General features: G+C 38.9%; 15 protein-coding genes across 27 annotated transcripts; 7 read left to right on the top strand and 8 right to left on the bottom strand.

Moving 5' to 3' along the window:
- Nucleotides 1-99,519: 99,519 nt before the first annotated feature.
- On the bottom strand, nucleotides 99,520-191,438 carry LOC134319954 (polycomb group RING finger protein 3). Its single transcript, XM_063001237.1, has 10 exons — nucleotides 191,414-191,438; nucleotides 154,495-154,574; nucleotides 145,770-145,887; nucleotides 142,614-142,710; nucleotides 134,315-134,370; nucleotides 134,090-134,200; nucleotides 123,781-123,863; nucleotides 116,156-116,293; nucleotides 105,679-105,759; nucleotides 99,520-100,266 (listed from the first exon to the last, which is right to left on the bottom strand). Exons 2-10 carry the CDS (start codon nucleotides 154,540-154,542, stop codon nucleotides 100,219-100,221), a joined length of 780 nt encoding a protein of 259 aa, XP_062857307.1. The 5' UTR covers nucleotides 154,543-154,574; nucleotides 191,414-191,438; the 3' UTR covers nucleotides 99,520-100,218.
- Nucleotides 191,439-196,710: 5,272 nt separating this feature from the next.
- slc49a3 (solute carrier family 49 member 3) lies at nucleotides 196,711-221,749 on the top strand. The gene is made up of 10 exons (XM_062996989.1): nucleotides 196,711-196,839; nucleotides 205,641-205,799; nucleotides 207,142-207,358; nucleotides 207,447-207,523; nucleotides 210,792-210,929; nucleotides 211,081-211,197; nucleotides 214,949-215,101; nucleotides 216,424-216,581; nucleotides 218,048-218,160; nucleotides 221,092-221,749. The coding sequence occupies exons 1-10, from the start codon at nucleotides 196,711-196,713 to the stop codon at nucleotides 221,250-221,252; spliced, it is 1,422 nt and encodes a 473-aa protein (XP_062853059.1). The 3' UTR covers nucleotides 221,253-221,749.
- adad1 (adenosine deaminase domain containing 1 (testis-specific)) lies at nucleotides 220,360-383,161 on the top strand. 7 transcript variants are annotated; one of them, XR_010011024.1, is made up of 13 exons: nucleotides 353,935-353,970; nucleotides 362,628-362,816; nucleotides 363,043-363,177; nucleotides 366,219-366,386; nucleotides 367,875-367,949; nucleotides 368,088-368,213; nucleotides 369,291-369,414; nucleotides 369,546-369,716; nucleotides 370,218-370,450; nucleotides 371,730-371,964; nucleotides 373,121-373,253; nucleotides 374,518-374,681; nucleotides 382,873-383,161. XR_010011024.1 is itself a non-coding variant. In XM_062990921.1 (12 exons), the coding sequence occupies exons 2-12, from the start codon at nucleotides 362,639-362,641 to the stop codon at nucleotides 374,629-374,631; spliced, it is 1,692 nt and encodes a 563-aa protein (XP_062846991.1). In that variant the 5' UTR covers nucleotides 220,360-220,363; nucleotides 362,628-362,638; the 3' UTR covers nucleotides 374,632-374,880. The 7 variants fall into 7 exon arrangements, 5 of the variants coding, with proteins under 5 accessions (XP_062846991.1, XP_062847003.1, XP_062847010.1 ...); XR_010011020.1 differs by lacking the exon at nucleotides 382,873-383,161 and adding an exon at nucleotides 374,804-374,880; XM_062990921.1 differs by lacking the exons at nucleotides 353,935-353,970; nucleotides 382,873-383,161 and adding an exon at nucleotides 220,360-220,363 and having other exon boundaries at nucleotides 374,518-374,880.
- LOC134319926 (nuclear cap-binding protein subunit 1) lies at nucleotides 237,023-252,173 on the bottom strand. 4 transcript variants are annotated; one of them, XM_063001206.1, is made up of 23 exons: nucleotides 252,062-252,173; nucleotides 250,547-250,635; nucleotides 249,383-249,483; nucleotides 249,136-249,292; nucleotides 248,482-248,589; nucleotides 248,188-248,309; nucleotides 247,878-247,947; nucleotides 246,260-246,475; nucleotides 245,861-245,958; nucleotides 244,738-244,801; nucleotides 244,491-244,601; nucleotides 244,202-244,266; nucleotides 244,035-244,097; nucleotides 243,762-243,836; nucleotides 243,547-243,650; nucleotides 243,105-243,230; nucleotides 242,751-242,853; nucleotides 241,484-241,577; nucleotides 241,165-241,268; nucleotides 240,949-241,066; nucleotides 240,638-240,781; nucleotides 240,343-240,456; nucleotides 237,023-237,600 (listed from the first exon to the last, which is right to left on the bottom strand). In XM_063001206.1, exons 1-23 carry the CDS (start codon nucleotides 252,093-252,095, stop codon nucleotides 237,487-237,489), a joined length of 2,394 nt encoding a protein of 797 aa, XP_062857276.1. In that variant the 5' UTR covers nucleotides 252,096-252,173; the 3' UTR covers nucleotides 237,023-237,486. The 4 variants fall into 4 exon arrangements, with proteins under 4 accessions (XP_062857276.1, XP_062857290.1, XP_062857282.1 ...); XM_063001220.1 differs by having other exon boundaries at nucleotides 240,638-240,778; XM_063001212.1 differs by having other exon boundaries at nucleotides 243,105-243,227.
- LOC134319917 (thiosulfate sulfurtransferase/rhodanese-like domain-containing protein 2) lies at nucleotides 252,419-263,024 on the top strand. Its single transcript, XM_063001195.1, has 9 exons — nucleotides 252,419-252,760; nucleotides 256,934-257,208; nucleotides 257,297-257,405; nucleotides 257,495-257,617; nucleotides 259,543-259,648; nucleotides 260,608-260,723; nucleotides 260,832-260,990; nucleotides 261,074-261,212; nucleotides 262,632-263,024. Exons 1-9 carry the CDS (start codon nucleotides 252,626-252,628, stop codon nucleotides 262,847-262,849), a joined length of 1,380 nt encoding a protein of 459 aa, XP_062857265.1. The 5' UTR covers nucleotides 252,419-252,625; the 3' UTR covers nucleotides 262,850-263,024.
- On the bottom strand, nucleotides 263,327-266,847 carry atp6v0e1 (ATPase H+ transporting V0 subunit e1). The gene is made up of 4 exons (XM_063001188.1): nucleotides 266,642-266,847; nucleotides 264,684-264,731; nucleotides 263,706-263,817; nucleotides 263,327-263,616 (listed from the first exon to the last, which is right to left on the bottom strand). Exons 1-3 carry the CDS (start codon nucleotides 266,743-266,745, stop codon nucleotides 263,724-263,726), a joined length of 246 nt encoding a protein of 81 aa, XP_062857258.1. The 5' UTR covers nucleotides 266,746-266,847; the 3' UTR covers nucleotides 263,327-263,616; nucleotides 263,706-263,723.
- rpl26 (ribosomal protein L26) lies at nucleotides 274,862-279,030 on the bottom strand. Its single transcript, XM_062990897.1, has 4 exons — nucleotides 278,927-279,030; nucleotides 277,254-277,426; nucleotides 276,908-277,048; nucleotides 274,862-275,030 (listed from the first exon to the last, which is right to left on the bottom strand). The coding sequence occupies exons 2-4, from the start codon at nucleotides 277,419-277,421 to the stop codon at nucleotides 274,902-274,904; spliced, it is 438 nt and encodes a 145-aa protein (XP_062846967.1). The 5' UTR covers nucleotides 277,422-277,426; nucleotides 278,927-279,030; the 3' UTR covers nucleotides 274,862-274,901.
- LOC134319902 (interleukin-17B-like) lies at nucleotides 292,168-296,591 on the top strand. The gene is made up of 3 exons (XM_063001177.1): nucleotides 292,168-292,188; nucleotides 293,826-294,142; nucleotides 296,348-296,591. The coding sequence occupies exons 1-3, from the start codon at nucleotides 292,168-292,170 to the stop codon at nucleotides 296,589-296,591; spliced, it is 582 nt and encodes a 193-aa protein (XP_062857247.1).
- Nucleotides 303,380-308,434, bottom strand: arsia (arylsulfatase family, member Ia). The gene is made up of 2 exons (XM_063001166.1): nucleotides 308,136-308,434; nucleotides 303,380-304,830 (listed from the first exon to the last, which is right to left on the bottom strand). Exons 1-2 carry the CDS (start codon nucleotides 308,432-308,434, stop codon nucleotides 303,438-303,440), a joined length of 1,692 nt encoding a protein of 563 aa, XP_062857236.1. The 3' UTR covers nucleotides 303,380-303,437.
- tcof1 (treacle ribosome biogenesis factor 1) lies at nucleotides 332,102-353,213 on the top strand. Its single transcript, XM_062990888.1, has 8 exons — nucleotides 332,102-332,270; nucleotides 334,836-334,891; nucleotides 335,028-335,089; nucleotides 341,366-341,439; nucleotides 341,529-341,706; nucleotides 347,121-348,698; nucleotides 350,678-350,754; nucleotides 352,353-353,213. The coding sequence occupies exons 1-8, from the start codon at nucleotides 332,154-332,156 to the stop codon at nucleotides 352,401-352,403; spliced, it is 2,193 nt and encodes a 730-aa protein (XP_062846958.1). The 5' UTR covers nucleotides 332,102-332,153; the 3' UTR covers nucleotides 352,404-353,213.
- A 51,664-nt stretch (nucleotides 383,162-434,825) lies between the features above and the next one.
- cetn4 (centrin 4) lies at nucleotides 434,826-442,060 on the bottom strand. Its single transcript, XM_063001154.1, has 5 exons — nucleotides 441,934-442,060; nucleotides 440,537-440,692; nucleotides 438,273-438,401; nucleotides 435,336-435,473; nucleotides 434,826-435,092 (listed from the first exon to the last, which is right to left on the bottom strand). The coding sequence occupies exons 1-5, from the start codon at nucleotides 441,934-441,936 to the stop codon at nucleotides 435,003-435,005; spliced, it is 516 nt and encodes a 171-aa protein (XP_062857224.1). The 5' UTR covers nucleotides 441,937-442,060; the 3' UTR covers nucleotides 434,826-435,002.
- A 1,311-nt stretch (nucleotides 442,061-443,371) lies between these two features.
- Nucleotides 443,372-449,200, top strand: bbs12 (Bardet-Biedl syndrome 12). Its single transcript, XM_063001144.1, has 2 exons — nucleotides 443,372-443,438; nucleotides 447,270-449,200. The coding sequence occupies exon 2, from the start codon at nucleotides 447,287-447,289 to the stop codon at nucleotides 449,198-449,200; it is 1,914 nt and encodes a 637-aa protein (XP_062857214.1). The 5' UTR covers nucleotides 443,372-443,438; nucleotides 447,270-447,286.
- Nucleotides 449,201-453,645: 4,445 nt separating this feature from the next.
- On the top strand, nucleotides 453,646-495,197 carry LOC134319858 (TBC1 domain family member 9B). 2 transcript variants are annotated; one of them, XM_063001124.1, is made up of 23 exons: nucleotides 453,646-453,852; nucleotides 457,354-457,464; nucleotides 458,427-458,545; nucleotides 458,649-458,877; nucleotides 459,469-459,727; nucleotides 461,485-461,692; nucleotides 462,333-462,512; nucleotides 463,751-463,918; nucleotides 465,650-465,800; nucleotides 466,529-466,743; nucleotides 469,344-469,461; nucleotides 470,383-470,585; nucleotides 470,767-470,849; nucleotides 472,052-472,181; nucleotides 472,289-472,387; nucleotides 473,393-473,461; nucleotides 475,226-475,466; nucleotides 476,743-476,808; nucleotides 481,125-481,196; nucleotides 483,673-483,723; nucleotides 492,532-492,582; nucleotides 493,045-493,142; nucleotides 493,912-495,197. In XM_063001124.1, the coding sequence occupies exons 1-23, from the start codon at nucleotides 453,735-453,737 to the stop codon at nucleotides 494,545-494,547; spliced, it is 3,675 nt and encodes a 1,224-aa protein (XP_062857194.1). In that variant the 5' UTR covers nucleotides 453,646-453,734; the 3' UTR covers nucleotides 494,548-495,197. The 2 variants fall into 2 exon arrangements, with proteins under 2 accessions (XP_062857194.1, XP_062857202.1); XM_063001132.1 differs by lacking the exon at nucleotides 483,673-483,723.
- Nucleotides 495,198-499,709: 4,512 nt separating this feature from the next.
- Nucleotides 499,710-528,418, bottom strand: zgc:152774 (uncharacterized protein LOC553526 homolog). The gene is made up of 17 exons (XM_063001112.1): nucleotides 528,340-528,418; nucleotides 528,171-528,243; nucleotides 525,690-525,822; nucleotides 523,328-523,548; nucleotides 522,395-522,542; nucleotides 520,591-520,750; nucleotides 520,342-520,470; nucleotides 519,604-519,723; nucleotides 518,891-518,994; nucleotides 517,839-518,033; nucleotides 511,907-512,026; nucleotides 510,244-510,321; nucleotides 508,517-508,556; nucleotides 504,558-504,715; nucleotides 503,758-504,373; nucleotides 500,871-501,139; nucleotides 499,710-500,781 (listed from the first exon to the last, which is right to left on the bottom strand). Exons 1-17 carry the CDS (start codon nucleotides 528,376-528,378, stop codon nucleotides 500,631-500,633), a joined length of 2,754 nt encoding a protein of 917 aa, XP_062857182.1. The 5' UTR covers nucleotides 528,379-528,418; the 3' UTR covers nucleotides 499,710-500,630.
- A 6,023-nt stretch (nucleotides 528,419-534,441) lies between these two features.
- On the bottom strand, nucleotides 534,442-553,714 carry pmt (phosphoethanolamine methyltransferase). 3 transcript variants are annotated; one of them, XM_062990867.1, is made up of 12 exons: nucleotides 553,594-553,714; nucleotides 550,811-550,982; nucleotides 549,014-549,169; nucleotides 548,476-548,612; nucleotides 547,639-547,787; nucleotides 545,441-545,635; nucleotides 543,729-543,818; nucleotides 542,722-542,811; nucleotides 542,257-542,379; nucleotides 541,361-541,492; nucleotides 534,852-534,968; nucleotides 534,442-534,728 (listed from the first exon to the last, which is right to left on the bottom strand). In XM_062990867.1, the coding sequence occupies exons 1-12, from the start codon at nucleotides 553,601-553,603 to the stop codon at nucleotides 534,618-534,620; spliced, it is 1,482 nt and encodes a 493-aa protein (XP_062846937.1). In that variant the 5' UTR covers nucleotides 553,604-553,714; the 3' UTR covers nucleotides 534,442-534,617. The 3 variants fall into 3 exon arrangements, with proteins under 3 accessions (XP_062846937.1, XP_062846928.1, XP_062846946.1); XM_062990858.1 differs by lacking the exon at nucleotides 553,594-553,714 and adding an exon at nucleotides 551,412-551,466; XM_062990876.1 differs by lacking the exons at nucleotides 534,442-534,728; nucleotides 534,852-534,968; nucleotides 553,594-553,714 and adding exons at nucleotides 537,532-537,594; nucleotides 551,412-551,584.
- Nucleotides 553,715-576,716: the final 23,002 nt, after the last annotated feature.

Raw genomic sequence — 576,716 nt, 5'->3', positions numbered from 1 at the left:
AGTGGGGTCAAAAAGTATTTAGTCAGCCACTGATTGTGCAGGTTCTCCTACTTAGAAAGATGAGAGAGGTCTGTAATTTTCATCATAGGTACACTTCAACTATGAGAGACAAAATGAAAAAAAAAATCCAGAAAATTACATTGTAGGATTTTTAAAGAATTTATTTGTATATTATGGTGGAAAATAAGTATTTGGTCACCCACAAACAAGCAAGATTTCTGGCTCTCACAGACCTGTAACTTATTCTTTAAGAAGTTCTCCTGTCCTCCACTCGTTACCTGTATTAATGGCACCTGTTTGACCTCGTTATCTGTATAAAAGACACCTGTTTACAGCCTCAAACAGTCAGACTCCCAACTCAACCATGGCCAAGACCAAAGAGCTGTCGAAGGACACCAGGAAGAAAATTATAGACCTGCACCAGGCTGGGAAGAGTGAATCTACAATAGGCAAGCAGGTTGGTGTAAATAAATCAACTGTGGGAGCAATTGTAAGAAAATGGAAGACATACCAGGCCATTGATAATCTCCCTTGGGGTCAAGATCTCATCCCGTGGGGTCAAAATGATCATGAGAACGGTGAGCAAAAATCCCAGAACTACATGGAGGGACCTGATGAATGACCTGCAGAGAGCTGGGACCAAATAACAAAGGCTACCATCAGTAACACACTACGCCAAGAGGGACTCAAATCCTGCAGTGCCAGGCGTGTCCCCCTGCTTAAGCCAGTACATGTCCAGGCCCGTCTGAAGTTTGCCAGAGAGCATATGGATGATCCAGAAGAGGATTGGGAGAATATCATGTGGTCAGATGAGACCAAAATGGAACTTTTTGGTAAAAACTCAACTCGTCATGTTTGGAGGAAGAAGAATGCTGAGTTGAACACCATATCTACAGTGACGCATGGGGGTGGAAACATCATGCTTTGGGGCTGTTTCTCTGCAAAGGGGACAGGACGACTGATCCGTGTTAAGGGAAGAATGAACGGGGCCATGTATCGTGAGATTTTAAGCCAAAACCTCCTTCCATCAGTGAGAGCATTGAAGATGGAACGTGGCTGGGTCTTCCAGCATGACAATGATCCCAAACACACCGCTCGGGCAACGAAGGAGTGGCTCCGTAAAAAGCATTTCAAGGTCCTGGAGTGGCCTAGCCAGTCTCCAGACCTCAACCCCATAGAAAATTTGTGGAGTCCGTGTTGCCCAGCAACAGCCCCAAAACATCACTGCTCTAGAGGAGATCTGCATGGAGGAATGCGCCAAAATACCAGCTACAGTGTGTGCAAACCTGGTGAAGACTTACAGGAAACGTTTGACCTCTGTCATTGCCAACAAAGGTTATGTTACAAAGTATTGAGTTGAACTTTTGTTATTGACCAAATACTTATTTTCCACTATAATTTACAAAAAAATTCTTTAAAAATCCTACAATGTGATTTCCTGGATTTTTTTTTTCTCATTTTGTCTCTCATAGTTGAAGTGTACCTATGATGAAAATTACAGACCTCTCTCATCTTTCTAAGTAGGAGAACTTGCACAATCAGTGGCTGACTAAATACTTTTTGGCCCCACTGCACATCCAAGTCATCCTTTCCATGGCTACTAATGTACTTCCATACCAAAACAGATGTTGGCATTTGCACCTTTCACTGATTATAGTCTGGATGGTCCTTTTTGTGTGACTGTGGCACAGAAAATTATAAAAGAATTCCTGAAAACAAAGTGGCATGAGTTAGTAGAGAGTAAAGAAAAATGATAATAAAAATATAAAACAAATATAATATATAATATATAGTGGTAAAAAAAAATCATTGCAACATGAAGCTTATCATCAGTTTATTTAACAGTGCTAAGCTTTTTTTCTACCTAATTGTGCTTCACATAGAAATTACTATATATGAAAGCACCTGTGAACAAACACACATAAATGTAAATATGAGTGCTAAGTGACATGCGCTAAACAGAAATTATTTTTTTGCTGGGGCAGCAAATGTAGCTCCTGGAATTAAATAGTGTTTTGCAGAGGCAGCACTTCTGTTGCTTGTGTTTGGGTGTAAATAATATTCAATGTGTTTTTGCAGGAGAGAAAAACACAGTTGAAAGCACATTACTGAAATTGAGCTTCCACGAACAGTGTAAAGTGTTCTGTCTTAAAAGCCTGAAAATCACTGCAAACCGCAATTTTTTTCCTATTCTGTCTTGTTTTTTGAATCTTATAATTGCATCCTGCTATCAATGCTGTATCAAATGCACCATAATAGAGTAAAAAAGTAATTCTGTGTTTTTATATACCGATAGTTGGACTTATTCAGTCTCTTCTGGCTTATTACTCAGAGGGAAAAAGGAAACAAAGAGAAAAGAAAACAGCTTTTAGGTCTCCCTAAGGTACACCCTCAGAATATTTCCAGCTGCGCCATCACACCTGCATGTATTCTTTTATTCTCTTTTATAACACCAGAGAATAGAGAGTAGACAGAGAGTACCTGTTGTGTGTGAGAGTAAGAAAATGTATTTCTAAAGAAAATATTACCACAATAAAAATGACAAGAAAACAAAAAATATTCAAAGCAGAGAACCAATAGGATTTCACTGAAATTCCTCCCGATTCCTTGAATCATTAAATGATATTATGCACTGTAGAGGAAGAAATATGCAAATCCATTTTAATTTTCTTTGAGGTACATTGGTTTTAAACATTTCAATCATTTTCTCACACATTTGTTGACAAACTGGAGATCCTCTGATCATCTTTGCTCATCAAAGACTCAGCCTTTCCTGGATGCTGCTTTTGTACCAAACCATGATTACAATTACCTGTTGACATCACCTGTTTGGAATCGCATCATTATTTAGTTTTTTGACCTCATTACTAGCCCTAAATTGCCCCCGTCCCAAATTTTTTTGGAATGTGTAGCAGGCCTGAAATGCAGGGATGGATGTGATTAATAAATGAAATGAAGTTGAGCAGAAAAAACATGAAATATCTTGGGTTCAAACTGTCTGCAATTAAATAAAAGTCAAAGTAATTGAAAGGAACACTGCATCTTTATTTTATTTGCATTTTCCATTCTGTCCCAATTTTTTGAGGGACAAGTAAGGATTAAAATATTCACTGACATAAATTAGTGGAAATTCAAGTGGACGTATGATAAAAACCTTTTCTTTAGTTCTAAACAGTTCATAAAAATCACATTTGGCAAAAAAAAAAAAAAAAAAAAAACTCATAATAAATCACAGCCAAGAGCATTCATACATTTGGTCTATAGCTATTTATCCCACCCAGTTAAATTACCTTTAAATGCGCCAGAGTTAGTCTAGTAAATAGAGTTCTGGAGTCATATTTTAATAACCATTCTTGGAGGAGATTAAAAACACATATATTCATTTTAATATGTCAAATATAGTTACTGGTTTCCCTTCCCATCATCCCCATGGTGTTTTCATGGCAATGCTACATGTGCACTTGTATAAGTTTAAAGAGTCTCGCATCAATATCCATGAATCAACCATCTTTTGTGCCAGTGTACTAACCAGCCAGTAGAGGCCACAATTACTGCAGCAATGGGGAATCCGTTTTATCACTCCACCCTCAGACTTAGCCAATCATGTGTCTTTGTGTGCCTAGCTGGTCGATAGCTGAGATTCAAACTTTTACCAGTGTCTTTGGCCTTATTAAAATGCATTTCGACATGTTACTAATTAATTTAATTGTTAATACTTATTGTTGTTCATTGTCTCTTTAAGCATTGTTTGTGTAACATCCAAATCCAATTACTTCCAATTACTGAATCAGTGTATTTTGATCTTTGCAATATATTGTAATAATAAGTACTGGATTTTGTCACGAATCCAGCCTCTTTGTGCTCCCAGAATTTGTATATGTGCCACACCCCTCTCTCTGGGAGCACATGGAGGCGACTTGTTTAGGGGATAAGTCAATGCCCTCTCTATTCTGACTGGTCAATAAAGCTAATGATCCGAAGCTGCTCCTCATTCCAGGTGTAATGCTCAGGGCATTTAAGGGAGCAGCTGTGGATCATTCAGGGAAGGCTATTTTGACTTTGGTTGTGGTTGATATTCGAATAGTCATGGTTTGATTGATCTTGTTCATGCTCAGGAATCTTGTTTAAAAGTCTTAGTGTTATTGTCCCATTCATGTTTTGTGTTAACCTGTGTTAGCTTAGGGTTTAGGTTAGGTTAGGTTAATGTTTCATGTGTTTAGCATTAGCATTTATCTTAGCATTTAGCTTAGGTCATGTGTTAGTGTGTCTTGTCTTGTGATATCCTGTCTTGTTTTGTTATTAAACTTTGTTTAAACATCTCTGCATGTGTGTCTGCCCCCTCTTGTCACATTAGCCCATTCGTTACAGATTTGACATTTTTTTTGCATTTGTGCATTTACATTTAATCTAAAAGATAAGGTCCACTCCCCATGCTCAGTGACATACTAAATGTTGGGTTAATAGTTGTTACATGTAGTGCACATGTTAAATACAGCAGATCTGGGCAACATAAAAACCTCAGTGGCTTCGATAAGGGTTAAATTATTATGGTCAGCTGAAGGGTGCTCACAGGCAGGTAAAGTGTCCACAGTGGTACATAGAAGAAGAAGCCATGAACCGCTGACAGGTTGTTAAGATGCCAAGACTCAATGATGCCAGAGCACTTGAAGGACATTGTGTCTGGTACAGACTGTGTATCAACAACCAGTGCATGAAAACCCTTCTGTGTTTATGGCTATCTAGTTGCAGGCCAGTGCCCACTTCTGTTCACTGTCAAAGGCACAGACAATTTAACAATAAAAGAAGATCGACTGGTTCAACAATTTCTGTTATGTGCATTGTTTACCCATGGAAGAGATGGCACCAGGATGCACTGGAGAACGATCCACATTGCAACCTACAGAAATTATAGGACCTGTCTTGGTACAAGATACCACATGACTCCTTCAGATGTCTAGTGGAGTCTATGTGTCATCAGACCTGTTTGACAGCAAAATAGGCATGTGATCATGAAGTTTTGGCTTGGTGTATATTCTGCCTCACATCCTATCCTGACATTCTGACACATGTCGCATCACCATCCACAGGTTCTGTGAGCCTTTTAAACCACCGCCTATCCCTATATACCACCCCACCTTTCTTGTTCCTTATCATATGATGAACATTTTTACAAACTTTCCAGCTTATATTATATCTATACAAATATTAGTTTTGATTCGTCATGGACCCTAAACTTAGGAATGAGGGTTTTTTTTTTGCTATCATGGCTTACCAGACCAGCAAGTAAATAGGCAGAGGAGTTAATCCTCTAGTAGCATCCATGATTAAACACTGTTAAGGGCTTTACGGGTCTTCTGACTTGATGATTTCAGGTGTCAGATGAGGATTAGACACACTCCAAAAACTTTGGAAAAAAGTGTGTGTAGGGTGCAACTCTATATTAATGTTTGTGGTTTTAAAAAAGGATGTCCAACAAGCTTAAAATGGGGTATCCACATACTTTCTACTAGTAGTTAAATACTATTTGTCATATTACATAATGTTTTTTTATACATTGTTACATTCCCTTGTAGAAATGTCATCTAGGGTACACAAGAGTGTAACATTGAGTGTGTGGTTATCAATGAAAGTAACCCAGCCAACACAAATACACTTTTCAATTATTCTAATTAAGGGCACTCAGGTGGCACAGCTGTAAAACACACCAGAAAAGTGCACCAGAGCTGATATTTCGAACTCGTCGGTTCAAAACTCAGCTCTGCCATCCGGCTGGGCTGGGCGCCTACATGAACAACGATTGGCTGTTGTTTATACAGGATGGGAGCCGGATAGGGACCTCATAACTGATGCAATTATGACGTCTGCTGGCTGATTGATGGCGTCTGCACAAGAGTCGGGGAATAAGGCGCTGATCAGGATGTGGCTCTCCGTACACAAAGCTTTCATAATACCCTCAATTAATCCTCATTGCTTATATTCTTTAGTGTTCCAACTGAGTTTGCTTTATTCGTGTAATTTTAAGAAATTTAACAGCCATTTTTCACAGTTGTTAGTGCTAATGTTTGCACAGATTATATATTTATTTCTACAATTCTTTACAGATTGGCTGTTGTTCATACAGGGTGGGAGCAGGATAGGGACCTCATAACTGATGCAGTTACAACCTCTGCTGGCTGACTGATGGTGTCTGCACAAGAGTCGGGGAATAAGGCATTGATCAGGGTGTGGCTCTCCGTACACAAAGCTGATCTACATAAGAACTCGCCTTGTGCATGTGAAAAGATGCAGTCTGCATCTTACAGATTGGCTGTTGTTCATACAGGGTGGGAGCAGGATAGGGACCTCATAACTGATGCAGTTACAACCTCTGCTGGCTGACTGATGGTGTCTGCACAAGAGTCGGGGAATAAGGCATTGATCAGGGTGTGGCTCTCCGAACACAAAGCTGATCTACATAAGAACTCGCCTTGTGCATGTGAAAAGATGCAGTCTGCTACTGCACACGTGTTGGAGGGGGCGTGTGTCAGTCTTGTTCTGGCAATCAAAGGAGAGAAAGCATAATGCAATCGCGTAATTGGACGCTCTAAAAGTTGGGAGAAAAAATGCATAAACAAACATATACAGTATATAAAAACATTTCTAATAAAAAAAATAGAAGAAAAGATAAAAAAGGTGAACTGTGAATAATACCAAAGTATAGAAAAAAATAGAATTGTTTATATACCTAGCCACACAGTGCTAACCTTACCAAAAATACTGTGAATGGCACTTGCCCCTGACCAAGTGTGTGTCTATACAAAGTTTACACTAACACAAATCCTTAGCGAACAGTAGAAACAACAAACCCTTACTAGCAGCAAAACATTAAAACCATAGCTAGTAGCAAATAGTAAAAGGTATCTTAAGTTTTACAGCAATACACAAAACCTCTTGTGCCTTATGCCAAGTTCACACTACACGACTTTCAAGTTGTTCAGATTGCTGTACAGTTCACACTACATAACTAGTCTCCCTTTAGTCGGCGAGCGCTCGCTGAGCTGTTCGGACCGAGTCGTTGAGAAGTTCACACATAGCGATTGAGAGCCGAGTTTCGATCCCCGAATGAACGCCGAGCTGCCTCCGAGCTGGCAAATCTAGCAGCGAGCAGTCAGCAAATGAAAATCAGGGCAAAAATCATGTAGTGTGAACTAGCCATTATAATTAGGAAGGTCCGCCTCCTCCAGTTGAACAGCAGATCTTATTCGTTGAACAGGACAGCAGCCTCATCAGCTAATGATAGACAGTTTCCCAGGAGGTAAGCTAGAAAAAAAACAAACAAACAAAAAATACATGCCACTTTGGCATGTAACAACAAGAGTACAATAATGTTTTAACTTTGTGTATCCCAGCTTGTTTGAACGCTGGGGTCAGAGCAGAGGGTCAGATATTATCTGCAGCCTTGAAGCTGCAAATGTTAAGGGCTTTGTTCAAGGACAAAACTGTTGCTGCCTGGAGGAGCCGGAATTCACACCTTATGGTAGCCATGAGCCCTAACCACTGAGTAAATAAAAACTACTGGAGTTCTGTTTTAAAGCTTATTAGCTCTACTTTTAAATTATACTTAAATTAACTAAAATATTAATTTTTCATTTTAAATTGCCCAAGCTGTGTTAATAAAAAATAATGATAAACTCAACAAAATTGGCATACATATACAGTGTATCACGAAAGTGAGTACACCCCTCACATTTCTGCAAATATTTCATTATATCTTTTCATGGGACAACACTATAGACATGAAACTTGGATATAACTTAGAGTAGTCAGTGTACAACTTGTATAGCAGTGTAGATTTACTGTCTTCTGAAAATAACTCAACACACAGCCATTAATGTCTAAATAGCTGGCAACATAAGTGAGTACACCCCACAGTGAACATGTCCAAATTGTGCCTAAAGTGTCAATATTTTGTGTGACCACCATTATTATCACTGCCTTAACTCTCCTGGGCATGGAATTCACCAGAGCTGCACAGGTTGCTACTGGAATCCTCTTCCACTCCTCCGTGATGACATCACGGAGCTGGTGGATGTTAGACACCTTAAACTCCTCCACCTTCCACTTGAGGATGCGCCACAGGTGCTCAATTGGGTTTAGTCCATCACCTTTACCTTCAGCTTCCTCAGCAAGGCAGTTGTCATCTTGGAGGTTGTGTTTGGGGTCGTTATCCTGTTGGAAAACTGCCATGAGGCCCAGTTTTCGAAGGGAGGGGATCATGCTCTGTTTCAGAATGTCACAGTACATGTTGGAATTCATGTTTCCCTCAATGAACTGCAGCTCCCCAGTGCCAGCAACACTCATGCAGCCCAAGACCATGATGCTACCACCACCATGCTTGACTGTAGGCAAGATACAGTTGTCTTGGTACTTCTCACCAGGGCGCCGCCACACATGCTGGACACCATCTGAGCCAAACAAGTTTATCTTGGTCTCGTCAGACCACAGGGCATTCCAGTAATCCATGTTCTTGGACTGCTTGTCTTCAGCAAACTGTTTGCTGGCTTTCTTGTGCGTCAGCTTCCTTCTGGGATGACGACCATGCAGACCGAGTTGATGCAGTGTGCGGCGTATGGTCTGAGCACTGACAGGCTGACCTCCCACGTCTTCAACCTCTGCAGCAATGCTGGCAGCACTCATGTGTCTATTTTTTAAAGCCAACCTCTGGATATGACGCCGAACACGTGGACTCAACTTCTTTGGTCGACCCTGGCGAAGCCTGTTCCGAGTGGAACCTGTCCTGGAAAACCGCTGTATGACCTTGGCCACCATGCTGTAGCTCAGTTTCAGGGTGTTAGCAATCTTCTTATAGCCCAGGCCATCTTTGTGGAGAGCAACAATTCTATTTCTCACATCCTCAGAGAGTTCTTTGCCATGAGGTGCCATGTTGAATATCCAGTGGCCAGTATGAGAGAATTGTACCCAAAACACCAAATTTAACAGCCCTGCTCCCCATTTACACCTGGGACCTTGACACATGGCACCAGGGAGGGACAACGACACATTTGGGCACAATTTGGACATGTTCACTGTGGGGTGTACTCACTTATGTTGCCAGCTATTTAGACATTAATGGCTGTGTGTTGAGTTATTTTCAGAAGACAGTAAATCTACACTGCTATACAAGCTGTCCACTGACTACTCTAAGTTATATCCAAGTTTCATGTCTATAGTGTTGTCCCATGAAAAGATATAATGAAATATTTGCAGAAATGTGAGGGGTGTACTCACTTTCGTGATACACTGTATATATTTTTGACTTTAAACCTGTGCAGTTAATTAAACACAGCACTTTTCCAGACTGAAGTAATTACACTGGACTTTTGGTGTTATAACTAAGAGGTCAGAGTGTTGGACTATAATGAAGCTCAGGGACTAACACTTGAAGAAAAGAGGACAAATCCAGGCAAAGTCTTACAGCTGGATGGGAAAACAGTGTGATGCTTTGGGGACATGTAAGAAGAAAATTACCAGCCCACCGCTGATAAACATCAAAGCGTTATTCTATTTAATTATTCATGCTCGATTGAAGGGCTGTGCATATGCACATGAGATCTGCTTTAATTAACAAAGTAGAATTAAAATTTCAGTAAAGGGTAGGTGCTGGATATGTTAATGATTACGTTCAAGAAATAAATGGTTCTTGTGTGTAAATTGCTTACAGATAATCAGTGGTATGTGGGCACTAGGTATGAAACTGATAAGAAATTTAAAATAAATCTTTTAGACAAGAGGGTTTGATTTGAGTTCTTACATCAAGCAATAGGAAAGGTTATCAATTCTTCTAATTTTAACACAAGTTTACAATGATGAGTTGTTAAATTGATGCCAAAGCCAGAGGTGTAACTTAAATTCTCACCTGCATTCAAGCATATTCTAACTTTGCATATGATTCTGCTATAACTAAATATTTCTACTGTTTAATTTATCATGCATTCAAAAGTACAGTTTTCATGCCAGAGATTAATAAACATTTAGTTTTATGTTAACTAGGTTTGATACATAACCAGACCAGTTGCCAGTTTTTTCACCAGTCTAATAGGATAACATTGTGCACAATGCTAGAGACTTGAGTAGGGGAATTGTAATAACCAACACCAAAGACTACATCACCTAATTAAAAAAAAAATTGCTGAGCTGATGTAGTTGTTCTGTAAATTTACTATATCTAGCCCCAGTTTTATTACATACAGTGTAAATACTGTACATTTACATTAACAGTGGAAACATCACAACTCTTTAAGTGTGTTGCAAGCACCGTATGTAAAATTTGTTTACATGTACAGAATATAATCCAGTTTGTCAGCCAAAACATTTAAAGCAATTTCTTTAGCTAGATACAGGGTAGATGTGCTTAATTCTGAGTATTTCGTCCAAAGTACTTAACATAGGCAGTGATTTCTTTTTCCCATTTTTGTTCTTTTGGGAACTGAACACAAGACGACAGTAAAAAATCAACAATAACTCTGAGCCTTTCAATTTGCATTCACTTTAAGTTTAAGATGTGCTTTCATAATACCCTCAATTAATCCTCATTGCTGATATTTTTTAGTTTTCCATTTGAGCTTGCTTTATTTGTGATTTTATGAAATTCAACAGCCATTTCTCATTGTTAGTGCTAATGTTTGCACAGATTATATTGTAGCATCAGCGTCAAGGAGGCAGAAGAATAAGCTCTTTTAGTGAACATGTGGACAAACACCCTTTCACACACATAGTCATTCATACCACATTCACACATGCCGGGCTACTTCTCAGCATTGTCACGCCATTCCCAACGCCGAGCTGCACGGTCATGGTAGATCTAGATACCACTGCCGCAAGTCCTTCTGGGTAAGGCTCCACCCCCTTCTAGTCCACAGCAGCTGGTCACTACAATATATTTATTTCTACCATTCTTTGCAGATTTACACTGCGTCCCGTATTTCAGAAGTACATTTTAGTGCTGTACAAAGTTAAAGTTTTCCACTTAAAACTACTTTTCAGAGCATTATAAAATAAATAGCCCCAATGTACGTATATGGACACACATTACAAAACCAAGCTATGGTAAAAAAAAAAAAAATCAAGCTATGGTATCACAACCAACAGTGGCTAACTAATGGTTGATATTAAAAAGCTCAGTAGATAGATAACAAGAATGGGGGAAAAAAACAGCCTAACAAACATTACTCTACAAACATTACATAAGCCTATTTTAGTATTTACTGTTTGATAATAAAATAGCCATGTTACTGATTTCCTTTCAATTTAATTACGTGTTCAGTCTGGTTTAGGGACTTGGTAAACTGAATGGTCATCTACTGTGCTACAGATGTCAGATGGCCACAGTTCATTTGTCAAATGGCATCATCATTATTTATTCCAAAAACTTTTTTGCATCAACTTTTTTCACATTTTACATTTTTTTAACTTTACCAAAGTATTTTTGCAATCTTTGTTTTTTCAGGCTTTCTCGAGCAGTTTCTAAAGCTGTCATGCACTACTTTAACATTCAAATAAAATAAAAAACCCTCTTATCCCCTTTGATGCTCAGTGGGGATTAAGGCAAAAGTCTGCATTCATATGCGAATTCTTGGCATGTCAACAACACATAGATGTGTATTGCTAGTGTGTATGTGGGGAGGGTTTATTTTAGCCATCAGCACTGGTAAACATTTATTTTAAACCTTTTAAAATGTCCTAATAAGTATTTAAAACTGCAAGGACACTAATAGCTGTTTACTAACAATCTATAAGTATCTATTATTTAGAACAGAATTATGTGAACTGGGACACAGAGTCATAGATGCTTGTAAACTATTGGGTACCCTATATAATAATTTCATTCATTCATTCGTTGATATCAACATATCAATTTCCCTCAGTGACCTGAATAACTGAGTCTTTATCTCAAATTGATTGAGTCGTTAACCGAGTCATTCGGTTAAAAGTTCAAAACTGGTGAACCTTTTTTTAAATAGTGTGTGTTGTCTGTCAACAGATAGTTTGAAACAGTGGTATCTTAGCAGTTAATATTCTGGACTAGTAATCAGAAGGTTGCCAGTTTAGTCCCGCTACTGCCACTGTTGGGCCTCTAACCAAGGCACTCAATTGCTTGTAAGTTGCTTTTGATTAAAGTGTCTGCTAAATGCTATTCTCACTGAAATCTGTCTTATTAGTGCTTTTACGATGTATGGCAACTGAGAAAAAACCTGCTTAAAATAGCAATATCAGTACAGTGTATCAAATATCAAGGTTTTATATTTATTAATAACCTACAATTTCACAAGTATTTCTGAATTTGTTTTGCTCATATGAAAAAAAACAAGATAATTATTTTCATTTAGACTGACTCACTATGTGGGCTGCAGGGGATGATTTCCTTATGGTAGCTCCTGGTACGATAATTAGAAGGTGACAGAAAGAGCGTTGTTTTCACTGAATAATTACTAATTGCTTACAATTGATTGTGAAAAATAGTCAAGTTTTATTATCTCATGAATGGTACCATCTAATGAAATGGGTTCACTGGTGTCATTGCAGTGTGGTGTGCTGAGGTTTCCACTCATGTTCTTCAAAAGGTTAACTGGTAGTGAAAGGTCAAGTCAACACCAAGCACTAATTGTCCTATATGCCGCTGTATACCTCGTACTGAAATGTACTCTATGAATAATGGATGGAATAATCATTTTAAATTTGATTTGGTTTGGTTTTAATGGTGCAGCATTGCATTGAAACATATTTCATATTTTAAACAACAATTTGTCTTAGATTTAAAGCGAAACCAGAGACACCAATAATATATAAAAAAAGTGTTTTAAACATTATTTTTTTATATACGTCCTGATAGTATAGTAAGTCTCTGAACCAGAAAAGTGGCCCATGGACAAAATGTGACCCTTGTTTGTCATTGTTTCAAACAGTTCATCAGAATAAAGCCAATAAAAGCATTTGTTAATTATAAGTTATTCATATTAATTAGTATTACATTTAGTATTATGAAGGGTGGCACTATATATATATATATATATACAGGTATATATACAGTATATACAGTGGGGGAAATAAGTATTTGATCCCCTGCTGATTTTGTAAGTTTACCCCCTTACAAAGACTTGAACAGTCTATAATTTTTATGGAAGGTTTATTTTAACAGAGAGAGACAGAATATCAACAAAAAATCCAGAAAAAAAACATTAAATAAAAGTTATAAATTAATTTGTATTTAATTAAGGGAAATAAGTATTTGATCCCCTACCAACCAGCAAGAATTCTGACCCCCACAGACCGGTTATGTGCCCATGAGTCACACAAATTAGTCCTGTCCCTGTATAAAAGACTCCTGTCACAGAATCAGTTTCTTCCATTCAAATCTCTCGACAGCCATGGGCAAGACCAAAGAGCTATCAAAGGACGTCAGGGACAATATTGTAGACCTGCACAAGGCTGGAATGGGCTACAAGACCATCAGCAAGAAGCTTGGTGAGAAAGAGACCACTGTTGGTGCGATAATTCGAAAATGGAAGAAATACAAGATCACAGTCAATCACCCTCGCTCTGGAGCTCCATGCAAGATCTCACCTGGTGGAGTAAGAATGATTCTGAGAAAGGTGAGGTCAGTCCAGAATTACACGGGAGGAGCTTGTCAATGATCTCAAGGGAGCCATATATATACAGTGGGGGAAATAAGTATTTGATCCCCTGCTGATTTTGTAAGTTTACCCCCTTACAAAGACTTGAACAGTCTATAATTTTTATGGAAGGTTTATTTTAACAGAGAGAGACAGAATATCAACAAAAAAATCCAGGAAAACAGGTTACGTGCCCATGAGGCCCTTTTGGTGGATTTTCCTTTTGTACACAATCATGATGCCCCCTACAAGAAATTTACCTACTTACTGTGGAATGTTTCAAATTGGTTTACCTTAAAAAATCAGTAAACATGTAATTGAATATTTTCCCCATCCCAACTTTTTTGAGTGTGTTGCAGGAATCAAATAAACATTTCTTTATATTTACAAAATACAATTAAAATTTGGTCAGCCAAAACATTAAATGTCATTTTTGTGTTTTTGTTATTTAAATAAAGGTTCGAGAGAATTACTAAATTACAGATTTTTTTTGCTTTTATTGCATTTTACAAAATGTCCCATCTTTTATAGAAATGAGGGTTGTATTCCTGTGTATGAGCTCAGTTTCATAAAAAAAAATATATATAAATAATAGTTTTAATAATAATTTAGTAAAGAGGAATAAAAACAAAAATTATGAGGATGCTCACCAAATAACCTTACGATATTTAATACTTAATATATTGAATACTTAATATATTTAAAGGAAATATTATTGTAAAATAAACTTCACAAACAGAAGCATGTTCAATCAAAATATTCCTTGGAAATGTTTTTGTACTGCAGGGATACAACATGACCTTACCTCACCAACACACAGCAGGCAGAGCTGAACTGAATACTAATGTAAAATTGATCTGCAATTCTTCATGCCATGCATACAGAAACAGATCTTGCATTAGCAAACTTTAAAGCCGTCATGGGATTTTAAACCTATCACTGTGAAGGAAACACAGGGACTATATCCTCAGGAGAGAGATGACAGAGAGAAGACAAATGACCACCACTAAAATGCACTTTGAAGTCCTCATCACGTCTGATGGCCCTTAAGTAATTTTCTAACAAAGCATACAGACAGCATGCAACATTTTTTCATGGTGCATGTGTTTGTTATTTTAGCATATTGCTTCAGGAATCACCATGTGGAGCTACATTACCATAAAATTTATTTTTTTCTTACCAGTGCCTAATAAGCCTGTCACTAATAATGTAAAAGAGCACATTTAAAGCATTTTCCCAAGTCTGTTTTTATCCTATTGTATCCAGCATTGCATCTGTATTTTAAGATTATGCCCTGCAATCAAATTTCTTAATTTTATCTGGGTTAAACTGCCCTGCTGCACCTGTTCAGACCCCAACGGTGTTGAGGATTTATGACTTTTTCCGCCCAAAGAGAGCACATGCACATCTGGCAACCCCACATCCCTCATTTTATTTTTCCCCTATATCTTTTTTTATAGCTGACTTCTGTTTGACCCTGCATGCATCACTACTTTTTCACTAGCTGCCTGTAGCTGCTCTAATCATTGATGCTTGCAGAGTAACCAGTGGAAATTTCCTTATCCAGTTCAAGTAAGTGCATGAACTATTCTAAATTAATCCAAATAATGATACATGCCAAATGTACCACTTCACCCCTACCACTACCAAAACGACACAAAATGGATTGTACAGAAACAGTCACTTTCTTAACCACTTATCCAATCAGGGTCACGGCTTTTCAATGGGCGCAAGGCACACAGTAACACCCTGGACGGGGCACCAGTCCATCGCAGGCCAGACACACATACACACACATATACTCACCCATTCACCTATAGGGCAATTTAGTGTCTCCAATTAACTTGACCGCATGTTTTTTGACTGTTGAAGGAAACCGGAGTTCCGGGAGGAAACCCATGCAGACATGGGGAGAACATGCAAACTCCACACAGAAAGGACCCGGACCGCCTCGCCTGGTGATCGAACCCAGGACCTTCTTGCTGTGAAGCGACAGTGCTACCCGCCGAGCCATCGTGCAGCCCGTACAGAAACACACTAAAGCTTTACAATACGCATACTTTAACCTGTTAATTGGTACAAGGTGAAACAGCCTGTTGGTTTTAATTATCAACCCCTTATAAATAAATATAACATTTCTTTATCCCTAATTGGTGGCACTTGACTTGACATATTGTTAGAAGGATTTAACCTTAAGCTTATCAGATATTTTTAGTTTTGTTTGTGAAACATGTATTCAGACCTCGAATAATGCAAAGAAAGCAAAATCACTGTAGCGACACCTGCTGTGGAGATAATCAGTGTGGCTCAGTTATGGAATCACTGCATTCTCAGTTTTGGGAACCTGGGCGCTCAGGTGGCGCAGAGGTAAAACACATCTCAAACTCGTCAGTTCGAATTCTGCTGGTTCGTCGGTTCGAATCAACTCTGCCACCCAGCAGGCTACATGAACAACGTTTGGCTGTTGTTCAAGGGGGGGGTGCTGGAAGAGACCTCATAACTGATGCAATTACGACCTCTGCTGGCTGATTGTTGGCATCTGCACAAAGTCGAGGGATAATGAGATCAGGGTGTGTCTCTTTGTACACAAAGCTGATCCACATATGAACTCGCCTCATGCAGGTGAAAAGATGCAGTCGGCTACTGCACATGTGATGGAGGGGGCTGGTCATGGCTGAGTGGAGGTCAGCATCAGTAGAGAGGAAGCTTAATACAATTGGGTAATTGGATATGACTAGATTGGGAGAAAAATTGGGAAAAAAACATTTGGGAAACTGGCCAAATTTGCAGCTCCTTCAGTCCCTGGAAGAGCAAACTGCTCCAGAAGCAGTGTGACATCTATTTTCTAGTGTGTACCATACCTCTAAATTCATGTTGAGTGTGAGTTTCACCGTGAGGTTGGGGTGCCACTCGTGTATTGCCCTCCATGGCTTGGTCTGAAGGTTCTCTATCATTGCAGTTCTCCTGTCTCTGTGGCATTAAGCTAGAATAGCCTGTGAAATTGTGAGAACCAGATCTTACTTCTCTGCTATCCCCTTTTCTATCCACCTTCACAGATGTAAGCTGTGCACGTTTTTGTCTTTCATTTGTTTCTTTGTTCCTGTTATTTTGGTCATAATTTGTATTTGTGCTTATTTGTGCTATATGTAGCTTTTTAGCCACAGTATTTTTATACCTTGATTGAGCGTCCTGCACCTGGGTTCATTTTCTATTTTTGCTGGTGTGGTGCTTCACCATGCGCTTTAGTAGCAAAGCATGACCCAGTCTGTTAAAGTAGCTGACCAGCACATGAACCCAGCAGTGCTTTTATGGGAGTTGGCACATTCAAACAGTTTGCGATGACTTGTGACCATCCATCTTTTTCTTGATCACATTCCAGAGCTGTTTAATGGGGATCAGGTCTTGAGATTGGGCTGGCCACGACAGGCTCTTAAATCAGGTGGTCCTCAATCCACACCTTGATTGATCCTGCTGTGTGGCATGGAGCAGTGTCCTGATGACAGCTATCCTCAGACATCATCAAAGCAGAAGGAAGCAAGTTGTTTCCAGGAAAACTTTGTACATGTTACGTGGGTGGAGAAAGGACTCAAGCGCAGGGGTTAAATGAAATAATGATTTTATTTACGTAGACAAAATAATAAAATCAAAACACAAAACGGAAACAAAACAAAAAGAAGCCCCAAAGGACGGCGCTGGGCGCTGCCGGCAACAAAAAATCAAAAGGGAAAAAATACAAGATGCTGGACGCGAACCCCGGTCGTTGCGCGCGGAACCGGACGCATTACCAGCGCGCCAATACAGCGTGGATGAGGGGGTAAGTGTAGACGCTAAGGCGCCTCGGTGAGCTGACGCAAGGGTAGTAAATCTCCGCTAATAGCCTAGCCCCAGCACAGCTAATTACCTCAACCTTGCGGTCTACACACTTTAATGGCCTTATGCCACCAGGGGTACCTCTAAGGCTAAAAAGAAGCGTGGGGGAGCCGTCAGCAGTCCCCATGGACACCGCAGTGCCCACAACAAAAAAGGAAATGAAGGCAGAAGGTGCGACGCCTGCAGCCTGGCGGCGTGCCCTTAAATAAGGGAACCGCAGCTGCAGGTCGTTCGCCCTAACGAGCTGGCCTATTACTTAAGGCCTAGCTCAGAACTGCTCTGTAAGGCTTGTGACATCGGGGAAGAGTGGTAAGTCCCACAGACGCCACAGAACCTTACAGTACATGGTTTAATGCATACACCCTTCAAAAGACAAAAAAAATATGCACCCTTCAGATTATCACTGTGTGTTTAAATTTTGCAGTCGGTGCAAGACGCTGTGGCTTGTTGGCCTTTTCAGGTCGCTGTCCAACCACTAGATGACCAGGTCCATCGCTTCATCCTTTAGGATGTGAGTCCAGTCCTTAAGGTATTTTGCAAACCTCGGCTATATTTACTTGGACTTTTATTTCATTGCAGACAGGATGAACCTGAGATATTTCATGTTTTGTTTGGTCAACTTCATTTTACTTATTAATAAACATCCATTCCTGCATTTCAGGCCTGCAACACATTCCACTGTGTGATGGTCCATCCTAGATACCTCAGAGCCCAGAAAAGTCGACACTGCTTCTGGACATGGTTAACATAAGGCTTTTTTCTTGCACAGTAAAGTTTTAAGTGGCATTTGTGCATGTAACTCCGTACTGTAGTGCTTGACAAAGGTTTGCCAAAGTAATCCCTCACCCATGTGGTTATATCAGCTATTGTTGAGTGGCGGTTCTTGATGCAGTGCCGTCTGGGGGATCGAAGATCATGGACGTTCAGCTTAAGCTTGCGCCCTTGGCCTTTACGCACTGAAATTCCTCCTGATTCTTTACATCGTTTAATGATATTATGCACTGTAGAGGGAGAAATATGCAAATCCCTTCCAATCTTGCTTTAAGGTACATTGTTTTTAAACATTTCAATCATTTTCTCAGACACTTGTTAACAAACTGGAGATCCTCTGATCATCTTTGCTCATCAAAGACTCAGTCTTTCCTGGATGCTGCTTTTGTACCAAACCATGATTACAATCACCTGTTGACATCACCTGTTTGGAATCACATCATTATTTAGTTTTTTCACTTCATTACTAGCCCTAAATTGCCCCCGTCCCAACTTTTTTTGGAATGTGTTGCAGGCCTGAAATGCAGGAATGGAGGTATATTAACAAATGAAATTAAGTTGAGCAGACAAAACATGAAATATCTTCAAACTGTCTGCAATTAAATAAAAGTCAAAGTAAATGTAAGAAACACTGTATTTTTATTTTATTTGCATTTTCCATACTGTCCCAACTTTTTCTGATTTGGGATACTAGTTATTTGCAGAACTATGCTTTTTTCAAACTTAAATTGGAAGAAATTTAAAAACAGTAAAACTGTAATAATACATTATTTCTAATCATATGACAGCTGCAATGTGGCAATTTCGGCATGGATTCAGAAAAGCTCAATTTAATATGTTTAACTGATTGGTCAGTTGTTTTACTTAGCAACTCTTTATTTACCAACTAAATCCATAGAAACTTTATTAAAATGTCCATCAGCAGTAAGTGGGCTAATCTTTATTGCACTGCTTAGACAGTGGACTTTTAGGTGGTCAGTGAGCTACTGATGATACTGCATGGAAACTTGAGTCAGTATGCAAAAATGCATAGCCAGGTGTGAGGAGCACAAAAACTTGATCCCTGAGTAAAGAGCACAAGTAATATGTTATGACAAGCCAATTGTAATCTTATTTATCAAAAGCAATGCTTTTCCCCCACAATGTCGGGAAAAGAGTGAAAGCTGTTGTATCCACAAACAGGAGGGAGGGGTTAAACTCTTTATAAATGACAATGGTTTTGGCATGAAATGTCCAACAAGCTTTCAACAAGCTGTCCACATAATTTCAAGCATGACTAATTGACCATAAAAGTGTATAATCTATTGTTTTTTCTCTCTTAAGAAACATACTTGGCATACTTGGTAGATTGAATGAGAGGAGCTCATTTTGAAATTGAAAATGTTCCAGCTGTATTTGGGTAAATAAAACTGAAGGGATCTGTTTTGGTCCAGCCCGTGGGGAGAATTTCTTCTTTGTTAGCATATGGTAAAAGAGAAACTGAAACTCTATGTTCTAACAAACTGTTAAACATCTAATCAGATCACAGTGTGCCACTCCACACCATAATGCCATTTTTTCTGAAGCTGTCATTTCAGATTCTAGTCAATTACCAGAAAACACAAAGTTCTCTGCTTGCTATTGCAAAATAAAGTAAAGAGGAAAAACGGAGCAGTAAGCATGATGCACAAATTTTACTGTATGCAGGTTTGTAGGTGATGATGAAACAGAGAAAAATAAAAAGTGTAATGTGTTAGGTCACTCACTCAGCCTATTCAGTATATCCATAAAGTGATGCAAGATGATGCAATGATTTATGTTAATTGCCAGGAAAGCTGAAAAAGCTGGAGTCTACTAAACATTTGCCTCTAGACTTTATTGAAAAAGCATGTTCAATCTACACAATAAACACTAAAAAGCAAGTACAGTTAGCCTTAGAAATATCCTTATGATTTTGCAGCAATAATAAAGGTGTTGGTGCAGATGAAAAGTGAATGAGTGAGTGAGTGAGTAAGTGAATGAGTAAGTGAGTGGGTGAGCTAATGAGTGAGTGAGTAAGCTCGTGAGTAAATGAGTGAGTGAGTGAGTAAATGAGTGAGTGAGCTCATGAGTGAGTGAGTGAATGAGTGAGTGAATGAGTGAGTGAGCTCATGAGTGAGTAAATAAGCTCATGAGTAAATGATCGAGTAAATGAGTGAGTGAGTGAATGAGTGAATGAGTGAATGAGTGAGTGAGTGAATGAGTGAGTGAGTAAGCTCATAAGTGAGTGAGTGAATGAGTGAGTGAGTAAGCTCATGAGTGAGTGAGTGAATGAGTGAGCTCATGAGTGAATGAGTAAGTGAGTGAATGAGTGAGTGAGTAAGCTCATGAGTGAGTGAGTGAATGAGTGAGCTCATGAGTGAGCTCATGAGTGGGTGAGTGAATGAGTGAGTGAATGAGTGAGTGAGTGAATGAGTGAATGAGTGAGTGAGTGAATGAGTGAGTGAATGAGTTAGTGAGCTCATGAGTGAGTGAGTAAGCTCATGAGTAAGTGAGCTCATGAATGAATGAGTGAGTGAGTAAGCTCATGAGTGAGTGAGCTCATGAGTGAGTGGTAAGCTCATGAGTGAGTGAGTAAGCTCATGAGTGAATGAGTGAGTGAGTAAGCGAGCTCATGAGTGAATGGTAAGCTCATGAGTGAGTGAGTAAGCTCATGAGTGAATGAGTGAGTGAGTAAGCTCATGAGTGAGTGAGCTCATGAGTGAATGAGTGAGAGTAAGCTCATAAGTGAGTGAGTGAATGAGTGAGTGGTAAGCTCATGAGTGAGTGAGTGAGCTCATGAGTGAATGAGTGAGTGAGTAAGCTCATGAGTGAGTGAGTAAGCTCATGAGTGAGTGAGCTCATGTGTGAATGAGTGAGAGTAAGCTCATAAGTGAGTGAGTGAATGAGTGAGTGGTAAGCTCATGAGTGAGTGAGCTTATGAGTGAATGAGTGAGTGAGTAAGCTCATGAGTGAGTGAGCTCATGAGTGAATGAGTGAGAGTAAGCTCATAAGTGAGTGAGTGAATGAGAGTAATTGAGCTCATGAGTGAGCTCATGAGTGAATGAGTGAGTGAGTAAGCTCATGAGTGAGCTCATGAGTGAATGAGTGAGAGTAAGCTCATAAGTGAGTGAGTGAATGAGTGAGTGGTAAGCTCATGTGTGAGTGAGTAAGCTCATGAGTGAGTGAGCTCATGAGTGAGCTCATGAGTGAGCTCATGAGTGAGTGAATGAGTGAGTGAGCTCATGAGTGAGTAAGCTCATGTGTGAATGAGTGAGTGAGTAAGCTCATGAGTGAGTGAGCTCATGAGTGAATGAGTGAGAGTAAGCTCATAAGTGAGTGAGTGAATGAGTGAGTGGTAAGCTCATGAGTGAGTGAGTAAGCTCATGAGTGAATGAGTGAGTGAGTAAGCTCATGAGTGAATGAGCGAGTGAATGAGTGAGTGAGCTCATGAGTGAGTGAATGAGTGAGTGAGCTCATGAGTGAGTAAGCTCATGTGTGAATGAGTGAGTGAGTAAGCTCATGAGTGTATGAGCGAATAAATGAGTGAGTGAGCTCATGAGTGAAGGAGTGAGTGAGTGAGCTCATGAGTGAGCTCATGAGTGAAGGAGTGAATGAGTGAGTGAGTGAATGAGTGAGTGAGTAAGCTCATGAGTGAGTGAGTGAATGAGTGAGCTCAAGTGAATGAGTGAGCTCATAAGTGAGTGAGTGAATGAGTGAGTGAGTGAATGAGTGAGTGAGTAAGCTCATGAGTGAGGTGTGAGTGAATGAGTGAATGAGTGAGTGAGTGAATGAGTGAGTGAGCTCATGAGTGAATGAGTGAGTCAGTAAGCTCATGAGTGAATGAGTGAATGAGTGAATGAGTGAGTGAGATCATGAGTGAGTGAGTGAGCTCGTGAGTGAGTGAGCTCATGAGTGAGTGAGTGAGTTTATGAGTGAGTGAGTGAGCTCATAAGTGAATGAGTGAGTGAGATCATGAGTGAGTGAGTGAGCTCATGAGTGAGTTAGCTCATGAGTGAGTGAGCTCATGAGTGAGTTAGTAAGCTCATGAGTGAGTGAGTGAATGAGCGAGTGAGCTCATGAGTGAGTGAGCGCATGAGTGAATGAGTGAGTGAGTATATGGGTGAGTGATTTGGGCCCTATAGAGTGTTTCTGAGTTGTGCTGGACCCATTTGCCAGTAGTGAAAAAATATTAAGTGAGTAAGTAACTAAGTAAATAAATAAATGAATAAATAATAGTAAAAAAAAAATTAGTAAATGAATCTTCAGTAGCTACTTTATCATGATCCAGAAATACTAAGGCACAAAGGTGAGAACCACTGGACCCCATGGACAGGGCTCCAATCACATGTCTATTTTAATTGTATGGTTGTGCTGACCATTAATGTATTTATTTCATTTTAAGAACAGCTTTACATCTTAGACTTCACAATCTTATGAATTGGGCTATTATGTCAGTATGTTCTGTTATCTCATAACAGCAAGTCAGCTAGCTACACAATAATAACCAATAACTTGCATTTGTTACATGTAAACAAGTGTGGTGTTTCAGTACTTGAGTCAGGCCACACTAACTATAATGAATAAAGAGGGATTATGTAAAGGAAGGGAGGGGATGCCTTCAGACCATATTTGTATAAAAATAGAGAGATAGGATGCAGTTGATTCAATCCTGAGTAGCTTTTTAGTGGAGGAGAAGCCACACAGAGAAGGATAATGATTCAAGGAGAAATGTGGTGGAAAACCAAATGGACAATCTCTTCTGGAAGCAATATGGTTGGGATGTGATGTTTTGGTTGTTTAAATGCTATTAATAAATTATAGTGATTCCAGCTGGTTTAAATATGGGAGAGAGTGCTGTACAAATATGTTTGATGCTTTCTTTAGTATGGTAAATTTGAGCAGCTGTAGCTGGTTCATTCAGGTGATTAGGCTTAGAATATTAGCCGAGGTATTTGAATGTTTGGGATGTGGCATTGGAAATTGACTGCTGTTTATAAATATGCAAGCCAGACAGTGAAGTAATGTGGTATGGTGTAGATATTTAAAGTGTCATTAAAGAATCCTTTAAAAGCAAATTGTCAAAATTAAGATTTAATAACCAGTGAACTGGCAACAGGATTATGGACACTCATGGCTTATGGATGTACATGAGAGCAAAGGATAGTCCATCTAGTCTGATCTCACATAAAACCTACTGTAGTAATTGGTATGAAAGTTAATGCTGGCTAAGATAAAAAGGTTGTAGAACACATAGTGTATTGTAGATTGCTGCGTATGAGGTTGTGCAGCTGCAGACCAGTCCAACGCTGACCTATCCATCGCCAAAAGAGCAGCAGCAGAAGGTGGCCTGGTCTGCTGAATCATGTTTACTTTTACATCATGTGGGCAGCCATGTGAGGGTGCATCTCTTAACCTTGGGAAGAAATGGCACCTACAGGCTTTAATGTTTTTATTTCTTGTATTCAGAAATACAGAAGTGATGGAAATAAACCAGAACATTCACTATTTGGTTGAATCACAAAAACATAAGTACTAAATAGTAACATTAAATGGAAGATTAGGGCATCAGTTACGAGGAGACCCTATCCGGCTTACTACTACCCCACCCCTAAATGAACAATGTGGCCGCTCAGCCCAGCCGGATGGCAGAGCTGAAATTTGATACGAAGTATTCGAGATCCCAGCTCCGGTGTGCTAGCGTGTGTTTTACCGCTGTGCCACCTCAGCGTCAAGAATTTAGTTAGTTTAAAATGGAAAAAATACTTTTGTGCCATCCAATAAGCTTTAACCATTCAAAATATTTCAAAATTCTAAAATTTTCAATCAATATTAGTAATGGAGGTCTCAAGACTTTTACATAGTTTGTCTGACAATTCAAACAGTAAAACAAATACTGTTTGTTTACTTATTTAATAGTATTTTTTTGTCTTATGACTCCATTCCACAAAAAACAAACCTTACCCTTTTCTGTAATAACTGGTAAAGTGATCAAATTGCCACAGTGTGGAATATTACGCCAAATTGTACAACTGATATGCATGTAATGGCAAGATTATTTGCAGTTGTTTTTTTCTGTAACCAAATAAATGAAACAGTACTTTGTGCCAAAAACACTTTTATTAGTTTTGTAATTTAAATAATATATATTTTTTTATATTTCTACTTAAAAACTTATGAAATGCTTGCGTGTCAAGGATTGTTGTTTTACTCCCTGTGTAGGGTGTGTTTGTGTGTGTGAGAGAGCAAGTTGTGGAGTCCCTAAGGAGAGGTCTGCTTTCCAGCATGAGTCTGATGTACTCTGACAATATATGACACATTGGGAACAGTGTACCGCACTGCAGTGCACTTCAGTAATAAATGTACAGAAAATCTACAGGATCCTCATGAATATTACAACATATTTACATTTTCAGCATTTAGCAGACGCTTTTATCCAAAGCGACTTACACAATGAGCAGAACACGATGAGCAATTGAGGGTTAAGGGTCTTGCTCAGGGACCCAACAGTGGCAACTTGGTGGTGGTGGGGCTTGAACCGGCAACCTTATGTTTACTAGTCCAGTACCTTAACCACTGAGCTATCACTGGCCCATATCATCTGTTGCTGTGCAGCAGTGTCATTCTATACTGTTATCGTGTGTTATTTTGTTACAGTGTGTATAGAAAATCATCATATTCTATCAAAATCCTGCTTAATATTAAAATATGAAAATAAATGAAGTCTAATTTTTCCAGCTGTATTTATAACCATCATTATCAAAGTAAAAATTTTAATCTGATTAACTTAATCTGACACTTAAATCTGACACTTAAATCTGATTAATTATTATTTGATAATTAATCAGCCCTGTAGAGTAACCAGTATGAACTCACTTACTGGCATATACCTGACATTACCTGTAGTGGTTTTGATGACTTAAAATAAAACCAGCCGTTCCTTGAGGATTCCACTACTACTCCATGATAAGGTTATGGAAAGGCACAAGTTAGGAGAATGTTACAAAACGTTTTCAGTGGCCCTAATTATCCCTCTGAGTACCATTTATCACCAACACCCGCCAAGATCAAGCTTCTTTCTCCAACCTGGATGAAGTTACAGGGGACAGAGATGCCTGGGATTCTTTGCTTTCCCTATTGCCACCCCTTCCCTGATATGGATAAGCTAAAAAGAGGAAAAGAGGATGATGATGATTTGTAATATTGTAATAAATTTGAGAAAATGCAAAATAGAAGCATAACATTTCTTTGGAATTTAACAAAAATAACAAAATCTGTTTTAAATGCTGGTAAGTGGCATGATATAAGCAAGACAACATTTTTTATTGCACTATGTTAAGCACAAATCTTAAACTAGTCCCATACAAATAACCACCTTAAAATATTTGGAGCTATAATGTGCAGTCGATGAATCTGCAGCTTTATATACACTCACCTAGCACTTTATTAGGTACACCTAACTGCTTCATACATATATTATTTTATCAGCTACACCCATCATTCAGATTAAATTTGTGGGTATGCAATTACTGACTCTTTTGCTCTGTAAGCTTTGTTACTTCCCTATAACCCATTTATCAATCAAAAGGGACCCACATAGGACCTCTTTCTGACCAAATGATGTTTGGTTGGTCGATCATTCTCATTATTATTGTTGTGAGTTTTTCTAGTAATAGTAAGGGCAGTGATAGCTCAGTGGTTAAGGTACTGGACTAGTAATCAGAAGGTTGCCGGTTTAAGCCCCGCCACCACCAAGTTGCCACTGTTGGGCCCCTGGGCAAGGCCCTTAACCCTCAATTGTTCAAAAATGTGTTCAGTCATAATTGTAAGTCGCTTTGGTTAAAAGTGTCTGCTAAATGCGGAAAATGTAAATGTAGTAATCCAGAATTCTATATTTTTATCCCTGGTTGGAACTTAAAAGTAATTATTGTTAAGCGATAAAATTGCTGTCTTGCTTTCTCAGATCCCAGATGCTTTGCAGACATTCAAAGGCTACAATCACACAGGGAGCAGAGGTATGCTACGGGGCCATGCCCTTAAACACACTCTGAGATCCAAGGAAGCGTGCACTGGCGAACGCTCATTTTTGACAGTACAGTGACTCCAGCATCATGGTGGCAGTGCTAAAGATGTGGTGTAAACATGTCAGAAATTGATGGCAATCACTACTGGAGACTCCAGACTGGTAGCTGATTGCTTTTCCTCTCCCACTCCTGACTAAAAATGTCAGACAGCATGAATGGAAAATCCATGCTGTGTGTGTTGATAATTAGAAATACCAAGGTCAATCACTGCATGCTAAATGGTTTAATCAAACATAGAACTTGATAAAATGCTGCATTTGTGTGATTAAAGGTTTGTTGGGTAGAATATACAGTATGTGTTGTTTAATTTTTAAAGATATTTAAGGATTTAACTGAAATTGTTTACTTCATTCCTTCATTACATATTCACTTTCACCCCACTGTAAAAACAAAGCCCTTCCCTATATGTATAACCATGAACAAGACCAATTTAAGTTTTCCATCCAAGAAGGAAACATTTCTTCAGCCAGCATGGCAGGTGCAATAAAAGGACTCTGAAGTACATCTAAATTAGCCATGCTCACCTTAACTGGACCCTTTTCAAAACAAAGAAAGAAATCATTAACCTATTGTTTGTTGTTGCTGTGATTTTCCCAGTTTGCTGCCTCTACAGTATATATAATACTTCATTTCAATTGCCACCAAACCACTGAACCATCCATGCATTTAGAACAAAAGAAGAAAGAATAATCTCTATCTACCCTTCTCTCTCTCTCTCTCTCTCTCTCTCTCTCTCAAGCACAAGCCAAAACACAACCACTCAGCTAATATGCTGTCTAAACAGCTCTTACCCACCAAGTCTTGGACTCCACAGAAGATCAGAAGAAGTCATGTGGTATCTAGTACCAGGACATTACCAGCATGTTCTACAGCTTCTGTAAATTGCAAGGTGGATCATCCTAAAGTTCATCCTTGTGCCACAGGTAAATAAACATCACCAGTATTACAATGATCTGAAACTGCAATTTGAGCCACAGCCAGTTTGAGCCTTCTGTTGGTCCATTCCAGACACCATGGCTTGAATGCACTTTGGCATCAATAAGGTTTGTAGCTTTTAAGTACTTGGATCATTGTCAGTGGGTAGTTACCACAGCTGCCTGTGAGCATCCCCTGCTGACATAAAAAAGCCATAAAAATTTGGCCCTAATCAAATTGCTTTTTGATTCCTTTTTTGCTACCCATATTCCTGACCGTGACATGCACAGTTGTTAGGAAATAGGCATTGTCATTCACGTTTTTGGTAAATATACCTAAATTAATCTAAAAAACTGTACATACACATTTTATTCATTTATTTTTATTATAATCTTTATTAATAACGGAATAACCTGTATTAATACTGTAGGTTATAGTTAGACAATGAATCCATTTATTGTCAAACTATAACCTATTAATACAGGATAATAATATTAATAATACAGTACAATCGAATTGTTTATGACCCAATATGACAGACAATTAAATACACCAGTGTTTCTCAACCTTTTTTCAGTCACGGCACCCCATTAAAAGTATTCAAAATCATTTTAGACCCCAGTCTAAAATGTATTAAAAAACTTACACTCTGCATCCCTCGGACTGCTAACACACAAAAACACTACAGGGAAGAGACGTACTGTGGTTGTATTGCATTAAGTTTTACAAAAATCCTCTCTTGTGCAGAGATGTGCCTGTGTTTGTTTCTGCTTTAAAACGTACGCGTCATGAACCAATCAGATTTAACTTCATTAAAGAAGTTTATAGTTTATTTCTCAATTATTTATCATTTTACCACTAGCACTGCTCATTGTCTGCATGTTCTCTCTGTAGCTCGGTTACGGCTCTCAAACTCAAACTCAAAAGAAGCTTTATTGGCATGACAAATAAGGACATTCGTATTGCCAAAGCAAGTTACACAGAGAAATAATAAAAAAGAACAATAAAAAAGAACAAATATATACAAAACAGTTACATGTGCAAAAATAATAAAATATTAATAAAAACAATATAATAACAATAAAAATTATAATATTTACATGAATGAGGTAATGAGCTCTCTCTCTCTCTCTCTCTCTCTCTCTCTCTCTGTGTGTGTGTGTGTGTGTGTGTGTGTCGCTTGCTCTCTCCGCGATACTGAAAGTGATTTGAATTTCGACAATAAACAGCTCTTATTTATTATGACTGATTAATTCCCTCTACTGATGGAAGCGGAATGGTTGAATTACAGCCAATAAGAACAGCACAGAAATATAAATATGTATTATAACGGCTCCCAGAGGCGCGACTCGGTTCCTTTCGTTCATTTTAAAGAGCCGTTCAATAGAATCGGATCATGCACGAACAACCCATCACTATAGGCAACGCACGCAACCCGCGTTGACGTTGTAGATGGGGAAAGGGGCGTGTGAAACAAATTTTGATGTTTGAGGCGGCTAATGGAATACATTTTCATGATAAGTTGACTTTTTTGTATTTTATTTTTTTATTTCTAATTTATTTCATAATATCAGTAACGTGAGAATATTTTTGACGGCACCCCTGACGAAGCCAGACGGCACCCCAGGGTGCCGCGGCACCCCGGTTGAGAAAGGCTGAAATACACAACCAATTTTTTAACATGTATACTACATATAGTATATACTTTATATATACACCGATCAGCCATAACATTAAAACCACCTCCTCGTTTCTACACTCACTGTCCATTTTATCAGCTCCACTTATCATATAGAAGTACTTTGTAGTTCTACAATTACTGACTGTAGTCTGTTTCTTTACATACTTTTTTTAGCCTGCTTTCACCCTGTTCTTCAATGGGCAGGACCCCCACAGGACCACTACAGAGTAGGTATTATTTGGGTGGTGGATCATTCTCAGCACTGCAGTGACACTGACATGATGGTGGTGTGTAAGTGTGTGTTGTGCTGTTATGAGTGGATAAGACAAAGAAGCACTGATGGATTTTTTTTTTAAACACCTCACTGTCACTGCTGGACTGAGAATAGTCCACCAACCAAAAATATCCAGCCGACAGCACCCTGTGGGCAGCATCTTGTGACCACTGATGAAGGTCTAGAAGATGACCAACTCAAACAGCAGCAATAGATGAGCGATCGTCTCTGACTCTACAAGGTGGACCAAGTAGGTAGAAGTGTCTAATAGAGTGGACAGTGAGTGGACACAGTATTTAAAAACTCCAGCAGCATTGCTGTGTCTGATCCACTCATACCAGCACAACACACACTAACACACCACCACCATGTCATTGTCATCGCTGTGCTGAAAATGATCCACCACCTAAATAATACCTGCTCTGTAGTGGTCCTGGGAGGGTCCTGACCATTGAAGAACAGGGTGAAAGCAACTACAAAGAACTTTGTTGTAGAACTACAAAGTGCTTCTATATGATAAAATGGACAGTGAGTGTAGAAACAAGGATGTGGTTTTAATGTTATGGCTGATCAGTGTGCATATACTGTATATATACTGTATAGAGTGGTAAAAAAGGCCCTGTGTCTTCTAGTCCTTACACCCTTTTCCACTGCATTATTATCTGTATTATCATCCAGCTTTTACTTATGTAAGTAAACACCAGCGTAACCAATGTAAATTCCCAAGCGTTTCGGTTTTTCTGCATTCATTTCAGCATTAATTAATAATTGGCTAATTAATTTGCACAAAATTGAACACAACTGGTTCTAATAAAAATGGACTAAAAACAGAAAAAAATATGTGAAACAGATAATGATCATTTTGAAGTTGCAGTGAGAGTGCCAAACACCAAAATTTGCTTGACCAAAAGCATCAGCCTAAAAACATGTTTTCTCTCCTCTATAAACATGCACATAAATAGTGCTAATGAGAATCCATTAGCAGGAGTTGTTGCCCATTATCATAAGCCTTTTTTGTCTCTAATTATGTTCCTGCCTGTTGACACTGCTGAAAAATGTTTTAACACGCCTCAGATATTCATAGTTTTACTAAATCCTGATCAGAGCAACAATTTAGCAATAGCCCTGCCACCAATGTCACTGTTTATGTGTTTATACAAGACATCAGTTATTAGTTAACATGTTATACATTAATGTAATTATTAAATCAGCTGTAGCTCAGACTATTCAGAAAAAGTGTACATTGTCCTAGTTTATGTGTCTACACTGTTACCACTGATTTGCGATACTGAGGAATAATTTTGCAAATCTGTTTATTTAATTGTGGAATGAGTAACACACACTATATGTCCAAAAGTATGTGGACACCTGTCATGGACTTGTTAAACACCCCACTTTAAAAACATTGTTTTTATAAAACAGAGTGACCTCTATGTGATCTTTTCAGCTATAACAACAGCCTCTCTTCTGACTCAGCATTTGTATGGCTGGGCACTGATGTTGGTCAAAAAACCCTATTAATCTTCCAGTTTATTCCAAAGCTGTTTAGTGGGCCGAGGACATGGCTCTGTTCATGCCAGTAGAGTTTCTTTAAACCAAGCTTTTTTAATGTGTTTATAGACCTTGCTTTGTGCACAGTGGCACAGACATGCTATAAAACTGTAAAGGGCTTTCCTTAAACTGTTGCTTCTAAATTGGAAGCATTTGATTTTTTTTAATATAATTGATTTATTACAATTGTTTGTAATTGTTGTGGTTGAAGCACATGAATTCAAACATTACATGGGATGTCCCAATACTTTCTTCCATATAGTGTATCAAATGCAATGGCCAATGTCTTCTTCCTTTTTGTAAGTAAGTGATAACCAGACATTATTATTAGATGGATGGATGGATGGATGGATGGATGGATGGATGGATGGATGGATGGATGGATGGATGGATGGATGGATGGATGGATGGATGGATGGATGGATGGATGGATGGATGGATGGATGGATGGATGGATGGATAGATAGATAGATAGATAGATAGATAGATAGATAGATAGATAGATAGATAGATAGATAGATAGATAGATAGATAGATAGATAGATAGATAGATAGATAGATAGATAGATAGATGGATAGATAGATAGATAGATGGATGGGAATGTTTACATTTATTCACATTGCCATCATTGCCAAGCAGTCCACCCACACCAGCAGTCCACCCCCACTGGAACATCATATCCAAGCATTACATCAGTGCAAGTTTTCTACTACCACCACTCTTAGGAGCTCCTGCAGACTCAGTATTTTAACTATTAGCTTAGTTTAATGATCTGACTTTAAGTCTTTATACATATCATTAACTAGTGATTGGTGCATGTATTTAGTCAATTTTAAGGGTGCTCCTTAGAACAAGAACATAGCGTTCAATGTCCACTGTAGTAGTAAACTGTGTCCTATTCCCCATCATACTGTGCAGCTGTTTGCCTGACCTATACAGTAAGTCCTCTTGATATGAATCAATTTTGTTCCAAGAGTAAGTTTACATATCCAAAAAGTTCACAAGTCCAACATTAGCCTAAGAATCCAGATCAGGAGCCTCCAACACCTGTCTCGCTACAGCTATTTGTACAATGCAAACTAAACTACTGTGCTGCCATGCAACTATAAATCCCACCACAATTATTTTTGCACTTATACAATATGTAAATATTTAAAATTTATTGCACACACGTTCGCATCTTTAAAAGTTTGCTATTAAGCGTAAGCATCTAGAAGACTAACTGTACTCAAATAACAGTACCCTGACCATTTTAACTAGGCATGTTGTTACATTATGTCCTGACTTTTGACAGTAAAGTCAATGTAATGCAAGAGTTTTTGCCTAACCTTTCAGCTTGTGAGTCTCAAACCCCAACACTAGATGATTACACTTTTAGTACTTTCAGTACTTTTTGTAATTTCAGTATTTTCAGGCATCTCTTTTTGATGCTCTGATTGCCTCCAGTGCCGTTCTTTTGGTTTCAGATCCAGCAAAGACCTGGCTCATCAACTGGCAGCCTCATCGGGATGCCATGTTGACCCTTATACAGTCTGAAGAAGTTCATATCAGAAATAGTGTATCTGAAATGGTAGCAGCCAAGAAACCACTTTCACGATAGGCTAAGATATGCTTAAGCTCACAAAGATTGGAATGAAGATCAGTGGAAAAGAGTATTATGGAGTGACAAATCCAAGGTTTGAATTTTTGGGTCCAATCGTTGACAATATGTGAGAAGACGAGTTGGAGAGAGAAGGAAGAATGAGTGAGGGTCTGTCGTGGTGTTGGCTATATTGTCTGAATTGATGAAATTATGAATGTTGTACAGGTACAGGTTTTAAGTCATCATGCAATTTTTTTTCTGGAAAGTGCCTGATTGTGAATGGTTTTATTTTTTAGCATGATAACGATCCCCAGGGAAAAACAGCTGATAAAACACTGACACTGTCTTGAACTGAAAACATCAGTAGAATGTGGAGTATCCACTATCAATGTCCATTTCAAGTTATACTGAAGGAATGTTCACATGTTTGGGTGCTCTATATAAACTTAGTCATCAGAGGTGACTGAATGATGAATGATTTGGGGTGTGATAATAGCACTTTTTTAACAAGCACTGCATGTTTCAATACTGTATCCAGAAGGAATTCCTTAAAGAAAAAGCAATCTTCTTTTAAAAGTGTGGTAAGTTCCTGTACACCACAGCTCTTTAACTAACCAAAAAAAATTATTTAAGAAATAATTTAAAATGGCTCCATTAGAAGCAAATTAGTCGATGCCTGTTCAAAAAGACTACTGGATGTAGTGACATGAATGAATTGTTGACAGCACAGTTCCTAGTCAGGCTGATACAAATACCAGGGCATTGTAAGGAGTTTCCAATATTCTCCCTGTGTCTCTATGGCTGTTCTCCAGAAATAGGTGTGTATTGCCCTGTAAATTGGTGCACTGTTTAGAGCAGGGGTGCCCACAATTTTGTGGCTTGAGATCTACTATTACAGTTGACAGGTCATCGTGAAAAGGGCTCACAGCCCTTAGGTTGATCCAAAAATGCTGTCCAATATGTGACACTTTCTCATGTTTGGATATTTTTCCTCAGCCAACAAGTTCCAAAATTGTCCAGCAGAGGCCCTTGACTTCATATGAATGTCAGATTGTAGGGTTAAAATTTCCGTATGTAACATGAGATCTGAATATTCTCCGTCAGCTTCTTCCACGTATGAACGAAAAAGTCGTCTTTGCAGTGGTCTTGACTGAATCGAACCGTTTTTGGTTTCTTTGTGCTTGGTTGTGCAATCATCTTCACAAACAGTGTAGGTTACAAAAGGGAAAAATGCAAAAATGGCGCAAACTGGCTACTGATGAATGAAAACTTTCTAGATTCACAGTGTTTTAGGCAGGCTGAGGCGTAGCTATGGTAACAAACCGCAAATTAAAGAAACAGTGACCACATTTCATGTCAATCATGTTGGACTGTTTGAATGAGGCACGATCTACCAACGTGCACTGTGTGATTGACTGGTAGATCGCGATCGACATATTGGGCACCCCTGGTTTAGAGTCTTGTTATGCAACCTGTGTTTTTGAGTTGTGATCGTAATCAGAATAAAGCGGTTAGTTAAAATCTTCATCTTGTTCCTCAGCCTTTGTCCCGTTTTTCGATTACGGGGTCGGCATTTACGGCTTCTTCCCATAAGGGGTCACCGGTGGGATTTGGCACAGTTTTCACTCCGGATGCCCTTCCTGACACAACCCTCCCTATTCATCCAGGCTTGGGACCGGCACTACAATGCACTGGTTTGTGCATCTAGCAGCTCGGTATCTATAGGACAATTCAGTGTTTCCAATTAGCCTGGTGGCATGTTTTTGGACTGTGGGAGGAAACCGGCGCACCCAGAGAAAACCCACACGGACCTTCTTGCTGTGAGGCGACAGTGCCACCCACTAAGCCACCATGCTGCCCGGTTAGTTAAGATAACTAAATGAATAAATAAATCCCAGGTCGTGATAAATATTTATGTGTAAAGATCTGATTATTAATATGTTTCCAGGTACTGTAAATCTCAGCATAAACATTGAACCTACAGGTCTTACCTGAACAGATTTTTCATCATCCCAGCTTATTTACGCTGGTGTCATATTTACTGCAGAGTATAAATTAAGGTACACCCCCTTTAACTTTGCATCAGACTACAAAACTTAACTGCATACATTGTAAGTGCAGCATGTTTAAAATGCATGGTAGCAATCTGTTTTTGTTGGCAAGCTATTTATAATAGTAGCAGATGCAGAGAAGACCATGTGTGTCTGAGATGTTAGTCTGCAATGTACTACACTTTTTTTATTCTGCTGACAGGTGCTGCTCTGTCAGTTCTCATTGTTTGTCCTACATGGCCAAAAGCATTTGCATTCCAAAACATTCACATCACATCCATATGTGCTTGAAAAAAAACCTTTTTAAAATGATGGGTATTGGTAAAAGTTTGGACACTGGTGTTCAGCAATATCACATAACTTGAAGTCAGCATTTTAGGTCTCACAAAGGTGCTAGATGGGGTTGAGGTCAGGGTCAAATTCTTCCACACCAAACTGAGCAAACACTGTCTTCATAGACCTCCCTTTGTGCCAGAGATGTTCACAAGTCACAAAATACAAGTCCATGTCATGAGTCTTTAGGCTAGAGTCCAAGTCAACCATGAATCTTTAAACTAGAGTCCAGGTCAAGTCACAAGTCTTTAGGCTAGAGTCCAAATCAAGTCACAGGTCTTCAGGCTAGAGTCCAAGTCAAGTCACAGGTCTTTAGGCTAGAGTCCAAGTCAAGTCACAGGTCTTTAGGCTAGAGTCCAAGTCAAGTCATAGGTCTTTAGGCTAGAGTCTAAGTCAGATCATAAGTCTTTAAGCTAGAGTCCAAGTCAAATCACAGGTCTTTAGGCTAGAGTCCAAGTCAAGTCACATGCCTTTAGGCTAGAGTCCAAGTTTTCCCAAATTTCCTTCCATTCTAGTCATGTCAAATTACCCGATGCATTTCGCTTCCTATCTACTACTGCTAATGTCTACTGGGAGAGACTGTGACTGACACACGCTCCCTCCGACATGTGTGTTATGAGGCTTCATAAAAGGCTCAGTCACGCACTGATCTCCATTATCCCTAGTCATAGATCAGTCAGCAGATGTCGAACAGTTGCATCAGTTAAAAGGAATCCTCTCCAGCATCCAACCTGACGAACGAGCCATTCACTGTCCATGCGGGCGCCCAGCCTGCCAGTTGCAGAGCTGAGTTTTAAACTCACGAGTGTGATTACTCACGAGACTGATGTGCTAACATGTTTTACAACTGCACCACCTGCTCACCCATTTAATCCTACACATTTCTTTACACTTTTTACTCACAAAAATGACTATCTCTGTTTGCAATATCATTTTTGTTTCATAAAGTAAAACCAAACTATTGTTGGTTACATTCTTATGTATTATTAATATATAGCCAAAAAACAAACAACAAAACACTAAGGAGGAGAAAACAGTTATTGAAGCTCAGCAACTTGCAGGATCCTGTAAAAATACAATCCATTAGCTTCTGCCAGACAAGGCAAGCTAAGCACTTGTCCTTGAGCCCACACTAAACCAAAACATAAAGAGGTGAGTACTGTTTTACTGATTAAAGCACAACAACAGGCTACGCTTTATTCACAAAAAAAACACAATAGTCACCTGAAATGGAAGCTGATAGCAACATGTCTTCTCCCTTGGCTCACAAACAAATTACATCACTTTTCTACACCTTCCGATGCATTTTTCCCACCATTGTTCCAACTTTTTAATGCCATCAGCAAAAATGTTTTTGGTTGAGCATGTAGCCACTGATGCACCACTGCTTTCACATCATCATCACATGAAAATCTTCTTCCCCTTAAAGCTTCTTTGAGTGTCCAAATAGTGGAAATCAGATGGTGCTACATCTGGACTATAAAGTCTCTCTCAATCTCTCGGACACAACCAATTACTACTCCTCCCACCCTTACTGCAACAAAAATATAAAAGTGTGAATACTTTTTGAAGATCCCTTGTGTGTATATATGTATGGATCATTCTTAGCACTGCAGTGACACTTGGTATGAGTGGATAAGAAACAGCAGCACTGCTGGAGTTTTTAAATACCGTGTCCACTCACTCTCCACTCTATTAGACACTCCTACCTAGTTGGTTCACCTTGTAGATGTAAAGTCGATCGCTCATCTATTGCTGCTGTTTGAGTTGGTCCTCTTCTAGACCTTCATCAGTGGTCACAGGATGCTGGTTGGTGGACTATTCTCAGTCCAGCAGTGATAGTGAGGTGTTTAAAAACTCCATCAGCATTGCTGTGTCTGATCCACTCATACCAGCACAACACACACCAACACACCACCACCATGTCAGTATCACTGCAGTGTTGAGAATATACATTGGGGCCAAAAAGTATTTAGTCAGCCACTGATTGTGCAAGTTCTCCTACTTAGAAAGATGAGAGAGGTCTGTAATTTTCATCATAGGTACACTTCAACTATGAGAGACAAAATGAAAAAAAAAATCCAGGAAATCACATTGTAGGATTTTTAAAGAATTTATTTGTAAATTATGGTGGAAAATAAGTATTTGGTCAATAACAAAAGTTCAACTCAATACTTTGTAACATAACCTTTGTTGGCAATGACAGAGGTCAAACGTTTCCTGTAAGTCTTCACCAGGTTTGCACACACTGTAGCTGGTATTTTGGCCCATTCCTCCATGCAGATCTCCTCTAGAGAAGTGATGTTTTGGGACTGTCGCTGGGCAACACGGACTCCACAAATTTTCTATGGGGTTGAGGTCTGGTGACTGGCTAGGCCACTCCAAGACCTTGAAATGCTTTTTACGGAGCCACTCCTTCGTTGCCCGAGCGGTGAGTTTGGGATCATTGTCATGCTGGAAGACCCAGCCACATTCCATCTTCAATGCTCTCACTGATGGAAGGAGGTTTTGGCTTAAAATCTCACGATACATGGCCCCGTTCATTCCTCCCTTAACACGGATCAGTCGTTCTGTCCCCTTTTCAGAAAAACAGCCCCAAAGCATGATGTTTCCACCCCCATGCTTCACAGTAGGTATGGTGTTCTTGGGTTTTTCTTCTTCCTCCAAACACGATGAGTTGAGTTTTTACCAAAAAGTTCAATTTTGGTTTCATCTGACCACATGATATTCTCCCAATCCTCTTCTGGATCATCCATATGCTCTCTGGCAAACATCAGACGGGCCTGGACATGTACTGGCTTAAGCAGGGGGACACGCCTGGCACTGCAGGATTTGAGTCCCTCTCGGCGTAGTGTGTATACTGATGGTAGCCTTTGTTACTTTGGTCCCAGCTCTCTGCAGGTCATTCATCAGGTCTCTCCGTGTAGTTCTGGGATTTTTGCTCACCGTTCTCATGATCATTTTGACCCCACGGGATGAGATCTTGACCCCAAGGGAGATTATCAATGGTCTTGTATGTCTTCCATTTTCTTACAATTGCTCCCACAGTTGATTTATTCACACCAACCTGCTTGCCTATTGTAGATTCACTCTTCCCAGCCTGGTGCAGGTCTACAATTTTCTTCCTGGTGTCCTTCAGCAGCTCTTTGGTCTTGGCCATGGTTGAGTTTGGAGTCTGACTGTTTGAGGCTGTGGACAGGTGTCTTTTATACAGATAACGAGGTCAAACAGGTGCCATTAATACAGGTAACGAGTGGAGGACAGAAGAGCTTCTTAAAGAATAAGTTACAGGTCTGTGAGAGCCAGAAATCTTGCTTGTTTGTTATTGACCAAATACTTATTTTCCACCATAATTTCCGAATAAATTCTTTAAAAATCCTACAATTTGATTTTCTGGATTTTTTTTTTCATTTTGTCTCTCATAGTTGAAGTGTACCTATGATGAAAATTACAGACCTCTCTCATCTTTCTAAGTAGGAGAACCTGCACAATCAGTGGCTGACTAAATACTTTTTGACCCCACTGTGTGTGTGTGTGTGTGTGTACAGTATATATATATATATACGTACAGTGTATCACAAAAGTGAGTACACCCCTCACATTTCTGCAAATATTTTATTATATCTTTTCATGGGACAACACTATAGAAATAAAACTTGGATATAACTTAGAGTAGTCAGTGTACAACTTGTATAGCAGTGTAGATTTACTGACTTCTGAAAATAACTCAACACACAGCCATTAATGTCTAAATAGCTGGCAACATAAGTGAGTACACCCCACAGTGAACATGTCCAAATTGTGCCCAAAGTGTCAATATTTTGTGTGACCACCATTATTATCCAGCACTGCCTTAACCCTCCTGGGCATGGAATTCACCAGAGCTGCACAGGTTGCTACTGGAATCCTCTTCCACTCCTCCATGATGACATCACGGAGCTGGTGGATGTTAGACACCTTGAACTCCTCCACCTTCCACTTGAGGATGCGCCACAGGTGCTCAATTGGGTTTAGTCCATCACCTTTACCTTCAGCTTCCTCAGCAAGGCAGTTGTCATCTTGGAGGTTGTGTTTGGGGTCGTTATCCTGTTGGAAAACTGCCATGAGCCCCAGTTTTCGAAGGGAGGGGATCATGCTCTGTTTCAGAATGTCACAGTACATGTTGGAATTAATGTTTCCTCAATGAACTGCAGCTCCCCAGTGCCAGCAACACTCATGCAGCCCAAGACCATGATGCTACCACCACCATGCTTGACTGTAGGCAAGATACAGTTGTCTTGGTACTTCTCACCAGGGCGCCGCCACACATGCTGGACACCATCTGAGCCAAACAAGTTTATCTTGGTCTCGTCAGACCACAGGGCATTCCAGTAATCCATGTTCTTGGACTGCTTGTCTTCAGCAAACTGTTTGCTGGCTTTCTTGTGCGTCAGCTTCCTTCTGGGATGACGACCATGCAGACCGAGTTGATGCAGTGTGCGGCGTGTGGTCTGAGCACTGACAAGCTGACCTCCCACGTCTTCAACCTCTGCAGCAATGCTGGCAGCACTCATGTGTCTATTTTTTAAAGCCAAGCTCTGGATATGACGCCGAACACGTGGACTCAACTTCTTTGGTCGACCCTGGCGAAGCCTGTTCCGAGTGGAACCTGTCCTGGAAAACCGCTGTATGACCTTGGCCACCATGCTGTAGCTCAGTTTCAGGGTGTTAGCAATCTTCTTATAGCCCAGGCCATCTTTGTGGAGAGCAACAATTCTATTTCTCACATCCTCAGAGAGTTCTTTGCCATGAGGTGCCATGTTGAATATCCAGTGGCCAGTATGAGAGAATTGTACCCAAAACACCAAATTTAACAGCCCTGCTCCCCATTTACACCTGGGACCTTGACACATGACACCAGGGAGGGACAACGACACATTTGGGCACAATTTGGACATGTTCACTGTGGGGTGTACTCACTTATGTTGCCAGCTATTTAGACATTAATGGCTGTGTGTTGAGTTATTTTCAGAAGACAGTAAATATACACTGCTATACAAGCTGTACACTGACTACTCTAAGTTATATCCAAGTTTCATGTCTATAGTGTTGTCCCATGAAAAGATATAATGAAATATTTGCAGAAATGTGAGGGGTGTACTCACTTTTGTGATACACTGTATATATACTGGTGCTGGTCATAAAATTAGAATATCATGAAAAAGTTGATTTATTTCAGTAATTCCATTCAAAAAGTGAAACTTGTATATTATATTCATTCATACACACAGACTGATATATTTCAAATGTTTATTTCTTTTAATGTTGATGATTATAACTGACAACTAATGAAAACCCCAAATTCAGTATCTCAGAAAATTAGAATATTACTTAAGACCAATACAAAAAAAGGATTTTTAGAAATGTTGGCCAACTGAAAAGTATGAACATGAAAAGTATGAGCATGTACAGCACTTAATACTTAGTTGGGGCTCCTTTTGCCTGGATTACTGCAGCAATGCGGCGTGGCATGGAGTCCATCAGTCTGTGGCACTGCTCAGGTGTTATGAGAGCCCAGGTTGCTCTGATAGTGGCCTTCAGCTCTTCTGAATTGTTGGGTCTGGCGTATCGCATCTTCCTCTTCACAATACCCCATAAATTTTCAATGGGATTAAGGTCAGGCGAGTTTGCTGGCCAATTAAGAACAGGGATACCATGGTCCTTAAACCAGGTACTGGTAGCTTTGGCACTGTGTGCAGGTGCCAAGTCCTGTTGGAAAATGAAATCTGCATCTCCATAAAGTTGGTCAGCAGCAGGAAGCATGAAGTGCTCTAAAACTTCCTGGTAGACGGCTGCGTTGACCTTGGACCAACAGTGGACCACAGTGGACCAACACCAGCAGATGACATGGCACTCCAAACCATCACTGACTTTGGAAACCTTGATTTCCAAAGGTAATGCAAAATTTACTTTCATCAGAGAACATAACTTTGGACCACTCAGCAGTCCTTTTTGTCTTTAGCCCAGGCGAGACGCTTCTGACGCTGTCTCTTGTTCAAGAGTGGATTGACACAAGGAATGCGACAGCTGAAACCCATGTCTTGCATACGTCTGTGCGTGGTGGTTCTTGAAGCACTGACTCCAGCTGCAGTCCACTCTTTGTGAATCTCCCCCACATTTTTGAATGGGTTTTGTTTCACAATCCTCTCCAGGGTGCGGTTATCCCTATTGCTTGTACACTTTTTTCTACCACATCTTTTCCTTCCTTTCGCCTCTCTATTAATGTGCTTGGACACAGAGCTCTGTGAACAGCCAGCCTCTTTAGCAATGACCTTTTGTGTCTTGCCCTCCTTGTGCAAGGTGTCAATGGTCGTCTTTTGGACAACTGTCAAGTCAGCAGTCTTCCCCATGATTGTGTAGCCTACAGAACTAGACTGAGAGACCATTTAAAGGCCTTTGCAGGTGTTTTGAGTTAATTAGCTGATTAGAGTGTGGCACCAGGTGTCTTCAATATTGTACCTTGTCACAATATTCAAATTTTCTGAGATACTGAATTTGTTATAATCATCAACATTAAAAGAAATAATCATTTGAAATATATCAGTCTGTGTGTAATGAATGAATATAATATACAAGTTTCCCTTTTTAAATGGAATTACCGAAATAAATCAACTTTTTCATGATATTCTAATTGTATGACCAGCACCAATATATATATATATATATATATATATATATATATATATATATATATATATATATACAGTATATATGTATATATGTATATATATATATATATATATATATATATGTCAATTTGCATGTGACTTACGTACAACTCAAACTCAAGTCACTAAATAAAGTGCCAGTCTCTGCTTTGCCCATGGAGAAATTATTATGCGGAGGACTTTCCACCATTATAGAAGATAAACTTAAGGTGTCCATCAAATCCTGATTTGCCCACCATACTGTCAGATAGTGAAGCATGATTGATGTACTTGATGATGACTGACTTTACACCATTTTAGCTAATGCTTGGCATTGTGCATGGTGCAAGACTGCAGTGCTGCTGCTCAGCCATGTTAGAGCAAACACACAGCTAAACTCTCTGCTTTGTAGAGAACAAACCATCTGGACCTTCGGACACAGTTCGAAGCATTAAAAACCTCTCCGTTCAGCTGCAGCTGAATCATGAAGCATAATTTCACACATTGCTCTCACTTGAACAAAGCCCATTTGCATTCATGTAAGTCTGATACTGTGCAGATTATTTGATAACTTTCATTTTGATGCACACTCGCAATTTATAAATTAAATGTAACTCTAGGACCAGGTACCAAAATTATGAAACACCAAACAAAGAGTTGGATTATGAGATTCCAGCACCATCTGTAACCCACCCACTCAGATTTGGCTGTGGGAGGAGAGGGGTTAATTAATGAAGCCCTTGCATGTAAAATAATGAGCGTGCACATTAATCATCTCATCTATATTTAATAGCTCTTCTCAACTCTCCCAAATGCTGGAGTGAGCACAGCTGAATAGCAGCATGCTACTTGGCTCATGCAAAGTAAATTTAAACTAGAATTACAAGGCTAAAAGTATTTGGACACCACCTTTAAAGAGGCTATTTTAATTATCCCACTGGTAACAGGTTTATAATAACAATTTTTATTGTTTCTTTTATATAAAACTCTGACAGTAGAATAGGTTGTGCTAAAGAGCTCTGCAACTTTCAATGTGATATTGTTATAGGTACCAATTTGTTAAGTTTCTTCCCTGCTAGAGGCACCCTGGTTCTGTTATTGTGAATTGGGGAATCGGGGAAGTTTACAGAACACGACTGCCAAGTAACAAATCACTTCCAAAAAATCACTTCCCAGAGGCCTCAGAATGCAACATCAACAGAAAAAAATTAATTTGGATATTCATGTATTAAGCCTCCATGGCCAAGCAGCTGCTCACAACCCTCAGGTTATCAAATGCAGAGCAGTAAAGCAGGTAATGTTATTTCTTCTTAAACAACTCTTCAACTGACATTCTAATTGAAGAATTTGGGGTGGCACAGTGGCTTGGTGGGTAGCACTGTCGCCTCACAGCAAGAAGGTCCTGGGCTCTATTCCCAGGTGGAGTGGTCTAGGTCCTTTCTGTGAGGAGTTTGCTCGTTCTCCCTGTGTCTGTTTCCTATGGGTGCTCCGGTTTCCTCCCACAGTCCAAAGACATGCAAGTGAGGTGAATTGGAGATACAAAATTGTCCATGACTGTGTTGGACATTAAACTTGAACTGATGAATTACCTGTAATTACTTGTTCTGTCATAAATGTAACCAAAGTGTGTAAAACATGATGTAAAATCCTAATAAATAAATAAGTAAATTTAACTTGGGTTTGGTATAAGGTAGAAAAAAGCTTTTTACCTACATGCACATAACCAGTTAAGTTTAGTGTAGGAAGAATAATGATTTGGGCCCTTTAGTACCAGTGAAAAAGTGGTTCAGCACTCAGTGGCTATGTTTACATGCAAAACTGTTCTCCAATCTGATTGAAATCATTGTGCTTCTAGATAAGACAGGTTTTTTTATGTACACTCTTCTCAACAATCTAATAAAAATCTGTTTACATGCACACTACAAGTAATCTGATCCAAAATGACCTGCTTTTGTTTTTTAATTACTTTTAAATTCAGGAAAATGTACTTAACATTCTAATTAAGAATTATTATTATTATAATTAAAATGTAATAAGTCTTTTAAAGTATGCAGCATAAACTTCTTTTGCAGACCAGTTTTTCACTCCCTCCATGTTGAATTTTGCAAACTTCCACTATGACGCGAATTCACATGCACAGAACATACTTAAGCTGTCCAGTTGAGAATGTAATCAGATATATGTGTTTATATGGCTATTATTCTTCTATTTAATGGACTATTTAAAGCAGTGGTTCTCAAAGTTGGGGCAGCACAGATATATTGCAGAGAGTGTGCAGCATGGCAAATGAATGAGGCATGTTTGAGCACCGCTAGCAAGGAATACTGTTACTCAATAAAAAAGTAAGATACTACATAATGCATGTCACTTGTAAAGGTAAGTCATTACTTTATTTTGTTTTGTCTAATAAAAATTGCAGTTTTGTATGGATTACAATGTTATAAATAATACATTTCAGTGGCGTTTGGAAGCGAAAGATGTTAACATGTGGTTATTCTTATCTACAAAACAGAGAGCCAGAGAAAGAATGATAACCACTAATTTAGGGGATTGCCCAGCTTGTTCAATTGAGTAAAAATTTTATTCAGATTGAGATATTAGATTATTGACAGACTATCAAGCTGCATGTAAATGTGGCTCATGTTGTATATTTCAAATCACTACTGTAATAGCTGCATATTCAAAGTAAGTGCATTATATGAATAAACTAAAGCACAAAGTAGAGGTAGTGTGTTAAAGGGCTTCTACAGACTTAGGATGTCTAGCCAACTGATTTTAGAAAAACAAATCACCTGTAATGTGCCACATAACCTTAGTGTTTAGGCTGCATGAAAGAGCAGATGGAGGAGAAATTGGGTTTCATGCCTTCATAAGTTGATGAGAAGAGATATTTATCTAGATAAATATAGATGCCACTACTCCTGTTATTTTACTGCTTTTATAAGGACAAAATCAAGAGTTAAATACATCTGGACAAATTGCTTGAATAGGTTTTAAAAAAGAATAAAATCATGCTGATCTGTTCGTGCTGATCTTACATATAATATCCAGCCAAACATTTATGGCTAATACACAGGCATCTTTACAGCTACTGCCTGCTTTAAAATTAAAATGCACATCCATTACTTTCTGTTTCAGTGGCATAAAGGCCAAATTTGCTTAGTCATTTATTAACATGGGTAAGATTATACAAAAATGTCACAAAGACAAACATAGCAATTTTATACCATACACTTAATTAGGAAGCACTGGATATTCCCTTCTTTATAGCAGTGGTAGCCAACCTTTTTTGCACCACGGACCGGTTTTATATAAGATATAATTTCACGGACCAGGATTTAAAATAAATTTATATGATGAGTATAATAAAAACACAAAGTGCACAACAATACTACTCACCAATGATGGAAAATTAGTGGAAACGCTGAGCTTTTTTCACTGCAACGAGACACTCCCACCTAGGGGTGATAGGAGACAACAACACCCGAAGTGTGTTTCTTATGTCCAGTCTAATCAGTAATTTTGTGAAGCGGGATTTTAAGCAGTGACGGCAACCAAAACAAAGATAGGATGTTGGAAATCAAAGCAGTGTTTTTATTGCTTTTACAGCAATGTATAATTATTTATATAATATCTGTGCCACCCGGCAATAAATTACCCAGTGGTTGGGGACCACTGCTTTATAGGATTAAATGCCTTTATAGAATCTTGAGGATAAAGGAGGTAAACAACATGAGATCAAGGCACAAAAATTATTAGGGTAAGGTGCATATAGACGTACCAGTGTGTGTGTGTGTGTGAGGCATTACCATAATACTGTACATCTCAACCCTGGCATACAGGCATTGAAAAAGCAGTTTTACCTGTGTATTACACCCACATGTTCAAAACCTGCTGAACTCCAGACTCCTCTAAACGTTTTTCCATATTTCCCCAGAGATTTGGTATTTTCCTTTATTCACCGTTGAGTATCAATGACAACATCTCATTAAACTCATCTACAGTGTATTATACAGAGTAAGCTCAGCTCCCAACTAAACATGTACTAGGCTATTTGAGGAGCAGACTTTATCCTTCATATATAATTACCCTTATAGCCTACTCACCTTTCATACTTGCATTTGCAGGTAATGACGATCACTCAGGGAAAAACACAAGCTTTACAGCTGTAATTACTATAACCATTATTAACACCACATCATTAGGGATAACTGCAATTATCAAAGAACACTGTGTAGACATTAGATATAGCAACAGTGTTTAGAAGACATATCCAGGCAGGTCTAACAGATAAAGATGTAAAAGATGTAAAAGATGCACAATTATATTTAATCACTTTAATAATGAATCTATAAATGATAAACTAAAATGCTTTGCTTAAGAAATGTGCTATTTACAAATTGTCAGCACAAGTTTGCACTATGCATTTAGACATATAGCATTCTCCTGGCATCTCCTGTCTCTCCTGAAACTCTGGAAACCTGACAGATGGTGAAGTGTGATTAAAAACTCTTGAAAATGAATTTCTTTAGTATCTTTTATACATGATGGTATTAGGTTTGTGTCTGCTTAGCCACTGTAATTTAAGCAATGAAGCTTTCAACAGTTTCTGTTTTAAAATTGATTCAACAAATGATTCTAAATCCAGGTTAGAGTCTCATTGGTGCTATTGGCCAGGTATCTAAAAATTTATGATTAGCTATATTAAATGGAAGGGCAGATGGGTGTTCCTACCTTTGTCCAGTGTTTCCTGGTGAATACAGACCAACAGTTAATTCTTTAATCTTCTGTGCGAGCGGCACAGTGGCTCAGTGGGTAGCACTGTCACCTCACAGCCAGAAAGTCCTGGGTTTGATCCCCAGGTGGGGTGGTCTGGGTATTTTCTGTGTGGAGTTTGCATGTTCTCCCCATGTTTCCTCCGGGTGCTCCGGTTTCCTCCCACAGACCAAAGACATGCAAGTGAGATAAATTAAAGACACAAAATTGTCCATGACTGTGTTTGACATTAAAACCTGTGAACTGATGAATCTTGTGTAATGAGTTACTACCATCTCTGTCATGAATGTAACCAAAGAGTGTAAAACATGGTTAATAAATTAATAGATAATCTTCTGTGCCCAACACTTTGTATTTCAGTTTTTAGTAGCATTAAAAAACAATATTTTAAATACTTACAATTGTACTGATATATTAGCTATACTGTCTGCTCTAGAAAAACAAGAATTTCTGTCCTTTTATAAAGTCTAAAAGAAATAAGCAGAACACAAATGTTGTGATTTGGCTATTCATACAAATTGTTTTAAACACCCTTGACAAAAAAGCAGAGAACATTATTTTGTTTGAGGGGATAAACAGTGGTTTCTCTTAAAACCTAAAGAGTGTGACCTTGAGAAAAAGAATTTCAATCAGAAATGAAACACCTCCGTAATCAGTCCTCTTTTGTGTTTGGCTGCTAAATCACAGAATGAAAAGGTACTGTTTCAGTAGCTGGCTTCTTTTGAAAAATGTTTTTCAATAAGTAGTATTTAGTCTTTTCAAAAGCTGTTCACCACAGAGGAAGGAAGGTCATTGTGCTTGATTGCTACATTGATTGGTTTCAAGATAGACAGAAAGATACAGTAAAAGGAAGAATGTATTTACCCACATTTATTTTAGAACGTATACCTTGTTCATATAAATATAAACAAAGAAGTGTGTATTTATAAGCATAAACACATACATATATTTAAATAGATGGTACAACATTCTAATACGCTAGCTTAAAGAGTTCAAGACCATGATTTTTAATTCCAGTAGCACTTCTGTCAGGTGAAATTAAGCAGCTGGCGACTGCACATGTGTTGGAGGAGGCAGGCAATAGTATGCAAAAGAATTGCAATAGGTAATTGGAAATAACCAGATTGTGAGAAAAAGTAAAAAAAAAAAAAAACAGGTTGACACCATAATAAAATGTAGATATGGAAAAGTTAAATAAATATAAAGTTCTATATGTGCTATAAATGTCCATGTGCAAGTTGCAGCGAGTTTCATTTTAAAAGGTGTTGCCACTGGCTGGAAAGATTTTACAGAACAGCAGTGACAGTAGTAATGTCATGTTGGCAAGAACAGTCTTGGTGAGGGAGCTAATAACGAACTCAGAATAATCACCTGAATAATAATGTGTAAACATTTCCATCCTGATGAAAATGGTATCTTTTAGGATGACAATGTCTCCATTCACAGCATGCAAAATATTAATGTACAAGTATAAATAAATATGTATATTTCATACTACGGTTCTCATCAGACCTTAACCTAATTGAACACCTTAAGATTTTGATGATTAGAGAATAAATTAGGTATAGGGCTGTTCCATTTCTCCTGTACACTCTTGTCTCTTGTAGAATATATAATAATACTGAGCAAAGCTGTTCTGCTTCCTTAAGATGGCCCAAAACCCTTTTTCCTTTGATTTATCACCTGTCTGTATATAGATAGTGTAATGGATCTTCTGTTTATTTTATCTTATAAGCATTTATAAATGGTGTATTGGGAGAAATAAAATCTTTTATTTTATGCTTGTTTTACTACGACTTCTATCCTATTCAGGGTCACTGTGGGTCGGTTCACCGGGAAAGCTAGAAAACCTTACCTTATACTATTATAAACTGGTGCTGATGTTACAGGAGATTGGGGATTTCTTTATTTGTAAAACCGATATGAAAGTATAACAAATCATGAACATCTCTCATTTTAACACAAGGAGGGTGCTATGGCCATAATATTTCGACTTTAATCTTGAAATCGAAACTTAAACAACTTTATTCTCGAAATCAAAACTTAAAAATATTTTTTACAGTGGCCCTAATACGCCGTCGTAAAATTTAACATAGCCAATTTACTGTCGACACATTTTTTAAAAGAACAGAAGGTATGAAAAGTACCCAGAGAAAACTGATGAGGACACGAGTAACATGCAAAACTTAAACTCAGCAAAATAAGTTATGACATGTAGGAAAAAAACCTTTAATTATTTTAAAGTAGTACATTAAAATGGTTAAAACTTCCTGTGAATTTGCTTCAGTCTGCATCTCAGGCAGCCCCACATGTGGTCTTGACTTCATGTTGTGAGCCACTGCTTTAGAGAGATTAAATTTACCTTTCTTTCACGTGAGAGAGAGAAACACTTAAAACATTTAGTTTATACATTTGTATTCTTGACTAGACATTTATTTAATTGCACTATAAATTTCTGAGCAATTAATGTTTTCTTATACAGAATTCAAACTATATTTTTATGTACCTCACTTTTGCACATAGGTACAATCATGATGGAGCAAGAGGGAGCTTCCCCCCAAGTGTTGCCACAATTCTGAAAGAATATAAATATAATGTATTTTATATAATTTATGTTTGCATCCATTAGCAATGGGTGTGGTTAAAACAGCCAACCTCAATAATTAAAAAAGTTGTCTACATATTTGGCCATATACTGTATATTTAAACTTTTGCTTTACTTTTGAAAGCATTTTGACAAACTGTGTTCTATTTTGTTACAGCAATTGCTGCATCTCCGACTGGCAGGCCTTCCAGCGGGTAATAAAAACTATAGAGGTATAAAAACTATACTCTGTACACTCTATAGAGGATAGTTGGCACAAATGCTGCCTATGTCTAGCATTTATACATTTGTACTGCATTGTACCTCTGGTTAAATGCTAAACTGCATTTAAATGGCTTTGTATTTGAATTCTGCACAATGACCATAAAGTTGAATCTAACCTAATGTAAAATTAAGGAAACCTAAATTAAATTATTGAGAGGTAACCTACATGCCACCCAGGTAATTGACTTGCAAAAGACGTTTATATTTACCAGAGTAATTCAAACCAATCTCTGGTGTGTGGGTTATTGTGTATGGAAAAGGTGGAGATACTGCTTCATACTGAAAATGCACAGAAATATATAGATTTTGATTCATGCTTCTCTTCATGTATATTATTTCTTAATAATGCTTGAGTAACTTTTGCAGCCTTATACAGTGATGCTTCAACCTCCATACTTTACTGTAGGTATATTGTACCTGAGAAGAAGCCCTTCTTTCACCTGACATATCAAGCTAAAATATTTCAATTATTTGCATTTTATAATTGTATGGAAAGTGTAAAAAATAAAACCACTGTTAAGAAAAACTTAGCTATTGTGTTTGATATCACCTAAATATTAGTATTTTGCTGCTTGTGCATTCATTAAGGTGTCATTAAGGTGTCATTAAGCTGTAAGCATATAAGAAACAACAGTTAGCACAGAATGGAGGTTCCAAAGTCCAACACCCAATGTAATGTGACTAGAGAAGTATAAAGAGAGGGCCATAGTATCTGTTCCTTGTTCTTCTTCAGATACACTGCTGTAAGAACCCACAGTCGTGCCAATAAATTCTCCAATCCAGTCAAATGTAATCTTTGTTTTTATTTATCATCTCACCTTATTTTTCCACAACACCACCTTAAAATGTTTAAAAGAAGCAGTTAAGCTTAAATATTGTTACTTTTAAACATGTCATATTAAGGTTTTGCCTAAAAAGGGCAGTATAACCTAGCGGTTCAGGTACTGGACTAGTAAGCAGAAGGTTGCTGGTTCAAATCCCACCAGGTTGCCACTGTTGGGCCCTTGAGCAAGGCCCTTAACCCTTAATTGCTTAGACAGTATACTGTAAGTCGCTTTGGATAAAAGCGTCTGCTAAATGCCGAAAATGTAAATGTAAAAACAAATAGCATTACATTTAACTGTTTTTAAATTCTGCCAGCCTGTTTTACTGGTCATACAATTGTCACATTCACGATGAACTTTATTCCAATTGTATTCCTGCTCACTGACCAGGACAAAGCAGTGGTGAAAATAAAAAGTAATTTATTGTGTTTTTTTTTTTTTTTTTCATTTAAGAGTTTTTTTTTTAATTACTAAAAGTTTTTAGTAAACTAACTTTACTTCTAAACATAAGACATTAATCAGGCTGTCTTACAGACTTCTCTTTACCTTAATGATTAAACATTAACTTTAGACTTTCCCCGTAAGCAAACAATTTATTATTCATCATGTATTATTAACAAAAACTAAGACAGAGCCTAAAAGGATATAAATCTAGTGGGTATTTGTGGAGAGAGAGAATGTGGGTGTGCAGATGAATGGTGTCGCTTGAGGGCCAGGAAATGTTTTTTAGTTCTCACCTCTCACTCAGACTCCAGTGCCATGCTGAGCTGTGAGGCCACTGTGGAGAGAGGGATGCTAGCTTTGGCTTAATTGGGCAGTGTAAGTGTTAGATTTTGGTGTCGTACCAGTAGAAAGACCCAGCTGAGAGATGTGATTTAGGGCTGCAGTGTCACCACACTAACTTAAAGAGAAAACTATTTTTTAATTATTTGGGGTTTTTATTCATTTTAAAGTACCTACATTTTTGCATTAATAACATAAATGCAAATCTTTATCTAAGTCATTTTAAGTACAACTATTTGAAATAATTTATTAGCAGTAATGGTTGCTGTAACTTGACGGGACACACCTTAGTACTGAAGCACGAGGCAAATCCACATACCTGCAAAGATGGAAATAGAACCCAAGTGCCAATGTTTTAACCAAAATAGAACAATACTGTGGCTAAAAGGCTCTAAAAATATATTGCAAATATATTTTTTGCAAAGAGGTGGTCAAAAAAATTTAAACACAGTAACAAATGAAGAACACGAAAACATCCGCAGCCTGCAATGGAGAAAGTGGATAGAACAGCGATAGTGCAGAACTGGATGTCACAATATAACAGGCTACTCCAGCTGTCTGTGACAAGCCAGACCTTGGGAAAAAGAAAACATTGGGAACTTTCACAACCTGCCAGTTCTGGAAATGCACAAGCACCACCCTGACCCAGCCAACTGGTGCACCTCGTGCAGAACGTGGATTTACAGGTGGGCTCTGCTCTAGTAAAGGAATGTCACATCACTCCCAGGGCAGTCTCATCAACAACTGTGTGACTTCCCAGGAAGATACAAAATGCTATTGTCACAAGCTAGTAGAAAACCAGACCAGATCAAACAGCTAGCTAGAAGAAACAATTGACATATCAATAATCTGCACCTCTGTGTCCCCTCTGCCAGCCAGAATCACAACACAGAGGGACACAACTCTCAACGTGACGCACTGCCAAATTCAATTAGCATATGAGCAATATTACACTATTCTTGTAGCTGGTAATCAGACCTGCACAATGGTATGGTAATTGTATTACCAGACTTGTTAGCGCTCTTATATGGAAAGCAACCATTCCTAGTCCTCCCTAGCCATCTTTCAACACTATTTCTTTATTCTGGTCCCTAAGTATATCAGCTTTGAGAATTCTACTGTTTTCTTATACATCTAATTTTACTATTCTACCTGATAAGTCCAAACAGGGTTAAGATTTGTGTTGTGTAAATAAAAAACTATAAAATATGCACAATGTGTACTGTAATAAAGATGTATATGTTCAGTCTGTGATGTCTGTAGATTAAAACATTGACAAAATGTTGATCTGCTTTGTCTGCTCACTGGTCTGGATCACTGGAAGGGTTGGTTTTGGACATTGTTAGTAGGTGCTGGTCAGGGAGTGGGTTAGTTGTTGGCTACATTAAAGCCTTTTATTTTACATTTCTTAGGAGATCTGGAGACAATTTATATTGAATATATTAAAAATATATGAAGAAATATAGTTTTGACAGTGATAAATTGGTTTACAAAAAGAAAAATGTTATAGGCAAGAGGCACAAGAAGTTTAATTAAAGCTGGTGCACTAGGCAGGTGGTTCAGGGACTGATCGAATAAAATATTAAAAGAAAAATCTGTCTGTACACCATAAATTAAATCAATAAGAAAACCACCAGTGGCCACTGGAGTTTAATGAAACCAAGCTTTTTTCATGTACATACAGACCTTGTGCACAGGGGCACAGTGATGCTGAAACAGGAAAGGACCTTCCCTAAACTGTTGCTGCAAAGTTGGAGACATATAATGTCCTTTGTATAATTAATGTATTCAAAATTAAAATGAGTTATCCCAAAACCTTTGCCCATGTAGTGCATATTGTGCTCAAAAAGGTTGAGACAGAACCATGGTTACTATTATGTTACATGACCTTTCCTATTAACAACGCTTTTTAATCTTTTGGGACCTAAGGGTACTAATTGTTGCAGTTTTGCTAGTGGAATTTTTGCCCATCCTTGCTTGATGCAAGACTTCATCTGCTCCACAGTCCGTGGCTGCTGTTGTCTGACTTTCATCTTCATGATGTGCCATCAGTAGGAGGCAGATCTGGACTGCATGCCAGTTAGGTTCCAACGTCCAGTCACTTTCTGCGTAGAGTTTATTTACATCCATTGATGTCATCCCACCTCTGACATTCCGACATGTGCACTGGCTACGGGGTGTGTGATGTTGAATGGATTGGCTTGAACCAACCTTGACGTTTATCAGGATAAAAAGGTTAATAAAGATGAATTAATAAATAATTTATAGTAAAACAGTGTCATCCAGTGTGAATACACTGCTTTAACAATAGGACTGGGTATTAGTAGATGGGACCCATGGGTCTTTTCGGTCCTGCTGCCTTTAATGAGGACTACTAGGATGTGGTTTCATTTGCATGTATTCCAGACATGTTAAAATTCATGTCATGATTAAAGATTGCTGGGATTTGTCCAGCAGGAGGGATCTTGTTTACCACTTCATTGGATAGATACCACACTTTTGTGTGATTCTTACTAATTTGCATGTACATGCCCACAGTAGTAAGTGTTATGACAGGACCATTGGCCGTCCTGTTCTCTGAGTTTGAGTAAAATGTTGAGCTGTTGTTGCTTCTAAACATTTCTGCTTCACACATTTCACATCTACAGCAGGGCAAGAATTTGACAGTGGTAGCCAACTGGGTAGACCTGTAGACTAGAAGGTTGTGGGTTTGAGTCCTGGTTCTGCCATGCAGCAACTGTCGGGCCCTTGAGCAAGGCCCTTAGCCCTCTTGGCTCCAGGGACATTGTACAGGGACTGCCACGCGCTCTGAGACCCCAACTTCCAAATGAGCTATGATATTCATACACATACACTGATCAGCCATAACATTAAAACCACCTCCTTGTTTCTACACTCACTGTCCATTTTATCAGCTCCACTTACCATATAGAAGCACATTGTAGTTCTACAATTACTGACTGTAGTCCATCTGTCTCTTTACATATCTTTTTAGCCTGCTTTCACCACGTTCTTCAATGGTCAGGACCCCCACAGGACCACCACAGAGCAGGTAGTATTTAGATGGTGGATGATTCTCTGATGATTCACTGCAGTGACAATGACATGGTGGTGGTGTGTTAGTGTGTGTTGTGCTGGTATAAGTGGATCAGGCACAGCAGCGCTGCTGGAGTTTTTAAATACTGTACACTCTATTAGACACTCCTACCTAGTTGGTCCACCTTGTAGATGTAAAGTCAGAGACGATCGCTCATCTATTGCTGCGGTTTGAGTTGGTCATCTTCTAGACCTTCATCAGTGGTCACAGGATGCTGCCCACGGGGCGCCATTGGCTGGATATTTTTGGTTGGTGGACTATTCTCAGTCCAGCAGTGAAAGTGAGGTGTTTAAAAACTCTATCAGCAGTGCTGAGAACCTGACTATGAGCTGACTGGACATGTCATTTCAAAAACAAATAGTATTAAAATAGAATGACCTCTGTGTGATCTTTTCAGCTTGATCAACAGCTACTCTTCTAAGAAGGCATGTCACAGGACTCTTTGTGCCCAAAAGAGCATTTGTATGGCTGAGCATTGATGTTGGTCAAAAACGCATCAATTAATTTTCCAGTTCATTCCAAAGCTGTACAATGGGGTTGAGGTCAGGGCTCTGTGCAGCTTTTCTTCATATCTTTATAGACCTTGCTTTGTGCACAGGGGCAAAGTAATGCTAGAACAGGAAAGAGCCTTCCCTAAATTGTTGCTGCAAAATTGGAAGCATGTACTGTATGATTTATTACACCTGTAGGCAATTATTGTAATTAAAGCACATAAATTAGATAATTAGTTGGGGTTCCCCAATACTTTTGTCCATATAGCCTATCAGTGCAACCAGTTTTACTTTCTTATTTACTCTTACCATCTAATCAATTCACTGTAAACCGCAGTACACCCCCTGATGCACAAACTTTTGACCTGTGTTTGTTCAGTATTGTGTAACCCCAAAGTTCAGAGGTGGAAGGCCTCTTTAATTAAAGCTAGCTCAAGTAATAATAGCTATGCATGTTCAACAGTGCATTACTAAGTACGCCTTCTACGCCTGACTGGGATCTTCACGGCTTTAACTTTGCTTTCTGCACCAAAGACTATGATCTCACTTCCATAACACTAATTAGCAGTTGTCATGGGGACGAGAGGAGTCGGTACTCTGACCTGTAACATCATTATTGATCATGGTTAGGCAACAGAGGTTTGATCTAATCATTAGGCTATATCACATCATTATGAGTGAGGGGAGGACTTTGACATGCTAATGTGACTATGAGAAACAAAGTGCTGTGTGAAGGAGATTTAAATCACACTGAGCCACTAAGCATAAATATCTTACCAGTCTATGGTTAATTTCCTGCATTATTTTGTACATATCTTTGCTAGAGATAATTTAGGAAGTAAAAAAAAAAAAAAAGATGTATATATATATATTTTTTTTTTTTTTCTTTTCCTATTTATTTATGCATTTTCATCCATTTCCTTCCAATTTAGCATAGTGAATTTGTCTTCTGCTGCTGGTGGATCCCTGATTGCAGTCGAGGTTGGTATATTGCTGCTCACGCCTCCTCTGACTCACGCACAGCCCTTTTTGCGGAACCCTTTTTCACCCATGCACTCTGCACAGGCACTCTGCACAGGCGCCTCTCTATCTGCCAATCAGGGTCCTTACACAGCGTTTGAAGACCCAACCCACATAGTCCGGTCATCCCGCCCTAGCAGAACAGTGTCTGCTGCAGGCACTGCCAATTATGCCTGCTAAATGGCGCCCAGCCAACCGGTGGCAACGCCGAGTTTCGGACCCAGGAGCTCAGAATCTCGACGCTGGTGTGCTAGCGGAGTATCCCGCTGCACCACCTGGGCAATATATATTATTTTAATAATATTACTGCCAATGGTGAAGTTTGCAGTATTTAATTGCATAGGATTATTAGCATAGGATTATTATAACTTTTTTTTCAAGAACCCCACATTTTGTCCATGATTTCTATCGCGAAGAATGGATCTTACTCTGAATGTTTGCTAAAATATACTTACCTAATGAGAAAGGTGGGCCTGACTACTATGTACAATCGTTTCCCACTGTAGTTCACAGTGCCTTTGTGGTTCTGGACACCAGCTAGCCGCTAGGCCAACAGACAATCTGGGTTGCAGCATTCTAACATAAAGCCTGCAAAGGGAGGCCTTCATGTACATGTTTATATGCCTGTTAAAATTAGTTTATTCAGTGATAATTATTTTTCTCTGCAACCTTTTTTTGGCATGCACCCTTTTCAAGGGTCACAACCCAGGGTTTAAAAAAAAACCTGTCATAGCAGTCTTGAAATTTTAATGGTTTCTACCACTGCTCCAACTGAATGGAACACATCAGCTGTAAAACTTTCACAAAGTTTATTTCATATGCTTGTGGGGTTTTTTTCTTTAAATACGCTGGATACATATTTTTATTATTTATTAGGATTTTATTGTCATGTTTTACACAATTTGGTTACATTCATGACAGGATTGGTTATATGAGATTCATCAGTTCACAAGTTTAATGTCAAACACAGTCATGGACAATTTTGTATCTCTAATTTACCTCACTTGCATGTCTTTGGACTGTGGGGCCCATAGGAAACCCACACAGACATGGGGAGAACATGCAAACTCCACACACAAAGGACCGTCCCAGCTGGGGTTCAAACCCAGGACCTTCTTGCTGTGAGGCGACAGTGCTACCCACTGAGCCACCATGCCGCCCTCATATGCTGGAACTAACAAGATTAAGTTGGATGTGTAAAACATTCCATAATGTCAATTGATTTAGTTGTATTACCTTGTATATCATTGATAGTAAGATGGACTACAATTTTTCCAATTCTGTGCACACATAAATGGGGCTTATTTAACTGCATTTGCTAGAAAGTACATGGAATAATTGTCTTTTGCCAACATTAGGAAAGAAATTCACCTTAAAATAAGAGAAAAATAAAAAACCATATCTGATGGTTTAGCTGGTGAACCATGGAGTACACTATCTACTGTAGATTTTTACTTGTTTATTTGTTTTTAAAGATGATTTGCATCAAAGTCGGTGAAAGATCCATCTGCCACAGACTCCGACATGTATTCTGTGTATATTGGTAGAAATATCAAACAGGACTGAAGAGATGGTTTCTTGGTAACAGTGTTCACTAGTTCAAAACATAGGGAAGTTACACATATAGAGGAAAGAGATGATTGACTGTTATTATACTGCAGAAGAACATGGGCCTTAGTTACTCCAAATATAGAGTCCTTTAGATACCATGACAGGAATGAGCAACCTCAAGTTTTAAAATTGTTAGAATAAAAAAACTAATAAAATAAACAGTGGAACAAAGGTACAGTAGGTGAATACTTAAAACAGTACATAAAACAAGTCTGGGTTTCGATTTTTATAAAGCAAACTAAGCTAAATTAGCAAGCCTGTAAAAAAGTAGAACCCATGAAGACATCTATTTATTATTCTGAACCAGTCATGAACTAGTGCAGGCTTTTACCAAAGTCAACTTAGCTTTGCCTTGTCCTTTTTAAAGCTCCTGCTTTTTCTTTGCCCATATGATTAGCTATGAATTTTAATCGACCTTTAAGATGCTGATTTTTGAGCAGGGGCTTCTTCTAGCATGGCAGCCTTTAAAGCCATAAGACTTCAAACGTTGTCTCATTTTATATATATATATATACTGTATATATATATATATATATATATATATATAAAAAAAAACTGAATAGGGATTACAACTGCCCAGAGTTTACTGAAAGGACATTGGGGACACAGTGCTTTATAAAGCTTGGCTGCAATACCAAATCTTTATTGCTGTTATCCAGTAGCACAGCTGATCCACACAAAATGAGCTTTTTCCTCACAGGAAAGCCCATCCTAGCATGATTATATCAATACACATTTGTTCTTTATCACTGATAAATCTATAATTGTGTAATGCAACACAAATGGAACTGTGTTAACTTCAAAAATGAGATTTAAAGTAATACATTTTTTTATTATTATTTTTTATGCATTTTCTCCCATTTTTCTCCTAATCTAGCATAGTCAATTTGTCTTCCGCTGCTGGGGGATCCCTGATTGCAGTCAAGGTTGGTATATTGCTGCTTACACCTCCTCCGACCCGCACGCAGCCCTCAGAGGAACCTTTTTTCACCCATGCATTCTGCACAGCCGCCTCTTTATCTGCTAATCAGGGTCCTTACACAGCATTTGAAGACCCCACACACAGAGTCCGGTCATCCCACACTAGCAGAAACAGGACTGCTGCAGGCACTGCCAATTATGCCTGCTAGATGGCGCCCAGCCGACCGGTGGCAACATCAAGTTTCAAACCGAGGAGCTCAGAATCTTGGCGCTGGTGTGCTAGCGGAATATCCCACTGCGCCACCTGGACGCCTAGTCATACGTATTTAAAAATAAATAAATAAATAAATAATCTAGACACTAATTGAGATAAATAAGAATAGATGATTTGTCATCTAAGCTGCTATCAGAGACATAAAATCCTTAAATGTAATGATGTTAAAGAAATGATCTGTACATTGTCTAGTTGCCTATTTGCTAATATAAACAATATAGAGAAAAACAATTATTTGCAATTAATGTTACAATGCACAGTGAATGCTACACAGGTTTGACTTGGGTTTGATCCTTGCCTCCAGTGGCTGTCTGTAAAGAGTTCATGTAAAATTCCTTCAGATCCTTTTTTTTCGATCTTTAAAAATGTAGTATTGACTACTTTAAAATTGTATTCCCCCCTTGCACTCCGCCTTGTACTAACATAGGGTGCTGCAACCACCACAACACTGGATTATGCAGTTAGTAAAAAATAAATGAATTAATGTTCATTCAAAGATCAAGTGTTGTATATTCAAATATAATCAACAGCAGCAACTAAGCAAGCAGAAATTGTTTAAAGAGAATTGGTAATTGCACATTAGCAAAAAGCGTAGATATTTTTAAAACAAAACATCAGTGGGAAAAGCAAACTGCATATTTTTAAATTCCCTAACATCTTTAAAAAATAAGAACGGATCAGATAAAGAGCATACGTCTTGTACACTGCTGAAATAGCTTGTGCAGTCAACACCAGCTGGGTTTTCAGCTGATTCTGTCACTCAGATTCATCAAGGTGCTTTATTTTTACTGATTACGCAGGCCATAATGTTCTTTCTGCAGGTGTGAAATCTGATTGAATATCTTTGCATATTAAACTGTGCATATTTAGATGTAACACATACTCTAATTGATGTGGATTGGAAAGCCCACATTTGCTACTTGTTTTTTTTTTTTACCTTAAATGGTGAAATAGAAAAAATAAAGAACACTTATTGGCAAGGTGGGTACTGGGTTCAATTCACCAGCAATAAATGAAAAAAGGACATTATTGACACCCCGAGGTAATACAGTTGTTTTGAAGGAGTAAATAACTTTAAGCATCACAATTACCTATTTTCCTTGTATAACAGGGTGGGTCACGCCTTGCCACTAAAGCGGCAGATGAAGCCCCATACCTGCAAGACCAGGAGAAAAAAACCCAATTGCAGGACATTAAACCAAGAAAGAACAATACAAACAAAAGAAAAACTGCAAAGTAAAATGTGGCCAAAATAACAGAAACAAATAAAAGTAAACAAAAGAAACCAAATAAAATTTGCAGGCATAATGTCATCAATTTCATAAAACTCAGCTGGCCATGTACTTATTATACCGAGGCATTGGTAATATACCCCCAGCAAAACACATGACCACTTAGGAAAAAAGAAAAAAGGTAAAAGGAAAAGCATGAAAGCCGTCACCACAATTACCAGCTACTCAATCCACCAGTTTGTGGCAACCCAAACTTTCAGATAAAACCCAAAGGCAGGCAACTCTGCTTCTACCACAGAACACTAGGTAATCTCTGACCACCTTTTACTTTACCTTATACTGACCTCACACATTGTGCTGGTGCCTGCACAACCTTATACAACACAGCTCACCCAGCAAACAGCAATAAGCCAGCAGAGAGATGGTACTGAGGCTGGAGAGAAGATCTCTCACAGCTGTGGTGAATCAATGCTTAATGAGGCCTCCATGCCTCCTGCTGGACCTAATGGCATGGCAGGTGGGCATGGTACTGCAATCTGTGCTGTTCTGGGTGCTGACCTGTTTAATGAGGCAATAAAAGTCACTGTCATGTTAGTAAGAATTTGACACTAATTAACTAATAGCACCATGTGACTTAAAAATAGGGCTTTACATGCCTCCTAGAACAAAGAATAACATTTAATAAATTTAGTAGTTACTATATATACTACTTTATTCAAGTATTTTTTTCTTGAAATATAACAAAATCTTGGTGAAAATACATACATACAGTATATTCAGTGTTATTTTATGTTATTATTGACTATATTTTATGTTTATTTTATATTTTATGTTATTTTGACTATTGTGTGATTTGATTTAGATTTTTTTCTTTAAGTTTAAAAAAAAAATGTTATTAAGGCACTTAGGTGGAGCAGCGGTAAAATACGCTAGCACACCAGAGCTGACATTTCGAACCCGTCGGTTCGAAACCCAGCTCTGCCATCCGGCAGGCTGGGCGCCTATATGAACAACGATTGGCTGTTGTTCAGAGTGAAGAAGGGGACCTCATAACTGATGCAGTTACGACCTCTGCTGGCTGATTGATGGCGCCTGCACAGAGGCAAGGGATAATGATGATTAGGGTGTGGCTCTCCATACACAAAGCTGATCCACATATGAACTCCCCTTGTGCAGGTGAAAAGATGCAGTCGGCTACTGCACACGTCAGAGGGGGCCTGGGCAAGCCGTAGCCTAGTGGTTAGGGTACGGGACTAGGAATCAAAATGTTGCTGGTTTAAGCCTCACAACTGCCAGGTTGCTGCTGTAGGGCCCTTGAGCAAGGCCCTTAACCCTCAATGGCTCAAATTGTATACTGTAATGTAAGTCGCTTTGGATAAAGGCATCTGCTAAATGCTGAAAATGTAAATGTGTTAGTCACCGCTCTTCTCAATCAGGGTGAAGATCAAGATCAGTAGAGAGGAAGTGTAATGCAATAGGGTGATTGGATACGACTAGATTGGGAGAAAAATTGGGGAAAATGCAAAAAAAATCTAAAGTTGAAAACTGAAAGTCAAATTATTCTTTGTGTTCACTGTGTCATTGGCTACTTTACTAAACAACTTCAGGTCCAAAAAACATGGTACAAATACATGGAACAGTGTTTTCTTTGCCAGGGTCAATAAGAAAACACATTACTTTACATAGAGAGAAAGTTCCCTCCACAATCAAGCAAATTTTAATTAATTCACTACTGCTTTATAGAAACTTCATGCTTAGGTATTCAGCCACAATTGCAAAAAGTATGTTTGGCTGAGAAGGGGCATTGTGGGTAACACTGAACCTACTGCTGTACCTACTGACTAGAATAATGGTGTTAGTGTTGTTATGATTTTGGGATGTTTCGGTTTTAAACCAACCAGTGTGACCAAATATAGTTGACAACTGCAATGTTTGGTGGACAATGCAGATGTGATGACAGGCATTCTTAGTCCCAGTAAGAGGTGCTAGGAGGTGTTTGTTGTTTGTTATTTCATTGTCTAGTCATATTGTATTGTATTCTCATTAGTTGCGTTTACTGGGAAAATCTTTCAGTAAGCACGTATTGCAATGGCCTCACAGTAACTGATCTCCAAATTAATAGTACAGACCATGAAGGGGGAGTTGGCAGGAACAGCTGTCTACCTTGCCCAGATATACCATGGAGTTTTATTTTGGCAGCCTGTAATCGGTACTAATTATTTACAAACATGGAAGATCAAGGTGAAGTACATTACTCAGACATTCACAAAGCTATTTTCATCCTTTGCAAATCGCCTTTATCCTAATCAGGGCTGTAACTGTAGGATCCTTTCTGCGTTTGATAGGGAGAGAGGGGAGGAGATGGCCCAAGGAAAACCTGGTGCTTTTTGAAGCCCACCGTGAGCCACTTCAGCACATCAACATGCACATATTCCTTTTGATCTAGCAGCAAGAAACTGACAGAAACCCAAGGATGTATTAGAGGGAACAAAGGAAATTGAATGGAGACAAGGACATTAATATTTAGCTAAAAAGGTAGCTCAGATGAGTGAACCATCTGGACCTGTGAGTGCTGCCGGGTCTCGAAAGAGGGTGGAGGACTGAGAGTGAGATAGAAAGGGAAAAGCCAGGTTCATATGTAACAGTTTGCTTGGTACTTGCCTGTGCAGGTTGGGATGTATACACATTAAGATTTATATCTTTGTTCACTAATTTATCTTAGTAGGATGTTGGTGTAATATGTCAAAATGACAGCACAGCGTTCTGCACAAATGCTATCAATAACAGAGTAAGGTTGGCGCTGTGCAAGTTTTTATGTGAATTCCCTTATGTACAGAAATGTGGCAGTGAGAATAAAAAAACACAACTTGCTGAAACAGCTTTACTGTGCTTTGGTATACACAGAATGGGCATAACATTATGACCACTGACAGGTGAAGTAAATAACACTGATTATCTCTTCCTCATGGCATCATGTTAGTGGGTGGGATATATTTGGCAGCAAGTGAACATTTTATCCTCAAAGTTGATGTGTTAGAAGCAGGGAAAATGGGCAAGCGTAAGGATTTGAGCGAGTTTGACAAGGGCCAAATTGTGATGGCTAGAGACTGGGTCAGAGCATCTCCAAAACTCCAGCTCTTGTGGGGTGTTCCCGGTCTGCAGTGGTCAGTATCTATCAAAAGTGGTCCATGGAAGGAACAGTGGTAAACCAGCGACAGGGAGCAAAGGCTGGCCCGTGTGGTCCGATCCAACAGACAAGCTACTGTAGCTTAACCAACATTACTAAACAATATAATTTTCCTCACCATTATGGTTTCCCTATTAAACATTAGCAATTGATAAGCAATGGGCATTGATTTAAAAGCATTATTTGGCTTTCTAGTAATCCGAATCAATGCAACTGTTAAAAAAATGTTGACTGTGGGCGCTTAGGTGACACAGCGGTAAAACACGTTAGCACCCCAGAGCTGAAATCTTGAACTCATTGATTTGAATCTCAGCTTTGCCATCCGGCTGGCTGGGCGCCTACATTAACAATGGTTGGCTGCTGTTCAAAGGGGGTGCCGGATGAGAATCCCCATAACCAAGCCTGAACAGAGACAAGAAATAATGTGTGATCCAGGTTTGTTTTTTCCGTACACAAAGTTGATCCACATATGAACTCACCTCAGGTAAAAAGATGCAGTCGGCTACTGCACATGCACTGTTGGAGGGGATGTGTGTTAGTCACAGCTCTCCTCAGTCAGAGTGGAGGTCAACATCAGTAGAGAGGTAGTGTAAGGCAATCAGGTAATTGGATACGACAAGATTGGGAGGAAAATTGGTGGAAATGCAAAATAAATGTTGACTATAATAAGTTAGAATAAGTTGGCTTGTTGCTCAAGGGTACAGGTTTTTCTATTTCTTGCATCAAGTTATGTCTTCCTGCATTCTCTTTTAATACAGTTTTCTGAATGGCAGCCTAGCCATATATCATATCAGTTATGTGAAGGTCACAATATACAAACAGGTTATAAAGGTGCTCATTTAATTTTGTGATTAAACTGTTTATGTGCTGTCTATCCATCTATTGAAGACAGTGAGCTTTTATTTGCAGTTACTGTGACAGCCATACTCTTTGGCGATGTCATTTGTCCATGTTGAACATACAATTATTGAACATTTAATAATTTTTTCAGTTTTTAAAACTGATGCAAATTTACTTCTAGCCCCTATATATTATCTTTACCAATTAACCTAACTAATCTGTAAAGCTAGGTTGGCATGCCAAAATGCAGCTTCTGTTTTATTTACGTTGCTATTATTTTGTTAACCCCAAAAGCATTGCATAAATACTGTATACAAAATATATGACTTTGCATAGCATGACAACAGACAATAATACATTTTATCACTCTCCCATGTGGAGAACATCTGTTATAAAAAATGTTTGTATGTACGTTTTGTCTTTTTACACTCATGCAAATTACCATGGGCTCAGTTTGTTGCATGACAGATGACATTTCATGCTCTCTTTATTAAATAAGTGCATAAGACTAACTCATTGTGATGGTCATGCTCTAAAACCTCCCTAGAGAACATCACTGTCTTTAATGAAAACAAAATGAGACTTTCAAATAAACTGTTATGCTCTAGAGCAAGCAGCTGTGCAAATGTGCTCATTTATGAGGAATGACACATTTAGAGTCCCAAGCGATCCTGTCTCTGCTATGTACTGGAAATGAAAAGGTTCAGGAAAAAAGGGTGAAAGCACACACAGGAGCTAGTGAAGACAAGACAGAAATAGAGACAGCAGACGGGGGGATGTATAGATGTTGAATTTTCAGTAATCCTGCACCTTATTATAAAGATTCATTCTAGATCATTTGGCTGCTGGCGTAAATGATTGGAGGCAGTGTTTCTATTCACATGGAAGAGACTGGATGTGTGTGGGAGTGTGAATCTGCACTAGACAAGAACAGGACTCAGGTGTTAACTAGAGATGAGCTGCACTATCAATCTACACTTAGCCAAGGTTAACTTGTTACTATTATGGAGTATGAAACTGCCCACTTGTCAAAATAGAGTTAAAAAAGAGTTTTAAGAGCAAGAAGAACAAAAAGGGAGAGAGGACAGTGGGAAAGAAGGAAGAAACTACTAATAAAAATGTAATTATTTTTGAGTAAAATAGCTATTTTAACATATACCATTTGGACATTTGTGCCTTATTATTTAAGTCATGCATTGGATTAATACTATTATTATTACTAAACAAATGTTGCTACTCTATTCCCCTCTGGGGTTTTTTCTACCCACTTTTTTGCTCTACCCTCCTTTGGTAACAGGGCTAACCACCCAAGGTGTTAACCTGGCGTCATGTTGTGGGGTCAGCCTTCTTATGGGGTACGTAAGGTTTGTCTTAGTGTTTCGGGGCAGCACGGTGGCTAAGTGGGTAGCACTGTCACCTCACAACAAGAAGGTCCTGGGTTGAATCCCCAGGTGGAGCAGTATGGGTCCTTTTTGTGTGAAGTTTGCATGTGTTCCCTGTGTCTGCGTGGGTTTCCTCCGGGTGCTCTGTTTTCCTCACACAGTCCAGAGACATGCAAGTGAGGTGAATTGGAGATACAAAATTGTCCACGTGTTTGATGTTAAACTTGTGTAATGAGTAACTACCTGTTCTATCATGAATGTAATCAAAAAGTGTAAAACATGACGTTAAAATCCTAATAAATAAATAAACTATTTACCTCTGGTGATCAAGGGTTCTACCCACTTTTTTGCTCTTATCTGCCTTGGTAACAAGGCTAACCACCCGAAGTGTTAACCTGGGGTCATGTTGTGGTCTTACCACCAAAGTATATTATACTAAACTGAATAATACTAGACTGGCAGTAAAAAACAGCACTGGGAAATAAAACTTTCACAGTGCTGTTCCATGGTGGTGGATTACAAGGTAATAACCATAACCAAATAGAGCTTCTCTATTGGGTACGTAAGCTTTGTCATTATGTTTAATTTTTATTGCTGATTTAAAGTGAAAGCCAGTTGAATTGGTTTGGACATTCAATAGCTTGTTCCCACTGGAGCTGGTCAGGGCTGGTCTCTATTGTCCGAGACCACAGGCACAGAATGCAGACTTAATATCTTACTTTTGGTTTAGGAAGGTCCAGGGATTCCCAGGAGGAGGAGGTGAAATCTGATAAAGAAGTCTGGACTGACCATCTCAACCTTTCAATGTGAGCTCTATGTTTCCTCACTTGTAAGAAACTTTAGTTATACACTGTCAAATAAGTAGACAGAGACCAATGTCAGAATGACTGATGACAGACAGACTGAGTGGTCTTCTGTACTAAACAAAAACACTCATTTCTTGTGGGAAAGGGACTGATGTTTTGAACAACAACACAGATCTATGATGGAGGTGTTCAAACATGAAAAGCTACCTATAGTGCAGACAGAAATAAATATGCATTCAACAACTCTAATCTAAATCTTGGCACAGCTCAGTACATCTCAATTTTCTTTGCTATTCTGTGCTTGATTGTGTTTTGCCGTGGTAAAACATTTGGTGGTTTGCAAAATAAGAATATTTACCATGTGAAAATGATATACTCTAGCAGAGGGAAGTTGCTTTTCTTATGCTCTCAGCAGGTTTTATTTCAAAGAATATACTTTTAGTTTAGGTGCTAGGCCAAGAGATTAAACAAGTAAAGCATCATATCCCTCATTGTAAGTAAATCAATTTTCAGTCCCCTTAGAGCTAATTTTGTTACTATTAAATGTTCTTGACTTGGATCTGAAATCATTATAAAATATTATAATAATATTATTAATATTGTGTATTATAATACTATAATAATAATAATAATAATAATAATACAATTGTAAAAAAAATGCTTTACAAAGGGTATACATTAGAATATAACATTAAAAACAAAGATTAACAAAGATTTAAGAGTAGTACCTTGGTCATTATTTTGCTATTTATAGCATGTTTTCTTCAAATGTGTAAGACACCTTAGATTTTGAGCTAAGGTTTAGATTAAGATTAAAATTTAGATTAAAATCTAAGGTTTAGACACCACAGACTTTCAGCTTTTGAAGGGCAGGTTTAAGACAGACTTTGGGTTGGATATTTTGCTGGACCTAGCAACCCGGTCTGTCATACAATAAAGGTAAGAATTGTAGTGTTTTTTGGATAATTGTTTTTTTTGTGCTAGCTTTGTTGATAATAAAGCAAACCTTTTTAGATACATTTTATTGCCAAATAGTTTGGGTGTCATCTTTAGATTCATTTGTATAGTATACACCAACGAGGCATAACATTATGACCACTGACAGGTGAAGTGAATAACACTGATTATCTTTTCATCATGGCACCTCTTAGTGGGATATATTAGGCAGCAAGTAAACATTTAATCTTCAAAGTTGATGTTAGAAGCAGGAAAAATTGGCAAGCGTAAGGATTTGAGTGAGTTTGACAAGGGCCACATTGTGATGGCTAGACGACTGGATCAGAGCATCTCCAAAACTGCAGCTCTTGTGGGGTGTTCCCGGTCTGCAGTAGTCAGTATCTATCAAAACTGGTCCAAGGAAGGAACAGTGGTAAACCGGCGACAGGGTCATGGGCGGCCAAGGTTCAGTAAAGCATGTGGGGAGCGAAGGCTGGCCCGAGAGGTCCGATTTAACAGACGAGATACTGTAGCTCAAATTGCTAAAGAACTTAATGCTGGTTCTGATAGAAAGGTGTTGTTGCATAGGGGGCAGCAAAAAGGGGACCAACACAATATTAGGAAGGTGGTCATAATGTTATGCCTAATCGGTGTTTGGTCACATGAAGGACAGAACACAAATGTCATTCCCACCCAGGCTACACACTTTGTAGTTCTGTTGTAAGACCACCCCATTAAAAATGTAAGAACAGCTTTAACAGCACAACTGTGCCAACAATATCCCCAAAAGTAACAATTACAATTCTAGTATGCTTTTATGAGTGATTGCCTACTGTGTTGCTGTTGTATTTTGTGTATATTAAGATTGTTAGCTGTTTAGTTGCAGACCAAATCTCTTTACTGCTGCTTTAAATGTATCTGTGTTTTAAATGCCTGAATTTGCCCTAGTTCATCAAACTTACCTTCCTTTCCTATTTTTACAACCATCCACGGCTACTGTTATTCAGGTATTATTTACCTCAACTGATTAGAAAAAACACAAAAGATTTTTGGATTTGTTGAATGAGATTAATTACTCTAAAGAAGTGAGACATGTTTGTATTCCAATTTAGACATTTTAGATTATTCATTTATATTTGCAGCATTTAGTGGATTTTTTATGCACAGCAACTGAATGCTATGACTGAATACAGTTTGAGCAACTGAGGGTTAAGGGCCTTGCTCAGTGGCCCAACAGTGGCAAATTGGCAGCAACCTTTTGATTACTAGTTCATTATCTTAACCACTGAGCTACCACTATTAATGAATTGTTAAAATGCATACAGTATAATGTATTCAAATCAAATAAAAAGCATAACAAATACATATATATATATATATATATATATATATATATGTATATATATACCAAAAAATCTTTCTTTGACTTCATGAGTCAAGGATCATATATACTGGAGTCAAGGAGTCAGGGATCATATACCTATGAGGGCATTTGAATTATTTGGTTGGGCAACAACAAAAATTTAGCTTTTTCTAATAAGATATGGGCTAATAAGGCTAATAAGGTGGCTCGGTGGATAGCACTGTTGCCTCACAGCAAGAAGGTCCTGGGTTTGATCCCCAGGCAGGGCGTTCCAGGTCCTTTTTGTGCAGAGTTTGCATGTTCTCCCCTGTCTGCGTGGGTTTCCTCCCACAGTCCAAAAACATGCAGTCAGGTTAATTGGAGACACTGAATTGCCCTATAGGTAAATGGGTGAGTGTATGTGGGGATAGGTTAGGATAAACCTGGGATAGGCTCCAGCACCAACCCTTCCTAACAACCCAACTCTAGTGACTAGCAACAAATCAGCTATATCTAGTCCGGAGCAGCCTGTCTAGCTAGCTATCTAGCTGACTATTTCTCCACATCACCACACTATTAACCATCAGTGCTTGTTTAAAATGCCCCTTAGATTGGACACTTATTCCCTCTGAAATTTAGTGTAGGCTGGTATACTCACAAGGGTATGGTACTGTCCATGGTTTGGGAATGTGTTGTCCAACAAGCTCATGGTTTAAATCTCTGGTCATATTGTGTATCTCTCATGAGAAAAAGTGGTTAATGTGTAATCCTCAAGTTTTACCTCATTAACACAAAGCCCTAGAAACTGTGAGACTAAGCTCCATCTGCCTTAGTGCACTGTTTAATAGATGCCAAACCATTTGACCCCCTAGAAGAAAATACAAAGAGCCTCTTAATTACACTGTATGTAGCATGATGGATCACTTATGATTCAAGAGACATTGCCATTTCCATCTGATTAAAAATCAGCAGGCTGTTTAGCATCATTATTAGGCATCTTTAAAGCAAAGCACATTATTTTGATAAAAATGCAAGTATTCAAATTATTTTAAACAGAAATTAATATTAATAAATAATATTGCCCATAATAATTTGCCCATAATCTATTATATAATAAGTTATGTCAATTTTATTTAACTACTTGGCTTTAAGCGGGGCGGCACGATGGCTCAGTGGGTAGCACTGTTGCCTCACAGCAAAAAGGTCCTGGGTTCGATCCCCAGGTGAGGCGGTTCGGGTCCTTTCTGTGTGGAGTTTGCATGTTCTCCCCATGTCTACGTGGGTTTCCTCCCACAGTCCAAAAACATGCAAGTGAGGTGAATAGGAGATACTAAATTGTCCATGACTGTGTTTGACATTAAACTTGTGAAGTGATTAATCTTAATGAGTAACTATTGTTTCTGTCATGAATGTAACCAAAGTGTAAAATATGACTTTAAAATCCTAATAAACAAACAAACAAACTTGGCTTTAAGCAAAACATTACAAAAAAAGACTGTTAAGGTGGATTGCATTTTGTCTTTAAAATATGTTAGATCTGCTGCAAAAGAGTAGGGATCTGCAAAATGTTTCAAGAGGGATCTTCAAGAAGTTTCAGCACTTTTATATTCTCATTGGAAATGGTGAGGGCAGAAGGAGTAGTAATTGGTCGTGTCTGAAAGACTGAGAGAGCTTATAGTCTGTTTCATGTTTCACCATTTTCATGTGCTGATGATGTGAAATCAGTGGTGCATCAGTTGCTACACGCTTAACCAAACACTTTTTTTTGCTGATGGCATTAAAAAGTTGGTATGACGCTGGGAAAATGCATCAGAAGATGACTATGTAGAAAAGTGATGCAATTTGTTTTTGAGATTCTTAAATAATTATTAAATTATAGTTAGAAAATGTGGAAACTTTTTGAAGAACCCTACTACATTGTAAATTCTTAATGTATATTTGTTTTAATTTAACTAAACTTTTATAGGTCACTACATTTACAGTGTATACTTTTATAATTCTAGATATTAGCATTGTTCGCTTAAATGTTTGTCTAAGAAAAAAAGCCCACATTGCACATACAATATAACTGTCCAAGTAATCTTAGGTCCTGTCTCTCTGAATACCGATACATGAAAAATCACATCTAGCAGGAGCAGCATTGTTGGCACGGCAATCTCGACTTGCAGGATTCAACCTCAGGTGGGTAAACAGGTTTCCGTCAAAACCACCTCGGGGTAAAACAACAGAAAATGTAGTTGAAATGTGAAATCGTTAAGAGTAAAAATGTCAGTTCTGCAGAGAGTAGCATGAGACTTCGGCACCCCTAATTATTACAGCATAATTAGTCATGAAAGTCATGAAGGCTTTCACAGGACATCAGCACCCACCTCCCCCACCGTCATCAAACCTGAGTGATCGGACAAGAGAGGCAGAACGACAGCAACCCAACATCCCTGATCACCACAAGTTTCTATGACCTAGAATTGTATTTGTATACTTTTTAAAAAGTGATTTTAAAGGGTCCTTTAGTTAAGGTAATGAAATATATGTATTATACTCCAACAAATGAAAGAAACTATATGTAAATGGTTCCTTAAAAACATTACAGTTGCCTTTGTAATTGCAATCACATTTTTAATCCATGGCTTCATAAATACTAATGTTATAAGACAGAACAGCAGAAATTATTTACTAAATGCAGTTATTTGCAGGCACAGTGTTGCAGTGGGTAGTGCTGTCACCTCACAATAAGATGACCCTGGGTTTGATTCCCCAGCCAGGGAGCCGGGGTCCTTTCTGTGTGGATCCTTTTATTTTCTCTGGTGCTTCAGTTCCCTCCCACAAGTCCAACGGCATGCAGTCAGGCCAATTGGAGCTAGCGTGTGTGTGGATGTGTGTCTGCCCTGTGATGGACTGGCAACCTGTCCAGGGTGTTTCCTGCCACTTGCCTGATAAATTGGACCAACCATGACCCTGACCAAGATAAAGGAAGTCGGTGGTGAAACAGACAAGGAATGAATGAATGAATTATTTGCTAGTACAACATGGTGAATAGTCATTTTATATTAAGTGGTCTATATAACCTCATATTGTTAAAACTTGTTGCTAATAACGTATGTTAAAATAATTAAGTAATAATCAATAATCTTTTAGACATCTCAGTTAAATAATCTTTCTGCTTGTAATTTGTAATATATTTACAAATATTACAGGTACAGCAGTGGTCATACATAAAAATCTAATCTTAGGAAGCTTTACACTGCTTCACCAGTTGACATAAAGACACTTTATTTTATTATTTCTGTATATACTAACATATGGATCCACAATCTGGCCCAGCCTTTCAGATTCCCTGTAGGAACCACTATAATTACAGTCGTATGTTATCCTGCATCAGCAGTGCAAGGTTTAGGTGATATTGAAGCTCATGTTTCCTCTGAGCCTTCATGACTGTATGAGAGCTCTGATATCCTGGAGCAGCTAGCACCAATCACATGCAATGCAAATCAGGGCATCCTGCTTATTTTTGGAAAGTGTCATTGCTTTGATGCTCTTCAGGGACCCTTGTTCCTCAAGCCATAGTTCGGGTCTCAGTGCTGCAGTATTTCGAAAACAAGCAGATTTTTGCACATCTCAGAGAACATAATAATGTTTGTTGATGGCACCCCTGAGGTAAAGGAAATCTTTCCAGGTTTGTTTTCTTTCTGTCAGTCATCACTGAGTCATATTTATCTCCACTGCTGCTATCAGAGACTAAAACTGTTCAGTTTTAAAATGTATTTTATTATTTTTTTACAACCCCAAATCAGAAAAAGTTGGGAGAGTATGGAAAATGCAAATAAAATAAAAACACAGAGTTTCTTACATTTAATTTGCCTATTGCAGACAGGATGAACCTGAGATATTTCATGTTTTATAAAGCATTTACCACTTTGTAATGTTGCCTTTCCTTTTCACCACACTTAAAAGACGTTTTGGCACTGAGGATACCAAGTGATTTAGTGTTTCAGCTTTTATTTTGTCCCATTGTTCCTGCAAACACGTCTTAAGATGTGCAACAGTACGGGGTCGTCATTGTCGCAGTTTTCGTTTCAAAATTCTCCACACATTCTTTATTAGGGACAGGTCAGGACTGCAGGCAGGCCAATCCAGTACCCATACCCTCTTCTTCCGCAGCCATGCATTTGTAATGTGTGCTCTATATGTGTGCTCATATGTTGCTTTAAGATCTCAATGTACTTTTCTGCATTAATGCTGCCATCACAGAGGTGTAAATGACCTTTGCCAAGGGCACTGACACAGCCCCATACCATGACAGACCCTGGCTTTTGGACTTGTTGTTGATAACAGTCTGGATGGTCCTTTTCGTCTTTGGTCCGGAGCACACGGCATCCATTTTTTTTAAAAAAGACCTGGAATGCTGATTCATCTAACCACAATACACGTTTCCATCCTAGATGGCTCCGAGTCCAGAAAAGTCGACGCCGCTTCTGGACATGGTTGACATAAGGCTTCTTTTTTGCACAGTAAAGTTTTAAGCGGCATTTGTACATGTAACTCTGTATTGTGGTGCTTGACAAAGGTTTGCCAAAAATAATCCCTTGTCCATGTGATTATATCAGCTGTTGTTGAGTGGTGGTTCTTGATGCAGTGCCATCTGAGGGATCGAAGATCACAGGCGTTCAGCTTAAGCTTGCGCCTTTGGCCTTTACGCACTGAAATTCCTCCCTGAATGGTTTAATGATATTATGCACTGTAGAGGGAGAAATATGCAAATCCCTTCAAATCTTTCTTTGAGGTTCATTGTTTTTAAACATTTCAATCATTTTCTCACACATTTGTTGACAAACTGGAGATCCTCTGATCATCTTTGCTCATCAAAGACTCAGCCTTTCCTGTATGCTGCTTTTGTACCAAACCATGATTACAATCACCTGTTGACGTCACCTGTTTAAAATCGCATCATTATTTAGTTTTTTCACCTCATAACTAGCCCTAAATTGGAATGTGTTGCAGGCCTGAAATGCAGGAATGAAGATTTATTAATAAATTAAGTGAAGTTGAGCAGATAAAACATGAAATATATCAGGTTCATCCTGTCTGCAATCAAATGAAAGTCAAAGTAAATGTAAGGAACACTGCATTTTTATTTTATTCGCATTTTCCATACTGTCCCAACTTTTTCTGATTTGGGGTTGTATAACCTACAATTCATATTTATAAAAGAACACACACAAAGAATTCCATGAGATCCACATTCCTTACAAGTGTATGTAATGTTTTATTCTATCTGTAAATGTGTTATACTATTAAAGTATTTTATGGAGTACATTCTTATTAATACTAAAGTAATTCATTTACTGTGCTAATCCCTAAGCAAGTGCCAGGATCTAAAGTGTTATCCTACATCCTGCTATCACTATCCCCATCTCCTGCGGTAATAAAAAAATGCAGTCATGACAGCAAACATGTAGGAGAGAATAGGGTAAGATTGTGGAGTCAGCACTTAGAACTCATGCCTACCAGTCTTTGTATGGTCTGGCATTCTAATTTATCTCCTGTCCACCAGAGCAGTGCAGTCTCGGAGGTAAAGGCTGGGTGTAGGTGCTTCCACAATATCTCCATCAATCAGAGCATGGAGAGCGTGCCACAAATGAAAAGCAGAGAGAGACAGCTTCCAGCACGGCCGTAATGCAGACAGATTGCCTTGTGGTTCAAATGCTCTCTTTATGTTTGGGTTGACTCATGCAGGCTTAAGAGGAGCACAGCTGCCAAGCATCAAAGGGAAATTTAACCAACCAGAGGTGGGGAAAGACGAAGGCAAAAGGGAAAAAAAAGATAAGAAAGAAAGCAAAACAGTGAGATATCATGCAGGCCATAGAGCTCTTCACCACTTATACTCAAGTCTTTGGCATAAAAAATAAAAAGTATTTAAAAATAGCAGATATGCTATTCCTCTATTCAATCTGACATTCACACAAACTGAAAAGAGGTCATATATATTCCAAAAGGCATTCACAGAGTTGCCACTTTCAAAACTGATGAAAAATTTGGAGGCAATTTTTAATAGAGACATATTGCCTGTCAGGAACTCTTTGAAAGCAGGACAAATCATTATTTTAAATCACTGCTGCATTGATTGTGCCATTTTGGAGACACACAATCTAGAACGTAGTCTGAGAGAAGCATCAAGGCAGTGCCTGCAGCTATTGGATTTTAAAGCAGGTAATAGGAGTATATACTCTTTTGTCCAACTCTGAACAAAATTTAAGCAGTTAGTGCATCTGTATCCAGTTTGTTGTTACCAAAATCAAGATAACATCAGGCCTGTGATTGCAGCTAGGGAGCTAAAATACTATTGCTTTGTGCTTTCCACACTGCCTTTCAGGTTTTTCCAAAGTCCTCAGATAAAATTTTTTTTAGTTCTTTTCCAAAAATCTCTGATCAGAACAGATATCCACAAGCATACAAGGTAGACACAAACACTGATGAACCATAACATTAAAACCACCTCCTTGTTTCTACACTCACTGTCCATTTTATCAGCTCCACTGACCACATAGAAGCACTTTGTAGTTCTAAAATTACTAACTGTAGTCCATCTGTCTCTTTACATACTTTTTTAGCCTGCATTTACCCTGTTCTTCAATGGTCAGGACTGGTAAGTGGAGCTGATAAAATGGACAGTGAGTGTAGAAATGAGGAGGTGGTTTTAATGTTATGGCTGATCGGTGTATACTGCAATGTAAAAAAACAAGGCAGCAAAAATAAACAAATAAATGTCTTTTGTAATGTATGTACTGTACACAGTATATGCAGCAACGTATTAAATGTATTTACTTCTAAACCTTAACATGGCCAAAAGGATGCTGACACCCAAATATCTTATTAATATGTGCTTCTTGATCTTATTCCAGCCTAAATAAATATTAGCCCACCCCCCAAAATCTATATACTTTTATCTCAGCCTCCACTTCTGGCTTTGATTCAGCAGGGATTCACTTTCTTTTATCCATAAAAACTTTAGTGAGGTTTGTCACTGCTATTAGCCAATATGAGTTGGGTTTAAGTCAAAACTCTATGCAGTCTAGTCAGGTTCTTCCACACAGACACAAGACAGAAAAAACAGAAAATGGCTTTTTTCCAACTCTGTTGCCTTGAAATTGCAAGCTCAAAACTTACCAGACCATTGGAGTTCTGCCTTTCAAGCCATGCCATTTAGGACCTTGTTTTGTGCACAGTGGGACAGTCATATTGGAACAGAAATATGGCTTTTCCACCCACAGTTGCCACAAATTTATATCACTGATTTTATACAAATAAAATAAATGCAAAATACAAAAAATGTTATCATTGATTTTATACAAATAAAATAAATACAAAATACAAAAAATGTTATCATTAATTTTATACAAATAAAATAAATACACAATACAAAAAATTGTATCATTGATTTAATACAAATAAATACGAGGGTTCTTCAAAAAGTTTCCGCACTTTTTTAAACTCTATTTATTACGAATTTCAGAAACAAATGGCATACAGTGTATCACAAAAGTGAGTACACCCCTCACATTTCTGCAGATATTTAAGTATATCTTTTCATGGGACAACACTGACAAAATGACACTTTGACACAATGAAAAGTAGTCTGTGTGCAGCTTATATAACAGTGTAAATTTATTCTTCCCTCAAAATAACTCAATATACAGCCATTAATGTCTAAACCACCGGCAACAAAAGTGAGTACACCCCTTAGTGAAAGTTCCTGAAGTGTCAATATTTTGTGTGGCCACCATTATTTCCCAGAACTGCCTTAACTCTCCTGGGCATGGAGTTTACCAGAGCTTCAGAGGTTGCCACTGGAATGCTTTTCCACTCCTCCATGACGACATCACGGAGCTGACGGATATTCGAGACTTTGCGCTCCTCCACCTTCTGCTTGAGGATGCCCCAAAGATGTTCTATTGGGTTTAGGTCTGGAGACATGCTTGGCCAGTCCATCACCTTTACCCTCAGCCTCTTCAATAAAGCAGTGGTCGTCTTAGAGGTGTGTTTGGGGTCATTATCATGCTGGAACACTGCCCTGCGACCCAGTTTCCGGAGGGAGGGGATCATGCTCTGCTTCAGTATTTCACAGTACATATTGGAGTTCATGTGTCCCTCAATGAAATGTAACTCCCCAACACCTGCTGCACTCATGCAGCCCCAGACCATGGCATTCCCACCACCATGCTTGACTGTAGGCATGACACACTTATCTTTGTACTCCTCACCTGATTGCCGCCACACATGCTTGAGACCATCTGAACCAAACAAATTAATCTTGGTCTCATCAGACCATAGGACATGGTTCCAGTAATCCATGTCCTTTGTTGACATGTTTTCAGCAAACTGTTTGCGGGCTTTCTTGTGTAGAGACTTCAGAAGAGGCTTCCTTCTGGGGTGACAGCCATGCAGACCAATTTGATGTAGTGTGCGGCGTATGGTCTGAGCACTGACAGGCTGACCCCCCACCTTTTCAATCTCTGCAGCAATGCTGACAGCACTCCTGCGCCTATCTTTCAAAGACAGCAGTTGGATGTGACGCTGAGCACGTGCACTCAGCTTTTTTGGACGACCAACGCGAGGTCTGTTCTGAGTGGACCCTGCTCTTTTAAAACGCTGGATGATCTTGGCCACTGTGCTGCAGCTCAGTTTCAGGGTGTTGGCAATCTTCTTGTAGCCTTGGCCATCTTCATGTAGCGCAAAAATTCGTCTTTTAAGATCCTCAGAGAGTTCTTTGCCATGAGGTGCCATGTTGGAACTTTCAGTGACCAGTATGAGAGAGTGTGAGAGCTGTACTACTAAATTGAACACACCTGCTCCCTATGCACACCTGAGACCTAGTAACACTAACGAGTCACATGACATTTTGGAGGGAAAATGACAAGCAGTGCTCAATTTGGACATTTAGGGGTGTAGTCTCTTAGGGGTGTACTCACTTTTGTTGCCGGTGGTTTAGACATTAATGGCTGTATATTGAGTTATTTTGAGGGAAGAATAAATTTACACTGTTATATAAGCTGCACACAGACTACTTTTCATTGTGTCAAAGTGTCATTTTGTCAGTGTTGTCCCATGAAAAGATATACTTAAATATCTGCAGAAATGTGAGGGGTGTATTCACTTTTGTGATACACTGTACTTTTTTTACATAGTCACCTTCCGATGCATTTTTCCCAGCATTGTACCAACTTTTTAATGCCATCAGCAAAAAATATTTTTGGTTGAGAGCATAACCGCTGATGCACCGCTGCTTTCACGTCATCATCAAATTAAAATCTTCTTTCCCATAAAGCTTCTTTGAGCGGTTCAAAAAAGTGGAAATCAGATGGTGCTAATACCGGACTGTAAGCTCTCTCTTAGTCTCTCAGACATGACCAATTACTACTCCTACCACCTTCACCCTTTCCAATGACAATATAAAAGTGCGGAAACTTTTTGAAGATCCCTTGAAGAACACATGGACTAAATAAGAAGAGATATGTGCACGTGCTTTTGGTCTAGTGTACTATATACTAGTGTATATTGCCATTGCATTGCACAGTCCACACACTTATGTTAAGTGCACAGCAGTAGGTAAAACATCTGGCATATTTCTTTAACTGATGTGAACTGCCATAGAGACAAGACTGCAGCTTGCAGCTAAGGAAAAGTCACACAGTCAGTACAGATTAAAAAAAAAAAAACCTGCAAAATAAACCAATGATAATAATTAAAAATGCATATGGTAAAATTTCCCAAGTGATATCTTGGTAATGGAGGAACCACAATGTAGCTTAAGATCTTAAGATCTGGCTTTATATGGATGTATTTGTGAGCAAGTGTTTACAATGTTAATAGCACAGATGTGTGAGCAAGTGTTTACAATGTTAATAGCACAAATTATGTAAACAAGCCAGGCTGTCAAGAGTTTTTACACATATTACACTTACTTTTGATCAAACAGTTTTAACAATTGTGTTTTTATTGTGTTCTTCATATTATCTATACAACATTTTTACAAATAAGTAATGTTTATTCAACTATTTTACTTTTTTAATGTTAAATAATAAATAGCCCAATTACTGAAAGAACTATAAGTAATTAACAGTATAAGTTTTTAACAGAAACTTTAAAACAACCTCATACAGATATCTGATATAAACAGTGTAATTTTTCCATCCAGTAGGCGGGTTTCAACACCAAAAGCTTGACGGTTCATTGTACTACAGGTAATTGTAAATGACCAAGTTTTCATTTACATTTTACACATAATTGTACATACAATATACACAGATAAGGCATAACATTATGACCACCTTCCTAATACTGTGTTGGTCCCCCTTTTGCTGCCAAAACAGCCCTGACCCATCGAGGCATGGACTCCACTAGACCCCTGAAGGTGTGCTGTGGTATCTGACACCTCAAACTTGTTGTTGTGATCCTCAAACCATTCCTGAACCATTTTTGCTTTGTGGCAGGTCGCATTGCTCACGTGCCCATTGTTGGCAGTGGACAGGGGTCAGCATGGGCACCCTGACTGGTCTGCGGCTATGCAGTCCCATACGCAACAAACTGTGATTCACTGTGTATTCTGACACCTTTATATCAGAACCAGCATTAACTTTTTCAGCAGTTTGAGCTACAGTAGCTCGTCTGTTGAATCGGAACACACGGGCCAGCCATCTCTCCCCATGTGCATCAATGAGCCTTGGCTGCCCATGAGCCTGATGCCGGTTTACCACTGTTCCTTCCTTGGACCACTTTTGATAGATACTGGCCACTGCAGACCGGGAACACCCCACAAGAGATGCAGTTTTGGAGATGACTCTGACCCAGTCGTCTAGCCATCACAATTTGGCCCTTGTCAAGCTCGGTCAAATCCTTATGCTTGCCCATTTTTCCTGCTGCTAACACATCAACTTTGAGGATAAAATGTTCACTTGCTGCCAAATATATCCCACCCACTAACAGGTGCCGTGATGAAGAGATAATCAGTGTTCAGATAGTCAGATAATCACTTCACCTTTCAGTGCTCATAATGTTATGCCTGGTTGGTGTATATATGAATTTTTTTTCCTATCCATTGTTAAAAGTGCCATATAAATGAAACTGAATTGAAATAATGTTGACACCTACTAATTGTAGCAACATCTTTTTTTTATGTTTATAGTTTTTGATTTTTATCTGATTTTTTAACTGTCACAGAAACTGCTCTTTTGTATGCATATAACACTGTGGCACACTAACTAAGGTGAGTTCAGTCAATACCCTTTGCACCCATGGGGTTTTTAAGAAAAAGAAGAAAGTACAAAGGCATGATTAATACAAAGCCTCTTTAGAACTGCAATCTTGATCTTCAAATACTTCTGTCTGCATATTGGTATGTTTCTCACTGCTCCTCTTTGGGTTTCTGTCCAATGGCAAACGCAAAATATCATGAAAGAGCAGATAAAAATGACACGTACTCTGTCACGTAGAGAAAAAGGGAAGTGGAATGTCATGGGATTTCATTTTGAAGGTCAGAGTCACAGCCAGCATTTGAGGGCCAGTTTTTCAGATAAATTGCCTCAGACTCTCTTCATCATCTTAGATAGCTGGAAGAATGAGTATGACAGAAAAACACAGTACGACAGAGAGGTGAGAGAGAAAGAAAGAGGGGGAGCGAGAGGTGTTGCTGTGGCTAGCCACTGTAGTAAATAGTTTTAACACTACAGAATGATAGTATAGGTCACAGGACAGGGTGACAATATCACAAATCAATAAAGTTGTTAAGATTGGAAAATGAATAGTGCCAAACAGAGAAGCTGGATCTTAATGTTGATGTCTTTTCTTTTTATTCAGCCTCTAAAACGACCACTGCCCAGAAGATTAAATAGTTCAGAGTGGCTTGATTGCTTTGCCTTGAAATGGAATGGGTTTTTGGTCCTCAAGGAACTGAGGATTTTAAAGACTGCAGGTGAATCAGTCAGTCAAAACTAAGGCTTAATAGAGTTAAGAGGTTCTTTTATTGAAGCACATACCAGGGGACAACAGACTAAAGTCTGATGATCAAATGGGTTGAAGAAAAAATACATCTCTAAAATTAATATCTTTCAAACATTATGTAATGCAAGAAAATCAAACTGTAAAGCCTAATTTATACTTACATGTAAACAGACTTTTTGAACCTTCAGATTGCTAAGCATTTGGAGAGGTGCTTTTGAGGAAGGGTGAGATGGATCGAAAAAGTCACTCTAATTAAAACTTGCCAACTTGGTAGTAGTATTAGTGCAAATTGTGTCATTTGAATTTTGTACATATGAATTGGTGTGTGTAACATGGTTTGTCACACGGGCAATGTCAAACCAATGTCAGGTTCCTGAATAGTTCTAAAATGGTTTCATATTTTTATAAGCAGTATTTTCTATAAACTCTAGATTGAACTGGGGTCCAAAACAATACTGTGACACAGTGTGGATCTTGTACAAAACTGACAAAAACAAACAAAAAATGTAAAGAAAAAAAAACAATAATGAATTTACTGCTTTAAGTCTCATTAAAAATGTTTGTACATGTAAAATGTTTCGATATTTAGCAGACGCTTTTATCCAAAGCAACTTACAGTACTGTGACAGTATATACGTATTGTCTAAGCAATTGAAAGTTAAGGGCCTTGTTTAAGGGCCCAACAGCAGCAACCTGGCAGTGGTGGGGCATGAACCAGCGACCTTCTGATTACTAGTCCAGTACCTTAATCTCTAGGCTACAACTGCATTAAAGCTGTATTTACCAGTAATAAGTATTATGATCATTAATTTTTGGTGGCTTTAATCTTTGTTAATACTTTGTACAAACACATTGTGTGTAAATTAAAAAGTATTACAGTGCTGTAAAAAATAATTGATCATATTTTTATGAGCAGTATTTTCTATAACCTCTAGATTTAACTGGGTTCCAAAACAATACTGTGACACAGTGTGGATCTTGTACAAAACTGGATGTGGAAATTTAGCTTGATTACTGAGATCTCGGGCAATATTCATATTCATATATTCATATAATGCAATATTCATACGTGTAATAATACATTTTGCTGTTGTTGTTGTGTCTTATAAAATCAAACATCCATCACTGGTGTGAGTGAGTGGTGTGGGACTGGTGAATGGAAAGCTCTTTGCTCATTAATTTTTTACAAGTGACTAAAACTCAGGATGCCTTTGCTGCTAAGGTATTCACAGCATACAATGCAGCCCTCATGTAATGGCCACACTTACACTCAGTCATAAGGCAGGCAAGAGTGTTGTCAGATAATCATAAAAAAGTCTTACTAAAGGAATCCTTCACCATATGTCAGTCTCTAGCTATCCTAATTGTAACCAATAATTTTGGTTTTTTGCATTTTTTAAGTTTGTGGAATTAAAACACAACAAAAAAGTTGCATATTTAAGAAAAAGCTTTTAAGCTTGCATGCTAACATCTTGCAAGTAAAACTTTGCAAGTAAAATAACATTTATTAATGAGTTGGTGTAGCATAACAGCAGTGTCTGAGTTCTAGGGGTTCAAATCCAGGGCAGGGCTTACAAATACAGAAGGTGCATGGCATTATGTTAACCTAGCCACTGGGGGTGGAGAAAATAAAAATGTAAAAAAAAAAAAGCAATTAACAGTTCATTTGCTTTAAATCTCATAAAAAAAATTTATGTAAATGTAAAATGTTAAAATTGTAACCATGTAAGTCTATCTAAAGGAAAATTACAATGCTGCAACATTGTCAATGCTGCAAACTATATCTTACCATAAGGGCATCAAAGCTGTAATGGCCAGTAATAAGTATTATGATAATTTTGGTGGCGTCAGTCTTTGTTTATACTTTGTACAAACACATTAAAAATTAATACAGTGTTGTGAAAAAAAGTAACTGTTCTCTTTCAATTTCTTCTATGTTTGCATTTTGGTCACACATGATTCAGATCATCAAACTACCTTTAATATAGTAAACACAAAACAAGTACACACAAAATGCTTTTTTAATTATTTCATTTCTTGAAGGAAAAATGCTGTTCAGCCCTACCTGGCCCTTTGTAAAAAGGTTATTGTGGCCTACTAAATCTACTAGTTCAAACCAAATTCAACTGACAGTTGGTTTTACTAGCCACACACAAGCAGGATTACTGCCAGACCTGTTGAATCTAAACATTACTTAAATAAAATCTGTCTGGTAACTTGAGCCATGATAAAAGGTCTCAAAACAGCACATGATGCCATGTTCTAAAGAAATTCAAATATAAACGAGAAACAGAGTCATTGAAATCCACCTTAAGTGTTCTAAAAAGGGTCAATCTTAAGTGTTAAAAAGCTGTTGTTAATGCTTTGGAATTTCAGCAATCCACAATGAAAGCCATTGTCTAACAGTGGTGAACCTTCCTATCACTGGAGCCGCTGGTCACCAGAATTTCACCAAGAACACAGCATTGACTCATCCACGAGGTCACAAAAGAACTCAGATGAACATCTGAAGACCTGCAGGCCTCACGTCTCAATTAAGGTCAATTCTACAATAAGACACTGGGCACACATGGCTTTCATGGGAAAGTTGCAGGATGCAAACCACTGATGACCAGAAAGAACACAAGGCTCATCGCACATTTGCCAAGAAAAAAAAAAACTATGACTTTTGGCATAATATTCTGTCGACTGATAAATCAAAACTAAACGTTTTTGAAAGTAATGTGTCTTGTTACTTCTTGCAAATAGCTAACACCACACTCCACTATAAGAACATCATACCTACAATCAAACATGATGGTAGGAGGGTGATGGTCTGGGGCTGCTTTGCTTCTGGAGGACCTGAACAATCCATCATAACTGATAGAACCATAAATTCTGTTCTCTTTTAGACCTCAATCATAGTTGGGTTGTACAGCCGGACAATGATCTGAAGCACACAAACAAGTCCACCTCTGAATGGCTCAAAAGAAACAAGATTAACATTTTGAGGTGACCAAGTCCTGACTTAATCCTATTGCTGTGACAGAATGTTAAACTGGCAATGCATGCTTGAAGATCTGTCTTTGTAGCCAAAATAAAACAATTCTGCATGAGAAGTCAAAATTCCTCCTCAGCAATGTAAAAGACTAACTGCAAACATTTGACCACAGCTGGTTACTGTCAAGGGTGGCACAACCAGCTTAAGGGGGCAATAACTTTTTCACATGGGCGATAAGTTTTAAATAAATATTCATCTTTAATAAATGGAATGATCATTTATAATTTAGTTTGCATTTTGTTTTTACTTCTGTTGTCTTTATCTTATATTAAAATTAGTTAGAAACATTAGAAAATTATAAACATTTAAATGTGACAAATTAGCAAAAACAGTAGAAATCAGCACTATACATACACTAAACGTAAATTAAATAAAAAATAAAAGTAGATAAAAAACTCATTTTACTTTTAATAGCTATCAAAGAGCTTCTGGCACAACTGGTTGGGATTTGGGCACACTCTTACTGGCAGAGTTCAAAATGTAGCTTGTGTTTTTGCTTATTAGTACTGCCATCCTGTTTGGGGTGAAGTGGCATCTTGTGTCGAGATTTTTCAGGTAGTTTTTTAGAATAAAGCAGTTGTTTACAATAAATAAATGTAATAAATACAAATTATTTGAAAACTGCAGTTCCTGCTTTAATTTGATTGATGTTAAAGCAGGATACAATTCATTAGCACTGTCACTAAAGTCAGACGTACAAAATTAGCATATACTGCTAATTGAACAGCCATAGTGCTAGCATTAGCTATAGAGCTGGAATTAGCATAACAGTAGTGGCTTGAATACCTCACAGTCATTCTCATTATCTGAAGTGGAAGCCATGGCTGGTGTGCAGCTCTGACAGGAGAGCAGCAGGCATTATGGAGAAAGTCACAGGGTCATTGAGCATATGGCTTATGGCAAACAGATGAAGCATATGCTGCATTTAATGACTAGCCTGAAGCTAAAGATGCTCTTCCTCTCTCCCAGTATTTATGTGATAGCCTATGGTCAAAACTAACAATTACCATGCAATAAAACCCTACTTTATCATCTCACGGTAGGACTGATATAAAAATGCATGACTGCAGAAGAATATAAACACAGAGTGATTTAGTTGTCTTGTTACCATATGTTCTCAGGAAATACATATGGAATTAATTTATTTGTAGCATCAACAGCTGGATTTTTATTTAAACATTTTGAAAAGTCTGCAAAAGAAATGTCTTCTAATATACATTATATGGCCAAAGGTATGTGGAGACCTTTCCTAATTGTTGAATTCAGGTGTAATAGCTTAACCAACTGATGACAGGTGGATAAATCATTTAAAAAGCCATTTACAGATAAGCTGGGATATTTAGGGAGATGCAATATAAACAGAATTAAGTATTTGTTAATTCTTTTGAAACTTTATTTTTACTGACAAAGGTACGAATAATTTTGTTTTTTTTTGGGGTGATCAACTTATATTTTGTAAATAAATTTATATTTTAATGCATGCAAAACAAAAAAAGTTGGGACAGGAGCAAAGTAATAGTGAAACCCTAGTTTTGAAACATTCCACAATAAGCAGGTGAATTGATAATACCTGAGGATATTATTATTGGGTATAAAACAATCCATTAAAGGCTAAGCCTTTGCAAGCAGAGATGGGTCAGAGCTTACAACATCAATCTTTTGTGAGAGCACTGTCAATCAGTTCAAAATAACATTTCCCATTGCAAATAATTTAAGTCTTTCACCATCTACCATACATCATATTGTAAATAGATTCAGGGAATGTAGAGAAATCTTAATTTGTTTACTCCCAGTGGTTGTATTGCATTTTACAAAACAAAAAATGTTTGTATAAGAACTAAAACATATGCTTCCCAGTTTGTACAGTGACAGTTTGTGTAAGGTCCTTTCCTGTTCCAGCATGATTGTGCACAATAACAGGTCCATAAGAAATGTTTTGATGAGTTTGCTGAACTGATAAATAAGGGAAATTTTGAATAGCCATTCCAATTAATAGCATGTTTTAAGAGCTAAAATGATAACAGAGTACACATGTATAACCCATGCAGACACAAGAAGAGCATGTAAAACTTCTAATTGAACTTCTCAGTAAACCAACTCAGATATTTTAACACAGTATCAACACAAGCAGGTAGTGTTGGTGTAAAATCACCTATAGGTAGGGCACTACTAAATTCACAGGAAAATGTGCTTAATTTCACGGACCTTGTTTTCAAAAATCACAGATTTCACAGATTTTTAAACAAAAGTGCCACATTTCACAGCAGTCATTAAATAACACTCATAAATTAAATGCTAGAATCAGTGGAAGCTACAATACACAGTCAGTCTACCTTAATAGTTCCCTCTCAAAGACCAAAATTCTCATCTGTGTTTTGACACACAGTCCCTCTGCGTCCTTATAATTGATTGGGAGTTTTCCAAGCGTGTTTTTAGCTGCTTTAGACTTCAACATCTTGAACATTTTGTCTAACTGATTGCTAATGTAACCGAGCGTCTTAGGAGTATTTTTAGGAGTACTTTATTTACAAAGAAATAAATAAACTCTACACAAACTGTCACAGCACAGAGATGATCATGTGTGTAGAGAAACACACTTTTCCTTTGCAAATTGCTTATTACACAGGAAACAGCTCAATTCACAGTCCGTGACTGCAATTTTCACGTCCGTGAATTAGGTAGGGCCTTACTTATAGGTGTTCAGCTGCACTCAAATCTGGTGACTGTAAAGACCACCACATTTAATTGACATAGAATTCATTAAATTCATTAAACCATTTAGTGATACATTGAGCCTTGTAGACCAGGACATGGATATCATCAGAACTCTAATTAGAATAAATGTTGTTGTTTTTTCATAATTTCTTAATTACATACACAGGTGATTCCTGTGAGGGAAGAAGTGGACCCAAACCATATTAAACCCATTACACCTGTATACCTCAAATATCACTTGGTATAGACCACACATGCAGCTGCAGGTTTGGTCTTATGCAAATCGACTCCTCAGGTTTTATATTTTTTTCTCTGTACACAAATGCTTATTGTATTTGCACCACTGAATCCTCTGCTTTTGCTAATTTGATCCTAAATTGATGTAAACTGGGTCTTCTTATCATTTTATGCTGGTAACTAAGCATGGTGAGATGTTAATTGCATAATTGTATCATGCATTACAGAATACCTGTCTAGAAGCATTTCCACTTAAAGCATTTGTTTCCCATTTATTCAGATCTTTGTCACCCATCTGTGTTATGACTTGGCAATATGATGATGTATACAGTCTAACTATAAAAAATGTCCAATAAAACTCTCATCTTTTATTTATTTTATGCCTTGAAAACACAATTGATCCACTAATCCATGGCTCACTGAAGTACTATGAGAAATGCTACTGTCAGAAACATCATTCTGTCGGACACAACAGTCATGCTTGGCTCCTGCTGTGATTTTATTGATTTAAAAAAAAATAACTTGATTTGTAGAATCTCTTTTTCAACACTGAGTGAAAGCAAGTCTTGCCCAATATACCTCTAAGCCTAGCTTTGACAACATTGAAGAGAAAGTTTTGGAAGACACAAAGTTGGGGTGGTTTTAAAATAAAGTGAACTCTATGTGACCTTTAAAGCCGCCTACAGTCACCTGTCTGGGAAAAAGTATTCACACCCCCACAAACTGCAGGTCTTCCATACACATACGCCACCCCCCTGCCCACCTGCCACACCTGTTTTTTTGTCCCAGCTGCACTGCAATCACACTCACATTTTCTTCAGGAAATGCACCTCTCTAGTTTATAATTACATTTTTATTTCGCCTACATTAAAACAGTTTGATAAAAGAAAGACATCTGAACACTGAAACACTGAAAAGAAAAACAAAACATCTCATAGTGGAACATAGTGGAAGAAAAAAATACACATAATTTACAGCATAATTCATGATATAACAGGAAGCAGTTTTTTGTCTTTGAAACACACAACAATATGTTACATGTAATACATTTGACAAATGTATTCCCTTTGCATCCTGACAGCTCTAAATATGACTTATCAATTCTTAATAAAATCCTCTCTGCCTTACTCAGCCCTCTGCTTTCTTGTATAGAAATAGGCTAAAGCAGGGGGTAGTAAGTCCTGCCGTCCACTACAAAGGACATTGATGTGTTTTAAAAGGATTAAAACATTTCTAAAATCTTTCTAAATTGAAGTTAAGACTCAGACTCAGACTCAGACTCAGCTTTATTGTCATTCAAAACCATGTACATGATTAAAACGAAATGCAGTTACTCAGGTCTCGGTGTGTGTAAACATAATAAAATATAAAATATAAATAGCAAGAGAAACTATGTTTAGTAAAAATAAAACTTAAGACTTAAAAACTAGAAGAAATAACTAAGATATGAATCTCATATCGATGAAACAATTTGATTACTAGCAACAGAAACATATCTAACAATCATACCTTGTTTGTTGTCATAACAAGTGGAAGTGCAGAGAGGATTTTTATAACAGCCATTTTAAAAAGAAAGCCCATGTGCTCTTTTTGCCACAACCCCACAAATGTGACATTACTAAAAAGCTCAGGGTGTACTTTATACAGTACAGTAGTACTCAAATGGATTGTATAAATGGTGTTTGAGTTAGTGATCTCAGACTCATGTCCCCCACAGAGGACAAAAATGAATTGCTGGGTCTTAGGAGGACAGACCATGCTTCGTGCACAGGGGCACTAGACAATGAAAGGGCCTTCCTTAAACTGTTGCTGCAACATTAGAACCATATAATGTTCATTATATAACTGATATCTTACACCTGTTAGCAATTGTTTTGGCTGAAATACATAAACTCAGTCATTAGAAGGGGTGTCCTAATACGATTTTCTATATAAAGTACTTTAGGGCATTGAGGACCAGAGCTCCCACCCTCCACTTAAAACACATTTTTTGTTTGTCTTTCTATTTGACTTTGAGGACATTTTGTAGATGTGCTACTGTATCAAATTAGCTGCATTAGCAGGAGTCTATTAACATATACTGTAACCTAATACACACAATATCCTTCCTGGTTATAACATGGAAATTGTACTGCGTCATATCCATGTCCATTGCTGCATTAGTCCACCCGAGATATTTGCCTAATAAATAACTGGTAAATTGCTGGGGAATAGTGCATGAGTAAATAAGAATAGATCATAGCGTTTGGGTGGAATTTAAGGCCCTGATGAGTGATTCAATAAAGGTGGGTAAACATCTTTTAATTATCTTTAGGTCATCATTAGAGACTAACAGAGGAATGGTTGATAAAAATGATTAAATACATTATGTGTGTACATCAATTAAAGATCAGGTACACTGGCTCGTTTACAGTGTTTTTAATCAGTTATTCAGGTTAGCCAACTCACCTGCTGAAAGAGTGGGTGGTGCACAGCACCAGGGTCCTGGGGAATTGGTTTCAATCCTTCATTCCAGCCACTGTCTGTGTGCAAGTACTCTCTGGGTACTTTGGTTTTCTCTCACATCTCACAAACATGCAGAAGATAAATTGGCTACTCTAAATTACCCCTAAGTGTATTTGAACGACGAATTTGTTTGGTGTCCTGGGATTGACTGTAGCTCACTTACACTTACACTGTGGTGTCAGGTTAATGGCAACCCTAAAGTGTATATAGTAACAACTAAACAGTTATATTCCATGACGAAAACTTTACTAGCTTATTTTCCAGGCGCCTTTCATCTATTCTTCTATTGGGGAAACTTTGTAGCCATAAAAAATAAATTAGTAATTTATTAAAAAAAATAAATGCTATATTTCTTTCAAAAATTGCCATCTTGCCGCTCAGGTGGCGCAGCGGTAAAAGACACGCGCTGCAACCAGAGCTGGATCTCGAAGGTGCGTCGTTTCGAGTCCAGCTCTGCCTTCACCGGTCGAGGCTGGGCGGCTATATGAACAACGATTGGCATGTTGTTCAGGTGGGGGGGCGGGATTTGAGACGGGATACTCTCTCAGGACTGGGGCAGTTGCGCCCTCTGCTGGCTGGTCGGTGGCGCCTGCATGGAGGGGGTGCCGGCGGAGTGTGTGATCCTCCGTGCACGGTGCTCTGCCGCGCTGCACTTGGCAAGCGTGGGTGATAAGACGGTCGATTGGCTGTGCACGTGTCGGAGGAGGCGTGGAACGGCCTCGTCAGCCCCGACCAGGAGCAGGGACCGGCATTAGTGAGAGGATGATTGATGGGATGAAATTGGACGCGCTAAATTATTTTAAAAAAAATGTAATTTAAAAAATTACAAATAAATAAAAATAATTACATCTCGCATGCAGCCCAGATGAGTTTTGCTGCATACTGAGTCAATATTGATTGTTAACTTTTTGTACCAGTCAATCAGCTGCACTACAGTCTTAAAAAGACCTTTTGTCAATTTAGTGGCCAATTTTAGTGTTTCTATTTTATTTTTTCTCATTTTTTCTATTTTATTTTTTCTCCCAATTTAGCGTAGTCACTTTGTCTTCCGCTGCTGGGGATCCCTGATTTGCAGTCGAGGTGGGTATATATTGCTGCTCACGCCTCCTTTAACCCTTAGCGGAACCCTTTTTCACCCATGCATTCTGCACAGGCATCTTCCATTCAAGGTCCTTACACAGCGTTTGAAGACCCCACCCACGTAGTCCGGCTCATCCCACCCTAGCAGAGACATGTCTGCTGCAGGCACTGGCAATTATGTCCGCTAAATGGTGCCCACCCGACCAGTGGCAATGCCGAGTTTCGAACCAAGGAGTTTAGAATCTCCGCACTGGTGTGCTAGCGGAATATGCCGCTGCGCCTTGCCATTTTTAGTTTTACAAGGTTTAATTAACATCTTGCTGTAAAAATAGAGTTAAGCAAATATTCATAGCATTATAAGCCAACATGATATTGCATACATAACAGTTATGAATGTTCATGTAAATACTGACATGATTTTCACTGTACTAGAGGTTTTTTATTTATTTGTATATGGTGGTTTTTAATTGCTTCATTAATTGTACAACCTTGAAGAAAGTGTTGACAACTTTTATGTAAAAATGTTAATCTTTGCTTATAACCATTATTGCTTACAACCTATATTTATTATTCCACCTGACTGTAAAACATGGCACCACACTGGTGTGTAATTAGCTCTGATATATTGGTATAATTCAGTGCATGACAGTCCCACCCAGCCAACAGAACACAATTTTCTATTGTATACTTCACCATTACCGCCTGTGATTTTCTTTCAGCATAGGTGCTTACCCCAACAACACTTATTCTTTCTCATCTTTTCTAACATTCTTATGCTTATCTTCAGTCGAAATAGCAAGACTGTTTGGCCCAGCAACCAAATAAAACAGCAGGAATGTATTGCTCTATTTGTTCTTTCTGCCTCATTAGATCCAAGCTATTGTGGCATGGACAAAAATAAAATGAGGGGAAAAAGAGAGAATTTCAGGGTCATTACCTCCTTTTACGCCTCAAAAATGTTTTCTTTGCCAAATCATAACTGTGGCAAACCCTCAAAAGCTTATTTATACTTAGTGTGTACAACTACAACTGTAAGGGGTAAGTGCAGGTTCTATATAACCTGATGCATTTTGAATGTAGGCAAAAGTATGTCAACACCTTATCATGAAATTGTTGTATAGGCTCATGTGCATTAACAGAGTTGCTCCAAACTGCCATAACATTAAAACCTCCTTGTTTCTACACTCACTGTTCATTTTATCAGCTCCACTTACCATATAGAAGCACTTTGAAGTTCTACAGTTACTAACTGTAGTCCATCTGTTTCTCTACATACATTTTTAGACTGCTTTCACCCTGTTCTTCAATGGTCAGGACCCCCACAGAGCAGGTATTATTTGGTAGGTGGATCATTCTTAGCACTGCAGTGACAGTGACATGGTGGTGGTGTGTCAGTGTGTGTTGTGCTGGTATGAGTGGATCAGACACAGCAGCGCTGCTGGAGTTTTTAAATACTGTGTCTACTCACTGTCCACTCTATGAGACACTCCTACCTAGTTGGTCAACCTTGTGGAGGTAAAGTCAGAGACGATCGCTAATCTGTTGCTGCTGTTTGAGTTGGTCATCTTCTAGCATACCTGTAAAGTTTTGGATTTAAAAATAAGGGAAATTAAAAATAAAATACGGGACACTAAAATCGCAGTTACAAACCTTACAGAATGCATAACTCAGCCACATCCTGCTCCTCTTTAGAAAGGTAAATTCGATGTCCCATTTCTCTAGATATTTACATGCAGTCTTAACTTTTTTGGCAGGAATGCCCTCTCTCTCCTTGCATCCATCCATCTCTCCCTGTTGCAGGTTTGTTCCCGCTGTCCGCACTAACCGCACAAAACTCAAATGTCACTAACCTCGCGAGAACTGCCACCCAGGCTGCTGCAAGTGGCAGTTCTCGCGAGGTTAGTGACATTTCAGTTTGGAGAGGCACAGTGTTTTTTTAATGTTTTTTAAAATTATAATATAATACGGGAAATTTACGGGAAAATACTAATACGGGAGGACGGCGGGAAAGAGGGGTAAAATACGGTAGTTTCCCAGCCAAAACGGGAGACTTGACAGGTATGTCTTCTAGACCTTCATCAGTGGTCACAGGACGCTGTCTATGGGGCACTGTTGGCTGGATATTTTAGCTTGGTGGACTATTCTCAGTCCAGCAGTGACAGTGAGGTGTTTAAAAACTCCAGCAGCATTGCTGTGTCTTATCCACTCATACCAGCACAACACACACTAACACACCACCACCATGACAGTGTCACTGCTGTGCTGTGAATGATCCACCACCTAAATAATACCTACTTTGTGGTGGTCCTGACCATTGAAGAACAGGGTGAAAGGGGGCTAACACAGCATGCAGAGAAACAGATGGACTACAGTCAGTAATTGTAGAACTACAAGTGCTTCTATATGGTAAGTGGAGCTGATAAAATGGACAATGAGTGTAGAAACAAGGAGATGGTTTTAATGTTATGGCTGATTGGTGTATTTTGGTATGAATCTGTAGGAATTTGTGCCCATTCAGACAAAACATTGGTTCTCAGTTCAGGTTCTGATTCATTCCAAATGTGTTGCTATGACACTTATCAATAAGTGTCATCACTTAAAGATGACACTGAACAAGCAGATCTCATTTGGCAAATTCAGTTCAGCCTTGATTCCTAAATGAAAGTAGGCATGCCTTCTTGTAATATTTAATTATTTATTAGGATTTTAACGTCATGTTTTACACACTTTGGTTACATTCATGACAGAAACAGTAGTTACTAATGGACAATTTTGTATCTCCAATTCACCTTACTTGCATGTCTTTGGGCAGTGGGAGGAAACCGGAGCTTCCTGAGGAAACCCACACAGACATGGGGAGAACATAAAAATTTCACACAGAAAGGACCCAGACCGCCCCACCTGGGGATCGAACCCAGGACCTTCTTGCTGTGAGGCAACAGTGCTACCCACCACATAATGTTTTATATGTGAATTATTTATTCACTGATACTGAGTGTTTTATCCTTGATCATGTTTTACTGGCAGCTGCTTAAACATGGGGAGAACTAAAGAAATCACTAAAAAAAATTAATTTAATGCTTCCACAAAAAACTGTTTCATTCATTATGTTATTTATTTTTTAAATACCCCTTATGAAAAAAAGGCTTTAAATAATGTAAAAAAAACTCAATAATGGACACTTGACCAACATGTTTTTAAGGCATTTATTCATGAAATACACACTTTAAAATTTTTCAACGTGTCCATAAATTTGTAAGAAACTCCAGCCCAGTTTTAAACTCCATTATGTGTAGCCATGGAAACCATAATCATTATATGTGCAATAAATAATCATAATACAGCTCATGAAAAACATGGCACTATTTTAAGTGCCAAGGTTTGACCCCAAAAACATCACCAAAGCAGTTCAGAGAAGGAAACGGTGTTGAAAATGAAACATTAGTGTAATATGAGCCTCATAGGCACCTGTAGAATTGTAGTACACAGCAGGGATTTAGTTCGTGACCTGAGCACCTGATGCAAACACAAAATCAGAGATTGAAATGGGTATATTGCACAATTTCCTCTACAAACAAAATCAAGCACCAAAGCAATGAGATGAGATACTTTCACAATCACACCTGATCAGAACACAACAGAAGTGTAACCAAAAAGCAATTACACATTTATTTCTTTGATAGAATTCAGGACAAAAGACTTCATGCATTTAGATTTAAGCCCTGTATGTGTTCACAAGAAAGCCACAAAATTATGAAATGAGTTTGTTGACATTTGCCAAATTATAGATTTGAGATTAAGATTTGTTGAAACAGACATCTAAAAGAGTACATATTTACATTTAGAAAATAAATCTAGTTTGAAAAGGAAATAGTGTTTATGGCTCATAAAGGGATGCCATGTTAAGGTTGGTCCTGAAAGCCATTTACAAATGCCATTTCAAGAAAAGTTGGAACGAATGGAAAGAATCTGTGATTTGTTCATATTGCAGCTTTATTTAACTGATGAAAGAAAAAGGAGTAAATATAAACACATTTACAATTTGATGCCTGCAACACACTCCAAAATGTTGGGGGGCAAAGATGTCTTTACCCCAGTGTTCCATCACTTTTTTTTATATAAAATGACTAATTGTTGCAGTTTTTATGAGTTTTTGACCACTCTTGCTTTATACAGACTTCAGTTGTTCAATAGTCCATGATCGTTGTGTGATTCTCCTCTTGATGCTGCACCATATATTTTTAATAAGAGACAGATCTGGACTGCAGGCAGGCCAGTCAAGCACATGCTTTGGCACTGTCTTGCTGTCATGACCTCTGGGCAAAGATGTCACCATTAAAATCACAACATACGCCACTGTGTCAACGATACCTTCACACATATGCAAGTCACCCATGCCGTGGGCACTGATGCACCCCCATACCATGACAGATGGCTTTTGCACCTTTCACTGATTACAGGCTAGATGGTCCTTTTCATCTTTGGCACACAGAACTCGATGTCCAACTTTCCAGGAAATGTGCTGGACTGTTGACTCATCTGACCACAGCACATGTTTCCACTGTCTTCTGGACCACCTGAGATGAGCTCGGGCCAAATAAACTCAATGGCGTATCTGCATAGAATTGATGTAAAACTTGCTCTTTGTGTAATAGAGTTACATCTGTGTTCAGTGACAATGGTTTTCTGAAGTACTCCTGAGCACGTGTGGCTATATTTATCACAGCAGCTTGACCGTTTCTCATGCAGTACCGCCTAACAGCTCAAAGGTCACACACATTCAACAGTAGTTTCTGGCTTTGTCCTACACAGACTGAGATCTCTCCAGATTCCCTGAATCTTTTCACAATGTTATAAACAGTAGATGGTAAAATGCATTACAAAGCATGTTCTTTCTGATCTGATTGGCAATTCTCACAAAGTTTGGCACAAAGTGGTGAGCCATGACCAATCATTGCTTGTGAAGACTGATCCTTTGGTGGATCCTCCTTTTATACCCAATCATGATTACTTCACCTGTTAATAATTCCCAATTTCTTGGAGTGTGTTGCAGGCATCATATTCTAAATATGTTTTTATTTACAAAATACAATGTTTACAAAAAAAAAACATTAAAAAACCTTTCTTTTTACCTTTGTCAGTTGAATAAAGCTTCAAGAGAATTAACAAATAACAGATTCGTCTTACTACATTTTCCACAGTGTCCCAACTTTTTCGAAAATGGGGTTTGTACAGATAATGCAGTTACAAGTAAAGCTTAAACGAACCAACAGGTTTCTGAAAAATGCTTTCATGGCCATAAATTTAACTGCAACACCTGACAACCCACAATCACTGACCAATCAGTAGCACCTTTTAATCAGTGTAACCATGGCAATGTGGTCTGGATGTAGTCCTAGCTGAGTGGCTTGCTAGTGATGGGCACTCTTCAATCTCTGGTTGATTTTGCTAAGGGAATGATTGCTTCCATGACCTGACATGAGAACTTACATGGGAAGAACTGCCATCGATTGCTGGGAGTCAAAGAAAGCCTCATTGCTCCCAGTCTTTAGATGGATGTGGTGATTTCTGCCTACTTCATCAACTAAAGCGTCACTATCCAATCTAAGGTCTGCAAGCGTATGGTCTGAAAACGGGACGAGGACCCTTCTCTGAGTGTGTTGATTATAATGATGAAACTGTAGCACTTGCAGTTTAAACAGTTGGAGTAACTGGCTTTGACTGGCATTAAATTTAGAGTATTTAAAGTAAAATAAAAATAAATAAATATATTTTTAATTATTATTCATTTTTTTCCAACATGCTGTGTTGGAATGGCATAATTCTATGCCAATTCCCAGAAACCCAATTGTAACAGAGCAACATACTTTAAACGAGTGTATTGTTAAATACTGAATTTGCTGTTTTAAAAATACTGGTTATGGGCAAGAAGTCAACAAACCTCTAAAGTAAAAGTAATTTTTATATCCCTTCCATCTAAAAAGGGAAATCTATAACACAAATAATACTTATACTGTAATGAAATGTTGGCAACAACAGTGACAGAAATTATGTAATGGACATCAGGGCTCAGACATCTGTGCATACCGATTAACCTTAATTTTTGCATTTCACTGTGAACCAGAAAAAAACCCTTTAGAAAAACAGACTGAAAATGCTAGATTTGGCTAGAACAGACAAAAAGTATTTTAAATTTACCCATGTAAATGTGACCAAGGTCCAGAAGACCTAACACATACAGCTTCCATTAAAAAAAGAGAATATGAGTCCTGAAGGAGACAGTAGTAACTAGGCTTTGTGAAAACTCATTTTTCTAAAATAAATGTATTAGATGGGGGTGTCATGGTCCTAATACCTAGTTTCACTATTCTGTGTTTTGCTTTCAGACCTCACAGAGATAGCCGTCACAAATAATAGAAAGCAAACAAAAAAAAGACAGGCTGAGGGGGAAAAAAGCTTTTTGCTGAATTCAGGAGCACCAGACACTTCAAAAAGCAACAAACCATAGACTGTTTTCACCCTCTACTGCCGAGCTGCACCAGGGTAAGAAAATATTAGCACCATTTTCAGCTAAAAAAAAAAAAAAAGCAGGAACCAACAGCGTGAAGCATGATAAACAGCCCAAATCCTCTTTCAGGGATCCTGAACTGTACTCATGCGGATAAACTGAGTACAGGAATAGAGCAAACAAATAACAATTTAATGCAAGTTCAGTTTTGGATCTGTATAGAGTATAAAACTGGTGGTCTGTTTTCATGATCTTGTCCAGTAAAGAATAACAACATAACACTGGTGAACACAAAATGCAACAAAAATAAACAGATGTAATACACAGATTGCGAATGAATGAATAAACACAGTCAAGATACCTCAAATCCCATGATATTGTACAGTAAGCAAACTATGTGCTAACAAATGCAACAATTAACATGAAGGATTTCACATTATAAGAGATGAAGCATATCCCAAATGAAAGGTAAAACATTAGGTGAGAGATTTAATGCAATACCGTAGTCCTAATTTTGTAGCACAATAAAATAAAAGACCCACACAGTAACCTGTGAATATAAAAAAAAAAAAAAAAAAATGAGATTTGGTCAAGCTGGCTAGGCATTACCCGTGTGAAAGTAGTAAAAAGCAGTTACAGCTCATTGTAGCATATCATGTACTGCCGAGCTGTTCGATGACAAAAAGTTGACATTTCAGTAAAACAATTTTTAGAGATATGCAATTCAATATCAAAAGAGATTCCAGATCAAAAGAGAGCCCTTTAAACATTGCTTTTAGTAAGCAAAACTGATCTAAATATTAAGGTTTTTTTAGAAGCAAAAACCAACAGCTAAAGGTTCAGGTCCTGTAAGGGCTTTAGCCAAAAAGAGAAATTAAACAATTTTAACATGAAAAAATACAAAAAACAATGATAAATGGTGACTGTCAATTTACAGCATCAATCGTTAATTCAATACTTTTTCTCCATATACTGAATTGTACAATCTATATCATGTACATATACATTTTCTGATCTCTTAGTTTTGTCTTTTACACAGCTTGCCATATAAATAAAGGTAAGGGATGAACATTAAGCCTTTGGCACTAAACATAAGAGAAGAATATTGAGTGGAAGTAACGTTATGGGTTACGTTGTTCTGTAAAGGTGTGGCTATTAAAGCTTCTGAGGAAATCAAAAAGTTTAATATCACTTCTGGTAAAGTTTATGTATTGCATATATGATTGTTAGACCAGCGGTCCCCAACCTTTTTTGCACCACGGTTCAAAATAGAATAACTATACTGCTCACAAATTAGCTTTTTTGCTGCAACGAGATGCTGCCTCCACCTGGGGTGATATGAGATGATAAACACCCTTGTGTTGGAAATGGAAGCAGTGTTTTCATTGCTGATGTAGCGTCTCTAATCATTTATTTTTTCGGTTCGGCCCGGTAATAAATGACCCACGGACCGGTTCCGGTCCGTGGCCTGGTGGTTGGGGACCACTGTCTTAGACTATGTGGGGAAAAACCAGGGATGGAGGCCGGAACACAGATTCATTTTTGTGCTGTATTATGTCCTTGTCCTGACTGTAAAACTGACTGTATTAAATCAGTGGTTACAAATCATGTATTTAAATATCATATTTAATTTATATTAACATTATGCCTTATTGAAGTGCAAGCCTCAGGTACATTTGTCAAGGGCTGCCACTTGAGTACCACTGAACAAGACACCTAAAATAAGGTCTAGCTTGTTCCCAAATTAGCTGCTCTTTCTTTTTTAATGCAGACAGTTTCCTTTCATTTATAGGGTGTGTTTACATTTTGCATGACTAATATGCCTCAAATTAACAATCCATCATTACACATAACACAGGGATATTGTTTCAAAGCTCTATCAGTTTAGAATTGCTCTAAATTTATCTTACTGCCATTTTTGTGTTTAGTGGGCTGTAGATGTCCTTCAATAAAGGACATATTCTGATAAAGAATCTCACTATGCAAATAAACTGTACTCTCTATGTCTGTATATATTCACATATCCACTGGATTTAAGGATGGTTTGGTTCAAAAACAAAAATGATTAAAAAAAAAAAAAATAATAATTTACCTTAAATGTAGTCAGCCAAGACTTCATGGTTAGCTATGTATTACAAGAGGTGGGAAGTACCATGTTACATTAACTCTTTTATATTTATGTTTATATTGTCTGTACATTCTTTCCATTACATTTTTGTTGTGGTTAAATCTCAGATGGCATTCTATTGGCCATATAGTGGCTATGTAGATTCTACAACACCAATGTGTACCATTCTAGCAAGCAAACTGAATTTGTCAAATCAAAGCTATTTAAACATGTTGCATTAGACAGCTTACTACAGTTAATTAAACAAGTCTGGGACATTATGGGCTTCCAAGTGGTGCAACAGTGTTTACACAACCACTGTCAATGAAATATCAATCCATGTCCGAAAGTCCAAACGCTAGTTATTTGTCTGATCACCTTTTATATTACCTGAGAATTTTTATATACAACAACAGTACTTTCACTTTAAATGGGGTTTTGACTACTTTACCCACCTCTGATTATTATCAACTGTCAAAATGTAAAACTAAAATGTACCCAATGTTACCCAGTTTCACAATGGACATAGACAACTTTCTCCTCCACACCACTCTTGTGTGCTTCAGTAATACCTCAGTGGTTAAGTTCCTGGACTAGTAATCAGAAGGTTGCAGGTTTAAGCACCAGCACTACTACCAAGTTGCCACTGTTGGGCCCCTGAGCAAGCCCCTTAACCTTCAACTGCTGTAACTGTATTCAGTCCCAATTTTAAGTCACTTTGGATAAAAGTGTTTGCTAAATGGTGTAAATGTTAATGCTTTATTTAGTGTCTGTAATACTCCATAGATGTTTCTGCTGAACATGTACACTGGTGTGCAGTGCTGTCACAGACATCAGGCATCCTAACTTAGTGGTTATGTGGCATATCAGCCACTAGAAATGTAGGTCAATATCATTCCCATCTATGGTCTAGAGAAGGGTTTCTTAACCACTAATCCACAGATCTTCACTCCAAACAAGTCAAAGACCCCTGAATGAAACACTGGAATAAAGAAATAATAATATTTGAAAGAGAGTAAGAAACAAAGTTTCTTTATTGTATAATTAATTCTAATTATCTTATGTTATACTGTTTAGGGCATATTTTATGTAGTATGTAGTGTCTGCACTAAACAAATAAAGAAAAGATCATTTTAACCAAAACAGGTTTTTGGTTGTGGCCCTAGTTTAGATTAAAGCGAGGACAATAATAATATTCAGTTCATTATTAAACACTTTTGAACAGGCTAATTGAATCAAGCTAAAATATATACAACACGTATGTAGTGCTGCAACAGGTTAAACATCAGAGGGATTTTTTTCAAAGTGCACCTCGTTTTTAACACATCACATGTAAACTGTGATGTTATGTCTGAGTTAATGCCTATGCTAAGCAAATTCTCTCTGCTTGTAAGTCCAATGTGAAATGGGTAGGAACTCAAAATTCAAAAATGACATCACACATGTCTTGGCTGATCAACCACATTTATGGTAAATTGTTTAAATGTAATTATCCCTCTAACCATTTCTTTTAATGCTCTATCAGAACAGTCACCAAATATATTTTACTCTCTTGCACACACACATTCACTCACTCACAGTCTCTATCTATCTCTCTTGCATTGATGTAATATTTTCTATGTACAATACTTGTAAATTGAACATAAATTACTACACAAAAATTCGCTTATTCACAATTGATCTTTCAGTGACATAAAAAATGCTAACTCAAACAGTGTCTATTGTCGTAGAGTTGTGTTTTCTGTGCTCCCGAGATTGTTGAGCTGTTAAGACCTGAAAGAGTGGGCAGTATAAAATATTTCTCCGCCGTGAGTGCCATGAAGTACACCCAAACAGGAGTGCAGACAACACACACACAGTGGAGCCACTTCACCTGTCTGAGGTGAGATTGATGCACGTCGGTATAAAAACTGAAACGGAGCACCACTAGCGTCTCAGATTCATGTCTCTCCTCTGTACAAAAGTATAAATATATGTTTCTCTTGGTTTTTCACATATCGAGGACATAGCGGACGAAGGGTTAAAGAAACGCCTGCAGCTGATTGGCTTGGCTAGTTCAGCAGAGCTGGTATTGGTTGTTCGTTGGCTCATGTCTGTATTGACCCATGGGGGTGGGGGGTTTGGTGTGTGGAATTGATAGTCTCTGCATAAATAGTGCGCTGCACAGTCCTGGGCCAAAACAACCATTGTGTCCGACTACAGCAAATCCATCTTGGGTCTGTAATGCAGGAGCAGGGGCGATTTCTGCAACAACACACATGCGTACGCACAAAAGAGAATGATTGAAAATAGTCAGTAGAAGGTCAGTAGAAGTTAGCATTCTTTAGCTTGGACACTGACGTTTAAAGGTTATTCGTCCCAGAACTACAGGCAATGAAAGGGCAAATGAAAAAAATAAAGGTTTGCTCAGTGTCTAAGTTCACTGTGTGTGTTTACTGTAGACTAACATTTATGGAAGGACAAAATATAGATTGTTCTCAATAAAAAGGTTATTATTACTATCATTCTAAATATGAGACTTCAGCTTTCTGTGTTGATCCTCTCATCCCACTTAGTTGTATTATTACAATTAATATTTACGCAATGTTTTAATTTAGCTTCAAACACAATGTTAGACTTCTGTAATATACACAAAATCTTCACACAGATTAGTCTAAGTGCAGTGGCACTGCATTTAGAGGCTGCAATGACATGTACCAAAATTTAACCATTAAAAAGACTAATACAAATCAAACTCAACCAAAATTGGCAAAAATTTAAAACTAATTCAGTACAATCAAAAGCACATTCAATTGGGAAAATCATTATGCAGTATTATACAGTCTTATGCAAATGTTTGGCCACTCCTACTTTTATTTATTTATTCAATTATTAGTATTTTACCGTCATGTTTTACACACTTTAGTTACATTCATGACAGAAACGGTAGTTTAATATCAAACACAGTCATGGACAATTTTGTATCTCCAATTCACCTCACTTGCATGTTTTTAGACTGTGGGAGGAAACCGGAGCTCCTGGAGTAAACCCACGCAGACACAGGGAGAACATGCAAACGCCACACAGAAAGGACCCAGACCACCCCACCTGGGGATCGAACCCAGGACCTTCTTGCTGTGAGGCGACAGTGCTACCCACTGAGCCACCGTGCCGCCCCCCTACTTTTATTTAAAACTATAAAACGTTGAATCTGAACAAGGTTTCCAAGGCTGTGCATAGGACTGTAACATATTCAGTAAACTGGAATTCAATTTCGGACACATGCAACCACATGCAATCTATCCTGTGTTTAGCATATTTACAATAAATTCAGAAAGTAGCAAGTGTAAAACAATATCTAAAGCTTTAAGTGTTCCCAGTATCACAATGACCCTAATAACCGTGAAATAAAAGAAACTTGGCAATATCTTGAACGTCCTAAAGTTGGCTGTCTGCTTAAATTGGGCATCTGGGCAAGAGAGGCCTTCATCAGAGGTCAGAAAAAACCCAGCTGTTACTCTAAAAAGCTTTAAGGTCCTGTGCAGAGATTGGAAAAACTATTGGATAAACACTACAGCACTCCATAAATCAGGCCTTTACAGCCGAGGGGCAACTGCTGAGTAAAAGGTATGACAGCCCACTTAGGACTTTAGAAAAAACTGACCTGTTCTGATAGGAACAGGAAAATTGAACACTTTAACCAAAACACCAAGCACTATGGTGAAAACAGGCAATGCCCATCAACTGCTTCATAACATTCCTACAGTTAAATGTGGTGGTGGCTGCATCATGCCATGGCGGTGCATCTCAGTCACAGAGATAAGGAAAGTGATCAAAATTAAAGGATTTATTAATGGAGAAAAAAGACCTCCCTCTCGAGCGCACCCAAACTCAGACCAGGGCAACAGTTCATCACAAAACTGAGGTGGCCCTGGGGCAAGTCTCTAAATGTCATGTTTGGCCTAGACAAAGCCCAGAAATAAATCCCATCAAAGATCTCTGAGAGACCTGAAGATGGCAGTTCACATAGATCAGGGTGTCCAAACTACAGCTCGCTGGCTATTTGTGGCCCATTACCCTTTCTGAAACGACCCGTAAAAGGTATTTAAGAAATTAAATTAAAGTTGTCCCACAGGTCTAAGGTCTAAAAAAGTCATTCTTAGGCCGCTCAGGTGGCACAGCGGTAAAAAGACATGCTGCAACCAGAGCTGGATTCTAAATACATCGTATCGAATCCAGCTCTGCCTTACCGGTTCGAGGCTGAGTGGCTGTATGAGCAACGATTGGCCGGTTGCTCAGTTGGGGGGCGGGACAAAGAACCGGATGTGGGTCTCTCTCTGTCAGAATGCGATTACGACCTCTGCCGGCTGATTAGAGGCGCCTGCACAGAGATGAGGAAGAGTGCCCCTAGGGTGTGTCTCCGCATGCAACGCTAGGTGGCACAACACTCATCAATGTGTGGGTGGAAAAAATGTATCTGGCTGCTGCCCATGTTTCGGAGGGGATATGGATTAGCTTCGATCTCCTCGGTCAGAACAGGGTTCGGCATAGACAGAGAGGAAGCGTGATGCAAATTGAACAATTTAATCCACATCCCCTTTTCTCTTAATCAAATCAGTAACGACGTTATACCTGCATTAATGTTCCTGAACTTTGTGGTGGCTTCAAAAATAAATACTTTTACTGATTTCAGAGGGAAGTGTGTATGTTGTATGTTTAATTAGTCAGGAATCGGTTGCATTAACAATGGAGTGTAATAATCTCATTCAAATCTACAGGACGTGCCATTTATAGTAATCGAGCAGGCCTATTATTTTTTATTTTTATTTTTTTTTATTTTTTTAAATTTTGTTTATGCATTTTCTCCCCTTTTTCTCCCTTTTAGCGTGTCCAATTGTCTGATTGCGTCATGCTTCCTCTCCACCAATGCCGATCCCTGCTCTGATTGAGGAGAACGAAGCTAACCCACGCCCCCTCCGACACGTGGGCAGCATGCCGTATGCATCTTATCACCTACACTTTGACGAGTGCAGTGCAGCTCAGCGTTGTGTATGGAGAGACACACCCTGAGAGCACTCTTTTCTCATCTCTGTGCAGGCGCCATCAATCAGCCAGCAGAGGTCGTAATTGCACCAGTCATGGGAGAGAGACCCCATCCGCTCAGCCTTAGCGGGCAGAGCTGAGATTCGATACGATGTATTCGAGATCCCAGCTCTGGTTCCAGCGTGTGTTTTTACCGTTGCGCCACCTGAGCGGCCTGGCCTATTATTTTTTATTTATTTTATTGCACAGTTTGTGGCCCGTCGTTGCATTTTATAGATGCAGCATCCATTCTAATGAACCTTGAAATTATATGCCAATAAGAATGGGATAAACTGCCCAAATCCAGATGTGCAAAGCTTGTGAAGTTGTATCCAAAAAGAAGATGTAATTACTGCTAAAGTTGATTATACAAAGTATTAAATAAAGAATCTAAATATGAGTGATTTTGATCTTCAATTTACATAAAAAAAACTCGTTTATACTTCCATCTTTATGGCTGATGTGTTAACTGATGGGTAAAATGGCAATTATATTCATTCAAAATCAAATCCACAATACACACAACACAATACATTGTGCAAAAAGTCACAGGGTATGTATACTATCCACTGTAAATTACAATCTTGCATGTATGTTACCTTTCTCACTGTTTATTTTAATCTTCACAGCTTTGAGAATAAACTTAACAACAATAACCAAATGATGTTTAATTAATTTTCCATAACTGATATGTATAGAAGACAGAATATTAACTGCCTGAAGACAAACATGGACATTACTATGCAGATGGTTCCCCCTTTTGCCGCTCTAACAGCCTTGATTCCCCTAGAATGGCCTTTCACTACACTACACTACAGAAACAAGACTGCAATTATTCACTTCTACTCAGACACTAGCATTAGTGAGTTTAATGACTGATGTTTGGCAATAAGGCCTGTCTGCAGTCATTCCAATTAATTCCAGATGTGTTGGAAAGGGTTGTGGTAAGGGTTCTGTGCAATCAAGGTCTTCAACACAAATGAAATCATTTATTACAAAGTTTATTAAAGGTCCTTACTCAAACTGTCTCCACGGAGTTAAAGTACCCAGTTGTCTTTAATGTTACATTGGCTGCATGCTTCACTTGAACTAACAGAACCATCCAACACCCTTAAAAACAGTCCAGAGTCTTTTTCTCCTTACCAAATTGTACATCTGGCATTATCCATTAAAACCACCTCCTTGTTTCTACACTCACTGTCCATTTCATCAGCTCCACTTACCATATAGAAGCACTTTGTAGTTCTACAATTACTGACTGTAGTCCATCTGTTTCTCTGCATGCTTAGTTAGCCTCCTTTCATGCCGTTCTTCAATGGTCAGGACCACCACAGAGTAGGTATTATTTGGGAGGTGGATCATTCTCAGCACTGCAGTGACACTGGCATGGTCATGGTGTGTTAGTGTGTGTTGTGCTGGTATAGGTGGATAAGACACAGCAGTGTTGCTGGAGTTTTTAAACACCTCACTGTCACTGCTGGACTGAGAATAGTCCACCAACCAAAAATATCCAGCCAACAGCGCTTTGTGGGCAGCGTCCTGTGACCATTGATGAAGATCTCAAAGATGACCAACTGAAACAGCAGCAATAGATGAGCGATCGTCTCTGACTTTACATCTACAAGGTGGACCAACTAGGTAGGAGTGTCTAATAGAGTGGACAGTGAGTGGACACAGTATTTAACAGCTCTAGCAGCGCTGCTGTGTCTGATCCACTCATACCGGCACGACACACACTAACACACCACCACCATGTCATTGTCACTGCAGTGCTGAGAATTATCCACCACCCAAATAATACCTGCTCTGTAGTGGTCCTGTGGGGGTCCTGCCCATTGAAGAACAGCATGAAAGGAGGCTAACAAAGCATGCAGAGAAACAGATAGACAACAGTCAGTAATTGTAGAACTACAAAGTGCTTCTGATAAAATGGACAGTGAGTGTAGAAACAAGGAGGTGGTTTTAATGTTATGGATGATCGGTGTATTCAGGTATTTCTCAAATCCAGGTTAATTAATCACACTGCTAGGTAGTTATTGGTTTTCCAGTGCTTAGTAGTTTTACAGCCAGAACTACAGCCAGATATTTCATAAAGCAATCTGAGGCTTGTGTGCAGCTCTTTACCATGTCAACCCTATCTATTAAGCTTCTAAATCTATGTGCTGCCACTGAATCCAGCAGCAGCGAACAGACCATTTTATATGCAATGTGTTCAGTGGGGCAATCAGTCACTTTATTCAGCTTATTTATATAACAGACATTTTCACTCATAACCATACCATTTAAAAAAGTCATTGAGCTCTTCGGTTTGACCTTTTGTGCTGCCAATATGTCTCTATTAAAATTGCACAACCATATCCCTGCTTTAATGAATGTATAAGCTATATATGTGGCTAAAATAGCCTAAACTCACTGGCTAGAATGTCAATATATATATATATATATATATATATATATATATATATATATATATACAGTATATATATATATATATATATATATATATATATATATATATATATATATATATATATATATATATTGATCATGTAGTGTATCTGACTCAGGTTAATTTAAATATGTGGAAATATTTACCTTAAATCTCCATCTCGTCACCACAACAAATTTAAGCGTATGGTCCTTGCCCAGGATTTCTTCATTGCATAAAATGTCCAGCTGCAAACAAAGCACACACAAGTTGCTTGAAAAGTGATGCACAATGCCTAAAGCATCTTAGATTTTTTAATATAGCTGGCTGTGAGCTTTATATCAGAATATCTGTGTAAACATGCAGTGAATATAAACTGATAACTAGCAGCTCTGGGAGCTGTTTGCATAATAAATGCATTTGAGAGAGGACCTTTATTACAGCACAAAACTTTTGGATTTTGGTACCCTGATGCCAGTGGCGGCTGCTGGTCTTTCAAAGAGGGGAAGCTCATTGTCAGCTTACATTAGGGCTGGGCGATATAGATCAAAATAATATCTCGATATTTTTTAGCTGAATGGCGATATACGATATATATCTCGATATTTTTTCATCCCATAAGGTAATAACAAAAATACTCTTCTGAGACAAAGCTACATGTTCCATTTTTTTTACAGGCACTTTTATTAATATTCATGCTGGGGAAGCTTCACACAAGAACTATTTTTCCTTAAAAAAAAAAAAAAAGAGCTATTAGAAGAAAAAGTTTGTTGTTTTCTAACGTATCTCCTGTCATGTAATGTGAATTACAAATATATTGTCTGGCCCTTTAAGAATGTTAAGTGTACTATAGGGCACATGGAGCGAGTGTGTAGGGAAGATATCAGAATTTATCATCTCCAGCTGTGCTCATGTTCTTCTGTTGTTTTGCACTGAGCTTGTGCGACATTAAAAGTAGCGTTCTCGTTAAACCCCCACTCACATGTTTGAACTTTATACTTTGTTTTACATCAGTCGCCACAACATTAACATATACAGGGGTTGGACAAAATAACTGAAACACCTGGTTTTAGACCACAATAATTTATTAGTATGGTGTAGGGCCTCCTTTTGCGGCCAATACAGCGTCAATTCGTCTTGGAAATGACATATACAAGTCCTGCACAGTGGTCAGAGGGATTTTAAGCCATTCTTCTTGCAGGATAGTGGCCAGGTCACTACGTGATGCTGGTGGAGGAAAACGTTTCCTGACTCGCTTCTCCAAAACACCCCAAAGTGGCTCAATAATATTTAGATCTGGTGACTGTGCAGGCCATGGGAGATGTTCAACTTCACTTTCATGTTCATCAAACCAATCTTTCACCAGTCTTGCTGTGTGTATTGGTGCATTGTCATCCTGATACACGGCACCGCCATTGGATGCACATGGTCCTCCAGAATGGTTCGGTAGTCCTTGGCAGTGACGCGCCCATCTAGCACAAGTATTGGGCCAAGGGAATGCCATGATATGGCAGCCCAAACCATCACTGATCCACCCCCATGCTTCACTCTGGGCATGCAACAGTCTGGGTGGTACGCTTCTTTGGGGCTTCTCCACACCGTAACTCTCCCGGATGTGGGGAAAACAGTAAAGGTGGACTCATCAGAGAACAATACATGTTTCACATTGTCCACAGCCCAAGATTTGCGCTCCTTGCACCATTGAAACCGACGTTTGGCATCGGCACGAGTGACCAAAGGTTTGGCTATAGCAGCCCGGCCGTGTATATTGACCCTGTGGAGCTCCCGACGGACAGTTCTGGTGGAAACAGGAGAGTTGAGGTGCACATTTAATTCTGCCGTGATTTGGGCAGCCGTGGTTTTATGTTTTTTGGATACAATCCGGGTTAGCACCCGAACATCCCTTTCAGACAGCTTCCTCTTGCGTCCACAGTTAATCCTGTTGGATGTGGTTTGTCCTTCTTGGTGGTATGCTGACATTACCCTGGATACCGCGGCTCTTGATACATCACAAAGACTTGCTGTCTTGGTCACAGATGCGCCAGCAAGACGTGCACCAACAATTTGTCCTCTTTTGAACTCTGGTATGTCACCCATAATGTTGTGTGCATTGCAATATTTTGAGCAAAACTGTGCTCTTACCCTGCTAATTGAACCTTCACACTCTGCTCTTACTGGTGCAATGTGCAATTAATGAAGATTGGCCACCAGACTGGTCCAATTTAGCCATGAAACCTCCCACACTAAAATGACAGGTGTTTCAGTTATTTTGTCCAACCCCTGTACATTAATACATATATATATATATTTTTTTTACCGTATAGAACTCAGTTCTGTAATACAGGCAGAACTAATCGTTCATGTTACTGTGTAACTATTACAACATTTCATGCATTTTATTCAGCGTTCTGCTTAATGCACTGTATTATTATTTAACAGCTTTATTTGCTGTTTAATTGCTGTTTGCTCCTTGTTTACTGCAGTTAGTTCATGCAATTTTATTAATTTTTGGTTGTTTATTAGCCGACAGCAAGAAATACTATAATAGAAGATAAATAAATAAATGACGTGTCGGACGTCGGGCGATCATCCAGTATAAACTAACATGACCACGTACAACATTCAGTACAGAAATCACTTCCCCATAATGTTTGTTTTTTACAGATAGAGCAAGTGTATGCACATCACATATACAAACACACAAGTCAGAACAACAGGACACGCACCGTTACGTTATTATTACTTTCTCAACACTTGCATGATTTACACCGTTTATATATGAAGTAAATACGTGCATGTCAGCACGTGCATGTTTATTTCCGTTTTCCAATATTGGTTTTTGAAACGAATAACGACTCGTTTTCTTGTTTTTCAACTTTGGGATTTGAAGTGATAAACGAATGACCAAAGGTACACGGAGCTGGAATACATTATTCTGCTGCTCATCCGACACTTCTCCACCACTGAATCCGAACCATCTCCAAATAATTGGACCAGCTCCTCTACCAGCTCCTCAACCGTCTCCATGCTATCATGGGAGTTTTATTTACAGAAATGTGTTCTGAGGGCAGAAAGAATTGGCGGTGGGGAGGGGCGAGTTGTGTTCAGTGAGGGAGAGAGGCGGGGCGAGTTGTGTTCAGTGAGGGAGAGAGGTGGGGCAAAGTGAACATGTGCAGAGACAAACTGGGAGAAGAGAAAGACGAACTGTCGGATCTAATTGGAATTGGATCTATATCGATATAAGCGATATTGTCTTATCCTATATCGCCTATGAAAATATATCGATATATTATAAAATCTCGATATATTACCCAGCCCTAGCTTACATCATAAAATTTTTCAATTTATTTATACATAAATTCTGCCCTCCATTCCTTTTTAAAAAATGGCCTGAAATGGGTTGCAGTTTGTCTTTCGACTTAACTCGCAAAATCCGCGATGGGACTGAAGCTCCCAGTGATTAAGTGAAGGTGTAGAGATCAAAATAGCTGTCAATCAAAACGGGATTCAGCCTTTCGACTGATCCTCCAATCATCTTGCAGAAGCTCAGCGTCCAGACCCGCCCACAGCTCCATTCACCCCCAGAGACGCTCAGCGTCCGGGGGCAGGACAAAATCGTGGCATTTATCCAATGACCGGCGAGTTTCGAAGCAATGAAAAAAAACCTCCATGCAGTCCCATTGAAGTGAATAGACGCTCGGCTTCTATGGGCAAATGCATTGACGCTAAGGGAATGTATGAGAAGTTCGAGTCAGTCGATTTGTGATAAGTAGCTGATTCTGAACGAACTCGTCTTCGAGATGAACGTGTTCTAACACATTTGTAGTCAATGACATTTTAACACAACTGTACATATTTGACCATTTCATTTTTGAGCTTCCCTTGCAGTCTTAGAAAAATCGCCACTGCCTGATGCCCTGTTCAGTATTTCCTTTTAGTTTTTTTAGTCCTTTTCTGGCAGTGGTAGCTCAGTGGTTAAGGTACTGGAGTAGTAATCAGAAGGTTGCTGGTTCAACCCCACCACTGCCAACTTGCCACTGTTGTCCAACCTAGATTTTTATTATATAGCCAGCTGTGAGCTTTATTTCAGAACATTGTGCACTCTGGTAAACATGCAGTAAATATAAACTAATAGCTAGCAGCTCTGGGAGCTGTTTGCATAATAACGCTTTTGAAAGAGAACCTTTATTACAGCACAAAACTTTGGATTTTGGTATCCCGACTCCCTGTTCAGTATTTCCTTTCAGTCTTTTCTAGTCCCTTCTGGCAGTGGTAACTCAGTGGTTAAGGTACTGGAGTAGTAATCAGATGGTTGCTGGTTCAAGCCCCACCACTGCCAACTTGCCACTGTTGGGCCACCCTAGATTTTCGAATATAGCTGGCTGTGAGCTTTGTTTCAGAACTATGCACTCTGGTATACATGCAGTGAATATAAACTGAAAGTTAGCAGCTCTGGGAGCGAGCTCTTTGTATGTAAAATGCTTTTGAAGAAGAACCTTTGACAGCACACAAAAATCCCTGAGGTCCTGTTCAGTATTTCTTTATTTCCTTAGTCTTTTCTAGTCCTTTTTGGCAGATGTAGCTCAGTGGTTAAGGTACTGGAGTAGTAATCAGAAGGTTGCTGGTTCAAGCCCCACCACTTCCAACTTGCCACTGTTGGACCACCCTAAAGTTTTATTATATAGCCGGCTGTGAGCTTTATTTCAGAACATTGTGCACTCTTGTATACATGCAGTGAATATAAACTCTGGGAGCTGTTTGCATAATAAATGCTTTTGATAGAGAACCTTTATGATAGCACAAAATGTTCTGTTCAATATTTCCTTATTTCCGTAGTCTTTTCTAGTACTTTTTGGCAGAGGTAGCTCAGTGTTTAAGGTACTGGAGTAGATCAGAAGGCTGCTGGTTCAAGTCCCACCACTGTCAAGTTGCCACTGTCGGGCTCCTGAGCAAGGGTGATAATACAAAACCGCCTGTAGTATGTTTAGTTACAACTGTAAGTAGGGCAGTTGTAGCATAGTGGTTAAGGTACTGGATAAGTAATCGTAAGGTTGCTGGTTCAAGCCCCACCACTGCCAGGTTGAACAAGACCATTAATTGCTTTGACAAAATACACCGATCAGGCATAACATTATGAGCACTGACAGGTGAAGTGAATAACACTGATTATCTCTTCATCACGGCACCTGTTAGTGGGTGGGATATATTAGGCAGCAAGTGAACACTGAACAAGTTGATGTGTTAGAAGCAGGAAAAAATGGGCAAGCCTAAGGATTTGAGCGAGATTGAAAAGGGCTGAATTGTGATGGCTAGACGACTGGGTCAGAGATCCTGTGGGGTGTTTCCAGTCTGCAGTGGTCAGTATATATCAAAAGTGGTCCAATGAAGGAACAGTGGTAAACCGGCGACAGGGTCATGGGCGTCAAAGGCTCATTGATGTCCGTGGGGAGCGAAGGCTGGCTTGTGTGGTCCGATCCAACAGAGGAGCTGCTGTAGCTCAAACTGCTGAAAAGGTTAATGCTGGTTCTGATAGAAAGGTGTCAGAATACACAGTGCATTGCAGTTGCAAGGCTGTATTGGCAGCAAAAGGGGACCAACACAATATTAGGAAGGTGGTCATAATGTTATGCCTGATCGGTGTATATTGTCAGTACTGTAAGTCACTTTGGATGAAAGGGTATGCTATATGCCATAAATGTAGATGTGGTCAAATTGTTCACTTGATAAATTGTCATGGTATCTTGGTATGCATTTAGTACTACATTACATTACAATTGTAATTTATGTTTTAAAATATCTTAATACTGCCCCCATAACCACTGTTTTCAAATAAAACAATATCTACGAGGGTTCTTCAAAAAGTTTCTGCACTTTTTTCAACTCTATTAATTAAGAATTTAAAAAACAAATATCCCTTTTCTACAGTCACCTTCTGATGCTTTTTTCCCAGCGTCGTACCAACTTTTTAACGCCATCAGCAAAAAAATGTTTTTGGTTCAGCGTGTAGCCACTGATGCACCACCACTGCTTTTACATCATCACCACATGAAAACATTCTTCCCTTAAAGCTTCTTTGAGCGGTCCAAAAGGCAGGAAATCAGATGGTGCTAAATCTTCTTATAAGCTCTCCCTCAGTCTCTCAGACACGACCAATTACTACTCCTCCCACCCTCACCATTTTCAATGAAAAAATATATGTGTGGAAAATTTTTGAAGATCCCTCGTACTTTGTGATTTATATCGACTTGAGAAAAGGCCATTTAACATAATAATAGCATGCTTCACTATAACAAGTGTGAGATTCAGTCTTGCCACAGCAAGCTTCTCAGCTGTGAAAGCGTTCTTTGTGAAAGCATTCTTTGTAACTGTGGCGCTCAGCTTTATTGTTGTCATGGTCCTCATCCCTATTGCAATGACCTTGCTTATTATTGCGATGGCCTGCTTCGTTATTGTCATGACTATAATCTACTTTACTGTTGTGATAACATTACTTATATATTGCACTGGCCTGCTTCAAATGAAAAAAAATCTAATTCCACTAAAATATGTACATGACCGGCGATAAAATTAAAATAAAACTATTAAGAAGAATTTTAATATAAACTACTGTGTAGAATTTTTAGCATGAGATCCGATAGGGGGCAATATACTGTACACTATACTGCCAAAAGTATTCACTCATTTGCCTTCACACGCATATGAACTTGAGTGACATCCCATTCTTAATCCATAGGGTTTAATATGATGTCGGCCCACCCTTTGCAGCTATAACAGCTTCAGCTCTTCTGGGAAGGCTTTCCACAAGGTTTAGGAGTGTGTTTATGGGAATTTTTGACCATTCTTCAGAAGCACATATGTGAGGTCAGACACTGATGTTGGACGAGAAGGCCTGGCTCGCAGTCTCCACTCTAATTCATCCCAAAGGTGTTCTATCGGGTTGAGGTCAGGACTCTGTGCAGGCCAGTCAATTTCTTCCACACCAAAGGTCTTTATGGACCTTGCTTTGTGCACTGGTGCGCAGTCACAGAAAGGGGCCATCCCCAAACTGTTCCCACAAAGTTAGGAGAGTGAAATTGTCCAAAATCTCTTGGTATGCTGAAGCATTAAGAGTTCCTTTCAATGGAACTAAGGGGCCGAGTCCAACTCCTGAAAAACACCCCCACACCATAATCCCCCTCCACCAAACTTTACACTTGGCACAATGCAGTCAGACAAGTATCGTTCTCCTGGCAACCGGCAACCCCAGACTTGTCCATTGCAAGACGGAGAAGTGTGATTCGTCCCTCCAGAGAACATGTTTACACTGCTCTAGAGTCCAGTGATGTAAGGCTTGGATGCAGCTGCTCAGCCATGGAAACCCATTCCATGAAGCTCTACACACTGTTCTTGAGCTAATCTGAAGGCCACATGAAGTTTGGATGTCTGTAGCGATTGACTCTTCAGAAAGTTGGCGACCTCTGTGCACTATGCACCTCAGCATCTGCTGACCCCGCTCTGTCATTTTATGTGGCTACTACTTCGTGGCCGAGTTGCTGTCGTTCCCAATCGCTTCCACTTTGTTATAATAGCAGTGACAGTTGACTGTGGAATATTTAGTAGCAAGGAAATTTCATGACTGGACTTGTTGCACAGGTGGCATCCTATCACGGTACCACGCTGGAATTCACTGAGCTCCTGAGAGCGACCCATTCTTTCACAAACGTTTGTAGAAGCAGTCTGCATGCCTAGGTGCTTGGTTTTATACACCTGTGGCCATGGAAGTGATTGGAACACCTGAATACAATGATTTGTATGGGTGAGTGAGAACTTTTGGCAATATAGTGTCTTCAGACATTCACAAACAGTCTTCTTAATTTATTAAAAATAAAGTAAGGCTAGTTTACAAGGCTTGCATTTCCATGCAGTTTAGCAGTGGAATCTTGTTTACCATTAAGCTTCTTTAAGGTACTGTGGCCCAACTTGAGAAAAAAAAGCAGAAAGAGAACAAGAAATGCCCCCAGTGTGCTAAGCACTCATAGCATAGTCACCAAGCATAGGCGTAGCTATACCTATGACCCTGACTAAGAAGGGAAAAAGTGCAGAATAACCACAGCACCCCCTAATGGAGGAACCAATAATCTCCCAAATTGAGTCAGAACAAGCTATCACTCTGCTTTGCTCTATAAAAATAAAAGCTAGTATAAAAGGATAGATAGCTTTGAAGAATTTTAATGACATCCTTTAAAGACTATTGTTTTATTAACATTAGTTCCATTTGTGTGCACGGCACATTGCAGCACCAGCTTGTTCTATTTTGTTCGCTATGATTGGCAGAAACAATGAATACATGCTCAATAGAAAACAAAAGACGTCTGACAGCTATATAGCTATGAACAGAGCTCAGCCGGAGCAGAGTGGCACAAACCCACCCACAGGCTTTTCACATAAGAAATGGGTGAACTGAGATAATGATCAGTCGTGTTTCGGAGTTGGCCGTTTGAATCGTGCTACAGTGCGTCTGACAGGCGGTCCATGATGGAGAGCGAATGATATTACAAAGCTAAACATATGGTGTAAAGTTTGAATGTACAGCTGTGGGGAAAAAGCCCTGATATGCTGAACTGACTCAGAAAGAGGTTATGACATAGATTCTATGTAGATATACAGAGCGCTGAAGAACAACTGTCGAACATCTTTCCATACATGATACAACGAGTCACAAACATGGGATTTGTATCAATTTGATGGACTAAAAATTATTTAAAAACAAAAACAAACAAACAGTACAGTGGAACCTCAATTTAATGGACCTCCATTTGACGGACTTTAGATTTAATGGACAAAATCTAGAAAACCGAATGTCCGGTCCGATTGTTTAAAATTCCCACGTGAAGCGTACCAAGACCAGTAGTTCAGTAATTGTCCGCTAGCCAGCGCACATCTCTCCATTTACATAAGTGAAAGGCTTTGTTTTGTCAGGAGGCTCGCTTTGTTTTCGTCTTTTTCTCTGTATTTTATGCTTAATTTTTGCAAGTTCTAGTGCTTAGTTTTGCACCAGCACTGCTCCAGTAACCACCAAAAGTGCTTCAGACTCAGACTAATAGATACTCTGTGTCCCCACTATACGATTACAGGGAAAAAATCTCCTCCACCACACAAAGTAAATGAAATTCCACCCAGTAGTACAGTACACCAGTTTTAATATTTATTTACAGGTTTTACATTAAATATTTACATTTCTATTTACATTGTTCATTTTACTGTTTATCATATGTACATGTTTTGCACTTTTGTGGACCTTAGTGCTTTGTTTTGTAAATTTTCGCACCATTTTAAGGACCAGAGCACCCCCCTTTTAGTCTGTTAAATCAAGGTTCCACTGTATTTATTCCCCTTGTTGAGCACTTCTTAGAGGCACCTTTTGTTGTGTTTAAAGCCAATAGTCTTTCTAAATAAATCATGATGGCGCACTCCTGGCCTTTTCCTCTTTACAACATGTTTCAGATACTGTTGGGTTAGTCTGGGAGCTGGGGTACACAGCAGTTTGCTGAATATGCCCTTTTGCTGCCAAAGGGAAGCAGGTTTTTTTTTTTTTATCTGAGATTAGTCTGTGCTCCCTAACATTTACTTTCCTTCTAAAGAGCATTTCCATAACATGATGCTGAAAATTTGGTGACCTGACTTGGGTGCCTTGTTACATGTGCACCACAAATACCACTTTGAATTCATCAGCCTGCAACTCAGTCAACAAATTAACAAATTAAAAAGCACTTCTAAGAACATACACAGACACCAACTGTCATAATTGCTAAAGTTGGGGAGTTGACCTGGCCAAGATGACCTGCACTTCTTTTACTTCTGCATGATGAACCAACCTCAGTTTTACATTTACATTTTTGGCATATAGCAGAAGCTCTTATTCAGACTGACTTACAGAAGATCTTCTACAGTACACATTTCCCTACTCTAGTTTAATTAAACAACAGTCCAGTGATACAAATCTGCTGAAACCCTCTTTTTAAGATGCTATAAAAGGTCAGTAAGTTTATGTTCGTTCTAAGCTTAAGTACTTAGTAAAGAAGTAAAGAAGTGGGTCATTAATCGTCTTTTGAAGATGGTGAGAGACTCAGATGTTTCAAACAGACAGGGGAAGTTCGTTCCACCGCTTGGACGCTAAAACAGAGAAGAGCCTTGATGTGCGCCTCTCGAGTTCTGGGTGAAAGGAAGGACAAGGAAATTGAGCTGTTTTCTTTGAGATAGTTGTGTTGCCTTTACATGATTCCAAAACGATTTGATTGCTCCTTCTATATATATTTCCGGAATCCGGACTGTAAGCTCTCTCTCTCAGTCTCTCAGTCTCTCAGATACGACCAATTACTACTCCTCCCGCCCTCACCGTTTGCAACCAAAATATAAAAAAGTGCGGAAACTTTTTGAAAATCCCTTGTATATTTAGTGACATGTTAAAATGCTTTGGCCCTGACAGACTGTACTGTTTGATTAATTGTCACTTAGGAAGCAAAACCGTAATCTACCTTGCTGCAAACAGTGCAAACCACACATTAACATCTCACTGCGCTCATAAGATATTCTAAACTAAAAAGATGTTGCTGAATAGGTCTGGAATGTATGCTGTATGCGGCAGGGAGAAGCTGCTGGACGTACCTCATTGAAGGACGTCAGGTTGAGCTTCTTAGCGATGAATTTTTTAAGGTGGAGGACGGTAGCCTGGGCCGAGCAGCGGATCCATTTCCGCTTGAGTCCACGCAGCTTACTGCTGTTACACTCCAGACAGATACTCACCTGAGAAAGAGAGAGCAAAGATGTAAGAAAGAACCATCTAAACCCAAAATGCACTATTAGCTAGCCATGCAAAATAGATAGATAAATAGATACTTTATTGATCCCGAAGGAAATTAAAGCTAAATTAAATAAGTCAGACCCAGTCATCCTGCTAGTTTTTAGTAAAGAGTTGATGGAGGTGACAAAATCACTAAGAGTAAGTGTCTGTTAGTGTAGCGGTTGTCCTACAATTTACTTTAATGGAACACACCCCAAGGCAGCTACATGCTACATTATACTGAGCTATAAAAAAAAGCTTCCCATGATATTTCCTTTACACATGTCAGTTATTCCTATTTCTCCATGTATATATGCGCTCAGCATCATATTTATACATATAAACCCAGCATACAACAAGATGTGCACCAGTAAGATGTCAAACACACAGCAGCCCTCACCACTGCTATACACAATTTGATTAGCTGTACATCACACCCTCTGCCCAAATGAACCCAGTGGGAGTTTGGTTATTGTTCTGAGCCAGGCTGCAGATGGAGTGTGTGCATGTTTGATGGCCCAGATTTGGGCTAGGCTCGAAGTGGGTTCAAAGGCTCCCCAAACGGCCCAGGCTAATGAAGAAAGATGAAGCTCCTGCATTTAAGGAGCCCCCTGGAAACCTAGTATGCGTGCACACCCCCACACAGAGACTGTCTAGACTTTGTTTATGGAAGCTAACCACATTCCCCATTTAAAGGGCAAATAGTGAGCGTGCCGTGCTGGAATCCCTGGTGGGAAAGTTTGAACGGTAAATTGCAGATGAACACATGAGCTGACTAAAACAGAGAACAGGAGACAAAAAGAAGAGAAGAGAGTGGAGCGAAGCAGCACGAGACTGTTAATGGGGAAGCAAGGAAAAATGAGTGTGTGTGTGTGTACTTTAGCGTACACTAAGTCGATACAGCACAGGCTCCAGTCGCATTCAACCCAAACGATGCCACAAATGACTAATGCAGAGTCATTAGTCATTGGAGTCTCCATGGCTTGAGATGAAAGCTATAGAGACTGTGTGCACATCCAGCTGCACATAAACAAACTACAAGGCTGAAATTATGTGATCATTACTCAAACATTAGCTCATCATTAGTAGAACCAAAAGCATCTGCCACGTACTTCTAATTTCTAATATACTGAGTACAGGCTGACCGCTGATTTTTTTTTTCTATTTAATTTATGCATGTCCTCCCCTTTTCTTCCGATTTAGTGTAGACAATTAATCTTTCCCTGCTGGGGATCCTGATTGCATCCGAGGAGGGTATATCACCTGGCCCACGCCCCCTTCAACACGTGCACAGTACCTCAACCCCTTCTTTTTCGCCTGTGCCTCTGTGGATTCACACATGAAGCCGGTTATCTCGCACCATGCTCCTCCACTTCTGCACAGGCGCCCTGGGCTGCTTACCAGCTCGCCCACTTATTGATCCGGTCTTTTCTCACCCAGCAGACTTAATGGCCAATTTTTTTTGTCTTCTGCAGACATTGTTAACTGTGCCTGCTAGAGGGCGCCCAGCCGTCTGGTAGCAGAGCTAAGATTCGAACAGGGGAGTTCAGAATCTTAGTGCTGGTGTGCTAGCAGAACATCCCACAGCAAACTGATTTGATTTGATTTGAGACTGACATGCTTGTGTTTATGTGAATGTTTCAAATTGTTGCAATTAACATCCTCACACACAAAAAGCAATGACTAAATACAGATTTTAGCCAAGCAGCACTACATCGACATCTTAAAAGAAATACATGGAAAAATATCCTATGGTTAACAAATAATTTATTTAAATAACTGATTTATGACATGATTGATTTTTCAACTATACACAAAGTTAGAAGTTTGTAAAGTTCTAAATAATCCTTAGTCATTTTTAATCTGATTCCTGCAACACACTGAGACAGAGGTGAAATAAGAGTGAAAGGTTTGTATGCTGCACAGCAACATGAATCCTGCCTCCAGACAAGGGTTTGAACCATGCCTCCAGTCACTGTCTTTTTATATGTGTTATGCTTCCTCTGAATTTTCTCAGTGTACTCCATCTCTTCCTAAGCTCATAAAAATTGGGGGAGTGAGTGAGTAAATGAAGATGTGTGATGCTCTGTGATGAACTGGTGCCCTGTCCAGGGTGTTTTTCTATCTAATCCCAGTGTAGCGCCAGAAACAGTGTCCAAGACCAGGAAGACGAGTTTAGTGAAAATGACTTTCTTAGTGACTACTTTGTCCAAGAATGCATAAGGCACACATATGCTTAAAAAACAGAATGTGCAAATAGCAGCATTCAGCCAATGAAAATCCTGAGTCAAATCCAATGCGCAGGAGGTCATCTCAGATGATGATCTCAGATCTGCCCTTTATAGCAGAGGTCCAGTCCGTGGGTCATGTATTACCGGGCCACACCGAAAGAATAAATAATTAGAAATTACTACATCAGCCACATGGGTGTTTATCGTCTCATATCACCCCCAGGTGGAAGCAGCGTCTCGCAGCAAAAAAAAAGCTTATTTGTGAGTAGTATAGTTATTCTATTTTAAGTCCCTTTGCCCCTGCCGGTCCATGAAATTATAATTTCATATGAAACCGGTCCGTGGTGCAAAAAAGGTTGGGGACCGCTGCTTTGTAGGACTGAAAGTAAGACTGCATGCCCCAATCTCCAGTTCCTGAATTATTGTTTGTAGAACATATAAGTTATACCATTGGAAACATTTCACGATGCAGATGAATTGATAACAGGCGAGGGAATCATAGGGCCGTGACTTTGTGTCAAACCTCATGAGAAATTTAATTTCAAGATTTAAAGCAAGATTTATTTTTAGAGAGACGTATGCTGCCATTTAGGTGCCTTCTTTACTAGGGAAGTCCATGTTCTTTTAGCATTGTGCATGTGCTACAACAGTGTAGCTTTGTAGACACAGAGTGCATGTGCTTGGCTGGCCCGACTGCAGTACATATCTGTCTCTAACTAAAAATGGCAGATCATTAAAAGAAAAATTAGACAATAGCAACTACACTGTGTTGAACAGCTAGTCTTGTATCAATCAAGAATGGACAAAAACTCCCTTGCCAAACTACAACAATTAGTGTCTCCTCAGTTCCCAAACCAAGGGATCTTCAAAAAGTTTCGGCACTTTTATATTTTCGTTAGAAACGGTGAGGGCGGGAGGAGTAGTAATTGGTCGTATCTGAGAGACTGAGAGAGAGCTTACAGTCCGGATTTAGCGCCATCTGATTCTTACCTTTTTGTACCACTCAGAGAAGCTTTAAGGGGAAGAAGATTTTTATGTGATGATGTGAAAGCAGTGGTGCATCAGTGGCTACTCGCTCAACCAAAAACATTTTGTGCTGATGGCGTTACAAAGTTTGTACGACGCTGGGAAAAATGCATCTGAAGGTGACTGTGTAAAGAATTAAGTCATTTGTTTTTAAATTTTTTAATAAATAGAGTTTTAAAAAGTGCGGAAACTTTTGAATAACCCTTGTACAATTAGGTTGGTCAGTGAAAACATTTTTCTATATTTTCATTGTACTCTTGTCAGCTAAATTAACATTCAAGAGAATTAGTAAATCACAGATTCTGTTTTTATTGCATTTTACAAAATAGCTAGACTTTTTCCAGAAATAGGGTTTTAAAGTTTTACACTTTATTTATTAATTTAATCTTAATTTAATCTAAATATGTTCAGGTCACTCAAAAAGAAAGTCTCAGTTTTGAGTCTTGGTTCTCCAATTTTTTATTCCTTTTCTACTTTAGGCTTAGCTTGGGTTTTGAACCTGACTCTTTCTAAAGCTGCTTTGAGACATTTTGATGTAGAATGAAGCTTTTTTTTTTTAGTGATTTGAGCGGTTCTTGGACAGGTTTGCTGAAAAGCAGTGCCAGCATTGGCTTCTTTTCAGAGAAAAATATGAAATAGAAAAAAGTCTTTGAAGTAAAAAAAAAAAAAAACAGCCCCCCACCACACATTACTGGAAGTCTGTGCTGGAAACATTTGACTCAAAATGCCAACTCAAGGTCACAAAGCAGAGACACACCACAACTGATCTGCAGTCCACAGGGATATAAGTGCTTTCCTTTCTCTCTGTCCTCTCTCTGGCTGAGATACACACCATAATGGCCAAGACAGGCAGTTTGCCATAAATTTAGAATGAATTCAGCAAACACGACTCTCTCCACAATCAGAATCTGCTACTGCTGAATTTATGCAGTACGTTTATTCGGTTTACTGCGCTGAAGATTGTATACTCACACACAGTATATTCACTAATGACATAAACTTCATCTGGCACTGCTGAGACAAATCATTTTTACACAATAAGTTCTGCTTTGAAGGGTGGCACAATGGTGCAGCTGGACTTACTGGGTGCAGCACAGGAATATGAATCCAGACAGGGGTTTGAACCATGCCTCCAATCACTGTATTTTTATAGGCAGCTGTAGCCTAGCGGTTAAGATACTGAACTAGTAATCAGAAGGTTATTGGCTCAAGCCCCACCACTGCCAGGCTGTCACTGTTGGGCCCTTGAGCAAGGCCCTTAACCCTCAATTGCTCATATTGTACACTGTCACAGTACTGTAAGTCACTTTGTACTGTCACAGTACTGTAAGTCGCTAAATGCCGAAAATGTAAATGGTGCCATTTTAAGGGCTAGTTGTAGCCTAGTGGTTAAGATACTGGACTAGTATACAGAAAGTCACTGGCTCAAGCACCACCACTGCCAGGTTGTCACTGTTGGGCCCTTGAGCAAGCCCCTTAAACCGTCAATTGCTTAGACTGCATACTGTCAGAGCACTGTAAGTTGCTTTGGATAAAAAGCGTCCGCTAAATGCCGAAAATGTAAATTGTGCTATTTTAAGGGCAAGTCGTAGCCTAGTGGTTAAGATACTGGACTAGTATTCAGAAAGTCGCTGGCTCAAGCACCACCACTGCCAGGTTGTCACTGTTGGGCCCTTGAGCAAGCCCCTCAATTGCTTAGACAATATACTGTCACAGTACTGTAAGTTGATTTGGATACAAAGCATCTGCTAAATGCCAAAAATCTGAATCAGAATGTGCAAATAGCAGCATTCAGCCAATGAAAATCTTGAGTCAAATCCAATACGCAGGAGGTCATCTCAGATGCTGCCCTTTATGGGAATGAAAGAGGTCTGAAAATAAGACTGCGTGCCCCAATCTCCAGTTCCTGAATTATTAACAGTGCGACAGGCTGAGGAGAGAATGGGGAAGAATACCAAACAGCCCCCTGACTCCACTGACAGAAACAGCACTGTATCTCAGTATCACAAGTTCAAATCACCACTGCTACAAAAAGAGAAGCTTTTGTCTTTTATAGCACTGTGGTTTACAAAAGGGTAACAAAAATAAGGACTACAGCCATGCCTCAGTAACCAGCAGGGAAAACAAATACGTTTTGGAAAAGCCTGCTAATGGTGTTCTACCTTTGACTCTTCGTGTTGTCTATTTTTTTGCAACCTTATCTAATAAAAAACCTGTTTCATGCGGTCAGTAAACTGAAAACTCTGGACACTGTTGCAGAAAACAGACTACTAAGCAAAGTCTTATCTATCATGGACCAATTGACTCATCCTCTGCATAAGCCTGTAGCTTTGTAGAAAAAAAGTCTGATACACCTGAGCTGCAGAAGGGAAGACCTTGTCAGATCACTCCAGTCAAAGACAAATAATCTATCACTGTCTGAGCAGCACTAACTTACTGTCTAGGAAGCACCAGTTCACTTAACTTGCACAGCATGGTTTGTCCTCTACACATGTTAATTTATTTATTTCTTAGGATTTTAAAGTCATGTTTTACACACTTTGGTTACATTCATGACAAGACAAGTAATTACTGGTTATACAAGATTCATCAGCTCAAGTTTTTAATGTCAAACACAATTTCGTAGTTCCAATTCACCTCACTTGCACGTCCTTTGACTGTGGGAGGAAACCGGAGCTCCCGGAGGAAACCCACGCAGACACGGGGAGAACATGCAAACTCCACACAGAAAGGACCCGGACCAATACACATGGGAATCGAACCCAGGATCCTCTTGCTGTGAGGCAACAGTGCTACCCACTGAGTCACCATGCCGCCATTCCGTGCCACCCAAGTTGGGAACTAATTGTTGCAGTATTAACAGTGGCATTTTTAGCCATTTTGGCTTGATGCAAGACTTGAGCTGCTGATAAATCTGTGGTCGGCCTTATCTGATTCTCCTCTACATGATTTGTCATACATTTTCAGTAGGAGACAGATCTGAATTGCAGGTGGGCCAGTCAGGCACATGCATTTTGTGTTTATAAAACCAAGCGGCACCACTGCAAAAGACGTTTCCTTGAAATTACATGGTCATTTTAGTTTCTTTGCCAGGAAAACTCAACATTTACTTTTCCTGAAAACAAGCTAAAATGTGGATTCATTTTAACCGTGACCAAAGCACATGTTTCTACTCTCTTTAAGTACATCTCAGATGAGCCCGGGCCCAGACAGCTCATCCGTGTGTCTGCACAGAATTGATGTACGGCTTTTTTATTGTGTAAAAGTTTCAGGTAGCAGTTCTTGATGCAGTGGCAGACTATGTTAAGTGACAATGGTTTTCCAAATCACTCCCTAGATCATGTGGCTACATTCATTTAAGTAGCATGATGGTTCCTTGCAGTCTGAGGGCTCAAATGTCAAACCTAATCAACAGTGGTTTCTGGCCTTGCCCTACACTGACTTTCTCTGCACTATACTGAGATCTCTCAGGATTACCTAAATCTTTTTACAATATTATGTATTGTAGACGGTTAAAAGACTTTTACTGTAAATTATTTGCAATGTAGTCTAGAGAAATGTCTTTTTGACAGATTCTCTCAATGTTGGTCACAAAGTTGTGAACCATGACCCATCCTTGTTTGCAAAAACCCTGGACCCTCCTTTTATAGCCACTCGTGATACACTCGCTGTTACCAATTCACCTGTTTGTTGTGGAACATTTTAAATGGGGTAGCTTGAATATTTTATAAACTCTGTACCAACTTTTTTGAGATTGTTGCAGGCATCAAATTCAAAATGTGTTTATATTTTCAAAATACTGTACAATAAAGCTGGATGGTGAAAACAGAAGTCATTTCTTTGTATTTTTGTCAGTTAAATAAAGGTGCAAAAGAATGAGCAAATCACATTCTTGTTTTTATTGCATTTTACAAAATGTCCTAACGTTTACTAAAATGAGGTTAGTATATTTACATTCTTTACATGTATTTAATAAAATTAATGCAATTGAAATGCAACATTTTTTCTTTGTTATTAATAAACATACACATATTGCCAGGTTGCCACTGTTGGGCCCCTGAGGCAAGGCCCTTAACCTTCAATTGCTCCAACTGCATTCAGTCATGTAAATGTATTACACCAATAATAAGTAAAGAAAATATGCTGCTGCACTATAGAAAAAAAGAAAGCAGAGAAACAAAAAGCTTTTGTACCTGCTCATCACTGCGATGATAATCGTTATCCTCCTCCGGTTTCTCCTCTCCCTCTTTCGCGGTATCCTCAGTTTTCACTTCGCCTGGTTCAGGAATAAATATATTAAAAGCAGCAATTAGTCCAGCATGCACACGGACTTTTACCTGATAAAGGCCATTACAACAGCTAACATTTAACAAATTGGGCAAAACAGCCAAAATCCTTTGTTGGTATCTGTAATTTAACGCCATGGTAACAGTAAATATTATACTGTAGTTTTTTTATACTGATGCAGAGAGTAGTGCAGGCTACTGGGTAAATCACAGGTAAATATCATAACACTCATTAAATGTATTATTTAAATATAGTTATAACTGATTGCTTAATTTTTCAGCAAATTCTCAGAAATATGGAATTGATGGCAGAAAGCAGTGACAAAAGCTCAGCCTGGCATGCCTATATATTACCATTAATTAGTTAACAGTGTTCATTTCCCTTTGTATGAGGACAAAATGTATCATTTACTATTATGTGACCTATAATCTGTACAATTCAACTAAAAAACAGGTTGAATTTTTAAAGAGGGAGGGAGGGCAAAAAATACAACCAAACCAAAAACATACTATGTGATTAAATAAATAAGCACACCTTTAAACTAATCCTTTGCTGAAGCATCTCTTGATTTTGTTGACAGCATTCAGTCTTTTCACAGACAGAGTCACCTTTTCAGCAGAGGCCTAAATATTTTGTGCCAAACTGACTGATATCTGGAACTGTATAATTCCTTCCAACTTGACTAATATCAAGCCTCAAAGCATAATGCTGCCACCACCATGCTTCACTGTTGTTATTGTGTTCTTTTTGATAAAGCACAGTGTTGTTTTTGGACCACACACACCTTTTGAAACTTTGGCCAAAGAGTTTAACCTTGGTCACGTCAGACTACAACACATTTTCCTACATGCTTTTGACAGACTTAATGTAGGTTTTCGCTAAATGCCAAGCCGGGCTTGGATGTTTCTCTTTGTAGGAAAAGGCTTCTGTTTTGTCCCCCTACCCCACAGCTCAGACATATGAAGAATATTGGAGATTATTGTCACATGTAGTACACAACTAATACTTGCTAAAGAAAAAAAATTCTGCAGCTCCTATGCCTCTTGCCAGCCTCGCCGAACCGTTTTCTTTTAGTCTTTCAACAATTTTAATGGGCACCCAGTTCTTGGTAATGTTATGTAATGTGCCCATATTTTATTCACCTATTGATGACCGACTTAACTGTCTTCCACGGTATATGTAATGGCTTGGAGGTTTTTTTCATACCCTTCTCCTGACTAATACTAACAATAAGATCCCTTTCAAGCTTTGTAAGTTCTTTGCAGACCATGGCTTTGGACACAACTACGTAAATAAGAGGAGATGAATTTCCCATGGTTAATCAGAGTCACTTTAATTGATGGCAGGTGTTATTGACTACTATTTAACACGAGTTTAGATGTGATTTGTTCATTTTGAACACAGCCACATTCCCAATTACTATAAGAGGTTGTGCACACTTACACAACCACATAATTTAGTGGAGAAAAATTAAAAGTTATAATAATTTCAGCTTGTTTAGCTTAATGTTTTACAACTGTATTGTACAGATTATGTGTAACATTAAAGGTGAACATAACAGTCTATTTTTTTTTACATTACAAACCTGCTATTTTTACATGGATGAGTAGACTTTTTTTACTTTAAGTATCCAGTGTGTGTATTATAAATATACAAGTAATGAAACCAAAAACTAATCTAAATCAATCCGTAATATTACAGTACAGAGGAAACATTTAAACCCTGTATTTTCTGTTGCTGTCAAAGTACTGACATGACCAAACCTGAAATGTTTATCACTACAATGAATCCTGATTCATCTATAATTGCATGCATTTATTATTCATTGCCTGTTGCACTACTCTATACCATGCTAGTGCAAAGAAAGGCATCAAGAACAATATTCAACTCTGCTCCAAGTAATCAACACACCAGTGCTTATTTACAAACACATTTATTTGCATCTCATTCAGCAGCAGAGGACAAAGCAGGAGCAACAAGCTAAAAAAAAATCCTTTACCTTTGAGATGGACAGAGATTAAAATATCTCATTATTTATTTATTAGAAGATGGAAGACAGGAAAATGTAATATTAAATAGAAACTACTTGGCACTAGGAACAGAAAAGGAACCAGGAGTAATCTCTAAGTGCACGTTACTTCCTGGAGAAACCTTCTCACACTCACTTCTCATCCTCCTCAGACTGGAGCAGGTAAACCGAAAACAGGTTAAATTGGCGCAGGCAGGTTGTGCCTCTGTGAAAAAGGGGAATTTCCAGTTAAATAAGACATCTGGCTGACGAGGAGGGATCAGTGGTTCGCTCTGTGCCTGTTTCTTCTGGACAGAGTGGTCCAGATAAGAACAGTATAATCCTGCACTTAGGGTGTACTATCTCTTCAACTGCTTACTCAATTACTATACAAAAAATAGGGAACATCAAGTTCCCTTCCAAGAGCACATTTCTGGATGAGTGACTCAACTTGGTGCATCTAAAAGCATTTGGTAAAAATACATCACAGCTTGGCAGTAAAATTATTTACCCACCGTTATCTAAATTGGTTGTAGGTGTGTGTGTTAAAATTATCCACCAATGTAATTTAAATATTGCCTAATGTCTTATGCTTTTTATTTGCTTTTTAAGTGTGTGTGTATACAGTGTATCACAAAAGTGAGTACACCCCTCACATTTCTGCAGATATTTAAGTATATCTTTTCATGGGACAACACTGACAAAATGACACTTTGACACAATGAAAAGTAGTCTGTGTGCAGCTTATATAACAGTGTAAATTTATTATTTCCTCAAAATAACTCAATATACAGCCATTAATGTCTAAACCACCGGCAACAAAAGTGAGTACACCCCTTAGTGAAAGTTCCTGAAGTGTCAATATTTTGTGTGGCCACCATTATTTCCCAGAACTGCCTTAACTCTCCTGGGCATGGAGTTTACCAGAGCTTCACAGGTTGCCACTGGAATGCTTTTCCACTCCTCCATGACGACATCACGGAGCTGGCGGATATTCGAGACTTTGCGCTCCTCCACCTTCCGCTTGAGGATTCCCCAAAGATGTTCTATTGGGTTTAGGTCTGGAGACATGCTTGGCCAGTCCATCACCTTTACCCTCAGCCTCTTCAATAAAGCAGTGGTCGTCTTAGAGGTGTGTTTGGGGTCATTATCATGCTGGAACACTGCCCTGCGACCCAGTTTCCGGAGGGAGGGGATCATGCTCTGCTCAGTATTTCACAGTACATATTGGAGTTCATGTGTCCCTCAATGAAATGTAACTCCCCAACACCTGCTGCACTCATGCAGCCCCAGACCATGGCATTCCCACCACCATGCTTGACTGTAGGCATGACACACTTATCTTTGTACTCCTCACCTGATTGCCGCCACACATGCTTGAGACCATCTGAACCAAACAAATTAATCTTGGTCTCATCAGACCATAGGACATGGTTCCAGTAATCCATGTCCTTTGTTGACATGTCTTCAGCAAACTGTTTGCGGGCTTTCTTGTGTAGAGACTTCAGAAGAGGCTTCCTTCTGGGGTGACAGCCATGCAGACCAATTTGATGTAGTGTGCGGCGTATGGTCTGAGCACTGACAGGCTGACCCCCCACCTTTTCAATCTCTGCAGCAATGCTGACAGCACTCCTGCGCCTATCTTTCAAAGACAGCAGTTGGATGTGACGCTCAGCACGTGCACTCAGCTTCTTTGGACGACCAACGCGAGGTCTGTTCTGAGTGGACCCTGCTCTTTTAAAACGCTGGATGATCTTGGCCACTGTGCTGCAGCTCAGTTTCAGGGTGTTGGCAATCTTCTTGTAGCCTTGGCCATCTTCATGTAGCGCAACAATTCGTCTTTTAAGATCCTCACAGAGTTCTTTGCCATGAGGTGCCATGTTGGAACTTTCAGTGACCAGTATGAGAGAGTGTGAGAGCTGTACTACTAAATTGAACACACCTGCTCCCTATGCACACCTGAGACCTAGTAACACTAACAAATCGCATGACATTTTGGAGGGAAAATGACAAGCAGTGCTCAATTTGGACATATAGGGGTGTAGTCTCTTAGGGGTGTACTCACTTTTGTTGCCGGTGGTTTAGACATTAATGGCTGTATATTGAGTTATTTTGAGGGAAGAATAAATTTACACTGTTATATAAGCTGCACACAGACTACTTTTCATTGTGTCAAAGTGTCATTTTGTCAGTGTTGTACCATGAAAAGATATACTTAAATATCTGCAGAAATGTGAGGGGTGTACTCACTTTTGTGATACACTGCTTTGACACAATGAAAAGTAGTCTGTGTGCAGCTTATATAACAGTGTAAATTTATTCTTCCCTCAAAATAACTCGATATACAGCCATTAATGTCTAAACCACCGGCAACAAAAGTGAGTACACCCCTAAGAGACTACACCCCTAAATGTCCAAATTGAGCACTGCTTGTCATTTTCCCTCCAAAATGTCATGTGACTCGTTAGTGTTACTAGGTCTCAGGTGTGCATAGGGAGCAGGTGTGTTCAATTTAGTAGTACAGCTCTCACACTCTCTCATACTGGTCACTGAAAGTTCCAACATGGCACCTCATGGCAAAGAACTCTCTGAGGATCTTAAAAGACGAATTGTTGTGCTACATGAAGATGGCCAAGGCTACAAGAAGATTGCCAACACCCTGAAACTGAGCTGCAGCACAGTTGCCAAGATCATCCAGCGTTTTAAAAGAGCAGGGTCCACTCAGAACAGACCTCGCATTGGTCATCCAAAGAAGCTGAGTGCACGTGCTCAGCGTCACATCCAACTGCTGTCTTTGAAAGATAGGCGCAGGAGTGCTGTCAGCATTGCTGCAGAGATTGAAAAGGTGGGGGGGTCAGCCTCTCAGTGCTCAGACCATACGCCGCACACTACATCAAATTGGTCTGCATGGCTGTCACCCCAGAAGGAAGACTCTTCTGAAGTCTCTACACAAGAAAGCCCGCAAACAGTTTGCTGAAGACATGTCAACAAAGGACATGGATTACTGGAACCATGTCCTATGGTCTGATGAGACCAAGATTAATTTGTTTGGTTCAGATGGTCTCAAGCATGTGTGGTGGCAATCAGGTGAGGAGTACAAAGATAAGTGTGTCATGCCTACAGTCAAGCATGGTGGTGGGAATGCCATGGTCTGGGGCTGCATGAGTGCAGCAGGTGTTGGGGAGTTACATTTCATTGAGGGACACATGAACTCCAATATGTACTGTGAAATACTGAAGCAGAGCATGATCCCCTCCCTCCGGAAACTGGGTCGCAGGGCAGTGTTCCAGCATGATAATGACCCCAAACACACCTCTAAGACGACCACTGCTTTATTGAAGAGGCTGAGGGTAAAGGTGATGGACTGGCCAAGCATGTCTCCAGACCTAAACCCAATAGAACATCTTTGGGGCATCCTCAAGCGGAAGGTGGAGGAGCGCAAAGTCTCGAATATCCGCCAGCTCCGTGATGTCGTCATGGAGGAGTGGAAAAGCATTCCAGTGGCAACCTGTGAAGCTCTGGTAAACTCCATGCCCAGGAGAGTTAAGGCAGCTCTGGGAAATAATGGTGGCCACACAAAATATTGACACTTCAGGAACTTTCACTAAGGGGTGTACTCACTTTTGTTGCCGGTGGTTTAGACATTAATGGCTGTATATTGAGTTATTTTGAGGGAAGAATAAATTTACACTGTTATATAAGCTGCACACAGACTACTTTTCATTGTGTAAAAGTGTCATTTTGTCAGTGTTGTCCCATGAAAAGATATACTTAAATATCTGCAGAAATGTGAGGGGTGTACTCACTTTTGTGATACACTGTATATACATACAGGGGTTGGACAATGAAACTGAAACACCTGTCATTTTAGTGTGGGAGGTTTCATGGCTAAATTGGACCAGTCTGGTGGCCAATCTTCATTAATTGCACATTGCACCAGTAAGAGCAGAGTGTGAAGGTTCAATTAGCATGGTAAGAGCACAGTTTTGCTCAAAATATTGCAATGCACACAACATTATGGGTGACATACCAGAGTTCAAAAGAGGACAAATTGTTGGTGCACGTCTTGCTGGCGCATCTGTGACCAAGACAGCAAGTCTTTGTGATGTATCAAGAGCCACGGTATCCAGGGTAATGTCAGCATACCACCAAGAAGGACAAACCACATCCAACAGGATTAACTGTGGACGCAAGAGGAAGCTGTCTGAAAGGGATGTTCGGGTGCTAACCCGGATTGTATCCAAAAAACATAAAACCACGGCTGCCCAAATCACGGCAGAATTAAATGTGCACCTCAACTCTCCTGTTTCCACCAGAACTGTCCGTCGGGAGCTCCACAGGGTCAATATACACGGCCGGGCTGCTATAGCCAAACCTTTGGTCACTCGTGCCAATGCCAAACGTCGGTTTCAATGGTGCAAGGAGCGCAAATCTTGGGCTGTGGACAATGTGAAACATGTATTGTTCTCTGATGAGTCCACCTTTACTGTTTTCCCCACATCCGGGAGAGTTACGGTGTGGAGAAGCCCCAAAGAAGCGTACCACCCAGACTGTTGCATGCCCAGAGTGAAGCATGGGGGTGGATCAGTGATGGTTTGGGCTGCCATATCATGGCATTCCCTTGGCCCAATACTTGTGCTAGATGGGCGCGTCACTGCCAAGGACTACCGAACCATTCTGGAGGACCATGTGCATCCAATGGTTCAAACATTGTATCCTGAAGGCGGTGCCGTGTATCAGGATGACAATGCACCAATACACACAGCAAGACTGGTGAAAGATTGGTTTGATGAACATGAAAGTGAAGTTGAACATCTCCCATGGCCTGCACAGTCACCAGATCTAAATATTATTGAGCCACTTTGGGGTGTTTTGGAGAAGCGAGTCAGGAAACGTTTTCCTCCACCAGCATCACGTAGTGACCTGGCCACTATCCTGCAAGAAGAATGGCTTAAAATCCCTCTGACCACTGTGCAGGACTTGTATATGTCATTTCCAAGACGAATTGACGCTATATTGGCCGCAAAAGGAGGCCCTACACCATACTAATAAATTATTGTGGTCTAAAACCAGGTGTTTCAGTTTCATTGTCCAACCCCTGTATATGTATATATATATATATATATATATGATCATATTACAGTCTTTCTTGTTTAGTTTTAGTTTTTTCGGTTTTATATTGGTGAAGAGTTTGAGAACTGTTCCAGCTTTAACTTTGTTGAAGATTTATTTTTATTGTAAATATGTAGTATTTGTTTATTTATTCTAATTCTAATTCAAATATAGTCCAGGCCAGGGGTGGTCTCAAGCCACACTTTTGTGGCTTGAGATCTACTATTTTATTTGACGGGTCATCGCGATCTACTTAAGATTGGGCTTACCATTTTTCAAAAAAGCTTTGAAGGTTTTTTTTTTTTTTTTTTTTTTTTTTTTTTTAATGTGCTGAATGGTGTCATCCAGGTTTGTGTAATCTGGACAGTAGCTGCTGATGCATGGTCTTGACCGAATCGAACCGTTTTTGGTTTCTTAGTGCTTGGTTGCACACTCATCTTCATAAACAGTGTAGGTTACAAAAGAAAAAAGAAAAAAAAAACTGGCTACTGATGAATGAAAACTTTCTAGATCAGCAGTGCTTTAGGCGGACTGAGGCGTAGCTGTGGTAACAAACCGCAAATTAAAGAAACAGTGGCCACATTTCATGTCAATCACGTTGACCTGTTTGAATGAGGTATTGGGCATTCCTGGTTTAGGCCAATCAAGAGGATAGGTGCCTCTCAATGTTTCTTCTTTGTAATATTTATGAAGTGTTTGCCTGGCACTGTTACCCTCGGCTTGCTCATTAGAGGTCTTTGGTAATAGAATCTGTAAAGTTGCTTTGAAACAATGTCCATTATAATAAAAGGCTATACAAATAAATATGAATTTGAATTTCAACCTCTCACCCAACACTGCTGCTAGATAGTCAAGTAACTGTTGTCTGTGTCACAGAAGTGACTGAATGTGTCTCAAGACTTGGGAAACTCAATTAAATAATAATAATAATCTGTAAGGAACATATTATGACATTATTTTAAACATTGGTTCCATGGTGTTACAGTTATCAGAATAACCTCAGATGCATTTGTGATACAGAATGAAACACAGCACTTTTGATACCACTATTAAAGAGAAGAAAACAATCCAAGTCTATGTGGTAATTCCCCCTAAGGTTACTATTTGCATATGTAAGCCAAACAGCAAACAACAAAGGTACTAGCAATGCGACATCAATTTCTGCCTGATAACTCAGACTCAAATAGAGCAGAGTGCAGCTCGTTGGCTTTAACTGATCACCAATACCTTCATTCTGTCTTTCTTTTCCATCTTCATCTCAGCAGAGCAGAAGAACAAGCTGATGGCCAGTTTAAATGAAGTCTTTCTGCTGAGATGTGGGCCTGCCAAGTGTGCTGAGACAGTGGGTAATCAGAGACTAATTCCACCTCCATTTGAGCCTTAATTATCAAACCCAGACTTGGGCTTCAGCCCAGTGATTAAGGCTGTGGGCTTGGCAGGCTTCTGGGTATCCATTCACACAAGCCATTAAAACCACTAGAGTGGAGTTACTGTGCATTAAAGAAACCACATACTAATTGTGCTGAGTGGCTGGGTAAAAAAAACATAAAGGGGTCAATGCTGCCCCCTTTGGAATGATGCCAAACATAATTGGTGCTCTGTAATATTAATTATGTTTGCCTTTTTTAATATCTTGAACCTACATACATCCTTTAGCTTCTAACAAAAAATTAAAAGCTATTTATAAGGATGCATAAATTCTCTAAAAAACTTTTTGATTAGTATTTTTTAAATAGAGCATATAGAACTATGGGCAAAACATCTTTCCTTAAAGCAATTTCCTACATTTAATGTTAAAAATAAATTAACTACAATAAACAAAAATTTTAATAGCTATATTGCAAATTATAGCACATAATACAAAAAGCACTGAATGATACACAAAACAATACACAATAAATGTGCATTACTTAAAATAAACAATACTGTCTGAAAATTTACCTTTCCATAGTATGACAATTATCCTTTTTAACAGTTTTTCAGTTGTGCATTGAATTTAAGGAACATGCAGCTAAGCAAACACGATATTTCACTACTTTGCTGGCAGATCAACATATGACTCCACATTTTTGGCACCCTCTTTTGGTAAGGCACAGGAATTGCATGTCGTTTTCAATTCTAATTCTAATTTAATCTAATTAAATTTTCTATCCAAAGTTTCTTTTTTGTGGCAGACACCTGACTTTTATAATAAAACCATCATTAAAATCATGTAATTGAGGAATTGCAAAAAAACCAAATGCTTTTTTTAAAGCAGCAGTAAAGCACACCAGCACACCAGAGCTGACATCTCAAACTCCTAAGTTAAAATTTCAGCTCGGCTACCGGAAGGCTGGGCGCCTACATGGATAATGATTTTCTCGTCCCTTGGGTTGGATTGCCAGAGGGGATTCCTCATAACTGCCTCAATTACACCTGCTGATCAATGATGCCTCCACAGAGACGGGGGATAATAGAAATCAGTGCGTGACTCCCCGTACACGATACTGAGTGCCATATGAACCTAGTGCAGGTGAAAAGAAGCATATGGCTCTAGCAGATGTGTCAGAAGGGGTTTTTGATAGTTACAGCCCTTCTAAGTCAGAAGTGGAGATCAGCAGCAATAGAGGAGGCAATATGCAGTCAAGTGGCTGAATACATCTACATTGGGATGAATATTGTGGGGAACATGCAAAAAAAGTGGTTTGATCCACAATAACTGATTACTTAATGATTTACAATCCATGTATTTTATAGCTTGTCGAACCTCCTTAGGAAGCACTGACAATTTCTGTAGCCGCTCATCAGATTTGAACTGTGAGTTGAAATGTTGGATTCCTTTCTTGTATTATTACATTTAGAATTTAAAACCATTGCACACTGATAAAGAGATTGAAACAATTAATGCAGTTAAATGTGAATTGAGTTGTTCTTTACCTGATCAATTGTAGCCTAACACTTAATTGCTTAGACAATATACTGTCAAAGTACTGTAAGTCATTTTGGATAAAAGCGTCTGCTAAATGCAGAAAATGTAAATGTTCTTTATTCAGGAAATCTACTATTCCTGCTCCAAGAACATAAGAACAAGCAGACAAGGTGTGGGTGGTACGTACCATTGCGCTGGGAGTCCAGGTGGACCTTCATATTACACAGCTCTCCTTTAATGTCCCCAGGTACCTCCATGCCCAACTTTTGGTAAAAATCTCTCTGCTTTTTCAACTCCGCTGCACAAGAGAAAATAAAGAGATTAACTTTGGAAATGTCACTGTTGGTGCTCAAATAACAAGACATCTGTTGTGTGTGGGACTGAAAATAAATATATAATAAGAACCACCAACCTTCTTGCAGTCCCGGCACCAGCTTATAGACAATGTCTTGCATTGTTCGGTCATGGCTGTGGGGAAAAAACAAGACAGGAGACACGTGGCATTACAAAACTGTCATGTGTACCATTGTCCTAAATTTTATTTTATCATTGGGCAGATCAATGCTCTTTCAGGAGGGCCCTAATCCTACACAGCTTACAGTAACCAAACAATGGCTAACATTTGGGGTTTATAAGGATTGGTGTTGGGCTAACACTCACAACCCTTACATAGTAGAATGAATGCTTTTCTATTGCTTTAGTGAAATCCCTAAATACACATTTCCAACATTGTATCACCCAACCCCCACCTCCAATTCCAAAAAAGTGCAGAGAGTGGCCCAAAGTTAATACAAATAATAGTTGCAACTACATAGAATAGCCTATCAAATAGTAGTCAAAATACAGACTATTGTTCTCCAGTTAGCACAAAGTTAGCATGTTTGGCAGTTCACACTGTACTCCAAGCATGTTCAGCTGCCATAACATGTGGCAGTGAGATAAAGATTCGGTTTGTAAGTGAAAATTTGCAAGAAAGTCCTAAAATGCTTATAAAACGTGAGCTTATATAAACTTGCAGCGCTTACTTATTCCTAGTTCACACTACACAATTTTTGCCCTGATTTTCTCACCGGTCGCCGCTAGATCGCCACTAGATGTGGCAGTTCGGAAGCAACTCTGCGTTCACTCTGGGATTGAAACTCGGGTCTTGAACGCATATGTGTGAACTGTTCAACGACTCGATCCGAGCGGCTCGCCGAGCGCTTGCAGACTCAAGAAAAATATCTAGCATGTTAGATATCTGGCCCTGTCTCAATATCATGTAGTGTGAAAGGTGTTGCAATCAGGCTGTAATTGTTATGAACACAAAATACAGAAGGGAAACCCTGGGGGAGGAAATGTAAATGTGTGAAACAGGGGCATAATATAGTTTCTATCAGAATACATTGGCACACACAAGCTTTACAGTATTTGTGACTTCCTCGCCAAACCACAATACCAACGTTGCATTGCAAAAAAATATTTATTTGACTTCTAACTCTCTCTGCAGACAGACAATCCCTGCTGGTCATGTAGCCAAACTTACTCCTTCACCCAGATTCATTTCTTCAGCGCTGGAACAACTAAGGTCGCTCGTTTCTTGCTGGTGGTTGGTGGCCTCCTACTGGGCTAAAATGGGATCTAGATTGAGATGTTGGCATGACTGAGCAAGTTTTTTTGTGCATATGTATGCAGAGTGGTTCAAGCCTGGATGCTGCATTATGCCGGGGGAAAAGAGACCTCATTTAAAATTGCTGATGTGCTCCAATGGCAGTGGCACAGAGGTCTTGCGATAAAAAAGTGCCTGGCATTTAAAGATCATCTGATGGGTTGAATGTGTGGATCAGATCAGACTTTGTGGCTGGAACAAAGCCAGCACAGATAAAAACAAATGCATCAATGTCAAACCTAGGTCGGAATAAGTATGGTCTTCTGTGCAGGTACTTTATTTTAAATACTATACTTTAATTGTAGCCTGCTTTAAAATGTCCCCATCTCTCTCTGCAGACAGACAATCCCTGCTGGTCATATAGCCAAACCCACTCCTTCACCCAGATTCATTTCTTCAGCGCTGGAACAACTAAGGTCGCTCGTTTCTTGCTGGTGTATATTTTTAGACATGGTATCATTATACCCATTGTCATTTCTCGTGTGTTTTCGTGGCAAAATGTAGTTTGGGAGACCAGACAGACTCGTCTGAGATTCCTCCTGGTAATAGATGGTGTAGTGTGTCACCCCCTATCCCCGATCAGTCGAGTAGTGTGAAAACCACAACGACTTAAAAGACTCCCGATTACAAGAGATCCAGTTGTGTAGTGTGAACTGCACAGCAGTCAAAATAACTTAAAAGTTGTGGCATTACAAGAACTTGGCATTACACGAATGCTGCACCTGACAACTGGCTTTCAGTATGTTTGTCAACATTAACACTTCCAACATTATTCATTATGATGCTGCACTGAGCAGCTTTTAACCTTTAACTGCCCACACAGTGGAAATTGCCAGTTCTCTAGATTCACAAGCTCAGTGCGCCAGATACTGCGTTGTGCCTCTGAGACCCAGTTACCATGACACAATGACTCAGGGCTCCAAGTCCCTCAGGCCATTGTTTACAACAACATTGCCTGGATCAGCACTGGGAGCAGCAAACATTATTCCATGTGTCTATGTATACAGGTCAATACTGAAGTTTATCAGCACACACTACGTAAAACATACAAGACTGTAGATCAGAACTGAAAAAATACTTGCACAGCATTATGGCTAACAGTGTACGGTGAAAAAGGTCTGTATTTTAAGCGTTATCTTTGCTAACTGCTTCCTGTTATATTTGCAAACTTAACCAAATTCAGCACTTGATATGTTTTCATAAAAAACAGTACAGTGGTACCTTGAAACTCAACGTCAATTGGTTCTGGGAGTGGCGTTGAGTTTAAAAGACATTGAGTTTTAAGGTATTATTTCCTATAAGCATGTATGGGGAAATCTGTTAATGCATTCAATGGTCCTGTGGAACTGCATATATTTTAGGCTTATGTAAAATAATGGGCTTGTTTTTGACACTTATACACTGAAAATAATACAAATATAATATAAAAACACTGAAATAAAAAGCTAATTCTTACAATTTCTCAGACCCCCGAGCTATAACACAAGTTTAAAAGTGAAACAGTTAGGAAAATGCAGCTAAACACAGATACATGTAGACGCTTTCAGAGTGATTTAGACGGTTATTCCACACAAATGCAGATTCGTCTCATATGCTCACTTTTATGACGTATTACCACACCACTCAAGCCGAGAGCTGAACAAAGCAACTGTTTATTGTTAATTTGAAATTAAATAAATTTTTAAAAAACAAACACGTTGAACGCTGAACACGTTGAGTTGAAAGGTACAAATTTCTCGACAAATGGCATTGAGTTTCAAAGATTTTGAGTGTAGGGGACGTTGAGTTACAAGGTACCACTGCACTACATAAGGGGGGGGGTACTTGACTGGACTTTTAACTGGGTGGGGCATTTAACTGGACTTTTGATTGTCACAATTTCATTAATATGATGGTCACTTTCTTAGGCAAGCTTTTGGCAAAAAGCAGGCACTGATCTGTTTATAAAATAAAATGGATAAAACAAGCAATGCTCTGAATAAATAGAAAAAATATAATATTAAAAAATCTAATAGAAAGAAATCAAGCCAATAATTCTGTTCTCAGATGTAAATGTGAAAAAAATTGACATACTTTTGGTCATGTTGTGTAGTTGTAAAAAAGTGTTGCTATATGGTCAATTAAGCTTATTAAGTATAAATTACTTCAGACATGAACATTTTTAATAGCATAAGGTTTTATTTTTATCCGAGCTTGTGTTTTGCTACTTTCACGACTTTCTTCTGCTTCATTAATGTGCGATTTTACCGCTGGGGTTAATAAAGAGATCTATCTATCTGTTTTTCCGCCTGTGGCGAGTACACAACATGCAGACTCATATAAGACAGCACACAGCAAGAGATGAGCTAAGATTGGCTATTGGTGGCCTCCTACTGGGCTAAAATGGGATCTAGATTGAGATGTTGGCATGACTGAGCAAGTTTTTTTGTGCATATGTATGCAGAGTGGTTCAAGCCTGGATGCTGCATTATGCCGGGGGAAAAGAGACCTCATTTAAAATTGCTGATGTGCTCCAATGGCAGTGGCACAGAGGTCTGGGGATAAAAAAGTGCCTGGCATTTAAAGATCATCTGATGGGTTGAATGTGTGGATCAGATCAGACTTTGTGGCTGGAACAAAGCCAGCACAGATAAAAACAAATGCATCAATGTCAAACCTAGGTCGGAATAAGTATGGTCTTCTGTGCAGGTACTTTATTTTAAATACTATACTTTAATCGTAGGCTGCTTTAAAATGTCCCCATCTCTCGCTGTGTCCTCATACACCCTCTGCTGAGCTCACAGCGTGTAGCTCTGCATCTGCAGAGGCATCTGGTTGGCAAAGTAAATATTTAATGTGCTTAGAAAGTGGGTTTAAATCACAGCAAGTCTCATAACTACACTTTAGCATTATGACAGGTATAAAATTACTGAAAGATGGCTTGGCTGGCATAGGTACCAGAAAGGTGGGTTTTGATTATCACCTTTGCTCACATATAGACAGTGAATTGGCTTCTCTATATTTATGTGCAAGCGTTAGGTCTGTGTAACTCTGCAATCAATAGCTGGTCCAGGGTGTATTCCCACCTTACACCCAGTGTTTGCAGGTTGCGATGAACTCACTATGACCCTGATAAGAATTTGATAAATGAATGGAGTGAGAGGTGACCCAAAACTTGAGCCAATAATCAGTACGCAAAAGCTCAAACACAAATTGTGACCAAAAGTTTGCGCACAGGGGTAAAGTTGGTCTCCTTTGCTGCTATAACATACAGTGTATCACAAAAGTGAGTACACCCCTCACATTTCTGCAAATATTTCATTATATCTTTTCATGGGACAACACTATAGACATGAAACTTGGCTATAACTTAGAGTAGTCAGTGTACAGCTTGTATAGCAGTGTAGATTTACTGTCTTCTGAAAATAACTCAACACACAGCCATTAATGTCTAAATGGCTGGCAACATAAGTGAGTACACCCCACAGTGAACATGTCCAAATTGTGCCCAAATGTGTCGTTGCCCCTCCCTGGTGTCATGTGTCAAGGTCCCAGGTGTAAATGGGGAGCAGGGCTGTTAAATTTGGTGTTTTGGGTACAATTCTCTCATACTGGCCACTGGATATTCAACATGGCACCTCATGGCAAAGAACTCTCTGAGGATGTGAGAAATAGAATTGTTGCTCTCCACAAAGATGGCCTGGGCTATAAGAAGATTGCTAACACCCTGAAACTGAGCTACAGCATGGTGGCCAAGGTCATACAGCGGTTTTCCAGGACAGGTTCCACTCGGAACAGGCTTCGCCAGGGTCGACCAAAGAAGTTGAGTCCACGTGTTCGGCGTCATATCCAGAGGTTGGCTTTAAAAAATAGACACATGAGTGCTGCCAGCATTGCTGCAGAGGTTGAAGACGTGGGAGGTCAGCCTGTCAGTGCTCAGACCATACGCCGCACACTGCATCAACTCGGTCTGCATGGTCGTCATCCCAGAAGGAAGCTGACGCACAAGAAAGCCAGCAAACAGTTTGCTGAAGACAAGCAGTCCAAGAACATGGATTACTGGAATGCCCTGTGGTCTGACGAGACCTAGATAAACTTGTTTGGCTCAGATGGTGTCCAGCATGTGTGGCGGCGCCCTGGTGAGAAGTACCAAGACAACTGTATCTTGCCTACAGTCAAGCATGGTGGTGGTAGCATCATGGTCTTGGGCTGCATGAGTGTTGCTGGCACTGGGGAGCTGCAGTTCATTGAGGGAAACATGAATTCCAACATGTACTGTGACATTCTGAAACAGAGCATGATCCCCTCCCTTCGAAAACTGGGCCTCATGGCAGTTTTCCAACAGGATAACGACCCCAAACACAACCTTCAAGATGACAACTGCCTTGCTGAGGAAGCTGAAGGTAAAGGTGATGGACTAAACCCAATTGAGCACCTGTGGCGCATCCTCAAGTCGAAGGTGGAGGAGTTCAAGGTGTCTAACATCCACCAGCTCCGTGATGTCATCATGGAGGAGTGGAAGAGGATTCCAGTAGCAACCTGTGCAGCTCTGGTGAATTCCATGCCCAGGAGGGTTAAGGCAGTGCTGGATAATAATGGTGGTCACACAAAATATTGACACTTTGGGCACAATTTGGACATGTTCACTGTGGGGTGTACTCACTTATGTTGCCAGCCATTTAGACATTAATGGCTGTGTGTTGAGTTATTTTCAGAAGACAGTAAATCTACACTGCTATACAAGTTGTACACTGACTACTCTAAGTTATATCCAAGTTTTAGTTCTACAGTGTTGTCCCATGAAAAGATATAATAAAATATTTGCAGAAATGTGAGGGGTGTACTCACTTTTGTGATACACTGTACATCAACTCAAAAGCTTTTCATCAGATTTCAGGAAACCATTGATCGGGTTGTGCACTAATGTAAGGCAATAAGGTTTAAAGATAATGGGTTTACATTAAGCATTTTAATTATTCCCAAATGTTGAGGTTTGAGGTCTATGCAGGCAGATGAAGTTCTTTCACATTCAGGTCCACTATGGGTGTTCAAAAACCTAGTGAGCTGCCTTGCTGTCTTACTGCCTACATAGGCAGCTGCCTAAGTAGAGACGATTCTAAGAACGCACTACTTAGACAGCGATTCCATCAGTTTTCGCTAACTAAGCTAACACAGCTAGTCGGATGCCATTCAAACCAATGGGATGGGGTGGCACAACGCACTAGCATGTCAACTAACATCTCCCTTCGTGTACCGAAAACAGTTAAATTCGCTGACCAAATTTGCAAATAAATGACACTTGTGCAAGTTTATACAAATAAAAAATCAATAATAATTTATTTGCATTTGAAAATAACGCACCGTCCGCCATGTTTTTAATATTTCTGTGAGAAAAGTTGTGCCGCACTGAATGCTGGGATTGCCTTCATCGCTAAGTTCTTGAGTCAAAATACTGTTGAAATTTTAAGATACCTTACTAGTGAGCATATTAAGGCATCTAGGATTTCGAACAGCCTCTTTCTCGGGAGCGCACGTAGGATGATGTAAAATGCTGTCCATGTAGCGAGCTCCCTAGGTTTTCAAACACACCTTATATAAAGAAACGTTCCAGCATGCAAAGCTGGGTTGATTAACACATGGCTTGACAAGTTTGATGTGGAAGAACTCCAGTGGCCTGCACAGACCTGACCTCAATTCCACTAAACACATTTGGGATGAATTGACAACATTAATCCGTGTTTTTATCTGCATCTTAAATAATGAACAGTTTTGAGAACTAATTGTGCTCATTACCTGTGCATGAACTATTCATACTTTATGGGAACCATTGTGTGATAAGAACTAAAAAGAGAATCCCACAACAACATGCCTCATGAATGATGCAGCATAGACAAAAAGCATAGCTAACTTGAACCTTATAGTTTTATGCAGTGTTGCCACTGCTTGGAATTCTTTCCAAGATCTTGGGATTTGGGGGATCAACTTGGGATTTAGGGGATTTTGCCAAGTGATCTTGGAATTTTTAAATTGCACTCGAGCAATTAAAATCTTTTATGGTCTACAGTCATAAATAAGGAATGACAAAGCATACTACTACTAAATAATAACCTTTGGCTGTCGCTGGTCATTTCTACGGCTACTGTACATTTACTTCTTTACTTACTTACATTTTCTTAGACGCGAGTACATGGCGTCACAGGTGTTGGGCATTTTATTTCTGTTTTTTGGTAATTGTTGCGATAGCAGTGATTTTCTCATGGCATCGTTTAATGATTGCAATCACAGTGATCCCCGTTAAGATGGATCTCGCATACTGCCAAGCAGAGGCAAAAGTACATCAATTGCTAAGTTCGATTTAACTGACAGAAAACTTTTAGCTCCACAGGCAGAATGAGTCTGACTCGGTTACCGCTCTGTGGTAATAACCAGTTTAATTAAGCCTGAGCTTTTTAAGGTAAGCGAGTCACACAAAATGTTCCAGTAGCTGGTGTTTATTTAAAACCACGACATTTATTAATAACAGTAAAAACGTAGAGCTGACTGAGAAAAGAAACTTACGCTTTGCTTGTGAACTGTGAACAGAGCATCTCCCACTATACACCTCTCTTAAAGACACACACATGATTTATCTTCACTGTTTGCCCTATTTTTAAGTTGTTGTTTTTTTTGTTTTGTTTTTTTTCCAGACTGAACTGGATAACATTAAACATGCATGTGTGCGGGGTCAGCAAGACTAATAAAATATGTCTCCTGTGGGTGAAACATGAATTGCTTTAGTTTTAGAAGTAAAAAAAATCTTGTAATGCCATGTCTGGCACTCGCATTCAACCATTCAACAACAATATTGCAGTTTGTAAGTATTAACACTGATAATGATCTTATTTTTTTGTCAGTTAACTCCTTTTGTTTTTGTTTTTGTGAATAACTGTGGTATATATAATTCTTGTTGTTTTCAGTTACTTGGGATTTTTGTGGCAACATCTTAAGAATTCTTAAATTAGAGAGGGGCAACACTGGTTCTATGTCATTGTGTGATAGATGTGTGTAGGGCGGGTTGCGTCTATCTGCTGCAGTGTGCACTCACCCAATATACTGCAGTGGGTGGCTCTGGTGAATGACAATCCTGCACGTGGGGCACGTGTTGTTCTCCTCCAGATACTTCACTAAACAGCTCCGACAGACTGAATACACACAATACAGACAACACAGACAGAAAATTAGGTTACACAATATTGTGTTTTACAATAATTACATAACAGCTAGATCAATGGTACTAATATAATAACCTTTTTGGCATTTGAGATTTTAAAATATGAGTAACCTAATTTCTGTAATTATTGATTTAGTTGTTTACAAGCAACAAGGTAAAATAGTCACGACACCAGAACTTTCATTTAGTTTTGGTAACGGCAGCTTAAAATCAGATTATAAGTGGTACAATGGCTCCCTCTGCTGCCCAATACACATGCGCTAACAGTGCTATTAAGCTATGAATGAAACATTCTAGGGTTTAAAATGATTTTTAAATGACTATATAGTTGTAGAACATATCTCAGACACTAAATAAAAGTACAAAAAAGCAATATCACTAAGCAAAAAAAGTGTTTAGAAAATAAAACAAGTGTTTAAATTAAGGATAACAGATCAGTAGTATGTGCCTACTTTGCTACTTTGTTAGCCTACATATATTGGATGAGGTACTTCAAACTTTTATATGATGAAAGTCTGCCTTTTTGCTATTTGTTTAATACCCTATAATTTAAAATACAAAATTAGTATTTGTCCTCATTAAAACATAATCCAAAATCAACTCTATGCCCTCCTGAATATACCTAACTGCTAACATTACTGGGAATGGGTGAGACGGCCAAAATTGTATATGTATATATATATACAGTGTATCACAAAAGTGAGTACACCCCTCACATTTCTGCAGATATTTAAGTATATCTTTTCATGGGACAACACTGACAAAATGACACTTTGACACAATGAAAAGTAGTCTGTGTGCAGCTTATATAACAGTGTACATTTATTCATCCCTCAAAATAACTCAATATACAGCCATTAATGTCTAAACCACCGACAACAAAAGTGAGTACACCCCTTAGTGAAAGTTCCTGAAGTGTCAATATTTTGTGTGGCCACCATTATTTCCCAGAACTTCCTTAACTCTCCTGGGCATGGAGTTTACCAGAGCTTCACAGGTTGCCACTGGAATGCTTTTCCACTCCTCCATGACGACATCACGGAGCTGGCGGATATTCGAGACTTTGCGCTCCTCCACCTTCCGCTTGAGGATGCCCCAAAGATGTTCTATTGGGTTTAGGTCTGGAGACATGCTTGGCCAGTCCATCACCTTTACCCTCAGCCTCTTCAGTAAAGCAGTGGTCGTCTTAGAGGTGTGTTTGGGGTCATTATCATGCTGGAACACTGCCCTGCGACCCAGTTTCTGGAGGGAGGGGATCATGCTCTGCTTCAGTATTTCACAGTACATATTGGAGTTCATGTGTCCCTCAATGAAATGTAACTCCCCAACACCTGCTGCACTCATGCAGACCCAGACCATGGCATTCCCACCACCATGCTTGACTGTAGGCATGACACACTTATCTTTGTACTCCTCACCTGATTGCCGCCACACATGCTTGAGACCATCTGAACCAAACAAATTAATCTTGGTCTCATCAGACCATAGGACATGGTTCCAGTAATCCATGTCCTTTGTTGACATGTCTTCAGCAAACTGTTTGCGGGCTTTCTTGTGTAGAGACTTCAGAAGAGGCTTCCTTCTGGGGTGACAGCCATGCAGACCAATTTGATGTAGTGTGCGGCGTACGGTCTGAGCACTGACAGGCTGACCCCCCACCTTTTCAATCTCTGCAGCAATGCTGACAGCACTCCTGCGCCTATCTTTCAAAGACAGCAGTTGGATGTGACGCTGAGCACGTGCACTCAGCTTCTTTGGACGACCAACGCGAGGTCTGTTCTGAGTGGACCCTGCTCTTTTAAAACGCTGGATGATCTTGGCCACTGTGCTGCAGCTCAGTTTCAGGGTGTTGGCAATCTTCTTGTAGCCTTGGCCATCTTCATGTAGCACAACAATTCGTCTTTTAAGATCCTCAGAGAGTTCTTTGCCATGAGGTGCCATGTTGGAACTTTCAGTGACCAGTATGAGAGAGTGTGAGAGCTGTACTACTAAATTGAACACACCTGCTCCCTATGCACACCTGAGACCTAGTAACACTAACAAATCACATGACATTTTGGAGGGAAAATGACAAGCAGTGCTCAATTTGGACATTTAGGGGTGTAGTCTCTTAGGGGTGTACTCACTTTTGTTGCCGGTGGTTTAGACATTAATGGCTGTATATTGAGTTATTTTGAGGGAAGAATAAATTTACACTGTTATATAAGCTGCACACAGACTACTTTTCATTGTGTCAAAGTGTCATTTTGTCAGTGTTGTCCCATGAATAGATATACTTAAATATCTGCAGAAATGTGAGGGGTGTACTCACTTTTGTGATACACTGTATATATATATATTGTACATTTTTCAAATCTTACACAATTATTATACAACATATCTAATCTATATGTTTGTACCACAGTTTTATTAGTAGAGCCAGATTTCTACACACAGAAATGACCCGATTATTTGTTTTATTTATATTCTATTGGCATATAATGTAATATTGCAGAGTCTGATATTTAAATAGATTCAATAAACAAATCACTGATATTGTTTTTATTACATTTTACAAAACGCAATGAAATGAGCTTGTCGGATATCCCATTTAAAAAACAAAATGGTATTAAAACCATTTGACCTCTATGTGATCTTCTCAGCTACAGAAACAACCACTGTTCTAAGAAGGCTATTCACAAGACTTTGACAAGTCTGTGGGAATTTGTGCCCATTCAGTCAAAACAGCATCTGTATGGCTGGGCACTGATTTTGGTCAAGAAAGCATCAACTGATGTTCCAGTCTGAGGTCAGTGCTCTGCGTAGACCACAGGAGAACCATTTCTTCTCCATGTTTTTATGAACCTTGCTTTGTGCACAAGGCCACAGTCATGTTTATATCATTGATTGAACACACCTTAGGTACTTAGGTTTTGTTTTAACAGTTGCTAGGAGAAGCCTGGGGTAACATACTAAACAAAAACTTGCTGGCAAACTAAACAACAATGTGTGTTAGTGAGTGTGTGTGTGTGTGTGAATGTGTCTACTCACAGGTATGTAAGCACTCAGTGACAGTGGTGGCGTCGATTAGGTACCCCTCACACAGGCGACAAGTAATGTGGGCATTAATGTCCCACAATTTGATCTTCCTTGTAAGCATGTCTGGGTTCTAAAAAGAAAGATGGACAGAACCATTACACACACAAAAAACTGATATACGAATTGGAAGTCGAGTCAGGCATTGATATTTTTAATAATAGATGCACATAAGAGGTAGACTAAAACTAACAACACATTATCCACTTCCTTGATAGAGCCTTCCTAATGTGTTCAAAACAATAGAGATGGTTGCAATAATAGTTTTTATCATTTTAAAATTAAATTGGTAGTGGCACATAGCAGGTGAAAGCATAAAACACAAATATGCTATTCATAAAAACATAAATAACATAATTTTGATAATTAAGCCCCAATAAATCTGATTTTCTATTGGTCGATTACACTTTTAATACGTTGATTTTTGGCCTTACATCTCATGATTTAATTTCTAAGCTAATAACAATTACAGCATATGCAATTAGACTTGTAATAGGTTATTTTTATTGAGACAGAAAAGTAATGCAGATATGCACAGCTGTGCAACTGCAAAAATACCAATAGTACAAATGTACACAAACAGAACCATGTATTAAAGTACATCTAGATGCATGTGTTGCCTCATTACTGTCATTTTTATACTTCACATTACATGTACCAGGGATGTTCATGTGTAAAATGGTAAAAGGTAAGGTACTAGACAATTGATCGGAAGGTAACTGGTTCAAGCGCCGAGAACATGACGGTGCTTTTGGACATACATAACATAAGGCTTTGTTTTTGCACAGTAAAGTTTTAAGTGGCATTTGTGAATGTAGCACTGTATTGTAGTGCTGACAGAAAATCACCTAAGTAAACTCTTGCTCATGTGGTTATATCAGCTATTGCTGAATGGCTGTTTTTAATACAGTGCCATATGAGGGAAAGGTGATCTTAGGTGTGTACCCTTGCCCATTATGCACTGGAATTTCTCCAGATTTCTTGAATCGTTTAATAATAGATATACATTTTAATATTAGCCATATAGCTGGATGGAAGAACTGAAAGAATTAGAGGAATAGAAAGCTTTAGGCAATCTGTAAAATAACAATGTGTGCCTTTTGGGCAGAGAATGGTTTAGACGAGGCTTTTAGTAAAACCAACCTCCCAAATTTATACATATTAAATCTTGCTTTTTGTATATTGTGTGTCCTTCTTGCAATGAACAAAATCAAAGTTAGATGCATGGTAAAGTAAGCAAATGCAAATAAACTACTTAAAGACAAATGTGCTGGAGACTCTATTTAGAACAAACAGCCCTTCTGTCATGTAATTTCACTATAATTCTGATACCATATGACATATCTGATTATTGTGTTTATATCCTAAACTCGCACAGCAGCACAATCTGTCATTTAATTTCAGTGCTCAACAAATGGCTCTTTGTCAGATAGGATGAATGTGAGCATGAGATTGTAAAAAAGAAATAATATTATTAGAATGACATTATAATACTAGCTGACATAAAGAGAACACTTTAACTGCAATAAATTATAAGTAGCAGACGCATCGTTGATCTAGGTCATTTTGCCTCATTACCAGATAAGCTGAACACCTTATATGCTTAGTTTGACACAGGTTACACCTTTGTGGCAGTGAAACCACTAGTGGACAGTAACAGCTGCACACTAATCATTTCTGAGTCTGATGTGATAAGATCATTGAGGACGGTGAACCAACGCACAGCACCAGGTCCTAATGGCACCCACAGCTGTGTCCTTACAAGCCTGTGCCAAGCAGCTATCAAAGGTTTTCACAGACATCTTTAACCTCTCCCTAAACCTGTCTGTAATCCCGATATGCTTTTAAAAAACTACTATGTTCCAGTACCCAAGAGATCTGCAGTCGAATCTCTGAACGACAACCAACCTGTAGCTGTGACCTCTACCATCAGAAAGTGATTTGAGCAGCTTATCAAAATGCACATTTGGTCCTCTCTTCTGGCTTTAATGGATTAAAAACTCCTACGTGAGGATGTTGTTCATCAACTACAGCTCTGTATTCAACACCATAACTGCAGTAAAATTCATCAACATGCCAAGAGCCATTTTTGCAATTAGATTTTGGACTTTCTGATTAGCAGACCTCAAGTGGTGAGAACTTGCAACCACACCCCCTCCCCAATGATTGAACACAGGAGTTCATCAGGGATGTGTTCTTAGACCCCTCTTGTACTCCCTGTGTATACCTGACTGTGTTGCCAAGCACAGCTTCAACATCATCCTCAAATTTGCTGATGATACCACCATCCTGGGCCTCAACAGGGGTCAGAACGTTAGCTGAGTAGTGTAGTAACAGCCACCTCTGCCTTAACGTCGACTACACGCCCCCTTGTACACAAGTTGGCTGTGTTTGATATAACCTTGTGAACTGATGAATCTTGTGTAATGAGTAACTACCGTTCCTGTCATGAATGTAACCAAAGTGTAAAACATGACGTTAAAATCCTAACAAACAAACAAACAAACAGCTCGTCAGCAACTTCACTTCCTTTGTGGGCTTGAGAAGTTTGCTCACCTGCACAAAATCTTGATGAACTACTGCAAGTGCACCATAGATATCAACCAACAGGCTGAACGACTGTCTGGTTCGACAGCAGCTCCCTACATGACCACAAGGCTCTCCAGAGAGTATTGAGAGCAGATGAGCTCATCAATGGTAATAAACTCACAGCATTAAATACATGTACCACAGACTATGTCTAAAGAAAGCTTTCAAAATCACTACTGACCACGCTCACCCTGTACATGGACTTGTTACAAAACCGCATTCAATCCAGGAACAACAGGCTGAAGAACAGCTTTTACCTACAGGTCATCAGAATGCTAAGCAATATGTAACTCTCCTTCTACCTTGGCTCATTCCACCATTGTTCACACAAGACACACACACATCACTCATGGCATGTGCAATACCACATCTGTACTACAGCTGGACTACAACTTCTTTCTGCACTATTGTTCATCAATTGCATCGCATAAAAAGCTGCTTACACTCAGTCAGAAATTTACATTTAACATTTAAGCATTTCTGCACTTTACAGAAAGAAAGGTAAAAATGAACTGTATTTAATATATTATGCTATTCCACTTCATTTTTCTACAACCCCAAATCAGAAAAAGTTAAGACAGTATGGAATATGCAAATAAAAACATGGATTATTACATTTACTTTAACTTTTATTTCATAGCAGACAGGATGAACCTGAGATATTTCATGTTTTGTCTGGTCAACTTCATTTCATTTGTTAATAAACATCCATTCCTGCATTTAAGGCCTGCAACACATTCTAAAAAAAATTATTGGGACGATAAAGCATTTTCCACTTTGTAATGCTGATATTCCTGCTCACAACACTTAAAATATGTTTTGGCACTGAGGATACATTATAAAAAGTGTTTCAGGTGTTATTTTGTCCCATTCCCTGCAAACACGTCTTAAGGTGTGCAAAAGTATGAGTTTTTTTGTGTTGCATTTTTTCGTTTTAAAATTCTCCACACATTCTCTATTGGGGACAGGTAATTAATGCAGACAGGCCAGTCCACTACCCCTACCCTCTTCTTTGGCAACCATGCCTTTGTAATGTTCACAGCATGTGGTTTTGCATTGTCTTGTCAAAAAATGCATGAATGTCCCTAAAAAAGATGTTCAGCCTAGGCTTGCACCCATGCTCTTTAAGCAGTGAAATTTCTTTCTTGAATCATGTAATGATATTATACGCTGTGGAGGGAGAAATATGCAAATCCCTCCCAATCTCTCTTTAAGGAACACTGTTTTTAAGCATTCCAATATTCGCACACTTTTTATTGACAAACCGGATATCATCTTTTAATTTTTGCTTCTCAAAGACTCAGCCTTTTGTGTATACTGATGTTCCAAATCATGATTACAATTATTTATTTATTTATTTTTACATAACTAGCCCTAAATTGCCAAGTCCTAACCATTTTGAAACATAGTGCAGGCCTGAAATACAGGAAAAGATGTATATATTAACAAATGAAATGAAGTTGACCAGACAAAACATGGCAGTTTATGCTGTCTGCAATAAAATATAAATAAATAAAATGTAAGAAACACTGCAGTTTTGTATGTGCTTTTCCATACTGTCCCAACTTTTTCTGATTTGGGGTTGTACAGTAGTGTTCAAAAAAATAGCAGTCCAACACCATTAACCTGATGAATCACTGTTTTTAGTAGAAGTGATATTTCTACATAGCAAAAAATTGACTTGAAAGTGTAGTAGAGTAATGAAAAAAAAAAAAAACCAACAATTAGGACATGCATGCCGCTCATTCTGAGTAATCGAAGCATTGATTGAAAGGGGGTTGTTCACCAATTGAACTCCTCACTGCTATTATTTTGAAGTCATTCATTCTGCAGAAGAACTGGTGTCAGTTTTGGCCCTTATTTAAGGTAGGAGGGGGGCAAATGTTGCACAGGTTGGTCATAGCACATTTCCTTCTGAAATACTGGGTTGTTCCAGACATTGTTCTGATGAACAGCGTACTTTGATTAAAAAGTTGATTGTAGAGAGAAAAAAACATACAGAGAAGTGCAGCAAATGATAGCCTGCTCAGCTAAAATGATCTCAAATGCCTTGAAGTGACAACGAAAACCTGAAAGACGCAGAAGGAAGCGTGGAACTACTGTTCAACTGGATCGAAGATTAGCCAAAATAGCAAATACTCAGCCAATGATCACCTCCAGAAAGATCAAGGAACATCTAAATTTACCAGTGAGTACAGAAGATGATTAAATGAAGCCAATTTACCAGCAAGAACTCCTGCAAAGTCCCGTTGTTAAGAAAAAGACGTGTCCTGAATGGGTTAACATTTGCCAAGGAACACATTGACTGTTCCAAAGAGAAATGGCTCAACATTTTGTGGACTGGTGAAAGCAAAATTGTTTTTTTTGGGTCTAGTGGCCGTAGACAGTATGTCAGACGACCATCGAGCACTGAATTCAAGCCACAGTACACTGTGAAGACAGTAAAGCATGGTGGTACAAAATGATGATATGAGGATGTTTTTCATACCATGGTGTTATGCCTATTTATCACATACGAGGGATCATGGATCAGATTAAATATATCAGAATACTTGAGATGATCATGTTGCCCTATGTTGAAGAAGAAATGTCCTTAAAATGGGTGTTTCAACATGACAATGACCCAAAACATCTTGGTTACAGACAAACAAGATTGAGGTAATAGAGTAACCAGCACAATCCCCTGACTTCAATCCCAGAGAGAACTTGTGTTCTGATATCTGAAACACGTTTTTTTGAGGCAAAACCCAAAATTGCAGAAGAACTGTGGAATGTCGTCTAATCATCCTGGACTGGAATACCTGTTCAGAGGTGCCAGAAGTTGATCGACTCCATGCAACACAGATTTCGGAAACAATTGTTCTGCCACCAAATATTAGTTCAGTAATTTAAAGTAAAGTGAAACCTCAAACATTTTTTCAATTTATAGATAAATTTTTTGAGTTTTTAAAGAAAAATGCTGGCACTGCTATTATTTTGAACAGCCTAATATTAATTTTTCTTAATTTTCTGTAAAGGATTAACACAAACTGACTAAATGTTGTTAATGTTTTGATTTAGAATTGAAAGTGGAGTATTTTTAGTGCATTTGCATTTATGGAAATAAAAGTTATTATAATGATTTTGTGCTTTATTCGCTTTTTTAAAATCACTGCTATTTTTTTGAACACCACTGTATATATAAAACATTTCTAGAGTTTGAGTCTCACAATACAATACACATTAACAATGTAAATTTGCAGGTAACATTGTACAAATAACATGACATTCAAATTGTCATTAACGCAAACTTTCCGTGCTCAAAGTATTTTCCATTGTTTTACCTTAAAAAAAAATACAACAGAGCCGCTCAGGTGGCGCAGCGGTAAAATACACTAGCACACCAGAGCTGGGATTTCGAATACTCAGCTCTGCCATCCGGCTGGGCTGGGCGGCTGTATGAACAACGTTTGGGTTAGGGAGCCGGATAGATACACCATAACTGATGCAATTACGACCTCCACAGAGTAGAGGAATAATGCTGATCAGGGTGTGGCTCTCCGAGCACAGGGCTGATTCGCATATGAACTCGGCAGGTGCAGGTGAAAAAATGCAGTCGGCTACTGCTTGTGTGTCGGAGGGGGTGTGTGTCAGTTCGCTCTCCTCAATCAGGGGCGGGGGTCAGCACCAGTAGAGAGGAAGCATAACGCAACTGGGTAAAAATTGGACATGCTAAATATCGGGAGAAAATGCATTAAAAAAAATACAATAGAACAAGACAGGGTAGGGCAGATGACTGCCGCATTAACAGAACACTCTACACCATTTGGCAGAGCTGCCCAAAACAGGATATTCTGTCTTGCAGTTTACTCAGGAGCCACTATTCATCAAACATGTAAAACAGACTGTGCTCAATTTTAACTGACAAGAGTCTTCCTCTGTTGTGGGCCACAGAGGAAGTGCTGCTTCATACTGCAAATACACCGACACTAGTTCAAAGGAAATTAAACTTCTGAACACATTTCCATTATAATTATTTGAAGTTTTATTATCTGAATTATTTAAAGTGCACATAAAATGCAAATCCAGGTTTCTTTGCTGCCCACATTATTACAACAGCAAATAGAAGTCAGTTTTAACTGCATTTACTACCCTGACCACTACAAATTACCAATGTACAAACTTCTAAATCATTAACCATAAACCAGTTTTCATTCTTTGAATGACAAAATGCAGCGAGAGTTACAAAGGTCATCTTTGAGAGAACACCATGCTTAAATTAATGTTTATATTAAAAATGAATGATAGGGCACTAGGAGGGTGCAGAAGTAAAACAAAAAGCTAGCCCACCACTGCTAATACTTCGAGCTCTCGAGTTCAATTATCAGCTCTGCTAAAGGCCAGCCAGGCACCTACCCAGAAATGACTGGCACCCACATGCCTGAGGGTGGGAGGGCTGAAAGGATTTCTAATTGCTGCTGCAGATACAGCCTTTGCTTGCTGATCAGGGGCATCTGCTGAGAAACACTGTATGCAATACTGATCCCTGTGTGAACCCTTCTTGCTTGGTCAGAGTGGGGGTCTGTAGCAGTCAGAAAAGAACCATCAGGGCACTTTTGGCCCTAAGATATTTTAAACATAATATGCTACTTATTAAAAATTAACAAACCTAATCAAATAAATACATTGAATAGACCGATATTATGTATTTATATATTTTTAAAGTGAAGAATTAAATTAAAGAAGCCCTTTTGTCGCCCTCTGTTGTCACTGGAAAAGAACAATGCTGTGAGGTGATCTAGCCATTGATTTTTAGGGGACCAAGCAATAGGAACTAAATGGCGGACGTTAGAGGGCCGAGGTTTAAGAGTATTAGCAGCAGCAGAGGAGAATAATTGGCTATTACTAGATTAGGAGAAAAAGCACAAACTGAATAAAATGCAGAATGCTGGCTGATCTAATCAATAGACCACTGAAGTCGTGTCGTCATTTTGTAGTCCACGCCATGTTGTTATGCCCATATTTGGTAACCTGGGTCTAAGAGAAATTTCGAATGATAAAAATGAATGGAGATTTCGAAAATGGCCTCTCTCGCATCCTGTAGTTATAAAAAATGCTCCAAGGCTGTTACGTTTTGTTTTATGAAAGTGGTTTTCACCTGTTTTAATACTTTTGTAATCATCCTTAAAAAAGGAGGACAAACCACAAGGCGATACGACCACCATAGTACGCCTTGCTTTGGTGTAGTTCAGTGACGTCTAATTAATGCGCGGTAGCATTAGCTTTCGTGTAGCATTATTAGTATTACGACCCTTTAACAATCTCGTAATTCCGAGGATCCAGTGATGTACAGGAGAAAAATGTACACAGGACAAAACGTATAGGGTTCTGAACATGTTTATTTAGCACAGGATGCGTTAGAGCCGATTTTTTGAAAACCCCATTCATTTTTGCCATAGGAAATCGGGCTTAGACCCGGGTCTCCAAATATGGGCATAACGAGGGCTACAGAATGATGCACGACTTCAGTGGTCTATAGATACGGAATTCTTACTTAATATTGATGCAGTTCATTTACATCAGTACCAAACATTTATGATACCTGGACTAGTGTGTGGCATTAAAAGTTTCATAAGACATGACTTAGTGCAGTGGTTCTCAACCCCTCCGTGTTCAAAAAATTGAACATGGGTTATGATATTATTCTAACACTTTCAGCATGGACAACAAAACGTATTGTGATCTGCATCAACAACTCAATCGGAATCTTTCTTAGTTGCCGTCCATTGAACTTTGCACTTTTGTGGTGGCCAAATCAAATGTGTCCATTCTCAAAGACCCAACGTAGGCTATAGACACTGTAATATAGATCTTTATCACAATACAACTCCCATATACCAAGAGCCTATTGATTTCCCATTCATCACGCGTGATTCTTTTGTAATCTTCTCAACACAATGCAATGGGGGACCCCCCCCTCTGAGCTCACTGAGGGGGGTCCCAGCCTCAGCCCCCCGGTTGCAAACCACTGACTTAGTGGACCTAGGTGAGGTTTTCACTCTGTATGTGCTTTAATGCTTATTTGTGTAGTGCATGCACAATTTGAACTCACCCCTAATGCTGCCATGTATTTACCGCTGAGGGACAGCCAGGCAGGCATTAACTGTGCATTCTGGATCACTGCTTACAAACCTAGTGAGGAAACACACAACACAGTATGAAGCCAGTATGAAGTATGTGCTTATAGCATTTATATAAGATCATGCACTTACTGAAAAACACTAAAAACAAAGATTGTTCATAGACTAATGTGGTATTTATACTCTGCACACACACGACCACACACACAATCAACACAGTTTGTTTGCTGGATTCTGACAACTTAAATACATACAACTACTGTATTGTATTACTGTGACTGTATTACTTGCATCTTTGCAGAAGCTTTTGCATTTTTGCACCTTACTCCTTTATATATCTGCTGCTATAAAAACCCTACGCTGCTCTACGCTGGATGTTCTATGTTGCACCCTGGTCCTGCAGGAATATTGTTTCGTTTCAATATGTACTTGTATATAGCTGAAATGACAATAAAGCCTCTCTTGAACTCTTGAACTGTCTTGCACTGTCACACACTGTCACTGCAAACACACCTGAGCACCCAGCACTTAAGTGTCCATGCAGATAGATGGGTGGGTGGGTGGGCAGATGGATGGATGGATGGATGGGTGGATGAATGGATGGATGGATGGGTGGATAGATGGGTGGATGAATGGATGGAATGGATGGATGGATGGATGGATGAATGGGTGGATGGGTGGATGGATGGATGGATGGATGGCTGGATGGATGGGTGGATGGGTGGATGAATGGATGGAATGGATGGATGGATGGATGGATGGAATGGATGGATGGATGGGTGGATGGATGGATGGGTGGATGGGTGGATGGATGGATGGATGGGTGGATAGATGGGTGGATGAATGAATGGAATGGATGGAATGGATGGATGGATGGGTCGATGGGTGGATGGGTGGATGGATGGGTGGATGGATGGATGGGTGGATGAATGGATGGATGGGTGGATGGATGGATGGGTGGATGGGTGGATGGATGGAATGGATGGGTGAATGAATGGATGGATGGATGGGTGGATGGATGGGTGGATGGATGGATGGATGGGTGGATGGGTGGATGGGTGGATGGATGGATGGATGGATGGATGGATGGATGGGTGGATGGATGGGTGGATGAATGGAATGGATGGATGGATGGATGGATGGAATGGATGAATGGATGGACTGGATGGAATGGATGGATGGATGAATGAATGAATGGATGGAATGGATGGATGGGTGGATGGGTGGATGGATGGATGGGTGGGTGGGTGGATGAATGGATGGAATGGATGGAATGGATGAATGGATGGATGGAATGGATGGGTGGATGGGTGGATGAATGAATGGATGGATGGGTGGATGGATGGAATGGATGGGTGGATGAATGGATGGAATGGATGGAATGGAGGAATGGATGAATGGATGAATGGATGGATGGAATGGATGGGTGGATGGGTGGATGAATGAATGGATGGATGGGTGGATGGATGGAATGGATGGGTGGATGAATGGATGGAATGGATGGGTGGATGCAATGGATGGGTGGATGGATGGATGGATGTATGGGTGGATGAATGGATGGAATGGATGGAATGGATGAATGGATGGATGGATGTATGGGTGGATGAATGGATGGAATGGATGGAATGGATGAATGAATGGGTGGATGGATGGATGGATGTATGGGTGGATGAATGGATGGAATGGATGGAATGGATGGGTGGATGGATGGATGGATGTATGGGTGGATGAATGGATGGAATGGATGAATGGATGGATGGAATGGATGGGTGGATGGGTGGATGAATGAATGGATGGATGGGTGGATGGATGGAATGGATGGAATGGATGGGTGGATGGATGGGTGGATGAATGAACGGATGGATGGGTGGATGGGTGGATGAATGGATGGAATGGATGGGTGGGTGGATGGATGGGAGGGTGGATGGATGGGAGGGTGGATGGATGGATGGATGGATGGATGGGAGGGTGGATGGATGGATGGATGGATGGATAATTTGTATATATAGAACATTTATTAATAATGTTGTGTACTATTCCACAGTGACGTATGTGGTGGCTTCACAGTTAACCAGCCACTAATGATATCCAATAATAGTAAGGAACTTGTATAATTTGCATCCCGTGTGTATACTATAACATCAATAAATAAAAACAATAGTTTTAAGCAAAAGATTTATTTAATGTTGCTTAACAGTAACCTACAAGCAATCTAAATACCATACAGTATTCATAAGGATGACAAAGTTAACCAAGTACTCAACATGGCATATACAAATGACCAAAAAATAGAACTCCAGGCCTTTTGACCCCTCTAGAGGTCAGCCACCGAACTGTATGACAACATGTAATTGCATTACTAAAGATCACCCAACAGCTGAGCTTGCTGAGTCCAAGCAAAGCAAATAAAGCAGCCACGATTAGCATTTCCTTCTGCTCACTGACCAGTGAAATGACCTCCCAAGGTCACAGAGATAAGCACAGGGTGAGTATGGACACTAAACTGATGTAGGACTTATAGCATAAATGAGTAAAAATATCAAAAACAGGGACAAATGATAAACCACTTAAACCAGCTTTTCAGCCACGGTGGAACAAAAGCAGTTCCCTAATCACATTAACAGGTACATTTAAACCAGGAACAAAATGATCAACGTTATCAACTGCTATCAACTGCTAACAACTGGTATCTAAACAGAGCCGAGACTGCTAGTGCAAGTATTACACATTAACGTCAGGGAGAGGAAACTAGTGTTGTGCCAAATAGTGCCCACGTTAGACAGAACAAGTGGCAATTATGTTGCAAAACATGAGAACTTGTAGAATCTGCTCTAAGAACGTATTATTCTGTTTAATAACTTGTAGGCATGTCTGACACTTGCTAAAGCTATTAGTGTTCTGTGTTTGGATTAATGTCAGACAGTGTGTCTGGTCCAGAACTGCATTTTTGTGCATAATCCACATTTAATGTTTCTTTTTCTCTACAACATGTCAAATTCAGCAAAGAAAAAAAGGTACTCGTGCATTAAAATGTGAAGTTTGTTCCCGGTAGAAAACGTGTAAAGAATTTAACCAGGCGTGTCCAAACTTTCACATAGCTCTATATAACCAGTCAGAGACACCGAAGTTGTGTATACTAACAGGTCCACCACAGATTAACAAATTACATTTATGCATGAGCGCATGCTAGAGAACTGCCTCGGGTCGCAAAGAACCACCTTACATAAACGCTGGACGTGATGCTCCTCTCTGCAGTGGGCACGCATGGGCACGCTTGCTTACCCAGCGCTTAGCACCTTGCAGACAGACTAACACACTGGCACTCACAAAGAAACCGCTGTTGTGCAGCGGCTCTGTTGGACGGCAGATGCTAACACACAAGAGCACTCTCTGTGCTGCTGATGAATGAAAGTTCTGAGTATAAACGGACTGAACAAGGAAACTAATCTCATGTAAACACAAAGATAAAATAAACAAAGCAGACGGAACTAAATACGCTGTTATATTTCATAGAAACATCCTTATGCAGAACAAACACAGCGACTCCAAACAAAAGGGATGATTTAAAACTAGGAAAGCATAATTGTAATAGTCCATGACCCTGCACAAAGCTTTAACTATTAGCACAAACTGTGGCTGTTAAAGTCAAACACAAAACACAAAGAAACATGAGTCACTGACATCGTAGTGTCTGTTTTACATTTACATTATCAGCAATTGGCAGACACTTTTATCCAAAGCAACTTATTATTATCATTAAATACAATTTTAAGCAATTGAGGTTAGGGCCTTGCTCAGGGGCCTAACAGTGGCAGTAATGGTGTTTCAACTGGCAACCTTCGAATGACTAGTCAAGTACATCAACCGCTGAGCAACCACTGACCTGTTTTAAGTACACTCCAGCCTCACTTAACCCTGCATGCCTTAAAGTAGCGTGAACATCTCACTATCCCACCAAGCCTATTTATTAATGCCTAATACATTTAATAATCCCTAAAGTTTTCCTACTGCAATTGCTTTGCTGAATGTACTATATCTGTACTGGCCGAGGAGAGCTTCAAACGAGTTTATGTTATGTTCATCTTACTGTTCTACATTAAAGCCTGTTTGCTACAGTACGCCAATTTTCAGTAATAAAGCATGTGTGAATTGTTGATATAAAACTCTGTACTCTATTATTTTGATGGGACGCATATATATATATATATATATATATATATATATATATATATTTCCCCTCTTTTTTCCCCAACTGTTATCCCTCAGTCTAGTCATGTCCAATTACCCTGATTGTGTTCTCTATACTGATTCGACCTAGGGCTGTCGCGGTGACAGAATTTCCCCTTGCGGTATTCAGACTGTCTCAATATCGCGGTATGCGGTTATATCGCCATTTTTTTGTTGTTTTTGAAAATTACTTAATTGATCTGAATTTTAGAGCTATATAAACAAGCTTTATTGTTAGGCTATGATTCGATATATTATTGCTTTATAATGACAAAGATGAGACAGCTTTAAGACCAATGAAATGCGTGTTTAGGCTATTGTTAAATACAGAACAGAGCAGGGATGCGCGTCTTTTCTCTATTAAAAAAAGGTTTAAATAAGCTTCTAGCCTAGGTTAGATATACACTGTGAAACAAAAAAAAAGTGTTTAGGCTAAATATTTTAAATGCACATCTAATCAAAATATGGTAAAAAAATAGAATAAAGAATAAAGTCTGTAAGAGTTTAAACCTGCGTTATCATGCGCGCTAGACGAACCAACATGTTCATCTGATGTGTTTTAGAGAGGATCTGAGTGGGGTATAGCGATGTTCCCCTCGGTACTAAAACCCTCTCTGATGGTGCTCGTTGCATTAATACACTGTAGATGTACTGAACCTGCATGCGACTTTAGAGATCAGAGAAAGTCTAGCCTGGTTATCGCGCCACTATTAACCATCTATTTAGTAGGTATAATTAACATAACAATATATACTACGTTTCAAGTTATTATTTGTTTCAATACATTTTTATTCAACGAAAAAATGCATTTAAATCATTCCAGCAAGCCAGCAAGAGAGAATCTGCAGGCTGCAATGCCATATTAACCGTCATTAAGTGTTTTAGTTCACCAAGGCTGTTTGAATATAGTCTAAATTACAAGTATTTATTGAGTGTGAACTCAATTTAATCATTAATAAACTTGCCTATAATTCCTGTTGCGATTGTTTACATTTTAAAACACAAAGCCTGACACTCAGCAGCAACGCATGAGAACAGGTTGCGGGAAAATGACGCTCCTAGCTCATTTTCATTATGAATTTATTTAACATTTATTACGCACGAATGTAAGCGTATAAAACAAGATGGACCTGCAACAATAAAAAAAAGGAGAAGAAAGAAAGAAAAAACGTGAATATCGCGGTGTTGCGGTTGTCCAGCATGCCCTGCGGTTGGCTGGTCTATACCGCGATATTTCAAAATTGCGGTTAGCGCGACAGCCCTAATTCGACCCTTCACCGCTGACTGAGGACGCCTCTCAACTGACCTGTGCCCCCTCTGGTACGCACAGTCAGTACAGACTGCATTTTTCACCTGCACGAGTCGAGTTCATACACTTGACGGGCACTGTGTACAGAGGGCCACACCCCCATCAGCATTATTCCTCAGCCCTGTGCAGGCGCCATCAGTCAGCCAGCAGGGGCCGCAGTCGCACCAGTTATGAGGACCTATGATCCGACTCTCTTACCCTCTAACCCTGAGCAACAGCCAATCGTTGTTCATGCAGCTGCCCAGCCTAGTCGGAAAGGCTGTATTCAAATCCCCAATTCTTGTGAGCTGGTGGGCAGTGGTAGCTCAGTGGTTGAGGTACTGGACTAGTAATCAGAAGGTTGCCAGTTCAAGCCCCACCACCACCAAGTTGCCACTGTTGGGCCCCTGAGCAAGGCCCTTAACCTAACCAAAAATTTTGTTCAGTTACAATTGTAAGTCGCTTTGGATAAAAGCGTCCGCTAAATGCCGAAAATGTAAATGTGAGCTAGCGTACTTTACCAATGCACCACCTAAGCGGCCGTGAAATTCAAAATTTACGGTTTGTGTCTAGAGATTTAACATTTTTTATTCGTGTAGCATATGAAATGAGGCGATTTGCAGTATGCAATATGAGGCGGTCCTAGCATACGGTAATTAAGTTAGTGTAACAGACTTCTGTGGTGTAGTGTGTTGAAATTGTTTGATGTACGTGCAATGCATTTTGTCCCTTTGAGGATTCTTTAATCAATGGAAAAGCGTGCTTCTCTACACACATGATCATCTCTATGTAGTCTGTGCTGTGCGTCAAAAGAACAAGCCAGTAAAGTATTATGCTCCCGATAATTTGTCTATAAACAATGTAATTTAATAACTGCGTAAAATGTGGCACTTAAAAATCTGTGAAATCTGTGATTTAAAAAAAAACAAGGTCTGTAAAATGAAGCACATTTTCCCATGAATTTATTAGGCCTCTAGCTGTTGGTTAACTGTCCACTAATGATATTCAATAATAACAAGAAAATAACTATACACTATTACATTATTAGCCAAGCAATACAGCTGGTGAGCTTTAGTATGTAGTACTAGGTAAAGTGTTACATCGATTACATCATTTTTAACAATTGTTTACATGCACGTAAATATAATCATAAGAGTCTCATTAACCCTAATTTGACAAATCAAAGTAAACCAGCTCCAATTTTGTCTAATAATCAGTTCATTCTGTGCATGGTTACAGTTTTTATTATTAATTATTATAATTATGAAACTATTGAACAAGACTAGTTTAGGTGACCATTTTAAGCCAAGTGAATTAGTTTAAGCAAAAAGATACGGCAATAAGATCGGAATCTAACCTGCACTAAAGTTACTTCAAAAAGCTCAAAAGGTTCAAAGATTCCTGTCAAATCTACTTAATGAACAGCCAAACAAGCTCCCTATTAGGAATGCACATGTTGCCCATTTCCTTTAACTGATAATCAACAAGCTTATAGTGTTCATTCAAAATATAACACACATTACAAAGTTTCATACTGTCACACATGGCTTCTCGATTAAAAACAGCGGAACACAGTGAACATGGCAGTAATGTAGATCAGTAAGAACAAACACTGTGAGCAGAACCAGTTCAGCATCATTAATTTACATTTTACACTAGCAAACAGTTTATTACAAGCGCTAACTAAACATGCTCATCTTCTGACTCTGTGCAGACTGCAGCTGTGCTCTCAGTTGGAATTAAGCACCAGCTGTTGGAAATGGATTAAAATGAGGATTAAACTGACAGTATTAATTGAGCTATTATTTTTTGTCAGTTATCGATTAATCATTGACATCCCTACTTCGTATTGATAAGACTACCAAAAACAGGCCACAAAACCATTTACATTAGGCTGGATTTAAACTCATTTTTATACTAGGCACAGCATTAATACAAATTTAGGAGGTAAATGATAATGTTACTGCATATTGTTATCATATGGGTTAGTTAATAAACTAGTACTGCATATGATTTAGCTCTAATTCAGGTAGACAAAAAGACTGGACTATTTCACATTTAATTTAAGTAACCAGTCAGTTTCCAGTAAAGTATAAAATAAATAATGTGTTTATCAATAATGTTTATCAGCACAACTCACTACTTGTTTGGTAACACAGCTAATTAATAGATTGTTGAAGTAATTAGAATGGATTTTTTAAAAAAGTAATAGTACTATTGTTGCTGTTGAAAGATTCCTAAGTGATTCATGCTTATCTGATTTCAGTTATTAAAAGGTAATAAATTATTTACTAAATAACAGCTGAATATAATGCAAGTTAATGCAAGACACTAAAAAACTAGCTGTTAGTTAGTACAGAGGTTTTGACCACGTTCCTAAAAACTTTACCACAGATTGTCCCACTACCTGTCTGAGAAATCTCCAAGTTATCCAATCTGTCTGCATTAGTGCTGGGCAGTATGACAGTACATTCAGTGTACCATCTTTGATTCCTCATACTGTATGGATTTTTTAAAATACTGCCATACGGTTACATGCCCTCCTCTTCTCGCCCCTGCTTTCTGCACAGGTGTCTCTTCTGCCAATCGGGGTCCTTACACAGCGTATGAAAATACACCCACCCACACATAGTCCGGCCCCCACCCTGCAGATACGGTGGCCAATTAGTACCTGCCAATTGTGCCCGCTAGATGGCGCCCAGCCGACCGGAGGCAACATCGAGTTTCGAACCGAGGAGTTCAGAAATTCGGTGCTGGGTGCCTATACTGTAGCATAGTTAATACAACAGCTGTAGGCTTCAGTAGGCAGAAAATCATATAATATTCTTCTATAGACAGTTGAGAAAGAAGCTTTGAGAGCAATAATTAAAATAGTGGATTTCGCCGCTCAGGTGGCGCAGCGGTAAAAAGAAACGCGCTGCAACCAGGGCTGGATTCTGAGAAGCGTCGTATCGAATCCAGCCTTGCTTTACCGGTTCGAAGCTGAGTGGCTATATGAGCAACGATTGGCCGGTTGCTCATATGGGGGGTGGGACAAAGAACCGGATGTGGGTCTCTCTCTGTCAGAATGCGATTGCGTTCTCTGCCGGCTGATTGGAGGCGCTTACACAGAGATGGGAGAGGGTGCCCTTAGGGTGTGTCTCCGTGTGTCACCTCCGTCAGGGCAGGGTTCGGCATGGACAGAGAGGAAGCACGATGCTAACTGAACAATTGGATGCGCTAAAAGGGGAGAAAAAGGGGTAAAAAAAAAAAAAAAAAAAGTGGATTTCAGGTATGTCTTACAGGACGAAAATACTTCAGGTCAGTCGCTAAACCAACGTTATAAGTGAACTTGAAGCTGAGCTATATACAGTTGTCCACTTTTCTACAACAGACCTGTGGTCAAGTTGTACAGTGGAGTTTGCAAACGTCATTTTATTTGTATTATACAATACTCAAATATTAAATAAACAATAAAAATTATATTTATTGCAACAGTTTCACGCGTACTGATTCCATCATATATTGTGTCATTTTGTGGGGCCTAGCAAAGCTTATAGTACTCAAAACCTTCCTTACATGTGGTCAATTTAAAACTTTTTAGAATAAGCCACAGGCATATAAAAAGTCCCAGTAATACAAAAAAAAATAAAAAATGTTGGTCATACTGCCCAGCCCTAGTCTGCATGTAAATGTTTGTGATAATCAGTATATGGAATGTTGTGCATAATAATTTAATCATTATTGTTGGTAAACACCATACACTATTGGATTCTGTGTATTCTGTGTTTGCTGTTGTCTATTAAACTGTCTTTTGGGGTTTTACTAACACATATAGCATAATTATTATTCATATGAGATACAATATGCATGACCTTAACCATCATATCATAACATTACATCTACTTTATTGAATGCATTTTATAAAGAACAAACATAAATAAATGTGAACATTACAGGTATTAATCCTTACTAAAGTACACAAACTATATAAAATACAACAATAATGCTCTATGAAAACTTTTAAATAATCCACTTTAGAACAAAATATGTGGTTACAAATAAAACAAAAACAAACAGTGTATAGTTTTAAAGCTTTGACTGACAATAATATATAGGCCTGTCTTTAATTGCGGTCACCTCAACTACTATAGAATTAAATGTGCTTGCAATCAATTGAAAATAGGTGATTGTGCAATAATTCTAACAGGCCTATAAAAAACCTCAGTGTCCACAACAGAGCACAACTGTGAAAGTATCTATGAAATCAATTACATAAAGGCAAATCACAATGGATGGAGGATGTAAGATTTTATCATCACTCAGCCTTTTTTACCCCACATAGTCTTTTCTTAACCTGCAATCCACAGCTTTATGGCTCGGAGGGTTTGACAAATTAGTAGCTCTAAGATATCATATAACCAAAAGAGCATGAAGGTGAAATAGTGATGTGAGAGTCGAGCTACAAGTGAAGACTCGCCCTGCTGGTGATTATATCAGCAAAGCACAAGACGTTAATACTGTCACTGCTAACAACGGAAGCCATTTATTCACTTATAGTGGTGTGAATGTGCAATCAGGACATGATTGGTTTAGGATTTTACCCATGGCATTGCTTCTGGCCAGAATTTTAACTCTTGTAGTTTATCTTCTATGTTAGACGTACAACCTCTCCAGTGCTGATGTTTTAGCACTACATTAAGAGACCAATCTAAACCGCATAGAAGATCATCAGCTGGAAAAGAAACTCTAATTCTTTTTTTCAGTCTAACCCAGGGTTGCTTCCAATACGTTGGTTTTAACACCTACACCTTCCCTCTTCCCAAACAAGGTGAGCTGCAGACTATCATCTGCCCCCTCTGACAAGGGTGTATTCACCGGTGGCTTCTTTTATCATGCCAGAGGTGGAGTTGTTTTGCATAGGAGAGACATGCTAAGCCCTTCAACGAGTCATCCACTCCCATGCAGATACACTATATTGCCAAAAGTATTCTCTCGTCTGCCTTCACACGCATATGAACTTGAGTGACGTCCCATTCTTAATCCATAGGGTTTAATATGATGTCGGACCACCCTTCGCAGCTACAGGGGTTGGACAATGAAACTGAAACACCTGGTTTTAGACCACAATAATTTATTAGTATGGTGTAGGGCCTCCTTTTGCGGCCAATACAGCGTCAATTCGTCTTGGAAATGACATATACAAGTCCTGCACAGTGGTCAGAGGGATTTTAAGCCATTCTTCTTGCAGGATAGTGGCCAGGTCACTACGTGATGCTGGTGTAGGAAAACGTTTCCTGACTCGCTTCTCCAAAACACCCCAAAGTGGCTCAATAATATTTAGATCTGGTGACTGTGCAGGCCATGGGAGATGTTCAACTTCACTTACATGTTCATCAAACCAATCTTTCACCAGTCTTGCTGTGTGTATTGGTGCATTGTCATCCTGATACACGGCACCGCCTTCAGGATACAATGTTTGAACCATTGGATGCACATGGTCCTCCAGAATGGTTCGGTAGTCCTTGGCAGTGACGCGCCCATCTAGCACAAGTATTGGGCCAAGGGAATGCCATGATATGGCAGCCCAAACCATCACTGATCCACCCCCATGCTTCACTCTGGGCATGCAACAGTCTGGGTGGTACGCTTCTTTGGGGCTTCTCCACACCGTAACTCTCCTGGATGTGGGGAAAACAGTAAAGGTGGACTCATCAGAGAACAATACATGTTTCACATTGTCCACAGCCCAAGATTTGCGCTCCTTGCACCATTGAAACCGACGTTTGGCATTGGCACGAGTGACCAAAGGTTTGGCTATAGCAGCCCGGCCGTGTATATTGACCCTGTGGAGCTCCCGACGGACAGTTCTGGTGGAAACAGGAGAGTTGAGGTGCACATTTAATTCTGCCGTGATTTGGGCAGCCATGGTTTTATGTTTTTTGGATACAATCCGGGTTAGCACCCGAACATCCCTTTCAGACAGCTTCCTCTTGCGTCCACAGTTAATCCTGTTGGATGTGGTTTGTCCTTCTTGGTGGTATGCTGACATTACCCTGGATACCGTGGCTCTTGATACATCACAAAGACTTGCTGTCTTGGTCACAGATGCGCCAGCAAGACGTGCACCAACAATTTGTCCTCTTTTGAACTCTGGTATGTCACCCATAATGTTGTGTGCATTGCAATATTTTGAGCAAAACTGTGCTCTTACCCTGCTAATTGAACCTTCACACTCTGCTCTTACTGGTGCAATGTGCAATTAATGAAGATTGGCCACCAGACTGGTCCAATTTAGCCATGAAACCTCCCACACTAAAATGACAGGTGTTTCAGTTTCATTGTCCAACCCCTGTATAACAGATTCAACTCTTCTGGGAAGGCTTTCCACAGGGTTTAGGAGTGTGTTTATGGGAATTTTTGACCATTCTTCCAGAATCGCATTTGTGAGGACAGACACTGATGTTGGACGAGAAGGCCTGGCTCACAGTCTCCGCTCTAATTCATCCCAAAGGTGTTCTGTCGGGTTGAGGTCAGAACTCTGTGCAGGCCAGTCAAGTTCTTCCACACCAAACTCACTCATCCATGTCTTTATGGACCTTGCTTTGTGCACTGATGCGCAGTCATGTTGGAACAGGAAGGGGCCATCCCCAAACTGTTCCCACAAAGTTGGGGGCATGAAATTGTCCAAAATCTCTTGGTATGCTGAAGCATTAAGAGTACCTTTCACTGGAACTAGAGGGCCGAGCCCAACTCCTGAAAAACAACCCCACACCATAATCCCCCCTCCACCAAACTTTACACTTGCAGTCAGACAAGTACCGTTCTCCTGGCAACCGCCAAACCCAGACTCGTCCATCGGATTGCCAGACAGAGAAGCGTGATTCATCACTACAGAGAACATGTCTCCACTGCTCTAGAGTCCAGTGGCGCCGTGCTTTACACCACTGCATCCGATGCTTTGCATTGCGCTTGGTGATGTAAGGCTTGGATGCAGCTGCTCGGTCATGGAAACCCATTCCATGAAGCTCTACACACTGTTCTTGAGCTAATCTGAAGGCCACATGAAGTTTGGAGGTCTGTAGCGATTGACTCTGCAGAAAGTTGGCGACCTCTGTGCACTATGTGCCTCAGCATCCGCCGACCCCGCTCTGTCATTTTACGTAACCTACCACTTCTTGGCTGAGTTGCTGTCGTTCCCAATCGCTTCCACTTTGATATAATACCACTTACAGTCGACTGTGGAATATTTAGTAGCGAGGAAATTTCACGACTGGACTTGTTGCACAGGTGGCATCCTATCACAGTACCACGCTGGAATTCACTGAGCTCCTGAGAGCGACCCATTCTTTCACAAACGTTTGTAGAAGCAGTCTGCATGCCTAGGCGCTTGGTTTTATACACCTGTGGCCATGGAAGTGATGGAAGGAACACCTGAAGTCAATTATTTGGATGGGTGAGTGAATACTTTTGGCAATATAGTGTACCTTACAGAGGAAATGAAGAAACCTATCAAACCCTCTCCTGTAAACGTGGCCAAATGTGCCAGGGAATGCTCAGGCAGGTTGATAGCACAGCTGAAATTTAAACTTGAGAGCTCAAGTTCTCAGTGGTAACCTAGAAGTTTTGTAACTTTTTGGACATCCTTCATTTTCTATTCTACTTTACTTTTGCAATACACCACCAACCTTGACACACCAATCTGGCTTACACACACACACAGATTCATTTATAATCCATTAAAGAGAACACTTTGACCATGTTATAAATGTTACAATGAATAATGAATGTTATGCATGCCATTTATGTTTTTGTTAGACCATTTACATTTTTCAAAAATATGCTACTCAGCAAAACATTGTAAAAATGCTGACATAAGCACACAGGTCCCAACAGGTGACAGTCAATACTTAAGTATTTAATAAGTAAAAAAGGGCAAAAAAGACAAGCCTGCATACTGCCTGTGTATTTAATATACTTGAAGTACCTGAAGAGCAAATATTCCTCTAAAACCAGGTTCAATATGAACCTCCAGGCAAACTGAAAAGTAGTACTGAGAGCTGCACATTGTGGCCCGTAATAGCCTATTACAACCTTTCACGAAGGTTCATTGTTAGGAGAAATACTGCCAGTCAAATATGCACAGCCCAGACTTTAAAGCCCCGTGAAAGAAAAAAGTACACCTTGTCTGCTATTATTAATGGTATAAAGTCTTCAGACAGCATTCAGAGGAACACTGTCACCGAGGGCAGACAATTTCAGATAAAACACCCACACGTTGTTCTTAGCTCAAGTGTGTTTAGACTCCAGAGATATCCCACAGCAGAAATAGTCAATTCTAACATGCTGATAAGCAGGATTTCCCACAACTGAACTCTGAACCCAAACTGGCAAGCATGTGGATCACAGATTTTTATGCAAACTGAAGCCCCTAGGCAGTGTGACTGCTCACTTATCTTACACTGTCAGGGTTGCAAGTTTTTAGTTTACACCAGGTCATTAGATTAGTTGTTGCTAGTCTGATTACAGTGAGTGTGGGTATTTTGTGCATGCTCAAATTCTAACCATGTTCCATTTTGTTATTTAATATCCTTTAAATGCATGTATTCCTTTCAGATTTACACATAATATATTTCTACCTTGTTTCTATAAATATGAAAAAAAACAGGTATTTTAAAAGCAAAAGCATTTATGTTTTTAAAAGCATACAACCCACTAAATTAACATTCACACCGAACTGGCATAACATTATGATCACTGACGGGTGAAGTGAATAACACTGATTATCTCATCATCACGGCACCTGTTAGTGGGGGGGGGAATTTGAGGATAAAATGTTCAGTTGCTGCCTAAAAGTTGATGTGTGAGAAGCAGGAAAAATGGGCAAGCGTAAGGATTTGAGGGAGTTTGACAAGGGCCACATTGTGATGGCTAGACGACTGGGTCAGAGCATCTCCAAAACTGCAGCTCTTGTGGGGTGTTCCCGGTCTGCAGTGGTCAGTATCTATCAAAAGTGGTCCAAGGAAGGAACAGTGGTAAACCGGCGACAGGGTCATGGGCGGCCATTGATGTATGTGGTGAGTGAAGGCTGGCCCGTGTGGTCCGATCCAACAGACGAGCTACTGTAGCTCAAACTGCTGAATAAGTTAATGCTGGTTCTGATAGAAAGGTGTCAGAATACACAGTGCATTGCAGTTACAGGGCTGTTTTGGCAGCAAAAGGGGGACCAACACAATATTAGGAAGGTGGTCATAATGTTATGCCTAATCGGTGTATGTTTAATAATTGTTGTATTAAAAATTATTGCATTTGGAGCAAATCACACCTGATTTTATTACAAAACTTGAACAACACTTAAACAGAAAACCCACAGAGCCAAGGGCAAACACTATAAAAATCCATGTCCATCCATTTGACACACTAAGTGGAGGAGTCAAAAATTCCAGATGCACCATGCAAAAATTCACACCATGCTTGTATGTATCCAATAGTGAGAAAGTCTAGAAAAAAACCAGAAGTCACTCATATAAAGTTGTAAGATGACCACAAAGCAGGATTAACAGTTACACAGAACAATACGCATTGACTCGCAAACTAATTTTTCTTTCTACTGCAAACCCCTCTGCTAAAAAAATTTATAAATAACCACAGAAATTACACACAACTATTTGGATAAATTTGTCACAACAATGATCAAATGATAAACAAAGAGGCAAACTATTAGACAGTGTTTAGCAAGTTGTGTTTAGAGAGATACACTGCCTGACCAAAAAAAAGGTCACCACCTGAATTTAACTAAGCAAATAGGTAAGAGCCTCCCATTGGATAATTACTGCATGGGTGATTATGTTTCAGCTGGCAACAAGTTATTTAACCCTAACTGATGCAGTGAGTAGCTTCTCATTAGTTAAACAACCATGTCGAAAGACACATCCTGTGGTCGTGGAAAAGATGTTAATCTGTTTCAGAAGGGTCAAATTATTGGCAGGCATCAAGCAGAGAAAACATCTAAGGAGATTGCTGAAACTACTAAAATCGGGTTAAGAACTGTCCAACGCATTATTAAAAAGTGGAAGGACAGTGGGGAAACATCATCTTCGAGGAAGGAATGTGGTCGGAAAAAAAATCTTGAATGATCGTGATCGGTGATCACTTAAATGTTTGGTGAAATCAAATGGTAGAAAAAATACAGTAGAACTCAGGGAGATGTTTAATAGTGAAAGTAAGAGCATTTCCACACGCACAATGCGAAGGGAACTCAAGGGATTGGGACTAAACAGCTGTGTAGCCTTCAGAAAACCACTTGTCAGTGAGGCTAACCGGCAAAAACGGCTTCAATTTGCTAGGGAGCATAAAGATTGGACTCTGGAGCAATGGAAGAAGGTCATGTGGTCTGATGAATCCAGATTTACCCTGTTCCAGAGTGATGGGCGCATCAGAGTAAGAAGAGAGGCGGCTGAAGTGATGCACCCATCATGCCTCGTGCCTACCGTACAAGCCTGTGGGGGCAGTGCTATGATCTGGGGTTGCTGCAGTTGGTCAGGTCTAGGTTCAGCAACGTTATGTGCCCAAAGAATGAGGTCAGCTGACTACCTGAATATACTGAACTACCAGGTTATTCCATCAATTGATTTTTTCTTCCCTGATGGCACGGGCATATTCCAAGTAGGGCTGGGCGATTTTGCACAACAAAAAAAAAAAAAAAAAAAAAATCTCGATTATTTTAATATTATTACTGATTGTCGATTACGATTTCGAAATCGACAATTTCGATTTTGAAAAAAGACTCAAATTTCTTCTTTTTTTGCATTTTAATTTAAAAGACTGCAGAAGTGCAAAATAGTAACAGCACCACCGATAAGGAACTCAAACTTTATAACGATATAACAATAATTAAAACAAAATAGAAACCTTAATTAGCTATATCCTTTATAAGAAAAGCTCAAACAACCCTTACTTTAAATATTGTGCAGCAGAACCTCCTTACATTAGGAAAAGTGCAAAACTACAAAAAGTTCTTTACAGGTTTCTTAAAAGGAACACGAGTCTGTGAAGTGAAGTGAGTCTGTATCAGTATCTAGGCTGGGGGGGGGGGGGGGGGGGGGGGGGGGGGGGGGATATCAAGTAAGCACTATGCTCAGCTTTGATTTTGTCCTCTTGTGACTCTGGGGGGTGGATGGAGGTCTTAAGATCTGCTTCTAACAATATACTACAATTCCCATGCTCCCACTGGCTGTCACGTGACTAGCACATGTCCCCGGTCAGTCAATACTGATCGCGCTCATCGGCTCCGGAGTTGTGATTCAGTTCAGCTGTGTTTGATTCAGTGAATCTTATTTGAACTCTGTTTGTGTGTCTGGTTTTCCCGATCGTGTTTGTGCTCCTTATTTCTGAATCTAACCGTTACCGTGTATGACACTACTTGTCTTCCGTTTACTGTTTTAGTTTTTGCTGATTTTGTACACTGTTTTTGCCTTTTTGATATTAAACTTTCCATGATATATATTCCACGAGCATCTGGTCAGTTTCTGCTTCATGACATGTTAGTATTTTAATTAAAATATAAAGTATGTAAACAATCGTGATTGTCACATTTCTAACATCGGGTGAAAACATTCATGCGAATTAACCGAATCATTCGTGAAAATCGCCCAGCCCTAATTCCAAGATGACAGTGCCAGGATTCATCGGGCTCATCATTTTCACACATGGATTGGCCACCACAGAGTCCAGACTTGAACCCCATTGAGAATCTTTGGGATGTGCTGGAGAAGACTTTGCGCAAGTGGTCCAAATCTCCCATCATCAATACAAGATCTTGGGAAAAAATTTATGCAACTCTGAACAGAAATAAATGTTGTGACATTGCAGAAGCTTGTGGAAACGATGCCAAAGCGAATGTGTGCCGTAATCAAAGCTAAAGGCGGTCCAACCAAATATTAGTGTGTGACATTTTTTTTGGCCAGGCAGTGTATATGATACACACTAAATGTAAAGTATGAAAGTGGGAGCATCATAAAATGATATATCTGCCTCTCTACAAACAGTACCGTGGCACCCTAGAAGAGAAATCTCATCAACAAAAAAAATGGAATGTGAATGATTTAACATCACAACCTTAAACATTAAACCAAAATATAACCCTTTCTCAAAAAAAAGATGAAGATAGCTGTTGCTTGGCCAAGATATTCTTCCGAGTTTAAATTTGCAAGTCCATCATTGGGGCCTACATGACATTATAGAATCTAAGATCATTTATCAAGGGAAATGGACTAACACTAAACCTTCTTATCTTTTACCCCAGACTCAAAGCTATGATGTCCAACAGCAGATTTGCAATGCTTTCAATTTGTGGTGTCTAAATACCAGCTCTCCAATTAGTTTAGTCTTGTGTATGCTTTGTGACAACAAGACTCTTGCCTTTCATGTATTTTGGTGCAAAAAGAACTACCATGACCTGTACAGAGCCCTAATCTCAACCCCACTGAACATCTTTGAGATAAACTAGAAAATCAATTTCAAGCCAAGCCTCATTATCTAACATCAATGCTTGAAATGCTCAGAAAAGCTTTCACAGACACACTCCAAAGTCTAGTGGAAAACCTTCTCAGAAGAGTGAAGGCTGATTTTTTGTTTTCTGTAAGAAAAGGTCTTAAGCAGTAAGGTGCAATGTGAAAATGTTTTTGGTATCAACAGATTTACAGTCCATGTTATAGACATAACCAGCTACTGTACATTTATCTTGATTGATCCAAAGTCCTAATATTATCGCAAAAGTTATATTGGTGGAATTATGAGCAACCATGCTGGCAGAACACCATACACCTAACTCGGGTGTTATGAAAAAATTAGATTTTATGCTTAATGTAACCTGGACAATAGTATTACAGTGTATCACAAAAGTGAGTACACCCCTCACATTTCTGCAGATATTTAAGTATATCTTTTCATGGGACAACACTGACAAAATGACACTTTGACACAATGAAAAGTAGTCTGTGTGCAGCTTATATAACAGTGTAAATTTATTCTTCCCTCAAAATAACTCAATATACAGCCATTAATGTCTAAACCACCGGCAACAAAAGTGAGTACACCCCTAAGAGACTACACCCCTAAATGTCCAAATTGAGCACTGCTTGTCATTTTCCCTCCAAAATGTCATGTGACTCGTTAGTGTTACTAGGTCTCAGGTGTGCATAGGGAGCAGGTGTGTTCAATTTAGTAGTACAGCTCTCACACTCTCTCATACTGGTCACTGAAAGTTCCAACATGGCACCTCATGGCAAAGAACTCTCTGAGGATCTTAAAAGACGAATTGTTGCGCTACATGAAGATGGCCAAGGCTACAAGAAGATTGCCAACACCCTGAAACTGAGCTGCAGCACAGTGGCCAAGATCATCCAGCGTTTTAAAAGAGCAGGATCCACTCAGAACAGACCTCGCGTTGGTCGTCCAAAGAAGCTGAGTGCACGTGCTCAGCGTCACATCCAACTGCTGTCTTTGAAAGATAGGCGCAGGAGTGCTGTCAGCATTGCTGCAAAGATTGAAAAGGTGGGGGGTCAGTCTGTCAGTGCTCAGACCATACGCCGCACACTACATCAAATTGATCTACATGGCTGTCACCCCAGAAGGAAGCCTCTTCTGAAGTCTCTACACAAGAAAGCCCGCAAACAGTTTGCTGAAGACATGTCAACAAAGTACATGGATTACTGGAACCATGTCCTATGGTCTGATGAGACCAAGATTAATTTGTTTGGTTCAGATGGTCTCAAGCATGTGTGGCGGCAATCAGTTGAGGAGTACAAAGATAAGTGTGTCATGCCTACAGTCAAGCATGGTGGTGGGAATGCCATGGTCTGGGGCTGCATGAGTGCAGCAGGTGTTGGGGAGTTACATTTCATTGAGGGACACATGAACTCCAATATGTACTGTGAATACTGAAGCAGAGCATGATCCCCTCCCTCCGGAAACTGGGTCGCAGGGCAGTGTTCCAGCATGATAATGACCCCAAACACACCTCTAAGACGACCACTGCTTTATTGAAGAGGCTGAGGGTAAAGGTGATGGACTGGCCAAGCATGTCTCCAGACCTAAACCCAATAGAACATCTTTGGGGCATCCTCAAGCGGAAGGTGGAGGAGCGCAAAGTCTCGAATATCCGCCAGCTCTGTGATGTCATCATGGAGGAGTGGAAAAGCATTCCAGTGGCAACCTGTGAAGCTCTGGTAAACTCCATGCCCAGGAGAGTTAAGGCAGTTCTGGGAAATAATGGTGGCCACACAAAATATTGACACTTCAGGAACTTTCACTAAGGGGTGTACTCACTTTTGTTGCTGGTGGTTTAGACATTAATGGCTGTATATTGAGTTATTTTGAGGGAAGAATAAATTTACACTGTTATATAAGCTGCACACAGACTACTTTTCATTGTGTCAAAGTGTCATTTTGTCAGTGTTGTCCCATGAAAAGATATACTTAAATATCTGCAGAAATGTGAGGGGTGTACTCACTTTTGTGATACACTGTATGTTGCTTGTACATTAAATCATTATAGTTGTTAAATCTTATGTTGGTGCTTGAGGTAAGGCTGGGAGTCTAAACTACACAGATGAGCAACATGTCTTTCATTAAGCTGTCGTAAAGCTATTGTAAGCAGATAAGAAACAATAGTTAGCACAGAATGGAGGTTCCAAAGTGCAACACCCAATATATGGTTAGAGCAGTATAAAGAGAGGGCCATAGTATCTGTTTCTTGTTCTTCAGCTATTCCACTGCAGTAAGAAATCACGATCATGCCAATTAATTCTTCTAATCCAGTCAACTGTAATCTTTGTTTTCATTTTATTATTATTTTACCTTATTTTTTCCACGACACAGGGTTGAAGAGACCATACCAGGTCAGAAATGTCAAGTTCTGACCTTACAATAAGTGTAAACTCAGACATGCAAGTAACAGTAATAACCATCTATTTTTATTTGGAACTGGTACAATTCTACTACAACCTTTTTTTCTTTCAGACCTCCGAAAGCTCATGATCTTAGAGCAGATGAAGCACAGACACAATAAATATATTAAAGCAGTCTGTACCAGCACAGTCTGCAGTTCAACCTAAAGGGTTGATGTAACAGCAAAATAGAAACTGTAACATTCAGGCCTTGCAGGTGTTTTCTGAACAATTAAATATTATTTCCAAATGCTAAATTATTACATGGAGCCTGTAAAACAGTTGTGGCATTTGTAACTTTTAATTTTGATGAACTATACATGCTCAGTATTAAGCAGCAGGGTCTGGGAATTATCAGGCAGCTTATGACTGAATTTTTAAAACAATTCTTTAAATGTCTTTTTATTATGTAAACAATAGTTGCTTTTCATTTCAATCATTGGTTTTCTTAATGATTAAATTACTGAATAATGGAATATGAAGAAAATAATACATTTATTTCAGAGATGAAGAAACCGCTTCATTCCTTATTGCTAGTCTACATGGAACCATTTCAATCAAGAGGAACACTTGAAACAGTTTTTCATGCCACCTTTAACAGCAACGAGTGATTCTGAATAATGTACAACAGCCATCTTCTATTATAAACTGGCTTTCTGATGAAAGAAGCGGTCGTACTTTAAATTAAAACCACTGACTATCATCCTTTTATGGTTTGTGTTACACAATACCACACACAATGCTAAGCAACAGACCGCTAAACCTAGAACTTCAGCTCAAAATGAAACTCTATATTGAGTAATAAAATTAAGTTTTTACTGTAGCAGCTATTTATATCTGTGCACTAGAAGATGTGTGATATGTGAATTTAGATACAGCTCCTGAGGGGTCTGTAACATTGCATATTTAACTTTAAATCAGTTTATTACAATCTAAGCTTTCACGTTGACTCCTTTAAGACAAAAAAAACCTCAATCTTTTTTTGGTTAATTGTTTTTGCTGTGGTTTAGCAACAACACTTAGCTAAAAAAAACTGATCTGATTGTGTGGCAAAAAGCTCAGTTATAGAAACTGATAAATTGCATAATACATGATCTCTTATCAAGTTGTGTAATATGCACTACACGATGATAAAATGACAATGACAGTGTGCATTTACAGGCAGGAGTTACAGTGTATCACAAAAGTGAGTACACCCCTCACATTTCTGCAGATATTTAAGTATATCTTTTCATGGGACAACACTGACAAAATGACACTTTGACACAATGAAAAGTAGTCTGTGTGCAGCTTATATAACAGTGTAAATTTATTCTTCCCTCAAAATAACTCAATATACAGCCATTAATGTCTAAACCACCGGCAACAAAAGTGAGTACACCCCTAAGAGACTACACCCCTAAATGTCCAAATTGAGCACTGCTTGTCATTTTCCTTCCAAAATGTCATGTGACTCGTTAGTGTTACTAGGTCTCAGGTGTGCATAGGGAGCAGGTGTGTTCAATTTAGTAGTACAGCTCTCACACTCTCTCATACTGGTCACTGAAAGTTCCAACGTGGCACCTCATGGCAAAGAACTCTCTGAGGATCTTAAAAGACGAATTGTTGCGCTACATGAAGATGGCCAAGGCTACAAGAAGATTGCCAACACCCTGAAACTGAGCTGCAGCACAGTGGCCAAGATCATCCAGCGTTTTAAAAGAGCAGGGTCCACTCAGAACAGACCTCGCGTTGGTCGTCCAAAGAAGCTGAGTGCACGTGCTCAGCGTCACATCCAACTGCTGTCTTTGAAAGATAGGTGCAGGAGTGCTGTCAGCATTGCTGCAGAGATTGAAAAGGTGGGGGGTCAGCCTGTCAGTGCTCAGACCATACGCCGCACACTACATCAAATTGGTCTGCATGGCTGTCACCCCAGAAGGAAGCCTCTTCTGAAGTCTCTACACAAGAAAGCCCGCAAACAGTTTGCTGAAGACATGTCAACAAAGGACATGGATTACTGGAACCATGTCCTATGGTCTGATGAGACCAAGATTAATTTGTTTGGTTCAGATGGTCTCAAGCATGTGTGGCGGCAATCAGGTGAGGAGTACAAAGATAAGTGTGTCATGCCTACAGTCAAGCATGGTGGTGGGAATGCCATGGTCTGGGGCTGCATGAGTGCAGCAGGTGTTGGGGAGTTACATTTCATTGAGGGACACATGAACTCCAATATGTACTGTGAAATACTGAAGCAGAGCATGATCCCCTCCCTCCGGAAACTGGGTCGCAGGGCAGTGTTCCAGCATGATAATGACCCCAAACACACCTCTAAGACGACCACTGCTTTATTGAAGAGGCTGAGGGTAAAGGTGATGGACTGGCCAAGCATGTCTCCAGACCTAAACCCAATAGAACATCTTTGGGGCATCCTCAAGCGGAAGGTGGAGGAGCGCAAAGTCTCGAATATCCGCCAGCTCCGTGATGTCGTCATGGAGGAGTGGAAAAGCATTCCAGTGGCAACCTGTGAAGCTCTGGTAAACTCCATGCCCAGGAGAGTTAAGGAAGTTCTGGGAAATAATGGTGGCCACACAAAATATTGACACTTCAGGAACTTTCACTAAGGGGTGTACTCACTTTTGTTGCCGGTGGTTTAGACATTAATGGCTGTATATTGAGTTATTTTGAGGGAAGAATAAATTTACACTGTTATATAAGCTGCACACAGACTACTTTTCATTGTGTCAAAGTGTCATTTTGTCAGTGTTGTCCCATGAAAAGATATACTTAAATATCTGCAGAAATGTGAGGGGTGTACTCACTTTTGTGATACACTGTATGTAACATGTACGAGGCTCTAAGTATTGCATTTCTAAAAGTGCCGATAATTACAGTTATGAGTTGTCATTTTACTTATTTCTTTATTTATTTGGATTTTAACGTCATGTTTTACACACCTTGGTTACATTCATGACATTACAGGTAATTACTGGTTACACAAGATTCATCAGTTCAAACATAGTCATGGGCAATTTAGTATCTCCAATTTACCTCACTTAATTGTCTTTGGACTGTGGGAGGAAACTGGAGCTCCCGGAGGAAATCCACGCAGACACAGGGAGAACATGCAAACTCCACACAGAAAGGACCCGGACTGCTCCACCACCTGGCAATCAAACCTAGGACCTTCTCGCTGTGAGGCGACAGTGCTGCCCACCGAGCCACTGTGCTGCCTTTATGAGATGTCATAATGATATTGTTTGTTTATTAGGATTTTAACGTCATGTTTTACACTTTGGTTACATTCATGACAGGAACGGTAGTTACTCATTACACAAGATTGATCAAACACTTGGACAATTTTGTATCTTTAATTCACCTAACATGCATGTTTTTGGACTTCCACACAGAAAGGACCTGGTCGGCTGCACCTGGGAACAGAACCCAGGACCTTCTTGCTGTGAGGCGACAGTGCTACCCACCGAGCCACTGTGCTGCCTTTAGGAGTTGTTATAATGATATTGCTTTGAAACCACCAGACATCTAATGTCATTGGTTTTTGGTTCTACAATAGCAGCTTGTTCACTGTGGAACCAACTAATTTGGTTAGTCAATAACGAGCTCATATTGTGGAACAGTTCCAAATGAAGCAGTAGCACCAATGGAACGCTTAATTACAGTGGCTACCAGGTTCTTTTCAATGTAGTCATCCTTCTTTTTACACCAAACCCACAAAAAAAAGTTCAATTTTGGTTTAACCTAACAATGAAATTTGGTCCCAGTCAAAGTTCCATAGGCATTTAGCAATGTTTATAATTGGATGGCAGGTAAGGCTTTTGCCTGGCAAGCATTTTAAATAAGGGCAGAGTTAGCTCAGTGGTAAAGATACTAAACTAGTAATCACAAGTCTGCTAGGTCAACCAGTTTAAATTGTAGAACAGTTCCAAATGAAGCAGCAGCACCAATGGCAGAGTCAGTAAAAATGGAATAGCGACGAGTCACTAATTGAGATCACCACGCGAGGCATGACCTTGCAACACAGCCGATCACTTGATCTACTGTGTGACAGCTCAGTGCGTGTTCATGTCAGAAACTAACCGAAACAAAAGCCTGAACGCAACTTCACATCTGACACATTGACTCGAACAAATAGCTTCATTCAAAACATGCACTGAAAACAAATGCCTTTCTTACACCCACACCAGCCATGGGGAAGAGGAAGTGAGACAGTTCTACATACACACGGTGATGGCACATGCTGTCACTTAAAGTCTTCAGAACATTATGAAAGGTGATTACTGAAATATGAAACTTGGCGGGTCTAATTAGAATCATGTGGAAAAAAGGAATATTGAGCTGGGTTGTCATTAATACTGTCTGGTCTTATACCACCGCAGACTCATTCATCCGCATTACATCTACAGTATCCGCCACAATTATTGGCAGCCATGGTAAAGATGAATAAACATGGTAAAGTTACCTTTTAGTGAAATAGCTTAATTCAACACTGAAAAAATGACGAAGTGAATTTAATCCCAAAAATGACTTGGCAAAGAAACAATTTTTTTTTTTAAATAGCAGTGTGTCCCATCATTTACTGGCACTCCTGCATCTAATCTTTGTACAACCTCCCTTTGCCAATAGAACAGCACTTAAGTCTTCTATTACATCTTACAAAATTGGAGAACACAAAGCAGGAAATTATGTAACCTCTTTTTTTTATATATATTTTGTTTATGCATTTTCTTTTAGCGCGTCCAATTGCCCGATTGCATCATGCTTCCTCTCCACCAATGCCGATCCCCGCTCTGATTGAGGAGAACGAAGCTAACCCACGCCCCTCCGACACGTGGGCAGCATGCCGTATGCATCTTATCACCTACACTTTGACGAGTGCAGTGCAGCTCAGTGTTGTGTACGGAGAGACACACCCCGAGAGCACTCTTTTCTCATCTCTGTGCAGGCACCATCAATCACCAGACATGAGACATGAGAGAGAGACCCTGTCCGGCTTAGTCCCGCCCATATCGGAACAACAGGCCAATCGTTGTTCATGTGGCCGCTCAGCCTTAGACTGCAGGCAGAGCTGAGATTCGATACGATACGATGTATTCGAGATCCCAGCTCTGGTTCCAGCGTGGGTTTTTACCGCTGCGCCACCTGAGCGGCCATGTAACCTCTTTAAATCATTCAGGGTCCACTCTTGTGCACTTTTCCCCCTTTTTCTACATGGTTAAGATCAAGGGACTAAGATTCAGTCCCCACTAATCTATTTTTCTGTTAATCTGGACATATGTTTTGGGTCACTGTCATGCTTGAAGATACACTAATGACAAAAAAACAGCTCAGAGGTTTGTTTTGTTTATTAGGATTTTAACGTCATGTTTTACACTTTGGTTACATTAATGACAGAACCGGTAGTCACTCATTACACAAGATTCACCAGTTCACAAGGTTATATCGAACACAGTCATGGACAATTTTGTATCTCTGGAAACCGGAGCACACGGAGGAAACCCACGCAGACACGGGGAGAACATGAAAACTCCACACAGAAAGGACCCGGGCCACCCCACCTGGGACCTTCTTGCTGTGAGGCGACAGCGCTACCCACCTAGCCACCGTGCCGCCCCAGCTCAGAGGTAGACAGATTTTTCTTTTAAAAGTGCTGATATTTCATGAAGTCCGTAAAGCAATTAAACCTAACAAGGTTCTCAGTGGCTCTGAGGAAAGAACAGTCCCATAACATCACAGAGCCTTTAAACACACACTTAATTACTCAATTAAAGCACACTTAATTACAGTGGCTACCAGGTTCATTTCAGTGTAGTCATTTTTTTTTTACGCCAAACCGACCTTGAATGTTGGCAAGAAAATTCAAATATGGCTCCAGTCAAAGTCTTATTAGCATATAGTAAAGTCCCGTTTTCCTGGCAAGCCTTTCAAACAAAAGCAGAGTTGGCTCGGTGGTTAAGATACTGAACTAGTAATCACAAGTTAGCTAGGTCAAGGCCCACTACTGCCAAATTGCCACTGTTGGCCCCCTGAGAAAGACCCTTAACCCTCAGTTGTTTGTCACATTGAATAAAAGCATCTGTTGAATGGCATAAATGTATGTAATCTAATGGCATGAAGGTGGGGTTTGATGGTACATTTACATTTTACATTTGTAGTTTACATTTGTAGTGGTAGTTTTGGAGGCTTAGTGACCCCAGGATGTGAATATTCTGTAACTCTCCAACAGTGATCCTTGAGGATGCTCTAGCCTCTCTTTCCATCCATTTGTTTTCCCATGATCAAGAATGACTAAGGCTACTTGACCTCTGTGTCACCTCATGTATATACACTGATCAGCCGTAACATTAAAACCACCTCCTTGTTTCTACACTCACTGTCCATTTTATCAGCTCCACTTACCATATAGAAGCACTTTGTACTAATACAATTACTGACTGTAGTCCATCTGTTTCTCTGCATACTTTTTAGCCTGCTTTCACCCTGTTCTTCAGTTGTCAGGACCCCCACAGAGCAGGTATTATTTGGGTGGTGGATCATTCTCAGCACTGCAGTGACACTGACATGGTGGTGGTGTGTTAGTGTGTGTTGTGCTGGTATGAGTGGACCAGACACAGCAGCGCTGATGGAGTTTTAAACACCGTGTCCACTCACTGTCCACTCTATTAGACACTCCTACCTAGCTGGTTCACCTTGTAGATGTAACGCTCATCTTTTGCTGCTGTTTGAGTTGGTCATCTTTGAGATCTTCATCAGTGGTCACAGGACGCTGTTGGCTGGATATTTTTGGTTGGTGCACTATTCTCAGTCCAGCAGTGACAGTGAGGTGTTTAAAAACTCCATCAGCGCTGCTGTGTCTTATCCACTCATACCAGCACAACACACAATAACACACCACCACCATGTCAGTGTCACTGCAGTGCTGAAAATGACCCACCACCCAAGTAATACCTGCTCTGTAGTGGTCCTGGAAGAGTCATGAAAGGGGGCTAACAAAGCATGCAGAGAAACAGATGGACTGCAGTCAGTAATTGTAGAACTACAAAGTGCTCCTATCTGGTAAGTGGAGCTGATAAAATGGACAGCGAGTGTAGAAACCAGGAGGTGGTTTTAAATGTTATGGCTGGTCAGTGTATACCCGTTAAACATTGGCCTGCTAAAATTGATTCTGATCTCAGATCTAGATCACTGTTCACAAGCAGATGCGAATGCTTGGATCAGCTTTTAGTGTTAACTTAATACGTCAATAAGTGTTTTATTATTAGTAACTGCTGCCTATTCAACTCCTGGTGACTAATGACTATATGGATAGTGTCTGCAGAATATCCTGTCTTTTGTTTGATTTTTTAGGCCTCTAAATGGATCAGTCATTATACATTGAAATTCTTTCTTCGCATATCCCAGGTTATTTGAAAGCTGGGGTCAGAATGCAGAGTCAGCCATTGTACAGCACCCCTGGAGCAGAGAGGGTTAAGGGCCTTGCTCAAGGGCCCAATTGTATCCAACTATCTGACATCGACGGGTCTTCAATGTATGGTACATTAAGGCATAAGTAAGTGCAAAATGTTAACCAAGAATTTAAAAACTCTGCCACTAGATTTGGCGCGGAGGCAACTCGAAGTTCGCTCGGCGATTGAAACTCAGCTCTCAATCGCTATGTGTGAACTACTCAACGACTAGATCAGAGCAGCTCGCCGACTGAAGAGAGATTTCTAGAATGCTAAATATCTGGACATCAGTCGGGCGACTGGCAGGGGAGAAGTTGAAAAACGTGGGACAGGAGCATAATATAGTTTATATCAGAAAACATCAGCACACACACACAAGTTTTACAGTATTTCTGACCTTATCGTTCTCCACGAAACATAACACCAACGTTGCATTGCAAAAAATATTTATTATTATCCAACTCACTATAGAACAATCCATGCTGGTCGCATAGCCCAATCCACACAGATTCATTTATTTTTCCTCTTTGCTTTTACGCTGCACATCAGCACACAAACAACTTTGATCACTCGCTTATTGTTGACGTGCTTTTTTGGACATAGTCTAGTTAAACCCCTCGTCACTTCTCGCATTAGTTTTTGTGACAAAGCGTGGTTTGGGAGATCAGACAGACTCGCCTGTAGTGTGTGATCCCCTATCACCGATCAGTCGTGTAGTGTGAAAACCACTAGACTGAAAAGACTCCCGAGTGCAAGAGATCCAGTTGTGTAGTGGGAACTGTACAGCGACCTGAACAACTTGAAAGTCGTGTAGTGTGAACCTGGCATTAGATGCACTCATTAATAAATATATAGAAATATTAAACAACAAAATATTATTACAAAATGTATTTCCTTTATGCTTGGCATATTGTAAAAAGTCTGTTTTATTACATTTAAATGTTTACTGCAGGTAATTAGAAATTACACTCGTAAATGACTTGTAAAAAGTTTTTATAGCATTGCCTTGACATTTGTTTCTTTCTATATGCAAAGTCATATGCTAAATGCTTATAAAAACAACATGTTTAAATGTGCATGCACTTATTTAGTTATTGTTCTTTAGTTATTGTTAAATGTAATTGCAGTGGCCTGGCTAACAGCCACTTCTGTACCCAGCACAAGGCTGAGTGCCCTGTAGAAAAGCACACAGAGAACACATTCAACACGACTGCACAGTGCTCTCTGATCACTTTTAAAACGTGTACTGTAAAAAAACTACTCAAAGTTTATTTAGAAGGCAACCATAATAAACCCTAAAGGCAGTAAGTACTTTCAACATACTATGCAGTAGGCCGTACGTGGTTTAAGACATGGTCTGGGACTAGTTCTTGTACAGTGTTGGTGCATGTGTGCAGTATGAATGAGATCTGATTAAGCATAAAAAAGCCTTTTAGTTAAAGCAGCATGACTTTTACATGAGTACTCAAAAACCAAATAACTGTCAATACCGGCCCAACAGTGGTAAATTGGCAGTGGTGGGGCTTAATCCTTTTACGTTTCAATTACTGGTCCCATATTTTAACCTCTGGGCTACTACTGCACTTCACTAAAAAAATCAAGAGAGCTAATTATCAGTGCACAAACACACTAACTGTAACAAGCCGGGGCAAAATAACAGTATTACATTACAAAATAGTTCCAAAACAAAACAATACCGGTACCTATACTGGCACTAACCAAACAGGCTGTGTTGTGGGCACAAAGTATCTGCCATGTAACTCATGGAGAGGATGTAAATCAGCCAGCCAAAGACTTGTTTTTACCATGGTTCTCAGATATTTTTAACAGCAAGAATAATACATTGTCAGCCAGACCCTCCTTCAAAACATCTTACAACATTTTCCTGATTGCATCTATATTTCTGCCTGCAGTTTGTAGGCAAGCCCTCAATATTGTGCAACAAAGTGTAGCATAGATATATCATTTTGTGCAATCTTGCCAACCTTTACTTTATATTTGAGTATGTATGTAGTTCTTGTATGGACTATAGTTGTAACACAATTTGCAGACTAATATCCAGTAAAAGATTTATGCCAGTAAGACAAAACCTCACGTGACCTTTCCTTAAATTTATCTGCTTAGTTTTTACAACATGAACCACATCAGCAAGGATCCAATTTGCCTTTGTTGCTCAATGCCTGACCACAGACAAACTTTATCCGTTTCAGAACTTGTTTTTCCTGCCACGCACCATAAACAGGCTTCACCAACAGCTTCATTTCAACAGAAAGGTTTTCAGCTACTGCCTAGTAGTTAAAGGTTGCAACAAAACACACTCCCCATCAAACCCAGTTTTATACTGGCATTTGAAATTCAATCGACACGTCAACTTAAAGTAATGAAGACAATCAAAGCTTAATTAAGTACAAGGTCTGTGTGTTCTTTAACCCACATTGATTTTATGCTGACTCCTCTAAAAACCTCTGACTGACTCATTCTCTCCTACATAAGAAAATCAGGTTGTACCATAACACTGACTAATAACGTACAAATAAATCAGACTATTTTACAGTTGTTTTACTTTCTAATTGGCAGTCCATTGGCAGGAAACCCTGACATTTATCCCATAGAACATCCTGAGGTTGCATAACAATCGCCAATGGCTGATTAAGCTTTTGTGCAGAACTAGATGTTGCTTTAAATACATTCTTTAACAGTTGAATGATTCAATATTTTACAGGAGCAGAATATTTTGTTAATACTGTCATGTCACAATTATTTCACCCCTACATAATACAGATAATCTTAAATTGGGTTACAAAATAATTCAAATATTAGGAACAACAAAACAAAAATAAACCATCTGCTTAATCAACCACAGTGAAAACTAAGGTGCCATCACAAAAGCCAAGCCAAGAGATGATTTTATTGCACCAACAGGGCAATGGGTATGTGAAGATTTCATAGACCTTGAACATTCCTAGAGACACTACTGGGAGTATTGTCTGAAAGATTCAAACTGGAGTAGCAAAAATAGTCTGCCTGGTTGTGAGAGAAATCCCAAAATTTCTTCCAGAGGACTCAGGAATCTCATCAGGACAGCAAAGAAAACTTACAGTGTAACTGCAAAAGACTAACAGGATGATCTGATGACAGCTGGGACAAATGTGTCAGTGACAACTATAAGGTTACTTAACCAAGGACTTTATGATTGAACGCCACAGTTAATGCTACCATTGATGAAGAAGCACAAGAGCAATCAATGACAGAAACGGTAGTTACTCGTTACACAAGGTTCATCAGTTCACAAGTTTAATGTCAAACACAGTCATGAACAATTTTGTATCTCCAATTTACCTTACCTGAATGTTTTTGGACTGTGGGAGGAAACCTGGAGCTCCCGGAGGAAACTCACGCAGACACGGGGAGAACATGCTAACTCCACACAGAAAGGACCCGGACCTCCCCACCTGGGGATCAAACCCAGGACCTTTTTGCTGTGAGGAGACAGTGCTACCCACCCTGTTTCGCCATATGAATGAGGGTTCATGTCCAGACTAATACTATCCTCAAAAACAAGCATGGTGGTGAGTCAGTGATGATGTGGGGATGTTTTTCTGCTACAGGACCCTGCAATGTCATCCATGAGACTGGCATCATGGCCGCACAGCAATACCAAGGCATTTTGAGGGGGAATGTTATGCGTTCTGTAATTAAATTGAACCTTGGTGATAAGTGAACTTTCTAGCAAGATAATGCAGTTGCAGCATGAAAGTCATCAAACCACAATGAGCTGGAAGTGTGTGTGTTTGCCCTGTGATGGACTGGTGACCTGTCTGAGTTGTTTCCTGCCTTTCACCTCATGAATCAGACCCAACATAACCCTGACCGGGATAAAGCGGTGGTAAAACAAACAATGAATGAATTTACATTTATCAGGAGAACTAGATGTTTTTCATTTAAATTCCAATTGTCAAGTTATGTTATGTCAAAAATTGCTTGTATATATCAATAATCAGACATTTCTCGTTTTATATTTTATTTCCATACCTCATCATGATAATACCTTTTAAGGTGAGGGGGGTTGATTATTTCTGAGTGTAACTGTATGTAGGAATGTACACTGATCAGCCATAACATTAAAACCACCTCCTTGTATCATCCACCAACTAAATAATACCTGCTCTGTGGTGGTCCTGACCATTGAAGAACAGCATGAAAGGAGCTAACAAAGCAGGTAGAGAAACAGATGGTCCACAGTCAGTAATTGTAGAAGTACAAAGTGCTTCTATATGGTAAGTGGAGCTGATAAAATGGACAGCGAGTGTAGAAACAAGGAGGTGGTTTTAATGTTATGGCGGTGTATGTACACACACAATGCTTAAAAATGTACAGCTGTATGGAGTAAGACAGTAATTTTGGCTTTAGTGGTTACAAAATGGACTATAGCAGCAAATGATGTTTTTAGCAAGGGGGTGCACCTTGTTTTCACTTTGGAACAGTAAAGACTGAGGTGGAGTAAAAGACTTTTTGCAGCATGATTAACACAACTGGATGACTAGCAGGTGGAATATGAACAAATCAGTGTTGAGGTGTTTTGGTATGCTCTTTAGACACAGTATTGCTCTACCTTGGTTAAGCACCCTGCATATCAGGTTTATTCTTTAAATCTTGCCAGTACAGAGCTACTACACCTGAAGCCTCAGTGGCAAGGCACAACCTGCCCAGTTACACAACTACAGGTTAAAATAATTACTTCAGATTAACAAATGATACAGTATCATGTAACTTCCAGCCTGCTAAAAAAATAGTCATCTCAAACAGCCTTGACTCTTTTGTGCTCACTTAGTCAAAACAGCATTTGTAAGATAACAGTCATTCTGCAACTAATTGTTGCTTTGATATTTTCACCTTATCTGCAGTAGTACGAAAAATTAAATATTGACCAATGCACATTTAATCACTCAAGGATGAGGATGTACAAGTGACTCTATGCAGGATGTATAGTGGATACAAAAGTGCCAAAAAAGACTGAATGCTGAATACCTTTTAATTTTATTACACCAGTCTTAATTTAAGGGTGTGCAACATTATTTTATGTTTTTTTTTACCCACACCCAAATATTTCAGTTTGTTCATTTTCTTTGTTTGATTGTACAACCCCAAAGAAAACGTTGGGACAGTATGGAAAATGCAAATAAAATAAAAATGCAGTGTTCCTTACATTTACTTTAACTTTTATTTGATTGCAGACAGGTTGAACCCAAGATATTTCATGTTTTGTCTGCTCAACTTCATTTAATTTATTAATATACCTCCATTCCTGCATTTCAGGCCTGCAACACATTCCAAAAACGCCGTGTGCTCCAGACCAAAGACGAAAAAGACCATCCAGACTGTTATCAGCAACAAGTCCAAAAGCCAGGGTCTGTCATGGTATGGGGCTGAGTCAGTGCCCTTGGCAAAGGTCATTTACACTTCTGTGATGGCAGCATTAATGCAGAAAAGTACACTGAGATCTTAGAGCAACATATGCTGCCTTCAAGACGTCATCTTTTCAAGGGACGTCCTGCGTAAAAGAAAAGGGTACGGGTACTGGACTGGCCTGCCTGCAGTCCTGACTTGTCCACAACAGAGAATGTGTGGAGAATTTTGATATGAGAAATGCTACAACAACAACCCCATACTGTTGCACACCTTAAGACGTGTTTGCATAAAGAATGGGACAAAATAAAACCTGAAACAATCATTTTTTGTAACGGTGTGTGTAGACTTCCTTTAAATCACTGCTGTATCACAGTTGGATGGTTGTAAGTATATTTGTACACTGGATATATAAAGGTTTTTACTTCTATATTATGCCTCTTTTTAAATTGAATTACCTAAACCGAACTGTTACGTGGTTTGTGACTTATGTACAGTAAAATGTAAGATGTTTAAAATCATATAATAAAATGTATTACACTAAAATATAGATCCATACACTGTACTGACTGTCTTCCAAGTCAATGGGTCAATGTGTAACTCTATATGATGGATTAAAACCCAGTCCAGAGCGCATTTCCACCATGCATCCAGTGTTTCAGGCATCTACCATGACCCTGATCATTATGAAGCAGTTATTGATGATAAATCAACAAACAAGAATATTGGTGTTTAAAAGACTTTTAGACTGGTGTGGCAAGAGATTCTGGCATTATGGGAGCTTTGGCAGATACATTGGTGTGTGTGTGTGAAGTTTTAAATTTGTCACAGTGCCAGAATCCTGCACTGCCCATAGACCTCCATAATCAACGCATGTCGCTGCAACAAGTTTTCTTTTCTAATTAGAAGGAGTTTTTAGCCAGTAAGCTATGAAAATATGACATTAAGATTAGGCAGCATAAGCTTATAAACTGTTTCATTCACCACAAATTGACATTAGATTATAAATCTAAATGACACTCCCTACCATATTGTCCACATCAAACAAACAAAGTGATGAAATTGCCTCAAAATGAATGAATGCGACTTTAGTACCAAATATTTATTGTGTTTGTCTCCTTATACCATTATTAGTAGGATGTAATAATTGCAGTTCAAATTCATTAGACCAAAATTATTAGACCAAGACCAAAGTCTCAATTTAATAAGCCAATCTATACCTTCTCTGGCATGTAACCAGGTAATCAGTATATGCTCTGTATACAATATCTACCAGTCATAACCATGGACACAAGTTTATATTCCTACAGCAGAATTTTCCAGTTGGATGTGAAGCATCTTGGGATTTTAGAGAAAGCATTACATTCAGTAAAAAATATTTTTGGAAGGCATAAACTGTCTAATTGCTGTAGCATTAGCAGAAATCTCAAGAGGTAAACGGAATAATGGTGCTTTGTCTTTACTGACCACAAATAATACCGTGCAGTTAAAGTAAGTATATTCTAAAGGGAATTACAGCTACAGTCATGACTAAAGCCCTACCTAATTCACGGCTGTGAAAATCACGTGAAGGAGCGTGAAATGAGAAGTTTCCCGTGTAATATGCAATTTGCTGTGAAATTCAACATTTAAGGTTTGTGTTTGGCGATTTAACATTTTTAAATATGAGGCAGTTCTAGCGATCACACACCAATGAAGGTAGTGTAACAGACTTTTCTGTGGTGTAGTCTGCTGACAATGTTTGATGTATGTGTTGTATGTATGTATGTATTGAGTGCATTTTGTCCTTTTGGGGATTCCATAATCAATGGAAAAGTGTGGCTCTCTGCACACGTGATCATCTCTCTGTAGTCTGTGTTATGCCTCAAAAGAACAAGCCAGTATAGGATCATGCTCCCAATGGTTTTTCTATGTACAGTTTGTTTCTTTCTTACTTATGTATAAACTCAGCAAACTCTAAATATGCTCGGTTACATTCGCAATCGATTAGACAAAATGTCCAAGATGTTAAAGTCTAAAGCAGCTAAAAAAAAAACGACTCGGGTAACAGAGTTTGGAAAACTCCCAACTGACTATGTGGACGGGTATCAAAACACGGACGAGAATTTTGTCTTTGTAAACCTAGAACATTCAGCAACAGTCTCATTCAACTATTAAGGTAGGCTGTGCTGTGTATTGTAGCTTCCGCTTATTCTATCGTTCAATTTATTAGTGTTATTTAATGACTACTGTAAAATGTGCCATTTTTCTTTAAAAATCTGTGAAATTTGTGATTTTTGAAAAACGAGGTCTGTGAAATTAAGCACATTTTCCCATGAATTTAGCAGGGCCCTAGTCATGACCAATATAAACACCTAAATTTGCCGTGGAGCCAGATGGTCGCCTGTTAGCCATGAAAATGATGCAAAAATATTTCCCAATGTCTCAAAACACCCAAAAAACTGAATCAAGTCAAGTCTATTTTTAAAACATTGTTTGAAAGACTTTCCCTGCTGAAACTTTTAAAAGCACAGACACAGACAACTTTTGCAAAGACCTTTTAAAGCTGGGAATCCTATGTGAGTTGTCAGCTGGCCTTTGGAGACAAAAATTCAACAAATGCCCCTTGACTTCCATTACAGGTGAATTTCAGTTCAATGGAATTGTAGTTCTTTTCTCAGTCCATGCAAACATGTTGAAATTTATGTCTGTGGTAAACTACAGATATTGTGATACTAAATTGGGGTCAAAATTATTAATGTATATATTTAAACCACAACATAAGGAAGGTTACGAGTCTAAATGACATTGTCACAGCTCCACACTAACAGAAACTTACATGTGGCCCAAAAATGAGAGTTACAACACAATCTATTTGAGGAAACAGAACCATGCACTGCTAAGGTCTTCCAACATGTCAACAGTAAAAACGTTTTATTTATGGGACTTACAAATGATGTTTAGGGCTAACCATTTGCATGGCCATCATTCACCATATAGCAGCAAAGCTTATTTTGCACTGTTTTCTGTAAATTGCTCGATATATCGACACACCGGCGCCTGTGGAGGGGGAGCAAGCCCGACTTGTTGGCTCCAGTGGCTTTGGAGCAGAGCAGATTCGGTCTTTTAGGCTTAAACTTTGTTTTGTCCTAACTTTTGTTCTAAGCACACTCATTGCAAGTCAAATCCCAACTTTTAGGCTCTTGGAAGGGGTGAATAGCGTTGAACCTGCTGTTTTTATTCCAAGAACATTCCAGGCTTGGGGGAAAAGAGGACTGGTTTCCCCACACCATGCAACACACCTAACGCAAAAATGCAACCCGTGCATGGCAGATCCGTACAGAAACACAATGCAAATATGACAAAGTCTTGCCACCATAAATTCCCACTTTATATCATTGTGAAAAAGCCGTTGAAAGTGCAGGGCCCGGCGTCGCCATCCACAGCACGAGCACATAGGCACCCACACACACATACATATAACAACACGTATAGCATGCATAGCTGCCATCAAGCGCACAAAACCGGTGAATAAATACAAACTATCCGATCGAAGCTTAAAACCAGTCGCAAGACGCATTCATACACTCAGGCGTAAAACACAAATGAAGTTAAATAAACTAACCTGTTTATGAAGAGAGCGCTCCGCTGGATGTTGGGTTGAATCCGAGTTAAATCCTACCAGTAAAACAAAGAGGCGAAAATGCTCGAGCACTTCCGAAATGGGCCGAACTCGGGTTGCAAATTGCGCATGCGCAGCTGGAAAGTTTAAATGGGGGGAGGTGGAAGTCATGGAATACATTATATCTCAATAGTTTCATTCACTTAAAAAGACATTGTTCATTTTCTGATGACTTAAGATGTTACCTGGAATGAAAATAAAACGAAATCAACATGTTTTTAGAACATGTGAGTGTTAGCAAAACAGCATGGTTTACTCATGGCTGGATTACTGACCGGGCCAGTGGGGCCAGCGCCCAGGGGCCCTTGGGGTCAGGGGGCCCCGGGGGGGCCCTGGCCCAAAACATTTTGCGATGCCTATCAACATTTATGATACAATATATTTTTATTTCCGAGGACCCTCCATTTAAGGATCCTCTGACTATTAGGGACTTTGACCCCAGGGCCTCTTGGAGGCCCTAGCCATGCTTTTGGGGCCCCTAGCCAAGCTTTTGGGGCACCTAGCCATGCTTTTGGGGGCCCTAGCCATGCTTTTGGGGCCCCTAGCCATGCTTTTGGGGGCCCTAGCCATGCTTTTGGGCCCTAGCCATGCTTTTGGGGGCCCTAGCCATGCTTTTGGGCCCCTTATGAAAATGGATGAGGCGTTGTGGCACTGCTCTGACTTTGACTTCTGGCTATTAGGGGTCCTAGGAAAGAGGGAGGCATATTTTTAGAGGGCCCTGGTTATGAGAGCCCCTACCAGGGGGCCCTAGAGAAGAGCAGGGCATACCATTAGAGGGCCCTTGATCATGAGGGCCCCTGCTATGGGGCCCTTGACTTCCATAGAAGTCGTTTACCATGGCTCCTTGACTTTCTAGGGACCTACAAATTGCCAGGCAAGCTACCATATTTCATAACAGACGTTTTGTTGCAAATATGCGATTCAGGCCCTTACTTAATGAATTTGTATTGTTTCAAAATTATTATGTTCAATTTCTCTTAAGCGCAGAGACACAAATTAATTTAGCAATTTTGCAATTATTTAAATTTAAGACAAGCAATTTCAAGCAGTTTGAATGCATTGGTCCATTTTGTGTAGAGTGCATGTTCTCCCCGTGTCTGCGTGGGTTTACTCCAGGAGCTCCGGTTTCCTCCCACAGTCCAAAGACATGCAAGTGAGGTGAATTGGAGATACAAAATTGTCCATGACTGCGTTCGATATAACCTTGTGAACTGATGGACCTTGTGTGAAAATAAACTACCGTTTCCTGTCATTAATATAACCAAAAGTGTAAAACATGACGTTAAAATCCTAATAAACAAACAAACAAAATACAGATAAAGCCTAAAGTATGGCTTTTCAATTAGTTCTAAATGGCATTTGAATATGACATTTGTCAAATTTATGATTTGTACACTTTTTTGGGTTTTGCTGTATTTGGGGGGTACAAAAATATGTTAGGGACAAACACAACAAACACCAACCCCTAAAATTTCTGACGTGTTTTAAAGCCCAGTGGATAGGTCATGTTAAAGTCAGGACTGGTTGCTTTAAAATACCTCTGTAAATCATTCTTAGTATCAGGATTTCTTACATTTCTTGTACAAGGATTTCTTATGGTACATTTACAGCATTAGGCAGAAGCTTTAAACAATACCAACTAACAATTGGGACTGAATACTCTCCAAACAGAGGGTGGGTCAAAGGCCAGAGATATTAACCCTTGAGATGCCACTAGATATGCTTAAAGCACCACCTGGTGGTACATCAAATGACCTTGAAACGTTTCAGACTTCCCTAAAACCCTAAGGGGCAGTTGTAGCTAGCAGTTAAGGTAAGTAGAAGGTCGCTGGTTCAAACCAGGTAGATTTTTTTTCTACCACAGAAAAAAACAGTGGTAGCCTAAGCTCGAGCTTTGGGCTATCAACTGGAAAGTTGGCGGCTCAAATTCAGACTCTGCTATGCAGCCACTGTTGGGTCCTTGAGCAAGGCCCTTAACACTGTCTGCTCCAGGGGCGCCATACAATTGCTGACCCTGCGCTTTGACCCCATCTTCCAAACAAACTGGGATATGCGAAGAAAGAATTTCATTGTACTGTACTGTAACTGTATATGTATATATGACATATAAAGTATATCTTCTTCAAAAAAAAATAGTGAAGAAATAGTAGTAGAGAAACCCGCTGAATGTCCCAAACATGCCAATTATAGGACAACCTTCATATTAACAACAGTGTAAAATATTTCCATTTAAAAATGTTTATTACCTACATAATGACTTGACAAAATGCAACTCTGGTTCAGTTCATTCTCGTATGATACTTCAGTGAAAGGGAGAATCAGAGGTTTGTTGAAGCATGACTTTGTTAAGTGTTGCAAATGAACAGCTATAGCTTAACATTAGTAAGATAAAAGAGATACTGTAGTGATTACCTCTATAAGAATACTCCCTGCTTCCTATCTCTGCTGAGGGAGTCAGTGGAGGTGGTGAGAACATGTAAATCCCTGTGGGGTTTCTGAAACGTACTAGCAATAATAAAGCTATCTGAGATTTTTACCAAAAAAAAAAAATGTGTGCAGCTCAGAGTATAGAATGGGTCAAATCCCTGACTGGTAAGCATTTATATGTTTATTCCAAGTATATTTACGCAAGGTAATACATACAAAATAAATTAAAATTTCAGCAATAAAATAATTATTATAGTTCAGGTAAACAAAAGTACACTGAAAAAATTACATTGAATTGTAATTAGTATATTGTAAAATAGACACAGCAATATTATTGGTCTTTAGTTTTCATAATATAACGTTCTGCTTTTAGAACATATAGCTGAATGTGAAAGTCCTGGTGGTTGCTGGTTACCTGTACACTGTGCATCCTTTGTATTAATGACTTTACTAATTTACTAAAATCAAAATAAAAACACATGAAAACATCTAAATAATAAAAAAACACCTAAGCCAGACTACATTTCAAAAGAAAAATTATTTATTACTTGGTGGCACGGTGCTTCGCTGGGTAGCACTGTTGCCTCATAGCAAGACAGCCCTGGGTTCAAGTCCCAAGTGAAGCGGTCAGCGTCCTTTCTGTGTGGAGTTTGAATGTTCTCCTGTGTCTGCGTTGGTTTCCTCCAGGTGCTTCAGTTTTTTCCCACAGTCCAAAGACATGCAGTCATTTTAAGTGGGGATACAGAAATGCCCTATATGTATAAGTGAGTGAGTTTGCCCTGTGATGGACCAGCAACCTGTCCAAGGTTTTTCCCACATTTTGCCCGGTGAACTGGGCCCACTGCAACCCTGAATAGGATAAAAGCGGTGGTAAAACAGACAGTCAATGAATGAATGATTTATTATTTATAGCATTTACATTTTCGGCATTTGGCAGACGCTTTTGTCCAAAGCGATTTACAATACTGTGACAGTATACAGCCTAAGCAATTGAGGATTAAGGCCCTTGCTCAAAGGCCCAACAGTGACAACCTGGCAGTGGTAGGGCTTGAACCAGCAACCTCTTGATTACTAGTCCAGTACCTTAACCGCTAGGCTAAAACTGCCCTAATAGGCAAATTGGCATGTTTGCATTGTATTTTTTCTAGAAGCAGCACAGTGGCACAGAAGTTACATTTACATTTTCGGTATTTAGCAGAAGACTTTATTACATTATAAGGACAGTATACAGTCTAAGCAATTGAGGGTTAAGGGCCTTGCTCAAGGGCCCAATAGCAGCAACCTGGCAGTGGTGGGGCTTAAACCAGCGACCTTCTGATTACTAGTCCAGTACCGTAACCACTAGGCTACGGCTACCACTATAGCATATAAATATACACCGATCAGCCATAACATTATGACCACCTCCTTGTTTCTACTCTCACTGTCCATTTTATCAGCTCCACTTACCATATAGAAGCACTTTGTAGTTCTACAATTACTGACTGTAGTCCATCTGTTTATCTACATACTTTTTTGCCTGCTTTCACCCTGTCCTGACCCACAGGACCCCCACAAAGCAGGCATTATTTGGGTGGTGGGTTATTCTCAGCACTACAGCTACAATGACATGGTGGTGGTGTGTTAGTGTGTGTTGTGCTGGTATGAGTGGATCAGACACAGCAGCGCTGCTGAAGTTTTTAAATACCGTGTCCACTCACTGTCCACTATATTAGACACTCCTACCTAGTTGGTCCACCTTGTAGATGTAAAGTCAGAGACGATCGCTCATCTATTGCTGCTGTTTGAGTTGGTCATCTTCTAGACCTTCATCAGTGGTCACAGGATGCTGCCCGCAGGGCGCTGTTGGCTGGATGTTTTTGGTTGGTGGACTATTTTCAGATCCACCGGATCCACTCATACCAGCACAACACACACTAACACACCACCACCATGTCAGTGTCACTGCAGTGCTGAGAATGATCCACCACCTAAATAATACCTGCTCTGTGCTGGTCCTGTGGGGGTCCTGACCATTAAACACCATGAAAGGGAGCTAACAAAGCATGCAGAGAAACAGATGGACTACAGTCAGTAATTGTAGAAGTACAAAGTGCTTCTATATGGTAAGTGGAGCTGATAAAATGGACATTGAGTGTAGAAACAAGGAGGTGGTTTTAATGTTATGGCTGATCGGTGTAACTACGTTTTTTTCCTTTTTAGCAACATTAGGGTGCATTTAACAAGTACATATGTGGTCTTTAAACACAAAAACAAGTACTTTCGCGAAAAAGTTTATAATAAAGTGAAACACAAAAGGAAAAGGCAATAGGCATTACTTTGCAACCCACCACCTCTTTCAATCTCAGCAGGCGCTATAGGCCAGCGCCTCCACAGACCTGATTGGCTGTGTTTTGTGGGTTGGGGGCGTGTTCCTCAGTTGTGCCCAGTGTTTTGGATTGAGGGGTAGGTGGGAGAGACACGGGGACAGGGACCAACCGTGACCCAGACCAGGTTAAAGATAGAGATGGCAAAAATGTAAATGAAATGAATTAAAACGAACTGAAAAGGGCGTTTGGGCTTAATGTGCGTGCACATAAGTCACGTGTTAACGGGAGTGGTTCTTATTTTACTCACTACTGTTGGACTGGATTGTGGTTTCTCTTTATTTACCTGTTACTCACCGGGCGGACTAGTAACACAACATCTTTACTGAATCTGAACTTATCATGGATTATACTGCTGTATCGTTACGTTCAAACACATCCACCTGAAGTGTTTATCTCAGCTGATCGTGGTAGTTTCATCTCATTTCACTCGTTTCTATTTGACTCATGGAGGGTAGAGGAGTCGACACTAGTTCATCGGAAGTACCTCAGGGAAAAACGCCGGGTTTCAGAGTCTACAACAGAAGATGGTTCATTTTATTCGTACTTTGCGTATTAAACTGCTCGAATTCAGTGGTAAGTTGCAAGAGAATTAATATATTTCTGTAAACTAACTCACCTACAACAGAAGGAACCGTTTAAAGCTATAGCCTAAGTTTATAAAGCTTCTGAACGATTGTCAAAATAACGAATCGAGTCTTTTTATTCATTATTGATTCATTTGTTAAACTGGTAAAAGTCCACGTCACTTTCGACTGTAAGTCTTTGGCATAAGAATCTCTTTACATCAAGCAAACCTTGTCAGTCAACATACCATTGGTAATGGCAGATAACCAAACTGAGGCTCTTTTGTTTTGAACAACTTACGAGAAGAACCGGTTCATTAAAAATAGGCTTTGAAGAGCTGAAGGTAAAAGAGGAGGAGGACGACAGCAGCAAGATATATAGGTACATAAAACATCAATCGTATGATGAACTTTTATGATGTAAATAAATAAGTAAACTGGTCTACTTATCTTTATGGATACTTGAGCTACTTATTTATGTCAATAATCAATAATCATCTTTGTAACCCCCATGGCCCCACAGCACAGAAAGTCCACCTGTCCTCAAAGTACTGATTCACAAGTTTTCCTAAGCTCAGGTTTGTTGCTTCAATGACAGACAGACAGACAGACAGACAGACAGACAGACAGACAGACAGACAGATAGATAGATAGATAGATAGATACTTTATTGATTCTGAAGCAAATTAAAGTAACTTTAATCTCTTGTTCCCTCATTATGTAAAGTATTTGAGCTTCAACTTCAGTATTTGCCCTTCCAGTAAACAGTCAGTCTTCTGCAGCACCACAATTTGAATGCTTTCATTCTTTGACGCTTATTCTTTGATACATTTTTTGTGTGCATTTTCTCCCCCTTTAGTGCGTCCAATTGCCCAATTTGCATCACGCCTCCTCTATGTCTATGCCGATCTCTACCCTGATCGAGGAGATCGAAGCTAACCCACATCCCCTCCGACACGTGAGCAGCAAGCCGTATGCATTTTTGCCACCGACACGTTGCGTGCGGAGAGACACACCCTAAGAGCACTCCTTCCTCATCTCCGTGTAGGCGCCTCTAATCAGCCAGCAGAGGTTGTAACCGCACCATTCTGACAGAGAGAGACTCACTTCCGACCTTCAGTCCCGCCCATCTGAACAACAGGCCAATCGTTGTTCATACAGCCGCCCAGCCTCGGTCGGTAAGGCAGAGCTGCGTGGGGAGAAGCCAGTTGAGGTGGTTCGGGCATCTGATAAGGATGCCTCCTGGACGCCTCCCTTTGGAGGTATACCAGGCATGGCCAACTGGGAGGAGGCCCCGGGGTCGACCCAGAACCCGCTGGAGGGATTACATCTTCCAGCTGGCGTGGGAACGCCTGGGGATCCCACCAGAGGAGCTGGTAGAAGCGGCAGGGGAGAGATATGTCTGGGACTCTTTGCTTGCGCTGTTGCCACCGTGACCCTGAATGGATAAGCGAAACAGATGATGATGATGATGATGGGTGACAATGTAAAGCTTTGTCCTACTCATTTTCCGGTCTGAATGTTGTTTTTTTGCATTGCTCAGTTAAGAAGGCTTATCTGGAAATCTGCATTCAGTTGTATGTCTTTTGCTTTCCCTTTTTTCATCCTTTCATCCCTTTTACTTTCCTGCTCTTCTTTTTCTTTGTGATGTTTTGTTCCTGCATCTGTACAGTGTTAAAACCTCTGTCAGTTTTTCTTTATGCGCTCTCTCGACTCTAATCTAATCTTTTAAATGTTACCATTTACATCATGTATTAAGTCATACCTGGATATAATTTAGGTCATACCTGTGCGGTCTAATGCTTTTACCTACTTCTACCTTTAAGTCTGAATTTTGCAATAAGAAACTCATGTCTGCCCCAAACCTTGTTTTTGCTGACTGTATAGAGCTTCTACATCTTTGGCTGCAAAGTATATAATCATGGATATTGGTATTGACCAGTGGTGATTTCTCTAAGACTGCAAGGGAAGCTCAGCTTCCCCTAAAATGTCAAAAATTAGATGGTCAAATATGTACAGTTGTGTTAACATTTCATTGACTACTAATGCGTTAGAACACGTTCATCTCGAAGACGAGTTCGTTCAGAATCAGCTACTTATCACAAATCGACTGACTCAAACTTCTCATACATTCCCGTAGCATCAATGCATTTGCCCATAGAAGCTGAGCATCTCTTCACTTCAATGGGACTGCATGGAGGTTTTTTTTCATTGCTTCGAAACTCGCCGGTCATTGGATAAATGCCATGATTTTGTCCTGCCCCCGGACGCTGAGCGTCTCTGGGGGGTGAATGGAGCTGTGGGCGGGTCTGGACGCCGAGCTTCTGCAAGATGATTGAAGGATCAGTTGAAAGGCTGAATCCCGTTTTGATTGACAGCTATTTTGATCTCTACACCTTCACTAAATCACTGGGAGCTTCAGTCACATTGCGGTTTTGCGAGTGAAGTCGAAAGACAAACTGCAACCCATTTCAGGCAATTTTCTTGAAAAGGAACGGAGAGCAGAATTTATGTATAAATAAATTGACAAATTTTATGATGTAAGCCGACAATGAGCTTCCCCTCTTTGAAAGACCAGCAGCCGCCACTGGTATTGACCATCGGGTGATGTTCATGTGTAAAGTCACCTTTTGGACTGTTTGGAAAAGAGTGTTTGCTCTAACCAAATAGTCATGTTGACAGAACTAGTAAGTGTCTGTCTGGCTTTATTTAGTATTTGATGGCCAGACTTTTACTTTAGCGTTTCAGTCACCTATAATAAAGGTGATCTTGTTTGGTGTTACTTCTGGAGGGTCTTGTAGGTCTTCAAATAACTGGTCAGCTTCAGCCTCTTTGGCATCAGTGCATGAAGCATAGACATGGATTATTAGGATGTTAAGTGGTTGACCTTGGATTCGTACAGAGATTGTACTCTAATACTGCTGTTCACCCTTTTATTAAGTTCAAGGGCAACTTCATTCCATTCAAGTGTGTCTTGCTCACAGAAAAATGTAATGAAATCTGAATTAAATTCACTTATTCCTGTCCATTGAAGTTCACTGACTCCCAAGATGTTGATGTTCATTTTTAAGATTTCATCTATTTATTCTTTGACAACATCCAGCTTACCTTGGTTCATAGATCTTACATTCCAGGTCCTTATGTAATACTGTTCTTTACAGCATCAAACTTTCCTTTCATCACCAACTGACCTTCCATTCAGCTTAAGCCCAGATGCTTTTTTATTTTTAGCTACTTGTACTGATGCCTTTGGCTAAGTCGGGTGCTTTACAGACACAGCTGGCCATGCTGTACCTAAGCCAGGGAATTCAATCTCATTACAAGATAAACAAAAGTGAAAGTGATTGCTCCCTGTGCTCACGAAGGTATTTTTTTACGTTAATGTTAACTTTTGTATGAATATGCCCTTGGCATGCCCAGTTGTTACCTACACATTGCTAAAGTTATGAGCAGGTGATGTTGGTTATGAACACATGTCCCATCCCTGCAAAGCCTCCCCTTGCTCACCTGTGTGTGTCTAGCACCTGGCCAGACCAGCTGCAATTTATGGAGTCTAGAACAGGGCGGCCTGTGATTAATGTGGCCCGTCAGACTACCACCAATTGGAAATTGGATTATAAAATGCTGAAAATTAAAAATATATAATTTATGGTAAATGACAGAGTGGTGCAGTTGGAAGGGAGTGGGTGCTTCTGGAGGTTTTAGGAATTTTGGTTCCATCCCATCCATTCATCACCTTTAAATTATTGTCTATGAGGGGTCTGCAGGTGAGTTGACTGCTGTAAATGGCCTCCAGGTGTGATGATTGGTGCTGTTTCCAGGATGTATTTCTGTAATGTGTACAGTTCATGTAGCACCAGACCCACCAAGACTCATTTCAGTATAAAGCAGTTACTGAAAAAAAATGATTGGTGGGGGTGTAAATAAGCAAAACAGAGAGTTAACGAAATAAATTCAAAGTGTACAACATGGATCCAGTGACGATTCTCATTTGTAAATAGACAAAATCAGATGTTAGCCCTCTAGTACTACACTGGCTTTTATATAGATAAAAGGCTTTACAAGTGTAATGAAGGTAGTCAGAGCAGGATTTACTGCTGGCTCCTCTCCTAATTTTACACCACTTGGCACAGCATTGGTAATAAAACGATAAAAGCTTGTGCAGCTAGATCATTAACTTTCTTATTACTGCAATGGTGGACTGTTTTGGCAGTTTTATTTAACACAATTACTGTTTTACAGTTATAAATATAAATGTTAGTCTCAAGTCAAGTATAAGTGAGCCACGTGAAATCTTAAATATCATCACCCATATCTGGTCTGAGGATGCAGGACATCAGTATATTGGTGGATGACCAATATAGTCTCAAAATGTTGTAAGTGTACAGTCAGTTGTACAATCAGTGCAGCAATCAGTTCAATAAAGGAAGTCTAGTACAATAAAACATACCAATATTTGATGTAAATATCCATATTATTATTAAGTGCTGTCAAGTCAATTCTGACTCTTGGTGTTTTTCTCCAGAACACCCTGTCTCCTGTCTTATTCTTCAGGCTTTTTAATTACATGTTCAGGGCAGCTCGGTGGGTAGCACTGTCGCCTCACAGCAGGGAGGTCCTGGGTTCGATTCCCAGGTGGAGCGGTCTAGGGACTTTCTGGTTCGAGTTTGCATGTTCTCCCCGTGTTTGTGTGGGTTTCTTCCTGGAGCTTTGGCTTCCTCCCACAGTCCAAAATCATGCAAGTAAAGTGAATTAGAGGTACAAAATTGTCCATGACTGTGTTTGACATTAATGACTTGAACTGACTGTAACCAGTTATAATTGTATCCATCTGTCGTGTTACTGACTGTCCTCTTCCTCTTTTACCTTCAGTTCTTCCAAGCATAACTGTCTTTTCCAATGCATTGGTTTTTCTCTTTTTTTGTGATCTCAACTGTTTGGTAGAGGCTCATTAAAAATACTTTATGCACTACTAAAAAATATTCATTGTTTGTTGTTGGTACAATCCCAGAAAACTAAAAGATGGTATAATCCCAGGGAACAAAAAATCCCAGGGAATTTATATTAGCTAGATCACTTCATTAATCCCATAGGGAAAGTCAGATATTAGAGCAGCTCAAGATACATTAAAGCAAAAAGTATTAAGGTACACAAGTATTGTTAAATAAATAGAATAAAGCGCCCAGGTGGCGCAGCGGGATATTCCGCTAGCACGCCAGCGCCGAGATTCTGAACTCCTCGGTTCGAACCTCGCCTTTGCCTCCGGTAGGCTGGGTGCCATCTAGTGGGCGGGATGACCGGATTATGTGGGTGGGGTCTTCAAAAGCTGTGTAAGGACCCTGATTGGCAGATAGAGAGAGGAAAAGGGTTTCGCTAAGGGCTGCACGTGGGTCAGAGGAGTCGGGAGCAGCAATATACTCTTCTCAACTGCAATCAACGAATCCCCCAGCAGCGGAAGACAAATTGACTATGCTAAATTGGGAGAAAATGGGAGAATAGAATAAAAAATGTAGTGTGTAATATAAAAAACTTTAAAAAGAGTCATTGCATAAATATCATCAGATGAGTTATGTAATATGTAATATACTAAACTGTTGTTAGGTGTTCTTTGCAGTAAATATTAACTTAATAATTAATATTATTAAGGTCCTGAATTCTGAATGTCACCATTTAAAACTGTGTAGACGCAGTTTGGGGGCAGAACAGACAGACCATTGTAAGATGATTTCAGCTGAATGCTGTTCTTCACTTGTATGCATACATTTATCATTTATAAGTGTAAACAAAAGCTACTACTGTGCGAGGTCATGTGCAGCTTCTGCTGAACTTCTAAGCTGGTTGAAAGGTCAGTTTCATTCACAGTTTCTTGTAGATCTAATAGAAAAAGCTTTCATGTGGATGGTTGAACAATTGTGAAGAGAAATGACAGTGTGTTAGATAAATAGAGAACAAAGTATATTGTGACCAGTTGTATGATCTGTTTTTTTGCAACTTTTGTGCACTGCTGACCAGGCCCAGGTCATGTGAGTGTGGCATGTGCTTTCTACTCTCACATTTATCAGAAAACTAGAGTAAGTTCAGACTGTCACATATGGTTAATATTTCTCTGTTGTTGTAGTAAACCTCCAATAAACATTCTAATAAACTGCAGTATCTTTACAAGTAAATATTGTGCTGAGTAAATATTGCTGTTTAAAGGCTGTAAAACACTAACCTTAACCAAATACACTATACGACCTATAAGGCCATGATATGGCTTAGCATCCAGACTTTTAACAAGGAGCTAGGAACTCTAAGCCACTAGAGTTCCTCTACACCAAACTTGTTGAAAGTTTGGATGCCAAACCATTGCATGGCCTTAACTAGGGCTGGGTATCGCCACTAATTTCCTGGATCGATTCGATTCACAAGGTCCTGATTCGATTCGATTTCCGATTCGATTCGATTTCGATTCAACACAGTTAGGCATATTTGAGTTACATTAACAGGTTTTGTTTAAATATGTAAAGATGTTCAGAGAACGAATGTGATAATTGTACAAAGAACACTCATTATTAAAAATATTTGTGTATTTTGTTTACATAAATAATTAATCCAAAACAGAAAACAGTAACATTCATTTTTTATTATTATTTTATATGTCTGACACGCTACAACATTGTAAATGTAATGTAAACATACATTGCCAACTTATGCCAACTTTACACTACACGACACTCTGATTAACACCTGGTCGTTGTAATGTTCACACTACACGACTGATCGGCGATGGGGGGTTTTACACTACACCATCCATCACCAGGGGGAATCACAGGCGAGCTTCTCTGGTCTCCAAAACTACGTTTTGTCACGAAAACACATGTGAGAAGTGACGATGGGTTTAATGATACCACGTCCAAACATGCACATCAACAAGTAGTGAGAGATCAAAGTTTGTGCGCTGATGAAATAAATGAATCTGAGTGGATTTGGCAACACGAGCAGCATGGCTTGTTCTATAGTGAGTTGGAGGTTAATAAATATTTTGTTTTGTAGAGAATGATCAGGTCAGAAATACTGTAAAACTCGCGTGTGCTGATGTATTCTGATAGAAACTATATTGCGCTCCACCACCTGTTTACAACCTCTCCCCTGTGTTTCCCCTCGCTGTTTCTCACATTGATTGAGAGCCGAGTTTTGATCGCAGAGCGAACACCGAGTTCCTCCCGAATCCAGCACCGACCCGTCGCCGAGCGAAAATCAGTGCAAAAAGTTGTGTAGTGGTCATAACTTGAGCTTCTGCCATGCTAAACTGATGTGCAGGTCAGATCTCGTTGCATGAAAAAACACTGGCTGGTCACGCGAAATTAAAGGGGGTAACAGATTTCCGTGTGCACCGTAAAAAGGGGCGTATTTAAAAGATCGATCTCGCGTTTATATGAATCGATATCGGATCTTTCAAATAAAGATCGATTCGAATCGAAAAATCGATTTTATAAACCCACTCCTAGCCTTAACGGCCTAATAATGTATTTAGAACAGAATAGAGCCTATTCTATTTTATTCTATTCTATTTTATTCTATTCTATTTTATTCCAAATACATTATATGACCTACACTGCCTGGCCAAAAAAAAAGGTCACCACCTGGATTTAACTAAGCAAATAGGTAAGAGTTTCAGCTGGCAACAAGTTATTTAACCCTAACTAATGCAGGTTATTCCATCAATGGATTTTTTCTTCCCTGATGGCACGGGCATATTCCAAGATGACAATGCCAGGATTCATCGGGCTCAAATTGTGAAAGAGTGGTTCAGGGAGCGTGAGACATCATTTTCACACATGGATTGGCCACCACAGAGTCCAGACCTGAACCCCATTGAGAATCTTTTGGATGTGCTGGAGAAGACTTCTCACAGTGGTCCAAATCTCCCATCATCAATACAAGATCTTGAGGAAAAATTAATGCAACTCTGGACAGAAATAAATTGTGACATTGCAGAAGCTTGTGGAAACGATACCAAAGCGAATGTGTGCCGTAATCAAAGCTAAAGGCGGTCCAACCAAATATTAGAGTGTGTGACCTTTTATTTGGCCAGGCAGTGTATATTGCCATGCAAAAGATTGGCATCCAAACTTTCAACAAGTTTGGTGTAGAGGAACTCTAGTGGCCTGCATAATACTTTATGCTAAGTTCACACTACACGACTTTTAATGTGTTCAGATCACTGTACAGTTCTCACTACACAACTTGATCTCATGTATTTGGGAGTCTTTTAAGTTGTTGTGGTTTTCAAACTACACGATTGATTGGTGATAGGGGGTCACACACTACACAATCTACTACACGAGTCTGCCTGGACTCCTAAACTATGTTTATTTATTTATTAGGATTTTAACATCATGGTTTACACACTTGGTTACATTCATGACACAAACGGTAGTTACTCGTTACACAAGATTCATCAGTTCACAAATTTTATGTCAAACATAGTCATGGACAATTTATCTCCAATTCACCTCACTTGCACGTATTTGGACTGTGGGAGGTAACCGGAGCTCCTGGAAGAATCCCACTCAGACATGGGGAGAACATGCAAACTCCACACAGACAGGCCCGAGACAGCTCCACCTGGGGATCAAACCCAGGACCTTCTTGCTTTGAGGCACACACAAGAAGTGACAAAGGGATTTCCTAATACCACGTCCAAACTACAATTAAGGCAAAAATCGGTTTTATGATGTCCAGGAAACTCATGGTTACGTGTCCGCATAATTTTGACTTCTAGTCTTGAATTACTGGCTGATATTTTGTGTGCATTTTGCTCTGCAGGTATGGTTGACATTTGCTCCTGTGGCTAATGAAACAGCAAAGTACCTGCATGTGTCTCTGGACCAAGTAAACTGGCTCTCTGTGGTCTACATGGTGGTAGCCATCCCTTTCAGCTTCTTTACCACATGGATGCTGGATACTCTGGGACTACGCCTAACTGTAAGAACAATATTAATCCACAAGTACAAAGCATTCTCTTTGTAATTACCAATTAGACTGGGCTAGCTTTGGAATATTTGATTATTGGGACACAGTTTTGAGCTCTAAACACAATATTTATTTTGATTTAATAGCTAAAAGGTTAAGTATAAAGTGCAAGACCATACTACAGTCAGCTATGATCTCACTCTGAAATGTGAGAAATCTAAAGTGAATGTAAAGTGTTTACATTTACATTTTCAGCAGACGCTTTTATCCAAAGCGACTCACACAATGAGCAGAACACGATGAGCAATTGAGGGTTAAGGGCCTTGCTCAGGGACCCAACAGTGGTAACTTGGTGGTGGCGGGGCTTGAACCGGCAACCTTCTGTTTACTAGTCCAGTACCTTAACCACTGAGCTATCACTGGCCAAGTGTTCACATTAGAATTATTGTTTTAAACAAAGCCACACTATTGTTATTATTATAAGAGACTCCTGAATTTTGTCCCAGTTTTTAGAAATTCATCAAGTAATCTCATACAGTTTATAATATTTGGTGAATTGGAGATACAAAATTGTCCATGACTGTGTTTGATGTTAAAACTTGTGAACTGATAAATCTGCTGTTTCTGTCATAAACCAAAGTTTGTAAAAACTGACATTAAAATCCTAATAAATAAATATATTAATGGATCAATTCATTTTGGTCCTTACATTATTCTGGAGGGAAGGATTAGAATTTTGATTAAATGACTTGGTATTGTATTTAATTTATTGTGGTTTGTTCATCTGCACAGTGCAGTTCATACATGTTGCACATGAAGTGAAACCTTATAAACTGCTATGTTAAGAGTGTACATGCCATACCTTAACAAACAGTCAAGAAAAAGCTTTAATAAATAAAACACACAAATGTTGCATGTAAAAAAAAGTGTCTTTTTAAAAAAGGCAGCTGACTTTGAAGTCTAGAGGTAAAAAGGCTTCAGTACCACAGTAGACTTTTGGTCAGTGGGGCTGGCCAGGTTCTATTAACCAACCAAAGCCTACCTCTCAGCACCAACAATCACTACCTGCTGGGTCATAATGTCAGTACAGACTGTAGATCAAATAAATAGATAGATCAGAAATTAGAAATGTAGATTAGAATTAAAAATTAGAATTATTTTATTTAAAATCATAGTATTTACTATTATGATTTTGACTGGTTAATGTTTACTGCTCTGATCATAACTTGAGCCTGTCTCTACTGAACGCAAATAAAAAAAATACAGTGTAACTAATTATATTTCTTTAAGCAAACCAAAACAGTGTATTGAACAATGTTGTTTTTTCTCTGCATGTCTGCTTCTGTTTCCTCAGACGATTGTGGCCTCATGGCTAAACATGGCCGGCAGTATTGTGAGGGTGGTGGGAGTGCTTAGCTACCTGCCAGAGGGGTTTATGTTCCCCGTGGTAATGGTGGGGCAGACTCTGTGTTCTCTTGCCCAGCCTTTGGTTATCTTCTCCCCCACCAAACTGGCAGCACTGTGGTTCCCTGAGAACCAGCGAGCTACAGCTAACATGATCGCCTCAATGTGTGAGTCAGTCCACAGCAGTCTAGATCTTCCAGATGTTCTATATCAAAGACAGAGGTGTTAAAACTAACAGTGATATTTCTCTTCCAGCAAATCCACTTGGACTTCTTTTTGTTAATATTTTTTCTCCGCTGATTCTTTCTGGGACCAACAGTCTTTTTATGCTGGTAAGACAAATATATAAATGTTTATTAATGTGTTTAAACCACACACTTTCTGATTTCCACAAAACATGATAATACACAAAGGGACTATAAAATGAAACAACAACTCTAATTTATTTAGGAATTAAATGTATTCAACACAATATTTCACCCTTGTAACAAGAATTTTGCTCTTTTGGTTACATAATAAATCAATTACCAAACTCTGGATTACTTAATTAGCTAATTGAATACATTCAGGCTTAACATTTTCTACAAAAGACACTGGAAAGGCACAGCGCAGTGCCGCAGCGGGATATTCCACTAGCGGTGAGATTCTGAACACCCCGGTTCAATCTCTGCTTTGCTACCAAACAGCTGGGTACCAAACAGCTGGGTGCCATCTAGCGGGCACAATTGGCCACTGAATCTGGTGGGTGGGAAAAGACCGGACTAAGTGGTTGGGGTATTCAAACACTGCAAGGAGGGGTTGAGGGACCGTGCACTTGAGATCGCCAGCAGTGGAAGACTAATCGACTACGCCAAATCAAAAGAAAAAGGGAGAAAATGCATGAATAAAAAGAAAAAAAAGGCTTTGGAATGATCAAAAATTGAAAAGGTAGGAAAAATTCTCTAAGGCTCTGGGACTCCAGTGAACAATAATGAGAGTCATTGTCCCAAAATTGAGGCATCCCAAAGCTTTACTTAGTTGAATTTACTTAGATGTGTCCAGTTTGCTAGCAAGGAGGAACCAAGACAAATACCAGTGCTCATCGAAAGTCAAAACCTGGATGATCACCAGACAATGGACAGTCAAATCAAATTTGGAACTCCTTGAGCAATAAGGCTCTTATTTTGTCTTATCAAAGCAAATACATCATTTTATTGTAAGACCATCATATCAACCATCAACCATGGAGGTGGTAGTGTGCTGGTGCAGGTAAGGGGGATGGGTTTGTCATGTCAGGACTTTGTCACCTTGCTATTATTAAGATAACAGTGAATTCCACTCTATCAGATAACTTCTGAAAACAAACAGAAATGATCTTTTCATGTACTAAAGTCGAGGTGTAATTTTATAAAGCAGAAGGATAATGATTTCTGATACAAAAGCAAAACTTCATGTAAATGACTAAAAAATAGACAGAATGAGAATTTGAGGTGGCCAACTCAAGAATTGAATGAAGATGCATGTAAATAGACTTGAAACAAGCAGTTCATACTGAAAACCCCTGTAGTTTATGTGTGTGGGTTTTTTTTTTGGTTAATAAAGTTTAACCAAAGTCTACTGAGAAAATAAGTAACATAAAAAACAAAATGGGTAACATAAAAAACAAAAACATAGGTCTTATCCTTCGATTTAGTTATTGGAAATAATGTGACAAATACACAATAATTTAGTAGCACTGTAGTAAAGAAAATTATGGGCAAGAAATGATGTGGACACCTGACCATTAGTTTTTTGGACAACTTTTTTCAAAACCATTGCCGTTAGGGAATTTTCGCCTAATCAGTTGAAAGAGCATTTGCGGAAACATAAATTTTTTTTTTGGGGGTAGCACTGTCGCCTCACAGCAAGAAGGTCCTGGGTTCGATCCCCAGGTGGGGCGGTCCGGTTCCCTTTCTGTGTGGAGTTTGCATGTTCTCCTCGTGTCTGCGTGGGTTTACTCCGGGTGCTCCAGTTTCCTCCCACAGTCCAAAGACATGCAAGTGAGGTGAATTGGAGATACAAAATTGTCCATGACTGTGTTCGATATAACCTTGTGAACTGATGAATCTTGCATATAGAGTAACTACCGTTTCTGTCGTGGATGTAACCGAAGGGTGTAAAACATGCCATTAAAATCCTAATAAACAAACACCTGTTTTAAACTTAAGCTCAAGAATTCGGAAGAGTGTCCACATACTTTAACCATATGATTTATACAAAAAATATGGAATTCAGTGAAAATTTTTTTTTTTTTTTCATTGAGAAAGCAAAAAGCTAAGTGGTTAAAGATTGTTGATTTACAAACCCTATTTCCAGAGTTGGGACGTTTTGTAAGACATAAAAGAAAGACTCACTGATTTGTTACTTCTCTTGAATCATTAACTGATGAAAGTAGAAAGAAAAGATTTCCAATGTTTTCATTGACCAACTTATTGTATTTTGTAAATACACTGCAGTGTAGAAACAAGAAGGCAGTTTTAATGTTATGGCTGATCAGTGTATAAACACATTTAGAATTTCATGCCTGTAACAGTCCATGCATTTTTAATTGGAGACAGATCTGGACTGCAGGCAGGCCTGTTAAGAACACACATTCTGTGTCTACGAAGCCACGCTGTTCGAGCACATACAGAATAAGGACTGCTGTCATTTTGCTGAAGTAATCATGGACATCATGGAAAAAGACATCGCCTTGATGGCAGCATGTGTCTTTCTAAAATCCCAATGTACTCCCCCGTGTCACATTTGCAGGTCATCACAGGCACTTGTGCGCCCCCATACAGTAACAGGTGTTGGCTTTTGCACCTTTGACTGATAGCATTCCTAATAGTCCTTTTTTAACTTGAAGGTGTTTCTGCATCATATCGATCTGATTAATAATAATAATAATAAGTTACACTTATATAGCGCCTTTCACAAAAACCCAAGGTCGATTAATCTGATCTGCATCATCTGATCACAGTGGCAATGGTTTTCCGAAGATCTTCCAAGCCCATGTGGCTATATTTATCACAGTAGCAAAACACTTTTTCATGCAGTGTCATTTATTAACATTCAACAGTGGGTTCTGGCTTTGCCCTACACGGACTGAGATCTCTCCAGATTTCCTGAATCCTGAGAATAAATTATATGCAATCTTGCACTAGAAAATGTTCTTTTTAAAACAACTGTCAATCCTGACATTTGGCACAAATTAGTGAGCCACGACCCATCATTGCTTTTAAAGACAGAGTCTTTGGTGGATCCAACTCTTATACCCAATCATGATTTCTTTACCTGTGACTACTTCATCTGCTTATTGTAAAACACTGTAACCTGAACATTCTATAAACTTTTTACTCCTAGTTTGCCTCTATCCCAACAAGTGTGTTGCAGGCATCAAATTCTAAATGTGTTTCTATATACAAACTTTGTTGATAAGTAAAAACATTGGAAATCTTTCTACTTTTATTAGATAAATAAAGATATTCACCAAGTTATTCAACTCATATATTACAAACAAAAGTTACTTACTTTTTCATGTGGAAGTTGTGAACTAATGACCCTAAATAATGTGTATCTTCTTTACTGTCACTTTTCTAGCTTCTTATATATGCAATACCTGCCATCATCATCTGTGTCCTAGCAACGGCAGGCATCAGGGAGAGTGTTCCCCCAACACCACCCTCGGCCACTGCAGAGAACTCCACCTCAGAACCCTTCTGGCAGGGAATGAAACTGGTATTTCATATACAAACACACACACTTTTAAAGCTTAACATCTGGTAGCATAAGTAGTTATTAAAAGAGAACCCCCCCTCCCCCCCACACACACACAACTTTCTGTTGTTCCGATATTAGTGTTGTTTCATATCTCTTTTTTTTGTTTCAGCTGCTGACAAATAAAGCCTATATGATCCTGCTGGTGTGCTTTGGTGCGGGAATGGGAGTCTTTACCTGCTTTGCCACGCTGCTGGAACAGATCCTCTGTGTTAAAGGCTACTCAAATGTAAGACATGAGCAAGAGCTCAGACTAAATTTTGTTATATGTTGTTATTAATAATAATGAAATCTTTAATCATTTCACAGTAAGTACACAGAGAAAGGTATGCCCTCCTATGCCCTCTTAAACCAATCCAGATTGTATGAATATGCAAAACAAAAACACAAATCTTTGCTGTTCCCCAGTCATGCATGTTCTGCATTAACTGCTGGGTTTGATCATTTCAGTCATTCCTATTTTTTTTGTTTGTATTTCCCCTTAATTACTCTTCGCCTCTACTCATATTGATCTCCACTACTGACTGAGAGCCATGACTAACACACACCCCCTCCGACACGTGTGCTGTAGCTTCACCTGCATGAGGCAAGTTCATATGTGGATCAGCTTTGTGTACCGAGAGACACGCCTTTATCCTTATTATCCTTATTTTTATCCCTCGTCTCTGTGCAGGCACCATTAATCAGCCAGCAGAGGTTGTAATTGCATCAGTTATGAGGAATCTTCTCTGGCACCTGCCCTTAAACAACAAGCCAGTCATTGTTCGTGTAGGTGCCCAGCTGATATTCAAACCGTCGAGTTTGAGATGTCAGCTCTGGTGTGTTAGCGTGTTTTGCCGCTGCTTCACCTGACCGTCTAGTCATTCCTATTTTAAAAGATGCATAAAATCAAGCATACAGCCATGTGATCTCTATAGATAAACACTGGCAGTAGAATATTTGGGTCAGTAATTACATTGTTGTTCTGTTAGACCTGCCCTGGTTCATTGTCAATGTTGAAATTGTAAAGTAAAGCTGTCTAGAACCCATAACAGCTCAGCCATAAATTGCTAAGCCACACAGGCTTACAGAATTGGAATTTGAGTGCTTTTTGGTTGCGATATTCTTATTACTGAATCTCAAATTGCCCCTGAAAGCAGGAAGAGCTCAACAATTGATGAAATACCTATTAAGTTCGTTTTAATGACCAAGCAGCCACACCTAAGATTACCATGCATAACACAAAGTGTTTGATGTTTAAACAGATATTGGCCTCCTATGAACGTCATGATTGTTGTAGCCACTCAGAAAGCGAGCATGCCACATGTTCTGTTTCTTGTAAATGTGTTTGAAACTAATTGGGCGTGTAAAAAAGAATGACATAAATCTTGTGATAACTTACTATAATAATGAATGTCTACTGAAGGAATTTATATTTTGCTCACATCCATATATGGACAAAAGTATTAGGACACCCTTTCACATTTTTGTATTTGTGTTTCAGCCCCCAACATTGTTAAAATGTGTAATAAATTAATTAAATAAAGGAAATTATGAGCTTTCAACTTTGCAGCAGGAGTTTAAGAAAAACCATTTCCTGTTCCAGCATGACTATGCCCCTGTGCACTAAGCAAGTTCTATAAAGACATGACAAAAAGTCTGTCAGTGACCTACACAGAGCCCTGACATCAGCCCCAGTGAAGAGCTTTAAAATGAACTGGAACATCAGTTAAGGCTTTCTTGACCCACATCAGTGCCCAGCCATACAAATGCTCCTTTGACTAAATGGGCACAAATTCCCACAGACATACTTTAAAGTCTTGTGAGAAGCCTTCTCATAAGAGTGACTGTTACAGCTTAAAATATCACATAGAGGTCACTCTATTTTCATAACAAATGTAGAGTTTGCCTGAACTGTAATTAAAAGGTGAGCATAGTGGTTGTTAAGGTCCTGGACTAGTGATCAGAAGTTTGTTGGTTCAAGACCCACCACCACCTAGTTGCCACTTCTGGGCCCCTGAGCGAGACTCTTTACACTTAATTGCTTGCAGTATACTCTCTCACACCTGTAAGCTGCTTTTGCTAAAATGCCATTATTTATTTGGATTTTAGTGTCGTGTTTTACACACTTTACATTCATGACAGGACAGGTAGTTACTGGTTACTCTAAATTTATCAGTTCAAGTCTTTAATATCAAACACAGTCATGGACAATTTTGTATCTCCAATTTACCTCGCTTCATTGTCTTTGGACTTTGGGCTCCCAGAGAAAACCCACACAGACACGGGGAAAACATGCAAACTCCACACAGAAGGGTCCCAGAATGCTCCACCTGGGAATCAAACCCAGGACCTTCTTGCTGTAAGACAACAGTCCTACTTACTGAGCCACTGTGCTGCCCGTAAAATGAAATTAATGTAAAAGACTGTAGAATAAAGGTCTAGTGGAGTTATAAAGGTCATGGTGGCAGCGTGAAGAATGCATCACCTTGATCTTCTTTATAGTGTTTACTCTGCACATTATTTAATATAAACGTGACCTTTAAATGTTAGTTTGACTTTCATTTCCCTGTTCTTTTGTGCTTGTTCTTGCAGACTTCTTCTTTCTCCCACAGCTGGCACTAAATCCTGGTTGCTTGGCTGTCACAGTTACAGTACAGTAGTTTCTGTAAAGCATTATAGCAGTATAGTGCAAAAGCAAAATGAGATCTTGTTGGATGAGTGGTCACTGAACTGTATAAACCTCTGATGCAAAGCACATGGCCTCTGGGCTTTAAAGCAATGAAAATACACATGTAGGGATTAAATATTTCATCATAACAGTCCAATTACAGTAAAGTTGGTGTAAAAGGAAAAATGCCTGGGGTTGTCTTTAATTAGTTAGTTTAAGAGAACTGTGAGGCAGCTTTGTAGCATCAGTTTGGGGAAGACCCTAATTTGATATGTACAGAAAGCCAGGTATTTAATATGTTTTGGCTAATTTTGATGTGGAAGCACTTGAGTGTCCTGCACAGAGCCCCGACCTAAATGCTATTGAACACTATTGGGATGAGTTGGAAAACTGAATGGAAGTGAGTGCAGGAAGCAATGTTTGAAAATTTAGTGGAAAGCTTGCACAGGCTTGCACCTGGGTTCCGTTTTGCAAGTTTTTCCAGATGTCTGTGTGAGTATTTATGCAAGTTTTATCCCACCATCCAAAAAACATGCCTATAGGTTAATTATTTCATTGTTCATTAACACTGTTTTACCGCCGCTGTATCCTATTCAGGGTTACAGTAGGTACAATTCACTGGGCGAAAGGTAGACAACACCCCAGATAGGTTGCCAGTCCATCACAGGGCACACACACAAAAACATCCTAGGGCAGTTTTAATAGCTGCAATTATTCTGACTGATGTCTTTCGACTGTGGGTGGAAACCCACGCAGACACAGGAAGAACATGCAAACTCCACACAGAAAAGACCCAGGCCGCTTCATCTAAAAATCGAACCAAAGGCCTTCTTGCTGTGAGGCGACAGTGCTACCAACCAAGCTGCTCCATAGCTGAATTAGCTACTGTAACTTGCCTGGAGGTAATATTAATTTAGGGCAGTAGAATGCATTTATTTATCATATAAACATATACACGTGTACAGTACAAAGAAATTCTTTTTCTGCATATACCTGCTTCTTTGTAAGCTGGAGTCAGAGCGCAGGGTCAGCCACTGTACGGCACCCCTGGAGCCCAGAGGTTTAAGTGCCTTGCTCAAGGGTCCAACAGTGGCTGCATGGCAGAGGTGGGATTCGAACAGACAACCTTCCAGTTGGTATCCCACAACTCTACCCACTAGGCTACCACTGTGAATGTGAGCACACTACGCAGAATGTATTCTTTGCAGCTGACTTTTTTTTTTTCCAGACCCACTTGGTATTAGACACTGAACTGCCTGGTAGCAAATGATAAAAATTAATAAAATATGTAAATACAGGAATGTGCTGACTGACTTGTTTGTTTCTGCAGGACTTTTCTGGGTTGTGTGGTGCTCTCTTCATTGCTTCTGGAATCATCGGAGCAGCATTTCTTAGCATTTACGTGGACAGGACAAAGCGGTTTATAGAAGCCATCAAAATAAACATGTGCCTTACTTCTCTGGCCTGCTCTGCATTCGCAGCGGTAAGAATAACAACCAGATATTTCATGTTTTTAAAACAGTAGTTTCCTTTCTTTTTAATATTTATCAGGATTTTAACGTCGTGTTTTACACACTTTGGTTACATTCATGACAAGACAGGTAATTACTGGTTACACAAAATTCATCAGTTTATGTTTTAATGTCAAACACAGTCACAGACAATTTAGTATCTCCAATTCACCTCACTTGCATGTCTTTGGACTGTGGGAGGAAACCGGAGCTCCTGGATGGAAACCTACACAGACACTGGGAGAACATGCTCCACACAGAATAGCCCTTAAATACACCACCTGAAAATTGAACCCAGGAGCTTCTTGCTGTGAAGCGACAGAGCTACCCACCGAGCCACCATGCCACCTTTTACTATTTAATATGATTGAAGGCTAAAAGAAAATTTCTGGAATATGTGTGCACGCTCTGCAAATACAAGATTTAAGGGTGCATAGGGTTAGATTTTGGCTTAGTGGTTAACAGCGGACGCATGTGCCCACGTGCACAAAGTAATGTTCATAAAGACATGGTTTGACCTCAACCCCACTGAACACTATTGGTATGAACTAAAATAGGTCTCATCCAACATCAGTGCCTGACCACACAATTGCTATTACTGAATAGGCACATATTCCCACAGGCACATTCCAAAGTTTGTGGGAATTGTTCCTAGGAGTAGAGGCTGTTATAGCCTTGTAGCCTCAAAAGAGGTGCTAACTCCATATGAATTTTGACGGTTTTAGAACTGTATGCACAACAAGCTCATGCTCACATACATTATAATTAGGGCCCTACTAAATTTATGGGGAAATGTGCTTAATTTCACAGAAATCGAAAATTGAATGATAGAATAATTGAAAGCTACAATACACAGCACAGCCTACCTTAATAATGAATGTAAACCTAGAACATCCAGCGACGGTGCAAGGCTCTGTCTCAAATACAAAAATACTCGTCCATGTTTTGACATGCCCCCCTCTGCGTCCACAGAATTGGTTTGGAGTTTTCAAAACTCAGTTACCAGAGTAGTGTTTTTAGCTGCTTTAAACATTTTGACAAATCGATTGCTAACCGACTTGCCGTAGGATTGCTAGGACCCCCTCATAGAGCAAATTAACCAGTAAACGCGAGACACTTGAACGCGACACGAATAAAACATGTTAAGCCACTAAACACAAACCTTACATTTTGAATTTCATAGCCAATTGCATATTATACTGGAAAAGGCTCATTTCACGGTCTGTGAATTAGGTAGGACCTTTTATAGTGCATTTGTTATTTAGTTAACATGCTGTTTTATTGCTCTTTCTAGATTTCTCAGATGAGAGACCAGAAAGCTTTAGTTGGTGCAGTCTGTGCTCTTTTCGGCTTATTCGGATTCTCCATTTATCCGGTGGCCATGGAGTTGTCAGTCGAGTGCTCATATCCGGTCGGAGAGGCAACGTCAGCTGGGCTGATCTTCATATCAGGGTATATATATATTATCTTATACTGTAAACAACAAAAGAACATGGAACTGATTCTTTAAAACTGTTTTCCTAAATGTGTAGAATATTCTTGATACTTTAAACTAAAAAAAAAATTAGAATTATGACCAGTTATGCTGCATATACAAACTATATAAAAATTAAATGACATATTTATGGTTGTTATGGAAATGTTTTCAGCAGCAAGGACTGGTAATTAGTGCAGAGTACAAAGAAATACCTGCTCTTTGCCTGACATTTTCATTAACATAGTTTGTAAAAAAATAGAAAGGAAGTTTGCCTTTTGCATGTAACTAACCCAGTGTACACTGTTAAAGCAACACTGATGAGCTTAAGTGGCCTAGTCCTGATCTTAATTCATTCAGGTCTCAGATTTGCTGTACACCATTATTTTTTTACTAACCTGACAATCATGAAGAATTTTTAATTTAGGCATTTTCTCCCCTTTTCTCCTGATTTAGCGTAGTCAATTTGTGTTTGGGTGTATTTGCCTGCTCACGCCCCCTCCGACACGTGTGCAGTCCATGCAGACCTCTTATTTTGCACCGGTGCTTCGGTGGATTCGCACAAGAGGCTCATCCACTTTCTGCACAGGTGCCTCGGTCTGCTAACCTTGCACAGTGTTTGAAGACCCCGCCCATTTAGTCCAGTCATTTTCCCACCCAGTAGACACAGTGGCCAGTTTTTGTCTGCTGCAGGTACTGCCAACTGCCAGTTCGAACAAGAATCATAGTGCTGGTGTGCTAGCTGGTGTGCTAGCGGAATATCCTGCTACGCCTCCTGGGTGCCCTCTTGTAGGATTTTGTTAGGGAGGAGCAGACCAAAATTGCTCAGTTACATTCTGAGAGTGAAGACACCATTTGCTGGTTATTGCTACCGAACTTGCTTAAACCAAGGTCCACATAAAAAAACATACTTTTAAATTGCTGTGATTTCACTGTTAGATGTTTAAGCAGATAGTGTTTTTTTATCTTTACTAAGAAAATGACTCTTTGATTCAATAAAGTTCCTAAACACATTGATAAAAATCCCAGGTGAAAACAGTTATTTATTGTTAAGGGCTGAATACCTTCTCAATAAATTGTATACTTACAAATATAAAACTGAAAAAACTTGTCTCTGTCTGTGGAAAAAAATATATAAATATATAATATATTTTTGAATGACAACAAACCCAGTAAAATGTGGCACCAATAAAGCCAAAATTTATTACGACAATAAAATGCCATGTTTTTATAGACCATAAAGGTCTGACACCATCTGGCAGTGTTTTACTATGTGAAAATTATTTAGGAATCTGGTGAGTTTAGTACCACTTTAATTTCATAATGAATTCCAGTAGACTAGACTCATTATCTGGTACATATTGGTGTATATGTTTAAACTTTAATAAAATGTGTTGGTTGAATGAGGAGTTTGTTGGGTTACTAAATGATCTGGGTTTATTAGGCAGGTCCAGTCCATCATTTTTACCGTGCTGCTGCAAGCCCTGACACAGAAACAGGCAGACTCGCCTTACTCTACGTGTGCTGCAGGTGGTGATGCCAACCTTAGCTGGCAGGGTGAGTACTTGGCAAACACTGTGATAATTGTACACCGTGATAACAGGATTAGCAGATTTGTGGTATGAGGATGTTTTGTGATTTGTGTAGCTGTAAAACACTGAAACACTGAAAGCTTCTCTAAACAATGTGAGAGTGTGTTTTAGTTTTTACTTACTTGGAACTTGGCTGTCGATGTTGTGGTGGATGTAATGAGCAACCACTTGAAACTGTTATTGTTTTTAATAATTATACAGCCTTTAGTGTTATGTTACCAAACCAATAAATGGCAGTGAGTAATATGGGTGGCCATGCACACAAAACGAATGCTTTTGTTAACTTACTCCAACACATTACCTCGAAAATGAACAAAATGTAAAAAACATGCATTAATAATTTGTAAACATTTATATTCACATCCAAAAGGACAATCATGGGAACTTTAAACTAAGACCCAAAATTAACTACGCACCATGTGATCTTCCAAAAATAATTCTCCTACATCAATAAAAGCTATCTAAACCACCAAATAATCTACACAGATGGCTCCAAAACAGAAACACATGTAGACACAGTTTTTGTAACTACCGACTCCCAACACAGCATACGCTTATCAGAGCACTATTCCGTCTTCATCTTATGTTCCATTTTATGTGTATTTCATACAACACAACCTACACTAAGACTTCCTAATCTCTTCCGACTCTTAAATCCTCTCTACAAACACTAGAATCTGTAAAAAATAAAAAATAAAAAACACACAGACCACCTTGTAACTGCCAAAATTCTCACAAAAGTAGAAAATCTGAAGGAACAAAACTACAATATAATCATAGACAGGAAAAGAAAGTACTGCTATGCCCTACCATGATAAAAACAAAAAAACATTGCAAGAAGGATGGAACAAACTGTATCTCCATCTTTAAATGGGATTTAAAAAAAACATTAAACCACCGAAACAAATGGATCAGTCCATCTACAACATATGTCATATTGGCCACACAAACTTAATGCATACTGACAGGAGGTGACTTACCATTCTCAATACAGCACATCCTAAATGACTACATCACAAATAACCACATAAGACAAATGTATTGCAAAGAAGAGAACCTGAAAGACATCTTTGAGAAAACCCCACCTAAAAATCCTGGACTACTTGAAACACATAATCACTGCAGCAATATAACCGCTGTATCTAAGACCAACTCTGTAAATGCCAACAAGAGTTAAGGGCTAAAAATCTACAAGGGCTAAAAATCTACAAATCCTCAGTTCTGTTAAAAATGTAAAAAACAAAAACTTGTTGCCGACAATGTTAAGGTTAACGATAGTTATTAAACAAATTACAGTGTAACTATCTGGCGGCATCTAATGGTAAAGCAGAGGTATTGCATCTCATGATGGATTAAAAGGTTATTTTATTTTTTGCAGTACTACTTTGATAACGACATGAACCAAATGGTATTAAATATGAAAAAAGGCTCAGTCAGTAGAAATCTGTGAAAAGAAATAGCATTACCAGTGTGTAGGTTTTTTTCACCGCCACAACAAATCACATATCCAAAGCAACTTACAGTTGTGACAGTATACAATCTAAGCAATTGAGGGTTAAGGGCCTTGTTCAAGGGCCCAACAGTGGCAACCTGGCAGTGGTGGGGCTTGAACCAGCAACCTTTTGGTTACTAGTCCAGTACCTTAACCACTAAGCTACAACTGCGCTAGACTCCTTTGTACAAATAGATTGTACAAGTAGACTAGACTGTAGATGTGTTTTGTAGACTCATGTCTAAGCAGTAGCCTTAGCAGTACTGCCTTCAAGACCAATTTTATATCCTTAACATCAAAAAAGCCAGGCGATGTAGAATTAAATATTTAAATGAAATATCACCCATCACTACAGCACTGATTAGGCGGCACGGTGGCTAAGTGGGTAGCACTGTCGCCTCACAGCGAAAAGGTCCTGGGTTCGATCCCCGGGTGGGGTGGTCCAGGTCCTTTCTGTGCGGAGTTTGCATGTTCTCCCCGTGTCTGCGTGGGTTTCCTCCGGGTGCTCCGGTTTCCTCCCACAGTCCAAAGACATGCCACTAGGCTAATTGGAGACACTGAATTGTCCCATAGTTACCTAGCCACTGGGATGCACTGACCAGTGCATTGTAGTGCCAGTCCCAAGCCTGGATAAATAGGGAGGGTTGTGTCAGGAAGGGCATCCGGCGTAAAAACTGTGCCAAATCCCGCCGGCGACCCCTAAAGGAAAGAAGCCGGAAATGCCGACCCCGTAACCGAAAAACGGGACAAAAGGCTGAGGAACAAGACTACAGCACTGATTAATTTCTCATATTAGCATATGAATGGTAAAATGGCTTTTTTTCCTGTTATTATAAAAAGCTACAAAAGGAACATTAACAAAATGTCATAGTTTGGTCTTGATCAACCACAAGCCTACAGTACAACCTCAAAAAAAGCATTGATATACACAGCTTAAAAGAATCATAGATCTGATTGTGTCTTTGTGACAGAAACCAGGTACATTTTTTAAAGATTGATAGCAGATGCTTTGAGCCAAAATCAAGAGCAACTCTGGTTGTTCAGCATTTTATATGCATCAAAGAGCATAGCACAATGGTAACTGTATCACTGAATCGTGGAGAATAGTGTCTGAAAGTATCTGTACTCAGTATGATTAGTTATTTACTTGGGTCCTTTACATGGTAATCTGTTGGTTTATACTTGTCAGCATGTATAGTACTGGACAGTTTGTTCTCTGTGGTGACTCATACAGCACGTTTATAAACTCAGCGTTCATAGCAGGCTGTTCTACTGTGAATCTGCATCAGCTGTCCTGTTCTCACAGTGAGCTGGTCATAAACAATGATCCCACACTGAGACTTGTGGTAAATTTAGACAGATCTGACACTGATTTGTGTGTTCTGTTTTCTTATATACACACAGTGTCAGTACTGGTGATGGCAGGAGTGTGCTGCTTGGCATCCTGCTGCATGCTGATCTTCTTCCGCACTCAGTACAGACGACTCAATGCAGAAGCAGATGCAGCCGCAGCTGTTTTTTGTAACAGAACAGACATAGATGAGAGAAACAACTGCACAGAATGATGGGATACTTCAGCAGAGAAGCCAGCATTATAGAGATTCTTTGTACTGCAACAACTTTTACCTCATCTAAGCATGCATTTACACAATGGTACTCAAACTGTGGAGTGAGCTTTATTACGGGTCATGGGTTTACCGGCTGAGCTAATAAATTTAATTTTATTAATTTTAAAGACATAGCAAGTTTTTATAATAACTTAAAGTGGGTGCTCGGGTGGTAAAACACGTTACCCGCCATTGCTGAGCTCTCGAGCTCTCAAGTTAGAATCTCAGCTCTGCTATCAGCTAGCCAGTCGTTTACACAGAAGTGATTGGCTATATCTAAGGGTGGCTAGGAGACTCCTCATTACTGTTACACATGCGGCCTCTGCTGGCTGGTCAGTGGCAGAAATATGTTCTTGTAAGAATCTTCCATAAGAAAATGTTATTGTTTTATTTTTTGGGCTCTCTAGGGAAAAGTACACCTTTTATTTTAAAAGAAGTTACGTACCTCAGCATTAATGAAGTTATTCTGTTACAAATGAAGGGGTCCAATTTTTAACAAGTGATAGTATTTAGTAAAGATGTTTTAAATGTCATGTTTACAGTAATGGTAATATATCTTGTCTCTGTGTCACAAAATGTCAATCATGTAAACTAAACAATAATTTAGAAATACTGTCATTTTATTTTACCTTAACAATAATGTCTTTTGATTTGCTGACTATAATGTAAATTATGGAAAGTGGAAAAAGGGCAATGTAGTGTAGCAAACAGATGTATTATATTGACTAATACAGTGGTGTTCAAAAAAATAGCAGTCCAACACCATTAACCTGATAAATCACTGTTTTTAGTAGAAGTGATATTTCTACATAGCAAAAAATTGACTTGAAAGTGTAGTAGAGTAATGAAAAAAAACAAACCCAACAATTAGGACATGCATCCCACTCCTTCTGAGTAATCGAAGCATTGATTGAAAGGGGGTTGTTCAAAATAATGTGTGAGGAGTTCAGTTGGTGAAGTCATTCATTCTGCAGAAGAACGGGTGTCAATTTTGGTCCTTATTTAAGGTAGGAGGGTGGCAAATGTTGCACATGTTGGTCATATCGCATTTCCTTCTGAAATACTGGGTAAAATGGGTTGTTCCAGACATTGTTCTGATGAACAGCGTACTTTGATTAAAAAGTTGATTGTAGATGGAAAAAACATACAGAGAAGTGCAGCAAATGATAGCCTGCTCAGCTAAAATGATCTCAAATGCCTTGAAGTGACAACCAACACCTGAAAGACGCAGAAGGAAGCGTGTAACTACTGTTCAAATGGATCAAAGAATAGCCAAAATGGCAAATACTCAGCCAATGATCACCTCCAGAAAGATCAAGGACCATCTGAACTTACCAGTGAGCACAGAAGATGATTAAGTGAAGCCAATTTACCAGCAAGAACTCCTGCAAAGTCCCGTTATTAAGAAAAAGACGTGTCCTGAATGGGTTAACATTTGCCAAGGAACACATTGACTGTTCCAAAGAGAAATGGCTCAACATTTTGTGGACTGGTGAAAGCAAAATTGTTTTTTTTAGGTCTAGTGGCCGTAGACAGTATGTCAGACGTCCCCCGAGCACTGAATTCAAGCCACAGTACACTGTGAAGACAGTAAAGCATGGTGGTACAAAATGATGATATGAGGATGTTTTTCATACCATGGTGTTATGCCTATTTATCACATACGAGGGATCATGGATCAGTTTAAATATATCAGAATACTTGAGGACATCATGTTGCCCTATGTCGAAGAAGAAATGTCCTTAAAATGGGTGTTTCAACATGACAATGACCCAAAACATCTTGGTTACAGACAAACAAGATTGAGGTGATTGAGTGGCCAGCACAATCCCCTGACTTCAATCTCATAGAGAACTTGTGGAATGTCGTCTAATCATCCTGGACTGGAATACCTGTTCAGAGGTGCCAGAAGCTGGTTGACTCCATGCAACACAGATCTCGGAAACAATTGTAATGTCACTAAAAATTTGTTCAGTAATGTAAAGTAAAGTGAAACCTCAAACATTTTTTTCAGTTTATAGATACATTTTTTGAGTTTTTAAAGAAAAATGCTGCACTGCTATTTTTTTGAACAACCTAATATTCATTTTTCTTAACTTTCTGTAAAGGATTAACACAAACTGGCTAAATGTTGTTAATGTTTTGATTTAGAATTGAAAGTGTAGTATTTTCAGTGCATTTGCATTTATGGAAATAAAAGTTATTATAATGATTTTGTGCTTTATTCGCTTTTTTAAAATCACTGCTATTTTTTTGAACACCACTGTACATTCTGACTTTGTTTAGATTAATATCTTTTTCTACTATATACATGTCAAATACACATTTAATGTTACAACTTGGAATTAACATAAAGACATTCAATAAAAAAGCAGTCATTTGCTGATTGCATAAGTATTTACCACCTTTGGCTACGATTTAGTCTTTTTCAGTGTTTTGCTACTGGATTTTTAACATTTTTGCTCATTCTTCCAGGTAAAATTGCTCAAGCTCTGCCAGATTAAACAAAGAGCACTGGTGAATATCAATGTTCATGTTTCCCAAAGGTTTTCAATTGTTTTAACCACTCCAGTGTAGTTTTGCCACTATTATTGGGGTCCTGTTAAAAGCTGATGCACGATCCCAGTTCCAAGTCTTGCACACTGAAATTAGGAGTGAATTGTATTTGGCTCTTTTTATCATGCCCTCAGCTCAGTTTCTCAGTTATCTAATGATAAACAAGATCTTAATGATGCTTCCACCACCATGCTTCACTATAAGGATGGTTATATCAGGTTAAAAATTAGAAATTAATTCCTGCCATACATAGCAAAGCCAAAAAAAAATCACATTTGGTTTTATCAAACCACAGAAGTTTTCTGTTTGCAAAGCTTCCTTTTTTTAACAATGCTTTCTTCTCACCCACTTTTTTACAAAGTCTGGGATATAGGTGTCATTTTACCATCTGAGCTGTGCATCTAATTAGTTTTTTCAGCCTTTCAACGTGGTCACTGAGATTTTGTGGACGGCCTTTTGTTAATTGCAACAAATTTTTTTCTTTCCATTTTGTAAATAGTAAACATGATGCTTTTATGTGAATGTTTAAATGGCAGGATCCTCCGACTATATATATACAGTGTATCACAAAAGTGAGTACACCCCTCACATTTCTGCAAATATTTTATTATATCTTTTCATGGGACAACACTATAGACATGAAACTTGGATATAACTTAGAGTAGTCAGTGTACAGCTTGTATAGCAGTGTAGATTTACTGTCTTCTGAAAATAACTCAACACACAGCCATTAATGTCTAAATAGCTGGCAACATAAGTGAGTACACCCCACAGTGAACATGTCCAAATTGTGCCCAAATGTGTCGTTGTCCCTCCCTGGTGTCATGTGTCAAGGTCCCAGGTGTAAATGGGGAGCAGGGCTGTTAAATTTGGTGTTTTGGGTACAATTCTCTCATACTGGCCACTGGATATTCAACATGGCACCTCATGGCAAAGAACTCTCTGAGGATGTGAGAAATAGAATTGTTGCTCTCCACAAAGATGGCCTGGGCTATAAGAAGATTGCTAACACCCTGAAACTGAGCTACAGCATGGTGGCCAAGGTCATACAGCGGTTTTCCAGGACAGGTTCCACTCGGAACAGGCTTCGCCAGGGTCGACCAAAGAAGTTGAGTCCACGTGTTCGGCGTCATATCCAGAGGTTGGCTTTAAAAAATAGACACATGAGTGCTGCCAGCATTTCTGCAGAGGTTGAAGACGTGGGAGGTCAGCCTGTCAGTGCTCAGACCATACGCCGCACACTGCATCAACTCGGTCTGCATGGTCGTCATCCCAGAAGGAAGCTGACGCACAAGAAAGCCAGCAAACAAGCAGTCCAAGAACATGGATTACTGGAATGCCCTGTGGTCTGACGAGACCAAGATAAACTTGTTTGGCTCAGATGGTGTCCAGCATGTGTGGCGGCGCCCTGGTGAGAAGTACCAAGACAACTGTATCTTGCCTACAGTCAAGCATGGTGGTGGTAGCATCATGGTCTTGGGCTGCATGAGTGTTGCTGGCAATGGGGAGCTGCAGTTCATTGAGGGAAACATGAATTCCAACATGTACTGTGACATTCTGAAACAGAGCATGATCCCCTCCCTTCGAAAACTGGGCCTCATGGCAGTTTTCCAACAGGATAACGACCCCAAACACAACCTCCAAGATGACAACTGCCTTGCTGAGGAAGCTGAAGGTAAAGGTGATGGACTAAACCCAATTGAGCACCTGTGGCGCATCCTCAAATGGAAGGTGGAGGAGTTCAAGGTGTCTAACATCCACCAGCTCCGTGATGTCATCATGGAGGAGTGGAAGAGGATTCCAGTAGCAACCTGTGAAGCTCTGGTGAATTCCATGCCCAGGAGGGTTAAGGCAGTGCTGGATAATAATGGTGGTCACACAAAATATTGACACTTTGGGCACAATTTGGACATGTTCACTGTGGGGTGTACTCACTTATGTTGCCAGCCATTTAGACATTAATGGCTGTGTGTTGAGTTATTTTCAGAAGACAGTAAATCTACACTGCTATACAAGTTGTACACTGACTACTCTAAGTTATATCCAAGTTTTATTTCTATAGTGTTGTCCCATGAAAATATATAATAAAATATTTGCAGAAATGTGAGGGGTGTACTCACTTTTGTGATACACTGTATAGACAAAGGAACTGGTGGTGGACCTGAGGAGGGACAAGGCACCGGTGACCCCTGTGTCCATCAGGGGGGTCAGTGTGGAGGATTACAAATATCTGGGAGTGCACATTGACAATAAACTGGACTGGACTAAGAACACTGATGCCCTCTACAGGAAGGGTCAAAGTCGTCTCTATTTTTTGAGGCGCCTGAGGTTCTTCAACATCTGCTGGACTATGCTCAAGATCTTCTATGAGTCTGTGGTAGCGAGTGCTATCCTCTATGCTGTTGCATGCTGGGGAAGCAGGCTGAGGGTGGCAGATGCCAACAGACTCAACAAATTGATCCGCAAAGCCGGTGATGTTGTTGGTGTGGAGCTGGACTCTCTGAAGGCAGTGTCAGAGAGGAGGGTGCTGTCTAAGCTGCAGGTCATTATGAACAATGGCTCCCACCCACTTTATGACACAGTGATGAGACACAGGAGCACATTCAGTGCAAGACTCATCCTACCAAAATGCACCACAGAGCGCCACAGTAAGTCTTTTCTACCTGTGGCCATCAAACTCTATCATTCCTCCCTTAATGTGTGACACTATGGTCTATCTGTGCAAAATTCAGTATTCATATGTGCAATAATAATAACGTAAGCATTTTAATTATTTAATTGTGTGTAAATAACTTTTTAACTTTAAATTTTTCTTCGTTTTAAGCTAGTAAAGTGTTTATTCTTTTTACATAAATGGGTGCTACTGTAAAAAACTGCAATTTCCCTCTGGGATCAATAAAGTATTCTTTTATATATATATATATATATATATATATATATATATATATATATATATATATATATATATATATATATATATATATACAGTGTATCACAAAAGTGAGTACACCCCTCACATTTCTGCAGATATTTAAGTATATCTTTTCATGGGACAACACTGACAAAATGACACTTTGACACAATGAAAAGTAGTCTGTGTGCAGCTTATATAACAGTGTAAATTTATTCTTCCCTCAAAATAACTCAATATACAGCCATTAATGTCTAAACCACCGGCAACAAAAGTGAGTACACCCCTAAGAGACTACACCCCTAAATGTCCAAATTGAGCACTGCTTGTCATTTTCCCTCCAAAATGTCATGTGATTTGTTAGTGTTACTAGGTCTCAGGTGTGCATAGGGAGCAGGTGTGTTCAATTTAGTAGTACAGCTCTCACACTCTCTCATACTGGTCACTTAAAGTTCCAACATGGCACCTCATGGCAAATAACTCTCTGAGGATCCTAAAAGACGAATTGTTACGCTACATGAAGATGGCCAAGGCTACAAGAAGATTGCCAACACCCTGAAACTGAGCTGCAGCACAGTGGCCAAGATCATCCAGCGTTTTAAAAGAGCAGGGTCCACTCAGAACAGACCTCGCGTTGGTCGTCCAAAGAAGCTGAGTGCACGTGCTCAGCGTCACATCCAACTGCTGTCTTTGAAAGATAGGCGCAGGAGTGCTGTCAGCAATTGCTGCAGAGATTAAAAAGGTGGGGGGTCAGCCTGTCAGTGCTCAGACCATACGCCGCACACTACATCAAATTGGTCTGCGTGGCTGTCACCTCAAAAGGAAGCCTCTTCTGAAGTCTCTACACAAGAAAGCCCGCAAACAGTTTGCTGAAGACATGTCAACAAAGGACATGGATTACTGGAACCATGTCCTATGGTCTGATGAGACAAAGATTAATTTGTTTGGTTCAGATGGTCTCAAGCATGTGTGGCGGCAATCAGGTGAGGAGTACAAAGATAAGTGTGTCATGCCTACAGTCAAGCATGGTGGTTGGAATGCCATGGTCTGGGGCTGCATGAGTGCAGCAGGTGTTGGGGAGTTACATTTCATTGAGGGACACATGAACTCCAATATGTACTGTGAAATACTGAAGCAGAGCATGATCCCCTCCCTCCGGAAACTGGGTCGCAGGGCAGTGTTCCAGCATGATAATGACCCCAAACACACCTCTAAGACGACCACTGCTTTATTGAAGAGGCTGAGGGTAAAGGTGATGTACTGGCCAAGCATGTCTCCAGATCTAAACCCAATAGAACATCTTTGGGGCATCCTCAAGCGGAAGGTGGAGGAGCGCAAAGTCTCGAATATCCGCCAGCTCCGTGATGTCGTCATGGAGGAGTGGAAAAGCATTCCAGTGGCAACCTGTGAAGCTCTGGTAAACTCCATGCCCAGGAGAGTTAAGGCAGTTCTGGGAAATAATGGTGGCCACACAAAATATTGACACTTCAGGAACTTTCACTAAGGGGTGTACTCATTTTTGTTGCCGGTGGTTTAGACATTAATGGCTGTATATTGAGTTATTTTGAGGGAAGAATAAATTTACACTGTTATATAAGCTGCACAAAGACTACTTTTCATTGTGTCAAAGTGTCATTTTGTCAGTGTTGTCCCATGAAAAGATATACTTAAATATCTGCAGAAATGTGAGGGGTGTACTCACTTTTGTGATACACTGTATATATATACAGTGTATCACAAAAGTGAGTACACCCCTCACATTTCTGCAAATATTTTATTATATCTTTTCATGGGACAACACTATAGAACTAAAACTTGGATATAACTTAGAGTAGTCAGTGTACAACTTGTATAGCAGTGTAGATTTACTGTCTTCTGAAAATAACTCAACACACAGCCATTAATGTCTAAATGGCTGGCAACATAAGTGAGTACACCCCACAGTGAACATGTCCAAATTGTGCCCAAAGTGTCAATATTTTGTGTGACCACCATTGTTATCCATTATATAACCCTCCTGGGCATGGAATTCACCAGAGCTGCACAGGTTGCTACTGGAATCCTCTTCCACTCCTCCATGATGACATCACGGAGTTGGTGGATGTTAGACACCTTGAACTCCTCCACCTTCCACTTGAGGATGCGCCACAGGTGCTCAATTGGGTTTAGTCCATCACCTTTACCTTCAGCTTCCTCAGCAAGGCAGTTGTCATCTTGGAGGTTGTGTTTGGGGTCGTTATCCTGTTGGAAAACTGCCATGAGGCCCAGTTTTCGAAGGGAGGGGATCATGCTCTGTTTCAGAATGTCACAGTACATGTTGGAATTCATGTTTCCCTCAATGAACTGCAGCTCCCCAGTGCCAGCAACACTCATGCAGCCCAAGACCATGATGCTACCACCACCATGCTTGACTGTAGGCAAGATACAGTTGTCTTGGTACTTCTCACCAGGGCGCCGCCACACATGCTGGACACCATCTGAGCCAAACAAGTTTATCTTGGTCTCGTCAGACCACAGGGCATTCCAGTAATCCATGTTCTTGGACTGCTTGTCTTCAGCAAACTGTTTGCTGGCTTTCTTGTGCGTCAGCTTCCTTCTGGGATGACGACCATGCAGACCGAGTTGATGCAGTGTGCGGCGTATGGTCTGAGCACTGACAGGCTGACCTCCCACGTCTTCAACCTCTGTAGCAATGCTGGCAGCACTCATGTGTCTATTTTTTAAAGCCAACCTCTGGATATGACACCGAACACGTGGACTCAACTTCTTTGGTCGACCCTGGCGAAGCCTGTTCCGAGTGGAACCTGTCCTGGAAAACCGCTGTATGACCTTGGCCACCATGCTGTAGCTCAGTTTCAGGGTGTTAGCAATCTTCTTATAGCCCAGGCCATCTTTGTGGAGAGCAACAATTCTATTTCTCACATCCTCAGAGAGTTCTTTGCCATGAGGTGCCATGTTGAATATCCAGTGGCCAGTATGAGAGAATTGTACCCAAAACACCAAATTTAACAGCCCTGCTCCCCATTTACACCTGGGACCTTGACACATGACACCAGGGAGGGACAACGACACATTTGGGCACAATTTGGACATGTTCACTGTGGGGTGTACTCACTTATGTTGCCAGCTATTTAGACATTAATGGCTGTGTGTTGAGTTATTTTCAGAAGACAGTAAATCTACACTGCTATACAAGCTGTACACTGACTACTCTAAGTTATATCCAAGTTTTATTTCTATAGTGTTGTCCCATGAAAAGATATAATGAAATATTTGCAGAAATGTGAGGGGTGTACTCACTTTTGTGATACACTGTATATATATATATATATACAGTGTATCACAAAAGTGAGTACACCCCTCACATTTCTGCAGATATTTAAGTATATCTTTTCATGGGACAACACTGACAAAATGACACTTTGACACAATGAAAAGTAGTCTGTGTGCAGCTTATATAACAGTGTAAATTTATTCTTCCCTCAAAATAACTCAATATACAGCCATTAATGTCTAAACCACCGGCAACAAAAGTGAGTACACCCCTTAGTGAAAGTTCCTGAAGTGTCAATATTTTGTGTGGCCACCATTATTTCCCAGAACTGCCTTAACTCTCCTGGGCATGAAGTTTACCAGAGCTTCACAGGTTGCCACTGGAATGCTTTTCCACTCCTCCATGACGACATCACGGAGCTGGCGGATATTCGAGACTTTGCGCTCCTCCACCTTCCGCTTGAGGATGCCCCAAAGATGTTCTATTGGGTTTAGGTCTGGAGACATGCTTGGCCAGTCCATCACCTTTACCCTCAGCCTCTTCAATAAAGCAGTGGTCGTCTTAGAGGTGTGTTTGGGGTCATTATCATGCTGGAACACTGCCCTGCGACCCAGTTTCCGGAGGGAGGGGATCATGCTCTGCTTCAGTATTTCACAGTACATATTGGAGTTCATGTGTCCCTCAATGAAATGTAACTCCCCAACACCTGCTGCACTCATGCAGCCCCAGACCATGGCATTCCCACCACCATGCTTGACTGTAGGCATGACACACTTATCTTTGTACTCCTCACCTGATTGCCGCCACACATGCTTGAGACCATCTGAACCAAACAAATTAATCTTGGTCTCATCAGACCATAGGACATGGTTCCAGTAATCCATGTCCTTTGTTGACATGTCTTCAGCAAACTGTTTGTGGGCTTTCTTGTGTAGAGACTTCAGAAGAGGCTTCCTTCTGGGGTGACAGCCATGCAGACCAATTTGATGTAGTGTGCGGCGTATGGTCTGAGCACTGACAGGCTGACCCCCCACCTTTTCAATCTCTGCAGCAATGCTGACAGCACTCCTGCGCCTATCTTTCAAAGACAGCAGTTGGATGTGACGCTGAGCACGTGCACTCAGCTTCTTTGGACGACCAACGCGAGGTCTGTTCTGAGTGGACCCTGCTCTTTTAAAACGCTGGATGATCTTGGCCACTGTGCTGCAGCTCAGTTTCAGGGTGTTGGCCATCTTCTTGTAGCCTTGGCCATCTTCATGTAGCGCAACAATTCGTCTTTTAAGATCCTCAGAGAGTTCTTTGCCATGAGGTGCCATGTTGGAACTTTCAGTGACCAGTATGAGAGAGTGTGAGAGCTGTACTACTAAATTGAACACACCTGCTCCCTATGCACACCTGAGACCTAGTAACACTAACAAATCACATGACATTTTGGAGGGAAAATGACAAGCAGTGCTCAATTTGGACATTTAGGGGTGTAGTCTCTTAGGGGTGTACTCACTTTTGTTGCCGGTGGTTTAGACATTAATGGCTGTATATTGAGTTATTTTGAGGGAAGAATAAATTTACACTGTTATATAAGCTGCACACAGACTACTTTTCATTGTGTCAAAGTGTCATTTTGTCAGTGTTGTCCCATGAAAAGATATACTTAAATATCTGCAGAAATGTGAGGGGTGTACTCACTTTTGTGATACACTGTATATATATATACAGTATATATACAGTGTATCACAAAAGTGAGTACACCCCTCACATTTCTGCAAATATTTCATTATATCTTTTCATGGGACAACACTATAGAAATAAAACTTGGATATAACTTAGAGTAGTCAGTGTACAGCTTGTATAGCAGTGTAGATTTACTGTCTTCTGAAAATAACTCAACACACAGCCATTAATGTCTAAATGGCTGGCAACATAAGTGAGTACACCCCACAGTGAACATGTCCAAATTGTGCCCAAAGTGTCAATATTTTTTGTGACCACCATTATTATCCAGCACTGCCTTAACCCTCCTGGGCATGGAATTCACCAGAGCTGCACAGGTTGCTACTGGAATCCTCTTCCACTCCTCCATGATGACATCACGGAGCTGGTGGATGTTAGACACCTTGAACTCCTCCACCTTCCACTTGAGGATGCGCCACAGGTGCTCAATTGGGTTTAGTCCATCACCTTTACCTTCAGCTTCCTCAGCAAGGCAGTTGTCATCTTGGAGGTTGTGTTTGGGGTCGTTATCCTGTTGGAAAACAGTTTTCGAAGGGAGGGGGATCATGCTCTGTTTCAGAATGTCACAGTACATGTTGGAATTCATGTTTCCCTCAATGAACTGCAGCTCCCCAGTGCCAGCAACACTCATGCAGCCCAAGACCATGATGCTACCACCACCATGCTTGACTGTAGGCAAGATACAGTTGTCTTGGTACTTCTCACCAGGGCGCCGCCACACATGCTGGACACCATCTGAGCCAAACAAGTTTATCTTGGTCTCGTCAGACCACAGGGCATTCCAGTAATCCATGTTCTTGGACTGCTTGTCATCAGCAAACTGTTTGCGGGCTTTCTTGTGCGTCAGCTTCCTTCTGGGATGACGACCATGCAGACCGAGTTGATGCAGTGTGCGGCGTATGGTCTGAGCACTGACAGGCTGACCTCCCACGTCTTCAACCTCTGCAGCAATGCTGGCAGCACTCATGTGTCTATTTTTTAAAGCCAACCTCTGGATATGACGCCGAACACGTGGACTCAACTTCTTTGGTCGACCCTGGCGAAGCCTGTTCCGAGTGGAACCTGTCCTGGAAAACCGCTGCATGACCTTGGCCACCATGCTGTAGCTCAGTTTCAGGGTGTTAGCAATCTTCTTATAGCCCAGGCCATCTTTGTGGAGAGCAACAATTCTATTTCTCACATCCTCAGAGAGTTCTTTGCCATGAGGTGCCATGTTGAATATCCAGTGGCCAGTATGAGAGAATTGTACCCAAAACACCAAATTTAACAGCCCTGCTCCCCATTTACACCTGGGACCTTGACACATGACACCAGGGAGGGACAACGACACATTTGGGCACAATTTGGACATGTTCACTGTGGGGTGTACTCACTTATGTTGCCAGCTATTTAGACATTAATGGCTGTGTGTTGAGTTATTTTCAGAAGACAGTAAATCTACACTGCTATACAAGCTGTACACTGACTACTCTAAGTTATATCCAAGTTTCATGTCTATAGTGTTGTCCCATGAAAAGATATAATGAAATATTTGCAGAAATGTGAGGGGTGTACTCACTTTTGTGATACATTGTGTATATATATATATATATATATATATATATAAAAATATATATATATATATTTATATATATATATATATATATATATATATATATATATATATATATATATATATATATAAATATATATATATATATATGTATATATATTATATATATATAAATATATATATATATATATATATATATATATATATAAATATATATATATATAAATAATGTAGCCTAGTGGGTAGAGCTGTGAGGTTACCATCCAAAAGATGGGGTTACCATATACAGGTGCTGGTCATAAAATTAGAATATCATGACAAAGTTGATTTATTTCAGTAATTCCATTCAAAAAGTGAAACTTGTATATTATATTCATTCATTACACACAGACTGATTGTTTCAAATGTTTATTTCTTTTAATGTTGATGACTGACAACTAATGAAAACCCCAAATTCAGTATCTCAGAAAATTAGAATATTACTTAAGACGAATACAAAAAAAGGATTTTTAGAAATGTTGGCCAACTGAAAAGTATGAACATGAAAAGTATGAGCATGTACAGCACTCAATACTTAGTTGGGGCTCCTTTTGCCTGGATTACTGCAGCAATGCGGCGTGGCATGGAGTCCATCAGTCTGTGGCACTGCTCAGGTGTTATGAGAGCCCAGGTTGCTCTGATAGTGACCTTCAGCTCTTCTGAATTGTTGGGTCTGGCGTATCGCATCTTCCTCTTCACAATACCCCATAGATTTTCAATGGGGTTAAGGTCAGGCGAGTTTGCTGGCCAATTAAGAACAGGGATACCATGGTCCTTAAACCAGGTACTGGTAGCTTTGGCACTGTGTGCAGGTGCCAAGTCCTGTTGGAAAATGAAATCTGCATCTCCATAAAGTTGGTCAGCAGCAGGAAGCATGAAGTGCTCTAAAACTTCCTGGTAGACGGCTGCGTTGACCTTGGACCTCAGAAAACACAGTGGACCAACACCAGCAGATGACATGGCACGCCAAACCATCACTGACTGTGGAAACTTTACACTGGACCTCAAGCAACGTGGATTCTGTGCCTCTCCTCTCTTCCTCCAGACTCTGAGACCTTGATTTCCAAAGGTAATGCAAAATTTACTTTCATCAGAGAACATAACTTTGGACCACTCAGCAGTCCTTTTAGTCTTTAGCCCAGGCCAGACGCTTCTGACGCTGTCTCTTGTTCAAGAGTGGCTTGACACAAGGACTGCGACAGCTGAAACCCATGTCTTGCATACGTCTGTGCGTGGTGGTTCTTGAAGCACTGACTCCAGCTGCAGTCCACTCTCTGTGAATCTCCCCCACATTTTTGAATGGGTTTTGTTTCACAATCCTCTCCAGGGTGCGGTTATCCCTATTGCTTGTTCACTTTTTTCTACCACATCTTTTCCTTCCCTTCGCCTCTCTATTAATGTGCTTGGACACAGAGCTCTGTGAACAGCCAGCCTCTTTAGCAATGACCTTTTGTGTCTTGCCCTCCTTGTGCAAGGTGTCAATGGTCGTCTTTTGGACAACTGTCAAGTCAGCAGTCTTCCCCATGATTGTGTAGCCTACAGAACTAGACTGAGAGACCATTTAAAGGCCTTTGCAGGTGTTTTGAGTTAATTAGCTGATTAGAGTGTGGCACCAGGTGTCTTCAATATTGTACCTTGTCACAATATTCAAATTTTCTGAGATACTGAATTTGGGGTTATAATCATCAACATTAAAAGAAATAAACATTTGAAATATATCAGTCTGTGTGTAATGAATGCATATAATATACAAGTTTCACTTTTTGAATGGAATTACTGAAATAAATCAACTTTGTCATGATATTCTAATTTTATGACCAGCACCTGTATGTAGCAGAGCCAGGACTCTAACCCACAACCTCTTGGATGGTAACCCACAGCTCTACCCACTAGGCTACCACTGTTTCTGTTTTCAAAGTCTTCCTGCCAGGACCAAGTGTATGTAAATTGAGATCACATGGCAACTGCATGCAGGTGGACTCTCAGTAATAATGAGACTTCTAATGGCAAGTGATTGCTTCAGAACTAACATATAGTTTTTTTTTCTTTTTGTAAACTATGTAACACCTCCCCCCTTCCCACAGTAAATCAAATTCATGACAAAATCAGAATCAAAATCAGATTCATGACAATGCCAGAATGTAACACTCAAATTGTTACACAGTTCAAGGAGTGTTAATATGTCTGGCACAGAAGAATCTGTCTGACATAGTAATAAACTACAAGATTGAAATAAAGATTCAAATAATACAACCAATATTTGTGCCTATTAATCTGATATGCATCTTGTCTACTTTTTTACCCATCAGAATAAATGTGATTAATAATCAGAATTAAATTTAGGGCAGTAACCTTACACACACAAAACCAATTAACATCTAACAATTCCACTGCAATGCTGTCAGTCACTGGAACAGCCAGTTATGGCTGATGCTGAGATTGATAATCCTAATGGGCTAATTAATTTAGCAGACTTTGGTACGAGTGAGTTAGAATAGTGAGAAGCTGCTTTATGTTTTCATCACTACGACTCCATTTAACATCATGTTAGCATCTATGGCTATTTACATGAAGGACACCTGGTTCCCTGATTTCTTTTCTAGTCCTGGCTGTATGTATCAGTTCTGTTGTGAGAAGTGCTATTCGTGTCCAGTATCTATAGAAATGGTTTGATGTTTGCTGTCTAGGAAAAACCAAAGTTACTTAAATTTAAAATAGAGACATTCAAAAAGTCTCTCACAAAAGACTTTGACAGTTATGTGATATGAACCATGTGCAGTGAACTACATCATGATCTGTTTTAATTCCTGGGCTTAAATGTACTACAGAACTCTAGAGCATTGATTCAACATCTGTGTGAAATGGCTTTTAAGGGTCTAATGTGTAATAGTAAAAGTCTGTATCTACAACTATTAACCATGTAGTAGACTAAGGTATCAAACACAAATGTGTTGAATAATAATTGGGACTGGTGCACTAGTTGAGCTTATTTAAAAGGCTGTTAACTATGTTAAATACATGGTTTACAATTGATCATGGACTAAAGCACTTCATGCATCTCAGATATGTTTAGAGAATATAAACTTAGTAGATCTCTTAGATCCATGGACTCAGGTCAGCTAGTTGAGCTCAGAGTCCAAACTAAACATGGTGAAGCAGCATTTAGCTGTTGGGCTGCATATAACTGGAACAGACTGCCAGGAGATATTAGATGTTCCACAAATGTAGAAATGTTTAAATCCAGGTTAAAAACTTTTCTTTTTTCTTGTGCCTATGATTGAGCTCGAAATTTTTGCTATTACCCTCATTTTACCATATTTCTTTTAGTTTTTCATACTCTTAATAATTCTTTTTATAGAGTAGTGTACATTCTAAATTGTAGTGTATATTTTCTTTTAATTTTTCATGTTCTTAATTTTTATCTCTCTTGTTTGAATTTCATGTTCTTAATTGTAACTAAATGTTTGCAAGAAGTCTTTCTGAGGTTCTAGATCTCAGGAATGTTTTAATGCTTTGAATTTTTCCTTATGTAAAGCACTGTGAATTGCCACTGTGTATGAAAGGTGCTATACAAATAAACTTGCCTTGCCTTCATTTTTGAACTCTGAACTGTTATTTTTAAGGTTCTGAAATCAGAACAAAGAATAAGACGCACAGCATTTTGTTTCCTAAAAAAAAAGCTTTCCATGTATTTCTTTACAGTTTGGAAAACACATCGGTCACAGAGCTTGAATAATGCAGGCAGGTTCACAACTCATGTTAATTTTTCCATCAGAATGACATAAAATATACATAAAAAAGGTAAAGGTTCTTCAGTTCTGTCAAAAAACTGAAAGGTGCATTTTGCCCATACCTCTGGTTTTAAAAAGACATTGCCAATACAGAACTATGATCAAGATGGTAAAACTGAAAAGTCTATGATGAAAAAAAGAGAGAAAAAATTATATATAAAAAACTAAAAAAAAAAAACACTACATAAACATTACCAACCCTCCATTATTAGTACTTGTAGCGTAAACAAGCCCCTTTCCAGCATAACAGCTCATCTTGGTTGTTGAATGGAGCTAATTCTTTGAGTCCTACACAACACAGTTTGACTCAGCTGGACACAAAGTGTTCTGCAGGTCTATTAAAGCTGCAGTGCACAGAACTGCTGGTACACAGCCAGGATGTGATGATCCAGCTCTGCTGTGAACAGTAGGTTCTCCAGAGTGCCCATGTACTGCTGAATGATGACATGATGCTGCCAATCACACACAGACACACAACAGTCAACAAAAGAAAGCACAAGAGATTTGGAAACACAATTAAATATCAGCATGAAGTCAAACATTTTGCTAAATCAAAAGACTTCCTGGTAAGCAAATACTGCACATCTATTGTATGCAGACCTAAACCTGAAATTCCACCACGCCTACATTCACATGATATGCAGCAAAAAGCTGCGCTTCCCTGAGCGGATTTGCCGTACTGAGTTATGGTTTTTACCCTTGCCCCTGTGCTGGAAGTTCAATTTGATTCAATCAGATTCAGTTTGCAGCGGCTGACCTTTTTAAAACGACGCCAACAAGACAAATTATTTATATGACAGTCTGAAGCGAAGCAAAAACATAGGAGAGAGAAACTGATTCTCACCGTTTCACAAAACCCTGAACCGTTGCATTCACCATAACATTGTAAGAAAACAATATGGCATGGCGCCTAGTAATTTATTAATTTTATTAGGATTTTAACGTCATGTTTTACACACTTTGGTTACATTCATGACAGGACAGGTAATTGACAGGTAATTACTGGTTACACAAGATTCATCAGTTTTAATTTCAAACACAGTCATGGACAATTTTGTAGCTCCAATTTACCTCACCTGCATGTCTTTGGACTGTGGGAGAAAACCGAAGCTCCTGGAGAAAACCCACACAGACATGGAAAGAACATGCAAACTCCACACAAAAAGGACCCAGAATGCTTCATCTGGGAAGCGAACCCAGGCCCTTCTTGCTGTGAGCTGACAGTGCTACCCACCAAGCCACCGTGCAGCATGGCAACTAGTAAACTGTGAAAAGGCGAGGCCGGGTTTGCATTTCAGATAGCAATTCTGCATTTACTAATCCTGGAATTGATTACTGTGGCACTTTAATAAGATTGAATTGTTCCTTTAATTGAAGCAATAAAGTTTTATAAACCCCTTTTTTAATCTCACAACTTCAAATGAAGACACAAGAGCTTTCTTCTAATAAACAGAACCACATGTGTATAAACTGTCAAATGGCAGTTAATACTATGGATTGTTTTTATGCTTGGCACTTAGTGGCACAGTCAGCAGTAACCAGTTTTGCTGTGTAAAAGGCTTAAATGCTGCGATGAGCAGCAATATGCACCCAGCCTTGCAGTGAATAAAAGCAAAATGCTTTCAAAACAGCTGCATTTATTTTACTCTGCTATTTCACTTACAGTGAGGAAAATAAGTATTTGATCCCCTGCTGATTTTGTAACTTTACCCCCTTACAAAGACTCGAACAGTCTATAATTTTTATGGAAGGTTTATTTTAACAGAGAGAGACAGAATATCAACAAAAAATCCGGGAAAAAAAACATTAAATAAAAGTTATAAATGAATTTGTATTTAATTAAGGGAAATAAGTATTTGATCCCCTACCAACTAGCAACAATTCTGACCCCCACAGACCGGTTATGTGCCCATGAGGCACACAAATGAGTCCTGTCCCTGTATAAAAGACTCCTGTCACAGAATCAGTTTCTTCCGTTCAAATCTCTCGACCACCATGGGCAAGACCAAAGAGCTATCAAAGGACGTCAGGGACAAGATTGTAGACCTGCACAAGGCTGGAATGGGCTACAAGACCATCAGCAAGAAGCTTGGTGAGAAAGAGACCACTGTTGGTGCGATAATTCGAAAATGGAAGAAATACAAGATCCCAGTCAATCACCCTCGCTCTGGAGCTCCATGCAAGATCTCACCTGGTGGGGTAAGAATGATTCTGAGAAAGGTGAGGTCAGTCCAGAATTACACGGGAGGAGCTTGTCAATGATCTCAAGGGAGCTGGGAGCAGAGAAATGCTGGATATGACCCCAAGAACACCATCCCCACTGGGCATTTCTTTGCCTCCAAACACGGCGAGTGGAGTTGATGCCAAAGAGCTCAATTTTGGTCTCATCTGACCATATCACATTCTCCCAAGCTTTCTCTGAATCATTCAGGTGTTCATTGGCAAACTTCAGACGGGCCTGTACATGAGCCTTCTTGAGCAGAGGGACTTGCGGGCACTGCAGGATCTCAATCCATTACGGCGAAGTGTGTTACTAATGGTTTTCTTGGTGACTGTGCTCCCAGCTCCCTTGAGATCATTGACAAGCTCCTCCCGTGTAATTCTGGGCTGACCTCACCTTTCTCAGAATCATTCTTACCCCACCAGGTGAGATCTTGCATGGAGCTCCAGAGTGAGGGTGATTGACTGTGATCTTGTATTTCTTCCATTTTCAAATTATTGCACCAACAGTGGTCTCTTTCTCACCAAGCTTCTTGCTGATGGTCTTGTAGCCCATTCCAGCCTTGTGCAGGTCTACAATCTTGTCCCTGACGTCCTTTGATAGCTCTTTGGTCTTGCCCATGGTGGTCGAGAGATTTGAACGGAAGAAACTGATTCTGTGACAGGAGTCTTTTATACAGGGACAGGACTCATTTGTGTGCCTCATGGGCACATAACCGGTCTGTGGGGGTCAGAATTCTTGCTGGTTGGTAGGGGATCAAATACTTATTTCCCTTAATTAAATACAAATTAATTTATAACTTTTATTTAATGTTTTTTTCTGGATTTTTTGTTGATATTCTGTCTCTCTCTGTTAAAATAAACCTTCCATAAAAATTATAGACTGTTCAAGTCTTTGTAAGGGGGTAAACTTACAAAATCAGCAGGGGATCAAATACTTATTTCCCCCACTGTATATAAAAAAAAAAAATTACCATGAGGAAGATCTGCTGCAACCGTTCCACGCAGTTTTTGTACCAGTAGGTGTTGATGTCCATGCTGCTCGTCTCACAGCGTACCAGGTGCTCGGTTAGCATCATGATGAAACGCTGAGAATGAAGAATTAGGACTAATCAAACCATTCTAATCAGAACATATTGTTAGAAGTTGGATCTGCTAGTTTCTATTGTTGTAGAAACAGTGATTACCTTGTGTGTAAGCTTTAGTCTGTCCGTTACAACAGTTAAATTCACAGCAAAGCTGGTTGGGATTGTCTGTGGGAGGCCTTACCTGGAAGATGACGAGAAAGAGGTTCTTCTGTTCACTCTGAGCTGACTCCACTTTCTCTTGCAGCCTCTCAATCTGCTCCTCTAGCTGCCCATCTTCATCCTCACTGTTCCTCTCCATGTCCTCTTCATCGCCACTGTCCTTCTGCTACAGACAAATGTGCCGATTTGTCAAAGCAACAGTATCTCTGCTCTGTTTTTTAAATCACCAACTATTACTAAAAATTAATGACTTATACTCAGCCTTATAAATCTGGTGGCGGCCAGCGTTAAAGCTGCTAGTGTCATTTAAGCTTTCACTTAGCTGTACAATACCTTTTTGTGCTGCTGTTTCTCAAGCTTGTCCTTTGCCTCTTCCAGCTCTTTCTGGATCTTCTGGACGTGTTTGTTCATTTTCCGAATGGTGGAATGTAGGATCTCCCATACGTAAAGCCTGACACACCAGATACAAACTACTAGGTTAGAATCCTCAGAGTAATAAAAAGATTTTTGTCTCTATATATGCATCTCAAAACATAGATGATGTCATACCTGGTAAAATCATGAGCCATGTCCTGAGAGAAGATCCAGTTGGCTACAGCAGCACAATCCACTATCTGAGTGCGAATCATCTTATCCACCAGCACTGAGATCATCTGAACACACATAAAAGGTTATGGGTATCTTGTCACTGACTGAAAATTAATACAAGTATGTCAGCCACAATATGTGTGGGCTAATATATTCATGTGGCGTGATGATTTATTGCAGAAAGTAATGGGCAATCACAATGTATCAAAATATGCAATCAATATGTATGAAGATTCCAAAATTGAGAAGCACTGTATAAAAATACATCTGTCTAGCTTACCTGTGGGTGATTTTTCCAAGCCTCATAAACCACCCGGAGAATGTGTAATTTTCCTTCATCACTTTCAGTCAAAGTTTTCAGCACTTCATGGAACCTGATACAAAAAACAGGTGTGGAAATTTTTTGAACCTTTATTTAACCAAAAAAAGTACAAAGAAATGAGTTTATTGTGTTTTGTAAATAAAAAATTTATAATTTCATGCCTGCAAAAAAACTCCAGAAAAGTTGGTAGTGCGTTACATCGCCTTTCCTATTAATGACACTTTTTTATTGGTTTGGGAACTGAGGACACTAACTGTTGCAGTTTTGGCCATTCTTGCATGATACAAGACTTCAGGACTACTCATGAACATTGAAATAAGTCACCCTAATGGCAGCATATGTCTCTCTAAATTCCCAAAATAAACCTCAACATTAATAGTACCTTCAAATATAAACAATTAACCCAAGCCATGGGCACAAAAAAGCTGAAACATGGACTCATCTGACATTTGGTCATTTGGTACATCTTAGATTACTTTCCCCTAGTGTAAGAGATTCAGATAATAATTCTTGAAGCAGCAGTAGACGGTGTAAAGTGACAAAAGTATTGCTGAGCCTATTTGGCCATATTTGTTATGGTAGCGTGACTGCTTCTTATGCAATGCTTTCTGAAGTCTCCACAATTATGCACATTTAATAGTGTTTTTTTGCCAAGATTTATTTATGTTCTATGAAACTTTTCACAATGTTATGTATGGTGGATGGTAAAAGACCTAAATTATTAATGTTTAAATGTTACTTTTATCATCCTCCCATGAAGTTAAGCACAAAGGGGTGAACCACAATCCATCTTTGTTTGCAAAGACTGAGCCTTTTGTGGATCCATTTATTATATCCAATTATGACACCCTCACCTGATACCAATTCACCCGAGTGTAGCATGTTTAATTTAACACTCTTTATATTCACAGACTAAAATTGAGTTGGTCAGTAAGAACATGGGAAATCTTTTCTTTGTACATGTGACAAATGACAGATTTATGTTTTCACTGCATTTTACAAAATATCCCAACTTTCCAAGAAATGAGGTTTGTATACAAGTAAGTTAATAGTTGGCTATATTTACTTTTGTAGCATTGTCAATAAATCAATTGCTTCAAAAGTAAATAAGTAGCCATTTTTATAAAAATATTTTAACCACACACCTACTATAAGCTCAAGCTACTGTTAATATATCTTCTTAAATCCTCACAGACAAGAAAGCTCTCTGGAATAATGCACTTACTTAGCAAGGGCACTGAAGGAGTGACTGAAGGATTTGGCAGCCAGGTGGAGCAATGTCTGCAGGAACACATCTATCTTGAGTGGGTTGAAACTATCACCCTCATCTGAAAAACAGTGAAAGAAAACACTGGTTTAAGGCTACATTTCTTTAGCTAGCCAAAGATTTTCATATGTGAAACTGAAATCCAATACATATCACTCTACAGCCACACACATTAGTGCAATAGTGGTTTACAAAAAACACATTTTTAGTCATGTCTTAGACAAAAGCACCACCACTGAACACCTGTTGAACAATACATTGTTCTTAATATCTATTACATCTTACTAATAAATGAAAAAAATAAACACACACCATCATCATCGTCCTTGTTAGGATTTGGCACTTCTTTTAGGACTGCAAGAATTTCATCATTTGTGGCACGACTTTTGATGGCATTTCCTACTGATATAGACACAGCAAATCCAGGCAAGGAAACTGCTGTAAAAACAGAAAAAAATAATTAATATACTAAAAACATTCAGTATGAGAACGAATAAAAGAACACATTTGTTTACTAAGGGTAAACCATTTTAATATAACAATGAGCAATTATAAAAACTATATTCTACAACGATACACAAAAACCCTATTAATGTTTTACATGGACATTTATTCACACTTAAACACACTAATTGTTTATCTGTTTATACAAGACAAAGCAAGGAAAATTTTAGGCCCCATAGATAAAAAGTGCCCTTGCGCTAGTAACTGGAGTGGTGTGGTTGAAAGATATGATATAGATGCTAAAGCTTACCATTGTTTTCATCAATATATTTGTACTGAAACAATGGTTCAGCAGGTATTAAAGCAGAGAAACTAGGAGGCACAATGTCCACTATCCGCTGGTGATAGGACAGCCTGCAAATCAAAAATTAGGGTTCCAAGTTAGTTAATGTTTGCATTACTGTTATCCTACCAACATATAAGCAACAGTAAAGTAAAACATGAGAAAAGGGGAAAAAACCTTACCTCATACATTTTTCCAAAACCTCTTTGACAAATTTAGGTTTGGGTTTTTCAAAGTCCAATGTTAAACAATCAGACCTTTGGAAAACAAAAAATGCTGGTTGAACAAGGTTTAAATATTTAAGAATAATTTAACAAGCCATGTATTTTTCTACCACAGTGCAGAGCTTGATTCATATCATTTGAGTTAAAATCAGATGACCTTATAAAACAAAAAGCACTCATTAAGCTCATTAAAATCTGAAACAATGTATGCAGATTTAAAGTGGATCTCACCAGTCATCCCAGCTCCATCTAAACTGAAAGTTGCTCAGATGATGAGAAAACCAGTTGATTAATCTGAAACAAAAAAAAAACAAACAAACAAAGATTCAAACTTTGAAATGGTACTTCAAGCTGTCAAAATGCTTGTGCATTCCAATTAAAAACAGATGTTCACTCACCTGTCTGCACAAGTTGTGTTCATTGTGTCCAGTCGCATGTACATCATCTCTGTAGCTTGTGCGAGCTTAGTGCAAAGTAAAGTTAAGGTACAATCGTTATGTTTAATCACTATGGCACTCATGTGGTGTAGCGGTAACACTGACTAGCCCACTACAGCTGCGATCCAAGGTTTTGTGTTTTCAGCCGGTTAGCCAGCTAAACAGACGTTACGAACAGCTACAATACGAGCCTTACTTGTAAAAAATACAAAATGTACTAATAAAAAATCCCAGCAGAAGAAGAGGATACAACTTGAGGTAATGATCCAGGCTGCAGTTTGCAGAGCTCGATCAGTAATGCGGTGTACATGACATCAATATGAGGAGGAGCGGGCAGCTGGAACAGCTCACCAAAGATCACCTGGGAAAGCATTTAAAAAATCGTTCAGTCATCAACACTGTTGTTAACATGTTAACATGATGAATGTTCACTGACTTTGACAGAAAAAAATCAAACAAATGAAAATTCAAGTTATAATGGATTGTTTACAGCATACCTCAACAATATGATAGTTCAGAGGAATCTTGCTTTTTCCAGGATAGCTTAACAACTGAGCAGCACTAAAAAACAAGACAAAAAATGAACCATTAACAGTCGGCCGGTACAAGTAAACAGCAGTAAGTAGCATTACTTTTATTCAAAACTAGACAAACATACTAAAGTGGTAGGCACCATGCTATGTCAGAGTTAAAACTACCCAACTTTTTTATAGCTTTTCATTCATGTCTATTTTTTTCTTTACCATAAACAATTCTCTGTTTTTTTCCCCATTTATTTTATCAGGGTTGCAGCTGGACTGGTTCCACCAGGAAACACAGGGTGCAAGGCAGGAATACCCTGTCAGGGTGCCAATCCATCCCCCCTCACATGTGTAGACATCATTGAAGACCACAGATTCTAAGTGCAATAAACGGCCTGAGTGCCTACTAAAAGAAAAAAAATGCATGGCTCTTATGCTTCCTGCTGCTTTATGACTTCTTGTTGACAACTTAGGGTTATTGTAAACAAGTGTTTTCAAGAGAAAACCAGTGATAGCCAAGTGGGGGCCAGTGATAGCCAAGTGGGGGCCAGTGATAGCTCAGTGGCTAAGGTACTGGGCTAGTAAACATAAGGTTGCCGGTTCAAGCCCCGCCACCACCAAGTTGCCACTGTTGGGTCCCTGAGCAAGGCCCTTAACCCTCAATTGCTCATCGTGTTCAGCTCATTGTGTAAGTCGCTTTGGATAAAAGCATCTGCTAAATGCTGAAAATGTAAAAAATGAGAACTATTGGTTGGACTACTGCAACTCCCTCCTGGCAGGAGCTCCCATGTCCACTATTAAATCCTTGCAACTCATCAAAAATGCAGCTGCTCACTTGCTTTTTAACCAACCTAAACACCGTCACATCACCCCACTGCTGTGTTCTCTTCACTGACTAACTGTAGCTGCACACATTCAGTTTAAAACACTGATGCTCGCCTACAAAGCCAAAAATTGACCAGCCCCAAGCTACCTTTAGGGTCTAATAAAACCCTAGCAGATTTTTATTCTTGGACTGTTGTCTACTTAAACTAGAGTAAGGTAATGTTTACTACGGAAGCACATTTGTAAGTCGCTCAAATGTAAATGTAAAGCTCACCAGGTCTTTCTCTCCTTCCAGTGAGATTTGATGATGCAGTGCAGGTTCTCTTCAATCACAAACCTCTCTACAGAGTGACTGCCAGGCATGACAGGACCCTGAGATCAAACACACTCATTATGCATTAAATGAATCAGACTTTCTCAAAGTTAACATGCAACTGTTTGCTTTTCTATCTTAATATCAGTTACAATTAAACAATATTTCTCAATTGGAAAAACTGAACACAAGATGTAGCAATATTTCTCTATATTAATATACAGAAATAGTTATATATTAATGTATAATACTTTTTTTTTTCTTTACAAGAATAGAAATAATGGGGTAAAATTCTGCTCCAGCCTTGGAAAGCAGGGCATTTAAAACCACAGCTACAGGTCCCAAGCTTGGATCTAGTACCTCAGGGGCATCAGTGTAGTCGAAAATGCGAAAGACAACGTGGGGCATGGGGTAAACTGCATCATCAATGTGAGCTGGTGGGGTGAACGGGGGCAGGTTGTGCTGCAGAGCCTCACACAGCACACTGTCAAAAGCGATGTATGGCCTTAGAACATGGCGCTCCTGCCAGCGATCTTTTTTCAACTTCTGCACCTGAGCCCACAGACAGTCCAGATACTGCAAGAGAACAGCAGAGAGGATAAGAAAGGTGAAATACAATATTTTAAATAAAAAAAGTAAAGCAAAAAATAACATGTATATGTACTTTATTTTAGGTTTTGTCTTGAAATGCTTTGGGTAGCTTTTTAGCAAGGTTCTATATAAAAATACTAAACTAAGGTGCTTAGGTTGTGCAGGGGTTAAACACACTGAGAAACACTGTACAACACTGCAGAGATCTTGAGCTCGAATCTTATCTCTGCTACCAGCTGGCAGGGCACCTAAACAGACACAACTGGCTATTTCTGAGGGTGGGTGGACTAAAGGGATTCCTCATTAGCTCATCTAGCTGAACAATGGTGCCTGCACAGAAACAGGAAATATTGGAGAGCAGTGCATGACTCCTGCTGATCCCTGTGTGAACCTGCCTCATGCATTTGAAAAGAAGCGATTGGCCACTTCTGACTTCTGAAGTGTTAGGTAAGACCCTTGTTAAGAAAATGTAATACGCATTATTGTAGGCACAGTTTTACTCTTGTAACACAGTGTTCCATTATGCTAGCCCACCACCGCTGAGATCCAAGCTAAAATCTCAGCAGGTGCCATCAACCAGACAGCTCCCTACACAGACATAACTGGCTATGTCTGAGGGGAGTGGCCGAAGCTCTGGAATGGATTGGTGCCTTGTCAAAAGTATTGCTGCCTTGCACCCAGCATTTCTGGCTGGAACCAAGTTGATAAAAAGCCAAGCTGAAGGGAAATAGTGCTGCAGCCTGCTCTCCTAGGGAGAGAATGCACCTGACAGCAGAAGAGCACATTTTAGTTTGACACCACTGTTGGGTATTCTCCTTTAACTTCACAAACATCTGCAGCTCCACTTTTTTTATATTTACTGCCAGCTGTTAAAATTTGAACTACCTTTTTATACCTAATCTATGACATCCTTGGTAATAAAAACTTCTTCTGATTGGAATATTTTAATAAACTGTCTGACAACAAAGACTCAACACTCTTGAACAATCCATTATAACTTGAATTTTCATTTGTTTTGATTTTTTCTGTCAGTCAGTGAACATTCATCATGTTAACATGTTAACAACAGTGTTGATGACTGAACGATTTTTTAAATGCTTTCCCCAGGTGAAGTTTTTTATGAAAGTCCTGTAAAAGGCACAGTATTTCTGTACACCACCACAGTAACCATGAGAGGCTTTAGACTTCGGTGAGAATGTAACATGTCGGAAATTTTAATTGCAAATGTATGCACAACAAACACACTGATATATTCCCCACTTATCAAGTTAAAATTAAATGAAATAATAATGTTTAATTTGCATGTAAATGGTGGAACAGTTCATAGAATATCAGAGTCTTATCTAAACCCCAGCTAGTGCTGTCATGAATGGAGAGCAAGTCCTACCTCTTCCTGTGGATGGGGCTTCTCTGCAGTCCACACCTGCAGCATGACCACATGAGTCTTCTGTCTCCTCCTACAACACACATCGGATTTGCTTAGGAAAAGTGAAACATCCGCTTCCATCAGCTCTCAAATGCACCAAAATGTGCCTTCATATTTTAATTAAATAAAATACAACAAAAGCTGTGCCATAAAAGATAACTGTTTGTGTTTAATACTTTGGTAACAAGTATTACAGTCTGAAACCATCATCACAATGCAGTCACGTGAAATTCATTTCAAATATTTCAAAAGAGATAAAAAGAAGACGTACTTCAGATAGCCATCAATCTGATTGAGAAGGCGGTCCATCTCCACATCCTTTTTCTCATAGAGCTCTTTCCCAACCCATGGCAAACAGGACAGAACAGCATACACATACCAGTCAGAGCGCACCTGAAAAAGATGTATTTATTAGGATTTTAATGTCATGTTTTACACACTTTGGTTAAAATTCTAAATTTTCAAAATTTCTAGATCACTAGTTACTGTTTGCTAGCTAGTTACTTGTATCCAACCACACCACTATTAAACAAGTTTAAAAATTAAATACTTTTTAAAACATTACCTGGGGAATGTCCTCCTCCTGTGTGACACTGACAAAGTTCTCAAACATGGCAAGCATGGATGGAGCTGCGATAACATGGCAGTTCACCAAGTCACTTAGAAAACGAATCTGGAAGCAAAAGAGCAGGTTAGTAACATTTTAATCTTTTAATATTTTTAATTTCCCCTTTTTCTCCCCCTTTAGCACATCCAATTGTTCAATTTGCATCACGCCTCCTCTCTGTCTATGCCGAACCCTGCCCTGACCAAGAAGATCGAAGCTAACCCATATCCCCTCTGAAACATGGGAAGCAGCCGGATGCATTTTTGCCACCCAATGATGAGTGTGGCGCCACCTAGCGTTGCATACGGAGAGACACACCCTAAGGGCACTCTTCCTCATCTCTGTGCAGGCGCCTCTAATGTGCAGGCGCCTCTAATCAGCCGGCAGAGGTCATAATCGCATTCTAACAGAGAGACCCACATCCGGTTTTGTCCCACCTCCCAACTGAGCAACCGGCCAATCGTTGCTCATACAGCCACTCAGCCTCGAACCGGTAAGGCAGAGCTGGATTCGATACAATGTACTCAGAATCCAGCTCTGGTTGCAGCGTGTCTTTTTACTGCTGTGCCACCTGAGCGGCTTAAACTTTTTTTTTAATTATGTGATACGTACCAGGTAGACAGCTTCAGAATAAAGGTTTGACTTCAGTGTCTCCTTAAGCTGCCTGATCATTGCCTCCACAAACTCCCCACCAAAATTGTAGTTCCTTGCATTTAAAAGGCCCACAAGTGTTGTGTACACGGTTAACTTCTCTGGCAGAAGTCGGGCACTGTCAAAAAGAAAAAAAAAAAAAGAACTCCACAGTTAACATGCTTCACAGTAAAATGATGTGTTAAATAAATGTGACAGAAAGACTTACACTGAGCACAAGATCCTCAGGATTTTATTCTTGTAATTAGGAAGATCTGCCTCCAAGACGCCTGCAAGGCCTTCTAAATTACTCTCCAATGAGGAGGTACTCTGAAAGCAAGATGGAGAAAAAACTAATCAGGAAAGTGTTGATTTGTTATTTAGTATATTAAACAGCAAACATTTAGGCAATAGTACTGTGTTTCCTTTCCTATTCAGTCCTATCAACAGCAGCTGCGGCAAATTATTATTACCACAGGCAATGATTTAAACAACAATTCAAATTCTGTGGTTTTATTTATTTAAGTTTTAACGCCATGTTTAACACATTGGTGTCATTTGATGGCAGTAATAGGTATTATGTATGTGTCTTCATATTTTGGTCCACATTATATGTTAATTTTTATGGTTGCAAGGTAGGTTAAAAGTCTTCTTGTGTTGTCTTGTGTGAGAGTCTCTTTGATAGTTTCTGGCCTGTGCGCTTGTTCTCTTTCTTTAGTGTATTTTGGGCATTCTATCAAGATGTGTTTTATTAATATAGGTGTTTGGCAGGTTTCACAAGTTGGGGGGTTTTCTTCTTTTATCAGGTGTTGGTGGGTTATTCTGGAGTGGCCGATTCGGCACCTCGTGTATATGACCTGGTCTATGCGTCGTCCCTGGTGAATTCTTGGCTTGGCATTAACGTTTGGGTGTATTTCATATAGTTTATTGGTGAGCTGGGTATTCCATTCATTTTGCCATTTTCTTTTGATGTAGAGATTTATTGATGCTTTTAAGTCGGTTGATGGGATTTTGATGTTCGTTGTATTTTGTCTTGTTTTTCCTCTAGCTACTTGGTCTGCTTTTTCATTTCCTGTAATTCCACTGTCTGTGGTGATAAACTGATTGAAATGCAAAATACTCAAAACTGACTTGTGTCATTAGAAAGTGTCATTCTAAGACCCTTATCATTACAGTATAAGGGCTAAAACTTCAGTCATATTTGAAACATTTATGGACAGAATTCAACAAATGCCTCTTTGGCTGTGTTTAAAGTTTGAGTTTAAGTTGTTATTTTGTTTTATTTTTTATTTTAATTTAATGCATTTCTTTAAAGCACTTCAGTTGAATTATGAACCAACCAAGTCTTCCGACCAACCAACCATTTAAATAAAAATGTTAACTGTTATCTTACTTTTTCTCCAACTCTGCATATCAGTGACTCAAGTCGATCCTCAATCTCAACAGGCTCAGATGTCCTCCTCCTTTTGTGAGGCTGTCCACCTGGTGTACAGGGAAGGAAAATACAAAAATATATTTTGAATAAGGTCTGAGATAGTGGCTAGAGTGCCAAGCATTATAAATTTAGATGATTGAAACCATTGTTTCAAACACAAACGACTAAAATTGTAGACAATGAGCTTTGCTGATTTCTCAATAGTAATATCCTGATTCATTAGGCATTGTAGGTTGCTAAAAATGTTGGTTTGTTGTAGCAAATAACTGTTAAACTGTTAAAACTTTGGTGCTCTGCTTTTTTCACTTACAGTACACAATCAGAACTGATAGATTTTCACTCTAAACACTTGACCAATTCTATTAAGTACATTACATGAGCGAGGTTAAAGCAGTGGAGCTGTATTTGAATTATGCTGCTGCAGGTGTGTGAAAATGTCAGATTTATAATATAAAAAGTAAATTACTGATGATTATACTATAAACTAATTAATTTTAGATTTTTTTTTTTTGACAAGGGACGTTATGGGTAGTAGTAGCTCACTGGTTACAAAACTGGACTTGTGATCAGAAGGTCACTGGTTCAAGCCCCAACATTTACACTTTTATCCTACGTGACTTCTAACTATGGACTGAATACAATTTGAACAATTGGGTTACATGCCAGTACATGCACTCAGTTTTAAAGCTATTTTAACCACAACCAAAAAATCATAGTCCTTGCACTTTTACCAATTTAATTATAGAAGCTGGTTGAAGAAAGAAAATAAACACAGCTTGAGGTTTTGATACTTCATAATATTATTGGTGCATTTTTGACAAATTGTTAGTACAAGTCCACTGTGTCAGTGATGTGAAGGTTTAGTGACAAGAACACACTTTATGGCAGAATACTACAAGTAGACTCATTTAAAATTATTTACCATAATGAATGATGTTTGCACGCAACTGTAAAGTTGTATTTTTCCCATGTTGCCCAATCAACTAGTTGTATAAGGCGAGTAAAGTGAACAAATGTTCAATATAGTACCGTGTAGTATTACCACACATTTAGCCATTTGGTTTGCACAGTTCTGACAGACATGAAACTTTATATGCTTCTGTTAAAATAAGCAAAATGAATTCGCGAAACATGTACCATGTATGTAATAATATATTTGACATATTCTGTGCTTGTATTACCGCTGTTTTTATATCAGCTTTTATTGTTGCAATATAAGCAAGTCGAGCTAATTTAACAGCATTGCAATGTGTGTTTTTCCACCTCTTTTCGACAAATCCCGCCTTCTATGGTATTACGGACGAAACGTTTTTGATTTAACGTCCAATTAACGTAGTTGATTTAAACGTCTGACCAATTATATACCAGAAGGCGGGATTTACCGGAAAACGGGTAGGCAGATAACGCCGCCATACCGTTAGCTGTAAGAATGAGCCCTTGTTTATTACACAGCTTGCTAACAAATAGACTTACCATCATTTTCGTCGCTGTGCCTTCTTCTTGACATTTTGCCAACAACTTGTAGCAATTTGAACTGAATTTACCAAAGTTTTTAGAAATCTTCAACAACCAGCGAAATGAAATTCGCCCAACGTCCAGGTGAAACGTCTCAGTTAGAGCGCCGGCAGCTAAACATCCGGGGTACATGAGCCTCTTCACCGGAACTACAAAGAGGCACGCATTTGGGTTAACTCTCAAATAGCTCTCCAAACTAAACAAAGTGCACTACATATAGTGTAAAACTCATTGCTTAACATCCTATTTAGTGCTCTTGTATGTTGTTTAGAGCTATTTGATATTAGCCTCTCTGTTCCTGCTGTAAGGAGCCACATTGCATTTGCATGACGGCGAGAGAGGCTTTTTATCATTTATACACAAAAGCAAGGGTTTGTGATCTTAAAATTGGCCGAATTATTAGTTTTAGTGCTTAAGCCGAGTCATGTTTTGTACGCTGTTATTTATCTGCACGTAAAGCTATTTTTAAAAAGATTTTAACTTTTTTGAAGGCAGTAATCTGGTTGAATGTATTGACAAATTATGATGGAGGGGGATCATTTGACAGAAAGTGTTCTTGTTAATCTGGATGTAGAGAGTCTTACTCCTACCATCGTTAAACAAGACAAGTACGAGTTTGCAACTACACGAAAATGCTTCTCTTATATAAAGAAAATGGTAAGAACTGTGCTTGAAATGTTAAATGTTTTGAAATCTACATTCACTTCCCAGAATTTACTAACCCATGGCTTATTTTAACAGAAAGACCTACTTTGAGGTATATATTGGGCTTTAGTTACTGAGTGGAACCCAACTGTTGTCATCGATGGGCAAGGGTCAGGGTTTCTTAGTCCTGCTTCAGTATCCCTGCACATAGCTGGTTTGTAAATTAGGCCACATGAGACAGAGCTTTTTTTTATTATTATTACAATGTTAAACTATTTATTTCACTACTATGCATAAAGGCCCATGAACAAAGCAACTATTTTGATTCAAATTACTTTTCAATTGGTTAACAAGTGTTGACATTACATAGTTCAAATATGGCCTTAACAATATGAGGTACACTATATTGCCAAAAGTTCTCACTCACCCATCCAAATCATTGAATTCAGGTGTTCCAATCACTTCCATGGCCACAGGTGTATAAAACCAAGCACCTAGGCATGCAGACTGCTTCTACAAACATTTGTGAAAGAATGGGTCGCTCTCAGGAGCTCAGTGAATTCCAGCGTGGTACCGTGATAGGATGCCACCTGTGCAACAAGTCCAGTCATGAAATTTCCTTGCTACTAAATATTCCACAGTCGACTGTCAGTGTTATTATAACAAAGTGGAAGCGATTGGGAATGACAACAACTCAGCCACGAAGTGGTAGGCCATGTAAAATGACAGAGCAGGGTCAGCAGATGCTGAGGTGCATAGTGAGCAGAGGTCGCCAACTTTTTTGCAGAGTCAATCGCTACAGACCTCCAAACTTCATGTGGCCTTCAGATTGGCTCAAGAACAGTGTGTAGAGAGCTTCATGGAATGGGTTTCCATGGCCAAGCAGCTGCATCCAAGCCTTACATCACCAAGCGCAATGCAAAGCGTCAGATGCAGTGGTGTAAAGCACGCCACCACTGGACTCTAGAGCAGGGGAGACGTGTTCTCTGGAGTGACGAATCACACTACTCCGTCTGGCACGAGTCTGGGTTTGGCGGTTGCCAGGAGAACGGTACTTGTCTGAGTGCATTGTGCCAAGTGTAAAGTTTGGTGGAGGAGGGGATTATAGTGTGGGGTTGTTTTTCAGGAGTTGGGCTCGGCCTCTTAGTTCCAGTAAAAGGAACTCTTAATGCTGCAGCATACCAAAGAGAGATATACAAAAGAGATTTTGGACAATTTCATGCTTCCAACTTTGTGGGAACAGTTTGGGGATGGCCTCTTCCTGTTCCAACATGACTGTGCACCAGTGCACAAGGCAAGGTCCATAAAGACATGGATGAGTGAGTTTGGTGTGGAAGAACTTGACTGGCCTGCACCTCAACCTGATAGAACACCTTTGGGATGAATTAGAGTGGAGACTGTGAGCCAGGCCTTCTCGTCCAACATCAGTGTCTGACCTCACAAATGCACTTCTGGAAGAATGGTCAAAAATTCCCATAAACACACTCCTAAACCTTGTGGAAAGCCTTCCCAGAAGAGTTGAAGCTGTTATAGCTGCACAGGGTGGACCGACATCATATTTAACCCTATGGATTAAGAATGGGACATCACTCAAGTTCATATGTGTGTAAAGGCAGATGAGCGAATACTTTTGGCAATATAGTGTATATTATATCATATAAAAAAGAAAAGCACTGCCGTTTACTAAATTTTATTCATGGTTAGGGCTAAGCTCATGAGTACAGAAGGCACATGGTGCTACGTTATTGGAGGGGTGCATATCAGTGCACTCTTAGTGCTGGTCTCAAGCACAGATAAATAAGAAGGTAGCGTCAGAAAGGTCACAAAACTGCTAAATCAAATATGTGGACAACTGATTCACTGTGGCAACCCCAAATGGAAGCAGCCAAAAGGAATCATTCCTATTTTCTGTGTCAGGTGTGTTTTGCACATTTTAGTATTTCATCCCCTCCTAGGCTTGTTACTTAACTGTGAAATTAAATCACGTGTGTTGGGGGAAAGTAAAACAGCAAACATTTGAAAAATATATTATGGGATTAAATAATAGGATTAAAAATAGAATTAAGATCAGGAATTTGGAATGCTGTCATACGATTGCTAAATGTTTTGTGGTGGAATAGAAAATCCTTCAGATCTTTGAGGGATAAAGTAATTGGAAATCTACTTTACAGTCGGTGTTTTAGAAATCCGGTAATAATAAGATGAAGGGAGCTTATCCTAGTGTTTATCAAACAACTCTTAAATAAATTAAACAGTATGTATTGGTACATTCCAAAATATGAAAGAATCATTAGGAAAGAGTGAGTGCACCAGGTCATGTCAGTTTGGCTTATAATTTTTGACTGTTAAAGGGTCATGCGAAGCAAGTTTTAAACATAATGATTTAGATGGCTGCTTAACACATGTTGGATGCCACACTATACTTAATAGCTAACAGCAGTAAAAATATTCTTTTGTTTACCTGCAAACATAAATCTGTCCAGATGTTGGAACGTAGGTGAGAGATGACTATTCAGACCATATTACCTTTTTCATTGCTTAGACGTCCAGTTTCAAATGACTTGGTTTACACCTAGCTATGTATCATTGTGCATTCACATTTAATACAAACATTTCATAAACTGTGGCCCTGCCATGAATTCCAGCTTTAAGAAGGGTGATGGCATCCAGTTTTTTGATAAAGAGGTGCTCATTCAATTCTGTGAAAGTGTTTGTTGATGTACTTTAGCAGTGATCTATCTCTTAGTAAGTTAGCCAGTATTTCTAATTGATGCACTTGCAATTTGCGCAGCCACTTATGTTGCTATGTATCAGTATCAGTGCTCTTTTACTCAACAATCTACTGAATAGAATTTACCTGTGCAGCTGTGTTTGTAATTGTGATTGACACATCGAAATCAAGCTTCTTTTCATGTGGTGTTTCCTTTATTTTGTCCACCACATGGTTTTTGTACCAGTGTTACACAATACACACACCACCGTGTTTCTATGTCAGTTTCACGTTTCACAAATCTGTCAGTGGTCAGTGGTGGTCCCTTTTCATTGATGAATAGTGTGTGTGTGGGGGGGGGGTGACAAATTGTATGTATTAATAGACAATAACCCCACAAAACATACAAAGAATAAATGTAAAACCATCTTAGGCAATATAACAATGTAATATTTATACACTGATCAGCCATAACATTAAAACCACCTCCTTGTTTCTACACTCACTGTCCATTTTATCAGCTCCACTTACCATATAGAAGCACTTTAACGTTCTACAATTACTGACTGTAGTCCAGCTGTTTCTCTACATACTTTTTTAGCCTGTTGTTCAATGGTCAGGACCACCACAGAGCAGGTATTATTTGGGTGGTGGATCATTCTCAGCCCTGCAGCTACAATGACAGTGGTGGTGTGTTAGTGTGTGTTGTGCTGGTATGAGTGGATCAGACACAGTAGCGCTGCTGGAGTTTTTTTATTACCGTGTCCACTCCACTGTCCACTGTATTAGACACTCCTACCTAGTTGGTCCACCTTGTAGATGTAAAGTCAGAGACGATCGCTCATCCATTGCTGCTGTTTGCGTTGGTCATCTTCTAGACCTTCATCAGTGGTCACAGGACCCTGCCCACGGGGCACTGTTGGCTGGATATTTTTGGTTGATGGACTATTCTCAGTCCAGCAGTTACAGTGTGGTGTTTAAAAACTTCATCAGCGCTGCTGTGTCTTATCCACCCATACCAGCACAACACACAGTAACACACCATCACATGTCAGTGTCACTGCAGTGCTGAGAATGATCCACCACTCAAATAATACCTACTCTGTAGTGGTCCTGGGAGAGTCCTGACCATTGAAGAACAGCATGAAAGGGGGCTAACAAAGCATGCAGAAAAACAGCTGCACTGTAGTCAGTAATTGTACAACTAAAAGTGTTTCTATATGATAAGTGGAGCTGATAAAATGGAGAGTGAGTGTAGAAACAAGGAGGTGGTTTTAATGTGGCTGATCGTTGTATATAAAAATAATACACTTTCATAATCTCTTGTCATGTGCCCATTGCCATGCCCTGTTTAACTGTATATAAATTAAATATTGTGATGTGTATTTTGTATACAACCTGAATTATTACAATATATTTTAGCAAAATTGTTCAAGTAATTTATCTTTTTGTTTGAACACTTTTCTTTATTATAGACTTTTGCAAAGTTTGTGGCATCAAAAAGGATCCTACGAGATTCCTCATCACTCTGGCACTGCTGTGATGAGACATTTTCAGACCCTGTTTTAGTTCATAAACACGTCTCCAATGTCCATGCCAATGAGATTGACCAGCTCACCGATATGGCTCTAAAAAATCTGCTAAGCCAGACCAGCACTGAGGTGCATGAAAGTCAGTATGACAGTCAATTACAGAACACTTCGTGCTGGTTACCTGATACAAGCCACCTTTCTAAGGACCAGCTTTGCAGGTAATCTTTTATTCTGCAGCTTTTAAGAAGTTCTCAACACTGTGTGTACTTTAAATAATGCTGATGATTGATTGTTGGCCGCTCGCAGAGGTCCAGGTGAAGTTCTCCTGTATTACTGCTATTGTCAGATAAAAGAGCCTAAGCTCATTTGTGACTGGCAGAATGAGCTGTGTTCAAAGCTTCGCCTCACAGGCAAGGTAAACACATGCGCTTTTCTTATGACTGAAGCTGCTGAGTAATTGTTGTGGCATCTCCTTTCACTGCATGATGTTTTGTTCTCCTGCAGGTACGTGTGGCCACAGAAGGCATCAATGGAACGGTTGGTGGAACCAAAACAGCCACAAGCCTTTACATTCAGGCAATGCTGTCACATCCTGTTTTTAAAGTAATGCAAGTGGAGGATTTTAAGGTAAACTATACATTAAAAACCACAGTCAGATAAATGCTTCCATTTAAATTTCTTCTCTTCATTGAGAGTACAAAACAGAAAGAAATGGGCGGTAATCAGCACAGTGAAAACCTTTTAGATAAAAACACTATAGGGGTAGAGTCTCTTTCATGAGACAGAACAGCCCAGCATGGTCAGGGTCGCGGTTGGTCCGAATTCCACAGATATGGCTAGGGTGCACAATTCGAAAAATTTGCTTAATTGCACAGACCTCATTTTTCAAAAATCACAGATTTTTAAAGAGAAGTGCCACATTTCACAGCAGTCATTAAATGAGACTCAGAAATTAAATTATAGAATAAATGGAAGCTACAATACACAGCACAGCCTAGGGTTGAATGTAAACCTAGAACATTCAGCAGTGGTGTGAGGCTTCATCTGCGTCCACATAATTGGTTGGGAGTTTTCCAAACTCAGTCACCTGAGTACTGTTTTTAGCTGCTTTACAATTTGACATCTTGGACATTTTGACTAACCAACTTCTAACTGAATTGCTGTAGGATTGCTAGGACTACCTCATAGTGCTGATTAACCAGTAAACGTTAGGCACTTAAATGCTATACACGGAAAACGGCTTATTTCAGAATTGGTGGCACGATTTTCACAGCCGTGAATTAGGTAGGGCCTTGGATATAGCCAGTCGTGTGTATGTAGAGAGCCAACTGGCCGATAGCACCACTATGGATTCGAACCTTTGGTCCCAGCAGTAATGGGCCACCCAAGCGCACTGCCGACCTCTTCACTTAGAACCAAATCTCAAATGGCTTTCTGATCACTATCTGAATTTAGTGTCATAGAAATATGACTTTTTCATTGTATGAGTAACACTTTTCGATGTATGAGCAGATGCACAGCACCACAGTCATGGAATCCTGGGTTAAAATCTCACCTCATGTAACTGTCTGTGGGAATTAGTGGCATGTTTTCCCCATGTCTGTGTTTTCTCCCACTCCCCAAACATGTCTATTACCTACTAATTATTTTAGATGTAAGTGATTGACTTAATGGGTAAGTGTGTCATGGTGCAATAGATTAACGTCTTGTGTAAGACGTATTCCTGCATTGCAACTAGTTTTTGTGTTTAGGCTGTGGGCCCACTATAATCATGATCAGGATGAAGCAGTTACTGAAGATGAATGAATGAATTTAAATGTTATTTGAAAATGTTTGCACTTACACCACTTCTCAAGATTTGGCATCAGGTGTAAGTCTTGGAAAGATTTACACTACATTGCGTCTAAGTAGACCATTTAAAGTGCAGTTATTAGACATACTATTTAGAACAGAGTCTTTGTTTCCACCCACTTTTAAGCCAAATCGCATTACAGTAAAACTGTAAAAACTTGAGAAATGAAATGATCACTACGGAAGCACTTCTGTAAGTCGCTCTGGATAAGAGCGTCTGCTAAATGCAGAAAATGTAAATGTAAAACTCTGTCTCCGTGAGACCATGGTGCACTAGCCACCATTACTGCAGCCAAGCAGACTCGCTTTGTGTGTTGCGTGCAAAAGAAAAAGTCTTACAAGAAGCCAGTTGCCACATCATACATTTGCTGGATTTGTTTTAGAGCACAAAGTAACATATAGCCTAAATTGGTAGTACATTATTTATATATTAGGTGGTTACATAAGTACTTGACTATTTGTTTGGCCTATTTTTGCATATTAATAGTAATAACCCCACGACTTCTAGTAACCTCCAGCTGTCTCCTACTTTACTGTCATGTCTTTATTTGACTAAAGGTGGGGAGAAGGACTCAGGTACCAGGCCAGTGTACTGAAAGGACTAAATTCAGATTGATGAACATACTGCACTGTATAAAGGTGGAGAACCATTGCATTATGTCTATCTATAAAGTTTTGTTATGTTACTTACTTCCTCTCAGACCAGTGAAGGTGGAGCAGAATGCTTTCCTGAACTAAAGGTTGGAGTTTATAAAGAAATAGTCCCAATGGGTGTGGATCCAGATTTAATCTCCTACAGATTAGCAGGTAAAGATTTATGTTTGTTTTGATATTTGTGATATATACAGTTGCATGCAAATGTTTATGATTTGGTGGTGCACCAAATGTTGCATCATCTGCCACTTAATCATAAAAGTCGACATTTGAGGAATTCAAAACAACATTTAGCTAAGCCAGATACAGTTTGGAAACACTAATGTGGTCAAATAAAACTCTGGCCACAACATAACACACAACATAACACAGGAAAATAGATGTGGTTAGTTATGAACAAATCCTATAAGCAAATGTGACAGTAAAAGGCCAGTTTATACAACATGACCTGGATCCAAAATTTATGATGTAAAATTATGTAAAAAAAAAAAAAAAACTAAAGTTTTTGGAATTTGGCCCTATAGTCCCTTGGCTGAGTAATTATTAAAGAACTTATGGATAGATGGGTTAAACATGCTGTGTACGCAAAATGACCTGAAATCTCTTTAAAATAGGGACTTCTGCTAGAAGGGGTGTGTGAAATTGCTAAAAGATTCAAAAGACCACACTAACAGCCTACAAAAATCACCAGTGACTTAGTAGGGTGTCTATACCACATGCCGTAATTCCTTTTCCATTAAGGGCGCTCAGGTGGAACAGCAGTAAAATACACAAGCCCACTACTGATGAGCTATGCTAATCTCAGCACTGCTATTGGCCATTTGGGCTACGTCTGAGGGAGCTGCATTTTGCTCTCAGTGCCGGTCCCAGGCCCAAATAAAAAGAGGAAGGTTGCATCAAGAAGGGAATCCGGTGTAAAAATGTGCCAGATCAGGTATGTGGACCAAAATGATTCGCTGTGGGACCCCTAAAATATGGGAGCAGCCAAAAGAATAAAAATATGTATTTAAACTATGTGTCTATATCTCTCAGTCTTAGTATCTCGTTTACATGTCTACTTTGAATCTATTAATTTACTTTCAGGACATGAAGTAATTTTCTTTCTCACAAAGGAACACATCTGGAGCCTAAGGAATTTCACAAGGAGGTGCAGTCTTTGCTGAACAATGCTTCCCCCAACAACGATACAATTCTGCTGGACTGCAGAAACTTCTATGAGAGTAAAATTGTAAGCCTATTTTGTTTTTATTGGAGAAAATGAAATCTATATGAGAATTTTTTATTGGCAATGTTTGTTTTAACAGTTCAAGTCAATCATAAATGATTTTGCCTTCAGGGTCAATTCAGGAATTGCTTGGCCCCAGACATTCGCAAATTCAGCTACTTCCCAGATTACGTGGACAAGAATGTGGATCTGTTCCGTGACAAAAAGGTGCTCATGTACTGCACTGGGGGCATACGGTGCGAACGAGGGTCTGCGTATCTCCGCTCAAAAGTAGGTATTAATTGATGGATTTGGTGTCAGGAAAACTTTCATCATTTTTGAATACTCAGTGATTATCATGTGTGACCTTATAGAACGTATGTAAAGAGGTGTACCAGCTGAAGGGAGGAATTCATAAATATCTGGAGAAGTTCCCCGATGGCTTCTACCGTGGAAAACTCTTTGTGTTTGATGAACGTTACGCAATCTCATTCAACAGTGACATCATCTCAGGTATTGATATTAATAGTACACTTTAGAACTTTTCCACCGGACCGTGCAGGACAGTAGGGAACTGTTCATACCCGGCTTCTGTAACAAGGGGATGCAATTCAGTGCCAGATTCTCAAAACCTCATGGAGGTTAGTAATTATAGCTATTGTATGCAGCAAGCAAACAACCTCTCTCAAAGTATTCTGCAAAGTAGTGGCATCATAACTGTTTACAAATGGCAGACAATGCTTCAGTACATATGCAGTCAAATGGAACTGCCTTTCAGTAGTTTAAACAGATAGGGTCTGGTGAAAAAGAATGACATGATTGTATATTTTGTTTATGTAGCGAAGTTTGCTAAACTGTTTTAATGGTAGAAATTATTAAAAATAAGTACAGTGGTACCTTGAAACTTGACATCAGTTGGTTCTGGGAGTGGCGTTGAGTTTAAAAGTCATCGAGTTTCAAGGTATTTTTTTTCCCATAAGGATGTATGGGAAACCTGTAAATGCATTCCTTGGGTCTCGTAGAACTTCATATATTTTAGGCTAATGTAAAATAATGGGGTTGTTTTGACACTTATACACTGACAATAACACATATAATCTAAAAACACTGAAATACAATTGAGAAACGGTTAAAAATCATGTTTTTTGCGCCGGCTGTGCCGTTATTTCCTGTGGAGTGTGACGGTGCACAAAGTTTAACGTGACATTGTACTTAAACGAGCGTGGAATTTCATTAGTGGAGAGAACTTATGAGCAGTAATAATTAAGAGAGGTTTTGTGCTCCTGTGTCGTTCTTTTAATACTGTCACATCAAGGTTTTTTTTTTTGGTTTTTTTTTTACAATAAGCATTTTAGACTCTCGGAAAAGCTGATTCTGACAAGTTCTCAGAACCCTGGCCTGAGCTATTACACAAGTTAAAAAATGAAACAGGAGGAAAATCCAGCTAAACACAGATACATGTGGAGCTTTCAGAGTGAATTTGACGGTTTTTCCACACAAATGCAGATTAGTCTTATATGCGCACTTTGACATTTTACTGCACCACTCGAGCCAAGTGCTGAACAAAGCAGCTGTTCATTGGAAATTAAATAAATAAATATAAAGTTTAAGGATACAAATTTCTCCATGGAGTGCATCGAGTAATTGGTAAATCCTCTCACTGTGTACTGGTATTTTATGCCTTAGATGTTTTGCAAAAGTATAAAACCTTTGAGCTTTACTGAAAGTACAGGTCTTTTTGTCAGATGTGACTGTGGTACTGATGTGGTTCTGATATTGGAAACCACAACAAAATGCTCCACTTAAAATCCACATCTTGCACTGTCCTGTGGAAAACAACTACACAGAACAAAAAAGTTATGTTCAAACCATTAAAAAGTCTCATTTTACTTATTTGTAATACTAGTAAATATGCATTTCATTTATGTTCAGAATGTAGGTACTGTGGGGCCCAGTGGGACCAGTATCAGCTCTGTTCAACTCATCTCTGCTGCCAGTTGGTCCTGTCCTGCCCTTCATGCAGGCAGAAGGGACTTACCGCCTGCTGCCCCGTGTGCCAAGCCAAAGAGGAAATGCCCGGTGAACGTATGTGCAGAGAGGAGTGTGAGTGTACAGACTCGCGCCCCAGAATTCCTAAAGACACTGTATGATGATTATTTTAAAGCATCGTGTTGTTCAAAGCACAGTACCAGAACAATGTATTGTTTTTACAGTAAAAGTTCCATATATGTTCAGTCAGATTTACCTTTATGGTTCTCTTTAATCTCTACTGGCTGCATTCAAGTTGCCCTGAACTGTGGTTAATAAAGTGAATTTAATTCCCCAGTGTGAAACCAGTCCCTGCCACTTTAAGGAACAGAAAGCTAAAAATCTTATCAGAAATTATTCATAAGCACTAGGAAATTTACATTTCTTGCTTCGTGATTTTACTTTAACAATTTTATTATTTTTTTATTTCTTGTTTTACAGACAGTTCTGCTTTTGTGGCTATTTATTTGGCTAGTACATGTTTTTTGTGCACTTTTAGTATAATATTTCATAAGAAGTCTAGCACTTTTTCTAAATGAAATCAATAAGAATACTTTAAATGATTAAACAATGTGCAGATAAATCGACATTTTGAGAGATAAAAATACAAAATCACCTTTATTCCAGGCACAGAGACACAAATACAATATTTAAAACAAAAAAAAATGCATTAATCATTATAGTGTAAATAAGCCATTCGATCTATATGGCAATTATTTTAGCAATAGACAAAAAAAATAACACCACATTCAGTTTGTTCATTATTTCCATTACAAGAAAAAAATGTATACATCATGTCACATAATCCCACAGCCAATGGAAATCCATTATTGGCATCTGAACTGTATTCATACATGTTGAATACTTATGGCGCTTAATGTACAAGCATCTGCAGAGAAAAGAAAACAGGTTTCTTGTTTAATTTACTAAGATAAACTAGTTATCAATGTAACTCGGGACTAATGCTTGCATGCTTACCTGTGACTGTAAGCTACACTAATCCCAGTGATAAAACAGGTACCATATGGTGTCATTACTCAGCGTCGGCCCAAGCAGTGGGTTCAGTTGCGCTAAAATCGCTATCAGCCAGCTACATAATAAAAAACACAATATTTATTTATTAGGATTTTAACGTCATGTAATGTTTACACACTTTCGTTACACAAGATTCATCAGTTCAAGTTTTAATGTCAAACACAGTCATGGACAATTTTCTATCTCCAATTCACCTCACTTGCATGTCTTTGGACTGTGGGAAGAAACCCATGCAGACAGAGGGAGAACATGCAACTCCCCACAGAAAGGACCCGGACCGCTCCACCTGGGGATCGAACCCAGGACCTTCTTACTCTGAGGCACAGTGCTACCCACTGAGCCACCGTGCTGCCACAAACACCATTAAAACCACAGAATAAATCATATTTAATATCCCATTACATTAACCAGGGATTTTAATCTGCAGCCTGCAAAACATGGATCTGTGGTTTGGCTTTTATGCTTTAGGCCTATTATATGCATTGTTGCATGTGGACAGCTTGCAAATAGATACACAACATTTGCAGCAAACTACACTATATCAAGTGCACCCAATCTGGAACTACCACAACTCATATCCCACTTGTCGCTCTGTGCATCCCATGTACCCCATTAATCTATTCAAGAGGGGCACTGAGCAAGTATTTGGATGATGTAGTCATTGTATTGCTGAGAGTGGTACAAGTCCAGCCACCTGAGTGTTCACATCAGGAATGTTAACTGCAGGGTCCTAATTAGCCAAATACCTACAGATTTTTACTTATTTTATGTGAGCTACCATACACTGGTGTGCATTGTGGTTACTTGTGGGAGGACCATGTGTGACTTTTAGCCAAAAGGGAAAAAAGTAGAGTCATTTTTAATTCTGTGTAAACTAACATCCAAAAATGACTATTATATTGTTATTAAATGTATACTTACAACAGGTAGCAGCAAACTGCAGTGAGCACCAGCATGGTTACAATAACCCTGTGGTTTAAAAAAAAAAAAAAAAAAAAAGAAGAAGAACTGAAAATGAAACATTACTGAAATTTTAAAATTCAGTTTAAAGCAATACTGGAGTTCATTATTTAAGTCATTTGACTGTCACATGATTCATTATGCATTGCTGTTATACTAGGCGGAAGGAAATGTAGTGATTCATCCTTGCCTTAAGAAACTTCCACTTCTAAATTTCCACATTTTTTTAATTTTGTAAAGAATACACTGACAAGTGCACCTCAATTCAGATCTCAGCGTTAGTAGGCTAGCCTATTTTACACCTGCGCTACCTGATCGCAATATAAAGGGCATTTAACACTTAAACATTATAAAAATTGTCTTCTTTTAAATGAAAAAAACAAGAAGACAAATTTCTAGTCCTCTTTCTGGCAGAAATATGGTCTTGCAAGATGTGAACCCATTCATGTAACAGTCAGCAAATACCTAAGGTTGAGGTGTCAGTAAGGGGTGACATTCAAGTTAAAAAAAAAAAAAGGCAAAATGCTATATTAGTACACTATTTTAGGCTTTCTACGACAACACACGACAGTCTTTCATTTTTAACAAAACCGCTATGTATTATGGTATTTCAAACAATCTTAGTGTTCTATACATATGACATTTATCACTGACATTTATCATTGTTAATACATTATCATAAATTGCTAGCTATTTAATAATGGAGTCTGCCATGTTTTAATTTGTAGCAAAAACATAAGGTTGACTGTAGGGCTCTTAGTTAAATGTACATAAGCTCTCTCAGCTCTGTGTTTTTCAGATGACTTCTCAGTGTTTTTGTTAGGTGGTTCATGTTGGCGTTTATTTTGATGATATGTTTGTTGGCCAAAAGAAACCAAATTATCAATCAAAATACAAATACGAACTTTGCATCACAAAGATGTACAAAATTTAGTTTAAAAATTAGGTAAATAATGACTGTATGAGCATAATCGACTATAATTGGGTTATTAGAGTGATGATACATGTGGTCAGAGTTAAAAAAAAACTGCCAAATTGGACCTGACAACATTGCTCTTTCACTGGCAACACAGCAAAGCATTTTTTTTAATAAAAAAGTGTTCCCACATTGTTATTCACGGTCATAAAGCTGTCCTAACCAAGCTAGTAACAGGGTTTCCCTTCCAAATGTAATTTAATGCTTCATTTAAGTGTTATACATTACATTAAGCATATAAACCATATTCTCAGAGAGGAGAATTAGTTTGGTCCAGTTATTACTACCATTTACTGAGCCGCTCTGTGGTTTAGCTGGTGGAATAAGTGCTACACAGCAACATAGGTCCTGGGGATCTGGGTTCCATGTCCGCCTGCAGTCACTGCATGCAGGTTTTGCATGTTCTTCCTATTTCCATGTAGGTTTCTTTTGGGTAATCTTTTTACCCAGCTATTAAAACATGCATATGGCCAATTTGTGGGTTTTAATACACATGTGTAAATATATGCATGCAGCCCTGTTTAGGGTGTTTTTCAATTTTGTGCCCAGTGAATCAAGGTGGGGCCTGACCCACTGTGACCCTGACCAAACAGAAGTAGTTACTGGCAATGAATAGCTGGTTACTAATTTCATTTTAGAAGCTTTGAATTTCTACAACCAGTATATTTGAAAGTGTTGTTCAGGTACTCTGCAAGCCACCCACCTAAACAAATCCTAAGAAATCCAGCAAAGTATTCGATGATTAATCTATTTATATGATACTTGTCTTACTCATGAAAAGTTGTTTTCAAATCGTTCCAAACCTTATACATTTACAGCATATTAAAAATAACAAGACACCATTAGTTGTGTACTAACTTGCACACTACTTAGTACGCTAGTATACAGTTTGAGACGCAACAAACTTTCATATCTATTAGCCTTAATGCTAACATGAACTCACCCCCGATTCGGTCCTTTAGGAATAAACCACGGCACCACACCTCCAATAACTCCCCAAAACACGGTCATAACGCACATTGAGATGACAAACGAAGACATTGCCATGTTTGTCTCCTGAAACCAGACAACAGTGAATTAGTTTTAATGAAATAGAAGAAATGTAACCGGGAATCATCAACTTCCACAAACAGCAGTGAGAAGCAGCGATCACATGACTGTCAGCTACAGGCGGAGCCAGTGCAACTTTTAGTCATGTGTCCCAGAGGATCCTTTCCTTAATGTTTACATTTTATAACTAAACATTTTAAACCATTATTATTACATGTAATTAATATTATTACATTAGCACACAGGAGACAGGTAATTAACCCCTTTTGTTTTCAATCTACAAACCCTATTTCCAGATATGTTGGGACTCTATTTAACAGTCAAAAACATTGAATTCTACGTAGCCCCTAAGGTGACATCCCCTAAAAAAAAATAATAATGCGTGGCCACACCTTATTAACTTGTGGGAACGAGATAATTAAGTCGTGGCCATGCCTTATTAACTCGTGGGAACGAGATAATTAAGTCGTGGCCATGCCTTATTAACTCGTGGGAACGAGATAATTAAGTTGTGGCCACGACTTAGTAAGGAGTGGCAATGAGATTGTGGCCACGACTTAAAAAGGTTGAAACAGTTGAATATGGTGTGATCATCTATGGCCATGTACATGAATTCCCCTACAGCATATATCCGATCCTGTATGATTTGTGTAAGCTGTGAAAATAAAAGGATCTTGTTACCACACCTTATTAAGTGGTGGCCACGACTTAACTATCTTGTTCCCACGCCTTATTAAGTGGTGGCCACGACTTAAGTATCTCGTTCCCACGCCTTATTAAGTCGTGGCCACGACTTAATTATCTCGTTCCCACGAGTTAATAAGGCGTGGCCACGCTGTTTTTTTGGGGGGGAGGGGGGGGGGGGTTACCTTAGGGGCTCCGTAGAATTCACTGATTAACTTCATTATATTTTGTTAATATAAACACATTTAGAATGTGATGTCTGCAACACATTCAAAAAGTTGGGACACCATATCACTTTTCATATAAATGAGATTTTAATGGTTTGGGAACTGAGGACACTAATTAATGCAGTTTTACAAATGGAATTTCTCTCCATTAGGCAAGGCAAGGCAAGGCAAGTTTATTTGTATAGCACCTTTCATACACAGTGGCAATTCAAAGTGCTTTACATAAGGAAAAATTAAAAATTAAAAGCATTAAAACATTCCTGAGATCTAGAACCTCAGAAAGACTTCTTGCAAACATTTAGTTACAATTAAAAACATGAAATTCAAACAAGAGAGATAAAAATTAAGAACTTGAAAAATTAAAAGAAAATATTGTAAAATATACCCTACAATTTGGTAAATACGAAATTAAAACAAGAGAAATAAGCAAATAAAACATAAAAACTAAAAGAAAATATAGTAAAATATACCTTACAGTTTAGAGAATATGGAATTAAAACAAGACTAAAAGAAATATGGTAAAATGAGGGTAATAGTAAAAATATCGAGCTCAATCATAGGCACAAGAAAAAAGAAAAGTTTTTAACCTGGATTTAAAGATTTCTATGTTTGAGGAACATCTAATATCTCCTGGCAGTCTGTTCCAGTTATATGCAGCCCAACAACTAAATGCTGCTTCACCATGTTTAGTTTGGACTCTGGGCTCTACTAGCTGACCTGAGTCCATGGATCTAAGAGATCTACTGGGTTTATATTCTCTGAGCATTTCTGAGATGTATTCTGGGCCGAACCCATTCAGTGATTTATAGACCAGTAGCAGCACCTTAAATTCTATTCTGTAACTAACCGGAAGCCAGTGTAGAGATTTTAGAACTGGTGTGATGTGCTCAGTTCTCTTTGTCTTGGTTAAAACTCTTGCAGCAGCGTTCTGAATGAGCTGTAACTATTTAATGGTCTTTTTGGGAAGTCCAGTTAAGAGACCATTACAATAGTCCACCCTACTGGAGATAAAAGCATGGATCAGCTTCTCTAGGTCTTGTTGGCACACTAGACCCTTGATTTTGGCTATATTTCTAAGATGGTAGAAGGCTGTTTTGGTGATGGTTTTAATATGGCTGGTGAATGTGAGATCTGAGTCTATTAGAACGCCAAGATTTCGGACTTGGTCTTTGGTTTTTAGAGCCCGGGAACTGAGGTGCTCACTGACACTAGACCTCTTTTCTTTGTTGCCAAACACGACAATCTCTGTTTTGTCCTTATTTAACTGTAAAAAATTCTGGCTCATCCATTTATTGATGTCCTCTAAACACTGACACAGTGAATCTATTGGGCTGTAATCATCTGGTGAGAGAGCCAGATATATCTGTGTGTCATCTGCATAACTATGGTAATCAATGTTGTTAGCCTGTAGCATTTGGCCTAATGGCAGCATATAAAGATTGAACAGGAGAGGTCCGAGAACTGATCCCTGGGGGATTCCACATGTCATAGCCATTATTGCTTAAAACAACTTCAGTTGCTTAACAGCCGTGGTCACCGAGTCTCCATTTCATGATGCACAATAAATTTATCAATAGAGACAGATCTGAACTGCAGGCAGGCCAAACACACACACACACACACACACACTGTAGGTGTGTTCGAAAACCTAGGGAGCTCTCTACATGGACAGCATTTTACGTCATCCTACGCGCGCTCCCGAGAAAGAGGCTGTTCGAAATCCTAGATGCCTTAATATGCTCACATCTTAAAATTTCAATGCTACCACTCAGGTGGTGCAGCGGTAAAACACATGCTGTTCACCAGAGCTGAGATCTCGAATACATCGTATCGAATCTCGGCTCTGCCTTGCCGGCTGAGGCTGAGTGGCTACATGAACAACGATTGGCCTGTTGTTCAGATAGGGGCGGAATTAAGCCGGATGGGGACTCTCTCTCAGACTAGTGCGATTACGACCTCAGCTGGCTGGTTGGTGGCGCCTGCACGGAGATGGGGAAGGAGTGCGGTAGGGGGTGTGGCCCTCCGTGCACAGCGCTGTACCGCACTGCGCTCATCAAGTGTAGGTGATAAGATGTTCGATTGCTGTGCACATTTCGAAAGGGGCATGGAGCAGCCTCGTCCTCCCCAATCAGGAGCAGGGACCAGCATTAGTGAGAGGATGATTGACGGGCAGAGATTGGATGCGCTAAAAGTGGGAGAAAAGGGGTAAAAAAAATTAAATGCTATTTTGACTCAAGAATGAGTGAGCATCCTATGCTGCCTTAGCAGTGCAGGCAATCCCAGCATTCAGTGCGGCACAATTTTTCTCACAGAAAAATAAAAAACATGGCGGATGGTGCGGAAAAACGAACGAAATTATTTTCAAACGTAAATAAATTATTATTGATTTTTAACTTGTATAAACTTGCACAAGTGTCATTTATTTGCAAATTCGGGCTTGTCAGCAAATGTAAACGTTTTCGGTACACAGAGGGAGATTGTTAGTTGACATGCTAGCGCGTTGTGCCACCCCATTCCATTGCTTTGAATGGCATGAGGCTAACTGTGTTAGCTTAGTTTGCAAAAACTGATGGAATCGCTATCTGAGTAGTGTGTAAGAATAACCTGACTTATAAGTCAATGACTTAATAGAATCCTCTCTACTGAGGCAGCTGCCTATGTAGGCAGTAAGACAGCAAGGCAGCTCACTAGGTTCTTGAACACACCCTGTGTCTATGAACCATGCTGTTGTAGTGCGTACACAATGAGGTCAGGCATTGTCTTGTTAAAATGATCACAAACTTCTCAGAAAAAGATGTTTCCTTGATTACAGCATGTCTCTCTAAAATATACAACTTTGCATCAATGGTATCTTTACACATATGCAAGTCACCCATTCTGTGGGCACTGATGCACTCCCAATACATGCCCCATTACCCATTACTTTTTACCCTTTTACACCCAGTCATGATTCCTTTACCTGTTACCAATTCACATGCTTAATATGGAATGAATGTTTCACAAACACTGTACCTTCAATATTATTTTGACTTTTCATGCTTTTTTGCCCCATTCCAACTTTTACGGAGTGTTACTTGCATCAAATTTTAAATTTACTTATACAGTGGTACCTTAAACTCAACGTCAATTTGTTCTGGAAGTGGCGTTGAGTTTTAAGGTATTTTTTGCCATAAGGTTGTATGGGAAACCAGTTAATGCATTCCATGGTCCCATGGAACTGTATATATTTTAGGGTAATGTAAAATAATGGGCTTGTTTTTTACACTTATACACTAAAAATAACAAAAATATAATATAAAAACACTGAAATACAATTGCAAAACAGTTAAAAATCAATATAACAATACGATAAAACCTGCACTTTACCTTTAATTCTTCATTGTTTCCTTCTTAATCGTGGAGATTATTAATCTTGGAATACCGTATTCCTTAGCGAGTTCAGTAAGTGCGCATTCACATGAGGATTTTTGAGCTGGCTGTGCACAAAGCTTAACATGACTTATTGTAATAAAACAACGAGCGAGGAATTTCACTAGTGGAGAGAACTTATAAGCAGTGATAATTAAGAGAGGTTTAGTGTTCCTGTGTCGTTATTTTAGTACATTAAGTCACATTAAGCTTTTTTTTTTTTTTTTACAATAAACAATTTTAGATTCTCTCGGAAAAGCTGATTCTGACAATTTCTCAGCACCCTGAGCTATAACACAAGTTTAAAAGTGAGACAGTAGGAAATCCAGATAAACACAGATACATGTGGATGCTTTTACAGTGGATTTGATGGTTATTCCACACAAATGCAGATTCGTTTCATATTCACACTTTGATGACGTTTTACCGCACCACTGAAGCCAAGTGCTGAACAAAGTGACACTCACACACACATTGAGTTTAAGGGAAATGTGTTTGAGGGTACAAATTTTAGTTTAGGGGACGTCAGGTTACAAGATACCACTGTATTTACATACAATGAAGGTGATCAGTGAAAACACTGGAAATAATTTCTCTTTACCTTTGACAGTTAAATAAAGATTCAAGAGAATAAAAATATAATATTCCTACCATACATAACATTGTGAAAAGATTCACAAATCACATATTGGGGGCATTAATGTATTTACAGCAAAACGTAAAACAATAGCAGGATGTACCGGCTCAGTTTTCAAAAGCAAAGATGATGCCCCCAAGCAAAGTGACTCGTCACTTTGTGCCAAACTTTGTAAAAGTAAGTTAGAAAAGTACATTTCTAAATGCAAGATGGCAAATAACGTAGGCCTTTTACTTCCTACCATACATACCATTGTAAAAAGATCCAAAAGAAGTAGGGCAGGGCTAGAAGCCACTGCTAAATATGCTTTACCTTTAAGCCATGAGACAGCATTGCATAAGAACTGTTAAACAGCTAAACCTTTGTATCAAGCAAGAATGGTCAAAAATTTCACTTGCAAAACTGCAACAATTAGTCATTTTTAAGAAATATTTTAAAATATTTTAAAAAAAGTTTAAGTTTAAATAAGTTTTGATTTCAAGAATAAAGTCATATAAGTTTCAATTTCGAGAATAAAGTCGAAGTGATTATGAGACTAAAGTGTGCAGCCGTTGCAGGCTTGTCAGTTCAGAGAAACACGGGTCTCAGTACCTGGATCAGCACGCAAGTGCCGAGGGCAGCCAATAATTGTTATTGTTATAAGTGTCATTGTGGTTATCCAATAACCTGCGATTATTTTTGGGTGGCTGTTTGTATTGTACACTTCCATCCACAAGACATGACGACTACACCTGTCAATGCAATCATTTATAGCGATGCCATACAGCTTTAGTTTATCGTACAAGTCCATAAGGCTCGGCTGAAGTACTGCTGAGGACGCAGATGCCGAGCGCATGTTGATGTTTAAATTTGGTCTGGGTGGCCCTAATTCTTAAGTTGCTAATTTATCCTGATTACTACGACAACTGAATGTCATTGATGACATGATGGAGTTGCCCTGAACTGAGGTAATGGTTGTCCTGGTGACAAGATCGCGACACCAGGTTACGTGTGACACAAGCACGTAAGTGCGAGCCCTCCCGGAACCCATTCAGAATGTATTGAAGCGCCTGCAATTCGAAAAAAAAAAGAGCCTTAACATGAGAGTCTATGAGAGCAATCAGGGGCGATGTTCCGTACAGTCTGTTCCAGTTATATGCAGCCCAACAACTAAATGCTGCTTCACCATGTTTAGTTTTGCCTCGACTAGCTGACCTGAGTCCATGGATCTTAGAGATCTACTAGGTTTATATTCTCTAAACATTTCTGAGATGTATTCTGGGCCGAACCCATTCATTGATTTATAGACCAGTAGCAGCACTTTAAATTCTATTCTGTAACTAACCGGAAGCCAGTGTAGAGATTTTAGAACTGGAGTGATGTGCTCAGTTCTCTTCGTCTTGGTTAAAACTCTAGCAGCAGCGTTCTGAATGAGCTGTAACTATTTAATGGTCTTTTTTGGAAGTCCAGTTAAGAGACAATTACAATAGTCCACCCTACTGGAAATAAAAGCATGGATGAGCTTCTCTAGATCTTGTTGGGACACTAGACCCTTGATTTTGGATATATTTCTAAGATGATAAAAGGCTGTTTTGGTGATGGTTTTGATATTGCTGGTGAATGTAAGATCTGAGTCTATTAGAAAGCCAAGATTTCAGACTTTGGAGCCCGGAAACTGAGGTGTTCACTGACACTAATCCTCTTCTCTTTGCTGCCGAACACAACAATCTCTGTTTTGTCCTTATTTAACTGTAGAAAATTCTGGCTCATTCAGTTATTGATGTTCTCCAGACACTGACACAATGAGTCTATTGGGCTGTAATCATCTGGTGAGAGAGCCAGATATATCTGTGTGTTGTCTGCATAACTATGGTAATCAATGTTGTTAGCCTGTAGCATTTGCCCTAATGGCAGCATATAAAGATTGAACAGAAGAGGTCCGAGAACTGATCCCTGGGGGATTCCACATGTCATAGCCACCCTGTCAGATTCACAGCTGCCAATAGTGAAGTAATTCGTACGCTGAAAGCACCGACAATGGGCGGGCAGGCATGCATCAGAACCAAACTTTGGAGCAAGATTGTTGACTGGTCTGACAAAACTGATTTTTTTCAAAATTATGAAGACAGTTTGGTATGTGTGTAATATTTACCTGTGTAAGATATAATGATTCAGATGGCTTTGTGAGTCCATGTTTCAGTAGGTCAGAGCTGCTTTGACAGCGTATAAGGCAGGTCATCCTAATGTTCTTGCTTATCGGTATATGTATTCATAATAAAAAAGACCAGCATGTTTAAACTGTATTTAAAAATCCCAGTAACAGTACAACACTAGATACTCTGGTACCTTTACAAACTCCAACATGTCACTATGTTAGTGCTGGGAGAGCTGCAAATGAACAAGTTAGTAATTGTATAGCCTCATAGTTCCTCTGTAGAGTAGGTGTAGCTGATGAAATAGTTATGTATGTTCTAAATAAAGTTCAAAATAAGGCACTAAGCATAGCGTAACATTTCTACATTTAGCAAAGTAGAAAACCAAAACCAACTCTTGTTCTAGCTTGGCTGTAAAGCCATAAAACTAAGCTTCAAGAAACTCCATTAATACCTGCTGTCATGACCTCTCAACAGCTTTGGAACAAGGGGCACATGAGCACTCACACAGTGGTTAAGATATTTTACAAGCTGCATCAGTTACATGTCAGACTTTCACCATTCTTGACTCTTAAGGATCATGTTTTTCATCCAATTTAGATTATGCAACACAGTTGTCATGATCAGTAACTGTGGGATTTGTATGCTTAGGCCTTAAAATGTTAAGTAAGAACTTTGTCTGCTTTATTGTATTTCAGTAACCTAAAAAACATTAAACACTACCCTAAATGCCACTTTAAATTTCACTCTAGATGCAAAAATATTAATACTATAAATGCTGTGTTTAACAGCAAGTTTTAAAGTATGTACACTAAACTAAAGTCATTATTCAAGCTGATTTTTAAATACCAGATCAAATGTCTTAAATAACTTTGTTTAAAATGTTCAATTGACAAAAGACTTAGGGTTCCATAGTAGCATATGCTGTTGCTGTTTAGTGCTCACTGTAACCAGTGTGTGGACCTCTCGTTACCATTAGTTAAACATGAATACATGCCATGAACACAGAATGACCCAACACAATATTTATTTTTATCCAGTCTTTTATTGTTAGCAAAAAGATGTTCACTCCTGCATTTTCTCAATGGTCTCCTCCTTGTATTTTCCCTTCTCCTTGCCATCCTGTCGCGACTTGGCCTTGCGCTCCAGGATCTTCTTGCGATCCTTGTCAAGCTTTAGCCTGGTGATCACGACCTGGAGATAGGGGGAATCAAATGTAGGCTTGCGTTAAACACAAACCACTGATGTCTGAATCAGTCAATATTTTAACAATAAAGGTGCATACATTAGTTAGTATGCTCCTACATACAAAGCAAGGTCCATAAAGCCATAGTATGACAAGTCTAGCATGGAGTGGAACACCACTGGGATAAACTGAATTGTTAAATAAGAGCCATCACCCAACCTCACAAATACTTTCAGCAAGTGTATTTACAGTAACTTTCAGATAAACTGTCAAAGTAAATGAGAAAATCTGAGCCACCTTCCTAAGCTGATTTTAATAATTAATTAAATAATTTTGGATTTTAATACAGGTTTAAGTCTATGAGAGAATCTGTGGACATTATTACTGCATCATGTTGGTCACATAAGTAAAATCCTTACAGAAATATCTAAAGGCTAAGGCACATGGTTTATCATTCATGTGGATTAAAAACTTGTAAGACATACAATTAACCAAATGTGTCCCAAAAAGCAACTTTTTAAAATCTGCATATGAACCAAGTAAAAATATATATATAACATGTACACAATATATTAACATGTAAATACAATTTCCAGCTTAGCAATACCTGGCACCACTCGACTCCACATTCCCAATTTATCAGGAGCATTAAATAAATACATATACATCATCTGTGCATTAAGACAGGTGCAGCCAATCATTTGTGTTGATTAGAGTAATATGCTTTTACTAATAATTGCATTAAATACGAGTCTCAAAGATGATGTTCTTCCTCATAAGAAAAAAAATTCATTGTTTAAAAAAAAAAAACTGGTTACTGCAGTGGTGTAATCAGATGTATTTAAAGCATGCTTAGAAGTATACTGAAATTGGTCAGTATATTTTTTACTAATATAAATCAGGTTTCTGCTCTTGATTACACCACATGTTTAGGATTAATCACCCGAGACCAAGCACCAGGGGAAGCACAAGAAAGATGCAGCCAAGTGTTAAACAGGAAAAAAAAGTTGCAACTAACAAACACCAAGTCCAACAAAAGCTAGGCTAAGCTCGAGGGGGGAAAAACTATTAAGCTATTCTTTACACTACAAAAGCAGAAAAAATTTAAACAGACAAGTCAAGTTTAGTAACAGCACCCTTCATACACTGATTTTACAAATTAGAAGAGCTAACAACTACACTTAAAAAAAGAAAATATAAAATAAATGATTAAACAGTTGATAACAATTGAAACAACAGATTTCATGAATGAATAAATACACTGCAAAGCCTGTGATTGGGTTATAATGGTGATGACCCCATCCCCAAAATAACACCCTAGACTTCAGAAATGCTGATCAAAAGTATACCGGGGCAGTGGCAGCCTGTTGGGTAAAGCTGTGAATTACCAACTGAAAGGTTGTGGGTTTGAATCCTGGGTGTGCCATGCTCCTTAGCTACAGTGGTGCCATACAATGGCTGACCCTGCGTTCTGACCCCAGCTTCCAAAGAATGTTACTGTATTGTACAGGTGTATGTGTGTACATGACAGAGGCATTTCATCTGCCCTAGAGTGTCCTTATTTTGACAATGTATAAGGCATGATATTTATTTATTTTTGAATTCAACACCAAGTATTTGTGCCATTTATGGCTTAGTAGGTATTATGTTTCAGTTTGTTTTCTTTATATTTGGAATCTGAGAGAATAAATCAAACAAACTTAAAATATAATATATAACTTAATAATAAAACAGAAGAACTAGATTAGTCACGTTTGCACTGTATCTGTACACAAAAGAAAATTTGTAAATGCATCAGTTAATTTTCTGCACATTTTTTTAAGACAACAGGGCACTTCATAGAGCTCCCCATCACAACTTATTCTACCACTATTATCTCTCCTACCTTGCTAGGGTGGATGCCCACATGAACAGTGGTGCCATTGGCCTTCTCACGCTGCACGCGCTCAATGTAGATGACGTATTTCTTTCTGTACACCTGGACGACCTTGCCAATTTGCTGGCCTTTGTAGTGTCCCCGGACGACCTGTTCATAACAAAAGAACAATGCAGTAATGTCACATTATCTTCAATCAACACAAATAATAAACAGGTTAACATAAAGGTCAACCTGTAACAATCCACATTCTAAGCATCAGGCCAGATTTAGGTTGAGTTTAAGATCTATTTTATGGTACAACAAAGCAAATAACCAGGGAGAAAATGGTAAGTCATGGAATGGATGACCTTACCTGCACCTCATCATCCTTCCTGATGGGCATGGACCTCACGTTGTACTTCTGGCGAAGTTCTTTTGAGAGAGGGGAAGACATGATCTTCCTGCGGATGTGTGAAGGGGCATTAAAATGCCTCTTGCGGTTCTTACGCCGGGAGGAGGTCACAAACGGATTGAGCTTCATGATGGCTGGAGAGTAGAAAAGGAGAACTATTACAAAGAGGGGTCACAATAATTGCCAGACATGACAATTCGCACCATACATGTTTGTGTTTTTTTTTAATGAATTAAACCCATTTGACTACTCAATTAGCTTTTGGATTCAATTCTATTTTCCCTGTTAAGTCTCCATCACAAACATCAAGTGTGCTATTAGTTGCCAATCACACTTGCTCCAACTCAGGCTAACCACAATATTTTGATGCCTACAGTGTATCCTGAAAAAATGCCAGACACAAACAACTCCGATAAAGTACATGCATGTGTAAACGTCACCCCCATTAACTCATTATTTCAGCTTCCAACTGGTATCTGGGCACATAATGGACTAAAATAAGAAGTCAACCAACAAACTTTAAAGACCATGGACGATTTTTACAAAATGTCCCCATCTGTTCCAGTAGGGCTGAGGTCAGGGCTCTGTGCAAGCCACTAAAGTTTATTTAAAACAACCTTTTTTGTTTTTACATGTCTTTATAGAGCATAATTTGTACACAGGGTACAGTCATGCTGGAACAGAAATGGCATTCCCTACACAATGCTGGTAGCATATAGTCTTCTTTAAATAACTGATTACACCTGTTGTGGCTGAAGCACAAGCATTCAATAATTAGGAGTGTCCTGCTACTTTTGTCCATTGTGTACATGCTAAACGTTTAATATATGACTTTAATGGATGGCACACAATACTTTTTGCCGACCCCTAATTTGGGCTTAAAAGCTCAGTAAGGCTTGTACCATAATGTTCCAATACTAATGTAACCTAACATTGTCTCCAAAATAAATGGGATGGACACATCCTGAGGTACTTTGTGGTGTTTAAGCATGTCACATCATTTAAAGCTCTGCTCCAATTTGTTAAATTTTTTTTGAACACACTTAGATAGTAGCAAAGTTACTATAACATATCCAAGACTGAATACTCCAGCATTGGATCACGAAAAAACCCACACTACCTGGCTTTGTATTCAATAATGAAACGTACAACTGACAATGTCAAGTAAGCATATATTCACTGTACAAAGCGAACACTTCTACAGAGCAGCTTCTGTAGCAGCCTAAGCAACACATTTAGCTCTCAATAAGCCGCAACCGCTACAATGCTACAATACTACATACTAGACCTTCCAGCCACACTTTTCACTAAAAAATTGTAATAATAAAGCAACCATTGATATTTTACTCTACATTACGCAAATTCATACAGTCAACATAAACTATTTATTCTCAGAAACACTAGTAACGATATCACACAGAGCAATGACAGACTGTTAGTTAGCAACATGCTAGCTCCAAGGTTTAAGTGAATAAATTAAACATTCAAGTAATTCCGCTAAGAAATATCTCGGCCATACGATTATTTATAATGTTCTTCAACACAAGTACGTGATTTGTACCATTTTGACATTAATACGTTGAGGATGGACACAGATATAACTTATATAGCATTGCCAACAACTCTTACCATACCGATTATTCCGCTATGGCCGCCGGAAAAGAGGGCCCAAAACTACATCCGCCTGAATTAGTTGTGCCACAAATATCGCGAGAACGCAGTCTATACAACGAGATCTGACAGTGCGCCCTCGCGCGGTTAAAGGTAAATATCGCTTGTGCGAATACGAATACTCACTTTCTTAATTAATCAGGGTCGCGGGGGTGCTAGAGCCAATCCCAGCTCTCTATTTTCCTTTTTTTCTTTTGCGTCATATAAACAAATAGAAACTATATATATATAAGCCTAGTGGTTAAGGTACCAGACCAGTAATCAGAAGGTTGCCGGTTCAAACCCCACCACTGCCAGGTTGCCACTGTTGGGCCCTTGAGCAAGGTCCTTAACCCTCAATTGCTTAGACTGTATACTGTCACAACTGTAAAAGCGTCTGCTAAATGCCGAGATTGTAAATGTAAAATATATATATATATATATATATATATATATATATATATATATAAAACAAAACTCGATATATGTATATAAAATGAAACTAGATATATATGTAATGAAAACTGATATATATTAAATGGAACTCAATATATAAAATGAAAACTCTCCCCCCACAAACCACAACGCAAGCAAAGGAGTTTGTGTACCTTTGGTCATTAGTTTTTCACTTCAAATCCCAATATTGAAAAAGGTTTCAGTTTTCAGTTTAGTTTTAAATAACAAACAAACACAAATCATAACATGACGAAATGTCCCCTGATCTGACTTTTGTGTATAAAACTAACGTGACAACATTACAACGTCCAGTACGAAAATCGCTTCCCCACATCGTTTATTTTTTGCAGATAGAGCAAATATATGCACGTCAAAAATACAAACACAAAAGTCACAACAACAGGTTTCATTTTATATATATCGGGTTTCATTCCATATATATCTGTTTCATTCCAAATATATCGGGTTTCATTCTATATATATCAGCTTCATTCCAAATATATAGGGTTTCATTCTATATATATCAGCTTCAATCCAAATATATCGGGTTTCATTCTATATATATCAGCTTCAATCCAAATATATCGGGTTTCATTCTATATATATCAGCTTCAATCCAAATATATCGGGTTGCATTCTATATATATCAGCTTCAATCCAAATATATCGGGTTTCATTCTATATATATCAGCTTCAATCCAAATATATCGGGTTTCATTCTATATATATCAGCTTCATTCCAAATATATCGGGTTTCATTCTATATATATCAGCTTCAATCCAAATATATCGGGTTTCATTCTATATATATCAGCTTCAATCCAAATATATCGGGTTTCATTCTATATATATCAGCTTCATTCCAAATATATCGGGTTTCATTCTATATATATCAGCTTCAATCCAAATATATCGGGTTTCATTCTATATATATCAGCTTCAATCCAAATATATCGGGTTTCATTCTATATATATCAGCTTCAATCCAAATATATCGGTTTTCATTCTATATATATCAGCTTCAATCCAAATATATCGGGTTTCATTCTATATATATCAGCTTCATTCCAAATATATCGGGTTTCACTCCAAATATATCAGTGTTTGCAATATATTTTCTGCTTGGCTTGCCATAATATATATTGTAATATTGCAGTTCTAAATGACAATGTCCCTGGTTGAAAAGTCATGTAAAGGTGCACTCTTACATTTATATATAAGATAAATATGCATAGTACATAGTGCAACTGCACATATTTTAGGCTTGTGTAAAATAATGGGGTTGTAACACAAATATAATATAAAAACCTGAAATAAATTTCAATTTACAATTTCTCAGAACCTCAAGATGTAACATAAGTTTAAAAGTGAAACAGTGAGGAAAATCCAGCTAAACACAGATACATGTGGAGCTTTCAGAGTGAATCTGACAATTATTCCACACAAATGCAGATTCGTCTCATATGTGCACTTTGATGACATATTACCGCACCGCTCAAGCCGAGCCCTGAACAAAGCGGCTGTTTATTAATTTGAAATTAAATGAACACATTTTAAAAAAACAAACTGAACTGAGTTTAAGGGAAACGCTGAGTTTAAGGGTACAAATTTCTTGGCAAAGGGTGTTGAGTTTTAAAGATTTTGAGTTACAAGGTACCACTGTAATATGTTGAAATGCACTAAGAGTGTGCTATAAAATGTTCAGAGCACCCGTGAGTCAGTTAAGGTTACTGTTGTGAGTAAGGATGAAGTTCCTGAGGTCTGGTTTAGGAGGTTCATTGCTTTAGGGAAAAAAAATTTTCCTCAGTCTGTGACATCTATGTTGGTTTTCTCCAGATTCTACATTTCCTTCCTAACATCTAGATCATTTCATTATTACTTGAGGATTAATGCAGTTAAGTGAAATATTTTTATACAGTTGTATAGAAAATCTTTATTACCCATAATGTGATAAAAAACATGTTTTAAAAGTATTCAGACCTTTAGTTCAATAAAAAGCCCCTTTGGCAGCAATTATAACTGCAGGCCTTTTTAAATATGTCTCTACAAGCAATATAATGTAATTATATGCTTATATAATGCAAAGGTAATTTATCTCATTCTTCACGGCAGAGCCTATCAAGAATAATCAGATTTAACTGTTATCTTCAGGGCTCTATACAGATATTTCAATAACTTTAGTGCTGTTTGGGTCGCATTCTTCAGGTCTTTGTCGGATTAAAAGATGAATCGCAGCAGTCTGAGTTTGCATGCACTCTGGAGGAAGCTTTCTTCAAAAATTTTCCTGTATTCGGCTGCTTTTATCAGTCCCTCATTTCTTAACAGTCTCACTGTTTCTTCTTCTGAGAAGAACAAAGCATAATGTTGCCATCATTAGATTAGATTAGATTGGATTAGATTCAACTTTATTGTCATTGTGCAGAGTACAAGTACAGAGTCAACGAAATGCAGTAGCATCTAACCAGAAGTGCAAGATAGAGATTATTACGCTTGCTGTTCTGTATAAAGAGTTTCATCTCATTAGACCAACGTCTCCCATCTCTTTACAGAAATTTTGGAAGTGTTTTGAAGTAATTTTTGAGTTCTGTCTTACCTCCCAGACTAATGCCCTTCTTGCCCAGATGTTTGGCTGGTTGAACTTAGGTTGTGTTCAAGGTTGTGCCTAGCTTCTTTCGAAAAATGTGTTTCTTGAAACAAGTCTTAGATATTGTTTTATCTCATTGTCCTGATCTATGCCCTGCCACAATTTGATCCACAGACAGCTCTTTGAATTTCATGGCTTATTTTTTGTACTGAAAATTTGTATAAATGGTGGCCTTATAGACATAGGTGTGTGTGTTTCCAAACATGCCCATTTCATTTAAATTGCAATAGGTGGAATCCAATTAAATTATAGACACATCTCAAGGATTATCAGAGAAAACAGGATGCAACTGAACACAATTTGAAACTCCACAACAAATGTTTTAAAATACTTTTGTTAATAAAAGGTTTCAGTTTTTGATTTTTCATTTATTACAAATTTTTTTTTTACTTCATCATTATGAGTGAATGTTAATTGCTTTATGAAAATAGGAATTATATTATTTTATCTAATTAAATCCAAATCACAATAAAGTACACAAAAAGTCAAGGGCTTTACTAATTATTTACTCATTTCATTGTGTCTCATCATAATTTTAGGACTTTTAAAAACTCGACTACTATTTTTTCTGTGACTGGATGATTGGAGGACACATTTTTAAAAGTTAATTCATGTGTTTAATTAAAATGTTTATTGTTCTTTTTTTCCTTTTTGAAAATCTGATTTGTCTAGCCGAAGTGTCTAGCCGAATTATTCTATATATGTCAAATAGACAAAAAGCAGTACAGTGGTGCAGCTGCTAGAGTTGTGCAGTGCTATAGCAAAATGTGGCCTGAGGTCCTTGGTTTGATGTTCTCGCCAGGTCCATGTGGGCTGCTTTGAGTAATCTGGTTTTTCTTTTATCTTTTGTAACTTGTTAATTGGCTGCACTAAATTACCTCAGGGGTGAGTGAGTACATTTGTAAGTGTGTGGTTCTCTACAATGGATTGGTGACCTCTCCAGGGTGTATTCCAGTTGCATCCAGCATTTTCAGAAGGCACTAAACCAAACATGACCCTGACCAGGATCATGCGGTATAAAAAAAAAAAGAATGAATACATGTAAAAGCAAATCTCAAACAGACATATCGGAAAGAATCAATTTGATAATTTGTCATAATAATAACACAAAGGTCAAAACATCTGTTTATTTTGTACCATGGTTTCACAGACTTTTGGTGTCAATTGTATAAACTACTACATTTTTAACCAGTAAATAATTCACATGGAATATAACTTTGTTTAGTGTGTTCAATCCTTAGAGACATTTAGAATAGTTATACATTCACCTTTTTAAAATTAAATAAGAAATACAGTTAAAAATAGAAATAAAAAGTTCTAACAAGTTTATTTTCATAGTACACATTCATGCACAGTGTTATTTCAAATGCTTTACATAGCATATATTCATCCATTCATATTTCTTCAGTAATGACTTTATCCTGTTGCTATATACACTGATTAGCCATATCATTAAAACCTCCTTGTTTCTACACACATTGTCCATTTTATCAGCTCCACTTACCATTTAGAAGCACTTTGTAGTTCTACAATTACTGACTGTAGTCCATCTGTTTCTATACATACTGTTTTAGCCTGCTTTCACCCTGTTCTTCAATGGTCAGGACCCCCACAGAGCAGGTATTATTTGGGTGGTGGATCATTCTCAGCACTGCAATGACACTGACATGGTGGTGGTGTGTTAGTGTGTGTTGTGCTAGTATGAGTGAATCAGACACAGCAACACTGCTGGAGTTTTTAAATACCGTGTCCACTCACTGTCCACTCTATTAGACACTCCTACCTAGTTGGTCCACCTTGTAGATGTAAAGTCAGAGACGATCACTCATTTATTGTTGCTGTTTGAGTTGGTCATCTTCTAGACTTTCATCAGGGGTCACAGGATGCTGCCCACGGGGTGCCGTTGGCTGGATATATTTTTGGTTGGTGGACTATTCTCAGTCCAGCAGTGACAGTGAGGTGTTTAAAAACTCCATCAGTGCTGCTGTGTCTTATTCAATCATACCAGCACTACACACACTAACACACCACCACCATGTCAGTGTCACTGCAGTGCTGAGAATGATCCACCACCCAAATAATACCTACTCTGTGGTGGTCCTGGGAGAGTCCTGACCATTGAAGAACAGCATGAAAGGGGGCTAACAAAGCATGCAGAGAAACAGATGGACTACAGTATGGTAATTGTAGAATGTTATGGCTGATTTGTGTACACAGCAATGCACTGTTAGAGGTTGTTGCAGCAGGTGGTGTTTATAGAGCACAGCTCTGGTGTATGGTTCTCATCCACAGTCACATTTTTCCCCACATCACGTTATAAAACATCTGAGTAAATACATTTCATTATCTGAACAGTTTTCCTCGGATCCTTAATGCACCTTAACTCCACCCTGACCAGAAACAGATGAAGTAATACATAAATAGGGGACGTAAAAGAGAACCAGAGATATTACAAAAGTATTAAAAAAATGGCAAAGTCTGTCCAGATGTAATCTCTTTTTGTTTGTACCAAAAGAGGACCGTATAATAGCTCAAAAAAAGGTACTTGTGGTTCAGGGGAAAAAGGTATTGTACTTCTAATAAAAAGGTCAAGGGGTAAACCCACAATGGTTGCATTTGAGCAAAGTCTCTAACGCTAAATGGCTCATGTGTAAGTTGTTTTGGATGCAGTGGCTGAAAGAATCTGATCACTGCTAATAATCTTCCAGCATATTTGAGCTGCAATAAAAAAAAAAATATTAGCCGCTCAGGTGGTGCAGCGGTAAAAACACACGCTGCAACCAGAGCTGGGATCTCGAATACATCATACATTCAATAATATATTCTTCTGTATATCTTGTTCCTACCACTGCCCATGTCCTGTAAATAATGTATATCATAGATGCTGTTTCTCCTGCACTTGCTGCTTATTGCACTTCTGGTTAGATGCTAAACTGTATTTCGTTGCCTTGTACTTGTACATGTGTAATAATAATAAAGTTGAATCTAATCTAATCTAATCTAATCATAAAACATGAACATTGAGATTTCCAAGTTGTTTTTGTACTCTAGGTTTATCCTACAAATAGCTACATATTTGAATGAATGAATGAATTAATGCCTGTATCTGTCATATATACATATACTGGTGTACAGTACAACAAAATTCTTTCTTCACGTATCCAGCTTGTTTGGAAGCTGGGGTCAGAGCGCAGGGTCAGCCATCGTATGGCACCCCTGGAGCAGAGAGTGTTAAGGGCCTTGCTCAAGGGCCCAACAGTGGCTGCATGGCAGAGCTGGGATTCGAACTCTCAACTTTTCAGTTAATAGAACAAAGCTCTACCCACTAGGCTACCCCTGTCCCCATTATTTAGATAAATAATGGTGGATTTACAGTAAATGGTAAAAGAAAAATAAAGAAATGAGGTCTCAGAATCTATAACATACTTACTGCTACATTAGAATGCCGGCTCTCCTGAGAACTATATTTACGTAATACAATTACTACTAGTGCTAAAAGGCTAAAATAATCGTTTAAAAACATCTAAAAACTGGAACTGAAGAAATGTAGATGCTGGGTAAATCTTTGGGTTGCCAGGTATGTAACGCTGCAAGGAAAGCTTTTTAGATAAATCAACTCTCTAACCACAAACCTAATATCCGGAGTTCATAAAGTTTTAAAGGAAATCTGATTGAACCTTTTGTCGAATGTGAACAAACTAGATCTATTTGACTGAACAATAACCTCACAACTGGTTTTGATTTATGGGTGTATGAAGAAAAAAAGAGGGGGTGGCTGAGAGAAACAGAAAGAGTGTGAGAGAGAAATCCGTGTAGTAAATAATGGTGTGATGTTTTCAAACAAAAATGATTTTGTGTTATCCTTTTCCCCTCTGGGCAAAAGGTTTGCGTCAGAGTTGTGTGCACTTATTAGTGGTGTTAATCACAAAATTGGATGTTACCCAGATTTTTTGCTGTTTGCTACTGATATTATGCACTGATCAGCCATAACATTAAAACCACCTCCTTGTTTCTACACTGTCCATTTTATCAGCTCCACTTACCATAAAGAAGCAGTAATTGTAGTTCTACAATCCTAGTTCTACAATTACTGACTGTAGTCCATCTGTTTCTCTGAATGCTTTGTTAGCGCACTTTTATGCTGTTATTCAATGGTCAGGACTCTCCCAGGACCACTACAGAGTAGGTATTATTGGGTGGTGGATCATTCTCAGCACTGCAGTGACACTGACATGGTGGTGGTGTGTTAGTGTGTGTTGTGCCCCATGGGCAGCGTCCTATGACCACTGATGAAGGTCCAGAAGATGACCAACTCAAACAGCAGCAATAGATGAGCGGTCGTCTCTGACTTTACATCTACAAGGTGGACCAACCAGGTAGGAGTGTCTAATAAGAGTGGACAGTGAGTGGACACGGTATTTAAAAACTCCAGCAGCACTGCTTTATCTAATCCACTCATACCAGCACAACACACACTAACACACCACCACCATGTCATTGTCACTGCAGTACTGAGAATGATCCACCACCTAAATAATACTTGCACTGTGGTGGTCCTGTGGGGGTCCTGACCATTGAAGAACAGAATGAAAGCAGGCTAAAACAGTATGTAGAGAAGCAGATGAACTACAGTCAATAATTGTAAAACTACAAAGTGCTTCTATATGGTAAGTGGAGCTGATAAAATGGACAATGAGTGTAGGTGTAGGAGGTGGTTTTAATGTTATGGCTGATCAGTGTATACCAGTATACTCTCAAACAGATTGTGCAAGTTTAGGATGTGTTAAATTCATTTACTAATGAATCATTTCTTAGATACTGCCTTTTTGATTAGGTAAGCTGGGTCCAAAGCGAAAGGGAAATATACCCTGGATGGGACATCAATCCATCATTGGGGAATGACAGAGTATGCACTTCACCTATGGGCAGGTTTTTGGGAGGTGGCAGAATTCTAAAGTACCTGGGATAACATGCCAACTTGAGCAAGAAATCCTAGGGCTGAAATTAGTATTTAATATTAAAATTGACCAAATACAGTGAATTTATAATTTCAGAATCAAACTTGAATTGAAATCCCTGAAACTGTGATCGAAGAACGATACCAGCTGCACAATTATTTTAGGTTATTAAGAAACAAGAAAAAAAAATCTTTAGCTCTGTAACCAGGGGATCTTTAGTAGCAGTCTAGACCCTACATACACAGCCAATATACAACAATGACATTGCACCAGAAAATTACAAGACAACACATAACCTTTCATTTATTTACTTAATTAAATAAAGCAAAATAAAGAAATAAAAAGCATGATTTACCCTGCATTAAAAAAACATATATTTAAAAAGAGAGAGAAAACTTAAGTCTTCTATGAGGAGCATCTAAGAGTACATATGATTTTTTAAATGTTTTTGCTCTATCAGGGTACACAGAGCAGAAGAGAGTTGCTGTATCCCAAATATCACACTACTAATATTATTCACACAGTTGGCTACTTTTTTAACCAATGGTTAAGTTACTATTCTGGAATACAGTGGTACCTTGAAATTTAACGTCAGTTGGTTCTGGGAGTGGCATTGAGATTTAAAGACGTTGAGTTTCAAGGTATTTTTTCCCATAAGGATGTATGGGATACCTGTTAATGTGTTCCATTGTCCCGTGGAACTGCATATATTTTAGGCTAATGTAAAATAATTGGATTGTTTTTTACACTTATGCACCAAAAATAACACAAATATAATATACAAAACACTGAAATACAACTGAAAAACAGTTAAAAATCAATATAAAAATACAATAAAACCTGCACTCTACCTTTAGTTTTTTATTGTTTCCTTATGCTTCTTAATTAGTGGAGAGAACAAATAAGCAGTGATAATTAAGAGAGGTTTAGTGTTTCTATGTCGTTCTTTTAATACATAAAGTTACAGTATTCTTTTTTTTAACGATAAGTGTTTTAGACTCTTGGAAAAGCTGATTCTTACAATTTCTCAGAACCTCAAGCTATAACAGAAGTTTAAAAGTGAAACAGTGAAACCTGTGGAGGTTTCAGAGTAAAGTTGATGTTATTCCACACAAATGCAGGTTCGTCTCATGTTCACATGTAGTTTTACCGCACTGCTCAAGGCCGAGCACTGAGCAAAGCAGCAGTTGCACACACGTTGAGTTTAATGCCAAGTTCACACTACACGACTTTCTGATTTGCCGGGTCGCTGTACAGTTCACACTACACAGCTGAATCTTTTGCACTCGGGAGCCTTTCAGTCGGTGTATATTTCACACTACACGACTAATCGGGAATAAGGGGGTTTCACACTACACAATCTATCACCAACTGGAATCGCAGGCGAGCTTCTCTGATCTCACAAACGAAATTTTTTTTTTTTTACAAAAACACACGTGAGAAGTGACGAGGAGTTTAATGATACCACGTCCAAAAATGCACGTCAACAAGTAGCGAGTGATCAAAGTTTGTGCGCTGATGTGCAGCGTAAAATCAAAGAGGAACAATAAATGAATCTGAGTGGATCTGGCAACACGAACAGTTTGGATTGTTCTATAGTAAGTTGGAGGTTAATTAATATTTTTGCAATGCAGCGTTGGTGTTTTGTAGAGAACGATAAAGTCAGAAATACTGTAAAACGTGTGTGCCAGTTGTGCAACTCAGATAAGATATCTGACATGCTAGAAATCTCGATTTGGTCGCCGAGCGCTCGGTGACTGCTCGGTGAGCCGGTTGGATCGAGTTGTTGAGTAGTTCACACATAGTGATTGAGAGCCGAGTTTTGATCGCCGAGCAAATGCCGAGTTGCTCCCGAGTTGGTAAATCTAGCGCCGACCAGTCGCCGAGCGAAAATCTGGGCAAGAATCGTGTAGTGTGAACTAGGCATAAGGGAAATGTTGAGTTTAAGGGTACAAATTTCTCGACGAAGGGCGCTGAGTTTCAGATTTTGAGTTTTGGGGACGTTGAGTTACAAGGTACCACTGTATAGAAAAATATAGAACATATGATTCCCAGGTGGAGCGGTCTGAGTCTTTTCTGTGTGGAGTTTGCATGTTCTCCCCGTGTCTGTGTGGGTTTCCTCCGGGAGCTCCCACAGTACAAACACATGCAGTCAGGTTAAATGGAACTAGGTGTCAACGTGTGTGTGTGTGCGTGTGTGCATGTTTGCGTGCGTACATGTTTGCCTTGTGATGAACTGGTGACATGTCCAGGGTGTCTCCTGCCTTTTGCCTGGTAAACTGTACCCACCGCAGCCCTGAATAGGATAAAACAGACAATAAAGGAATAAATGATGAATGAATGTGGATTGAGATACTGATCTCCAGCTCACCGGCTAAAACAATGTCTATCTGCGTGCAACTGAAACTTTACACCTTAAGTGCTTGATTTTTATTAATTTGGACTTTCGATCCCTCAGACGCCACTACATTGTTGACGCTATTGACACAAAGCAGATACCATATATTAACAACCAGAAATGCTGCATGACTTCTTTGAGCTCCAGCTTATCTGAATTAAGACTGATGCAACATGTGCTTTGGTCCAACATGAGCACTGTCGCCTCACAGCAAGAAGGTCCTGGGTTCGATCCCCAGGTGGGGCGGTCCAGGTCCCTTTCTGTGTGGAGTTTGCATGTTCTCTTCGTGTCTGCGTGGGTTTCCTCCGGGTGCTCCGGTTTCCTCCCACAGTCCAAAGACATGCAAGTGAGATGAATTGGAGATACAAAATTGTCCATGACTGTTTGATATAACCTATTGAACTGATGAACCTTGTGTAATGAGTAACTACCGTTTCTGTCATGAATGTAACCAAAGTGTGTAAAACATGCCATTAAAATCCTAATAAACAAACATTATATATGAGCACAGAAAAGTTTGGTGGCAGTCACAATCACTAAACAACTGGGTGCCCATGTCTCTAAGGTGAAATACATATTATATGGGTCTATATAAAAAGATACTTGAACTTTTTCTGTATTGTCCACAGATATCATAGCCATTAGTAGTCCAGAAAATCATGCACTGTTGGTCAGGATGGATTTCAATCTGGTCTCCATATCACTCAAAGCAATACCAGGCAATCTTGGGCATGTGAGCTTATTCAAACTGTTATGCACTGAAACCCTAGCCTGTTTTGAATTAGGGATTACTAAACCCTTGTTTGCTTGTTGATATTAATACTAGGGCAAGTTGTAGCCTATAGTGGTTAAGGTACTGGACTAGTTCAAGCCCCACCACTACCAGGTTGCTGCTGTTGGGCCCTTGAGCAAGGCCCTTAACCATCAATTGCTCTGTATACTGTAACTGTAATGTAAGTCGCTTTGGATAAAGGCGTCTGCTAAATGCCGAAAATGTTAATGTAAATGTTTTTTTTGTTTTTTTACCAATAAATTAATAATCTAATTCATAAACACACAACTTGTGAAGGAATTCAAATTTCTAAACATTTTTCAAGGCCAAAGAAGCATTGACTTGCCAATCAAAATGATTAATCCTCTTGAGGTTTGATATAAACTGTATTTATTTGTTCTTTTTTAAGCTTCTTGTATGCACCAAATCCCTAAGTAGACAATGTTGCTTACTGCACCTTTGAGTCTTTTAAAAAGGATAAGATTCTATGATTATTCCCAACTAACTTCAAATAATGTTTGAAGGATCACAGAAGCATATAAATGTATTCAAAGGGTATTGAGCTGCCTATGTAGACGATTTTCTTTTGTTCGTCACAATATAGAGATAAGTAGTCTATATTACATTTGTTTTTTCTCTCACTTAAAACACAAGATGTGTTTCTGGACTTGTTTCATTTTTACAGGTGGGTCTTTAATTCTTCTCTTTTGAAGCTGAATTGCCCTAACCTGCCTTATAACAGGTGTTCTTTCTTTGGTCATCTCAATAGGATCTATTGAAAACATGAGCATGCCAATAAAGGAGAGGATCAAAGACAAAACCTCGGATGGCTCATGTCCGTAGTGGCAGGCACTATTCTGTGAATGAAAGTTCCCAGAGTGCATCTATAGACCTTCAAAGTGCTGTTTGTTTGCTTTGTGTGAACAGGGTTTATGAACTTCCTGAAAAAGAAATAAAAGGTGTATTTGAGTAAAAAGGGGGGAGACATGGAAAGCACAAAGTAGAAGACATAAAGTAGTGATGATTCAAAATTTCTTACCCACTTAGACTACAAATAATACAAAGTGGAAGTCATAAAGTAGCGATGATTCAAATTTCTTGCCCACTTAAGACTGTGAATAATACCCAGCTCCTTTTGTTCTAGTCTAAATATTTTGCACAAAATTTTAAAAACATGTGCATAATACATGTTGTTCTGAACTAGTATGAACAAGTAAAGTCAATAATTATTTGTATTCAGTTATAATGCGCCAGTGCTGTGTTTCATACTTAGCAGTATACAGTCTCTACCACTACATCCTGATGCCAGTAATAATACAAATGGGGGATTGTGTTTCCTCAGCGGTCAGAGTACTGGCCTGCTAATCAAAAGGTCTCTGGTTCAAGCCCCACCACCACCAAGTTTCTGTTTCATATTGAGCATCTGAGGAAGGTCCTTAGTTGTTTGCAATATATTCAAAATGAAAAGTAAATCACTTAGGATAAAAGTGTCCACTAAATGCTGTAAATGTAAAAGATACCTTAGTTTACTTAGGAAGGTTGGGAGTTTAAATCTCAGCTCTTCCAAGCTGCAAACAATTCGGCTAAGCTGCAAGTCGCTTTGGATAAAAGGATAAAAGTGTTTGCCAAATAAATAATTATAATTAAAACTGTAATACTTGATACAATACAGGCTACATTAATTAATATCAACAAATAAAAGATGCAACCTTATTTTATTACATAAGAAACCTAACCATAAAGAAATATATTTCATATTATGTGGTTTTCCCTATTTGTACAGCAGCAATGGTATGTAGTGTATACTCACTGACCTCATTCACTGTTATGTTCATCTGGCTCCACCTAAAGCTGCCCAACACAGGTGTGTCCCTCCCTACATGTGACAAAACCAGGTATGAAGTGAAATGCATTCTGCTTGATTTCACCACAAGGGTGTTTAATGCAAAGGCTGAACACGTGTGCCAAATGTGATCACAGCAACTTGAGAGGAAACCATGCGCAAATTTTGGAATGGGGTAAGTACTGATGGAGAAAATATCTTGATCAATTTTTGTCATGTACAATATCAGGGAAAAGAATGACTGAAATGTTGTTGGTCTTTAGGTTCATGCATTAAATAGAAATATATAACAGTTAAAGCACATTTTATGTACATACAGCGAAATTGTATAGTTGATGTGTACTTTGTTTCTGAGGAAACAAGTATAGCCTAAATACAGTTGTAACAGGAGGACAGTTTACAGAATAACACGTTAAACATCTTTATAATGCATGTTATTAAATGTAATACATGTATCAGCAAAACTCAGTTTGAGGTATTCACTTTCTTAATTTGCTCATGTTTTTAAACATGATAATAACATGCATTGCTGTGATTACTGGTCTTACACACTGATGTAAAATGATTTTTTCCTAAAAAATATAAATACATGAATGTGTATTAAATTTCAGCTAAACAAATGTAAGAAATAAGAAGTATGTCTTGTTTTGAATAATTGTTGATTCTATTAAAACAATTATGAAGCCTGATAAATGTTGTTTATCAGGTTTCATTTTTGTTATTTATTTAATTTGTTTTATTTTTGATTACAATTTTAATTATGATTTTATTATTATAAAATCAAAAATCTATTATTTTTGGTTAAGATTTTTTTTTATTAAGACTTATTTTTCAGTGTGAGACTTTAAATTGTTAAATTTAAGTCAATTGATTTTTATTGTTCAAACTTTTGCTTTTGTATGTTTCTGTTTTACTTGCCCCATTTTAGTTTTGGTTAGAAAGTCGTAAAGTATTTTTTTTGTATTTGATCTTTACAAAGAAATACAGATGGGTAACAAACAGCACGTAACAGTAAAACAAATAATATGCAAAAAGTAAATCATTAATTATCTGCTGAATGTAAAATAGTATAATTGTGGGTTTATTTGAATATATAGAATATATTAAGTATTTTTTCTTGGAATAATTGCTATTTTAATTGTTCTGAGTTAGGAGTCAATATTTTCATTTCATATGCTATTTCAGCTTACTAAAATGTAGATTTACAAACAAAAAGGGTGTTTCCTGCATTTCACCCAATGAATCAGACCCACTGCAACCCTTATTAAAATTATATATGACACTATAGTTCAATTTAACTTCAGAAACTAATGATACTATTGTTACATAACATTCAGAAATCGCACACTAGGCTTGTTTGCTGCTTAACAAAAGAAATGTTTGAAAATGTCACTGCAGTGCTATGACAAAAACTATTGTGGCACAATGGCACAGCTGATAGAATAAGTGCTGCATGGCATCATGTGCTTTGGGAACCTGTTTTTGTTCACTGTCTGCATAAGGGCTGGTCTTTCCTTCCACTGCTTAAAAATGAACAGAAGGTGGTTTGGCTACTCTAAACTGCTTCGTGTGTGTTCAAAGTCTTGTGCCAGATCCACTGCGACCCTGACTACAATGAATTTGTCCTAAAAATTTATGTAAAGAGTAAAATAATAAATAACAATTGTACTTTGTCTTTAAATCCTTATAGAAAATACAGTGTATTCAAAGTTGCTGATTTTGTAAGAATACAAACTATTATTTCAACCTAAGATATTATTATGTTATTTTGATTTACCGATAGTTAAACCGATCTTACTGTGTTTCCACCAGCTCTTGATGGTGCTGATGCTGGCAGATGTTGTGCTGTCGGCGTTAGCGAAGAAAGAAGGGAAAGGACGGAAAGGTAAAGCAGAGAATCAGCAGGCGCAGCCGCAGCGCAACTCCACGTCCTTCAGTATCCCCCTCGACCCCATCCTGACCGGAGACCACACATCAGAGGCAGGGGAACACGAGGTGGATTTCGATAAGGCCATAGATGACATGGTGTCCCAGGTGAGGAACAATCCAGCTCTGTCCAAAAGCAAGTGCGTGGTGGACCGACACCTTTGGATGTCCAACACCCGGAGCCTTTCTCCGTGGTCATACAGGTGAGTCATTTTTTATTTCATTTATTATCCCCTTAATAACAATATGTAGTTTTTTGGGGGGTAGACAAATACGAAGTTTCCAGGGTTGCCAGGTATTTTCAAATTAATTTAAAAACTACAACCCTTTAATATCTTATTCTAAGTGCGTCTGAAATCTGAGAGTCCTAATGAAAAGCGAATAATATTGTTTTTATAGTATTAAATGGGTTTAACAATTTTTAAAATACTAAAGGCCAACTGTGCTGGAGACTGAACTTGTAAGCAGTAAATCTGTAAAAAGACTAAATAATTTATTCTGCCCCCTACAGACACAATTACATAATTGGAACATACTGTACATATTGGTCAGTTACATAATCAAAGCTGAAACTTTGTTTCTTATATACAGGTTGAAAGGGGAAAATATTGTATTTTTTAGTAATACAAGCTACACTGTATGTCCACAAGTATTTGGACACCTGACCATAAGTTTGTTGTACATAAAAAGCCAAATTGTCTTAAAATCGAGTGACCTTTATGTGATCTATAACAACAGCCATTCTTCTGAGAAGCCTTCTCACAAGACCTTGAAGTATGTGTGTTTGGTCAAAACAGAGTTTGTATGGCTGGCCACTGATGGTCAGGAAAGCCTCAACTGATGTTTCAGTTCATTCCTAAGCTGTTTAGGGGTCAGGGCTCTGTGCAGGCCACTGGAGTTTCTTTAAAAAAAGCTCTTTTCATTTATTATAGATCTTGCTTTGTACAGTCATGCTCTAAATGTAGTCCATCTTTTGTACTGACTATAGCCACTCTTTTGCTCCTTAAACTTTACCTCCCCCATACCTCATCTCTCACTCAAATGGGACCAATAGTGCACCATTCTCAGCACTGTAATGACACTAACATAGTGATGACATGGTAGTGTGTGCTTCATTAGTACAACAGGGATTTTTCAGTGCTGTTTAAACTTACTGGCCTCTTCATTAGGAAAGAAACTGTCATTATAGCACTCATTATAGGTGGACTGAACTTTTTCCCATCAAAATGTGTCTTAATTCTCTACTTTTTTTTATCTGCTCTTTACTCTTTTATCTTTCAACACTGTAGTCTTACAGGCAGTAAATCAGAAAATGGTGATATATACTTTTAATTTTAGATTGATTTTGAATTGTGGATTTTATTTAAGTCTACTTCAAAACTGATTTCTTTTTAAACCTTGACAGAGACTAAAAAAATGTCTGACTTATCTTTTCCCCTGGGATGTCAATACAGTAATTGGTCTGCAAAAAAGACAACAATCTATTTTTAAATATGACATTTGCATGACAAGTGTCATAATACATAATAATTCATAAAATTTACAGTATTATTTATAATAGTAAGTATAAATCCCCCCTTGCCCATTTGTGGTCATAATAGCCTCCACTACTCTGTAAAGGCTTTTTATATGAACTGTATTTGTGGAAATGTGTGCCCATTTAGTCAAAAGATCAGATGTGAGGTCAGGCACTGATGATGAGAAGGCCTGGCTCATCATCAGTGTTTCAATTCATCCCAAAAAATCAGTGAGATTAAGGTCAGGGCTCTGTGCATGCCACAAGATTTCATCCACACCAAGGTCATGAGCCATGTCTTTAGAGACCATGCTTAGTGCACAGGAGCAATCATGCTGGAACAGGAAAACATATTTTTAAGTGGTTGCCATTAAGTTATAAGTAAATAATTTATTTTATATAATTTCTTTAGATGTCTGTTAGCAGTGGGTGTGATTGAAATCCCTGAATTCTGTAAGTAGGATGAAGTGTACTTAAATGAGTTAAGATGTCTGTAACCAAATGTCTTTTTCATATACAGTTTTAGTGCTCCAGATATTTTTTTTTATTTTAGCTTATGCATTACAATACTTTTATTTATAAGTAAGACCTGAATGGTCTTTATTTATACAATTTTGTCACTAAATTTCTGCATTTTGGGGTAACTGAGAGCTCAGTGTAATTCTAAATTGAAGGTTCATGTTTTGTGCTTAGGAAAATTAGACTGGGATACAGCTTCAAAATCAGGTTTAAATCCTGTTCCAACTAATTATTTAACATATTAACGACACATAGGGAGCTCTATACGGCCAACAAATGGATTACTGTTGTAAGAAACACTTGTTTTTAAGGTTTTACCAAGATATGTCCAAATGTATCTGACATTACCCTATGTAATCATCTGTCCATTTAGAATCAATCATGACGAGAACCGTAGGCCTGTAGACATCCCAGAGGCCAAGTGTGCATGTGCGGGCTGCATAAATCCATTCACGATGCAGGAGGACCGCTCCATGACCAGTGTGCTCATCTATGCCAAGATTCCCGTCAGGCGACTCCTATGCTCACGCAAGAAGAAGAAGAAGAATAATTGTGTGCCCCGTTATCGGACAGTGGTGGAGAGCATTGCTGTGGGATGTACGTGCATAGCTGGCTAAACCAAATAACATCACATTGAACTCTCAGTCAGACAATGTTTTCTATTACTTGTAATAATGTGCATGATATGTATTGTTAATATCTTTTAACTATTTGTGTTAATAATAAAAAATTTTTTTTTTTTTGATAAATACTTAAAATATATCTCAACTTAAACATAGAAGCTGTTATTGCTATCCTATTGCTTGCATAGAAAACTTCATATTTTTATTATGTGTAAAGCATAAAAAAAGCATGTACAACCCCAAATCAGAAAAAGTTGGGACAGTATGGAAAATGCAAATACAATAAAAACGCAGTGTTCCTTACACTTACTTTGACTTTTATTTGATTGCAGACGAACCTGAAATATTTCTTGTTTTGTCTGCTCGACTTCATTTCATTTGTTATTAAACCTCCATTCCTGCATTTAAGCCCTGCAACACATTCCAAAAAAAGTTGGGACGGGGGCAATTTAGGGCTTGTAATGAGGTGAAAAAACTAAATAACGATATGATTTCAAACAGGTGACGACTCCGGACCAAAGACAAAAAGGACCATCCACACTGTTATTAGCAACAAGTCCAAAAGCCAGGGTCTGTCATGGTATGGGGCTGTGTCAGTGCCCTCGGCAAAGGTCATTTACACTTCTGTGATGGCAGCATTAATGCAGAAAAGTAAATTGAGATCTTAGAGCAACATATGCTGTCTTCAAGACGTCATCTTTTCCAGGGACGTCCATGCATTTTTCAACAAGATAATGCAAAACCAGAAGAGGAAGAAGAGGGTACGGGTATTGGATTGGCCTGCCTGCAGTCCTGACCTGTCCCCATTTGAGAATGTGTGGAGAATTTTGAAACGAAAAATGCGACAACAATGACCCCGTACTGTTGCACAGACCCCGACGTGTTTGCAGGAAGAATGGGACAAAATAAAAGCTGAAACACTAAATCACTTGGTCTCCTCGGTGCCAAAACGTCTTTTAAGTGTGGTGACGAGGAATGGACACATTGCAAAGTGGTAAATGCTTTACTGTCCCAACTTTTTTTAGAATGTGTTGCAGACCTGAAATGCAGGAACGGATGTTTATTAATAAATGAAAAGAAGTTGAGCAGATAAAACATGAAATATCTCAGGTTCATCCTGTCTGCAATCTAATAAAAGTCAGTAAATGTAAGAAACTCTGTTTTTATTTTACTTGCATTTTCCATACTGTTCCAACATTTTTTGATTTGGGGTTGTAAACAGACACAGAACTAGGCTTTGCATGTTGTGTTTAATGGCTTAACTTGCTGTTTCTGTTTTTCGTATTTTATATTGCTGTTTTGTGAAGCATGTCTTATGTTTTTGTTTATAATTATTTCAAGAAAGGTTAAAGTAACCCTAAATATAATTACATTTGATCACATTTTTATGATGATATCCTTTTGGCACATTTAATTGGAACAGACTGGGTAAATGTGTCCCTTCCACTTACTGCATTCTTTTAAGAATTATCTCAGATTTTAAAATCTCTTCGGTTTTAATCAAATATGTGACAAAAAATGTTGATTTGTGTTCCAATATGGAGATGTAGTAGTAATCCAGGGAAAGGGAAAGACTGCATGTACAGTTTGAAGGCTTTGCAAATTCATACAAAGTGTACAATATATATGTGCATTTTTGCCTTTTCTATCTAATTAATATTTTTAAATCACCAAGTCAATTTATTATTTAATATAAGAAAATTTTTTATTTTTTATATATATATATAGTGGTTGTGGTCTTCAGAACCAAAAATATTTTGGGTGACTTTAAGTATTATGCTTTGTAAATGCCTTATGAGCTCAGGGTTTTTTATTTTTTATTTTTTGCGTTGTGAAATATAACGTCTGTGCATAACTTTCACAATACGGAGTACATAATTTGTCAAAATAAAAATGAATAAAATAATAAACCACCTGTTAAACACATTGTAAAATAAATTTCTTGTACATATTTACAAGTGACTTCTGAATTTTCTGTATTCCCACTCATTAATTTATAAATTTTTACATTTTCAGCATTTAGCAGATGCCTTTTATCCAAAGTGACTTACAGTATACAGTCTAAGCAATTGAGGGTTAAGGGCCTTGCTCAAGGGCCCAACAGTGGTGGGGTTTGAACCGGCAACTTTCAGATTACAAGTCTAGTACCTTAACCACTAGGCTACAACTGCCCAACAGTTCACATAGACCACACATAGACCACACATATGTTCAGATAGACCACACAACAACCAATCACAAATCCTCTGAGAAGTACCCCAAACAGGTCATTTTAAATTATATCTTGTTTAAAAAGTATCCTAAAACAGATTAAGATCCACTGGCAGACACATTTAGTGGAGAAAATCTGATGTGGTGTCCTCACAATAGGATACAATTGACGTTTCCTACAAGTGTCTTCTTGCAATAAATTATGATGTGTCCTCTAGAGCAAGAAAAATATAATTTGTCTGTAACCATGCTTTGTTTTAATGAGTGCCCTTCCAACAGAAAAGGGTGACATTATAAAGTGTATTCTATGCCACCCCTGCTTGTCTCTTTCCAGTAGCGAGAATGGGATGCAACACTTTAAACACCCTCAACAGTTTAAGTGAACCTGTGCCCACTGTAACCTCAGATTCTTGTTCCAGAATGACAGAAGCGACAGAAGTGAAAACTGCTGTTCTGCTGTTGTAGCCCATTCATTTAGTAACCACTAGAGTGCAGTATTTTCTTAAATTCATGACTCCACTAAAAGATAAGTTTTGTTACTAACAACACTGTCAAATGAAACAGTGCCATGTCCTCCTTTGTTTGTTAGAATTTCAATGTTATGTTTTACACTTTGGCTACATTTATGGCAGGGCAGGTAGTTACTGGTTACACATGATTCATCAGTTCACAAGTTTAATGTCAAACACGATCAAAGGCAATTTTATTTTATTTTACCTATACTGTACACGTCTTTGGACTGTGGGGGGAAACTGGAGCTCCTGGAGGAAACCCACTCAGAGAGGGGAAGACGCAAACTCCACACAAAAAGGACCCAGACAGGTCCACATGGGAATTGAACCCAGGACCCTTTACTGTGAGGCAACAGTGCTACCCACCAAGCCACCATGTCACCCAGATTCCTGTTCTTGACTGGCAGAGGTAGAAATGGATCTACTCCTGTTTTAGCTCATCCAGACTAGATGTGTGGCGCACTCTGAGATACTTTTTTTGCTCACTATGAATGCAAAGAATGGATATTTCAGCAAGAATACTCTTTCTGTCAACTTAAACCAGTCAGTATATTCTCCCCTGACATCTCATCAACAAAGCACTGGATGGTTTTTTTTTTTCATTATTCTGTGTAAACCTTTTAGAAAATCAAGACAGACTGTCAGTTTCTGACATTCCTAAAGTCCAAACAAAAGACACCAACAACCATGCCAAAGTGAAAGGTATTCAGATGACATTTTTTTCCTTGTTGACATCTGATGTGAAAAAGCTGAAGCTTCTGACACATGCCATATGATTACTATTTTAACAAAGACAATATGAATGATGATCTTAACATATGAATGATTATGATTTTAACAAAGAAAACATGAATCAATGATTAAATAAACACACACACAGCTTATGTGAATTATTTAAATTACTATGTTCTAATTTGGTTTGTATTAAACGATATTTATAATCTCTTCATATATTTTGGAATGATGTTTTTGTATATATTCAGTATTTTATTTCATGTAAGATTACCTTAGTATTCAAAAACATTGTTTCCATTCATAAATACATTTTATTTTTTATACCATGTCAATAAAACAATTAAACATAATTTTGTGATATTATTTTTAAATCGATAAATGATCGTTTTGGTTGTATTTACTGTTCAACAATTAAAAAATGTTTGATCGAGCAACTTTTGATACCATTGGTAACCATTAGAGGGCAGTACCTCTAAACTTTCTGCCCTGTGTTAATTAATGGCCGTTACTTACTTACACTTATGCCAAGTTCACGCTACACCACTTTCCAAGTCGTCAGGTCGCTGTACAGTTCACACTACACAACTGGATCTCTTGTAATCAGGAGTCTTTTAAGTCAGTGTTGCTTTCACATTACACGACTGATCGGCGACTAGGTTCTGTCACGAAAACAAATGCAAGAAGTGACGAAAGGTTTAACGATACCAGATCCAAAAATGCACGTCAACAAGAAGCGAGCGATCAAAGCTGTGCGTAAAATCAAGGGAAAAAAATAAATGAATCTGAGTGGATTTGGCTACATGAACAGCATGGATTGTTCTGTAGTGAGTTGGAGGTTAATAAATATTTTTGCAATGCAGTGTTGGTGTTATGTTTTGTAGAGAGCGATAAGATCAGAAATGCTGTATAAAACTTGTGTGTGTGCCAATGTATTCTGATATAAACTATATTATGCCCCTGTCCCACCTTTTTTCAACGCCTCATTCAGATACAGTGGGGCCAAAAAGTATTTAGTCAGCCACTGATTGTGCAAGTTCTCTTACTTAGAAAGATGAGAGAGGTCTGTAATTTTCATCATAGGTACACTTCAACTATGAGAGACAAAATGAGAAAAAAAAATCCAGGAAATCACATTGTAGGATTTTTAAAGAATTTATTTGTCAATTATGGTGGAAAATAAGTATTTGGTCAATTACAAAAGTTCAACTCAATACTTTGTAACATAACCTTTGTTGACAATGACAGAGGTCAAACGTTTCCTGTAAGTCTTCACCAGGTTTGCACACACTGTAGCTGGTATTTTGGCCCATTCCTCCATGCAGATCTCCTCTAGAGCAGTGACGTTTTGGGGCTGTCGCCGGGCAACACGGACTCCACAAATTTTCTATGGGGTTGGGTCTGGAGACTGGCTAGGCCACTCCAGGACCTTGAAATGCTTTTTACGGAGCCACTCCTTCGTTGCACGAGCGGTGTGTTTGGGATCATTGTCATGCTGGAAGACCCAGCCACGTTCCATCTTCAATGCTCTCACTGATGGAAGGAGGTTTTGGCTTAAAATCTCACGATACATGGCCCCGTTCATTCTTCCCTTAACACAGATCAGTCGTCATGTCCCCTTTGCAGAAAAACAGCCCCAAAGCATGATGTTTCCACCCCCATGCTTCACAGTAGGTATGGTGTTCTTGGGTTTTTCTTCTTCCTCCAAACACGACAAGTTGAGTTTTTACCAAAAAGTTCAATTTTGGTTTCATCTGACCACATGATATTCTCCCAATCCTCTTCTGGATCATCCATATGCTCTCTGGCAAACTTCAGACGGGCCTGGACATGTACTGGCTTAAGCAGGGGGACACGCCTGGCACTGCAGGATTTGAGTCCCTCTTGGCGTAGTGTGTTACTGATGGTAGCCTTTGTTACTTTGGTCCCAGCTCTCTGCAGGTCATTCATCAGGTCCCTCCATGTAGTTCTGGGATTTTTGCTCACCGTTCTCATGATCATTTTGACCCCATGGGATGAGATCTTGACCCCAAGGGAGATTATCAATGGTCTTGTATGTCTTCCATTTTCTTACAATTGCTCCCACAGTTGATTTATTCACACCAACCTGCTTGCCTATTGTAGATTCACTCTTCCCAGCCTGGTGCAGGTCTACAATTTTCTTCCTGGTGTCCTTTGACAGCTCTTTGGTCTTGGCCATGGTTGAGTTTGGAGTCTGACTGTTTGAGGCTGTGGACAGGTGTCTTTTATACAGATAACAAGGTCAAACAGGTGCCATTAATACAGGTAACGAGTGGAGGACAGAAGAGCTTCTTAAAGAAGAAGTTACAGGTCTGTGAGAGCCAGAAATCTTGCTTGTTTGTTATTGACCAAATACTTATTTTCCACCATAATTTACAAATAAATTCTTTAAAAATCCTACAATGTGATTTCCTAAATTTTTTTTTCTCATTTTGTCTCTCATAGTTGAAGTGTACCTATGATGAAAATTACAGACCTCTCTCATCTTTCTAAGTAGGAGAACTTGCACAATCAGTGGCTGACTAAATACTTTTTGACCCCACTGTATCTGACATGCTAGAAATCTCGCTCTGGTTGCTGAGTGCTCGGCGAGTGCTCAGCGAGCCGCTCGGATCGAGTTGTTGGGTAGTTCACACATAGTGATTGAGAGCCCAGTTTCGATCGCAAATCTAGTGCCGACCGTCGCCGAGTGAAAATCAGGGCAAAAATTGTGTAGTGTGAACTAGGCATTAGCAATAATATAGCTAATAATCTAGATAATCTGGTTTCTGCATGTTTTTGGGTGTGAATGGGGAGTACCCTACCTAAGTATATCCACACAGACACTAGTAGAACAAGCCACAATCTTCACTGACAGTGACTAAAGGTAAGAACCATGTTACTTTGTGCCAACCACACCATCACCCTTGCCACCATGCTGCCCTAAAATATAATTTACAATAAATAATAACAGATTCTTCCACTATACTGCACAAGGTTGTCAGTGTGTTGGTCTAGAACAGCAACAGTAATGCAGTTAATTTATTAGTTGTATTGTTTTATTAATCATCAGTCCATGTATAGGCTGCAACACAGGCTGTAGGGTCTTACAAAGTACAAAAATGTAAATAAAAAGAGGAAAATTAGAGAAATGTTGAGAGGTAGGATACGTACTTCATAATATGCAGTCAATTTTTGAGCCGAATTTGTCTATGACAAACGTAAAACTTTAAAACACCATCACTGAAGATGAAAAAAAAAAATATATATAAAATCATTGAATACACAATAAAAACAATAGTTCCTTCATATTTATTAACCAGTTCATCCTTGTGAGGCAAAAGAATGTTTCTATAAAGATCCATTCCTATCCCACTCATCCTATTCATATCCTGTTGGACATGATCTTTGTGTTCAGTTTCTTAAAAAAAGACTTCATTTTGCAGATCTTTTTATTAGTGTCCTTCTTCTTCCTGGAATAAACTTGATCCCAGCTGTCTGCTTCCATGTCTCCAGCCCAAGGCCTCCAAACCCCACCATTCAGGTTCGGATCTGCCCTGGGGTCCTCAGCAGGAAAGCGCACAGGCACGGCAGTGCGGTTATGAAACGCTAGCCTGGCCAGCAGCTGCTTTACCACATCAGGTCTTTTTTCAGCCATATCATAACGCTCATACGGATCTGCTGTAATGTTGAACAACCAAACCGACTTTTTAAATTCGGCATGACGCTCCAGGTTCCACCAACTGCCTGGGAAGTTTCCTAGCACTGGTGGTGGAGTCCAGTCCCCATAACCCGGTTCTCCTGTCAGAAGCTTCCAGTCTCCCATGCGCACTGCTGCCTGCATGGACGTGTTCCAGATACCGAATCCCCTCTGGAGCGAACCGTACCGTGCAGGGACATAAAGAGGATCGATGTTATGAAGAATTTCAAAGCGTGGAGACTCTTTACCTTCACTAATGGTCTCCCACATGTTGTAACCATCCAGCCCCTGTAACCAGGACATATTTCCCCCTGCTAGGTGCACCAGCGTTGGGTACCAATCCGTAATGTGAATTAATGCTTTGCTGACTTTCCTGCGTCGCCTAAGAAGTGGGCTGTGGACAAATCCTACTGCACGCACTCCACCTTCCCAGTATGTCCCTTTTCTGCCCCTGAGAGGCCAGTTGCTTCCACCAAAAAGAGGCTGCCCACCATTGTCTGTTGAGAAAATAATTACACTGTTTCTGTAGTAGCCGTATTTCCTCAGTGCGTAGGTCACATTTCGAACCGCTTCATCCACTGATGACACCATGCCTGCATATTTGCGCCTGTGGACATTTCCCATGCCATGATATGGATAAATGTACTCCTTGGGACACTGTAAAGGAGTGTGTACTGCCTGGAAGGACAGGAAAATAAACAAAGGTTGTTGTGTGGGGTCATGTGACGCAAGGATCTTCCGTACTCTGCGTGTGTACAGGTGCGTGGAATATTTCCCGCGATGTCCCCACATCGCAGATTCGCCTTCATGAAGATCATAGCCACACCTGGTTGGTCCGTCACAGGATTCATAGGTGTAGTAGTCCACACTGCCGGTCAGGGAGCCAAGGTAGGTGTCGAAGCCTCGGCGTGTGGGGAGGCAGTCACGCTTGTAGAAGCCCAGATGCCATTTACCTACCATGTGTGTGGAGTAGCCAGCCTCCTGGAGACGCTGTGGCAGGGTGACCAGGTCGAACGGCAGACAGTTGGGCTGACGAGACCTAATGATTGAATGCTGGAGACCAGTGTGGATTTGATACCTGAAAAAAAAGAAACAGAGCTGTTGAAACAATCTGAAACCATTGTGGTGATTCTACTAAATCTTTCCAAACATTTTTTTTGTTGAATAATATCACCCACATACCCAGATCCAAAACGTTGGGACAGTTGGTACATTTACATTAATGCATATACATATGTATGTATTTAAAATGGCACAAAAAGTGATTTCAATGCTTTATACCAGTGGTCCCCAACCAGGTCATTTATTACCAGGCCGCACAGAAAGAATAATTAATTAGAGATCGCTAAAAGAGCCATTAAATTTCCGATACTCCTCGGGTGTAACTGTCCCCAATCACAACTAGGTGGAAGCAGCATCTTATTGCAGTGAAAAAAGCTCAGAATTCACACTGATTTTCCATTCTGTAGTTATTCTATTTTAAATACACCAGCCCCCGCCGGTCCGTGAAAATATATCTTATATGAAACCGATCTGTGGTGCAAAAAAGGTTGGGGACCACTGCTTTACACTGTCAACTTTATAGATTTTTATAAATATAACTTAATTAGGAAGGTGAGTGACACAGTGATTAGCACTGTCGCCTCACACATGAAGGGTCTGGATTTTATTCCATGGCTCAGCGGCCAGTGTCCTTTCTGTATAGACTTTGCATGTTCTTGTTGTGCCTAAGTGGGTTTCCTTCCACAAGTCTAAAAACATGCAGTAAAAAGTGTGTGTGCCTGTGTGTGTATTTGTGTATGTTTGCCCTGTGATGGACTGGCTACCTGCCTGAGGTGTTTCCTGCCTTTTGTCCAATGAATCAGACCCAGTGAAACCCTGACCAGAATAAAGCAGTGGTAAAACAGACAATGAATGAATCATTCACTAATTCCTGCATTCTAAATTTGTTGGGATAGGGGCAATGTAAGACTTTAAAATTATTAATTATTTTACACAAAAGGTGAATATGTAACAGGTAATGATATCATGATATAAAAGGTATAAAATGAGCATTAATAAAAGGCTCACAAAAATGGGTCAAGGTTTGCCACTTTGTAAAAAAAAATGCAATGCTGCTAATAGTTTAACAGTCCAAAAACAATGTTTCCCAATTCACATTTGCAATTAATTTAAGGTTTTAGCATCTACAGTCCATAACATTGAAAACGTTTCAGAGAATCTGTGTGAAAGAGGCAATTTTGAAAACCGCTATTCAATACCTTGAATGGCACTGCAATAGAAACTTACATGCTCTTGTTATAAAAATAACCACATGGACCTAGGAACACTTTGTAAATGCCTTGTCAGTAAACATAGCTTGTTGATGCATTTACAAATTTACACTACATTAAAGCAGAGGCCATATATCAACAACAACCAGAAACACCACTGACTTCTTTGGGCTTAAGCTTGTGCTAATGGGATGTACTGATGCAAATTGAAAATGTTTGCTGTGGTTTTTGTATGTTTTCTGACACAAGAAAAGGTGTGCTCTCTGGGCCAAAAATAAAAAAAAGCCATCCCAAAAGCCAGCTTCTGTCGTGGTATGGGGGTGTGTTGGTGACATTACCAAGGGTAACTTGCATTTCAGTAAAGGTACTATTAGTGCTGATGGATACATATACATTTTGGAGCAACTTATGCTGCCATCTAGACACTTTTCCAGTTACGTCCTTGCTTGTTTCGACAAGACAATGCCAAGCTGCATTTGCACTTATTAACAGCAACATATTTCCAGTAAGATTGTGCATGTGCCAGACTGGCCTGTCTGTAATCCAGATCTGTTGGCTATTAAAATTTATTAAGCACAATAAAGAATAGAGACTAGCGACTGGTGAGCAGCTGAATTAGTGGTATTACTAAACTTTATCCTAATGACTAATTAATCATTCAACATGAAGGCTAGAAAATGTTTAAATCCTTGTGTTTAATTACTGCCAAAAAATCCTTTATCAACAATAATGTTTTCTGTAGTTACAGACAAGCCTGCTCAGTGATAGCAACATATTAGGAAAGAAAGAGCAACAGTACTGAATTTCCTTTTATTGTTTGGCAGATCAGTAATGTATTTTAAACTGCTGATGGCCTTTTCCCAATTTGTTCATCTCTACAGTTTCCAAGGTGCTCTGAAATGTGTTTGCATGTAATTTGTTTTGTCAGAGCTTGCTTACTTGTCCACTGCCATGACCTAGACCAAGAGTAGCTTATTCGGGTAATTATAAAGAGTTTACAAACCTTTTATGCAATTGCATCTAAACTGTATTTTTAACATTTAATCTAGTAGTCTATAATTTGAAGGGATGTAGCCAGACATTTTTTACAGTGGGGTGACCAGACTGAACTCAGTGATATTAATATCATGACAGAATCGAGAAAGAAATACCTTAAACTGTTTTTTAACAATAAATCTGAAATTGTCCAGTCAAACAATGTTCAATAATTTAGACAAATAAAATGAGTAAAAAGTAATTCAGTCCTAAACTCCTAAACATTTTGAATGAAACAATTTTACGAAGGGTCTGAAACCGTTAAAATAATGCTGTTTCAAAATAAAAACAACTTTATTATTATTTTATTATTTTACAAACTTTAAAATGTGACATCATCCAACAAAGCACTTATCGATTTGGTAGATCACTAAATCATATAAAGACGGCAAGCAGCTTTTCTGGTGCAGTAACAAGATCAGTGGCCCTACATGTAATAATCAATTAAAATGGTAAACCTGGTGCCCGCATAGGTTTCCTCTGGGTATTCGGGTTTCCTTCTCTCTCCCAAAACATGCAAAAGGTGAAGTGATGCTGCAAATTTCCTTTTGTGTGTGTAAATGTGAATATAAACATATTATCATCTAATGGCTTAATACTCTGTCCAGGGTGTGTTGATGCAATGTGCCCAGTGTTGGATTCACCTTGATCATGACCAGCATGAAAGGTTAGTAAAAAATAAATGAATAGTTGCTACAGTTCATCATAGCAGTTAGTAGGGCAGGTCATTTTCTGTCATTGAAGTTGGAAAATTTATCATGAGATATATAATAAATATATTTCATGATATATGAACTAAGTAGGGCAGTTGTAGCCAAGTGATTAAGGTGCTGGGCTAGTAATCTGTACTGGACTAGTAATCGAAAGGTCGCTGGTTCAAGCCAGGTTGCCACTGTTGGGCCCTTGAGCCCTTAACCCTCTTTTGCTTAGACAATAATGATTACAGATATACAATTTGTCGTATTATTTTTAATATCCTGGTCCTTATTTGTATCATAACCTTTGCTGATTAGTTTTGATCATATGAACAGACATCATACATAATGTGACGGTGGCTGGGTGATGTGAGCTGTACCTGCCAGTGAGGAGCTGGCTGCGGGACGGGGTACAGATGGGCTGCACGTAGTAATTCTCCAGTCTCACCCCCTCCGCTGCCAGTTTATCCAAGGTGGGAGTGCGCATGTCCGGGTTATGGTATCCGATATCGTTGAAGCCCAGGTCGTCCGTCATGATGAAGATGATATGCGGGGGACTGTTGGGCTCCGGGGCCACTGGATCGTTTTCCACCTGGTTCGGGCTGCTCCAGTCCCAGGCGAGGAAACCCGCACTGAGCACAGTCATCACTGAGAGACCCGCCAGAGCCGCCGCGGCCATGACGATGCTTCTCTCAGCCTCAGTCGGCTCCAGTGCCAGCGATCGTTCACTCATTCATTCATTAGTCTGAAGGGAAAACATGATGGACGTGCAACTTAGATAAAAGTGAACTTTAGATCCGGAGCTCTAAGCATTGTGCGCACATGGCGCATATCAGTAACTTTGCGGGAATAAAACCCACACATTGAGATTTCTCTCTCACTCTCTTTTCGCCCCTCTTGCTCACATAACTCCGCCCGGTCTGAACAGATGCTCATATTCAACTGGTTTGCTCCAAATTTCTAGGTAAAACCTCTTGGAATCGTCACCAGTTTTCCGTCAAAACCAATTATGATTTCCAACACGTACTGCCAGTTTCAGGAGGCTATGTTGCTTATGAAGAGTGTCTCATAAAAAAGTATGTAATTGTGATGCCTGCAACACAATAAACAAAAAAAATTTGACAAAGGCATGTTTACATATGTGTTCCATCACTTTTACATTTACATTTGTGGCTTTGATCAGACACTCTTATCCAGAGCGACTTACAGAAGTGCTTCCACAGTAAACATTTTCTTACTCTACTGTAGTTCAAGTACACAACAGTCTAAGGATAAAAAAAAAAATAGCTAAAACCCTGTTAGAACAAAGGTATAGGCAAAAGTTTGTTGTAGAGATACGTTTCCCCACTCAATCCAAGTGACTTCTTCAGTCTGAAGTTTCTCTCTTCTGGAAAGGCTTTTCACAAGATTTTGAAGCATGTCTGTGGGAAACTGCCCATTTAGTCAAAAAAGCTAATTTGAAGGCAGGCACTGATGTTAATCCAGATGGTCTAATTGTTTAAACTCATGTTGGTAGATGTTTCATAAAATGACCATTGCAGTTACACAAAACGAAGTAAAACTGGTTTCATAAATATAATCCTTCATTATCTGTTTTACCACCGCACTATCCTATTCAGTGTTGTGGTGGGTACAATTCACATACACCGGGCAATTTTAGTAGCTCCTGACTGCTGACTGCATGTCTTTGGACTGTAGGAGAAACCAGAGCACCTGAAGCAAACCCACACAGATGCAGGGAGAACATGCAAACTCCACACGGAAAGAACTCAGACTGCTCCACCTGGGAATCCAACCCAGGATCTCCTTGCTGTGAGGCGACAGTGCTACCCACCAAGCCACCATGCTGCTCAATACAGAGTTCAGTTTATTTTAAATGAACCTTTGAAATGTTCACAGCATTAATTTTTAGCTGACAAACTTTAGGTACATTTGTGATGCATTGTGATAAATATAAGACTAAAATCCCAAAGAATGTCACAGGCATCTTGTACACTCCATGTCATAGAGAACTGAGGCACTTTGGAGAGCAAAGGTTATCCAGAACCATCATGGTGTTCCTAATAAAATGGCCAGTTTGAACATATATTGTGCATATATTGTAAGTTTTATATTATATTTGGTAATCAGGAACAAATTATGCTCCATTTAGCATGGTTTCTTTATTTTCCTAAACATGTCAGATGTAGTAAACACACAGCCTCTATTAGGTCTTTGTAACAACTTTAAAACCAGCAGTATTTTTTCTAGTCAGACGTCAGCATGTTATGGATTCAATCACAAAACTCTCTTCATGATTAGACAAACACAAGCAGGAGGCCCTGTCCTAAACGCTCACGTTTTGGGCCTTCGAGGCTTGCAGGGGCAGAGGTCCTCATAGCATTTCAACAGAGGCCGTGTTCTGGCACACAAAAGTCTTCTTTATTGGCCTGTGACTGTTTTTATTGTATGTGAGAACCAAACGGCCGGGAGCAGGCACAAAGTTAGATCTACGTCTATCCATGAATCCAAATCATGTTCAGCAAATAAGATCTCCACAGGATAGACGGTAAGGTGTGCTGTAATGTACTACTGTGATTACACATCTGAGAAAGCAAAGAGCAGCAATAATTAACTAAAAACTAGACAATTTTAAAAAAATAATTCATTTACATTTTTGGCATTTAGCAAATGTTTTTTATCCCAAATGACTTACAGTTGTGACTGGATAAAACCCAAGAAATTGAGGGGTAAGGGCCCACGGCAATGTAGAGTTTGCTGACTGTGAACAGTGACATCTGTGTTTCAAAAGCGTCTAATTCACAGCAGACCTGGTTTTCAGTGGTTCTTGGATCACATTGGACTATCCAGACAAACCATAATTTCCCCTTAGCATTAGGTTACAGTGTGGTCTTGCAAACCTTGGCAAAAAGACCACTGTTAAGTGTACTTTGTATTTGGTGGGGTCAAAGTAGCCGTATATATATTGACACTTATAAAATGCCAGGTGCAGTCAATCATAATAAATAATGAGGAATAAGTGGGCCAAAGTGGACAAAAAGTTATTGGAAAACAAGCTTTACAAAACAAATTATGACAAACATACACTATGTCCTGCTATGTACAAATTTACTTTTGAAGTATGGTGGTGCTGCTGGTAAAATAAATTTCACACAGCAAGAGTTCATTACTAAGATCCAGCCACTGTTTATAAGGAATTTACATGTTCCCCTTGTGTTTATATGAATTTCTGCCAGCTACTTTCTCCAAGGTGTGACTGAGCAATTGGGTGAGTGTGTAGCCTTGTGGTGGTTTGGCACCCTATCCAAGGCACATACCTGACCTGGAGAGATTAATCAATCCTGAGTATGCTTGAACAATAGGATCCCAAAGTTATGAAGCAAGTTTGTAGTGGGGCAACGTGATGGCACAACAGGTAGTGTGGTTGCATTACAGCTTTAATCACTGTCTTTTAAAATTTAGCATGTTTGTTCTATGTTAGAATAGATAGATTGACAGACGGACAGGCGGAAAGACAAACATAGAGAGACAAGGTAGCTTTATAATAACAAAAACAAAAGAGTGCACACATACACCAATCAGCCATAACATTAAAACCACCTCCTTGTTTCTACACTCACTGTCTATTTTATCAGCTCCACTTACCATAAAGAAGCACTTTGTAGTTCTACAATTACTGACTGTAGTCCATCTGTTTCTCTGCATACTGTTTTAGCCTGCTTTCACCCTGTTCTTCAAGGGTCAGGACCACTACAGAGCAGATATTATTTGAGTGGTGGATCATTCTCAGCACTGCAGTGACACTGACATGGTGGTGATGTGTTAGTGTGTGTTGTGTTGGTATGAGTGGATAAGACACAGCAGCGCTGATGGAGTTTTTAAACACCTCACTGTCACTGCTGAACTGAGAATAGGCAACCAACCAAAAATATCCAGCCAACAGTGCCCCGTAAGCAGCGTCCTGTGACCACTGATAAAGGTCTAGAAGATGAACAACTCAAACAGCAGCAATAGATGAGCTATCGTCTCTGACTTTACATCTACAAGGTAGAGCAACTAGGTAGGAGTGTCTGATAGAGTGGACAGTGAGTGGACACGGTATTTAAAAACTCCAGCAGTGCTGCTGTGTCTGATCCACTCATACCAGCACAACACACACTAACACACCACCACCATGTCGGTGTCACTGCAGTGCTGAGAATGATCCACCACCCAAATAATACCTGCTCTGTGGTGGTCCTGTGAGGGTCCTGACCATTAAAGAACAGGGTAAAAGTAGGCAAAAAAGTATGTAGTGAAACAGATGGACTACAGTCAGTAATTGTAGGACTACAAAGTGCTTCTATATGGTAAGTGGAACTGATAAAATGGACAGTTAGTGTAGAAACAAGAAGGTGGTTATAATGTTATGGCTGATCAGTGTATACTGCAGTATAATATAAACAGAGAGTAAAGAAATGTGTATGAATATACAAACCATATTTCCAGAAATGTTGGGACATTTTGTAAAATGCATAAAAAAAAACTGTTTTACTGATAAAAGTAGAAAAAAAAAGATTTCCAACAAACAGCTTCATTGTATGTTGTATATATAAACACATTTATACTTTGTGGTCTGCAACATGCTCCAAAAAAGTTATGACAGAGGCGTGTTTATGTTTACATTTATGTTCCATCACATTTAAATTTACATTTTCGGCATTTATCAGACGTTCTAATCCAGAGTGACTTACAGAAGTGCTTCCACAGTCAACATTTCCCTACTCTAGTTCAGGTAGACAACAGTCCAGGATACAAATCTGCTGAAACCATGTGAGAACAAAGGTATAGGTAGAAGATTTTTGACAGATAAAAGATAAATAAGTGCACGTTAGTTCTCAACTTAAGTACTTAGTAAAGAGGAGGGTCGTTAATTGTCTTTGTTGATGGTGACAGAGGTTTAGGTTGACGATCAAAACAAGCAAGACTTTGGTTTGAAGGTTGCTTGGTATAGAGCTGGGTTTTATGAGTTCTCTGTGGTAGGATGAGGCTGGTTTACTTTTGGCTTTGTATGCAAACATCATTGTTTTAAACTGAATGTGACCAGCTACAGGAAGCCAGCAATGGTTGAAAAACCTACCCAAGTAAGACCCATCGTGACTCAGATCATGATAAGATTACTGTGTAAATCCCCACACTGGCTAACTAGAAACCCAATTACTCCTAAATGAAATTAAGACTGGCCAATTTCCAGCACACTACTGCTGAGGTAAGAATGTCTGTGGGTGTGAGGTCGGTTTCTCCTCCACCGGTTAGTTGGTTGGGAAACTCGTGCGGAAATTAGTGTGGCTCTCTGGATGTGATACAGGTCTGTGTGAGCCCTCATTGCTGGCCGGTAAATAAGAGGCAGCTGGCTATAATTGCACATGTTAGAGGGGGCATCTGACAGTCTGCAGCCATCCTGCATCTATAGTGGGATGTTGAAAGTGTCAGAGGATTGGGAAATGGTAAATAAGAGGCAGCTGGCTATATTTCTGGCTATATTCGGATTAGGCACCTGACAGTCTGGATTGCGATTAGCACATGAAATTGGAAATGACTGAACTGAAAGACAAAAGGGGAAAACTGCCCAATTTACCAACTCATATTTTATAAAGGTGGGTGTCTGAAAGAAAATAATGTGGATATGCAAAGAACATGACATCTTCTATAGTAATTAGGAGACAGGTTTAAACCTGGGCCCCTGAAGTTGTGCAGCACCATCACTACTTGCTAGACCACTGTTTCACCCCAAAATTTTTGAGACACCTATTGTTATTGAAAATTAGTCTGTCCAGTGTCATGAATTATGTTTAAAGTTACCAAGAATTATTTTTTCAAATATTTGCCTAATTAGGCAATGTGAGAGTGTATTGGCTTCCCAAACATCTCCAGATTTAGAGTGGATTGTGGCTAAACTGTAACTCACATTGGTTAAAAGCATTTGTGCAATGTCTTAGCAGAAATGTAAATTTAGCTGCTTGATTAAACAGAGATGATTTTAAGTTCAGGTGCAGGAGGGAATGCAGCGGTCACAATATTTAACACTGTTTACCTGCTGTGTTTTTCCTGAGTGGAAGAAAGAAAAGGCACAGACAGACGTGGGATAGATTAGTCCACACCCTTTAGGAATGCAAAACTATTGCATTACCATCAAAGGGGACTTAACTCATGGTTTAAGGTTCTAACACAATAATGTAAATAAGTACATAAAAGAGATTTGCAAAATTTTTTCTGGTGATGAAAGACTGTATGGCTGATTGATGAAAAGTACTATAAAAGTACCCTGAGTAAAGGTATAGAAAAAATTATATATACAAAATTTCCAACTGCTCCAGCTGTGGGTGGCTGGGTGGCACAGTGGGTAGCGCTGTCACTATACAGCTAGAAAATCCTGGATTTAATTCCCAGGTCTAGTGGTCTAGTGGTGAGGGTTTCTTTTGAGTGCTCTGATTTTTAAGTTGGGTGAATTGGAGATACAGATTTGCCCAGGACGGTCTTTGTCATTGAACTTGAACTGATGAATCATATGTAACCTGTAATTACCTGTCCTGTCATTAATGTAACCAAAGAGTAAAACATGCAATACCTAGTAGCAGGTATGTTGATCTAAAATAAATACATACTATAATCCCAATGATACCATTAGCACCCTTTGCACATAACATTATAATCCAGTCTGTCTGGAAAGGGGGTTCAAATTTTTGTTGACCAAAGAGCACAGAAGTGGGAGTAGCACACTCATCCAAGTGGGTTTATCCACCTATTTACCTGCACAGGAAAAATAGCTGATGGTTGGCTTCATATGACTTATAATACAAGTATTAGTCCTGCCAGCATGGTAGATGGAATTGTTATGAAATGAGCATTACCATTCACATTTGTTGATGAGTCCTAATGAGTCCTAATGTTTTGCTCATCAGTGTAGTTTACATATTCAGGCTTTAAATTTTTTGTGTGTCCTTAAACTGGAAATATACTGTATACTGTTATCAGTATGTCAAAATGTTTCATTTTAGTTTGAAAACATATTGCACTAGTGTATGTAGATCTAAGCATGTATTTTTATAATATAAATATAATGATCTATACTCTGTTATCTACATTATAGTTGTTCAAGACTAATGAAATAAACATCACAGATTTAAGACTGCCATGAAAATATTTTACAACAGTGAGTAAATATTACAGTAAGTAAACATTGAATTCCAGAACAGGAACAGCCAAATTTACATAGAGTTGTTTTGGGTTCTTCAGAAACATTCTTTTGGTCACATTTACCTGAGACACACCACCCACTATTTCAGTATTTACCAAAAATAGAAGATAAACAGATCTAAAAGGCCAGTGCTTAAAATACATTAGGTTTGGCATATTAAGAAGTAACCAAAGAAACAAATTGCAGCTGGACATTATTTGATACTGCATCAACAAAAGACTGAAAAATTCAACATTTGTACGCTAATTACATAAACTGAAGATGAAAATTGGCAGAAAGTGGAGCATTTTAAATCCAGTCCATGTGTCTTAAATAACAGTCATGAAGCCATGCATAGGTACCACATAAGTGGAGGAATTGCAGCCTACTCCTGTTTACATCAGAATAATAGTTCCTAAGTGATTCAGGCCATACTTAACCCTCTTGTTCTGTTTGGAGACCCCAAAGCCTCTTTAAAAGCTCACAAAAAATCATTAGCTTTTTAATAAGCTTAATACCTCATGACTTATCTTAATTTTATGAATGAAATGAAATTATATTAATGTTGCATTCCAAACACCCTCTAATTTATACACTTTACAAAATCTCCCACCTTTTTCTCTCTGGTTAATTTGCCTAATTATTTGATTTATTGTGTACTCAATGTAATTTTATTTTACCCACATAACACTGGGGACTCTGGGACCCCAAAACAAAAGGAAATAAAGTTAATATTAACAGAACACAAGGGTTAGAGACAAAAAAATCTTTTATTTATGTAGACTGTGCGGAACACAACTCAACGCTGATTGGACTATGATATTCAGAGGCAAGACAGACTGTCCAGAACAGTCTTAGCTAGTTTAACACTGATTGAATGTGATAGAAAAATGTCTTCCCTTTCGCCCTTTGGTGGTGCGTCGCCCGATCGCCCTAAGGAATGAGCCGCCCCTGCTGTATATGTACTTATGACAAATAAAGGCCTTCTATTTTACATTTGCAGCACTTTTATCCAGAGCAACTTACACTTACATTTTAAGCAATTGAGGTTTAAGGGCCTTGCTCAGGGGCCCAACAGAGGCAATTTGGTGATGGTGGGGCTTGAACCAGCAATCTTATTGTAACTAGTCCAGCACCTTAACCGCTGAGCTACCACTGCCCTTCCTTTTTTAAATGTAGATTTAGCATTTGTCTGCAAAGTTTTTGCAAACTTTTGCACATGCCACATAAATACATTAAGCAGATAAACAGTAATTCTGCACTACAAATGGCAAAAAATAGTTATTAAAATGATTAAGTTAAATAAACAAGACACGGGATAGAATAATCTAGGGCAGATAATTGTTTGGAAGCTGGGGTCAGAGTGCAAGGCAGCCATTGTACAGCACCCTTGGAGCTGAAGGGGTTAAGGGCCTTGCTCAATGGCCCAACAATGGCTGCATGGCAGAGCTTGGATTCAAACCAATAACTTTCTAGTTGGTAACCCACAGTCCAACTTCTAGGTTACCACTGTCCTATCTCCATCAGCATTGCTGTGTCTTATCCACTCATACCAGCACAACACAATGTAACACACCACCACCATGTCAGTGTCACTGCAGTGCTGAGAATGACCCACCACCCAAGTAATACCTACTCTGTAGTGGTCCTGGGAGAGTCCTGACCACCAGAACAGCATGAAAGGGGGCTAACAAAGCATGCAGACAAACAGATGGACTACAGTCAGTAATTGTAGAACTACAAAGTGCTTCTATCTGATAAGTGGAGCTGATAACATGGACAATGTGTGTAGAAACAAGGAGGTGGTTTTAATGTTATGGCTTTTTAATGTTATGGCACCTCATTGACATAGCTGCTGTCATTAATCCAGCCAGTGCCTGTATTGAGAGCATACAGTATCTATTTTCCACTTTGCATAAAACCCTTAAGTTATTTTTGAATTAACCAGTTGCCTTCTGTAGTCTGACAATGCTCTTGTTATCTGGTTTCATAAACTTTCCTAAACTTAACTAACCGACACAAAAATGCATCAAACCAACACAAACTCACACAGAGAATGCAGTGTGATAAATGACAGTGGGAGCATCATTTTGTGAAATGTTTTATGGCAGAAACTGGAAAACTGGTCAGGATTGAAGGCAAGTCTATAGTAACATCTGCTTCAGTCCGCAAGGAACCTGAGACTGTGGTGGAGGTTTACTTGAGGTGCAAGATTACTGTGAGCATAAACAGTCAAAGGTTCACAAGACTGTATTAAATCAAGAATGTGAACACCGTGAACAAATCAAAGCTCAGATCTAATTTTGACTAAGAACCTGAGCTGTAATTGAAAATTGTTGTTTACCAATTGTTTCCATTCTTGCTGACATAGATTTGCCAGGAAGAAAAAGCAGAACTGCTGGATCCAGGTGTATAAAGCTTACCCCAAAAAAATTAGCTGTGATTGTAGCCAACAAATTTCTCTGCCAAGCATCGACTCGGGAGGTGAGTTCTTATGCAGTCATTTTGGATTTTTGTGTTCAGGCTATGAAATAAAACAGCTTTGCAATGCAATGCACACACAAATCCCTTTCTCACCAAGTTTATATGAAAACGTTTTATTAAAGATATATATAAAAAAAAAAAACCACAATATGGCTAAAAAAATTGACTGATTTTTATTATCATGCTAGTAAATGCTGTAAACGTAACTGTCATATTAAACACTATACACCGATCAGCCATAACATTAAAACCACCTCCTTGTTTCTACACTCACTGTCCATTTTATCAGCTCCACTTACCATATAGGAGCACTTTGTAGTTCTACAATTACTGACTGTAGTCCATCTGTTTCTCTGCATGCTTTGTTAGCACCCTTTCATGCTGTTTTTCAATGGTCAGGACTCTCCCAGGACCACCACAGAGTAGGTATTATTTGGGTGGTGGCTCATTCTCAGCACTGCAGTGACACTGACATGGTGGTGGTGTGTTAGTGTGTGTTGTGCTGGTATGAGTGGATAAGACACAGCAGCACTGATGGAGTTTTTAAACACCTCACTGTCACTGCTGGACTGAGAATAGTCCACCAACCAAAAATATCCAGCCAACAGTGCCCCGTGGGCAGCGTCCTGTGACCACTGATGAAGATGACCAACTGAAACAGCAGCAACAGATGAGCGATCGTCTCTGACTTTACACCTACAAGGTGGACCAACTAGGTAGGAGTGTCTGATAGAGTGGACAGTGAGTGGACACGGTATTTAAAAACTCCAGCAGCGCTGCTATGTCTGATCCACTCATACTAGCACAACACACACTAACACACCACCACCATGTCATTGTCACTGCAGTGCTGAGAATCATCCACCAGCCAAATAATACCTGCTCTGTGGTGGTCCTGTGGGGGTCTTGACCATTGAAGAACAGGGTGAAAGCAGGTTAAAAAAGTATGTAGAGAAACAGATGGACTACAGTCAGTAATTGTAGAACTACAAAGTGCTTCTATATGGTAAGTGGAGCTGATAAAATTGACAGTGAGTGTAGAAACAAGGAGGTGGTTTTAACGTTATGGCTGATCAGTGTATATAGTACAATGAATATTGATTACTGAAGGATGCAAATGTATGATTAAGAAATGATTACTAAATGTTTAAAAGGCTTTACTTCACCTACAGCCTTTTACACTTACAGCTTACAGTCAGGCCATAACACCCCTGGTGGTGGCAACACACATTTACCCAAAGTACACTGACACAGCAACATTGAACAGGTTTACATTAAAACGATGCTTTTGAATTACCCAATCTTGATCTTAGGACTGTCAATTATCTGTGGGAAAACCTCAAAATTGCCATACACATTTACATTTTCTGCATTTAGCAGACGCTCTTATCCAGAGCGACTTACAGAAGTGCTTCCATAGTAAACATTTAATTTTTCAAGTTTTAGTAAACAACAGTCGAAGAACACAAATCTGCTGAAACTTGTTAGACTTGTTTTCTTTTTTTTTTTTTTGGAAATGGAAAAAAAATGTTAGTAAATAGGTACAAGTCAGCGTGTTTAGTAAAAAGGTGGGTTTTTAATAGTTTTTTAAAGACAGCGAGAGACTCAGATGTTCGGACAGACAGAGGAAGTTCGTTCCACCACTTGGGTGCCAGTACAGAGAAGAGCCTTGATGCTTGTCTTCCTTTAGTCCTGGGTGGAGGCTCAAGTCGAGCGAGACTAGTGGCTCGGAGGTTGCGTGGTACAGAGCAGGGTTTGATTAGGCCTCGAAGGTAGCTTGGGGCTGGTCCATTTTTGGCTTTGTAGGCGAGCATCAGTGTTTTAAACTGAATGCGTGCAGCTACAGGAAGCCAGTGAAGAGAACACAGCAGTGTGGTGATGTGGCAGTGTTTGGGCTGGTTATAAACCAGACGGGCAGCTGCATTTTAAATGAGCTGCAAGGGTTTAATAGTGGACATTATTATTTAATAGTGGACATTATTTAATAGTGGACAACTCCCTCCTGACAGGAGGGAGTTGCAGTTGTCCAACCGTGAGATTACAAGTGATTGGACCAGAATCTGGGTAGCTTCCCTGGAGAGAAATGGTCGAATCTTCCTGATGTTGTACAGAAGGAACCGGCACGATCTTGTCATGTGGGCTATATAAGGAGAGAAGGTCAGTTGGTTATCCAGGACAACACCAAGGCTTCTTACCTTATCAGATGGTCTGATCTGGGAGTCATCAAGAGAAATGACTAGGTCCTGGGTTAAAGATTGATCTCCGGGAATGAGCAACATATCTGCCTTGCTGGGATTAAGTTTCAGATGATGAGCTGACATCCATTGTGAGATATCTCGCAGACATGCTGAGACGCGAGCTGAGACTTGTGTGTCTGAAGGAGGAAATGACAGAACGAGCTGAGTGTCATCTGCATAGGAGTGGTAGGAGAAGCCATGGGAGGCTATGACCTTACCCAGAGAGCGGGTGTAGATAGAGAAAAGAAGTGGGCCAAGTACAGAGCCCTGAGGAACACCGATTGAGAGAGTGCATGGGGGAGTTATGGATCCTCTCCATGACACTTGGTAGGAGCGCCCTTCGAGGTAGGAGGCCATCCATTGCCATGCTGAACCTGTTGGAGAGAGTGGACAAGAGAATGCCGTGATTCACTGTGTCGAAGGCTGCAGAGAGGTCAAGAAGAACAAGGACAGATGACAGTTTAGCTGCTTTGGCTGCATGAAGCTTCTCAGTAACAGCTACAAGAGCTGTTTCCGTAGAATACACCATTGCAACCCTACTATCCTGGGAGAACATGAAGAATTTTGTAAAGAGGGCTTGAACAAGATTGCTCCATCACATTGTGCTAGTTGGTTAAGAGTTGCTAAAAACCTAAAAAAAAAAAATAGAATTTTCTTTTTTAAAGAAAGATCTTAGCCATGTTAATACAGAATTCTCAGGTTTTAATAGCAATTTATGTGTAAAAGGTTTGGGAGTGAAAGAGTTCTTTTAATAAATCTCTCATGTGGAGTTACAGTCTTTCTCTTTGACAAGGTAATTAAAGTTACACCATGATTGTCAAATCTCGTAATTTGCGCTTTGGACATATAAAACATGTTTTGGCAGCTCACTTTACTGTTAAGGGTTTTAACACATTTGGTTAACACATGGTCTTTTGTAAGTCAACTCTCTATTTCCTGAGTTAACAGGGCTAAAAGTTGGAAAAACTGAGAGGATTTGAAAGAAATAATTAGAGAAAGAGCCATGAAGCTGGAAGTAGAGTGTTGCAGATGTTGGGCTTGGCATGTTACAAAAACTGCATTGAATGCTGCTGCCAACAGTAAGCCCAGTCTAATTAAAGCCAGCAAAAAACACCCCATATTTAAATCCCTGTTAAACTTGTGGTTTAATGGTGCATGTACTAATTACTGTAGTAACAGCTATGTGAATGTAACTACTGCAGAAATAGAGGGATCTGGAAATGTTTAATTATTGAGGTTTTTTTTTCTTATATATATGTACATGTGCTTATGTATACAATTTTGCCAAATCAACGACCAGAGTGAAACTAAATTCAGCTAGTTAACCACAGGAAGTGGTGAGAAGCTATAAAGGTAACAGTAACACAACCAAGCAACAAAAGAGACATTTGAAGAGTGAGTGCAGGGTTTTGTTAGGATTTTATATAATCGATTAAGGTTTATATAATTACACATAAAATTATACATAATAATAAGAATTTCAATTTATATAGCGCCTTTCACAGACCCAAGGCCGCTTTACAAACACATTAAAAAAACATAGGAAGAGTAGTAAGAATTAAAGAGGAAAGTTTTTAAATTAGTTTTGAAAGAAGAGAGAGTAGAACAACCACGGAGAGATTTCGGAGTTTTGGAGCAGCAGCACTGAAAGATCTGCCACTTACAGTGGACAGTTTAAATCTTGGAACAGTAAGAAGTCCAGAGTCAGAGGATCTGAGGGTACGAGAGGTAGAGTACACATGGAGTAGCTCACTGAGGTAGAAAGGGGCAAGATCGTTTAAAGCTTTATATGTAAGCAGAAGGATTTTATATTGAATCCGGCAGATAACTGATAGCCAGTGCAGTGTGCGTAGGACAGGTGTGATGTGAGCATTGTGCTTGGTTAGCGTGAGAACTCTCGCTGCTGAGTTTTGGATGTACTGAAGGCAGTTAAGCAATGTGGCAGGGAGACCATAAAAGAGAGAATTACAGTAGTCAAGATGTAAAAAGATAAAGGCACTGACCAGCATTTGAGCATCAGTGTCAGAGAGAAGAGGGCGGAGGTGTGCAATATTGCAAAGATGGAAAAATGCAGCCTTACTAAGGCGTTTAAAGTGGGGTTCAAAAGTAAGGGTGGAGTCAAACAGAACACCAAGGTTTTTAATAACTTAACCATTAATACCTCAGGTTCTGTTTAAGAAAAAAAGGAGCTACTCCACCTTCACCGTGATTAACTTTTACTTCTACTTACTGTCTGAACCTTTTAAGATATAAAGCATGTCTTTGTCTTTACACATCTTAAGCCACACAAGGCCAAAAAAAGTACTGAAACTGCGTTAATTCCCGCAGTTAATTATCTGTTAATGTCCTTTGATAATGTATGTGCCTCTTTGCTTGTTATATTAGATTTTAGTGCAGCCTTCAATACTATAGATCATAATATTTTACTTAATAGACTAGACAATACTGTAGGTGTTATAGAACTGGCACTCTCTTGGTTTAGAGAGCATGGTGTTCCACAGGGGTCAATATTGGGACCACTAATATTTTCAATGTACATGCTACCATTTAGAAAAAAATATTCATAAACATGGCATCATACACTGGGCTGATATACAGCTGTGTGTCCACTGTTATGCAGGCCACGCACAGTTGTATATCAGCCAAATACATCATCACAATGAGTAACAGACACTTTTATCCAAAGCGACTTACACAATGAGCTGAACACCATAAACGATTGAGGGTTAAGGGCCTTGCTCAGGGACCCAACAGTGGCAACGAGGCTTGAACCAGCAACCTTCTGTTTACTAGTCCAGTACCTTAACCACTGAGCTATCACTGGATGTCATGAGACTGGATGTCATGTAACTTTCTTCTACTTAATTCAGATAAAACAGAGGTATTACTTGTCAGATCCAAGCCTGTAAGCATTGTCCAACCTGTTGCCAAACCTTAATACTGTCTTTGTGATTCCCAGCATACTTGTAAAAAAGTCACAGTAGATTCAGACCCCTATTGATGTATACATTAGTATTATTACTAGAGTTGTTTTCTTTCATCTGCATAAAATTACTCTCTGTTAATGATGCTGAAAAACTGATCCATGTTAACTTCAAGGTTACATTATTGCAATGCTCTTCTCACTAAATGCTCTGGTAGATCCAACAAGCTCTGGCACATAAACTAGCTTCAGTTAATTCAAATGCAGCAGCCTGTGTGCTAACTAGAACCAGAAACTTTGATCATATTAGTCTTATTCTCTAGTCATCTCTGCACTGGATGCCAATTAAATTCTGCATTAATTACAAAATACATTTACTAATTTATAAACTGCTACATGGCCTGTTTTCACAGCATCTGAGTGAACTTACTGAGCACTACAACTCAGCAGGCTTACTTTGTTTACAAGGTGCAGGGCTGCTTATGGTTCCTAGCAGAGCCGTAGATAGAGAGAGTTGCGACACTCCTTGATCTCGCCGCCACGCGGTCACGTGGTTCATGTAACCCTCCGATAGTTCCAAACAAACCCAGCACTGTCATGTTCTCATATGGGACAGGCAGCAGTAAATGAAATATTAAACAGTAAATAATAAACATTTGTACAATTTCTGGGTATTTTCACCTGCCTTTACATTTACTGCATCTGCTTTAATGTCAATTTGGTATATGAAGTGGAAGATTGATGTTTATAATGACTTAATAGGTCGTTCTTGTTAACACACAGTACATTATATTAGCATACATTACATAATGCGATATCATTAAGTAGTTTAAACAGTTTTTTATGTTTTGTTTTTTACATAAACTAATCTCCCTTCACTTTCCTGAGGATTCATAATAATAATCATTTTGGTTAAACACTAAGCCATGTGGCTGGATTCATAAGGTTTACCTGCACTAAATGAACAGGTTCATAAACACACTACCGCACCTTTAACATTATAGTGCATGTACATGACATAGCATTCATTCATCTATTTCATGAGTAAGTAATAATTTATTTCTACATGTAATACATGAATTAATTCATAATTAATATGCACTAGTTCATTTTGTCTAATGTATGTGGTGGACAAGGTACACAAACCATGTAGCTGAGTTGAAGTAGAGATATCCAAGGTAAAATATTACTCCAGTAAAAGTAAAAATACCTCCACTAAAGTACTAAACTAAATTTACCTTCAAATGTACTTAAGTATGAAAGTAAAAGTATAATGATTTATTATGGCTCTGATGTTTTATTATCATTTCTGTAACAAGACTCTTGATTAATCAACTTTTAATTAATCAATTTTAGGTGAAAAGACTCGTGTCAATAATTTAGCTTAGCTGACTAAGCTAAATTCAGTTATATCTATTAATTAAGATAAACATGTAACATTTAGTGCTGAGCAAATGCTAAACAATAACAGTATTAAGTATATTAATGACATTAAATTCATTATTTTTTTTAAAACAAAGCAACAAACAGCTAAAAATGCTGGATAAGTAGTGGAAATGAATGAGGCTCTATGGGTTGTTTGGAACTATACAGAGCTCCACAACCCGGAAGCTGCACAGAAAATATGTCCCGCCCCCTTTCCAACGGTTCCCTATGGGAGTGTCGCCACTCTGTTCTCTCTACCGCTCTGGTTCCTAGAATTTGAAAAATCACAACGGGGGGAAGAACATTCTCATAGCGTCACAACTTTGGAATAATCTCCTCGCCTCTGTTTATGATTCAGACACAGTTTCAGATTTCAAGTTCAGATTAAAAACATACTTATTTACTTTTTTTTATTAGTCTTTTCAAACCAGGGATGTGTGGCTCTAGACTTAGGAGTCTGGGATGTCTGTTGTGTTCATGTTTTGTCATGCTTGATGTAGGGTCATCTGGCTGTGCCTGGTTTGGCCCTCTAGGACCGGGACTGTCTGCTCCAACTAAAGACAAAGGCATAGATCTTGGGGGTTCACGATCATAAAAATCTGTGGTGATCAAAAATGTTGGGTCCCTGTCATTCTGCCTCTTTCATATGATCACTCAGGTTTGTTGATGATGGGGAAGGTGAATGCTGGTGTCCACTGAGAGTCCTCATGGCTGTGGTACTGCTTATGCCAAGTTCACACAACACGACTTTCCAAGTGGTCAGGTCGCTGTACAGTTCACACTACACAACTGGATCTCTTGTAATCGGGAGTCTTTGAAGTCGATGTGTATTTCACACTACACAACTGATCGGCGACAGGGGGTTTCACACTACACCATATATCACTAACTGGAATTGCAGGCGAGCTTCTGTGGTCTCCCAAACTACGTTTTGTCACAAAAACAAATGCGAGAAGTGACGAAAGGTTTAATGATACCACGTCCAAAAATGCAAGTCAACAAGTAGCGAGCGATCAAAGTTTGTGTGCTGATGTGCAGCGTAAAATCAAAGAGGAAAAATAAATGAATCTGAGTGGATTTGGCTACATGAACAGCAGGGATTGTTCTATAGTGAGTTGGAAGTTAATAAATATTTATTGCAATGCAACATTGGTGTTATGTTTTGTAGAGAACGATAAGGTCAGAAATACTGTATAAAACTTGTGTGTGTGCCGATGTATTCTGATATAAACTATGTTATGTCCCTGTCCCACCTTTTTACATCTCCTCCCCTGTGCTTCCCCTCACACCATATCTTGCGTTCTCATTGGCTGTTCGACATAGCACTCATTGCCACTTGGGCGACTCAGATCCAGATATTTGACATGCTAGATACTGTATATCTCTTCAGTCGAGCTGCTCGGATCGAGTTGTTGAGTAGTTCACACATAGCGATTGAGAGCCGAGTTTCGATCACCGAGCAAACAGCAGCCTGCAAATCTAGCACCGAGCCAGCAAATCTAGCGCCGACCAGTCGGCGAGCAAAAATCAGGACAAAAACCGTGTAGTGTGAACTAGGCATTAGTTCTCCCTTTTAGTTATGCTGTAATAATTAGGTATGCCAGAGTCTCAAGCTATTCTCCTGTTCCTATCACAATGTACTTACATCTGTTTTTTACCTTGAGGTGGTTCAGATGTGAACTTTTTACTCACCTGAGGCTGAAGGCTACAGGTTTGAGGCTGCCATGCCAACAATGCTGCTCATGCTTGATATAATAGGAATCTGCTGTGTCTGCACTCACAATGTCCAGAGCACAGCTAATTATCTGTTAATGTCCTCTGACAATGCATGCACCTCTTTGCTTGTTATATTAGATTTTAGTGCAGCCTTTAAAACTATAGATCATAATATTTCACTGGATAGACTAGAAAATACAGTAGGTTTTAAAGAACTGGCACTCTCTTGGTTTAGAGAGCATGGTATTCCACAAGGGTCAGTATTGGGACATTTAATGTGTTCACTGTACATGCTACCATTAAGAAAAAAATATTCAGAAACATGGCATCAAATTACAAATGAGCTTCAGATTCAATTTACAAATCACACCGCTGTACACTGGGCTGATATACAACTGTGTGTCCACAGTCCAATGGCCAGAACTCACCAACTCTACCAATTACAAAACTGAAAGGTAATGAACTCAAATTAAATTATTTATGCTTTTTAGTTAATATTTATTATAAGTAACTTTATTTTTTAATTTATTTAAAATGATCCTCTAGGCAACCCAAGGGGGGTGGGTTCCTGTTGACGATTCCTCTCAAAGTTTCTTCCTTGTAATATTTTGGGTTTTTCTTTACCACTGCCTCAGCTTTCAATAATCAGACTTCTAATAAAGGGCAGCTTTTTCTTATTATTTAAGATTAAAAGGAAATGCCTGTCTGTTTTTGCAGTCTTCTTTGTTTGCCAGGGGTGCCAATATTTGTGGAGGAAACTATTTATCTGCACACACACACACACACACACACACACACACACACACACACATACGTTTAGTCTGACAACAGGATATGAGGTTGTAAAACATATCTAGAGTATTTTGGGAAATGTGCTGTTTATTAGAATGTAGGGAAACTGAATGTAACCAGATCTAGGAAGGTCCTATCAACATAAACACTGCATAGCAGGTCAGTCTGATTAGGCATAAGCATAATCCTGTCATACTTGATCTAAATGGTTTCAATAATTAAATGTATTGATGTTATCGAACTACTTACACAAAACACACCAGTTAAACATTGTAATAATTATAAACTTTCATGTAAACACATTTACAGGGGTTTGTGATTGTGCTGAGTATGTGTGAATTCTCTTTTAAGCTATATTAATGAAGTGAGACCAGACTAGTTTTGCCTCGTCTGAACAGTTTGAAATGTTTTGATTGGAAAACAGCCCATTTTCTCTTTTTTTCCTCATGAATAGAGCTCTTTTACTGCACTGACAACCATGGCCGCCCCACACACCCCACCGTAGGTGAGCTGTCTGAACCAACCCCCCCCCAACCCACACACACACACGCACACTTTTTCTTTCTATCTCTCTCTCTATGTCAATACCAACTACTACTAGCAAATTTCCCGACCCACTACAACCAGACACACACCAGCAGTGCCAACACATCTATCTACCAAGGCCAAAAACTACCACCCTCAAGCCAGAATTAGTAAACATGTACACCAATACACACGTACAGTCTACCAACATTTCTGCCATTACATGCCCAATTGATCCAACCATTTACCATACACAAACTCTACCACCCCTCAACACATCCAATAAAAACTTTTTATTTACCCTTTTAATTTACTGTACATTTCCCCAGTATAATCTACATACCTGCACAATCACAATTTAAGTCTCAATATAAATAGCCTTTATATTACAGTGTATCACAAAAGTGAGTACACCCCTCACATTTCTGCAGATATTTAAGTATATCTTTTCATGGGACAACACTGACAAAATGACACTTTGACACAATGAAAAGTAGTCTGTGTGCAGCTTATATAACAGTGTAAATTTATTCTTCCCTCAAAATAACTCAATATACAGTCATTAATGTCTAAACCACCGGCAACAAAAGTGAGTACACCCCTTAGTGAAAGTTCCTGAAGTGTCAATATTTTGTGTGGCCACCATTATTTCCCAGAACTGCCTTAACTCTCCTGGGCATGGAGTTTACCAGAGTTTCACAGGTTGCCACTGGAATGCTTTTCCACTCCTCCATGACGGCATCACGGAGCTGGCGGATATTCGAGACTTTGCGCTCCTCCACCTTCCGCTTGAGGATGCCCCAAAGATGTTCTATTGGGTTTAGGTCTGGAGACATGCTTGGCCAGTCCATCACCTTTACCCTCAGCCTCTTCAATAAAGCAGTGGTCGTCTTAGAGGTGTGTTTGGGGTCATTATCATGCTGGAACACTGCCCTGCGACCCAGTTTCCGGAGGGAGGGGATCATGCTCTGCTTCAGTATTTCACAGTACATATTGGAGTTCATGTGTCCCTCAATGAAATGTAACTCCCCAACACCTGCTGCACTCATGCAGCCCCAGACCATGGCATTCCCACCACCATGCTTGACTGTAGGCATGACACACTTATCTTTGTACTCCTCACCTGATTGCCGCTACACATGCTTGAGACCATCTAAACCAAACAAATTAATCTTGGTCTCATCAGACCATAGGACATGGTTCCAGTAATCCATGTCCTTTGTTGACATGTCTTCAGCAAACTGTTTGCGGGCTTTCTTGTGTAGAGACTTCAGAAGAGGCTTCCTTCTGGGGTGACAGCCATGCAGACCAATTTGATGTAGTGTGCGGCGTATGGTCTGAGCACTGACAGACTGACCCCCCACCTTTTCAATCTCTGCAGCAATGCTGACAGCACTCCTGCGCCTATCTTTTAAAGACAGCAGTTGGATGTGACGCTGAGCACGTGCACGTGCTGCAGCTCAGTTTCAGGGTGTTGGCAATCTTCTTGTAGCCTTGGCCATCTTCATGTAGTGCAACAATTCGTCTTTTAAGATCCTCAGAGAGTTCTTTGCCATGAGGTGCCATGTTGGAACTTTCAGTGACCAGTATGAGAGAGTGTGAGAGCTGTACTACTAAATTGAACACACCTGCTCCCTATGCACACCTGAGACCTAGTAACACTAACAAGTCACATGACATTTTGGAGGGAAAATGACAAGCAGTGCTCAATTTGGACATTTAGGGGTGTAGTCTCTTAGGGGTGTACTCACTTTTGTTGCCAGTGGTTTAGACATTAATGGCTGTATATTGAGTTATTTTGAGGGAAGAATAAATTTACACTGTTATATAAGCTGCACACAGACTACTTTTCATTGTGTCAAATGAAAAGTGTTGTCCCATGAAAAGATATACTTAAATATCTGCAGAAATGTGAGGGGTGTACTCACTTTTGTGATACACTGTACAGCTGGTTTATTGCCAACATAAACTGAAGCTGGTTCCCTTTAGTATTTCTTAAAGTTATAAGAAAGAAAACAAAGATAAAAAGAGAGATTTGCTACAAGTGCAAACATGACAATTGAAATTGTATTTAAATTACTTGGTTCACTTTAAATTGCTTCTATTATTTAAATTATATTTTAAGTTAATTTTTTTAATTTAAAGTTTTAGTTTTCTAATTTGTTTACACTTTTTACATTTTAAAACATTTCTATTTTTTGTATAAATATACACCGATCAGGCATAACATTATGACCACCTTGTTTCTACACTCACTGTCCATTTTATCAGCTCCACTTACCATATAAAAGCACTTTGTAATTCTACAATTACTGACTGTAGTCCATTTGTTTCTCTGCATGCTTTGTTAGCCCTCCCAAGACCACTACAGGGTAGGTATTATTTGGGTGGTGGATCATTCTCAGCACTGCAGTGACACTGGTGTGTTAGTGTGTGTTGTGCTGGTATGAGTGGATGAGACACAGCAGTGCTGCTGGAGTTTTTAAACACAATTACAACATTTATTATAATACAAAGACTGCCATGACAAACATGTCTGTAAAAGGGTGTGTAGACTATTGACCCACATTGTAAGTAGATTTAAGTACATTTAAATAGATATTAACATGAATATTTGTGTTGTTTTGTTGTTATTTGTTATATGTGTATTTTAGGCTGCAAAATTGGGATTGGGCCAGAAAAACTTGCTCATTGACCAGATTGATGAAACCTGTTTGATGATCCAGGATAAAAGGTTCAAGTATTGCATAGAAAATGCAGTACAAATAATTCTCTATCTAAATAGAATTATGGATTAAAAAGAATAGATTTAAACAACATTTACTCTGCCCTGCTATTTAAATCATTCAGACCCCATATACTGTATCTGCCCAGACTTCAAAAAAAAAAAACCAACACCATTAATCTACATTATGCCCCAGACTTTATATGGCTCCAGTTTAAAGCTTAAGCACCTTTGTTGCAAAATATCCAAGTACTAATGTACAAATGAACAATCAGCTATACCGGATACATTTTAGACCCTAAGGCAAACACACCTGTTCCTCCTAAGGGAGACCAAATTAGAAAAATTTTAAATGGTTAGATTTGAGTGTTTACAGGGTGTTGAAGTGAGATTTGTGTGCGGTTTAAACCTGTACATTCAGGACGGAGTTGAACAAACAGAACCAAATAAGTGAAAAGCTGGTTAACCTAAAACATTAGGTGTTTGTAATGAATTACTAGTGCATCTATGAGTGACACAGGCATACAGTAGGTAGTATAAATGTTGTGCAGCTTTAAAGTCCTGGAAACCTGGTTTGGACACCTACTATTGATTACTGCCTGTGTTGAGTTTGCCTGTGTTGAGTTCTCTGCATGAATTTCATCCAAGTACTGAGTATTTTCATTTGGGTTCTCCCAGTAAGCTTGCGTGGTGTAAAAGAAAGAGCCACTCTGCTGGCGGGCTGGGCCTCACAAATACAAAAGGCACATGGTGTTACCTAGCCTTTGGGGAGACACATATCAGTTCACCATCAGGGCTGGTCCCAAGCCCAGATAAATAGGAGGGTTGGGTATCAGGTGTAAAAGCTGTGCCAACCAAATTTGCTGATTAATGTTCCGCTGTGGTGAACCTTAACGGGAGCAGCTGAAAGGAATCCTTCACTCTGGTTTCACACAAAAACAAAGTAGATTTACTATTGTGAATTGCCCCTAGTTGTGATTTATTAATTTTTATATTAATAATATTTATGATTTATTTAAAATTTCTATTTATTGCACTGCTGTGCTCTATGTGGGAGGAATGGTGGCTCAGTGTGTAGTGTTGCCACCTCACCGCAGGAAGGGCCAGGGTTCTTTATGTGTGGAGTTTGCATGTTCTCCATGTGTCTGCGTGGGTTTCCTGTGTGTGTTCCGGTTTTCTTTCCACAAGCCCAACGACATGCAGTCAGGACAATTGGAGCTAAAAAATGTCCCTAAGTGTTAGTGTGTGTAAATGTGTGTGTGTCTATGCCCTATGTTGGACAAGCAACGTGTTCAGGGTGTTTCCTGCCTAACTCTCAATAAATTAGACCCACCAAGACACAGACCAGGATAAAGCTGTGGTAAAACAGACAATGAATGAATAAATAAATGCGCTCTATGCAAGCATTGTCTTGAAATAAACCACACTTCCCACACACGGAAAGCCATTTAACCTTCATCACACTCCTCCCCAGGTAACGATTAAGTAATCTATAAATCTAATACTTTGTTAGCCCCATTTAATGCTGTTTTTTAATAGTCAGGACCCCCACAGGACCGCAGAGCAGGTATTATTTGGGTGGTGGGTCATTCTCAGCACTGCAGTGACACTGACATGGTGGTGGTGTGTTAGTGTGTATTGTGCTGGTATGAGTGGATCAGACACAGCAGTGCTGATGCTGATGGAGTTTTTAAACACCTCACTGTCACTGCTGGACTGAGAATAGTCCACCAACCAAAAATATCCAGCCAACAGCGCCCCGTGGGCAGCGTCCTGTGACCACTGATGAAGGTCTAGAAGATGACCAACTCAAACAGCAGCAATAGATGAGCGATCGTCTCTGACCTTACATCTACAAGGTGGACCAACTAGGTAGGTCTAATAGAGTGGACAGTGAGTGGACACGGTATTTAAAAACTCCAGCAGCGCTGCTGTGTCTGATCCACTCATACCAGAATAACACACACAAAAACACCACCACCATGTCAGTGTCACTGCAGTGCTAAAAATGATCCTTTGTAGTCCTGACTATTGAAGAACAGCATGAAATGGGGGGTAACAAAGCATGAGAAATATATGGACTACAGTCAGTACTTGTAGAACTACAAAGTGCTCCTATATGGTAAGTGGAGCTGATAAAATTGACAAAATGGTGGTTTTAATGTTATGGCTGATCGTATGTATGTTCAAGCGTCTCAAAATTAGTAAAACCACACTTCCCACAATGCACTGTGAACTCAGCGGTGTGACGTCACTAGTTCAAAGAGGAGTGAAAGCATGGTGGCATGGCGAGCTAACAGAAACACAAACGCGACAAAGTTTATAATAGTTAAATGTGTAATATTTTAGCAGAACATGACATCGCCGGACAGTAAGATGTCGGATCACTTGTTAATGAATCTGATTTATAAGCATTTAAGAGAACACGGACAAGAGGAAGCGGCCAGCGTGTTGAGGAAACATGCACCTCAGGTTTACAACTGCGCTTTTACTTTAGTTGTTTGTTTGTTTACCCACAGATTATCATGCACACTCGAAACTGCACTGCACATGGTGCAACCATGCCAGAATATACAAAACATATAGGTTTTAGCAGACCTAAGTGTCTCTTATTTTTATTTTTTTTACTGATATGTATGTGCAAAACCGTGCAGATTATATGGGACATGTCTCTTTCATTTCCTATTGACACTGTATCTTTTCTTTTTTAAACTGCACAGAAAAAAGAAGTGCCCCCTTTTTTTTATAACATTTAATAAACAACACAATACAAAATCTTAAGTTAGCTGTGAGTAATGAGCATTGTTTTGATTGAGAGAACATGTCGTGCGTTGTTGTTCATTCTGCTCACTGTTTTGCCTACAAAGTACAATAAAGTTAACCAATCACTTTTTTTTGCATTTTACAAAACTTAGCATCATCTTACCATAACTTGATTGACATGCAAAATATGCTCAGATCATAGATTTGATCAGAAGCACTGGCTTTCTGTCTGTGGGTGGTGGGGTGGGGCCAGCAGGGGCTGTATAGAGGAAGTGCTGGTGAGTAATTAAAAAAAATAAACTGCTCAAAAAACTTAAATCACACATCGCATCTTGATTAATGAAAGATTAAAGTTGAAAATCTTTAATGATAAAATTGTGTAATTAGGGCGGCATGGTGGCTTAGTGGGTAGCACTGTCGCCTCACAGCAAGAAGGTCCTGGGTTCGATCCCCAGGTGGGGAGGTCCGGGTCCTTTCTGTGCAGAGTTTGCATGTTCTCCCCGTGTCTGGGTGATCCGGTTTCCTCCCACAGTTCAAAAACATGCAGCCAGGCTAATTGGAAACACTGAATTGTCCTACAGATACCTAGCCACTAGATGCACAAACCAGTGCATTGCGGTGCCGGTCCCAAGCCCGGATAAAATAGGGAGGGTTGTGTCGGGAAGGGCATCCGGCTTAAAAATGTGCCAAATCAATGCGGATCATGATCCGCCGAGAGCCGAAGATATAATTGTGTAATTAGTTAAGAACATAATGACATAACAGTGAATGGAAACCAAAATCATCAACCCATGGAGGACTGGACTCAAATTCATACCGAAAATCAAAGTAAAACATTAAAACCATAGGCTCATCCAGTTTCTGTGAATTTCATCATGGCAACTCATAATGTTACTTAGTAGTGTGTATGGCCCCCACATGCCTGTATGCTTGCTCCTGATGAGATGTGGATGGTGTCCTGGGGGAAGTCCTCCCAGACCTGGATCAGGGCATCAGTAAGCTCCCGGACAGTCTGTGGCGCGACTTCGTGGTGTCGAATGCACTGATACATAAAGTCCCAGAGTTTCTCAATTGGATTCAGGCCTGATAGAATCAATGCCTTTATCGTCCAGGAACTGCCTACACACTCTGGCCACATGAGGCCGGGCATTGTCCTGCACCAGGAGGAACCTAGGGCCCACTGCACCAGCGTAAGGATATGCCTCCTCAGACCATCACTGACCCACCACCAAACCGGTCATGCTGGATGATATTGCAGGCAGCATAACGTTCACTACGGCGTCTCCAGACTTTTTCACGTCTGTCACATGTGCTCAGTGTGAACCTGTTCTCATCTGTGAAGAGAATGGGGTGCCAATTCTGGTGTTCTCTAGTGACTGCCAATCGAGCTGCACGGGCTGTAAGTACAGGTCTCTCTAGAGGACGTCGGGCTCTCATGCCACCCTCATGGAGTCTGTTTCTGACAGTTTGTTCAGAAACATGCACAATGGTAGTGTGTTGGAGGTCACTTTGTAGGGCTCTGGCAGTGCTCCCCCTGTTCCTCCTCACACAAAGGAGCAGATACTGGTCCTGATGCTGGATTGATGCCCTTCTATGTCCTTGTTTAATGGCCCCTGTCCTGGTATCTCCCACATGATCTTAAGACTGTGCTGGGAGACACAGCAAACCGTCTTGTGACTACATGTATGGATGTGCCATCCTGGAGGAGCTGGACTACCTGTGCAACCTGAATGGGCTGCAGGTACCACCTCATGCTACCAGTAGTGACTAGGACACTAGCAAAACACAAAACTAGAGAAGAATCAGTCAGGAAGGATAAGGAGAGAGTATTTGTCTGTGGCCACCACCTGCAAAACCATTCCCTTTATGGGGGTTGTCTTGCTGTTGCCTGTCTGGTGCACCTGTTGTCACTTCCATTTGCATTAAAACAGGTGAACTTGATTCACAATCGCTTATGCTTCCTAACGGGCAGATTGATATCCCTGAAGTTTAACTGACTTTGTTTTATACTGTGACGATTAAGTGTTTCCTTAATTTTTTGAGCAGTGTCCATTGGAACCTTTCTGTACTTTCTGTAATGTACACAACTGCTATTACTCAATTATAAAAGTATAAATTCTTAATCTTTAATTGTTTGAATTGTAAGTGACTTATGTTTAAAATCATCCGACCTTCTAAATGCTGTAAATGTAAAAGTCAAGAAACGTTAAATATAACTGTTCCAAGGTGTAGAATGACTCTTACATTTCCTAATTTCTTTTGTTCAATTTTCAGGTAGAAACTGCTCATGCAAAAGAATCGCTTGATAATATATTCAACAAATGGATAAGGTAAGTGTTTTTATTTTAAAAGGTTTATTTATTTAATGGTTAATTTTTAGAGGACTTGAAAAGCAGCGTGACCAAGCCTGTAATAATAATTTCATTTCAACTGCTTTGTTTATGATGGTTATTTTTTTATTTACAGTAAAAAACAGAAGAAAAAGGAGGAAGGAAAAAATTCTCATAAGATCAGCTCAAAACATTCAGGTAAATAGTATAATTTATTTATTTGACTGTTACTTTGATATCAATCAGCTTGACACACTGGTTTTAATCAAATCCAGTTAACATCATATAGATGTTACAAAACTTCTTCACCTGAACTGTTTCCACCAAGAGCCATGGGTTCATTGGCAACACACAGGGTTGCACCAAAGCTTTAAAGAGCAGTGGTAGCTTAATGGTTAAGGTACTAGACTAGTGTTCAGAAGGTTGTTGGTTCAAGCTTCACCACTGCCAAGTTTGCAGCTGTTGGGCCCTGAGCAAGGCCCTTAACCCTGAATTGCATTTGATGACATTTGTTCTTTATCTGATTGTCTTGTTTGGGATCCAGCCAGAAATGTACATTTAATCATAAATAACAAAATGAATGCCTGGAACATGTACTATAAAGGCAAATCAGAAAGTAAGACACCATCCATCCATCCAATTGGCTTGTTATAAGCTGCGGACATCAGCATATAATCAACGTGCCTGCAGGACCCTTAATCCTTAGTTGCTTACGGTTGTAAGTTGCTTTGGATAAAGGTCTACCATAATGCCATAATGTACAAACCCTAATTCTAGGACAGTTGTGACGTTTAGTAGAATGCTGTAAAAAGAAGAATCTGGGATTTGTTAATTCTCTTCGATCATTATTTAAATGACAAAAGTAGAAAGAAACGATTTGCAATGTTAACTGATCAAATTTAAACACATTTAGAATTTAATGACAGACTGAAAAAAGTTGGAATCGAAAATGAAGTGGATTAGTGAAAACTACTTTACTGAACTGAACTATGTTGCTTATGTTTACAATACTGTGCAAATGCTGTTAAGCTAGACCTGCCAAATACATTACATTACAAAACAAAATAGATCGTAATAAGTGCCAATTGAATGTGTCAGGATTAAGAATTATTTAGGCATGTTTAGAGGAGGGATGGTTATATTGGGAGAAGGGTGCTGAGGATGGAGCTGCCAGGCAAGAGGAAAGAATGGGTCTATTGATGTGGTGTGGAAGTACATGTAGGTGGTTGGTGTGAGTGAAGAGGATGTTCAGGACATGGCAAGATAAAGGTGAATTGTCCATTGTGGCGACCCCTAATGGGAGCAGCCAAAAGTAGAAGAAGCATTCGAGTATGCCTGTAATTGTATACTGGTGTAGACAGCATGAGCAGAACTGGAATAAATCTATGCTAAGAAAATCTGTTAAAAATACTATTATCACTACAATTTATTTATTTATTTATTTATTAGGGTTTTAATGTCATGTTTTACACACTTCGGTTACAACTATAGTTACTGGTTACACAAGATTCATCAGCTTACAAGTTTAATGTGAAACACAATCACAGACTAGTTTGTATCTCCAATTAACCTGAGTGCATGTCCTTGGACTGTGGGAGGAAACTGGAGCTCCCGGAGGAAACCCTCACAGACACGGGGAGAACATGCAAAGACCACACAGAAAGGATCTGGACCTGGGGATTGAACCCAGGACCTTCTTTCTGTGAGGCGACAGTGCTACCCATCATTACTATATAAACTTTTTATTCTCTCACTAGACAACCCTAGACAAAAAAACCTACATGCACTTGTGTTCTAGTACACTTAGTAAATAAAATGCTTTAAAACTCTATTTAATCCACACAGTTGTACTTTTAGCACACTGAAAGTCTATTTTAAAAACATAATCTGTATTTAGAATTCATTTTACCCCAATGTGGGAAAACCAGTTAAACATGCTGGTTATTCACTGCCAAGTGAAATGTCATGTTTTTATTTGAACTGTCTTCTAAATACAGCTGCTGAATTCTTCCATGTTGACTTCAACACTGTATAAACAAATTATTGACAATGCAGGCTTATTATACAGCTCATTGAGCTCTGTCATATCTTTTCATCTTTTAAATTGTAAATGTCTGTTTTGATTGCCAGTAAAGCTTCAGTCTTCATTAGACAGAAGTTTAATACAAGTGCACAGTAAAGATTTTTGTATTTGCTCTTAATTAGATTTCTGTGATCCTAGTGTCCTAGGATTTTAGTATGGAGCCCCATTGGTGACATGTTGTATAAATAAAAATAGTGTGTGGTTTTGACTGAATAAGGTGTGGGAATTAGATTATTAAGAGAGATGCATTAGCCGCTCAGGTGGCGCAGCGGTAAAGTACGCTAGCGCACCAGAGTCTTACCAGCTCTACCTTTCCGACTGGGTTGGGCGGCAGTATGAACAACGTTTGGCTGTTGTTCAGGGGCTTAGGGGTAGAGTCGGAGCATAGGTCCTCATAACTGGTACAACTGCGGCCCCTACTGGTTGACTGACGGCGCCTGCACAGGGCTGAGGAATAACATTGAGGGGGGTGTGACCCTCCGTGCGCAGTGTCTCTCGGTGTATGAACTCGGCTCGTGCAGGTGAAAAATGCAAGTCTGTACTGATTGCGTGCCGGAGGGGGCGCAATTCAGTTGAGTGGCATCCTCAGTCAGCGGCAAAAGGGTCGAATCAGTATAGAGGACACAATCAGGGTAATTGGACATGACTAGAATAGGGATAAAATTGGGGGGAAAAAAGTGGGAAAAAATAGATAATTAAAAAAAAAAAAAAGAGAGATGCATTGATAATATATCCTGGTTTGCACTAAAACTTGGAGCATTAGCTTATATAAAGCTGATTTAAGTCATGGCCATGTGTGATGTCACCAGCTGGGCTCTGTATTTTGTCTACTGTTCAAAATGTTTGGGTTACACCAGTGTACATTTCTAAAGAAAGATCTTTATAAGGTTCATCAGCTTTGAATTAGTTTTGAATAAGAACTCAAACACGCCACACTTTCTTATGTAATTTCATTTTCATCTTTTTACAATAATACCTCCTGTAGGTACCTGGCCAGGCATGAGTATAGCGCAAAAGACCACTGTTACCCCTTTTCCACTGACGTGGAGCCCGTTCCGGTTCGCAAACTTGATTTTGAACCGGTTCCACATGTTTCCACTTGCGTTTTAATCTGGTACCACAGAATACTTGGTTTTTCAGTGCGAACCGTGATGTCATCTGTGGTGTCAAAGCGTAGAGGTTTGGGTGCTTTTACATGAGATGCTGGTAAACCGCTGCTGCGTTGTTTTCTATGGAGTTTAACACTGTATTTCCATCTTTTAAAGTTCACCTGATTGAATTCTGAGCCAGTTTGCCACTAATATTTTTTAACTATGTGATATGACTTGGTAAAAGCGTACCCAGAAAGTACAAACAATGCTTAACGTGAAAAATAAAGCGTAATGTGGCTTGTTGTACTAAAACAACGAGCGATGAATTTCAGCAGTACAGAGCACTTATATCCAGTAATACCGGAGATAAATTTAGAGTTATGTCGTACTTTTAGTACATTCAGACACGTTACCCTTTTTTTACATAAAGCTTTTTTGACTCTCCCGAGAAGCGGATTCAGAACCCCGAGCTGCATAAACACACCTGAAGTAAATACAACTAAACACAGATACATGTGTTGTATTTTAGACTGGGTTTGATTATTTCACACAAATGCATGTTCTTGACGTGGAACACTTTAGTGCTGTTTTACCGCACCGCTGCACAGAGGGTCATGGTGAGAGTTAAGTGCAAACCGCTTCTCACGTGAATACACTAAAGAAAGCAACAACTGCGACAAACACGTCTACGTCTTCTTATTAGAAATAGTTGAGCGATGCTTTTTACGTAAAATCGAACATCTGTAACAACAGCACAAATGCTTGCAGGTGATCTACACGCTTCGCCATCATGTTACTACTCTTTACGGGCGGCACGGTGGCTAAGTGGGTAGCACTGTCACCTCACAGCAAGAAGGTCCTGGGTTCGATCCCCAGGTGGGGCGGTCCGGATCCTTTCTGTGTGGAGTTTACATGTTTTCAAAGTCGCTTTATTTATTTATGTACAGGACATACAGAGGATTGAAATTGCATTACTCTCAGCCCCGTGGTGCAACACTAAAGATAAGATAAGATAATTTTTTATTAGTCCCACAGTGGGGAAATTCACATCGTTGCAGCAGCGAAGGGATAGTACAGCACTCAGTATAAAAAGATAGACAATAAGAAGAACAATGTATAATAATAATAAGTCAGGAAAGAACTCATCTTTAAAAAGATTAAATAACTAACTAATTTAAGTGGGGATATTACTGTAATGATTCTTGTTTATGAATTAGTTGTGGTAGTGTGGTTGGAGGACTCCCCCTGCTGGTTCATTTGGGTAATCTTTTTTGTGTAAAGCAGTTATAAGCTAACATTAACTATGTACAGTACTCACTAAATAAACACTTCTCTGTGTCATAACATAGACATCATTGGTCGCACATTTCGTTCAGATTTTTACCAGAATGGTGTGTTTATTGCATATATAAAAAGTTGAATGTGGTCTCAAAGTAAAGCATACATCATAATGTCTGGTGGTCCCCAGTTCAAGCCCTGACAATTCCAAGTCATTCTGTGGCTGGAAGCTGCAGTGAAGTTTCAGTCTGTATTTAATAGAAGATGAAAAGCTGAATAGTGCACATGAATTTCTGTAAGTGCTCTTAATTTAATGTCTGTAAACATATATTCCTAGAATGTTTGTCTACTATTGTTCCTGTGATGCCTCATGTTGTGTTAATGCGCTTTTGCTGCCCCCTGTCGTTGTTTTTTTAGTAATAACTACTGTAATTTTCTTTCTTAACATTAATTTGGAATCAATTTTGCATGGCTTAAATAAATAAAGTGAAAACTTAATGAATAATAGACTGTTAAAAAAAAATCTAGTTGTACTTCCCGATTTGTATTTCGATCTCTTCTGCTGAAATCCTCCACTCCTGATCGTAGGTGAGCCACAACCATTGCATGCCCCCTCAGAGACGTGTGTGAAGCCAGCTGGGGCAGATTCATATGGGGATCTGTATCATGTACTGGGGCAGCACGGTGGCTAAGTGGGTAGCACTGTTGCCTCACAGCAAGAAGGTCCTGGGTTCGGTCCCCAGGTGGGGTGGTCCGGGCCCTTTCTTTTACCCCAAGGGCATTCTGATGGAAACCTGTTTACCCGCCAAGGTTAAGGTATTGAAGTCGAGACTGCCGTGACAACGATGCTGCTCCTGCCGGATGTGACGGGTCTGGCGTAATTGCACCGAGTATGACAAGAACTCACTACAGACTTTATTGAAGACTAGAGCGAATAACAACTCTATTATTATTATTTATTTATTTGTTTATTGCCAGTTATAACTTTTAGTTCATTTATTTCTGTGTTTGTATGATTTGATGATATGATTTGTGTAAATCCTACTTATTTAAAGTATACTCCAGGCCACAGTCGCCCTCGGCTTGCTCAACAGGGGTTTTTGTATCTGTTGGTCCTGGATTTTGTGAAGTTGCTTTGAGACAATGTCTATTGTAAAAAGCGCTATATAAATAAAGTTGACTTGACTTGTCTTTCTGTGTGGAGTTTGCATGTTCTCCCCGTGTCTGTGTGGGTTTCCTCCGGGTGACATGCAAGTGAGGTGAATTGGAGACACTAAATTGTCCATGACTGTGTTCTATATAACCTTGAGAAGTGATTAATCTTGTGTAATGAGTAGCTACCGTTCCTGTCATGAATGTAACCATAAAGTGTAAAACATTACATTAAAATACTAATAAACAAACTAACAAACAAACTATCATGTACTGTAAGTCATGGACTGGTTCTTATTATTCCCGTCTCATGGTGCAGGCGCTTCTCAATCAACCAGCAGAGGTTGTAATTGTAACACTTATGACGAATCACTTCTAGCAATCCCACCCTATGGCCGAGCCAATCACTGTCCGTATAGGCGCCTGGCCTGCCGGTAGCAGAGCTGAGATTTAACTAGGTGGTGGTGCATGAATCAACAAACTTCTAAATACCATTTCAGTACCTGTTTTTATGCAGAACACTTTATGTTTACAGCAGTAAGCATACTGTTTTATCCAAAGCTACTATGCAGGTAATTGATGGTTAAGGACCCAACAGAGGCAAATTGGTGGTGGAACTTGAACCAGTGACCTTCCCGTCAATAGTATATTATGTTTAGCAATAATTAATTACAACAGCAGTTCTTACTGCAATAATGTAGTCATCTTTTAAGTTTGTTAGAAAATATAATCATGTTCTTGAATGTGGAGTGGAAAAGCATTGTATGCACTCCTGTTTTTTAAGCTTTAAAGTTAATGCTATATTGTGCTGATTTGCAGTTACAGTAATATTTTGTATCTTATCTCTGAGTTGTTTTTCTCCCTGTCCAGTATCTAAATCAAAAAGCACCAAAAAGAATGCACGCAGTAGTGACTCTGCAGGAAAGACAAAGGGTAAATCACAGGTGGGTTAACTAAACTAAATTGTATTCAAACTTTTAATGCAGTCCATTCAGATTTATCATTTGTCCTACTTCCATACTTTTTCTTTTAGATAAGAGCTACAGCACAAAAGGAGAAAAAGAAACAATCTGAGATACAGAGCACAAATGCTACATCAGTGGAAAAACAAACAGAACGTAGCGTCATTAGTCCAGCAACAGAAAATGATTCTGACTCTGATTCCAGTCTGGATGTGGAGAAATGGAAGAGCCTAGCCGTAAATTTATCAGGTAAGAGATTTTTTTTTAGATATACTTTGAGCTCTGTAGAGGCTTTAAGATTTTCTTTTTGAGTAAACTCCAAATTATTGGCACACACAATAGAATAGATTAAAACGTTTTTAGTATGATTAATTTGATACATGACCAAGCAACAGTTAAGCATGACATCCATTTGTGCTTGATAAAGATCCTAATCCCAAGCAATGGGCATTATTATGGGGTTGGTTGAAAAGCGTTTTGATTTTTATAATGTCAATATCATAGAAGCAAGTCATTACATTCAGAGCTACTATTGCCAAAAATATTTGCTCGTCATATGAACTTGAGTGACTCCCATTCTTAATCCATAGGGTTTAATATCATGTCGGCTCACCCTTTGCAGCTATAACAGCTTTAACTTTTTGAAGGCTTTCCACAAGGTTTAGGAGTGTGTTTATGGGAATTTTTGACCATTCTTCCAGAAGCGCATTTGTTAGGTCAGACACTGATGTTGGACGAGAAGGCCTGGCTCGCAGTCTCCATTCTAATTCCTCCCAAAGGTGTTCTATCGGGTTGAGGTCAGGACTCTGTGCAGGCCAGTCAATTTCTTCCACACCAAACTCGCTCATCCATGTCTTTATGGACCTTGCTTTGTGCACTGGTGCGCAGTCATGTTGGAACAGGAAGGGGACATCCCCAAACTGTTCCTGCAAAGTTGGGAGCATAAAATTGTCCAAAATCTCTTGGTATGCTGAAGCATTAAGAGTTCCTTTTACTGGAACTAAGGGGCCGAGTCCAACTCCTGAAAAACAACCCCACACCATAATCCCCCTCCACCAAACTTTACACTTGGCACAATGCAGTCAGACAAGTACCGTTCTCCTGGCAACTGCCAATCCCAGACTCGTCCATCGGATTGCCAGACAGAGAAGCGTGATTCGTCACTACAGAGAACATGTCTCCACTGCTCTAGAGTCCAGTGGCGGCGTGCTTTACACCACTGCATCTGACGCTCTGCATTGCGCTTGGTGATGTAAGGCTTGGATGCAGCTGCTCGGCCATGGAAACCCATTCCATGAAGCTCTACACACTGTTCTTGAGCTAATCTGAAGGTCACATGAAGTTTGGATGTCTGTAGTGATTGACTCTGCAGAAAGTTGGCGACCTCTGTGCACTATGTGCCTCAGCATCCGCTGACCCCGATCTGTCATTTTATGTGGCTACCACTTCGTGGCTGAGTTGTTGTCGTTCCCAATCGCTTCCACTTTGTTATAATACCACTCGACTGTGGAATACTTAGTAGTGAGGAAATTTCACGACTGGACTTGTTGCACAGGTGGCATCCTATCACGGTACTATGCTGGAATTCACTGAGCTCCTAAGAGCGACCCATTCTTTTACAAACGTTTGTAGAAGCAGTCTGCATGCCTAGGTGCTTGGTTTTATACACCTGTGGCCATGGAAGTGATGGAAGGAACACCTGAATTAAATGATTTGGATGGGTAAGTGAATACTTTTGGCAATATAGTATGCATTTAATAACAAATCACAATTGATAGTTTGCAAATGGCAAAAAAAAATTTACGAAAAAGCTTGTATGCCTTTACACATGCAACAAAGTTTTTTCAGCTTTATTGAGCTCTTCATGGTTTGAATGTCACCGCACATTTTTATGGTGGCTGGGGTATCAGTTCAACTCTTAAATACACAAAAGCCACCAGAGATGTTTACACCTTAAGTTAGCTAGCCTGCAACTGTCACTTCTACATGGGAATAGTCACTGTTTGCATGTCACATCATGTTCAGTCATGTTTAGTCATGTTTTTGCAGCCATTCGATGACTCATTTATCAAGGCTTGTGGTTTCAAAAACAAGCAATTGCAGTTTGTTGAATTTCTTGTTCAAATTCACCACAGAGCATGAGAAAATGTTTTCTCAGGCCTGAAATGGTAAACATTTGAAGACATTATGAGGTTAAAGGCCAGTTTATACCTGATACATTTTCAGATCACATGACGGTATTATTTTAACATGCATTTAAGTTCATACTGACCAAGTGAAGAATCCTTGTTCTTCACTTACTTGTCTCTGAATGTGTTCAAATATTAAATCAAACTACTTTATTACCCGTTTGCTTAGAAACTACTGAATATAAAGAGCTTTGAATTAAAAATATCACTAAATGTAAACAGTTTGCTTTCCTCTCAATGCCACTGTGCTGGCAGTTGTAGCCTAGTGGTTAAGGTACTGGACCAGTAATCAGAAGGTTGACTATTCAAGCCCCACCACTGCCTCATTGCCACTGTTGGGCCCTTGAGCAAGGCCCTTAACCCTAAATTGCTTAAATTGTATACTGTCACAACTGTAAGTCGCTTTGGATAAAAGCGTCTGCTAAATGCCGAAAATGTAAATGTGCCGCCCTCAGTGGGTAGCACTGTCGCCTGACAGCAAGAAGCTCCTGGGTTTGATTCCCAGCTGGAGCGGGCCGGGTCCTTTCTGTGTGGAGTTTGCATGTTCTCCCCGTGTCTGTGTGAGTTTCCTCCGGGAGCTCCGGTGTCCTTGCACAGTCCAAAGACATGCAGGTGAGGTGAATTGGAGACACAAAATTGTTCATGACTGTGTTTGACATTAAACTAGAACTGATGAATCTTACAAAGTAACTACCTGTGCTGTCATAGATGTAACCAAAGTGTGTAAAACATGATCCAAATCCTAATGCATGTTACTCTGTTCTAGTGCACTTAATGTTAAACATCATGAGATTTGAGAAACAATCAAACTTTCAGCTTTAATTAAAGCTTCATGTCACCCATGTGAAAACAACATGAACAAATACACTAGTTATTCCTTTTTCACTGTCTCGAGTCAGGTTTTTGGATAAGCTGTGTATAATTTCATCTGGTACAATCCTTTCTATCAGTGTTAATGATATGCTTTACAAAAAAGAATTCCTCAAACACTGTTAAAACAATTTGCATGGGAAGGTTTATTGTACTTGTAAATTTAGCGGAGTAGGAGTTTCCTTGTTACTAAAGTAGATGATGGATTTTATTTGCCAGCTTGTATTTTTGTTGCAAACAAATGATAAATATGTAATTGATTTCCTATGTTTTTTGCCATACCCTTCGACATAGAATTTAGTAAGAATTTCTTAATGATTTGTTAAAAATTCTAATAATGATTTGTTAATAAAAAGCTTAGTCGTTAAAACTGTTCAAGTGGAATCTTTGAATCAGTGTGTGTTTTGCCCAGTGTCCTAAAGGGCACCAATATTTCTGGAGTTGACTGTATGTCCCTTTGAATTGCTGATGCACTTTGTTTTTAGACACATGCATATTCACATAGAAAGTATTTTTTACAGGTTATTACTGACTACGCAGTTTTTATTGTGGAAAGCAGAGGTGTAAAAACAGCCCACTTAGTTTAATTTGGGAAATGTTATGCATGACTTCTGCATAACCAATAGTCTTCATTCTTCCTTTCTTCCGTGAAGAGTTCTCCGCAGGTCTATGTGGGTTTCCTTTGGGTACTTCAGTTTACTAGAGTCATGTAAAATCTGTTTTTTATTTATATACCGATGAGGCATAACATTATGACCACCTCCTCGTTTCCACCCTCACTGTCCATTTTATCAGCCTGACTTACCATATACTGGTGCTGGTCATAAAATTTGAATATCATGAAAAAGTTGATTTATTTCAGTAATTCCATTCAAAAAGTGAAACTTGTATATTATATTCATACATTACACACAGACTGATATATTTCAAATGTTTATTTCTTTTAATGTGGATGATTATAACTGACAACTAATGAAAACCCCAAATTCAGTATCTCAGAAAATTAGAATATTGTGACAAGGTACAATATTGAAGACACCTGGTGCCACACTCTAATCAGCTAATTAACTCAAAACACCTGCAAAGGCCTTTAAATGGTCTCTCAGTCTAGTTCTGTAGGCTACACAATCATGGGGAAGACTGCTGACTTGACAGTTGTCCAAAAGACGACCATTGACACCTTGCACAAGGAGGGCAAGACACAAAAGGTCATTGCTAAAGGCTGGCTGTTCACAGAGCTCTGTGTCCAAGCACATTAATAGAGAGGCGAAGGGAAGGAAAAGATGTGGTAGAAAAAAGTGTACAAGCAATAGGGATAACCGCACCCTGGAGAGGATTGTGAAACAAAACCCATTCAAAAATGTGGGGGAGATTCACAAAGAGTGGACTGCAGCTGGAGTCAGTGCTTCAAGAACCACCACGCACAGACGTATGCAAGACATGGGTTTCAGCTGTCGCATTCCTTGTGTCAAGCCACTCTTGAACAAGAGACAGCGTCAGAAGCGTCTCGCCTGGGCTAAAGACAAAAAGGACTGCTGAGTGGTCCAAAGTTATGTTCTCTGATTAAAGTAAATTTTGCATTACCTTTGGAAATCAAGGTCCAAGAGTCTGGAGGAAGAGAGGAGAGGCACAGAATCCACGTTGCTTGAGGTCCAGTGTAAAGTTTCCACAGTCAGTGATGGTTTGGCGTGCCATGTCATCTGCTGGTGTTGGTCCACTGTGTTTTCTGAGGTCCAAGGTCAACGCAGCCTTCTACCAGGAAGTTTTAGAGCACTTCATGCTTCCTGCTGCTGACCAACTTTATGGAAATGCAGATTTCATTTTCCAACAGGACTTGGCACCTGCACACAGTGCCAAAGCTACCAGTACCTGGTTTAAGGACCATGGTATCCCTGTTCTTAATTGGCCAGCAAACTCGCCTGACCTTAACTCCATTGAAAATCTATGGGGTATTGTGAAGAGGAAGATGCGATACACCAGACCCAACAATTCAGAATAGCTGAAGGCCACTATCAGAGCAACCTGGGCTCTCATAACACCTGAGCAGTGCCACAGACTGATGGACTCCATGCCACGCCGCATTGCTGCAGTAATCCAGGCAAAAGGAGCCCCAACTAAGTATTGAGTGCTGTACATGCTCATACTTTTCAGTTGGCCAACATTTCTAAAAATCCTTTTTTTTTTATTGGTCTTAAGTAATATTCTAATTTTCTGAGATACTGAATTTGGGGTTTTCATTAGTTGTCAGTTATAATCATCAACAATAAAAGAAATAAACATTTGAAATATATCAGTCTGTGTGTAATGAATGAATATAATATACAAGTTTCACTTTTTGAATGGAATTACTGAAATCAACTTTTTCATGATATTCAAATTTTATGACCAGCACCAGTAGAAGCACTTTGTAGTTCTACAATTACTGACTGTAGTCCATCTGTTTCTCTACATACTTTTTTAGCCTGCTTTCACCCACTACCGAGTAGATATCATTTGGGTGGTGATTCATTCTCAGCACTCACACGTTTCTGTGTAGCAGTCATTCTACCACGTCATAGTGATACCCAGGTGAATGAACGACTTACTTGTTCCCTCTCTTGCCAGATGCTGTAATTGCAAAGATGGATGCCCTTTCAAACATCAGCAGCTCTCCAGTAAAGTCCAAAAAAAGAGGAAGCTCATCCATAAAAGGCAAAGACCAATCCACTGAGAAGTCAAAACCCTCAGCCAAGAAACCTGAAACTAAAACTGCCCTCAATCCCTCACAAACAAACAAACTTTCTAAGTCAAAATCCAAGAAAACTGCAAGCAACTCTACAGCTGAGACTCTATCCAAGAGAACAAAAGATACAGGGACCAATACAAACCTAAACTCTGAGATCCCTGATTCTAAAACAGTCGTCAGTCTTTCAGAAGACGTCGTAACCCCTTCGACAGGTGTAGCTAATAGCCTCCCAGAGATTAACAACATCAAAACTAAGAAGGTTAAACCCAAAAAAACAGAAAGCATTTCAGACTTTGAAACTCTGACTAAAAGTGTTGTGTCCGAGAACACGGGCAGCCATCCAGAACTCAAAACCACTGAGACTCCCAGAAGGAAAACAAAATCTAATGGCATTCAAAAACCTCCTTTAGTGTTAGATACCATAATGACTGCAACTCCACCTACAAAGAACAAATCTAAACAGGTTACAATTGTGGAGCCTGTAGGAATAGAAACTCCTAGAGAATCAGACAGTGATGCTGTTAGTAGCCTGGTGACATCTGAATCTAGACAAACCAAGACATCATCAGAAAAGGTTAAAACCAAGAAATCAAAAAACAAAGAAATTAAAGATTCCTCTGAAGATGCTGGTACATGTGTTGCCAATAGTCAGTTAACAACTGGCATTTCTACAGCATTTGAGACCCCATCTAAGAAAGTTAAATCAAAGAAATCTGATAAATCTGTAGAACATAAAGGTGACACCGATGTTCTTAGTAGCCACTCAAAACCTAATCAGACTGAAACTCCATTAAATAAATCAACAGCAAAAGAATCTAAAAGTGTTGATGAGCCTGGACTAGCTAACACACCAACTAAGAAAGTGAAGAAAAGCTGTTTGAAGTTAAATGAGACTGAAACGCCATCTAAGAAAATGGAAATTCATGCAGGCAATGCTCTTTTTGAAGGCGATAAAGCAACTATTAGTCTCTCTGAAGCATTTATCTCAGAGACTCCATCTAAAAAGTCTAAATCCAAGAAGTCTTCGAAGTCAGATAAAGAGGAAACTGAAATGGTTAGTGTAGATACAGGAGAAAATGTGGTTGCAAGCAATGACCTCTCTGATAATTTGGAGTTCTCATCAAAAAAGAGGAAAAGAAAAAGATCTTGCAACCTAGATCAAATGCCTTCTTCACTAACGGAATCTGAACATGATCATTCAGAGATGGACAACGGTCTTCATGTGCCTGGCACCATTACCCAAAACCAGGTTAGATCAAAGGATAAAGAACTTGATAGAGAAAACGTAACCGTTTCAGGGGAGAAAGAAGAGGAAGCTTCTCCAGAACCTAAGAAGAGAAAGAAGGATAAGAAAAAGAAAAAAGACAGGGATGAACTTGTGGTTGAAGAGGTTCCACCTACACCACAGGAGCCAGAAGAACAAGCTAATTCCCTGCCAAGCAGTCAGAAGAAAAAAAGTAAGATTTATGGTCAATTTACTATGTTAAATATTGTATTTAAGAATAAAAACAATTTCTTGGGAGGCACAGTGGCTAAGTGGGTAACACTGTTGCCTCACAGCAAGGAGGTCCTGGGTTCGATCCCCAGGTGCGGCGGTCCGGGTCCTTTCTGTGTGGAGTTTGCATGTTCTCCCCGTGTCTGTGTGGGTTTACTCCGGGTGCTCCGGTTTCCTCCCACAGTCCAAAGAGGTAAATTGGAGATGCTAAATTGTCCAAGACTGTGTTCGATATAACCTTGTGAACTGATGAATTTTGTGTAATGAGTAACTACCGTTCCTGTCATTAATGTAACCAAAGTGTAAAACGTGACGTTAAAATCCTAATAAACAAACAAACAAAACCAATTTCTTCTATGTATAGTAAAAGTGATTTTGTTAGTTTTTTTGTTACTGAATGATTGGAACATGCCTATACACACTTACCAAGCACTGTACTAGAAACACCTGTCTGGCATGTACATGTATTGATTATTTTACATTTCTAGCATACAAATGAACTGTGTGGGTATTTATTTGCTAACTTTAGCCCATGTAGGTCGGTAGGTTGACAGACAGACAGACAGACAAATAGATAATTTATTGATCCTGAAGGAAATTAAAGCCCCAGTAGCATTATACAGCAATGAAAGTACAAATGCGAAATAACAAAAATGATGCGAAGAACAGCGTACCAATAACAGTACAAACACTGAAACTGAACATACACAACAATAAAGACCTTCAAGGTACCTTTATTTTACATATATTGGATAGCTATAGCAAGAGAACGCTACAAGTGAGGTTGAATAAATTAATGAATGAATGTGCAGGGAGATTCAGTTTCGAATGAATGAGTGTGCAGTATGATGCATTTTCAAATATACAGTTGAAATTACAGTTTATAATTTTATTACCATGTGCTGCTTTGTATAATTTGTCACCCCCTGTACCCCACCTATCAATCAAAAGAACACCCATAGTACCCTCACTGGCAAGATGGTAATAACATAAAAACTTGCAGAAATAATTGTAATCCTAAGACTACAATGATATACACTGATCAGCCATAACATTAAAATCACCTTCTTGTTTCTACACTCAATGTCCATTTTATCAGCTTCACTTACCATATAGAAGCACTTTGTAGTTCTACAATTACTGACTAGTCCATCTGTTTCTCTATATACCTTTTTAGCCTGCTTTCACCCTGTTCTTCAATGGTCAGGACCTCTACAGGACCACTACAGAGCAGGTATTATTTAGGTGATGGATCATTCTCAACACTGCAGTGACACTGACATGGTGGTGGTGTGTTAGAGTGTGTTGTGCTGGTATGAGTGGATCAGACACAGCAGCGCTGCCAGAGTTTTTAAATACCGTGTCCACTCACTGTCCACTCTATTAGACACTCCTACCTAGTTGGTCCACCTTGTAGATGTAAAGTCAGAGACGATCGCTCATCTATTGCTGCTGTTTGAGTTGGTCGTTTTCTAGACCTTCATCAGTGGTCACAGGATGCTGCCCACGGGGTGCTGTTGGCTGGATGTTTTTGGTTGATGGACTATTGTCAGTTCAGCAGTGACAGTGAGGTGTTTAAAAACCCCATCAGCACTGCTGTGTCTGATCCACTCATACCAGCACAACACACACTAACACACCACCACCATGTCAGTGTCACTGCTGTGCTGAGAATGATCCACCACCTAAATAATACCTGCTCTGTAGTGGTCCTGGGAGAATCCTGACCATTGAAGAACAGCATGGGGGCTAACAAAGCATGCAGAGAAACAGATGGACTACAGTCAGGAATTGTGTAACTACAAAGTGCTTCTATATGGTAAGTGGAGCTGATAAAATGGACAGTGAGTGTAGAAACAAGGAGGTGGTTTTAATGTTATGGCTGATCAGTGTACATATTCCTTAAGAATGAATGTAACCTGTTTATCTGTTCATGTGCAGAAAAGAAAAAGAAACACAGAGAAGAGGAAATATCACCCATGTGCACTCCAACTCCTGAAGAGTATACTTCAAAAAAGGTAATTTTGTGTTGTTTGGTTTTACTTTGTTCCTTTTCAGCTTTTCCTACAGTACAGATGTATTTGGGGTGTATCACCACATTCTGCTCAAGATTCTTATCCGCTGTACACTGCTTTCTAATTTAATACTATGACAATTAAATTTTGGATGAAGACACCAGAGGGCAGTGTGGCTGCTGCACAGTTCTTTTGTGCCGTGTTTCTGGGTAGGCTTTTGACCCACTGTGACCTTGACCTTGTAAACCTTTTTTTTTTTTTTTTTTTGCAAGATTGCAGAAAAACCTTTATTACCCTAAATGAAACAGATGGAACTGCATATTAAAAATATATACTGTATATTAAACATAAGCAAGGATGCATATGTTTCTGTTTGGATCTTGCACTCTTAGTAAGGCAGCACCTTCTAGGGCATAGTGTGCTTTTTGTGTGCATTTTACATTTATGCATTTGGTAGATCATTTTTTGTTGCTTTTTGTAAGATACAGAAAGGACAGGATCAGTAAATCAGTAGCTAGCTTTTTTTAACCAGCTGCATAAATATACAAGGGTTCTTCAGAAAAGTTTCTGCACTTTTTTTCTCTATTTATTAAGAATTTTAAAACAAAAAATCACTTTTCTACTGTCACCTTCGGATGCATTTTTCCTGATGAAACTATAAAAGTGCGGAAACTTTTTGAAGATCCCTCGTACATATAATTATTGTAAAAACAATTAGCACCAGATAGGCTCTATCAGTCTTTATCACTGTGTTATCACTGTATTTGTAATATTTTAGTATTGGTAAGACTCTGATGCACCTAATGCAAAACTGAGATCAAACTGAAAAAGCATAAGGAAGTTTAGAGCCAAAGTTGCACACTTGATTACTGCTAATCACATCAGTAGCCATAAAATGTCCTGGTGTGGGTTATTAATTATTTATTTCTATTTAGCCACTATAGCTTTACTGACATTGGGCATTTATATGCAGTAAGGCCTGGCTTTCTGTCATTATTTGAATTCATCCCAAAATTGTCAAGTGTTTCTACCCAACATGTATCAAACTGTTTTTATGGACTTCATTTTATGGGGGCATTTTTCTGTAAAACCCATTGTAAATTACCCAAATGGTAATTACAATTCTAGCTGCTTTATTGTCATGCCATTCCATTTCAATTTGTGAGTCTGCTCCCAGGGGTCTTTGGAACTTTAGAAGTGTAGTGTTGCTTTATTGCGTACCCTCCCTGTGGCTCAGCTGTTGCTAGTGGAAGTTCATTTCATGACAGCACTTGTAGGTGATTTAGTAGGTCATTTGTAGGCAGTAATTTAATGAACTTTTGGAAATGACAAAGGTGCTACATTTGAAAGTCCCAAAAGCTTTTCAGTATGATTCATTCCACAAAGTTTTTTCTTATAGAAACTACATGGCTAATTTATAGATTTTGGACATATATTAATACATTGTTGCTGAAATAGAAAAACTGTTTATTAAAAGGGTCATTCATATATTGTTGGCCATGTAGTGTAAAATAAACTGGACTTTATTGTTTAATAGTACTGTTTCTGGTCCAGTAATAAAAACAAAATATCTGCCTAACATCTGGTTCTTCACCATTTAGAAAAAGAAGTCTTCAAAGGAGAAGATACACAATAGTGATGTTGCTGAATAGAGACTAATTCAAAGTAAGTGCTGAGGAAAAAAACTGGAATTTTACAGATGAGTTTGGAAATGGACATAAGACTTAATGAAAAAACATTGTAAATACAGTCTGTACTTTGTGTTTGTTTTGTTCTGTTTGTATGTTCCAACTAAAAAAAAAAAAGTGTTTTTAAGGAAGGCCAAAATATCTTAATTTTTATATTTTAATATCTAAAAACTAAGCTCAGTCATCATTTATGGTTTCTTTTAAGTTATTTTTTATGTATGTTTTTTAATCTGTGAGAAGAATTAATCAGGCCATGTATAGAAGCGACTGCTTAGAACATGTGAAAATCAAAAGACTTCTTTAATGATCTTGTTTTTTACCTCAATTGTAAACAACAAAATGAATGTATTCCTAAAACTTTTTAGTAAACATATGTACACATTTCCTAAACTCAGTGTCTTGAATTGATTTTAATTTGTACTTGGAGTGGGTTGATTTTTAATTTCATTGTATTTTTATTGGGATAGTCATGCAAATACATGGTTTAATGCACAGGAGAATTGTACAGTTAGGAATGAATAAATTGTGGGTGTAATAGGTGCAGGTAACATAGGTGAGCTTGGTTTAATAAGAGGAAATGTCAATCATCAATGTCAATGACAACTAAGGTTAAGAATAGCCCAATTCATTAGCAACATAGCTGCTTTAATAAAAAAAAAATACAAGTACATTTAGTTAAATAAATGATGTATTTCAGGGTAGCAGGATTGTTTGTTATTTTTACCATGTCACAATTATGTGTTTGACATTAAAACAATCTTGTGTAATGAGTAACCAGCTGTCCTGTCCTGAATGTAAACAAAGTGTGTAAAACATGACGTTAAAATCCTATTAAACAAATAAACAAACCAGATGTAGCAGTCTAACAAGTTTAACCCATCACTCAGAGACAAAGACTCAACTGAGATTCCATTAGCCTGGTCAACTGTGCAACCAGCTGGGGTCGCCAAAGTGCAGATGAAATTTGGATACATTGAAAATTGACAATATTTCAATAATATTTTAAGAATTAATTAATTTGAAATAAATTGATTTGTGATATTTTTACTGAAGTATTCAGGCACTTTGCAGTGGCACTCCATATTTACAGCATTTAACATGCTGTTAGCAATTTTTATTTAATATAATGCAAGCAATTAAGGGTTGAGTAAAAGGCATGTGACAGCCCACTTGACTAGCAACATATACATATAGTTTATATTAGGGCTGTCGTTAATCGCGTTAATTAACGCGATTAACGCGTTAAAATTTTAATCGCGATTAAAAAAATTAATCAAGATTAAAATTTTTAATCTAACTATTTATATTTGGCTGTTTGTGCCACATACACGTGTGTCTCTGTGGTAATTAACTGTATTTCAGATGAATTAGGATGTAAAGCGCATGAACTGTCCGATGAAAAACTACTTTTAGCGGTTTTCACTTTTTTTATGAAAAGATGAATGAAACCACGCAAGCTTTGTAACGAGTATTTCCATTGGCTGCTAGAGCTGTCCATCAAAACCGCGTAGCTCCGCCTCCTCCCCCTCCGGTAAGAAGTGAAACTCTGCGTGATGTTTCATCTCTACAGTTTATTCAGCTTATTCTATCACATGGTTATAAACATGATTTATATTTGTGATGTTTGTAGTTTTCTAAAAACACATTTGTATCTGATATTTATATGGACTAAGCGTTTACATGGACTGTTTTAATTAACACTTTTTTTTATAGCTACAGTCAATTACTTATAGATAATGTCTGCTAACTTGACTGTTTCAGGTATTTATAGGTATTTAAATGGTAATGTAGAACAGTATTTCCGGGTATTCTTTCTGCACAAACACAGTATTAAAGGGTTTTCTTAATAGATCTATGAAATAAACGTATCTGTGTTTTGATGCTTTATTGATGCCTTATATTAGATCAAAACATTATGGTTGGTGCATGAACAGGAAAAGATCCTCACTTTTGTCAGATAATGTGCTTTCTACAATGAATTTAGATTTAATAATTTTATCATATTTTATGAATGTTTTATTGGTAAACACGTTCTTGCAATAACAATGTGCATAACTGTTCAAATTTTGTTTAATTATTAGTTTGCGATTAATTGAGATGAATACATATATATTAGGGCTGTCACACGATTAAAAAATTTTATCGCGATTAATTTTGTTCTTTAATCGCGATTAATCTCGATTACAATTTTTGATCGTGTGACAGCCCTAGTTTATATACTGTATATATACACCGATCAGCCATAACATTAAAACCATTCCTGATTTCTACACTCAGTCTTTTTTCAGCTCCACTTACCATATAGAAGCACCTTGCTCACCTATTGCTGCTGTGAGTTGGTCATCTTCTAGACCTTTATCAGTGGTCACAGGACGCTGCCTATGGGGCACTGTTGGCTGGATATTTTTGGTTGGTGGACAATTTTAGTCCAGCAGTGACAGTGAGGTGTTTAAAAACTCCAGCAGCGCTGCTGTGTCTTATTCACTCATACCAGCACAACACACACTAACACACCACCACCATGTCAGTGTTACTACAGTGCTGAGAATGATCCACCACCTAATATATATATTCTTGCTTCTAAGAAGGCTTTTCACAAGACTTTGAAGTATGTATGTGGGAATTTGTGCCCATTCAATCATAAGAGCATTTGTATTGGCTTGGCATTAATGTTGCTCAAGAAAGCCTCAATTTATGTTCCAGTTCATTCCAAAGCTGTTCAGAGGGGCTGTGGTCATAGCTCTGTGCAGGCCTTCCCTAAACTGCCGCTGCAAAGTTCGAAGCATATAATTTACTCAATACAATTGATTTGTTCCACATATAAGCAATTATTGTAAAGCACATGAGTTCAAATATCACAAGGGTTTTTCCAATACTTCTGTCCTTACAGTGTATACTGTATACACAAATACACACACACACGCTTGCAAAGTGAGACAGTTCAGTTTAGCTATTATCAGTTCAGTAGTAGGCGTCCTGCTATTATGGATGGGATTAAGTACAACTCATTACTGAATTACATTTTGATGACTAGTTTTAAAATCTGCCATTTTTCTAGACAATTGTTTATGACGTAGAACATTTTAATAATTTGAAAAAAACATAAAGTAATAATTGCTGCTGCTTACAATAATAGTGTTGGGTTTGTTAGTTGAGTCACTCATTAATCGCTCCCTTACGGAAATGGAATAAGTTATAAGCCAACGCAAATCCACTTATGACTAAAACATTAGGATGAGGTGAGTAAAAGTTAAACCATTTCGAGGAAGGAAGGGGATTAGGTCATAGTAGGCACAAAGCGCACCACACGACCACAGTATGAGCTGTTTGCTTTACTATGGCGTAGAATCTAAACACATAACCTGCTTTCTGTTGATCACACGCATTAGTCGTTTGTGCATTTGGGGTAAATTAGAAGAGGCCATTGAGACCAGAGCATCAGACTGAATGAAATGTTTGCAACGGAAAAAAGAAAACACGTCACATTCATATTAAGCTTTTTCCAGGCGTTGATATTAGTTTGTGTGCATGCGTGGGCTTTTTTTCTGCCATTGAGGTAAATGTGCTTCGTTAATATTTTTCTCCAGACCTCCACACACTAACAGCCACAAATGTAAACATCATTTAAAACAGTACAACTAATTGTAGGAGCTTTACAATCCAACCCAACAACTCACAAGAAGAAATATGTAATACAGTATATAACTCATGAAACATTTGGGGAAACCCTGAGTAGTTATATGCTTGGCCTAGTTGAAGAGTGAAAACTGTGAAAAGGAGTAGCTGGTCTTCCAAAGATTAGTTAATGTTTCCGCTGTGGTAAAAATTTTTGCATATCTTAAATGCTCCCCATCCTTTCCATTTCGAGGGATTGTCTTAATGACCACAGAAATGATTGTTAAAGCACTTTAAAGTTTAGGCAAGTCAGTTTCCATTCAGTTGGTATGAATGGAGTGGTTATCCACCCACAGATTCCAACTGTTTTTAATACAGTCACTTTTATAACACATTTACTAACCCCTAACCCCTGGTTTCAATCATTTCTGCCGGAAATTGCACAAACATCTAGATATTTGCAACTCTATGGATCAACATATTTAAGAAATGGTATTTTATATAATTTGTAAGTATACCTTTAAAACATATTTTGGTCCATGTGGACACATCAATTGTACTGCCAGACTTTGAAAAAAAAATTTTTTTTAATGCATTTTATCCCCCTTTAGCGTGTCCAATTGCCCAATTGCTTCCTCTCTGCCTATGCTGATCCCTGCTCTGACCGAGGAGATTGAAGCTAACCCACGCCCCCTCCGACACGTGGGCAGCAAGCCGCATGCATCTTATCACCCACACATTGACGAATGTTGTGCCACCTAGCATTGTGTACGGAGAGACACACCCTAAGAGCACTCTTTCCTCATCTCTGTGTAGGCGCCTCTAATCAGCCAGCAGAGGTCGCAGTCGCACCAGTCTGACAGAGAGAGACCCATATCTGGCTAAGTCCCGCCCATCTGAACAACAGACCAATCGTTGTTCATGTAGCCACTCAGCCTCAGCTGGCAAGGCAGAGCTGAGATTCGATACGATGTATTCGAGATCCAGCTCTGGTTGCAGCGTGTGTTTTTTTGGAATGTTTTGCAGCCATTAAATAGAAAAAAGCATATTAAGTAAAAAATTTAAATGTTAAAAAATACAAATTAACAACAAACAAACAAAAACGTACATACGGTTTTTGACTGAATACAGGCCAATATGAATAAGCAAATTATTGATGTCTACTGATCCAACTTCTTGGAATTTTGTATGAGATATATTTTAATGTATACATATAATAGAGCAAAATCTTTCATTTCATTAAAAAAATTTCATAATTTATAATCATGTCTCATATAATTTAAAGCTTTAGAACAGAACTGATCTATTGGTGGCCTATAATTATCCAGCTGTTGGATTACTCTTTGTCTTTTAAAAACATTTGTATTGTTTTTTAATAAGTATGCTTTTCTTCTGAGTTTATATCATGTAATTTGTCAAAATGCAACTTTATGGTCTGTGTTCTTCAATACACATTAAAAGTGTCCAAAGATCCTCTGTGCAACACACGTAAACATTAGTAACTAGTTAAAGCCCCACAGTTTCCCCTTTTGTAACCACAGCATGGGCCATGACGTCACTTCTCCATTATCAGCACAGACCACCATCACTTTCACTCTTATTCATGGGTCATCTTTTCTCATTTTGCAACTATTAAAGGCATGTGTCTTTGAATCCCCTAACAAAAATGTGAGAGCAAGATCATAACCCTCAACCCGTAAACTGAAACCTGTTCATAGTTATTTATGAATTATTACCATATGCGAGTATTTAAAAACCTTGAGTTGAAATTTCAACTGTGATTTTTCTTAATCCATTTTTATCTGAAGCAATTTACAAATGAGTATCACAGTGGCACAGAAGGTCATGGCAATATCAGGTAACACCTGAATGTGGACCTAAGCTAGGGTGACCATACGTCCTCTTTTTCCCGGACATGTCCTCTTTTTGAGACCCGGCGTCCGGCCGGGATTTTTAAATCACCAAAAATATCCGGGATTCGGCTTTTCTAGTCTGCACTCACTATTCTGTGTGTGTGTTTTTGCATTGGTTTGTTTTTAGGTCTTTTTAGGAGTGCATCTGTTTTGTTAAAATAAGTCTGATTTTCATGTGCACATACTAACACAGAGGCTCTTGTCAACACCGTGATGGCACTGCATTCTGTGGAAATTGCTCAGCAAGCACTAGAAGACACATCTTACTGCTGGGATTCTACTGATGGGAGCACGTCATTAAAGTGAATCAAATTAAAGTTAAAAACACTCCTAAAAAGTCGGCTGATACGATTGTACAATACATCAAAGAAACTAAAAAATTAAGGGATTTTTATTTATAGGTGACAACTGTTTTTTAATTTGTTGTTATTATTGTTTAGGGCTTAACGCTAAATGTGAAGGAATAAGATTATCTGACCATAAAGGCCCTTGTTAAAGAGCAGCTGTACATTTATTAAAGTTCAGTAACGCAGCTGGATGGTTATTGACTCATTTGTCAACTATTTAAACCTCTACCCCATACACATGAAATAACCCCCCCCCCTTCCCCGAACCAGACGTCCTCTTTTTTAAAACCCAAAATATGGTCACCTTAACCTAAGCTAACTTTTCACTTCTGATTGCAATTTTTTATAGCTATTTTAAGTCCGAGTGTGGATTTTCTCTAATGTTCTTAAACTTCCCAAAACATTTCAGTAGTGGGTATGTAGTAGGCTCCAGGCCCACCAGGTCCCTGATCAGGATAACTCAGTTATTGAAGATGTATAATTATATAAATAATTATACAGATGTTTGGCAGCACTGTGGTAGTAGTAAAGTAAGGCCACATAGTTTTATTAGTTTTTCTCTAATCATTGGTAACCTAAAACTGTTCCCCGCTACTACCTGCTGTACCACCCTGCTTTTAGTAATATGAAAGGGCGGCACGGTGGGTAGCACTGTCGCCTAACAGCAAGATGGTCCTGTGTTCGATTCCCAGGTGGAGTGATCTGGGTCCTTTCTGTGTTGAGTTTGCATGTTGTACCCGTGACTGTGTGGGTTTCCTCTGGGAGCTCCAGTTTCCTCCCACAGTCCAAAGGCATGCAGTAAGGTGTATTGGAGATACAAAATTGTCCATGACTGTGTTGGACATTAAACCCTGAACTGATCAATCTTGCGTAGCAATCACCTGTCCTGTTATGATTGTAACCCAAGTGCGTAAAACATGACGTTAAAATCCTAATAAATAAATTAGGTTTATTGTGATGGTTGGTGACTAAATAAGTGAATGTGTGTCCATATGTATATTTTTAATGTATATTTTTGTCTGAATTGGATGGAGTGGTTACTGATTGACTACATTGTCATCGCGTAACATGAGGTTAGTTATTAATTTCAACTGTTTACCCTTGTTAGTCAAGTTCATAGTAAAAAATTTCAAATGTAAGTATACAAATACTAACGTGGGTAATAAATAATTAATTTCTTAAACATTGGCTAATTTAAAAACAAGCACCAGTTTACTTTTTGGGAACCGAATCTTTTTGGTGAGCCGAATAAAAATAATTTAAAAAAGAGCCAAAAAGACTGTTTTGACACGCTCAACCGACTCATAAATATTTAAATTAATCATAAACCTTTGAACAATATAGAACAGTTTGTTTAAATTTGAATCATATTTCCTAGCTGTGTAAGGACACTACGGTAAACATGAATTCATGGTTTAACTAAGCTTAGTGCATTAAAATGTCTACTAGAAGGTGATTTGGGATTCAGCCCGACATATTGGACTGCTGAAGCTCGTTAGTGTTAGTGCGATCACGTGACTGTGGATGCGCGCCTGAAACCGAAAAGTAGATTTTTTGTTTGCTAATTAGATGCTGCTGTTCACCAAAAAGCTGTAAAAACTGTAAGCGACAACCTTCATTTGAAACCTCACTTTATTTTAAAATGTTAAATTTCATTATATATTGCTTGTATGACACATGATAATTAAGTGCTAAAAATACTTACTTTAGCCTGTAAGTTAGTAGTTGTGGTAAACTAGCACGCAAAGAGAAGCATTTTTCAAAATGATCAGTTGACCTTTGATTTTTAATACTCGAAAATATGAATATTATTTTTTTTATCTTGATACTAATCTGATCGAAGAATAGAAGTTAGAAATAAAAGTTTTGGTTGCAGTAATACATAGGTTTCCAGCAAACTGAGGTAAGGCTGATGTTGCAGTGTGGTCTTGGTGTTCCATACAGTTGACCTGTCAAATTAAATTAGTATTTATTAAATGCGTATTAAGAAATTTTAAAATGTCAGTTGTACAATTTTGTTCCATCCACCATTCGTTTGTTTGATTATTTTGTGGCGTTGTAAGACCTTGTCCTTACAGTTTAGTTAGTACAGCTGTTTTTTTCTCACACTGACTCCTAAAAATGCATATTCAATAAAATTGTATGATACACCATGACTTAATTTTGTTTTGTTGTATTTTGTGATAAAGGTACCATACTTCTTTAATAATAATAATAATGATTCCGTTTTTGTGATACTGCAGGACCAGTTTAGCTCTATTTCAATTGGTCATTCTGGTAATTTTGGTGTAATTTGACAAGAAGTCGTCTCTGCTGCGATTCTTAATTTTTTACATACTAATATGGTAGAGTCACATTGCATAAACTGTTGTGCACAGAGTGGCATAAAACAAAAAAACAACTACAGTACAATCATTTTGCTGTGTAATCTTGATAACCTGCTGGTTTAGCTAAACTAAGGTGTAGTTTAAACACCTTTATTTCTAAAATACTCATTTAGATGTTGAATGGGAGCTTTGCCGTTACACTAAAATGTAAAGTATGTTAATAAATGAGAAACTTTTTCTTTGTATTTCACAGCACAGTTCAGTATTTTACTTCTATTATTAAATTGCATATTCTGTGCTTTAATCTTAGCTGTATTTTATGTAGTTATTTATGTTTTGATCAGTCTAATAATAAATAAAATTGTTGACTTATTTGCTGTATGGAACACTGTTAGTGCTGCTTGGAATTCTTTCATCACTAAGGAAATGATAGTTCATGTTAAAACTACTTCTAGATGCTAGATGTAGTATTTACACACTTATGATAGAAAAATGTGTGTGATGTGTGTGAGGACAAACGCTATTGATAACAAACAAGCATGTGTGTGTATATGTGTGTATATATACAGGGGTTGGACAAAATAACTGAAACACCTGTCATTTTAGTGTGGGAGGTTTCATGGCTAAATTGGACCAGTCTGGTGGCCAATCTTCATTAATTGCACATTGCACCAGTAAGAGCAGAGTGTGAAGGTTCGATTAGCAGGGTAAGAGCACAGTTTTGCTCAAAATATTGCAATGCACACAACATTATGGGTGACATACCAGAGTTCAAAAGAGGACAAATTGTTGGTGCACGTCTTGCTGGCGCATCTGTGACCAAGACAGCAAGTCTTTGTGATGTATCAAGAGCCACGGTATCCAGGGTAATGTCAGCATACCACCAAGGACAAAACACATCCAACAGGATTAACTGTGGACGCAAGAGGAAGCTGTCTGAAAGGGATGTTCGGGTGCTAACCCGGATTGTATCCAAAAAACATAAAACCACGGCTGCCCAAATACGGCAGAATTAAATGTGCACCTCAACTCTCCTGTTTCCACCAGAACTGTCCGTCGGGAGCTCCACAGGGTCAATATACACGGCCGGGCTGCTATAGCCAAACCTTTGGTCACTCGTGCCAATGCCAAACGTCGGTTTCAATGGTGCAAGGAGCGCAAATCTTGGGCTGTGGACAATGTGAAACATGTATTGTTCTCTGATGAGTCCACCTTTACTGTTTTCCCCACATCCGGGAGAGTTACGGTGTGGAGAAGCCCCAAAGAAGCGTACCACCCAGACTGTTGCATGCCCAGAGTGAAGCATGGGGGTGGATCAGTGATGGTTTGGGCTGCCATATCATGGCATTCCCTTGGCCCAATACTTGTGCTAGATGGGCGCGTCACTGCCAAGGACTACCGAACCATTCTGGAGGACCATGTGCATCCAATGGTTCAAACATTGTATCCTGAAGGCGGTGCCGTGTATCAGGATGACAATGCACCAATACACACAGCAAGACTGGTGAAAGATTGGTTTGATGAACATGAAAGTGAAGTTGAACATCTCCCATGGCCTGCACAGTCACCAGATCTAAATATTATTGAGCCACTTTGGGGTGTTTTGGAGAAGCGAGTCAGGAAACGTTTTCCTCCACCAACATCACGTAGTGACCTGGCCACTATCCTGCAAGAAGAATGGCTTAAAATCCCTCTGACCACTGTGCAGGACTTGTATATGTAATTTCCAAGACGAATTGACGCTGTATTGGCCACAAAAGGAGGCCCTACACCATACTAATAAATTATTGTGGTCTAAAACCAGGTGTTTCAGTTTCATTGTCCAACCCCTGTATATACTATGCATTATATAATTGCAGTTGTCTCAATTAATTATGATGGGCCTTAAGGTTTATTTACTTTGAAAAAAAATACTTTTTTATATAATGCATTTGCTTTAAACTATTATGTAATTGTGTAAAAAGGTTTCTTTATTCACTTCAACAGCTGAAATAAAAATGAAGGCATGGGGAACATCACACCTTGTGTCCAGAGGGGCCAGTTTTGCTCAGATCCTTAAAAAGAACATTGTGGCACCAACCACTTTTTCCCCTATAGTCCAGCAGCCTACTTCTGAATTCTGCAAAACCAGCAGCAGCCCACTGGACCAACCATGCAACTCCCCAGGGAAAACAGGTTAAGTCACTTGACAGCATCTGACAGCCTAATTACTGTTATGTATTTTTGTGTGGCACGTGTTTCAGTTATATTTTTTCAGTTCTACTTTCTTCTTTCAGTTCAACTTTGATGTGTGGTGTTTGAATAGAAGTGTCCATTGAAAATGGGTTTGTTAGTAGTTTTTAATCATGTGATGCATCTCTGTCCTTCTGCCCAAACTCTTGCTTTTGTGATCATGGAACAGGATCCAAACCAAAAAACATTCCCAAAGAGCTGATTGACCGGTACAGACGAGAAGAGACTCATGCAGTTTCTTTCCTTTATCAGCTCTCACAAGTGCTACAGTTCCAATTGGAGATGAAGGAGACAGTTACTACAGGTAATTGACCTGCACAATATTTAAATAAAATCTGGGAAAAGTAAACTATTATTTAAAAGAATAATGAAAAATTACCCAATGAAGAATGAATTAAAATAGTTGTTTAACAAAACACATTTACAATTAAAATTTACAAAAAATTTATTCTGACACCATAAAACAATTTTTATGTTGATTTGGATATAATTTTGGATCATCGTTTTGCTGGAAATGTATGAATTTGTGTCGAATAAATGAGTGAGAGTATTATTGTACATACAAATTACCACTGATGTTTGCTACTCTGGCACCCAATTTTCCCCTTTAAGTAAACATAGGCCAAATGGCCAAAAGTAGGTGGACACCTGACCATTAGCTTGTTGGATATCCCATTACAAAACCATTGACATTCCCCTCTGCCTTCACAAGAGTTTGAAGTATTTTTTTTGATGAAAGAGCAGTTATGAGGTCAGTTAAAAAGGCCTGGCTTATAACTGACATTGCATCTAATTCTAAAGGTTTTTAATAGGCTTAAGCTCAGGGCTCTGTGCAGGTCACTGGAGTCCATTCATACCAAACTTGTTAAGCCATGTCACTGCAGACCTTGCTTGGTGCAGAGGCAGCAGCAGTCAATGGCTTCCCCCAAACTATTACTAAATGCTAAAATTAAGCAAGCGACGAGAGACCATGCGTTACTGCGATTTTATCACGGGGAAGGATGTTTTGTTGCATGACGCGAAGCGGAGTGCCTAAAACGTCTTTCCCCGTGATAAAATCATAGCAGTAACGCACGGCGGTCAACATAAAATATAATAAAATACAACAATGTTCAATTTATAAATGTTTTTATTTACAAAAACACTTACAAAAAGCATTCTTCTGCGAAATCATGTAGTCTGTTAACAGTGTTGCTAGGCAACATGAGGGCGAACATAACGTTCGCAATAAACATTCCTCCACAAACACTATTACACTTTCTTGGACGAAACACCCGCTTAATGATTAGGATTACTGTTTATATTAATCTGGACATTTCCATGTATAGTACATGACTTAAAATACTAGAGATGGGACGATCGATCGGCTATGAATCGGTATCGGCCGATTTTTAATCAAAATATGCTATCGGCGATCGGCCGATATTTCCCAAATGTAGCCGATCCGATCGTGTGATATATAAAAGATCACGTTAAGCTTAACAGCTCAGTGGATTGATCCAGACTTTGAGCTACAAAGCACCAACCATCGCATTAAAATTCATCAATCATCGTACAGAAACCACAGTGAAAGCTCTTCATGACCTAAAATAACATCATTAACGTTGTGCATCATACATACGATGTAATTTTGCTGATTGTAATATTTACTTTAAAAAGATAATTCAGCCCGGTCACATCTGAGTCGATTCTATCAGCACGTTATATAAACTCCTGGTTCACTTTGGTAAATCGTGAGCGGTTCTTGCTTGTGATGTAGATGAGAACAGAAAACGTTACAGAGCCAATCGGAGGCAAAAGTTTATTCATTACCAAATTCGTTAGTTCAGGATCATCTGCTGAACTTTTAGGATCATCAGAAAACTTTTAGCTCCTTAGACGGAACGAGTCTGACTCGGTTACAGATCTGTGGTAATAGCAGTTTAATTAAGCTTTTTAATTAAGCTTTTTAATGTAAGAGAGTCAAACAAAATGTTCTGTAGTAGCTGGTGTTTATTTAAAACCACGACATTAATTAATAACAGTAAACACGGAGAGATGACTGAGAAGAGAAACTTACGCTTCGCGGAAAAACAATCGACTCGTGAATCACTTTAAGCGATACAGTGAACAGATCATTTCTCTTAAAGGCACAAACACACACACACATGCTGCTCCGGTTTATCTTCATTGTAAGGCTCTTTTTAAGTTTTTTTCAGACTGAACTGGATAACATTAAACCTGCGTGTGTGTGTGGTCAGTTAGACTAATGAAATATGTCTGATGTTGTTGTTTGATGTACTTTATTTACTGCTAAATTTGCAACCTCCCCCCCCCCCCCCCCCCCAATCGGAATCGGCCATCGGCCGATATCCCTGAAAGGAGATCGGAATCGGTGCCAAAAACCCCGATGGGTACATCTCTATAAAATAGTGTTCAACCAAGTTTGTACTTTTTCTTTTCAGTGGCGTATTAATATGGAATGATGTGAGGTGGTGACAGGTGCGCTTATATCGGGGATTTTACAACGGCTTCGAACGCTCAGATTTTAGGACTGGAACTATCCGTTTTATAACTGACATTTTACAATAAGCAACATGGACAGAAAGGTTCTTGTTGTGTCCAGTTAGCTAAATGATGACATTTGATTCACATTAGGCAAATTAATAGGTAATTAATTGTTACATACAAAACAATTTCTATGTTTATTTGCATACTAAACTGATGAGACTCTGGAAAAGAGAGAAGTTCATACCAAAAAAGTTTTGTTAATAATGAGTAATCAGAAAGATACTTGTCCAATTATAAATCCCGTACTGACCACAATAAATCTTACTCTGGACAAAACTTTCCACTAGGCTCTTTTTATGATCTGATAAAAATCAGTAGCTACCCAAAGGTTTGTATCAATTTGGTAATCTGGCTTCTCTCTTGGGTAGCACTGCCGCCTCCTTTCTGTGTGGAGTTTGCATGTTCTCCCTGTGTCTGCATGGGTTTCCTCTTACAGTCCAAAGACACGTGAAAAGTGAGGTCCAAAAAGTGAGGTGAATTGGAGATACAAAATTGTCCATGACTGTGTTTGACATTAAACTTGTGAAATGATAAATCTTGTGTAACGAGTAACTACCGTTCCTGTCATGAATGTAACCAAAGTGTGTAAAACATGACGTTAAAATCCCAATAAAATAAATAAATCTGGCATCTCTCTATATAAAATAAATGGTCTTAATAGAATATTGAATAATAAATATTTGCTAGCGAGCTGATTTATTAAATGTTAATAGCCTTGGATTTTGTACATGTAAACAAAATAGTATAGTCCAGCTAATGACTGTGTAAACTAAAGTACTTTATTTTTTTTACCAGGAGGAATAACAGGGTTCTATTTTGCATTTTGTGCTGTGATCGATGGAGTGGAATATAAGACTGGAATGGGCGTTAATAAAAAAGAGGCCAAGGCTAAAGCAGCTCAATTTGCAGTGGAGGAGCTACTGTCCAATCTGGACAATGATTGTGTCCTGCCTGATGCTTCTGGTAACTGTGCATCATTTTGCAACAGATCATGGTTGAATGTTTTTTTTAAATATAGTTTTGATAGTTAATTGTGCTTGAAAGTCCTTATTCCTTACCACAAATATCCAACAAACTAATATTTTTTCACCTCTACTGTAGGTGGTAACATAACCAGGTTTAGTGATGTGCTTTCCAGTGTGTAGGGAGGCAGTGTACGTCAGGGTTGGTTTTGTGGTTAAATGGGGAAACTTGATTGGTGGATTGATTACACATGAGATAAGAGTTTGTTCTGAGATAGATTTGATGTTTATCCCTATATTATTTAATTTAAAACATTTACACATTGATAATTTTATGTTAAACTGGTGATAAAGATGACAAAATATTTTAGATTCACTGCTCCTTTATATGCCTTGACAAAATTTTTATGAAATCAGTATTTGTTTTAAAAGTCAATATTGTTTTTTATTTTTTATTTTTTTTAAAGCAAGTTGTGGCTGGGTTGCTATTGCATTTGTTTTTGAAAGTCCAAAGTTGTTTACAAAAGTTTTGGGTGGTATACCTAAATATGTAATATGAGAGCATTACTACTTATGCTGTAAACTGTCCCAGTATAGGCTAATATACCCCTACCTTAAAAATAAGAAATGTTTCACAATTTTGTATGAATGAGTGTGGGGAGCAAAAGCAAGCCTGTCTGTTCCAATCCCACAAGAGGGCTACTGTAGCACAAATTACTGAAAACTTTATGTTGGCTATGGTAGAAAACACCCAGTGCATCACAGCTTGCAGTGTATGCAAGAGTCAGAGTGCTCATGCTGACCACCTAAGAAAGAGGTGGCACCAAGATGCACTATGGGAGTGTGGTAAGCTGACAGAAGCAGTGAGTGCAATGTTCTGCGTGGAATCCTTGAGTCCTAGCATTCACATGACTGTTACTTTGACACCTAACTGAACATTGTTGCAAAACTAAGTATACCCCAGCATAGCAATAGTGTTCCCTAATCTTTAACTTGTTAACTTGAATACCTCACCGATACTAAGCATTACTTCATAGCTAAAAGTAACAGATGATTGAAGGAATTATTCCAGCAGTAATTAACCAGACACACATATGTGACCACGTGTGGGTGGGTGTGTGTGTGTGTGGGTGGAGCATGTGTTGCTAAGATATTGTTTATAGTTGTTAGGGAGATTGAGCAATTGGGGTGGTACTTGGTTTTAAATTTTCATCAGAGGGACCCAAGAGAAATGGTCTAAAAATTAAACCACAATGCTTCAAAGAAGACTTAATTTTTTATTTATGTCCTCTCAATTTAGATTAGAACTCGCGAGTTTAAGGTGTCGGCTCTGCTGTGTTAGCGTTTTTACTGCTGCGCCAACCAAGCACCCCAAAAAGATTTTATGTTGATATTTCTTGCTGCAGTTGCCAACAATGACTGTTTTCTGTCACTGTATCTATTATATCATTTTACCTGTAATGTCTTAATGCATTCATGTGTATGTTAGAGGGACCCCCTCTTTTACCAGTAAAGGATCGGGATTCTTTAGTTTCAGATGTCCATCCAGGAAGGGCTCCATTTGGTAAAGCCATTTTTGTATTCTATATTAATGCTTTAATGTAATAAAATATATTTACAGTAGAATAGGCCTGCTATGTAAAGGACATTATAATGGCTTTGGTTAAAACTTTTATGCAAGTGACTTTTCTTTATGTCTCAGAAAGAAAAAATCCTATTAATGACCAGGTGCCTAGTGTCATTAAGGAGATGTTTTCGAAGCTGATGGATAGCTACCCAGAGTTCTCTGGCTGTGGTGGAACTCTAGCTGCCTTTGTTACTCAGTCTCGTAAGTTGTGTGTCACATGCAATTACATTAGATGTCTCCGGATTCCCTGAATCTTTTAATTAAAGATTCACAATATTATGTATGATACAGCTTGTGTTGAGAAATATTTTTGAATTATGTGACGTCATGATAATTGGCAAAATGTGGTGATGAAGAACATGGTGAATTCTTCTTTTAAACTCAGTCAAGATAGCTTCACCTGTTACCAATGTACTTGCTTATTGAGCCCATCCATTAAATTTTCACTTTATTTGATGTTAGTTTTTTTACTTAACAAGAACAATAAACAATTTTAGACCAGTTTAGAAAATTCTTAAATTATTGAGATGTTACTATTTTGCTGTTTATGTAACCTTTTAACTTGCCTTTAAAAATCAGTGTAATTTAGGATATAAAATAGTTTTCCATGGTGAAAATTTTCTATTAAACCTTGATTATATTTTGTTTGATGTCAAGTTATGCTTTAGCAACAGATTTCATGCATATATTTCTTTAAAGTGTTGACTTTCATTGATGTGTACAATAACTCTGAGTAGCGTATAACGGAAAGAAAACCATGCTCTTTTGTTGTATAGTTTAAACAAAACAAAATGCTTGTTTTGTTTAAGAAATCACTGCCATATTTAAGTAGGTATCTATAGAGGAACATCAATATCGGCACCATAATGGATTTTATACACTTTGATTAGTAGAACTAGGTATGTCCAATCAGCCCAATTCTGCTTTTTTATTTTTTTTTTATTAGGGAAGCAAAAAGTCTTTGGCCTACAGAATAACCAGATTACCGTTTACGAGCAATAATAAATAATACTGCGACCCTGAGCAGGATAATACAGTGGTAAAAGAAAATTAAATTTTTTTAGACTAAATTAATTGTAGAATGGCTCAATTTTAACAAAAAGGAAAATTAAAAACGAAAATAATACTTGGTTCAGCAACTTGCAACAATAGAGGTGAATGTTTGATATACTTTATTTTTGAACAGTCTTGTAATATACTGTACATACATACTTACCCTACAAGTTCAATTCACTGATTTAATTCCTGGTTATTTAGTTTTATGTTTTCTTTTTTCAGCGACTTGGTTTGAGGTAGTGGCTCTTGGTACTGGCAATTCCAACACTAAATTGAGCCTGTCACCCAACGGACGCATCCTTCATGATTCCCACGCAGTTGTGACTGCACGAAGATCACTAATGAGGTCTGTTATTTTAAACAGGATACCTGTTTTATTGTTTTGCTTATTGATCCTAGCTTTGCTTCTTGTGTCCATTCTTAGACTAAATAGAAAAATGAGACAGGTGTATTAAATGTGATATTGTTTTTGCACAGGTATCTGTACAGGCACCTGTTATTGTTCTACAGTAAGAATCGTGCTCTGGAAGAAAAGTCAGTTTTTCAGCTGGATGAGACTACTAAACTCCTAACATTGAAGAGTCACATCACGCTGCACCTGTACCTCAATCAGCTACCCAAAGGAGCTGCCCAAATACCTTCTTACCTGTATGGAACAATGCACCGCCCACTTACTTTGCAGGGATTACCTACCACACTGTAGTGCACATGTTTAAATATGCTTGAATCATTTTGAATTTTGCTGACTCAAGAGATTTTGATCTATACATGCTTAGCCAGGTTGAAAAGCATCTGTAAAACTCTGAGATTAAATAGGCAAACACAATTAGGCTTGCTTAGTTGCCTTGTCAGTAAAGCTTTGTTACTGTATTGGTTTACTGTTGCTTTAGTTAACAACACTTTATTTAAGCATTAAGTTCTTGACTTTTGCATCAATATTTTCTCATCATATCCAAGGATTTCCTGATATTTTTTTTCAATTTTCAGTAAAATACCAAAGTTGTTCATGTTGACTGATTTATGGTTTCCAAAAAAAAAAAAAAAAAAAAAATCTGAACTCATGCCATCTTTGCATTTTAGTTGAATATTTGTTATAAGATGAGTACATTGTTAACCTATTTTTCTTTCTCTTTTCCCTCCACGCTCTAGTCGTTTGAACCCTTTGTCAATCTCAGCTTGGGAAGTAAATAATCAAATTGGTCTGCATGTAATGATAGATGGAATGGTCTTTTCCGTGTTCTCCTCTACATTTGAGCAGAGTGGTTCTCGTGTCGTCAGCATGTCGGCTAGTGACAAGATCACCCAGTGGCAGGTGGTGGGATTTCAAGGTGCTCTACTGAGTCACTTCATCGAGCCCATCTATGTCAGTAGCATTCTCATAGGTAATACTTGCATCTAATTTTTCTCATAGGTTAAATTTGATTATGCTGCTTCAGATTCAGTGTTTAAGGATTTTTTTGTGTAACTTTGGTACATTCAACCAACATTTTAAAGTATCTTGCCAAACACTGTTGTGACTTGTTAAAATTATTGAAGTAATGAACAAAATGATTCCATAATCTACAACACAATATTGCCTGCACAAATACTGTGCAGCTATAGTAGTAAGGATTAATAAAGTGAAATTTGATGACCTATTGAACTAGGTAATCATTTTAGAGATTCTGTGGCTAGATTGATCTAATGTTTGATGCCCCATTACTTCCAATGTCATTGTAAGGTTTCTAAGCTAGGTCCAGAATCCTTGGTTGGTTCATCTTTATCTAGTCTTTACTGTAAGTTGCTTTAAATGAACACATCTACCATAAGCCTGTGTGTCAATTCCAAAAATATTAGACAAATGTATTACAGTAAACCTGAAAAGCATCTTTAAGAAGATCCCACCTAAGGAAATCTTGGACATCTTGAAACACCTAATTTGAAGCACAGAAGACAGTCACTGCAGCTAGATAGATAGATAGATAGATAGATAGATAGATAGATAGATAGATAGATAGATAGATAGATAGATAGATAGATAGATAGATAGATAGATAGATAGATAGATAGATAGATAGATACTTTATTTATCCCGAAGGAAATTATTCCTTCGGGAAATTATTCCTTCGGGGTGTCAATTCCAAAAATATTAGACAAATGTATTACAGTAAACCTGAAAAGCATCTTTAAGAAGATCCCACCTAAGGAAATCTTGGACATCTTGAAACACCTAATTTGAAGCACAGAAGACAGTCACTGCAGCTAGATAGATAGATAGATAGATAGATAGATAGATAGATAGATAGATAGATAGATAGATAGATAGATAGATAGATAGATAGATAGATAGATAGATAGATAGATAGATAGATAGATAGATAGATAGATAGATAGATAGATAGATACTTTATTTATCCCGAAGGAAATTATTGGTCTCCAGTAGTTTAACAATAAAAAAAGTATAACCACTGTATCTACGACCTCCATTGTAAATGCCAACAAGAGAATGCCAATAAATGGACCAAAATGGCAATAAACCATAAATAAATTAGATTTGTGTTTTCTGTCTAATGGATTGCAGACCTGTTTGAATGAGAGATCTTTTGTTACCTGCAGCATCAATGTACATTCATATCAAATTCATTTAAGTTTCTGTTGACTCATGCTGTGTATGTGGTTTAGGTGATGAGAGCTGCAATGATATTCGTGGTATGGAGGTTGCATTGAATCAAAGAGTCGATGGTATCACTTCCAAGCTGCCCATGTATTACTGTGTGTACCGGCCACAAATTAGCCTGGTGGCCTCTGTAATCCCTACAGATGCCCATGGCAGCCAAAAGAATCTCAGCCTCAACTGGTGCCAGGGTGATGTTTCCCTTGAGGTTGTGGATAGTGTGGAGGGCAAGTCTGTGGAGGAGTAAGTTTGATTTTTTTCATCTCTTTCTTTATTCCAGTTTGAGAAATTGACCCTAGATTCAACCTCCACTTTGGTGATGTGTTGCTACCCTGTCCCATGTATGTAATTTTTCATTTATTATGGTGAGAAATTGCTGAACTAATTTGTCATTAATTGGCTTACTAGGACTTGTCAGACATTGTGCCAACACTAAACAACCATGGGCTCTTCTAAACATCTGACTGTGCATCTGAAAATGATGCTTATTGATACCTATAAAATAAAGCGAGAACCATAAAACCACAAAACACTTTTAGCTTGTGGTGTCTGAAATGTCATTTAATAAATGACAGTGAAGGGGAACTCTGTAAGTAAAGATCAAAGAAAACTTATCAATAGGCCAGTTTATACACTCTTTAAAAAGTCAAAGCTCTCATATAACAGCAAAGGAATTGCAGGAAGATTTAGCTAAAATGACATTTTCAACAGGATAAAGATCTAAAATATTTTTAAATCCACCATTAAGACAAAGCTTTTGGAATTACTTTTAAAATGTCAGTAAATAATGACCTCTGCTATGCTTTTGTTTGCTAAATGTCTTGTAGATGCAGTCACACTGAGATTTTAATAAATAAAAAAAAATTTTGGTCTTGAAAACACTAAATCAGCCATGGTGATCATGCCTCTTTCTGCCTTCCAAGATGACAGAACCTTACAACTGAAGAAAATCTAGCACAATAAATGGACAATTATCAAAACCGGGACTATTACAATGCAAATGTAGACATTTGCTTCACTGGTGAAAAGTCTAGTGGAAAATATATTACCACTGGTGTTTTAACATCTGTGCTATACCAGAAAAATAAACAGCATCTTATCAAAAAAGTTATCAAAAAAAGATTGTGCTTAATAACCTTCATACCAAACTATTAAAACCTGTCTAGATCTAATAGCAATATTCTTAGTTGTTGACAGTGACATCAAAAACAATTTCCTAGCCTAATAAGGTATTAAGCAATACTTTCAGATTTTAATCATCTGTTTTAATCTATGATTGTATTCATTTGAAAAATGTGTTGAAAGAAGCTGGGTTATTTATTTGTGTAAATATATGATGTTTGGACGTTTGGATCTAGTTGAGAAACATTGGTGAGTTTTGTACGTGTTTGACTCTCAGGTCTCCGTTTAAGAGTGGCCCGGCTCTTGCAAGTCGTCTTTGCAAGGCTGCAATGTTGAGTCGCTTTAACTTAGTTGCAAAAGAGGCACAAAGAGAGGCACTGCTTTCTGCTGTTTCCTACCGGGAGGCAAAGGTATTATGTATTTCTGATACAGATTGTTTCAAATATTTTACCAAATGTCTTACAAGTTGTGTATATACACAGATCAGGAATAACATTATGACCACCTTCCTAATATTGTGTTGGTCCCCCTTTTGCTGTCAAAACAGCCCTGACCCGTATCGTAGAACAGTGGCAACCTGGCAGTGGTGGGGCTTGAACCAGTGACCTTTGGTCCAGTACCTTAACTGCTAGGCTACAACTTCCCCCAATCCTCGCTCAAATCCTTACGCTTGCCCATTTTTCCTGCTTCTAACACATCAACTTTGAGAATAAAATGTTTACTTGCTGCCTAATATATCCCACCCACTAACAATGCCGTGATGAAGAGATAATCAGTGTTATTCACTTCACCTGTCAGTGGTCATAATGTTATGTCTGGTCGGTGTATGCATATATAAATACATTGAATCAAAAAGGGACCTCCGTATTTTCACACATAACTGGAACTTGGCACATGCCCGCTGCAGTAGCTCTGTTAGTTGATAGACATTTTGCAGGCAAGTGGGAGTGGCTTGCACAGCCCATTCCAGAATATCCCTAACATATTCAATTCAATTGCAGTCAGACAAGTTTGGGGGCCAAGGCAGTGTGGAGAATTCATTGTTGTGTTCCTCCAACAATTTCTGAGTGATCCAAGCCATGAAACAGGGCATTATTCTGTTGCAAAATTGCACTGTTGTCGGGGAAGATATGGGTGCAGATGATCAGCTACCAGGTCCCTGTAGTGTTTACCATTTAAGGGTTGTGGTACGATGACTAACAGTCCTAGGGCATACAAAGAGAATGCTCCCCAGACTACTCACCACCAGCACCAGCCTGTAGCACTCCAACATTGCAACCAGGAGACGTGGCTTCACGTCTTTAGTTTAAAGAAGAACAAGTTCTGGACGGGATATGTCCCCCCTCAGAACCCTGAGCTCAACATCATCAAGTCTGTCTGGGCGTAGATGAAGAGATAGAAGGATTTGAGCAAGGCTGCATTCAAAGAAGATGTTTGGAACAACCCTGCTGCTGAATAAACTGTGCAATTGAACCTAGAAGGATTGATGCTGTTTTGAAGGGTGGTCACACCAAATATTGATAGATTTTTCTTGTGTTCTTTCTTTTTGCTCATCCAAACAAGCTGTCTGTTGTGTCCTAAAATGCTCTACATATGACACGATTGAAAAATATTACTGAAGAACAAAGAAAATCATTTTGCTTCTGTATTTTTGTGTTTGTGTTTTGAATGTAGATGATGGCAAAACCATACCAGGAGGCAAAAAGTGTCTTAAAGTCGTATTTCGCCATGAAGGGCTTTGGCCATTGGGTGGAGAAACCACCAATTAGTGACCACTTTGCAATGTAAGAGCCAGTTTACAGATGACGTTGTCATCTGGGAAAGACGTCAGAAGACAGGTTTGAATATTTGTGTTCAAAAAAACTTTCTTATATATGTTTGATCCCGTTTATTATGTAAAGGTGTTTTTTTAACTTTTTTTTCACCTTTTGTTTGCTCCTTGTTTATTTTCTGGTTACAGATGTAAAAATGTTGGTTCAGAGCTGTCAACATAGTGCGAAACCAAATAAATAACTTGAAATTAACATGACACAACAAGATCACTTGTTTTAATTCTTGTAATGGGTATTTTCTCTAAGCTTAAGAATAAGGGAATTTATTAGCAAAAGTTTTTGAGTGTTGGTGATGACGTAGGTGTTGCTTTAATGAAGTGGTGACGTTACTTTCAAAAGGTTGGGGTCTGAGGTGTATGTTTGTGTCCTAGTAGTGCACAGGAAACCTCTGCTTCCTGTTAAAAGTAAGACTGCAAATAAATGCTTTCAATATTTATGTGAAAGAGACAGGATTATAATCTTACACTTGAAGCCACTTTGTGCTTGCAGGGAAAGAAGAGTTGGGCATAGACAGGTAGCATTAAAGATTATAGCTCATATATTCTAGCCTCTTTTCTGTCTATAACCAATTTTAAGTAGAGACCCCATGTACTGTTGCTTTGCATGATGTTTGTTTCTGTTTACTGGCTGCTTTTTCTGCAATTTTCTTTATACATGTAAATCCATAAAATTAGATGTATCATGCTGAATCCTACCATATGTGCATGTAAGCCAAAACCCCAGACTAATTTGCTGTTAGCTTGGACTTCAGTAAATTCCTGTCTACTGAAGTTTTGTGATATCTGGTACCTGGACCTTATCAGCAGGTCCTTCAACTTCTATATGTTGTGAGATGAATCATTCCACAGTTCGTTCTGGTTCAAACTCTTCCCTGGGTAAACTGTGCATGTGTTTGGTTGTTCACATTATCTTAAGGAAAACAGGATATGCCCAATCGGTCAACCTTTCTCCGTTGCTTCACGTCTAGTTTATGTGCCCATTGTGGGTGCTTTTATGATGATCATAAATTAACGAGCACTTGAACTGAACTTGAAATGTTGTGAAACATTTACCTCATCACTTGTGTTATCATAAAATGCACATAGTAGCCCTTCTATTAGTCTGTGCCAAAGCTTTTTCTGTACTTTGGTGTCAATGAGCCATGACTGTCCAGCAGTTTGTGGTTTGTGGCTTGTCCCTCATCAGACAATTTTTTTTTTCAGAGATGCAAACCCGGTCGTTTGCTCGTAACAATTTGATTCAGATCAAGGTCACTTAGTTCTTTGTCTGCCCATATTTGCTACCTTCAGCGCATGTAGTGAGTAACTACCATTAACCTTTAAAATTAACAAAATTAACAAATAACTGCACAATTATTATGAAATAGACATTGCCATTAACTTTTTTTTGTTGGGTTCTAATGCTTTGGCTCATCTGAATAATTCTAAATGCACAGGATTAGGTTTAGTATCCCCAAATCATCCCAAATTCTGTATAAGTCATTAAGTCAGGATTTTGACAAGGCCTTTTCTAAACATAGTCTGTTTTGTTTCAGTATTTAGGTGAACTTTTGTTTTTTTGGATAATTATCTTGCTGTTACCCAGAAACCCACCTGCCCACCTTTAATAGTAAATACAGTCAAGCCGGAAAGTCTGCACACCCCTTTCACCTTCTCCACATTTTATTACGTTATGGACTCATTCTATTATAGATTGATTCACAAAATTCTACACTAAAAAAGCCCACAATAGTCAACAAAGTGAAAGCAGCTTTTTCGACATCTTTGCTAATTTATTAAAAATCAAAATGTAAAATATCATATGTACACAAGTGTGCACACTCTTTAATATGACACCCAAAAGTGAGCTGAGGTGCATTTTGTTTTCACTGATACTGCCTGAGATGTTTTTACAATTTAATTGGAGTCCACCTGTGGTAAATTCAATTGATTGGACATGATTGAGGATTGCCAACACCTGCCTATATAAGGTCCTACAGTTGACAGTGCATATCAGAGCAAACTCCAAGCCATGGGGCCAAAATAATTATTTGCAGACCTCAGAAACAGGATTGTGTCAAAGCATAGATCTGGAGAAGGGTACAAAAAAATTGCTACAGCTTTCCAGGTCCCAAAGAGCAGAGTGGCCATCATCATTCATAAATGGAAGCAGTTTGGAACCAAAAATCTTCCAAGACCTGGCCGTCCAGGTCACTCTGACAGAGCGTAGCCTTGTGGAGATGAGAGAACCTATTAGAAGATCAACTATCCAGGCAGCACTCCACAAGTCATGCCTTTATGGTAGAGTGACCAGATGGAAGCCCTTTCTTTTGTAAAAGGCACATGACAGCTTGCTTAAAGTTTGCCAAAAGACACCTAGAGGACACAAAAGGAAACAAAATTCTTTGGTCTGATAAAACCAAAATGGAACTTTTTGGCCTGAATATCAAGCGTCACGTCTGGAGGAAACCAGGCACCGCTCATCACCTGGCTAATGCCATCCCTACAGTGAAGCATGGCGGTGGCAGCATCATGATGTGGGGATGTTTTTCAGCAGCGGGACCAGGCCGACTACTCCTGATAGATGAAAAGATGAATGCAGCTACTTACACCGAGATCCTTGAAGAAAACCTACTCAAGAGCGCTCTGGACCTCAGACTGGGGTGAAGGTTTACCTTGCAACATGACGACAACAACCCAAGCACACAGCTAAAAATACCAAGAGAAGAGTGGCTTCTGAGAAAGTCTGTGAATGTCCTTGAGTGGCCCAGCCAGAGCCCAGACCTGAATCCAATTAAACATCTGTGGAAGGAGCTGAATATGGCTTTGCACAAGGATATGCCAAGAGGAATGGGCAAAAATGTCCAGAAACACGTGTGCCAAGCTCGTAGCTTCTTTTCCTTAAAGCTGTAATTTCTGCCAAAGGTGCATCAACCAAGTATTTGGCTAAGGGTGTGTACAGATATGTAACCACTGAATAAACATTTTCGTCAGTAAAATAAAATTGCATATTTTCTAAACCCTGTTTTCACTTCATAATTATTGGTAATTGTGTGTCGATGTTTGAGGCAAAAAAAAAAAGTCAATCTATTATAGAATGAGCCTGTAACGTAATTAAACGTGAAGAAGGTGAAAGGCATGTGCAGACTTTCCGGCTTGACTGTATATTTGTATTTCATAGTCAGCATTGACCTTAGCAAAGCTTCAACACGTGTCTGCATTTTTAGATGAGAATTAAATAGGGCCCGTCACTCCTGGACAAATTTACCACTGTTCCAAGTTTTCTTACTGGTCCTAGAGCCTTACGAATTAGTTTGTAACACTTTCCAGGCTAATAGATTTGAACTTTTTAATTCTTTTTTTTTTATTATTTGTAAGCACTGTTGGAATTCCCCTTGATTGTTGCTTGTTAAAAGTTTGATATGACTCATCAAACCTAACTCGGCTCTAATCAAGCTTGGCTCTGTTGAATGAGCTAATTTTGCTTAGTAAATCTTATGAGCTAGTTTATTGGGGCGGTGAAATATGATTTTACATGAGAGTTCTTATGTTTGTTGGATAGTTTACAAACCACAGTTTCAGAAAAGTTGGAATGATGTGAGAAATACAATAAATAAATACAATAAATAAATAAATACAATAAGGCAGTGGGAGCTCAGCAGTTAAGGTACAGGACTAGTAATCAGAAGGTCGCTGGTTCAAGCCCTGCATCTGCCAGCTTGCCACTGTTGGGCCCTTGAGCAAGGCCCTTAACCCTCAATTGTTTGCAATGTATAATCTCAATTGTAAGTCGCTTTGGATAAAGGTGTCTTCTAAATGCTATGAATGTAAATGTAAATAGAAGAATCTATATTCAGTTTTCCAAAGTACTCCATGCTGCTATTTATCACAGTAGCATGATTCTAAAGTGTTTCTTTCCCATCCAGTAAAGCCGAAATGAAAACACTGGAAAGATTTGGTCTTAAAAACAACAAAGAAGGACTATAAACTGAAATATAAGAATGACCTACCTACCTTTCCTGCCATGAATTTAACCACTGTGTAAAACCATCCAGTGATTTCTGTGGTTTTCTTGAATCGTTTTACAATTTTATGTACAGTAGATGGTGAAAGATCTAAATTGTTTGCAATCTTGTTTTGAGTTGTTTTTTTTGTTTGTTTTATTTATATATATATATATATATATATATATATATATATATATATATATATATAAAACAAACAAAAAAAACAACTCAACACAAGATTGCAAACAGTTTAGATCTTTCACCATCTACTGTACATAAAATTGTAAAACGATAAAAATTATAGACTGTTCAAGTCTTTGTAAGGGGGTAAACTTACAAAATCAGCAGGGGATCAAATACTTATTTTCCTCACTGTATATATATTTATAACTCTCTCATGATGCTTGGCACAAAGTGGTGAACCTTTGGTGGGTACTCTTTTTATACCCAATCATGATTCCATCACCTGTTACCACTTCAACCTGCTTACTGTGGAATATTCCAAAACTCTATAAATTGAATAATTTTTTTTACTCTCATTTTTGCCCCTGCCCTAACTTTTAACAGTTAAATAAAGATTTGTGACAATTAACAAAACACAGATTTGTTCTTTTTATAGCATTTTACAAAAGGTCCTAATTTTTTGGGGAAATGGGGTTTGTAGTTTAAATAAAGGCAATTATGTTGTACAAATTATGTTTTGCTCATTTCCCTTTGTGTAATATGTGTTGCTTGATCATTAAATGTGACAAAATTTACAGTCGCATTATTTTATCTAGCTAATGAATAGTTTAACACTTATGGTTGAAAGAAGATAATGGCATGATGTCGATACACACCCACATATTAAACCATTCTCTGTGTGTAAAGAACGGCTTTTGTTAAATCTTGACCTTGTTGCTTATATGACTCCATCAGTCGTTGAAGTCTAGAGCCCCAGGATAAATGTGACTAAATTTGCATTATTCCAAATCAGAAAGCTTTAACTGAATATTACTCACACTGATTTAGTTTACTAAAAGGGTCAAAGGCTTCACTATTTCCTTTTTCCTTTGCATCTCTGTAGTTGTATGCAGCTATTATACAAACTGAATATTCTTGAAAACATTTCCTGTAAAGGTGGGTGTTGGCTTTGAGCAACCAACATCAAACATTTGAACAATCGAGGTTAAGTTCACTAAATACACATCACTTGGTTTGGTGTCTTTTAAGTGGTAGATCAAGTCATGATTATTGGAAAGCTGTCCATTTCTGTCCATTAGTTTAAAAATGCTTGGACTTGCTGTCAGGGATTTTTGGTTGCGCTGAGACATGTTGATGGAAAATGTTATTAGAAATGTTATTCACAATCACTGCAAATCTCTGTACAAGTATCTAGTCTATAAACGTGTGATGACAAACTTTATGATGCTCTGTAGCTACTTTCCATGATACAAAGTGTGTGGTGCACGAGTGGAGGTTGGTTGTGTTGGTGTGTAAAGTATTATTAGAATAAGAAACGAGATACGGCGAAGGTGTTGACCTATCAGTAAAGGGTGGCTAAAGGTATCTAGTTTTTTGTGTGTGTCCGGGACAGCCACATACTAACTTTGCGTGAACTAGGGGTTTTCCAAATGAGGTTACGCTAATGTCCACCTCGCAGTGGAACACCACAACTGTGTTAAACCATTAAAAAGACCTCAAATAAAGGTTAAACGTGTACTTTCCCTAAAGAAACTTTACTAATATGTGTGTGCTACTGTTTTTGACCTCAAGCGTTTTGACTTAAAATAGCAACATCAACATGTTTAGAACAAAATCCTGACAGGTTTAAGCACTACCGTTCTGATAAAAATGAATGCGACTCAGGCTTTCAGATCCAAAAGACATTTTTCTTTTATATTTTCAGATAGCAAACATTTTAAAAATAAATAAATAATAAATATATAAATACATAAATATTTAAATATTAAAAAGCTTATAAAATGTCTAGTGCTTTGTAAACCAAATAAACAGTAAGCAAGAGAACTTTTTTGTTCACAGATTTTCACTATCTTCATGGAAGTTACATTCAGTAGCTGTTACTACAATATCAGAACAAACAAACAAACTTGCATTTAGATTAAAAGAAAATGTTGAAAGAAATTCCATGCAGCCATTACATTCGTCTCCATCGGAGAAAGCTTGACTGTAGTTGTGCTGTAGGTGCACTGGTAGTTTTTAGGGACCTGACAGTGTCATCTTATAGGCATCTTTTAAACTTTAGCTGCTGTTCAGTTGTTGGTAAAGTTTCTTAATGTTGTCGAGGAATTCCTTGTACGGTTTTTCTTCTGTTTGTGAACTCTCACAGATACAGGTTGCATTTTGTGGCTGAAAAAAGAGAGAAAGAAAATCAGAGGGGATAGTAAAAGAATTAGCATGTCTCTTAAATGTGTCAGGCCTGGTTTTGGGTTTAGTTAAGACACTTACTTTATTGTCATTCAGAATATCCTTCAGTAAGTCCTTCATTCTCTTGACTGCTTTATATTCTTCACTATATTTTATAAAGCATTCCGTTTCGACTGTATCCAGTTCTGTAACAGAGCAGTTCAGAGCTTCCCAGACACACTGAAAATTGACAAGAAAAAAAAGACAAACACCAGTAAGGACTAAGATAACGTTTGCATCTTTCGAACAAGCTTTTGAACACCTTGCACCACCAGTCATTTCGTGTATGTTAATTAGTTTAGAGCATTACCTCTTCTTGTCAGCCTAACCTCTATTTTTATTCTTCCAGAGAATACCCACAAGCTCTCACCATTCTTTTGAGGTTTAGTATTCTCATAGTAACGTTCTTCCTGTGTGACTCTTTAACAAGCTTGCCAAAATACCTTACAGCTAAAGAGATGAATTATTGCTTACCTTTTTGCCCTCATCCACAGAGGGACTGTAGAATTTGGCATCATTTTCAAGCTGTATAAAACAGGAAAGATGAAATTAGTATTTCAGGTAAAATTACATAAACCTACTTGCATAGAAGTGAAGAAAAACTTAGAAATGCAAACTTAGTAGATACAACTGAGAGACTTACGCAGTTCTTATTAATTAGTGTTTCCAGTATTATTGACACTTGCTCATAGAAGATGGGAGAAGCTGTAAAGCAATGCAGAAGAGCCAGGGCCAGCATCCATTGTAATGTAGACATGGTGTCAAGCTGAATAGTCCCTTCTCAGAGTAATGGTGACAGTTCATAATCAAATGGCGTATTTATACTGTTGAAAGCATGCTTGTGGAAAATGAATGGGTGGGCTGAAGGACAGATATTAGCACATCAGCTGCCAAAGTTTTTTTTTCCTTTGATGACTCTTGGGATTTTTCTTTCTCCTTACTCCCTCCCCTCTATGTGTGTGTGTGTGTGTGTGTGTGTGTGTGTGTGTGTGTGTGTGTGTGTGTGTGTGTGTGTGTGAGAGAGAGAGAGACACACACACACACACACACACACACACACAGAGAAAGTGAGAGGAAAGAGTATGTGGTCCATCTAGTGGATGACAGAAAAATCCCCACTAGCTTACACTTGCTATCTGATCAAAATATATATTTATATATTATATCATATATTATATATATATTATAATATATTTAAGTGGAAGTTGTACTAAGGCATTTATTTAATTAGTTTCAAACCCATATGTGATGTGTGTCATGTTAATAATTTAGGATGTGTTGCCAAATGGACAAAATGATTGAATGAATTTAGCTGTAGAGTTCATAAACAGGCCAGGTATGCAGGTGTTTGTGTATGTGTGTCACACGTGGGGGTTCCCCCCTCTCGGGAAACCCAGCTACTGTGCTGACGCTAGTCAGTCACCTTGAAAATAGTTTCGAATTGGTGTAGGATTAGGACGGAAAAATAGGAGTAAAGTAACCGAACTCATACATATTGTAAAACATTTTGACTACTTGAACAGACTTGATTAATATTTTATATATATATATATATATATATATTTATATAAGTATATATATATAGTTTTTACTGGAGCATTATACCATGGCCTAAGGAAATCACAGCTGTGAAAGGTCGTTGACAAAAGACAGCATGTCATATGTGATAAATGTGTCTTGTGCAAAAGGTTGTGACATTAAAATGTGTATGGCAGGAATAGGAAACATATATATTTACTGAAAAGTTGGGCAAAATGCAATAAAGTTTTAATTTTTGATTTTTTTTTTTTAATCTTTATTTAATAGACAAAGGGCGGCACGGTGGCTAAGTGGGTAGCACTGTCACCTCACAGCAAGAAGGTCCCCAGGAGGGGCGGTCCGGGTCCTTTCTGTGTGGAGTTTGCATGTTCTCCCCGTCTCTGCATGGGTTTCCTCCGGGAGCTCGAGTTTCCTCCCACATTCCAAAGACATACAAGTGAGGTGAATTGGAGACACTAAATTGTCCATGACTGTGTTTGATATAACCTTGTGAACTGATGAATCCTGAGTAATGAGTAACTATCATTTCTGTCATGAATGTAACCAAAGTGTAAAACATGCCATTAAAATCCTAATAAATAAATAAATTTAATAGACAAAAGGTAAAAAGATTGGATTTTCAATTATTTTACTATTCAATTTCACTGTATATTGTAAACACATTTAAAATGTGTCATCACAACATATTAATGAGAACTTTTAATTGATTGGGAACTGAAGACACTAACTTTTGCAGTTTTACAACTGAAATTTTCTCCATTCATGCTTTCTGATACGAGACTACAGATGCTGTCTGTGGATGTCGTCCGAGTATAGGAGAAATCTGGACTGCAGGCAGGCCAGTCAAGCACATGCACTTTGTCTGAAGCTACATTCTGCAGAGGCCTGGTGTTTTGTTTCTAAAATGACCACATTTGTTAGTTTAATAAAGACTCAGGAGAGTTAAAAAAAAAATCACATATTGTTCTTTTTATTGCATTTTACGAAATGTTCCAATTTTTCTGGAAAATATACACACACTTACATTATATTACCAAAAGTATTTGCTTGTCTGCTTTCACACACATGAACTTAAGTGACATCCCATTCTTAATCCATAGGGACGGCACGGTGGCTTAGTAGGTAGCACTGTAGCCTCACAACAAGAAGGTGCTGGGTTCGATCCCCAGGTGGGGCGGTCCAGGTCCCTTTCTGTGTAAAGTTTGCATGTTCTCCCTGTGTCCACGTGGGTTTCCTCCGGGTGCTCCGGTTTCCTCCCACATTCCAAAGACATGCAAGTGAGGTGAATTGGAGACACTAAATTGTCCATGACTGTGTTTAATATAAACATGTGATGAATCTTGTGTAATGAGTAACTACCGTTCCTGTCATGAATGTAACCAAAGTGTAAAACATGACATTAAAATCCTAATAAACAAACAAACTTAATCCATAGGGTTTAATATGATGTTGGCCCACCCTTTGCAGCTATAACAGCTTCAACTCTTCTGGGAAGGCTTTCCACAAGGTTTAGGAGTGTGTTTATGGGAATTTTTCATCCCAAAGGTGTTCTATCAGGTTGAGGTCAGGACTCTGTGCAGGCCAGTCAAGTTCTTCCACACCAAACTCGCTCATCCATGTCTTTATGGACCTTGCTTTGTGCACTGGTGCGCAGTCATGTTGGAACAGGAAGGGGCCATCCCCAAACTGTTCCCACGAAGTTGGGAGCATGAAATTGTCTTGCAATAAGAGTTCCTTTCACTGGAACTAAGGGGCCGAGCCCAACTCCTGAAAAACAACCCCACACCATAATACCGCCTCCACCAAACTTTACACTTGGCACAATGCAGTCAGACAAGTACTGTTCTCCTGGCAACCGCCAAACCCAGACTCGTCCATCGGATTGCCAGACGGAGAAGCGTGATTCGTCACTCCAGAGAACATGTCTCCACTGCTCTAGAGTCAAGTGGCGGCGTGCTTTACACCACTGCATCTGACGCTCTGCATTGCGCTTGGTGATGTAAGGCTTGGATGCATAATCTGAGCGTAGCAAAAGAAGGAAGTCACGTTTCGTGAGCTGCTGTGGTGAGTGTATAAGGTGTATGACAGGCTGTTTGCACACATCACGTGTTGCTGTCATGGGTAAAAGGGGTGATTATTGGGTTACTGGCCAAGGGTGGCAGTATTTTTGAAACTGCGTAGTTTGTGAACTGTTCGCGTGCTGCTGTGGTGAAAGTGTATAAGTGTGAGTGGATAAATGGGAGCATTGTGAATAAGCGCGTGGAAACTGTGGAGCACCACGTGCCATAGATGTGAGAGGTAAACGTTGCCTACAAAGGTGCACAAGGGCGGACTAACACGCTACAGTGGAGTAGCTCACCGCCAGAATGAACCAGGGGGCTACCAGACGTGTCTAAAACAACAGTTTAGCAAACCCTATTGCGTATGGGGCTCTGAAGAAGACAGATGGTCACTGAATTGATGATTGGCAAAAGGGTTGTGGATATACGTTGGCTTGTCAGACAGGAAACATCAGACAACAAACACCCTGTAACCACTGCTGGAAGAACACAAGCTGTTGGTGGCAGCATTATGGTCTGGGGGATGTTTTGTGGCATTCTCAGGGTCCATGCATCCATGTGAAAGGCACTCTCAGCCAAGCGGATCATGTACACCCATACATGCCGATTGTCTTCCCTGGGGCAGACACTAAATCTATGAATCCTCCCCTACGCACCCTCCAGCAGCTGTGGGATGCACTGTAGTCAGCAAGGCTCCAGATACCTGTGACAACCTATACAGTATATACTGTATATATATATATATATACACGTATATGTACTGGTGCTGGTCATAAAATTAGAATATCATGAAAAAGTTGATTTATTTCAGTAATTCCATTCAAAAAGTGAAACTTGTATATTATATTCATTCATTACACACAGACTGATATATTTCAAATGTTTATTTCTTTTAATGTTGATTATTATAACTGACAACTAATGAAAACCCCAAATTCAGTATCTCAGAAAATTAGAATATTACTTAAGACCAATACAAAAAAAGGATTTTTAGAAATGTTGGCCAACTGAAAAGTATGAACATGAAAAGTATGAGCATGTACAGCACTCAATACTTAGTTGGGGCTCCTTTTTCCTGGATTACTGCAGCAATGCGGTGTGGCATGGAGTCCATCAGTCTGTGGCACTGCTCAGGTGTTATGAGAGCCCAGGTTGCTCTGATAGTGGCCTTCAGCTATTCTGAATTGTTGGGTCTGGCGTATCGCATCTTCCTCTTCACAATACCCCATAGATTTTCAATGGGGTTAAGGTCAGGCGAGTTTGCTGGCCAATTAAGAACAGGGATACCATGGTCCTTAAACCAGGTACTGGTAGCTTTGGCACTGTGTGCAGGCGCCAAGTCCTGTTGGAAAATGAAATCTGCATTTCCATTAAGTTGGTCAGCAGCAGGAAGCATGAAGTGCTCTAAAACTTCCTGGTAGATGGCTGTGTTGACCTTGGAATCTTTACACTGGACCACAAGCAACGTGGATTCTGTGCCTCTCCTCTCTTCCTCCAGACTCTGAGACCTTGATTTCCAAAGGTAATGCAAAATTTACTTTCATCAGAGAACATAACTTTGGACCACTCAGCAGCCTTTTTGTCTTTAGCCCAGGCGAGACGCTTCTGACGCTGTCTCTTGTTCAAGAGTGGCTTGACACAAGGAATGCGACAGCTGAAACCCATGTCTTGCATACGTCTGTGCGTGGTGGTTCTTGAAGCACCGACTCCAGCTGCAGTCCACTCTTTGTGAATCTCCCCCACATTTTTGAATGGGTTTTGTTTCACAATCCTCTCCAGGGTGCGGTTATCCCTATTGCTTGCACACTTTTTTCTACCACATCTTTTCCTTCCCTTCGCCTCTCTATTAATGTGCTTGGACACAGAGCTCTGTGAACAGCCAGCCTCTTTAGCAATGACCTTTTGTGTCTTGCCCTCCTTGTGCAAGGTGTCAATGGTCGTCTTTTGGACAACTGTCAAGTCAGCAGTCTTCCCCATGATTGTATAGCCTACAGAACTAGACTGAGAGACCATTTAAAGGCCTTTGCAGGTGTTTTGAGTTAATTAGCTGATTAGAGTGTGGCACCAGGTGTCTTCAATATTGTACCTTGTCACAATATTGTAATTTTCTGAGATACTGAATTTGGGGTTTTCATTAGTTGTCAGTTATAATCATCAACATTAACAGAAATAAACATTTGAAATATATCAGTCTGTGTGTAATGAATGCATATAATATACAAGTTTCCCTTTTTGAATGGAATTACTGAAATAAATCAACTTTTTCATGATATTCTAATTTTATGACCAGCACCAGTATATATATATAGTATATAGATAAACCTTTGTCTTTTTAACATATTTAAACATATGAGCATTTGAGCTTCATTTGAACAGTACTGAGAGATGGTGCTTATATAACTACACAAAAAAATGTTAAAAATTACTTTTAAACTCAAGTTGTAAAATGTAATGAACAAAAATTACTACTTTTATTACCCCACATTTATTACTACTTACAATGTCTAAAATTATAATCAGGTGCACCACATCAGCTGCAATGATTAGACCATCATTAGAGGACATTGGAGTTTTATTTAAACCTCAGACATTATTTTGGTTTGCTCTTGATTGTTGAAGTGAGTGGTATTACCATGGTTAGATCTAAAGAGCTCTCTGAGGCCTTCAGAAAGAAGTTTGTGGATGCATATGAGTCTGGGAAGGGAGTTAAAAAGATCTCAAAGCAATTAGAAATCAGCCATTCCACTGTCCAGAAAATAACTTACAAGTGGAGAACATTTAAAACAACTGCCAACATTGCCAGGTCAGGCCGTCCTAGCAAGTTCAGCCCAAAAGCAGACCGCAAGATGTGTAAAGAAGTCTCCAATAATCCTACTATGTCATCACGGGACCTACAGCTTGCTCTTGCCATAGTTAATAGCAAGGTACATGCATCTATCATCAGAAAGAGACTGCACAAGTTTGATTTTCATGGGAGGTGTGCAAGGAGGAAACCCTTGCTGTCAAAAAAATATCAGGACAAGACTAAAGTTTGCCAGAGACACCTAGACAAAGACCAGGACTTCTGGAACAATGTGCTGTGGACGGATGAATCCCAAGTTAAATTATTTGGGCACAGTAACAGAAGACATGTTTGGCGTCAACCAAACACAGCATTTAAGCACAAGAACCTCATACTAACTGTGAAGCATGGAGGTCGAAATGTCATGGTTTGGGGCTGTTTTGCAGCAGCAGGGCCTGGCAAGCTCTCCATTATAGAATCCACAATAAATTCTTCACTGTATCAGAGGGTGCTTGAGGAAAATGTAAGAGTGTAGAATGTAACGACCCAAAACATTCCAGTAAATCCACCAAGGAATGGCTCAAAAGAAAGAAATGGAGAGTTCTGGAATGGCCAAGTCAAAGCCTGAATCTTAATCCTATTGAGATGCTGTGGGATGATTTAAAACAGACTGTGCATGCAAAAAAAACCTCAAACCTCACACAGCTGAAGAAATTCTGCATGGAGGAGTGGGAAAAACTTTCTCCCAGTCGATACTGATAGATGACTGGTAGATGGTTATAGGAAATGTCTAATTGAGGTTATAACAGCCAAAGGGGGAAATACCAGCTATTAGGGCATTTCCATTTTTGTTCATTACATTTTACAGCTTGTGTATAAAAGTATTCTTTTCAGTTTTATTTGTTTAGTTATATCAGCTAAATCTCTCAGTACTGTTCAAATGAAGCTCAAATATTCATATGTTTAAATATATTCAAAAAGACAAAGGTTCTCATGGGGTGTCCTAACTTTTTCACATGACTGTATACAGTGTATCACAAAAGTGAGTACACCCCTCACATTTCTGCAAATATTTTATTATATCTTTTCATGGGACAACACTATAGAAATAAAACTTGGATATAACTTAGAGTAGTCAGTGTACAACTTGTATAGCAGTGTAGATTTACTGTCTTCTGAAAATAACTCAACACACAGCCATTAATGTCTAAATGGCTGGCAACATAAGTGAGTACACCCCACAGTGAACATGTCCAAATTGTGCCCAAAGTGTCAATATTTTGTGTGACCACCATTATTATCCAGCACTGCCTTAACCCTCCTGGGCATGGAATTCACCAGAGCTGCACAGGTTGCTACTGGAATCCTCTTCCACTCCTCCATGATGACATCACGGAGCTGGTGGATGTTAGACACCTTGAACTCCTCCACCTTCCACTTGAGGATGCGCCACAGGTGCTCAATTGGGTTTAGTCCATCACCTTTACCTTCAGCTTCCTCAGCAAGGCAGTTGTCATCTTGGAGGTTGTGTTTGGGGTCGTTATCCTGTTGGAAAACTGCCATGAGGCCCAGTTTTCGAAGGGAGGGGATCATGCTCTGTTTCAGAATGTCACAGTACATGTTGGAATTCATGTTTCCCTCAATGAACTGCAGCTCCCCAGTGCCAGCAACACTCATGCAGCCCAAGACCATGATGCTACCACCACCATGCTTGACTGTAGGCAAGATACAGTTGTCTTGGTACTTCTCACCAGGGCGCCGCCACACATGCTGGACACCATCTGAGCCAAACAAGTTTATCTTGGTCTCGTCAGACCACAGGGCATTCCAGTAATCCATGTTCTTGGACTGCTTGTCTTCAGCAAACTGTTTGCGGGCTTTCTTGTGCGTCAGCTTCCTTCTGGGATGACGACCATGCAGACCGAGTTGATGCAGTGTGCGGCGTATGGTCTGAGCACTGACAGGCTGACCTCCCACGTCTTCAACCTCTGCAGCAATGCTGGCAGCACTCGTGTCTATTTTTTAAAGCCAACCTCTGGATATGACGCCGAACACGTGGACTCAACTTCTTTGGTCGACCCTGGCGAAGCCTGTTCCGAGTGGAACCTGTCCTGGAAAACCGCTGTATGACCTTGGCCACCATGCTGTAGCTCAGTTTCAGGGTGTTAGCAATCTTCTTATAGCCCAGGCCATCTTTGTGGAGAGCAACAATTCTATTTCTCACATCCTCAGAGAGTTCTTTGCCATGAGGTGCCATGTTGAATATCCAGTGGCCAGTATGAGAGAATTGTACCCAAAACACCAAATTTAACAGCCCTGCTCCCCATTTACACCTGGGACCTTGACACATGACACCAGGGAGGGACAATGACACATTTGGGCACAATTTGGACATGTTCACTGTGGGGTGTACTCACTTATGTTGCCAGCTATTTAGACATTAATGGCTGTGTGTTGAGTTATTTTCAGAAGACAGTAAATCTACACTGCTATATAAGCTGTACACTGACTACTCTAAGTTATATCCAAGTTTCATGTCTATAGTGTTGTCCCATGAAAAGATATAATGAAATATTTGCAGAAATGTGAGGGGTGTACTCACTTTTGTGATACACTGTATATATAAAGCAGTTTTTTATTGGTTAATAGGTATGAAGTAAGAGCATTTTAAATGAGAAATTAAAAGAGGACAGACCAACAGGGGAAAAGCCTTTAAAAGAGTGGGTGTAGAAATCGTAAATGTCATTCTGTAACACTTAATCTCAATGGAAAGCATGTTATCTCTAGCCATCTAGTAATGTTGCTTAGCACATTGGTACTTGACATTAAGATACAGTTAAGCATGTGACAGCATCTTCGTTTACAGTGCAGTTTTTTGGATTTAAAAAGCCTATTCCACAGACCATTTTAACAATGGAACAAATTAACATAAAAACAAACAGTAATTAATTTGTCTTTTTTTTAGTTGTATTTTTCCAGTATTTAGCTGAAAGTAGTACACGCAGCGTATTTCATGTTTACATTTAACTTTTCTGTTTGTATACAGTGGGTTCAGAAAGTATTCAGACCTTTTAACTTTTTACACAATTGTAATGTTTTTATTTTGAATGGATACAATTGTGAAATATATGCATTGTACACTTATCACCCACAATGTAAAACATTTTTTTTTTTTTTTTTTTTTTTTTTTTTAATTAATAAAAAAAAATATTAAAAACCGAACTTTCAATACCAACCCTAATTCATCAAAGTCTCAATATTTGGACAAATTATTTTTTCCTATCCCAAAGTCTCAGCTCACATCTCAGCATGTCCGTGAGATATCTCACAATGGATGTCAGCTCATCATCTAAAACTCAATCCCAGCAAGACAGAGCTATTACTTATTCCTGGAGATCAATCTCCAACCCAGGACCTAGTCATCTATTTTGATGACTCCCAAATCAGACCGTCTGATAATGTAAGGAGCCTTGGTGTTGTCCTGGATAACCAACATGACGAGAGCGTGCCGTTTCCTCCTCTACAACATCAGAAATATTCAGCCATTTCTCTCCAGTCACTTGTAATCTCACGGCTGGTCTACTGCAACTCCCCACTGGCAGGTGCTCCTATGTCCACTATTAAACCCCTGCAGCTCATTCAAAATGCAGCTGCTCGCCTGGTCTTTAACCAACCTAAACACTGCCACATCACCCCACTGCTGCGTTCTCTTCACTGGCTTCCTGTGGCTGCCTGCATTCAGTTTAAAACACTGATGCTCGCCTACAAAGCCAAAAATGGACCAGCCCCAAGCTACCTTTGAGGTCTAATCAATCTCACCTCCGAGCCACTAGTTTCTCTCGACTTGATCCTCCATCCAGGACTTGAGGAAGACAAGCATCAAAGCTCTTCTCTGTATTTCCACCCAAGTGTTGGAACAAACTTCCTCTTTCTGTCCAAACATCTGAGTCTCTTGCTGTCTTCAAAAGATGATTAAAAACTTTCATCACCTCTTTACTAAGCACTTAAGCTGACATGTACTTACTTACTAACACAAAAAAACACTTTGGTTCTAACAGGGTTTTCAGCAGATTTGTGTTCTTAAACTGTTGTCTACTTAAGCTAGAGTAACGTAATGTTTAGTATGGAAGCCCTTCTGTAAGTCGCTCTGGATAAGAGCGTCTGCTAAATGCCGAAAATGTAATGAATGAGTTCAAATATCTCTGGTTCTTGTTCACAAGTAATGGGAAAAGGGATTGTGAGATTGATAGTAAGTTAATTGCTACGTTGGCAGTAATGGGGTTGCTGTACTGGACCATAGTGGTAAAGAGGGATCTGAGCCACAAAGCCAAACTCTCAATTTACCAATTGATCCATGTCCCCACTCTCACATATGGTCATGAGCGTTGCATAATGACCAAAAGAACTAGATCACAAATACAAGCGGTCAAAATGAGTTTTCTCAGGCGGGTTGCTGGGCATACTCTCTGTGATCAGGTGGGAGCTTGAAGTACAAACTCTGCTCCTTTGCATGGAGAGGAGCCAGTTGAGGTGGTTCGAGCATCTGATTAAGATGCCACCTGTTTGAGTATCACATCTGACTGGGAGGAGTCTGCACTTTACCTTTTTATTGTTTCCTTATGCTTCTTAATCATGAAGACACTTGAATACCGTATTCCTTAGCAGGTTCATTAAGGGTGCATTCACGTGAGAAGTGGCAAAACCGCTTTTGCGCTGGCTGTGCCATTATTTCCTATGGAGTGTACCAAAGCACAAGCTTAACAGGGCACGGAATTTCATTAGTGGAGAGAACTTACAAGCAGTAATAATTAGAGATGCATGAGTACCGATACTGGTATTGGGTATTTGCCCGATACCGCGCTCATTAACTCGTACTCGCAAACGAGGCTCCGATACTAAACATCCGATACCGTGTCTATTGCTGCGTTATGCCTGGTTCACACTACACGATTTTTGCCCTGATTTTCGCTCGGCGACTGGTCGGCGCTAGATTTGCCGGCTCAGGAGCAATTGGCGTTCGCTCAGCGATCAAAACCGTGTGCCAACCGCGAACTTCCGGCTCCCGCTCTGTGGTAATAAGCAGTATAATTAAGCCTGAGCTTTTTAAGGTAAGCAAGTCACACAGAATGTTCTGTAGTAGTTGGTGTTTATTTACAACCGCAACATTCATTATAACAGTAAAAACGGAGAGATGACTGAGAAAAGAAACTTACGCTGCGCTTAAAATGAATTGACTCCTGAATCACTTACGTATATCGATACAGTGAACAGAGCATCTCCTCTCTTCAAGACACACACACGTCCTATAACAGAGGTCATCGCTTTTGTCACCGGTTTATCTTCACTGTTAGCTCTATTTTGAAGGTTTTTTTTCAGACTGAACTGAATAACATTAAACGTGCTTGAGTGCGTGGTCAGTTAGACTAATGAAATATGTCTCCCGTGGGTGAAAAATGAATTGCTTTAGTTTTAGAAGTAAAAAAATCTCGTAATGCCACGCCCCCGTATCGGGATCGGCAAATACAAAAATACATGTACTTGTACTCGTACTCGGTTGGGAAAAAATGGTATTGATGCATCCCTAGTAATAATTATGAGAGGTTTAGTGTTTCTATGTTGTTCTTTTAATAAAAGTCATGTTAAGCTTTTTTTTTTTTATAATAAGCGTTATCATAGAGAACCCTGGAAAAGCCGATTCCTACTATTTCTCGGCACCCTGAGTTAAAAGTGAAATAGGAGAGAAATCCAGCTAAACACAGATACATGTGGAGCTTTCAGAGTAAATTTGACAGTAAATTTGACACAAATGCATTTTCGTCTCATATTTGCACTTTGATGACGTTTTACTGCACCACTCAAGCCAAGCGCTGAACAAAGAGGTGGTCACGCGTCGAGTTTAAGGTTACAAATTTCTCGACGCAGAGCAAAGAAACTAAAAATTTTTAGTTTAGGGGACGTTGAGTTACAAGGTACCACTGTAATGTATTTGGGACCCTGTGGGGACCCAGGGTAGCCTCCCCAGCCACCGACTGAAATAATCCTGAATAAACTTTTGCGATACAAAAAGGCATTATAGACATAGCTGGAACTGTAAAAGTCAGCAGGAAACTTCAGTTGGGACATCTTTTAAAAAGGTGCAACCTCTTGAGAGTCAAAACATTTGCTAATATCTGTATAAAGACGTTTCCCCATCCAACCCTTAAAAGTTGTTTGTTTGTTTGTTTATTGGGATTTAAACGTCATGTTTTACACTTTGGTTACATTTATGACAGGAACGGCAGTCACTCGAGACATAAGTCCTGGACAATCTCCAATTTACCTCACTTTCATGTCTTTGGACTGTGGGAGGAAACCGGTGCTCCCGGAGGAAACCCATGCAGACACGGGGAAAACATGCAAACTCCACACAGAAAGGAACTGGACCGCCCCACCTGGGGATCGAACCCAGGATCTTCTTGCTGTGAGGTGACAGTGCTACCCACTAAACCACCGTGCCGCCCCAAAATGCACTGTAACCACCAATTTTGAGGCATTTGATAATGTTTTATTTTTGTATTGTCTCATTCTATAGCATGTTATATACAGTACAAATGAAAGGTACAGCCTTACATACATATCATGGATAATCTGGTAAGCAGTTTGGGACAGGCTCCTCCAGCAACCATGCAGACCTAGCCTCGAAGTGAAGCTACAGATCACATACTGTCTGCTACTTTTTTAACTGTCCATAACAGCATTAAATATTTTCAAAAGTGTATTGGTTTTTTGTCTTTAAACAGCAATGGACATTGAAAAATTAGTAAAAGAAAAAACAAAAAAAAACTGGTTTCTCAAAGTGACGACCATCTGTCTGTAACCTTTTCCAGCCTGATGAGCATCAACAACTCTTTTTCTGAGGTCGTCAGAAATCTCCATTGTGCGTGCCATGATACACTTCCACAAACATGTGTTGTGCAGAGCAGATTTTGACAGATCCCTTTAAATAAAACATGGTGCCCACTCACACCTGATTGTCATCCCATTGATTGAAAACACCTGACTCTAAGGTTCACATACTTTTGCCACTCACAAATATGTAATATTGGATCATTTTCCTCAATAAATAAATGACCAAGTACAATATTTTTGTCTCATTTGTTTAACTGGGTTCTCTTTATCTACTTTTAGGACTTCTGATGATGTTTTAGGTCATATTTATGCAGAAATATAGAAAATTCTAAAGGGTTCACAAACTTTCAAGCACCACTGTAGAAGCACTTTGTAGTTCTACAATTACTGACTGCAGTCCATCTGTTTCTCTACATACTTTTTTTCACCTGCTTTTACTCTGTTCTTTAATGGTCAGGTCCCCCACAGGACAACACAGAGCAGGTATTAATTAGGTGGTGGATCATTCTCAGCACTCCTAGTTGGTCCACCTTGTAGATGTAAATCGCTCATTGTTGCTGTTTGAGTTGGTCATCTTCTAGACCTTCAGTGGTCACAGGACGCTGCCCACGGGGCACTGTTGGACTATTCTTAGTCCAGCAGTGACAGTGAGGTGTTTAAAAACTCCATCTCTATTACTGTGTCTTATTCACTCATACCAGCACAATGTCAGTGTCACTGCAGTGCTGAGAATGATCCACCACCTAAATAATACCTGCTCTATAGTGGTCCTGGGAAAGTCCTGACCACTGAAGAACAGCATGAAAGGGGGCTAACAAAGCATACAGAGAAACAGATGGACTACAGTCAGTAATTGTAGAACTACAAAGTGCTTCTATATGGTAAGTGGAGCTGATAAAATACAGTGAGTGTAGAAACAAGGAGGTGGTTTTAATGTTATGGCTGATCGGTGTATATGTTACTGTTAACAGATTATATAGCCTTGAGAACTGTGCAGTGTGTTAGAGTAAACCTTACATGAGATTTATGGAAATAGTACAAGAAGCCTGGCAGAGAGACAGGGGTCAGTGGAAAAAGCAAGTTCACTTGCACTGTCCAAATTACACAGGTATGTGGAAAGGTTGAGTTGGTAAAGTATGTCAGCATGTGTCATTTAAAAAAAAATTAATTTATGACTTAATCGTCTTTAAAGCTACTGCATCGGGGTAATCCCCTGTGGTAATGACATACACAAATTGCTTTGGATTTGTTTCAAGATGATAGTATCTCACAAACACCCCACCCCCATGCTGTGGCTATAAACAGCTTCTACTGTTCTTGAAGGAAATTTGTATCCATTTGATCAAAAACCATTTGCGATGTAAGAATGGTCACTGACATTGAATAGGAAAGCCTGGCTTTACATTTAAATTCATCAAAGTATTGTATTTGTTCAACAGGGTTGAGGTTAGGGCAACTACATACCAGTTGTCAAATCATTGTTGTCAAGTCATGCTGGAAAAGAAGAGGGATTTCTCTAAACTGTTGCCACTGAGTTGGAAGCATATCATTTATTTAATTTGATTTATTTAATGCACTTGTTAGCAATGGGTTTGACTGAGACACCCACGCTCTATAATTAGGTCCACATACACCGATCAACCATAACATTAAAACCACCTCTTTGTTTCTACACTCGCTGTCCATTTTATCAGCTCCACTTACCATATAGAAGCACTTTGTAGTTCTACAATTACTGACTGCAGTCCATCTGTTTCTCTGCATGCTTTGTTAGCCCCCTTTCATGACTCTTCCAGGACCACTACAGAGCAGGTATTATTTGAGTGGTGGATCATTCTCAGCACTGCAGTGACACTGACATGGTGGTGGTGTGTTAGTGTGTGTTGTGCTGGTATGAGTGGATAAGACACAGCAATGCTGATGGAGTTTTTAAACACCTCACTGTTACTGCTGGACTGAGAATAGTCCACCAACCAAAAATATATCCAGCCAACAGCGCCCCGTGGGCAGCGTCCTGTGACCACTGATGAAGATCTCAAAGGTGTCCAACTCAAACAGCAGCAATAGATGAGCAATCGTCTCTGACTTTACATCTACAAGGTGGACCAACTAGGTAGGAGTGTCTAATGACACAGTATTTAAAAACTCCAGCATCACTGCAGTGCTGAGAATTATCCACCACCCAAATAATACCTTCTCTATGGTGGTCCTGGGAGAGTCCTTACCATTGAAGAACAGTATGAAAGGGGGCTAACAAAGCATGCGGATAAACAGATGGACTACAGTCAGTAATTGTAGAACTACAAAGTGCTTTTATTTGGTAAGTGGAGCTGATAACATGGACAGTGAGTGTAGAAACAAGGATGTGGTCATAATGTTATGGCTGATCTGTGTACATTTGGCCATTTAGAGTAGCTTCTAAAGCTTAGTTGTGGCATTGACCATGCCCCTCTCTCCACCAACCACACAGTAACCCATTTAAAATGTCTTTCAAAATGAATGTATCACATTTCAGTATCACTCCTTCATGTAAGACAATGGTTAAACAAATGATGCAGAAACAGTCCATTTTGTGCCGCACAGTGTTTCCACTAATTTTAGAGTGGACTAGATTTTTTTTAAAGATATTTTAGATGTCATTAATATGATCCCACTATAGTGGAAAATGCCTTTTAAACTATACGGTGCCAAATAATGAATTTCTTCTCATTTTTAGCGTGTTTGTCCAATATATCCTAAGAAATGACCCTTTGGTTACTCATTCAAACTTAAAATCAAACTAGGTTTAATAGAATAGAAACATTCATGGTCTGTAGAAAAATCTAGTGAGCTCTCTACATAGACAGCATTTTACGCTCCCAAGAAGAAGGCTGTTCGAATATCTAAATACCTTAAAATGCTGCCTACTAAGGTGCCTTAATTTAAAGCTATAAACTAACTGAATAACGAGGGACCATTCGATGCTTCCTTAGTGGTGAAGGCATTCCCAGCATTCAGTGTGACACAACTTTTCTCACAAAAAATTACAAATTTGGCAGACAAATGCGAAGCAATGAGTTCTTTTCAAATGTAAATAAATTCTCATAGATTTTTTATTTGTATTAAGGTGTACAAGTGTGGGTGGCACTGTTGCCTCACAGCAAGAAGGTCCTGGGTTCGATCCCCAAACTTAAGAAAGTGAGTGTACAAGTGCCATTTAATTGTGTCAGTGACAGTTGACCTATTTTTGGTACACAGAGGGAAATGTTAGCTGGCATGCTGGTGGGTTGTGCCGCCTCAGTCTATTGGTTTGAATGGTTTGAGGCTAACTGTGTTAGCTTAGTAAGCGAAAACTGTGGTGACGTAATCTCTGTAATTACTGTCTAAGTCACATGTGTCAAACTCGAGGTTCGTGGACCAAATCCGTCCCGCCACGTCATTTTATGTGGCATTTTATATGCGAGAGCTTAAAAGATGTATGATTGTCTTAAAATACACTGTAAAATCGTACATAAACTGCATCTCCCACAATGCATGCCCATTTTTTGACCCGCTACAGTGGTGCTTTAGAATTTTCTATATTTTTGCATAAATATGACCTAAAACATCATCAGATTTTCACACAAGTCCTAAAAGTAGATAAAGAGAACCCAGTTAAACAAATGAGACAAAAATATTGTACTTGGTCATTTATTTATTGAGGAAAATGATCCAATATTACATATTTGTGAGTGGCAAATGTATGTGAACCTTTAGGATTCACAGTTAATTTGAAGGTGAAATTAGAGTCAGGTGTTTTCAATCAATGGAATGACAATCAGGTGTGAGTGGGCACCCTGTTTTATTTAAAGAACAGGGATCTGTCAAAATCTGCTCTGCACAACACATGATTGTGGAAGTGTATCATGGCACGAACAATGGAGATTTCTGAGGACCTCAGAAAAAGAGTTGTTGATGCTCATCAGGCTGGAAAAGGTTACAAAACCATCTCTAATCCACAGTCAGACAGATTGTGTACAAATGGAGGAAATTCAAGATCATTGTTACCCTCCCCAGGAGTGGTCGACCAACAAAGATCACTCCAAGAGCAAGGCGTGTACTAGTCGGCGGGGTCACAAAGGACCCCAGGGTAACTTCTAAGCAACTGAAGGCCTCTCTCACATTGGCTAATGTTAATGTTCATGAGTCCACCATCAAGAGAACACTGAACAACAATGGTGTGCATGGCAGGGTTGCAAGGAGAAAGCCACTGCTCTCCAAAAAGAACATTGCTGCTCGTCTGCAGTCTGCTACAGATCACGTGGACAAGCCAGAAGGCTATTGGAAGAATGTTTTGTGGACGGATGAGACCAAAATAGAACTTTGGTTTAAATGAAAAGCGTTATGTTTGGAGAAAGGAAAACACTGCATTCCAGCATAAGAACCTTATCCCATCTGTGAAACATGGTGGTGGTAGTATCATGGTTTGGGCCTGTTTTGCTGCATCTGGGCCAGGACGGCTTGCCATCATTGATGGGACAATGAATTCTGAATTATATCAGAGAATTCTAAAGGAAAATGTTAGGACATCTGTCCATGAACTGAATCTCAAGAGAAGGTGGGTCATGCAGCAAGACAACGACCCTAAGCACACAAGTCGTTCTATCAAGGAATGGTTAAAGAAGAATAAAGTTAATGTTTTGGAATGGTCAAGTCAAAGTCCTGACCTTAATCCAATCGAAATGTTGTGGAAGGACCTGAAGCGAGCAGTTAATGTGAGGAAACCCACCAACATCCCAGAGTTGAAGCTGTTCTGTACGGAGGAATGGGCTAAAATTCCTCCAAGCCGGTATGCAGGACTGATCAACAGTTACCGGAAACGTTTAGTTGCAGTTATTGCTGCAAAGGGGGGTCACGCCAGATACTGAAAGCAAAGGTTCACATACTTTTGCCACTCACAAATATGTAATATTGGATCGTTTTCCTCAATAAATAAATGACCAAGTATAATATTTTTGTCTCATTTGTTTAAACTGATGATGTTTTAGGTCATATTTATGCAGAAACATAGAAAATTCCAAAGGGTTCACAAACTTTCAAGCACCACTGTAAGTGACCGCATCCCACATCAGCGTTTAACTGTGGCGGTTTTCTAACAAGTGATGTTGACAAATATTTACAAATAATCCCAAAATGTAGAAGAAGAGAAAATTGAAGCAGTAGGAGGTAATTTAATGAAAGATGGGAAAGTGAATATAAGTTTGTGCTTCAAGAAGAAAAAACGGTACATCTCTTGTGTTATGAGGCCGTGTCTGTGGTAAAGGAGTACAATATAAATGTAGATATACATTTTAAGTATACAGTCATAATGCAGATGTTGCCCTCCGCGAAAATTTGTTTGACACACCTGGTACGTCTGAATAACCTTTCTTATAAGTTTGTCTTATGTCTTATTGTCTTATTAGAATACTTTCTATTTAGGCAGCTGCCTAGTTTTGAAATACAAGGCAATGTTTAAAAAGCCATTTCTTTTATATATATATATATATATATATATACAGTGTATCACAAAAGTGAGTACACCCCTCACATTTCTGCAAATATTTTATTATATCTTTTCATGGGACAACACTATAGACATGAAACTTGGATATAACTTAGAGTAGTCAGTGTACAGCTTGTATAGCAGTGTAGATTTACTGTCTTCTGAAAATAACTCAACACACAGCCATTCATGTCTAAATAGCTGGCAACATAAGTGAGTACACCCCACAGTGAACATGTCCAAATTGTGCCCAAAGTGTCAATATTTTGTGTGACCACCATTATTATCCAGCACTGCCTTAACCCTCCTGGGCATGGAATTCACCAGAGCTGCACAGGTTGCTACTGGAATCCTCTTCCACTCCTCCATGATGACATCACGGAGCTGGTGGATGTTAGACACCTTGAACTCCTCCACCTTCCACTTGAGGATGTGCCACAGGTGCTCAATTGGGTTTAGTCCATCACCTTTACCTTCAGCTTCCTCAGCAAGGCAGTTGTCATCTTGGAGGTTGTGTTTGGGGTCGTTATCCTGTTGGAAGACTGCCATGAGGCCCAGTTTTCGAAGGGAGGGGATCATGCTCTGTTTCAGAATGTCACAGTACATGTTGGAATTCATGTTTCCTTCAATGAACTGCAGCTCCCCAGTGCCAGCAACACTCATGCAGCCCAAGACCATGATGCTACCACCACCATGCTTGACTGTAGGCAAGATACAGTTGTCTTGGTACTTCTCACCAGGGCGCCACCACACATGCTGGACACCATCTGAGCCAAACAAGTTTATCTTGGTCTCGTCAGACCAAAGGGCATTCCAGTAATCCATGTTCTTGGACTGCTTGTCTTCAGCAAACTGTTTGCTGGCTTTCTTGTGCGTCAGCTTCCTTCTGGGATGACGACCATGCAGACCGAGTTGATGCAGTGTGCGGCGTATGGTCTGAGCACTGACAGGCTGACCTCCCACGTCTTCAACCTCTGCAGCAATGCTGGCAGCACTCATGTGTCTATTTTTTAAAGCCTGGATATGACGCCGAACACGTGGACTCAACTTCTTTGGTCGACCCTGGCGAAGCCTGTTCCGAGTGGAACCTGTCCTGGAAAACCGCTGTATGACCTTGGCCACCATGCTGTAGCTCAGTTTCAGGGTGTTAGCAATCTTCTTACAGCCCAGGCCATCTTTGTGGAGAGCAACAATTCTATTTCTCACATCCTCAGAGAGTTCTTTGCCATGAGGTGCCATGTTGAATATCCAGTGGCCAGTATGAGAGAATTGTACCCAAAACACCAAATTTAACAGCCCTGCTCCCCATTTACACCTGGGACCTTGACACATGACACCAGGGAGGGACAACGACACATTTGGGCACAATTTGGACATGTTCACTGTAGGGTGTACTCACTTATGTTGCCATCTACGTATTTAGACATTAATGGCTGTGTGTTGAGTTATTTTCAGAAGACAGTAAATCTACACTGCTATACAAGCTGTACACTGACTACTCTAAGTTATATCCAAGTTTCATGTCTATAGTGTTGTCCCATGAAAACATATAATGAAATATTTGCAGAAATGTGAGGGGTGTACTCACTTTTGTGATACACTGTATATATATATTCTTTTATGCATTTTCTCCCCTTTTTCTCCCTCTTTAGCGCTTCCAGTTGCCCAGTTGCGTCATGCTTCCTCTCCACCAATGCCGATCCCTGCTCTGATTGAGGAGAACGAAGCTAACCCACGCCCCCTCCGACACCTGGGCAGTGTGCCGTATGCATCTTATCACCTACACTTTGACGAGTGCAGTGCAGCTCAGCGTTGGGTACGGAGAGACACACCCTGAGAGCACTCTTTTCTCATGTCTGTGCAGGCGCCATCAATCAGCCAGCAGAGAGAGAGAGACCCTATCCGGCTTAGTCCCACACATATCTGAACAACAGTCCAATCGTTTTTTATGTGGCTGCTCAGCCTTAGCCGGTAGGCAGAGCTGAGAGTCGATACAATGTATTAGAGATCCCAGCTCTGGTTCCAGCGTGTGTTTTTACCGATGCGCCACCTGAACGGCCTTAAAAAGCCATTTCTAAGGCACTGGTATTCCAGCGAACCACAGTGAGATTTCCTAATGGATAAACTTTGGAACAGTGGTGACAAGTTCTAAATGTTGGTCCTATTGTTGTGATATTCAAACATTGCATCAGCATTGGATCTTATGCGACCCGGATTTGTTCATCTGTGTAGTCTGCTTACGACCATACATAAAAATGTCTTAACGTAAAAGGGAACTTCTAATCGGTGCAGCTGTGCCAGGGTTATTATGGGCTAGTTTGTTATGGCAGCGCTATCAATGCATGGTGTTTGAATATTCTGCTGATCTTCTGAACATGCAACACAGCTGGTGTGGCAGTCCACCTGTAATACCCAGCTGGAATTTACATTCATGTGGTATTTTGAACAGGATACACATTTACACACACCTGTGCATCTGTCAGCACATCATGTTTTGGTGACATGGCTAACCACAAGTCTGCAATAAAGCAACAACAAAAGAAAAAAATAACCAGCGTGTGCTTTTCCCTGCAGTGTATGCATGGTTTGCTTATCAGAAAAGTCACACAGCTGACTAAAATCAGGGCTTTTTGGCCTTGGGGAGTGGTGCTGCTTGTGGTTAGATATGTGTTTAGATTTGTGCTGTATGTGGCTAGATTTGGCTCGTTTCTTTTTATCCAGCAGTGTGTATCAGTGCAAGCAGCTTACTTTCAGTTTTACCAGTGCATATGGTTGAGTTACTGAGGACAGAGCAACCAACATACTACACGTCCAGGCTTCAAAAATTTAGGACAAAATGGAGTTTAGACATTCCAGGTAAATTTGCTTCTCAGGCTGGATAGGCACACCACTAGTGGCCAACCAACTTTTTTTTTTTTGGCATCCCCCATTTTCCTCCTAATCTAGTCGTATCCAATTACCTGACTGCATTATGCTGCCTCTCTACAGATGTTAAACTCCACTCTGATTGAGGAGACCCGTGACTAACACACGCCCCCGACACGTGCTGTAGGCGACGGCACCTTTTCGCCTTCATATGTGGATTAGCTTTGTGTACGGAGAGACACACCCTGACCACATTATCCCCCGCCACTGTGCAGGCGCCATCAATCATCCAGCAGAGGTAGCTGCATGAGTTATGAGGAATCCCTTCCGGCACCCTGCCTTGAACAACAAGCCAATAGTTGTTCATGTAGGCACTCAGCTTGCCGGTAGCAGAGCTGAGATTCGAACCGACAAGTTCGAGATATCAGCTCTGGTGTGCTAGTTTTACCGCTGTGCCACCTGAGCGCCTAGGCCAACCAACATTTAAAAAAACATAAAAATCAATGTTACCTTTTATACTTGGTAAGATTGTGCACAGTTCATCTGAATCAGTCACTATTAAGATATATTTGTTATTGTAACTTTAATACTTTATCAATATTACAAAACTAGAACTTGGTATAGGGGTGCCTGTGTGGCACAGTAGTGTATTATGCTAGTCCACCATAACTGAGTGCCAACTGGATCCACCCTCACCAGGATAAAGTGGTGGGAAAAAATGAATAAATTTAAATTCAATACATTTTGCATGATTACAGCCCTTTTTTGTGTTCACATAGTATTTTTTTTTTCTAAATTGCTGTCTGAACACAGTGCTTAACGTGCCTATGTTCTTGCCCACTGTGAAATTGCAACCACATCTTAATTGATTACAAGTCTGGGCTTTGAGTGGGTCAGTTCAACATGACAATGACCTGAAGCATACAGCCAGAACAACACTAAAGTGGCATTTGGGCAAGTCGCTGAATGTCCTTGAGTGGCCCGCCCAAAGCCCAGACCTAAACCTCATCAGACATCTATGGAGAGATTAAAGATTGCAGTTTACAGACACTTACCATCCAGTCTGACAGAATTTGAGAGTACAGTGCTTGAAATGAGCTTCTGAAGTTTTACAGATCCAGTCTGAAATTTTTTTTTTTTTTAGCCATTCAGTTGTGGACTTACTTCAAAACTTAACCATGCCTCAATTTCAGCTCGCAGACAGATGACCTTAGACTTCCCTCTTTCCTTAATAACCAGGTCTTAATGCAACAAAGCACCCCCACAACATTGTACTACCGTCATTATATTTAGTGTTGACACACTGTTGGCATAATATTTCCACAGCTATAATAATTTTATGGCTAAATTCTCTAAAAATAAAAAGAATGTATGTCAAAAATGTATAATTTTTATGTTAAGAATTATGATAAATTTTGTACTGGTCCCTTTTAAAGGCCCTATACTTAACTGGATTTGTTACATTTAATATCTGTGTTGGTACTCAAAAATAGCAGATATTTAAGAATCAGGTATTTGTAATGTATTAAATAATTTCAGACTGTCCACAGTTGTTTGTTGTTGTACCTTTTACTGTGTTACTTTAATTCCTAATTTACCAAAAGAAAAAATAGCTGCTATGCATTTGTTTTTGAAAATAGTATGTAATGAAAAAAATAAACAATGGCGTGTTAACGTTATCATAGTGTGTAGTTACTTCTTGTAACCTTGTTGCACTTCGGGATTTTAAAGAAAAATCAACGTTAGTAAAAAGTCACAGTAAAACCAAAAATGCCACTAGATGGCATCCCAACCTTTCTATGTGTATTTGCCAACTCAACTCAACTCAACTCAACTCCAAGGAAGCTTTATTGACATGACAAATAAGGACATTCGTATTGCCAAAGCTCAGTTACAGAGAAAAGAAAACTAACAATAAGAAAGGACAAATATATACAAAATTGTTACAGATGCAAAAAAAAAAAAGTGCAAATAGTAACAATAAAAAGGGTAACATTAAGAGTAATGAGGTAGTATAAAAAAAAAAAATTAGTTGTGTGCGTGTGCCCGTACGTACGTGCTGTCCCTCACCTGGTGGCAGGGCAAGCAGTAGCCTAGTGGTAATGTACTGGACTAGTAACCAGAAGGTCGCTGGTTCAAGCCCCACCACTGCCAGGTTGCTGCTGTTGGGCCCTTGAGCAAGGCCCTTAACCCTTAATTGCTCAGACTGTATCCTGTAACTGTAATGTAAGTCGCTTTGGATAAAGGCGTCTGCAAAATGCCGAAAATGTGGCAGGTGTGTGTATAGAGTGCTGCTAGTGTGCAGCTCTCTCTGTGCTCCCCCAGTAGGTGGGGCAGATTGTCGGGGTCTGGAAGGGAGGTAAAGTTGGGGGTAATGTTATTAAATTTAGGGAAGAATTGGGACCGAATGTGGTGGTATTTGGTGCACTGGGTGAGGAAGTGAAGCTCCTTCTCTACTGTACTGAGAGTGCAGTGCTGGCACAGCCTCTCCTCCCGGGGCAGCCAGGACCGGGTGTGTCCCCCTGTCTCCACGGCCAGGTCGTGTGCACTCAGTCTGTACCTCGTCAAGGTGCTCAGATAATCTTCTGCACTGTAGTGTCTGTTTAGGGCCAAATAACACTGCATTTTACTCTGGACTAGTTTCAGTTTCCCAATAATTTAGATATTTAGTTCTGAGTCTTTGTGTAATTTGGTTCATTCTAATTGTGTTTGCAGATTTTTCCTGTTCCCGAGTCTTAATTGTGTTAGTGTGTGTTAGTGGTGTGTCGGTAAGTGTTAGTAGTGTATCAACACTTAGAGAAGCACTTTGTTGTCTGGTTGCTAATCAGTGATAGATATCACCATTACTTTCATTTAATCTTTTTCAAAATTGAAGTTCATATTGAAGTTTCATTTTCTTTACAGAAACCCTCTGATTGTTACTTTTCTAGCTTAAAATCGGCTTTTACACCCAATCATGATGCCTCTCTGTTTCCAGTTCATGCTCTTATTGTGGATTGTTTAAAACTGTAACTTCAAACTTTCACAACCTTTTACTCTCATTATGCTTCTTCAAAAATTTTTTGAGTGTGTTGCAGGCATCAAATTCAAAATTTGTTTACATTTGCCAATTTGGATCATTGGGTCTTTTTTGTACCTTTTTTAACTAAATGAAGAAAATTAACAAATGACAGTATTCTTGTTTTTTTGCATTTTACAAAAAAACCCAACCTTTCTGAGGAAATATGCTTTATGCCTTATTTAGTCAGAGGCACAAGCTCAGTCTTTGCATCACTGTTCACAAATTGCGGTAAGATTTGCTTGTGGAGGATTTCTAAATGTGTGTGCTTAAATAGACAAAACAGTATGGACAAGTGCTAAGAATAATGTCTCTGGAAAAATTTACATATTTTTATACATTACAATGTGAAAGATTTATTAGCATATGGCATCCAGTAATAAAATTGGTACATCCCTCAGGATTGAACTTCAAACTTTCACAACCTTTTACTCTCATTATTGTCCCTATAAAATTTTTTTAAATTGTTATTATGATATAGGTTGTTTGGGTTGGTCAAAGAGGTAAAAGAACCCAAAGGTCACTCTAAAAGAGCTCCAAAAGTTGGAGGGGCAATCATTCAGGCATTTTTGCAGAGCAGCAAGACAGATGCCATCTTTTAGTGTTATTATACAGAAAGCATTACAGATTTATCAAATAAAGAACTAAAAGTACTAAAAACACCACTAGAAATAAATACAAACCAGCTATTATTAATAATAAAACTAGGACTAGGAATACTGGAAGCAAGGAAACAGGAAGCAGTAGTAGATTACACTGAAGGTATAATGCTGTGCAACAATATGTGGGGCACAAGCGCGTTTTTAACAATCTGTTAATTACAAGCTTCAGGTGTCAGTATTTAGCATAATGTGAGTGCCATGGTTGGCTGGGGCAGAACAAGGGAAAGTGGTTGCTGGAAGTCTATTATAGAAGCCCCGTTTCTAGGAGCTGTCTCTCTTTTGTTTCAGGGACTGGGTGATTAGGATGATGATCATGGAAATTTGTCTTTGGGAGGGGGTTTAGGACTTCTCTGACTGGGATCCACAAAAACTTCTCTGGTATTTGTCCTTTCCACTTTTCCAGATACTGGAGCCATGTCCCTCTCCTGTAGCAACTTTCTGATTGTGTTTTCTGTCTGTGTATGGTCCTCTCCATAGGACATTATGATACCTAGTTCTGGACATCAGAATGGAGACTGGGTCACCAATACTTTCTCTGAGAGATGTTGACTTGTCCTCATAACTGCCCAAGCGATAAGCTTACCTCTGATGAAAAGTGGGGCGTACACCTTGTCAGTGGAGATGTCACAGGGTCTGGGGTCAACTGCTGCTTCAGCAACTATCTCCTGGTCAATATCCCAGAGGCCTGGAACAAGCAAGCTGGTGGGCTGGATAATGGGGTGTGATGCTTCTTAAGAAAAAGGATTGGAGGCTTGTAGGTAGGACATGGCATCTGATTTGCCATTTTTGGATCAATGTCTGTAGGATGTGGTAAACTGGAACTGTGTAAAGAAGAGAACCCACCTGTCTTGGTGAGAAGTATGGCCCTGGGCTTTCTTGATGTATTCTTATGGTTTGTTGGCCAACAGGCCAATAGTGCCCCACTAGGGCCAGCTTGATGGCAGATAACTCCCTATTACCTACAGTGGTGCTTGAAAGTTTGGGAACCCTTTAAAATTTTCTATATTTCTGCATAAATATGACCTAAAACATCATCAGAAGTCCTAAAAGTAGATAAAGAGAACCCAGTTAAACAAATGAGACAAAAATATTATACTTGGTCATTTATTTATTGAGGAAAATGATCCAATATTACATATTTGTGAGTGGCAAAAGTATGTGAACCTCTAGGATTCGCAGTTAATTTGAAGGTGAAATTAGAGTCAGGTGTTTTCAATCAATGGGATGACAATCAGGTGTGAGTGGGCACCCTGTTTTATTTAAAGAACAGGGATCTGTCAAAATCTGCTCTGCACAACACATGTTTGTGGAAGTGTATCATGGCACGCACAAAAGAGATTTCTGAGGACCTCAGAAAAAGAGTTGTTGATGCTCATCAGGCTGGAAAAGGTTACAAAACCATCTCTAAAGAGTTTGGACTCCACCAATCCACAGTCAGACAGATTGTGTACAAATGGAGGAAATTCAAGATCATTGTTACCCTCCCCAGGAGTGGTCGACCAACAAAGATCACTCCAAGAGCAAGGCGTGTAATAGTCGGCGAGGTCACAAAGGACCCCAGGGTAACTTTTAAGCAACTGAAGGCCTCTCTCACATTGGCTAATGTTAATGTTCATGAGTCCACCATCAAGAGAACACTGAACAACAATGGTGTGCATGGCAGGGTTGCAAGGAGAAAGCCACTGCTCTCCAAAAAGAACATTGCTGCTCGTCTGCGGTTTGCTACAGATCACGTGGACAAGCCAGAAGGCTATTGGAAGAATGTTTTGTGGACGGATGAGACCAAAATAGAACTTTGGTTTAAATGAAAAGCGTTATGTTTGGAGAAAGGAAAACACTGCATTCCAACATAAGAACCTTATCCCATCCGTGAAACATGGTGGTGGTAGTATCATGGTTGGGGCCTGTTTTGCTGCATCTGGGCCAGGACGGCTTGCCATCATTGATGGAACAATGAATTCTGAATTATATCAGAGAATTCTAAAGGAAAATGTTGGGAAATCTGTCCATGAACTGAATCTCAAGAGAAGGTGGGTCATGCAGCAAGACAACGACCCTAAGCACACAAGTCGTTCTATCAAGGAATGGTTAAAGAAGAATAAAGTTAATGTTTTAGAATGGTCAAGTCAAAGTCCTGACCTTAATCCAATCGAAATGTTGTGGAAGGACCTGAAGCGAGCAGTTAATGTGAGGAAACCCACCAACATCCCAGAGTTGAAGCTGTTCTGTACGGAGGAATGGGCTAAAATTCCTCCAAGCCGGTATGCAGGACTGATCAACAGTTACCGGAAACGTTTAGTTGCAGTTATTGCTGCAAATGGGGGTCACACCAGATCCTAAAATCAAAGGTTCACATACTTTTGCCACTCACAAATATGTAATATTGGATCATTTTCCTCAATAAATAAATGACCAAGTACAATATTTTTGTCTCATTTGTTTAACTGGGTTCTCTTTATCTACTTTTAGGACTTCTGATGATGTTTTAGGTCATATTTATGCAGAAATATAGGAAATTCTAAAGGGTTCACAAACTTTCAAGCACCACTGTACATAATAATTCATTTAAGCAGGCAAAAGTTTCAAAGAGAACTAAGCTATGAGATACACTTTTTTGGGATTACCTTGCCTCGCTTCCAAGTCAACCAAAGCTGGGTTAAGGAATCATTCCTGGAATATCCTGGAGTGGCCTTCTCAGTCTCCAGATTAAATCCTATAGAAAATCTTTGGTGAGATTTAAAGAAAGAAGTTACAGCACAAGATCCATCAAATCTCAGTGAGCTGGAGGCTTTTGTATGAAAGAATGGGCAAAGGTTCCACCAGAGAGGCGTTAGGAGCTTGTTTGCACTTAGCAAAATCCCTTATTAGATGTTCCACCAAGTGCTAAGGCTGGTCGTTGAGTAATATTGCACATGGTCATTTTATATAATTGAAATTGCTTGTATATATAAATAATTATTATTTATCTGTTTATTAATATTTCTTGTTGTATATTTGTTCTACAGTATACTTGTTCTATCTTGTTCGGTTTTATATTCATCACCATAACACCGTATATAAGGTTACAAGTTTACAAACACTTGTATGTGACATGTACAGTGGATTCAGGAAGTATTAAGTTTATAATTATAATTAGTTTTTGAAAACCTAACAACATTAGTGTACTTCATCATTATGAATTATCAAGTGTAGACTGATGGGTAGAAACTTGTCTATATTACATTCAAAATCAAATCAACAGAAAGTGCAAAAAGTCAAGAGGTTTAAATATTTCCATCAAGAGGTTTGAATATTTTCTGAATCGACTGTATGTCATATTAATCATATTATGATGGTGAAGATACAGTAGTTCTGTCATTTCATATTGTGACATGCCCTCTTAATTCCCAGTACTTATTATGATGGCTTATCTTCAAGTACTTATTTGTTTAAAAATAAATGGGTCTTGTTTGACTGCACAGAGTACAAAGTACTTGGAACCCTGGTTTCTGCCAGGGTTGGAAAGAGAATCCAAACTGTCTTCCTATACTAAGAAAAAGTCCTGTAAATTGTAATGTGACAGTGATTATTAGATTAGGACTTTAAAAGGGCATTAATGACAACAATTCACTTTAGTGCATTATTTTAAATTAGTTACTCTACACCCATGCTTCTGTGACCAGAAATGCTTAAAAAAACATGCTGTGACATCATTTAAAGTAAAGGAACTCTGACGCAGTGTTCACATAAATGAAACTAAGTCTCTAAAAGTTCCCCTAAGGGTCAAGTTTCATATTCGATGCCAAATTAATGGAAGTTAAGAGCAATAACACCTTAATAAGCTAAAAACAGTTTTGCATGAAACTGTAGTTTTCCTCATGGCCTGTTTTAAATCTGGTCAGCTGACTGAAAATATAATAGCTCAATTTTGTCCAATGCAGGATGTTCGGTTGTGGTACTTAAAACACTATTATTAACAATATGAATATAGATACTAAAGTTCTGAACACTTAACATTAACATGTTTTGCATTTACATTACACTTAACATTTACACTAACAACATTTTATGGCAATTAGCAGACACTTTTTTTAAAGTGACTATTTGAATACAATGCAAGCAATTGAGGTTTAAGGGCCTTGCTCAGGGGCCAACATTGGCAGCTTGGCAGTATGCATAGTCCAGTACTTTAACACTAAACTACCACTGCATGTAAGAATTTCAAAAAAAATTTGCAGTGATTATGGTTGGATCTAATTGAAATCAGTCACAATTTGATTTAATTGTGTTTGATTTAGTTGCATACAAACACATTTTATATTAAACAATTATCTACATCCAGACTAAAATGCTCTGTAAACCTCTTATCTATTTATTAAGATTGCCCTGCCCTATAATAAAGTCACACAGTGCTTTTCTTAAGAAATGTGACCTGATCGGAAGACTTGTCAAAACAGGTTTATTTATAAAGCACCTTTAAAGACCTCAAGTGTCATCCTAGGTGCTATACAATAAAATCAGAACAATACTTCATAATGACATAAAATACAGTAAAACACATATTGCAAAATAATAATCAATGTAAATAAAACAGTTGGCACAGAAAAAGCCATGCTAAAACCCAAACTGAATGAAGTTTTGTGTTCCTGTGTTGTTCTTTAAACTATAAAGAGCTATAAGTAAAACAGAAGGAAAGTACAGCTAAACATAGATGTATGTTGATGCTTTCAGAGTGGATTTGACAGTTATTCCACACAAATGCATATTTGTGTTGTGGTGCACTGCAATAATGTTTTACTGCATCGCTTTACTCTACTCATTGATGGATCAGCTGTGGAAATGGTCCTCGGGGTACACCTGACTTACATGCTCACCTGGCGTACCAACACCATGGCTGTCATAAAGAAGGACAACCAACGCCTGTATTTCCTGAGGAAGCTGAGGAGGGCAGGTCTTCACACAGACATCCTCAGGTCATTCTACAGCTGTGTGGTGGAGAGCACCCTGACCACCTGCCTCACTGTGTGGTATGCTGGCTGCACTGTAGCAGAGAAGGAGGCGCTGCAGAGAGTGGTAAAGTCTGCACAGAGGACCATCAGATGCAGCTTACCACCCATCGGGGACATATACAAAACCAGGTCTAAGGAAAGAGCCACCTGCATCCTCCGTGACCCCACCCACCCCGCACACAGACTTTTCACCCCCCCCCCCCCTTCCCTCTGGTAGGAGGCCTGCACTGCATCCAAGCAAAAACAACAAGACTGATAAACAGCTTCTTTCTGGATGCAATCAGACTGCTAAATTGCTCCACCCCTCATGTACTGTCTATGCACCAATCACTTTAAACACCTGTGACCTGGTGCTGCCTTTTTCTGCTGCTATACTTTCAATCATGCACTTTAGATCCACATAAAGCTGCTGTAGTTCCTGTGCAATACTTGTGCAATACTTGTGAATGTAAATATTTACAATTCCTATCTTAGTTATTTCTTCTAGTTTTTTAAGTCTTAAGTTTTATTTTATACTTAACATAGTTTTTTTGCTATTTATATTTTATATTGTATTATGTTACACACACCGAGACCTAGGTAACTGCATTTCATTCTAATCATGTACATGGTTTTGAATGACAATAAAGCTGAGTCTGAGTCGCAAGCCAAGTGCTGAACAAAGCAGTGATTTGCGCCAAGGCTGACGGTTTTGTCACTTCTCATGTGAATGCGCCCTAAAACCATCACATTTACACACAAGAAACTTGTTCGATCAGACTGCATTGGATCCCTGGTCATATGCAGTATTAAACAGCCTGTATATGCTGCTTCCTACTCCTTTTTCACAGCTTGTATTTGCTTTATTTGCATTAATAAGTTTTATGACGATTAATAACTTTTTATGACGATTATCATCACCCCCTTCCTTCCTTCCCAAGATCCCTGCTGAGCTGTGTGAGATATTTTGATGATGGTAATTTAGGGTGAACACAACTGCATCAAAAACTGAAGTAAAAACATACTTCCAATAGATCACATACTGAATACAAGTGCTTGTTTAAGCATTTAAGTACTAAATGAAAAGTAAAAGGTGTTTCATTTTCTGTGCTTTTCATTTTGTCATGATCCGTTTTGCAAGAACAAAAACATTTGCATTTGGCATTATATAAAAATCTTTAATAGCAAATAAATACAAAATAAAATAAAAATGCACATGTGATACACCATGTGATACTGTGGGTCTCATTATGAGACATTCATTTATGAATATACTTAATTTAACAAAGGAAAGAAGTTACAAGGGCAGTAATATAAACATTAGAAGGTGCTCTAGCAGCGCCAGGCTTTGGTTTGAGTCTTTCTGCCTGTACAGGTTTGTAACATCTAATACAGTATAATGCATTCTATATTTATGATAATACAATTGTGACATCATGTTAAAGTGTGCCCTATGTACAGAAAATCTTAAATATAAAAACCATCTCTCAGTAACACGTAATAGGCTAAGAAATAATCAATAAATATGCAATAAATAGTTGATCCAGGGTGCTTTAGATCACTCTGGGACTTCATGAGGTAGTGTTGTCCACACATTCACTTGTCTTTATAGTTATTCAGCTGACAGAAGACGAATGAAGGTCTGCAATAGAAAATAAAAATGTCAAATCTTTTGGTTCAGAGTTTAATTTATAATTAGAAGCTTTCAAGTGATGGTCAGCAAAACAAACCAATATGGACTAATGCAAATGTTTGTACAGCTCGTATTAGATTTTTATCTTTTTGTTAATTTTCTAAATAAAAATGTTAGCCTAAATTTAGCCTACAATTTCCTTTACTTAGCTAAATTTATTTGGGATTATTATTGTTTGGATTTAGATATTTTTAATATCTAAAATTTTGCAGTTAAGCAGTAATTGTGCATAAAATGTGCTTGAGTTTGTTAACTCTAGATGTGCTAATTTACTCTAAATTAGATAATCAATAAACCATTTAAGAAGTTTAAGAAGCACATGTACAAACAATTTTCATTGTTAGGTTCACAGTGTACTTGGGGAATGAAATAATAGATACAAGTGTACACAAATATCTGCAAGAAACCCACATTTTGAATGTGAAACACTGGCTTTCCTTGTCCTTAAATAATTTCATTATAGGACAATTACGAATCTCTACAAGTTTAAATAATATTACATTGTTCAATGTGGCCACTAGTTATTGTCATCAAGTGTGTTACTTCTCAGTTATTTACTTGATAAGAATGTATTTGTTGTTAATATTGGCAAAAAGTTTATAACAGCATCCTTAATCAAGTTGTTTCAAACTGAGCCAAGCCTGAGGCTGCATCCCAATCCTAATACTAAGTATTGAATGTCAATATAGTAACAGTAGCTGCTTATTTTGCTTAAGTATAGTATAGTATATAGTGTATTTCTTTACATGTGCAGTTATAGAAAGCCAAACATTTTTCAAACATACAGAACTGAAATGCAGGTGGCTTTATTGAATTTCATGGAAGTCTTCAAGATATCTAAGTATCTAAGATAACTACGTACTGTTATTAAGCAGATAACAGAAATAGAGTAATTATTAGATTGTTAGTGTGCATGTAAACACTTTTATGAGATATTATTTAATTTATTGTATTTTGTTTTAACAAAATCAATGTTACATTTAATTTTATATTTCATTTTTATCGGCTGCTTTATCCTGGTCAGGACAATCCTGGATGGGACACCAATTCTTTGCAGGGGTAAATTTAGTTGCAGATTTCATTTTATTATAAACATTTACAAGTCAAAGAAAATATGACTTAGATAAGGACTGCAGTTGTGAGTAATGATACTAAATGACAAATGTTCGACCTTAAAATAAAAGCCTTTTAAAATAAGGTAGTGGTTTGGCTGTTAAAATATGACATGCATAGAACATGCATTTTATGCATTTTCTATTAAAAGGGTTTGTCTGTGGCTGATAGATATAAGTTTTAGTTATTTATTACTGTTTTTTCCCTTTGCATTGTTGGTCCACTATTTAATTTAGCTTTTGTAATTAGTTTAATATTGAGTCAAGTAATATTTGTATGTTATTCCTAGAAAATGCTTTAAATACAAAAATGAAACTAACCTTCTGTAGAAGTAACTGTAAATTGATCAGGAATTCCTTGCTGTCGACCATTGGGTAGGAGTTACAGGACCTGCATTGTGCTTTCTGAAAAGTGAACCAAAAATCAATCAGTATTTAGCATTCTTGTAGTGGTATTGACCAAAGAAACACATAATCTATATTTACAGATTTAAACATTTTAAAATCTCACCTCTTTTTGTTCCAGTTTGCAAGTGTTCACACTCGATACCTACAACAACAGTGACATCAGCAAAGAAATTAGAAATGGTTTTCTGGTAATAAATAAATAAAGCTTTGTAAATGCCTAATTAACCACGCTACACTAGCCACTTTTACTACTTACAACAGAACTCTTGCGCAGCTTTTTGTGCAGTTTTATCTGCATCTCCTTATTATTGGTGGGAATATTTAACAGCTGTGAGTTGAAACACTCAAGAGCAGACAGAGAACAGCATTCCTAAACAAACAAAAAATAAAATCATTATTTAATCATCACACATGATCTGCATTGTTGGTTTTAGACAGTGATATTTTTAAAATGTTAGGTATGACATTATAGTAAGAGTTTCTCAGTTAGGCAAAACAGAATCAATATGAATCAAAACCTGAGGTCTGAGCTGATGTTGGGAGTAAGTGATTTATTACTTGACTAGAAACCACTGTTACATTACACTGGGCTAGTTTTAACTAACAAGTGTAGGAAGCAGGGATAATAAAGTTCTGAAGTGACTATGTTTCTTGCTATGAATTCACAGTTTGAGGCTAGGGTTTCTTTGACTTTGGTAAATTGTTTTATTATTATTTCAGCAAGTAGTATTTCAGACGATTTTAGCATTGTTAAATTTAATACAATAATCTGTAAACAGTCATTAAGATGTTATGGAGCATGGAAATAGAATGGGTTGATTGTGTGGGTTAGAAGTGCAACTGAATCGTTACACTGTTGCAAGAAATGGCTAAGCCATACAGTGATTTAAAAATTATATGTCCATACACTGCCAAGCCCTCAACAATGTACTGAAACATAAATCAATCTATTCAAATTCACTTTATCAGTATTTAGTGTAAAATGGAGTGCAATAGCTTCTCGTTAACATTGTTATGTGCGAATAAGTTGCCTTATTGTGCTTAGAAAGATGCTGGAAAAAGTCTATCAGCAGTAGTGATATGGAAATGCGAACAATTTCTCAGTTTGGGGAAAAACAGTACTGTATGTCTTTATGCTGAAGTTCCCCTCCCGACTCGTTTCACAGAAACGACAGGGAAGCATCATAATTTCCACATGAAACTAAATACATTTTCTAACAGAGACGTTTACAAAATAACCATGTTGAATCGACTGCAAAAGCGCACTGCTATACGAACAGCTTCGGTGTACATAAACAGAGGTCAAACACAGAGAAAAGGAAATCAAGCCGACCATTGCAGCCCACCTACATGCTGATGTTCGGTTACTCATCAGATTTCTCCTAAATTAAGTGCACTTTCTCACATGACTCACTCTCTTTTTGACTCTTGGTTGCAAGTGAGAAAGAAAGCAAAAGCACAAGAGATCTAAAAATGGCTGTAATCTAAGAGCAGATCTTATTTCTTTTACTGGCTTGCATTTTAGAGAAACCTGCAGTTACTGTTTCCTCTTCACTTTGTTAAAATAAATAATTGCTTAAAATTATTTCTACTTTAATTTCTACTGAACATATTCACATGGATAAAAATGCTAAAAATGGAAATGGAGTTAATATAAAGCAGCTTTTTGTTAGTGATTGTATAGTGCTCAATTATTTTTCTGACATAAAGTAATTTCCCACTTTATAAATGAGTAAAAATGGAAATCACAGCCCTAGGAGATGTTTTGGTGATAAACACAATACAAAGGTCAAGGCCCTTACCTGGATGTCACTGGTGGGTGAGTAGAAATAAGTCTCATTATGCTGCAAAGAAAAAGTAAAATGAAGTCAGTCTGTGAAATAGTTACAAACATTAAAATGCATATTTGGCTTAAATGTGCAAATAGACACAACTAACCTTTGCATTGTTAATAAAAGGCTTAAGCATTTTGAAGATTTGCGTGAGCATATGGATTTTCTCAGCTTGGCATGTTGACACAACTAACAGAACGACCAGTGCACACAAAGCTGTCTTCATTTTACCTATGCTACCAACGTTCACTAATTCAAGCTCCGGTAAGCTAGTAAAGTGTTGATTTGATTGTGTTCATACTGACAATAGGTGTACACATACCTTTATATAGGATCCCTCGGGACACAGGAAAACCACGTTTTGGTCGAGACTGGAAAAACACAGGGACAAACTAATGACTAATGACTTTTCCATTAACGCTGTTATGACTTAGCATCGAAAGGTGCGTGTGTGTGGGGGCGTCAAGATGCGAGAGTGTGTGTACTTGGGTGTGTGTGTATGTGTGTGTGTGTATGTATGTGTGTGTGAGCCTGACCTAGACTTTCTGCACACTTGGCAGGAAACTACGAAATGCTCTCGGTTCCTCTTCTCGTTCTGAATCAGCAGCGGCAGTCGTGTTGTGAACGAGCGTATAGGAGATATAGGTGCGGCTAAGTAGATGGCAACGTAAAAAGGTGCTTTTTCATTCTCTTCCCACACAAACCATGTTGCTTTAAACAACAGGAAGTCATTATAATGTCTATGAGAGATAAAAATAGCATGTTTGTACTGAATTGTTTGTAATGAAACTATATACTATGTGTATTTATAATATGGCTGTGGAAAGTAATCATGTTCACATGGCTGGCAGATGATACTAGTACACCTTTACATAGATCTAGTCAGAAATTCTATCATAATTGTCCGGTTGCATGATAACCAGAAAAATATACAAGCTGCAACAAAATGATTGTGACCCTTTTGAGCGTTTGCGTAATTAATGTGATCGTTAAACGCGTGGTCTGATCATTTCATCAGTTCGGTTTGCATGTTTGTTTACAAACAGAATGACAGTGCAAATTTTGTGTACTGTATTTGTTCACACATGCATATGCATTAGGTTGTAAACGTGTCACCTCCAGCTGCATGCACTCTTGGTGGGTCAGTGTTTGTGACATAATCAACAGTGATCAACCCAGTGAAGGAAATGAGGTCATAGGAAGTGGTGGGTGGGGGTGAAAGTTGTCATTTGCCTATAGAGTCAATGGTGAAGGGAAAAGCCCAGGTGACCCCTGGGTGGCTGGATAGGGGACGAGAGCTTGCGCATTTGCATTGGGGATTCCTCGCCTTACACATGGAGATTCTTTCAGCTCATGGAAGAGATTTTGTGTGACCACGACCAAAATGACTCACGGCTTCCCTTCTGTAATCATGTCAAAAACCAAGCTGTCTGCCACAACCTGTACTGTGGTGTAAAATGTTTAATGTACAGATTTTAGAGCAAATGCATATACAGACTCTTAGACTAAATAAAATATGCATCTACACAATTAATACTAATAAAGTAGCAGATGTTAGAATATTAATCAAATGCCTCTGATCAATGTGGTGTGTATGTGTGTGTATGAATGTGAGAAAGAGATGGATGTCTGTGGTTGGTAGTGTTAAACGCAAGTTCACTTTAAAAGGAATGTGGTCAAAGTAACGTAAAAATGAGGGGAAAATTGAGCTGTTTTTGTCAAATTAAGCATTGCATGTCACAATTTTTATTCACTTAACACATGACATTCATTCAAATGACAGCAAAATGATTGAGCCAAATAGTTAATAAAATTCTCCTTTTTTAAAAGAAATAGTTTGTAAAATAGAATAGAATGCCTTATAAATACATATACACATATAAAGTACAACAACATTGGGGTTTTTCTTGCGCATGTCCGGGCTCATTTGGAAGCTGGGGTCAGAGCACATGGTCAGCCATTGTAGGGTTAAGGACCTTACTCAGGGGTCCAACAGTGGCTGCATGGCAGAGCTGGGATTCATACTCTCAATCTTTTTATTGATAGCTCAACGCTATATCCCATTAGGCTACCACTATCTCAGAAAGATCCTTGTGTAGTATTAATCAGATCATATAATGATTCAATTGTGATTTAAAATAATATTACATTGATGAATATATCTACATAAACCAATTCCTGTTCGTGACCCTAATGATTCTGTGACCTCAGTATAATTATTTATGTATTTATTATAATTTTTATTTACAGTATCTCACAAAAGTGAGTACACCCCTCACATTTTCTTTTCATGGGACAACACTATAGAAATAAAACTTGGATATAACTTAGAGTAGTCAGTGTACAGCTTGTATAGCAGTGTAGATTTACTGTCTTCTGAAAATAACTCAACACACAGCCATTAATGTCTAAATAGCTGGCAACATACAGTAAGTGAGTTCACCCCACAGTGAACATGTCCAAATTGTGCCCAAATGTGTCGTTGCTTTGAACAAGTGTGGCACATAATGTGTTTGCTTATTGACAAATAAAAAGGAATATAAAAGCAAAGCCGTCAGTGACTCAAAACAAGTTGCAAGACGACCTAAAAACAGCAGAAACAGCAGTTATAGAGACAGCAGTTATATATTCATACTATATTCATTTCTACAACTCACCCAAAACTTTGGCATTAATTTAGCTTGTCATTTTTGGGAAAAGGATGGATGCTAATATGATCCTAAAAACATACCCACAGTAAAGTATGGAGGTGGGAGCATTATCAAATGGGGCTGCATTTTCTGCAGACAGTACTGGGGCACGTTATTAAAGGAAACATGCACTTTTATATATTTTAGATCATTTTAATTTATCAACCAAATAATATTAACCAAATAAAAGTGCCCTCTTGATTCTGTCTTCTGTTTGGGTCTTTCGACTTTTTCATTGCTTGTTCATTGTTCCTTTAAATTGTACCTTGTGTTCACTGTTCATATATAAATATAATCTGTGCTTGGGACTGGCACCAAGACAAGCGCACCTCCTAATGATCTGGCCATCTCTGCCCTTTCAGACAACAGACAATCATGTCCACGCAGAAGCACAACTGGGCAATATCAGCCAATTGACCACTGTTAAATCCCAAATTCCAGGATCTGAGTAGTAGCTGGCTAGTGTACTTTATCACATCAACAGAGCACCCTAAACCTAGAAATAAACATAATAGTTTTCTCAAATTTGTGTGCAGTTGTTGAATTTAGTCCTATAACTTCTAGCAGAAGAAAAGTTGGAACATGTAAAATAAATTAAAACAATAATCTGTAATTAAAAACTCTCTTGAAAATGTATTTGACTGACAAATGTACAAAGAAACAATTTCCAATATTTTAACTGACCAACTTGACTGTTTGAAAATAAAAACAAATTTAGAATTTTATGCCTGCACCCCATATGTGTTACAAATGTGTTACATCATTAAACATAATAATGTAACTTTTAATTGTTTGGAAACTGAGGATACTTATTGTTTCAGTTTTTTTGTTGCAGAATCTTTGCCCATTCTTGCTTGATAGAAGACTTTAGCTGCTCGACAGTGTGTGGTTGCCGTTGTCTGATTCTTCTCTTTTTTATGCACTTTGTGTTCATAAAGCCATGCTGTTGTTTTATGTGCAAAATAAGGCCTGGCATTTTCTTACTAAAATAATCACTGACTTTTCAGGAAAACCTGGCATGGAGAACTTCACATTCGGTTTCAGAGAAACAAGAACTCATCTGACCACAGCACATATTTACACTTTCAGTATATCTGGCATGTTTTATGTAGAAGTGATGTCGGGCTTTCTTTTTTGCATAATTTCTTTGCATTTCTTGATGCAGTGCCAAACTGTGTCAAATTATGGGTTTCTAAAGTACTCCTGAGCCCATGTGGATATATTTATTACAGTAGAATGATGGTTTCTCATGCAGTGCTGTCTGACTTGATGGTCATGCACATTCAACCAAGGTTTCAACTCTTGCACTTCATGAACACATGAAAATACCTAAATTATTTGCAATCTTGCATTGAGGAATGTGTTTTTACATTTACATTTTCATTTCCAGCATTTAGCAGACGCATTTATCCAAAACGACTTACAGTACTGAACGTATTGATACTTTTTCCATGAAAATTCACTTGCTAGCTGTGGAATTTTTTTAAAACAGTGTACCTTAAAATTCTATAACTTTTAACTCTTAGTTTAGATCTGTCCCAAATTTTTAGGAGAGTGTTCCAGGTATTAAACTCCAGGTAAATTTTAATGTTTAAATACATTTTTTATTTACAAAGCACAGTTAAGCTGGTTAGTGAAAACATTGGAAATATGTTCTTTGTACTTTTGTCAGTCAAATAAAGGTTGAAGAGAATGAACAAATCAAAGATTCTTTTCTAAATGCATTTTACAGAATGTCCCAACTTTTCTGAAATTTGTGTAATATGTTTTGCATAATGATCTAAAATCATTTACTGTTTTTGCAAAAGTTTGGACACCACAAGTTAAATTTCACGTTTTAATGATTTTTTTAAAAGTAAAAACACATTCTTTACAGGGAACAAACATCTGTATAATTTTATTTGCTGAATGTATTATACTGGAAAATATAAAAAATGGAGCATTTCAGTGTTTAAGGTTTCTAGTATGTTTAATTAAAAAGAATGTAAACTGTAGTGTTCGAACTTTGGCATAACACTTTAAGCCATAACAGAAACAATTGAAAAAGAGGCACTAACTCTTCCACACTATTGTATGTTAAAATGTCTTTTTTAAGGAACCATACAAGCAAACGTACAGACGAACAGACTGTGTTCCAGGCTTTTTTCTGTTCTATGCAAGCATTTCACTGACGTCAATAATATGTATAAATTATGTCAGTCAATGTCAATAATATACATGACGATCAAACGAATTTAACAGGTAAGAGCTTATCTTCGTCACGTATATCACCCTTAACATGAAAAGAAACTTAAGACAAATCATTTTGGGGAAGACCCAAGATAGATATAGCCCAACTTCAGCAATGGTTTCAATTAATCATATTTCCAATAAAACCAAGAAACCGGTCCAAATTTAGGTGTATTTTTACTCTAACTACACAGAACTCTTACTCACCATTTTCTCTAAAACCTCTAAAACAAACCACATAATTAAAATACGATGACAATGGCATTAAAGCTTTCTGTGGTGCAAAAGAAATCAACACTCTGCCAAAGCTCTATTAAACAAACTTGAAAATACTTTCTCATGTATTTGTGTTTTGGAATTTGTTTCGGAATTTGTTTTTAAGCTGAACAATAATGTAACAAATAAAATAAATTATAATTAATTAATTTATTTATTCTAAACATAGAATATTGAGACTTCAGTGTTTCACTATTTTAATTTTTGCTCACATATTTTATTATAAAAATCACCTTTTATGAACTAAAAAAAGTAACAACACACAAACACCTACAAAGTGTTTTAGTCAGCTGTTTAGTATTATTTGAATAATAATAATAATATTGCCCATTGATATTATTATTTTTATTTTTATTTTTGGGCAAGAAGGTCCTGGGTTTGATCCCCAGGTGGGACGGTCCAGGTCCTTTCTGTGTGGAGTTTGCATGTTCTCCCCTTGTGTGTGTTGATTTCCTCTCACAGTCCACAGACGTGCAAGTGAGGTAAATTGGATATACAAAATTGTCCTTGACTGTGTTTGACATTAAAACTTGTGAATTGATGAATTTTGTGTAACAGGTAATTACCTATTCTGTCATGAATGTAACCATAGTGTGTAAAACATGATGTAAAATCCTAATAAAAAATATATAATGTTTATTATTATTATTATTATTATTATTATTATCAATTTCTGTAATTGAGTTTGGGTGGTGGTAAGATTAGGTTTGAGTGGTGGACTATTCAAAGCAGTGCAGAGATACAATGGTAGTGACATGGTAGTGTGTGTTGTTGGGATGTTTAAATACTGTTTAACCTTACTGTCCTCTTTATTAGGAACTCATACCCTGTTAACATTCATTAGTTACAGACTAGAGCTGTAAAATTAAAAAAAAAAGTAAAAGTAGAAACCTGAAATCACAGGCTGATCCAATTTGTGTGAATTTCTTCACAATAACTTATAATGTGACTCATTAGTGTGTATGGTCTCCATGTTCTTGTACACACTCTCAACAAGGGGGGGGGGGGGGGGGGGGGGGCATCAGTGAGCTCCTGGACAGTATGTAGGGCTACTTGGCAGCGTCGGATGCATTGATAAATAATGTCTCAAGTTATCAATCAGCAAGAAGGTCCTGGGTTCGATCTCCAGGTGGGGCAGTACGGGTCATTTCTGTGTGGAGTTTGCATGTTCTCCCTGTGTCTGTGTGGGTAACGTCTCAAGTTATCAATTTGATTCAGGTCTGGGAAACAAGAGGGCACCAATGCCTTTGTCATTCAGGAACTGCCTACACACCCTAACCACATGAGGTCGGGTACTGTCCTGCACCAAGAGAAAACCCAGGGCCCACTGCACCAGTATATGACAATGGTCAGCCTCCAAGGATATGCCTATCCTAGACTATCACTGACCCTCTAAAAGATTCTTCCTTGTAGTTTTTCCTTGCTACTGTTGCCCTCGGCTTGCTCACTAGGCTTTTTTTTGGTCCTGGATTCTTTGGTGAATGCCAATTGAGCTCCAAAGTGCTTGGCTGGAAGCACAGGCCTCACGAGAGGATGTTGGGCCCTCAGGCCACCCTCATGGAGTCTCACAGTTTGGTCAGAAACACTCTCACAAGTAGCCCAGTTAAGGTCATTTTGTAGTGCTCTGGCAGTGTGCCTCCTCTTCCTCCTCACACAAAGGAGAAGATACTGGTCCTGATGCTGGGTTGGTGGCCTTCTATGTTCCTGTTTCCTGTCCTGGTATCTCACACATTATCTTATGACTGTGCTGGGAGATACAGCAAATGCTCTTGTGACTACATGTATGGATGTGTCATCTTGGAGGAGCTGGACTACCTGTGCAAACTGAATGGGCTGCAGGTAGTGATTCCTGCTACCAGTAGTGACAAGGACACTAGCAAAAATGGGCTAAATGGGTAGCACTGTCACCTTACAGCAAGAAGGTCCTGGGTTCGATCCCCAGGTGGGGCGGTCCGGGTCCTTTCTTTGTGGAGTTTGCATGTTCTAACCCGTGTCTGTGTGGGTTTTCTCCGGGTGCTCCGGTTTCCTCCCACAGTCCAAAAACATTCAAGTAAGGTGAATTGGAGATACTAGAATTGTCCATGACTGTGTTCGATATAACCCTGTGGGCTGATGAATCTTGTGTGGTGAGTGACTATCGTTCCTGTCATGAATGTAAAGAAAGTGATGTTAAAATCCTAATAAAACAAACAAACAAACACTAGCAAAACGCAAAACTAGAGAAGGATAAGGAGGATAAGGAGAACGTAATTGTCTGTGGCCACCACCTGTAAAACCTTTGTCTTTTTTAGGGTTGTTACTTTGTTACCTGTTGTTACTTTCATTTGCACCAAAAAATGTAATTGATTCACAATCGCTTATGCTTCCTATACTGGACAGATTGATGTCCCTGAAATTTAACTGACTTAGTGTTGTGCTGATATAATGAGATGATCAAGTGTCCCCTAATTTTTTGAGCAGTGTAGTATTTCACCAGTGGACATTTTCTGATCACAGGACACTGTTGATGTTGGGTCCTTGTTTGCTTGATAAATGGGATACAGGGGTTAACAAAGTGTACTGAGCAACAGATGGGCTACAGTAAGTAATTGAATACTCACAAAGTTCATCTGTATGGTTGGTGTAGCTTATAAAATAATTAATAATTAATAACGTACATACCAGATAGGTGTACTTAATAAAGAGCGCCGTGTGCATATACTGTACATTGTAAGCCAAATATTAAGAACATACAGAAATGCAGCTGATTTTCTCGGCTTAACTTAATCTGAGACGATGCAAAATGGATCAATCAGAATACAACAGTTTCCAATGAAAAGTTTAAAAGCTAGCTGTCGGTGAGGGTTTGTATTCATGCACCATTAATGCTGAGGGAAGCCTATACATTTCAAAGCAACATACTGTATGCTTCCATCTAGAAAACTTCTTTTTTCGTGATGTCCCTGCTTGTTTTATCAAGAAAATGTCATGTCGCAATCTATCTGTGTTACAACTACTGTATGTGGCTTTGTAGTATAAAAGTGCAAAAGCTAGACTGGTATCCCTTTTGTCCCGACCTGTCTCCAACTGAAAACCTGTGACGCAATATAAAGCAACAGGGATACCGAATTGTAGTACAGCTGAAGTGTTATGTCAAGCATGAATAGGAAAAATTATGCTTATCTATCTAGAATTATTGGTGGTCTCAGTTCCCAAACAATTACAGAACATTTGATGTGATTTAACAGTTGATTAGTTAAAATGTAATATTTTTCAACTTATTCCAGCTGTACGTATGATTCTAAGAACAACATACCAACAGTGAAGTATTGAGGTAGCATCATCATTAGGTAGCTTTACTCATAATCAAATAAAACATGAATGTAATGAAATATAGTAGAGGATAATCTAGTCTTATTTATTTATTTATTTATTTATTTATTAGTATTTTAACGTCATGTTTTACACTTTGGTTACATTCATGACAGACACGGTGGTTACTGGTTACACAAGGTTCATCAGTTCGCTAGGTTATACCAAACACAGTCATGGACAATTTTGTATGTCCAGTTCACTTCACTTGCATGTCTTTGGACTGTGGGAGGAAACCGGAGCACCCGGAGTAAACCCACGCAGACACGGGCAGAACATGCAAACTCCACACAGAAAGGACCCGGACTGCCCCCAGGACCTTCTTTGGCTTTGTAGTATGAGAGTGCAAAAGCTAGACTGGTATCTATCCAGTCCAGACCTGTCTCCAACTAAAAACCTGTGACACATTATAAAGCAACAGGGGTTACGAATTGTAGTACAGCTGAAGTGTTATATTAAGCATGAATAGAAAAATAATATGCTATCATTTAAGAATAATTGGTGGTCTCAGTTCCCAATTATAGAACGTTTGATCTGATTTAACACAGCTGATTATAATAAAGTTAATTAGTTAAGACATTAAATATTTTGACTTTGTACATTTTCTAAATCAAATGATTCTAGCTGTATGTATGATTCTAAGAACATCATACCAACAGTATAATCTAGTCTTAACAACTAATACACTAATCATGATTTTTTAATGCAACAGCATTCTCAAATATAAAGCTAAAATAACTGGTTTCTAAAAAAAATGAAAATGGTTCTTGCAGGGCTATTAAGAAAGGTTGTCATAACCTTTGACAATTGAAGACAGGTAGTTTATAGTTTAGGATACTAAAATATTAATTGGAAGGCTTTTGGTTCTCGAAGTCTCACCACCTCCGATTTGCTACTGTTTGGCCCCTGAGCAAGACCTTAATTAAGTTAACCCTCAATTGCTTGTGTTGTGTTGATTGAATGAGGTAAGGTAAGTCACTTTTGATAAGCACCTCTCCTACATTCACTGTGAAGGCTTCTCACAACCATTTGAAGTATGTGTGTGGGAATTTGTGTCTATTTAGTCAAAAGAGCATTTGTATGGCTGGGCACTGATGTTGGTCAAAAAAGCCTCATTTAATGTTCAAGTTTATATCAAAGCTGTTCAGTGGGGCTGAGATCAGTGCTCCGTGCAGGCCACTGGAGTTTCTTTAAACCATGCTTTTCATGTCTTAATAGGGCACACAGGGGCACAGTCATGCTGGGACAGGAAAGGGTCTTCCCTAAACTGTTGCTGCCATTTTCTTTATATAATTGATTTATCATCTGTAAGCAACTGTTGTGGCGGAATTAAATACATTAATTCAATAATTAGAAGGGGTGTCCCAATACTTTTGTCCATATAGTGTACATACTTACAGTTTATAAATAAAGTCAAAAGACATTGTCTGTAAATTTGAAGTGTGTCTATAGACAACTGCACTAAACGTATACAGTATATTTAGAGATGTATACATTTCAACTGATACAATATTGGTTTGGTGTGAAAGGACACAAATGTCTCAGTGTTAAGTGTTATTCAGAGTGAGAGTATGTAGCGGGACGATTGCGGATATTACGGTAAGTGTACAGGAAGACAGCAGGGTGTAGGTGGGGGATGGCCTCTATGGGTGTCTCTCTACACTTGGAATGATTGCTTTTCTGTACCCTACTGACATGGAATCTGTGCTTCTATTAATATCGATGGTTTTTAATTCAATGTTAATTTTTCTGCTAGTTTAGCCTCTGCTTTATTAACACGTTCCTTAGCGTTATTGATGCCCTCTCATACGTTTTCACTGTGTATCAGTTCACTTCAGATAAGCTTTAGCCCAAGGAAGTTGGCCGAAATTCCAGATGTTGCTGTTATTCATTTTTATATATAGTTTTTTTTCTCCAATTCTCCAGTTTAGTTCCACTGCAGCTTGCACCCCCGTTCTGACCAAAGAGACCCGCAGACTATCACACGCGTTCAAAACATGTTCAGCCATCAGTTGCTTCTTATCACCTGCTAGCGGTAGGTACACAGCTTACATTTACATTTTTGGCATTTAGCAGACGCTTTTATCCAAAGCGACTTACAGTTATGTTTTTTGTATACAATTTGCGCAATTAATGGTTAAGGGCCTTGCTCAGGTGCCCAACAGTGGCAACTTGGTGGTGGTGAGGCTTGAACCGGCAACCTTCTGATTACTAGTCCAGTAACTTCACCACTGAGCTACCACTGGCTGTACCGTGAACAGACACCCTATGCCTTATGTGATTACCCCACCACCTGCCCCTGTGCCAGCGCCTAAACCAGTCCTGGAGAACACATATCACAGTAACCATGAGGCGAAACCCCATACAACCTGCTTTCCCTTAGACAAAGCCAACTGTGTCTGTTGGATGGTCAACAAGGTCGGTAGCACTATTAAATGAATGCTTTTTTTGTCACTGTATATAAAATACAACAAAATTCTCTGTGAAACTCCTTGAAAAAAAGAAAAACAAGAACACATGCTGTCACAAGTATATAAAAAGTGTAGCGGTATTGCACATGTACAATCAACAGTATTATTGCATGATATATAAAGTTATTCAGAACCCCTCTGGCTCTGTTTAGACAATGAGTTCTGAAGATGTTCTTCAGTGTGGGCAGGGAATGATCAGTTCTTTTTTGGGCAGAGTGTATGACCCTCTGGATGGCTTTTCTGTCTGCTACTGTGGAGTTTGCATACCATATATAAATACAGTATGTCAGTATGCTCCCCACAGAGCAGTGGTAGAATGTCACCAAGCTCCATAGTCAGGTTGTTTTTCCTGAGTGTTCTCAGAGGATAAAGCCACTGTTAAGCTATTTTGACCAGAGTTGGGGTATTTGTGGTCCTCTGTGATGTGAACCCCCAGAGAGTTAAAGTTTGAGACTCTTTTCACTTCATCTCTTTTGATTATTTAAGGTTTAATATTGTAGTTTAAACTCTCAGCGAGCTTGGTGAGTTAGCATATCAGGCCACTGCACAAGATGAGCACCCCTGACAAAGATTTTTAAAGCACTTCTGGACCCAAGTGGTTAAATTAATTACAGAAGCATGTCTGTTTTTTTTTTCATTATAAATTATTGTCTGAGTGTCAAGAGTCATTCAACCGTTTAATAATTATATGGACAATTAGATGGGGAAATTGCTGATTTGCTTGCAGTCATGGATTGAGAAACTGTTCTTAATCTATTAGCTTAATTTATTATTATTATAATTCATCTTTTTAAAATGATTTTTTTTATTTCACCTAAAAAAGTTCCCAAACAGGTGTTTTGATCGTTCCACAAATGTTCCAGTCTAAAAGTGCCCTTTTGCAACATTTTGGAATGTGTTTTAGACATCAAATTACAAATTAACATATATTAATAAAATTAATAAAGTTGTTAAGGTAACACATTAAATAATTTTAATTAATTACTATTTTTTAAAATATTAAATAATTTTAATAATTTACAAATGAAATAAAAAAAAAAAAATTCATTAATTTAATTTAATTTATTTTTGGTTTGCATATTAAGTACAATCAACAAATGTTTTTGAATACTTGTCTCCTAATTACTGTATTACTGTATTTTTTAATGTGCTTTTCTTTTGTGTACATTTAGAATTACTAAAGAGCTTATACATCACGTTTTTAAGTTAAGCAAAAAAGTAAAACCTAAAATAAAATGTTTATAAAGTAAAACGTGTGGGGTTGAATAATTTTGCTTTTTATCCTAAAAGACCATGTAAGTTAAATTTAGCAGATATTATACAGATAATAAAATTGGTATTCTGGTAAATTAGTTTACAGTAATTAACAACATTTTTAACAGTTATGTACAGAGCGTACACCTTGTAATCTACAATCAACAGAAGTAGCTACAACTATAAGCTACAATTCCACTAAATATCACTGTTACACTCATAAATCTAATTACAAAGAATTCATGGTCAAAAGACCTTGACTGAGAAAAACAGAGTAAATATCTTGTTGATTTCATTGCACAGATAATATACTTTGTGTTTGTTAGTGTGTTCTGTATCATATATTTAAAGAAAATATAGAATACTGGTTGTTTATCTTGTTCAAAATAATTTCTAATAATAACAAATCAACATTAAGAGATAAGACAATCTTGTAATAATGGAGAGATAACTGTGTTGTACAAATGAATGCGTTTCATATTCACAATAACATTCCGAGCCTGAAATGGTTAAATGATCATGTGGGACCTTTTCACTCCAGTGTTCCATTCTCATACAGGATACAGAGACTCTCAGATAGCATCATTTTAAAATCAGCGTAGCAGTATTATCTTTGCTATCTAACTATTAATAATCATTAAATTAATAATAATCACATTTACCAAGCATACAAAAGATTCTGCAATAGTAATTACCTAATAGCAAAAGATTGGTGTTAAACTGAGTAGAAATGTACAATCTATTACATACCAGTAGTGCCGTAAGCAGTGTGAGAGTTGCAGTGTTTACACTCAGGGGTCTTGTACTTTATGAGGGCTATTAATGCGATTACTGTACTGATTAGATGTGAAAGTGTGACACATTTCTGACCTTTAAGGGTTAACTCAACCGTTTGCTTTAAGTACATTAGGCTATGTTGTTGTGGAAACAAAGTAACAAATTTAGAGGAAAATGAAGGCCAGTTCTTGTCCATAACAGTGTGTGTGGGAGTCACTTTGCATCTTCAAAGCTAATTTTCCTTTCACAGTTGGGGGAATGGCATCAAGTGTTGCATGCTTTCATCTCATAGCAAGATGGCTTCAAAGCTGTTTTTATACATACATACGTTTTAAAATACATAAACAGCATTAAAGGGTTAATCAAGTAAAGTACTTGATTTGATTTTATTAAATTATATTTAACTGTTTTAAAATTCAAATATTGTAAATAAGACGTTGTATATGTTCAAAAAGAAAAGACTAAGAAAAAAATATTTAAAGTATTAAAACATTAAAGCTGAACATGCGATTTTAAACAATTAAATGAAAAACGTAGTGTTTCTTCATTGCAGACAGTATGAATCCAAGATATTTCATGTCTTGTCTGGTCAGCTTTACTTCATTTGCTATTCCACATTAACACATTTCATTAAAAGTTGGGACTGTAAGGAATTCACCAGTTTGTAATGATTCCATTATTTCTCACAATAATTAAAAGAAGTTTTGGCATGAAGGATATCAAGCAATGATGTGTTTCAGGTGTTATTTTGTCTTGTTTCTTCTGCAATCACGTCTTAAGATGTGCAACAGTACAGGGCTGTTGTTGTCGCATATTTTGTTTTTAAAATGATCCACACATTCTCTATTGATGACAGATCAGAACCCATATCCTCTTCATCCACAGTCATGCCTTTGTAATGTGTGCAGCACATGGTTTTACTTTGTGTTGCTAAAAAATGCATGGATGCACCTAGAAAAGATGACGTCTTAAAGGCAGCATATGTTGCTCTAAAATCACAATGTTTCCATTGTGTGATGGTCCATCCTGAATGCGTCCGAGCCCAGAGAACTCATAAGAGAAACATAATTTCTGGACATGGTTAACATAAGGCTTTTTATTGCACAATTACTGACTGTAGTCCATCTGTTTAAGGGCCTGTGGTAGCCTAGTGGGTAGGGCTTTGGGCTATCAACCGGAAGATTGGCGGTTCAAATCCAGGCTCTGCTATGTAGCCACTGTTGGGTCCTTGAGCAAGGCCCTTAACCCTGTCTGCTCCAGGGGCGCCGTAAGTTGGCTGACCCTGCGCTCTGACCCCAGCTTCCAACACCAGCTGGGATATGCGAAGAAAGAATTTCATTGTACTGTACATCTGTATATGTATATATGACAAATAAAGGATATCTTTCTTTCTTTCTTTCTGTTTCTCTACATGCTTTGTTAGCCCCCTTTCATGCTGTTCTTCAATGGTCAGGACCCCCACGGGACCCCCACAGAGTAGGTATTATTTAGGTGGTGGATGATTCTCAGCACTTCAGTGACACTGACATGGTGGTGGTGTGTTCGTGTGTGTTGTGCTGGTATGAGTGGATAAGACACAGCAATGCTGATGGAGTTTTTAAACACCTCTCTGTCACTGCTGGACTGAGAATAGTCCATCAACCAAAAATATTCAGCCAACAGCTGAATGTGACCACTGATGACGGTCTGGAACAGGGGTGTCAAACTCATTTTCACAGAGGGCCACATCTGCATTATGGTGGCCCTTTGAGGGCCACCATAATGCAGATGTGGCCCTCTGTGAAAATGAGTTTGACACCCCTGTTCCAGACCGTACGATTGTAACGTATCCTGCTGTGATTGCAGTCTGCCTTTTAAGTCTTGGACAATTTGTTGTTTTTCTTGGAGGCTAAATTCTGTGTTTGGTGTCAAAATGCCAAATCTATACTGTATATTTATCATGTATATCTACATTTATATTGTACTCCTTTACCACAGACACAGCCTCATAACACAAGAGACGTACCGGTTTTCATCTTTCATTAAATTTCCTCCTTCAAACTTCTATTTATTATTGTTTACGCTACTGACTTTATCCCGCGTTCTTTTGCCGCTAAAACATAAAAGTGACCTGGCTTCTTAGCGAAGGTCAAAGTTAGTTGCCATGACTACGATGTTAACGGTTGCCGCTTAAAGGCACAGGTGTCCCATTAAATTATAAGTACGTCACTATAACTACTTGAACCATCACAACAATCATACGTCTTTTAAGCTCTCACGGGCCACATAAAATGACGTGGCAGACCGGATTTGACCCAGGGGCCTTGAGTGTGACACCCCTGGTCTAGAAGATGACCAACTCAAACATCAGCAATAGATGAGCGATCGTCTCTGACTTTACATCTACAAGGTGAACCAACTAGGTAGGAGTGTCTAATAGAGTTGACAGTGAGTGGACACAGTATTTAAAAACTCCAGCAGCACTGCTGTGTTTGATCCACTCATACCAGCACAACACACACTAACACACCGCCACCATGTCAGTGTCACTGCAGTGCTGAGAATCATCCACCACCTAAATAATACCTGCTCTGTAGTGGTCCTGTGGTGGTCCTGATCATTGAAGAACAGGGTGAAAGCAGGCTAAAAAAGTATGTAGAGAAACAGATGGACTACAGTCAGTAATTGTAGAACTACAAAGTGCTTCTATATGGTAAGTGGAGCTGATAAAATGAACAGTGAGTGTAGAAACAAAGGAGGTGGTTTTAATGTTATGGCTGATTACTGTACATTAAACATTAAATATGTTGACCAAAAAGAAACAGGTCATAAATGATTTGTGCCATTGCTGTTTTTTATTTTTCCTACCTTCTCATCTGTATGCTTAATAGCGTTTAAAAAATGAATAAAAGATTGTTTTCTTTTTTCACGTTTCTAAATATAGATAGTCCGATAGTTTTTCGTATTAGAAATGCTAAAGCAAAGATAAACTATTGACAGTTTGACGCACATCATTTCATCATTTAACTTTCCTGCGTTCCATTTTGAGTTTTTTTTTTCACTTCTGAAACCTGTAAACAACACTTTCACCCCACACTCTGCCAGGCCTCCGACGCTTCAGTGTTTTGCAAAAGGCTCGGAAAATAAGCACCATGACAAAATTCCTGTTTATATCTCAGGTAGCCCAGGCAAGTCTAAAACTGAGTTTTTTATTTATTTTTATGGACATATAGGCCTCACCTTTCAACTAAAAGTAGGCTACAAATCACTTTTACTGGTGTTAGTCATTTGTATTTGGTTGCAGTCATATTGCTAACAACACCATTCATTTCGTTCAAAGAGCTTGAGTCATCTTGTTTTCACTGCTGATGGCCTGCCACATAATGCTACAGAGTACATGTGTTTAGATTTACACATATGTAGAGTCTGCAGTACTCATATCTGCCCCTCAATATAAGAAAAGTGTAGCAAATTTCAAAAGCAGGTTTTATGCATTTCAAGAATGTATTAAAGATAGACGGTTAGTTGCATTAAATACATCTGCATTTATCGTAATTGGATATGTCCTCAAGTGCCTATCCCCCTACACTCCTATAAAGCTACCAATATGTTATAAATGGTATAGAAAAATGTTAAAGGTTAAAAGAGATGAAAAAAATCCCTCAGAGGGTTGCTGGTTCAAGCCACACCACTGCCAGGTTGCTGCTGTTGGGCCCTTGAGCAAGGCCCTTAACCCTCAATTGCTCAGACTATATACTGTAACTGTAATGTAAGTCGCTTTGGATAAAGACGTCTGCTAAATGCTGAAAATGTAAATGTGTTTAAAAACTCCATCAGCGCTGCTGTGTCTTATTCACTCATACCAGCACAACACACACTAACACACCACCACCATGTCAGTGTCACTGCAGTGCTGAGAATGATCCACCACCCAAATAATACCTACTCTGTGGTGGTCCTGGGAGAGTCCTGACCATTGAAGAACAGCAAGAACAAAGCATGCAGAGAAACAGATGGACTAAAGTCAGTAATTGTAGAACTACAAAGTGCTTCTATATGGTAAGTGGAGCTGATACAATGGACAGTGAGTGTAGAAACAAGGAGGTGGTTTTAATGTTATGGCTGATCAGTGTATATATATATATATATATAGAGAGAGAGAGAGAGAGAGAGAGAGAGAGAGAGAGAGAGAGACCCCACAATGCTTGTTGCGGGTGGGTTAATTTTTTTTTCAGGAAAGAATTCCCTGCCCCTACATTTAGTTTGCGTTTAAAGTTTCAGTCTGGAAATATGTGATCCCTATTCATTACATCTGATCAGAATTAAATGAATTATTTGCATCTGATCCATAAAACTGTCACAGCATTAAAACAAGCACTTTTAGAAGAGGCATCCGCATCTTTTAAACACAGACTTGATCTGATCAGATTTACATGAAACATAAAACTACCAAATATCAAATATTTTTTTTTAACATGTCATGATTATTTGCCTCTTTGCATTTATTACTTGGGGGCAGCACGGTGGCTAAGTGGGTAGCACTGTCGCCTCACAGCAAGAAGGTCCTGGGTTCGATCCCCAGGTGGGGCAGTCCGGGTCCTTTCTGTGTGGAGTTTGCATGTTCTTCCCATGTCCGTGTGGGTTTCCTCCGGTTTTCTCCAACAGTCCAAAGACATGCAAGTGAGGTGAATTGGAGACACTAAATTGTCCATGACTGTGTTGGATATAACCTTGTGTGAACTGATGAATCTTGTGTAATGAGTAACTATCATTTCTGTCATGAATGTAACCAAAGTGTAAAACATGACGTTAAAATCCTAATAAGCAAACATTTATTACTGGTCTTACATAATGCTTGAAGAAATGAAAAGAAGAGCAAGGATTGTAGAGCAAGAAAACTAAGAGTAATTCACTAATTCAGGTGGATGTTTTGGATTATTATCCTGCGAAAAGCTAGTGGTAGCTCAACGATTCAATCCCCACTATGGACAAATTACCACTGTTAGGCTCCTGTGCAAGACCCTTAACCCTTAATTGTCTGCATAGTATTGTGTTCGCTAAATGCTTGAGTGTAAAAGATTTAAAAACAAACCAGTATTAGCATCTTGGCAGAAGCTAAGACACATTTCAAATCCATAATTATGTATAATGTTCAGGTTTTTTAGCCGTTTCCCGATTTATGGTAAACAAACATTTGACTCCGCGTATTCATACCTCAGTGAAACAAAAGTGTGAAGTATAACTTTCTGTACAATCATTTCACAGTGCACTGTAGTCATTACACTATTAACGTCTTCTAACACATTCTTTTATATATCATCAGAAGTAAACGGTGTATGCAAAACAAAAACAATTTGATTACATTTTGTAGAAAATGTTTATATATTCAATTACTGTACAAAACTGTTACAAAGAAATCAAGTTTAAATTATTTACTACCAAATTCATAAAAATATGTTGAATTTAATAAGGACGATAAACCAAAAGATGATCAAAACAAGAAAACAATACATGCAAGAAGGTAAAAAACTGAACTGAATTCAGTACAGGTTGGTCTTCTTCATTATTCGTAAGAACTCCTGTTCGTTGATTTCCCCGTCTCCGTCTCTGTCTGCCTCATCGATCATTTCCTGCCAAACAGAAAATGGGTGGTTTTAAACCATGTGGAACAAACTAATAGATTAAAACATTTCCCTGATGCCATCATCTGTTTGTTCCTCAAGATAAGTATCTGTGTTTGATCTAAACACCAAAATCAGACAGAATCTTGACTCTACTGAGTCAGCACACTGTAGCCTCAGTCTCACACTTCATCGGAATATTACAATATGTTCTAGAAAATGTCAAAGCCTCTGTAACATATCCGTGTTTACCTGCAATTCCTCATCTGTCAGGTTTTCTCCAAGCTCCTTTGCTACTCGTTTGAGATTTTTAAATGAAATTTTGCCTGTTCCATCATCATCAAACAATCTGAAGGCTTTTAGGATTTCTTCCTTTGAGTCTTTCTCACTCTGTATAGAAAAAAATAAAATGATCATTTGTAAGAAAAACAATATGTAAGCAAATAACAGCTGTACTGTAAACTAGTCTTTTGTGTCCAAAAGTTTAAACACCCCTGGTCAAAATCTTTGCTTTGTTGATTTTCTAAGTAAAAATTAGTTAACAAATCCTAACTTCAATATGACATGTATTTTCAGACTGAAAAGTATTGTAGTAGATCGTATAGAATTAAATATAGTAGACTGTAGTTGATTGTAATAGTACGGTGGCTAAGTGGGTAGCACTGTCGCCTCACAGCAAGGTCCTGGGTTCGATCCCCAGGTGGGGCGGTCCGGGTCCGTTCTGTGTGGCGTTTGCATGTTCTCCCTGTGTCCGTGTGGGTTTACTCCGGGAGCTCTGGTTTCCTCCCACAGTCCAAAGACATGCAAGTGAGGTGAACTGGAGATACTAAATTGTCCATGACTGTGTTCGATATATCCTTGTGTGAACTGATGAACCTTGTGTAATGAGTAATTACTGTTCCTTTCATGAATGTAACTCAAGTGTGAAACATGACGCTAAAATCCTAATAAACAAACAAACAAACAAACCATATGACCAATAAGTGACAAACTTTGATTTGATTTTAAATTATTTGCCTAATTTTACATATTGAAAAAAAAAAAAGAAACATAAAATGTGTCATGTAGAAGTTATGGCACAATGAATAATTGGCTTTTTAACCCGAGATGTTTACATTGCATGCTGAATGTTGAATCTCTTTAAATAAGAGTTGAAAAGTTCATAGCTAGAATTACACATAGAACTGACTTCAGATGTAAAATTGTTATTGAAATCAGATGTTTTTCTACTGGTATGTGATATTTTCATCATGATAATGGTAAAAGCAAAGATCACAGCAAATCTGACAGTTTTAGTTCTGATTTAACCCACTTTTATGTGTGGTATTAAAATGTAATAGATATCTAAAATGTGACCTCGGTTTCTATAGCCAGCTCCACTTGTTGACCATCTTCAGTATGTATATGTGTCTTGGAAATGACAAAATGACACTTTGACACAATGAAAAGTAGTCTGTGTGCAGCTTATATAACAGTGCAAATTTATTCTTCCCTCAAAATAACTCGATATACAGCCATTCATGTCTAAACCACCGGCAACAAAAGTGAGTACACCCCTAAGAGACTGCACCCCTAAATGTCCAAATTGAGAACTGCTTGTCATTTTCCCTCCAAAATGTCATGTGATTTGTTAATGTTACTAGGTCTCAGGTGTGCATAGGGGGCAGGTGTGTTCAATTTAGTAGTACAGCTCTCACACTCTCTCATACTGGTCACTGAAAGTTCCAACATGGCACCTCATGGCAAAGAACTCTCTGAGGATCTTAAAAGACGAATTGTTGCACTACATGAAGATGGCCAAGGCTACAAGAAGATTGCCAACACCCTGAAACTGAGCTGCAGCACAGTGGCCAAGATCATCCAGCGTTTTAAAAAAGCAGGGTCCACTCAGAACAGACCTCGCGTTGGTCGTCCAAAGAAGCTGAGTGCACGTGCTCAGCGTCACATCCAACTGCTGTCTTTGAAAGATAGGCGCAGGAGTGCTGTCAGCATTGCTGCAGAGATTGAAAAGGTGGGGGGTCAGCCTGTCAGTGCTCAGACCATACGCCGCACACTACATCAAATTGGTCTGCATGGCTGTCACCCCAGAAGGAAGTCTCTTCTGAAGTCTCTACACAAGAAAGCCCACAAACAGTTTGCTGAAGACATGTCAACAAAGGACATGGATTACTGGAACCATGTCCTATGGTCTGATGAGACCAAGATTAATTTGTTTGGTTCAGATGGTCTCAAGCATGTGTGGCGGCAATCAGGTGAGGAGTACAAAGATAAGTGTGTCATGCCTACAGTCAAGCATGGTGGTGGGAATGCCATGGTCTGGGGCTGCATGAGTGCAGCAGGTGTTGGGGAGTTATATTTCATTGAGAACTCCAATATGTACTGTGAAATACTGAAGCAGAGCATGATCCCCTCCCTCCGGAAACTGGGTCGCAGGGCAGTGTTCCAGCATGATAATGACCCCAAACACACCTCTAAGACGACCACTGCTTTATTGAAGAGGCTGAGGGTAAAGGTGATGGACTGGCCAAGCATGTCTCCAGACCTAAACCCAATAGAACATCTTTGGGGCATCCTCAAGCGGAAGGTGGAGGAGCGCAAAGTCTCGAATATCCGCCAGCTCCGTGATGTCGTCATGGAGGAGTGGAAAAGCATTCCAGTGGCAACCTGTGAAGCTCTGGTAAACTCCATGCCCAGGAGAGTTAAGGCAGTTCTGGGAAATAATGGTGGCCACACAAAATATTGACACTTCAGGAACTTTCACTAAGGGGTGTACTCATTTTTGTTGCCGGTGGTTTAGACATTAATGGCTGTATATTGAGTTATTTTGAGGAAAGAATAAATTTACACTGTTATATAAGCTGCACACAGACTACTTTTCATTGTGTCAAAGTGTCATTTTGTCAGTGTTGTCCCATGAAAAGATATACTTAAATATCTGCAGAAATGTGAGGGGTGTACTCACTTTTGTGATACACTGTATATTTATCAGTTTTATCTTCTCAGATGTGTCACATTAAGGACACATTAAATGCTAATGTAACAATTTAACACATTTTTAAGTTGGATTTAAAGTTAAATCTGAGCCACTAGAATTACATGAACTTATTTTTTTTTGTGTTAGTACAGACACTAATTATGCACAGAATTGTTTCCTCATAGAGGTTTAGTTTCTGATGACTTGATGAATACCATTTTTTGTGTCATCATGGAGAGAAAGTCAGTGAAGTCGATAGTGCCTGAGCCTTCTTTATCAATGTCAGCAATCATTTTCTTGATTTCCTCTTTCTTTGGCTCAAACCCAAGAGCTCTCATAGCCACCTAAAAAGGAGAAACATTGGTAATTAATTGCAATCACTGTAAATGAACAGAAATATTACTGTTTCTTAAAATTAAGGACAACACATGTTATCATACTATGTAAAATATTTAGAGTGATGTGGATTGGTGTCACTGCAGTTAACTAAAATGTGTTTTGATGAGAGCATTGCATTTGTGACATCTCTTTTATAAAAGGTTTGTACACATATAATTGTACATTTAATTACATTTAAAATGTGTTTTAATCAGGATTTATTTAGATACACAACAGCCACTAAATTCAACTGACATTAAAACGGACATGCAAAAGAATGAGATAACATACACCTTTATTACATACACCTGTCAACCATAACATTAAAACCACCTGCCTAATACTGTGTAAGTCCTGCTTGTGCTACCAAAACAGCTCTGACCTGTCAAGGTTTGTTTGTTTGTTGTTTAACAACATGTTTACCCATTGGTCATTCTCATTGCAAGATAGGTACCTAGCTTTGTTCTGGTGTTTTATTCATGGTCTTTGTCTTGTGTCCTTTCTGTGTTTATTTCTAGATGTGTATTATCAGTCCTGTCTTTTTCAAATAATTGATCAGAGTTTCTGTTTTGGTTTTGTTAAAGATTTCTACCATTGTGTTTGGAATTGCGAGTCTTTGTCATTCTATGTTATATTTTGTGCATTTTGTCAATAAATGTTCGATGGTTACTTGTGTGTTACAGTGTTCACATATCGGTGGGCGTTCTCCCTTCACCAGGTGTACATGTGTTAGGCGGGAGCGCCCAATACGACATCTTGTGTATGTCGTCTGTTCCAGTCTCTTTTCAGTTGGTAGTGTTGGATGTGTTTGGATGTTGGGGTGGATATTGTAGAGTTTGTTCTGTTTTTGCTTTTCCCAATCATTTTTCTGACCTGTCAAGGAATGAACTCCTTAAGACCGGACAAGGCACCCTGTGGTATCAGGCTCCAAGACATTTAGCAGCCAATCCTTATATCCTGTAAGTTTCTAAGTGGATTGACATGGATTGACATGTCCAACAAATGTTTCCTTTGACTAAGATATGGGGAATTCGGAAGCCAAGACAAAGCCTTAAATTCTCGGTCATGTTCCTCAACCCATTCCTGAATGGTGCACTGTCATGGTGATAGAGGTTTATCGCGGATAACTGTTGCTTTGACAGGGTTATACTTGGTTTTACAACAATGTTCCAGTAGGTGCTACATGTCAGTAACGTCAACATGAATGTAAATGTTTCCCAGCAGAACACTGCACAGTGCTTCACACTACCTCTGCTGGCTTGTCTTCTTCTCATAGTACACATCCACCCGACTGACCACAGGATGTGAAAGAAAGTGAAGATTTGTCAGAGCAAGCTTCATTTTTGATGCTCATTATTTTTGATGCTCATGTAGGTGTTTTTGGTGGTGGGCAGGGACAGCATGGGCACTTTGACCAAACTTTGACCCCATATGCATCAAGCTGTGATGGACTGTGCGTTCTGAGAGCTTTCTATCATAGCCAGCATGGACTTGTTCAGCAATTTGTACTTCAATAGTGCTTCGGTGGGAGGAGTCTGCAGCACTTCAACCATACTAATGGCTAGGGGACTTCTCTCGACAAAGTCAATGATTTGCAAGTTTTTAAACATTTTAAAAAGGTTAAGAATTTTGGAACATTTTGCGCCCAGGTGGCGCAGCGGGATATTTTGCTAGCACACCAGCACTGAGTTTCTGAACTCTTCTGCTCTTCTTGGATGCTATCTGGTATCTCTCAGCAGTGACAAAATTGAGTGCGTTAAATCGGGAGGAAAATGGGGAGAAAATGCATTAAAAAATATTTTTGAAACATGTTACTGCAAATTAAAAAAATTATTTGTATAAATTATTTGTATGAAGTGCAAACATAAGTTTTTATAATAATTCTATGGAACAGTTGTTAATATTCAACAGCAATTAAATGTATTTAATAAATAAATATATTCACGTAGATCTACAAATATACATTAAAATAATTATGTTACCTTTGATTTTTTTTCGATTAAGACTTAAAAAAAAAGACACACTTCTCCTAGGTATGTGTTATAGCTGCATATCTATTAAGCTACAAAATATTTTAGATTTTTTTATGATATGCTCCTACCTTCAGCTCTTTAACATCAATAGTTCCTGAACCATCGGTGTCAAACAGATCAAACGCCTCTCTGATCTCCTGCTTCTGCTCCTCTGACAAGTCTGATTTGGGACTCGCTTTCTTCCGCTGGTTTGCGGTTGCACTTGATTTTCTGTAACTAGATGCCTGTCAAAAACACAGGACAAAACACTTGTTTAAAGATGTACATTTTTTTCAAGATTTACAACTGGTCCTGTAATACTGTCGCAGATTTTTTGGTCATTATCCCCCAGGAACAGTGATCACTGTGATAAATTGGCTTCCTATCCAGAGGGTATTTCTACCTTGTGTCTAGTTTTTCCGGTTGGCATCAGACTCATCGCAACCCTGATCAGAATAAGGCAACTGGTAAAAATTAATGAATGAATAATCCCCATACAATCTGCTGCTCTTCTCATTACTGATCTGCTCCTGTACTTAAATTAACAGTAGACATTGAGAGTAATCCTGTCAGTGAGCAACTTTTCCTTTTTGCTGATGCTGTTTGTACATATTTAACATTAGGTACCATGAACTTTGTTTTTCTAGAAATAGAAAAGAGCTTTTCAGTTTTTTGACTTATGAACCAGCAATCCAGGCTTTCTGAAACTCTGTTAGTTGCTTTACGTAACTTGTTTGATATTAAAAAATGAACACATCTACATGCTAATTGTAAGAGCTTTTTAATATCTATGTTTGTAACTGTGATTTAGTCACTTTAGGGAAAAGATTAATGTTTCTGATATTTTGTCCACAAGCTGTAACCAAATAACTAGCTATATCTGATTAACTAATTTTGCAGCTGTCAAGAAATGCAGTGTTGGATCTTTACTTTGTGCAAAGCAATGATAGTTTTTTGTTAACATATCTGGTAGACTAAGGCAAGAGTTTAACATAGTTCACTGTATTTTATAAATAAAAAACGGTCCAAAAACGTAGGATACAATTTTACTCTAATTAGTACACTACTCGATGTAGTGATCTGTATGGTACAGTTTGTTGAATGGAACACTGTTTTTACAACTTTAACATAAATCAATCAATTTGTGGCTAATTCCATAATGTATAGAGAATACTGTCAAGCATATAAACATCCATACCGACGCTGCCAGCTAATTCACCTATAAGTTGGGTATTAATTTATTTAACTTGGGTTGTGTCAAAAATGCATACTACAACATTTAATAGTATGTGGACGCAGTATAGTAACACTGGTGTTATTAATATACTAACATACTATTAAGTAAGACAGTACGCAGCTTGACGCTACCCAAAACAGTCTATCGTTAGCCTTACAGCTAACTGGCTAACAATATTCGTCTAGTGTTTGTAGTATTTCTAAAAATGTGCATAATAATTAATTAGTAAATAACACAGCGTTCTCTTACCATTGTAAACCTAAAATATCCAATTAATGTGTTTTCAAAGACACACCGCAAACCGTTTAACTGTTTAGATGATGTTAAGTAACGTTACACAAGGACGTTAAACAACTTTTAAAGGGTGTGGTCTGAGGCTAGAGTGACAGCTAAATTGTACAATAGAAACCAAGCTTTGAGTTGAAGCTTATACGTTTGACCAATCAGAAATAGGCATGAGGGACAAGTATATTTATGATTGGTAGTTGAGCGTTCGTTTGGACTCCTGTCTCCTAGCAACAGGAAGAGGTTCGTAGCCAGGCACTATGGCGCAGGCGTAAGACGTAACGTTCCGTAAAGCTGTTCATTCCAGGAATTCAGAAGAGTCGACTCTCATTCTAATGCTCGCAATAGATTGAATCAAATAAAAAAATCGATTCCATCAAATGTTTTTAATTAAAAAACGGCACATAACAGGAAAGATAAATATTTTGTTCTGTGAAAGTCGTCATATTAACTACATTTACATTTTCAGCACTTAGCAGACGCTTTTATCCAAAGCGACTTACAGTACTGTGACAGTATGCCATCTAAGCAATTGAGGGTTAAGGGCCTTGCTCAAGGGCCCAACAGTGGCAACCTGGCAGTGGTGAGGCTTGAACCGGCAACCTTCTGATTACTGGACCAGTACCCTAACCACTAGGCTACAGATAAAAAACATTACAAAAACCATAAGACAATTACTCATAAAATATGCAGAAATATGTGTTTCTTTTTTACATGAAGCACCTTTCAGATTTGCTTAAATTGTAACCTGCTCTGTCACTCATGTTTACCTGGTGAAAGTTTGTCCACAAGAGGGAGATGTTGGCACAGTAAGTACTTTACATCAATAATAAAGTACTTTATTTATAAATTTGTATAATTGGTGTTAATTAACATTCAATTTCTCTTAATACAAGTGACTAGTGACTAAATAACAGCAGGTTATTAGTGAAACTTTACAACTTATATTAAAGCAATAACAAAGAACAGAAAGTTAAGTAAGCGTTTTTAGAACAGTGCACTGTTTTGGTATTAAATTAGTTTAGCTATATAAATGATGACAATGAGTCTGTTACAGTTATGGCTTATGCAATCCCCATTTTTACAACTTGGCAGTTTTTTTTAAATGTGGTGATATATTGCATAATGTCATACATCATTTCTTCATTGGCTTATTAACCTTGATTTCAGATGAGAAACAAAATGTGGCCCCAGTAATACTGCCTCATCAACTCACAATGCTCCCTGAACCCCACTTTGAGAACCAATGCTCCTGATAAATGTGTAAGTGTGGCCATGACCAGGATTCAAATTAAATTAAATTTTAAGCTGAACTACTTTTACAGTATGAAATTGACTCAAAACACGGTCGATTCCGGAAAAGACTCGAATCAATGAACCGACTCTTTTTGGAATCGCCTTCCAGCCTCAGAGTGCAGACGTTGTTTGTGGAGTTGAGTGGATGTGCATGGGATATTTCTGCTAGAAAGGTTTGATTTTTTTGTTATATATCGCAGTTAGCTACGTTTTATGCGACTAATTATCAAGTTTGAATGGAATAACATAAGTTTAATTTGCTCGATTAAACGTACGATATATGACAAATGTGTGTGGACAGCTAAACATGAACCTGACTTGGCTACAACAGCATCCACTCATGTAAGAGGGTGTTCCACAGGATTTTAGCATGTGTCTGTGGGAATATGTGGTCATTCAGTTTGAAACCATTCTTTTGATCTGGCAGCCAAAGCAGCCAAACTGTCATCGGTCCTCATTCTTCTTGACCTCTCTGCAGCCTTCGACACAGTGAATCACAGCATTCTCTTGTCTACTCTCTCCAACCTTGGAGTAACAGGTTCAGCATGGCAATGGATGGCCTCCTACCTCGAAGGGCGCTCTTACCAAGTGTCATGGAGGGGATCCATATCTCCCCCATGCACTCTCTCAACTGGTGTTCCTCAGGGCTCTGTACTTGGCCCACTTCTTTTCTCTATCTACACCCGCTCTCTGGGTAAGGTCATAGCCTCCCATGGCTTCTCCTACCACTCCTATGCAGATGACACTCAGCTCGTTCTGTCATTTCCTCCTTCAGACACACAAGTCTCATTCCCGGAGATCAGTCTTCAACCCAGGACCTAGATCAGACCATCTGATAAGGTAAGAAGCCTTGGTGTTGTCCTGGATAACCAGCTGACCTTCTCTCCTCATATAGCCAACATGACAAGATCGTGCCGGTTCCTTCTGTACAACATCAGGAAGATTCGACCATTTCTCTCCAGGGAAGCTACCCAGATTCTGGTCCAATCACTTGTAATCTCACGGTTGGACTACTGCAACTCCCTTCTGGCAGGAGCTCCCATGTCCACTATTAAACCCTTGCAGCTCATTCAAAATGCAGCTGCCCGTCTGGTTTTTAACCAGCCCAAACACTGCCACATCACCCCACTGCTGCGTTCTCTTCACTGGCTTCCTGTAGCTGCAGGCATTCAGTTTAAAACACTGATGCTCGCCTACAAAGCCAAAAATGGACCAGCCCCAAGCTACCTTCAGGGTCTAATCAAACCCCGCTGTGTACCACGCAACCTCCGAGCCACTAGTCTCGCTCGACTTGAGCCTCCACCCAGGACTAAAGGAAGACAAGCATCAAGGCTCTTCTCTGTTCTAGCACCCAAGTGGTGGAATGAACTTCCTCTGTCTGTCCGAACATCTGAGTCTCTTGCTGTCTTTAAAAAATGATTAAAAACCCACATTTTTACTAAACACTTAAGCTGACTTGTACCTATTTACTAAATTTTTTTTCCATTTTCCATTTGTGTTCTTCGACTGTTGTTTACTAAAACTTGAGAAATGTAATGTTTACTATGGAAGCACTTCTGTAAGTCGCTCTGGATAAGAGCGTCTGCTAAATGCAGAAAATGGTAAATGTAAATGGCACAGATTTTGGACTAGAAAGCCTGGCTTGCAAACTGCGTTGCAAAGCATAATAATGATATTTAATGAGATTAAAGAACTAAAGATCCTCTTTACTAACCTCGTCAAATTGTGCATTTATGGACCTCATACAGGGCTTCATTTATAAAGTTGGATGTTCCAAAGTTGAAAGCATTAAAGTGTCCCAGATGTTTGGCTACATCCAATGTCATCAAAAATCAAACCTAGTATCTTGAATTATGTAGTTATTATGTTCCTAGTATTAGAATAACTTTGGCTGTATGTACCATGGTGTAGTGGGTAGAGTTACAGCCCCCACTAGACTACATTAATGAATGATTTTTGATAATGATGTTTGCATTCAACCATTTAAAATACAAAAATATAAAATACATTTGTTTTTAATTAAGCTGATTTGTAGGGTTTTTTTTTTTCTTTATTGACTGTCCCATTTTAGCTTACCAGCTGTCCCATTTTACCTGAACATGACATCGGAGTGAGGTAGTTTCTCGATTTGTTTGTGTTTTTTAGTTATTTTTAGTATATAGAGATCTATAACAAATTTTAAAAGTAAGTAGTTCTTTTTTCGTAATTGTCCAAAAGTGCCCCAAATTACCTAACTTCACCTTTATGTATATTATATTATTAATTTTTAATAAATTAATTATTAATGTGGATGATTTATTGTTTTTCTTTTGCCCTAATTTGAGATCATCATTGACATATCTATAATTAAATAGACAGTTGATCTTAACATGAACAGATAGTGCTTGTAACCCTATTGTTTGCTGACTCAAATTGTATTGAAAAGTAAGAAGTGACAATATCTACAGTACCCAAAACAGTATAATAATGATCATTAAAAGAACACAATAACATATCAATAATGTTTGGTCATCAGATCTGTGATCTAAAGCTTAAGCACATTTGGGATATGCAACAAGAGAATGATTAAAACAACAATAGCAAGTCCACCAATAAATGGTTTAAAGGGTTAAAGTCTTTTTGAAATGTTGTGGTGACAGTTTAAATGAGCAATTTTGATCAAAAGCCTTTCAGATAAAGACTGAATTAAACCAATTCTGTAAAGATGAGTAGGCCGTAATTCCTAGCCAGTGATGTGAAAGACTGAACAAGGCACAACCATTTAATACGTTTAGAAAGTAAATAACTTTTACTAAACACGCTGATTGATTTTTATTGAGTCTGGACTCAATAAATATGTAACTTTTGTATTAAAAATTATGCAATAATGTTTCCTATACCTCACTTGCAGGATTGATATCGACTATTCTGGGACATCTTGCATTAACATATCTTTCCAGCTATAGTTCTCTGCAGAAATGTTGTCCCAGAAGCGTTCTGCCACTTACAGGTCGCCTTGTACAAATTTGCTGTTTCACTTTGGGTTGCTCTTCACGACCTTAAGTTTGGCACATTGTGCTTTTAGTGTGTTCTTTTACACTATGATTCCTTCTCATATGTCTATGATTCCAATTATGTCTGTATGTAGACACCCAACAGGCTGATAGCATCAATGTAGAGTCAAATCTTAGCAGAATTTATCAGTGCTCCACCCGAGCACATCTCATTAATTATAACATTTATAAGCCCACATAGTTTTTCAGCCGAGACAGTGAATGATTCATCAGTGTGGTTAATAAAAAGAGTGCAGTTGTTCCTGCAGATTGATAGATATGCTGAGATTTGACTGACGAAACGTATCTCTACAACAAACTTGTGTCTAGATGAACTGATTTAACTTGGATTTGTGTACCTGGATTATTGAGCATGCATCAAGAGGCTGAGATTTGTGTTTCTTGTTACCACTCTGACATAATTAATGCACTTAAGTCCAGGTGTTTATTTTGCAACTGTATCTGTAGCTACACTGTATGGCCAAGATTTTGTAGACAACCCGACTGATTATTAAGTTGTTTCAGCCACACTTATTGCTCACATTTCTATATAATTAGTTTAGGGAAGGCTGTTTCATGTCCCAGCATGACAGTTTACCTGCAGAGTCATGGTTGAACAAGTTTGGTGAGAAGAAACACCAGTGGCCTGCAGAGAACCCTGACCTCCATCATCTTCATCTGACCTCAAAGGCGTTCATATGAATGCACATAATTTTGGAATACATAAGCTAATGACTTTAGGTCATACTTTTGGCCATATAGTGTCAAAGCACTGTTAAGCTTGTTGTAAAAGTGTAGGCAATTTTGTCTGTAATTGTGTCATAGCATGAGGGGAAAACACATGGAAGGTTTTAGATGGAAATAACGTCACAGAGGTGGTGAGTTAGGCTTGCATCATCTTAGTATCTCTTCATTGTTCTGTCAAATTGTCATTACAATAGTTAATCTACCCTGTTGTTGATATTTCTACAGGTAATTAAAGTGCACCGATGGCACACGTCAGAAGCACAGCAATAAATCAGGGTCGCCATATTGGACTCCAGCAGCTAGAAGCCCTGTCAGCTGCCAGTTATTCTTTTTTGGGTCCCAACAAGCGCTACAAGTTTATCCAAGATGAGGCAGATGCAGAGGCAGCACTGGTCCGTTCCAGCTACCGCATGCTGGAGCAGCTGGAGCTTAGTGTTTCGGTGGCTCAGCTGCTTTATGAGACCACTCATGCCCATTGGAAGGTACTGCGCACAGGTACAAATACGCTGACTTTTTTAACATGTGTCTGGAGCAGGGTGGCACTGGAGTGTCTTCACAGAGGCATTGCCATTCCCTACATAGTAGCTGGCATGTCAAAGGGGCTGGACCTCTGCGTAGAGGCATGTAGACAAAGAGCAGTGAGCGTGGAGATTGTTTGTAAGGCTGTTAAACAGAACCTGGAATTAAGCAGAGGCAATGGGATGAAGGAGGACACAGGAGCACCTCAAGATGGAGTTCAGACCATGAATAATGAGCATCTTTTAAAGCACCGATTAAAACTCAAGCACAGCAGACACTTTAATTCCAAAGATGAAACAAAGGTCTTTGGAACACAGAAAGAGGAACGTTTAAAAGACTTTGACATAGCTCACCTGGCTGAAGCTGTTAGTCACGGATGTGAGTTGTCCTTCAATTTAGTAATAGAGGCTAGCAAAATCCAGTCTAAACAAAGCAAAGCAGATCAAAGTGAGGGCCAACATAAAACAATTTTACATGTTGATCATCTTGTTACGTGCTCACTGGCAGGAATACCTGAGGAGCATTCTTGTGTACACCGTGGCTATGTTGTATTATTGTCTTCAGAGCAAGCATTACTACTCAAGAGTTTATCAGAACGGATGTTAAAAATCAGCCTGGTGAACGGAGACCTAAGTGAGCGACACCGCCACGTTGGCTTCAACAGACCTAAAAATGTTACGTTCTACAGTGATCAGCCAAACTTAACAGGAATCAGTCGAGAACAAGAGTGGATGGACTGTGCATTGAAAATCCTCTTGAAACTTAAGATAGACATTGTTCTTATAAGCGGAACGGTCACCCAGCAGCTAAAAGACCACTGTTTTACCCAACACATCCTTGTGATTGAACATATACGCCTGCCTATTTTAACTGACTTTGCTAGAACTACAGGCGCACTTCCGGTCTCGTACGTCACACAGCTGAACGAGAGGTGCGTGGGCACCGGAGTCCGAGTGAATACACTTAGAGAGTATTATGATAACGGCAAGACACAATCCACAGTGGTGAATGTTGTTGCTGAGGGCACAGCTCTGGTTACAGCGCTCATCACTAGCTCGGTTCATGCCAAGCTTCAGAGCCTGGAGGATCAGTTTTGGAGCTGTGCCTATCGGGTTCATCATGCTCTCAAAGAAGGTAAACTTCTACCTGGGGCTGGAGCTACAGAACTTCTGTGTATCCATCAGCTACAGAAACACATGGACATAATCCAGACACAAACCGTAAAACCGTATGAACAGGTGGTTCTGCAGCTGATGACAGAAACCTGGATGGATTATATTTCAACACTGATGGTGAATGCTGGTCAGGTTGAGGCTAAAGCTCAGGCATGGACACGAATAGCTCAGTCTTTAAAGGACTGGGAGAGCAAAGGGTCTCGTACAGAGTCACCTGAAACTCCTTTAAAGATGATGAACTGCTCAGAGGTAACACAGAAAGAAATAAGTGGAGGAAGTGATGTGGAGAGCATGGTGGAGAAGGAAAGTGTTACAGTGGGAGTGTATGATAACATGACTGTAAAGTTTGAAGCCTGGAGGAGAGCTCTGGATCTGGTGCTATTGGTTTTGCTGACTGACACTGAGATTATAACTGGAGTAAATAACACAGACGACCGTTACAAAGACTTCATTATTCTATGACAGGCTATTGCATGTGTTTACTTTTACTGATGTACTATAGGTCAGATGATTTCATTATTTTGTTACTGGCTACTAGATATATTTATTTTTATTGATGTACTGTAGGTCAGATATGTATTTTGTAATCTGAATACTGGTTCTTACTTGACTGCTTCCGTTTCTACTCCTATTTTAGTCATCTCAACCCCTCTAATGAAATCTTGCTGCTAGCACTACCACAGCTTTTTATCTGCCAGTGGTGGAGTCTTACAGTAAGCCGTATAGCGTACAGAGAAGCATGATATGCCCGTCAGATAGTACTCCAGACAGTAGAGACTGCAGTTGTACAGCTGCAATGAAATTTGACCTATCCCTCCTCTCAGGCACAGCCAATGCCTGTGTGGGCACCCAGCCAGGTTGAAAGTACTAATTGGGATTTAAATTTGAGAGCTTGAAAACTCAGCGGTGGTGGGCTATACTGCTGCACCACCTAAACATGAAAAAAGAAGGTTTAGTATTAAGCAAGAAGCCTAAAACGATTTAAAAACATTGTACTACTGTTTTTTTGTTAACACTAATGCATTGTATGTTTTGGGGGTGTGGAATGCGATCAATGGATCAAGGATCAAACTTTGCCCCCTGTATTTCTTCACCACTCATACTGGTGCCTCAACCAGACAATAGGAGTCAACCTTTTCCCCCTTGGTCCCTCCTAATAAAAAATAAATGTATTTTTATAATGTGTCTTTTTTTTTTTAGTACAAGATGGATCTGGACTGCAGCCAGTCAAGCACTCAGGGAAATAAACAAATCACAGATTCTGATTTTGATGACATTTTATAATTTTTTTCCGAGGAGGCAATGAGGAAGCAATGAAATTCATTTGCTCTGCAGAGTTCATGTTTTTTAAGAGAATTATTGTATGCACGTTGCCTTAATTTGGTGCTTTTAACTGCTAGAGCAATTTCTTATTCCATTTAAATAAGAAATGTCTTTGCACACAAGTGTTTTGGCAAACAAGCTGGAATTTATAGAAAAATAATTTCACTGTACTATACATGTTTATATGTATATATGACAAATAAAGGCATTTTATTCTAATGTGTTCATCACTATTTATGTTTCCTTTTAATAATGTATAATGTCCCTGCAAACTAGCAGCCCCATATCATATTGGTTTTATAGGCAGTTGTAGCCAAGTGGTTAAGATACTGGACTAGTAATCAGAAGGTCGCTGGTTCAAACCCCACCACTGCCAGGTTGCTGCTACTGAGCTCTTGAGCAAGGCCCTTACCTTCAATTGCTCAGACTGTATACTGTCACAGTGCTGTAAGTTGCTTTGGATAAAGGTGTCTGCTAAATGCTGAAAATTGAAATGTATAGTGCTCTTTGTAAATCTTTTGGGCAGTTGTAGCCTAGTGGTTAGGTATCGGACTAGTATTTGTAAGGTTGCTTGTTCAAGCCCCACTACTGCCAGGTTGCCACTGTTGGGCCCTTGGGCAAGGCCCTTAACCCTCAATTGCTTAGACAATATACTGCCACAGTACTGTAAGTTGCTTTGGATAAAAGCATCTGCAAAAGCCGCTCAGGTGGCGCAGCGATAAAGTATGCTAGCTCACCAGATATGGGGTTTCGAATACATCGTATCGAACCTCAGCTCTGCCTTTCCGACTGGGCTGGGCGGCAGTATGAACAACGATTGGCTGTTGTTCTTAGGGGTAAGAAGGTCGGATCATAGGTCCTCATAACTGGTGCGACTGCGGCCCCTGCTGGCTGACTGATGGCGCCTGCACAGGGCTGAGGAATAATGCCGATGGGGGTGTGGCCCTCCGTGCACAGTGCCTGTAAACAATATAAACTCGACTCGTGCAGGTGAAAAATGCGCTATCTGTACTGACCGTGCGTACCGGAGGGGGCGCATGTCGGTTGAGAGGCGTCCTTAGTCAGAGGTGAATGGTTCAATCAGTATAGAGGACGCATTCAGGGTAATTGGTAATTTGAATAAATGCTGGCTTCTCTCTAGCCTTTCTAAATACTAGTCTGAGAGCCTGTTGTGGTGCATTTTCTGGGGAGGGTTTGTGGTTCTGTCTTGCAAATGATTGAACCAGTTGTACTGACGGGGGTGTTTAGGATGTTTGCTATGACTTTGTAGCTTGTATTTCGAAAATGAGAACTTTAAAAAGCTTCTTTACCTTCACCATGATTGCTGTTTTTTTTTTTAAATCCTCCCAATCAATTGTTAAATATAGACATTTGTGACTTGGGTAACCTTTTTTAATATATACATTTGTTATGCTTTTCCTCATCAGTTTCGTCAAAAGATAAAAAAACATTCTGTGTGTACGTGTAGATGCATGGAACGTGTTAAATAACAGAAGCAAATGTGGTTAAATACATGATTAGTTCCTAATGCATCACGGTAATGGTGCTACCTTGTGGTGAAATTATATAATAACTTGTTTCAGATAGAGGATCTATTGCGCTCTGAACGTTCATCTGTTCTGTATGATTGGTCTCTATTCAGATAAGTACAGATGTTTTCGTGTGCTGCTGTATAAGTTTTAAATTATTTAAATAACTGAAATACTGTACAAGCCCCCTTAGTTCACATCCTTTATTGCAGCACTTTTTGCCACATTCTGCATATTAAAACAGTGAGGCATAGTAATAAAAGAGTGCAGATGCTAAACTGTCCTGTAATCCAAGCTTGTATTAAAACATGGCACATTATGAATATACAGCAACATAAAACCTAGACTGCTAAGCAGCTTAAGTAAGAGTGGAAATGCATTTTACAACAGAAATTGGAGTCCTTTGTTTGCAAAAACAAATATAGAAAAATATAGAACTCGGAACTTGGAGAAGAGCTGATTTCATGCAGTGGTAAACATGCCCCCACTCTTATGTCATATACCACAGTCACTTTAGACAATATGAATAAATTTTTAATGAATATAATTGCCATTTTAGCTATTAATCTACACTACACATTGTCATTTGAAAAGGCACACACTTGGGATTATAAGGAGACACAATTTACACTGTATCGTCAGGACAAAAATACAAGCCGTACAATCCAAACTGGATTTCTGCAATCAAACAGTGGCAAGGCATAGATCAGGGCAAGGACATAAAACAATATCTAAGGATTAAGTGTTTTCAAGACCACAGTGACCATGATCATCTTAAAGAAAAAGCTTGGTATACCCTCAAACCATTCTTGAGTTGGTCATTCAGTCAGATTGGACATTTACAGAGATTGGAGAGCCTGTTACAATGACAACCGTCTCTGCAGTGCTCCATAAATCATGTGGTAAAGATCTGACAGCCCTTCTTCTCTTCTCCCATTCTCTTGTCTGATAAGATAAAAATGTAACTTATTACGCAAGATGTCTGGCACAGTCCCTACTGTGAAATATGGTGGTTTCAGCAACATCAGCAGCAAGGACGATGAGACAATTAATTTAGGTACGTATGCCGCTCAGGTGGTAAAAACACACGCTGGAACCAGAGCTGGGATCTCGAATACATCGTATCGAATCTCAGCTCTGCCTGCCGGCTGGGCTGAACAACCACATGAACAACGATTGGCCTGTTGTTCAGATAGGGGTGGGATTAAGCCGGACTCTCTCATAGCTAATGCAATCTCCGTACACAGTGCTGAGCTGCACTGCACTCGTCAAAGTGTAGGGGACAAGATGCATACGGTGTGCTGCCCACGTGTCGGAGGGGGCGGGGGAAGCATGACGCAATCGTTCAATTAGACGTGCTAAAAGGGAGAAAAAGGGGAGAAAATGCATAAACAAAATATAAATAATAATAAAAAAGAATTTAGGTACGTATGAATGCAGCCAAATACAAGAACATCTTTAAAAACACCTCTATAGAGTACACAAACTCAGACTGGGTGACAGTTCACCTTTCAGCATAACACTGACCCAACACATACAGCCAAAACAACACTGGAGTGGCTTCATGGCAAGTTTCCTAATATTCTTGTGTGGCCCACCAAAAACCTCTAACCTCCGTTTACAAATGCTCACAATCCAGTTTGATACAGCTTGACAGGATGTCATGAAGAATTGAATTAACTATGCAAATACATTTAAATATTAAGTAGAAAATTATGAACTTTTAAGGTTTTAATTAAATGAATCGACACTTTTCTGGATTGATTCACATGCTATTCACCAGTGTATTCTTAGCGTGTTACTCTTAAAAAGATAATATAAAATAAGTAATAGGCAACACGTATGTAGTCCTTAAATCACCATAATTAGTTCATTTAACTGTGTAAGTTGGTCCCCCAAAGCTGAGAACCGAATCTTCCCGGTATCGACTCTCATTCACAATAAAACTAGCTCTTATTTTGAAATGTATTCGAGTAGGCTGACATCTTTGCAGCTACTGTCATCATAGCACCGCCTTCCTCTGCTTTTGGACACAAACAGAAGCGGCAGGCAGAAGCTGTCTGTGTAGTTTGGTATGGTTAGAGCTGATCATTTTGGATTAAACGGATGTAAAAGCGATTGATAGGGAGTAGGTAACGTTTAGGATGTGGATCAGTCCGGAGGAGGTGCTGCTGGCTAACGCGCTGTGGGTGAGCGAGAGGGCCAATCCTTTCTTCATCCTGCAGCGGAGGAAGGGACATGGAAAAGGAGGAGGCATCACCGGTATTTATGATCAGCTTTTCTACTGATTCACTCTCTAACATAAAGAAATAAGTGTATGTTGATGTAGCTGAGTACAGTGTGTTGTGTTATGTAATCTTTATTTGGAAAAATCAGAAGAGTTTTAACAATTAACCCATTTATTGCCAACTGGCTATGTCCAATAATTTTATGACAGTCCTGCGACACAAACTGTATGCATTTCAAAAGTGCCTTGGAAAAGATAGCAGAGTAAATCATTTATTTCTTTATTACACATAGGAATCATCAGACCTTTTTTAATGCTGAAAACTGCAGTTTACACTAACTTGTTTTCATCTAAAGATTCAGAATCAGACGATTCCGACTCCTGACCATATGGATAGTGATTCTGCAAAAGATCCTGCTTTCTGTTTTTACATTTGTATTGGTACAACTATGTCTGTTTACATGTCATGTGAGGATAATACGAACTCAACAGACCTAATACATTCCATATAACAGTTGTATTTATATAGATCCAAAAATAATTTGTATATTTTACACCACCCACAAAAAAACTAATGATATGAAATCATGACCTATTGTATAGAACCTGTCATGTGTTTAATAAGCCATCTTTAACACTGGACCTAAAGGCATACCCGTACTTCAATATTCCAGCAATGTACTATTCGTACAGACAGTTTGGACACCCTGATTAGGTATCTTTGTATAACAGTATCTTTGTTATTAACAGCTCTAGACCTTATCTTGCTAACTAACGTTTTGGTTTGGTGTGCTGCCTGTTGCTGACGTGGTTAGCAGGCCCATACATAAAGTCTACATTTGTATTAATTTCTAGCTAATTGGGCTAATAAACTCCTTCCTTGCAGAACTTTTCTACAATTTACAGTTACAGTTTTTCTACAGTTTTACTTTTCAGCAATGAAAACAAGTTTAGCTTATATTATATTATTATATTGCAATCCATTCATAAGTTACCTTTAACCAAAAAGTGCGTTCTGATAAATTATAGTATCAATATTAACATTTTTTCATATTAAATCCCAATCACGTTTGTAATGGCCATTTTGCTTCAAATAAATGAGCATCAAAAAACCTAAAAGTTCAGTATTTAATAATGCTTTGTTTTCAAAACAATAGTGTGCAGTAAATCGTGGTACCAGAATACAAAGAAAAGAAATGTATCAAGCAAACACCACACAAGTTCTGTTTTGGCCGAAGTTAAAACAGTCAAGCCCATCCGGCTTTGCAGACATATATTATTGAAGCTTACACAGAGGGTGGAACTTGTCATAAAGTTAGCGATAACAAAGCTCACCTTTTTTTTTATTTTTTTTTTAGAGTGAAGTAATTTGAATTTGCTCTTTCACTACATTTCTGTTACTTGGCTTTTTTGAGATCTATCACTGGACCGTCAGTCACAGCATATCATTCTTTCGTGTAACAACAGAGGGTAGCAAATTGGCTTCTTTAATTTGACCATTCACATTACATTTTACATTTTACATTTTTGGCATTTAGCAGACGCTTTTACCCAAAGCGACTTACAGTACTGTGACAGTATACAATCTAAGGTTAAGGGCCTTGCTTAAGGGCCCAACAGTGGCAACCTGGCAGTGGTAAGGCTTGAACCGGCAACCTTCTGATTACGGGACCAGTACCTTAACCACTAGGCTACAACTGCCCTATTCAATTCAAGCACAAATTGAATAGGTATGTATGAAGGGTTTATTTGCTTAGATTTTTATTTGTTTAAATGTTGATTTTCAAATCATGATTAGATAAAATAAAATTAAAAATGAACCGTAATATACATTATACCAGGTGAGTCAAAAGTATGTTAACATTTGAATTGCGGATACCATTTATTCACAAAACAGTCTGAACCTGTTCGCCATCATGTTCAACACACAAAAACCAGCGAGCAACAGTACCATTTAAAGACCGGATAAACATTTTGCGGGGAATAGATCCATTAGTGGATGATTTTTGATTCACCCGGTATATTATATACATCATATTTTTTTAGAATATTCTGATGGTTTCCCTCTGGTTTGTAGTATTGCGCCATTTTATTTACTTCCTTTTACAGTCATCACCTGACTCATCTTTCTCAGGCTCATGATAAATCACTCTCATCATGTGATTAGTTACTCAAACTGTTTACATGATGTCAAGATTTACAATTAATAATTATTTAAATAGCATTCAGAAAATTAAACATCAAACATCGATCAAAGCTGAATGAGGTGAGAACAGTTGGAGGATGTTTATGACCTGTGGGGTTAAATGAGTTAACATTTATTGTTTTATTAAAGAGAGATATGTTTTACATTTTCATACACCACAGCTGTCATTTTTCCTCACAGTCTGAACAGGAACACATCAAATTTTTGGAAGTAATAGGATTGTGTGTTTTAGTATTGTTGTATGACGTATTGTAGTTATGTTCCTAGTCATTGGCTTGCTGTCATGGTAAAAGTCTAAGCTTGCATTTGTCACTAGTTAGTTGGTTCTAAAGGTTACTTTTATTGATTGTTAAAATAAGACAATACCACTGTTTGAGCTAAAAGTCCTTGCATTTATATATATTATCCTGTAAGGAAGTGTAATTACACAACATGGATCTTGCATGTGACTTCAAAACACAAGTACACTAAGGCATGACTGTTGCATTGCACATGACTTGGCAACAGAAGAAATAAACATTGGGATGTTGCATTCCTTTATAATATTCAGAATAATAGTATGTGTAGGTGAACAATTAAAATCAGCTGAGGTTGAAGGCAAATTTTTTGGCAATTGTCAGAAGTAAAAAAAATGCACATCATAAAACAGGAAAGGGTAATTTGCAAGTAAAGGGAAATCATAATATTTTTGCTTTTAATGGCAGTAGTCAGTTGTCAAACAGAAATGCAGGTTTAGCAACTTAGCTGTCATTCACTTATTTTACTTAATGACAGCATTCTATTATTTACCATGACAGGATTCCTACAGCGTCTAGATCACATATTTGAAATGTTCCTTATAAGAAATTGCATCATATGATGAATCGAAGGAATTTCTAACACTTATCTCTACTTATTCATTAATAAATAAATGGGACAGCTTTGGAGGGCTGCAGGTTTAAACATTGTAGGATAAGTAATCTGTGCTTTTGGTTATTAATATTTTTTTATCACAGAATTAGGTGCCTCCTGGTGTGCTGGCTTAACCATTTTGGTTATCAGATACAGAACTGCATTCATGATTCCTTAAAAATAACCTATTCAGTGCAGAATGTCCGTGTCACTCAAATAAAATCAGCAGGAAAGAGCTTATCTATGTCAGAGTAAAGAAGAGAGGAATAGGTTTTGCACAAGGTTATTGACCCAGGCAGTAAACCTTCCACACAATATGACACACTTTATTACTGACATGCTCTGTTCATGTAGCCTGTCAACCAACAGCGAAAACATAACAGTTGGGTGTTACTGTGCAGGCAGTATAATAGCCTTTCTCTGTTCTTCTCTACTACAGGTCTTCTGGTTGGTACGCTGGATGTTGTGCTGGACTCCAGTGCCCGTGTGGCTCCGTATAGGATCCTTCACCAAACAGGAGACTCTCAGCTCTTTTGGAGCATTGCTTGTGGTCAGTACTTTGCCTCTTTACTTGACCTTTGAAATGTAAACAACTTTGTCAGTTAACGAGATGGTTAAGAATGTCACTTCTGTGGCATTTTCCAGGCATGATATTTTTAGGAACAGGTCTGCACCTGAATTAAAGAGCAAACCCTCTTAAGCAGTGAAAACACATAATTACAAACAAAAAACTACAGTGGTACCTTGAAACCCAATGTCAGTTGGTTCTGGGAGTGGCGTTGAGTTTAACAGGCGTTAAGTTTTAAGGTATTTTTTCCTATACGGATGTATGGGAAACTTGTTAATGTGTTCCATGGTCTCATGGAACTACACATATTTTAGGCTAATGTAAAATAATGGGGTTGTTTATGACACTTATACACTGAAAATAACACGAATATAATATAAAAACACTTAAATCATAAACTGATTCTTACAATTTCTCAAAACACCGAGCTGTAACACAAGTTTATAAGTGAAACAGTGAGGAAAATCCAGCTAAACACAGATACATGTGGAGCTTTCAGAGTGAATCTGACGGTTATTCCACACAAATGCAGATTCGTCTCATATTCGCACTTTGATGACGTGTTACCGCACCGCTCAAGCCGAGCGCTGAACAAAGTGACTGTTCATTGTTAATTTGAAATTTTTAAGAAACAAACTGAACCAGTTGAGTTTAAGGGAAATGTCGAGTTTAAGGGTACAAACTTCTCGGCGAAGGGCGTTGAGTTTCAAAGAGTTTGAGTTTAGAGGACGTTGAGTTACAAGGTACCACTGTATACAAATATCCAGCACTGCATTTATGAGCTGCAAGGCTGATCTAATTATTCTTAGACATTCAAAATATGAATGAAGGGGAAAGTGTGTCATTTTTTAATTCTTTGATGTTATCATGTGACCTCAACTGACTGATTTTCTTATCAGTTTGCTTTGCTGAGATTTATTGTGCATGTGTGTGTGTGTAATCAGGCTCATCTCGCAAGGAGATAACAGAACATTGGGAATGGCTGGAGGCTAATTTACTGCAGACACTTTCCATTTTTGATAATGATGAAGACATCACCACATTTGTTAAGGGCAAGATACAGGTAAGCTTTCACCTAAAGCTGCCTAATATTGCTTTATTGTATTCGTAAATACTGACTTGTGTACAAACAACAAAAAAACCCTAGTCTACCTGTCTGTGTGCAGGGTATCATTGCTGAGGAGAATAAGAGTCGACAGGCACAGGAAGACGAGGATTGTGGGAAGTTTCGAGAGGCTGAGCTGAAGATGCGAAAGCTGTTTGGGATGCCAGAGGAGGAAAAGCTGGTAAACTACTACTCGTGCAGCTACTGGAAGGGCAGAGTGCCACGGCAAGGCTGGCTCTACCTCTCAGTCAATCATCTCTGCTTCTACTCCTTCCTCCTTGGAAAGGAGGGTGAGTAAAGAAAAGCAAATCCATAGCTACAGAAAAGAACAGGGAGAGTAAATGGAAGACAGTTTCTCACAGTTAGGTTGGAATGAGGGGTGGCTCGGTGGGTAGCACTGTCGCCTCACAGCAAGAAGGTCCTGGGTTCGATCCCCAGGCGGGGCGGTCCGGGTCCTTTCTGTGTGGAGTTTGCATGTTCTTCCCGTGTCTGCGTGGGTTTCCTCCAGGAGCTCCGGTGTCCTCCCACAGTACAAAAACATGCAGTCAGGTTAATTGGAGACACTGAATTGCCCTATAGGTGAATGGGTGTGTGTATGTGTGTCTGACCTGCGATGGACTGGCGCCCTGTCCAGGGTGTTACTGTGTGCCTTGCGCCCATTGAAAAGCTGGGATAGGCTCCAGCACCCCTCCGCGACCCTGATTGAATAAGAAAGTGAGTGAGTGAGTGAGTGAGGTTGGAACGAATGGAGAAAAAGAAAGATCAGGATGAAAAAGACTTAGTATTGTTTTTACTCATCTGTGTTTATGAGTAAATGTTTAGTCTGGCTCTAAGAAATGTACCTATACCTGGTGTAAAAGGCTTTTTTTTTCTCTCTGTAGTGACATTGGTGGTGCAGTGGACAGATGTGACTCAGTTAGATAAGAATGCCACGCTGTTATTCCCAGAGAGTGTCCGTGTGAGCACCAGAGACACTGAGCACTATTTCTCTATGTTTCTCAACATCAATGACACCTTTAAGCTGATGGAGCAGCTGGCTAACATTGCTATGAGGCAGCTGCTGGATAATGAGGGCTTCTCTATTGACCGCTTACTTCCCAAAGCCTGCAAGACCCTTAAAAATGTCTCTGCACTTAAGAGGTGAGGTTGTTATTTCCTACAAGCTTCCCATATACTCTCAAGTGGCAGAAATGAATGGAAAGAATACTTTTATTTAAAAAACAAAACAAAAAAAACAACAGCACTGTTATTTGTATCTTTTATTTTTATACCTGGTACTAGGGATGTTAATGGTTAACTGATTACCTGATACCCAACCAGAAAGTCATTGTTTGGTGGATGCTGTCAGTTAAGGACATTTAGATAAATTCTCTCCAGCTAATGATTGGTGTTAGAATTACACTACCATCAGCACCATGTAGATAGAGCCAGTGCTGTACTGAAATCTGATTAACCTAAAATTAGATCCCGTAGATAAGTACTTGTCATGGCACCTACAACAGTGATGATCTGCTGAATCAGGCACTCCTGCAGTGCATGCTTTTAATTTTAGGTCAAACAGGGGGACCACTATGCATTAAAAATCATTAAAAATAAATGAGAAAGTTATTACTTAAACCATTACCCGGAAATCAATCACATCAATTGCATTAATCATTTAGACTATTACGATGGAACTGTGCATTAGTGTAGAGACACGAACAGATTCCATGTAGCAGTCATATTAAACTTGGCACTACAGTATGTGTGTAACATTATTTCTAAACAAAATGATTTGGATATTTTGCATCATGCTTTGATATTAAGCTAGGATTATAATTTAATGTACCAACTGCATCTGATTTATGTCATTGCTAGATACAGAATTGCATTGTTTATAATATATAATCTTCAGTGTAGAGGCAGATCTGGTTACAGTGTTCCTGTTACTCTTCTACATTACTTTCCAAATAAAACTAGTGTAAAACACCGATTCCTGCTGTGAATGTCATAGATACGACTACATGGCATTACAAAAACAAACAAACAAACATTACTTTCCATATTTTTTACATTAAGCTGTAGTTCATCTAATAAAAGCCTTGATGGATATCTCTTTGATTTGCATTGAAAACATTGCTTGTAATGTTATATGCTGTATTTAGTCAACTTTTCAGCAACAACAGAGCTTCAAAATAATCTCTTAAAAAGGTGTCATATGTATGACGTGTTTATTGGGGCAGTGGTGGTTTAGTGGTCTTGGAATTTGGAAGTTCAAGGATTCAGACCCAGTCACAAAACTGCCACTTTTGGGCTCTTATGAAAGGCCACTAACCCACAATTTCCCCAACTTTATTCTGGCTCACTTTTAGCCAAAAATGAATTAATTTATGTGTTCATAATTTATGTGTTCATAATTTATGTGACCATACATGTCAGTTTTTTTATCTTTCTGAAATCCTATACATTTGTTTTCTATTTAATTTCCACTGTGATATGTCGGTGGCTCGGTGGGTAGTAAGAAGGTCCTGGGTTCCATCCCCAGGCGGGGCGGTCCGAGTCCTTTCTGTGCGGAGTTTGCATGTTCTCCCTGTGTCCGCGTAGGTTTCCTCCGAGAGCTCCAGTTTCCTTTCACAGTCCAAAAACATGCAGTCAGGTTCATTGGAGACACTGAATTGCCCTCTAGGTGTGTGTGTGTGTTTGTGTGTCTGCCCTGCGATAGACTGGTGCCCCGTCCAAGGTGTTACTGTGTGCCTTGCGCCCATTAAAAAGCTGGGATAGGCTCCCAGTGAGTGAGTGAGTAAGTGAGTGAAGGATATGCACTATTATGAAAACCTAACCAAGATAAAGGGAAAGATAAAACAAGAAATAAACAAACAAGACTAAAAAGTAAAACGTTTAATGTGTGTCTGTTTTAGAGACCTAGACGCACGGGCGAAAAATGAGCGATACAGGGCTCTGTTCCGCCTAACAAAGGATGAGCGGTTGGACGGTCACACTGACTGCACCCTGTGGACACCCTTTGCTAAGATGCATGTTGTCGGACAGATGTTCGTTTCCAACAACTATATTTGCTTTGCCAGCAGAGAGGAGGACCTTTGTCAGCTCATTATACCACTCAGAGAGGTGAGCACACACATAGTCACCCCCACCCCCCAACACAAACACACACCCACACACAATTTGTCTTAAGAATTAGATAATTTAGTGATTCAAGTTAATATTGCTATATGTTGGCTGTGTGCGTTTCTACTGCAAAAGTTTGCTGATACCAGTGATTCCAATGGCTTAATGCAGTATAATTAAAATGATGGCAGTTCACACAGGTCTTTCAACATGACTTGGATTTGAAAATTACAATCGAATAGAATAGAATCTTTATTGTCACTATACACAGGTACAGTTAAATTTTGTATGGCATCTCTTCAATATAGGTAGTAGCAGCAGTAGAGTAGCAGTAAAAAACACAAATTATTTACACTAATAATAATAAAAATAAAAATTCACACTGCTTATTATTGTCCAAAAAAAGAAAAAAAACCCAGGAATTTATACAGGCATAAGCTAATAAAAGGTTGCAAGAAAAGGTTTGCAAATGGGTTGGTAAATAATATAATATCATTATTATTATAAATAACAGATAATTTTGTGGCACCCATTGTATTTGAAAAGAATTGCTTTGCTGTATATTATGATCTTATATCATAATATTAATGCTTTAACTAAAGAAATAGCATATTACAGTTGCCTCTCTCTCTCTCTTTAGGTGTCTATAGTAGAGAAAGCCGACAGCAGCAGTGTTTTACCCAGTCCTCTCTCCATCAGCACTAAAAACAAGATGACCTTTCTGTTTGCCAACCTTAAAGATCGGGACTTCCTTGTTCAGCGCATCTCAGACTTCCTGCAGCGCACTCCTGATAGACTCAGTAGCCTGACTGCCCCGTCTGTAAGTTGGTCAAGCACAAAGAGGAAGCTTTAGTTACAACTTCCTAAATCAGTGGTTTTTAAACTGTTACTTAGTGCAACTTCAAGTGATTCACCAGATAACCTTATAAGTGAAGTAAAAGTTATTAATTTAAAATGTATTGCAAAAGAAATGTATGTATTCTGTTTTGGAAAGTGTAATATGGTGTAGGTTGCTCAGGTGGCAAAGCAGTAAATAATGCTAGCCCACTACTGCTGGTATTCAGAGTTTAAATCCCCAGTGGTGCTATTGGCTGATCGAGCATCTACATGCAGACATGATTTGCTATAACTGAAGGGGGGATGGCAGAGGCTCTGTTATGTTTTGGGAACAACCTGTCCAAATTGTGTGGTTCCTGGGGATGCCGGACCTACCTGACACTGACCAGGATAAAGCACTGAAAAACATAAAAATACTTTTGTTTCACTGTAACTAATGTTTAATGAATTATGGCATCTACACACTCACATACACACACTTACCTCTTTTGTCAGAATGTGATTGAGCAGTAGACACACCTGTTGGGTATTAGGAGGGTTATAATTACTGGAAAATTAAGGACTTCTTGTACAATGCAGTAAAATGTTATTTTATTGACAAAAGTGCAAAGAAATGACTTTTAACAGTTTGGATGACCAACTAAATATTTCACAATGAGCAGGTGAATTGATAATAGGTCAGAGTATCATGATTGGGTATAAAAGGATGATCCACCAAAGGTCTTTGCAAGCAAAACTTGGTTGTAACTCACCACAATATGTCAAACTTTGTGAGCAACTTGTCAGGTAGATCAGAACAAACATGTATTAAGCAAGATGGTAGATAAGTTAGACATTACACCATCCACTGTACATAATATTGTAAAAAGATTCAGAAAATCCAAAGAAATCTTTGTGTAGCCATATCAATTATGTTCAGGGCATGTAAATAATACCACAATTAAATGTGTGTGAACTTAAACCTTCAGACTACATTGGTTAAGAAACTGTCATTCTACTGTAATTGATATATCTACATGGGCTTAGGAGTACTTTGGAAAACTTGTCACGTAACACAGTCCACCACTGCATCAAAAATGCAACCTGAAACAAAGAGAAATCACTACATCAATTTTATGGAGAAATATCAGCAAGTAGTTTTATAGCTTTTACTACTGGTTATGTAATTTTTATAATTTTATTATTATAATTTTTTTTTTGTTCATTATGTTTTATTGCCAGGAAACTCCAAGTCCCAACATGCCTCATGCTCTCTCTCCAAACCCACCAGTGGTAGGATCAGGTGAAGTGGCTCAAGGTCAGTACTACAACTCCAACCTTCCCACAGCCAAGCAAGGCCTGCTCAGTATCTACCAGAAAGACCGTCCTGAGGATCTGGGGCCCAAAGCGGTAAGCTATAGCTCAGAATAACCCATATCCATTAACAGCCAAACTTTAGTTAAAGCCTAAAGCCTGCAATACTCTAATAACTATTAAAAAAATACAGTTTTATTAATAAGTGAAAACTTATCTTTGCAAACTGTTGCAAATGATCCTGATTAGGTTCACAGTGCTTGCAAAGGCAAGTATACCAAGGTCTTTCATAGTGCAAAACACAAACACATTCACTCATGTATTTACACAGGCAATATAAAGGGCAATTAAAAGCATTCATCCTACTGTTTGCTGTTGAAAGGTGGAGGAAACTAGAATGACTCTCGGCAGGAATTGAACACACATCCATAAGATCTACATAGTATTTACAGTAGCAGGATATTTTGTTAATACTGCCATGTCAATGTTATTCAACCACTATATAATATTGTTGATCTTAAACCCTACTGCTAATCCCCATGACTTAAAGTTGTTACAGCATTAAAAACTTAATAACAAGCCTTAATTTGCTTCACTTGTATTATGTAAACACTACTCAAAGATTTGAGTGTTCAAATGAACTGGCAATCTTCATTGTGACTGGCATCATGGATTCACAGAAATATCAAGACATTTTAAGGGGAATGTGTTGCCTTCTGTGGTGAAATACTGTAGAACCTTGGTGATAGTTGGACTTTCCAGCAAGACAGTGATTTCAAGCACACCTCTAAGTCAAGCAAAGCTTGGTTAAGGAATCAGTCTTGGAATATTCTGGAGTGGCCTTCTCAGTCTCAAGATTTAAATTCCGTAGAGAATCTTTGGTGGGATTTAAAGAAAGCAGTTGCAGCAGGAAAGCTATCAAACTGAAATCTTTTGCAAGAGAAGAATAGTAACAGATTTCACAAGAGAGGTGTCAGAAGTTTGTCATTACTTACTGATATCACTTAGAAGTTATCAAAGCAAAAGGATTCTCTGTCAAGTACTGAGGCTGGCGGTGAAATAGGGTTAAGGTTAGGGTTAGTGCACATGAACATTGAAATAGAGTTTTATTTTTATTTAAACTGTTTACTGAGACTTCTTCTTGTATATTTTATTCAATTCTTTAAGTATGACCATAATGCATTTTAAGGTGAGTAGGTTTTAAGATTTCTGATATCAGGTGTATAATATATAAAAATTACTTGTAGACACGTACAGACTACATCATCCAACCTGTGCAATGTCAAGCTACAACCTGTGCAATGTCAATTGTCAAGTCATCATACTTCTTGCCTATTTCCAATGCCATGAGCAAACAGATGCCCAGACTCTGATTAATCCACTATTCATTTTACACAAAGAGAGCAGTGTCATTCCTTCCTCCAGTTTTTTGCTTTGTGCATCTCAGGAGCTGAATATATATTTATTTTAATAGCACTTAGTTACCAGCACGTTTATAATTGTTTATCAAGTAGAATCGGGTGCATTTTTGGCTATCATTTGATACATTGGCTTGACACCACTGCTTTAGGCATTAAAAACAACCTGTTAACCAACAAACCATGTTTAATATTATTCACTTTTGGGTAGATGTACAAATACCTTGTGATCATGACAGAAATACATTTGCTAGAAACACATTTTAAAACACTTTCAAATGACCTGGATACCTTCATTGAATTGGTCAGAGATTTATCCTTTTTATATGAATGACAAAAACATAGTGTCAAATCTTAAAAGCGAACCATGTGTTACGTAGTTCACACCTTCTCCCATTTAATATTTCAGACAAAAGAAAAGATGAAAGAAGAATCCTGGAACATCCATTTCTTTGAGTTTGGGCGGGGTGTATGCATGTACCGCACATCTAAGACAAGAGACCTGGTCCTGAATGGAATTCCTGAGAGTCTGAGAGGGGAGCTATGGATGCTGTTTTCAGGTAAATACTCCTTAGGTCCTAACACTAGGGGGCGTCACAAAGCTTTGGTCTTTATTTAAGGAAAACTGAGCCTAAGATTGCCAGTGTGGCAGTGTTGTTGAAGTACAGAGTTATACGAATTCACATTTAAAATCAGAGGGCACTTTACCTTTGTTCCTAACTAAATAAGCAACTCAAATGTTAACTAACACCAGTGGAAGAAATCTGTATAGCTGCTATTCCTAATTCTTTTTGTGAACTAACAAACTAGAAACACCCAAAATGTGACCAAAAGGATCAAACTCACAGCAACAGTAGTTTAACACATTTAAAGACTAATTTTAACATTTTAGAATTTAATTTTTTATTGCTGATTTTTAGGTTTTTTTTTGTTTTAGTTTATAATAGTTTTATAGTTTTACGTCTCAAAATGATGTACATTCCTGCCTTGTGTATTTATGGATATAGCAGTCCATATGCATTGATCTTGCTCACTGTCTTAACTTAAATTTCACAATATTCACAATATTCCTTATATCTCTTAACACCCCCCCCCCCCCCCCCCCCCCCCCCCCCTTTCTTTTTGAATGAACAAAATGTAAATGTTTAGGATTCCTGGGGGGAGTTTTTGACCTTGTTGGTTTTCTCTCTGTTTTGTACTTTTATTAGTCTTTTTTACTGTTCCTCCAAAAGGATGTATAGTTTTTCTCAAATGGTCTAATATGATTGACCTTGTTTCTTTATTGTAGGTGCTCAGAATGAGATGGTGACTCACCCAGGTTACTATGCGGAGCTGGTGGAGCAGGCGATGGGTCGATGTACATTAGCTACAGAGGAGATTGAGAGGGACCTGCATCGCTCTATGCCTGAGCACCATGCCTTCCAAAATGAGATGGGCATTGCTGCACTCCGGCGAGTCCTCACTGCATACGCCTACCGCAACCCAGGCATAGGCTACTGCCAGGTACACACATGCACCCTGTGGAAAACTCCCAGTTCATGTGCAGCATGAATTCAAAAATGCAGTTTTAATTGTCAGTTTTACAACTGGTCTGTTAGGTCTGTTTATGCTTAATTGAATACAAAACAGCATAATGTAGAGAAACGGCAGTAACGTAAAATAGAGGATGAACATAAAAACAGCATGTCTATTTTTTGCGTTCACTGTGTTTGAGCTCTTTATAAAAACATCAGTTATTATAAGCTGATTACCAGTTCTACCTTAATTGTGTGGCATTACATATAGTTCCACATGCAGAATTTAACATGCAGTTTGATTTCATATATAATTTAAATACATTTTAGTTCCTTTGATTAGAATCTAAGTAATACAAATACATGAAAAAGGATGTTCATTTGGGTTTGAACCAAATTAAATTATGGGTTAGAGAGCGCTCAAGGGTGGTTGAGGGCTGGTCGTAATTCAGGGTGAGTCACGATTTAGGACTTACTCGTACTGCTTAGAGATCTGTAGCTCTTAATTAAAATCAATTGATGAAAGCATTAATCAAACAGTGGCTGTTGGACTGCACTATTGAAAATAAAATATTAAGGATTAAGATTATTAGATGGCAATATTAAAGCCATCAAGCACACTAATAAATCATCTGCTTCAACTCGGGTTAAATATGTTAGACACAGCACTTCCATCTTGCTAGTTTGAAATGCCTGAGTGTGGTGGGTGTCACCTGGAGCTTAGTGTGGCTCTCCATACACAATACCACTATGTCTGTGTAATTTTAATTAAAGGTTAAAGTTTTAGTCCCTTTACAATCAATCTATAGTTCATTTATACTTGCAGAATTAAGAAATTAATTAAGAAAGGAGTTGCCACCTGTTTACAAGTATGTAAAACATCCCAGTCTTAAAGTCTTAAAACTAAAATAGCTTGTCAGGCCTTAATTCACTCATTAGGACCTGTTAGACTGGTCAAGGACTGCCAGTAAAAGATTTCAGCTGATAAACATTTCAGAGCATAATAAATTCGCTGTAGGCTGTTTGACCTGTCTTGACCTTGAAGTGTCTTCGGGCTGATTTTTGTCATTATTTGGCAACCATGGTAGTATCTGAATCTGGTTATAAAGTTAACATGGGATGCATTTAAGGCACAGGCAAGTGCCAGGTCTGCTGTTCGCTTGTAATTGTTTAAACAAGGCCCGTTTAAGCATATATAAAGACCATAAACATTTAAGCACAAAGACCATAAACAGTGGGACACCTCAAGGCTGCGTACAGAGCCCTCTTCTGTACTCGCTCTTCACACACGACTGTGGGGCCTCTTATAACACCACCAGTATTATTAAGTTTGCTGATGACACCACAGTCATTGGTCTTATTACTGGGGGGGATGAGATGGCGTACAGGAGGGAGGTAGCAGATCTTGTGGACTGGTGTCAGAACAACAATCTTTCATTAAATATCAACAAAACAAAGGAACTGATTGTGGACCCCAGGAGGAGAGGAGAAGAGCATACACCGCTGTATATAGGTGGAACAGTGGTGGAGAAGGTGAAAACCTTCAAATTCCTGGGTGTGCAAATCAGTGAGGATCTCACCTGGTCCTGCAACACACGCCACATCATCAAAAAGTCACAACAGAGACTGTACTTCCTGAGAAGACTAAGAAAATTTGGCATGTCAACCAAAATTCTCAGCAACTTCTACAGATGTACGGTGGAAAGTGTCCTTACCAGCTCCCTCACAGTCTGGTATGGAAACTGCACTGCAGAGGACAGGAAGGCTCTCCAGCGTGTAATAAAAACTGCACAAAGAATCTCTGGAACGTCCTTCCCTGCACTACAGGACATTTATCAGACCAGGGTTGTCAGGAGAGCCCACAACATAATTAAGGACAGCACACACCCCCAAAACTACCTCTTTACTCCTCTGCCATCAGGCAAACGTTTCAGAAGCCTAAAGGCCAGAACAACAAGAATGACCAACAGTTGTTACCCACAAGCAGTCAGACTTGTGAACAAACATGGACTGTCACATACACAACTTACCTCATGAACATTGTACATCCTCTACAATGAACTATTGCACATTTAAATGACTGCTGCTACTTGCACATAATGTTGCACAATTTGCACCCTAAAATAACTGCTGCTGTATTGTCTGTATTTATGCTGTATAACACTGCAATAATTTCTGCACCTTATGTGACTGCTGCTATGTGCCTTTTTTTTTTCTACTGCCTAGTTTATTTCTATTTTTATTCCTCTGTATATAAAACGTTTTTATAGTTTAAATTTATATATTTTTTAAAAAGTTTTATACTAAGTTTTTTATTCTGTTTAATTTTGTTCTTATGTATAATACTTATTGATGTTTGGAGGACGAACAAAGTAAGAATTTCATTGTACAGTGTAACTGCTGGTTCTTCTGTGCACATGACAATAAAACTCTTGAATCTTGAATCTATATTTGCTATATATCATCTAAACAATGCTAGAAACAAACATTAACCTTAACTTTACATATTATCTGAAACAGGTTCATGTTACTATTATTTCACCAGTCAATTTTATGCATGTGTGTTTCATGTGTGTTTTTATTCTTAAGGCCATGAATATAGTAACTTCAGTATTGCTGCTGTACTGTACAGAAGAGGAAGCGTTCTGGCTGCTGGTGGCGTTATGTGAAAGGATGTTGCCTGATTACTACAACACTAGAGTTGTGGGTCAGTCACACACACACACACACACACACACATACACACACATACACACACATACACACAAGCCACAGATTTCTGGTTCTTGGCTTACAAACATTCATACTATAACAGTGACATACATTATTAACAATGACATCATAATACAGCTGTACCAACTGTGTCCAATGTATTTATTTATTTATTTATTTTAACTTAAAATTTTAACCTTTAAAGAAACTTATCAATGGGCACTCAGTTGGCACAGCAGTTTAAACTGCTAGTCCAGAAGTGCAGAGAATTTGATCTGAGCTAGGCCCTTGTTGGGCGCACTACAAACTCAACTGGCCACATATGAGAGAGGAAAGGCTGCATCCTTTTTACTTTAACAGCCACTCCTACTGTTGGGTTAAAGCACTGTCAAAATTAAACCAGTTGTAGCCTAGTGGTTAAGGTACTGGACTAGTAATCGAAAGGTCGCTGGTTCAAGTCCCACTAGTATCAGGTTGCCACTGTTGGGCCCTTAAGCAGCCCTAGATTGCTTAGACAAAATACTGTCACAGTACTGTAAGTCACTTTGGATAAAAGGGTCTGCTAAATACCTTGTAAATGTGTTCCTAGTCATGTGTCCAAGCTCCTTGTTGGAATCCACTGCTTGCCAGTGTAAAGATGCATTTGGATATTTTAAATGACTAAAAATGTATTTTAATGTTTGCTGCTGGACATCAGGTTTGCTTGGAAAAAAAATTGCCATTAAATCACTAAACGCTGCATGTTGAGAGTTAAGTCTTACACACTTACATTACAGTTTCAATGATAATATTATAGTTTAATGTACAATACTTAACATTAAAGTTGGTGTGGAATTTATGCTGTTAATTTTTATGTCTTTATTAATGTTTACCCAATACATCAAGAAAATGTGATAAATGTGTTTGTTTGAAATAGGCGCACTGGTAGACCAGGGTGTGTTCGAGGAGCTGACGCGGGAGTTTTTGCCACTGCTCTATGACCACATGCAGGAGCTGGGAGTGATCTCAACCATCTCTCTGTCCTGGTTTCTCACTCTCTTTCTGTCTGTCATGCCGTTCGACAGCGCTGTGCTTTTGGTGGACTGCTTCTTCTATGAGGGCATTAAGGTCATCTTCCAGGTGAGGTTGTGCAATTTTGACCTGATATTACAGAAGTCAACTTTGCAGCACTGGAGTTCTGTCAGTACACACATTATCTATAGATAATAATAGTTCCTGATCATATGTATGTGGATTGTGTCAGTGGCTGTGTTGCTCTGTTGTCTGTGTTGATGAACTGTGTTCTTTTTCTGTGCTTTAGGTATCATTGGCTGTGCTTCATGCTAACATGGAGCATCTGATTAACTGCACAGATGAAGGAGAGGCCATGACTATATTGGGAAGGTCAGTCTGCAGGCAGAGCTCAGTTTAATGTACATTTGTGCCATTGTATTCAAAGCAACTTGGGCAGTTCAGAGTTAAGGGCCTTCTGAGCTTCTGATCAATAGTCCAGCACATTAACCATTAAGCTAACACTGCTTTTAGTGTCTCAGTTTGCACACTACAGTTTTGGATTAAATGACAGCACATTTGTTAGTGCAAGTCTTTAGGTGTCCTGAATTTGCACCAATTTGGAAGTTATGTAATCATATATGTGAAGAATGGCATTTTTTTGTCCAGTATCAATCTAGCCAGTTTTAGGAGTCATGCATATGGAAGAGTGTACTTGGTCACCTTTTCCAAGCATCCAATAATATTTTATATGACGCAGTTAAGAAAAATCACTCACTGGGAGCTGTTGCAGTGTAGGGTTGACTTACTTAGTGGAAGAATTGTTGGACTGGAAAAAAATGTTTAAAAAGCCTCAAAACAATTTGCACATTGTTTTTCTTCATATCCTATGTATTTATTTTATGGATGTTTCCCCATTATCTCAGAATCTAGTCATTTCCAATTTCTAATTGTGAATCCACTGCAACTTACACAAACTCTGATCTGATCAAGGACAACCCCTTCAACATGTGTCCAATCTGCAGTCACTTTTTATCATCTGCCAGTGTTTGGTTCCCACACAGAGCCATATCACGTATGGAGACACCCTAAGCTCCATGTGACTACACACCACTCGCTCGGGTGCCAGACCAGTCCTGGAGATTAAATATCTCAGTTAGGAGGAACAGGTAGCAGGAACAGGAACTCCCTTCCCTCAAACAAGGCCAATTCATTGTGTGGATGCCAGCCAGGTTGGTGGCTCTGCCAATATTTAAACTGCAAGTTTTAACACTCAGCAGAGGTTTGCCTGTGCATTCGACCGCTGCTCCACCTGAGTGTCCCTCATGTCTTGTTTCAACAGTAAAAAAAAAAAAACTTCAGATGCGTTGTGTTGATATTTGTCTTTGGTACACTTAATACCTGAAGCTTTTTGGTGCCTAACCATGATTATGCTTAAACCTTTGCTTTTGTTGTGGAAAATCATAGCAAGGTTAAAAGACTAACGCATTTAAAGTGTAGACTTCTTTAACAATGTGCCATATAAATGATTAAAGAGCAATGATGTAAACAAAGGCAGTAGTTGGTAAAAAATGAAAAATCTCATTCTTTTTCAGGTATCTGGATAATGTAGTGAACAAGCAAACAGTGTCTCCACCCATCCCACACCTCCATGCCCTGCTGACCAGTGGGGATGAACCGCCACCTGAAATTGATGTTTTTGAGCTAATTAAGGCCTCTTATGAGGTAATTTATGCATTTCTAGATTTCATCAAACTGGATTTGAATGTTTCCTACCCATTTCTGTGACTGAATTTCCTGTTTGCCCTCTTGCTTTCTGTCTCTTCATATAGAAGTTTGGCAGTCTGCGTGCTGATGTCATTGAGCAGATGCGGTTTAAACAACGGTTAAAGGTCATCCAGTCTTTAGAGGACACAGCCAAGAGGAGTGTGGTGAGTGTATTAAAGATTTGTGTGGAACTAACATTTAGGTTCAGCACTCACACATTATTGGCTCTGATTCATCTGCATCCTGGATGCACTTTTCAATGTTTTTGTCAATTATGTGCCCTAAATGCCACAGAGATGTACTGGAGAGATCAGACATGTTTACACCCTTGCAAAAGACATGTATGTCATGTCATGGCATATTTGCAACTGTTTAGTTTTTTTATTTTTGACTAAATGATTAAAACACATACAGTCATGGGGAAGACAAAGTACCTCCTCCTTCAATCTATCTTTTAATTTTTTCAGGTCCAAATATCAATTGTGTGATTCTCATCAACTGATTGTAATATGTAGTCATTTTATAAATGGGGTAAACCAACATTCATAAGCTTAAAAATTTTACGTACGCTCTTCTTACCTCATTATGAAAGAAATTAACAGCCAGCTGTTTCTAACAAATTGCACCAGCTTAGTTTATCATTAAGATGGCTCTATAAAAGCAGATTTTTTGCATTTTGTTGTTCTGGACCACTCAGGTGTTTGTCTACATCATTTAAGAGGAAATGACATTAGCCATGACATAAGAGAGACAACTGTTGATTAACAGAGATACATTACATGACATACAGGCTTCTTTAAGTGTTCCTAGTAAATTGGCTATTGACTGTACATGTCCCTTACAAGTTGTGCAACATGCAGTTATCAGTGTTGAGCAGAATCTGCTTTCAAATCTACCTCCTTTTTATTATTTATTTTACTGATTGGTTTACTACACGTTCATTGAAGCACATTACAGTGCAAATGCTCTGATCAGCAGAAATTATAACAACTTTCAGAGCTTTCTGACAATTTATATAAAGGTATGTAAAACCATACTTGAGTTGTATTGTTAGTTAATTTTGCAATATTTTATTAGTCATTTTGTCTATATGCCACACACTGTTGCTTTTGGACCTGTCAGAATGCTGATCTGTATTGTTTTTTAAGTACTGTTGTATTTGCATGCAGGTGAGAGCCATCATGACAGAATCTGCCTTTAGTATTGAAGAGCTTGAGGAGCTGTATGTTTTGTTTAAGGTAAGAGCTTCCTGTCCATGTAGTTTTGTGCACACACACATATACACATGTATATATAGCCATGATAACTGGCAGATACGTGTGTGTGTGTGTGTGTGTGTATAACATTACCAAGGTATTTTAAAAGCCATTTGTTCCTGAGTGTTATGTGATAGATAACATACAAGAAGTTTTTCTGTGTTGTTAAAGGTGTGTTTTGCAGTTTTTATTAGTACATCCAGACCCATAATAGTGATGTAATTATAAAGGCACTCTGAAGTGCAGTATCAGTGTTTGTTCACTGTCTTTAGTTTCTGGTTTTGCACTTAATTGCTATCATTTGTCTGGTTTAGCTTAATAGAGCTTTGCCTACTTTTCCCCTACTGCAAGGCACAAGGAATAAAACATATTGCATAAATTATATTGTACGTGTTAGTGTGTTTATTAATAATCTAAAATATGGCCGACTGGAGATTGTGCCACAGTTCAGGCAGTTTTTATCTTAGAAGCTACATGATGCAGCAGGAGGTAAAACTAGAAATACTGGTAGCATGTTTGAACAGTGGGTTACAAGCGTTTTAACATAAGCTGTAATGAAAATTCAAAATATGATGTGTGTGTGTGTGCATGTGTGTGTGTCTTTCTTGTGATGGATTGGTGACCTGTTCGGGGTGTTTCCTCCCTTTTGCCTAGTGAATCAGACCCACCGCATCCCTAAATAGGACGAAGCAACGGCAAAACCTACAATAAATGAATTGCTGAATGATTTTTTTAATCCAATCAGAGTTGGAATATGGTATTATAAAGTGGGGTGGTATTGTAGTTGTATAATCATTAAAAAAAAGATATTTGTCAAATTAATAAATTATAACTTTTTTTCATTACATATTTATTTTTTACTGTTGCTAAATTGTGGTCAGGATTGCAGTGGTTTCAGTTTCTCCAGAACTACTGAAACAATACAGACACATTCAGTCATGTCTGTATGTCCGGCTGATAGCACTGAACTAGCTGGACTAAAGTACTTTACCACTGCACATTTTTTTTTACTTTTTGTTATTATTTTTAAGTCTAAATTTAAATTTACATCTGATTTTACAGGTTAGACAGTCTGTTGAGCATTTGAGTAATATTTATAGTGAAAAAATTCCTGTTAATTCCTATTTAAATTTAACAGCAGTAAAAAAACTGCTTGGGCAGTAGGTGGCAAAGTGACACAACTAAAAGAGTCCTTTATAGCAGCATGGGTTCTGGGTACCATGATTTGATTCTTTACTCTGTTACTGGCTGTGTGTAGTTCTACTTACTCACCCATGTCTGCATTGGTTTCCTCTGAGTACTCTGGTTTCCTTTCACTTCCCAAAAACATGCAGATGGTGAATTGGCCTCTCTAAATAGGCCTTAGGTGTGAGCGAGGGAGTATGTCAGGGTGTGTTGCCCTGTGATCGCTGTCTTGCTCCCAGTGTTTTGTAGGTGGAGTTGGACCCAGTACAACAATTGGAGTCACTATTCACATTACAGCCAGTAGGGGGCTTAAAATATCAAAATTTTTCCTTTACTGTTAATTAAATGGCATCTGTTTTTATTGCTATGCCGGAACTGTCACACACAAAGCCAAAACATTCAGATGTTACCGTTACCAATTGTTTGGGCCGTTTCAAACCTTTTGGCATTAAAAGCAGTCACAATGTTTAAAGAGATACTCTAATGATAATATAGAATAATATAGAATATACGTCTAATGATTTGTGTATTCTATTCCATTCTGTCTCTGTGTTTCCTTAGGCCAAGCACATAATGAGCTGTTACTGGGGTGCAAGCAGCACTGCTGCAGAGCGTCACGACCCAAGTCTGCCCTATCTGGAGCAGTACAGGATCGACTGTGGTCAGTTTAGTGAGCTGTTTTTGGCTCTGGCACCTTGGGGCTGTGGTCCGCACACCTCCACGCTCGCTATCCGCTTGTTTCGCCTTCTGGACCTCAACAAAGACTCTCTCATCAATTTTAAAGAGTTCGTTACAGGCCTGAGTGAGTGCATGACCTTTCCTGAATTTTTTTTCTTTTGTTTAGCAGGTTTGTCTAACAATGTTTTAATATAAGACAAAAATAGACACAAAATACGGTTTTAAAAGGATCATAATTTAGTTCGCATGTTTGGATCAACAATTTAAAGGTTATAATCTTGTTAAAATAGTTTTTAAAGTAATTTATAGGCAGGCATATTTACGTTCAGGTGCAACTTGTTTTGTTAGTTTTAACACTTCCTATCAAGAATTATAAAATTAAAATGGTCTACACTGCTCAGCTTTTTAAGCCAACTTCTTTTACATTTACCCATGTCAAGTGGGTAGCACTGGGTAGTGGGTAGCAAACTGTGTGGAGTTTGCATGTTCTCCCCATGTCAAGTGGGTTTCCTCCGGGTGCTCCGCTTTCCTCCCACAGTCTAAAGACATGCAAGTGAGGTGAATTGGAGATACTAAATTGTCCATGACTGTGTTCGATATAACCTTGTGAACTGATGAATCTTGTGTAATGAGTAACTACTGTGTCTGTCATGAATGTAACCAAAGAGTGTAAAACATGACGTTAAAATCCTAATAAACAAACAAACAAACCCATGTCAACATAAATAAGCTTACTTATAACCAAGGCTCTGCCTAATTCATGGCCATGAAGATCGCATTACGGACTGTGAAATGAGCCGTTTCCAGTGTAATATGCAATGTTTTTAATTCGCGTAGCATTCAAGTGCCTCACTCTTACTGGTTGATTTGCACTATGAGGTGATCCTAGCAATCCTACGGCAATTTAGTTAGCAATCGCTTAGTCAAAATGTCCAAGATATCGAAGTCTAAAGCAGCTAAAAACACTATTCGGGTAACCGAGTTTGGAAAACTCCTAACCAATTCTGTGGATGAAGATGGGGGCGTGTTAGGACACGGACGAGAATTTTCGTATTTGAGATGGAGCATAAAGTCTCGCACCGTTGCTGGATGTTTTAGGTTTACATTCAACCGTTAAGGTAGGCTGAGCTGTGTGTTGTAGCTTCCATTTATTCAACCTGCTGTGAAATGTGGCACTTTTCTTTCAAAATCCATGAAATCTGTGATTTTTGAAAAACAAGGTTCGTAAAATTAAGCAATTTTCCTGTGAATTTAGTAGGGCCCTACATATAACTTATAAATTACCTATTCTGGGTTTTTTTTACTGTTGTTGCTGGTAGATTGCGCTTCTGGTCATGTCATACTGTACTACTCTAGGCTGTTTGTGATAATAAATCATGTTTGCTGTGTGTTTGTCTCAGGTGGAATGTATCATGGTGACATGACTGAGAAACTGAAGCTGCTTTATAAATTACACCTGCCTCCAGGTACACACACACACACACACACACACACACACTCTCTCACTCTCACCAAACACATACGTGACACACACCTGATTATCTTGACATCACATGGCTAGAAAACTTAGTTTTAGTTTTTTCTTGTATTTATCCTTTAGTTTCAGTTAGGCTACCTGTGGTCTGCTTGGTGTTTTGTCATTTGGTTTCCTCTTACAATTATTAAGTAGAATAGAATAGAACACCTTTATTTGTCATATATACAGATACACGTGTAAAGTACAACAAAATTCTTTTTCTGCATATACCAGCATGTATGGAAACTGGGGTCAGAGTGCAGGATCAGCCATTGTACGGCGCCCCTGGAGCAGAGAGGGTTAAGGGCCTTACTCAGGGACCCAACAGTGGCTGAATGGCTGGGTTTGGAACTCTCAACCTTTCAACTGATAGCCCAAAGCTCTACCCACAAGGCCACCACTGTCCCACTGTAAAGTAAAACCATATTCTGTTGGAGTAATAAATATAAATAAAACATTACATTTACTCCATTAGTTTAACACAGTAACTAGCAACCACAGTGTCAATACCATATAGGCTTTGTATGTGGACGGAATCAGAATCATCTCAAACTGCTCAATGTTTTAACCTAAATGAAAGTGTGTGCAGTTGAATTGCGATCTTTCTGAATTGTTATATGGTTTATGGGCAGTGGTAGCTCAGTGGTTAAGGTACTGGCCTTATAATCTGCCCAACCACTACCAAGTTGGCACTGTTGGGCTCATGAGCAAGACTCTTAACCCTCAGTTGCTTGCCTTGTATTCTCTCACAGTTGTAAGTTGCTTTGGATAAAACTATCTGCCAAATATATTGCAAACACATTTCACCTTAAAAAACCTTAAATGCAGTCTATAAGACTTTATAAAGTCACGGTTTTATTTATGCTCTCTAAGGCTTTGGGCCCAAGGGGGTGCACTTATGCAGACACACAAATAATTTTAGCAAGGTTTGTTGAAGCATGTAAAAATGTGTATGAAAGTGTGCGTGAGCGTAGTAATCATATTTGCTACGCTTCGTTTTGTTAGAGAGGAAATGGTAGAAGGAAATGCGTTCACAGCTGTTTGGCTGATGTGTGGTTAACTATTTTTGGCCAGCAGCCAGCAGTGTTGCTTAGAGAAGGACTTAACCTCACCCAACCCATTTTAAACTACAAACCCTATTTCCGGAAATGTTGAGACGGTTGTAAAAGGCAAAAACAAGATTCTATAATTTGTTAATTCTCCTAAATCTTTATTGACAAAATCACAATAAAAAGATTTCCAGTGTTTTCACTGATAAAATGTACTTTCTAAATGTAACAAATTTAGAATTAGCCTCCAAAAAATAGTTGGGACAAAGACATTGTTACCATTGTTGCATCACCATCACTTTGTGGGGTTTTTAATCATTTGGGAATGAAAGATACTAATTGTTGCACTTTTGCAAGTAAATTTTTTGCCCATTTTTGCTTGATGCAAGATTTCAGCCACTTAACAGCCCATTGTCACGCTTGCCTAATTCTCCTCTTCCTGACATGCCATACATTTTTAATAGGAGATAGATCTGGACTGCAGGCAGGCACACAAACTCTGTCTCAGCATAATTTTCTTTTGGTGATGCTTATTGTTGTTTTGTGACAATTAATTTTAGAATTCTGGCCAAAAAGTTCAACCTTGGACTCTTCATACCACATTTTTCTACATGCTTTTGACAGATGTAATGTAGGTTTTTGCAAAATGTAGCCAAACTTGGATGTTTTTCTTGCCACGCTACCCAAATCCCAGACATATGAAGTATATAGGACATTGTTGTCACATGATGTACATAACCAGTACTTGCCAAAAACTTCTGCAGCTTCTTTAATGATGCTATACCAATGATCATGGTGTATGTAATGCCTTGGAAATTGTTTGTTCCCTTCTCCTGACTGATACTCTTTGCAGATCATTGCTTTTGTTGTAAGATGCAACTAAAAAAAAATGTCAGGAAAATCCTACTAGAAGAGCTGAACTTTAAATGCGGTTAATCATAGGCATTTTAATGGGTGGACTTGTGTCACTGACACTGTTTAACATTGAGCGGCATGGTGGCTAAGTGGGTAGCACTGTCGCCTCACAGTTCGATCCCCAGGTGGGGCGGTCCGGGTCCTTTCTGTGTGGAGTTTGCATGTTCTCCCTGTGTCTGCGTGGGTTTACTCCGGTTTCCTCCCACAGTTCAAAGACATGCAAGTGAGATGAATTGGAGACACTAAATTGTCCATGACTGTGTTTGATATAACCTTGTAATCCTTGTGTAATTAGTAACTATCGTTCCTGTCATGAATGTAACCAAAGTGTAAAACATGATGGTAAAATCATAGTAAATAAATATAGACTTCAAAAACAGTTGGGACAAAGACATGGTTACCACTGTTGCATCACCTTTTCAATTAACAGCAGTTTTTAATCATTTGGGATTTAAAGATACTAATTGTTGCAGTTTTGCAAGTCAAATTTTTGCCCATTCTTGCTTGATGCAAGATTTCAGCTGCTCAACAGTCCATTGTCACTCTTGCTTGATTCTCCTCTTAATGAAACGCTATACGTTTTCAATAGGAGACAGACAAGCACACAAACTCTGTATCCACAAAGCCACACTGTGATAGTGCATGACGAATGAGGCCTGTTTTCTAAAATCATTCTGAAACATAGACTAACTACAGCATATTTTCAGCCTTTCAGTCCAGCTGAGATGAGCTCGGGCCCGGAGAACTTGCCGTTTTAGCAACTGATGTATGACTTTCCTCTTTTGATGTAGTGGTGTACTGTGTTAAGTGACAAGGGTTTACTAAACTGCTTCCAAGCCCATGTGCATGTGTTTTTTTGCAATGCCATCTAATGTTTTGTATTATTAACATTAATGTAATATTATCAGATGGTGAAGATAATTCCCTCCACCTCGAACAAAACAATAAAAACAGACCCAAAGCATAATGCTGCCACCACCATGCTTCACTGTTCTTTTGGTGATGCTCAGTGTTGTTGTTGTTTTTTTTGCCAATCATACCTTTTTAGAATTCTGGCCAAAATTTCCCCCTTGGACTCTTCATACCACATTTTCCTACATGCTTTTGGCAGACTTGATGTAGGTTTTTGCAAAATGCAGCCTGGTTCGGATGTTTTCCTTGCCACCCTGCCCCAAAGCCCAGATATATTAAGCTTCTTTAATGATGCTGTAGGCCTCATGGCAGCCTCCAGGACCAGTTTTCTTCTTGCCTTATTTTTATTAATTTTGAAGGGACATCAAGTTCTTGGTAATGTCACTGTTTATTCACTGTGTTTCATGGTGTATGTAATGTCTTGGACATGTTTGTACCCTTCTCCTGACTGATACTCTTTGTAGATCATGGCTTTTGTTGTAAGATGCAACTACATAAATGTCAGGAAAATCCTACTAGAAGAGCTAAACCTTAAATTAGGTCAATCAGAGTCACTTTAATGGATGGCAGGTGTCACTGACTATTATTAAACATGTTTCAATGTGATTAATCATTCTGAAAACAGCCACGTCCCCAATTATAAGAGGATGTGTGCACATTCTTCTTCTTTTCCTCTGCCTTTGTCCCGTTCGGCTGCGGGGTCGGCTCTCGGCGGATCACGATCCGCCTCGATTTGGCACAATTTTTACGCTGGATGCCCTTCCTGACACAACCCTCCCTATTTTATCCGGGCTTAGGACCGGCACTGCAATGCACTGGTTTGTGCATCTAGCGGCTAGGTATCTTTAAGACAATTCAGTGTTTCCAATTAGCCTGGTGGCATGTTTTTGGAATGTGGGAGGAAACCGGAGCACCCGGAGGAAACCCACGCGGACACTGGAAGAACATGCAAACTCCGCACAGAAAGGACCCGGACCGCCCCACCTGGGGATCGAACCCATGACCTTCTTGCTGTGAGGTGACAGTGCTACCCACTAAGCCACCGTGCCACCCAAGAGGATGTGTGCACATTATTTTATATTATTCTTTTTATTGTTCCCTAAATTATTTCAGTTTGTTCTTCAATTGTTCTTGAACAGATTAGATTAGAAGTGGGAAAAATACATTTTATTAATCTTGGTCTTTTTTACATCACAAAAATCTGGCACTGTACCAGGGGTGTGGTAGAGTTTTAATATCCTCTATATGGGTAATGTTTAACTTCTGCCCCAGTTTCTGAAACGTAACATGCCTGACAAACACTCAAGTCTTCATGTGTGCATGTGTATGAGTAAGTGTGTGCGTCTGTGTGATGGTTCACACCTACTGTTAACTGTTACTGTTTCCACAGCTTTATGCCCAGAAGAGGCAGAGTCTGCACTTGAGGCTACTCAGTTCTTTACCGACGATAACCCACCACAAGGTAAACACAAACAAACACATAAACCTCTTTTATGTATACACAAACACCTGGTTCAACATTGTGTGAAAAAAAACAATGGAAATGCTGAATGAACTGACAATACAAGTCCTATGTCTTAGCAATGTTTTCGCTACACCTTATATAAAATAAAATAAGGTACATGCTCTAAACTTTGGGGTAACACATTGGGGAATGCCCTTTCCTGTTCGAGAATAACTATGCCCTCCATACATAGCAAGGTTTGTAAAAACATGACTCAATGGTCTGCAGTTTTGACCTCAACTGGAACACCTTAGGGATGAATTGTAACATTTACTGCAAGCCAGTGCTTTTCACTCAGACATCACACCAGTGAAATCCGGGTTCAAATCTCAGCTGTGTTAGCGTCTACACAGACACTAATAGATATGTCTAGGGAGGGGCCCTGCGATGGAATGGCTCACTGTCTAGTGTGTTCCTGCCTTGTACCCAATGCTTCCTGGTTGAACCAGACCTGCTGCGACCTGTTCCTGACCAGAACAGAGTGTAATATGGAAATAAAATTAATTGAAAAATGACCCAATTATTCTAATTACCTTTTAAAATGATCCAATTATTATAATTATCTAGCCACACTTGCTTGGCTAGGTTTTGTACACACATTTTTATTGCAGGACTGCTTAGGCTAAAATATTGATAGTCTGTATCAGCGTTTCCCAACCTTTTTTGCACCACGGACCGGTTTCATATAAGATATAATTTCATGTAAGATATAATTAAATTCCTGGCGGGGAAGGGAGGATTTAATAATATTGCTCACAAACGATGTAAAATGAGCTTTTTTCGCTGTAACGAGACGCTGCTCCCATCTAGGGGTGACGATAAGACAGTATCACCCGAAATAGAAGCAGTGAAAACTGCTTTTCTAGCGATCTCTAATTATTTATTCTTTCTGTGCGGCCAGTAATAAATAGCCCACGAACCGGTTCCCGGTCTGCGGCCCAGTGGTTGGGGACCACTGGTCTATATGGCCAGTAATGCCTACACAGTAAGGGGTCTTCCCCAAACTAAAACTGATGGGGTCAGCTCAAACCATAAAAAACTCCTTCAGGTCATTGCTAATCATTCACCAAACTTTACAGTTATATCCCACAGTAGTGGTTATTTCAGTAAGTCCAACCATGTTGTATTTGAAACCATTTTACCTCACAATTTTTTTGATGTCTGTATTTTGCGAGAATCAATGATTTAGTGCTCTACGAGCTTGAACACTAGTTTATATTTTGTATTATTACAAGGTTGTATTTGTATTAATATTGACAATATTTATATCAAACAAACCAGCAGAATCCCACAATCACAGTTATGCTGTCCAATTTACTTTAAATAAATGAGCATCAAAAAATCCCGAAAAAGTTCAATATTTGATAATGCTTTGCTATCATTGCAAAATAAAAACGCATGGTAAACAGCAGCACCGTGACCCAGATCAACCACACAGCAGCATAAAATCATAATCCCTGCTTACCTGAGCTTCTCTTCTTCAAATTGAGAACATGTATCTTATATCCGTGTGTTGTTTCATTAGGGTTATAATCCACTTTTTGTCTTCTTGGAGGCCATCTTGTATGTTTCCAGAATATAAAAATCCTTATTTAACTATGTTTATCCACCTAACTAATGAAAACTGTTTTAAATAATATATTCTCTCGGCTTTAGTGGTAAAAAACTGAAACTGGTCATTCGTTCACTAAGCTGTCACTTATACAACAATCAATGAAGAGAGAGATTGAAATTCTGCCCAAAATATGATTTTGGAAGCTCTGATTTGGTTTATACATCTAAATCTCTTCAACAAATGAACTGAAACAGTGAGCAAAACTAATGAATCTTTACCATAGATAAGAGCACAGCCCCCTGATTCGATTCCAATTAATAATTCGATTGAAAAGAGTCATTTCTGACTTGTTGACTCAGTGATTCAGTTTCCCTGTGTGTGCGTGCATGCGCCCACCCGCTCCTACACTGATTTTGTGCTCTGTTTTAAATGTTCTCAAATGGTAATACTTGATATATAGAATATGGTCATTTTCAACATCGTGTAAAAAGTAATATTGAATATATCGATTTTTGCGATATACCGCCCAGCCCTAGATACTGCTGCTGAGTTGTTGTTGCTCCTAAACAATTTGCTTCACTATAGCATCTGTGAAAGTAAATTTACTAAGCTTTCAATGACATATGTAGTGTTGACTTTTTGATTTGAATTTATCCGAAAGAAAATCTGTGGTAATTGTTTTTCACACACATTGCATGTCATCCCTGCATGAAACATTTCTACTAATCAGTAACAAAAGTATTAATCTCTGTACGTTTTTATTCTCCTCGTGATCGCATGTGCTTTGTTTCTTCCGTTTTTGTGCTTGCATGTCTTTCACTTTGCCTGTGTCTCTGATGTTCTTCCCCCTCTATCTCATTTCTTGTTTGAACTCTACAGATTCTCCCTCCTTGTCCCAGCTCGACTTCCTGGTGCAGGAAGTTGCCTCAGGTTTGTGTCTTTGTGTCTGTGATCTCAACAGTAAAAAATAAGCACAAACATTGCCGTACTTGTGTATCAAATTAAATGCACATTCTTTCTTTTACCAGGTGATGCTTGACTGTACAGATCATTTTACAGACTCTATATACAGTGTATCACAAAAGTGAGTACACCCCTCACATTTCTGCAGATATTTAAGTATATCTTTTCATGGGACAACACTGACAAAATGACACTTTGACACAATGAAAAGTAGTCTGTGTGCAGCTTATATAACAGTGTAAATTTATTCTTCCCTCAAAATAACTCAATATACCGCCATTAATGTCTAAACCACCGGCAACAAAAGTGAGTACACCCCTAAGAGACTACATCCCTAAATGTCCAAATTGAGCACTGCTTGTCATTTTCCCTCCAAAATGTCATGTGATTTGTTAGTGTTACTAGGTCTCAGGTGTGCATAGGGAGCAGTTGTGTTCAATTTAGTAGTACAGCTCTCACACTCTCTCATACTGGTCACTGAAAGTTCCAACATGGCACCTCATGGCAAATAACTCTCTGAGGATCTTAAAAGATGAATTGTTGCGCTACATGAAGATGGCCAAGGCTACAAGAAGATTGCCAACACCCTGAAACTGAGCTGCAGCACAGTGGCCAAGATCATCCAGCGTTTTAAAAGAGCAGGGTCCACTCAGAACAGACCTCGCGTTGGTCGTCCGAAGAAGCTGAGTGCACGTGCTCAGCGTCACATCCAACTGCTGTCTTTGAAAGATAGGCGCAGGAGTGCTGTCAGCATTGCTGCAGAGATTGAAAAGGTGGGGGGTCAGCCTGTCAGTGCTCAGACCATACGCCGCACACTACATCAAATTGGTCTGCATGGCTGTCACCCCAGAAGGAAGCCTCTTCTGAAGTCTCTACACAAGAAAGCCCGCAAACAGTTTGCTGAAGACATGTCAACAAAGGACATGGATTACTGGAACCATGTCCTATGGTCTGATGAGACCAAGATTAATTTGTTTGGTTCAGATGGTCTCAAGCATGTGTGGCGGCAATCAGGTGAGGAGTACAAAGATAAGTGTGTCATGCCTACAGTCAAGCATGGTGGTGGGAATGCCATGGTCTGGGGCTGCATGAGTGCAGCAGGTGTTGGGGAGTTACATTTCATTGAGGGACACATGAACTTCAATATGTACTGTGAAATACTGAAGCAGAGCATGATCCCCTCCCTCCGGAAACTGGGTCGCAGGGCAGTGTTCCAGCATGATAATGACCCCAAACACACCTCTAAGACGACCACTGCTTTATTGAAGAGGCTGAGGGTAAAGGTGATGGACTGGCCAAGCATGTCTCCAGACCTAAACCCAATAGAACATCTTTGGGGCATCCTCAAGCGGAAGGTGGAGGAGCGCAAAGTCTCGAATATCCACCAGCTCCGTGATGTCGTCATGGAGGAGTGGAAAAGCATTCCAGTGGCAACCTGTGAAGCTCTGGTAAACTCCATGCCCAGGAGAGTTAAGGCAGTTCTGGGAAATAATGGTGGCCACACAAAATATTGACACTTCAGGAACTTTCACTAAGGGGTGTACTCACTTTTGTTGCCGGTGGTTTAGACATTAATGGCTGTATATTGAGTTATTTTGAGGGAAGAAAAAATTTACACTGTTATATAAGCTGCACACAGACTACTTTTCATTGTGTCAAAGTGTCATTTTGTCAGTGTTGTCCCATGAAAAGATATACTTAAATATCTGCAGAAATGTGAGGGGTGTACTCACTTTTGTGATACACTGTATATATATACAGTGTATCACAAAAGTGAGCACACCCCTCACATTTCTGCAAATATTTCATTATATCTTTTCATGGGACAACACTATAGACATGAAACTTGGATATAACTTAGAGTAGTCATTGTATAACTTGTATAGCAGTGTAGATTTACTGTCTTCTGAAAATAACTCAACACACAGCCATTAATGTCTAAATAGCTGGCAACATAAGTGAGTACACCCCACAGTGAACATGTCCAAATTGTGCCCAAATGTGTCGTTGTCCCTCCCTGGTGTCATGTGTCAAGGTCCCAGGTGTAAATGGGGAGCAGGGCTGTTAAATTTGGTGTTTTGGGTACAATTCTCTCATACTGGCCACTGGATATTCAACATGGCACCTCATGGCAAAGAACTCTCTGAGGATGTGAGAAATAGAATTGTTGCTCTCCACAAAGATGGCCTGGGCTATAAGAAGATTGCTAACACCCTGAAACTGAGCTACAGCATGGTGGCCAAGGTCATACAGCGGTTTTCCAGGACAGGTTCCACTCGGAACAGGCTTCGCCAGGGTCGACCAAAGAAGTTGAGTCCACGTGTTCGGCGTCATATCCAGAGGTTGGCTTTAAAAAATAGACACATGAGTGCTGCCAGCATTGCTGCAGAGGTTGAAGACGTGGGAGGTCAGCCTGTCAGTGCTCAGACCATACGCCGCACACTGCATCAACTCGGTCTGCATGGTCATCATCCCAGAAGGAAGCTGACGCACAAGAAAGCCCGCAAACAGTTTGCTGAAGACAAGCAGTCCAAGAACATGGATTACTGGAATGCGCTGTGGTCTGACGAGACCAAGATAAACTTGTTTGGCTCAGATGGTGTCCAGCATGTGTGGTGGCGCCCTGGTGAGAAGTACCAAGACAACTGTATCACACAAAATATTGACACTTTGGGCACAATTTGGACATGTTCACTGTGGGGTATACTCACTTATGTTGCCAGCCATTTAGACATTAATGGCTGTGTGTTGAGTTATTTTCAGAAGACAGTAAATCTACACTGCTATACAAGTTGTACACTGACTACTCTAAGTTATATCCAAGTTTTATTTCTATAGTGTTGTCCCATGAAAAGATATAATGAAATATTTGCAGAAATGTGAGGGGTGTACTCACTTTTGTGATACACAGTGTATCACAAAAGTGAGTACACCCCTCACATTTCTGCAAATATTTCATTATATCTTTTCATGGGACAACACTATAGACATGAAACTTGGATATAACTTAGAGTAGTCAGTGTACAGCTTGTATAGCAGTGTAGATTTACTGTCTTCTGAAAATAACTCAACACACAGCCATTATTGTCTAAATAGCTGGCAACATAAGTGAGTACACCCCACAGTGAACATGTCCAAATTGTGCCCAAATGTGTCGTTGTCCCTCCCTGGTGTCATGTGTCAAGGTCCCAGGTGTAAATGGGGAGCAGGGCTGTTAAATTTGGTGTTTTGGGTACAATTCTCTCATACTGGCCACTGGATATTCAACATGGCACCTCATGGCAAAGAACTCTCTGAGGATGTGAGAAATAGAATTGTTGCTCTCCACAAAGATGGCCTGGGCTATAAGAAGATTGCTAACACCCTGAAACTGAGCTACAGCATGGTGGCCAAGGTCATACAGTGGTTTTCCAGGACAGGTTCCACTCGGAACACGCTTCGCCAGGGTCGACCAAAGAAGTTGAGTCCACGTGTTCGGCGTCATATCCAGAGGTTGGCTTTAAAAAATAGACACATGAGTGCTGCCAGCATTGCTGCAGAGGTTGAAGACGTGGGAGGTCAGCCTGTCAGTGCTCAGACCATACGCCGCACACTGCATCAACTCGGTCTGCATGGTCGTCATCCCAGAAGGAAGCTGACACACAAGAAAGCCCGCAAACAGTTTGCTGAAGACAAGCAGTCCAAGAACATGGATTACTGGAATGCCCTGTGGTCTGACGAGACCAAGATAAACTTGTTTGGCTCAGATGGTGTCCAGCATGTGTGGCGGCACCCTGGTGAGAAGTACCAAGACAACTGTATCTTGCCTACAGTCAAGCATGGTGGTGGTAGCATCATGGTCTTGGGCTGCATGAGTGTTGCTGGCACTGGGGAGCTGCAGTTCATTGAGGGAAACATGAATTCCAACATGTACTGTGACATTCTGAAACAGAGCATGATCCCCTCCCTTCGAAAACTGGGCCTTATGGCAGTTTTCCAACAGGATAACGACCCCAAACACAACCTCCAAGATGACAACTGCCTTGCTGAGGAAGCTGAAGGTAAAGGTGATGGACTAAACCCAATTGAGCACCTGTGGCGCATCCTCAAGTGGAAGGTGGAGGAGTTCAAGGTGTCTAACATCCACCAGCTCCGTGATGTCATCATGGAGGAGTGGAAGAGGATTCCAGTAGCAACCTGTGCAGCTCTGGTGAATTCCATGCCCAGGAGGGTTAAGGCAGTGCTGGATAATAATGGTGGTCACACAAAATATTGACACTTTGGGCACAATTTGGACATGTTCACTGTGGGGTGTACTCACTTATGTTGCCAGCCATATAGACATTAATGGCTGTGTGTTGAGTTATTTTTAGAAGACAGTAAATCTACACTGCTATACAAGCTGTACACTGACTACTCTAAGTTATATCCAAGTTTTATTTCTATAGTGTTGTCCCATGAAAAGATATAATGAAATATTTGCAGAAATGTGAGGGGTGTACTCACTTTTGTGATACACTGTATATATATACAGTGTATCACAAAAGTGAGTACACCCCTCACATTTCTGCAAATATTTGATTATATCTTTTCATGGGACAACACTATAGACATGAAACTTGGATATAACTTAGAGTAGTCAGTGTACAGCTTGTATAGCAGTGTAGATTTACTGTCTTCTGAAAATAACTCAACACACAGCCATTAATGTCTAAATGGCTGGCAACATAAGTGAGTACACCCCACAGTGAACATGTCCAAATTGTGCCCAAAGTGTCAATATTTTGTGTGACCACCATTATTATCCAGCACTGCCTTAACCCTCCTGGGCATGGAATTCACCAGAGCTGCACAGGTTGCTACTGGAATCCTCTTCCACTCCTCCATGATGACATCACGGAGCTGGTGGATGTTAGACACCTTGAACTCCTCCACCTTCCACTTGAGGATGCGCCACAGGTGCTCAATTGGGTTTAGTCCATCACCTTTACCTTCAGCTTCCTCAGCAAGGCAGTTGTCATCTTGGAGGTTGTGTTTGGAGTCGTTATCCTGTTGGAAAACTGCCATGAGGCCCAGTTTTCGAAGGGAGGGGATCATGCTCTGTTTCAGAATGTCACAGTACATGTTGGAATTCATGTTTCCCTCAATGACCTGCAGCTCCCCAGTGCCAGCAACACTCATGCAGCCCAAGACCATGATGCTACCACCACCATGCTTGACTGTAGGCAAGATACAGTTGTCTTGGTACTTCTCAACAGGGCGCCACCACACATGCTGGACACCATCTGAGCCAAACAAGTTTATCTTGGTCTCGTCAGACCACAGGGCATTCCAGTAATCCATGTTCTTGGACTGCTTGTCTTCAGCAAACTGTTTGCGGGCTTTCTTGTGCGTCAGCTTCCTTCTGGGATGACGACCATGCAGACCGAGTTGATGCAGTGTGCGGCGTATGGTCTGAGCACTGACAGGCTGACCTCCCACATCTTCAACCTCTGCAGCAATGCTGGCAGCACTCATGTGTCTATTTTTTATAGCCAACCTCTGGATATGACGCCGAACACGTGGACTCAACTTCTTTGGTCGACCCTGGCGAAGCCTGTTCCGAGTGGAACCTGTCCTGGAAAACCGCTGTATGACCTTGGCCACCATGCTGTAGCTCAGTTTCAGGGTGTTAGCAATCTTCTTATAGCCCAGGCCATCTTTGTGGAGAGCAACAATTCTATTTCTCACATCCTCAGAGAGTTCTTTGCCATGAGGTGCCATGTTGAATATCCAGTGGCCAGTATGAGAGAATTGTACCCAAAACACCAAATTTAACAGCCCTGCTCCCCATTTACACCTGGGACCTTGACACATGACACCAGGGAGGGACAACGACACATTTGGGCACAATTTGGACATGTTCACTGTGGGGTGTACTCACTTATGTTGCCAGCTATTTAGACATTAATGGCTGTGTGTTGAGTTATTTTCAGAAGACAGTAAATCTACACTGCTATACAAGCTGTACACTGACTACTCTAAGTTATATCCAAGTTTCATGTCTATAGTGTTGTCCCATGAAAAGATATAATCAAATATTTGCAGAAATGTGAGGGGTGTACTCACTTTTGTGATACACTGTATATACAGGTGCTGGTCATAAAATTAGAATATCATGAAAAAGTTGATTTATTTCAGTAATTCCATTCAAAAAGTGAAACTTGTATATTATATTCATACATTACACACAGACTGATATATTTCAAATGTTTATTTCTGTTAATGTTGATGATTATAACTGACAACTAATGAAAACCCCAAATTCAGTATCTCAGAAAATTTGAATATTGTGACAAGGTACAATATTGAAGGCACCTGGTGCCACACTCTAATCAGCTAATTAACTCAAAACACCTGCAAAGGCCTTTAAATGGTCTCTCAGTCTAGTTCTGTAGGCTACACAATCATGGGGAAGACTGCTGACTTGACAGTTGTCCAAAAGACGACCATTGACACCTTGCACAAGGAGGGCAAGACACAAAAGGTCATTGCTAAAGAGGCTGGCTGTTCACAGAGCTCTGTGTCCAAGCACATTAATAGAGAGGCGAAGGGAAGGAAAAGATGTGGTAGAAAAAAGTGTACAAGCAATAGGGATAACCGCACCCTGGAGAGGATTGTGAAACAAAACCCATTCAAAAATGTGGGGGAGATTCACAAAGAGTGGACTGCAGCTGGAGTCAGTGCTTCAAGAACCACCACGCACAGACGTATGCAAGACATGGGTTTCAGCTGTCGCAGTCCTTGTGTCAAGCCACTCTTGATTCAAGAGACAGCGTCAGAAGCGTCTCACCTGGGCTAAAGACAAAAAGGACTGCTGAGTGGTCCAAAGTTATGTTCTCTGATGAAAGTAAATTTTGCATTACCTTTGGAAATCAAGGTCCAAGAGTCTGGAGGAAGAGAGGAGAGGCACAGAATCCACGTTGCTTGAGGTCCAGTGTAAAGTTTCCACAGTCAGTGATGGTTTGGAGTGCCATGTCATCTGCTGGTGTTGGTCCACTGTGTTTTCTGAGGTTCAAGGTCAGCACAGCCGTCTACCAGGAAGTTTTAGAGCACTTCATGCTTCCTGCTGCTGACCAACTTTATGGAGATGCAGATTTCATTTTCCAACAGGACTTGGCACCTGCACACAGTGCCAAAGCTACCAGTACCTGGTTTAAGGACCATGGTATCCCTGTTCTTAATTGGCCAGCAAACTCGCCTGACCTTAACCCCATAGAAAATCTTTGGGGTATTGTGAAGAGGAAGATGCGATACGCCAGACCCAACAATTCAGAATAGCTGAAGGCCACTATCAGAGCAACCTGGGCTCTCATAACACCTGAGCAGTGCCACAGACTGATGGACTCCATGCCACGCCGCATTGCTGCAGTAATCCAGGCAAAAGGAGCCCCAACTAAGTATTGAGTGCTGTACATGCTCATACTTTTCATGTTCATACTTTTCAGTTGGCCAACATTTCTAAAAAATCCTTTTTTTGTATTGGTCTTAAGTAATATTCTAATTTTCTGAGATACTGAATTTGGGGTTTTCATTGGTTGTCAATAATAATCATCAACATTAAAAGAAATAAACATTTGAAATATATCAGTCTGTGTGTAATGAATGAATATAATATACAAGTTTCACTTTTTGAATGGAATTACTGAAATAAATCAACTTTTTAATGATATTCTAATTTCATGACCAGCACCAGTACTCTGGACAATAGCTGCTGATGCCAATTCTCAAGTAGCCTTTCAAGTGTAAGGGTGGACCGATATTTAGACTTAATTATTTTCATGTTGAAAAAGACTGATTCACACAAGTAGGTTGATCCAAAAATGCTGTCAAATATGTGGCACATATTCTTACATCTGGATATTTTTGCTCAGCCAGCAAGTTCCAAAATTGTCCAGCAGAGGCCCTTGACTTCATATGAATGTCAGATTGTAGGGTTAAAATATCTGTATGCAACATGAGATCTGAATATTCTCCATCAGCTTCGTCCATGTATAAACGAAACAGCCAACTTTGCAGTGGTCTTGCCCGAATCGAACCGTTTTTGGTTCATGTGCTTGGTTGTACACTCATCTTCACAGGTTACAAAAGGAAAAATGCAAAAATGGCGCAAACTGGCTACTGATGAATGAAAACTTTCTAGATTAGCAGTGCTTTAGGCGGGCTGATGCGTAACTATGGTAACAAACCGCAAAAAGGAACAGTGTCCACATTTTATGTCAATCACGTTGACCTGTTTGAATAAGGTGCACTGTGCGATCGACTAGTGGATAGCGATTAACGTATTGGGCACCCCTGGTTTAGATTAACATTAAACAGTTTATTCAGTTATTAAAGTTTTATTAGGCTTTTTTGGTAAAAATTGTGATCAGAAATTACATAGCTGTTTAAACTTTAATAAGAACTGTTGCAGCATGTACATGTTTTAATTCTACAATATGACTGTTGTTAAAATGTATTGGGTAAAAAACAACTTTTTTACTTTAAATGTAGTGAGTAGAACTAAAAGGTAAGGGTGGAAATGTTTAAGTTCAAATACAGCCTCGGATGTTCTTGGTTTGTGTCTAATTACTACTAACAGATAGTTCCTTTGTCATGATTCTTATGATCCTCTTTAGCCATGTTGCTACTTCAGCAGTTCTCATTCAATTCCTAACATCCCTCATTCTTTATAATTAATGAAAAAAATCTCTGTAAAACAACTATGATTCAAATTAATATCCTCTTATTAAATTCTGATTAACGTTTCTGCTGCAGGTGAGGAGGCAAGGGAGGCAGCGGATACAGGTGACTCTGAAGAGAAAAAAGGTAGCGCTTTTTACCTGGTGTTATTAACTTTTTGACCTGGCTCAAATTTGAAAAACAAAATCATGTAAATGTCTTTTAGACATTGGTGTAAACCAGTCTCTCGTTACTGTTGTTAATTAACATATATTTTAGATTTATAGCTTTGAATGATTTTGCATATTAAAGGTGAAGCCAGGCCAATACATGTTGTCTAAATACGATTTTACTAATATTTACTGGGTGATGGTAAGTTTGTGAATTGTTGTAATATCTACATGTATTTAGCTAATGTATAATTAAGCACTACGTAAAATGCATGAAATAAAATTAGGATGAACTTTCTCATTTAAAATAGTGACTGTAAAATACTTATATATTTTTGCCTTTGACTGCTTTATAAGTGCTTTATGTGCTTACTTTCTACTGTTCCACAGTTCTAATTGCTGCTCTAGGCTGAGGTTTCCATTGTTATTTCTATTTCAGAGGAGAAAGTTAAAGACTATAAGTATTACCTGAGAATGTGGGCTAAAGAGCGAGAACCCAAAAAAGAGACCATTAAAGATCTGCCCAGAATGAACCAGGTAAACCTTGTTGACATGGCTCTTTTACTTAGTGCTTTTTTGTGAGATCATTCTAAGCATTCTTACTTTAATTTTAAGCTAAGGCTTTTCAGACCTGGTAGAACCGTCACGTGTGGTAATCTAACTTAAAAATGTCTACTGTCCTCTCAACCAAAATGATACTGGTCAAAATCAAAGCACGGTGTACTCAATACCTGTTAGATTTAGTTTTCAGTGGATTCTTTGACACTTTTGTACACTTTGTCTTGTAGATTTGAATGTGTAAAGTAAACCTTGTTGGTGTCATGTCCTTCTGCATTGCCACTTTTGGCCAACAAATGGGGCACAGAGGCACAGATGTTTGATGTCTTGGTTCCTTTTAATTGGCAAGTGGGCAGCACAGTGGCTCAATGGGTAGCACTGTCGCCTCACAGCAAGAAGGTCCTGGGTTTGATTCCCGGGTTTAGCGGCCCGGGTCCTTTCTGTGTGGAGTCTGCATTTTCTCCCCGTGTCTGTGTGGGCTTTCCTCTGGGTGCTCTGGTTTCCTCCCACAGTCCAAAGATATGCAAGTGAGGCAATTTGGAGATACAAAATTGTCCATAACTGTGTTTGACATTAAACTTGAACTGATGAATGTTGTGTAACCAGTAATTACCTGTCCTATCATGAATGTCAACAAAGTGTAAAACATGACACTAAAATCCTATCGGGGTAGAATAATAGACTAATAGTTAAGAAAATAACCTTCATGTGTTGTGTGTTAATAGATATTTTTCTATTTTGTGTTTAGGAGCAATTTATTGAGCTGTGCAAGACACTCTATAACATGTTTAGCGAAGACCCTCAGGAGCAGGAGCTCTATCATGCCATCGCCACTGTTGCCAGCTTGCTCTTACGCATTGGAGAGGTTGGCAAGAAATTTACCAACAACGGCAGCAAGAAGGCTGAAGTGCATGCACCGCCTGTGGAAGAGACTTTAGGAAAAGAGGACAGCTCTGGTGAGGCCGGCTCAGGGCAGTCCCTGGTGTCGAAAGCGCTAGCAGAGGCTCAGCTTGAGTCCCCGCCCCCTCCAGCCAACGGGTCAGACGAAGACGTGAAAGACGACACATCCATTTCATCGTACTCTGTGGTCAGCTCTGGGTCCCTGCAGTGCGAAGACATTTCCGACGATACGGTTCTTATCGGCTGTGGAGTGGGAGGAGCGGGAAGTGTGAGCGACAGTAGGCGTGGCAGTTCGCTGGATGCCGATTGGTCGATTTCGTTCGAGCAGGTGCTGGCATCGTTGCTGACCGAGCCGGCTCTGGTGAACTATTTTGAGAAGAAGCATGACATCAGGAGCAGGATGACTGCCTGTAAGGCGCAGAGAGCTATCGAGAGGCAGATCAGTTCGTCCAGTGATCACGAGCTAGCTCAGCTGTCTACATGAAAGCTTGCACAGGTTCTATGCAGAGATCTGACTTGGAAGATTTTACTCATTCTCATCGCCTTTAAACCGTTAAGTGAGCGCCTTCCTTCTGCACTTTTTCTCATTTGGCCTTTGTGCAGCTGTTCATGCATGGTTGCTGCTCTCAGGTTTGAGTTCAGCCTGTAGCTGGTGCATTGTTAAGGTATGTAGGGTTTGTCATGGCCTAGACCCCTTTCACAGTCAGAACTTGTGGAATTATCGACTTAGCTTTACTGGTAATGTTCCAGCTTTGTGTCAGTCATGTTTGCTGCCTGCACACAGTTATTTACCAGGATGCATCTCTTAACTCATTTACCATGGGATGGGATGTGTAACAAATGTAATGGTAACTTACATTTCAAAGATAAGTTTGCATATCAAATGAGGCCATCAACAAGTCAATGCCTCAGTCAGAATTGTCCTATAACTCTGCCAACTGGAGTAATTGGTAGGGTTCAACCCTTTGTCAAAGGGTGCACTTCTGAAACTCAGCCTAGAGTCCTGTTTGAAGAGTACATTAATATTTTAATAATCAAATTTTTTAATTGCATATACTAATGCCTTGTTCATGTTGGTGATGTGTGGCCGATTAGATCATTAAGCATCTTTTAGGATTTCAGGATTGGTGAATAAAATAGGGGATATCAGCCTGAGGCATCCCTAGTTCTTTTCAGAAATTGGCAATCATTTCTAAAATCAGTTACTGAAGAAAAAATATATCATAACGAGTAATTTTAAACGTTTATATCCATGTTACTTAAGTAATTATTAGGGTCATTGTCTACACTGTATTATATTCACTACAAATTCTTCATTAGTTTCAAGATTCCAGGAGCCTTACCCAATACACATGTTATCACCACTCACAAGAGAACCTAGGTGGAATCCCACAATCGCTCATTTGGGTTTCTTTTGTACTGCAGTATAAGCATGAGAATTGTAATATTACAGCCTTTCTTCCAAAAGCTTTTAAATAGCAAAATGCAGGACCATTTGAGTCAACTCTCACAGTTTTAAGTAAAGAGTTTAATCTTTGGCACAAATAAATAATAGCCCTTTAAACAGATTTTCCTTCTGTTTAGCTTCTTTGTTGACTATTAGCGCCTACGGATGTCACTTTACTGTTTAAATATTTAAAATTAAATTCACCCATAAATAAAACACTTGGTTCCTGCAGAAACTGGAACAAAAGTGCAAGTGTGAACTGCTTTTAGTTTTACTACAGAATAGAGATGCTGAGCAACAAACTTATCATTACTTAGAAATAATTCTCAGTTGGCTCTTAAACGACAGTCTATGTGGGAATTTAACTCCACAGTGGGGCGGCACGGTGGCTAAGTGGGTAGCACTGTCGCCTCACAGCAAGAAGGTCCTGGGTTCGATCCCCAGGTGGGGTGGTCCGGGTCCTTTCTGTGTGGAGTTTGCATGTTCTCCCCGTGTCCGTGTGGGTTTCCTCCGGGTGCTCCGGTTTCCTCCCACAGTCCAAAGACATGCAAGTGAGGTGAATTGGAGATACAAAATTGTCCATGACTGTGTTTGATATAACCTTGTGAACTGATGAATCTTGTGTAATGAGTACCTACCGTTCCTGTCATGAATGTAACCAAAGTGTAAAACATGACGTTAAAATCCTAATAAACAAACATAACTTCACAGTGTGTTTACACAGCAGTCCCTAGGTGAAAGTGTGTGTTTTATGAGGGTTTATGCTGTGTACATGACCTCAAGGCCAAGTAGTGGACCATGCATTACAACATGTAGCTCAGCCTTACAGTCAACTCCTGCTTATATTTCAATTTACAAGAACACTTTCTGGAGGAACTACAGTACTGAAACAAATAATAACAAAAGTATAAGTACATTCTCTTGTTCAGTATTGCTGATATGACATGTCTTCTGACTGAACAGTCTGTCTTAATAACCCATTAAAAAGTGCAGTTATTTTCAGTAATTCCTGGGTAGGAGTTCCTGTGTGAAAGGGGTTAGGCTGTGTCATTGACCTGAAAACTGTATACTTCTCAAGACTCAGCACTGGGGCCAAATCTTATGCTCCCACACACTGTGTAATGTGTATTTAGTGACGACTTTGCTTTGCCAATCGGGGTCTAAAAATGTTATTTGGTTCCACACACTGGTGCCATACTATTATATTAATCTGTGTGAGTTATGAGTTAAATGCTTAATATCAGTGTTAGCTAAGTAAAACAAGTTATACGGGCATTTGATTTAATTATGGTACCTTTAGTGTTAATATAAAAGCCCAGTTTCTGTCCATTTAATAAACTTTGGTGGTAAAGCACCCATAAGTGTCATTGACAAACATTTCTTGCCAGCTAGCAACCAGACACCAAGTGTCAGTTATATTAGTAGTATTAGAACTAGACATCCTAGCAATTTAGATATCAGCTTTCATTTATTCTCATAGCAACATGTTAAAGTAAACTATAGTGGTAAACTAAAATATTTTGTCAATCCGTTTTTGTCTTGGTGTCAATGCATTAAGAATTGAAAGTAGCGAGTGAGACCATGAGATCCAGCCCCAATGCATGAGAATTGAGAGTAAACTGTAAGACCATAAGATTTAGCCCCAGTGCATGAGAATTGCTAGACGTGTATGGTTGAACCATGCATTAGCTCATGTAACCTAGCCTTAGACACTGCATATTCTTTCTTTGTAAGCTTTAACACTAAACACTTTAAAGGAACTACATCATTAAATTATGTCATCATCATTTACCATGCCATGTTCTAATCTTAGAAATGATAAGCATTACTTTAACCATATTACACTGCTTCTGACTGAAATGTATGCGATTATCAAAGAAGGTTCTGCACTAAGTATGTGTCATAAATAGAAATAGAAATTGTCCTGTGTAGAACAGGGTTTTGTTAAATGAATAACTTTGTGTTACGTTTATTTCTTTGCTGTCGGTGTGTATATCAGCATTCTCCTCCAAAGTATGAAGTCATTGCATTACTGAAATGTAGAGTTAATGTGGATCAGACATTGTGTTAGAAAGGGACAACCAAGAGTTGTAAGTTTTAGCTTTTTTGTGCTTTTACAACATCTTGTTTTTCATTGTGCTGAGTGTAATTCTTTATTACAGTTAAGTAACCAGTAGTACCACTGATCCTACACTATATAACTATATAATATTACATCAACTCTTTCATGAGAATCCACACAACAGCTTACTTTTAATGCCTACATTTTAATTAACATACTAGTGCTTAATGACTCAGTACACTCAGATAATTGAGCATTTTTAGAAAATGTTATTCATTGCTAATTTGTCTGATTGGGCTGTCCAGTTTGGCTAGCCTAAAATTTTAAAGTAAACATTTATCAACTTAATTCAAAAACTTTATCGTGTATATTACTTTATATGTAATTTATATTATATGCAGAAGATCTGTTTATTGTAGCAATTAGCTTTAATCTGTTAATGGCTGCATATTTTCATTCACAAAATGTTTGATTCTTAAATGTTTTAAATGCCGCTTTGCTTTATTGTTGATTTATTTTAGCCAACTGTTTGTGCTTGTAATTACTACGTTTCTAATTTGAATAGAATAAAATACTTTAAATAGACCTCTATGTGTTTTAAATAACAAAAACATAATCCTTTAATCTTCTTCATTTTAAGTCCCAAATCTGATGACATTCCTGCCAAAACTATAAGGACACCTTTTATTTAGTGTGTTTCGCTATTTCAGCCATATCTATTGCTTACAGCTGCATATAATTAAGCATCAGCCATGCATTCTTCTTGCATTGAATAAAAGAGCCATGGTAGCTTAGGTGTTATGGTACTGGACTAGTAATTGGAAGAACACTGGTTCACACCACACCTTGGCCAGATGACAACTTTTGGACCCTTGAGCAAAGCCCTTAACCCCAATTGTTTGGGTAGTATGTTGCTTTGGATAAATGTGGCTGCTAAATGCCATGAATGTATCTCAGTTAATAGGATTCTACATTTGATGAAACTGCTTCATGGATTAGACTTCCAATACAAGTAAGCAGCTATAAAACCAGGTTCGTGTTAATGACCATGTTTTATAAGAAATTGATGAGTTTTTTAGGTGTCTACATAGTTTTGGCCACACTACATTTTCTGAACCCCCATAGGGTCTTGCATTGAAAATACTTTGAATGGATTTGATTCTGCTTCATATTAAAACAATTCGTATCCCTCTTTTTAATCCAGCCATTGAAAATGTTTCAGTTCCATCTACATTATGTTCCTAAACTCATTATGACCCATATACTGTTATACTCCCTATTAGTTGTTTTACCTGCTGCATCGCCACTTCTCAGGTACTGCCCATAGATTGCTGGGTGGAAATGGTTATGATATGACTCTCACACACAGTCAAATGGTTGTTTGACAAAATGAGGGAAAAGCTCTCAGAGGCCAGCTCTGATTGGCCATAAAGATACTGAACCAAATTCTGCAACTCTGCTAAGCATGTGTAAATGTAGAGTGCGCTACATCTCCTGCACCTGTAACTGCACTGTAAATGGCTTTCAACTAATCAGATGAGTGCTTTGTAATTCATGATTTTCATGCTGCACTGTGAAAGTAATCAGTCTTTTGCTTCTCCTGCTTACATGCACTTTTTTGCTTATATGCACATTAATATAAATCCTCTCCTTGACTTTCATGCAAGTGTTGTGAATCTGATTTAGTAAAAAGGCATATAGTATAAAATATGTAGCATAATATTGCTGTGACCTAATACCTTCAGTATTTAATCAATATTACTGCTTATGTGAATTTAAAGTCTGTTTTTAAACCCTACTGTCATATAATACATCAGTAATGTATTATACTGTGTAATAAATAAAATAAATAAACATGTAATGTCTCGTGTATTTATGTCCATTCAGTTCTATTTTAGATCCACTACTGATGGAAAGTTTTTTTTTTTTTCCTTTCTCAGCTCAGACCTAATCACAACTGTTTACTATATAGAGTTGAACCAGGAATTGTAAAATGAAATTTTAAATTAAATAGCAATTTATTAATAAAACAAATGAAATTATTTAGATGGATTTGCTTTTTTTTTTTGCTACAATGGACCCCAATAATAGCCAACATAATAATAACAATAATAATAATAAGAGGCATAAGCAGCTTTTAAAAGGAATTTATTGAATGCAGCACAAAACAAGCAGTGGTATGAAGGATTGAGAACGTAAAATGTATTTTAATTATGTAAGTTTACATATTTAACTATCTCTCTCTCTCTCTCTCTCTCTCTCTCTCTATCTCTATATATATATATATATATTTGTTTCTACACTCACTGTTCATATTTAGACATGACATAAAATATTAAGTCATTTTCATGTCACTTTTCTAGACCTCATCTAGCCTTAATATAGATGCGCCATCGAATGATGTAATCAAATCAAGTGTATAACTGCTTATAAACATGGCAAATCCTCCCGCTAAATCACTAGCATCTAGCGATTTTATTATTGCAGAAAAAAACACTCAGCTTTTGTTCACCTTGTCACTCATCATATCAGTGATTATCAGTGATTACTGTTTGTTTGTAAGTAAAGCTAAGAGTTTTTTTTATTTAACAACCAAATTCAGGCCTCTTTAAAAACAAGCTTCAGCAGGTGCTTTCATGGATGCAGAGTGACTATGCGGATTTTACTACTCCTTTCCTGTAAACACTGCTGCACTGAAATCAGTTATTGCTACACGGGAGGCTTCTATTGAACTTAGCTGTAAAATGTGCACTGAGATGAGTTTATTTATTATTATTATATGAGTTATTATATGGCCAGTTTGCATTTGTCATGTGAAGCTCAGCTATAAGCTCTGTGCTGGCCATGTATGCCCCATTTCTGTGAAGCTTAGCTCTAAAACATATACTGATACAGTTATTGACTTCAGTCACTACTGGCCTGGGTGTACACATCCTAAAAGACCCATTTGTAAGCACTGAAATCAGTTATTGTTATAAATGCTTAAATTCAGCTGCAAATTCTGCACTAAGATTAGATGCTGTTTATGTGTAATAGTCCTGTGGCTGAGATTAAAAGTTTAAAGGTTGTTGGCCTGAATGATCTGCTGCAGGATGCTGTCTACGTCTCCTGTGTCATAGCTGATTCCCTGCATGTCTAAGTTGGGCAGGATGGAAGACAGAAGAGAAACAATGTTCTGGCGGATAGAGCATAATCTTTCCATTGTGATTCTGCAAAGAAAAACAATAAAAGAAAGAAACATCAGGTAAAGCGGCTTTGATTGGTGTTAGCAGAGAAGCTGGTATATGTAGAGCCATACCCGTCATGTGCATTCGAGGGTGTGCTGGTGCTTTGATCTTTTCTCTCGCTTGCCTCTCTTTCTGCTTGTCTTAATTTGCTCTGCAGTTCATCTCTTTCCTTCTTTACCTTTTTTAGCTCTGTGTCTAAGGCTTGGTTTTGGCTCTGAAGTTTCGCCATTGTTTTACTCCAGTTTAGGTCATCTATAGGTATTACTGGTGCCTCCTGTTGACCTGGAGAACTGCCGTTTGTCTTCACAGGGCTTTCTTTATCTGACTGAGGGCCTGATTTCTAAGGATAGACATACATAAATAATATACATGAATAATATACATACACTTAAATAATATACATTTTATTATAAACATTATGGGAATTTGGCTTCCAAACCTACAAGAACACATAGTAAGACAGATGAATGACACGACGATCATCCTTTTTCATAATAAGCCTTGTGTGTAAACATAAGTTACCTTATAATAATGATTGTTACACAACAGGCTTAGAATAGGCTTCGACTAAAAATGTAGGCAACTGTACAAGCAACTACCCTTACTAACTCATCTTGTATTTTGTCTCATAATAATGTTGAAACTTAAAATACAGATCTGTCTTTGTAACCATAATTCTGTAAATGCTAGAACTATTAACACAGATGTTATTAGCAAAACAATTTGTTCCTACTTTACCATTTCTTAATGTTGTAAATGCTCAGCCAATAGTAAGTAGGATTAAATACATTTTAAGTATCATCCTTTGGGTTGGCTCAACCATGAGAGTTCGAATCCCACCTCTGCCATGCAGCCACTGTTGGGCCCTTGAGCAAGGCCCTTAACCCTCTCTGCGCCGTACAATGGCTGACCCTGCGCTCTGACCCCAGCTTCCAAATAAGCTGGGATATGTAAAGAAAGAATTCCATTGTACCGTACACCTGTATTTGTATAAATGACAAATAAAGACATTCTATTCTATTCATTCTATTCTATTCATTCTATTTATGATTAGCTTTAATTTGCTTTTAGCAACCATTAAAACTAAAGAACTTTGATAAATAGGCATAACAAAAAGAACACTGGTCAATGATGTTGCTCTTTAGGAAACAAACATTTAAGCATTATTTATTTGATATGGCAGCATAAAACCTTAATGCACATTTCCGTCTATTTTCAGGCAGCTTTTAAAAAAGAAACACTGTTTCACTTCTGATGTACCAGGGATCTGCTTTGCCAGTGTGTTTTGACGTCTTGTTGCTGTGTTCAAATTTCTATAAACCTGTTTGTCGCTGACCTTGTAAGGCCCAGCCAATGAAACAAAGTACTTGTATGATGTCATATGACTTACAGTACTGTGACAGTATATTGTCTAAGCAATTAAGGGTTAAGCGTCTTGCTTTAGGGCCCAACAGTGGCAACCTTGCAGTGGTGGGGCTTGAACCGGTGATCTTTTGATTACTATTCCAGTACCTTAACCACTAGGCTACAACTGCCCAAGGTTAGCCCACACCTCTTTCCACACTTGTGAAGCCACTGGCTGCACCTTTACACTGACGGAGTTGCTTTTGCAGCGTCGGAGACGTGAATCCCTATCTGGCCTTCTCTTCTTCAGAAACAGCCAGTTGTGTCAGTTAATCTCCCAACCAGGCCAATGAAAATTGCCAGTGGTGCTGTACCCAGGAGCCCTTTTAGTGAATATTTTTGTACAACTGCCTGTTTTTACTAAAATCAGCTTTAGTTAGGGATGTTATGACCCATGATTGTTATTACTCATGTTTTTTCTGTCCATAATGTAAATGGGTAAACATATTACTCTGCTTCCTAATAATTGATTAAAACAACTATTTAAATCAATGTACGTACAAACAGTAAACAGCTTTAGTGCCTAACATACATATAATTACACAATACAAAGCAACACACAGAGCAACACAATGCCTGTGGTCAAAGTGCATCCATATGGCAGGTGTAGCTAGTAAAATAGCCAGTGAATATTCTAACAAAGTAGTTCATAATTAGTAAGTAATTATTAAGCCTACATAAGTTATAATAAATTGATCAGAGAGTCTACATAGGACTATTGCAACTACTCATTCTAAGTAAGTTGCAGCTGTTAATTCACTTAGTTTTATGACATTGATTTTTACGTTGAATTTAAATATGTGGACTGATCTACTAACTGAATCATATACTTATTCACAAGTCTACAACCCCAAATCAAAAAATAGTTTGAACAGTATGAAAAATGCAAATAATAGAACATTTCTAACATTTACTTTATCTTTTATTACATTGCAAACAATATAAACCCAATATATTTCATGTTTTGTCTGGTCAGCTTTATTTAAATTGTTAATATATATCCATTCCTGAGTCTCTGAGGAGCAAAAATAGACAGATGAGCTCCAGTTTGTCAACAAATGTGTGAGAAAATAATTAAAATGTTTAAAAACAATGTTCATCAAAAAGGGAAAAAAATTGAATATTTCTCCCTCTACAGTGCATAATACTGTGATTTCAAGAACATGAAAATTTCAGTGCGTAAAGGGCAAGGGCGCAAGCCTAAGTTAAGATTTCTCAGGCGGCACTGCTTCAAAAACCGTCATTTTAAAAAAAAGTGTTACAGGCCTGAAATGCAGGAATGGATGTATATTAACAAACAGCATAAAATTATGCTGACCTGACAAAACATGAAATATCTTGGGTTTATACTGTCTGAATTTAAATAAATGTCAATGTAAGAAACACTGTGTTTTTGTAATTTGCATTTTCCATACTGTCCCAACATTTTCTGATTTGGGGTTGTATATAGTTTCATTTATTTGACTGCATTGTGAGTTGCATCCCAAAATTCTCCTAGAAGAACGTACATAAAGATCTGCATGTTCCTTAAACAACACATCATTACTTTCCCACCTTGGATGCTGTAGAAACTCTTGCCATGGTTTCATCCTCTGAGTTCTGTGTCCCGACCAGTTCAGTTCCTGCCGACTCCAACACTTCTGCGTCTGATAACTGAGCCATTTGTACCACGGCTTCTCGTAGGCCGAGGATCTTTCTAAGGCGCTTGGCCTCCCGTTCCAGCTGATCCAGCTTGATGGTAAGCGCTGAGCGTTCAGCACCATCCAGCGGGAGCTGAGGCAGTGGCTGCCTGCTGGTGCGGCTCAGGGGAGGAACCACTACGGTCTGAGCGGGTGGCAGCGGGTGAGACCATGCCATGGAGGTGACAGGGTGATGCCAGCCTGGAGGGCCTGGGGTAAGTCTCAGCTGCTCTTTAGCCTGAGGGCTTTGTGAGACCAGTGGTTCTGAAGCAGTTGGGTTGGAAATGCTGTCTGTGGCAGTAGACTCTGTCGTTTGTTTGCTGCTATTAATCTCCAGAGTTTCTGGACTTTTCTCTACTGTTTGTTGCTCTGATTCTGAAGTTTCCTCGGTTGAGAAAGTTTTCTCTGTTTCAGAGGTGTCTGTGAGGTCGATGCATTTCGGCAACTTGCTGTTAGTTTCACACTTTGGCCATTCTGCTTTTCGCTTGTGCCTAAAAATGGGAGAAGAAACAATATATAATTTATTATTATTATTATTAAATAACCTTGTTCTGTAACTACATTGTTTTATGCACCCCATTTTTCCAGTTAATTCCTGCAATTCATTACACTCATAAGCTCCAGTGCTTGTTATTATTATTTGTATTATTCTGTAGTTGTATGTAGGTTTCAGACCTGTGTGACTGTGAGTTCTCTGTGATGGCTGCTGTGGACTCTGTGATGACCTTGCCCTTTATCTCTGTTTCAATATAAATAACAGCATTGTCCAGTGTGAGTTCTGAGAAGGACTCAGGTGCCTCTTCACTTTCAGGAGAAGTCGAACGTTTACCTCTCTAAAACACAAACACACAAAGCAAATTTTTGCATTTTAAATCATCTCTGTAAATGTACACTTACAAATTATCTGGACACCTGACTATTAACTTCCGGACATCCGGTTTCAAAGCAATGAACATTAATATGAAGCTGCAACTGTGCTGAAAAAGCTTTTCATTACTGTACACATGTACACCGATTAGGCATAACATTATGACCACCTTCCTAATATTGTGTTGGTCCTCCTTTTACTGCCAAAACAGCCCTGACCCATCGAGGCATAGACTCCACTAGACCCCTGAAGGTGTGCTGTGGTATCTGGCACCAAGATGTTAGCAGCAGATCCTTTAACTCCTGTAAGTTGTGAGGTGGGGCCTCTATGGATTGCACTTGTTTGTCCAGCACATTCCACAGATGCTCGATCTGGGAAATTTGGAGGCCAAGTCAACACCTCAAACTCATTGTTGTGCTCTTCAAACCATTCCTGAACCAGTTTTGCTTGGTGGCAGGGCGCATTATCCTGCTGAAAGAGGCCACAGCCATCAGGGAATACTGTTTCCATAAAAGGGTGTACATGGTCTGCAACAATGCTTAGGTAGGTGGTACGTGTCAAAGTAACATCCACATGGATGGCAGGACCCAAGGTTTCCCAGCAAAACATTGCCCAAAGCATCACACTGCCTCAGCCGGCTTGCCTTCTTCCCATAGTGCATCCTGGTGCCATGTGTTTCCCAGGTAAGTGACGCACACAGACCTATCTATCCACGTGATGTAAAAGAAAACGTGATCCATCAGACCAGGCCACCTTCTTCCATTGCTCCGTGGTCCAGTTCCGATGCTCAGGTGCCCATTGTTGCCGCTTTCGGCGGTGGACAGGGTCAGTATGAGCACCCTGACTGGTCTGCGACTATGTAGCCCCATACGCAACAAACTGTGATGCACTGTGTATTCTGACACCTTTCTATCAGAACCAGCATTAACTTATTCAGCAATTTGAGCTACAGTAGCTCGTCTGTTGAATCGGACCATACGGGTCAGCCTTCGCTCCCCATGTGCATCAATGAGCCTTGGCCGGCCATGACCCTGTCACCGGTTTACCACTGTTCCTTTCTTGGACTACTTTTGATAGATACTGACCACTGCAGACCGGGAACACCCCACAAGAGCTGCAGTTTTTGGAGATGCTCTGACCCAGTCGTCTAGCCATCACAATCTGGCCCTTGTGAAACTCACTCAAATCCTTACGCTTGGATAAAATGTTCACTCGCTGCCTAATATATCCCACCCACTAACAGGTGCTGTGATGAAGAGATAATCAGTGTTATTCACTTCACCTGTCAGTGGTCATAATGTTATGCCTCGTCAGTGTATATATGACAAATTCCATCTGCCCTAGATTATCCATACCCTTAGTTTAAAGCCTAGTTTAAAGCATTCCATTTTTAATTATCATTATTGAATACAATACGTACACTTCATTCCTGCACACACTTTCATTTGTGTCTTTTTTCATTTTCACATGCTCTGCTCTGGGCTTATTTGAGACAGACAGGTATGAATAAAACCAAATACAAGATGAGCTGTGACACCCCACAGTCAAATACTTTCATTTCCATACCAAGTTTATTATTATTATTATTACTACTATTGCATGTAGCCTAATGCAAATTGGGTCCTAAAAGAGACACACAATCTGAATGGTGTCTCTGTTCTTGTGGAAAAAACATGCTGCCCATACTGTTATAAGACCTAAGAAAGAACTGTCCCTGAACACTGCTAGTAACAGTTAAAATTCTTTTAAGGGGTAGTATGAGAGCTGCTCATAACATTTGGTTAAATACAAATGCAATGTTTGATTATACATGTCCCTTACAGCCTGTATGTGTATTTACCCAGATATACCACAACCCACACACTAAAACTGTGTTAAAAGTCATGTAAATATCCCAGTATAAATGCATTCAACGTTTTCCTTTCTTTAGTCTCATTTGACAAGTGCAGCTCCCAATGGCTAGACTGTCTGGCCACTCATCAGCTGGGATTCAAACACCTGATCAAGATGCTTTATATACTGTACTGTTTCTACCAAAACCCACTCAAAATGAACAGTTCCCTGTTTTACCCTCACATTTGCATTAGTTTTGTTTAATGGCTACTTGCTGTGCTGAGTCACATTTAAGTTAGTCTTTCTTTTAATCACTCATGTAAAATAATATTTGCTTTATTTATACTGCAATGAAATCAGAGACAAGTGAAAGTACTGTGTTTAACTTGCGTTTCAGCTAAAAAGTACTCATATTGCATGGTACATAAAATACATTTTATATTTTAGCTCTTTTAATATAATCTGATGCACAGTCAAAATGCCTCTTTAAATGCTGACTTGGTGATAACTCAATTTTGATGCAAGAAAAACAAAACAATTTAAATAAAAATATTTCTACTATGTGTCTGTAAGTAGTCAGTAATACATTGTAGCAGTATCTATTCCGAATATGACAAATTGTTATGTATATACAGTATATATACACTAGACTGCCACAGCCTTTGAGCAAGGCCCTTTGTTCTTAACTGCTTGAATTATATTAGGTCACAACTGTGAGTACCTTTGGATAAAAGCTGAATGCTATAAATGTGTATTAGATTAACATTTACTTTAAAGGTAGAAAGCTTATCTATCACACAAACTATTTAGTGTGACTGTGTCTTTTTCAGTGCTTTGCAAAAACTTGCACAGACAAACTACAAGCCTTCTGAACAGATTAAACCAAACTAGAGGTCTTAGGCAATGCATAGTAGCATTATGCTTATATAAAATGAAATGAAGCCTATAAAGTGAAACATGGTTGGGGATCCATAATGTTATTGGGCTGCTATGCTGGAAGCTGTATTTGTGGAACATTCAAATCAGAAATTTATCAGAGCATTTTAGAGTGAAATGTGCTTAAATTGGTCATATAGTACCACGAGCACACATCAAAAAGTATACAAGAAAGGTTAAAATGGAATAAATGGACTGTTTTAAACTGGCCAGCAATTCTCAATCCAATTGAAAATCTTTGGAAAGAGCTGAAATCTGCTGTTGGGAAAAGGAACTCTACATTCAAGAGCTTTAGAGAATTGCAGTGGAAGCTTGAAAGAAAGTACCAGCAGATTGGTGAAAAACAGGTACAAAAAAGTTTGAAAGCTCTTATTGTTACCAAAGGCTGTGCAAACAAGTATCATGGATGGGTGCCTTTAATCCTGTCTATGTCATATACCGTGTTTCTTATGTACTTTTTTTTAAATAACAGCATGTATGATTAACAGCTTAACTTCTTTGTTGAATATATCTGGGCATGCTATTAGAATATTCTAGTGCTATTTATTTTATTAGGGTTTTAAAGTCATGTTTTACACACTTTGGTTACATTCATGAGGACAGGTAATCATTGGGTACACAATATTCATCAGTTCAAGTTTTTAATGTCATACACCATCATGGACAATTTTCTATTTCAATTCACCTCACTTGCATGTCTTTGGACTGTGGGAGGAAACCAGAGCTCCCAAAGGAAACCCACAAAGACACAGGGAGAACATGCAAACTCTACACAGAAAGGACCCAGACCACTCCACCTGGGAATTAAACCAAGGGCCCTCTTGCTGTGAGGTGACAGTGCTACCCACCAAGCCACCATGCTATTCTAGTGGTACAAAGTTGGTATATCCAATAATTTCTAAAGATACTGCCTTTTTATACTAAACAATCGAGAATGCCAAGAATGTTGACCACAACTGTGGGTGTGTATGTGCGCGTGTGCATAAAGTTTTCTTACCCGCATGCATTTTTCTTTTCTTTTGGTCCGGCTTTGTTCCCTGTGTGGACAAGGTAAACAAACACAGCTTATTAAGCATATTACAAAAACTAGGCTCAAACCTTAATGTATATTTTGGTGTTTATTGTTAAATAACATTACAAAGCCGCTCAGGTGGCGCAGCGGTAAAGTACGCTAGCGCACCAGAGTTGGGTTTCTAGATACATCGTATCGAAACTCAGCTCTACCTTTCCGACTGGGTTGGGCGGCAGTATGAACAACGTTTGGCTGTTGTTCACGGGCTTAGGGGTAGAGTCGGAGCATAGGTCATCATAACTGGTACAACTGCGGCCCCAGCTGGTTGATTGACGGCGCCTGCACAGGGCTGAGGAATAACATTGAGGGGGGTGTGACCCTCCGTGCGCAGTGTCTCTCGGTGTATGAACTCGGCTCGTGCAGGTGAAAAATGCAAGTCTGTACTGATTGCGTGCCGGAGGGGGCGCAAGTCAGTTGAGTGGCATCCTCAGTCAGCGGCAAAAGGGTCGAATCAGTATAGAGGACACAATCAGGGTAATTGGACACGACTAGAATAGGGATAAAAATTGGGGGGGAAAAGTGGGGAAAAAAGGATAATTAAAAAAAAATAAAAAATAAAAAATAACATTACAAGACACAGTCAGCTTTAAAATTATTGGCAACCGTGGTAACAATCTCATAAAAGAGTTATAAGGGTTTGCCTTAGGTTTGCCAAGTTTAAATGAAAACTTGAAAACAAATGGAATGAAATGGAAAATCATGGATAACTACTTAGGAGTTTCTAAACACAATCAGGTAACTGGACAGACTAGTTGGGAGGAAAATTGGGATAAATGAAAAAAAAAAACAGTTCCTAAACACAGAGCAATTGTTATGACAAAAATATTTGTAATCATTCTCTTCTTCTTGGAATAAACTGCTCGATTTTTCTGACCTTAGATTACACAAATCGAACACAAAGCACATTTTTAATTACTTCTTTATACTGGCACCAGGAGTACCAGTACTTTGAGCCTGGCTATATGCAATACTCAGACAAAGCAGCTAGAGCCAAACAAAAGTGTTTGTTGCTTATTCATAGAAGTGAATTCATGTGTTTTAGCCACAATTGCTAATAGGTGTAATAAATCAAGTATACAAAGTAAGTCATATGCTTCCAACTTTGCAGCAACAGTTTAGGGAAGACCCTTTCCTGTTTAGGATGACTGTGCCCCTGTTCACAAAGCAAGCTCTATAAAGACATGAAGAAAAGCTTGGTTTAAAGAAACACAGAGCCCTGACCCAAGTCCCACTAAACTGCTTTGGAATAAATTGGAAAATCAATTAAGGTTTTCTTGACCAACATTATTGTCCAGCCATACAAATGCTCTGTTGACTGAACAAGCACAAATTCTCACAGACATTTTAAAATGTTGTGAGAAGCTTTCTCAGAAAAGGTGCTGCTGTTATAGCTGAAAAGATCACATATAGGTCCATCTTTTTAATACCATTTGTATTTGAAATGGAATGTCCAGCAAGCTCATGCTCAGATGTCCAAATACTTTTGGTCATATGATATATATGGTTTGTTTTACAGGTATGAAGACTCCTCTTACAGATGAGAACTCAGGATGTGGTTTAACAGCTAACAACAAATGCCAGTTTGACCAGGGCTTACATATACTTTCTTACTTTTACACACACACACACACTGGCTATGTGAATGATCTTACTGTTTTTTGTGTGTCTTCTCATAGCTAGGTGTGAACTCGTCTTCGTGCTCCTCTGGTTCTTCTGGTACCAAACAACTCCTTTAAAAGAAAAACACAAAATGCAGCTCTATTGACCTGATTGTGCATGAATGTGAAGCTGATGAGTACTGATGTTTGTGCCTGACTGCTAAAGTCCGAGGGGCCCTGCTTTTGGGGTGTGAGCAACAGCAAATCTCTTTGGCTGAACCGAGTGCATTAATATGCACAATAACATTGTATGAGCCCAAGTGGCATATGTAAAAAAAGTCCTCATGAAAGTTAGAACCCTGAGCGATCGGGACTAGCTGGTTAGGATAAAAACGTATAGCTCTTAACAGTTGTTAGGGCTCTGGGTTATTGATTGTAAATTTGATGGTTTAACCCTTTGATGCACAACCTGGGTCAAAAGTGACCCAACTGAGTTTTTATTTTCTATATCTTTGCAATACATTAATTTAGTCATTCAAGCTTACATGAATTTTTCAATTAACTTGTTTCTGATCATCACAAATCCTTATTTCAGTTTTATATTATACATTTTTGTATCACTACCCTTCTAATGCACAACATGGGTCAAAAATTATGTATTTACTATGGAATTTGACAGAAACTACTGACATTTGTAAGTGTTTGTACTCAAAAACATATTTACTGATCTTTTGAAAGACAACCAAAAATTAGGCCCTTGAATCTTGAATATGTCCAATACTATTTGCTTGCTAGCTGTTTACATATTCTAGTATAGATAGCTTTTATTAGCTAAGACAGCAAATACATGAATAACTGACAAATGTGCATATGAAAATATTCTTGAATGGATGAATATTTTTGACCCATGTTGTGCATTAGAAGGGGTTTGCTTAGCTTGTGCATCAAAGGGTTAAATTCCAGCTCTGCCATGCAGCCACTGTTGGGCTAGTAAGCAAGGCTTTTATCCCACTCATATCCTGCGCTGTGACCTTGGCTTTAAAAAAAAAACAAGCTGGTATACTGTGGGAAAAATGTCATTGGGCTGTTCATGAATATATGTATTTATGACAATTAAGGCATACTTTCTTGTAAAAAAGCAAATAATTAAAAGTTTAGCATGTTTGAATGAAGGTTTTTTTTTTTTTTTTTTTCATTTCTCCCAGTTTTCCTCCCAATCTAGTTGTATCCAATTACCCGATTGCATTACACTTCCTCTCTACTGATGCTGATCTCCACTTCTGATTGAGAAGAGCGAGAATGACACATGCCCCATCTGCAGTAGCCGACTGCATCTTTTCACCTGCGGATCAGCTTTGTGTACAGAGAGCCACACCCTGATCAACGCATTATTCCTCGACAATTGTTGTTCATGTAGCCACCCAGCCCAGCCAGATGGCAGAACTGAGTTTCGAACCGATGAGTTCAAAATGTCAGCTCTGGTGTGCTAGCGTGTTTTACCGCTGCGCCATCTGAGCGGCATATTTGAATGAAGTTTGAACAGAAGTTTTAATAGAGGTGTCCTCTGATTACCTGCTCCCAAATAAAACTCAACATTCCAAGACTATCAAATAACAAATCTTTGATTTTATATCAACAGCTGTGCTGCCATACTAATCCATTCTAAATACTGGTCAAGCATTCAAAATGAACACAGGAAGAAAGAATTAGGGCTGACCTGAAGCGGGCAATGGGGTGCTGGCTACAGGTGAAGTGCTCAGGGAAGTTTGACTTGAAGAGGCGAGTGGAAATTCCTCTCCACTTCATGCAGTCCTCACACTGAAGCCATGACACATCCCTAAACACAAAATAAACACACAAAATAAGTGTGCTTCATTTTCCAGAACAATGAGTAGGCATCAAATTAGAGAAAACACCAACATAAAGTATAGAAATAAGGTGATAGGCCACCTTAAGTTACCAGAACAGCATCAATACACCTTGGAATTTATTTGCACTTCTCCCAAATATTTTCCCTTAATTATGGTCCAAAATGGTGATGGTCCAAAATTTTTCTACACTTATTGAGTTAGGTTGAGATCGGGTGACAGCAAATAGCATATGCATATGATTTACACCACCAAACCATTTAGTGACGGCTCAACTCCAATGCTTGAGGTCATGAGCAGGTGATCAGTCAGAATAACTATGTATTGATTATCTATGACCCTTTTCAACAAAGAAACAAGAAAACCCAAAACATGCCAGCTAACTGCCACCTCCCTCAAGATAACTCAAACTTCTTGAATGTAGTCAAGCATTTGGGCCCTTACTGTTCTCTTAGTGAACTGCTATAATAGAACTAGTTAATAAAAACAGTAACCAGTTGGGCAGTTTCTGTGTGTGAAACTCCTGTCCCATGTAGTATATAAATGAACCTTTTTAAACGTTACTTGCCATCGTTTTTTTTTCTATTTATGCATTTCTTCCATTTTCTCCCCAATTTAGCATAGTTAATTTGTTAATCACGGGATCCATGATTGCAGTCGAGGTGGGTATATTGTCCCTTACACCTCCTCCGACCCGCACGCAGCCCTTAGTGGAACCCTTTTTACTTATGCACTCTGCACAGGTGCCTCTCTACCTGCCAATCAGGGTCCTTACACAGTTTTTGAAGACCCCACCCAGTCCGGTCATCCCGCCCTAGCAGAGATGTGTCTGCTGCAGGCACTGCCAACAAATTGCCTGCTAGATGGCACCCAGCCGACTGGGGACAACACCCAGTTTTGAACCAAAGAGTTCAGAATCTCAGCGTGGGTGTGCTCGCGGAATATCCCGCTGCGCCACCTGGGCGCTCCTCTTGCGATCTTAATACAAAACTGAAATTAACTAGGCCTTATTAGCATTTTATACATGTCAGAGAACATGGCAAGTTTGACTTTGTTATCTGTATATAATGTATGTATATATTTATTTATTCACAGATTTAATATGTTAGCCCATTAAATAGTTATTATAAATAATCAATATTAGGAGTCATAAAGATGCATTTGGTGCGTTATGGTCCATCTCTTCATTGAAGAACCATGACTGGTCACTAAATTGAACATCATCTTTTCTTCTATATTAGGCTGACCAGAAATCAGGTCACTTTGTCTATATTTGGGCAATGCAATTAAATATGTACAATATTTCACCACATGATTCAGTAGGCTTTGCAGCCTGCTGCTGTTTTTCTATAAGATGATTAACTGATAAACCTCTTGCTTTCAACCCCGGTTTCTATTAATATCCGACTGCAGAATTGAAATGGTTTCCGCCCTTTTATCACTATCAGCCTGCTTGAGAACTGGTGAGGGTTCCGTATATGGGCGTCAAAAAAGTAAATCATAAAATGTTTGGCTAGACATATGAAGTCTGTGGTTTAACGGAAATCTAGCAGCCATTGTTTTTAGCTTGGCACCCATTATGTTTTTACCCACCAAATAACAGCATACTCCAACTTCAGAGAATTACAATAGGAGTGTTCAGTTTAGCTTTTAAAACTAATTTTGTCCAAATACATTCATATTTGAGTTTAATCATTTTGTGGTGGAAAAACCTTTGATGAAATACCTCAAAGAATTTTATGCTTGTTTATACTGACAAAATCTCACATGGAAACTTGGTGAGTGCAATAAAAAGGAAAGAAAATAATCACACTTATATGCTCCCACTGCTGACCTTGTACTACAGTGGAAGATTTCACCATTAACAGAGATTTCTTAGCTGGAACATAGTAACTGGTCAAAACCAGCTGGAACTGTGTTTTGGAGGTCATACAATGCAACTGACACACTTTTTGTCAAGTACTCCACTTTCCAGTAGCATTCCATTGTAGCAGTATTTTTTGAATATTGCAATCACTTGCTGGCTGCTATATATACTATTATATATAATTAATGTAGCTTAATATAACAGTAGCTGCCCAGTGCTGCCACTGTCTCATGCAGTGGGTGAGCGGTGTTCTCCATTAGGGATGACAGCTAATGCCAAGTTCACACTACATGACTTTCCAAGTGGTCAGGTCGCTGTATAGTTCACACTACACAACTGGATCTCTTGCACTCGGGAGTCTTTCAAGTCGGTGTGGCTTTCACACTACACAACTGATCGGCGATAGGGGGTTTCACACTACACCATCTATCACCAACTGGAATCACAGGCAAGCTTCTCTGGTCACCCAAACGTTTTGTCACGAAAACAAACGCGAGAAGTGATGAAAGGTTTAATGATACCACGTCCAAAAATGCACATCAACAACTAGCAAGCGATAAAAGTTTGTGTGCTGATGTGCAGCATAAAAACAAAGAGGAAAAATTAATGAATCTGAGTGGATTTGGCTACATGAACAGCAGGGATTGTTCTATAGTGAGTTGGAGGTTATTAAATATTTTTTGCAATGCAGTGTTGGTGTTATGTGTTGTAGAGAACAATAAGATCAGAAATACTGTATAAAACTTGTGTGTGTGTGCCGATGTATTCTGATATAAACTATATTATGCCCCTGTCCCACCTTTTTACATCTCCTCAGCTGCGTTTCCCCTCACACCGTATCTTGCGTTCTTATTGGCTGTTCGACATAGCACTAATTGCCAGTTGGGCAACTCAGATCCAGATATTTGATGAGCTAGATATCTCTCTTTGGTCGCCGAACGCTCGGCGAGCCGCTCAAATCGAGTTGTTGAGTAGTTCACACACAGCGATTGAGAGCCAAGTTTCAATCGCCAAGCAAACGCCGAGTTGCTCCCGAGCCGGCAAATCTAGCGCCGACCAGTCGGCGAGCGAAAATCAGGGCAAAAATCGTGTATTGTGAACTAGGCATTAGCCATCATCCTTCTTTCCCCTACCTGCCTCCACTGAGTCCAGGGTGCAGCCCAGGACAGAACTCGCCTTCCTAATCAGTTTGTCCAGTTTCTTCCTGTCTTCTGCAGTTATTCCACTACTTCCCAGCAGACAACTCCATAGAAAATGGCTGATGCCACCACCGAGTCATAAAAATAATTGAGAAGAGCCCCTTGTATTCCTCAGCAAATGAAGTCTCCTCTAGCCTTTCTTGTACAGTGCTTGTGTATTGTCAGACCAGTTCAGTTTATTGTTAAGGTGAACACCCAGGTACCTACAACCCCTGGCAAAAATTATGGAATCACCAGTCTCTGAGGATGTTCCTTCAGTTGTTTAATTTTGTAGAAAAAAAGCAGATCACAGACATGACAAAAAACTAAAGGCATTTCAAATGGCAACTTTCTGGCTTTAAGAAACACTAAAAGAAATCAAGAAAAATAATTGTGGTAGCCAGTAACAGTTAGATTTTTTAGAACAAGCACAGGGAATAAATTATGGAATCACTCAATTCTGAGGAAAAAATTATGGAATCATGACAAACAAAATAACACTCCAACACATCACTAGTACTTTGTTGCACCACCTCTGGCTTTTATAACTGCTTGCAGTCTCTGAGGCATTGACTTAATGAGTGACAAACAGTACTCTTCATCAATCTGGCTCCAGCTTTCTCTGATTGCTGTTGCCAGATCAGCTTTGCAGGTTGGAGCCTTGTCATGGACCATTTTCTTTAACTTCCACCACAGATTTTCAATTGGATTGAGATCCGGACTGTTTGCAGGCCATGACATTGACCATATGTGTCTTTCTTCAAGGAATGTTTTCACAGATTTTGCTCTATGGCAAGATGCATTATTATCTTGAAAAATGATTTCATCATCCCCAAACATCCTTTCGATATATGGGATAAGAAAAGTGTCCAAAATGTCAATGTAAACCTGTGCATTTATTGAAGATGTAATGACAGCCATCTCCCCAGTGCCTTTACCTGACATGCAGCCCCATATCATCAATGACTGTGGAAATTTGCATGTTTTCTTCAGACAGTCGTCTGCATAAATCTCATTGGAACGGCACCAAACAAAAGTTCCAGCATCATCACCTTGCCCAATGCAGATTCGAGATTCATCACTGAATATGACTTTCATCCAGTCATCCACAGTCCACGATTGCCTTTCCTTAGCCCATTGTAACCTTGTTTTTTTCTGTTTAGGTGTTAGTGATGGCTTTCTTTTAGCTTTTCTGTATGTAAATCCCATTTCCTTTAGGCGGTTTCTTACAGTTCGGTCACAGACGTTGACTCCAGTTTCCTGCCATTTGTTCCTCATTTGTTTTGTTGTACATTTTCTGTTTTCAAGGCATATTGCTTTAAGTTTTCTGTCTTGACGCTTTGATGTCTTCCTTGGTCTACCAGTATGCTTGCCTTTAACCACCTTCCCATGTTGTTTGTACTTGGTCCAGGTTTTAGACACAGCTGACTGTGAACAACCAACATCTTGTGCAACACTGCGTGATGATTTACCCTCTTTAAGGAGTTTGATAATCCTATCCTTTGTTTCAATTGACATCTCTGGTGTTGGAGCCATGATTCATGTCAGTCCACTTGTTGCAACAGCTCTCCAAGGTGTGATCACTCCTTTTTACCTGCATACTAACGAGCAGCTTTAATCTGATGCAGGTGTTAGTGTTTGTAATGAAAATTTGCAGGGTGATTCCATAATTTTTTCCTCAGAATTGAGTGATTCCATAATTTATTCCCTGTGCTTGTTCTAAAAATCTAACTGTTACTGGCTACCACAATTATTTTTCTTGATTTCTTTTAGTGTTTCTTAAAGCCAGAAAGTTGCCATTTGAAATGCCTTTAGTTTTTTGTCATATCTGTGATCTGCTTTTTTTCTACAAAATTAAACAACTGAAGGAACATCCTCAGAGACTGGTGATTCCATAATTTTTGCCAGGGGTTGTATATGTGTTGATGATCTCAATAATCTGTCCCTGGATGTTCACCGGTTTTGGTGGTTGTAGCCTAGTCCTACGAAAGTCCACCACCAGTTATTTTGTCCTGCTGGTGTTGATTTGAAGGTAGCAAATAAATAATTACCTTAACAATGCACATTTCCCCCTGTGGGATAATAAAAGGCTGTCTTATCTTATATTATATTATATATTTATGTATAGTTTGTTTAGAAAGCAGGTTACACAACCTGCACTCATGTTAAGAATTTTACCTCTGAGCTGCGTAAAGGCATTGTTTCCATTCATAAACATGTGGGCTAAAAACTGTTTATGCTACAGCAAAAGCATCCTGGGACAGAGAGGGTGGATGAACTGTGTAACAGATACCATGATGTCATTAGTCAATTTTCAGAAATGGCTCTGATGCACAATGACATTTTTTCAAAAGCTCTGATGCTATACATTTTCCACTTCTAAAAATAACCAAACATGACCGTTCCGCTTTAAGTAATTTTACTTATTCTATATTCTATATATAACTGAAATAATGCAATAATCTGTAATCAGTAAATAATCTTTTAAGCGCTTTTACACATACTAAGCAACTGAACTATTCTACCACAATTGAGTTCATTCCAACAAGTATAAAATGTTATGCATTAGTATTATTCACATGCTATAGAGCACTCTGTTCTTAGTCCTTACAGCAACTACCCCAAAAATGCAGCTCAAAGTATCCGCCTGTGGGTTTTCAGTGGAGAATATGCGATCAATTTACTGTGAAACACTATACTTGTCTGTCTAATTACAACTGAAAAAGTACATCTTACAGTTCTTGCTCCTCCTCATCTTCTTCATCCTCCTCCTCTTCCTCCTTTTTCTCCTCCTCCTCCTCCTCCTCCTCCTCCTCCTCATTTTCCTTTTTTCTACACTCCAGAGCTCGAAATGCTTTTTCTTTTGCCTTCTTTTCCATTTTTTCATGCCAGTAATCATTAAGTTTAAGGCCAAGAGCAGCCAAAGTAAGTCTGAAAAAAAGAAAAAAACAATTATAACTGTTACATCTTTTAAATCAAAGCCGAATGTGTTTTCGAGTCACTAGATATGGGCAGGTATAGTAAAAATCATAAGAAAATGACAATATCCTAAAATATTCTGAAAGACATTTGTCATACTTTTTAAGCAGTAAAGAGTTGTATATAGGCATGTAAATAGCTTGAATATAAATAATACATATTATAATTATTTGTAACCCTACAGTTACCTGTAAATAAATAAAGTCATCAATTTAACCAATCAACTAGTTTATTCTTAATGGACATATAAAATGTATTCAACTATACTTCCAATGCATATATCCTATTTTCATTTACACATAATGACATTATAACACTTCTGTGACTTATTTATATACATTAGGACATAAAGAAATGCTTGGTTTAAAGAAACTCCAGTGGCCTGCACAGAGCCCTGACCTCACTGAACAGCTTTGGAATTATCTGGAACATCGGCTGAGGCTTTCTTGACCAATATCAGTGCCCAGCCATACAAATGCTCTTTTAACTAATTGGACAGAAATTCCCACATAAATACTTCAAAGTCTTGTGAGAACTCTTCTCAGAAAAGTGGGTGTTATGGCTAAAATGATCACATAGAGGTCACTCTATTTTGATACCATTTATATATTACCATTAAATAGATAAATAAGCTGTATATACACACATATATATTCATATTTCTTTATACAAAGTCAACAAAATTATATATACAACTTTAAAGCAAATAAATGAATTGGGGACATATAATAAATACATATAATACATATATACATATAATAAATAACAACAAATGTGTGAAGATCTACACTCTGGTAGTTTTACTATACCTGTACTCTTTGGTGTACTCAAAGTCCTGCTTATTATGAGCTGGTTTCAAAAAGTTACACTCTATAACTCCAATTACTCCCACGCCTGATCTTTGACCTGAGGACTGCCAAAAAGAGGAAAATGACCAAATATATATTTAAAAAACCATAAAAAGGGTAATATGTTCTAAAAATCAGTGTATAGTTTTGTAAGTCTTTCGAAAAGCAGTAAATAGGACCTAGTAGTAAATTGGACATTTTATTTAAAAAAAACGCAGTACAAAAAATCTGTGATTTATTAAGCTCTAAAATCTTGAGCTGATAAAAGTTAAAAAAAAGTCAATGTCTTCACTAATCAACGTAATTGTATTTTGTAAATATTTAGAATTATCCCTTAAGATTTCCTGAATTATTATAAACTGTAGATGGTGAAGGACTAAATTATTTGCAATCTTGCATTGAGAACTGTTTTTTTTTTTTGGACCAATTGGTAATTCTTTATAGAAGTTTGGCACAAAGTGGCACAAGTGGTGGATCCTCATTTTATATACAATCATGATTTCCTCACCTATTTTACAATTCACCTGCTTATTATGGAATGTTGTAACTTAAATATTTTATAAACCACTATAATTCACGTCTGGTTTGCCGTTTCAAATTATTTTGGATGTGTTGCAGGCATTAAATTCTAAAAGTGTCTGTGTGTGTGTGTGTGTGTATGTGTGATTGGGTACCTTGATCTGGCAGCCCACTTTCTCATAGGACTTGATAAGCCTGTTGTTGTGGTACATCATGATGCCATAATGTTCTTTGTTCTTTTGGTTAAAGCCAAATGTAATCTTTACTCGCTCATTCTGATTTCAGAGGGTCAAGAAAAGTGCACAAAAAAGAGAGAAATGTTGACAGAATAGATACTGTATATTCGATATGATGATTGTGTTTTATTTTCAGATCATGAAAATTATTTGAAAATTATTAATACTTTTCATGACAGTAAATACAGTAAATAGTTTTATGAACAAGTAAATAAATGAATGTTTGTTTTTCTAATTTGGCAACTATAAAATACCTTTTAGAATTCTAGTATCAAACAACAAAATGTAAATCATTTAAGAACTTGAGCAGATGTTTTATTATTCACAGTAACATTTGGGGACAAAGGTTTACAATTCATAAACTGTAGAGAATAAAGACATTAATTTTAGAAGCTGATTCTAAAGTGCTAAATAAATACATATTAATATTTTAACACACATGAGTATAAGAGGGATACTAGCCACACTTAATAACTTGACTGTAAAGCTAGCTGACTGAAAATAACACATATGTTGGTCAGAATATTAGCCAAGACTTGACATCAGACCTGACTGACTGAAGAGATGGTTAATACCCTATAAAACACTCATAGCCCCAACATAAAATTTGCTTGTCCCAAGACGCTAACTTGGTTTCCCAATGCTGTAAAAGGATACAATGAACTGAGGTTTGTAGACATCGTTCTCAATCAGAGACAAACTCCTGGCTACTAGTTTGGTCTGAACTTTCTTCTCCCTAAGATTGATCTGAATCCTGGGTTTCAGATACAAAATACTGAGATACGCCTGAGTACAAAATGAGAGACACACAAAGACATAAACATAAATAAGCACTTTATATAATTGCATTCAGCAAGTAAAATAATTTATCCATGTCATTCTACACACTTTTTATTTCTTACTTACTCTTAAAGAGTAGTCCATTTCTGGAACTATATGGTCAGTTCTCCGAGGTCCGAAGTAATTCCTCTTTGTTTTTCCCTCCATAACCTCTGAATGGATCTCTGGAAGCCGAATATCCTCCAGATCTGCATCAAAGTCAAATTCAGGCTTCCCGTCCTTGTTTCTTTAAGAGAGAACACAGCATTACTTTTTAATTCATGAGCTCCGTCCCCAACTTAATATATAGGATCTCATTGTCAAAAATGCTAAAAGATACACAACTAAAATCAAAAGTACAAAAGTACTTTTTTTTGTTCCAGCATAACTGTGCCTCTGTGCACAAATCAAGTTAGGACATGATTGACATGTTTATTGCTACTGAAGTCGAGTGAACACAGTGAACACAATCCAAAATGAAACCTTGAACCTGATCTCAACCCTATTAAGAATATGTACAGGGGTTGGACAAAATAACTGAAACACCTGGTTTTAGACCACAATAATTTATTAGTATGGTGTAGGGCCTCCTTTTGCGGCCAATACAGCATCAATTCGTCTTGGAAATGACATATACAAGTCCTGCACAGTGGTCAGAGGAATTTTAAGCCATTCTTCTTGCAGGATAGTGGCCAGGTCACTAGGTGATGCTGGTGGAGGAAAACGTTTCCTGACTCGCTTCTCCAAAACACCCCAAAGTGGCTCAATAATATTTAGATCTGGTGACTGTGCAGGCCATGGGAGATGTTCAACTTCACTTTCATGTTCATCAAACCAATCTTTCACCAGTCTTGCTGTGTGTATTGGTGCATTGTTATCCTGATACACGGCACCGCCATTGGATGCACAAGTTCCTCCAGAATGGTTCGGTAGTGACTAGCACAAGTATTGGGCCAAGGGAATGCCATGATATGGCAGCCCAAACCATCACTGATCCACCCCCATGCTTCACTCTGGGCATGTAACAGTCTGGGTGGTACGCTTCTTTGGGGCTTCTCCACACCGTAACTCTCCCGGATGTGGGGAAAACAGTAAAGGTGGACTCATCAGAGAACAATACATGTTTCACATTGTCCACAGCCCAAGATTTGCGCTCCTTGCACCATTGAAACTGACGTTTGGCATTGGCACGAGTGACCAAAGGTTTGGCTATAGCAGCCCGGCCGTGTATATTGACCCTGTGGAGCTCCCGACGGACAGTTCTGGTGGAAACAGGAGAGTTGAGGTGCACATTTAATTCTGCCGTGATTTGGGCAGCCGTGGTTTTATGTTTTTTGGATACAATCCGGGTTAGCACCCGAACATCCCTTTCAGACAGCTTCCTCTTGCGTCCACAGTTAATCCTGTTGGATGTGGTTTGTCCTTCTTGGTGGTATGCTGACATTACCCTGGATACCGTGGCTCTTGATACATCACAAAGACTTGCTGTCTTGGTCACAGATGCGCCAGCAAGACGTGCACCAACAATTTGTACTCTTTTGAACTCTGGTATGTCACCCATAATGTTGTGTGCATTGCAATATTTTGAGCAAAACTGTGCTCTTATCCTGCTAATTGAACCTTCACACTCTGCTCTTACTGGTGCAATGTGCAAGTAATGAAGATTGGCCACCAGACTGGTCCAATTTAGCCATGAAACCTCCCACACTAAAATGACAGGTGTTTCAGTTATTTTGTCCAACCCCTGTAAGTCATCCAGCACACCGTTGCAGAGTGTTCAAGCTCACAAGTACAAATCTCAGCAGAGCCATTACTTACCGTTTTAATTTACACAGTTCATAATGCATTAGATGTTTTTAGCTCATGTAGTAGTGCAAAGCTTTCCCCATACCTGCGGATGTTCCATATAAGGATCTTGGTACCCTTCTTGCCTGGGATGGAGTCCAGCTGTTCTTGCAGCTCTGCCTCAGACTTAAACAGAGAGTGGGTGAGTATGGCTCTCAGACTAGCCTCAGAATCCTCTGTTATTACTAATGACTGTGAGCAAGCTATAGTTAAGGAGAAAAGAAGGCAAAACACATTCACACATACAAACAGGCATGGGTGCATGGATGGATGGATAGACAGACAGACAGATATACAATGGGAAATACAAATTTATCTTCCACTAACTGCATCTACTGTTGGTTCAAAGCACCTTTTTTGTTATTAAACATTTACAAAAAGTAACTTAGTGAGTAGGTATTTTTGTGCTGCCCTAGGATGGACTGGATTATTCAGGGTGAATTCCTGTCTTGCAGCCAATGTTTCCAGGTGGTGCCAAGATGCACCATACCCTGATCAGGATTTATCAGTTATATACATTTAATACAATGAAAATAAGGTGACACAGAGGACAAGTTCCAACAGATACACTTAAAAATCTTGTGGAGGCCTTCCCAGAAGAGCAAAGGCTGCCACGGTGGAATGTAAAGTTTATAGTTTCGGAATGGAAGGTCCAACAAGCTCATGGTCAGGTCTCAACATCATTTTTGCCATATGGTGTATCTATATAAGTAAAATCCCCATATTTGTTGTTTGAGCAATAATGCAGAAAAAAAGCAAGTGTATATTTGGCCCATACAAAACAATTAGTTAAATTTAGCTTAACTCCACCAATTCCCTCAGTAAGTGGTCAAAGATTCAAAAAGAGTTAGAAGCTTGGCTACAAAAAGTGGCTGACTGTGCTGAAAAGAGCTAAAGGACAGTGACACAGAAACCTATAAAACATATGACTGTAAAAAACAGATAATAAATAAAGCTCATCACATGATTAAAAGGATATTAGTTTGTTGGTTGAATGGTGCTATAGGTACTATAACAGCCTGTGCTTTGATGGCCTGCAGAAAGCTCTGAGATAGCATCCCCACACTCTGACATCCTCCATTCTTGGTAAAGATCAAGGCATCGCGTCCCAAACGCATTGATCCAGACTTAAAACCATTACCATAGATCCCTATAGCCTGATGATTGCCCTTTCCAGAGCCTTTCTCTGTAAAACCAAAACTGCACACAGATAAAGACAGGAGAGAACAATAAAACAAGTTAATATACTGTACAAATGGTGTTATTTTGCTGTATTACATCACATCCAGGACCAAGAACATGATTACAGTCAAGCCGGAAAGTCTGCACACCCCTTTCACCTTCTCCACGTTTTATTACATTACAGACTCATTCTATAATAGATTTTTTTGCCTCAGACATCTACTCACAATCACCAATAATTACAAAGTGAAAACAGGGTTTAAAAAATGGTTTATTTAGGGGTTACATATCTGTACACACCCTCAGCCTAATACTTCGTTGATGCACCTTTGGCAGCGATTACAGCTCCAAGGCATCTTGGGAAAGAAGCTACGAGCTTGGCACACTTGTTTCTGGACATTTTTGCTTATTCCTCTTGGCATATCCCTGCAAGCTCCGTCAGGTTGGATGGGGAGCGTAATTACACAGCCATTTTCAGCTCCTTCCACAGATGTTCGATTGGATTCAGGTCTGGGCTCTGGCTGGGCCACTCAAGGACATTCACAGACTTTCTCTGAAGCCACTCCTTTGTTCTCGTGGCTGTATGCTTCGGGTCGTTGTCATGTTGGAAGGTAAACCTTCGCCCCAGTCTAAGGTCCAGAGCACTCTTGAGTAGGTTTTCTTCAAGGATCTCGGAGTAAGTAGCTGCGTTCATCTTTCCCTCTATCAGGACTAGTCGTCCCAGCCCCGCTGCTGAAAAACATCTCTTCATCATGATGCTGCCACCGCCATGCTTCACTGTAGGGATGGCATTAGCCAGGTGATGAGCGGTGCCTGGTTTCCTCCAGACGTGACGCTTGATATTCAGGCCAAAAAGTTCAATTTTCGTTTTATCAGACCAGAGAATTTTGTTTCTCATGGTTTGAGAGTCCTCTAGGTGTCTTTTGGCAAACGCCAAGCGGGCTGTCATGTGCCTTTTACTAAAGAGTGGCTTCCATCTGGTCACTCTACCATAAAGGCGTGATTTGTGGAGAGCTGCCTGGATGGTTAATCCTCTCATAGGTTCTCCCATCTCCACCAGGATATGCTGGAGCTCTGTCAGAGTGACCCTCGGGTTCCTGCTCACCTACCTGGCCAAGGCCTGTCTTCCCCGATCGGCCGGGATCAGTTTGGCCGGGTGGTCAGGCCTAGGAAGATTTTTGGTGGTTCCAAACTTATTCCATTTATGAATGATGATGGCCACTCTGCTCTTTGGGACTTGTAAAGCTGCAGCATTCTTCAGATCTATGCCTTGACACAATTCTGTTTCTGAGATCTGCAGATAATTTCTTTGACCCCATGGCTTGGAGTTTGCTCTGATATGCACTGTCAACTGTGGGACCTTATATAGGCAGGTGTTGGCAATCCCCAATCATGTCCAATCAATTGAATTTACCACAGGTGGACTCCAATTAAATTGTAGAAACATCTCAAGCAGTATCAGTGACAACCGGGTGTGCACACTTGTGTACATATGATATTTAACATTTTGATTTTTAATAAATTAGCACAAATGTCTAAAAACCTGCTTTTACTTTGTAATTATGGGTTATTTTGTGTAGAATTTTGTGACAATAATGTAATAAATGTAAGTAATGTAATAAAACGTGGAGAAGGTGAAAGGGGTGTGCAGACTTTCCGGCTTGGCTGTATGTATCCATGTACAGACACCCAATTTAACAAAATTGAAAATTAAACAACCACATGTGACCTCCTTATTTTTATCAACTGCTTAAAGTTAAAAACTTGACGTTAAAATCCTAATAAATAAATAAATAAATAGCCCACTTTCAGCCTACTGAAACGTATAATTTGTGTGAATAATTAGTGACAGCTGATTGTGGCACTTCTGAGTATAGCACTGGGTTTTTTTTCGTTGTGGTTTCTATGTTAATGCTGCAACCATCTCTCGCTTGCTTCTTTACCAGCTCAATGCTTGTAAAACCTTTTACCATGCATGTACTGTGTCTAATGCTTGTTCAGTCCTCTAATTTAATCCCCTAATTTACAGATTTTTTACAGATCCAGTGTACATTTGTTTTGTTTATCCAAGGAGGATCTACTGCGATGGGATTACCTAAGGCCTAAATCTTCACTGCTACTCCAATTCAGGGTGGGCTTAAAGTCTATTCCTGACTCACCTGAGCATTTTGTGCAGTTTGCTGGGTGTCATCCCACTGCCGTTATCTGTAAAGCTGAGACACAGCTCTCCTTTTACAGTTTCCACATCAATCCAGATCTGCTTGGCTGTGACTCCGGGGTCAGAAGCATTATCTACCACACAAGAGAGAATTGCAAATTAGTGCTATGACAAAAATGCAGCCTGTGTGGGCTGTGTGGTGCCATGTCACAGAAACCATTCCAGCAGTGACTCCACCCATATTAATAATGTCCGGATTACATTCTGTTACTGACTGAACTCTTGTACAGACATTATGCTTCTTATTTATAATAGTTCTTGTTTGTGATACATGATATATGTGTTTTAATTAAGTTTCTTTTTATCTACACTTACTTTCTTAGAAACCCCTTTTATACATTCAATGATTATTTTAAGATACACCTACAATACAGATTAATTTTGTGGGTATACAGTTAGTAACTGTGCTCTGTACACTTTGTCAACCCCTTCTTACTTCATTTATCGATCAAAAGGGACCTTCATAGGACCATTATAAGCGCTGCAGTAACACTGACATGGTAATAACATGGTAATGTGTTGTACTAGAATGAATGTATCAGGTAAAGCAGTGTTGTTGGGATTTCAAACACCTTAAAGTCAATGCTGGAAAGAGAACAGTGCTCCAAACAATATAAAGCCATCCTGTGATCAGGAGCTGCTCACTGATGAAAAACTAGACTGGCACACATTATGCATTAAAAATCTAATAGATTTCAAGTGCCAAAGAGTGTATTCCTAATAAAGAGGACAGTAGGTTTATTAAACAATGCTGCACTTAATACACTCATAGCAGTGCAAAACACACTACCATATTATTACTGTTTTAGTGTCATTGCAATGCTAAGAATAGTCCACAACCTAATTAACATCTGGTCATTTGGGGTCACTATTGATTGATAAATTGGGTGACAAAGTGGACATAGTAATAAGAGGGCTACAGACAGTATTGTATACCCACAAAGTTCATTTGTATGGTAGGTACAGCATATGAACAATGAGAGTACATACCAGATAGGTGCACCTTATAGAATATGAGGTGATTGTTTTATTATCTGTCTGTTTAATCCTTAGTCAATTATTAATTACTTCAAATATCACCTGAGCTGCCCAAGAAGAATGGATGCCTTTTCATCCTGGTTTTTCTCAAGATTGCTTTAATGTTACTGAAATGACACTATTGGCCTGGGTTTGCTCATTATTGGTTTTAAACCATTTATTTCTGTTGCTTTGTCTGCTGTAAAAAGCCCTTTGACTTTGCCTGTAAAATATTATTTCTTATGTGTAACCAGGTTTGGACATCAACTAAGTATACATATTGATGAGTTATTTAGAATACAAAACTAAATCCATGACACCAGGCTGCTCGGCCTGGTTTTACACTCTTGTCCAATGCCAGCACACTTAGTTCTTTGTGGGAACTCACGCGGTTTTTAAGCTTCAAGAGAGAACTGCCCTGAAGGAGCGGATTTCCCTAGAGGCGGCATACGTCCCTTTTTTGAAGCAGACCCCATCAGTCAATACACATTATGGGCGGGCTGCACCAGTTGGCTCATGTGTCAGGCAAGTATGGGCAAGGTTTTAATTGCAAAACTGCAACAATTAGCATTCTGAGTATGCAAATTGTACATTTAGTTAGATGTACAAAATACTGTACAGTTAAATTGATCAGTGAAAACACTGATTTTTTTTCTTTGAATTTTGCTCAGTTAAATAAAGGCTCAAATGAATTAACAAATCACAGATTTTTGTTTTTATTGCATTTTACAAAATATCTCCAACTTTCTGGACATTCTAGAACTTTCTATACCACCAGAATAATATTTTTGCTGTATGTATAGTTTGACTCCATAATAAAACCTATGTGAAAAACAGAAAGCTTTTGTTGACAAGTATGTGGTTCAGTTATTCAGTCACAGAAAAAGAACCGTTGCAGAAATTACTGAAAGTGTAGAAAGTGTATTTAGCTTTTAAGTTTGACTGTAACATGCACCACAAACCCACCTAAAACCCCCGGAACAAATGTGCGTCAATGAGTCGGTTCTAGGTTTGAATCATTAAACAGGAAGGTCTAAAATAATAGGTCCAGTAAATTAAACCACTGATTGAAATCAGACCAGAAGAGTTTCTTGTAATAAGTGTGGGGACAATTAAATTGTGCAGAAATACTTTTTATATATATATATATTGCTTTTGCATTTGATTGTGTGTCAGATTAGCAACTTCACTGACACGATGCACTGACAAGTGCAGTTTCCGCCTCTTTCAGTATAACTAATAGCACTGTAAATATAGTGCCCACGCTCGTCAGTTTACATCGCATTACCCTGGTGTGCAGCTTTATTTACTGCCTGAGAAAGTAATTTTGTAATTCTAATCACTAAACTCTATAAAAGAGCGCCGTGTTTATTTTATCTAATACAGCGCATCTGTAATATCTTACCTATTAACTCGGCGACAGCACTGAACGGCCATGTGTGACTGGTGGAGTTGCTGTCCAGGTAGGACGGGCTCATCTAAAACCACAAGAAGAGTTCATAAAGCATTAAACATCAGCTAGAAATAACGCATTCATAATAATAATACAGATGCACATGCATTAAAACACGTACAGAGCTCAGACGGATTCCGTGCTCGCTAAGCCGCGCCATGTTTCAAGTTCACATCAAACTGCAAAATGTAAATTATTGTCATCTAACACGCAGACTCTGGTTCCTTCTGCTGTAGCGAACAAAGCGCAGGTTCTTCCTTCCTCTTTCACTTCTGCAGCTCTGCACACTGCCGCTCTAAAATCCCCCGTTCTTTAGGGTAGAACTCATACAGGGTTGCCAGATTGTGCCAGACTACAGGCAATAACCACAGGTGTTTAATCAATTCAGAAACAGTCACTTTCACTCAGCACCAGTTTCCTGGAGATCTGAGTTTTCTTAGATCTAAAGTCTCCTGGATTAAAAACCTCACTGTCAGTAAGAAGTTTGTATGTTCTCCTTGTTTAGTCAGTTTGAGAAGTCTTGTACACAGCAACACCCTAGACGGGACGCCAGTCCATCGCAGGGCAGACACACATACACACACACACAGGGCAATTCAGTGTCTCCAATTAACCTGACTGCATGTTTTTGGACTGTGGGAGGAAACCGGAGCTCCCAGAGGAAACCCACGCAGACACAGGGAGAACATGCAACCTCCACACAGAAAGGACCCAGACCTCCCCGCCTGGGGATCAAACCCAAGACCTTCTTGCTGAGAGGCGACAGTGCTACCCACTAAGCCACCGTGCCACCCTATTGTGGGATTCTTTTCAGAAAATTACTAGAGCCAAAAATCTACTTTAATTTTTTTAAATAACTATCTTGAAATAATGGTGTTCTCTGGCAATATGCTTCACGTGTAATTCAGGACATGATCCTATTTTTAAGAAAGCCTTTGATACAAAATTAACAATGTTGTAAGAAATGAGAGAGCTGCTGAGGAATCTGGAGGTGTAACAGAGTCAAGGTCACTAAACAGTTTTATATCTGGATCCAGTTTCTGGCTTTATTTGGAGGATGGCTTTATCCTTGCAGGTTTGTTTTTATCCAGATGACAGTCTCAAGTAGACTGTTGTTAGATCTAAAATGACTGGGGGATTCATTGCAAACATTTGCTATTTATTTATTTTATTTATTTATTAGTTTTTTAACGTCATACACTAATGTTTTACACACTTTGGTTACATTCATGACAGAAACGGTAGTTACTTGTTATACAAGATTTATCAGTTCACAAGTTTAATGTCAAACACAGTCATGGACAATTTAGTATCTCCAATTCACCTCACTTGCATGTCTTTGTACTGTGGGAGGAAACCGGAGCTCCCAGAGTTAACCCATGCAGACACGGGGAGAACATGCAAACTCCACACAGAAAGGACCCAGACCGCCCAACTTGGGGATCAAACCCAGGACCTTCTTCCTGTGAGGCGACAGTGCTACCCACTGAGCCACCATGCCGCCCTCAAATATTTGCTAAGTTCTAAATTCCAATGTGGCTAATGCCTATTTTTTTCTTAAACTCTGCCTTCTTTATACTGAAGGAGTTTCTAGTATGACCAGGGTCCTGAAATCCAGGGTTTTCCATGTGAAAAATGCACAAAATGTGTAAGCTGAGCTTTAGAAAGTCTTTCCAGGATCAATAATCACTAACTTCAGAGTCATGTTTTTGACTTAATCTCTGGCTGATCCTGTGTCAATCTCAGTAATTCTCCACCATAACAAGATTATTAAGAGAACTTTTGTGTGAGCGAGTATCACAAAAAAGAGGACGACAAGGCAAAACTTCTCCAGCAGACTCTACAAAGCCCAGGCTGATGTGAACTGAGGCATGGTTAAACTCAACTTTAAGTTTAAATTGAAAATTGTCACTTATATGATGATTCTTTTCAGCTGCTCTCATCAGGGGATGCCACAGCAAATCATCTGTCTGCACATTTGATTTGGCACAGTTTTTTTAAATGCTGGATACCCTTTCTGAAACAACCTTCTTTTTTATCCAGGCTTGGGACCAGCACCTAGGATGCACTGATATGTGCCCCCCCAGTGGCTATAGGTTTATGTAACACTATGCACCTTCTGTGTTTGTAAGCCCAGCCCGGGATTAGAACCTCTGAAACTCAGGCACAGCAGTTTCCACTGACATGGTGGTGGTGTGTTAGTGTGTGTTGTGCTGGTATAAGTGGATAAGACACAGCAGTGCTGCTAAGGGGGCTAACAAGGCATGCAGAGAAACAGATGGACTACAGTCAGTAATTCTAGAACTACAAAGTGCTTCTATATGGTAAGTGTAGCAACAAGGAGGTGGTTTTAATGTTATGGCTGATCGGTGTATTTATATATTATATACACTATATTGCCAAAATTACTCACTCGTCTGCCTTCACATGCATATGAACTTGAGTGACTCCCATTCTTAATCCATAGGGTTTAATTTTAATATGATGTCGGCCCACCCTCTGTAGCTATAACAGCTTCAGCTGGGAAGGCTTTCCACAAGGTTAAGGAGTGTGCTTATGGGAATTTTTTACCATTCTTCCAGAAGGACGAGAAGGCCTGGCTCGCAGTCTCCGCTCTAATTCATCCCAAAGGTGTTCTATCGGGTTGCGGTCAGGAGGTCAGGCCAGTCAAGTTCTTCCACACCAAACTCGCTCATCCATGTCTTTATGGACCTTGCTTTGTGCACTGGTGCGCAGTCATGTTGGAACAGGAAGGGGCCATCCCCAAACTGTTCCCACAAGGTTGGGAGCATGAAATTGTCCAAAATCTCTTGGTATGCTGAAGCATTAAGAGTTCCTTTCACTGGAACTAAGGGGCCGAGCCCAACTCCTGAAAAACAACCCCACACCATAATACCCCCTCCACCAAACTTTACACTTGGCACAATGCAGTCAGACAAGTCCATCGGTTTGTCCATCCAGACAAACCCAGACTCGTCCATCGGATTGCCAGACAGAGAAGCGTGATTCGTCACTACAAAGAACATGTTTCCACTGCTCTAGTGTCCAGTGGCGGCGTGCTTTACACCACTGCATCCAATGCTTTACGTTTGGTGATGTAAGGCTTGGATGCAGCTGCTCGGCCATGGAAACCCATTCCATGAAGCTCTACACACTGTTCTTGAGCTAATCTGAAGGTCACATGAAGTTTGGAGGTCTGTAGCGATTGACTCTGCAGAAAGTTGGCGACCTCTGTGCACTATGTGCCTCAGCATCCGCTGACCCCGATCTGTCATTTTACGTGGCTACCACTTCGTGGCTGAGTTGCTGTCGTTCCCAATCGCTTCCACTTTGTTATAATAGCAGTGACAGTTGACTGTGGAATATTTAGTAGCAAGAAAATTTCATGACTGGACTTGTTGCACAGGTGGCATCCTATCACAGTACGACGCTGGAATTCACTGAGCTCCTAAGAGCGATCCATTCTTTTACAAACGTTTGTAGAAGCAGTCTACATGCCTAGGTGCTTGGTTTTATACACCTGTGGCCATGGAAGTGATTGGAACACCTGAATTTAATGGCTGACTAAATACTTTTTGGCCCCACTGAATATTCAGTGGGGCCAAAAAGTATTTAGTCAGCCACTGATTGTGCATGTTCTCCTACTTAGAAAGATGAGAGAGGTCTGTAATTTTCATCATAGGTACACTTCAACTATGAGAGACAAAATCAGAAAAAAAAATCCAGGAAATCACATTGTAGGATTTTTAAAGAATTTATTTGTAAATTATGGTGGAAAATAAGTATTTGGTCAATAACAAAAGTTCAACTCAATACTTTGTAACATAACCTTTGTTGGCAATGACAGAGGTCAAACGTTTCCTGTAAGTCTTCACCAGGTTTGCACACACTGTAGCTGGTATTTTGGCCCATTCCTCCATGCAGATCTCCTCTAGAGCAGTGATGTTTTGGGGCTGTCGCTGGGCAACACGGACTTTCAACTCCCTCCACAAATTTTCTATGGGGTTGAGGTCTGGAGACTGGCTAGGCCACTCCAGGACCTTGAAATGCTTTTTACGGAGCCACTCCTTCATTGCCCGAGCGGTGTGTTTGGGATCATTGTCATGCTGGAAGACCCAGCCACGTTCCATCTTCAATGCTCTCACTGATGGAAGGAGGTTTTGGCTTAAAATCTCACGATACATGGCCCCGTTCATTCTTCCCTTAACACGGATCAGTCGTCCTGACAAGTTGAGTTTTTACCAAAAAGTTCCATTTTGGTTTCATCTGACCACATGATATTCTCCCAATTCTCTTCTGGATCATCCATATGCTCTCTGGCAAACTTCAGATGGGCCTGGACATGTACTGGCTTAAGCAGTACAGCCTTTGTTACTTTGGTCCCAGCTTTCTGCAGGTCATTCATCAGGTTCCTCCGTGTAGTTCTGGGATTTAACATATTTATATATATATATATATATATATATATATACTGTATATATATATACCGCGGGGAAAATAAGTATTGAACGCATCAACAATTTTCTCAGTAAATATATTTCTGATGGGACTATTGACATAAAATTTTCGCCAGATGTTGGTAACAGCCCAAGTAATCCACACATATAAAGTAATCAAAACAAATAAGTCCAAAAATTAAGTTATGTGTAATAAAGTGAAATGACACAGGGAAAAAGTATTGAACACATGAACAAAAGGAGGCGCAAAAAGGCATGGAAAGCTAAAACACCAGCTGAAATCTGTCAGTATTTAGAAAGCTATCCTGCCCCTATCAGTGCAAATTAATATCAGCTGGTATAGTCCCAATTGATGGCCTACAAAAAGGTTTTTCATTACCAAGGTGTCACACAAGAAGCATCTCATGATGGGTAAAAGCAAAGAGCTCTCTCAAGACCTTCGCAACCTTATTGTTGCAAAACATACTGATGGTATTGGTTACAGACGTATTTCTAAACTTCTGAATGTTCCAGTGAGCACCGTTGGGGCCATTATCCGGAAGTGGAAAGAACATCATTTCACCATAAACCGGCCACGGCCAGGTGCTCCTCGCAAGCTTTCTAACAGAGGAGTCAAAAGAATAATCAGACGAGTTGTCCAAGAGCCAAGGACCACTCGCGGAGAGCTTCAGAAAGATCTGGAATTAGCAGGTACAGTTGTTTCAAAGAAAAGTATAAGTAATGCACTCAACTGCCATGGCCTTTATGCACACTCACCACGCAAGACTCCATTACTGAAGAAAAACCATGTTGAAGCTTGTTTAAAGCTTGCTACACAGCATTTGGACAGGCCTATAAAATACTGCGAGAATATAGTCTGGTCAGATGAGACCAAAATTGAACTCTTTGGATGTCATAGCACACACCATATTTGGAGGAGAAAAGGCGCTGCACATCACCCCAAAAACACCATACCAACAGTGAAGTTTAGAGGTGGGAACATCATGGTGTGGGGCTGTTTCTCAGCATATGGTACTGGTAGACTTCATGCAATTGAAGAAAGGATGAATGGAGAAATGTACCGAGACATTCTTGATAAGAATCTGCTGCCATCTACCAGGATGCTGAAGATGAAACAAGGGTGGACATTTCAGCAAGACAATGATCCCAAACACACAGCCAAGGAAACTCTCAAGTGGTTTCAGAGAAAGAAAATAAAGCTGCTAGAATGGCCCAGTCCATCACCTGACTTAAATCTAATTGAAAATTTATGGAAAGAACTGAAAATCAGAGTTCATAGAAGAGGCCCCCGGAACCGTCATGATCTGAAGACAGTTTGTGTGGAAGAATGGGCCAAAATCACACCTGAACAATGCATGCGACTAGTTTCTCCATACAGAAGGCGTCTTGAAGCTGTCATTACCAACAAAGCCTTTTCTACTAAATATTAAATAAATTTCAGTAGGCGTGTTCAATACTTTTTCCCTGTGTCATTTCACTTTATTACACATAACTTAATTTTTGGACTTATTTGTTTTGATTACTTTATATGTGTGGATTACTTGGGTTGTTACCAACATCTGGTGAAAATTTCATGTCAATAGTCCCATCAGAAATATATTTACTGAGAAAAATGTTGATGCGTTCAATACTTACATACAGTATATATATATAACCAGCTTTTTCAGTGTGTTGCAGGGATTATTTTCTACAATAGAATTAAGTTCGTCATTGAAAACACTAAATGTGTTCTTTGTATTTTATCAGTTAAATAAAAGTTCAAGCAATTTTACAGTTTTTTGTTTTTATTGAATTTTTAGAAAGTGTCCCAAAATTTCTAGAAATGTGGTTTGTATACTTTCACCCACAACCATGGAGGTAAAAACTCTTGCATGTAACTGTAAAAATAATATTTTTTTCGTTCTTTTTTAGGTCCCCTTCATTCACATTCTTTCTTTTTCTCTCAGTCTTTGGTGGCATAGAACAGACCCCAGCGTTGATCTCCAGTTTTACAGCGCTGCAGCTTTTCCGTCCAGCCATTTACAATAGCATCATAGTCCTCTTGGGAAAACTCCTACATGGAGGTAAAGCATTGTTATGAATCATTTATTACATTACATAATGGACATTATATATAGCATGGACATTAGTTCACACTAACAGTCAGCATTTGTATTTGTGTGTTTGTTTTGCTTACCTGTATAAATTCATTTTTAATCTTCTCAGCCCTTATAAGCTCATCTTTTATCACTTTAATGAACTGAGCTGTTCTGTCTTCTGCTTTTACATTAGTAAAACCTGCTTCTTCCAAGAACTAAAAGACACAAATATATATAGACACAAATATATATAAAAGACACAAATATACAGTGTATCACAAAAGTGAGTACACCCCTCACATTTCTGCAAATATTTTATTATATCTTTTCATGGGACAACACTATAGAAATAAAACTTGGATATAACTTAGAGTAGTCAGTGTACAACTTGTATAGCAGTGTAGATTTACTGTCTTCTGAAAATAACTCAACACACAGCCATTATTGTCTAAATGGCTGGCAACATAAGTGAGTACACCCCACAGTGAACATGTCCAAATTGTGCCCAAAGTGTCAATATTTTGTGTGACCACCATTATTATCCAGCACTGCCTTAACCCTCCTGGGCATGGAATTCACCAGAGCTGCACAGGTTGCTACTGGAATCCTCTTCCACTCCTCCATGATGACATCACGGAGCTGGTGGATGTTAGACACCTTGAACTCCTCCACCTTCCACTTGAGGATGCGCCACAGGTGCTCAATTGGGTTTAGTCCATCACCTTTACCTTCAGCTTCCTCAGCAAGGCAGTTGTCATCTTGGAGGTTGTGTTTGGGGTCGTTATCCTGTTGGAAAACTGCCATGAGGCCCAGTTTTCGAAGGGAGGGGATCATGCTCTGTTTCAGAATGTCACAGTACATGTTGGAATTCATGTTTCCCTCAATGAACCGCAGCTCCCCAGTGCCAGCAACACTCATGCAGCCCAAGACCATGATGCTACCACCACCATGCTTGACTGTAGGCAAGATACAGTTGTCTTGGTACTTCTCACCAGGGCGCCGCCACACATGCTGGACACCATCTGAGCCAAACAAGTTTATCTTGGTCTCGTCAGACCACAGGGCATTCCAGTAATCCATGTTCTTGGACTGCTTGTCTTCAGCAAACTGTTTGCGGGCTTTCTTGTGCGTCAGCTTCCTTCTGGGATGACGACCATGCAGACCGAGTTGATGCAGTGTGCGGCGTATGGTCTGAGCACTGACAGGCTGACCTCCCACATCTTCAACCTCTGCAGCAATGCTGGCAGCACTCATGTGTCTATTTTTTAAAGCCAACCTCTGGATATGACGCCGAACACGTGGACTCAACTTCTTTGGTCGACCCTGGCGAAGCCTGTTCCGAGTGGAACCTGTCCTGGAAAACCGCTGTATGACCTTGGCCACCATGCTGTAGCTCAGTTTCAGGGTGTTAGCAATCTTCTTATAGCCCAGGCCATCTTTGTGGAGAGCAACAATTCTATTTCTCACATCCTCAGAGAGTTCTTTGCCATGAGGTGCCATGTTGAATATCCAGTGGCCAGTATGAGAGAATTGTACCCAAAACACCAAATTTAACAGCCCTGCTCCCCATTTACACCTGGGACCTTGACACATGACACCAGGGAGGGACAACAACACATTTGGGCACAATTTGGACATGTTCACTGTGGGGTGTACTCACTTATGTTGCCAGCTATTTAGACATTAATGGCTGTGTGTTGAGTTATTTTCAGAAGACAGTAAATCTACACTGCTATACAAGCTGTACACTGACTACTCTAAGTTATATCCAAGTTTCATGTCTATAGTGTTGTCCCATGAAAAGATATAATGAAATATTTGCAGAAATGTGAGGGGTGTACTCACTTTTGTGATACACTGTATATATATTTATAAAATAAATATATATAATCACTTCCTCCCTCATATTTGATATTTATCTGTTTTCCGTTAAATTTAAACACATCCAAAATCTTTTTTTTTTTTAGCTTATTTCTAAGCCACATCACTGTCTAAATATAACCTTATCATTACAGGAAATTCATTTCAGTACTGTTGTAGCTTCATGACACACTAACCCACTTATATAACGTGTACAGTAGAAACCTCGTGACAGAAGAATCATACAGACAATTATAGAATTATGCAGTAAATTATGGCTAGTGCAAAATGACTATTATAAAACGGATAGTTCCGGTCCTAAAATCTGATTGGCTGAGCCGCGTTCGAAGCCGTTGTAAAATCCCCGATAAACGCACACCTATGACCACCTCACATCATTCCATATTAATACGCCACTGAAAAGAAAAAATTAATGTTATTTTCGCCCTCATGTTGCCTAGCAACACTGTTAATCGAACTATTTTGCATCGCGGAAGAATGCTTTATTGTAAGTTTACACACAATAAATACATTTATGAATTAAACATTGTTGTATTTATTATATTTTATGTTGACCTCCGTTTTATAAAAGCAATAAGCCACTCGAGACCGTGCATTACTGTTATGATTTTAGCACAGGGAAAGAAGTTTTAGGCACTCCGCTTCGCGTCTTCTAAGATCTGGCATATACATATTTATTATCTTTGACCACAATAGTCTTCTTACTATATGCTAGAGAATGTATTCAATATTATTACATGCTACATTACTATATGCTTGAGAATGCATCCTTTCACTTTACATTAACTGTTCACCCTTGAGCCTGGGGGAACAGTTAGTGTAAAATCCAAGTTAAATCACAGGCAATTTAGCAATGACTTAGCATTTTAGCCCTAACCTGATACATGTTTTCTAAACTGGACGTTTGGTGCCTTACTGAACTTCTGCTTTTACATTAGTAAAACCTGCTTCTTCCAAGAACTAAAAGACACAAATATATATAGGAGTGAACAGCAGAAATATCATGCTGTAAGATCATTTTTATACATTATACAAAGCATCTCTTAATATTACGTTTATAACCAATATAGTGTCACAGAGCCTGGTCCAGCAATAATTTCTGATTATGTTTTTGGTAAAATGTCCTTGGCTGTAAACTGCACTATAAAGAAGCACAACTATTCACATATTTATTTTTAAACCAGCCGCTGTTTAAAAACAGAAATAAATATTAATATTTCAGAATTCAACTTACAATTTAATTTAGTTTCTGAGAGGCATTTTGAAGCACTAAGGTGATTTGTGCATCCTTTGTTATGTGTAACAACGCACCACTTGGCTTCAATGTAAATCTCGTAGTTCATATTTTTCTGGTAGTGGCTGCCAATTCATTTAGCATTTATTTACCTTGATTCTATCAACCTGTTATTTGCTATATATTGCACACTATAACATTTTGTAGTGTACTAATTAAACATGCTTTTTAGGCCTTGTTTAAATACACAGTTTCAAGTGTGCAAACAAAGGAGTTGGTGAAAATAAAAGGGAGAAGCCACAATATATAAAGGAACTTCCACCTGTAGCACATTCACCGTCAAAAGAGATTGACAGATCACACGCAACTGAGCCTCCTGCCCCAACTGTTAGCCAAAATAGGTCATGCAGAGGGACATGACTCCTAACAGGAAGCAGCTCCTGAATGACTGTCACCATGTTACACATTGTCTTTTTTTACAGTCTATACTCCTCTAGACACTGAAAATACACAGGTTCTGGTTTCTAAGGCATTTTTTTTTTCAGACAATAAGGCGATTTTTCAGATCACATGTTTGATCCTAGGTTGTACCATGGCCACTTTAAGAAAGCGTAACTAACTCTACTTTGTGGGTCGGAGTCATTCACTCTCTGGTAGTGACACTAGCCAATATTAAAAGGTCAGTCTGTTGCTGACTTCACCTGTTTCAGAGATAACACATTCTAGAACATAAAATATTATTGTGTTCATAAAAATTAAGCAATTTTAAAAGCATGTTATTAACATATCTCTGATATTTAGATAAATTGTGCAATCACTTCCTCCCTCATATTTGATATTTATCTGTTTTCCGTTAAATTTAAACACATCCAAAATCTTTTTTTTTTTTAGCTTATTTCTAAGCCACATCACTGTCTAAATATAACCTTATCATTACAGGAAATTCATTTAATACTGAGCACTGTGCTAGATTTTACTGTAGAATGTGTACTGAATGCACACAACTGTACATTTGCAAATTATTTATTTATTTATATATTGGCACCCTTTAACCCACAACGTGTATTGCACATGCAAATGTTCACAGGTATGAATGTGTGAATGTGTGTGTGTGAGAGAGTGAGTTGTGTGAGATGCACTGCGAGCTTCTGTCACCAAAGTAAAATTTCTTGTATGTGTGAGCATACTTGGCCAATAAAGCCTGATTCTGATTCTGAGATTTAGCTTCTTAGATATTTAAACCCATTACAACACATCGAGGAGGTAAATTATTTGTATTATTTCTAACAAAGGGCATCCAGAGGCAGATATTTTTATATATGCAAAACTAAAAGCTTTTGAAGCTGCAGAATGACTATTTAAATCTTGTTCTTGGTTACTTTTAAACAGTGGTGTAGCCAAAGGGCAGTTCAATGAATGGTCTAGTTTCTACACTTTTGATTGGTTAATGTGAAAAGTTATTTACAGTGTCGAGCTAACATATTAGTCTGATGCACCACCCTAATACAAACGGACAGCCTGTTTTAAAATAATGGTCAATAATATTACATTGGAAAGGCTTTTCTCAAGATATTAGAGAGTATCTTCAATGAAAGGAGCATTTGTGAAATCAGGCACTGATATTGGGTTAGAAGGTCTGGTTTCCAATCAGTTTACAATGAACCCTAAAGCTTTTCAGTGAGGTTGAGATTATTCATACTAAGCTTGTCAAAACATGTCTTAATGAACCTTGCTTTGTGTACAGTGCACAGACATGCTGGAACAGCAAATGCCTGTTCCCTGGTATGCCACAAAGTTAAAAGCTAACATTAAATTGATTTAATTTATTATTTTGTATACACATGTAAGCAGTGTACCTGACCTAAGTATTTAGAAGGGGTACCCACATACATTTGGCCGTAAAGTTCAGGTGTTTTAGGAGGCAGCCATATGGTTGGATGTTCAGAGTTTAAGGTGAAAAAAACTTGTAACCAAAATAAACATTAAGGCTTATATTGTCGTAAAAACACCTTGATAACCCTAGCCTTTAGGTATAGGGTTTTGTGGGCTTATAAGTTTAGGGTACAACTTTTTGGAAGACACAAAACTAATTACATCAGAAAAAAACATCACACCAACAGTCAAACATGGTGGTGCTAATGTAATGGCATATGAATGCTTTGCTTCATTATTTACTGTGTTACCTGCCGAAATGTATAGGTTTATTTTGGCAGGAAAGTGTCTAATCATCCTATTGTAATATAAGGCTTAAGTCTACATTTGAATGGCTCAAAGGAAACATCTGGTGTGGCTTAGTCAAAGTCCTGAGCTGTATTAAGATACTGTGACCTTGTATTAAGATACTGTACAGGACCTTGACTGGGTAGGTCATTCTTCCTCCTTCATTCTTTCTTCTTCATTTCTTTCAATTTTCCTCCCAATGTAGTTGTATTAGATTCAAACTGTAGGTCATTCTTAAAAGTTCTCCAAAGCAAATTTTGCATAAACAATTGACACAATTGCGAGATATTCCGCTAGCACACCAGCGCAGAGATTCTGAACTCCTAGGTTGCCACCGGTCGGCTGGGCGCCATCTAGCAGGCATAATTGCCAGTGCCTGCAGCAGACACGTTTCTGCTAGGGTGGGATGACCAGACTATGTGGGTGGGGTCTTCAAACGCTGTGTAAGGACCCTGATTAGCAGAACGCATGGGTGAAAAAGGGTTCCGCTAAGGGCTGCACGCAGGTCGGAGGAGGCGTGAGCAGCAATATACCCACCTCGACTGCAATCAGCGATCTCCCAGCAGTGGAAGACAAATTGACTATGCTAAATTGAGAGATAATGGGAGAAAATGCATAAATAAAATAGAATTTTTTTTTTACACAATTTCCTATACCCACAGGCACACGTGATGTTGTTTTCAGCTGCTTCCCTATTTAGGGGTCACCCAAGTGAATCTGGTCCTCATACCAGACTTGGGACAGTTTAATGCGAAATGTCCTTGCACACGCAACTCTCCAGCTTGAGACTGGCACTAAGAGTGCACTCAGAAGAGCTCCTCCCAAATGGCTAGGTTGTTTCTGCCATCCCTACCTTGGACATTAGCCAATCATGTCCATGCAGGTAACGTCGGGTCAACAGCACAGTTGAGGTTTGAACCCTGGATCTCAGTGGGAGTGGGCTAACGTACATTTACCACTGTGCCACCAGAGCACCAATCCAGGCTCAGGTGTAAAGGCTGTAAGTTAATTATTATAAGTAATTTTATCAAATACATAAATGATTGGTGGCTCAAATATTATTTGTCTTAACCTATGCTGTTTTCTAATTGATGCTTGTGAAATGTAGTAGGGTGGCTGGTATTTTAAATAGGTTTGCTGTCTTTATATAGTCTTAAAACATCATATTGTCTAGCATATAAAGAGCAAAACCTAATCTTAGGTCAGTTGTCGTGATCTATATGAGTTTACTGCTATAGTAGTGTAATTGTAGTTTGAGTTGTGGTGACTTACCATGCCATATCTTTGTGGTGTGTAGAGGATGTAGCCCCTTTGGCTAACATACTCCTGGAAGGCAGGAGTCCATGGTTTCTCTCCACAGCAGTAATCAGTGATTAGCACCTTACCACCAGGCTTTAACCATGACTACATCACACACACATAAACAGAATGAGAAACATAGTTTGCTGTGGTCATTTATTTTTCTTTAGACAGGTACAGTGCATATAGTAAATTCAGAAAGTATTTAGAGTATTTAGATTTAAGTTGTGACTTGTGATTTTGAATGGATATAATTGCTATTTTTTTCCCATCAATCTACACTTAATTCATACATAGATAGATTAAACTTTGTCATTGCTCAGTACAAGTACAAGGCAATTAAATGTAAATGGCTAAAAATGAAGTCTGTTCAAAATTAAATCCACAGCACAATGAAGTGTGAATGCAATGCAAAAATGTGCTACTTCTCATTAGTCTCTAAGTCTCATTGTAAACATTGTTTTTATGGGTGCACTGGAAGGTCAGTACAGTCTTATAGTTACTAGTAATAAAAAGTTAGGATCCTTTATTGAAAAGATTTTGGAGGTCTCCAGAGTTACGAATCAATTATACATTTAGATAGACAACTTCTAAACTCCTGCAGGCTATGTAATAATTTTTACTGGTTTACTGTCATTCCCTCATAAAAGAATTATAACCATGCACAAACAGAATATACTATCTATACAGCATATACCTTTCTATGTAGCATATACTATCTTATTTTGTGCAACTACATAAAATCCAAAAATGGATTTTATAAATTTACTTTAAAACTCATGACGTTAGAGCTTTCCAATAGGCAAGGTTGGTTTCACATAAGTTCAACTAATTAAAGATCCCCTTTATAAATACACAAACCAACTCACATTAAATTTTCTGAAGAGTCTTAGCTTGTCACTGATGTGCAGAATGGTGTCTCTGCTATACACCACATCAAACGAGCTCTCTGAAAACGTCCTCTTAGTGGCATCTGACACTTCAAACTGCACCTAAAGTAAAGCGGGCAGTTAGTGAAAGTATGCCTTTCTTGCAGAAAGATCAAGCTTAATAGCACAAGCTTGACCAGCTGCCTGCCTTAAACATCGAAATATGGAATAGATACTGTATACTGTACTTTTACTGTCATACTGTAACTGAATTAGAATACTACAACTACTAATGATTTCAAAATTCTATTATTGTCTGCTGTTCCTCTATACAGGACACAAAACGTTTTGTACAAGGCAAGAAATTTTTCTTTCGGCAGGGTCTACAGACAAAATCATCAATGGTCTCAAAATAATACAGTATTTTGAGAACATGTTTTCATTGAACAAAAGTGTGTCACTCACAGATGGCAGTTTCTCCTCTACTGCCCTCTCCATAGCAATCTCCACCATGTTTGATGAAAGGTCCATTCCCAAAACCTCCACCCCAAAGTTCTGTCAATGAAACAAAAAGCTATTATGCTTAATATTATGCTCCATAATAGTGCAAAGGGTCAAATCTTTGCTCTAGGATTTACTTGTCTTATTTAAGTCCAGAAAAGTTTTAAGACACCGTTTTACTGCCTTTTAAAATGAATTTAGTTTTTCATATTTAATTGCTTAGCAATTTTGGCACATCATTAAATAAAAGGATAAGAATTGCCTTTATTTTCACTTCACTTTTCACACAAATATGTAAACAGCTGACCATTCCAAACCATGTCCGCTAAAATGAAGTTGCCCCCTCTTCATGCTATAGCAGCCTCCACTATTCTGGAAAGGCTTTTTACAATATTTTGAAACATGTCATTTTGGAACATTGCAGGAAATTGTGTCTATTTAGTCAATACAACATTTCTGAGGTCAGGCACATATGTTAGATGAGAAGGCCTTAGTTTAGAATTAATCTTCCAATTCATACCAAATGTATTCACTAGAGTAGAGGTCAAGGCTCAGTGCAGACAACTGGAGCAGACAACAACAGTTTCGCTACACTAAACCTGTCAAACCATGTCTTAATAGGCCTTGCTTCATGCACAGGAGCACTGTCATGCTGGGGCAGGAAAGGGCCTTCCCCAAACTTAGTTAAAGCATAACATGCAACTATTTTTGTAATAGTTTTTTATGTTAGTTAGTAATAAGTGTGTGGCAGAAACACCTAAACAGTTTCATTTGAAGAGGTGTCCACTATCTGGTTCAGTGCCCTGAAAGATACCCTGAATGTTGTCCTAATCTGACACCCAAAGTGCAGGTGGACAATAAATACACAAACACTTCAAAGTGCCAGAATGACGCAAGAAAAAGAGCATCTACGGCTAATCACGCTTATAATGTAACAATCTGCTTGTTTATTGTTGGCACATGTGGCTCACCTTGGCCATGTAAAAATCTCCTCCTCCTATTCCACAGCCCACGTCAAGAACTTCTTGTCCAGGTCTCAGATTTAGCAGGTCAACAAACTCCTTAAAGATTCAAGAAAAAAACTCCATTACTAAAAAGGACAAAATATACTCCTAAAGCAGCAATGCAGTACACTTATTTCTATGTGAATAAAAGCAAAAAATCATATTGTATAACTTTCAGAACCTTTATTAAATCTACTCAATAAATTGTACACTATTCCTAATACTTTTTATATTTAGAACACATACATTCATTGCATTTAGCAGATGCTTTAATCCAAAGTAACTTATAATTGTAACTGAATACAGTTTCAGCAATTAAGGTTTAAGGTCCTTGCTCAGGGGCCCAACAGTGACAACTTGGTGGCAGTGAGGCTTAAAACAGCAAACCTCTGATTACTAACTCAGTGCCTCAGCAGCTAAGCTACTGTTGGCCATGGCTATTTTTTTTTTATTAATCATTCATCCTGGTCAGGGTTGCAGTGGGTCTGGCATCGCTCAGTGCAAGGCAGGAAAAGCTCACTCACACATTCACACCTAGTGGACATTCAGAGTGGCCAGTGTGGATTTTTTTTCAATGAATCAGTATAATCAAGTGCTTACTATATTTTGGCCTAATTTAATTTACTACAAATCGGTATAACCTACTTTAATTTTCTGTAGATCAGTATAACCAGTGTATACATGTGTAACATGTCTCAATACAGTTTTAAAGAAATTATGATCAGTGTAAAAACAGTGGTAAATGGAATAATGTGAATCATATATACTAACAATATACATGGCCCATTATTTCTTGGTATGTGTAAAATATATTGTAAAAATGTAAGGGTAATTGAGTACTGTGAGAAACAGTGGGCAGTTGGCTGATGATCCACATGTAACAAAACCAGGGACATTTGGAAAACCTCCAAATGTAAAGTGTAAAGTTGTGTACTCAGTTCAGTTGTTTTCTGACCATTTGATTCACACTAATGAGATGATGAGATGAGATGTCTAATGAGGTAACTCAATTTTTTAAATATTTTTTGATGAACAGGAACCAGTGGAGTAAAAGGATGAAGGAATGTAAGAGTCACTGGAGAGTGTGAGAATCAAAGTATTCTTTTGGAAGGAATGGAGTTTAAAATATGTGATCGTCAGACAAAAATAAATTCTGTCCAAATGATAAAGAAACTGAAATCAATACTTTTTGAGTTTGTTTTAAAGTGGTGAAGTTTTCTTTATCCAAAACCAGCCCACCTTCTGTATGGTTTTAAGAGATAAATAAAAAATTATACACCAGGATTGACATTTCATATGTCAACATTTGCTATGAGAAAGACCTACACAGAATGCACCATTAGCTGTCTTGAACTTTTTGAAAAGTGATCCTGGATCAGAGCATCTACTAAATGTCTAAATGTAAACGTCATCTTATACTATTTTTTTTTTTGAAAAGTTATCCTGGGTCAGAGCATCTACTAATTGTCTTAATGTAAATGTGTTCATAAGTATACCATTTTTAGAACGCTTGAACGTTTTTTAAACAAAATCTTTAAACAGTATTAATAATAAAGAGCAATTCTGCCCCCAACTGGAAACTACAGTACATTGCAAATGGACAAGCCATCATTTATAGCCGTTCTGGCTTTCTTTACCCTAATTCTGTAACCTCTTCCTAATCTGGACCACATACTTGCCCTGGTAGTGCTGGGCCCTCCGGTGCTGACATAACCAGCGCCAAACATCATCTCATAGCGCAGAATGCCCTGCCGTGTGTATTGCTGATTGTCCAGAAACTGCTGAAAGGTATTGAAGCCACCTTGATGCTGCTGGACCTCGTTCCGACTAACCTTTTGCATTAACCAACACACCTGGTTTTGGTTCTTCTTCATCTGATAGAGAGAAATTGACCTAGTTCTTAAATCAGTCTCCATCAGGTTTTAATGTGATGATATTGTAATTATAATGCACGCATGTCAGTCATACACAACACTGTCCAAAGTATGTAAATGCCAAATCAACACAATCATTAGGCAGCTGGTCCCACTTTACCACTATAAGAGACCAAAGGTAGCAGGACATGACAGAACAAAATCAGATATTATCATTATGCCCTTATTTAAGTAATGTTTGTATTTACAGATATACGTAGAGCTGCAATTGTTTTAACATTTCTTATGATGTTCACCTAATTTTATGTTTTTCCAATAAAAAAAACTGTATATATACAGTGTATCACAAAAGTGAGTACACCCCTCACATTTCTGCAGATATTTAAGTATATCTTTTCATGGGACAACACTGACAAAATGACACTTTGACACAATGAAAAGTAGTCTGTGTGCAGCTTATATAACAGTGTAAATTTATTCTTCCCTCAAAATAACTCAATATACAACCATTATTGTCTAAACCACCGGCAACAAAAGTGAGTACACCCCTTAGTGAAAGTTCCTGAAGTGTCAATATTTTGTGTGGCCACCATTATTTCCCAGAACTGCCTTAACTCTCCTGGGCATGGCGTTTACCAGAGCTTCACAGGTTGCCACTGGAAGGCTTTTCCACTCCTCCATGACGACATCACGGAGCTGGCGGATATTCGAGACTTTGCGCTCCTCCACCTTCCGCTTGAGGATGCCCCAAAGATGTTCTATTGGGTTTAGGTCTGGAGACATGCTTGGCCAGTCCATCACCTTTACCTTCAGCCTCTTCAATAAAGCAGTGGTCGTCTTAGAGGTGTGTTTGGGGTCATTATCATGCTGGAACACTGCCCTGCGACCCAGTTTCCGGAGGGAGGGGATCATGCTCTGCTTCAGTATTTCACAGTACATATTGGAGTTCATGTGTCCCTCAATGAAATGTCACTCCCCAACACCTGCTGCACTCATGCAGCCCCAGACCATGGCATTCCCACCACCATGCTTGACTGTAGGCATGACACACTTATCTTTGTACTCCTCACCTGATTGCCGCCACACATGCTTGAGACCATCTGAACCAAACAAATTAATCTTGGTCTCATCAGACCATAGGACATGGTTCCAGTAATCCATGTCCTTTGTTGACATGTCTTCAGCAAACTGTTTGCGGGCTTTCTTGTGTAGAGACTTCAGAAGAGGCTTCCTTCTGGGGTGACAGCCATGCAGACCAATTTGATGTAGTGTGCGGCGTATGGTCTGAGCACTGACAGGCTGACCCCCCACCTTTTCAATCTCTGCAGCAATGCTGACAGCACTCCTGCGCCTATCTTTCAAAGACAGCAGTTGGATGTGACGCTGAGCACGTGCACTCAGCTTCTTTGGACGACCAACGCGAGGTCTGTTCTGAGTGGACCCTGCTCTTTTAAAACGCTGGATGATCTTGGCCACTGTGCTGCAGCTCAGTTTCAGGGTGTTGGCAATCTTCTTGTAGCCTTGGCCATCTTCATGTAGCGCAACAATTCGTCTTTTAAGATCCTCAGAGAGTTCTTTGCCATGAGGTGCCATGTTGGAACTTTCAGTGACCAGTATGAGAGAGTGTGAGAGCTGTACTACTAAATTGAACACACCTGCTCCCTATGCACACCTGAGACCTAGTAACACTAACAAATCACATGACATTTTGGAGGGAAAATGACAAGCAGTGCTCAATTTGGACATTTAGGGGTGTAGTCTCTTAGGGGTGTACTCACTTTTGTTGCCGGTGGTTTAGACATTAATGGCTGTATTTTGAGTTATTTTGAGGGAAGAATAAATTTACACTGTTATATAAGCTGCACACAGACTACTTTTCATTGTGTCAAAGTGTCATTTTGTCAGTGTTGTCCCATGAAAAGATATACTTAAATATCTGCAGAAATGTGAGGGGTGTACTCACTTTTGTGATACACTGTATATATTTCTTTTTTTTATTTTACCTTGACATAAATCTGTACTGTTCTGCTCAGCACTATATAAAACCCATACAACTTGTCTCCTGATTCCTCCCATCTCAATGATGTCATCAGGTGGTTATAATTAGCAGGAGTTCTGTAGTGGGTGGGGTTAAAATCTCTCTTACAGTCTCCTGTGGAAGACAAAAGCAGTCATGTGATATATATTTTTTTATTTTAAACAAAAATGGAACTATGCCTAAAATTTTTAAAACCTGAACCTTGTACTGTATATCAACAACATGACTCCAAACTGCTAAACTCTAAGCACAATTCCATTTTGCTCAACTGTCGGTCTGGTCCATGACTAGTTCGCCAACAACAAGTGGAATTTGTTTCTACAAAACAGTATAACCAAAGGTCTGCTATATGCAGCTGCACATGGGGACAAAGATCTTACTTTTTGGAGAAATGTCCTCTGGTCTGATGAAACAAAAATGGAACTGTTTGACCATTGTTATGTATGGTGGAAAAAGGGGGAGCCTTGCAAGCCAAAGAAAACCATCCCAATGGTAAACCACAGGGATGGCAGCATCATGTTGTGGGGGTGATTTGCTGCAGGAGGGACTGGTGTATTTCACAAAATGAATTACATTAGGAGGAGATGTTGCAGCAACATCTCAAGACATCAGCCAGGAAGTTAAAGCTTGGGCGAAAATGAGCCAAACTGCCAATGACACCAATGATACATATATAGTTCATATAGTTCATATAAAAAATTGTCAACATACCAAATAACTTGTTACACAACAATAAAACAAACAGACAAACACAAATATCCCTAGAATGTGACAAAAAAAACCCCAGACATTATCAATTAACCTGATTGATGAAAACAGGATTCCCTGAAGAAGAGGTAGCCCCCGGGACGAAGCCAGGACAGCATCTTTTTTCCCAGTGCATGCAGTTCCTTTTCACTCAGATACATGAACAGCCAATTAGAAAAGATCAGGTCAAAACTGAGAAAGAAAAACCAGAAAATCAAAATAAAAAAATCAGCTCATTTATTTAGATATCCCTTACATGTGTTTTCCTTATTTAAAAAGGTTTGAGAATGACTAATATACCTATATATATGGAAAATAGGAGAAAATAAAACACTTAAAAACCCACACACAGACTAGGTATGCAAAAAAACATGCAAAACCTTTATTGGATCAATGCCAAAACTAATTCAAGCTAATAAATAATACAATATTTTTCCCCCTCTTTAGTTTTTCGTACATTGTCTACATTGTGTAAAACATTTCATCCTTATGTGTTGTCTTTATCCTACACCTGTGCTGTTAGCTTGTAAAGTTATTCATTCACGTAAAAAATAAATGTGAAAACAAAAATGCCTTTCTACATCTCTCCCCACCTGTTTTCCTGAAGCTCCAATTGTGTGATGTCAGCTTGAATAAATTCAGCATTGCCAAGATGGCTGTTATCTTTTCTGTTCTTTTCCACAAAGTTTTCCATGAAATCCACGGCCAGCACATAATGAGCCTTGCCAACGAGATGACTTGTGTATCGTCTAGAAAGATCAAAGAGCAAGTTTCAGCTTGGCACTATCAGAACAGTTTGATTTATATAATTGATCTCTGGCATCACCATTATTATTATTACATTTGTGTTCAATGTCATTGTCAATGTCAATTTGAGTTATGTTTGTATATACAAAAATATATAGGGATGCTCAAGTGGCCTATCTGTTTATTACGTAAACCCAACACTGCTGAGATCCAAGTTTGAGTCTCAGCTGTGCTTCTGGCCGGCTGGACGTCTACACAGACGTGATTGACTATGTCTGAAAGTAAACGGAATGAAATGAAAACTATTTACAGTAAATACATATAAACTGACCAGCAATGTTGTACTTTGTGTAAGTAGTTAGTGGTTAGGATTTCCCACCGACATATTAAATACACACATACTCATACATACATACATTCATACAAGCTCTGTGTCTATAAATTCTGTTTCTGAAGAACTGAAAGACCTACTTCAGCTTTGTAGCATGCTACCACAACACTCCACTACATTAAGTTTGTCTTAACTTTCACCCATAATTAGAGAGCGCCAGAAGATGTTAATATACAACCAAATTTGCGACTCACTCAGATCTGCTATTTAAATATTTGTGTAGAGATAAGGCAAAGTCTGAAAAGCCTGACGTGTAATAAATTAGTATTTTTTGTAGGTTTGCTGTGATCCTTCTAAACAAGATGATGTAAACATAAAGCAAATGATAAGCATTTATTCATTTTAAACTGCAGTATATTCTTCTTCTTCTTTCAGCTTTTCCCTCTTCAGGGGTCGCCACAGCGAGTCATCCTCCTCCATCTCACTCTGTCCACTGCGTCCTCTGTCCTCACCCCAACTACTTCCATGTCCTCTCTAACTGCATCCATATATCTCCTCTTTGGCTTTCCTCTTTGTCTTTTTCCTGGCAGCTGCATTTCTAACATCCTTCTACCAATATACCCGCTGTCCCTCCTCTGGACATGTCCAAACCATCTCAGTCTGGCCTCTCTAACTTTATCTCCTAGTTGTTTAACCTGTGCTGTACCTCTGATTATCTCATTCCTAACCTTATCCATCCTTGTCACTCCCAAGGAGAACCTCAACATCTTCAGTTCTGCCACTTCCAGTTTTTTCTCCTGTCTTTTTGTCAATGCCACTGTCTCCAAACCATACAACATAGCTGGTCTCACCACTGTCTTGTAAACTTTTCCTTTGACCTTTGCTGTCACCCTTTTGTCACAAATCACTCCTGAAACTTTTCTCCATCCACTCCATCCTGCCTGGACTCTCTTCTTGACCTCTTTACCACACTCCCCATTTTCCTGGACAGTCGACCCTAAGTACTTGAAGTCCTTCACCTTTGTGACTTCTGCTCACACATACATAGAAAACAGTTACATGAGGCAAGAATCGAACTCATCCTCAGAAGAACCTCTGGGATCCTGGGTTTGATCCTTGCTTTTGGATTAGTCTGTAATGAGTTTTGTATGTGTTCATGTAGGTTCACGTCAGGGGGAAATTTGCCCATGACCCACTGCAATCCCAAAATTAACAATGTAAGTAAAAATAATAAAAATCCACATTTATCTGAAAATTTAAGCCAAATTATTAATAGTAAAACAGTAAAACTGTTTGTAAGAAGATCACTAACCCAATACCAGCTCCTAGTTCCAGTACATCAATGCCATCCAAGCTGGGCAGTAGCTCCAGGATCTCAGGAAGCTCATGCTGGGTAAGCTGCTGGGCGTTTGAGTCCAACATCATCTCCTCTACAGTTGCATGCTGTGAATGCTCCTTCCAGAACTCAGTCATGTTGGTACGCACTTTCCAAGTAGAGACACATGTTAAAACATCAGGTTTTATTGAGACAGCTTTAAAACTCAAAGATTGGTCTTACTAAATCATGATTTTTTAAAACAGAGTTGTCCTTTATATCAACCGTATTCATTTGATGGAAAATAAATTTGCTAACATTTCAGGATATTAATATATGATCCTGTGATTCCCTTGGATAAAGTAGTTAAAGATATGGCATCAATACATTAATTAATGGACTGGTGCTACTATCCATCCAGTAAAAACCAGTCTGTCTTTAATTCATTCAGATTCCTCACTCACTCACTTTCTAAACCGTTTATTCAATTAGAGTTGTGGGGGGTCAATGGGCGCAAGGCACACAGTAACACCTTGGACGGGGCGCCAGTCCATTACAGGGCAGACACACACACACACACACACACACACCCATTCACCTATAGGGCAATTCAGTGTCTCGAAATAACCTGACTGCATGTTTTTGGACTGTGGGAGGAAACCGGAGCTCCCGGAGGACACCCACGCAGACACGGGGAGAACAAGCAAACTCTGCACAGAAAGGACCCCCAGACCGCCCCGCTTGGGGATCGAACCCAGGACCTTCTTGCTGTGAGGTGACAGTGCTACCCACCGAGCCGCCCCAGATTCCTTTATATAAATAAAAAAAACAATCTACTTTTAAAAAGTGCACTTAACTGTTTCTGATCGATCAAAACAACCTATACATTTGATTTACAAACTGATTAATTTATATCATTGTGTTATACCTTGATAAATTATATAACAAAATTAAAGAGTTTATGGCCCAAGAATAATGGCAAAAATATGTTCCTAAACCAGAGAACAGTTACTAAGATATTTTTAATGTTTTTAGGCTATACTAATTACTATATAAGAAGTGCCAATGCAAAATAACCCCATAATTAAAAAACTGACATTATCAACAGATTAACGTGTGATATTTAAAGAACATAAAGTTATTTTAAAAACAGATACAATAAATCTTTAAAGTTTTAGTGTAATCAGTTCATACTGGTCAAGTTAATGATGGGTCTAGTGCCACCCGGAAACACTGGGCAAGGCATAAATATACCCTGGACAAGGTCCATGACACACTGACACATTCACTCAATTAATATTATGAGAAATGTAGAGAAGCCAGTTCACCTACTTGAATGTTTTGTGAGGTAAGAGAAAGTGTCCAAAGTTCACCCTAAAAGACACCTCAAAGACAATGACTGAAGGCAAGAGTTAAATCGAGGACACGTCCCCCTGTATTCAGATATGCTCAAAATGCCCCCTTTTCATATACGAATGTAAAAATTATAAATAAACATATTTCACTCACTAGTTTTGTGATATGTTAAGATCTGCCAGTGTTCCCATCAGTTGTTGATACAGCAGTAATGTTTTAGAATTTTAGGAAACCCCCCCCCCCCCCCCATCAAACACACATGCACACACAAGTACATGATGCTTTGTTAAACACATTACACTTCATTGTTACACACAGTAGCTTCAACAGTCCAGATGAATCATGCTAAACCATTCAAAACAAGCACAGCTGTCAACCATTATGCAGACGTGGGAGCAGGTGCTGTGCGCATGCGCAAACTGTACCAGGCACAAACTAGGTGTGCGATACTGCAAAATTTGGTATCGATCCGATACCAAGTAAATACAGGGTCAGTATCGCCGATACCGATACTTTTTAATAATTAAGGTAGATGCATAATCAAATTGCTAAATCTAAATAATTTTCATGGCCTTTAAGTGTATTATTGTAATACATGTTTTGTAAGTAGCTGCTCTCAGTGGGGTTGTAAATAAATGTAGTCATTTAAAGCGGTCCGATTTCTTGTTTCTGGTGCTTTACTTTCTCACAACGTTACTTTCATGGCGTATCACCACAAAGCAGCTAACTCATACCACATAGTTGTGTTTGCTGGGTGAATACATTTGTCAATTTTTAATAGTGACCGAATAAATGTTTCCTTGTTAATTTAAAATAAAAAATCGATGCTATTCTGTTTACATTCATAAGCACAAAGTCAACAGAAAAGAGCTCTCTCACCAAAACACACGGAATAAGAGCCGCACTACGCATGCTCCGATTCATTTGCGCAAAGTGCGTAAGGTGCGTCCGTACTTTACGTACGTATAGTTTACACTATTATTTCCATAAAATTGACTCTATTTCTGTATCTGCAAAGTAAAGTATTCAAAAACTTACAATCTTCCAATGCCTACCAATGTACCGATGTCTGTCTGATTTTAACAACATAACGGTACCACAATAAACACAGCAGAGCAGGAGGGGAGGAGTAAGCTGTGCATGTAACATTGATAGTCATGTTAGGGGAGGAGTAAGCTGTGCATGTAAGATGTGAGAGGAGCGGTGTCTCGTCTGTACACACGTGGGCTGTATTTTCTGACGAAACGGAAGAAATGTGCTGCTGAATGTAGAAAAAGTCAAACTAAAGTATCGATCCGATACTAATACTAACGTTGGTATCGATAATATCGATATTTGGATCGATCCGCCCACCACTAGCACAAACCAAATACGTCCGATCGCTATAAGCAAAATGATCTTACACTGCCACATTGCGCTCTTACCTTTGTCCATTCTCGGTGATAAAGCGTGAAAACTACGGTAATATAGCAAGCCCTTAAACCAAACTATTAGATAATACGGACAGTATTGAAGTAAGTATATATTCCGTTAGTCAAGCGGTCAGACTGAAAGTTGTTCAGTTGGCCCCGCTTTTAAATACTGGTGTGTGACTGTCCCGGTCAGGTCTGTTGGTGAACACACAGGAATGTGTTGGGTGGGGAGAGACTCTCACATAAATATTAATCAGGGTATAGAACATCCGATGTTTGTGACCTGACGGACCTGGATAACCCACTAACCTTACACTCCAGTTGAACTGGTGATTGTGCCGAGCATTAAACCAAACTCTGATCAGTGAGAAACAATAAAGCTAACGAGGAAAATACAGTACAACAGAAAACACTGAACTGTATTTTAGATTTTTTTGAACGCGGCATTGTGGCAGTACTGACTCATTACTGAATAAAACATGTATTCGTAGAGCCTGAAACAAAATCATTTGTTCTCCAAGCCATCCACTCAGCTACTTCATTCAAGCTGCACTGTTTAATATTTCATTGTTTATTTTATTGTGAATAAGGGACACATTTCTGGAGAACACAATGAAACAAGAATGTTGAAATTATATGATCACATGATAAGTATATTGGACAGAGAATAAAATTCAGTTTTATTGATTTGTTCAGTTTCAATAATCAGTATGACCTGTTTTACAATTATCTCACTAACATGTTTTAGGAGAGGGCGGCACGGTGGGTAGCACTGTCACCTCACAGCAAGAAGGTCCTGAGTTCGATCCCCAGGTGGGGCGGTCCGGGTCCTTTCTGTGCGGAGTTTGCATGTTCTCCCCGTGTCCGCGTGGGTTTTCTCCGGGATCTCCGGTTTCCTCCCACAGTCCAAAAACATGTAGTCAGGTTAATTGGAGACACTGAATTACCCTATAGGTGAATGTGTGTGTAGAGTGTGTGTGTGTGTGTGCGTATGTATGTCTGCCCTGGGATGGACTGGCACCCTGCCCAAGGTGTTACTATGTGCCTTGCGCCCATTAAAAAGCTGGAATAGGCTCCAGCACCCCCCACCCCCCTGAGTCTCTCAAAAATGAGTGAGAGAGAGTGTTTTAGGAGATGGAAGGGAACCAGCGTACCCACAGGAAACTTACACAGAACAGGAGGAACATGCAAAAATCCTCACAGACTGCAACCAGGATTGAGAATTGATTCCAGGTCCACTGGATTCATGGTGTTGGCTGGCTTGTTTACATTCCTCTTGATAGTCATGTTATATACATGACCCAAGAGCCCTTTATTCCACTACAGCTATATCTATCCACAAAAAAATATATATATTACAGGCTTCTTTGCTGAATGGCAGGCAGATCATGATACTAGAGTTGTACTGGTGATACACACAATCTGGGTCTATTCCTCACTTTCCAACCAAAAAAGCTATATTTTGCCCCATACACCCAACAAATAAAGCTTTACACCCAACAAATAAAGCTTTTGTATCTATTGTATTGTTACTACTATTCAGTTTACACATTCTATCAATTTGTTGCTGATTCCTTTCCTACATCCTCCATTTAACCATAAATCGCTTTTTCCTAAGTGGCAATTTTCTCACAGTATTAACTAAATGTTAACAAAACCCCTATCTGGTTGTGTTTTCTGGACATTTAAAACTGTCCTAGAATTGTAGGTCTGTGTGATCTGCTGATCATTTAGTTTTACATTTGGGTATAATAATAGTGTAAAACTTCTTCACACCATCATGTTATAAAACTGAGCTGTGCACTTTACCCTTTTGTTAATTGCTTTTGGATTTACAGTATACACAACACATTTACAACTACTAGCTCAGTAAAAGGCAAACTGCCTTAACCACCTTGCATGTTGCATAACTGCAACCATGAGGTCTGAATATACAAAGATGATGTAAGACATGGGCTCACCATGTAAACCCACCCAACGTGAGCATGCCGAGCTTCTTATTGGCTCCACTCATATCCTGAGCTGATCGGTGTAAGCAGGTGAAGTTGGTGGTCACAGTAACCTTGATAAAAGTGTAATAAATGACTTAGACCACACACTGATAGCACAGTTCAACATGACCTGCTTCCAACACATGTAAGTCCAAAGTCCACATGAGTCAAAAGTCCATGAGTCAAAATGCTCACTTTCTTTCAGCCAAATAACGTAATCATACACAGTCATGATTAATACTGAATAATAACTAATACTAATACTGAGGAGTAATACATTTTGGGATATAAAAAAAAAGACTTTCTGTCTTCAGATGTTTCGTCGTATACTTTGTTTAGACACTGTAAACAGGCATCTGCTGCTTTGTCAACAGGCTTCCAGCAGGGACTGCCATGTTAACACATTACAACTGTGGCCTAGAGCAGGGTTTTTCAAACATTTTTTCTGGTGACCCACATTTTGTCCATGATTTTTTCACGCGACCCAGGCAACATATATACAGTGGGGGAAATAAGTATTTGATCCCCTGCTGATTTTGTAAGTTTACCCCCTTACAAAGACTTGAACAGTCTATAATTTTTATGGAAGGTTTATTTATTTAATTAAGGGAAATAAGTATTTGATCCCCTACCAACCAGCAATAATTCTGACCCCCACAGACCGGTTATGTGCCCATGAGGCACACAAATGAGTCCTGTCCCTGTATAAAAGACTCCTGTCACAGAATCAGTTTCTTCCGTTCAAATCTCTCGACCACCATGGGCAAGACCAAAGAGCTATCAAAGGACGTCAGGGACAAGATTGTAGACCTGCACAAGGCTGGAATGGGCTACAAGACCATCAGCAAGAAGCTTGGTGAGAAAGAGACCACTGTTGGTGCGATAATTCGAAAATGGAAGAAATACAAGATCACAGTCAATCACCCTCACTCTGGAGCTCCATGCAAGATCTCACCTGGTGGGGTAAGAATGATTCTGAGAAAGGTGAGGTCAGTCCAGAATTACACGGGAGGAGCTTGTCAATGATCTCAAGGGAGCTGGGAGCACAGTCACCAAGAAAACCATTAGTAACACACTTCGCCGTAATGGATTGAGATCCTGCAGTGCCCGCAAAGTCCCTTTGCTCAAGAAGGCTCATGTACAGGCCCGTCTGAAGTTTGCCAATGAACACCTGAATGATTCAGAGAAAGCTTGGGAGAATGTGATATGGTCAGATGAGACCAAAATTGAGCTCTTTGGCATCAACTCCACTCGCCGTGTTTGGAGGCAAAGAAATGCCCGGTGGGGATGGTGTTCTTGGGGTCATATCCAGCATTTCTCTGCTCCCAGCTCCCTTGAGATCATTGACAAGCTCCTCCCGTGTAATTCTGGGCTGACCTCACCTTTCTCAGAATCATTCTTACCCCACCAGGTGAGATCTTGCATGAAGCTCCAGAGTGAGGGTGAATGACTGTGATCTTGTATTTCTTCCATTTTCGAATTATCGCACCAACAGTGGTCTCTTTCTCACCAAGCTTCTTGCTGATGGTCTTGTAGCCCATTCCAGCCTTGTGCAGGTCTACAATCTTGTCCCTGACGTCCTTTGATAGCTCTTTGGTCTTGCCCATGGTGGTCGAGAGATTTGAACGGAAGAAACTGATTCTGTGACAGGAGTCTTTTATACAGGGACAGGACTCATTTGTGTGCCTCATGGGCACATAACCGGTCTGTGGGGGTCAGAATTCTTGCTGGTTGGTAGGGGATCAAATACTTATTTCCCTTAATTAAATACAAATTAATTTATAACTTTTATTTAATGTTTTTTTTTCTGATTTTTTTGTTGATATTCTGTCTCTCTCTGTTAAAATAAATCTTCCATAAAAATGATAGACTGTTCAAGTCTTTGTAAGGGGGTAAACTTACAAAATCAGCAGGGGATCAAATACTTATTTCCCCCACTGTATATATATATATATATATATATATATATATATATATATATATATATATGTTTATATACTGTATATATGTTTACTAAATCACTAAACAAAATTCACTTACTTAATGAGAAGGATGGGCCTGTTTGCTATGTATGATGGGCAACACTTTCAGAGCAGGGGATTTGTTTGTTTATTAGGATTTTAACGTCATGTTTTACACCTTGGTTACATTCATGACAGGAACGGTAGTTACTCATTACACAAGATTCATCAGTTCACAAGTTTAATATCAAACAGTCATGGACAATTTAGTGTCTCCAATTCACCTCCATAGCATATCTTTGGACTGTGGGAGGAAACCGGAGCACCCGGAGGAAACCCACGCAGGCACGGGGAGAACATGCAAACTCCACACAGAAAGAACCCGGACCACCCCATGATGTTGGGGACGAACCCAGGACCTTCTTGCTGTGAGGCGACAGTGCAACCCACTTAGCCACCGTGCCGCCCTTAGAGCAGGGGAACAGTTTACAAATCCAAACTATCTTTATAGACCCTGGCACTCGTTTTTTGTTTTTATGAAAACTAACAGAGAACGTTATCTAAAAGTTGCCTTAAGGTTTTCTTTCTTATGTGTTTAAAGTAACGTTCCAGTAACGTTCCCGGAAGGTTTTCTTATGATCTTTAAAGTTTTTTAGTAGGAACTTACCAAAGAAACAGCCTTTTGCTTGAGACGGTCCATGTAGATCAACCTTTACTTACAAGTACCAACTATAAAATTATGAAACCTAACGTTCTCTCATGGTTTTATGAGAACTAACAGAAAACGTTAGTTAAAGCTTGTATTAACTAACGTTATTTCTTATGTGTATAAAGTATCGTTCCAGTAACGTTCCCGGAAGGTTTTCTCATGATCCAGTGAGAGAAATTAGCTCTATACGTATATAGCAAGCAGAACTCTCCATTAGCACAACTAGAAAGTGAGGTTTTCTTGTCTAAAGTTTTCAATAATTTAAAGGTTAGTACAAGGTTCCCTTAAAGGTTTCAATAATTTTAAGGTTAGGGGAACGTTCCCAGAACTATAATGCACAACCAAACGGGAACGTTCTATTTCCATAAAGGAAACTTTCCTGGGGAACCAAAGGGCAACCAAAATGATCTGTTCCCAGAACATTCTGGGAACCAAAAACTAACGTTCCCAGAACGTTCTGGGAACCAAAAATTGTTAGCTGGGGTGATTAGCTTGTAGCTCACTGCCTTCTCCTCTTGAACTTTCTCCCGTTTGCTATTGAAGATTGCACACCTTCTCAGTTGTTTCTGTAGCCACTGTCTCAGTCTGTCGTTTTTTCTTGGCAGTTGACCTATTCATTTTTTAGCTCCGATATATATATTATTCTGAATAAAAGGTTTGAACAGCAGCAACTAGGCTCAACACAGATCTGAGCTGCAGCACTGTAATAAAGCCCGCACTAGGGGGCGTTCATGATGTGCCTGTTAAAAACAATCCTGTTTATGGGAGCCTGTTAAAAATATATTTATTTTAATTATTTATTTATTTCTGGGCGACCCATTTTTTTTTGGCTCACGACCCATCCAAGGGTCGCGACCCAGAGTTTGAAAAACCCTGGCCTAGAGTACTATTCTTAGCTATTTCAAATGCACCCTTGATTGGCAGTGAAGGTCAGTAACGCGTTACTTACTAACGCGTTACTCTAATCTGACCGCATTTTTCAGTAACGAGTAATCTAATTTAGCGTTACTATTTCCAATCCAGTAATCAGATTAAAGTTACTGTGCGTTACTATTTTTGTCATTTTCCTTAGTAAAAAGATATATATTTGCTTTCTTCTTGCGTCTCGGGGAGTGACGTCTGGCCTATGCGACAGTTAAGTCACGGGCTGCGTCCGGAATCGGTTACTTACAGAGTGTGCACTAGATTGGAGGAAGTGTGCACTACTCGGCCAACGCCGAGTGATGACGTAGGACGTGATGACGTAATATCACCATGGTTACAGACTCATTACAAATCCCACTGGCCAAAATGTAGGATATTTATCGTCTTTTTGTTATTTATTTGTCTTTAAAAACGTTATTTTATTTATCTTACTTACACTTGTGAACAGAGGACTCCGTTTTCCGCGTCTTTCTTGTTTCTTATTCCGCTTCAATCGCAGCTCCAGTTGCATTATGGGATACATTAGCGGACCGCATTATATAACTAATAAAGTAACTTGTAATCTAAAATCAAGTAATCCATAAAGTAACTAAGTTACTTTTTAAAGGAGTAATCAGTAATCAGATTACTTTTTCAAGGTAACTATGCCATCACTGTTGATTGGTTACCTTGATATAGGCCAGATACATACCTTGTTGTAGGCTTTTGTATCTTGTGCAGAATAAGGCCTGGCATTGTCTTGCTAAAATAACAATGGACTTCCCATGAAAATAAGTCACCTTATTGCCAGCATTTTCATCATGTTTTTTTACACCCGTTACTGATAACAAATTGGATGGTACTCATGGTACTGAACCACAGAACACATTTCCACTGTCTTTTGGTCCATATGTTATGGAAGAATTTGGCAGCATTTCTGCACAGAATGGATTTGTTTGTATAAAGGTTAGGTTGCATTCCATGATACAGTAGCAATATTAGTTAAATAACAACAGTTTTCTGTGCTTCAAAGCTCATTAGGCTGTATGTATAACAGTAGCATCAAAGTCACAAAGATTTAGCAGTTTTTGCCCTTGCCCTAAACAGACTGAGATTTCTCCAGTTTTCCTTAAAATTTTTACAGTATTATCTGTGATATATGGTGAAAGACCTAAACTATTTGCAATCCTGCCTTTAGATTTTTTTTTATATCTGATTGAAAATTCTCTCACAGTGTTTGGCACGGAAAGATGGGCAACAACCCATTTTTTCTTGCAGAGACTGAACCTTTGGTGGATTGTATACCCATGATACCCTCACCATTACCAAATTCACCTGCTTATTGTGGAACGATTCAACATAGTGTATTTTGAATACTCTATTAATTTATTCTCATATTTTTCCCCTTCTGAGTTTTTAGTAGCAGTTAACTAGCTAGACAGCTACATTAAATGTCAAATGTTTACACTAATAGGGAACAAGTACAACCCCTAATCAGAAAACAATTGGGACAGTATGAAAAGTGCAAATAAACTTACATTGTTCTTACATTTGCTTTGACTGATATTTTATTGCAGTATGATCCCTGTATATTTTATGATTTATCTGTTCAACTTTCTTTCATTTGTTAATACACATTCATTTCTGCCCTGTGATGGACTGAATCAGACCCACTGCAATGCTGACCAGGATAAAGCATTAATAAAACAGGCAATGAATAAAAAAATGAAGTAATGGTTAATAATAATAAGTTAATAGTTGACTACACATATTGGACTGAGCCAAAACTAGTGCAGTACAATACAATCTCAACATCTGAATCATTTATTTTCACATCAGAAATATCACTTAAAACACATTCTAAGCAGGTGAGGTCTGACGATTATTTTATGAGAAAAACTTTATGTACACAGTCTAAACAAGCAGAAACTCTTTACATTTTCGGCATTTAGCAGACGCTCTTATCCAGAGCGACTTACAGAAGTGCTTCCATAGTGAACGTTACCTTACTCTAGTTTAAGTAGACAACAGTCCAAGAACAAAAATCTGTTCGGACAGACAGAGGAAGTTCGTTCCACCACTTGGGTGCCAGTACAGAGAAGAGCCTTGAAGCTCTGTACTGGCACCCAAGTGGTGGAACGAACTTTCTGTGTCTGTCCGAACTTCTGAGTCTTTTGCTGTCTTTAAAAAACAATTTTTTTTTGCAAATTTTCTGTTCACACAATGCCTAGTTTAAAGACCATGAAATCAAAGTTACATGTGCAGTATTGTGCAAGAGTGAAAAAAAAACTATAATAAGGTAACAGCACAACGGTCATAACGTGCACTGTGCAGTTTTTTTTAATAGCAGGAGAATAACAGCAGCAATAAGTAGCTGTATGTGTGTAAATACTGCCGGTGATCACTAGCCCCATCGCAGTGGTAGGCTAGCGTATATCGCGATCGGCGTATACATCGCTGAGGGTAGCAGCTGGGGAAGCTCGCCGATCTGAAAAGAGGAAGATTTAATAATTGGGTTAGATAGGCTCGACAATGCGGATTCGAACTGGGGATGACAGCGAGAGAACCGAACACTTAACGGTGTCGCCACCCAGCGGTTTCCGAATCCAATTACTATTTAGAGTAATGAGATAACGCGGATACTGCTACAAGCGCTGCAGCTTGCTCAGTAGCAGAACCGCTAATGCTAGCGAATAAACAATAGCAGCGTGTGGGCTGCACGGCGTCGCACCACACTAATCCTAAATAGGCAAAACAAAGACTAGTTACCTCGACCTCGCGGTCTACACACCCGAATGGCCTTGTGCCACCAGGGGTACCGTCTAACCCTATAAAGGAGCGTGGACGAGCTGCCACTTGAGAGCAAGGAAACAAACAAAAGGTGCGACACCCGCTGCTGCGCGGAGCTGGCTTAAATAGCCAGCCCTACAGCTGCGGGTGATCAGCCCTAATTAGCAGACCTCCTACTAAAGGCCTTTGTTTGCTGAGCTCTGTAACGCCTGCTTCGCTGGGAACTCGGGGTGCATTCACCAGCTACCGCAGGCGTCCTAATATTTTCAGCCGTTTTAGAAAGCACAGTTGCTGCTGGAATTTCTTGGTAGTTTGGCATGTGTTCCCAGACCAAGTGAGATCCTCATTGATGTTTTCACTTTCTCCACTTCTGTCTCTCATGTCACATGGTGTGTGCAGCTCCGCCCTCGTCCTTGGAACAGCAATAATTTCATTGGTCTTGTCTACATTCAGGGAAGTGACATTAGGCCAGCAAATCTACCTCCCTTCTGAACACTGTTTTCTTTGTTCCAGTGTCCAATGACTGTGGTATATAATACACAGGTGGTACTGATTATAGTCAGATAAGCTCTACAGAGGCATGGGATACTGTGTAAGAAAGAAAAGGCCTGCACTACAATCAGTGGCGTAACTAGGAGCTCATGGGCCCCAGTGCAAAAAATTTTTTTGGGCCCCCTCAACAAATTTTATATCTATCTATATATATGCAAATTAATCAGAGCGTTACAACACTTTAGACTGCCTAGCTCCAGCACCCAAACTACCTATTGGGTTTAATGCTGGGGCCATATGGTGAGTCTCATATACAAAACTAACTGCAGAACGTCCGAACGCACATGTATAAACCGGGTGCTGCATTCTGATTGGCTGAACTGAATGTCACTCACAGATCGCCGCTACAATATTGTAATATAATAATAACAACCTGGCGAGTGCAGCCAATGGGCCCCCCACCATGGGCCCCAGTGCACCTGCACCCCGGTAGTTACGCCCCTGACCACAATCTTATACCATAATCCTCTATGGTGAAACATGGGGGTGCCAGCATCATTCTATGGGGGTGCTTCTCAGCAGCAGGGAGACTTACTTGTAAGACTTCAGGGAAAAAAAAGCTCCTTCAGACTAGGGTAAGGTGTCAACACAACAATGACCCAAAACATACAGCCAAACTTACAATGGAGTGTCTATAGGGCAAATCTCTGAATGTGCTCAAGTGGCAGTTTTTGGTGTTCTAGTTCTTAACATTAATTGTCTATTTGCAGGTGCTTTTGGTGGGCAAGAGTTGGCATGGGCATATGAGCACTGACTGGCCTGCTACTATGTCGCCCCAAACACAGAAGGTGACACATTGTGACATATTCACCCTATTAACAGTATTTAATATATAATTACATTTTAACCCCTTGGTTAATTTGTACCATATGTGATAGTTTTTATTGCCTTCTGGCATCAGCGAGTCTTGGCTGGCTGTCATACTGTTGTGGTACATAGTTTGGTTCTTCTGATCTGTTGATAGGAACACATCTTGGCTGTTAGGTATTGCCATTCACTTTTTTATGACATATTGTGACATATTCATATTGTGACATATTCACTTCATTAACAGTATTTAATTTATCCACATTTTGCACCACAGTAAAAGGCCTGGCTCATAATTAACATTTCAATGTTCCTCCGCTTTAAACCAGTATAATTATGTTTTTTATGGATTTCACTTTGAACACAGCGGTAAACCCACACTGGAGGTATAACATTTATTTTATATAATTAATAATAAAACCTCTTAGCATTAGGTGTTGATAGAATTGGGGTGTCCACATTATTTTTGGTCATAAAGTTTATCATTGTCAGGTATTTGTCTTTTTTTTTGTTTAGAGAATGTCTTTTCACTTTTAATTCTGTTTATGCAAAGCAGCTTTCTTATGGCTCTATAACCAATTTGCTTAGCTCCGTATGTCACTGCAGCTTTTTCATCTCTATTCATCACCTTTCGGTGTAGATGATGATGTGGATCTACAAATAGCAAGCTTTAATAATCAGTGGCCTACAGCTTCCTTAAGACATCAGTGTTACAGGCCATTAAACAGAGATTACTTTCACTTAGTGTAATAATTTAGTTGGTTTTAAAAACATCTTTTTCTGCGTTCTTTCATATGTTTTTACTTTGTGCCTCAAGAAAAAGTCAGTCTTTTTTGATATAGTGATTTTACCCATGTTTTCATACATATCTTTTTTATTTTTCTTGCTTTCTTTGTAGCTCTCAACTCTTTACATTTAAACCTTCAGATTAAAATCTTTTATTTTTGTGTCCAGCTTTTTAGATGGCTACAGCTACATATGAGAGCAGGGAGAGAGATTGAGTAAGAAGGAATTGAAGAACTCAAATACATCCTGAAAACAAGAAATACTGTTTTTTTAATCATTATCCCTTGTTAGGACAGGTCTTGTAATCATTTGGACAATTCCAAAGTGCATGTGCTTTTCAGCGTTTTATCAACTGGCATCTAACTGGCTGCAGCAGTAAATAAAAGCATTAATATATTAGAATAATAAGCCTATAGCATAGAAGTACGAGTCACATTTTCAATGCTGGTCAACAGTAGTATTTACATTCAAATTTATGGCATTTAGTGGACACCTTCATTTGAGCAAATGAGGGAAAATGGTCCTGCAAAGGGGGCCCAGCAGTGGCAGCTTGCTGGTGGTGGGGCTGAAACCAGCAACCTTGTAATTAATAGTCCTGTACATTTACTGCTGAGCTACCACTGCCCTATAGTAATAGTGGTGGTAATTATTAACTTAAATCTTGATTAATCCAGGATGTAACTCTGACTTCTAATATTTGTTCTGGCACAGTGTTTATACTTGTCAGCTTTGGTTTAATTAAAACAAACCCGGGAGTGATTGCTCTGTTTGTGCGGTTCCTTACTGCAAGTGGGAACGCTTCCTTTCAAACTCTGGTGCCCACCAAATAAGCGGACTGAGAGCACTTGAGTGGGGGGGAGGGTGTTTCGGTCCATTTCTAGACTAATTCTGATATGATTTGTTTCAAGTGTGAACTCGAACCAAAGGCATCTAAACGAACCAAACACATGACATGTTGTCTCATGATGGAAACCCCAAAGGGACAAAATGCACTCAGTATGCATTTTAAAACTTTAATGTACAGCTTAAATGTGCAGTTTTTGTTCTAGAGCAGGCATACATGACCACAAAGATGCCAAAGAAAAAGAATGCCCTTACACTTCCAGATTTTGGGTAAACACATTTTTGTCCTTTTTTATAAACATAGAATACAGTGGGGCCAAAAAGTATTTAGTCAGCCACTGATTGTGCAAGTTCTCCTACTTAGAAAGATGAGAGAGGTTCATCATAGGTACACTTCAACTATGAGAGACAAAATGAGAAAAAAAATCCAGGAAATCACATTGTAGGATTTTTAAAGAATTTATTTGTAAATTATGGTGGAAAATAAGTATTTGGTCACCCACAAACAAGCAAGATTTCTGGCTCTCACAGACCTGTAACTTCTTTAAGAAGCTCTTCTGTCCTCCACTCGCTACCTGTATTAATGGCACCTGTTTGACCTCGTTATCTGTATAAAAGACACCTGTCCACAGCCTCAAACAGTCAGACTCCAAACTCAACCATGGCCAAGACCAAAGAGCTGTCGAAGGACACCAGGAAGAAAATTGTAGACCTGCACCAGGCTGGGAAGAGTGAATCTACAATAGGCAAGCAGGTTGGTGTGAATAAATCAACTGTGGGAGCAATTGTAAGAAAATGGAAGACATACATCTTCCTCGATCTGGGGCCCCATGCAAGATCTCATCCCGTGGTGTCAAAATGATCATGAGAACGGTGAGCAAAAATCCCAGAACTACACGGAGGAACCTGATGAATGACCTGCAGAGAGCTGGAACCAAAGTAACAAAGGCTACCATCAGTAACACTACGCCGAGAGGGACTCAAATCCTGCAGTGCCAGGCGTGTCCCCCTGCTTAAGCCAGTACATGTCCAGGCCCGTCTGAAGTTTGCCAGAGAGCATGGATGATCCAGAAGAGGATTGGGAGAATATCATGTGGTCAGATGAAACCAAAATGGAACTTTTTGGTAAAAACTCAACTCGTCGTGTTTGGAGGAAGAAGAAGAACCCAAGAACACCATACCTACTGTGAAGCATGGGGGTGGAAACATCATGCTTTGGGGCTGTTTTTCTGCAAAGGGGACAGGACGACTGATCTGTGTTAAGGGAAGAATGAACGGGGCCATGTATCGTGAGATTTTAAGCCAAAACCTCCTTCCATCAGTGAGAGCATTGAAGATGGAACGTGGCTGGGTCTTCCAGCATGACAATGATCCCAAACACACCGCTCGGGCAACAAAGGAGTGGCTCCGTAAAAAGCATTTCAAGGTCCTGGATTGGCCTAGCCAGTCTCCAGACCTCAACCCCATAGAAAATTTGTGGAGGGAGTTGAAAGTCCGTGCTGCCCAGCGACAGCCCCAAAACATCACTGCTCTAGAGGAGATCTGCATGGAGGAATGGGCCAAAATACCAGCTACAGTGTGTGCAAACCTGGTGAAGACTTACAGGAAACGTTTGACCTCTGTCATTGCCAACAAAGGTTATGTTACAAAGTATTGAGTTGAACTTTTGTTATTGACCAAATACTTATTTTCCACCATAATTTACAAATAAATTCTTTAAAAATCCTACAATGTGATTTCCTGTATTTTTTTTTCTCATTTGGTCTCTCATAGTTGAAGTGTACCTATGATGAAAATTACAGACCTCTCTCATCTTTCTAAGTAGGAGAACCTGCACAATCAGTGGCTGACTAAATACTTTTTGGCCCCACTGTATGTGGTAGATGTGGTAGACAGGCATTTGGTTGGGAAACGCTGAAGTATCCTTCTAAAATAGTAATGAGCAGCACATATTTAATTCTACTGGGTATTACGTCTGTGTATCCTAAATGAAGTCAAGACATTAAATGCAGTCAGTAGTGATTATAATGAAATAATTTTAATAAGAAGTCTATTTGCTAATGAAATGGACAAACACAACAAAATAGACTCAGTTTTACGGTATGCTCTCCCTTCATTACACCAGGAGTAGTTGCCCATGACTGCATTTGACATTTAAAAGTCAACTCACGCACACACACACACCAGAACTGATAAATAACCCATGAATTTAATTGCAGTATACCAGGGATATTTTACAGTGAGTAACACTGTGCCAAAATGCTTCATATCATAAATATATGCACTCTGTCAAGGTTTTTTTTTTTTTAATAAGAGCGTGTGTGTGTGTGTGTGTGTGTGCAGAGTATTAAGGACAGCAGCTGTGATTAAGTGCCTTTGCTCTAAAGTGTGTGATTTTTTGGGTTTCTGTAAGTGTCTGAGTGCTGGGTTTGTAATCGTATAGCTGCAGAATGGATAATGCATAAAGAATAATTCAGAAGACTATTGTTATATGTATGTGGAGAAAACAAATGAATGCTTTCAGGGTTAAATCTTTGTATGTGTGTGTTTTACTGATCCTTGGGATACAACAGCTGCTGTTATATGTGTGTGTTTCTGCTGTGTAATGTTTAATTGGCCTGAATAAATTCTTTCACAGATGCTGTCTTTATTTACCTTAGATTGCCTTTTCTCTCTCTTTTTTTTTTCTTTTAACACTTTTATGTTTTATCTTTTTACATTAAAACTGGTACAAAAAATGAAACTCAAACACAAACCCCTTTCTCAAAAATATTGGGGAATTTTGTAAAATGCAATAAAAACAAGAATCTGTGATTTGTTATTTTTCATGACTTTTATTAAATTGACTTGATTGTATTTTGTAATTACAACCCCGAATCAGAAAAAGTTGGGACAGTATGGAAAATGCAAATAAAATAAAACTGCAGTGTTCCTTACATTTACTTTGACTTTTATTTGATTGCAGACAGTTTGAACCTGAGATATTTCATGTTTTGTCTGCTCAACTTCATTTCATTTATTAATAAACCTCCATTCCTGCATTTCAGGCCTGCAACACATTCCAAAAGTTGGGACGGGGGCAATTTAGGGCTAGTAATGAGGTGAAAAAACTAAATAATGATGTGATTACAAACAGGTGATGTCATCAGGTGATTGTAATCATGGTTTGGTACAAAAGCAGCATCCAGGAAAGACTGAGTCTTTGATGAGCAAAGATGATCAGAGGATCTCCAGTTTGTTAACAAATGAGTGAGAAAATTATTAAAATGTTTAAAAACAATGAACCTCAAAGAAAGATTGGAAGGAATTTGCATATTTCTCCCTCTACAGTGCATAATATCATTAAACAATTCAAGGAATCGAGAGGAATTTCAGTGCGTAAAGGCCAAGGGCACAATTTGATGCTGAACGCTCGTGATCTTCGATCCCTCGAACGGCACTGCATCAAGAACCACCACTCAACAATAGCTGTCAACAGGTGATTGTAATCATGGTTTGGTACAAAAGCAGCATCCAGGAAAGGCTGAGAGTTTCTGATGAGAAAAGACTCAACAATAGCTGATATGACCACATGGGCGAGGGATTACTTTGGCAAACCTCTGTCAAGCACTACAATACAGAGTTACTGTACATGCACAAATGCTACTTAAAACTTTACTGTGCAAAAAAGAAGCCTTATGTTAACCATGTCCAGAAGCGGTGTCAACTTCTAGGATGGACCATCACACAGTGGAAACTTGTATTGTGGTCAGATAAATCAGCATTCCAGGTCTTTTTTTGGAGAAAAAAAATGGACACTGTGTGCTCCAGACCAAAGACGAAAAGGACCATCCAGACTGTTATCAACAACAAGTCCAAAAGCCAGGGTCTGTCATGGTATGGGGCTGTGTCAGTGCCCTTGGCAAAGGTCATTTACACTTCTGTGATGGCAGCATTAATGCAGAAAAGCACATTGAGATCTTAGAGCAACATATGCTGCCTTCAAGACGTCATCTTTTCCAGGGACATCGATGCATTTTTCAACAAGACAATACAAAACCACATGCTGCACACATTACAGAGGCCTGGCTGCGGAAGAAGAGGGTACGGGTATTGGACTGGCCTGCCTGCAGTCCTGACCTGTCCTCAATACCCCGTACTGTTGCACATCTTAAGACGTGTTTGCAGGAAGAATGGGACAAAATAAAACCTGAAACACTAAATCACTTGGTATCCTTGGTGCCAAAATGTCTTTTAAGTGTGGTGAAAAGGAATGGCAACATTACAAAGTGATAAATGCTTTACTGTCCCAACTGTTTTTGGAATGTGTTGCAGGCCTGAAATGCAGGAATTGATGTTTATTAACAAATTAAATGCAGTTGAGCAGATAAAACATGAAATATCTCAGGTTCATCCTGTCTGCAATCAAATAAAAGTCAAAGTAAATGTAAGAAACTCTGTGTTGTTTTTATTATTTGCATTTTCCATGCTGTCCCAACTTTTTCTGATTTGGGGTTGAATGAACAACATTTGCATTTGAAGCCTGCAGTACACTAGAAAAAGTTAAGACATGGCTAAATGTGTGAAAATAATAATAATACAATGATAAAAGTACACCACTTTATAACATTTCACAAGAAACAGGTAAATTGATAACAGGTGAGGTAATCATGATTGGGAATAAAAGGAGGATCCACCAAAGCCATGGGTCATGGCTCTCCACTTTGTGAGAATTGGCAATCAGTTCAATAAGAACATTTTCAAGCAAGGTTGCAAATAATCTAGGCCATTCACCATCTACCATCAATAATATTGGTAAATTTAGGGAATCTGAAAAATTCTCAGTCAATGCTTTCTCACCAGTGCTTTCAAACTCTCAGATGGCATTGCATGAGAATCTATCTTGCCATTTTACTTTGTAAAATAGTTAGCTGCTGCATCGTGGTGGTGTGTATAAATGTCATTGTAATAGATATTGTAATAGATATGAAATGTTATAGATATTGTAATTAATGGCTCCACAAGCATGCTGTGTAGTTTTGTATTCACGTGACTGTAAAAATTACCACAGTGAGTAGGGAAAAAATGGGTTTCTGTTGAGCTAGGAAAACAGAGGACATCAATCTGTCCCCTCAATCAGAGTCAATCTGTCATTATCTATCTTTATCCTTCTATCTCTTCTTCTGTTTTTGTGAGTGATACTATTGTTTCATGCAGTTTTCTGTTATTCTGTAATGTAAATGGTAAATAATAATAATAATAATAATAAAAACATTCTGCACTGTTTACTGCACTTAGACATGCTCTCTCTCAATTAAATCCAAAGATAGCTTAACTGGCATGACAAATATGGACATTTGTATTGCCAAAATTTTTATATTAAATATTAAAGCATAGTTCTCTCTATCTCTCTCTTCCTCTCTTTCTTTCACACACACTCACACCAAAAATTCATTAATACTTAAAAACATTGACTTTGCATTTGTCCCTTTTTATTTCTTTTAAGCATTTATTTATTTTTCAACCCTCCCCACATTACTCACTGCAGAGAAAGTTATAATGTATTTTTATGCATAATTTTATTTAAACACATTAAATGCAGAACATGCCTCAGTGAAATGTGCTGCTAGGGGAACATAAAAATACAATTACAGCTTTGCACTGTAATTAAAGTTCTGATACCTAAGAAAATATCAATCTTTTATTTACACATATTCACATAATCACATAAGTCCTATTGCTCTATCTTTCTCTTTTTCCGATTTCTTCACAGGTCCATCTTTTTCTGCTATTCACACCAGTAAAGACATTCCTGTAAAGACTAAGGGCAAAATGGTATTTGTTTTGGTTTGTTAAATATAATCTGCTTATTTCCTTACATGAAATAGAAGTAAATCTGTACCTCACTCTGTGTACTGGATGATATCCTGCCTATGATTTTCTGGAGGGATGTATTTAGTGCTACTGCACATGGTGATTGATTAAGCTGGCTGTTTCAATTACATAAATCCTAGCTACAAGAAAGTGGAACCTTGCTTTTAGTGGCAAAATGCAGTTTTTCTCAATTACATCCACCAGTGCACTTTCTCTCCTTCTTTGTTTAATTGTCCCCATTTCTCCTAATCCCTTTATTTTTTCTTATAATAGATGCGTCATTACATTTGAACTAGAGCACAACGAATGTGAAAATGTTTTTTTTTCTTCAATAATACCAGTACGATTTTAATGAACTACCAAATTCTGATATCTAATGAAACTGCCCACTATAGTGTAAGATGGTCATACAATTAAGCAGATGTACAAGGGGTGGAGTCTCCAAAACAAGTAACAATTTATTACCTTAAAGGAGCAAATAAGGAGTACAGCCAGTTTTGCCTCCATGAAAGCTTTAAGCCTCACATTTCAAAACTCCATACTGAAATTCAGTGTTCTTTGATTTTGGAGGCCATAAAGGTGGTGTTCATCTGAACCATTTTTGTTTCATTTTAGCTGTATAATTGGGAGCAGTATTGGTGGGATTATTTACTTAGGCAAAAAGTGTGGATGTCTTCAAGATTAAAAGGTACAATGATCAATAATAACATCATTTAGAATAAATTTGGTGCTGTTTTTAAACATAACACATAGATTTATGTTGTACGGCTTGTGAAAAATAAAACAAATATTATTCTAGATAATGGTAATAATACTGGTAAGAAGGTTAAGTAATATAAATAGACAAATACAGCATAACTCAGAGAATCAATCATTTTGAACATTTTATCTTAAATATGCTGAATACTCTAGATCACATGTGTCAAACTCAAGGCCCGCAGGCCAAATCCGGCCCGCCACATCATTTTATGTGGCCAGCGAGAGCTTTAAAGACTAAAAGTATGATTGTCATAAAATACACTGTAAAATCGTACATAAACTGCATCTCCCACAATGCATGCCCATTTTGTGACCCGCAAAATTACCGCATCCCACCACTAGATGGAAGTGTTTCCACATCAGCGTTTAACTGAGGTGATGTTGTGAAGTATTTACAAATAATCCCATAATGTACAAGAAGAGAAAATTGAAGCAGAAGGCAGGTTTAATGAAAGATGGGAGAGTGAATACAAGTTTGTGCTTCAAGAAGAAAAACTGGTACATCTCTTGTGTTATGAGGCTGTGTCTGTGGTAAAGGAGTACAATATAAATGTAGATATACATGATAAATATACAGTATAGATTTGGCATTTTGACACCAAACACGGAATTTAGCCTCCAAGAAAAACAACAAATTGTCCAAGACTTAAAAGGCAGACTGCAGTCACAGCAGGATATGTTACAATCGGCCCTTTGAGGGCCACCATAATGCAGATGTGGCCCTCTGTGAAAATGAGTTTCACACCCCTGCTCTAGATGCACCTTTTCAGTATTTCACATGCATGCCAATATTTAACTTGATGCATCATACATTGTGGATAAATAATCACTGTTGCTCTGCTTTTACAAAGACAGGAATGTATTTAATCATGTACAGTAAAATAGAACAGAAACTAAAATTTCACTACATTATCCTAAGAATTTCTATTTAAAGTAAGATATTAATATTTGTTCCGAATCACACAAGTATTGCTTCTTTGCAATTGGCTTTGCTGTACTATATTTTATTTTATGTCTCTTGAGATTGCTCTTATGGAATGAATAAGGGACAGTGATCAGAGGGAACATATAACTGCTGCTAGTAAAAGAGGTAATAAAATGCAGAACAGTACCAGGAGCTGGAAAAAGACCAAACAGAAGAAAATGTAATTATAGGTAAATTGAGATAGAGAATGACAATAAAAGGATAAATAAAAACAACAGAATAACATGTTCATAGAGAAGATATGAGTGCATACGCTATTTGTATTCATTAACATGAGGGATGATAAGGTGGCAAAAGAGAGAAGTGAGCAAGAGAGTGAAAAAGAACGACACATACGGCAGAGCTGAAATTGGAACACTGCAGCACACAGCAAGACTAAAGCAAGACTAAAACTAGCCAACTGGACATTTTTCTTTCTTTTCCTCTCACGGATTACTGTACTCAATATTTTTTTTCTAACTTCATGGAAAAAGGGAAACAAGAAAGTAGAACTAAAATAAGAACATTTTAGCTCTTTGATTGGTTTGCTTGTGTTTGTTCTCTCACACTTACACCTTTTTTGTGCATCTCATCTACCAGACATCAGTCAGCGGAATCATCAGGAACAAATAAAAAGATTGTGTTGTATTTCAGCAGAGCACTTTAGAAGACACAATTTAGGTTCTCTTTCCACTGACTTTCTGTCAAAAAAGTTTTCATTTTTATTTACACACATTATTTCTTCTTGTGTAGTGTAACAAAACTAATTATACCGACTGTTTTTTTCTCAATATACAAAACATACAAATTTATTCTAAGTCTTTCCACTTTTCGTCTTCATTTCGGTTTTTTTTCTCCTGACCCAAGGCTTGGTGACCCTGTTTCTATAAGAAGATGTCTGCCTGTAAACATGGACTGGTAAAGTTTGCAGTGTCATTGCACAAACTGGTGACAGGAACTCTTAACAAAGGTAGGAACACAATTTATATTTATGTTATATGGTTCTATTTGGGATGATGCTACACTCACATGTAACATGTAATATTAAAACACAGTAAAATAAGAGTAACACAAATCATTCAAAAGACACATCTTTAGACACACATAGCTTTCAAAATAATTTTCAGGCATTTGCTAAAAAAAAAAAAAAAGATTGCTGTGGGGTCAGTGTTACTTGGAAATGTTGGCATAAAGCACAGGTAGGCCCTGTACAGGTTACCAGTGCATTGCAGGGTGGCACACTTACACGCCCCCTCCGACACCTGTGCAGTGCTGACCCATCTTTTCACCTGCACGCGGCGAGTTCATATGGGGTGTGTGACGGTTGAAGTGGAGGTCTGCGGCAGTGGAAGCAAATTACAATTGGGTATTTGAATACAACTACATTGTGCTAAAATAGGTCGAAAATGCATAAATAAAAAAAGAACAGGGATAGTGCAGAACTGGATGTCATAAAATGAAAGGGTACTCTGGCCATCGAGAGAGGTTGACAGATCACACAAATCTGCCCCTCCATGCCCCATCTGCCAGCCAAAACAGGCAACGCACAGGGACACAACTTCTAAAGTGGAGCAGCTCTTTGACAGCTGCCACCACATAACAGCCAGTTTCCCTGTGTTTTTGGGTGGGGGGTGGAACTGGAGAATGGGTAGAAAACATGTAGAATATGCAAAACTCCTCACAGACAGTAAAGCAAAATCCAAAGCCAGGACCCCAGACATTTTAACTCAAAACAAAACATAAATGGACATTATTGTCATGAAAGACATGTACAGGGTCAGTACTGGGCGGATTTTTGAAAATGTGATTTGTTGTGTCAATATGCATTGTGTACTGTATTACTTTGAACAGTATAGTGTTTAAACCCCTCAATAAACTTTATTAGAATAATAACTGTATCTACATTATAACCAAATTAACAAATTTGAAAAAATACTTTAACAAATATTGATTAGGTGGAAAGAGTGGATACATTTTTTTTTTACCTAAAAATTTTAAAAAGCAATTTGTTTACAAAAGGTTTTTTTGTGTGTGCTCATATGTGAGGCAGAATAATGGAAATAATAGTGACAAACTATTGATAATGTGAATAAGGCTGATTTATCCTAATGACATTTAACTTTTTGTCATGGCGTTTTATTATTTTGTACATAATTGTGACTAAACACAGGCAGTAACTTGTCATTTCCTGTATAAATAGTGCTGTTATTACTGTACCCATTGGACTAGACCACAAGTATTATTATGGATACACTGTAGAAAGCGAATGTTGTTGATGTGCTAAAAACCAGAAACTAAGACTGCACCTCTGATCTTTTGTAATGAATAGCTTGGTGTATCCTGCGCTGTGGCAGATTTATAAAACAAAACAGCACATGGCTCAGACTGATAAGGCTTTGTGATATAAAGTATATTTACTGAATCCATGGTTTGAGGAGAGATCACCTTGCAGCACAAGCCCAGATCTGAGATCAGCTGAGCATGTTTAGGCCTAACTGGATTGTAGAATAACTGATTTTGTGCACAGAATCTTTAACTTATTAAATATTAAGTAGAAGTAGTTGGCTGTTGGAGGAAATACATTAGATGACTGAAAAGGTATTACATTTAGCATTTAAAGCTAAAATGCAGCAGGTATTTACTACATGGACAAAAAGTGTACACACCCCAGATCGGAAAATCAAATCCAGTTGTGCATTAATATATAGTGTTGGTTCCTCATTTTCAACTATAACCATCTCCACTTCTCTAGAAAAACGTTCTACTAAATTTTGAAACATGACTGAAGGGATTCTCTTTCATTTATCTTCAGGAATACTGGGTCCTAATGTTGTGAGGTAAAGACTCTGTTGGCCAGTTGGATGTGTAGGGTAATACTGAGATCAGGGCTCTGTGCATGCCAAACAGTGAATGAGGTATCTACAGTTTTTTTGTGTGCTAACACTCTTCATAAGTGTTACAGTCAAGGAAAGTCAATTATTATTATTAACAGCATGCTTCAGTACACCTTCTCTCTATTCTATTAAGTTTCTACACACTTTCATGGTTGATTTACATTTACATTTTTGGCATTTAGCAGACACATTTATCCAAAGCAACTTACATTACAGTTACAGTATACAGTCTAAGCAATTCAGGGTTAAGAGCCTTGCTCAAGGGCCCAACAGCAGCAACCTGGCAGTGATGAGGCTTGAACCAGTGATCTTTTGACCTTAACCACTAGGCTATGTTAACAGAAGAGTTTTATAAGGCAGATTCTTGGATTAAAAAGATGGCGTCGTGAGTGTCTTAGTTTTACAGTACAGCCTAATTTGCTGTAAATCTCTGTCTATAAAGAGTAAATGACTGTATGCTTGATTTTATGCACCTATTTGGAACGGGTTTCTACACACTTTTTGCAGTGCAGCGTTCATATACACTACAACAATAAAAAGACAAAAACAAACCAAATTAGCTCCTCAATAATGTGATTCTTGTAGTCATGTGATCTAATTTATAATTATTGTGGCACTGTTTGTGGTACTGGTATTTTTGTAATACAACTGTAGAAATGTATTACATTAGCCACTGAGTGGTGCAGTAGAAACTCGTAGTTCAGTAGTGCAGTCAATGTCCAAAAGCCATCTGTGGCCACATGCCTGATTCCTGACAAAAAGAAACTACATTCATATATCTCCTACAAATAATGCGACTCCAGTCAATCTTAGGTGTCTATGAGCTTACGTATATGGACGAGGGCAGTAGACACTCTCCTCCAAGTGCATTAACCTGCCCAGTGACACTGAACTGTAAAGCTGAGAAAAGTAAAAAAATACATTGACTTATTTTGGATGCTCTTTCGTTATGCTCAGTGGTGGAAAATTCTCAGTGTGTAAAAACTGTAAATTTATTTTCATCCAGCTTGTATGTTAGAGTGTTAATTTGATGATATTGCAAAGATTGCAGAGACTATCTGTGTGTGTTAAAATCAGACAACACATTAAATGGTACTTGTTTGGCTGCAAAGCCCATTATATATAGTATTTTTTTTTGTTATGCGGACATGCACATTTATATTTGTGTCTGTTTACTGTGTATGTAAGACTTAATTTAATGTACTCAGATACAGACGCTCCAGTGATCTCCCTGTTTGTGTGTGTGTGTGAGCATACACATAAAAAATATGATTATGGACATTTTCTTTTTACAGAAGGAAAATCACCCCATGCTGAGTGTGT

The sequence above is a fragment of the Trichomycterus rosablanca genome, chromosome 1 (genome assembly GCF_030014385.1).
Source record: "Trichomycterus rosablanca isolate fTriRos1 chromosome 1, fTriRos1.hap1, whole genome shotgun sequence".
Taxonomy (NCBI): domain Eukaryota; kingdom Metazoa; phylum Chordata; class Actinopteri; order Siluriformes; family Trichomycteridae; genus Trichomycterus; species Trichomycterus rosablanca.
The sequence above is the reverse complement of the archived record's forward strand: the minus strand, read 5'-3'. Positions and strand labels throughout refer to the sequence as shown.

Excerpts from the sequence above, each read along its gene's own strand:
- LOC134319954 (XM_063001237.1), bottom strand. The coding sequence starts at position 154,542 with ATGCCTGCCTGGCTGTCCCTCAGCGGTAAATACATGGCAGCATTAGGG. Across the intron at positions 116,294-123,780 it reads ATCATCGCAGTGATGAGCAG|GTGAGTATCTGTCTGGAGTG; the intron begins GTACAAAAGCTT and ends TCTCTTTCTCAG. Across the intron at positions 105,760-116,155 it reads ACCTGACGTCCTTCAATGAG|CTGGACATTTTATGCAATGA; the intron begins GTACGTCCAGCA and ends CTTTGTTTGCAG.
- slc49a3 (XM_062996989.1), top strand. The coding sequence starts at position 196,711 with ATGGAGGGTAGAGGAGTCGACACTAGTTCATCGGAAGTACCTCAGGGA. Across the intron at positions 196,840-205,640 it reads TAAACTGCTCGAATTCAGTG|GTATGGTTGACATTTGCTCC; the intron begins GTAAGTTGCAAG and ends TTTGCTCTGCAG. Across the intron at positions 211,198-214,948 it reads GTGTTAAAGGCTACTCAAAT|GACTTTTCTGGGTTGTGTGG; the intron begins GTAAGACATGAG and ends TTGTTTCTGCAG.
- LOC134319926 (XM_063001206.1), bottom strand. The coding sequence starts at position 252,095 with ATGTCAAGAAGAAGGCACAGCGACGAAAATGATG. Across the intron at positions 244,802-245,860 it reads TGGAAGGAGAGAAAGACCTG|TGCTGCTCAGTTGTTAAGCT; the intron begins GTGAGCTTTACA and ends CTTGTTTTTTAG. Across the intron at positions 243,651-243,761 it reads GTTTTGGAAAAATGTATGAG|GCTGTCCTATCACCAGCGGA; the intron begins GTAAGGTTTTTT and ends TTTGATTTGCAG.
- LOC134319917 (XM_063001195.1), top strand. The coding sequence starts at position 252,626 with ATGATGGAGGGGGATCATTTGACAGAAAGTGTTCTTGTTAATCTGGAT. Across the intron at positions 252,761-256,933 it reads TCTCTTATATAAAGAAAATG|ACTTTTGCAAAGTTTGTGGC; the intron begins GTAAGAACTGTG and ends TCTTTATTATAG. Across the intron at positions 261,213-262,631 it reads CAACAGTGACATCATCTCAG|AATGTAGGTACTGTGGGGCC; the intron begins GTATTGATATTA and ends ATTTATGTTCAG.
- atp6v0e1 (XM_063001188.1), bottom strand. The coding sequence starts at position 266,745 with ATGGCAATGTCTTCGTTTGTCATCTCAATGTGCGTTATGACCGTGTTT. Across the intron at positions 264,732-266,641 it reads CCTAAAGGACCGAATCGGGG|GGTTATTGTAACCATGCTGG; the intron begins GTGAGTTCATGT and ends TTTAAACCACAG. Across the intron at positions 263,818-264,683 it reads GCAGTTTGCTGCTACCTGTT|CTGGCTGATAGCGATTTTAG; the intron begins GTAAGTATACAT and ends TTTATTATGTAG.
- rpl26 (XM_062990897.1), bottom strand. The coding sequence starts at position 277,421 with ATGAAGCTCAATCCGTTTGTGACCTCCTCCCGGCGTAAGAACCGCAAG. Across the intron at positions 277,049-277,253 it reads GGAAGGATGATGAGGTGCAG|GTCGTCCGGGGACACTACAA; the intron begins GTAAGGTCATCC and ends TGTTATGAACAG. Across the intron at positions 275,031-276,907 it reads TGGGCATCCACCCTAGCAAG|GTCGTGATCACCAGGCTAAA; the intron begins GTAGGAGAGATA and ends CCCTATCTCCAG.
- LOC134319902 (XM_063001177.1), top strand. The coding sequence starts at position 292,168 with ATGCGCAAATTTTGGAATGGG. Across the intron at positions 292,189-293,825 it reads TGCGCAAATTTTGGAATGGG|CTCTTGATGGTGCTGATGCT; the intron begins GTAAGTACTGAT and ends TGTTTCCACCAG. Across the intron at positions 294,143-296,347 it reads CTTTCTCCGTGGTCATACAG|AATCAATCATGACGAGAACC; the intron begins GTGAGTCATTTT and ends CTGTCCATTTAG.
- arsia (XM_063001166.1), bottom strand. The coding sequence starts at position 308,434 with ATGGCCGCGGCGGCTCTGGCGGGTCTCTCAGTGATGACTGTGCTCAGT. Across the intron at positions 304,831-308,135 it reads AGCCAGCTCCTCACTGGCAG|GTATCAAATCCACACTGGTC; the intron begins GTACAGCTCACA and ends CTTTTTTTTCAG.
- tcof1 (XM_062990888.1), top strand. The coding sequence starts at position 332,154 with ATGACATCGCCGGACAGTAAGATGTCGGATCACTTGTTAATGAATCTG. Across the intron at positions 332,271-334,835 it reads TGAGGAAACATGCACCTCAG|GTAGAAACTGCTCATGCAAA; the intron begins GTTTACAACTGC and ends TTCAATTTTCAG. Across the intron at positions 348,699-350,677 it reads AAGCAGTCAGAAGAAAAAAA|AAAAGAAAAAGAAACACAGA; the intron begins GTAAGATTTATG and ends GTTCATGTGCAG.
- adad1 (XM_062990921.1), top strand. The coding sequence starts at position 362,639 with ATGAAGGCATGGGGAACATCACACCTTGTGTCCAGAGGGGCCAGTTTT. Across the intron at positions 368,214-369,290 it reads TGCCTTTGTTACTCAGTCTC|CGACTTGGTTTGAGGTAGTG; the intron begins GTAAGTTGTGTG and ends TTCTTTTTTCAG. Across the intron at positions 371,965-373,120 it reads GAGGGCAAGTCTGTGGAGGA|GTCTCCGTTTAAGAGTGGCC; the intron begins GTAAGTTTGATT and ends TTTGACTCTCAG.
- cetn4 (XM_063001154.1), bottom strand. Across the intron at positions 438,402-440,536 it reads TTGATGTTAAAGAGCTGAAG|GTGGCTATGAGAGCTCTTGG; the intron begins GTAGGAGCATAT and ends TCTCCTTTTTAG. Across the intron at positions 435,474-438,272 it reads CCATGATGACACAAAAAATG|AGTGAGAAAGACTCAAAGGA; the intron begins GTATTCATCAAG and ends TTTTCTATACAG.
- bbs12 (XM_063001144.1), top strand. The coding sequence starts at position 447,287 with ATGGCACACGTCAGAAGCACAGCAATAAATCAGGGTCGCCATATTGGA.
- LOC134319858 (XM_063001124.1), top strand. The coding sequence starts at position 453,735 with ATGTGGATCAGTCCGGAGGAGGTGCTGCTGGCTAACGCGCTGTGGGTG. Across the intron at positions 465,801-466,528 it reads GCTATGGATGCTGTTTTCAG|GTGCTCAGAATGAGATGGTG; the intron begins GTAAATACTCCT and ends TCTTTATTGTAG. Across the intron at positions 469,462-470,382 it reads CTACAACACTAGAGTTGTGG|GCGCACTGGTAGACCAGGGT; the intron begins GTCAGTCACACA and ends TGTTTGAAATAG.
- zgc:152774 (XM_063001112.1), bottom strand. The coding sequence starts at position 528,378 with ATGGCGCGGCTTAGCGAGCACGGAATCCGTCTGAGCTCT. Across the intron at positions 523,549-525,689 it reads AAACTGCACAAAATGCTCAG|TTTTGGTTTTACAGAGAAAG; the intron begins GTGAGTCAGGAA and ends ATCTGTGTGCAG. Across the intron at positions 522,543-523,327 it reads ACCATTCAACCAACAAACTA|AGTCATTAGTAATAACAGAG; the intron begins ATATCCTTTTAA and ends TAGCTTGCTCAC.
- pmt (XM_062990858.1), bottom strand. The coding sequence starts at position 551,451 with ATGCAGTCAGGTTATTTCGAGACACTGAATTGCCCTATAG. Across the intron at positions 549,170-550,810 it reads GAACTAGGAGCTGGTATTGG|ACGATACACAAGTCATCTCG; the intron begins GTTAGTGATCTT and ends TGATCTTTCTAG. Across the intron at positions 542,380-542,721 it reads TAGAGGAGAAACTGCCATCT|GTGCAGTTTGAAGTGTCAGA; the intron begins GTGAGTGACACA and ends GCTTTACTTTAG.